Source organism: Gobio gobio (assembly GCF_949357685.1).
Source record: "Gobio gobio genome assembly, chromosome: 4".
Lineage (NCBI taxonomy): Eukaryota > Metazoa > Chordata > Actinopteri > Cypriniformes > Gobionidae > Gobio > Gobio gobio.
In genome coordinates, this window is record NC_137100.1 from 48,918,172 (window position 1) to 49,471,761 (window position 553,590).

The 553,590-nt window shown below is 39.5% G+C and overlaps 27 protein-coding genes across 43 annotated transcripts; 14 read left to right on the forward strand and 13 right to left on the reverse strand.

Moving 5' to 3' along the window:
• Positions 1-11,967: 11,967 nt before the first annotated feature.
• Positions 11,968-34,802, forward strand: LOC307125084 (histo-blood group ABO system transferase-like). Of its 2 annotated transcripts, XM_079814700.1 has the most exons (5): positions 11,981-12,206; positions 14,743-14,778; positions 25,701-25,757; positions 32,600-32,725; positions 33,489-34,425. In XM_079814700.1, the coding sequence occupies exons 1-5, from the start codon at positions 12,142-12,144 to the stop codon at positions 34,177-34,179; spliced, it is 975 nt and encodes a 324-aa protein (XP_079670826.1). In that variant the 5' UTR covers positions 11,981-12,141; the 3' UTR covers positions 34,180-34,425. The 2 variants fall into 2 exon arrangements, with proteins under 2 accessions (XP_079670827.1, XP_079670826.1); XM_079814701.1 differs by lacking the exon at positions 25,701-25,757 and having other exon boundaries at positions 11,968-12,206; positions 33,489-34,802.
• Positions 34,803-82,793: 47,991 nt separating this feature from the next.
• rnf128a (ring finger protein 128a) lies at positions 82,794-100,827 on the forward strand. The gene is made up of 7 exons (XM_079813941.1): positions 82,794-83,422; positions 84,262-84,506; positions 92,768-92,839; positions 93,618-93,700; positions 93,817-93,913; positions 98,048-98,219; positions 100,054-100,827. The coding sequence occupies exons 1-7, from the start codon at positions 82,999-83,001 to the stop codon at positions 100,143-100,145; spliced, it is 1,185 nt and encodes a 394-aa protein (XP_079670067.1). The 5' UTR covers positions 82,794-82,998; the 3' UTR covers positions 100,146-100,827.
• Positions 100,828-101,526: 699 nt separating this feature from the next.
• tbc1d8b (TBC1 domain family member 8B) lies at positions 101,527-120,911 on the forward strand. 2 transcript variants are annotated; one of them, XM_079815792.1, is made up of 21 exons: positions 101,527-101,827; positions 103,844-103,954; positions 104,139-104,257; positions 104,385-104,607; positions 105,215-105,455; positions 105,533-105,740; positions 106,470-106,637; positions 106,839-106,940; positions 107,068-107,218; positions 107,325-107,539; positions 109,884-110,001; positions 110,304-110,589; positions 110,931-111,057; positions 111,319-111,417; positions 112,502-112,570; positions 112,740-112,980; positions 113,105-113,170; positions 116,570-116,650; positions 117,096-117,137; positions 117,426-117,523; positions 118,707-120,911. In XM_079815792.1, exons 1-21 carry the CDS (start codon positions 101,701-101,703, stop codon positions 119,271-119,273), a joined length of 3,459 nt encoding a protein of 1,152 aa, XP_079671918.1. In that variant the 5' UTR covers positions 101,527-101,700; the 3' UTR covers positions 119,274-120,911. The 2 variants fall into 2 exon arrangements, with proteins under 2 accessions (XP_079671918.1, XP_079671919.1); XM_079815793.1 differs by lacking the exon at positions 116,570-116,650 and having other exon boundaries at positions 101,561-101,827.
• Positions 120,912-125,686: 4,775 nt separating this feature from the next.
• On the reverse strand, positions 125,687-131,328 carry gja2 (gap junction protein, alpha 2). The gene is made up of 2 exons (XM_079814465.1): positions 131,158-131,328; positions 125,687-128,253 (listed from the first exon to the last, which is right to left on the reverse strand). Exon 2 carries the CDS (start codon positions 128,234-128,236, stop codon positions 127,178-127,180), a length of 1,059 nt encoding a protein of 352 aa, XP_079670591.1. The 5' UTR covers positions 128,237-128,253; positions 131,158-131,328; the 3' UTR covers positions 125,687-127,177.
• A 5,056-nt stretch (positions 131,329-136,384) lies between these two features.
• Positions 136,385-138,200, reverse strand: gjb1a (gap junction protein beta 1a). Its single transcript, XM_079814289.1, has 2 exons — positions 138,158-138,200; positions 136,385-137,234 (listed from the first exon to the last, which is right to left on the reverse strand). The coding sequence occupies exons 1-2, from the start codon at positions 138,183-138,185 to the stop codon at positions 136,498-136,500; spliced, it is 765 nt and encodes a 254-aa protein (XP_079670415.1). The 5' UTR covers positions 138,186-138,200; the 3' UTR covers positions 136,385-136,497.
• Positions 138,201-141,245: 3,045 nt separating this feature from the next.
• mtmr2 (myotubularin related protein 2) lies at positions 141,246-150,413 on the forward strand. The gene is made up of 16 exons (XM_079813752.1): positions 141,246-141,479; positions 141,910-141,970; positions 142,080-142,103; positions 142,182-142,245; positions 142,331-142,425; positions 142,514-142,618; positions 143,814-143,918; positions 144,077-144,160; positions 144,764-144,913; positions 144,995-145,183; positions 145,272-145,457; positions 145,529-145,735; positions 146,958-147,050; positions 147,160-147,273; positions 148,637-148,813; positions 149,138-150,413. Exons 1-16 carry the CDS (start codon positions 141,436-141,438, stop codon positions 149,300-149,302), a joined length of 1,863 nt encoding a protein of 620 aa, XP_079669878.1. The 5' UTR covers positions 141,246-141,435; the 3' UTR covers positions 149,303-150,413.
• kat5a (K(lysine) acetyltransferase 5a) lies at positions 150,285-159,111 on the reverse strand. Of its 2 annotated transcripts, none has more exons than XM_079813754.1 (15): positions 159,070-159,111; positions 158,891-158,957; positions 158,246-158,314; positions 157,986-158,122; positions 157,767-157,835; positions 157,039-157,212; positions 156,815-156,895; positions 156,159-156,221; positions 153,640-153,888; positions 153,189-153,278; positions 152,623-152,763; positions 151,184-151,277; positions 150,895-151,054; positions 150,728-150,809; positions 150,285-150,608 (listed from the first exon to the last, which is right to left on the reverse strand). In XM_079813754.1, exons 1-15 carry the CDS (start codon positions 159,082-159,084, stop codon positions 150,474-150,476), a joined length of 1,626 nt encoding a protein of 541 aa, XP_079669880.1. In that variant the 5' UTR covers positions 159,085-159,111; the 3' UTR covers positions 150,285-150,473. The 2 variants fall into 2 exon arrangements, with proteins under 2 accessions (XP_079669880.1, XP_079669879.1); XM_079813753.1 differs by having other exon boundaries at positions 157,950-158,122; positions 159,070-159,109.
• Positions 159,112-160,129: 1,018 nt separating this feature from the next.
• fam76b (family with sequence similarity 76 member B) lies at positions 160,130-196,273 on the forward strand. Its single transcript, XM_079813769.1, has 10 exons — positions 160,130-160,585; positions 162,108-162,172; positions 162,290-162,344; positions 162,428-162,583; positions 176,515-176,693; positions 177,894-177,944; positions 178,095-178,157; positions 178,262-178,397; positions 191,367-191,468; positions 195,479-196,273. Exons 1-10 carry the CDS (start codon positions 160,499-160,501, stop codon positions 195,566-195,568), a joined length of 984 nt encoding a protein of 327 aa, XP_079669895.1. The 5' UTR covers positions 160,130-160,498; the 3' UTR covers positions 195,569-196,273.
• Positions 196,274-197,329: 1,056 nt separating this feature from the next.
• cwc15 (CWC15 spliceosome associated protein homolog) lies at positions 197,330-204,481 on the forward strand. The gene is made up of 7 exons (XM_079814387.1): positions 197,330-197,526; positions 198,087-198,227; positions 198,378-198,484; positions 198,573-198,673; positions 200,098-200,205; positions 201,061-201,224; positions 204,212-204,481. The coding sequence occupies exons 2-7, from the start codon at positions 198,097-198,099 to the stop codon at positions 204,339-204,341; spliced, it is 741 nt and encodes a 246-aa protein (XP_079670513.1). The 5' UTR covers positions 197,330-197,526; positions 198,087-198,096; the 3' UTR covers positions 204,342-204,481.
• Positions 204,482-205,845: 1,364 nt separating this feature from the next.
• Positions 205,846-217,967, forward strand: acsl4b (acyl-CoA synthetase long chain family member 4b). The gene is made up of 15 exons (XM_079814897.1): positions 205,846-206,023; positions 208,105-208,338; positions 208,453-208,630; positions 210,934-211,043; positions 211,131-211,269; positions 211,379-211,529; positions 212,338-212,461; positions 212,789-212,860; positions 212,962-213,101; positions 213,502-213,671; positions 213,775-213,849; positions 214,042-214,236; positions 214,343-214,457; positions 214,975-215,132; positions 216,372-217,967. The coding sequence occupies exons 2-15, from the start codon at positions 208,108-208,110 to the stop codon at positions 216,527-216,529; spliced, it is 2,016 nt and encodes a 671-aa protein (XP_079671023.1). The 5' UTR covers positions 205,846-206,023; positions 208,105-208,107; the 3' UTR covers positions 216,530-217,967.
• A 2,777-nt stretch (positions 217,968-220,744) lies between these two features.
• stag2a (STAG2 cohesin complex component a) lies at positions 220,745-245,398 on the forward strand. Of its 2 annotated transcripts, XM_079815614.1 has the most exons (34): positions 220,765-221,020; positions 221,659-221,743; positions 222,281-222,356; positions 222,997-223,131; positions 223,368-223,464; positions 223,562-223,638; positions 223,778-223,982; positions 226,690-226,841; positions 226,960-227,033; positions 227,143-227,266; positions 227,435-227,533; positions 227,649-227,728; positions 227,816-227,923; positions 228,070-228,178; positions 229,693-229,810; positions 229,926-230,029; positions 230,806-230,898; positions 231,212-231,301; positions 231,499-231,702; positions 231,795-231,865; positions 232,088-232,175; positions 233,303-233,383; positions 233,467-233,559; positions 233,643-233,814; positions 234,308-234,435; positions 234,718-234,819; positions 234,900-235,048; positions 235,508-235,636; positions 237,517-237,722; positions 237,824-238,043; positions 238,121-238,213; positions 240,405-240,531; positions 240,749-240,826; positions 243,979-245,398. In XM_079815614.1, the coding sequence occupies exons 2-34, from the start codon at positions 221,706-221,708 to the stop codon at positions 244,000-244,002; spliced, it is 3,744 nt and encodes a 1,247-aa protein (XP_079671740.1). In that variant the 5' UTR covers positions 220,765-221,020; positions 221,659-221,705; the 3' UTR covers positions 244,003-245,398. The 2 variants fall into 2 exon arrangements, with proteins under 2 accessions (XP_079671741.1, XP_079671740.1); XM_079815615.1 differs by having other exon boundaries at positions 220,745-221,743.
• Positions 245,399-246,083: 685 nt separating this feature from the next.
• Positions 246,084-277,315, forward strand: cchcr1 (coiled-coil alpha-helical rod protein 1). Its single transcript, XM_079815027.1, has 19 exons — positions 246,084-246,328; positions 247,029-247,281; positions 247,370-247,528; positions 247,610-247,685; positions 247,778-247,885; positions 251,225-251,319; positions 251,421-251,535; positions 251,647-251,757; positions 251,875-252,015; positions 263,295-263,405; positions 268,339-268,445; positions 268,642-268,754; positions 268,828-268,903; positions 274,555-274,676; positions 274,767-274,934; positions 275,256-275,354; positions 275,468-275,619; positions 275,881-276,010; positions 276,187-277,315. The coding sequence occupies exons 1-19, from the start codon at positions 246,265-246,267 to the stop codon at positions 276,312-276,314; spliced, it is 2,328 nt and encodes a 775-aa protein (XP_079671153.1). The 5' UTR covers positions 246,084-246,264; the 3' UTR covers positions 276,315-277,315.
• A 14,161-nt stretch (positions 277,316-291,476) lies between these two features.
• Positions 291,477-349,639, forward strand: gria3a (glutamate receptor, ionotropic, AMPA 3a). 4 transcript variants are annotated; one of them, XM_079813891.1, is made up of 16 exons: positions 291,477-292,246; positions 292,478-292,636; positions 301,243-301,482; positions 309,004-309,191; positions 310,567-310,620; positions 310,714-310,875; positions 311,237-311,404; positions 311,683-311,787; positions 315,015-315,122; positions 317,553-317,759; positions 318,940-319,313; positions 320,646-320,844; positions 334,621-334,868; positions 341,035-341,149; positions 344,877-345,124; positions 348,269-349,639. In XM_079813891.1, the coding sequence occupies exons 1-15, from the start codon at positions 292,159-292,161 to the stop codon at positions 345,120-345,122; spliced, it is 2,661 nt and encodes an 886-aa protein (XP_079670017.1). In that variant the 5' UTR covers positions 291,477-292,158; the 3' UTR covers positions 345,123-345,124; positions 348,269-349,639. The 4 variants fall into 4 exon arrangements, 3 of the variants coding, with proteins under 3 accessions (XP_079670017.1, XP_079670016.1, XP_079670018.1); XM_079813890.1 differs by lacking the exon at positions 341,035-341,149 and adding an exon at positions 335,711-335,825 and having other exon boundaries at positions 291,492-292,246; XR_013816279.1 differs by lacking the exon at positions 341,035-341,149 and having other exon boundaries at positions 291,492-292,246.
• Positions 349,640-358,419: 8,780 nt separating this feature from the next.
• nlgn3b (neuroligin 3b) lies at positions 358,420-374,211 on the forward strand (the record flags this gene model as incomplete). Its single annotated transcript, XM_079813955.1, has 7 exons — positions 358,420-358,885; positions 363,484-363,537; positions 364,187-364,342; positions 366,700-366,885; positions 370,633-370,757; positions 371,428-372,095; positions 373,329-374,211. 7 exons carry the CDS (start codon positions 358,420-358,422, stop codon positions 374,209-374,211), a joined length of 2,538 nt encoding a protein of 845 aa, XP_079670081.1.
• A 1,485-nt stretch (positions 374,212-375,696) lies between these two features.
• Positions 375,697-384,590, forward strand: plp1b (proteolipid protein 1b). 3 transcript variants are annotated; one of them, XM_079815708.1, is made up of 9 exons: positions 375,697-375,793; positions 375,957-376,098; positions 378,174-378,274; positions 380,374-380,560; positions 380,639-380,795; positions 381,786-381,960; positions 382,040-382,113; positions 382,200-382,265; positions 383,675-384,590. In XM_079815708.1, the coding sequence occupies exons 3-9, from the start codon at positions 378,271-378,273 to the stop codon at positions 383,747-383,749; spliced, it is 738 nt and encodes a 245-aa protein (XP_079671834.1). In that variant the 5' UTR covers positions 375,697-375,793; positions 375,957-376,098; positions 378,174-378,270; the 3' UTR covers positions 383,750-384,590. The 3 variants fall into 3 exon arrangements, with proteins under 3 accessions (XP_079671834.1, XP_079671833.1, XP_079671832.1); XM_079815707.1 differs by lacking the exons at positions 375,697-375,793; positions 375,957-376,098; positions 378,174-378,274 and adding an exon at positions 379,638-379,852 and having other exon boundaries at positions 383,675-384,585; XM_079815706.1 differs by lacking the exons at positions 375,697-375,793; positions 375,957-376,098; positions 378,174-378,274 and having other exon boundaries at positions 380,222-380,560; positions 383,675-384,585.
• LOC307125433 (uncharacterized protein) lies at positions 384,556-392,909 on the reverse strand (the record flags this gene model as incomplete). Its single annotated transcript, XM_079815283.1, has 7 exons — positions 384,556-385,033; positions 390,063-390,168; positions 390,286-392,002; positions 392,183-392,257; positions 392,406-392,509; positions 392,641-392,749; positions 392,831-392,909. 7 exons carry the CDS (start codon positions 392,907-392,909, stop codon positions 384,929-384,931), a joined length of 2,295 nt encoding a protein of 764 aa, XP_079671409.1. The 3' UTR covers positions 384,556-384,928.
• A 4,831-nt stretch (positions 392,910-397,740) lies between these two features.
• agtr2 (angiotensin II receptor, type 2) lies at positions 397,741-401,617 on the reverse strand. 3 transcript variants are annotated; one of them, XM_079815703.1, is made up of 3 exons: positions 401,259-401,617; positions 399,874-399,944; positions 397,741-399,416 (listed from the first exon to the last, which is right to left on the reverse strand). In XM_079815703.1, the coding sequence occupies exon 3, from the start codon at positions 399,381-399,383 to the stop codon at positions 398,289-398,291; it is 1,095 nt and encodes a 364-aa protein (XP_079671829.1). In that variant the 5' UTR covers positions 399,384-399,416; positions 399,874-399,944; positions 401,259-401,617; the 3' UTR covers positions 397,741-398,288. The 3 variants fall into 3 exon arrangements, with proteins under 3 accessions (XP_079671829.1, XP_079671831.1, XP_079671830.1); XM_079815705.1 differs by lacking the exon at positions 399,874-399,944 and having other exon boundaries at positions 401,259-401,579; XM_079815704.1 differs by lacking the exon at positions 401,259-401,617 and having other exon boundaries at positions 397,752-399,416; positions 399,874-399,974.
• A 7,100-nt stretch (positions 401,618-408,717) lies between these two features.
• Positions 408,718-425,498, reverse strand: tpcn1 (two pore segment channel 1). Of its 2 annotated transcripts, none has more exons than XM_079816263.1 (26): positions 424,969-425,498; positions 420,492-420,622; positions 420,198-420,374; positions 419,151-419,264; positions 418,897-419,027; positions 418,519-418,642; positions 418,365-418,423; positions 417,884-417,983; positions 417,628-417,744; positions 417,389-417,513; positions 417,241-417,289; positions 417,081-417,144; positions 416,898-416,942; positions 416,188-416,244; positions 415,975-416,028; positions 415,771-415,843; positions 415,575-415,682; positions 414,211-414,282; positions 414,041-414,130; positions 413,680-413,795; positions 413,552-413,598; positions 412,485-412,553; positions 411,481-411,577; positions 411,064-411,200; positions 410,877-410,957; positions 408,718-410,483 (listed from the first exon to the last, which is right to left on the reverse strand). In XM_079816263.1, exons 1-26 carry the CDS (start codon positions 425,045-425,047, stop codon positions 410,382-410,384), a joined length of 2,418 nt encoding a protein of 805 aa, XP_079672389.1. In that variant the 5' UTR covers positions 425,048-425,498; the 3' UTR covers positions 408,718-410,381. The 2 variants fall into 2 exon arrangements, with proteins under 2 accessions (XP_079672389.1, XP_079672390.1); XM_079816264.1 differs by lacking the exon at positions 424,969-425,498 and adding an exon at positions 420,716-421,634.
• A 589-nt stretch (positions 425,499-426,087) lies between these two features.
• drc10 (dynein regulatory complex subunit 10) lies at positions 426,088-431,597 on the forward strand (the record flags this gene model as incomplete). Its single annotated transcript, XM_079815284.1, has 4 exons — positions 426,088-426,732; positions 426,854-427,087; positions 427,172-427,243; positions 431,183-431,597. The coding sequence occupies 4 exons, from the start codon at positions 426,088-426,090 to the stop codon at positions 431,462-431,464; spliced, it is 1,233 nt and encodes a 410-aa protein (XP_079671410.1). The 3' UTR covers positions 431,465-431,597.
• Positions 431,598-432,158: 561 nt separating this feature from the next.
• Positions 432,159-435,724, reverse strand: cfap73 (cilia and flagella associated protein 73; the record flags this gene model as incomplete). The annotated part of the gene is made up of 8 exons (XM_079815285.1): positions 432,159-432,723; positions 432,858-433,013; positions 433,193-433,414; positions 434,636-434,836; positions 434,985-435,089; positions 435,210-435,321; positions 435,488-435,561; positions 435,710-435,724. 8 exons carry the CDS (start codon positions 435,722-435,724, stop codon positions 432,622-432,624), a joined length of 987 nt encoding a protein of 328 aa, XP_079671411.1. The 3' UTR covers positions 432,159-432,621.
• Positions 435,725-445,176: 9,452 nt separating this feature from the next.
• On the reverse strand, positions 445,177-452,646 carry tbx5b (T-box transcription factor 5b). 3 transcript variants are annotated; one of them, XM_079815666.1, is made up of 9 exons: positions 452,315-452,646; positions 451,198-451,369; positions 450,527-450,621; positions 449,788-449,907; positions 448,559-448,706; positions 448,280-448,432; positions 448,099-448,190; positions 447,147-447,280; positions 445,177-445,947 (listed from the first exon to the last, which is right to left on the reverse strand). In XM_079815666.1, the coding sequence occupies exons 2-9, from the start codon at positions 451,339-451,341 to the stop codon at positions 445,550-445,552; spliced, it is 1,284 nt and encodes a 427-aa protein (XP_079671792.1). In that variant the 5' UTR covers positions 451,342-451,369; positions 452,315-452,646; the 3' UTR covers positions 445,177-445,549. The 3 variants fall into 3 exon arrangements, with proteins under 3 accessions (XP_079671792.1, XP_079671793.1, XP_079671794.1); XM_079815667.1 differs by lacking the exon at positions 452,315-452,646 and adding an exon at positions 451,853-452,084; XM_079815668.1 differs by lacking the exon at positions 452,315-452,646 and having other exon boundaries at positions 445,402-445,947; positions 451,166-451,222.
• Positions 452,647-464,806: 12,160 nt separating this feature from the next.
• On the reverse strand, positions 464,807-470,551 carry prps1a (phosphoribosyl pyrophosphate synthetase 1A). Of its 2 annotated transcripts, none has more exons than XM_079814832.1 (7): positions 470,233-470,551; positions 469,333-469,516; positions 468,968-469,066; positions 468,643-468,767; positions 466,967-467,140; positions 466,671-466,830; positions 464,807-466,017 (listed from the first exon to the last, which is right to left on the reverse strand). In XM_079814832.1, exons 1-7 carry the CDS (start codon positions 470,352-470,354, stop codon positions 465,925-465,927), a joined length of 957 nt encoding a protein of 318 aa, XP_079670958.1. In that variant the 5' UTR covers positions 470,355-470,551; the 3' UTR covers positions 464,807-465,924. The 2 variants fall into 2 exon arrangements, with proteins under 2 accessions (XP_079670958.1, XP_079670957.1); XM_079814831.1 differs by having other exon boundaries at positions 469,327-469,516.
• An 840-nt stretch (positions 470,552-471,391) lies between these two features.
• Positions 471,392-481,804, reverse strand: nexmifa (neurite extension and migration factor a). Its single transcript, XM_079813943.1, has 4 exons — positions 481,314-481,804; positions 478,331-478,452; positions 474,524-478,094; positions 471,392-474,132 (listed from the first exon to the last, which is right to left on the reverse strand). The coding sequence occupies exons 2-4, from the start codon at positions 478,401-478,403 to the stop codon at positions 474,000-474,002; spliced, it is 3,777 nt and encodes a 1,258-aa protein (XP_079670069.1). The 5' UTR covers positions 478,404-478,452; positions 481,314-481,804; the 3' UTR covers positions 471,392-473,999.
• A 979-nt stretch (positions 481,805-482,783) lies between these two features.
• On the forward strand, positions 482,784-489,163 carry uprt (uracil phosphoribosyltransferase (FUR1) homolog). Its single transcript, XM_079813962.1, has 7 exons — positions 482,784-483,195; positions 483,434-483,476; positions 483,800-483,869; positions 483,991-484,053; positions 484,162-484,323; positions 485,010-485,108; positions 488,797-489,163. Exons 1-7 carry the CDS (start codon positions 482,945-482,947, stop codon positions 488,901-488,903), a joined length of 795 nt encoding a protein of 264 aa, XP_079670088.1. The 5' UTR covers positions 482,784-482,944; the 3' UTR covers positions 488,904-489,163.
• A 483-nt stretch (positions 489,164-489,646) lies between these two features.
• zdhhc15a (zDHHC palmitoyltransferase 15a) lies at positions 489,647-510,083 on the reverse strand (the record flags this gene model as incomplete). The annotated part of the gene is made up of 11 exons (XM_079814964.1): positions 489,647-489,690; positions 490,211-490,311; positions 497,502-497,628; positions 497,711-497,843; positions 504,718-504,838; positions 505,222-505,254; positions 505,678-505,747; positions 507,990-508,110; positions 508,974-509,068; positions 509,194-509,220; positions 509,966-510,083. The coding sequence occupies 11 exons, from the start codon at positions 510,081-510,083 to the stop codon at positions 489,647-489,649; spliced, it is 990 nt and encodes a 329-aa protein (XP_079671090.1).
• atrxl (ATRX chromatin remodeler, like) lies at positions 509,746-541,593 on the reverse strand. Of its 2 annotated transcripts, none has more exons than XM_079814962.1 (34): positions 541,396-541,593; positions 540,839-540,954; positions 540,690-540,745; positions 539,933-539,982; positions 539,731-539,852; positions 539,479-539,598; positions 529,572-529,681; positions 529,405-529,472; positions 528,405-528,900; positions 526,866-527,847; positions 526,563-526,626; positions 522,917-523,062; positions 522,488-522,649; positions 522,290-522,362; positions 522,058-522,130; positions 521,759-521,965; positions 521,301-521,424; positions 520,268-520,377; positions 520,029-520,172; positions 518,546-518,723; positions 518,292-518,429; positions 517,994-518,169; positions 517,798-517,915; positions 515,829-515,932; positions 515,244-515,329; positions 514,786-514,916; positions 514,086-514,227; positions 513,509-513,606; positions 513,323-513,431; positions 513,061-513,238; positions 511,807-511,974; positions 511,561-511,710; positions 510,907-510,963; positions 509,746-510,797 (listed from the first exon to the last, which is right to left on the reverse strand). In XM_079814962.1, exons 1-34 carry the CDS (start codon positions 541,413-541,415, stop codon positions 510,609-510,611), a joined length of 5,265 nt encoding a protein of 1,754 aa, XP_079671088.1. In that variant the 5' UTR covers positions 541,416-541,593; the 3' UTR covers positions 509,746-510,608. The 2 variants fall into 2 exon arrangements, with proteins under 2 accessions (XP_079671088.1, XP_079671089.1); XM_079814963.1 differs by having other exon boundaries at positions 509,749-510,797; positions 514,798-514,916.
• Positions 541,594-542,961: 1,368 nt separating this feature from the next.
• cnga2b (cyclic nucleotide gated channel subunit alpha 2b) lies at positions 542,962-551,359 on the reverse strand (the record flags this gene model as incomplete). The annotated part of the gene is made up of 6 exons (XM_079813751.1): positions 542,962-544,382; positions 545,530-545,636; positions 545,903-546,010; positions 546,132-546,305; positions 547,212-547,322; positions 551,259-551,359. 6 exons carry the CDS (start codon positions 551,357-551,359, stop codon positions 542,962-542,964), a joined length of 2,022 nt encoding a protein of 673 aa, XP_079669877.1.
• Positions 551,360-553,590: the final 2,231 nt, after the last annotated feature.

Here is a 553,590-nt window from a genome sequence, read left to right on the forward strand (position 1 = left end):
TAATAATGTATTAGTAAATGCTGAAATTAATATCAACTAAGATTAATAAATGCTGTAGAAGGGCAGTTTATTATTAGTTCATGTTAACAAATGTAGTTAACTAAAGAAATCTTATTGTAAAATGATTCCTATTGCATGATAGCAAATACTACTTACAATACAGGTTTACAACATCAACAAAACTGAACATGAATTCCTCATAATTACCTGCTTGATTCTCACTGTTTTGTTTAGCAAAATAAAAAGTAAATAATTATATATATATATTTAGTAATATTATCATAATTTCCCTGTTTTTGTTTGATGTGTTATGCATTCTATTTGTATCAATGTCTTTTCATAGAATGCCAAGGAAATATGGAATATTTTTAAGAATGGTTTTAACCATATATTGAAAGCCAGTGGGGAACAAAATTGCCCCCCCCCCCCTTTTTTTTTTTGTTAAAATATTTAAAAACACAACAGACAGACGCGTACTGCTTTAAAAACAGCGGATTTATGTCATAAATAAATGCATTTAAATTATGTAAAAAATACATTTGATTCTTGCTATTTTTTTAGTGCCCTTTTTGGTCCTTCTGCCCCTGCCCCTTAGGAGGTCTGTGCACGCCACTGCCCTGGACGCTTGTGTTCTCAATTATTTGATGTAGTGTCTAATGAATGCTGATGAGTGTTTATATATTGACTGGCTGTTTTTATGTTTTGAAAGTATTGTTTGATTTTGAGCACAGATCAAATGGTTTTGAGGCAAGTGTTTGATTTTGCCAGAAGAGTCAGGGGTTTTGTGAATGTAGTTTAAAGACTGGGTTTTGTGTTTAAAGTTTTTAGAATATGGGTGAAGGTTTCAAGAAATGTGTTTTAGCAATTGAGAAATACTGTAAACACGTATTAATATCGATTTTATCAGGCTCCGAAAATTCCTCAAAAAGAACAAAAGGAATGGTCTTCTCGGCTGCCATAGTTACAACTCTTGCGTCATCAGAACAGGGTGTTCAACGCTGCACCGTTACCGTTTAAAAAACGTTTTGCAACGTTTTGTCGGGGCTGAACGCAGCCCTGATGAAACACTTCGAAGCTTCATTTAGCCATAGTCACGTGACATGGGTGTTTCGAAACATCTGCGCTTCAGGATCTCGGCAAAGCCCCGAAACGTCAGTTTCACGTCAGCCATCCCTACTTATCAGCTAAATGAGTTTTTTTACACTTTGTAATCTCTGTAAATAGTTGCTTTAGTTTTTCAGTAACTGTTTATCGATTATAATTAGCTTTTTATTGCAGTTTATTGCAGATTTATTTGAATGAAAAACGTCTCGGTTACGTATGTAACCCTCGTTCCCTGAGGAGGGAACGGAGACGTACGTTAGTGACTAACGAATGGGGGTTTCGCTTAGAAGCCAATCATCTTCATCGTATTCAACAGCGCCCAATGGCAGTGCCAATGCCATGGGCATGCGGAATTTGCATGCGTAACTCCGCCCCACCTCGTGGGTATATAAGGAAGTACGCTGCGAACATCGCATTATGTTACTGCTGCAGGAGCCAAGACTGAACTCCGCGTTCCAGGCAGCACAGCTGACGTGGCTAAGGAAACGTACGTCTCCGTTCCCTCCTCAGGGAACGAGGGTTACATACGTAACCGAGACGTTCCCTTTCGTTCAGTCACTACGACGTACGTTAGTGACTAACGAATGGGGGATCCTATTCAACAACGCCACTCAGCTGTCATCCAGTGCCCTGCGTAAGTGTGAGATCCCACCACTTAAGGCCCTAGGACTCCCACTTATCACAGGAATACCAAGGTACACTGGGAAGCATATCCCAGTGAGGGAATGCCAAGATGCCTACCGTAGGGAGGACTTAGAGAATACACATATGACCCGCTGAGGGTTGCATATGGAAGATCTCTAGGGTACCAGCCGAAGGTGGATTTTTAACCCTAGGGGTGGCAGGGACTTGCCAAGGGAAAGACACCTGCTCACTGAGGAGGCTTACGGTGGGAATACTCGTGTGGGGGTCGCCGGAGGGGAACCATGCACACGGAGCACCTGGCCGGACATGAGGGTCTGGGCTCGAAAGGGCAGACTGAACTGATGTCGGCGTAAGCAGTGCTGGAGGAGCTCAGGGCTCTCGGGGAGCTCACCTGAGGAAAATATCGCACGTATCCAGTCATGGGAGTGGAATGGCGAGCAAGCGAAGACACCTGAGCCTGGCCCATTACCGGCCACCCGTAGGGGCGAGTACATAGTCGGACACTGGCTCCACTCGGAGATTGTAGAATCTGGCGAATGTGTTGGGTGTCGCCCAGCCTGCAGCTCTACAGATGTCTGTTAGCGAGGCGCCATGCGCTAGAGCCCAAGAGGAGGCCACACTCCGGGTGGAGTGTGCCCTCACACCAAGGGGACATGGTCGGCCTTGCTGCTGGTATGCCAAAACAATGGTGTCCACTATCCAGTGAGACAACCTCTGCTTTGAGAGAGCGCTTCCCTTCCGCTCTCCACCATAACAGACAAAGAGCTGGTCTGAGGTCCTGAAACACTGCGTCATGTCTACGTAGGCGCGGAGAGCGCGTACTGGACAGAGCAATGCCAAGGCTGGGTCTGCCTCCTCCAAAGGCAGCGCTTGCAGGTTTCACCACCTGATCTCTGGAACGGAGTGGTGGGAACCTTGGGCACATATCCGGGCCGGGGTCTCAGGATCACGTGAGAGTTAGCCGGCCCGAACTCAAGGCACGCTTCGTCAACCGAAAATGCTTGCAGGTCCCCGACCCTCTTAAGCGAGGCCAATGCGGTCAGCAGAGCCGTCTTCATAGACAAGAGCTTAATCTCGGCCGACCGCAAAGGCTCAAGGGAGGCCTCTACAGAGCACTTAAGACTACTGAGAGGTCCCAAGAGGGATTGAGAGGAGAGCGAGGAAGATTCCTTTTTAGTCTCCTCGCCCCCCTCAGGAACCTGATGATCAGGTCGTGCTGCTACTTACCTTATTGTCTCCCAGGAGATCGTGGTAGGCAGATATTGCGGCCACGTACACTTAAGGGTGGAAGGAGACAGCCTTCGTCCCACCCCCTCCTGGAGAAACGAAGCACAGACCCGATCGGGCATTTCCAGGGGTCTTCCTGGCGGGAAGAGCACCATGTGACGAAGAGGTCCCACTTCAACGCATAGAGGTGTCAAGTAGACTCTGCCCTAGCGGAAGTGATGGTAGCGACCACCGCAGGTGGAGGCTACTCAAACCAGCCGCGTCCCGTCCAGAAGCCACACGTGGAGCTTCCAGAACGCTGGACGCGGGTGCCAAAAGGTGCCCCGTCTCTGAGTGAGGAGTCTCAGAGGAATAGGCCAGGGAGGGGCTGTCGCAAGGAGTAGCAGTTCTGAGAACCAGGTCCGGCCGTGCCAACGGGGCGACCAACATGACCTGCTCCTTGTCCTCCCTGATCTTGCACAGTACCTGTGCGAGAAGGCTCACAGGGGGAAACGCATAATTGCGTAGCCCCGACGACCAGCTGTGCGCCAGTGCATCCGTGCCGACCATAGGTCAGGGAATAATACAGGGAGCAATGGGAAGAGTCCTGGGAGGCAACAGGACTACCTGTGCGTCGCCGAACCGTTCCCATATCAGCTGGACCGTCTGGGGATGGAGTCTCCATTCTCCAGGAAGTGGCTGAAGCCGTGAGCTCGTAGGCTGCACGGTTCAGGACTCCCGGGATGTGGACAGCATGAAGGGACCTCAGATGCTTCTGACTCCAAAAAACGAGATGGCGGGCGAGTTGAGACATACGGCGGGAGCGTAGACCGCCCGGCCGTGTCGTCTGTCCTGACTAGTACATGTTGACCCCTCAGCAACGCTCGGAAGCGGTGCAGGGCGAACCGTACTGCCAGCAACTCGAGGCAATTGACATGCAGAAGGCGCTGGGGTCCTATCCAGGAGCCCGTGGCTGCTTGCCCATTGCACATGGCACCCCAGCCCGTGGATGATGCATCTGTTGATACAACAAGATGCCTGGAAACTCGTTCTAAGGACACTCGGGTCCGTAGAAAACTGAGGTTCGACCACGGGGAGAGAGTCTGTAAGCAGGCCCGAGTCACTTGTACCCGGAGCGTGCCAGACCGCCATGCCCATCTCGGGACTCGATCGCGTAGCCCGTGCTGAAGCGGTCTCATATGAAGCAATCCGAGCGGCGTTACCGCGGCTGCAGATGCCATATGCCCCAGGAGCCTCTGAAACAGTTTCAGTGGAACCGCACTCTTGCCCTCGACTTGTCGAAGGGAAGTCAGCAGAGACTGCGCGCGCTCGCTCGAAAGCTGCGCGCACATGGCGACCGAGTCGATCCATACCGAGAAAAGAGATCCTCTGCGCGGGGCAAAGTTTGCTCTTCTCCCAGTTGACCCGAAGGCCCAGACGGGCTAGGTGATGGAGCACCAGATCTCTGTGTCCGCAAACCAGCTCTCGAGAGGGACCCAGTATGAGCCAGTCGTCGAGGTAGTTCAGGATGCGGACCCCGTGCTGCCGAAGGGGCGCAAGGGCTGCCTCGGCAATCTTCGTAAAGACGCGAGGGGACAGAGATAGCCCGAATGGTAGAACTGCGTACTGATATGCCCGCCCCTCGAAAGCAAACCGTAGGAACGGTCTGTGTCGAGGCAAAATGGAGACATGGAAGTAGGCGTCCTTCAGGTCGATCGCTGCAAACCAATCGTGTGGACGAACGCATTCGAAAAGGCGTTTCGCTGTCAACATCTTGAACGGAAACCGGTGAAGGTAACGGTTCAAGACGCGCAGGTCCAGGATTGGCCGTAGCCCACCGGTCTTTTTGGGTACAATGAAGTACGGGCTGTAAAACCCGCAATTCATCTCGGCTGGAGGGACAGGTTCGATCGCACCCTTCGCCAGTAGGGTGGCAATCTCCGCTCGCATGACGGGGGCGTTGGCCCCGATCATGGTGGAACGGACTCCCCGGAAGCAGGGAGGAACCTGCGCGAACTGAATCGCGTAGCCGCGCCTGACGGTCCGCTCGACCCAGCGGGACAGCCCTGGAAGCTGAAGCCAGACATCCAGAAACTGCACCAGCGGGGTCATACGGTGTACAGACGTACCCGGTGTGGGCTTGCAGCGATGCAGCGTCACCGGCCCGGACATGGGAGGCTGTGGGGCGTCCCGGTGCGGGGGCACGGTTGACAGCTGCGTCCTGACAGAGGAGACCAGGGAAGGACCAGCGTTCCACTGGGGTCTGCTCTGCCAGGAGGCTGGCGACAGAGTGGGATGCGAGTGGCGGGACCCGTGGGTGGCGCGCACCGTCATCACCGGACTCTGTGGGCTCAGGGATGGGAGTGTTAATTCTTTCTTTGACCAACATAGGGTGCTGCTGACCCGGGGGCCAGCAGCTGAACAAAGGATTCTCCCCCGGCCCTCCACCGGGGGAAGGAGTGGTCCTGCTACCATCTCCTCGAAAGAATTTCCCATCCCTGAGCCGTCCGTCTCAGGAGCGCCGCTTGGCCTGGCGTTTAGCGGGGCGCGGGGCGGCCTGAGGGGACTTGGACGCCTTCCTACGGCTTCCTCCGCGACCCGGCCCGGGTGAAGGCTGCTGCTTGGACCGGGTGGGAGGGGCGGGAGCCTTAGGAGGGCGTCCTCGGCGTGGAGCAGACTGAGGCGACTGTGCCGGCGGCTGGGTGGAGGCAGCAGCTGGCCGTCGGGGCAGTACGTGTTACAGCCTCAGTCTGCTCCGGGGCGGCCGAGAACTGTTGGGCGCAGTTCCCAGCCGCGCCGCCGAAGAGGCCAGCCTGGGATATGGGTGAGTTGAGGGGGCGGGCCCACTCAACGTCCTCCAAATCACCAGGTAAGGCCAGGTGTTTCTCCCGGACCACAGCTGTGGACATCTCCCGACCCAGGGAGCGTGTGGCCACCTTCACCGCCCGGGGGCGGGATCAGTCGCGGCACGCAGCTCAATGAAGAGCCCTGGGTCGGCTCCACCCTTGTGCATGTGCAAAGAGGCGGCGGCCTGCCCGTAGCTCTGCAGGACCACGCCACCGAAGTAGACGAGCCCACAGGCTTTGGGAGGGTGCTTAGGACAGCCACACCACGCCACGTCAAGCCCTCTGTGGACACTGTAGTGCGCAACAGAGAGTTCAACAGTGGGGGTGAGGGGGCCCCAGTGTACCCTAGGCCGCGGCCCCATCAAGGGCAGAGAAGGCGGAGGAGGCCACCAAACGATCGCGGGAAGCACGGGGACTTCCAGGACCGCGTGATCTCCTCATGCACCTCGGGAGCGAAAGGCATTGGGGGCGGGGCCCAACAGCTGTCGGGTGCCGTCCCCAAAAACCAATCACGCAACCACGAGCACTCGCGACTGGGCGGAGTTCCACACCAGCGCGAGACTCGCGGCTGCCCGAGATAACATGGCTGTCAACCTTAGGTCGGATCAGGCAGCGCTGACACACCCGGAGGCGGAGCACAACTCCTAATCGTCATCCCCAAAGGACTCCAGCCCACCTTGGGATGCGGCGATCGACATCTCACTGCTATCTGGAGCGTGAACGAAACGAACGAGGCGTCAGAGACGGGCCGCTGTTTCAGTCCAACACTCGCGGGTTTAAGCAATGTGCAAGAGGGGGCGTGGCCCGAGGAATGATCGTCGGGGTTCTTAATACCACGGCACCGCACTCAGGTCACCCTGGCCACCAGCCAAAGTACCGCCTCACTCGGAGACGGTAGATTGGGGTGTGGCAGAGGGGACTCTCTCTCCTCACGGAGATCACTGAGTCTCGACCGCAACATCGCGATGGTCACGTTCCCGCAGTGGGAACATGACGCATCCACAAACACTGCCCGAACGTGCTGAAGCCCAAACACATCGAGCAGTGAATGTGCCCATAGACAGCAACGGAGATCGATCGCACCCGGAAGTGCACGGGCGAACCGTCTTGAAAAAGACGTGCCACGCGCAAGCTCTTTTTGTGAGAGGAAAGCTCTGCAGAGTGCCGAAGCGCCCAGGGAAACACACACACAGCTGTTGCAGATCACTGCACAGATCAGCAGGCAGGCAGCATGAGATCGCTGGAACGCGCCGTAACACCAACACCCTGGAGAACCGCTGGTCTCTCGAAGACTGAAGAGAAGACTTCAGAATTCAGGCTTGTAGGAGTGAAGAGATCCTCTTGGCTCCAAAGCAGAAACATAATGCGATGTTCGCAGCGTACTTCCTTATATACCCACGAGGTGGGGCGGAGTTACGCATGCAAATTCCGCATGCCCATGGCATTGGCACTGCCATTGGGCGCTGTTGAATACGATGAAGATGATTGGCTTCTAAGCGAAACCCCCATTCGTTAGTCACTAACGTACATCGTAGTGACTGAACGAAAGGGAACTACTCTTTACAATTGCAAATGTTCTGAAATAAATGGCCTTTTTGAAAGGACGCCTACTTTTCTTGACATAAAAGCTTACAGAAGCTACATTACTAAGAGAATCATCCTCATATTTGAATCATGACATGATTAGACATTCAGTTTTATATTTAAGTTATTTTCAGGCTCTTAACATTAAATTATCATGTTTTTTTCCCTAAGTAAAAAAAAAAAAAAAAACCTGAGTAACTTACATGTATATTTACATTTATATTTACATTTCTAGTGTCTAGTTTAAAATAAGACCAGATTTATGAATATAGACCATAGGGTTTAAGAGCTGCAGACATTTTCATTTGGGTGTATCGTTTTCAAAGAATTCTCAAAAATAGGGGCGCAGGTTAAGAGGAACATTGTTTCTGCCGTCCTGATGCTCTAAATTGGTGTGTCTTCGCAGCTTCTGCTACCGTAGACAGGCTTTCAGCTATTTTCACCACATATTGTCACTGAGCCGTCAATCTCAGCTGTCTTTTCAAAATGCACATGGAAATTTTTCTGATCTTTGATGCAATCGCAGGCAGCAACACAAAGTTGATTCTGCGTTAATTTGATCTATTTTATGTTTGTTTTTTTAATTGTAGATTTAAGTAAATTAGAATCGATCAAATGAATGTATATATTTTGAGAAAAAAATTTCTTAATGATTTGCAGTTTTGTTCAAAGTAATTAAAATCAAACAGTTTTTCAATAACGAAAGAATATATAAACACAGCAAGAAACTTTTGAACTGTAACGTCCTAATCTTCACGGAAACCTGGCTAAACGGCGGAATACCGGACACCGCTATTGAGCTAGCGGGATGCCACACGCTCCGGGCGGATAGAACATTAGATGGCTCCGGTAAGACCAGAGGTGGTGGATTGTGCATTTACATTAACAAAGCCTGGTGCACAAACTCTGTTATTGTTGGGAGTCATTGTTCAGCTAACCTGGAGTTTCTCATGGTTAAATGTAGACCGTTTTATCTGCCGCGAGAGTTCACTTCCACCATTATAACTGCAGCCTATATTCCCCCGGATGCTGATGCCAAGCTTGCTATGAAAGAACTTCATGCAGCCATCAGTAAACAACAGACTGATCACCCGGAAGCTGCTTTTATTGTTGCAGGTGACTTTAATCATTCAAACTTAAAGTCAGTGCTACCCAAGTTTCACCAGCATGTTTCCTGCCACACCAGAGGAAACAAAACCTTAGACCATGTTTACACAAACATAGCTGGCGCTTACGTTGCGACACCCCTCCCCCACCTGGGACAGTCAGATCACCTTTCTTTGTTCCTCATCCCCAAATATTCACCCCTCATCAACCGTGTGAAGCCATCAGTGAAGACCATCAAGGTGTGGCCTGCGGGGGTTGATTCCACACTCCAGGAAAGATTTCTACACACAGACTGGAGTGTGTTTGCTTCTCAAGCCACCAGTGGCGCTCACACGGACATTGACTCCTACACCTCCTCTGTATTGGATCATATCAATACCACCATTGACAGTGTTACAACCCAGAAACAGATCACCACATACCCAAATCAGAAGCCATGGATGAACAGGGAAGTGCGACTCCTGCTGAAGTCACGCAATACTGCCTTCAGATCAGGTGATGCACAAGCCTACAGCGCATCCAGGGCAAACCTGAAGAGGGGCATCAAAAAGGCCAAGCACTGCTACAAGCTAAAGATAGAGGGTCACTTTTCCAACTCTGACCCTCGACGCATGTGGCAGGGCATCCAGGCCATCAGTGACTACAAACCCACCCACTCCACCCCCGCAGCCACTGATGTCAACTTCCTGAACGAGCTAAATCACTTTTACGCTCGTTTTGAAAGAGACAACAGAGAAACTGCCACCAAGCTCAAACCCTCAGCTGACCCACCAATCACACTCTCCTCCACAGATGTCTGCAAGTCGCTGAGCCGGATCAGCGCGCACAAGGCTGCTGGACCAGACAACATCCCTGGTCGTGTTCTCAGGGCATGTGCGGAGCAGCTCGCTGAGGTTTTTACAGACATTTTCAACCTGTCTCTTGCCCAAGCAGCTGTACCTTCATGCTTTAAACGCACGTCCATTGTGCCAGTGCCAAAACACTCTAACCCGAGGTGCCCTAATGACTACCGCCCTGTAGCACTCACACCCATCGTCATGAAGTGCTTTGAGCGGCTGGTCCTGGAACACCTAAAAGACTCTCTACCATCCACATTGGACTCACACCAGTTTGCCTACCGCAGCAATAGGAGCACAGAGGATGCCGTTTCCATGGCACTGCACTCTGTGCTCACTCACCTGGACAATAAGAACACTTACGCACGCATGCTGTTTGTTGACTTCAGCTCAGCATTCAACACTGTCATCCCAACCAAGTTAATAGCCAAACTTGGAGACCTGGGCATCAATACCTCAATGTGCAACTGGATTTTGGACTTCCTAACTGACAGACCCCAGAATGTTCGTTCAGGATCCACCTGCTCCACATCCATCACACTCAACACTGGTGTACCACAGGGCTGTGTGCTAAGTCCGTTTCTCTACTCCCTCTTCACCTCCGACTGCAAGCCTGTGTATGGAACTAATTCCATCGTCAAGTTTGCGGACGACACTACGGTGATTGGTCTCATCAGCAACAACGATGAGACTGCCTATAGGGAGGAGATCCAGCACCTGGCCACATGGTGCGCTGATAATAACCTGCTCCTCAACACCACCAAAACGAAGGAGCTCATCGTGGACTTCAGGAAGGAGTCAAGAGGCACACACGACACCATCCACATCAATGGAATGGCTGTTGAACGTGTCTCCAGTTTCAAGTTCCTGGGGATCCACATCTCGGCGGACATGTCGTGGACGACCAACACCTCCAGCCTGGTCAAGAAGGCTCACCAGCGCCTCTTCTTCCTGAGGACACTGAGGAAGAATCAGCTCTCCTCGGCTATCCTGGTGAACTTCTATCGCTGCGCAATAGAAAGCATCCTGACCAACTGTGTGGCAGTGTGGTATGGGAGCTGCTCTGTTGCGGAGCGCAAGGCACTGCAGCGGGTGGTGAAAACTGCCCAGCGCATCACAGGGACTCCACTGCCTGCCATCGAACACATCCAGAGGAAACGCTGTCTGCATCGAGCTCGCAGCATCCTCAAGGACTCCTCTCACCCAGCCCACAGACTGTTTTCTCTCCTGCCCTCCGGCAGGCGTTTCAGGATCCACCGGACCAGGACCAGCAGACTTAAGAACAGTTTTTTCCCCAGAGCTGTCTCCTTACTGAACTCAAACCCCCACTGATCCACTCCCCTCATATACTGATAACTCTCCTACCTCACATCCGCCTTCACTTTGTTACTTGCACTACCGACTCTTTATTACAGTAACAACTGTTTACTTATTCATTTTGCACTACCACACCGTAACTGGATTATGCTCATTTGCACTGCCGACTGTTATTTACAGTATCTACTGTTTACATTTGTATTTTGCACCGTACTTCTAACTGTAATATGCAATCACTTCCACTGCACTTTTACACTTTTTTTCGGATAGCTTCTGTCCATAATTTATTGCACTACCTTAATCCACTGCCATATTCCTCATTTTAGCCTAACATATCATTGTATACCTCTATCTGTAAAATTCTGTTTATAGTAATAGCCATCTGTATATTATATTATATTCATAGTACATATCCACCTGTAAATTCTGTTTATAGTATTAACCATCTGTATATTATTCACTGTACATATTCACCTGTAAATTCTGTTTATAGTAATAACCATCTCTCTATTTATAGACATATTTATATATACTCAGTACATATCCATGTCCTGCACTTATGCAAACGTTGTATATCCTGCACTTGCTGCTATTGCACTTCTGGTTAGACCTAAACTGCATTTCGTTGCCTTGTACTTGTACTTGTGTAATGACAATAAAGTTGAATCTAATCTAATCTAAAAGTAGGCTATGCTATTTGGGGTAAAAAGTGCATCTGTTGTTGGGGCAAAAGGCAGTATATTTATTGAACAAAAATTAATTATTTTATTTATCAAAATTAAACAGAAAATAGTGCAAACTTTAAAAAATAGTGATTATTTTGAGCAAGTATTAACTTAGACATTATTACAAACAACATAATATTTTAGCTAAAGTATTTGTATCAATACTGTGTGCCTTTTTCCCCATTCCCCACCTCATACATTTATGACAATTTTAAACTAAATGAACCACTTTTATAATATATTTTAACACAAAATCTGTTGCTCCATCAATGTACAAACATATTTTTTCTGCAATTATACACTTTGGAGTAGTGAAGAGCACATTTTTGTGCCTTTAGCCCTGTTGTACATAGCCTACTTAATAAAATGAAGTATAGGCCTACTTATTTTTTGTAAGGGCCATTTGTGGTGAAACATGAGGATGGGTAAAAGAAAGGATTTTCCAACACACAGAACCTGTTCCTCAACTTTGACATATCGGCCTATAGCTATACGGTTTGGCGGTTTTATTTCAACCTGCTCCATAATGCAAACATGCAGACACATGCTTAAAACCCGGATATGCTTAAAAATGCGGACATCGTCATTGACTGTTGCAGTGTTTTTAGTTGTAATAGATGTGTTTGTAAAGCCCCACCCTGGTTTGTGTTTGACTCTCAAATCTCTCACACAACATGAAATCAAGCACTTCTTGTCTGATATTTTCACTTTCATTGTCCAGTTCAATCCATCAAGTGAATACAGAAACAAGATCCAGCTGATACTACAATAATGCGACTCCGTCAGAGTTTTCATTTCTTCCTTTTTGGCATGTTTGTTGGCTTATCTCTGAGTGGGTATGTAAAAACGTTTTGTAAATCTGTAGCTGCTTTTCTCACACTCGTTTAATTCTGTTTATAAAATGTCATTTGCATACATTTGTAGTGAAAATAGTGACTAACACAATTTGACACGTTTAGAAATAATACTTGAAGCAATTTGGTATTTTTTTATTTAGGCCTTATTTTTTTTTTTTACATAAGATAGCTTGATGGTTTTTCTTTGATCACTGAGGGAAATGTATTTTCTATAGACTGCCTGTGCATGGTGGTTTAACCCTAAAATGGGCAACGTATCCAGGGGGATACAAACATGTGAGAGGCTGTGGGGAGATGCATGGAGAGTGTATATTCTTTTGTTCATACCTTCTTTGTTTAGCTCACGGGTAACATTTAAAAACAACATAACCACCTCTAGGCAAATCTACTCACTTTCAGATAAAAGTAGATATATTTCACATATTTACAATATTTGGAGGGGACTTACATGTTTAAAAAGTTGTTAAGTATTAGCTTATTACGTTTATGTTGAAATTTTCATAAACTGTCTGTAGATGTTTGTATCCCTGAGGATACATTGCCAGTTTGGGGGTATAAATTCATTGAAAAAAGAATCCTTGTTTGGCAATGCATTGCAACATTTTAGACACATTTTTAAAACATGTTTTCTCTCTAAACATTATTTTTAAAATTCTGTTGAACTATAAGTATAATGCCTATTTATGAACATATTAGCCTACTGTATCATATTTAATACACACATTTCTATGGCCTATAAATGATGAATATGACCAAAACTTTGCTGAAAAAGCTGTTGTACACAATTTACTTCATGACTGATAGTTCAGCCATTTTTTATCAAGTAAAGTATTTTTTGCTCATAAACCTTTAATGATTTTTATAAAGTAAATGTAAGATACACATATATTGGACTGAAGCAACTTGGGTTTACTTGATTATTCATACATGATTTTTTTAACAAATAAAAATGTTAATGTAAATGTCAAATATAACACAAAATGCTTTATATTATATATATAATTATATATATATATATATATATATATATAATTATATAATTATATATATATATATACATATATACATATATATATATATATATATATATATATATATATATATATATATATATATATATATATATATATATAATTATATATATATATATATATATATATATATATATATATATATATATATATATATATATATATGATAGGCTACTCAACTAAAAAATATGAAATATGATAATATATTCATAAATAGGCATTATACTTATTGTTCAACATAATTTTTACAAAGACTGTTTAGTTTCAGTTACGAGATAATAAATGTTTTTTAAAAATTGGCTAAAAGGTTGCAACACGCATTGCCAAACCAGCATTCTTTTTTAAATGAATTTAAATCCCCAAGGAGCGACGTATCCTGAAGTCATGTTTCTTTTTAAATCATGAAATTGTATTATTTGTGTCCTAAGAAGATGGAAAATAACAGTAAATTAATTTTCTGATTTCTTTTTATGGTCTTGCCATTTTAATGGTTAAACTCAGATCTCACTAAACAAACACAAAACCTAAAAACAATTCGGTATGTGTTCATTACTGAATTCAGGTCTCAGGAGGAAGTATTATTTTCAAAGATATAAGTAATCATACAAACATCCAGTGAGGTTATCTCCCTTCCCTCATGTTCCAATGAAACTATAAAGACGATGTGATGTTCATATGTTCACATATTTGTGTATTTGGAAAACCACATAAATCGACCCAATGATGGAACATTTTAAAAGACTTTAAGATGTTAAATGGGAAATCGTGGATGCGCTTTAATAAAATAATTCAGCCCTTAATGTAAAGTCAAATAAAACAAATATGCTTTATAAAGCCAGGTATTAAAGCCATTGGTCCTAATGGTGCTTATATAAGATCCTTTTTTAAAAAAAATATGAGCAGCGAGTCTTCAGAGTGTTGATGTCATTTTATTTATTTTGTTTTTCTACTGTTGAGGGTAATCTTCCATGCCCACTGTCATGAGTGTATGTATGTAGTCTATAAACTATTTAATCTTAAATATTATGTGTAATTTTATGTAGATATAAATAGACTGTAAATTGTACAATATTCATGGAATTTGCCAAACATTTAAAAGGCACAAATTGTGTTATATTATATAGTTAAACATAGCTACAAAATCCAAAGACGACACCACAATGGAATGGAAGTCTTTTTAAAAGAGCCTGTCGCCTGTTTGATTAGCTGCCCAGTTTGAAGCATCATTTTAGATACTTTTATTTCACTGTAAATATTATATTCATATAGATTTCCTTATTTCTCCATTCAAGAAGATACAAGCTGCACATGTAGGCTAATATTTAGTTTGAGCGTTAGAAACAACATTTTCTGAAGGTTAATCATTCACTCCACAGACCATTGACAAGGAAAAAACGTAATAAAAAAATTAAAATAAAGGTGTGTGGTTGTCTACACACATTTCCAAAAAATCTCTGCTTATAGGATTATGTCTTCTCTCATAGGCTCATTTTCTTTGGCTACACTTCCAGTTGGTTTAGGTAAGTAAGTTACCTCCTTCATATATGTTTACGTGTAGCCTACATTAAACGCTCAATTTCAGTCTGAATAAAATAATTTGTTTTATTAAAAATAAAACTAGAAGTTTTAAAATTGTCACACGTAATTTTACATAAACATTATTTAACCAGGAAAATTAACTGAAAAAGAATTTTAAAAAGATAGAACAAATAAAATTCTGTTTTGTATTTTTACACTAACTACTGTATCTATAATGTTCAATTTATTAAAATTATACATTTAATCAAGTTAGTGTTTTTATGCAGTTTTACATTTATTCAATAACTAAAGGCAGTAGGCCTAACAATTGTTGTTCAGACTCACTGCACATGAGGGCAATGTTCTCTCTAATGTTCCCGGCCGCGCACTTGTCCCGTTTTTCCTTTTAATTTTTTTGTTGAAGCTTTGATTGTGTTTACAGTGTGCAATATAACATGTGTTCATGTTTCACGTGTAAAAAAACATAGTATTTTTCTCACAATTTACTTATCTGTATACCGCTGTTTTCACTGTCCTCAAAACGGCTTGAAAGATTTCCCTGTTCTATGAAGTCCCTCCTTCAGAAGTACGTAACGAGTTCTGATTGTGCCAGCGGTTCCCGTGTTGTGATTCAACAGCAGCTTAGCGCACGTTGCCCGGAAAGGTCACGCCTCTTACCATAACGGGGAGATGAACGCACTCAAACTTTGACTCCGGGATGAAAATAGGCTTGTTTGAGATGCGCCTCGCCTCGCCTGAAATTCAGCCGAGACTAGGCGGCTGCAGTGAGGGGAGGAGTGAAAAAAGTGCAGGCAAGACAGACAGTTCTCTCTTCTCGTAGTGGATCAGACACCTGCGAGATCAAAGGCGGATATCGCGGGATTCACACTCGTGCGCTTTGTTGCTGATAAACTGGATGTAATTTAAGTTCTGCTACTTTTATATGAAAATAATTATTATGAACAAGACACCCAAAGTTTGTGTTATTTATTTCCATTCGAAAAACGTGTTTATCAATCATTTTCACTTGAATTAGGCCTACATAGCCTACATGTTTTTATATAAAAAAAATGTATAAATATGACAACCATCACATAACCCACAGAGAGATCGCCTTTGTTAGAGAGTTTGGGAATATTCACACATAAAAACATGATCTCAGAGTTTTAAAATCAAACATTTAAAAAAAAGAACCATACATCACGGTTGTTTAAACCAATAAGCATTAAGCTGTGTCGTCAGCAAGTCGTTTCCCATCATGCTTTTGCTCCGCGCAGTCGGTGGAGAGCAAATGCGCTTGACTGCAGAATCCGACACATCTTTCGCTCGCGAGAGTTTTTTGACATATGTCAGCATGCATCAGAGCAAGGCGGACCGCCCTCGGACACATTTCTAACCGGAATGCATCTCGCGCTGATCACCGGTGATGGGTTCTGCGCAGATTTCGCTCATCTCAAACAAGCTTAATAACAGTGTCTGGACGACATGGCGACAAACGCAACCGAACGCAACACTTCCTCTTCTCCACGAGGGAGCAACAAGACCACACCCCCTTTTTCGCGTATTCTTGTGTGCGGAGGTTAGTCAACAAACTGTTCTACTGACGTAATTAAAGCAGGATGTACCCGGATGTAGTCCAGACCGGCCGTTCGCTGTAGGCTTTGAAAGAGAACTTCTGTTAAATAAAATATCTCGCTTGGCATTGAACTTTGAGCTTTATAATTTTACAGGTATTATTTATGCTCTAACAGCAACATTACACACTAACTAAAGTTTGAAAAATGGGATCACGAAGAACAGGACCTTTAATGCCCAGAGCTCCCACTCAGCTAACACGGCAGCTATGGGGCATATACATAAAGAGTGTCTTTGTGCCTCTTAACAGACACAAAATGCAATTAAAATGTCTGTACAACCTGAACATGGCCCTTACATGACAACGAGATGCATTTAGCAACTTAGCCATTGTTTAAACTCACCGAAAATGTTTATTAGACGGAAAGCTGTAGTCGCGCTGAAGTCCCGTGGGAACTCAGTTGTAGCCGGTAAAATGTAAATAGCTCCTCCCCCCTGGACTATTTACATTTTTACCGGCTACAATTGAGTTCCCACGGGACTTCAGCGCAAGACTACTGCTTGCTATCTAAAACACTATTTTGGTGAGTTTAAACAATGGCTAAGTTGCTAAACGCATCTCGTTGTCATGAGAGGGCCCTGTTCATGTTGGGCAGACATTTTAATTGCAGTTTGTGTCTGTTAATAGGCACAAAGACACTCTTTATGTATATGCCCCCATAGCTGCCGTGTTAGCTGAGTGGGAGCTCTGGGCATTAACTGTAACAGCTCTGTGTTGCAAGCACCAATCCGGTTCGTTTTTTTTTCTATAGACAGTTCTCACAAAGGTATAACAATCAAGATTAACTTAAAAATTCACCAGAGTTCTCCTTTAAGTACTGAGATTCAGTACTTCCTCCACCACTGGCAGAGTGAGACCGTGAGACAGAGACTGAAAGCGTGTCTCACGCCAAATGTGTGAGACTTGGCAACCGTGCAGTTACAGTTGCACCCACCACAAGTGCAGCGTGCAAACTCTACACACATCCGTTTAAATAGATGCGTGTGTGGTTTGGGTTTCAGTAATGTTTAGATAACTATAAAAGAGTTCACATGTTCCCTCGAACACATTTAGCTATTAGATCTATTTAATTACTTCAGTTAGTTTTTTTTTTTTTTAAACAAATTGAAGCATTTAAATTGATATAATATACTATCAGTTTAAATACTTCCATTCGTTTTTATATTATATTATAGGCTATTTTATTTGTATTATTGTGGCAGTTTGGGTTTAAATTAAGTCCGACTACGCCACCCGGAAATGGCCCGGGAACCCACAGATAAATTTAGGTACACAAAGCACGCAGATACGCAGTGGCTGAGTCAGATAACAGACAATGATGATGATATAAAACAATTTATTCGAAAACACCATTCAATAAAATACAGCACAATCTTTAATAATAACTCCTAAAACCAGATAGGTCCAGCACACACACACACACACACACACACACACACGCACGCACGCACACACACACCTACCACTTCAGAACCTGGGGAATTTGTCCTGACTATCAGGTCAACACAGCAACCACTCGTGCTCTCTCACAACACTCCACCCGCTGTGAACACTGCAGACTGTCAATCAAACCACCACCACACCCAGAAGACTTCAGGGACCACAGGTACCCCAGATTCTGAAGGGAAAAGACAAGAGCAATCAATATAACAAAAATAAACAACAAAAACACACACTCTCCACATAAAATTGTCAATGAAGCATACAGTCACGTACGGCCAGAAAAGGCCTGTCCTTCTCTCAGTAACAATATCAGCTAACCTGCTGATGCTCATGGACAGTGATCAGTACAACAGCGGGCGATAATGGATCATTCCCCTATACTTGGGTTTATACTTCTAAACCCAAAGTCACAAACAGAAAATCAATTAAACACAGAAAAGAACAGAAAAAAATGCAAAACCCAGACGAAACACTCTTGATAACACACAAATATCAGGGTGCCACCATAGATCTTCGTCACTGCAAAGTTACCCCCCACTTCTCGTCCTCAGTCCACTATCACAGCACCAGTTTGGATTATGGCAGGCTGCACGCCCGACGTAGATCAACTTGAGCGTCATCCTTCAACGGATGGAGACCGTCACACTGTCGAGTTAGAATTCGCATACAAGTTCATAGAAAGTGCACAGAACAAGACACGGACGCACGAGACGGCGCTTTGTGAGTGAAACACCATCCAGTCTGTCCGAAGTCGTCCGGTGTCACACGCAGATAGAAATAACAGAAAGTAGCATGAGCCGACAGCGTCCTCAAAGCTTCCAAACTCTGCTAAGCCTGCTGCAACACCTCCACGCCATGTACCACTGCGGTAAATAACTCACACCGTGCAGTGCACTCGATGACATGCAAAAAGGCTTGCAATGATAGCGTTCACTCCCCGTGGCTGCCGTTCTCCTCAGCCACACTCCTGAACCAAAACAGCCGCCCCAGAATGACGTCACTTCCCAGACCCGGAATAGTACGCTTGCCTACATGTCCGTCGCATCTCTTTTTATATACTGGGACACACCATATTTGGGAACTAACCCTATGAGGGCTGATTACATCACCACAATCTACCCCCCCATTAGTCATCGTAGTCCCGACGATGAAGAGCACTACTGGTCCCATGGTCTGAACCAGGCCGGGCCCAAACTAGAACTGGCAGAAATATGATTAACTTCACTTCCTACCGCTCGCGGCAAGTGGTACCGATTGGAGTGCTGACCTGCCCCAACACGGCCTGTTCTTCTTGAGGCACCCCCTAACATAGTGGGAGGTCCCGAAACTATGGGTTCTAACTCTAGCCGAGAGCTAGCGCCATCTCCATGTATTCCCTCTACAGGCTGGCTAGTGGAGTCCTCCGCTCTCGGAGCTAGACTAATCCTGGCCTCTGATAGAGCTCCACTCACCTCTACACCCCCTTGAGTAACCGACGGGGCCTCTACCACAACACGGCTAAATCCCCGTCCTCAGATTCATCCTCTATCTCAGGGGGTGACGATGGCTCAACATGCCCTGCCAAAGACTCAGTACATGCTATTCTGATCGGATATTCTGATTACGAGGTTGCAAAGACGCACGATGAATGTGACAAACCTTCTCAAGGTTCTGCACTGGTGCCACGGTGTACACTGACCCACCATCTCGTGGGGTCTGGACTTCTTGATATACCGTCGAGCTCCAAATGTCCTGGATCTTATGACGTCCCACAAAGCCATGCTCGCGCAGATAGACCAGTTGACCCTTAGACAGAGGCTGTTCCCTTACCTGCCGATCGTGCTTGGCCTTGCGATGTTGGGCTGCCGCTTGCAGCCGCTCACGGGCACCATCAAAAGCCACTTGAAGCCGGGACTGGTGCTCTTCCACCCAATGATGGACCCTACCAGCCACTGGCTCCTGCACCCGACCCAGCAGGAAGTCCACCGGCAATCTAGGCTCCTGCCCAAACATCAAATAGTAGGGGGCTTCTCCAGTGGCTTGGTGGGGAGTGGTGTTGTAACAAAACAACACCTGGGGCAAACAAGATGCCCAGTCCCTCTTTCTCCCGGTGGGCAAAGTCAAATAAGTGGGCCATATAACTCTGAGCGACTGGTGCAGCCCCCTTGGCCTGTTGACACCGCTCGCACTGCTGCACCCACTGGGCTACATTGGCCGACATCCCTGGCCAGTAGCATCGTTGCCGCACCAATTCCAGGGTGCGCTCAATGCCCTGATGCCCATGACCCTGATGCAATTGGTTCAGTACCTCAGGTCGTAACACGGCAGGCAGCACCAGCTGAAGCACCGCTTCACCACCATCGGGACGATGGACCCTTCGAAATACCAGACCCTCCTGTTCCTCTAGACGGTCCCACTGCCGAAGTAATGTTAGCACCAGATTAGGTAAGGATCGTCTCTCATGCGGCCCTGGGCCTCGCCCTTGGTGCCAATACCTAAGAGCTATACCAATAACGGGGTCCTCCTCCTGTAGAGCCACCAATTCTGTCCCCGATCGACCCGGCATGGCCTGGACAGCCCTCACCGCAATAGGTTCCATCGGACCTAAAACCACAGCACGCCTCAGCAGCTCGGGAACTACCATACCCGACTGACTATTGTCCCTTGCGGGCTGTTCCCCAGAAGGTAACCGCGATAACGCATCCGCATTCTGGTTAGACTTACCTGATCGATACTGTACTACAAAATCGAAAGCCGCTAGTTCGGCTGCCCATCGCTGTTCCGTGGTGCCCAATTTCACAGTGGCCAGGTGACTCAGCGGATTATTGTCAGTACGGACAATACATCGATGACCCAACAGATATTCACAAAACTTTTCTGCCATCGCCCATTTTAAGGCCAAAAACTCGAGCCGCATGGAACTGTATGTGGCAGTATTACGCTCCGCTGGCCGAAGACTTCGGCTAGCGTAAGCCACTGGCCTCACCTTGCCATCGACCTCTTGGGAGAGCACCGCCCCTAACCCTACATAGCTGGCGTCGATCTCGAAGATAAACGGAAGTTTAAAGTCCGTGTATGCAAGGACCGGCGCAGTAGTGAGTTTCTGCTTCAAAGTCCGAAACGCTTGCTCGCATTGTTCCGACCACCACGGCGCCAATTCCTGTCTCCGACTACTCACTTTCCCTTTATTTGCCTCGGTCACCAGCTGATGCAGCGGAGCTGCCACCTGAGCGAACCCCTCCACAAATCGCCTGTAGTAACTAACGAAACCCAGGAAGGTCCGCAGCTCGGACACGGTCTTAGGGCAGGGCCACTGTGCTATGGCCTCGACCTTTCCTGGGTCTGTAGCTACCCCTGGGACGATATTACATGTCCCAAGTATTTCACCTTTTCTCTGAAAAACACACACACTTCTCCAGCTTAACTTTGAGGCCAGCGTCTCGTAGGCGACCCAGCACCATTCTCAATCTCTGCAGATGGTGTTGCACGGATGAGGAGTACACAATAATGTCATCAAGATACAATAAGACAGACTGGTGTTGCTGGTCGCCAAAGAGCCGCTCCATCAAACGCTGGAAGGTACCGGGTGCGTTGCACAGGCCAAAGGGCATACGATTCCATTCGTATAGCCCAAAGGTTGTGCAGAAGGCCGTTTTATAACGATCAGATTCAGCAACAGGGACTTGATTGTACCCGCTGGCCAGATCTAATGTGGTGAACCAGCGGGCCCCTGTTAAAGAATCTAATGTTTCTTTAATTCGAGGCAACGGGAACGAGTCTTTTCGAGTCTTAGAATTGAGTTGGCGGTAGTCTATGCATAAGCGCAGGCTACCGTCCTTCTTCTTTACCAATACTACCGGGGATGCATATGGACTGCAACTCTCCTGGATCACCTGAGCATCTAACAGCTGGCTAATATGGGTCTTAACCAACTCATATTCCGACGGAGGAATTCGTCTATAGCGTTGTCGGACTGGAGTCTCATCTAATAAAGGGATTTCATGAGACAAAATGGTAAATGGTAAATGGACTGCATTTATATAGCGCTTTTAACAGACCTACGGCCATCCAAAGCGCTTTACATTTTGCCTCACATTCACCCATTCATACACCGACGGCGGTGTCTGCCATGCAAGGCGCCATCCAGCTCGTCGGGAGCAGCTGGGGTTAGGTGTCTTGCTCATGGACACCTCGACACTTGGTCAGGTGGAACCGGGGATCGAACCACCAACCTTCCGGTTTGTAGACAACCTACATGAACCACTGAGCCACTGCCGCCCTAACAACAGGTTAGTGCAACCAAGATCTCTTTCACCAGTGGAAAACACACTCTGGAATTCCCAAAGGAGCGCCCTTACCTGTTCCTGATCTTCGTCCGACAACCCTTGCAGCTCTACATTTTTGACGCACTCTGCCCCCGACACAACAATCTTATCACAGGTTGTTGTCCTAAAAGTCGCTGTCGAAACCTCAGTCAGCCCCACGGGAGGATCCACAAAATACACTTCCTTCAGCTTCCCTAGGATCGTGGAAGGATATAAAACAGCGTCAAGTATACCTACGTTAACCACAGGTACTAGAACTGTACCACCGCTCACGCGCACTACCACTTCAGAACCTGGGGAATTTGTCCTGACTATCAGGCCAACACAGCAACCACTCGTGCTCTCTCACAACACTCCACCCGCTGTGAACACTGCAGACTGTCAATCAAACCAACACCACACCCAGAAGACTTCAGGGACCACAGGTACCCCAGATTCTGAAGGGAAAAGACAAGAGCAATCAATATAACAAAAATAAACAACAAAAACACACACTTTCCACTAGGCTTGCTACGATAGTCGGTGTTGCCGGTGTTACCGGTGTCCAGACTCAACACCGATTACATCACTTGCCCACCGTGGCACCGGCCACCGTCTTTTTGATTGTTTTATATTAATAAAATAATTTAGTTCAGTTAGAGAACAGACAATACAAATAAAAACTGAACGTATCTGCTTAATAAAGCAGGATCCGACCGGCAGTCTCGGCAGCGGCAGGAGTCATCCATCAGATTTAAGAGTGAGGAGCTGACTGAGATGATCGCGGAAGATTTGGTTTCAAAGCGAAACGTAAAAGCGCCTATTTAAGGGAGTTTGTCATTTGTTTTGTTGATGTGTTTTTCATTAAAAATAATAGGCTAATGAACCCACAATTCAAGCAACCCGCAGCCGAATTGGCGCTAATTCAAAACCGAAAGTAAAATGTGCACGGCCGCACAGAGTGCGCATTGTTTACTTTCGCCTGGCTCCGCAGTGCGAGCCTCCGCGCTACGCTGACTGCACGCATTTATTTTTGCCACACGCACCCTTGCGTTCATGCGGGCCCGTCGAGTATGCTTTACGGACAAACTGTTATTCATTCATGGCGTGCATCTCAGTCATAGACTGATCAATGCTTGATCAGTGCCCTGACTACTGAACTAGGGAACTGATTGAGACGCACCCATGGCCTCACAGAGCGCGCATTTACAGACGAGCTGTCATTCACGGTGTGTGCGCACTGGCGCGTTTTCAGTTCAGAGCGGTCGTGTGCATGTTACTTTCGGTTAGATAGAATTAGTGATTTAAAAGCCTCCGCTGGTGATATCGGTATTACTGGTGTTGTCACACATCAATTAACCAGTGGGAAAATTTCCTCACCGTCACATCCCTACTTTCCACATAAAATTGTCAATGAAGCATACAGTCACGTACGGCCAGAAAAGGCCTGTCCTTCTCTCAGTAACAATATCAGCTAACCTGCTGATGCTCGTGGACAGTGATCAGTACAATAGAGGGCGATAATGGATCATTCCCCTATACTTCTTGATACCCGACTAAACCCAAAGTCACAAACAGAAAATCAATTAAACACAGAAAAGAACAGAAAAAAATGCAAAACCCAGACAAAACACTCCTAATAACACACAAATATCAGGGTGTCACCATAGATCTTCGTCACTGCAAAGTTACCCCCCACTTCTCGTCCTCAGTCCACTATCACAGCACCAGTTTGGATTATGGCAGGCTGCATGCCCGACGTAGATCAACTTGAGCGTCGTCCTTCAACGGATGGAGACCGTCACACTGTCGAGTTAGAATTTGAATACAAGTTCATAGAAAGTGCACAGAACAAGAGACGGACGCACGAGACGGCGCTTTGCGAGTGAAACACCATCCAGTCCGTCCGAAGTCGTCCGGTGTCACACGCAGATAGAAATAACAGAAAGTAGCATGAGCCGACAGCGTCCTCAAAGCTTCCAAAGTCTGCTAAGCCTGCTGCAACACCTCCACGCCATGTACCACTGCGGTAAATAACTCACGCTGCGCAGTGCACTCGATGACGTGCAAAAAGGCTCGCAATGATAGCATTCACTCCCCGTGTCTGCCGTTCTCCTCAGCCACACTCCTGAACCAAAACAGGCGCCCCAGAATGATGTCACTTTCCAGACCCGGAATAGTACGCTTGCCTACATGTCTGTTGCATCTAATTTTATATACGCAGACACACCATATTTGCGAACTAATCCTATGAGGGCTGATTACATCACCACATTATAGTAAGCCTAATAAAGAATTGATCTCACAAGGGGATTGTTTAGGGATCCTTGCCATTAAAACGTTTGAAAACCCCTGATATAGAAAATCTTGGAAATTCATTAGCAATAAACAAACATTTAATATAGATGGTTTAATGCTGCCTGTCGCCAATAAATGACTGTACAAAAACACATTAAGAACCATCTCAGTGTAACCGCTTAATTTTTCATATTATATTGTATTATTTTATAAAGAATTGAACTGTCCTGGGGGAGATTTTAATAGTATTTCTTGGTAAAGAAGACTACAGTTAACAGCACTGTAAAATGTGCTTAATTTAGTGACTTCTGAATAACTTTTTTATTTAATTTTGTTTATTTAATATATCACTAAGTTACATCAATGGTTAAATAAAATAGAAATGGCACATTAAAGTTAACAGTTATAATTGCATGATGAAACCACTTTTTTTGTGTGCGCTTACATACGCTGTAAAGAATGTTTTTGCTCAGGTGACCAAAATGTCCGCCCAATAGAGAAAAGTTTTACTCAGCGAGAAAAGAAATGAGAGGGAACATTGTCTGTCACCACATGCTGCTTTAAGTCAGGCAGTCTGAGCAACTGAAATGCTTATCTGCAAAGTGTGCAGTTCGTCTGAGGTTCATCATGAGTTACTAGACGGACCCACTGATACCTTTTTTCTATTCAGCCCTATATCTAGATATCCTCTTGCGTTCAAATGGTGAATACCTGCTCGACATGTTTTTAAAAAACGTGCAAGTTTACAGAGTATGTTCTCGAGACCATAGCAATTACTTTGTAATTATTACACATAGTATATTTTAGTTCAATGTACTAAGTTAGTTAAGTTTATATGAATTGTTTTATGTTTTAATTTGATAAACTATAACATTAAGGGGAAAAAAGCAAATAAAAAGGTACATTCATACAATTTGGTTTTATTTCAATTCAATTCCATAACATATACAACAAAACATTAATTTTTAATGTCCTGAAAACATTCTCCTTATAAAATATGAGAAAACCTAGTTTTAACAAATCAGCTTATTGTTAAGCACATGGACACATCAGAATCACAACAAATTGCTTCAAAACTATATGCTTTGTTTGCACTACATCAACATTGTTGCTTTTATTGTGCTTTATAAATAAATAAACACACAAATACACTCATGAGTTCACAATATTGGCAGTATTCGATTTTAGGTGTCAGCTCACCTTTTCCTATGTTTAGCATTACCTGCATGCTGAATAAAATATAAAGTATTTTTCATACATTTAGGGTTGTCCAGGTGGTGGATGTAAATCAGTCCGGAAAAATGGACACAGAAGTCCTGAGGTTGGTCAGTTCATCCATCATCAAACATCCTTCAAAGATGATCCTTACTCTAGATGGGTTTAGCTGATGGCTTTCTTGATCAACGCAGAGGATTCTCACTGGAGTTTGCCTGTATGAGTCCTTGTCAGCAGCAACCTAACAGAGGAAGAAAAAGATTTACAAAGACATTATCATATAATAGCGTCATATAGTGCTGTTGTCAAATACTCTTATGCTGTGTTCACACCATATTGTAATTATTGTAATTCTAAGATGATGACAACATGTGATGTTACTCAAAGTTGATCATGTCCTTGGACTGGGAATTACGCATTTCTATAGCAACACTATCAACAGCTAAATTAATCCCCAGCAGTCAGGTGGTACAGTTATACTATAGTAGGAGCTCCCAGAAAACTCCCAGTTTACAGGTCGTTATTACAAGCTGGAATCTCATAATTATAGTAATTGCAACATGGCATCAATGCACCAATACATACTATAGAAGGCCATTGAAGTACCATCTGGCTGATGTCAGGCTTGTCGTTGACAACTTTTCTGTAAGGAGCAAACATTAAAGTTATAGTCTTTATAATGGCACCTGACTTGGCTTACATGTAATCGTGCACTGTGCAGTATGTAGATTAATAAAATAATCAGCCTCAGAACAGGTCTCCGTAAACCCACAAGACATACTTCTGATCAGCGGTCTCATTTATAAAGCATGCGTACGCACAAAACGGGGCTGGAAACGTACGTACGCCAGTTTCCACGCAAAGGTTGTGATCTATAAAAAACAAACTTGACGGGAGAATGTGCGCACCTTTAAGCAAACTTTGAGCCACAGATGGTGAGGTCGTGAACTGATGTTAGATTGTAGAAAATAAATGTGAGAAGAACGATTATAAGAATTAATGACATTAATTTTCACTCCATTTCATACGTTATATCCACATTATCATGAAGATTAAATCCAACAGCGTTATTTGTGCCGATTGTTTTAGCCTACATCTAGGCTAGTAAAATCCAAACGTAATTCAAAATGCATTTTTTTTTTAAATGCGTACAAACTCTTTTACTAGAGTGAGAAAAGTAATGAAGTAAGAACAATTTAAAACTCTGTTTTCATATTGATAAACACATTTACATTAATGTTCCAGTTTCATTAATGGCGATATGCACTGAAATTACATAAAGTCATTACTCAGAATTGAAACAAAAATTATATGAATTTAGATAGACATGTGGAGGTGCTACTTTAGATCAGTTTTCCTGTGACACGCTGTTTTAATGACAGCAAGGATGATCTCGTGGTATGACAAAATATATTTTAGTGAGAACGATGATCAGTGATGCACACTTACTTCGATATCACAGACACTGCAGGATTCGGTGGTCGAACGGTCCATTATTCGGTTTGAATAGGTCCAATGATAATAGCTTACTGTACAACCGCAGCTGCGCGGACACGGAGTGTAAAGACATCTTCACAAAATTATGAAGAATACCACTGTATTTGAAGGATACAACTTGAAGAAAAAATTACGATTTGCACGTTTCCTTTTTTAAAATACTTTGTCAGTGACGCTGAGTCAGATGATTGTATTTACGCTGCAATAAATAAATCTGTTTAAATTAAAATAGCCTAGACATCCTATTTGTTCACATTATCAGCAAAACTGCATGAATTTGAGTTGAAGGGTTTAAAATTAACTAAATATTTTGAATTAAAATAACATTTGGCCCGTGGAAATAAATGGAACTTTATTTTAAAAGAATATCTGAGAAGTATTTTATACAATTTTGTTTTTATGGATATTTTGATATATTTATTCTAAAACATAAATAAGATAATGGATGATTGTCAGCAATGTACTGTGTAAGGCACAAATGGCATTTACAGTCTGTATCTAATATTGTTCTATGTCTTGTACCTTTGACAGTGTTAAACATGGTATCACGTGGATGGTAATGTGCATGATATGCAAATGAGGTTATGCATAGTAAAACTAGGCGTTGTAATCTCCATATATGGTGATCTCAGGGAGGAGACGGGGTGGAGATGCACGTACGCACAATCTTCTGCTGGCTGTCATTTATAAAGGGATTTTTGGTTCAGGTTCTGGCATACACATGGTTTTATAAATCTGAATTCTTTTTTGGGTGTACGCAAAATCTATCTTTTGTGCGTACGTACACTTTTAGTAAGGTTTATACGCAAAGTTTTATAAATGAGACCCCTGGAGTTTTAGTGTGAAGGCGGCATAAGTGTACATATTGTTAAAGTGAAATAAATGTAAACTACCAGTCAAAAGTTTGGAATCATTAAGATTTTTTCATGTTTTTAAAGTCTCTTCTGCTCACTAAGGCTGCATTTATGTTATTAAAAATACAGCAAAAGCTGTAATATTGTGAAATATTATTAAATGTAAAACAGCCGTTTTCTAATATATTTTAAAATGTAATTTATTCCTGTGATGCAAAGCTGAATTTTCATCATCATTACTCCAGTCTTCAGTGTCACATGATCCTTCAGAAATCATTCTAATGATGATTTGATGCTCAACAAACATTTATGATTATTATCAATGTTGAAAACAGTTGTGTAATTTAAAATATATATATATATATATATATATTCTTTGATTAATAGAAAGTTCAAAAGAACAGTATTTATCTGAAATAGAAAGTTTTTGTACAACTGTTCAAAAGTTTTTGGCTTAAAGAAATTAATAAATTTATTCATCAAGGATGCATTAAATTGATCAAGTGACCGTTAAGACGTTTATAATGTTGCAAAAGCTTTATATTTCAGATAAATAAACTTTCTAGTCATTAAATAATCCTGAAAAAAAATTGTAGGCCTACACAATGGTTTTCAACATTGATAATAATCATAAATGTTTGTTGAGCATCAAATCAGCATATCAGAATGATTTCTGAAGGATCATGTGACACCGAAAACTGAAGTATTGATGCTGAAAATTCACAGAAATAAATGTAAATTTTAAAATATATTCAAATAGAAAAAAGTGATTTTAAATTGTAAAAATATTTCACAAAATTACTGTTTTAGCTGTAGGCTATTTTTGATCAAATAAATGCAGCCTTTGGTGAGGACAAGAGACTTCTTTCAAAACCATTAACAAATCTTAATGATTCCAAACTTTTTACATGTAATGTACATACATTCCGGATGTAAAAAAGGAAATTGTTCTGTTCTTGTATATATCCCATGTTTGAGCCTATAATGTTTAAATAGCTGTGCTCTTTTCACTATTATGAGGGCAATAACTCACATTTCCAAAGCATCTCTTCTTGACCTGCAACACAAAACAAGATAGTCTATCGTTAAGAGGGCTATGAACCTAGAAAAAACAGCAGAATATCCATCCGTTTTTGTATTCAACCCGTTAATTAACTTTAACTTACTCTTTCAATCTATAGACATGTCGAAATAAAACGTTAAATGATCGCACTCACCATTCGCGCCGCCATCCTCACTCGTCAGCCGGAAGCGTGGCCGCGGTATTCAGTGCTCGAGGAGCTGTTGTTGGGAGTGTAAACTTTGTTTGAACGTCTGGTCAGCACAGTGCTGACCAGACGTTCAAACAAAGTTTACACTCCCAACAACAGCTCCTCGAGTGAAAAAGAATCGATAGACGGGAAAAGACGAAAAAACGTCCATCGAACTCGCCGGTCAGGGGTTCTAGCGCGGTGATGTCCGCCGCACGAGAGTGAGAAAACTAACGTTAGCTTGATCACCGGAGAAATGTCCGTAGAACTTGCTAAAACAAATGTTCCAACTTCTAATCAACAGCTCCTTGAATTCGCGAACACACCACGATAAAATGGCGTCATTATCTGACTCGCAGCAGTGTGTGGGAGGCGTGGTCAGGAGTAAAACTTCATAATTCGAGTCCATTTAAATTAAATTTATTCACACATTCAAATTATGTCCAGAAATTTGTAGAATCTACTAATATTTTATAAGTAATGCAATCAAACTTAAATATTTTAAGAATATTGTAATTAAACGTTTCTGCGGGACAAATCGCGTCATTTTGCCTGTAAATACGGGACGTTTCCGTATTTCATGGGATGGGTGGCAACCCTAGCTCTGGCTCCGCTGCGACTCCAGGGCATCTGCATTTTGAATTACTTAGACGACAATGTTGTCCTCGCTCATCTTGTATCTCTGGAGTTGAGTTTTAAACTTTTTAAAATCAAATTTTGTATTATTTTTGTAATATCGATTATTTTCTCATCCAGTTTTTTTGAGGAGACCCTTGCCTCCTCGGACGAAACGTCCCTAACCCTTTCATATAGCCTATGTAGCCTACTTTCAGACAAGGCCGTAGCTAAGGGGTGGCCATGGGTGCAACCCTGATGTGCAAGCTGAAAAGCACTTTTGACAATGACAAAGAGGTGACTTTTACTTCGCCGCTCTGACACAAACAGTCTGCGCTATTCTGAACAGCTCGGTGGTCATGTAAATCACAGTACTGACCAAACACTGATCCCTAAACCTACCCGTCACTGTAACCTTAACCAATGAAATAAGCTGCAGGGCGGGGTTTCTGGTGAAGCGCTTTGGCACTGTGGTTTGTGCACAGACCTCCGTGTGTAACCTACAGGGTAGAAGTGAGCAGTAATATTTCAAGTTGAGCAACGCAAGAGGATACTGCGATGATCAGGTTAGGAAAGCCAATGTTAGTTTTCCCTGCCTTTTTGGGAAAGTTTGTTAAAGTTGAGGTAATGCAAATGTTTCCTTAGCAGAAACAAATGTTAGCTTACAATCCATAGTTTTCAGTCACGTGACTGTCGCAGAGCCTTGGAGGGCAAAACCGCCATAGAACTCCATAGAACTACAGCACAAGCCTGTCAAATTTCCATCTTAAAACAAAAATATTTGAACAAGATGCACGTTTTGGGCACTTATGATCCATATACAGCTCCTGCTGCAGTATTTCAATCACTGAAAACAGCGGGACGTTTTTAAAACGCTTAACGTGAAAAACAGGGTGAGCTGCACCAATAAGGATTCAATTAAGCAAAGTTTAAAGGATTTGTTGATATGGGTTTTATTTTAAATCGAGTTGTTGCACCACTTCATTTTAAACACAGATTAATTACGCAGTGAAACCGTTATAGAGCTGATCAAGCAGTAGACGGAGGTGAACTGACGACAGGCTAAAGAATCAGTGCAACCCACCCCACCCTAAGTGCCGCAATGTACTAAAACAGTGATATTAAAACATCAAATTCAGTTTACACCTTTTTGATGATGCATACTATATACAGGCGAGTAGATGAGGCAAGAATATGAACGCAACGTGTTTTCTTTATAATGGGTTTCGATGGGGAAAACACCTGACGAGAAACCTTGTGTTGCACTAATATTCTGTGTTCATCTGCTTTCCTGTACAAAGTATGCAACATCAATAAGGTGTATATTGAATTTGGTATTTTAATATATCACCGTCTTACTGCATTAATACTGACTACAAACCTGGTAAAAATGACTGGCGGGCAATGGAGGAGAGCCTTGTTTTGCCCTCCAGGTGGGCGTTCCTATAAGCATGTGACGACACGTGAAAACTATGAATAGAGGGTATGCATCGCCGACACTTTCCTGCCGGAACACGCCCCCTTAGCCGGGACTGAGTGGCAGAAGAGCTGCTGCATGATTGTATTTTAATAGGGGGAAAAAAACAGCTATCAGTTTAAACTAAAGGTTTAGACTCGATATAGTGTTCCTTTCAACTTACCAAAGATTAAGTGATCCATGGATATTGACATGCACCCAGGAATCATGTTTTCCTGATATTTATATTAGCCTGATTTCGATACAAAAATATTGTCAAGAATAAAAAACAAAAGTATTATTCAAATTCTGAATATATCATAGGCCTGTTAATAATCTTTTTATCGCCTAGACAGCAAGCAAAGAGCGCTCCCTTTATAATCACTAAAAGCTGTCACTCATTCACTGAACGTGATCTCACAAAGCTCTGTTATATTAATCAGTGAAGCTGACGACGCAATGAATCTCTTATATAGCCTACATACAGTATGTCTACACTTAGAGAGTATTAGCGCATGTGCAGAACTCAGCACTGGACAAAAACTCCAGCGGTGAGTTGATTCTAACTTCAACACCTCTGATTGGCCATTGCAAGGCTATCGTTTCTTTTTTTACAAACTTCTATGTTGTTTCAATTTTGTAACTATTTTTGTAATGTTACTTGATATCTGTTTTCTTAGGGCAAAATTTTGGTTAGCAAAGGACAATAAGCAAAAAGTTTGAAAATACAGACAAAGAAGGGAAAGACTGTCTACACTTTGTTCAGTGTCTACACTTTGTTCATGTGTGAAATATATATTTTTTGCAGACTTTAAGCTTTTTGTCTTTTTTCCCTAAAATTATCAGCATACATATTTTCCTTATTTTGTATGACATTGTAAATAAATTGACATTTTTTAATTATTTTTGTTTGTTTGTGATCTATAATTTCTGTAGAATTTGCTTTGGTACAGCAAGTCACAGTCAGTAGTAAAAAGAATTTGGCCACCCCAATAAAATCACCCGGTCTTACCTGGCCACCCCTGAAAAAACATTCTGGTTACGCCCCTGCTTTCAGAATACAAAATGTTGAAAATATTTACTTGTTTACAGTGCCAACACCAATGTTTGATTGTAGTGTGTGTGTGTGTGTGTGTGTGTGTGTGTGTGTGTGTGTGTGTGTGTGTGTGTGTGTGTGTGTGTGTGTGTGTGTGTGTGTGTGTGTGTGTGTGTGTGTGTGTGTGTGTGTGTGTGTGTGTGTGTGTGTGTGTGTGTGTGTGTGTTTTTTGATACACAGTCGGACAGACGTTACACCATGGTTAGCCCCAGTTGTTTGTGAGGGAACCTTTGACTCCAATCTGATCGACTCTATCTACAAACAACAAAACATCACTATTGCGACCACTGTCTTCGCTTTGGGAAAGTAATAAAGTTACATACTTCTCAAACTCTCAAAATACCTGTCTGTCATCTATTAATATTTTTGGGGACTTTGGGATGTCTTTAGATTTTGGTATGGAAGTATTTTGGGCCATACACCTCATATTCACATTCTGTCACAACAACAGGACCAAATTTCATCAGGATTGTAAAACTTCTTCACTTTGTTTGGACTGGAGCCTGATTGCACTTGCACATACCCACAGCTAAATGCAGCCACATAGATAACGCCACTTGATCTTCACACGGAGTCAAATCTACATCTCTCTGATACTGCCTCATAAAAAAATTATGCATACATTTTTGTGAGGCAGAATCAGAGATGTAGATTTGACTCCGTGTGAAGATCAAGTCAAAAAAAAATTCCAGCAGCCATTACTTACTGATCTTTCAGAAATCATTCTAATATGCTGATTTGATGCCGAAGAAACATTTCTATTATTATCAATGTTAAAAACAGTTGTGCAGCTTAATGTTTTTGTGGAAACCATGATACATTTTTCAATCTGGATTTGTGGGTGTTTAGAAAGTTCAAAAGAGCAGCATTTATTTGAAATAGATAACTTTTGAAACATAAATGTATTTGCTGTCACTTTTGAATCAATTCAATTTAATGTGTCCTTGCTGAATAAAAAAAAAAAAAATCTTCAAAAATATATATGGGGTCAGTATTATTACATATGCATGTATTTATACATACACACAATAAATTAATAATTTAATATATGTACCTCACTCTTTTTCAGATACACACGTTTTATCAAAGATTTTCTGGAGTCAGCGGAGGAGCATTACTTTGTTGGATTTCGAGTGCATTACTATTTGTTTACAGATCAACCAGAGGCAGTTCCTGAAGTAAAGATGGGTAAAAATCATCATTTGACAGTTCGGATTGTTCCGAGTATGGACCGATGGCAGGACATCAGTATGGGCAGGATGGAAATACTGGAAAAATTAATGGAGAACGAACTGGCCAATAAAGTAGACTATATTTTCTGCCTGGACGTGGATACAAAGTTCTATGGCCGCTGGGGGGTGGAGACTTTGGGTCGTCTGGTCGGTGTGCTACATCCTTGGTTCTTTGATTATCCAAGGGATCAATTCACATATGAGCGTAGACAAGAGTCTCAAGCATTCATTCCAGCTGGGGAAGGTGACTATTATTACACTGCTGCTGCATTTGGTGGCTCATTGGCGGATGTACATCATCTCACCAAAACCTGCCGGAAACAGCTGAACATTGATGCGGCAAACTCCATTGAGGCGATATGGCACGAGGAGTCTCACTTGAACAAGTATTTCCTTAATAAAAAACCTAGTAAAGTTCTCTCTCCTGAATATTTGTGGAGGGACATCAATATGAGTGTAGGCCAAGTGAAAATAATTCGCTTCTCTCATGTAGCTAAAAACAATGCAGAAGTTCGCCCAAACGTGTAGCAAGTTTGGATTCACTTCATGTTTCGCAAAACAAGCATCATTTCCAGCATACTGCTTTAACAAAGCATTGTAAATGATTGAAAAAGAGTCAAAAACACATTGCAAGCACATAAGGTTTCCACAGGGAAATCAGTTTTGAATAGGACAGAATATTTTGGATACCTTGTTAATTCCTGATTAAATAATGTGCCATAATATTTTTCAGATGTATGATTGATAAGTTAATAAAGATGCTATGTGTAATTTAAGGTCTTGTGAGCTGTGAATCAGTATTGACCGGATGTACTTATATAAATCTACCAATATTTCAGGCTACATTGCACATCATATTTTTAAGTGGTTTTCTAACATTCTTAAAACAACATTTATTTACCCAAGAAGCAAATGGCATATATTAAGACTTGCTTTTGTCTTTTAATTTGTTTATGGATTGTTTATGTTTATGGATTTATATGCAGTAGATAAGACACAATCAAGTCTCATTTACCTCAAAATAAAAAAAACACATTTCCTTTATCATAAACAAAAACAGTAAAATTTGTAAAAAATCTTGTTTTTTTAAAACCATTCATGTAAAACATTTAACAACTAAGAATTAAAAAATAAAACTTCATTTAAGTTTGAGAATGTATTCAAAAACCTTTCCAATTCATTGCATATCCCACAAGCCTTTCTAGTGTATTGTACTAGGTTTTATGCTGGGAATTTCACATGCGTTGCATTTGCAATGTTTGTACTGCAATATTTATTAAGCCTACCACAATATATCTGGTGTGAACTGTACAGTCCTGAGATTATATTGCAACCTGCTATTCCTGTAATTCAATCCTCTTATTTGCCCACTTGTCCTGTAATTAGGTCTACTTTGTGAGCAGTTACAGAAAACATTAGAATTAATTCGAAACAACATGGATTGTGAAAAGGTTAAATAATTGAATTGTGTTATCAGTTAAATAATTCAGAAAGGCCTACTGATCCTTAAGAAATAGCTAAAAGTGGCAACCATAAGAACATAATCTGGTATTAGAAACGGGAGGATTCAAATTACTAGCACAACAATAAATGTGGTTTTGGGCTTTTACTGGGAAAGAAACACGATACAAACGCTAACAATTACTGCTGCAGTCAGTACTGATGTGAAGGTGCCCATGTCTTGTATTGTATCTAGTATCGTCAGTATCTATCAAAAGTGGTCCAAGAAAGGAACAGTGATGAACCAGTGACAGGATCATGGCCAAGGCTCTTTGATGCACGTGGGCAGTGAAGGCTGGCCCATGTGGTCCGATCAAACAGACAAGCTACTGTAGCTCAAATTGCTCAAGAAGTTAATGCTGGTTCTGATAGAAAGCTGTCAGTGTGTCGCAGTTTGTTGCGTATGCATAGCCGCAGACTAGTCAGGGTGCCCATGTTGACCCCTGTCCACCGCCGAAAGCGCCCACAGTGGGCACGTGAGCATCAGAACTGGACAACGGAGCAATGGAAGAAGGTGGCCTGGTCTGATGAATCACGTTTTCTTTTACGTCACGTGGATCATGGCCGGGTGCGTCGCTTACCCGGGGAACACATGGCACCAGGATGCACTTTGCCTGGGGGGTATATTTCAGAAAGTATATTATTTGCCATACCTGGGTAGGCTATGTTCCAGAGTAAGTAAGCGGATAACCTCAACTTTCGGATCCAAAAATGGAGGTGACTTTCAAGGTATGTAAGTAGCCATAGCAACTCACTCTCTGAATATAACCGGCTCCGTTATGTTCTAGCGTTAGTTCCGAGGCGTGTAATATAATTTATAGAGTTATATTAATAACTAAATGTGTAATATAGTTACAGTTATATGTTGTAAGAGAGGGCCTCCTTTAAGAGAGGGCTTTTATTTTGACATCATATCTCACTTTCGGGCTGAGAAGTATTGTGCGATAATAGGCTTGTTTGAGATGAGCGAAATCTGCGCAGAACCGATCACCGGTGATCAGCGCGAGATGCATTCCGGTTAGAAAAGTGTCCGAGGGCGGTCCGCCTTGCTCTGATGTCATGCTGACGTATGTCAAAAAACTCTCCCGAGCGAAAGGCGGATGTGTCGGATTCTGCATTTGCTCTCCACCGACTGCGCGGAGCAAAAGCATGATGGGAAACGACTGTCTTGTTCAATATATTTATTTTCATATAAAAGTAACAGAAATGAAATTATATCCAGTTTATCAGCAACAAAGCGCACGAGTGTGAATCCCGCGATATCCGCCTTTGATCTCGCAGGTGTCTGATCCACTACGAGAAGAGAGAACTGTCCGTCTTGCCTGCACTTTTTTCACTCCTCCCCTCACTGCAGCCGCCTAGTCTCGGCTGAATTTCAGGCGAGGCGCATCTCAAACAAGCCTAATCTCATAGACAGTAAAAGAAATGGACAGAGCGACCGCATAGACTTCAACGGAGATAATTGACGTCGGATAGAAGCACTCACTTCCTGATGGCTGAGCATACTGCGCAGCCTCAGACTGAGCTTGACGATGTAGATGTGACGTGAACAGCCTGTCCGACAGTGGCAAGTCTTCTAGTAGTTGTGCAAAGTGAAATCTGAATCACCGAATCTTGCAGAGACAGAGAGGGTGAGCAGGAGACGTCCCTGAGTCCACGTTAGGTTTGAGTTGGAATTGGCAGTCCGATACTTTGTCCTATAAGCACCGGCCTGTGATCTATGAGACCCCTACCTTGCGGAATATTTATAGGGTCCTTGCTACATAGTCCAACCCATTGGGATTGCTCCTTCCTTACACAACCCGTGCGAAAGTGATTGTTAAGCACCTTTATAAACACAGAGAATGGGACGATTCTAACCTACCTCCTGACCTTCTCCATTCCTGGATGCAATGGGAAGAAGAACTTTGCTGCCTTCCTAGTGTCTCTCTTCCGCACCCTTATGTCCCCCCTACAGTTGGGATTGGTGGAGTCACTCACGAGGTCCATATTTTCTCAGATGCCTCTGAGCAAGCCTACGGAGCCGTAGCTTACCTACGTACCGTTGACCCAGCCGGCCAGACCTACCTGTCCTTCCTTATCGCTCGTTCCCGTGTTACCCCTAAAAGAGTGCATTCCATCCCTAGATTGGAGCTCTGTGGGAGCTTAGTCGCAGCACAGCTTGCGAAGTTGCTGGCCAACGAGTTGACCTTGACCATCCATTCTACTGTCCTGTGGACCGATTCTACTATGGTTCTTCAGTGATCAGATCTGCTGATAACCCTGCCGATGATATATCGAAAGGCAGATCTCTTTCCTACCTTGCCATCCCAAACCGATGGTCCCGAGGACCTCCTTTCCTTCTTCTTGACCCTCGAGAATGGCCAGACCTTCCTACTCCTGAGCCTGGTAAGGATCCAGCGGAGTTGCGAAAGTCTACCTTCTATGGAGTTATTGCCTCACCTACCACCTGCAGCCACCTGGATAGATGGAATTATCCTACCTGGTTAGACCTGCTGAATGTCACTGCCCGAGACCTTCAAGGTGACCCAGATCCCGACATCGTTCCAAAAGCCACAGATTATAGTCAAGCGGAAGTCCATGTCCTTATGCAGGTCCAACATGAATCCTTCCCTGAAGATTGCCACCTGTTAGAATCAGGGAAGTCAGTTAAACCTAGTAGCCGTCTAGTTGCCTTGGCCCCTGAGATGGATCGTTCTAGTGGCTTGATTAGAGTTGGTGGTCGTTTGAGGAGAATGGCTGACCTCGCAGATTCCGTTCTCCATCCTGTAGTCCTAGACCCGAAGCATCCAGTGACTCGCCTGATCATTCGCCATCATGACACCCAGCTGCATCATCCTGGATCAGAGCGGCTGTTTGCTGAAATAAGGAGATGTTATTGGATCCTGCGAGGCCGTGAAGCTGTTCAACGGTTCCAGCATACCTGTCCGGAATGTTGTCAGTGGAGATCCCAACCTTCGGTGCCTCAGATGTCTGATCTACCCTCTGCCCGCCTTCAGCTTTACAAGCCTGCCTTCCAGTCATGTGGGATGGGTTGCTTTGGTCCTTTCCTAATCAAGATTGGAAGACGTACAGAGAAGCGCTGGGGTATCCTCTTTAAGTGTCTCACCACGAGGGCCGTGCACCTAGACTTACTCCCTAGCCTGGATACTGATTCCTTCCTCATGGCCCTTAGGAGGTTCATCGCGAGGAGAGGAACCCCAGCGCAGTTATGGTCAGAACGAGGGACCAACTTCCGAGGAGGCGAGCGGGAGTTGTGTGAAGCGTATGCTGCCTTAGCTCCTGACTTGCAGCGTAATCTTGCTCACCAGAAGATCCACTTCTGCTTTAATCCCCCATCAGCCCCTCACTTTGGTGGAGTTTGGGAGAGGGAAGTGAGATCTGTCAAGTCAGCATTGTACACTGTCTTGGGTTCCCAGTCGGTTCCTGAAGAGGTCCTGATGACAACTTTGTTGGAAGTCGAAGGCTATCCTCAACTCGAAACCCTTGGGTTATGTATCCTCCGACGTGGCCGATAGTGACCCAGTGACCCCTAGTAGTCTCCTCATGGGGCGGCCTGATGGATCGTTGCCTCAAGTCATCTACCCAGAATCTGAGATGCTAAGTCGCAGAAGATGGAGACATTCCCAGATCCTGGCAGATCGATTCTGGTCCAGATTCATCCGTGATTACCTCCCCAACTTACAGACCAGACACAAGTGGCAAGCCTCACCCCCTGACCTATGCGAGCATACCTGCGTCATGATTGTTGACCCTCAGTTGCCCCGAGGTTTATGGCCTGTAGGGAGGTTGTTCAGACACACCGGAGTCCTGATGGCCATATCAGATCAGCAGATGTGCAGATCAAGGGTCAGATCTATACTAGACCAGTCGCCCGCCTGGTTGTCCTACCACCCTTGCCTTCAGATTATCCTGGGGTTCCTAACCCTCCTGAATAGAGTCGCCTTTCCTGAATACAAAGATGCTTCTCATCTTTGGGGGTGGCTGTTGTAAAGGCTCCTTTAAGAGAGGGCTTTTATTTTGACATCATATCTCACTTTCAGGCTGAGGAGTCTTGTGCGATAATATGCCATTGCCTGCTGAACTTTAATGGTCTGCTAGCCGTCGCTGAAAGGACATTTATTCCTGTTCAATTTTATTATTTGCTGTAGCAGTTCCCAAGGTGTTAGTCATTGACCTACAAGTAAAGGCCTTTGCACACTGAGTTTTCGTATTCCTGATCTGAAAAATTCGTCACGCACAGAGACCTTGCACACTGTAATGGCAAAAATTAATTCGTTGACATCACTAATAAGAGACAAACCATGATCCAATTGTCTTTATAAAGATTTATTTCCTTGCAAGAAAAGAGCCACGGTCAAACACAGCCGCTCGAGGCTGCGTTGAGTGTGAACTGGAGACACAAAGAAGCCACAAGCTTCTTATACCCCCAATGTCTAAATAACCCCCTCAGTAATTTCCCATACATCTGGCGAAACCCACTGAAGGTTTCGCCTTGAGCAATTAAAAGCAAGAAACACAATGGTCCTTCATCTGTAAAAACAGACAGAGTATCACCTACTCCTAATCAGCATAGCTATTCAAACGCATAGATGCTAGTCAGGAATTCCAATTCCAAGAGCCATAAAAGATAAAAGGGACAATGTATGGCTTCCACAGGTGGGGCCTCTTTGATCTGACTCATTTAAAACACAATAGAGAAAACAGGTCTGGAAGATAAAATCTTCTGTGATTAAATTTTTCCCCAACAATTTCCCCCTTTTATCATTCTTTGATAACTTGCAAAAAAAATTTTTTTAAATGTGTATATAATAAAAATAGAAGTAGTAATAATAAAACAATAACAATAAAACATTAAAGGAGAACAAAAATATATATGAAAAGTAGTAATAAAACAATAATGATAATAAAGTAATGATAAAAAAATTAGAAAACAATGAGAAAAAAATAAAAAATAAAAAAATAACAGGCAAATTTAAGTCACTCATCACATTTACACTCTTCATTTCTGATTTTCGTATAAATGATCACTCTCTTAAATTTGTAAATGAAGAAAAAACATTTTAAAAGAAATAAAATAGAATAAATTCCCTAATTTGTTTTAGGCATCTCTTCGCTAATCATCTCATCAAATTCATTCATCCACTCATTGTAGTCGTCATAAACAGTCAGTTTACCCATTTGGTGAGACATGCTGGCCTTCACTGTTCTCTGTACTATTCTGGAAATGCAATGAAAAATACATGGTAAACACAGCAATACTAGTACCACTATTGCAAAAATCGGCAATACAGTGTAACATAGCCAGTATCCCCAACCTCTCAGATTTGTTATCCACCCAAACCATGAATCATCAGCTTTCTCAGGTTCCCTTACAGCTGCTCTCATATGGTTTATAATATTTGTGATGTTGTCACTGTAATCTGGGATGTGAAAACAACTTGACAGTCCCAACATTTTGCAAACGCCCCCTTTTCTGCTGTTAACATGTCTAACATCAGTCTGTTCTGAATAACTCCATCTCTGATTTGTTTCATTTCCTCATTTACCATTGTCAAAGCATGTTCAGTGCTATTGGCTAAAGCTAACACACTCCATGCTAACCCATTAATTTTGTTTATCGTTACTGCTGTTCCCACCCCCAGGAAAATAGACCAGCCCACATTTGCCCCAGGTGTTGTCCATGGATTTGACAAGACATAACCATTGTAACGGTCTGGCAAGGTCCCTATTTCAGAACCAATATCTCTTTTCTGTCTGGTCTTTTCTCCCTGTTCATTACCTGGAAAGTACACAGATGTCCCCACATTCATTAAAGCTGGGTAACAGCAACCTGTCCAGTCTTTTTGTGGCATGAAATGATATGTTCTGTCACCACAAACCCAAACTACCGCATGCGAAGTGTCACTTGGTTTGCTAAACGTACAGTTAAAACCTGTTGTGATACTGCCTATCACTGCTGTGCAGTTCCCTGTGGTCGAATTTGATGTCAATTCTGACTCTACAGTCAGATCACCCTGCTTTCACATTCAGCTTCAGTCTCGTGAGCACACGCACACATCTCCTTGAACATGCATCCCTCACAATGGTGTAATCAACATGTCTGTGTGGTTGTACCGCTGCGTTCTCTTGCAAGCAGACGTTGGATGTTTTGTTGGAATCTTCCCTTGCTCGATGTCCGCTGCAGCTCTAAGCACCACCTACTGGATTCTGTAGGCTTGAAATAGGGTTTAACTTGAAAACTGGTTGGCTCAGCACCACGTTGTGCCAGTGTCTCTGCTCCTGAGATGATAACGGCAAATGATGTTTATATATCTGCCCGCACAGACGTTTGCCTCCTGCTTCTCTCTCCTCTCGGCTCCTCCTCCCCGATCACTGGTGGGACCTTTCTACAATGGCTCGCATGCGCCCACGTCGCTCTCTCCGCTACTGTGACGGCAGTGTCGTCAGAAGCCTGACAAAAGGCCCTAGCCACCTTTCCGCCTTCCAGCTCTTCGTACTCAGGTCCTGTTTTACCACGTGATCTCCTGGCTTGATGTTGTGCAAGGGAGTCTCAGCCGGTTTCCCCTGAGCAGTTTTCGCCTGCACACATACACCAGACAACAGAGAAGACATTTCTTTGCAATAATTCACAATTCTATTGATGCAAGCTATTGTTTACCCCCTTCCATTCCCATGAATGGTGGTCTTCCAAAAAAAATGTCTCAAACGGGCTCAGATTTACTCAAGGCCTTTTCTCGTTTTCATGTATTTCAATATGCATCAAAATGCGAAATTTTCAGCAAATATTGTAACCCCCTTATAAACTTCATTCATTTGAGTACCATTACCATTACCATTCCCCCTTTGGCTGCAGGCTCGCCCATGCAGCCATTTATCATAATCATTGAAAATATTGTTGGGGTAAACAAGGCTTGCCATCACTTCTTGTCTAGACGCCATTTTGCACATTCACACATCATTCATAAGTTTCCAGCCACGTCTCCACAGGTGCTTCTCCGCTGCTGTGGCAAATGCCTGCATACTCTGTAAGGAAATCAAAGCATCAGTTTCAGATAATAAAATACATTCTGGTTCCTTTGACTGCTGTGCTGCCGCGGCCTTCGCAGCCGCATCTGCTCTCACGGTTTCCTGTTGAAATAAACTCTTTGTTGTTAGTTACGCTGCGCATTTAAGTTTTAACTTGAAAGTTTCCCATAAATATACTGAAAGTATCCAATAAAATGAAAGACAAATCCGTATTTCATCTCTGTAAGCCGGGCTAAGTCAGTAATCACTGTCACTGCTCTCCCATCATGTTAGGGGTGTGTGATACCTCCAAAATCCAAACATGCCAACTTTCTGCTATCAACCGTTTGACGACACACACATCCCTAGGTCAGACCCACAGTCACTCCTCAGAGACTAAACGCTTTAGAAAACATATATGAAAAACAAACAATCAGTGGTTCTTTTGATTAATCAAAATCATAACAGACCTTTTTGGCATTCACTCAAACTCAAACTAAACAATACAAATAAGTAAGATAGATAATAATCCATCTTAGCGCTTTAAATCTCTACATAAAACATCCTTCAGTTTACATTTTGTGCTTTGCCCACAGTTTCTCACTGTGCATCACATTCTTATCAACCTTCCTTCAGTCAGTCATTTCAACACAATTCTTCACAAACTACCCTACTTACTATTTCCAACAGAACCATTTTCACTCATCATAGCCCACCTCATATTTAACCATTAACAAATATAAATCTAAATTTGTTAATGTTAAATATACTTCATCAAAATGACAAAATTATCAATTTGTATTACGTTCAATCAGCTCGTTCACTCATCTTTATTTCGTGACATCATACTTAATCATACTCAATACCCAATTCTTTATCAAAATCTTTTCAGCTCCTGTTATCAATAAACAAAATTAATTAATTAATCAATTAGGATTTCTTTTAAAGTACCCTTTTCTCCATGCCCTGTCCATTAAAACTCCTCTTATATCATGTCATTTGGCAGTGATTCTTATCATCAAACTTGCCACATCAATTTCTTTAACGCTGGTTAAAACCAGTCTCTATTTTAAAAAGCATTCATATTTCAATATCATTTTAGCCTAATTTGACTTTGGTTGTTCACAATCCCTGTCAGAAATCCTAATTTTTTATTTTTATTTTCTATTTATTTTTTGTTTCCTGTATGAATCAAAATATGTCTAAAAGTTATCTAGATATTCTTTTAGAAGTAATCTTTTTGGTTCGCCCTCCGGCCTTTCGTAAATATGAGGGAGTCTCTAGATCATTTGGATAGTGACTTCAGTTAAATTGTCACTTTGTCTCTTAATTAATCCAGAGATTAATTCAAACAGTCTTCATCCATGACAAATTTGGTCATAATTACTAGTGACAGACAGAGCTGGATGTCCAATCCACTTAAAGCTCGTCCAATGTTCTGATCATCTTTTCATCAGTTTCACTCAGAATAATCAACTTCCTCTAAAGTTTTTTTTGTTTTGTTTAACTTAACCCATCTGTGATGATAAAGACACTAATTCCAGAGGCTATTGACACACTACACTCAATCATGACACATAAATATGAACTGCTCATTCTCAAGATGTGCTTTTACATGGTCTCTTAACCAGTTTCAAATATGTCCGTTCATTAGTTGTTTATTTTTTAGAAAAGTCAGCTGGGTTGTTTTGTTCTGATATCATTGTTTTTGTGTAGTCTCAGCTTTAACTGAGCAATAACAGATAGAGTACAGTCCCTGTTTCCAGCCTCTCTCTCTCTCTCTTAACCAGTTAATCTTTTCAACAGTCTTCTAAGACTTTAACTATAATGTTAAATTCATTAACCCTTAACTATAATGTTAAATTCATTAACCCTTAAGTCATTAACCCTTCACAAAGTTTAGAAATTTCATAGTGTAACTTATTGTTTCAAGTTATCTTTAGTTTAGATACCTTTGTTATTCAGACCTTCTCTTTAAACTTCAAAAGCCGTCCTCATCTTAAAGCCATCACCATGTCTCTGAATTATGCCTGCTGAAGTAAACTCATAATAACATTAGTTCCTGATCACACAGTTTTCCTGATACAAATTAATAAATTTTGTTCTGTTCTCCGCAAGGTTAAGGATGATCAGCATGGTCTCAGCTGGCTCTTGAATGCCAATCTCGTCATTGCTCTTTTCTTCAGGGTGTTTCCTGGCTCTCAATTTATGCGGTATTTGGTGAGCGGTATAGAGGGGCCAATATTAGGGCAGGGGCTGCTGTGTCCAGTCTTGACCTTGGCCCTTACGAAACACAGCTCCCCCCCCCCCCCCCCCCCAACAGAGATGCTGCTGGCCTCACAGACATCTGCCTCACCTCTCATACACACCTCACATAAAACCCCCTCCTTTTTTTTTTTTTTTTTGGGGGGGGTCCAAGGTGACTTATCGTGATTTCCCTGGCTTGGGTTGCTATCCTGTCAGGCCGTAGGAAGTCTTACCCGTCATCGGGAATAACCACATCGTGCTCAACCTCTCATCGCTTTGAGATCTTTGACCCTAAACAGGATCCAATATTTTCTGGAGCCTTTTGGAAAGTGCATTCAAGAGTCATCAGAGCCATCTGGTCTGCTTTCAAATTAGCAAAAACATGGAGACAGGTTAATTATAACACAACTTAATCACTAAAATCCATCATACTTCTTCAAAGCTGCCCCATAGCAGTGCTTAGATTATTTTCAGTGAATTTAGCCAAAACACCTGTCCATTCATTTTAATGTTCTGCTACATCTGTGACCAAGGCCATCAGTTCTGTACATGGTGAAGGCTAAAAGCAGACAGAAGTTACTGGTCATATCATACATTAGTCAAACATTTCAGTTCATTAAAAGTCTGTATTTTTAAAACATGTCTTATTGAACCCTTGATGGCACCTTTTTCTATCTTAACAAATAGCTGTATATTATGTTTACATGATGCCCTGTGCTTTTACTCATCAATATCTTCTATCATCTGTGGCACAGGCTCAGATATCAGCTTTGAGCTGGTCTGGGATGAGAGAGAGACTCGGAGGCCTTTAGGGCTGGTACACTGCATTTTCGTAAACCTTTCACTCCTCACACTAGCTCAGCGTAAGATCTGGCTTTGTTTTCAAATAAATATAAGACATTTTCCTTTTAACTCTATCCTTAGACAGAAATCACATTTTCAAGTGATCATAACTTTATATTTGTCTTTTGCCCCCAAAATAAATTCAGAAGCTATAATTTCCACTCAGATTGAGTCTCTGTTACTCAAATTAGGCCACGTGGTGGCCGGATTGAGATTACAAATTGTTTATTTCAGCTCAGCACAGGCTTATCTTTTGAAACCAAAACATCAACTTCTAGGGTTTTCCACATTTTAACACCTATAGTTATTTCAACAACCCAAAATTCAGTCAAATCATCATTATCAGAGTTTTGCAAAGGTGAGAAGAGCAAGAACATATTTATTATATCTTTTTCATTTAACTCGGTTAATCAGGATTTATATATTTTATATATCTTTCACAACATGTTTTATCATCTTTAATTTTAACCTCATATTAAAATTATCTCAAATCCTTCCTTCAAAAATAATCACTAAAGAATTTATCAAGCTTATTATTTTCTCATTTTCTTAGTGTAAATCTCTTTTATTCTTTTTTTTTTTTTTACTGATTTCGTTTACAGAATTTAGTCTGGTGGCCTGATTTGCCACACTTTTTACACCTTATGGGTGTTCAGACACAGTTACGCGCAAAATCAATGGCCCAGCTGACCACAATTAAAACACTCTCATCTTTAGCTTATGGAGCAACGTTCAGCAACCTGTGTGCTCCAAAAGTGGCAGTCTGTCTGAGAACAGAGCTCGCTCAGGGTCCAATAAAACAGACAATGGCTTGCAATTTATGGTGCTATCTGCTTTTTTCACCAACATTATTTTCAGTTACTCAATTGTATATCTCCCTTCGGGTATGGCACCTCACCCATTTTATAAATTAATGAATACGCACAAACATCTACAAATTTGAATTTTCTTGTTCTCTCTTTGTTTGTAGCCAGTCAACTTCCAATTACAATAAAAACATTTCTGCCCATTATCTTCATCAGTCCAGCAAATGTCTTTGAAGTCAGGGTTTCAGAGCGGAGCTGCTTACAGCGTTTGCTCTTGTTCATCTTAAAATCTTTATACCGACTAATCAAATTACTGATCATATCACTCAAATTGTTAGCTAAAATTTAGTCAAAGTTCATACTCACCGGCGATCTTTAAACAGCTGTGGCATTTTCATTTCTCTGTTTCATTTCTCCACAGTCAATGCCTCTCACACCCAGCATTTCAGCACTTCTCCCTCAATCCTTCGGGGTAAGGCTGTGACTCTAACGTCCAGGATGATCAGTCACCGACCTGCTCTCAGGGTCCAGAAGGCACATCCAAGGAATCCCACTTCTGACACCAACTGTAATGGCAAAAATTAATTCGTTGACATCACTAATAAGAGACAAACCATGATCCAATTGTCTTTATAAAGATTTATTTCCTTGCAAGAAAAGAGCCACGGTCAAACACAGCCGCTCGAGGCTGCGTTGAGTGTGAACTGGAGACACAAAGAAGCCACAAGCTTCTCATACCCCCAATGTCTAAATAACCCCCTCAGTAATTTCCCATACATCTGGCGAAACCCACTGAAGGTTTCGCCTTGAGCAATTAAAAGCAAGAAACACAATGGTCCTTCATCTGTAACAACAGACAGAGTATCACCTACTCCTAATCAGCATAGCTATTCAAACGCATAGATGCTAGTCAGGAATTCCAATTCCAAGAGCCATAAAAGATAAAAGGGACAATGTATGGCTTCCACAGGTGGGGCCTCTTTGATCTGACTCATTTAAAACACAATAGAGAAAACAGGTCTGGAAGATAAAATCTTCTGTGATTAAATTTTTCCCCAACACACACTGAGTCCGATGCGTCTTAATGAATGCGTTAGGGGGAAAAAACGCAAAAATATACAAAATGCCATCTTATTAGTGAGGATGATTTTTTTGTCCTCTCTCTTCTTAAAAAGAAAGAGGAAATAATGAGTCCATCCACTCCTGCGATCGCGTAGAGAGGAAGGTGAGTTCCACCTCCTTATCAAGGAGCTGCATTATCCAGAACGATTCAAAGTTTACTTTAGACTGTCAGTGGCTCAGTTTGATGCTTTGCTAGCGATACTGGAGCCACATATTAAAAAGAAGACCACCAATTTCCGTGAATCAATTGATCCTGAACAGAGACTGGCAGTATGTCTAAGGGATCGCACGTGCGCACACACACACACACACACACACACGGTTTACAGGGACTTGGTGTGCTATAATTATAGCTGTGATATAATGATATTTGTAGTATTTTTGATACAATAATATTTGTATATATAATTGTAGGTATCTGAGCACTGGCGATTCATTCACCAGTTTTAGGTTGGGCATCAGCACTATGGATGGGAAAAACGGATGCGAAAAACGCAGAAAATCGAACCTGTTCCTAATTTTTTTTTGACGGATGAAAGTTTCGGAGGCAGAGTGCAAGCGTGATTGACATAACGTGAGGTCGAATTTATTTTTTGACGTGCGAAATTTCGCATGCGAATTTCGAGGCGTTTCTCAATGTCAAGGAAGGATCCTCGGAAGCCAGAAGTACGAGGATGCTACGTCATCGACATCCGTCGAAGGACTGTTCCAATGTCGAGGATCCTCGGAATTTCAACCAAGGTCTGAGTCCTTCGTTCGAAAAATATGCCATATACAGGAAAGGATGCATACGAGTAGACTTTGCGCTCTCAAATCACCCACAATCCTATGCCCACAGCTTTGCTATCTTGTTCAAAAAATACAAAATATCGGAGTCGGAGCGTTAACGGGGCAATATGCTTTCAAGTGTAAGTAGTTACGTTACCAAACATTTGTTATAACCGTAGTAAATATAGTAAAGTAAAGTAAAGTTTAACGTTTAAATGCCAGTACACATTACTACCGTACTGATATTATACAAATTACGTTATTGATGGCTAACGGACCTTTTCACTGACGTAATGAGGCAATGACGTGCACTTGCTAGCCTGTTCCATTTACGTGTTCTCCGAATGCTAAAGAGGAGCCTCGCCTAGCCTCTGAAGGAAGTGACTTGGAAGGACCAGTCCTGCAGAGGAAGGATCCTTGACATTGAGAAACGTACTCGGTTACTTAACGTAACCTCGGTTCCCTAAGATAAGGGAAGGAGTACTGCGTCTTAAGACGCTGTATGGGTAGGTTCTCCTACTCTCGAATATACTGAAGTAATTGTAAAATCACGCAGTGCTACTGCCCAGTCAAAACAGTGTCGAGACATCTCGCACGCTATTGGCTGGCCAGTGGGAACTGCATGAACCAATGGCAGAACAGCGTAATCTGAGCGAACCAATGGGCACCAACCCTGCGAAGCTGAGCGCAAGAGCCCGCGAAAGGGGCATATAAAATACGCTGTAACTGTCAAAAATGTCAGGTTAAATCGACTGAAGCGACGATCACCCGAGTCAGTGCCATAGCACAGCCGTCTACGCAGTACTCCTTCTCTTATCTCAGGGAACCGAGGTTACGTTAAGTAACCGAGTACGTTCCCTTTGGAACGGTCAGTTCGTACTGCGTCTTAAGACGCTGTATGGGAATCTGTAAAATCCTGCCGTGCTATGATAAGCGCAGTGACATGTACTCCCTCAAGTTTGAACACTTATTAGAAAGGGCTCAAGACTAGAGTTACTGACACATCATTTATATATATAATATATATGTACACACGTCTTATACTACTGGGCTCATAGAGGCCGGTAACTATAAGGAATGTGTAAGCATTGAAGCATATGAAGGCCCAGGGCTGGACTGGTAATCTGGCATACCGGGCATTTTCCCGGTGGGCCGACGCACTTTGGGGCCGATACAAGGTTATTTATTTATTAAATTTTTTGCCACGGACTGGCCCATCATGCAGGGACAGCGGCCCATTGGTTTCTCTTCTGAATTGACAGGCCAAATCTAGAGAGACCTTCCCTCCTCCATAGACTCTGTCCATATTAGGTGCTGTTTAAAAAATTTGGGCGCATGAAACTGCAAAAGGCGAATATCCGCGCAACAGCGCTGCCGCTGACGAACGTGCGCTGCGTTTTTGCTGCTCTATGAAGTGATGAACCGGCACTTTGACTCCGAATGTTGTTTTATACAATCGTGTGATATGGGAATATTAAAGGTTCTGTGGTGAATCAGCTGAAAACAGCCGCGACCATGTAAATACATCACGAGGTAAATTGGAAAACAGCAATACACACAACTACAAACTTGTCAGTCTAGCACAACCAAATTCAATAGTTTATTATTATTTATTTATTTATTTTCGAAACCATATACCTATGGTAATGAGGAGCATGATTTTACCTGTGACTACCATGCCCATACAGTTAAATTAAACTGACCTACAGTTAAACTCACAGTTAGACTAAAATGTCATTACACGTTAAAAAAAAAAGGTTCTATATGGCACCAAAAATGGTTCTTGGCTCGTAATCAACCTTTTTTAGTGCTATATAGCACCAATTTTGGTTCTTCAGCGGTTCTTCAGAGGTTCTTCACCGGTTCTTTGACTAAAGTGCTATATAGCACCTCTGAAGAACCGCTGAAGAACCACTGAAGCACCAAAATTGGTGCTATATAGCACTAAAAAAGGTTCCCCTATCATTAGTGTAGAGTAATTAAATTATAATTCAACAAAACAGCTTTAAAGCCTGGATCCCATGCATTAAAGGGATAGTTCACCCAAAAATGAAAATTATGTCATCATTTACTCACCCTCAAGTTGTTCCAAACCTGTATGAGTTTCTTTGTTCTGCTGAACACAAAAGAAGATATTTTGAAGAATGTTTGTAACAAAGCAGATAGAGCAACTATTGACTACCATAGTAGGAAAAAAAATACAATGGTAGTCAATAGTTGCTCTATCTGCTTTGTTACAAACATTCTTCAAAATATCTTCTTTTATGTTTCACGGAAGAGAGAAAGTCATACAGGTTTGGAACGACATGAGAGTGAGTAAATGATGACAGATTTTAAAAGCAGTAAATTCACTTTAATGTATACTAGCTCAAAATCAGTGGTTTACTGTCAAAAGTGCATTTCTGTGTTACAAAAGTGCAATATTAAATTCGAAAATATCCATCATTAGTTGTCCCTGTCCTAGATTTATTTATTTACTTCAATTTAAGGCCCTAACCCCAGTTAAAACATTCAAGAGGGACTCATGGGCCGGATGGGCTGGATTTGCCAGGGCCGAATTTTACCCCCAGTCCAGCCCTGTGAAGGCCCCAATGCCAACTTATGACGGGGACGGGCTTACAAGGCCGTCTAATATTCGTTAGGCCGTCTTAGTATTTTTATACAGCGAGGACTTGTGCCTGCAGTGCAGGGACATCCAGACTGAAGAATCTGGTTAAAGTAGATGGTGAGGACCAACCTGCCGATCTGCAAATGTCACCCATAGAAACTCCACTAGACCACGCCCAGGAGGAGGCCATACCTCTGGTGGAGTGAGCTTTGACACCTATGGGGCATTGGAGGCCCATAGTGTCATATCGCGTCCACTAACCATCTGGCTAGGTTTTGTTTGGTGACCGGAAGTCCCTTAGTTCGGTCACCAAAACTTACAAAGACCTGCTCCGACTGTCTAAAGTGGAAGGACCGCTCAATATATGCTCTAAGCGACCTAACAGGGCCAAGCAGGTGTAACTGTCTCTCATCCTCCGAAGTGGGGAGGGCAGAGAGAGTGATTACCTGTGCTTTGAACGGTGTTGAAAGCACTTTAGGTACATAACCATGCCCTGGTTTGAGGATGACTTTAGAATCGTCTGGGCCAATTCTAAACATGACGCCTTCACAGATAAAGCTTGAATGTCACCGACATGCTTAACAGATACCAGTGCTAATAGCAGGGCAGTTTTCAGCGAAAGTGGCTTTAATTCAGCCATCTGCAACGGCTCGAAGGGAGGTCTTTTTAGTGCTCTTAGGACCAATGAAGGTCCCAGGATGGCACCGTAGGAGGGAGAGGGGGGTTAAGCCTCCTAGCTCCTTTTAAGAATTTTATGACCATGTCGTGTCTGCCTACTGATTGGCTAGCTATAGGCGTATGAGATGCGGCGATAGCTGCCGTGTAGACTTTGAGTGTGGATGGAGTGTGTCCTGCATCCAACATCTCTTATAGAAAAACAAGAATTTGTGATATCTCGCATGACACTGGGTTATAGTTCCTGACTGAACACCAGTCAGAGAACACTGACCATTTAAGGGCATAGAGACGTCTAGTAGACGGAGCTCTAGCTTCACTGATGGTGCTCAAGACACTCACTGGGAGGTTCTCGAGCCCCCCTTGAGTGGCCAAACATGTAACGCCCACAATTTTGGGGTGGGGGTGCCAGATTGTCCCGTTCGCCTCAGAAAGGAGATCTTTCCTTAGGGGAACTGGCCATGGGGCTGCTGATAGTAACTGAATCAACTCGGGAAACCTGATGTGGGTTCGCCAGAGTGGAGCCACTAGCAGGACTGTGTGCTCGCATTCCCTGATCCTTTTTAAAATCTGGGGAATGAGCAGTACTGGTGGAAAAGCATAAAGTATGCAGCTGGGCCATTCGTGGGCCAGCTCATCCTTGCTCTTTGAAAAATAGATTGGGCAATGACAGTTGTCTTCGGAGGTGAAGAGGTCGACCTCTGCCCTCCCAAAAACACTCCATATTGAAGGGATTGAAAATAATCAAAGATATTTGATATTTGAAATCCAACAAAGAAATTTGCTTTACTGTTGTCAACACATTTGCTTATCAGAAGGACCTGGAAGACAAAAGACAGGCCTGTAGGCCACATGGGGTGTCCCACTTTTACAGTGGGGGAAGTTTGGTCTGATTGGTCAGTTTGAATGTTATGTGTGAGTTTGGTCTGATTGGTCAGTTTGAAAGAAATACATTTGGTTTCAGTCATATGGTCAAGGAATAGATAAAAGAAGATCGGAACTGGGGCTTTCTCTCTTTTCCTCTAGCTCTTGAAGTCATTGGGGCTTCTTTGCTCTCTTCTTCTCTCTCTCTCCCCTACTCTCTCTCCCACTCTCTTTCTCTCTCTCTCTCTCTCTCTCTCTCTCTCTCTCTCTCTCTCTCTCTCTCTCAGTTAACATTGTGTATTCACTTCTGTGTGGTGCAGAAGAGAGAGAAGACTCGTGTTTTTATTTATTTATTTATTTATTTATTTGAACTCGCCTTTATGGCGGTAGAATGCAGGGGAGCACGCTCTCGGCGTGAGCAATAATCTGTGGGAACAGCGCTTATGTGCAAGGTGCATGTATTTTAGTAAGGTCGTTGTTAAAAACAGCGTTGATGTGCAGGCGAGCATGTTTGACAACAGACTAGTTGACTGCAATATTTACATCTCCAGTCGCCTGAACCGAGGGGATTGAGAGAATGTAAAGTAAGTCTGTAGTGGTAATCCGGCCACAGCAGGACTTTTGAGTTGTTCTATAGCGCTGAATTAACAGTGCTTATATGCAGGGGTACACCCTATGTAGGGGACACACTGCCTGCAGTCATAACAGAGGAAAGAACTCTTAATTGTTTATTAGGATCGCCGTTAATACAGCGTTCTGTGTACAGGTGAGCATGTTTTATAACAGGCTCGTTTACTGAGAGAAGTGGTGGAGGGCTTGGCCGCCAGTTACTAAATTGAGACTCACTGAGAAACCTGTGAGAGCGGGGCTCGAACCGGCAACCCTGTGTGCTATAATAATTTCACTTTTGGGCCCAAACAAGGGACGCCAATTATGTAGTGATTTTACCTTCGTCCATCCAAGGACGTTAAGTAAGGTAGTGATTGGTACTCACATCACCGATGACGTTGTGATTTCTGGATCACACGTCACTTAAGGTGTGGTTATGAGTACATCAGATGACCACCTTCCCCCTCTCTTAGTTTGGGACACTAGTCAAGGTCTTTTACCTTGGCCCTATGAGAACACTCCACACAGGAGGCTATTCAATCATTTTAGATTGAATGTTAAGTGGGGAGAGTTGGTCAGCTGATTTATCTGAAAGATTGGTGAGATTTCTAACTTGTAGAGCCTTTTCTGTATTATCAGCACAAGTAAGACACAATTGTAATAAAATAGATTTTATTAACAAAAGATAAACAAGAATAACTAACACAACTACTAAGTGAATACAATGAATGATAAAAGAATAAAGTGCATAAGATACATAAAATACATGTGATTAAGTTGAGTGTGGTTATGGAAGAGTTGCGTTATCTTATGGAAAGATAAACCGTTGTTTCTCTGAAACTAAGGTGAAGAACCTTAGTATGCTTCAAACAAATAAACAAAAGATTATTTGTTATTAACTAGCATCAGTTAAATTAACTCTAATGTAAATTAGAACATATACAGATAATATACAACAATGCCAAGGTTTCTGGAAAGAGGTTTGGTTAAGTGATATTTAATTAATTAATTAATTTGTTACATTTATATAGCGCTTTTCTAGGCACTCAAAGCGCTTTACATATAGAAGGGGGAATCTCCTCAACCACCACCAATGTGCAGCATCCACCTGGATGATGCGACGGCAGCCATATTGCACCAGAACGCCCACCACACACCAGCTGATTGGTGGAGAGGAGACAGAGTGATGAAGCCAATCTGTATATGGGGATGATTAGGAGGCCATGATGGAGAGGGGCCAATGGGCAAATTTGGCCAGGATGCCGGGGTTACACCCCTACTCTTTATCGAAGGACATCCTGGGATTTTTAATGACCACAGAGAGTCAGGACCTCGGTTTAACGTCTCATCCGAAGGACGGTGCTTGTTACAGTATAGTGTCCCAATCACTATACTGGGGTGTTAGGACCCACACAGACCACAGGGTGAGCACCCCCTGCTGGCCTCACTAACACCTCTACCAGCAGCTACCTGATCTTCCCAGTTGGTCTCCCATCCAGGTACTAACCAGGCTCAGCCCTGCTTAGCTTCAGTGGGAAACCAGTCTTGGGCTGCAGGGTGATATGGCTGCTGGCAATTTGCGTTCCACTTACGTTCCACAATTTACGTTCCACTTGGTTGAGTGAGCAGTCCGATGGCAGTGACTTCATCCACTGGTTGTGCTGGGTGACAATGCAGTGGGAAAGGAGCTGGAATCCGTTTCAACAGTCTTGAACACGAAGATCTGTGGGACGCTGATCTCCTGGAGCACCAAAGGGTCCTGAAATCTGGAACACGCAGATGAGGCCCTGAAGTAGGTGCAGAAGGTCCTTAATCTGGAACACACAGATGAAGGAACCTTGAAGTGAAGGTTTGCTCTCCTGAGCTTAACCTCGTTGCAAATGTCTCTGTGTGTCTTCTGACTCTGTGGGTCAGACACTCAGGACTTGGTCAAACCGCTTTGGTCTCTCTGGGACGTGCTGTAGTCTCGATGGACTAAAACTCTGAACGTAGTGGTTGTTAATGTCTCTTTCCTCACAGGCTGGAGGCTCAGAACGTGGTCGTATCTGTTGCTGCCTCACAAGCTGTTCAGATCCTTGGATCTTTTGTTGTCTCTCTGGATTAACCAGAGGCTCAGAACTTGGTTGCTCTGTCACAATCTCTCTCAAGGAGAAATTCAGAACCTGTTGCTCTGTCACAATCTCTCTCAAGGAGAAATTCAGAACCTGTTGCTCTGTCACAATCTCTCTCAAGGAGAAATTCAGAACAAGGTGTGTCTGTTGAAAGGGTACCTTTATCCTTTTCCGAATAGGCGGAGATTGCAATTTGGCGCTTCTCCATTCCAGTGTTGCGATTGGCTGCTGGCATCAGAGGGGGTCCACAGTGAGACTCACCCTCCTTTCTCCTGTGGAACTCATTTGCATACTGTACACAGTTAGAAGTCTTTAAAGTGTCTTTAAAGTTTACCAATACATTTCTCACTTTCCAAACCACCATCAGAATACCCGTGGCAATATTCTAAACAAATAGAAACCAAATATGATGGGAAAAGATTGAACTGTTCATTCATTAACAGCTGATTCTGTGTAAGATGTTGCATTACAAATAGCTGTCACTGAGAATACTTATTTCTCTGAATAAGTATGAAATGGATGTGTGTAGTTTACATCAGTCTTAAGGTTTCCAAACATAGTTATGAATGGATTTAGATTAATCATTGTGGTCTTTGTTTCACCCACTACTGCTGAGGTCCTGTGGAATTTTTATGGCAGTCATAGACCAGGACATTAGGGATGTGGGTGAAGGGCAGGTACTGCATTTGGGCCAATGAGATGTCTTGTCCTTCCTGGGCTTGGTACAAGAGCTGGTCTTTTTGGCCTCTAAGAGGTGTCTGGATGTTGTCATAGCATCTTATCTGATGGTGTTGGACAGTTTGTTTGTCTCAGTCTACCAAGATCCAATCAAAATGTAGCAAACCTTTGTCCACTGTTATGGACAGAGAGTGGCCCGGCCATAAACTGGGCCCTGGAATGTGCTGTCCACTACAGTGCGAAAGTGCACCGTAACAGCAGAGGGCGCGGCTATGACGTAAGTCGAGCTCTCGCCGGTGTTTTCAGTGTGTGTGGCGTGCGTGCTTCATAACAGGCTCGTTTACTACACTGTTGAACCTCTCCAGTCGCCAGAATAGGACTGAGAGAAGTGATAGAGAGTGAAAAGGCGCAGGGCTTGGCCGCCATTCACAACGCCATTATGCGCTAGACAGCGAGGCAGCAATGACGTAAGTCGCGCTCTTGACACTGAGCACGCGCTGGGAGAGAGAGGGGGCGCACGCGCTGCCGCTGTAGGAAGCGCGAGCTGCAGTGACAACAGCCTGTAACGTAAGCCGCGCTCTCAATATCTCCTGCAGTCTGAGAGAAAGTAATGCGGGAAGCTCCGGCATTAGTTCGCTCGTCCACTCTGGCATTCTCTGTCCGCAGCGCTTCTTAGCGCGGCCCAAGTGAGAGAAAAGGAAGAGCGAGACGTTGGTAATCGTGCGGATTCGTCTTCCTCATTGCCGCCGAATGAGACCAAGCCCTCGGCGTCGAGCGGAGGGAGCAGGTCCGATCGAGAGAACGTCACAGGGGAAACGTCTCTCTGAGGCCAAGACGAGGCGCGCAGGCACTGGGCAGACGTGAACTCGCTAGCCTTGGTATACTCAGCCCTCTGGCTCCACCGTTCTTTCCCGCCGAGGCTCGGGCGGAAAGGGGAACGGGAGAGCGCGAGGGCCGGGGTCGCGCTCTGAAAAGAGCGCTATCCGCGAACGGAGGGAGGAAATGGGCATTCCCTCGCAGTGAGAGCAGCCAGACCCAGCGAGAGCAGCCGGACCCGGCGAGAGCAGCGTCCGTGTGGGCCTTGCCCAGACAGATCACGCACCCGTCGTGGTTATCCTCCTAGTGCAGGTAAGTACTGCACACAAGTGATATGTTTTTCTCAGTATTGTACAGAAAGGATACACCGTAGTGTTTCACCAAAGAGTGCAGGGGAAAGGCGTGACAGCTCGCAGGATCGCTGGCGATTTGAGCGCGCTGAAATACAGCAGGCCGCTGACTCTCGCAGGACGTCCAGGCTGGCTAGCTCGCTATTCCGCTGCAGGCTCGTCAATTCACAGTGAAAGATGGTGTAGTTTGAGTTTATCAGTGAGGACCGTAGATCGTCGCTGAAGGAGATTAATCTGACGTTTTTGACAGTTACAGCGTATTTTATATGCCCCTTTATATGCTATTTATTCACGCGGGCTCTTGCGCTCAGCTTCGCGGGCTTTGTGCCCATTGGTTCGCTCAGATTACGCTGTTCTGCCATTGGTTCATGCAGTTCCCACTGGCCAGCCAATAGCGTGCGAGATGTCTCGACACTGTTTTGACTGGGCAGTAGCACTGTGATTTTACAATTACTTCAGTATATTCGAGAGTAGGAGAACCTACCCATACAGCGTCTTAAGACGCAGTACGAACTGGCCGTTCGAAAGGGAACACCTCCGGACTCAGTGTGCAAAGGCCTTAAGCCTGTTTGCCTTATTTTGGTGTTTTATTGAGATCGGTACTGAGTTGTTTATAACTTCGTCACTCTGACATGTCTAAACATGCCCTCAGCCGATGTTTCTGTTAGTTTAGCATGATGCTCTTCAATATGAGATTATTTCTTCTTTATCGAGATGTATATCACTGCCTTTGTTGATATAATACCTTTGTGATGTGATTTCGGTTATTTTGAGCTGTTTATACCAGACGAACGATTACACTCGAATGTGCCGCGATATCATATGGAGTGTGTATCATGTTAGATGATCGTGTACAGCTTAATGTACAATGTGATGCCTTCATTTCCTTCTTTGGATTGTATATTTGTATATTTCATGGTTTATTATATATATGCCAAGCTAGAAAGTTATTCATTATTCTTTATTGTATTTTTTGTTTCAGACTAATGCATCTACTGCCTGTAATTGATACCTCTGCAGCTTATCCTTTATAAATACATCACCTAAAACATTTCGGTTACTAACGTAACCTCGGTTCCCTAAGATGAGGGAATGAGTATTGCGTTTGCTAAACGCTTATGGGGGAATTCCTTTCCTCGAGATATTGAAGCAAAATTTTTATCCAAAAATACCATGTACACGCAGTGCAGCTGCACAACTCTCAGCAGGAAGCAGCTGCGTGCTGATTGGCTGTGCCGCTGCAACTGCAGCAACCTATGGCGAGACCGCGGGGCGGGACGGACCAATCAGGTCCTTCTAAATTCCCGCCACAAGGGGCAACAGAATTTGCATAGCCAAGGGTATATAAGACCCTGTCTCGCAAGGTTAGTCAGGTTAATCGACTGAAGCGACTCCTGAGCAAGTAAGCAAGCACGGCAAGCAAACGCAATACTCGTTCCCTCATCTTAGGGAACCAAGGTTACGTTAGTAACCGAAGCGTTCCCTTACGAGAGTACTCTCGTATTGCGTTTGCTAAACGCTTATGGGGGACCAATGCAAAACGCCACGCTTGCTTAACGGCTCTAAAGCCGATGACACCAAACCCAGGCCAACCTAGGTGGGCCCGTAATATGATATCAAGAAGTCCCAAAATGAGCCAGACCTGAGTCGGGCCCTTAATGAGAATGAACACGATAAACGTGTAATAATATAATGTATAGACCAGACATTGTCGGGCCAGGAATAATGAATGGCCAGATAATTCGAGCCGTATAAGGAATGTGCTTATGACTTATACAATATTTAACCCAGACCGGACTTTTCGAGCCTTAAGGGGTTAAATCTGTTTACACAGCAAGAAGCCCAGCTTGTAAGGCCGGAACATCTAAATTATAGAATCTGATAAAAGTGGACGGGGAGGCCCAGCCTGCCGCCGCACAGATATCATTCAGAGAAATGCCAGTAAACCAAGCCCACGAAGAGGCCATGCCTCTAGTAGAATGGGCTTTGATGCCTAAAGGGCAGCTGAGATCTTTAGACTCATAGGCCAGTGAGATAGCATCCACTATCCAACGTGACAAGGTCTGCTTTGTAACCGCGCACCCTCGGGTGCGGCCGCCAAAGCATACAAAGAGCTGTTCAGTTTGCCTGTAAGCAGCGGAACGCTCTATGTATATTCTCAGCGCTCTGACAGGACAGAGCAAATTAGCATCTTCTTCATCTAACGGTGATGAAAGTGCTGAGAGTGAAATGACCTGTGCTCTGAACGGAGTTGAAAGCACTTAGGTACATATCCATGTCTTGGTTTGAGGATGACTTTGGAGTCGTTTGGCCCAAATTCCAGACACGAGACGCTCACAGAGAGCGCGTGCAGATCTCCCACTCGCTTAACTGACGCGATCGCCAGCAGAAAAGAGGTCTTTAGTGACAGGAGCTTTAAGCTCACCGAATGCAGAGGCTCAAATGCAGAGCTCTTCATGGCATCCAGGACCGTGGACAGGTCCCATATAGGGACTGAAGGGGGGCAAGGTGGGTGAAGCCTTCTAGCCCCTTTAAGGAAGCGAACAATGAGATTGTTCTTTCCCAGTGACAGTCCGTTCACTTGAATGTGATACGCTGCAATAGCAGCCACATAAATTTGAGCGTGGAGGGGGAACGACCCGCGTCCAGAAGCTCTTGTAAAAATGTAAGCACTTCTGACACTTCACAATCATGTGGGGTCAGACTTTGCGCTTTACACCAGTCCGAAAAGACTGACCATTTGCCTGAATAGAGCCGCCTGGTCGCGGGGGCTCTAGCTTCAGTAATAGTATACAATACATTTTCAGAGAGGTTCTCATGTACCCGTTGATGGGCCAGACATGAAGCGCCCATAGATCGGGATGGGGATGCCAGATCTGCCATTCCGCCTGCATGAGGAGGTCTCTCCTCAGCGGGATCGGCCACGAATCTGTATCTGACATCTGACTCAGTAGTGAGAACCAAGGTTGATTTCTCCAAAGCGGGGCTATTAAAAGCACAGCGCATTTGCTCTCCCTGATCCTCTCTATGACCTGAAGTAACATTGAGATTGGGGGAAAAGCATAAAGAGGAAGGTTGGGCCATTCGTGGGCCAACGCATCCTTGTGCTTGGAGAAATATATTCGGCATTGAGCATTGTCTTGTGAGGCGAAAAGATCCACTTTTGCCTCTCCAAACCTGCCCCAATTGTCTGAATTGCATGTGCAGTGTTTCCCACAGATTAGAAACCAATTTGTGGTGGCGGGCGGGGGCATGTGATTGGCACAAATATCGATTTCAATCTTGATTCTGTATCAATTCATATGTATTATCCTACTGTACATATAAGGAAAAATAAGTTTGTCTTTTTAGCACCATTTTAAACTTTTCTTGGGTTAAATTATATTTGCTTGCATTCATTAATATTCACTTGTGTGTGCTTACATAAGTATCATTCAAAATATTAGTATGTAAGTTTTTAACTGTTTTTAACTTTTTTTAAATTTCACATTTAAAGAAATCTAGTGTTTGATCATGTCTAAATATTTATTCAAATGCAAAACCTAAAAATAAGTAAGAAGTTATGGTCTGCAATACTTTTTTGAGCAACCAGATAAAGAGCCATACAAGCACCTATAGTGGGTAAACCATGGTTTTACAAATGAAAATGATTTTTTTCCAGCCACAAAATTACTCTAATTTGCCTCTTTGCATTGAAATTCTCTATTTTAACCTTGATAACTGCACTAATTGTAATATAAATAATAAAAAAATATTTAAAGTGGTCATCAATGGACCATAATTATTGCATAAATAGTAGGCCTATTTAGTACCAAAAGATATCCTCAAAATATTTAAAGGTCCCATGGCATGAAATTTTCATTTTATGAGGTTTTTCAACATTAATATGCGTTCCCCTAGCCTGAATATTGTCCCCAAGTGGATAGAAATGTTGATCGGTGTAAACCCGAGTTCTGGCTGTCTTTCTCTGCCTTTGAGAAAATGACAGGCCAGACTAGCCAATCCTGAAGTCTCCTGGTTTGACATCCAAGCAGGAACGGTTACCTCCCTTTCCTCCGCCCAGGGAATCTGGCACGCCCATGCAAGCGCTCGAGAGATCATTGCTTGTGAACGAGTGAATGCTGGCAGTTTCTCAGTGTTTGGATGTACAAATGAAAACAGAAGTCTTTTTTCAGTTCCTTCTGATCTGATTTCTTATGTGTAGCTAATTATTTATTATTCGTGCACACACTGCGGCTTCTCTTTCTCCAGACAGAACGGTGTTTTTGTGTTTTCTATCTTGTGAGTCAATGTTTTTGTACATCCTCGTCGCGTCTATCTGTTCTAAAATGTGCATACAGTCGTTTCTGCTCATCATCAGCAGACTCACATCTCTTTAGAGATTAACCTCACGCACGCCGAAGCTCGGGCAGCACTGGCCGGTCGGCCTTCAACATCCCCGACCCCTAGTACTGCATCTGGCCCACAGCGGAGGCGCCTTACGCGGCGCGAGATTAAGCAGAAGGGGGGTAAGCGTGAGCATATCCGGGCTAGGCAGCTTTCCCCACAATAAACTGGATTACATTCGATTAATGCTGTTGTGTCTTTGTTTGCGCTGTGTACTCAATGAGCGTCACTGACGCTTTTCATATGATAGGAACATGTCTAAAAATAATGCTATTATCAACACTTACTCGTAACTCATTCATCTCGACAGCTGTAATGGTACTTTGTATGTGTTACAAAGTTGGTAATAATGATGAAGACGGACTCCGTGTGACTGGGACTCGTGTTTATTCAGAACTCTCAAATACAAACACAATAAACTCGCGCTGACTGACAGCGCTCTCATAACTCAGTAGTTACTATAAATAACTCCGGTTCGCGAACGAATCATTCTTTTGAACCGATTATTTTTAGTGAACTGAATCAGTTCACCAAATCGGACTGAATCGTTCTAAACGGTTCGCGTCTCCAGTCAGCGCTGATCCATAATTTACTAAAGTTACTAACTTTCTGACATGAGTGACAGTCCCTCCGACTAGAAATAGACTAATAACCTGAAGTATATGCTGTACCTACAACAGTTCACTGAACTGAGACATGCTGAGAACTGATGTGAAGTGAACTCAGGTCCATCCGTCTCTCTTACCCCTTTTCCACCAAGGCAGTGCTAGAGCTAATTCAGAGCCAGAGCTAGTCCCAGTTCATAGTTGGTTCGACTAAGGAGCCTTCTAAGAACCGTTTGCTTTTCCACATGCTGAGAGCCACAACAGAGCCATGTCTTACGTCACTGTTTACGTCTCATCTTTCTCATCAACGCTAGGGAGGCAGCGGCAATGTTGCCAAGTATGTGGTTTTGCCACGGGCTGTTTTTTCATGCCCGCGGGATGAAGCGACCCCAATTATGTGATATTTAGCCCCATATTGCGAATTTTAGTAGGCAACCATGCCAAAAAACACAAATTTTACCCCCAAATGTGATTTTTACTGAGGAATCCCCCCCTGGAACGCGATTGGGCTTGTTTTGAGTAGCAATTGGGCGGGTTTGTTGTGAAAACCTGGCAACCCTGGGCAGTGGGAAACACACACACACACACCAGGCTTGTTCGAGATGCATTGTCACTGCGCAGACCAATCCACGTATGATATAAAAAAAACGCATGAGTGAATCAAAAGCATAAGGAGTCATATGCTCTCGCTGGACTCGTTATCATACGGCGATTGGTCTCTGCACAGCACCGCTGCGAACAAGCCTTCCATCAACAATGCAAACGTTGCGTTACTATTCATTCACATGGCTTTACGATCCTACATCCGCATCAAAACACAACGCAAACACAGCGAATCCAACGCATTCATGTAGTTCGCCGTAATTTGTATAGACGGAGATTACAAACGAACAGCAGCTGTTAGCTCCATTAGCTGCTATTTCAAACATGGGCGTCGGAACCATTGTATGTGGGTGGGACAAGACCCACCCACTTTTTACGATCAATGATATTGGACCCACTCACCTTTATCGTCTCTAATCCAGCACATCTGTTTACCTTCCCCTAACCAATAAACATTTATTATTAAACACATGTTAGACACTTTATTTCCACTTTTCTAATATTTTCTTCATTTTTATTGAAAATAAATGCCTTTCTGATCTGATATGTGATTTGAAAAGGGAGTAGAGTTATTTCGGCCTAAGGCGGATTCGAACCGAGGGTCGATCTGCGTCAAAATGTGATGCCATGCGTCTTACCCTTACACTATAGCCGCAGTCAAAATTGTGGGGATTTCTGTAAATTTGACTTGTCCAACCAGATGATATATTTGTACTTTATGTAAATGGCATCTATTCCAGTAAAAATTTTCTGAGAGGACCCACCCACATTTTTTTTGCTTCCGACGCCCATGATTTCAAACATGGCGGATCTCAAGTTTGTGTTCGTCTTGTTGACCCCGCCCCCAGCGCCTGACGTAATCGGTTCTTACTTCTAGCCCTGTTCTAGCCCAGCAATGTTTTGGTGCTACTTAAGAACCACTTTTCCTGGCTCGGACCTGGGGCTTTGTGTGTGGAAACACAAAGAACCGATTTGAAACTAGGCTCTGGCTCCGATCTAGCTCTGGCTCTGCTTTGGTGGAAAAGGGGTATGTCAGCAGCTGGTGCCTGCTCGTGCCTCGTAGACCTCGTTAAACCACGCCCCCTCCGCTCATTTAAAATGCAAAGATGTCAGCCAATCACAACAGTGGGCGTTTTTTACTGAAGTCTCACAGCAGACACGCCTCTTGAAACAGGGCATTCAGCCACAGGGCAAACATCAGTATTGAAAAAATGCCTTTTATTTCTAAATTATGACATTTTATGATGTAAAAATCATACTAACAATATAAGTACACCTCAGGAAACATTATAAAATAATAGAAAAAATGCCATGCCATGGGACCTTTAATAAATATTATTAAACTAAAATATAGAACATTTATTTCATTGAAAAATAGTTACGGTGTATGGTCACATTGACCATCAATGAATATGAGTGTGAGCAATTCCTATAGGAATACCTGAGGGCTAAATACAAGAAAAACATTAACATTAATGTAACAATGTTGCATCTCCATCACTCTCCATAATAAAATGATGATGGTTTACGTAATAAAAAATAGCTGCAAATACCTGTATAGTAAAACTGTTGTGTATCCACTTATGATATTCAAATGCATTGACAGAGCGCTGGTTTGTTTAGAAGCTCCGTGAACCACGTGACCGCGCGCACCGCCGGGAGATGAGAGCATGTCGCAACTCTGTACTTCGACGCCTCTGGCTTTAACTGTTATGCCTGTTATTCTTTTGGCACAAGGAAGTAGCGACTGTAAAAGCCTGACTCGCTCTGTGAGGGGTGCACGGTTTCCACCGCTCCCTTTATTTAACAGTTTGATATTTGCTGTCTCTACCACAGTGCGAAAGCACGGTGGTCTGTGAGCGAACTGTAGCGAGTAACCTTGTTATCGAAGCCAAGGGTTGAATTAATTTGTGGGGCGGGTCACTGAGTAACAGGGACCTGTTAGCCCGGTTGCATTGTGCTAGTAGCACTGTGAGAGGCGGCGTTCACTGAATGGTGACGCACGCCTTATTTGGGTCGCCGTGGGAGTGGCGCTTACCAAGGGGATTGTGTTTGTGTACAGAAGAGCACGTTGCTCACGGGCTCGTAGACTGTGGAAATAGTGTTCCCAGCCGCCTGAGTGCAGGGGGCCGGAGAACGCAGAATAGCGGCGAACGCTTTAATTGTGTCGCCAGGGAAATGGTGCATGTGTACAGGCGAGCGTGTTTGTTTGCGGCCTCGTCGATTGTGGGAATGTGTTTCCAGCCGCCTGAGTGTAGGGAGTTGGGGAACATAGGGAAGTGCTTGAGTGAAGGGGTACAACTTGATGTTGGCACACTGCCTACAGATGAACTCGTAACACTGTGTTTGGATAGTGTTACTGTAAAGTGGACGCATTCTTGCGGATTAGTCCACGTGCACGTTAGCAGCAGGGCTAATGGATAGCGCGTGCTCTGCAGGCGCGGGTCTACCTAGCCACTAGAAAAGTTGATTCATTGTAAATAATGTATGGTTGTGCGCACTGTATAATGGGCGCCACTACATTAGAGTACTCGCGGCGTACGCCAGCGAGCGAATTCACAGAGGTAAACGCATAACAGCGTTAAAGTGCAACCGAGCATGTTTGGCCACAGGCTAGTTATTGCAATATATATCTCCAGTCACCTGAACTAAGGGAACTGGGAGAATATCAGGTTTATTGAGTGATTTTGTGGCACTGAATTAACAGTGCTTATGCAGGAGTGCACACTATGTAGTGGACACATTACCTACAGTGTTGAACCACTCCAGCCGCCTGAATAGGGGGACTGGGAGAAATGATATTTGAGGGAAAAAAAGGCGCAAGCTTGGCAGCCATTTTATGACACCGTTATGCTCTAGACGGAGAGCGCGTGTTATGACGCACTCTAGTCAGCGAACGCGCGCTGTGCAGAGAGCGCTTGCTGCAGCGAGAGCGGCTGTGACATAAGCGCGTTCTCGATATATCCAGCAGCCTGAGTTCGCTTGTCTACTCTAGCATTCTCTGTCCGCGGCATATCAGGGCGGCGGAGTGAGAGAGAAGGAAGAGTGAGGAGAGCTTAGGTTGAGTTCACTCGTGTGCAGAAGTGCACATCTTCTGTCTGCGGCGCTATCCGTGCGGCGGCAGTATAACATTCTCTGTCCGCGGCCACTTTCAGGGCGGCGGAAGTGAGAGAAGAAGGCGAGTGAAAAGCCCCGTATGTCTGTGACGCCATTAGCGCGGCGGGGATATAACATTCTCTGTCCGCGGCCATTTTAGAGTGGCGGAGGGGAGAGAGGAAGGCGAGTGAAGAGCTCTGTATGTCCGCGGCGTCATAAGCGCGGCGGGGATATAACATTCTCTGTCCGCGGCGCATTTCAGCGCGACGGAATGAGAGAAAGGGAGAGCTCCGTATGTCCCCGGCGCCATAGAGCGGCGGGGATATAACATTCTCTGTCCGCGGCGCATTTCAGCACGACGAAACGAGAGAAGAGAGATGGAGAGCTAGTAAGCTCTTAGAAGTGGCGTTGCCAGCGACGCACACACACTTACACACATAGCAGGGACGTCGTTAGGCCTATTTTAGGGGGGCTGAAGCTACCCCAAAATGTTCCTAAGCCCCCCTAAATGATAATAAGAACAACAATAACAATTTGATTAATCAATAACCGTATCCTCATTCATATTTAGATGCAACAAATTATATATATCCAGCTACAAAAAATAGCCGAAAAGTCGGAAGTTGGACAGAAGGACAAAGAGTGTTGTGCTATGAAGATGATGCACCGCGTCTCGTTGCATATTGGTGTGAACTGTGGCAGCTTTCAGAGCGTTGCAGACCGGAGCGCTACTGCAATTAACTGTAAAATAAAAAGGCATTACAAAAAAAAACGATAACTTACCAAATCTGTAATGTGTTTGGCAAAACTAACTAAAATAAAATGATAGATTAAATGTCCTTAGTTTTCGTCTTTATCAATGTCTTTCATAGAGCAAATAACGTTCAGCTGCATTTCCTTTCGCTGCGTCTCTTACTCACGCGCGCCCCACACACACACACATACACACACACACACACAGCCCCTCCCCTCCGTGCACACCGCTGTCTTCTTGAGAACGAGTGTTCGACGTTGAAAGCTAGTTCGCGAAAGGTTGGTATCTCGTGAACACCTACACAATCACACATTAAAAAGTGGTATAAAATATTTTTAATTCAGAATACAATTTTGTCAGTGTGTTAATGTCGACCCGAGAAGCGATTGCTACTTTAGAAAGTTAACTAGTCGCAAGTTTGAGGTAAAATGCACTTGGGTTGTCGATGTCAAAACACAATATAAGCTGTGATTCAAATATTAAATAATGTTATGTCATTAGGCTATTGTATAGGTTAAATTTAGTATAGGGTGTGAAAATTGTACAGCTGTGGTATTTGTATAGGTTTAGCTCAATTTAGGTTTAGCTGTAGGATTTGTATTTTAGCTCAAAAATCGGTTGAATACATGCGGTTCTGTGTAATTAAATAGCATTCTGTGGACAACTTATCTTATATAGAGAGGAATTAATTATAGTATGCTATTACTTTTTCATACATTTACATGAGCAGACAGATAGCATTTAAGTCATTGCTTATAGTAACATCAGGAGCAAAGTCTGGCCTAAGTAAATTCCCCCATGCAGCTTTGATGTGTCTAAAAGCTAACATTACAGTAACTTTTCTTTAAAAGAGTAGAAATGGAAGAAGAGGATATGTCTGTCACGTTTACTTGTTAACATCTTGGTTTCTTGACTGGTTGTTGACGTAAGTGTAGCTCTAGATGGGAGTGCAAAGATTTAGCAAAGTTACAAATACCCTGGGGGCTAAGCCCCCCCAGTCTTCCAATCCTAGTGACGTCCCTGACACATAGTATAAAGGATATTTTGACGCCGGATGGCACAGCTGGAACAGCGCGGCTGAAGGCGGAGACCAGGTTGGAATCAGTCATCCTCAGGGCTGCAGGGATTCCGCTGGTAGCGTTTCGACGGCGGGCTTCGATCCGGAGCTCAGCGAGAGCAAGTCGCTGAAGAAGAATTAATCTGACTAACCTTGCGAGACAGGGTCTTATATACCCTTGGCTATGCAAATTCTGTTGCCCCTTGTGGCGGGAATTTAGAAGGACCTGATTGGTCCGTCCCGCCCCGCGGTCTCGCCATAGGTTGCTGCAGTTGCAGCGGCACAGCCAATCAGCACGCAGCTGCTTCCTGCTGAGATTTGTGCAGCTGCACTGCGTGTACATGGTATTTTTGGATAAAAATTTTGCTTCAAAATCTCGAGGAAAGGAATTCCCCCATAAGCGTTTAGCAAACGCAATACGAGAGTACTCTCGTAAGGGAAACGACTTACCTGTCTCCTCATCCTTATGTACAAACTGTGCTCTGACCGGCACCGAGGGGTTCACTCATCTAATTACTAACCAGATCCTGGCAGTTAAAAGTACATAACATATAATATACAATATTATATATTCATTCTAAAGCACTTTTATAACAAGGTAATTGTTTTATCTGTTCTGATGTCTCAGATAAGCTCTACTGAATTAAATCAGTCACACACTTGACAGTTTTCTGCATGGCAACTTTACTTCTTTTCTGCTCCACTCCTACACTTAACATCCGGTCCCATAATGCATAGTGCACTTCGATCTTAAAGATACAGACCATCATTCTAATATATGACATCCCCTCCAAAGTCGGATAGAGACCTTTAACACTTAACTGTTGTCTCTGTACTCTCTAAACACAAACACACACAAAAAAAAATGCTTATCTATGATTTAAACATTACTCTTGCTTATTATTCATCAAACCATGAACAAGTCAGTAACAACCAACCTGTACTGACGAATTTAACCAATGACAAAGTCAGCAAGTTTTTGAGGCAATTTCTTTTGTCTTTGAGGCTTGACATATGTCACATCTTCATGACACTCAGCTGTATGCACAGGTTTCTGTGAATCTTCTGACCTTATCTGTTGGTCTGAGTTTGTCGAACAGTCAACTTCTCCTATTGTCTTGCTACTTTGTTCGTTTCCTTTCTCCCTCTCCACATATTTCTTCACAAATGTTGTGTTGCGACTGTACTGGACTCCAGTGGGTGACTCAACAGTTATTTTGTTTCCAGCTTTGCTGACGACCCTATGAGGTGTTGCCTTGAAAGGTGTGGTAAACTTGTCCGTCTTTTCCTGCCTTATCAGAACTCGGTCTCCAACAGCTACATTTGAGTACTCTGCTTTGCGCTGTTCATCTGCATACAGTTTATACTTCCCTTTTTTCTCAGCATCATGGTCTTGAACTTCGAGATCTTTGTCCACTGATGTGAGTTCAGGAAGCTTGCCTCTCATTTTCCGTTTAAACAAAAGTTCAGAAGGACTTTTTCCTGTTGTGTTATGGACAATTCCTCTGTACACTGTAGCATATTTCCGAAGTTCCTTTTGCCAGTCAAGTCCTTCTGACTGTGCGATTCGAATTTGTTTCATGATAGAAGAATTCTGACGCTCGACTTCACCGTTCGCTTGAGCCCATTTAGGTGTTGTTTTTAGGTGTCTGATTCCATTTTCCTCACAGAAGCTCTTGAATTCGTCCGATTTAAATTGAGGGCCATTGTCTGATTTGATTGTGACAGGAAGTCCATGACGGCTAAATATGTTCTCCAGGCTGTCAATCACTTTCACAGTCGTGGTTGAGGTTAGAATGTCATACTCGTAATATCTACTGTAGTAATCCACCACGACTAGGATTGAGTGTTTTGATGGCAGGGGACCCAGTAAATCTACTGCTAGATCTTGCCATGGTCCATCCGGCAATGGTAAGGGGCGCAGTGGTTCTGGCCCATCTGGGCGAGAGACAATTTGACATCCATGGCAAGACTTACAATATCTCCCGGCAGCCCTGTCCATGCCAGGCCACCATACTTTGGTCCTCAAGTGTTGTTTGGTCCTGACAATGCCTATGTGTCCTTCATGAGCAAGTGCTAGTGCTCGTGGTTGCAATATTTTTGGAAGGACAATACGCGTTCCACGTAGGACTAGAAACCCTACCACACACAGTTCACCAGCAACAGCTGCATATGTCATACAGTTTTCAAAGTGTCCACTTTCAATAGCTTGTCTCACCTCTATCAGTTCTGGGTCATTTTCCGATGCCTCTTCCACTTCCCTAGTGGTAAGGGCTCTTGGGGTGGCATTAATGGCTACAAATCTCACATATTCATCCGAATCATGCAAGTGTTGTTCTCTCATTGCAGTGCTTCCAAGAAGTCGTGACAAGGGATCTGCAATGTTCTTTTTCCCAGAAATATAGACAACCTTAAAGTTGTAAGGTTGAAGACGCAAGACCCATCGCTCAATGCGGGCACAGGGCTTAGAGCGTGGACTGTAAATTGACTCTAATGGCTTATGGTCTGTGACCAGGTCAAATTGTCTTCCATAGACATATGGGTGAAGCTTTTCACAGGCCCATACAAGGGCAAGGGCCTCCTTCTCAGTCTGGGAATACCGTCTCTCACAATCTGATAGACTTCTACTAATGTAGCACACTGGCACCATTTGTCCTTTTTGGCGCTGTGTCAATACAGCCCCCAACCCTACAGGACTGGCATCAGCTGTAACCTGGGTCGGTGCATCTTTGTCAAAATATGCTAAAGTTCCTGATTTTGCAAGTTCTTCTTTGAGAGTGTTAAATGCACTTTTCTGTTCAGGACCAAAGACAAATTTGGAGTCTTTTCTGGTAAGACATCTCAGGGGCTCTGCCAATGTTGCAAATTGTGGAATAAATCTGCTACTGTAATTGACGAGTCCAAGAAAACTCCGAACTTCTGAAGCACTCTGCGGCTCTCGAGCCTCCACCACAGCCCTGACTCTCTCCTCAGTGGGCCCAATACCCTTCTGTGTGAGCAGAATCCTCATAAAGTTTAAGCGATCTATGCTGAACTGACATTTTTCAGGATTCAGAGTTAGTCCACAATCTCTCAGACGCTTCATGACGGCATGCAGACGGTGATTATGTGTTTTGTGGTCAGGTGCGTGCACAATCACATCATCTGAGATGTTTTCAACTCCCTCTATTCCAGCAAGGGCAGATGCTATCTCATGTTGGTATTGTTCACTCGCCGATGATACTCCAAAAATGAGACGCTTGTATCTGTACACCCCGTTGTGAACTGCAAATGTCGTCATTTGGCGGGACTCTGGTGTCAGCTCCAACTGATGGTATCCCCATTTAAGATCTAACTTACTGAAAACCATAGACCCGTTCATGCTTTGTAGCAGTTCATCTACTGTGGGAATGGGAAATCGTTCTCTGATAATTGCTTGATTAGCTTGCCGCATGTCAAGACAAAGTCTGATTTCAGAATTGGCTTTTGGAACAATCACGACTGGATTAACCCATGGGGTAGGCCCATTCACTTCTTCAATAATGTCCATCTTCAAGAGTTCTTTTATCTTTTCTTCCACAGGGCCCCTTAAATGGAATGGAATCCGCCTTAAAGGCTGGGCCACTGGCTGTACCTTTGGGTCTATGTACAAACTGATTTGTTTGGTTTTTAGCTTACCAACTCCTTGAAACACCTCGGGGTATTGTAAATGGAGTGACTTTTTGAGGTCTGTTATAGCAGCAACGTTTGCGCCTATCTTCAGTACTCCAAGTTTCATGGCAGTGTCTCTTGCTAACAGTGGTTCTCCCATCCCTTTGATGACGATGAATTCAGCATATACCGTCCGGCTGTCTATTTTTGCTTCACATTTGAAAGCTCCCTTTAATGGCAATGGCTGATTTGATGAGTAAGAGAACAGTTTCTTCTCTATTTCTGGGATGTATGAACGGCATTTGATGTTCTTTGCTTTCAATTCCTCCCATGTTCTTTCATCGATGATATTACTAGTCGCACCTGAGTCTATAAGCATTTTTAAATTTACATTTCCCAAGCAGACATTTAGTCTCTCAGCCATGTAATCGTCTTGGATGACAAATGCATATTCAGCTTGCCTTTCAACCTGGTTAACTGCTTGCTGCTTCACATTTTTGGTTTTGCACATTTTTGAGAAATGGTCTCGTCCTTTACATTTGTGACATGTCTGACCCCTTGCCGGACATTTTAAATCTCGTCCTAAATGATCTGTATTTCCACATCTATAACATTGTTTGTTCTGTCTACTGCATTCAGCTTGCTGCTTTCCCTTGAATTTACCTTTAATCTTTCCTCCCTTTTTCCAGACGTGATTCACAGACTCTGAGTCAGGTTTTGATGCGTTGCTCACTGATGATGCACCCATCTGTTCCTCTATCCGTTCACAGAGGGCGGCAACCTCCAACGCACGATCAAGCGTGAGGTTAGGTCCTTCCTCCAAAAGTTTACGGCGGACGTATGTTGATGTGCATTTCCCTACGATAGAATCTCTGATTTGATTATTCATGTCATCCGCGAATGCACAGTCTTTTGCTGCCTGTCTGAGACGTGTTGTGAATTGTTGAATTGTCTCGCTGGGGTTTTGGGAGAGTTTATAAAATGACTGTCTTGCATAAGCAGTATTCACTCGCGGCACGAAGTATGCATTCAAGGCTGTAACGGCCGCGTTATAATCGGTAGCATCTCCCGTATCCGTCAACGTGGAGAATATATCTTGAACATCAGTTCCAGCATGATGCAAAAGAAGTGCCCTGCGCCGCTGGCGAACTGTCGCGGCAGCATCCTCTTCAATTATAAGTCCTTTGCCGTCGGCATAAAGTTCAAACGATGTCAGCCATCTTGTCCATCTTGAACCAAGAGTCGCGGGATCTTTGTAACACTCAAACGCAGGAATACCTGACTTTTCCATCGCGTGCAATCAGTGCTAGCATCCAGGCTGCATCCTCGTCGCCAATGTTGTATCTGTTCTGATGTCTCAGATAAGCTCTACTGAATTAAATCAGTCACACACTTGACAGTTTTCTGCATGGCAACTTTACTTCTTTTCTGCTCCACTACTACACTTAACATCCGGTCCCATAATGCATAGTGCACTTCGATCTTAAAGATACAGACCATCATTCTAATATATGACAGTAATGTTTAAATGTTAATTCAATTCAAATATATGTTTTATTTATTTTATTGTCATCTCACACATGGATCTGCATTCAATTAATTAGCATCATACAAACATTATAATCCTTATTCTCAGTGAATAAAGATTACTTATTAAAAAATATTGCATAACCACCGAAAAAAATGGCGATGTGCACTAAGTAGGTTATGTAAATCGCCATTAAACAAAAGAAGAAGATATAAGTAGAATGCCGCACTTGTCCGTTTCCATGGTGAATCATCGATTCGTCGCTCTGTTGAGAATGTCTTGTGTGTGTTCATGGTGAACATACTCTGAGTTGGCTGAACTTACTCCCAGATGCGTTTTTTTTTTGTTGTTGTTGTTGTTGTTTTTTTGTGGAACCAGCAGACCTCGAGTAAGCAAGGTTTGGGTTAATCAACCGTGAGTTCAAGGTATATATGTGACGGTAACTTAACCTTGCTTTCTGGAATAGCCTTCCCCCCTGATCGGTGTTTGTATTTATAATGCAATAGCAAAAGCATGTAAAGAGCGATCAAAGTGGCCGATATTTCCCAAAGTCTAGCAGGAGAGGGCGCTGTTTAACCAGAGGTGAATTTAGGTGAAATCTGTAGGGGAGAGCGGGGCACAATCTAACGGTTTTTGACTTTCTCAGTTTGAGTATTTGTTTTTTCCCAAATTAATTGCACACATGTCTAGTGCAGTTATGTGGTTTTGTTTCATTAATACAGTGTATACTTTTTTCTTGATTTACTCCAAAAGAATGGAAGCGAAATGTGACAACATGCCCCGTACATTGTAACTTGTGAGGGGCACAATGTACATGGCACATGACCAAATGACAGCTTAAAATGTTATCTGATAGGCCTATAATCAAAATATCCAAGGAAATATTTTGTCAATAATATACGATTATTAACTTTTTCAAATAAAATTATGGCATTTTTTAATAATTAAAAATAAATTACTTTTTGAGTTTGACAACAAGCACACCTCAAAACAGTTATACAGCATAGTTTTAATTTTTTTAATAATAATTGAGCATTTCTGAACATTAGCTCTCAGTCTTTATTCATGTTTTTCTCATGGTTTCTCAATAGAAATCATAAATGTGTAGAACAGAATGGCATAGTTCTAATAGGGGCTCATTGTAACGCAGGGTAAACATGCCCCACCTGCTCAACTGGGATTTAAACCTGCTCGTGTCTTGGTTAGATCAGCATTAAAGAACAATCTCAACTGTTAAATAACAGATCAGATTAAAATAATATCAGATTGGTTTTATTTTAAATAAACACAAAAACAGAGATGAAAAGTAAACTTAAGAAATTTACTTTTGCTATGGTTAAATACATTTTCAGGGATATCTTCCAAAGATACATGCCCCTAAGAACCCCCTGGACTATACAGTCATGGCCAAAAGTGTTGGCACCCCTGGTAAATATGATCAAAGATGGCTGTAAAAATAAATCTGAATTGTTTATCCTTTTTGATCTATCATTCAAAAAATTCGCAAAAACCTAACCTTTTATTGAAATAAAAGAATTGAAAGTGGGGGGTAAATCACTTTATAAATTAAATGCTTTTCTCAAAAACACGTCAGGCACAATTATTGGCACCCATTTATTAAATACTTTTTGCAACCTCCTTTTTCCAAGATAACAGCTCTGAGTCTTAATTGTCAACAATTGTTCTATAATGCCTGATGAGTTTGGAGAACACCTGACAAGAGATCAGAGAACCTTCCTCTGTACAGAATCTCTCCAGATCCTTCATATTCCCAGATCCATGTTGGTGCTTCTTCTCTTCAGTTCACCCCACTCATTTTCTATAGGGTTAAGGTCAGGGTGTCAGGAAAATAGGCAGGATTCAGATGCGGGTGCAAACAGAAGGTTTAATGAACAGAAAATAACTTAGGCGTCAGAGAAACAGTTCGTGGGACAGGAAAAGCCGCAACCGCGGCAATCGACACAACCAGGAAAGGCTGCTCACTAATCCAGACAGTCGCCACCAAATGTGAATGATGTTAGAGTCCACAGTGAGCGCAGTAGAATGACGAGAGAACTTGCAGCCACGAGCACTGGAACCTGAACGAAAACAGGAAGAAACGAGACAAGAGTACTAGATACGGACACAGGCACTCAGAATAGTGGTATAAACCAAAACAGTCTGACAAAGGACAGAGACACACGAGGGGCTATAAAGGGAAAATAATAATGAGGAGAACAAGAACCAGGTGTGAGAAGAGCTAACGAGCAGGAACAGGTAGGGGCGGAGACACAAGCACATGGCGAGCTGTCAAAACAAAGCCACGCACCAAACACAAAACAAACACAAAGACAGGTGATCAGACCCGAGACCTGACACAGGGGACTGGGACCAAGAAGCTTCATTTTGTGTTCAGTGACACATTTGTGTGTTGATTTTGATGTTTGTTTTGGATCATTGTCTTGAGGGAAGATTCAACCACGGCCCATTATAAGATTTCTAGCAAAGGCCGTCAGGTTTAGATTTTTTATCTGTTGGTATTTGCTAGAATGCATGAACAAGATGTCCAAGACCTCCAGCAAAAACATAGGCCCACAACATTAAAGATCCAGCTGTATTTTTAACCATGGGCATGGGGTACTTTTTATCCCTGTTTGCACCAAAATCCTCTGGTGTGTTTGCTGCTAAAAAGCTTTTTTTTTATAGTTTCATCTGACCACAGAACCAGGAACTACTTAATTATTGCCCTAATGGTGGAAATGGGGATTTTCAATGCTTTAGCAATTTTCTTAAAGCCACTTTCTATTTTGTGAAGCTCAACAATCTTTTGCTGCACATCAGAACTATATTCTTTGGTTTTACTCATTGTGATGAATGATTAAGGGAATTTGTCCTTTGTGTTTCCTCATATTTATACTGTGAAACAAGACATCATAGCTAGACAATTTCATGTTCCTAGTTACCCTGTTGTGCTAAAATATGTAAATATTAATGGAAATATACTTCAGAGATATTTTACTCATAGACAATTCTAGGGGTGCCAATAATTGTGGCCAATGTGTTTTGGAGAAAAACATTTATAATCTGAGTTTCCCCCCACTTTCAATTCTTTTACTTCAGTGAAAGGTTAGGTTTTTGCGAATTTTTTGAATGATAGAGCAAAAGGATAAACGATGCAGATTTATTTTTACAGCCATCTTTGATCATATTTACCTTGGGTGCCAACACTTTTGGCCATGACTGTATATTATTATGTGTAATAGCACTTCACTAAAACACTTATACTGTACTTTACTTATTCTGTACTTTACTTGAGTTCTGTTACAACTGAATGCATGTACTTTTTCCTATTACATTTACCATTACAATTATGTCATTGTGACAAATCATTTCACAATAATTTAAAACTATATATATATTAAAAAAAAATTATTGATCCGACTAGCAAGCCAATCAATCATGCTTAAGTTTACTTTTATTTAAACAACTCATGACATTTAATTTAGTGTAAATACTAATAAGGCTGCTTTTTTTTTTTATAAGAATAGTTTTCCCATTGTCTTGTCATGCCAAAATTGGGTCACAAAAAGAGAAGTTCTGGAGAATGTTCATGCTTTTCCCAACCATCATGAAAGTGGATAAGAACCTAGGACTTTCCAAGTTCCAAAAATGATGACAACAACAGCGAAAATAATATAATGAATTAGCATATCAACAAGAAAGCATCATAAAAGTAGTCCATACAAGTCATACTGTTTTTCAAGTTTTCTGAAATCAAACGAGGCTTTATGTAGAACACAGCTTGACACATATATGGTCCCCATTCACTACACATTCTCAACATTCTGCTATAAATAACTCCAACAAGTCATTCTGCCTTCAAAAGATGACAAGGATGAGTTAATGGTGACAGAATGTTCAGGCTTTTTTGGGTGAACTATCCCTTTCAGACACAGACTTTCAACTAATGTGTTATTTTATAATAACTATCGCTGTAGATGAACTTGAGTTAAGTGTAAACCGGGTTCTGTCTCGATTACTAGTCTAAAAATCATTATATTCAAATCTCAAACCACAGTAAAAATCAACTGCTGCTAATTTTAGCTGAAAATATTCTGCATATTGGTTTCAGTTTAACATGGGCTGTGTCCAAGAGTATGTTGCAATGTCAAAATTGTGCTTTTGAAAGATATCTTTTCAAAGTTTTGAATTAAAAACACAAAAAATCTCTATATACAAGAATTATGTTCCCATTCAGTCGGTCACGTTCGACGTACGTCGGACGTACCGACGAATTGGGATCACTTCTGGGAGCCCCTATCAGCTTCGAGCTATCTAGAACCGGCCAATGAACAATTGCCGTGCGAGATTTGCATCTCGCGCTCCGCCCCGCGCTGCGGGTATAAACAGGAAGCGAGAGCGAATGCACGCTGTCATTCACTTCGGAGCCAAACGGCAGATGAAGAGGACTCTCATTCATATTAATGAGTTTATCGCTGCTATCAGCAAGAGTAAGAAGACCGGAGTATCCAGGAGACGCGTGTTGGAGAGACGGCACATTTCAGCGGGATCCGCGCTGACTCATCGGCTGCCTCTGCAAGCAGAGAAAAACTGCTGTTTTCACAGCAACAGCAAATCTGTTGGTCTGGTTGGGCGTTTTCCTGCTGAGTACAGGCACGGGCTGCACTACAATCCCGTGCGCTGTCGCGTTTCCCCCTGAGTGCTTCAGCACAGAGCGTTTGCTCACAAAAGAGTGCACGGGTGATGCTGCGTCTTTTTCAAGATGACATTCCACCCGTGCGTTTTTGGATGCGGTCGTTCCCTGGCGCCTACTGACGGTCACAATCGCTGTCTCACGTGTTTGGGCAAACAGCACGCTGAGGCGGCGTTTGTGGATGACTCATGTTCCCACTGCGGGAACATGACCATCGCGGAACTAAGATCGAGACTCCCCTACCTCCGGGCTGGGGGAGTCCCCTTACCCATCCCACGAACCAGGTCTACCCCTAACCCGGGTGGACCTGCTTCTTTGGATGGCCAGGGTGATCTGAGGATCACGTTTAGGGCAAACCCGCCGAGTGAAACTCCGCAGGCCCCTATTCCCTCGGTTCCGCAGCCGGTAGAGCTCCCGAGAGAGACCGCTGGACCCTCCCACGGGAGACCAGTGGTGTCTTTCGGAGCTCCGGTAGACGAGCAGATGTCGATCGCTGCATCGGAGGGGGAGTTTCAGTCCTCGGAGGATGAAGGGTCAGCTGTACTGCCTCCCTCTGGGAGAGTGGCAACGGCTGCCCCGGACCCCGAGATGACTGCTATGCTTGCCCGGGCCGCCAAAAGGGTTGGGCTCGTGTGGAACCCTCCACCGTGTCCCGAACCCTCTAGGTTGGATGATTGGTTCCTCGGCCGGCTCGCGCTGGTTCTCAGTGTCCCGCCCCGACACCTTTCTTCCCGGAGGTGCATGAGGAGCTCACGAGGTCGTGGACGGCACCTTTTTCTGCCAGAAACCGACCGAGTGACTCCTCCCCCCTCACTACCCTCGACGGCGGGCCAGCCAAGGGTTACGTGGGGATCCCGCCAGTGGAGCGCGCCGTCGCGATGCAACTGTGTCCGGCGACCGCCTCTAACTGGCGCGGTGACCCACGTCTCCCGTCCCGGGCCTGTAAGTTCTCTTCCGGTCTGACCGGGAAGGCTTACAAGGCCTACGGACAGGCTGCGTCCGCCTTGCATGGCATGGCGCTGCTTCAGGTCCACCAGGCCCAAGCGTTCCTTGACATGCACGAGGGTAGGCCTGACCCAGAGCTCCTCCGGGAGCTCCGGACGGCGACGGACCTCGCCCTCCGGGCGACGAAAGTCACCGCCCGTTCCATTGGTCAGGCGATGTCCACACTTGTGGTCCAGGAGCGGCATCTCTGGCTTAACCTGGCTGATATGAGGGAGACCGATAAATATCGGTTCCTGGACTCCCCCATCTCGTCAGCTGGGTTATTCGGCGACGCGGTCGAGAGCTTTGCCTAGCAGTTCTCGGCCGCCCAGAAGCAGACGGAGGCGATCAAGCACATCCTGCCCCGGCGGCCCGCTGCTGCCCCTACACCGCCGCCGGCGTTGTGCGAACACAGGGACAAGGTGCTCAGTCACCTCAGCCAGTTGGGACTTCGGGTCAACTGGGAGAAGAGCAAACTCTGTCCCACACAGAGGATCTCTTTTCTCGGTATGGAGATAGACTTGGTCGCCATGACAGCGCGCCTCACCGAGGAGCGCGTCCATTCAGTGTTGAACTGCTTGAATTCGTTCAAAGGCAGGACAGCGGTACCACTGAAACATTTTCAGAGGCTCCTGGGGCATATGGCATCCGCAGCCGCAGTAACGCCGCTCGGATTGCTTCATATGAGACCGCTTCAACGCTGGCTACACGATCGAGTCCCGAGATGGGCGTGGCACAGCGGTTCCCTCCGTGTCCAAGTGACTCCGAGATGCCGCCAAACCTTCGGCCCGTGGTCGGACCCTTTGTTTCTCCGGGCGGGAGTTCCCCTAGAGCAAGTGTCCAGGCACTCCGCTGTCTCCACGGATGCCTCATCCTTGGGTTGGGTTGCCACGTACAACGGGCTTGCAGTTTCGGGTCTGTGGACGGGGCCTCAACTGCAATGGCATATCAATTGCCTCGAGTTGTTAGCAGTTCGTCTTGCACTCAGCCGCTTCAAAGTGCCGCTCAGAGGCAAGCACGTTCTGGTCCGGACGGACAACACTGCGGCCGTAGCGTACATCAACAAACAAGGTGGTCTACGCTCCCGTCGCAACTCGCCCGCCATCTCCTCTTATGGAGTCAGAAGCATCTGAGGTCGCTTCGTGCTGTTCACAATCCGGGCCTGCTCAATCGTGCGGCCGACGAGCTGTCACGTCAGCAGGTACTTCCGGGAGAATGGCGACTCCATCCCCAGGCGTCCAGCTAATCTGGAGTCGTTTCGGGGCCGCACAGGTAGACCTGTTTGCCTCCCCAGAGACGACCCACTGTCAGTGGTTTTATTCCTTGACCCAGGGGAACCTCGGGTCGGATGCCCTGGCCCACAGCTGGCCCCGGGAAGAATGCAAGTATGCGTTTCCCCCAGTGAGCCTTCTTGCGCAGACATTGTGCAAAGTCAGGGAGGACAAGGAGCAGGTCTTGTTGGTTGCTCCGTATTGGCCCAACCGGACTTGGTTCCCGGAACTAGTGCTCCTTGCGACAGCACCTCCCTGGCCCATTCCTCTGAGACAGGACCTCCTGACTCAGAGACGGGGCACCCTATGGCACCTGCGTCCAGACCTCTGGAAACTCCATGTCTGGTCCCTGGACGGGACGCGGAGGTTCTAGGTGACCTACCGCAAGCGGTAGTTGACACCATCACTTCCGCTAGAGCCCCCTCTACGAGGCGCCTCTATGCGTTGAAGTGGAACCTGTTCGTCGATTGGTGCTCTTCTCGCCGAGAAGACCCCCGAAGATGTGCGATCGCATCTGTGCTTACCTTTCTACAGGATGGGTTGGAGCGAAGGCTGTCTCCCTCCACCCTCAAAGTCTATGTTGCCGCTATCGCCGCTAACCATGAGCTAGTAGATGGAAAATCTCTAGGTAAGCACGATCTGATCGTCAGGTTCCTTAGGGGAGCGAGGAGATTAAATCCGCCTCGTCCTCCCTCTATACCCTCTTGGGACTTAGCTCTGGTGCTTACTGCACTACAGAGAGAACCCTTTGAGCCTCTGCAGTCAGCTGAGTTAAAAATCCTGTCGTTAAAGACTATACTCCTGATTGCGTTGGCCTCCATCAAGAGGGTAGGGGACCTGCAGGCATTTTCGGTCGACGAATCGTGCCTGGAATTCGGGCCCGGTAACTCTCATGTGATCATGAGACCCCGGCCTGGATACGTGCCCAAGGTTCCCACTACTCCCTTCCGGGACCAAGTGGTGAGCCTGCAAGCGCTGCCTTCGGAGGAGGCAAACCCAGCCCTAGCTTTTCTCTGTCCCGTCCGTGCTCTCCGGACTTACGTGGACAGAACGCAAAGCTTCAGGACCTCAGAGCAGCTCTTTGTCTGTTACGGAGGACAGCAGAAGGGAAAGGCTGTCTCCAAGCAGAGGATGGCCCACTGGATAGTGGATGCCATCGTCTTGGCTTATCAGTCCCAAGACGTGCCCTGCCCGCTCGGGTTAAGAGCCCACTCCACTAGGGGTGTTGCCTCTTCCTGGGCGCTGGCTCGTGGAGCCTCGCTGACAGATATTTGTAGAGCTGCGGGCTGGGCGACACCTAACACGTTCGCTAGATTCTATAGCCTCCGTGTAGAGCCGGTATCTTCCTGTGTGCTCACTTCCCATAGTCAGTAACACCGAAATGCCTGTTCTAGTGTCGGCTTGCTGCGCCATTCCCTCCCCTATGGTAGACGGATGCGTGCGCTTATTCTGCTCCAGTCGAGTTCCCCTGAACGGCGAACCCTGTTGAGTCCTCCGCAACCCGCGGCAGTCGGACGTGGCGGAGCGTTCGACGCCAGGTCTAACACTCGTATGCATTGGTGGAACTTGTGTTAGGCTGGGTTCCATATGTAGTGACCCCCACGGCGGTCCCATATGTGTATTCTTCCACGGTACGGCTCCCTACGGCGAGCCCGTGTCTTTCCCTCGGCAGAGTGTCCTCTGCCGTTCCAGGTACGTGTTGTTCCCCCTCCACTAATTGGCCGGGGCCACCCCTGGGACTTCCGTATGTTGTGCTGCCCACGGTCAGCCTATACGTGTATTCTCCACATGTTAACTCCCTCTGGGCATGATGTGGCTTCCGCAGCTGCCTTCACAGGCACGCTTTCCCAGCGTTATCCAATACAGTCAGCTGAATGGGTCTTGCGGAACAGCAGCTTGGACTCTCCCTGCGTGAATTCCCGCCCGCATCAGATCGGGGTCTGAAGGGCTCATCGCTGGGCGCTGGAAGTGGTAGTAACTCTGGCATTTTCCATAGGGGATCCCAATTCGTCGGTATGTCCGACGTACGTCGAACGTGACCGACTGAATGGGAACGTCTCGGTTACGTATGGTAACCCTCGTTCCCTGAAGGAGGGAACGGAGACGTACGTCCCGTCGCCACAGTTGCTGTACCATCACTGCAGGTTGAGCCACTACGTTTGGCTCCTCGGTGAAAAACAGCGTGCATTCGCTCTCGCTTCCTGTTTATACCCGCGGCGCGGGCGGACCGCCCCACGCTGCAAATCTCGCACGCCAATTGTTCATTGGCCGGTTCTAGATAGCTCGAAGCTGATAGGGGCTCCCAGAAGTGATCCCAATTCGTCGGTACGTCCGACGTACGTCTCCGTTCCCTCCTTCAGGGAACGAGGGTTACCATACGTAACCGAGACGTTTTATTCTATTATTTCTATATTTTTTCATGTCATTACATTGTTTAGGGCATAAGCAACAAATGGGGGAAAAAACATTTTGAAAAATTATATTTTATGTTATGCTATGTCCTCGTAAGTGGACACCGGGACTCAGTTGTTTTAAAAAATAACATGACATGAAATGACATGTATAGACAAAAACAATGTTTTTTTTTTTTCATCCACCAATCAATTTTCAGGTTTCAGGATTTTTTTAACCAGATGATTCTCAACTCTGTTATGAAATTTATAACGGAATTAATTGATATACCATTTTACTTTATGCAATATGTGGGTTAAATGGCCATACATGGGTTTTCCCATTCAATGCAATGTATCTATACACTTTCTCTAATTAGCATATTAATGTGTTCTTAGAGCAACATGTAATTAAAAAATAAGCGTAATAACGGGATTAATAGTTAGCAACATTTTCATAATAATATCTAATATTTTATAGGAATATTGCTATGTAATTTAGTTCCCTATTCACTTGTTGTGTCTCCTAAAATGCCTGATAAATATGATTTAAGTCCTGGTGTCCTCTACAGAGGACATGTATGAAATCAATGCTTTGTAACAGAAAGTCACATTTTGATTAGAAACCCCATAACATTTTCCTGAGATATTGATGTATAATAGACCATTTGAAAATTTTTCAGATTTAAATTATGTCTACAAAATATTATCATATTTCCATAATAGTGCTACATTTGATCATTCAGTTATGTTTAAAGACAAAGGAGAAGTTGTTGTTGAAACCTCAAAACAAATGGTATCTCTGAAAAGCCCTGAATGTGCTCTTTACAGGAGATCCAGACTTAAAACTGTGACATGTATGGTGTCAGAGAAATTCACTCAAATATAATGTCCTCGTATGTGGACAGTGGCACCTAGGAGGTTAAATGGTTTAAGTAGCCTACAATTAAAAACGGATACAGTTTTACTTTCACTCAAGTATATTTTAAATTAGTAAAAGTTTTTACATAGTATCTGTAGGCCTACTTTAACTTAGGTAGGCTACAATTTCTCAATATTTTTACACACCTGAATGAAACGCTTCATATAGTCCCTTTGCTAAAGTATGAGTAAAGCAAGAAAAACAGCGTGTGTGGCTTTAAGAGAGGGGTGGGCGTGGCTTCAGGCGCAGTGACCTCAGCGAGGTAGAGTTTCTATTCAGTTGCGTTACTAAAACACCTGTAAGCGCTCAACAGGGAGCTATCGATTACGTGAGTTCGCGGAACCATTTTTTAATTGTTTTAAAAACCCAGGTTGTGCTTTGAACTGTATTAAGGAGGGTAGCGGCAGGACTGGTTTACCAAATATGGGGCCTCTTGCGAGTCGGGATGTGTTTTCGTGGCTACTGGTGGCCTCGGTTCTCCAGGTGTCGAGTGTGCGCTTGGCGCAGGCCAGTTACCTGTGCACTGCATACCTGAACATCTCCTACACCGTTCCTGAAACGAACCGAACCACCTGGCATCAAGAAGAAATGGGACTGTATGGGCAAGACTCCCCCAAATCTTTTGTCGTGGGGAATGTGTATTTAGCCCATCCGATCTATGGCTGTGAGGGGGACACCGTTTATAACCGACCGAACGATTCCAGGAGCTGGATCGCCTTAATCCAACGCGGAAACGGGTGCACTTTCAGCGAAAAAATTAACGTCGCTGCTATGAACGGAGCTGCAGCTGCTATCATTTTCAACGACTTCGGGGCAGAAAATCGAGTCATTCAGATGTCCCACCCAGGTATGTGACCCAACGGACATTGGACCACAAATGGACAGCTGAACTTTTTTTAGACGGTCCTGTAACTTATTCCTGTATATCCTGAATGTTTTAGTTTGTGTATATGTGCAAGTGTTCCCTTGTCTATTTATTCTACTTAATTCTGGTCTCTATTGGGTGCCAGTTGTACTCTAACCCGGGCGTTGTGTTGTGTAAGTTGTGTAAACTTGACGGCTGATACAGAGATCGTGCCCGGAGGACCTCAAAGCGGAGCGCGCACTCTGCTCTCGCCTGTTCAGGATATAAAAAAGAAACTGGACTAGAACCGCGATTTAGATATGTAAAGCACAAACCCACACACTGATCATCATTCACTGCGTAATGACTTACTTTTTAGATAACCTGTAATAAATGTGCCTTATCACAGTCCTGGTACAAATAAGGGTGCGTGTATACGTAGGTATGTTACTATAGTTGTTACAATTTAGTTTTTGTTTTTATGTATTTGTACTAAAAATAAAACAAAAACGAATAACGTCGTCAACTAAATTAAAATTAAATGTTGCCTTTTCTATATTTTATTTGATTTCAGTTAACGTTTATTTCGAGGAATAAAATATTTTTAGTTAACTATAATAACACTGTTTTTGACACACGTTGCATAATTTCCTCTCCCTTAATTAAAAAACGTAATTTATTTGGTTACGTGTTAGTAAGCACGTTTAATGTTGCATGTTTATTGACGACTTGACTCTTTCCGTCTCAACCATCAGGTCGTTAAGCGCAACGGTGTGTGTTTTGGTTTGCGCATGCGTGCTGCTTGTGTTTTTTAGTATCATCTCTTTTGTGTGCGTTTCTAGGCACGAGCATCGTTGCAGTCATGATTGGCAACTACCGTGGGATGGAGCTGGTCCAGCTGCTAGTCAAGGGCGTGCCCGTTTCCATAGCCATAGAGGTCGGGAAGCAGCATGGTCCCTGGATGAGTCACTATTCAGTGTTTTTCGTCTCCATCTCCTTCTTCATCGTCACTGCTGCGACTGTTGGATACTTCATCTTCTACTCCGCGCGGAGACTGACCAGCCTCAGACAGCTGAACCGCAAACAGGTACAGCACAAGATTTGCGTGGATGGCTGCTGATTTGATGAGCTATGGTCGATGGTCAATCCTGTTAATATACTACGTTAACCGTAGTTTCGCCCAAAAAACACTTTAACTAATGAGTGTAAGAGGTAATTACAATAAAACTGTATTGATATAAGTACATCCTCGGAAATAATAAATGGGGGAAAAAGTATAAGAATAAATGGTAAAACAAACACTATTTGAAGAAGATTTTTTAGTTTACTAAACTACCTTAGTTTATGCAAAATATATATATATATTGCACAGGGAAGTGTAATGGGTTCTTAGATTTACACTAACATTCAAAGGTTCGGGGTGAGCAAGATTTTTTTATATAATCATGCTTCTTTGCAGGGATGCATTAAATAGATCAAAGTTACAGTAAAGGCATTTTTAGATTTCTACTTAAAATAAATCCCGTCTTTTGACTATTTATCAAAGAATCCTGAAAAAATGCATCATGGTTTCTGCAAAAAAATATTAAGCAGCACAACCGTTAACATTGATTATAATAAGAAAAGGACCAAATCAACATATTAGAATGATTTCTGAAGGATCATGTGACACTGAAGACTGGAGTAATGACTGCTAAAAAATATTTAAGCTTTGTCATCACAGGAGTACATTTAATTTTAGAATGCATCAAAATAGAAAAGTTATTTTAAATTGTATTAATATTTCAAAATATTACTATTATTACAAGAGATGCACAGATCAGCCAATAATTGGTATCAGCCATTAAAAGCTATTATTTATACTTTTGGCCGATTTGTTTGAAAACAGCCAATGTTCAGAGCAGATTATATCCTGTCAGTTAACAGTTTAAAAAATAGCTACATAAAAGCAGGTTCTATTTGACCCTTTAAGGGCTGTACACACCGGGACGAATATTGCGCACGCTTATCGCCAGCGTTTTTCGTGACGTTTTTCGGCGTGTCTTGAGTGTTCACACCCAAGCGATTTTCACTGGCGATGCGCAGAGTGAACGTGCACATACAGTGGATAGCGCTCCCGGTACACACGGTGGTGCTGCGGCACTTTACGCTTCTGACACTCGCTTGACACGCAGAAGAAGAAGAGAGACACTATTTACGTGCTTGCCAAAACCACAGATATATTATGTCTATGGCCAAAACCATTCACACACTTTTTGATAACTGACAGGCAGCATTATCAGCTCATTTTCTTCTTTGTCTACTTACTACTTCTTCGTCGTATCAATGTGTGCTCGGCAAGACCGTTTTGTGCTTGAGCGCCACCCAGACGTGTTTTACTGTCACTTCAGCAGCTCCAGGCACATGAACAAAAGCGCTGATCTCATTGGTCGGCCAGTTTTTAAGGCGAACACAAGACGTTTTTTTAAAAATGACGCTTTTACGCCTGGTGTTTTACGCGTCGGTGTGCACACTCACATTGGCACCCTTTGTTTAGTCACGAGATGTTAAACGTCGGCGATAAACGCGCACGAAAATCGTCCCGGTGTGAACAGGCTTATAGGCTAAATCACCCAGGGTTGCCAGGTCTGCAGTTTTTCCTACACCAAACATTATTTGTAGTGCGCCTTCCATCCAGTAATGGCAAAAAGCTTTGTGCTTTGTTAATTGTGATAAGAAACAAAGTCTCAGCTTTGAAATTCTGTTCATTTTATCAAGAAAAAAAAGCCATTTTGATGCTCTTAATTGTGACGTGACCGATCGCTGTAGTCCAACCTCAGTTCAAGCAGCAGCAGCACGGAGCAAGAGTAATCTTCCACTTTACAAGTTATAGCACAAAGAAATATGCATGAACATCAGAGGGTATGTTGAAAGATGCAGTACAACTTACTAGGGGTGTGACGAGACGCTTAACTCACGAGACGAGATACGAGATTGGGTTCACGAGAACGAGACAAGATTTTTACATAGTATTTTGAAATCCTCAATGATGAAATACATGACTAAAAAAATTGTTTGTAGGTACATTTGAAATGTTTTCTCATCATATTGTAATGAATGTCATTTCAGTTCTACTTTCTGAGTATGAATTATCATATGCAGTAAAAGACAACAATACTCAAGCATTGTAAAGGTTTTGGCAAAAACTCAACTGACTGGCTTCTCTCCTGTATGATTGTCCCTTCAGACCTTAGAACTGCACATGAGCTTCTTTTGACCTCCTAACTGAACTCCTTCTCACAAATTGATCATAGATATTAAGTGCAAACAATAACCATAATCAAAGTACTCAATATTAAAAGTGCAAATAGAGACCAAATTTATCTTCAAGCATGATACAGAGCTAAGAGATGGTTACAACGAGAGCTTTTATATTGGGAGATATTCGCGTGCCTCAAGCAGCCGCTTTCAAACAGCAGTAACATATTGAAATCGCGTTTGAATGCGCGCTCGGCTCGCGTTTACTTTCACTTTGAATTTCACGACCGTGTGTACACTGGGAATAGGGAGAGGTGGTGCTGAATGCGCATTTTAAAATATAACCTCACTACTGTCGAGTCCACTAACATGCAACACACACTCGTACCATGCGAGCGCTTCACTAACACACGTAACGCACACTCATAACACGCTCAATGTCTTCTCGTCACGTGATCAGTGCTGCACGCACGACTCAACAGCTCGTGTTGGATCAGCTGATGGAATTGAAGCGACTGTTATCCACCTGAATTAAGTCGTTTTTATTTATATAAAAAGCAAAACTAGAGTGGATGTGTAATCGTAGTTTTGGCCTATTCTATCCTAACTTCACCCTCACACTCCATCATGAAATTATGACACGAGACAGCTTTTCACCTCGACGAGAAATCTCGTCACAGTTTAGTCTCACGAGATCTCGTCACACCCCTACAACTTACTGAAATGAATCATGTCTCATGTAATCACTCATTTAGTGTTTCAATCGACAATAAAACAGCTTCTGAACAGTTGCTTAGCATTAATTATATATGTATGCTTGGATAAATGCGTAATGAAGACACATTTTCATGTCAACCTTAAGTGCAACGAAATTGCATACAAACATTTCTGTTTTTATTTGAGTGTAATTATTTTATCTAAAAAAAATATCAGTTATAATATAATAGCTCTGTTGTTCATTTTAACCTTTCATATTATAGTACCAAATGAGAGGATTCCCTGAATAGTTTGCAATATTATCTGGGAGAGATGTTTTTTTCATACAGATATCATTCTGAATGATTGGTATCAACAGTATCGGCTGAGAAATTTAGTATCTGTTTAGTAATCTATATCTATATTTAGTAATACATTTTTTACTGTACAGAAATACAGTAAAATAAGGTCAGCTTTGGTGAGAGACTTCTTTCAAAAATGACCCCAAACTTTTGAATGGTAGTATATAGCAAAAAGTAGCAAGTTTTGTCCAAGTATATAAAGTTTGGCGTTTTAAGATCATTTCAGTGGCTTTGTACTACACACTACAAAGTTTGCAAGTTAAATGCCAAGTGAATCTCTTTAAAGGCAATAGCAAACTACACCAACACTATAACTAAGAAAAATGGCTTCAATTGTTTTTGGATTAAACTTTGTTTGCTTTCATATCAATTAAGTTGCTTTATTGAAATAGTCAGCCTCAAAATAGGCATGGTTGACAACAACAACAAAAATCAAGGAGCTCTATATAATGTGGGGTTGAAGTAACTCGTAGAGACATTGATATATGCTGTTTATAAGCCAAAGCTTTTTTAGAGCCAATTTTTCCACCAGAGCTGCTCCCAAACATTTAGTGGTCTGGTTAATTCAAATTTGACCAATGTACTTGAACCTCGATTGAACTTGTGTATTAAATAACGTTGTGACAATTCTGATAAGACTTTCCTGTTTCCTGTCACCATTTTTGATATTTCCATTAGTCACTGTCATCATCATTACAGGTGTTATTCACAGCAACAACAATAATAGAAAAGCCAGTGACTTTGACTACTTATTTATACAGACGATAGTTGATATACCGGCAAGTGGTTGTATAAACAGGACTTATTTGAGAGTGTCACTAAATACAGATGTCAAAACCCAAGTACTGACTGTGTGATCCAGCGACGATTCTATAAAACCACATTTGTTCTGAACATCACACATGCGTAGGTCTGGCCTCCATGCTTGCTTGTTTATTTATCTGGTGTAACTAGTTTCAAACTGGTTGGTCTGGTTTCACAGTACTAGGTTCTGAGATCATCATCCTTTTTTTCAACTTTAATGTCATCACAGTATGTGTATGAGTTTGATTCAATAATGTTTAGTATCAAGGGAATGACTTTGACCTTGGATAAAGTTTAACTAAAATCACAGCCCATCAGAGATTATCACACACACAGACACACAGAAGGTTCACAAGCACACAGATAGCTACGGTTGAAATTACACTGGGAATTTTTTTTTTTTTTAATCTTGTTTTCAGAGGGGAAAACCGTGGATATTTTTAACTTACTAAAGCCAAAAGACTTCACTGTGCTCAAAAAGTACCTTTTCTAGTTGTATTTTTCTTTTTTGCTAGAGGTAAAACAGGAAGAAAAGAATAAAAGTAAAGTAAGTCTTTGTTGAACTTTAGCAGGCCAGGATCCCTTTCAAACCCATTGAGTTTTACTAATCACATCTCAGCAACGGCCAAATTGGTGTTTTTTTCCTTGGTGTTTTTTTGTCTGTCATTGTTGATGTCACTTCTAGTCAAAACACATTTCATACTACAGAACTTGGATTGCAGATATTTATCCTGCATTAGCACTTCTCTCAGATCGCATCTTTGATCATTCAAACATAGCGATCGTCACTTGCATGAATGAGCACAGATTTTAGGCTTCTGTCGACAATCTCCATTATCGGCCGCTGAGCAGAAATTCAGTGCTTATTCATGTAGTGTGTGGGCAGCATATTAAGCTTCTGCAGATTATCTAGATCAAAAGTCCATGTCACATCCCTCTTTGTGTCTCTCCAGTGGCTACCTGTAGCCACCTGCATACATTTCAAGGTTTTGACGTTGGCCATCAGGACTGCCATTGGCTGTGCAGACTATAAGAGTATGTTCCCTCCCACCATTTATGGCCAGTGAATGAACAGAAACTATTCCTCCACAACAAGGTACAAAGTTGCTTTCTAGAACGTTCACCCTCTCTGTTCCTCTATGATAAGGTTCCTCAAATCCGGTCCTGGAGGGCCAATGCCCTGTAGAGTTGGCCCTCCAGAGCAAGATTTGAGGAACCCTGCTCTACGAGTTGCCCACTTCCACTTGTGGCTAGTTGCGTAAACTTAGCCACTATGTTAAGACTGTTTCTTAAGAACTAATTTGACCAACTAGCAATTAGTCAAAATGTAATCAGTCTTACTTTTCTAATTCAAATTAAACCGAGCAACCATTTTATGTGTCTTTAAAAAGTTAGGACCAGTCTTAAAGAAAAAAATTAGATGACTGACTTTTAAGACTAGTCCAAGCGGTTTATGCAACCGGCCCCTGATCTGCTGAGATCATTGCAGCTTTCAAGAAACAGCTGAAGACACTCCTCTTCTGCGAATATTTAACTAACAACCATAAACAAAGGCGATTCCTGTAATAGCTCCTATTATATAAAAAAATAAAATAAAACCTAGTTCTATCATTCTTTTTTGCATTTCTACTCTAGCTTGTGTGTACTAATCATTGTATACTAAACTTGGCATTGTGTACTTCAAAATATTGCTGACGCTTATGTTATGTTGCCTCTTATTTCTACAATTGAAAAGCATCTGCTAAATGAATATATTTAAATGATTAAACGTGAGTTGTAGATATCTGTTGTAGATGTATATGAGTTTAAAGTCATTTATTGAGAGTCCAGAGCAAAAGATTTGATCTGCAGGGCTGAGCAGTATTTTAAAGAGTGATAGTATGTTTTCAGATTTATAGATGGTGGGATTTGACTTGACTTTGAGTTTGTGTGAGCAATAAAAATTACTTCTGTTCTTTTACCTACTCTGAATTGACACACTGTCACAATGAGTCTTATTCATGGAATTTAGAAATGTCAGATACATATTCACTCTGACTCATTTGTTTTCAAATAAACCACGACTGAGATCAGGTCTATGGAAAACCAGAAAGGGCACCAAGAAACCCAGTTTGTTAGAGGCCTGTAAGGTGTACAAAGAGGGTGGACTGTCAAGAGTTTTATATTTACTTTGCTACTGGCGAACAGTCAGTTGTAAATATGTGCTGGTGATACTGAGGATTGTGAATTCAACTTGCTATTCATTTCTATTAATTTATTCATTCCATATTCACATGTAAGACTTTATTTATTGTAAGACATGCCCAATTATTAGTATACTTTTTGTATGTTCCTGTAGATAAATTCAAACATGTATCTTCACACATTTCTTAGTTAAGCTACAGCATTTATTACATTTACATTTACAATTATTCATTTAGCAGATGCTTTTATCCAAAGCGACTTACAACGGAGGAATACAGGAAGCAATCTGTCATGAAGAGGCGAAAAATCACAAAAAGTACCTGAAATACCAAGTTTTGGACATTACTTAAAAGTAGCATAAGCTAGAATAGGGAGGGAATAGAGGAAAAATTGAGTTTTGTTGTTTGGTTTTTTTTTTAAAGATGAGGTTAAGTGCTCACGGAAGATGAGTTTTCAGCTGTCTTTTGAATTTTGTCAGCGATTCTGCATTCCGGATGGAGCTGGGAGATCGTTCCATCAGCAAGGAACAGTGAACAAAAATGTTCTGGAAAGGGATTTCCTGCCTCTCTGTGGTGGTACCACGAGCCGTCACTCCTTTGCAGAGCGAAGGCTTCTGGTGGGGATGTAGACTCATAGGAGCGAGAGGAAGTATGGGGGTGCTGAGCCTGTGGAGCCAGAAGCGCATTGCAGTAGTCAAGCCTAGAAATGACCAGGCCCTGGACGAGAAGCTGTGTTGCATGCTCTGTTAGGAATGGTCTGATCTTCCTGGTGTTGTGCAGCGGAAACCTGCATGTCTTTGAATTGTGGTCTTTGAAGGACAGCTGTTCATCAAAGGTTACTCCAAGATTTCTGACTGACCTTGAAGGGATAATCAAGGATGAACCTAGCTGGATGGTGAATTTGTGTTGTAGAGTCGGATTGGCAGGGAAGACGAGAATACATTATTTTCAAATGTGAAGTCCGCATTACCTGTCACTGTGCCGAAAAATACCTGCATTTAATTGGTGTAAACGAGCAGCGCTAGAGTTTAACATGTAATACATTGTGGATTCGGTTTCAATCTGGTAGAGGATTCGTATTACTATCTCTGTGTCAGCACACAATTTACTGTCTTCCTGTGGAACACCAACACACAGGGTTGAGAAAGGTCAATGAACACACACTCCAGAGTTTCATGTGAGGATCTCTGGGGTGAGTTATTCGAGCTCTGCAGGCATGTCTGTTATATGAACTATTTCCCATTCATTACTAAATATACTAATATGTGAGAGATGGACTTAATTAAAATATATTGATATTCTCGCTGAAGAAAAGGTTGTCACACCACAGCTCCATAATAGACATATTATTGCATGTTCTCACCAAAGTGATAAGTACATGCAATAAATAATCGTTCTATTTATGGAGCTTTGGTGTGCCAACTTTTTTTCTTTTTTGCGTGTGGTTGAGCACACTCATTGAGCTTTTTGCTGTTGTAAGTCGCTTTGGATGTGCTTACTTTTTGTCTAATTCTTGACTTCTTACTGAAGAAAAGAGTATTTGTGACGTGACCTTTTCTTGCTAAGGGGGAGGTCTCTGTTTCATAGCCATTCAAAGGGATTCATTATTAAAACCAAACCAGCAAACAAGTTCCTTTTTCCTGTTCGGACTGTGAAAGTGATGAATTGATTAAGGTCTCTGTATGTGTGTGAATGTGGTTTAGCTAGACTAGAGGTTCTTTTTTGGTTATCAAATGCACTGACATTCATACATTTTTCAAGTCTTTCTCAAGTTTCCGCATTCTTGTTGCGGCCACTAAATGTGTGAATCGGCAGTAGTTCTCTCGCTGAAGGTTGAGTTTATTTTTTTTAAATGCTAAATGTAATATTCCCTTAATTTTTACTTAATAATCTAAAGGTCCTTTGTTGTAGGTGTTTGTGGAGCAGAGACAACACATCTGCGCACACTTTGTGTTGATACTCGCGTTACAATTTTACAATATTCATTTACTTCCTAAAAAACCAGTAAGACCAGACCAAAACACACACACACACATTTCAAGCTCTGTTTGTCTGTTCTTTTTCAGAAAAAGCTGAAAGCTGAAGCCAAAAAGGCGATTGGCCAGCTGCATGTCCGCACACTGAGACAAGGGGATCAGGTACGTTTGAACATATTGTGGTTGCACATATAAATACAGACAAGTGAGCACCATACATGCTTCTATTTGCCATTTTCTGATTGCCTTTGTGTTTTGCGCATGGTTATTTCTTTATTCTTTTTATTGGTTTGTATTTTAGTTTATATTTGTACATGTAAGTGCTTGTGGGTTTACACTTTTGTTTTCATGTTTCTTTCTCTTAAAAATAATAATGTGGATGGTACATTTTTAGGCAACATGTGTAACGGGAGTAAACGTTACAGCACCTTTGGACACTTTAGGGCTTTTTCACCCCTGGGTAAAAGAACGTTTCACACTTGTAACTTAGAAGCGGGGTTATCACCATTTATATGCAAATAAGGATGTTAACCCGGGCTTTAGGATGTCCAGTGTGAAAGGTCATCTTATGAATACCCAGAATTAATTGTTAAAGTATGGACAATGTGAAACGTGAAGCAAGATAACCCAGGATTCCATTTACCCAGGGTTTGCAATGACCCAGGGTTAACTATTTCAAGTGTGAAAATCCCTTTTTTAAATTAAGTCAAAAGCTGAAATAAAGCCAAAAATATAGCATATATACATACATATATATATATATATATTTTTTACACTATTGTACAGTTAAAATTTGCATGAAAGAAGACACAAATGATCTATGTAATGGCTTATTATCAATAGGATAGCTTATTATTTGCAGATATATGAATAACTTAATGAACCATCAGTGTGAATGCTGTTTTGATGATTTGTGCATGTGTATATGTTTGTTTCATAGGAGACTGGCCCCGATGCTGACACCTGTGCAGTTTGTATTGAGTTGTATAAACCAGGAGATGTCCTGTCAGTTCTCACATGCAAGTATGTCTCTGTCTTTCACTCCATTCTATCTCTGTCAATCACTGACCACCCCCCTCCTCCCGCCACCGTCTTTTCAGTTCTAATGTGGGTGTACAACGTGTTTGTGTGTTTTGCAGTCATTTCTTCCATAAATCTTGCATTGAGCCGTGGCTGCTGGAGCACAGAACCTGCCCAATGTGCAAGTGTGACATTCTTAAAGCCCTTGGAGTTGAGGTGAGTTTTCATACTAGGACTGTTTATCGCCCCAAACATATTCAAAAGACCAGTGTTTGACTTCATAAAGCTCTGAGGTGCTAGCAAAAGTATCCAAGACACAGAATCATAAGTTGAAATAAAGTTTAAAAAGGACTTTTATGAATTAATTTACTTATTTTCAACCGCTCTTATCAGATGTCATTTTTATTCTTTCAAAGAGGCACCAGATGGAGTCACCTCAGTAGGTAGGATGTTATGTAAACAATATGCCTGATACTGCCTGATAAGGCGTCATTTTTCAGGTTTCAGACACAGTCTTATTGTTAACACAGTAAAACAAAGAAGATAAAAGCTGAACAAATGCAAACAAACAGGAACACTACTTCCTCTCAGTTTCAGCATAAAGCGCTACCATGACAATACAAATCTGTTCTGTTGTTTATCATGCTAAAGTGTTAGCGCGACGAAGCCAAATTCTGTCTGTGCCTCATGTGGAAGTAGGCAAAGAGGAACAGATGTTCAAAAGCTCTGGTGTAATTCCTGTTAAATGTGAGACAGTCCGTGTTTAAAGCATTTGATTTCTGAGTCATGCAGAGTCCCGGGGAGCAGCGTTACGTTGATGTTTGTGTTGACTAACGTTGGGTGATCCTGGGAGATATATTGTGTTCTTTGGTCTTTGGTCACCTTCATAAATGAAATTATTTATTGTAGCAGGGCGAGAAGATGGATAGCGATCCATCAGCAGTGACACGCCTCAGCTCAAAGTTTATTTGTCACATGTTCGACTGAGGCCGTAAAATGCTTTTTTCCTCAGAAGCTGCTAAATGACAAGGCAAAATGTATGCTGCCGTTCGTTTGTTTGTTTGTTTGTTTTTTGTTTGTTTTTAAAGAATTTAATACTTTTCGACAAAGATGCCTTAAAATTATCAAAATATTTCCATTTCATTTAAATGCTGCATTTTACAGAAAAAAATACTGTAAAATCAGTAATATTGTAAAATATTACAATTTTAAAAAACTTTTCTATTATATAATGGCTAAGCTGAATTTTCAGCATCATTCCTACAGTCTTCAGTGTCATATGATGCTTCAGAAATCATTCTAATATGCTGATTTGGTGCTCAAGAAACATTTCTTATTTATTATAAGAAGACTTTCTTATTTATTTCATTAATGTTGAACAATGTTGAAAATAGTTGTGCTGGTTAATATTTTTGTTGAAACTATTTGATAAATAGAAAGTTCAAAAGAACAAAAAATCTTCCTGACCCCAAACTTTTCAATAGTGTATATTGTGACAATAATACACATTCACAAATTGTATACAGATATGCAAGTAATCTACAGATATATGATTTAAAATTATTTAAAGGGGTCATGAACTGGCTTTTTTACATTTTTTATGCTGTTGTCTGAGGTCAACTTATGATGTTTGCTTAGTTTTTACATTCAAGCACATCATAATGAATAAGTAATAGGCTATTTCCTACCCTGGTTTTGAGCCTAGCTCCTGCAATGCTCAGAAGAATTGGAAGTAAACTCCCACTGCTATGATTGGATAACAGTTTTGCATATTATAATGAGCTTCAGCTCCCCCGTCAGTTCACGTAGGGAATTGTTTTGAAAACATGTGGAAAAACAGCAACTGGAATGGTTCGACCACAGAGCTTGCAAAATGTCTTTCAAACGAACACAATGATTTATCTGTTAATATGTTGTTTTTTATTACTTGGCCCGCCCGATCGGTGGATATAACAGCGAACTGCGCATCACTAACACACACACACACACACACAAGCCAAGTACGTGCATGTTTAAAACTTCCGCAATTGTATTTTTCCTTCAAATATCAAGTCAAGAGAGCGAACAACGCACATCAAGAAAGGAATGTTATTTCACTATTTAAGATAGCTCGTTGGGCAGGCCGGTAATATATTTTGGTAGCCCGACTGGAAAACCCATTAGGCCCACGAGTCTGATCACAAATTGCAGGACAATGAACCAACAACACCTCAAATACAAAGGATACTCCAGCCTGTGACAGCGTGGTAAGTTATTGTTAATTATGTTTAGTTAGACACGTACACATAATCAGTAGATATCAAACGATCTGTAACAATGCAATACTATCACATATATAAAACATTTTATACTCGCATAAGTGTGTTGCACCAATCCTGTCGGATTCAATATAGAAGGCACAGAATAGTTTTTTAATCTCATTCTGTCTGCAAATCCAGTCTCTTGTTTACGAACAAATCCACGGTGAAATGAAGCAATCAAACGCATAATGTTTTAACCGCGTGAGCGGGATCTTCATTAAAAATAAAGTTCAACCACATTCCTAATATTGGAAACCTAAGGAAGCTTATGCAGCGACTGTGTTCTTCCACAAACAGGCACTGCACACTATTTTGTAATCTTCAATGGCATGTTTATTGTTTATAAGTTCGATCCGGTTAAGATCCTCGTAGGCCTACGTTATTTATCTATAAGCAACATGTCAGGTGGGTTGATGGGTGGGGCAACAGAATTAGGCGTTGTTTTAATTCTATTGAGGCTGCGTTTCATTGCTCTCTGACGTCACTGGGAAGCAAATTCACAGATTGATCGTTTGCTGAGCCAGCTGTCAATAAAAGCTTCTTTTTTTTACTAACAAGGAAGTTTTCAGCTCTGAAACTTACAGGATATTCTTATATTATGACCTTTTATATATCAAATTTCTTAATTCATGACACCTTTAAAATAACAATAAATGATTTAATTGCATTATATAAGTATTGACATACAGAATAATTGCTACTTTTGACATCCCTATGCTATGGTGGTATTTGCCTTTCTGCAATACCATATCTGTTTTGTTTTTTTCCTGGCCTTAGCCCTGCTCACCTTGGTGAAAATATCTGACAGGTTGGGCAGCATACCTGCAGTGTTGCATTCTGTTGCTTGTACTGTCCTCTGTAAGTCTCTTTGATCCTGCTCCCATTCCAGGCAGAAGTACAGCCTGACAGGATGCCTTTTTGAGGCCCATCCTTAACTTCCACAATCAGTGATGGGAAAAAAAGTCCAGTGTTCTGTCTCCTCAAGTTGAATAAATTGCAATAGTCTTTTCTTCCCTATTATAACGTATACAATCGAGTGAAATGGCTTCTTGAACAAGAACAAGAGTGGGACTTGATTGTATCATTGTGGATTGCTGCGATCTCATGTGAGTGATAGGTTGTCTTGTCCTCGCGCCAGTAAACCCGTCACCAAAGAAGAGAAGAGATGTCGCTGCAAAAGGGAGGGGATGTCATTTTGATTTATAGAATACATTTTAAACAAAATAATAATGTGCATGGATGAAGCATTTATAAAAAACACTGCAATATTCCATGAAAAATAAGAATTGTCAATTTTGATTTCATGGTGAATTTAAATGCGTATTTTCCATGTAGTGTAGTGCAATGTTCCGGGTGTTACAATAGTTTGTGTTTACCATAAAACGCATCTCTATACCTCTTTTAGCTTTATCATCTGTCGGTCAGGCAGAAATTGTTGCAGTCTCTAATGTACTGTTGGTATTTAATCCCAGCCCTAATGGTAAGAGCTTGTTCTCCAGACACTGGATACTGTGCAGGTTTGGTTATTACCCAAGGGGTCTCAGACTGTTCTGAACACCGGAGCATCTCCCGCTGTTTGTTGCACCTTAGGAGCTCAACTTTGTTCTGGCTGTTCCAAAGAATGTCCTTAATCAGTTGTGACCCAAGGTGACAAAAACAGCATAACTGTTGTGTAAGGGGTGTTAAGTGGCGTTAGTAAGTAACTGCACGTGATGTGTTCTCTTCTTGATCATCCTGTCATGTGCCTTGATTACAGTAACCAGAGGGTTGGTAGATCTTCTGTCACTTGTTATAAAGACTGCTCTCACTGAACCTGGACTGCTGCTTAGTCATCATGTTCCACATGTACGGAAACTGGAGAATTAGTTCTGTTTGTTCTTCTTAGTTTGGCAGCCTTGTTTAATTATTTTGCCCTTCAAGTCTGAGTCCATCATTTTAGGGAATTTGCCATAGAATCTAGTTTTCAGTTTTGAACATTCAGTAAATGCACACTAAAAAACATCTATTTTAAAAATAATAATGTACTTTTCTGAACTTCTCTCTCTTGTAGGTGGATGTAGAGGAGCAGCCACATATTTCAGTGCCTGAGTTCAGACCCTTCTCTACCTCTGAGGACCTGCACAGTGAGACCGTGTCACACACACACAGTGAGACTGCATCCTCTGGATATGCATCCATGCATGGAATCGAGCACCTAAGTCCTGCCGAAGGCACACAAAACGGTATGAAAACAAGCACAAAATCACATTACTCGCGTCATTTAGAAACGCACTCCAACTTACTGTGATTTGTACTACTTAACTTTAAAGGGCACCTAATATGCAAAATCCACTTTTACATGGTTTTTGGACATACATGTGTGTTGGCAGCGTGTGAACACAATTACCCTACAATGATTAAAATCCACCCACTCCTTTTTTTAAATTCCCCATTAAAGCAACACTATGTAACTTTTGGCGCTCTAGCAGTTAATAAACACAACTGCATGCATCTTGCGGAAGAACATTTTAGCCGGAGCTACTTATCTTCTACTTGAGTCACGCAGGTACTGTCCTACTCCACAGCGGGTCGACCCAAACCGGACTACAATAGTCCCAATATAAACACTTATACGTGTACCACAGTGATTCAGGATAAGACAAAAACACAGTTTGGAAAATGGATTCATGATGTACTTGCTTATTATATAATATGATATACAAAAAAGTTACATAGTGCAGCTCTAAACAAAAAATCTCACTCATCATCCGTGGCGTTTTCATTTTCAGTGGAATGTGACATCACATTCCTCATGCCCCGCCCACGGCCGCTGACAGACAGTCCTGCATTACAATAGTTTCCGCCCTCAGCGAGTTGCACACTGTCTGCCATTTTGTCCGCTCTCCAGTATTGTTAGCTGTATAGTCAACAATGTCTCATCAGCAATCCTGGTGTTATGTTTTTGGATGTATGAGTGAGCATAAAGCTTGGCACATACTCTGCAAGAACAAAGAAATGTGTTGTTTTTTCGAGGTGGCAAGAACAAGAACAAAGTTCGTTCTGGCCAGTACATTCCATACTTCATGAGAAAAGCAGGTGCCGAACATATCTGTTTCTCCGCATTAACCCCGCCCACTTTAAAATTCTGACCAATCACACAATAGTTCTCGGACACCCACAAGAAAAAGTTCTGCTCAGGCGATGTGTTGAGAACGAGCTGCGAGAACTCCCAAACCAGGGCTCCCAGAACAAAATTACGTAATTTTGTTCTTGCAGCCCTGGGAGCGAGAACTTTTTTTTCGCTGTTCTTGCGGAGTATGTAGCGGCCTTAAGAGTCTTCATCTTCTTCCAGCATCTGAGCCACTGAGGCTGTAGTGGAATAGTTTTATTTTTGAAGGTAATGCGCCTCAAAATACACCTAAGCGCGTTTTTGTCTGCGCAAATCATTTCACTCCTGACTGCTTTATGAACGAGGGGCAATACAAGGCAGGCTTTGCCAAAATAAAAGTTAGTTCTCAAGGATGGATCTGTACCAACTCTTAATAATACTCTTACAATAAACGTCATAAAACTCATCAGTAAAATTTTGGCCATCATTCGGATAGGTCCGCTACAACAGGCTTGTACTGTACTATACCTTTTCTATCTCCATGCAGCATATATTCTCTGACTCTGTAGGCATTGCTTTCCGACTCCGGTTCGAACTGAACACTGCTAGTACAGTTTCTGACATTCTCAGTGCATGAGATTGTCTTGACACCGGAGTATGAGCACTTGAAGCTCCGCCCTCTATTTGAAAGGGGGCCGAGAGCAGCAGCTCATTTGCATTTAAACTGACACGCACTAAAACGGCGCGTTTTTGCTCACCCCCCAAAAGTGGCAATTTTAACATGCTATAAAAAAATTCTGTTGGGTATTTATTTTACATCTTTTAAAAAGGGACATAATAGGGGCCCTTTAACATACAAATATACACAGTAAAATAATGTACTTCTTTAAATGTACTTCTAGGTAATTGGTCCATTATTGTTGTTATTGGTCTTTTGGTCTGAGTGGTTTGTTGTGATTGGTTTGCAGGTGTGCAAGAGGAGCAGTTGGACGCGTCACCACATTATGATAATCTTGCCTTCGAGGGCGACATTCACAGCCAGAGTGAAGTCAGGACCTGAGCAGCACCAACAAACACTGATACAATGCACTCATACAGATGAATGAGGGGTTTTGATTTGAGGACTTATATTGAAGCACTGCTGAGCCCTTTTCTGATTAGTTTATGACTAAGTGCCTATAAAATCTCTCACTCTCTCTCTGTCTCTCCAGGGCTCCATCTCTCTCTCTCTGACTATTGTCTTTGTGGGGGACCAGAATGATTACTGGCCAATTGAAGGTCATGTTTTTATCGTCTGTGGTTAATTCAAATTATTATGATTTCTAATTTAGGGTTTAATTCCCACTGTGGTTGTGTCAGGATTTGAGACAGCCTTCCATAGCGTCATAAAGATGTCAGAGCAGATGTGGAGACCGAGAGAGACAAGAGTGCTCCACCTGCTGTACATCAGCGGTCTTAATGCAAACTGTACTTTCACCCTTTTTTGTGGCTTATTAAAATATATTTTCCAGTTTTGATGGAAATGTAAAAATTTCAGAAAAATTGTGCCTTACACACACTTGTATAAGTGTGCGAATGTATATTACTCTGCATAGACCTAATGGGGCTGGTTTTATAATATCTGGATTAAGTTCTCCTGATTTTAATATTTAAATAAGAGATGGAAATATTTCTTTACTCTTTCAAATGAATAGTACTGACATTGAAATTAACATTGTAAATAAAATCTTTTATGAATTTCATGTGTGATTAAACCTATTCAGTGATTTTTTTTTTCCCTTCTCTTTTTAAGAAGCTCATTTCGCAATTGGTTATTTTTAGTGAATCCAAAAATATTTCACATAAATCAGCTGATCAAATACATCTGAATCACTTACTGAGCCGCAAATTATTACTTTTGTCATTAAAGAAATGCAACAAGAACTACGGTTTTATATGAGACTTCAATCCATGTAATTAATGGCTGTTTGTATGACAATGGTTCGGTTGAAGATTACACAAGTTGTGCTGTAATCAGTGGGGTTTCATAAAATGATAGCAATATTTAATTTTTATTTAGATTTCTTTTTAATAAATATATAGTTAGAAGCAATTATTGGACTTATTAACACTTTTAAAATTAAAAAATAAACATCTAATTTTTTTTTTTTCAAGAACAAAAAATCTTCAAAGTACTTAAAGAATCGTTATTGGGAAAACCGGAATCATTATACTTTCCAATTCCCACCCCTAGTCCTGAATCCCACATTTAAAGGCGTCGGCATGGTAGAAACTAATGAGCTCTAGGTAAAAACGCTTTGGGCCGTATCGTGACAACTCTTCGTAAACATATGTTGCTGTACCTTTAAATAATTTGAAACAAAAGTCATGAGGTGGCGCGGGGATTGTGGGAAGTGTAGTCGATATTTTTCAGGGTAGCGCTCTCTTCTGCTCAGCGGGGCAGATGTGGAAGACTACAATCCCAGTGTCGCCGGTGTCGCTGTCTTTGGCTCAGTTTCTGTCGACGTGGGAAAAGCGGTCCAAGAGCAAACAACACGCAAATCTATGGGTGTATGCGCTTGAGATGATCCGAGTGTCATGCAAGAGGACGCGTATCACTGAAAACAAATTCCAGCATGTGGCTCAAACCCGAAGAGGTGCTTCTCAAAAACGCGCTGAAATTATGGGTGACGGAGAAATCCAACGATTACTTCGTGCTCCAGCGCAGACGCGGATCCGGGGAGGACAGCGGAGGATTGACAGGTACCGGGGAAGGCGCGGATATCCGAGAGCAAGCTCTAAACATGAAAGGCTCCAATGCTGTAATTAGTGCGCTAAATAAGTAGCCAAATGTGCTGTCTTTCTCGGCGTTACACCTTAAAATACACCTCAATTGATTTTCCAAACTATTGATTTAGTTTTAACCCAAAGTCAATTTGCAACAGGTCAAGGGTTAACGTAACCTTGCAGAAATTGTTTTTTTTGTTGTTGCAAGTTTCGCTATCAGTGCTCTGGTCACTGGTGATGTGCTCTTTTGGGTGCTGACGTCACCACTGCGGTAAACTGACCGTGTGCATAAAGGTACTTAAAAATGCAACATTCCTTCAGATATATGTTTAGAAGCTGAAGCCTAATACAGAGAATATTTAGTTAGATCTGGACTTCATCTTTCCTTTGACAGGACTTGTTTCGTCATGGTGTGACGTCAGGTTTAGGTTTCAGGTGGTTTCAATGTCGTTTATTTTAAAGGTTCACTAAGTATTATTCATTTTTACTAACAGAAAAAAGGTTTTACACCCAGTAAACCGTTTTTAAAGTTTTGAGAAATGATGAACACTCACATGAAAACTCTTGTTATATCAGTATAAAAACTTTTTCTTTTCTTTTTTTTTACAATCGACCATTCCAAATTGACTGAGAGTATGGGAAAAAATAAAAAGGATAAATGCAAGTAGGTCCACAGCTATGCCATTGGAAGTGGTGTTCAGAACTGTTTATTATTGTTAATAAACAAATAAATTGGTAGTAATAAGTCATATTGTCATGGAGTCTCCTCCAGTACAGAGAAATATATGGCTATTGTTGTTGGCGAGCTGATTATAGGTTGTACTCTAATTATTGGTGACTTTTTTTCTTTCTCCTTTGGAGTTCATCACCATGGAAACCTTACAGCAGCTTCATTCTGAAGCAGTGCAGAGAGGACAGATTTTCAAATACATAACATAAAAATTGTCCCTGCTACATCCCGGTAGATTAAATCAAGTGCCACACAAACCTTATATTATTTATTTTATGTATCTCTATTTTAATATAGAGCTGAATTTTTCAGCAGTCATTACGCCTGTCTTCAGTGTCTCATGATCATTCAATAGCTATGATGATAACAATAAAGATATAGTTAAAAAAAAAAAAATTCTAAATATATTATTGGAATTACTTTCACTTTTCAACAACTTTTTCCAGTTTTTGACAGCCAATCAAAATCCATTCTGCTTTAAAGAGCGCAAACATTTAAAGCAGCATATGCATATCCGTGGGTGTGGATGCTAATATAATTATTGTTATAGTTATCTGTATATATTGTGGGTGTGTCATGGTATGAATGGGCCTTATTATGCTGACTTGGGGTGCGTTCAAGTCCTCCTGGGAAGTTCGTATTTAGTGGTAGGAAGACGTGTTTACAACGTCATGTGCGTACAAGTCACTTTCGCATAAGATGGCATAAGAGTACTTTCTCTTAATTAATTACATAAAAATACAGCAAGGTTCTTAAAATCTACTTCCAGAAAATGAAGGACAAGGAATGTGCATCAGGTGTGTTTTGCTTTATGTTTTTAATTTATGTATGAAGCCACTGTAAACTTTGTTACTTTATATTGTTATATTACAATGCTATCATAGTTATCAAATGCTATGGCTGTAAATAGAAAAGCCTGACAATATCACTGCTAAATACCTTGTGATTCCGCCATGTTTCTCACTTCCCACTGGTATTTACGACTTTATGGTGGCGTTCACGATCTTTACGACATGACTTGAACGCACCATTGGTGCTCAAGAAACATTTTCTGTTATCATTGTTTTAATATTTGCTGCTTAATATTTTTGTGGATTTCTTGATTGATAGAAAGTTCAAAAGAACAGCATTTATTTGAAATAGAAAAACTGACCACATTCAGTTGCGATTCAACCTGCAGGTTTTAAGAAATGTAGTTACATTTTAGGCGCAGGGAAATGTTTTTATAATAATAGGTTTGTTGTTTTACATCATTGTTTTAGGCCTGCTGGTTGGAACTTTGGATACAGTTCTTGACTCCACAGCCAGAGTGGCCCCGTTTCGCATTTTACACCAGACGCCTGACTCTCAGGTGTACTGGATCATCGCCTGTGGTGAGAGAGATGCTGCACACAGTGTTAATGTGTATGTCAGACTCTATTCATTCAGATCCTGACACATAATGTGTGTGTGTGTGTGTGTGTGTGTGTGTGTGTGTGTGTGTGTGTGTGTGTGTGTGTGTGTGTGTGTGTGTGTGTGTGTGTGTGTGTGTGTGTTTGTGTGTGTGTGTGTGTGCAGGAGCATCTTTAGAGGAGATCTCCCAGCACTGGGACTGGCTGCAGCAGAACATCATCAGAACTCTTTCTGTGTTTGACTCTGGTGAAGACATCACCAGTTTTGTCCAAGGAAAGATAAGGGTGAGATGGTTATTTGGCTCCCAAGTAACTTTGAATGTTTTTTGGTGTTTTGTTGTATTTTAGATATTAGTCCCAACTATTGCTCTTGTGTTGTTGACTTTATTGGTGGTATGTTGTGTTTGTGTAGGGTCTGATAGCAGAGGAGGGCACATCCGCAGATGACGAGGAAGATCCCGAGCGCTTCCGGGAGGCAGTGCTGCGCTTTGAACGTCTGTTTGTTTTGCCTCAGAAAGAGAAGCTTGTGACGTATTTCTCTTGCAGCTACTGGAGAGGGCGAGTGCCAAACCAGGGCTGGATCTACCTCAGCACCAACTTCCTGTGTTTCTACTCCTATATGCTGGGAAACGAGGGTTAGAAACACACTCTCTCTTACAGTACCATTTTATGGTGGTTATGATGTCAAAACAATGTGTTTATTAAATCTGTTGGTGTTAAGGCCCCACATATATTATGATCCTTTTGCCAGGTAGCCACTTCCTAAAATATAATGGCAGGAATGTATATTTACATATAATGACCCATATATTTAAATGTGTGTGAAATATATAAAGCATATAACGTTAAGATGTTGTTTCTCAAATAAAATGATCGGTTGATATTTTCAGGGTATCATGTCTTGTAGTCCCCTGGAACGCTATTTGAAAACCCCTGAATTAACATATCATACCTAAGTTTACATATTAAAGATTACTCATTATTTAGCAATTTGGAAATTGCATTTTTTCAATATGTAAAGAGGTTAACCAATCATAATTGAGGACATTTACATAGCAAAGTCTTAAAGTGATAGTTAACGCAAAGAAGAATATTCTGTCATCTTTTACTCACCCTTATAACGTTCCAAACGATTTTACACATATTACTCTTTAAGCACTTCATATGTTGCGGATTCCTCCTTTTACAGCTGGCATCAGTCAAAATCTCATATTATTCATGGTTTGTGCATTTCTTGCTTAGTGAAACTGGTGTATCCCTGGGATGAAGTGAGCCGTCTGGAACGTACGTCAAGCGTGATGTTGACAGAGAGCATCCGTGTGCGTGTGCGAGGAGAGGATCATTTCTTTTCGATGCTCCTGAGGCTCCAGCAAACATATCTGATCATGCAGCAGCTGGCCGACTACGCCATTTTGCGCTTCTTCGACAAAGAAACGTTTAATGCTGAACATCCACTGGCCAACCCCCTTCACATCACGCAGAGGTGCATTGATTTTATTCCTCTTAATGTTACCTTTGTTTTTTACTGATCAATGTCTGACTTTACTGTAATCTTTGCAGGGCTCTGGAAATACATGCACGGAATCAGTCATTCCGAGCTTTTTTCCGGTTGCCACAAGAGGAAAGCCTTTGTGAAGTGTACGAGAGTTTCCTCTGGGTTCCATTCAGCCACGTCAATGCGCTTGGAAAAGTCTGTGTCTCTGAGAACTATCTGTGCTTTGCAAGCCAGGATGGATCTCAGTGCCATCTCATAATGCCTCTATGGGAGGTGCGTAAGCTGCTCATTTTTCTGCTAACTGCAAAGAAATCTGTCATTTTGAAGACTGCCCTTGGGAAAATTAAGTATGCTTAATTGTGTTGAATGTGCACTTGTAATGTACTTCAAACATAGTATTTTTTTTTTTTTTTTACTATTTGCAGATAATATAAATGAAATAAAAGGCCACTTAACTGTACATTACAGTAAACTGTAAACTTTCATTTACATTTATTCATTTAAAAGATGCTTTTATTCTACGGGATTTACAAATGGGGAATACAACAAGCCATTCATCAAAAAGAGACAATAAACACGGAGTTCTAGTAATACAAGGTTTCAGCCATTGTTCAAAATAGTACAAGCTAGAACAGGGAGGGAGTAAGGAATAGTGAGAACACAGAAGAAGGATTTTCTTTCATTACTATATTTCTTAACACACTAAAGTGCACTTTGTAATAATGTCAAATTAAAAGTTTAACTGATTTTTACTGAAGTACACTTATTTTGATATGTTGACTAACATACTAAAGCACATTTATGTAGTGTGTTATGCTATATTACATTTAAAGTATTACATATACGTTTCAGTAGAAATGATGTTCAAGTATATTTTGTGGCTGGAGAGTGAAAATTGTTCCTGGAGAATAATTCCTAATTCTTAATTGTTTTGTAATAAGTGTGTTTGTATTTTTCTAATGCTGATTTCTTTGTGTTTTTGGCATTAATGTATGCCTGCAGGTGTTTAGTGTGGAGCTGCCAGACCGCAGTAGTCGTGCCCTGACTGTGTGTCTGCGTGGCAAGAGAGCTTTGCGTTTTTCTGAGGTTCGGGATTTTGAGCGACTTGCTGCCACCATCCGCAGAAAGTGTGGCACAGCAGGAAGCCCCCAGCATTGTGTCAGTAATCCGGTAATTCCTCTACACTCCAGCCTCTTATAAAAAGATTGTTTTAGTATGCATTAGCATGATAATACCATTATTAAATATATTCCATAACAATTAAAATGTCACAAACTGTCTCAAATTACAAATATACCACATTTCATGGCATGATTTTGTGTAAAAATCACAGGGGACACTAAATTGTATGTGTGTGTCTTTCTCTCCGAGGATGAGGAGGGTGTGATGGTGGGGCAAAGTCAAGCCGTCAGCACTGAAGCTCTCATGAACGTCTTTCATCCGCACGATGCAGAAAACCTTGACCCCAAAATGGTACCCATAACCTTATTGCAATATTGGTGTTCATGTTAGTTAAGTAGAGGATGGAATGGAATCAAACTAAGTCGTATACACTCAAAAGTTTGGGGTCAATACGATTTTTTGATCCCACTGTTGACAGCTGAAGGAGCGAATGAAGGAGCAGTCGTGGCAGATCCACTTCGCTGAATATGGCCGTGGAACCGGAATGTTTTGCACCAAAAAAACGCGTGATCTCATTGTACGAGGAGTTCCAGAGACTCTCAGAGGAGAACTGTGGATGCTCTTCTCAGGTGTGTGTTGTTCGGCTTGTGTGTGTGTGTGTGTGTGTGTGTGTGTGTGTGTATTCACAGTAGGTGTGTGCTGCAGTTTGTACATGTATGTTTGCTTGTGTTATAGGTGCAGTGCATGACATGACCTCTCACCCTGGGTACTACGGGCGCATACTGGAGGAATGTATGGGCAGCAGCTCACTCGCGTGTGATGAGATTGAGAGAGATCTGCACCGTTCTCTCCCGGAACACCCAGCATTCCAGAGTGACACAGGAATCTCGGCCCTTCGCCGCGTCCTGACTGCTTATGCTCACCGCAACCCCAAAATTGGCTATTGCCAGGTATACGCACACATGTGACTCTTCACACATGGTCTCAGGAGCAGATGTCCCAGTTCACAGAACTTCTGATGCTTCTTGTTCACAAAAATGTTTAAATACTTTCTCAAAACCATCAATTTGCACTCTGATTGATTGATTGACTACACAATTTTAGAGAGTCATACAGGTTTGAAATTTTCTAGTGTTTTCATGGCATAGAATTTTTTAAATATTCACTTATTTGGAATTAAATAATATATTTAACAAAACAAGAGAAAAATGAGAACCAGCTAAATCTACAGTAATAAGGAACATAACATGAACTATGGAGCCTCGTATAAATATTTTTGTGTGCAAAACATAAAGGACATGATGAATGGTTCTGTTAATCCAACACTTGTGTATGCAAAGTGTAAACATGGAAAATATGCAAAGTTAAGTCTATGTATTTGTAATGACATGGTGACTGTGTAGAATAACACATGATTTGTTTATATATATATATATATATATATATATAATTAGTGGTGGGCATAGATACATTTTTTTAATCTAGATTAATCTCACTGTAATCTTGGAATTAATCTAGATTAAAATGGGTCATTTGAATTCTGCCGAAGGCATTCAGAATATGTGTGCTCCTAAGTGATCGTTTGTCTTTTTGTAGTTTGAATAATAAATAACTTCTGTCCCTTTAAGACCTGACGCACGCATGGATCCCAAACACTGTTCCTGTGAGTTGGTTACGACTGTGTTTACGTCAAAACTCACCAAGATGGGCATTGAGACATTTTTGAGTGTATTTGACCATCAATAAGATGGAAAAAGGAGCTCATTTTTGCACTTGTATGTCAGAGGCGGCTTTATTACGGCATGTGTCTGTGCGCTTCATATGCGAGCGTGAAATCTGCGGGAATTAGTAGAATTAACGTTATGTGCAACCCCGCGCAAAATTCAGACCGGTCACACCAACCAATACTAACAAAAGTCCAGCAGAACACCCGTTCGCAATGTTCAGAGGATTAAACGGACTGAATGAGAGGAGGCGGGGGTGCGTGTCAACTCGCTGTCGGTCGGAGAGGAGAGGAGAGGAGAGCGCAGCCGATATCGATACTGTAGAAAATGAGTATTGTATCGTTTCAGATATTTCAGTATCGATATATAGCGAAATATCTATATTTTTGACAACACTAGTAGGCATACACACAGGTTCGAAGACTCGTTCTCTCGCCCCCTACAGTGCAATTCAGCTAGGTGTATATCCGCCTTAAAATATCAAGGTGAAAGTCATCATAGCTTGCGTAGTATAGACCCAGCTCCCAACCCAACTTTTAGAATAGATTAACGCAGGGGCGCCGGTAGCAATTTTGGGCCCTATGAAAGAATATGATGTTGGGCCCCCTACCGCACCAACCTAGCTATCCAAAATCTTTGTCTGCAATTTAATAATACTGACCAATTAAGCACTGCTCGCTCGACCCAGAATGCCCCAATTGGCTGATGAAACACTGATTAAAATTAGAATACAATTTATACAAAACAAAACTTAATGATCTCTGGGGGCCCCAAACGTGTGTGGGCCCTTAGAATCGTCCTAACTTTCCACCCCTTAGCGGCGCCCCTGGATTAACGGCAATATTTTTTTTTATCGTCCGATAAGAGTCTCACGTTAACGCAGCACCGATAACGGCCCACCACTAATATATATATATATATGTACTGCTGTGGAAGCCAAACTCTTTATAAATCAGATTATTTTAATATTAAATTTATTTATATTAAAATTTGTCTATACAACTACATCACAAACTCTTAAAGGGACCGTTCACTTGAAATTAAACTTCACTTGTCATTACACACTCTCATGTCATTCCAAACTCATAATTATGTTTTTATTCTCTGAAAGTCTTGCCTTCCACTCATTCTAATAATAGCCCCTTTCACACAGCAATACCAGTAAATTACCAGAATGACTTTACCGATAAATACACAAATAGGCTGTTCACACAAGCAAGGACATTCTGGCTTTTTACAAGTAAGAGAACATTCACACATCAGCAGTAAAATACCGGTACATTCTGTGATGTCAGTCATCGGACATTTTCTTTAAACGCTGCGCCGTTGTCTTCATTTGTCCACACGAGAAGAAGCACTTTAGTTTCACTATACGTTTAATTTGATCTCTTTGACGTCTAAGTAACAGACATAACGGATAATCAAACCGAATGCGTGTTTGTTCTTAAAAACACGAGACATGCATAATAGTATCCAACTGCAGAGCTGCAATGCTGATGAATGGAAAAGAAAAAGCTGCTTTAGAATATGTATAAATTCGCACTCATTGTTTACATGTTGGTCTGTCCAGGCGATGAATATCCTGACGTCTGTGTTGCTGCTGTATGCTAAAGAGGAAGAGGCCTTCTGGCTGCTGGTTGCTGTGTGTGAACGAATGCTCCCAGACTACTTCAATCGCAGAATTATTGGTATGTGGGTTATTCACATCTCATACCCGGAATGTAATTGAATCATCTTAATAAACTTGCAGGTTGCCATTATAACACAATGTCAAAGGAGCCTTAATTACTTGCCCACACAGCTGAAGTGCATTATTATTACTGAGCTTTTAAGGTGTGCTCTACAATTATCAAACGTTTACCTTTTTCTAAGGTTAAATACTTTCTCCTATCCTGTTTGGAATTGTTTGCAATTCTGTTTGGTGCTTCTGACTGAATTTATTTAGTTTGGCTTGCAGTATTATTCAAGTCTTTGTGTGTATGTTTTCCAGGTGCCTTGGTGGACCAAGCCGTGTTCGAGGAACTGATCCGTGAGCATCTAACCCAGCTGACCGAACACATGACAGACCTGTCGTTCTTCTCATCAGTATCATTGTCATGGTTCCTGACTCTCTTTATCAGTGTACTGCCAATTGAGAGTGCTGTGAATGTCGTTGATTGCTTCTTTTATGATGGAATCAAAGCCATCCTGCAGCTTGGCCTTGCTGTGCTCGACTACAATATGGATAATCTGCTTTGTTGCCATGACGACGCAGAAGCTGTCACTGTCCTCAACAGGTGATTAGAAAGTTGTCATATTATAATAACCAAGCATGTTGATAGCAAGCCGCATAGTTCCTACTATCAGTTCCACGTTTTTTGTGGCCTGTCTGCCTCTTATGAGTAGCATAAGGTGAGCATTTTAATAGTAGAGGTTTGCCACTGTGAAAAAAATCTAATTACATATATGTTTATTATTACCACCACTGCTACATGGATCTTTTGTCCATGCTGTGTAATTCATTCAGCAAAGTGTCTTTGGATGACAAGCTGCCGTTTAATTGTAAACAGCATCTTTGGTTTTTGCAGTGGATTTTTATCGCCACAAACTCAATCTGTGTTCATATTTTATCCTTAAGGTTTTTTGACAATGTCACGAATAAAGACAGTCCTCTACCAGCTACCGTACAGCAGGCATCTGCAACAACCAATGACAAATCAATACAAAAGGTTGACATCTGTGATCTCATCAAAGAGGCGTATGAGGTAAAGCTACGCACTTTAATACACAGCGGTGAATATTAAAATCTGTCTGTGCAAAGAAAAAAACATGTTGGGATGTCTTTGTCAATACTTCTTTGACAATTAACACCTGTACTCATGGTGACAGATTTTATAGTTTTATGTAAATTTGGTGTTGCACGGATTGATGGAAACCCCCCTCTGACAGGAGTTCTGGGGTCAGCAAACCAAAGGGCTGAAACAGACAGAATAATTGCTCAGAATAATGAGGTTTCTTTGTTTCAGAAATATGGAGACATTCGAACTGAGGAAGTGGAAAACATGCGGAAGAAGAACAAGCTTTTTGTCATTCAGACATTAGAAGACACAACAAAACAAAATGTGGTAAGTACAAATGTCATGCTGTGTGAACCTTATTCCTTTACATTCCAAATCTAATCTAATATAATGTAATTACATTTTATCAAAATTCTAAAGATTTGTATTATAACATTCTGTAATTGCATTAGTAGATCACCAAAATACAGAGAAATTAAGAAAATTCATGTATAACTTTTCACTCAGATTGTTATGCTGATTATCTAATTTGGGTTTCACTTTACTTTACAGTATGTGTACTTACAGTGTACTTACAGTCTAAATTCATTGTTTTCATGGCAAATTTGATTTTGTAAAGTATACACTACCTTTCAAAAGTATGTGATCTGTATGATTTTTTTAAAAAGGTGAATTTATTTAACCAGGATGCATTAAATTGATCAAAAGCGACAGTAAATAAATGTATAATGTTACAAAAGATTTGTGTTTTGAATAAGTGTTTTTTTTGTTCCTGTGCTATGATTGGTCAGCGCAAATGGCTGTTATCTGATTGGCTTAAGTAGACGGTGGGTGGAGTCCACTTATTTGTGGACTTGTCAGCACGTCTTGATGCTAGAAATGTTTCAAAGCACAGAGAGTGATCCACAAATGCACAGGAAATGATTCACAAATGCATGCGGCAATTCACAAATGCACAGAAAGCGATTCACAAATGAATGCCAGGCAGAGTTGTATTTGTAATCATAAAACACATTTGTAAAAAAAAAAAAAAAAATTTTTTGTTCATCTTAATCTATTTATTTAGAATAATGCAACAATTCTAAACCCAAAATCATGTGGCACTGAAGACAAGATTAATGGCTCCTGACAATTCAGCTTTGCCATGATAGGAATAAATAGCATTTTAAGATAAAAATAGAAAACAATTATTTTAAACTGTAAGGATATTTCACAGTATTGCTGTTTTTATTGTATTTTTGATCAAATTAATGCAGCCTTGGTGAGCATAAGAGAAAAGCTCAACTTTGAATGTGGTGTAATTTGCATAATTTCTTCTTTATACATTTTGTTTGTACATACAGTGGCAGTGAAGATTGTTGTCCCTGCTAAATAGTTTAATAGTCTGTTGTTTTTTGTCATATTTCTGCAGTTGCGTGTTGTTGCTCAAGGTGTGAAGTTCAGTGCTGCTCAGCTGGATGAGCTCTACATGCTTTTTAAGGTGAGTTAGACTGTACAAACTGGTGCTTTTTAGTACATAAAGGCCTCAAAATATGGACGCTGCCACTTAAATTGTGTGTGCTTGTGTGTCTTTTAAGTTTCTTTTGTTGAGTATGTGTAAGTGTGGACATATGGATATACAGTATAGTGACTATGTTTGTGTGTTACAGAGGCAGCACTTTGTGAGCTGTTACTGGTCAGTGTGTAGTCCTGCCCTGCAGAACCATGACCCCAGCCTGCCATATCTGGACCAGTACCAGCTGGATCAGTCCCAGTTTAGTAGCCTGTTTAACCTCCTGCTGCCATGGACCACACACACGCACGCATGCTCGCTGGCACGATCAGCCTTTCGTATTCTGGACGAGAATGGAGATGGACTTGTGAACTTTAAAGAATTCATATGCGGTCTGGGTAAGAGGAGCCTAAACCTGAACTAAATTGACTACCCTTTGACCTTTCACCTCAGTACATAGCAGCTTGCTTTCCAATCTGTCAGATTCATTCAAGTGTGTGTGTGTGTGTGTGTGTGTTGCAGATATCTTATACAACAGATCATTTACAGAAAAACTAAAGCTTCTCTTCAAACTACACCTTCAACCAGGTAAATTAATTCTCTGATCTCTGCCACTGTGCTATAGTACAAGTTTAGTGTGAACATAATGATATGGTTATGTATATACAGTTAAACCCAAAAATTTTCGGACACCTTCAACATTTTCTTACATTATCACAGTTTATTCGCTATAGTTTAGAAGATGGTAATACAATATAAATATGCTTAATTTTGTTTAGTCTGTGGTGTAAAAGGTCGCATTAGCAATTAAAGAAAAAAACACTTAAAGGGGTGGTTAATCAGCTTTTTTCGAAGGCTTGATTGTGTTTATGGGGTGCACTGTAACATGGGATCATGCTTTGTTTTTTAAAAAACGCTTTATTTTACACATATTTTACCTTTATTCTACACCGCTGTGTCCCTCTGTCTGTTGAGTTCCTGGTTCTATGAAGCCCCTCTCTCAGAAATACGCAATGGCCTCAGATATGTTAGCTGGCCCAGTGAGTTGTGATTCGCTAACCGCCTAGTGCACGTTGTCCGGAAACGTCACGCCCCTTTGTTTATATGTAGTTGTCTCATTCTTTGTAGATACGTGTTATTTGGAAATGCTACTACTGTTTATGTTAGCTTTTGATATGCGGTTTTAGCCTGATTAAAGCTTTAGTACAGCAGAATACATGATTGCCTTGTAGTCTTTTTTTCATATAATCGTTCTAACAAATGATACTACAGTTATCAAAGGGATTATTTTATTACAGACTGGATCTATACTAGTGATCGCTACTGACTGTGTAGCACCGTTAATTTTGTCTTTATACAACGAATGTAGCCAAATATCTGTCGCCAGAAGATGAAGATTGATCATGGATTTATTACAGTGGCCATATCAAACACAGAACCATGTTTAGCGTGCCTGTATTTACACTGATCACTTAGGCTGCGTTCACACTGCAGGGCTTAATGCTCAATTCCGATTTTTTGAAAAAATTTGATTTTTTTGCAAGGCCGTTCACATTTCCATTAAATGCGACCTTTTGTGATCTCCTGTGTGAACGTGAAATGACCCAGAAGTGACCCGCATGCGCAGAAGAGTACTCAACGGTCAACGACGTCACTTGTTTACGGAAGTAGCCAAATATGGGTGTCAGCATTGGAGTTCGTTTAGCTTTATTAAAGTTATTTTCGCAACGGAGCCAGCACCATTACAACCTTCTCATGTTAAGAAGAAAATTAAAAAAGAGGAGGAGAGCAAGGTTTTTGTTTAAAGGCTTTTTATTTTTCGCTGGCATTGGAGCCAGGATCGTCTGTAACCACGCTCGGCCATTTCGCTGGAAATGTTTTCAAAAACCGCCCGGTTCCGATAAGAGCCCTCGAGTTTGGCCTGAATAGAGCTGTCCCCCCAAATATTAATTAACTCCGAAATCTCGCTTCCCTTCCACTGACTGGTCTCAGCATCGTCCACCATTGTTGTTTATCTTCTCATTCCCGCCTACTTCAACGTACAATGATGACGTTTGTCGCGTATCAACGACGTGCGGGTCGGATACATGTGACCTGGCAGTTCAGACTGAAGACGATTTCAAAAGATCGGATATGTATCGGATTTGGACCACATACCCAAGTGGCCTGGGTCGCATTTGAAAAGATCGGATCTGTGTCGTTCAGACTGTCATGAAAAGATCAGATACAGGTCGCATAAGGGCAAAAAAATCGGAATTGGGTCGTTTCAGCCTGCAGTGTGAACGCAGCCTTAAATGCCAACAAACACCAATATTCGAAGTTCGCTAGTAGGATTAAAAATAAGTTTTTAGGTGTTTGTCGGATAAATTTGAATTAGCAATTAGGTAACTGGCTAGCGGAGCCAAACAGGGTTTCCCTTTGTTTAAGTCCTTGCTACAGCATAAAAATAACTGTGGCGAGCAGCGAGGCTGAGGGACCGTGAGAGCGGGACGAGGCCGCGGTCATTATGTTTGATGAGACACGAGGCCGATGCGGCACGTAGCTGGCTCTCATCAAACAGCCTTAAAATCGTCCCGCTCTCACGGTCCCTTAGCCTCGCTGCTCGCCACAATAACAATAGAAACCATTCATGGAAAACACATCAACAAAGAATTAAACATACTTACAAATTGTGGCCCATTAATAACAGTTTCTTCTTTTAAACTGAAACCGCTGTCCTCCATAAAATGTGCAGCACAGAGAGCTATATTTGGATTATAATATTCAGGAAGGTTCAGCGTTTCGATGCCATGGCAACAACACTACTAACTCTTCCTCTTCTCAAAATGGCCTTTGTTGCGTTCCTGGGGGTGGGGTTTATGTACATTTTAGGATTAGTGATGTCACAAACCCACAAGAAGCTTGTTGTAGTCCCTACCTGCTGTTTGTTGTAGTCCTTAAAAAGCATTTTCTTTAAAAGGAAATATCTCCCTTTTCTTTGAACTTTGAGCGTCGTAACCTTGCAGATGTTGTTTATGCTCAAACAGCAACATTACACACTAACTAAAGTTAAAAAAGTGAAATCATAATCAACCACCCCTTTAAGCAAAACATGGTCTGGTCAAAGTGTCCCAAAATATTTTTGGTCCCAAATTTGTATCAGTTTTACTGGTAGTCCACTGTATGAAGCAGTTTTTGGTATTATATGTCACAGTTGACTTTATTTTGCTATCCTCACTTACATAAATTACCTATAGTGTCCTGCACCTACTAGTAAAACATTATATCTGTACATCTGGATTATATCTTATATCTGGATATTATTGATTGTATGATTGTGCAATGATTTATATAATTTTATTGATTCATCTGTCATCTGTCCGCTCTACGACCTTATGCAATTTGTATATTTTATACCTCAGTAACCCTTAATTATCTATATATCTGACCCATGTATAACCCTGTATAATTATATATAATCTGTACGTCTAGCCCCTTTATAACCCTGTATAATCTAGAAGTTTTACCCCTCAATAAACTTGTATAATCTATACAAGGGTGATTGTTGGGTCACCATATATAATCTATCATCCAACTTCTCTGTAACCCTGTATAATCTATATATGTCACCTCGCTACATCCCCTCATTATTCTCTTTATTTGTAAATATTTAGTTAGATAGTTATTGGTCACTTTCTCATCCAAAGGAACTGACCGAGTTTGGACGACCCTGCACAAGGAAGGGCATAAGAGTAATATGGGACCAATGTAATATGAGCCAATAACCTTTGGATTACTAGCCTGGTTCTGTAACTACGAAGATAACACCACTTTATCTAAATCCCCATCAATCTTGATGTAATTGGGTGCCTTTTTAAACCAAAAGGCCATTTTGATAAGTGCAGATTTATCCACAACTGACAACAGATCATGACCATTTTTTTACCAGTGCAAATCAAATTGAAGAATGTGTGTTTCTGCATATATGCATATTTTGTGTTTCTTCAGGGACCCAGGAGTGTAAGATTTTACCGTCGTCTAGATTTTTTCCTCCAGCTGAAGATCACTCTTTCTCCACTCGTCTTTCTGGTCAGCTTTCACTGCTTTCTGTGGCTCCTTCCTTTCTTTTTACTCTTTCTTCTTTCTTCTGGGTGTTTTATAATGGTAGTGATTTATTTGGTGTGCTTATTTGTATTTTCATGTTTGTGTGTTGTGTGCAGTATTTTTATTTGTGCTTAAAAGGAACTTGTATCACCTAACATCAAAAAAGCTTCATTTCAAGCTTCAAATTTTCGTGTTTTATCAAGAAGCAGAAGCTTAAATCCCTGCCCACCCTGAAAAGATTATGTATATGTGTGTGTATGTATATATATATATGTATGTTAATAATAATGTATGTTATAAAACATAAGTATATTAACATAACTTATTATTTATAAGTTATAAATAATGTATGTATATGTGTGTTCTTATATCTGGTGTGAGTGTCTCTCTGTTTCGAAGATGTACATATTTTCTCCTCTTTTACTTGTAGACACAGCAGAGGATGGAGTGATCAGAAAATGTCCAGAGAGAGGTGGGGTATTGATCCCTGTCCTATAATCATGTTCTCTACATTATATCAAACATTATCACAAAATAAACCATAACAGGGTGGTCAGGGTTACTGTGCAAAAAAGCAAATGACTGCATTCATTTTTACTTGGCTGCTTACCAAATAAATGGATGGACAGAATATATTGATTTTTAAGTCAAAATGATTTGATTATGTGAAAGGAAAGAGATTTCTTGGCAGATACAAACGTCAAATGATCAGAATCGAGTATAAAAGCTGTGTAAAAATCGAATGTATTTTGCCCCTCAGGTCGTGCTAAAGTAGATCTGCAAGAATATCTGAAACAGTGGCAGGAAGACTTGCAGCGGAGAGATGAGAATATTAAAGATCTGCCCAGAATTAATCAGGTACACACACACAAAAATTAAACATGGTCAGTCAGAATTGAATCGGTACAAAAATCTGCAATGTCTTTGTGCAGGAAAAAGTTAATTGGTTTAATATGACTGGACATTTGTCTGTTGAGTGACCTTTTCATGTATGATGCTGAGGTTTTCCAGTTTATGTACAGCTGATCTGTTTACATAAACCAAACGTAGCATCGCTACTAACTGTCCAATGCTTACCTTGTTGTTTTAACATTGTTTGTGCACACGCGAAAGCAATAATCAAGTATATATAGTTCTGAGAAGTTAAAATAGGTTTTCTTATGTTTACCAAGGCTGCATTTATTTGATCAAATACAGTAAAACGGTAGTATTGTGGAAAATTACAATTTAAAATAACATATTCTATTTTACGTTTTTTTTTACTGTAATTTATTCCTGAAATGGCAAAACTGTAATTTAAGAAGCATCTTTACTCCAGTCTTCAGTGTCACATGATCCTTCAGAAATAATTATAATATGCTGATTTGGTGCTCAAGAAACGTTTCTTATTGTTATCAGTTGAAAACAGTTGTGCTGCCTGATATCTTTGTGGAAACCATAATAATGTTTTTTAAATATATTTAGAAAGTATGATGAATCATTTTCTGTAGTCTTTACTGTCACTTTTGATTAATTTAATGTATCCTTGTAGAATAAAAATATTAATTAAAAAAAAAAAACTTTTGAAAGGCAGTTTATGTTAATAATAATATATATTTATTAAAAACTTTTAAAATAATGTAGTGATACAAAAATACTGTGTGTACTTTTAAAATATGAATATATGAATCTGGGACATCAAGACGGCATCGCGGCATCATAAGTTCCTTATGCTTATTTGATTTCAGCACCTGGTTTGCTTTGTCCTGATGATGATTCCACAAATACATTGAGGTGTTTGACAATTGTGTCAACAGTGTCCATTCTCTACTGACTGACAATGTTCAGTGCAGTTCTATTTCTGTTCTCTTGCATAGTCTGTGAGCCTCGCTGATCTTTGTCCTGAACACACAACTTGTTCTTGCCCTCAAACGCAAGTTTAGAATTGTTTTATTGAAGTGTAATAGGAACGTTGCATTGTAACCTTTAGGCTTATTTGTTGTCATTGCTGGAGCCATGTAAATACAGTTCAGACCAATTAAATAGACTGTATGTGTTCCAGGTGCAGTTTATTCGTTTGACGAAGACTCTGTATGGTGTGTTCCACGGTGATGAGGAGGAGGAGAGTCTGTACCGCGCCGTGGCTCGAGTGACCAGTCTTCTGTTGCGCATGGAGGAGGTGGGGCGGAAGCTACAGGAGAGCAGCCCACAAAAAACACCCCAAAATACACCCACCAGCACGGCTCAGCCAGAGAGCTCCCCAACATTACCCACCAGCCCTGAGGCCGAGACCTTCGCTGAGGGTGAAGGCGCCCACGACCACCCTGAGTCTCCGGTCAGTCAACATGAAACCGTCCCGTCCCACTCTGACATTACCCCGAACTCAACTTCCCGCCCTTCTACGCCCACCAGCAGTCCCACCGAAACCAGCAGCCCGGCATTGGACACACCAACAGACACACCCAGCTCACCCTCCACGGTCAGAGATGGGGACTGGAGTTTCTCCTTCGAGCAGATTCTCGCATCTCTCCTGAATGAACCGCCCGTCGTTCGCTTCTTCGAACGGGCTGTTGACACAGGTGCTTTGATCGCACGTGCACGTAAAAACCAGCTTAAAGACGCACACTAACACACTATTCAGAGCAATTACAGCAAAACACTGCCCTAAAAGCCATAAACCCTTCCCCTCATAAACTCTTCTTTCTTTTTCTTACTTTGTGCAACCAGTACAGGTCAGTGTTTATGAAACACTTCTATGTCCGTTACAGAAGAGGAAATTAAATTTAAATACAAAGTACATATGCAGGTCAAAGGGACAAAAAAAGAATTGAGGTATAAAATGATTGTATGTGGTTATTTAATGTAAATTAAATGATTAGTGTTAGATGTTATTTGTGTAATATAGATGATAGGTGATATAATGTAGATGAAGGTATTATGATGTAATATAGAGAACTGAAATGAGGTATTATATTATAAATGATAATATAAATGGCACATGTGATTTGGGATGATGGCATGAAAAGGCTTTGCCTGCTTTATTCATTAAGTTACCTCAGAATATTCCTCCAGCTCACATGCTCTCATTCCCAGCCTGACCTAATTCACGGAAGCACATGTAGGACCACAAAAAGTAGGATAATTATAAGGGAAATCAAAGTGCTATGCTTTTGAACTGCTGACAAAGCTATTTTTGAGAATCCGTTCAAAATATCTGTCCATTAAACAAACGTCACCTGACATTACTTATCCTACTCAAATGCTCTATGAAATGAATTTGTAGTTCTTTCTGTGGAGGCTTGATTAGGGAAGCCCAAAATGGGCTTATGCTAATCAGGAGGCAGAGTTTAGTCCGCATCATATCCATCGCATTCAAGGTCTGTATTAGGAATCCAGATCATAGCTGTTTGTGTCTACAAACCGGAATCTGGTTTATGCCTTATTAGTTTTTGATTCAGGTCTTCACGGATACGAATATCACAAGTGCTTCCATTAAACGATTTCATCTTTCCTCTTCATTCATCATTTTGATATTTTCTGCAATTAAATTACAGATTAAAAATATCATACAGAACATACTGAAATGCTTTAGCAAGAAAAATCTGTACAACTATTGTGCTGTAAATTATATGCAAAGTGAAAAAGTACTTTTTCTGTCAGAGTTCATGTAATCAAACCTGTAAGAAACATTAAGTGATAAGTCCACCAATCGTAAGTAAGATATGTTGTCTGATGCTTAAAATGGACCAATGAATATGCAGAATTGTTCTTAATTTTGAACTTTGTGTACATGTTGAGAGCTTGTGGTGATGAATGCAAGAAAGGGAAGTTGATGTTTTGTGGTCATTCTATGTCAGGTCTACACCAGCTAAACAAGTTTTTCGTTCTGTGCGTAATGAAGTAATTATGTTCTTCTAAAGCTAAAAGGCACCTCAGAGAAGGAAGCCATGGTACGTATTTTGTATTTGTTTGGTTGTTCATCTAAGGAAAATGCTGTTTTTGTTTTGCTTTCTTGCACATAAACCATAGTAAAACCGCTCTGCACTTTGCAGATGGAGTTAAATTATTAGCGTTTTTATCATCTCTGAGTCAGTCTCTTGCTGTTCATACTGAACATTTGATGTTCACTTCATGTACTTCAGGGTAATAGTGTGGTCATTTTGATTTTTTTTTTTTCTTTGTCCAAAAGTTGTATCTTTTGTTACAATCTGTTTGTGCCTCAAACTCTGTCACATGATGAAAATTTAAGGATAAAATAAAATGTATGAAGAAAATATATTTCATCTCTATTTCTCTCTAATATCGCTAATATTTAATATTGTTCTAGGAGCAACATCGATGTTGATCCAGGAACATGCCCTTCATGGGCAGAACAAGTTAAGCCTCCTGGTAAAATGAGAACAACCGCTGTAAGCAGGACGTCCACAGTGCTGTCAATAGTGTGATCGATCCCAACTGCAGACATGCAGACCAGTCCCTGCTGTGCTCTTCTTTAGCTGCCTTTGATGGGTCACATGAGGAATGTTACATATTTTATTAAGTTCATGTAGGCACAGCTTGACACAGCTATGACCCCTGCCACTGTGGCAGCACCTGTTATGAGACATTAAAGATTTTCTTAGATTGCAACCCCTTTGGGTTATCCGAAAGTTTTATGATGGCGTATAATTATTGGCAAAGACCATAGAAATAGAATGCAGTGGGGTAAATTAATTTGACCTATTATTTTGTGGCAAGCATGTTCTAGCTCATTACTGAAAATGTAATTGAATACTTGTTTAAGATTAGCAACAAAGCTGTAGATTCACTATACAAAATACTGTTTCCACAAAAAAGCTATTAATTCAGCATATTACCCCACTACCCTGTTGAAAAAACAGCATATGATAGGTATGTTTTGAAGCATGGCAGCTGGTTTAAGCTGGTCCTGAGCTGGATCTAGTTTCTTAGGACCAGGACTTGACCAGCTTAAACCAGCTCAAACGAACTGCCATGCTACAAAACATACCTAACCAGCATATGCTGAACAGGCTATCCTCCATTGACTACCATTCAGATAGAAGTGCCTCTGATCTCCTTACTGGGATCCCATGGCAAGTCATAATGAAATGTTGTGACGTACATCCAAGTGTAACAGATTTGGTTCACTTTTTTGGTCTGTTTGGATTTTGAGATGTGGGCTTTGCACTCAAAAATGAATGTGAACTTGCAGTCGATTGTGGGTGGTTTAAGCAGAATAAGCTATTAGAGATGTCCATTGTCCAGCATACGTCACCAGAGATTTCTGTCCTTTTACCAGCAGATCAGAGTCTGACTAAGAATTATGAGGTCATTAATAATAATAATAATAATAATAGGGCTGCCTGCAACAACTAGTCGATAAAATCGATAATAATCGATCATGAAAATCATCAACAACGATTATCATGATCGATTAGTCGGGTCTGCCCTCTGTGCATGCAAAGCTTCATCCAGTCGCGTCAAATTACAGCTTTGAATAACGCATTTCTATGGACAAACTGCATCTGAAAAATAGTGGAGTGGAAACAGAGTGAGCTGCTGCGGGAAAGGTACATGATCCAAGTGACCAAAACATGAGAATTCTTAATTGTATGCTTCAAGCGAATGCATTAGCGTTGAATATACCCTGTCATGAGCTTTGACAGATGCGTGCGCGTCCTCAGCGCAAAATGTTCATTTTACAGGTTATATCCTCATCTGTAAAAGTTACTAATTCACGCGAGCATTTCCATTATGGGTAAAAGCGCGCCCTGACACTGGCAGTCTGCATCAAACTTCACTGAACGAGCGCCGGCGATTCAAACAGACAGAAAGCAGTAGAGAGGGAGACGATTAAAGGGGTCATGAACTTGCTTTTTTTTTTTTTTTTTTATACTGTTGTCTGAGGTCAACTTATGACGTTTGCGTGGTTTTTATATCCAAAAACATCATACTGAATAAGTAATAGGCTATTTTCTACCCTGTTTTTGAGCCTCTCTCATGGAACTTGTGTCGCACCGAAAACTTGGAAGCCCATTGCTAGATTGGATTGGAAGCTTTGCATATTATAATGATCTACGGTGTTGCCAGATTGGGTTGACGATTTCCAGCCCAAAAGCTCGCTAAAACCCGCTCAATCCAATTAAAAAAACGCCCAAAATTTGAACTGCCAAAATAATGTGATATAATTTTATTGCCATGTCAATCAAGGTTGATTAGCACCATTATCTCCTTAAAACAAAATAATGACAAATAAAATAAAAATAAATACAATTCCCAGGAAAACGGATCAAACAGGGCAAATACATTCAAATACAGTCATGCATGACTAAAATGTCCAAGTGGAAACTGTCAAAATCTTCACGAAATAACCGATGATCATTTTTTCAAATGTCAAAAGTAAGAATAAACTAATTTAAGTGCAAAAAGCCCAATATAAGTGATTGGAATAAACAACGTAATTAGCAGGCCTTACACACACATTAGCTACTGCACACACCACAGCCAAAATGTGCCATTCACTGATATATACTGTACGATAGTTCTACAGCAAAAAAATAACAATAAGAATGCGTTTATCTTTGTGTTGTCCTTTAACTTCAGACAGAACTAACGTTATGTCTTTCGTGAAGTACATATTTGCAGAACATAACGCAGAACTTAACACAGTCAAAATGGATTAATCGTTGATTCAAACCTCTTTCAGCAGCTGTTGGGACGAGTAGAGCGCAGTCTAGACGGTTTAAAAGGTGCAGATGTCCTGATCAGGCCAGTGTGCACACTATGATGGACAGGAGTCATATATTCCATTTCAATTCAAGTCATTCAGCTGTGCTTGGAGTTTATATTTATAAAGAGTCTTTAAGTCACATGTGTAATCCACGTTTTGAGAGTTGGTTCACTCTCCCACTCATTAATGTAGATAACTTACTGTATATTATGCCACTTTGGCATAGAGATCACTTGATATCTCGCTACAATTTCGCGCTGAAAACCTGTCATGAATGAGCAAGCGTGTCTCCCTGCTGATCGCTGATTGGCTGAAAGTGCGCTCATCGGCGATGTCAACACCAGCGCCAGCTGACTCTACGCTGGGCCAGTGTGTGTCATGATGACTGATTTTATGGAGTACAAGCACACTTGAGTTTGTTATTAACCAATTAGACTATAAAATGTAATTGTTTGAAACCCGCCGAAGTGACCCCAAACCAGCCCAAATTTTGTCCACCCGCCCGAGCTCGTTTTTACCCGCACAATCAAATTCAAAACAGCCCAATTGGGCGGGAACCCAATCTGGCAACACTGCTCCCCCGTGAGTACACATAAGGAATTGTTTTGAAAGCGTGTGGGAAAACGGCAAACGGAATGATGATTCGCCCACAGGGCTCGCAAAATGTCTTTATCAAACAAACACAATGATTTATCTTTCATCCACCCGTAATTAATTGGAATGTTATTTTTTATTACTTGGCCCGCCGGATCGGTGGATATAACCGCGAACCGTGCATCACTAACACACACACACACACACACAGCACAATGAACCAACAACACCTCAAATAAAGGATTCTTCAGTTCAGCCTGTGACAGCGTGGTAAGTTATGTTCAGTTAGACACTTACACATAATCACTCGATATATCAAACAATCTGTAACAATGCAATACTATCACATATATATATATTAAAAATGTTTTACTCACATAAGTGTGTTGCTTCATTCATTCATGTAATCTCATCCTGTCGGCAAATCCAGCCTCTTGTTTACAAACGAATCCGTGGTGAAATGAAGGAACAAACGTGCAATGCCTTACCCCATGTGAGCTGGATCTTCATTAAAAATAAAGTTCAACCACACATTCCTAATATTAGAATCCGAAGGAAGCTTATGCAGCGACTGTGTTCTTCCACAACCAGGCACAGCGCAATATCTTGCAATCTTCGGCATGTTTATTGCTCCGTAGGGCAATCCATTTAGCTCCACGCAGGCGTATGCTATTTATGTTAAATTTCTTGCATGAGTTTCTTGCTCGTGTCTTCTGCTGGTTAGATCAGCGTTAAAGAACTATCTCAACTGTTAAATAACAGATACAAGATTAAAATAATATCACATAAACGCAAAAAACAGAGATGAAAAATAAACTTAAGAAAGAAATTTACTTTTGCTATGGTTAAATAAATGTTGAGTGATATCTTCCAAAGATTTTTTAATTTTGACGCAATTTTTTCTCTAAAGAATGTTAATATGGCAACTAGGCCGAAACTTTACTTTTTATAAAGTTTTAAATATGGATATTTTTCTTACACAAACACATCGATTCGCTTCAGAAGGCTTTTATTAACACCCCGGAGCCGCGTGGAGCACGTTATTTGATGGACAGATGCATTTTTTATGGACTTCAAAAACAGAGCAACTATTACTGCTATTATAATGCTTGGATTAGCCTGGACTTTTGTAATATAACTCTGATTGTATTCGTCTGAAAGAAGAATGTCATATACACCTAGGATGACTTGAGGGTGAGCAAATCATAGGCTAATTTTCCTTTTTGGGTGAAATAACCCTTTGAGTAAGAAATTTACTTTTGCTATAGGCTTAAATAAATGTTCAGTGATATCTTCCAAAGATTTTTTTCTCTATATATATTTGATATGGCAACTAGTAGGCTAAATACACAAAGTTTAGTCATGCTGGCATGTGTGGAAAGTTTTAAACCATGTGTGTTACAACTAACCCCGCGTTAGGTTGTGCCCCGCTCACCCCTACTTCTCTCTAGCTCTGCTCCAAAACCTTGTGAGCTGCCTAGCTGTCTGCTCAACATAACAAATCCATAACCGTCCATGTGACACCTTAAACTTTTTGGATATTCTGAAATGCTTTTGGCAACTATTTGAGCCACTTGAATTTGAGCTACTCTTGCCTAATGGGACAGATTTAGCCAATCGGAGCTCCTTCCCGTATGCTAGACCTGTATCAAGTTTCAAGCTGGACACGCATGCTCATACAGAGTGTCTCTGGGCAATCATTTTAGCTCTCTAAGAATAGTCTTCAATGTTTATTTAAGAAGTGAATACACACATAGCAACTTTGCTTTATATCAATCATGTTTACATGCTGAGAATGTGTGGACACTACATTCATACAGTGCTGGTTCTCTGGCTAAAAAGAGGCCATTAACACATTGAAGACACTGTAAACGCCTAGGGAAAGAAACAGAACTGAAGTCTGGTTGATGTAACTGTTGTAAACTATTGACTTGTAAAATGTGATTAGTGTTGCCACTGAAAGAATATAAATAAATCAGTTTTCCTCGGTAGTCAGTCCAATCCCCCAACCCTCCAAAAAACCTCACATAATTCAGACATTCACATTTTACCCGTAAGTCTCCTAAGTATTTTATTGCTGGTAAATGTAAAGCAATCATTTGAAAGTATTTTACCTATGGAATACCATTTCTGCCACATAAGAAAAAAAATCATGCTTTGATAAATCACGATTATAACATAAAATGTTCAAATGTACATAAAAAGCCATAATTACGACACAAATTGCTCTCTGCTCTCAACTTTAAAATGTGCAGTCTCTTGTTTGGAGACTTTTACCTAACGTATCTACTATTAAACACATTTCTTGCCTATGAAACCTATTTAAACTTCATATGAAATGTATGACAAATGTGTGTAAAGTTGCTTGTTGGAGAAAATGTTAACAGCAGTATGAACTGACGACCATATCTATGGACTTTTATCTTTTTATTGTTGCTGTTTTATTAAATTTTAATATCTGAATGTTAGTGAGAAGAAGAAAACTAAAGAACTTTTAGATATCAAGCTGCATATGCAATAGGCATCAGTTTTGCTCTCCTTTGACGGCATCTTGAGTAAAAAAGCTTTTTAATTAATGAAGCACATGCAAAAGACCACAACTGGAAGTGATGCGACCTGTTTTATAGAATACGGAAGTTTGTTGCGCATAACCCCCTTATTCTTCTTATTCTATAAATTATTCTATTTATACGTTAACTCGAACTCTCCCGCCATCTAGCTTTACAATTAATGAGGACTCACCACCCTTGGTCACATGACCTTAAATGATAAAAATACTTTTTAGAAGTGATTATGGCATGTACCCTTCGCTAATGAACTCGTGGAAGGGCCCTTCGTGAAGGGTTTCAGGTGTTCACTTTCATTTGGAATGCCTCTACTTAGTATGCCATAATTTCAATGTCCAATTATAATTTACCAAAGCATGATTTTGTTTTCTTATGTGGCAGAAATGGGCTCCATATGACTCATTCCATTGCTCAATCTGTTCAATCGATGATCGAGTGATTGCAATGTTCCCACAAAATGAATTCAAGTAAAGCATCACACCGATTTACATTCAGACTCCCTGATTCTGATGTCACTCAAACAAATGACACTTTTATAAATGAATCTCATCATGCTCAGTGCCATTGAGTGAGAGAGGGAATCTCTTGTGTGTTCAGAACGGGAGCGACCGAAATCAGTGATGGAGTCTCGTCTCCTTCTGGTTAGATTTTAAGGTCATCCATCCTGGTCTTGTTGTTGCTGTAGCGACTTGAATGGCTGGGCCTGCGCTGCTGGCTCGTGGGTGATCCGGGGACAGAATTTGCCCCTTTACTGATCTTGACATCCCCTGCGTCAGGTTTGCCGCTGCGCTCTACAGCCATGTTCTCGCGGTTTTGCTTGCAAACAGAGCGGCTGCCGTGCTGCTGGAAGGTTCCATCGGGTTCTGAGAGGTTGAAGTGCGGCTCGACGGGAAAGGGAGCCGGAGGAGGAGCGTGAGGTGGAAAATACGGGTAGTTTGGCACAAACTGAACCACCTCACTGGGTGCTTTGGATACAGTGTCGCAGACTGAATGAGAGCGCCGGTAACGGAGACCCTGTCGGCACTTGGTAAAACCCAGGTGATACATCTCCACCAGGTTGAGCAGCAGAGAGACACAGGCCACAGCCAGCATGAACACGATGAAGATGGTTTTCTCCGTAGGTCGTGAGATGTAGCAGTTGACGGTGTTAGGGCAGGGCCACCTGTTGCAGGTGTACAGTGGCTTGAGATCGAATCCATACAGGAAGTACTGTGCCACAATGAAGCCCACCTCAAACAGTGTTTTGAAGATGATGTTGAAGACATACGTACGTAGCAAGACTCCCTGCAGGCGGATCTTGCCCTGTTCGTCACGTATAGGACCTTTTCCAGCTTTGGAGCTTAAAAGTGCCTGTTTGTCTGCCCCGCTCTCCTCACTGTGTTTTTGTTTCTGCTCCATGCGCACCAGGTGCAGGATGTGGCCCAGGTAGATCAGTGTCGGAGTGGAGACGAAGATGATCTGAAGCACCCAGAATCGGATGTGAGAGATCGGGAAGGTTATATCATAACATACGTTCTGACAACCAGGTTGTTTGGTGTCACAGGTGAAACCGGACTGCTCATCACCCCAAACCTTCTCTGCGGCAGCACCGAGCACCAAGATACGGAAGATGAAGAGTACGGTGAGCCAGACTTTGCCCACCACCGTGGAGTGTTCCTGGGCATTTTCCAAAAGCTTCCCAAGACTGTTCCAGTCCCCCATTACTGTTGCGTGCCCACCTGCAAAAACACACCAATATATTGGGATGTGTCAATAGCAATTCAAGTCTCATACAGATAAGCCAATAATCGGTTACTATGGCCAATAATCAATAAAGATATGAAAATTATATTGTATTTAGTTTGAATGATAATTTAGATTAATAATAATTCTGTCAATATTGTCTAATACATCCCTTCAAAAATACTCTGACATATCTTAGCGTTTTGAATTTAGACAAAACAGATCCAGGAATAGTTCACCCAAATATTTAAATTCTGTCATCATTTACTCACCCTCAAGTTGTTCCAAACCTGTATGAGTTTCTTCTGTTGAACACAAAAGAAGTAATATGGAAGAATCTTGGTAACTAGACAGTTGACGGTAGCCAACTGTCTGGTTACCGACATTCTTTCGAAATATCTTCTTTTGTGTCCAACAGAAGAAAGAAACTCACACAGGTTTGGAACAACTTGAAGATGAGTAAATGATGACAGAATTTCTTTGGCAAACTATCCCTTTGACACAAACACACACGCATACACACAAACATTAACTTATTGAAATGGGGACATTCCATAGACTAGTATTGTAACCCTAACAGAAAACTTTTACAATTAAAAAAAAAAACATTATTTACTTTATTTTTATACTGTTTGTACAAATGAATCCCTAAAAGGAGGTTTTGTCAGATTTGAATCACACAACATTTTATATGGTATATCCAAAAAATGTACTATTATGAAAAAAGAGTTTAGCCATTTGATGCAAAAGCTTCATTCTGACATGTGTTTTGAATGCAGCGTTACGTTTTGAAGGAGATGTGAGGAATTTTGTATTTTGTGTGTGCAGTTTTGGGAATTGTGTGTAGAGTTTTGAAAAAAAGGAGACATGGTTTTGAAAACGTCTGTAAGCAGTTGGAAAAAACTGTAAACAGTAAACTGGTCGAAAAATCATGAGATTAATCACAATTTTCTTTGTCCTATTAGATAAGAAACAACAATTGAAAACCTCTGTTAAGACACTTTAATGTTTAGTTAAACGGAATCTGTACACAGACACTATGCAATACAGGAAGAATGAAGTGCGTTAGAAGATCCACGTGTGTGTGTGTGTGTGTGTGTGTGTGTGTGTGTGTGTGTGTAGGGGTCAAGCATACCCACCTGTTTCAGGTCATGCTCAAGCATGAGAACATTACAGTCAAACCTCAGGGCCGATGGCAATATATAGGACAAAGAACCTTCAAAACACCCCTCTACTATATGTGTGTGTGTGTGTGTGTGTGTGTGTGTGTGTGTGTGTGTGTGTGTGTGTGTGTGTGTGTGTGTGTGTGTGTGTGTGTGTGTGTGTGTGTGTGTGTGTGTGTGTGTGTGTGTGTGTGTGTGTGTGTGTGTGTGTGTGTGTGTGTGTGTGTGTGTGTGTGTGTGTGTGTGAAGGTGTACCTACTTAACCAGATGACTATATATGCATGTGTACGTAACAAATTAACCATATTTTGGGGACAAGTTCTAAATCTAAAGCTTTTTGGTCTTTCATAGGTTTTTATCTACATTTCAATACAATATGCTACAGTGAAAGTAATCTGCTGAGAGGGGTAACAAGTATACTGTAAACACCAATGCAATGTAGAAACAAAAAATACTTATTAGGTCAAACATTACTGTTGTATTCAGTAGCATACAACAAAACCATATACATATGTAAACCAAAAATATTTTCTTTAGAATACAATAAAGAACACAATTGTGTGTGTGACCTGATGAATAAGTGTAGCATTTTGATTGGTTGTGTTTGGAAAAGGAAAGCAAGTCACTTCCTGTTTTGTGTTTTAGGTAGAGAATTGTGTGTAGTTTTGAAAAAAGTGTTTTATGCAATTGAAAACTGAGTCAAAGGCTGAGAAATAGCTTATGGTTTTGGAGATTTGCTGTGTTGCTTTGCACTTTTGAGTGAGGGGTTTCAAAAATCGTGTGACATGAACAGATTTTGTGTGTAAGCAGTTGGAAAAAACTGTAAAAAGCAAAATTAAATGGTGATGTTACATTCATTATCATTATTAAATATTATTCTATGAATTGTTCTGCTTTTTTGAAAGTTTAAAACATTGTCCTTCACATATTCCAGTAATAAAATGCTAAAAATAAGGATTTTTCCATTTTATATGAAATTAACTGCTGAGTTTATTTATCTTAGCAGTCGAAACACACACACACACACACTCAAATTCTCTGAAGAAAAAGTACACACTAAATATACACGCACAGTCATATATGAATTAATCACATTAGTCATAATACTAAATATAGGACCCCTTTTGCTTCCCAAAAACTAAAGGGTCTGACAATCATTTTTACCATTATTAAGCCATTATCTCTACATATAGACAAAGATTGATTCATACTGTTAAATGAAAGCAATCAAAAACTGTTAGAGGTGAAAACAATCTGAATCTGAAAGGTATTAAATAGATTTTTCATTCTGACAGATCCTGTTGCCATGGTGTGTGTGTGTGTGTGTGTGTGTGTGTGTGTGTGTGTGTGTGTGTGTGTGTGTGTGTGTGTGTGTGTGTGTGTGTGTGTGTGTGTGTGTGTGTGTGTGTGTGTGTGTGTGTGTGTGTGTGTGTGTGTGTGTGTGTGTGTGTGTGTGTGTGTGTGTGTGTGTGTGTGTGTGTGTGTGTGTGTGTGTGTGTGTGTGTGTGTGTGTGTGTGTGTTTCGACATGCTAAGCTAAATAAACTCAGTTAGTTTCATATAAAATGGAAAAATCCTTATTTTAGCATTTTATTACAGGAATCTGTGAAGGCCAAGGTTTTAAACTTTCAAACAAGCAGAAAAATCCATAGAATAATAATAATAATATATGACTGAATGTAACATCACCATTTAGTTAGTGGGTAAAAGTAACTTAGTTATATAGCATGAAACTCACCTTGCTTAAATGTCCAGAGTTAGAATGATCCCCTCACACACAAATAAACATAAGTCTATACGCAGTGCTGCTCGTCTTCTGTCATAAACACACTTTCTTCTGTATTCCAGCACCGGCTCAAACAGTAAGAGAAGACTGACCTATACACATACACTGTATATATGTGTGTGTGTGTGTTAGGGTTAATTTTGGCAGGGAACACAATCCCCAGGGAGAATTTTGAAGAGTGTACCACCTGCCTTGTTTCTCAGAGCCTTTCTAGTGAGTGACAGCTGTCAGGACCAATGGCAGAGTTCACAGTTGAGCGGATCCATTAATCCAGTAAATGAAACATATATATATATATATATATATATATATATATATATATATATATATATATATATATATATATATATATATATATATATATATATATATATATATATATATATATATATATATATATATATATATATATATATATATATATATATATATATATATATATATATATATATATATATATATATATATATTATTGTCTTTCTATTTTAGTTTCTCCCTTTTTAAAGTGTGTTTAGCACCAAACAGAACTTATACGGCAAGAAAGAAAAAAAAAGTCTGTGTGTCTCAGTTTGTATGGAATGTAGGATATGTGGTCTGACAGATGACGGATATTTTACATTCCCTGTAAACCCAGGTAAAATCTGGATTGGCTGGTAACAGAAGACCCAGGGCTCAAAACAATTTAATATACAGGTTTATGCAATATTTTAATAATATATCTAATTGGCTGATGTTCTTACCTGAAAAGGGATGTACACTGATCAGGCACAACATTATGACCACTGACAGGTGAAGTGAATAACACTGATTATCTCTTCATCACAGCACCTTTTAGTGGGTGGGATATATTAGGTGGCAAGTGAACATTTTGTCCTCAAAGTTGATGTGTTAGAAGCAGGAAAAATGGGCAAGTGTAAGGATTTGAGTGAGTTTGACAAGGGCCAATTTGTGATGGCTAGACGACTGGGTCAGAGCATCTCCAAAACTGCAGCTCTTGTGGGGTGTTCCTGGTCTGCAGTGGTCAGTATCTATCAAAAGTGGTCCAAGAAAGGAACAGTGGTGAACCAGCAACAGGGTCATGGGCGGCCAAGGCTCATTGATGCACGTGGGGATCGAAGGCTGGCCCGTGTGGTCCGATCAAACAGACGAGCTACTGTAGCTCAAATTGCTCAAGAAGTTAATGCTGGTTTTCATGCTCACCCCTGTCCACCGCCGAAAGCGCCAACAGTGGGCAATGGAAGAAGGTGGCCTGGTCTGATGAATCACATTTTCTTTTACATCATGTGGATAGCCGGGTGCGTGTGCATCGCTTACCTGGGGAACACTTAGCACCTGGATGCACTATGGGAAGAAGGCAAGCCGGAGGCAGTTTGATACTTTGGTCAATGTTCTGCTTGGAAACCTCGGGTCCTGCCATCCATGTGGATGTTACTTTGACACGTACCTATAGGCATTGTTGCAGACCATGTACACCCTTTCATGGAAACGGTATTCCCTGGTGGCTGTGGCCTCTTTCAGCAGGATAATGCGCCCTGCCACAAATCAAAAATGGTTCAGGAATGGTTTGAGGACCACAACAACGAATTTGAGGTGTTGACTTGGTCTCCAAATTCCCCATTTCTCAATCCAATCGAGCATCTGTGGGATGTGAACAAACAAGTCCGATCCATGGAGGCCTCACCTTACAGGACTTAAAGGATCTGCTGCTAACATCTTGGTGCCAGATACCACAGAACACCTTCAGGGGTCTAGTGGAGTCCATGCCTCGACGGTTCAGGGCTGTTTTGGCAGCAAAAGGGGGACCAACACAATATTAGGATATGGTCATAATGTTATGCCTGATCGGTGTATATAATTGGAATCCTGGGAATAAAGGAATAAACTGATATGCTTACATGGAGTCAAATGGTATCGATCTAATGAACTGCGTCTTTTAAAATAATAATAATACCATAATTATTAAATAATTATGTAGGTCAATCCAAATTACTAATAAGCATTTTTATTATTAAAATAAATGTCCTGCCCATTTATAATGTAGGCCTATAAAGTAATTCATCCAACAACAACAAAATCATCATAATGTTCATAAACAGGACATGACAAATGCTATATTGAGAGGCTGACCTTGTAATTGTGGATAAAGCATTACAGTCACTGTGGTTTCTATCGAGAGTTGTTCTTTTGGAGCTGTAGCGCCCCCTAGAGATAATGACGTACAAGTAAAGCAAAAATAAATCTCAAAGTTATAAGATTAGGCTTCTTGTGCAATTAAGAGACTATTAAACATTCGTTTGACATACAAGAAAAGATTCCTGAAAGTCATAATGAATCTGAATTGCTAAAAACGGTGTAGATGTTTGTAGCAGTTATAAACCTATATAATACCGTGAAGCACAAATCTATGCAAGTGGAAAATTAATTGCAGGAAATTGTGTTTTATTATGAATTAGCTATCTACTGTAGTGGTTCTCGTCCTTTTTGACTCCAAGAACGCGATTGTCTAAGACAATATTCAATCCTATGTAAGCTGATTGTAGGCTACCTCTAATACTTCTGTTGTAATAAAAAGAAAATAAGCTATAATAAAATGAGGTTATTTTAACTTTAACTTACTTTATTTATTTTATTTTTTTTAAGCATTTTCAATTAAGATTATTCAAATATATCTATATTTAAATCAGTTAAAGACTTATTGGTTCCATGGAAGTTTGCCAATAGCCCCTGGTATAAAACCATTACAGGATAGCGAAATAGGCTACAACTAATGAATGAATTAGAGTTAGACCATTTATGACTTTTTTTCTTACAAACACGTTTTTTGTCCTTTACAATAAATCTCAATGTTTAAAATCTAATCTTTGTCATCAGGCAGATATTCTACCACAAATAAATTTAAATGTTCTTTAATTGTAGTATTTTTTAGCTACAAACATGTTATACAGCAGTGTAAATGTATTTAAACACTGGTCTAAAAACTGTGTGGAGTTATATTAAGTAGGCCTACATATTTTAAAAAGTAATCCCCTGATTTCACAGACAAGGCTTAAGCATTTTTACAACTAAAAAAACAAACAAACATTATTTACTTTATTTTTATACTGTTTGTACAAATCAGTCCCCAAAAGGAGTTTTTGTCAGATTTGGCTCACACAAAATTTTACAAACCCAAAATATGGTTAATTTGTTACATACACATGCATATATAATCTGGTTAAGTAGGTACACACACACACACACACACACACACACACACACACACACACACACACAACACACACACACATAGTAGAGGGGTGTTTTAAAGGTTATTTGTCCTATATATTGCCATCGGCCCTGCGGTTTGACTGTCATGTCCTCATGCTTGAGCATGACCTGAAACAGGTGGGTATGCTTGACCCCTACACACACACACACACACAAACACATGGATCTTCTAACACACTTCATTCTTTCTTTATTGCATACTGTCTGTGTACTGATTCTGTTTAACTAAACAAGTGTTTAAGATGTAATCAAAATGAGGTTTTGTCAGATTTGGCTCAGACAAAATTTTACAAATTTGTCCACAAAATATGGTTAATTTGTTAACATGCATATATACCAAGTATTCTGTTAAGTAGGTACACATACACACACACACACACACACACACACACACACATACAGTAGAGGGGTGTTTTGAAGATTCTTTGTCATATTGTCATCGGTCCTGAGGTTATTGAGCATGACCTGAAACAGGTGGACATGCTCGACCCCTCTACACACACGCGCGAGTCTGGTTCACCATCTTTGTGGGGGACTCTCCATAGACGTATGGTTTTTATACTGTACTAACTCTAGTCTATCCCCTTACACTAACCCTACCCATCACACAAAAATGTTTGCATTTTTACATTTTCAAAAAAATTATTTTTGGCATTTTCATTCTGTATGATTTATAAGCTTATTTCCCCGTGAGGACCTCAATTTTGGTCCCCATGGTGACATGAGTCCCCACGAGTCAGTGTGCATAATTCAGCTTGAAAGTCCCCACCGGGATAGAAAATCATGAACACACTCACACACGTTGTGGTTTCATGTTTTATGGGGACATAGACATAATGATATACTTTACAAACAGTATATTTTATCCCCTTACCCTAAACCTACCCATCACAGAAAACATGCTGCATTTTTACATTTTCAAAAAAAAAACATAATTTAGTCTGATTTATGAGCTGTTTTCCTCATGGGACATGTGTCTCCATAATGTAGGGTTTACCAGGCCACATACACACACACACACACACACACAAACACACATGGATCTTCTAACAGACTTCATTCTTCCTGTATTGCATACTGTCTGTGTACAGATTCCATTTAACTAAAAATTAAAGTGTCTTAACAGGGGTTAAGTTTTCAAACATTTTAATGTTAGGACCTCCAAATATGATGATGTCCTTGCGAAGGGACTTAGTGAAGAAATTAAAAATGTGTCAGATATTTTATGGAAAATATCTATCTAAAAAAAATTTTTTCTGCCAATATGATTAAATTGTGATGTTACATTCAGTCATATATTATTATTATTATTATAATTATTACAATTATAAAATATTTTACTGTATTTTTCTATGCATTTTTCTGCTTGTTTAAAAGTTTGAAACCTTGGCCTTCACAGATTCCAATAATAAAATGCTAAAATAAGGATTTTTCCATTTTATATGAATCTAACTACTGAGTTTATTTGGCTTAGCAGTCAAAACACACACACACACACACACACACACTTTTTTTTTTTTTTTTGACTTGCAATACATATTGTGTGAAATCTAATCTTTGTCATCAGGAAGAGATTTTACCACAAATAAATTAAGATTAAGTTTTTTTGTTTTATTTTATTTTATTGTAGTATTTTTAGGTACATTATAACATTTTTGTACAGCAGTGTAAATTTATTTAAACACTGGTCTAAAAATGTGTGGAGTAATATGTATTTTAAAAAGTATTCCTCTGGTTTCACAGACAAGGTTTAGATCCCAGACTAAACTAAAAGCAACTTGCACTGACATATCCTAAAATATGTCAGTGCCATTGTTTTGTCTCAAGGTGCACATGTTTATAAAAGCTATGCCCTTATTGAACTATGGCTTAATCCTGGCTCGATCTAAACCCTGTCTGTGAAACCGGGCCATTGAGTTATAAAAAAAAAAAACATCATTAGTGACGTGAGGATATTATTAGCCCTCATTAACATTAAGTGTTTGAGTGAAATATTTAGGTTTCAGGGTGACTAGACGAGCACTTCTAAAAGGAAAACAGTTTCTGAGAGATCCAGGCTCCCACTGCTGAGTCCTTGGAGTTATTGAGATGGCGACTTGTTGCCCTAGCAACAAGAAAGATGATTTCTGCTATGTTGAGCAGGATGCAGACGCCGGACACCGCAAGCATAAATATGGTGAACACTGTTTTCTCTGTTGGCCGGGACACAAAGCAATCGACTATGTTTGGGCACGGGTACGAGTCACACTTTACCAGCCGGAACATCTTGTAGCCTGGGTAAATCATGTAGAAGAGATACATAAACGCCGTTTCGAATAACACACGGAACAGCAGGCTAATCATGTATGTCCACCAAAGGGCGCCGGTAATCTTCATCTTTTGAGTCTTTAGCTGCTCCAAGTCCTTCGGACTGGTGCGGCCAGCTTGGCGATATAACTTTTTGTCGATATGCCGACGATGTGCAATGTGCATGGCCACCAGCAGGGCGGGGGTAGAGACCATGATGAGCTGCAGGGCCCACAGTCGGATATGAGAGATGGGAAAGAAGTGGTCGTAGCACACGCTGTTGCAGCCAGGCTGCTGGGTGTTGCAGATGAAATGGGCTTTCTCATCGCCCCACACGCTTTCAGCCGCCACCACCAGAACCAGGATCCGGAAAATGAAGAGGACAGACAGCCAAATCCGCCCAATGCCGGTGGAATGCCGGTTCACGCCGCTGATCACGGCATAAAAAGACGCCCAGTTCATTTTTGGTTCCAGATCTGAAAAACAGAGAAAAACTCAACTGTTAGCAAACCAGGTCTCTCTCTCTCTCTCTCTCTCTCTCTCTCTCTCACACACACACACACACACACACACACGTTAGAACAGTAGCTACTCTCAACCCAAAAGAGGACGCATCAAACAGTGATCAGCTTGTTATCAGCCTCATTTTAATAAAAAATATATTTACTACAGTTCAAAAGTATGAGGGCAGTAAGAGTTCTTTTTTTTTTCTTCAATAAAATCAATATTTTTCAGCAAGGAAACATTAAATTGATCAAAAGTGGCAGTGAAGCCATAATGTTACAAAAGATTTATATTTCAAATAAAAGATACTATTTTGAACTTTATACTCAGCTGAAAAAAATGCATCACGGTTTCCACAAAAAGATTAAGCAGCACAACTGTTTTCAACATTGATAACAATCATAAATGTTACTTAAGCACCAAATCAGCATATGATTTTTGAAGGATCATGCGACAGTAGATTAATGGCTGCTGCATGAAAATCCAACCTCATGGGAATAAATAAAACATTTTTTTAATATAATTTTAAATATTTGTATTATTACATCACAGTCTGGATTTTAGCCCTTTTATTACCACATAATAACCATGAGACGTCATAATATGTAACACATAATGACCATGCCTGACTCAATGTACAAATATATTTTTGAAACATTAACACAAGAATAAAAATACAATTCTGACCAATCAGAGTGCCGACAATGAACTTAGATGTCCTGTATAGGCTGTTACTTGCATAAAGTGATTTTTCATGACTATATATACTACCTAAAAAGCAAGTACAAGGAGAAAATACAACTATCGTCAGAAGAAAACAGCAGCAGACCACCCATGTTCTGACAGACAGAGAAACTGAATGAGAGAAAGAGATTTATGCAGTATTCAGCATTACCAGACTCCGCAGGTGGTGTTAGTGGCATGGGCAAAGCCCGTGCAGAGGGGTTCTGAGACCCGCCGTGTCTCCGGTGTGAGTGTGTATGTGTGTGTGTATGCCTGTGTCTGTATGTGTGTACTTCTGTCAGATGGAGTGTCTCCGGCTTGCAGCCACCATTTATGAAGGAACAGCCACCCATGTGACCGGCGAACTCACTGCCAATGTCATTCTCCCATCACACAATGAAAGCGTGGGTTCAGTCACAGAACAAGAGTGTGCGCTTTGATGTGTGTGTTTGTGTGATATGGGTCACCGAGTCTCTTCCATCTTGTACTTTTGCCTTTCTGCCTCAGTTGTATATTATATATTAATATTAGCCTACATGCAGAGTAAGAAAATCTTTTCTTCATTTTATTAAACTTAATTTACTATGTTTATCCAATTCATTTGTCCAATGTATTTGAATTGACATAATACAAATGTTGTCAACTTTTGAGCGCAAGTAAAACTCAAAAAAGCCCATGCAAAAAAAGGAACAGAATATGTGGATATTATTTACAGTGTGACCTCGCAGGTAAAAACTAATTTAAGTACACTCATTATGAACTCAAATTTGAGTGAGTTTAGAATTGGTCATAGGTAAGTTTAGGAATTAGAGTTTGGTTTGCAAACACCCTGAATCAATAATATGCATCCATGTGAAAATTCATAAAAATGCCATTTGTGTATGAGATTCATATTGTTAGCCTGTGGCTGTTGTCTAGGATAGGTGTATAAAAGAAGAGGCACAGGTATCTGACCTGCCCCTTCAATATCATGTAATTTTATGCTTTAATTTATGCCTTTACATTATTCATTATTGAATATTAGTATTATATTTCATTAGCTATATACGATATTTTGGCATATAATAAAAATATATTTTATTATACATATCCAAATGAACAAAGTGTTGTAAAAATGCTAAAATATATTTAAAAAAGTCTTACATCTCTTTTTTATTATTATTATTCCTTGTGGTAGGCTATATAAGTTTTATTTCTCTGCAAGGAAAGTGTTGATAGTGTTTTATTATTGTTTTAGTGAAATACAATGATGGCTGTCAACAGAATCCTTAACATAAGTACATCAGAAATCCACTAAAGAGCCTCAAGATACTGTAGAACATCTTCACTTCAAATAAAGATTTTTAGTTTCCCAGAGTGGTGTTATGAAATAATATATTTTCTGATATTATTATGTGTAGTATTCCATGAACAGGGAGTGGTTGTAAACTTTCTAAATTAAAAATTAAACCATAAAGAGGGGTGTTTCACGGCTGACTTCAATGGTTTGGTAGTTGGTTGATTATTGAGTTTCTGGAGTGAACATATGGTTGGTAGTTGATTATGACAAGGTTTAATTGGTAGGTTTAGTAGTGTGTTTGATAGGGTTGATATTTGTCTGATGTTTACCTGCGGTTGATGTGGTCCCTGAGCTGAAGAAGAGGTTAATGTCGCACAGGAAAGGGTTGATGTTTCCCTAGTGCAGAATATGGCGCAGCTACCGGAGCTTTGCATTGCTAATCAGTCGTGTCACGCTGTTACTCACCCCACTACAAACATCTCCACACAAAAGATGCTTGTGCTGTCGGTCCTTAACCATTCAGATCAGATCCGAGGCACACACCCACCAGCAAAATCTGTGACGCAAATTATGTACAAACGCAGATTTACACATGAACATACACCAACTCACATACACAAGCATGTATAGCAACTCTTTCACGCACATAGAGCCACGTAGCCTACAAACATTAAAGTTTTAACACACACACGTACACACACCCCTTACGAAAAACAACCATGGTTTTATTATAGTAAAAGTGTAGTAACCATGTTTTTTTGGCTAATTGATTACCATTTATAACCACTGTTTTACCACAAATACCATGGTAAACTGGTTAGAGAAGCAAAACTATTGTTAATTTGCGGTTACCATGGTTTAACTGCAATAACCATGATTCTACACTTTTATGAATTGTATTGAGAAACTAATATGAGAAAAGGTGAATAAAAACGGAGTCAATGTTCAGAAATTATTAATATTTATTATGGTTTGAACAATGCTGTAGCCTATGTGTTTTGTGTGTTTGTTGTCAATGTGTTGACAATGTGTCAAATGTGTTTATTTTTAATTATTAAAAAAAATAGTTCATCTGAAAAAGTTAATAATTGTATTTTATTGACAATATATTTTAGTTTGGCTATTTTTTTTATTATATCAGATAACATTTTAAGCTGTCATTTGGTCATGTTACAATGTGCCCCTCACATGTTACAATGTACCCCACCTATGCGGCATGTTGTCACATTTCACTTCCATTCTTTCGGGGTAAATCAAGAAAAAGTTATATACTGTATTAATGAAACAAAACCACATAACTATACTAGACATGTGTGCAATTAATGTGGGAAAAATGTATACTCTGAACCCCAAGTGAATTTACACAAACTGAGAAAGTCAAAAAGTGTTAGGTTGTGCCCAGCTCTCCCAAATCACTCCAATCACAGTCAAACCCACAACAGCAGCTTCAACATAAAATACCAAATTAATCTAAATTGTTCCTTATTGTCCATTAAAAAACAGCATTTATTAAATGGATACTTCACCCAAAAATGATAAGTATCATCATTTACAAACCTGTATGAATTTTGTTCTTCTGCTGAACACAAAAGTTTTTCAACAGTTGATAGGCCCCATTGACTTCCATAGTATTTTTATGGAAGTCAATGGGGTCCATTAACTGTTTGGTTACCCACATTCTTCATTATATCTTCTTTTGTGTTCAGCAGAAGAAAGAAATTAAGACAAATTTTGTAACAATGCAAGTCTTTTAAAAAAATCTTACTATTATTAAGCCTAATACCAGCATGCTTTAATATATTTTTTTAGTCTACCTACTCATAAAACATTCGCTTAAATTTTGGCTTTTATGTAAGTAAGCACCAAGCATTAAGTTTTACATTTAAAAAAAAATATTAAGTAATACATAAAAAATTATTTTGACCTAGTATTTCACTTCCCGAAGTTCTTCACAATGTGACCCACAAACACGCGCACAAGCACACTGGGCAAGCACGAACGCACGAGCGCGAGCGCGGCAGCGCGCACGGCCAGCCCCACCTAGAGGAATTGTGGGAAGACATGGCAGCTTCCGCTGTTTGTGTTCACTGAGTTTCCGCAATGAACATTCACTACATTGAGTTTAGTTAACGCCGCAACTTTATAAGTGCCGCGGCTCGGTTTGTCTCGGGATGGAGGAGAGCGGCAGTGTGGACAGTGTGGAGTCGCTGTGCAGGTATCAACAGAAAACACACTCTCTAAATGAATAGTTAATGCGTAATTCCACTCTGGTTTTTATATAATATTTTTCAAGCTTCAATCGCAGCAGCTAACTGTCATAACTTCTCTGTCAGAAGGGATGGTTCACCCAGAAGTTTAAATTCTGCCATCATTTACTCACCCATATGTTGCTACAAACACGTATGACACAACTCATTTTCAGTGTATAGAAAATAGATGTAAAGATAGGGAATGATGACTGAGGCAGTCATTCTGCATTGTATGTTCCATGGAAGAAATAAAGTGATACAGTTTTGGAATAACATTATTTAAAGGTGAGTAAATGATGAAAGAATGTTTATTTCTGGGTGAACCGTTCCTTTAAGATCATGAGGAAAGCTCATAGATGTGCTTTAATCCATCTTCATCCTCTAATGTCCTTTCAGCTCCACTACAACCCGCTCTGACCGTTCAAGTGGTACCAAAGTTTCAGACACAGAGCTGCGGGTCAGTAAGAACCAGTTCAACCCAACACTGCTTATTCTGTACTTAAAACTGCCATATGTTCTGAACTGTTACTATTACTAATCCTCATCTGTTATTTTCCACCTTACAGAGTAAAGGAAAGACATTTGAAAAGGTATTAAAGTGTGAATGTGTGCATAAAGTTTGGAAACAGTTTCAGTTTATGTCCACTAATCAAGTTTTTTGTGTGTAGATCTATAAAGACCCCAGTAAGGGCGAACTTCCTCTTCTGGCAGAGGAACTGGTTCAGGATGCCGGTATGTGTGGTACATTATACTAAATGCTGTACGTCAGCTATTCCAATGGTTTTAATGTATGTGTTTATTGTGTGCTTTTCCACAGCTAAAGACGTGACTTACATTTGTCCATTCGTTGGGCCTGCTAGAGGATCTTTGACTGTCACTAACTACAGACTGTTCTTCAGGTGCACTGACAGAGTAAGAACCATGCACACATGCTTCTGTACTTCTGAAGAGAATTTCTAAACTAAAGACATAATTTTTAGTCACCTTATTTGTTTGTTAGGAGCCGGTGTTTGGTCTAGATCTGCCACTGGGAGTTTTGAGCAGAGTAGAGAAGATCGGAGCAGCGACTAGCAGGGGAGACGCCTCATATGTCCTTGTCTGCAAGGTTTGTGTGAATTATTATTTTTCTCTTCTCTTCTTTTTTTTTGTGAATAAAACTTAACATTTTACTATACATACTCTGCCATTTAAAAGGTTTTGATCGGTAAGATTTTTTAATGATTTAGAAGAAGTCTCTTATGCTCACCAAGGCTGCATTTATTTAATAAAAAAAATACAAAAAACTTTAATATTGTGAAATATTATTAAAATGTAAAATAACTGTTTTATGTTAATATATTTTAAAATGTAATTTATTTCTGTGATGCAAAGCTGAATTTTTAGCATCTCTATTCCAGTCTTCAGTTAGTGTCACATATTCCTTCATAAATCATTTTAATATGCTGATTTGATGCTCAAAAAACATTAATGATTATTATCAGTGTTGAAAACAGTTGTGTAAAAACATTTTTTTTAGGATTATTTGATGAATAGAAAGTTCAAAGAACAGTATTTATCTGAAATAGAAAGCTTTTGCAACATTGTACTACCGTTCAAATTTTCTTTCTATTTTAATATATTTTAAAATGTAATTTATTTTTGAGATGCAGAGCTGAATTTTCATATTAAAAGAAAGTTTAAAAGGACATCATTTATTTTAAATATAATTTTTGTAACATTATAAATGTCTTTACTGTCACTCTTGATCAATTTAATGCATCCTTGCTGAATTAATGTATTCATCTAAATTCTTTCCCAAAAAAAGAAATACAAATTCTTACTGACCCAAAACTTTTGAACGGTAGTACAATTATTTTACATGTTAATAATATTTCACAATATTACTGTTTTTTGTTTGTTTGTTGTATTTTTAATAAAAAATGCAGCCTTGATGAGCATAAGAAACTTCTTCTAAAAACAAAAAAAATCGTACAGATCAAAAACTTTTGAACGGCAGTGTATGTGTATATGTTAAAAAAATCACTAATTGAAGTAAAGCTGAAATAAAATATAATTATTGAAAGGAAAATTTAATTTAAACAGCTTAAACAAAAATTAGAAATGTAAAAAAAAAATTGTGTTTGAGTACAAAGATTACTACAACTAAATAAAAAATAATTAATATTATAAAACAAACTAATAAAAATTACTAAAGAAATATAAAAATAAAGGCTACTTCAAAATATTAATAAATATTTGTGGTCGACCAATGAAGAAAAAAAATTCCCTGCATGTTTGCTCAATGTATATGTGTGTTGTAGGATATGAGGAACCTGCGTTTTGTGCACAAGGAACCTGAGGACACACTAAAGAAATCAGTGTTTGAGGTTCTGATGAAGTTTGCTTTTCCAGTGTCAAACAATATGGTGAGAAACATAAATAGACAAAGATCATCATATATTAATACATCATAGCATACAGTATAGTCTAATTAATATATCTAATTCAACTGATTCAGAATCAGCCTAGGAGTAATTAGTGCTCATAATCTCTCATTCTGTCTCCCTCCTTTCTCTTTGTCTAGTCCCTCTTTGCATTTGAGTATAAGCAGGTGTTTCCTGAGAATGGATGGAGGGTGTATGATCCACTGGCTGAATACAAGAGACAGGTACCATGTGTGTTTATTCATTTTTTGTTTTTTAGTTATATGCAAGGTAATAATATACAGTCATCCAGTCTTTATTGCAAAATAAACCCCTTCAGAGGGACCAGGACTCTAGAGCTGAGGTGCCTTGTATCACCCTAAAGAGGATTGTTTTTGCAATAATGCATTTCACCGCTACTTATCAAATAAATAAGTAAATATAAATAAAATTAAATAAAAATTGTTGCAATAATAACAACAATAATATTAAATAATGGTTTTATTATTCAGTATGTCAATATTAATGTTTTATGAGATGACATAGTAATTATATAATAATTAAATGAGTTAATATTAATATATTTACATACTTTATATATAAATATGTATATATTTACATATATATTTATATATGTAAAATATGAAAAAATAGTATTTAACACTATTTAGTATTTGAAAAGCAAGAGACTTTGGAGTGATACAAGAGACATCTGACACAGCTATATTGGATATTGTAATTCGATTATACAGTTTAGGGTCATTATACAAAAATATTTAATTGCAGAATGCTGTGATTGACCAATAAGAATCAAGTATTTCAGTGAGTCGTGTTTTAAATACAAATAGGGTCTTCCAAATGAGAGCTGGAGGATCTCCAAAGTAAATGATCACTACGAGCTGTGTGATTCATACCCAGCGGCGCTAGTTGTGCCGGTAACAATCCCCGATGAGGAACTGCGGCGCGTCTCCAGCTTCAGGGCCAAAGGACGCATTCCGGTCAGTGTCATGAGACGTTTCTGAATCTTTACACTTCAGTTTATGTGTGAGCAATAATTCATCCTTGGGCCTCATGTTTAGGTGCTGTCATGGATCCACCCCGAGAGTCAGGCTGCAGTGGTTCGGTCCAGTCAGCCGATGGTAGGACAGAATGGTCGGCGCAGCAAAGAAGATGAGAAACTTCTTCAGGCCATCATGGACGCAAATGCACAATCACACAAACTGTTCATATTTGATGCCAGACCCAGTGTGAATGCTTCAGCTAATAAGGTAAACGTTCACTTTCTCACTCTCTTTTCAAGTGTGTGTTATAAATGAAAGGAAAACTTTTGACAGTTTGTGTCCGTATGTGTTTTAGATGAAAGGAGGTGGGTATGAGAGTGAAGATGCTTATCAGAATGCAGAACTGATGTTTCTGGATATCCACAACATTCATGTAATGCGTGAGTCACTGCGGAAACTGAAGGATGTCGTCTATCCCAACATTGAAGAATCTCATTGGCTGTCTAACCTCGAGTCCACACACTGGCTGGAGCATATTAAGGTGAGACGAGGGATCTCTTCAAGGAACATGAGGATGATGAAGATGGCACTGATGTGTGGTGTGTGTGATAGTTGATTCTGGCAGGAGCTTTAAGGATTGCCGATAAGGTGGAGTCTGGGAAAACCTCAGTGGTGGTTCATTGCAGTGACGGCTGGGACAGAACTGCTCAGCTGACCTCACTGGCCCTGATAATGCTGGACTCTCACTACAGAACCATACGAGGCTTTCAGATACTGCTGGAGAAAGAGTGGCTCAGCTTTGGACACCGCTTCCAACAGGTCAGTCAACTTGCAAGACTGTAAGGGGATAAAATGTTTGCTGTATTCCAAATTGCTCTCTTGTTAACTCATTCACTATATACTGAATGATTCATAGTGCACGATATTAGTGCACTGGTGTCTACACCGGGCACATACTGTTATATTGATAGACGGACAAAATCTGTTTTATCTGTTGCAATGTGAAATGAAAAAGTCTGAAAAAGAGTAACTTTATTTTACCTTTCCCAATTAAATTAAATGGTTTGATTTTCAAATATCATATGAATTGTTTTATTTTTTTAGCCCTTCACAGTATATAACATTATCTAATAGGGTTAGACATCCTCAGCAAACAAACAGCAATGATGAAGAGAGATAACACCAGTGGTATGCACTAGCATATATTACATGCGTTTCAAACTGAGCATCAGCTTTACTGAAAATTATCACAGTTTTTTTTCTTCACACAAATTATATCTGAATGGGGAATTAGACTTCATTTGCCAGGCTGCAATGTAAACAAAAATGCTATTGGCTATTTTTTTAAAAAGGGGATGAGCCACTCGATATGTCTCTCTCTGATTTCATGTTTCAGTGGAAATTATATCAACACACTGAATAATGCTGTGTATTTCAAAACACTTTTGTGGAACGTTTGAAAAAGTACATTACCATTCAAAGGGGGTCAGCAAGGACACATTAAATTGATCAAAAGTGACAGTAAATGTTACAAAAGATTTCTATTTCAAATAATTGCTGTTATTTTGAGCTTTCTATTCATCAAAGAATCCTGAAAAAAAATCTATCACAGTTTCCAAAAAATATTAAGCAGCACAAATGTTTATAACATTGATAATAAGAAATGTTTCTTGAGCTCCAAATCGGCACATTAGAATGATTTCTGATGGGTCATGTGACACTGAAGACTGGAATAATGGAATAAATTGTATTTTAAAATATCTTAAATAGACTGTTATTATAATTGTAATAATATTTCACAATATTACTATTTTACTGATCAAAATAAATGCAGCCTTTGTGAGCATAAGATGCTTCATTCAAAAATATATTAAAAAAAAATCTTACTGACCCCAACATTCTGAACAGTATTGTATAATAAATACAGCAATATGTCAAATATATATAATAACAGTCAAAAGCGAAAAAGATCCATGTTTTGTCATTATTTTAAGTAAATTTGTGCATTATGAATGTGTATTTTTGTGTTTTGTGTATATAGCGAGTGGGCCATGGTGATAAGAATCACACAGATGCAGATCGCTCTCCGATCTTCCTGCAGTTCATTGACTGTGTCTGGCAGATGACAAGACAGGTTAGTGCAAAACACCCCACAGTTCCATTGACCAACCTGCCTTTGTCTTCAGTGTATTGCTATGATCTGTCTCTGTATAAGTAATAAATGTTTGTCTCTGTGTTTTTAGTTTCCTGCAGCTTTCGAGTTCAATGAGAATTTCCTCATAACAATACTGGATCACCTCTACAGCTGCCTTTTTGGCACATTTCTGTGTAACAGTGAGCAGCAAAGACTCAAAGAGGTGAGAGTGAGCCTACTCTTAGGCATAACAGTGTTCATACATTTGAACACTGTATGTATGTATCAGGACATAATCTGGTGGATGCTATTATTCAAAGCAACTTATAGCAAATTAACTGTGTTTTGGCCACAATAAGGGTTATTTCAAAACTTTGAGATTTGTGTTCATTTATAAGCAAGTATACACTGACATTAGGACATAACATTATGACCTAATATTGTGTTAGTCCGCCTTTTGCTGCCAAAACAGTCCTAACCCGTCAAGGCATGGACTCCACTAGACCCCTGAAGGTGTGCTGTGGTATCTGGCACCAAGATGTTAGCAGCAGATCCTTTAAGTCCTGTAAGTTGTGAGGTGGGGACTCCATGGATCAGACTTGTTTGTTCAGCACATCCCACAGATGCTCGATTGGATTGAGAAATTGGGAATTTTGGCCAAGTCAACACCTCAAACTCTGTGGCAGGGCGCATTATCCTGCTGAAAGAAACCACAGCTACCAGGGAATACCGTTTCCATGAAAGAGTGTACATGGTCTGCAACAATGCTTAGGTAGGTGGTACATGTGTAACATCCACATGGATGGCAGGAGTCGCAGGACTCAGCAGAACATTGCCCAAAGCATCATACTGCCTCCGTCACCTTGCCTTCTTCCCATAGTGCATCCTGGTGCCATGTGTTCCCCAGGTAAGCAACGCACACGCACCTGGTCATCCACGTGATGCAAAAGAAAACTTGATTCATCAGACCAGGCCACCTTCTTCCATTGCTCCATGGTCCAGTTCTGATGCTCCCATGCCCACTGTTGGCACTTTCGGCGGTGGACAGGGGCCAGCATGGGCACCCTGACAGGTGTGCAGCTATGCAGCCCCATACGCAACAAACTGCGATGCACTGTGTATTCTGACACTTTTCTTTCAGAACCAGCATTAACTGCTTAAGTAATTTGAGCTACAGTAGCTCGTCTGTTTGATCGGACCACACGGGCCACCGTTCACTCCCAACGTGCATCAGTGAGCCTTGGCCCATGACCTTGTCACCGGTTCACCACTGTTCCTTTCTTGGACCACTTTTGATAGATACTGACCACTGCAGACCAGGAACACCCCACAAGAGCTGCAGTTTTGGAGATGCTCTGACCCAGTCATCCAGCCATCACAATTTGGCCCTTGTCAAACTCGCTCAAATCCGTACACTTGCCCATTTTTCCTGCTTCTAACACATCAACTTTAAGGACAAAATGTTCACTTGCTGCCTAATATATCCCACCCACTAACAGGTGCCGTGACGAAGAGATAATCAGTGTTATTCAACTGGTGTATACAACTGTGTGTGGTTCTAAGGGACTGTCTGTTTTTGTGTTTAGGAAGTCCCAAAGCGCACTGTGTCTGTATGGTCATTTGTGAACAGTCAGCTAGAAGAGTTTGTGAATCCACTGTACGTACACTACCCCTCCCACGTTCTCTTCCCCACCGTCGGTATACGACACCTACAACTCTGGGTCTCCTACTACATACGGTGGAATCCCCGCATGCGGCCACAGGTACACACGTGAATGGTTTTTAATGAATGTGCAGGTGCAGAGATGATTAGGTTTGGATATTTATAAGATAATAATGTGTGTACTAGAGGTGTCTGTCACTACAAAGAATCTGATAATCTGATGGTTTAGCTAACAGGACTAGATCCTTCCATCTTTAAACCCAGCTTTTTTTTTTGTTGATTGTCAATAAATATTACTAATTGATTTTTATCATCCATCACCTAAACGTCTGACATTTTAGGTATCATTTAAAAACCTTTAGATTAGTTTATAATTGCTTGTGCGTTCTTGAAAGTCACTGTTTGATGTGAAAATGTATTTTAGGAGCCTGTCCATCAGCGCTACAAAGAGCTGCTAGCAAAACGGGCAGAGCTTCAGAAGAGGGTGGAAGAGCTACAGCGCGAGGCGGGCAGTCGTACGGCCTCGTCATCCTCAGAGAGGGCGGGGTCTCCTACGCGCTCCATCACACCTGTTCAAACCTTTGTATAAGTGCTCGACAGCTTTGAGGGATGTAGCTCGCCACACACCACGCGAGCGTGTCACGCAGTTCTCATGTTACTTGCAGTGATGCACAACTGATGTAAATTCACACACTTAACATTCACCTCGCTGCTACAAGCTGGCTGGGTGGATGGAAGAAGCTTTTAATCACTAAAACGGTTTGAAACTGGTATTATATTAATACATTTATTAAGACTAGTGAAACATGTTAGAAACATATTAGGGCTTATATTGTATTAAGTATGAACTGTATGTAATAGAACTCTGTGACTGAGCATCACATGATGAAAGCATTGCGATGTTACTGGGATTCTGCCAGCATCAACTTAATGTGGAGGGAAATTGAGGCGAGTCTTTCTAGCCTCAGGGTTTTTAGTTACAGAGTTCTGTCTTTACTTGAAATTCCTAACTTTCTTGGGCTTGTTAAAAATGACACTAATCATGTTACGAGTGATATAGAATATGCGATATAATCTAACTTTTGCTTATACATTAACATTATTGACAAAGAAAGTGTATTGACTGTTGTCAGTACAGCTAATTCACAGCAATAAAACACCTGCAGTATCTGGATCTAGACAATGAATGGTTTGTTTTGTTCATGTAGAGAAGCTACAGATTTATTACGTTTACATGCAGTTATAATTGAGCTAGACAAGGTTTTTGTGTAGTCGGGCTGCAGTCTGTTTGAGTACACATGACACGCCACAGCATGTAATTGAATATTTGAAAGATTAAATGCCTATTATGCATCACCTGATAATGCACAAAGTGCCAAAGTCAATTATAGCTTGCTTGAAGTGTATTAATGCTGGACGAAGCTGTGTATAATCACATTACCTGGGTCTTTTATCTTTATCATTATCTACTCACTAAACCCACTAAAAGGGTTTAATTCACTAAGACATCTCGTCATAAATTACCACTAAGTGTTCCCGGTTTGTATTTGGCAAGTAAAACCAGCTCCCCAAACAGTACAAACAGACTGTTTATTTACACATTATCACATTGTTACATTTTTGAAATGACTCCAAACTTTTAGAAGAGAAGTTCTTATATAAAAACCATGAAAGTACATAAATACAAGTTTATTTACAGTATTTATGTTGGTTTGAATTCCTTTGTGTCTGTGAGCTAGTGGCCCTGCTCTCTCTGTACTTCACCACTTGCCCCTCTTGCTCCAGTCTTTAGGAGTGAAATGCAAGCATTTGGGATCGATGCGGAGGTGGCGTTTCTGCATGGCACGCTCGTGGCCTTCCACTATGTCCTCGGACAAGGTGAGGATATATTGACCCTGCAAGGGAAGAGAGCGAAATCAATCATGCTATGAATCTGAATTAGCAAAGAATATAGTTGATGTTGTCTGACTTTCTCCCCCAACATTATTCCTTTTTATTGAAAGTGATTTCTTACCTTATAATAATTGATGAGGTTGAGGTATTGAAGAGTCGATATCACGTCCTCTTTCTTGACACTCGTGATCTCACTAATTTCACTAAAAACAACAAAAGTGAGAACACTGCTAGAAATTTGTACCTACAAAGTATTTCCTTAGTACAATACAAAGAGTCGGCACACACTTGATGGTGATCTGTGGCCGTTCTCCATTCTCTGATTTAAGGTCCATGAGTATCTCCAGAATGGTCTGGGACCAGTATGAGCGGTAGGAGAGCAGGCCCAAATCAGACAGAGGTTTCTCTGGGGTACCTGTCTTTCCTTCCACCTTTGAGAGCTCATAACCTTGGAAACAGATGTAAAACAGTGCCCATGACATTTAGAGCTCATTATATTTCACAAATAAAATTGAGGCATACATTTGACCAAACTAACCAAATTTGACTAATCCTGAAGAACTGTAAAATTACTCACTGAACTCAATTAGTAGTTTTCCATAGCCTCTTCTCTGATAAGGTGGCAACGTCAGAATACAGGCCACATTATAGTCTTCTGTTGATTCTTTCTCCTTTAATGAGAGAGGAAAAAAGACATTAAAGTCAGCATGAAACGGAAGTTCCGATAGTCTTTTCTTCCTTATTGTGGCGTATATTCTGAGTGAAACCGCTTCTCGAACAAGGCAAAATGTAGTCAGAGACTTGATTTTGTCCATCTGGAATTGATTGGATTGTGGTTTGCTATTGCTGTGATGTCATGAGAGTGACAGGATGCCCCGCCCTCACGCCAGTAAATGCGTCATCAGAGAACAGAAGAGATGTAGATGCAAGAGGGAGTGGGAAGTTATTTTGATTATAGAGGGCATATGAATTAAAAAAAAAAAAATGTTTTATATTACATTCTGCAAAATTCCATAAAAACAAGAATGGTCAATTTTGATTTCATGGTAACTTTAAATACAGCAGCCTCAAAGAGTATTTGGACACTTTACATAAGAGAATATCAAAACAAGAGGCATTTATCTTAAAGGGATAGTTCACCCAAAAATGAATATTAGCCCATGATTTACTCACCTTAAAGTCATCCTAGGTGTATATGACATTCTTCTTTCAGACGAATCAAATCTGAGTTATATTAAAAAGTCTTTGCTAATCCAAGCTTTATAATGGTAGTAAAGTTGCTCTGTGTTTGAAGTCCATAAAAAATGCATTTGTTTGTCGAATAACGTGCTCCACGCGGCTCCGGGGGGTTAATAAAGGCCTTCTGAAGCAAATCTATGTGTTTGTGTAACAAAAATATCCATATTTAAAACTTTATAAAAGTACAGTTCCAGCTGATCGCCTTCTGTGGAAAAGTGTTGAAAGTGTCTTCTCGCAATTCAAGATGTGTCTGACGAGCGTACCTGGTAACGGAAGCCTTATGAACGGCAGAGGCACTTTCAACACTTTTTCCATAAATTGAATACGGAAGGCGATCGGCCGAAACTATACTTTATAAAGTTTTAAATATGGATAGTTTTCTTACACAAACATTTATGCATTTGGCAGACGCTTTTATCCAAAGCGACTTACATTGCATTCAAGGTACACAAACGCATCGATTCGCTTCAGAAGGCCTTTATTAACACCCCAGAACCGCGTGGAGCACGTTATTTGACGGACAGATGCATTTTTTATGGACTTCGAAAACAGAGCAACTATTACTGCTATTATAAAGCTTGGATTAGCCAGGACTTTTTTTAATATAACTCTGATTGTATTCGTCTGAAAGAAGAATGTCATATACACCTAGGATGACTTGAGGGTGAAATCATGGGCTAATTTTCATTTTTGGGTGAACTATCCCTTAAATAAAGATAGCACAAGAAAATGTTTGAAGACGTAAAAAGCATAGATTCCAGCAGAGAAGGAATATACCTTTGAGAAGTAGCCAACTATATGGAAACCCTTTGAGTCATACTCCGTCATAACATAGAAAAGGAAAGGATCCGTATCGTAGTACAGGGTCTTGTGGTCCAGGAAGCATTTGGCCAATAAACACAAATTTTGGGAATATGCCTGTGTAGCAAAAAAGAATCGCAGATTTAAAAGACCATCAAGAGACCACAAAGATGTACAGCACATGCTGCAACACTGAACAGGATATTATTAGTGGAAGTGTCATTTGAATATTCCTTAAGTTTAGCCACATTAGCAACATAATTTATTACAGTTATTTGTGTTAAATCACTAATTACTCGGTAACACTTTATTTTACAGTGTCCTTGTTACATATGTTACATGTACTTACCATAGTAATAACAGTAAATTAGGCATTATTACATGCAACTAACCCTCAACCTTATCCTACCCTAACCCTATAGTAAGTACATGTAGGTAATTACTACTACTCAGTACTTCAGTATATAATTACACCGTAACAATGACACGGTAAAATAAAGTGTAACCCCAAACTCTCAACAGACTCTTATGTTATTACCCACCTTGTTTTTCCTGCCATCTATTTCAAAAAAGGAGATGGTTCCTTTGCGGTAGATCTCATTTCCTGGAGGATGCCGAAGGTTGCATTTTGTCTGAAAAGATTACAGGGGGGGTAATTGTATATATTAAACGAGGTGCAAATCATACAAAAGCTATGTGAAACTATACAGTAACATCTATTTTAAGATATTTAAAGGTCACATTTATCATTGCTCTGCTAAATTTAGCGAGTCATTTCAATAGGAATCCATGCCATTGAGGGTTGCGCATGAGGAGATGAGACAGATTTCGTTTGCATTTAAGTTGATCATGGGAATTTGCCGCGCTGACCAACAGAAAGCTGCTTGGTTTGAAAGTGACTTATGTGAAAGCTACTGACAATGGACATTCTATTGCCTGTGAAATTTCTCCATGTTACCGTACCTTAAGCTTAAGTCTTGAAAGTAATCTTACCAGGTGTCTTTGAAGACATTTGAGGCTCTTGAGGTATTTGAGACAGAATTCACAGAGGTAGAGAATGGGCAGAGAGGTGAGCTCCTGTGAGTATGGAGAGAAGTACCAAGGCTTCAGCCTGTGCCGGCCCAGCTCTATGCAGTTTATGTTCTTCATTCGTGTCACTATGTCATCGTGACTGCGGTCTGACACCAAACTACCGGTCATGCGCGGGGCAGCTGGGATACCATCTGAACTGTCCTGAGAGTCCTGAGATCAGAGAGTAGTTTTAGGGAGAATTGTATGAAACATCGATAACATGAAAAGTGAATGTCTTTCATATTCAAACATGTATGTGGGTTTTATGTAAGCTGTTTTTTTTTTCATTTTTATTGTCTTTTATTAAGTAGAACAGTAAAGAAGATTTTTTTTAGCTGAAACTGATTCATATAATCAAAGTCAATGGGTGCCATCACTTTGAGATTCAAAAAAACATGCAGACAAAACAAAATTAATACCCACGGTTCCTGATGATACATTGAGGTTTTAAGAAGTGAACCGATCGGCCTATGCAAGAAACTTAACCCTTATTTACAACACTTTTACCTCTAATCCACAGCCTTGGAAAACGTTCCTGGAGCTCAAGCTTTTAGTCTCATAATGACGTATGCGTGGGAGCGACCTCACACGCGGGAGCTGACGCTGTTTGTTTACTACAGAGAGGGAGGATGCGTGTTCACCAGGATTACGAACGTCGAAAGCGGTTTAAAAGTACCAGTCATCACAATGGCTGATAACTTCCACGTAACATTAGAAAACGCAGATTTTTTTGCACAACCACACTTGTTTGAACCAGAATACTCTGATCAAGATCTGAGAGAGATGGAGGAAGCAGCGGCACGTCATCCAACCCTAACGCTCTTATTTTTAATTTTTTTAAATGGTTGCAACAATCAGGTTAAACACAGATAACTACCATTTTGATGTACGATATACAACACGTCTTCCCTTCTTGTAGTAAACAAACAGCATCAGCTCGTGTGAGGTCACTCCCACACATACACTATCAGTCAAAAGTTTGGATAATTACATTGATAATAATCATAAATGTTTCTTGAGCAGCAAAATTCAGCTTTGCGTCACAGGAATAAATGACATTTTAAAATATATTCAAATAGAAAACAGTTATTTTACATTTTAATAATATTTTACAATGTTACAGCTTTTTTTGTATTTTAATAACATAAATGCAGCCTTGGTGAGCAGAAGATACTTCTTTAAAAACATAAAAAAATCTTAATGATTCCAAACTTTTGACTGGTAGTGTACGATATTATGCGACAAAGCGCGCGCTCCAGGACCGTTTGCCAAGGCTGTGGATTAGAGGTAAAAATGTTGTAAATATGAGTGGTTCAGTTTCTTAAATTGACTGATTGGTTTGCTTCTTTAAAGGTTAATTCACCCAAAAATGAAAATTCTGTCATTAACTACTTACCCTCATGTCGTTCGACACCCGTAAGACCTCCGGAACACAAATTAAATCCGATGGCTCAGAAAGGCCTCCATTGGCACAATGTACTTTACACTCTCAAGACCCATAAAAGGTACTAAAGACGTCGTTACAAAGTCCATCTCACTACAGTGGTTCTACAATAACTTTATGAATTGACGAGAATACTTTTTGTGCGCAAAAAAAACCTAAATAACGACTTATATAGTGATGACCGATTTCAAAATACAGCATCATGAAGCTTCGAAGCGTTATGAATCAGCGAGTCGAATCATGATTCGGATCGCGTGTCAAACACCAAACTGCTGAAATCACATGACTTTGGTGATCCAAACCGCTTAATCGACTCAATGATTGATAACGCTTCGAAGCTTCATGATGCTGTGCTTTGAAATCAGTCATCACTATACAAGTCGTTATTTAGGGGGGTTTTTTTGCACAAAAACTATTCTCGTCGCTTCATAAAGTTATTGTAGAACCACTGTAGTGAGGTGGACTTTGTAACGACGTCTTTAATAGCTTTTATGGGTCTTGAGAGTGTAAAGTTCATTGTGCCAATGGAGGCCTTTCTGAGCCATCGGATTTCAACTAAAATATCTTCATTTGTGTTCTGAAGATGAACGGAGGTCTTACGGGTGTCGAACGACATGAGGGTAAGTAATTAAAGACAGAATTTTCATTTTTGGGTGAACTAACTCTTTAAGACCTCAATGTATCATCAGGAGCCACGGGTTCCCATCGACTTCCATTATATGAATCAGCAAGGGCCACGGTTTCAGCTAAAAATCTTAACTGTTCTACTGAAGAAGAAAAAAAGTCACCTACATCTTATATGGCCTGAGAGTGAGTAAATTAACAGCAATTGTTCACTTTTTCACTATCCCTTTAATGTCAGGTTTATATATATTGTATTTAGTAATAGAATGGATGTAAATGCAGTATTTATCAAGAAACTGTGATTCTTTAACAGCCCTAAGCCTCCATTATGGCTAGACACTCAACAAAGCAATGGGAAGTAAATGAGCCGGACCTCTCCTGGCAGCAAATAGACGGTGGAGCAGCGGGGACTGTTATTCTGGAACACCTTTACCATCTAGAAAAACACAAGGGGTTGCAATGCTTTAGGACACTTTAGAGGAAGATGGTAGTTGATAGAGCAGAAAGAGTTATATTCAATTTGAAAACATATGATGGATTTGGTTTTGATTGAAAATCACGTGCAGACTTGCCATCTCATTGGTAGTAAACATTATAACATAATAAACATTAACGGGTTAGTTCACCCAAAAATCAAAATTCTGTCATTAATTACTCACCCTAATGTCGTTCCTAACCCTTAAGACCTTTATTCATCTTCAGAACACAAATGAAGATATTTTTGATGAAATCCTAGAGCTTTCTGACCCCCCACATAGACTGCAACGTTATTACCACTTCCGAAGATGAACGAAGATCTTACGGGTTTGGAATGACACGAGAGTGACTAATAAATGACAGAATTTTCATTTTTGGGTGAACTAACTCTTTAAATTCCTTCACGAGAAATAAAGGAAATGTGAAGTGCCCAAAAACAACACATTCCTAATTCCTAACATCTTGCAGCAGCATGTTCTTGGCAAATAACAATAAAATATGTGATGTTTAATTTTAAGACGGAGCTTAAAGCATTTTAGCTGCAGGACTTACCTCCTCTGTCCCTCCACAAATTTTCCGTTTTCTCCCAGGCTGAGGAGGAATGAGATGACGCTGAATGGACATTGTGCCATTCTTCCAGGTGGAAGAAGCAGAGGAGATGAAGAAAGGTTTTATTGTTAAATGATATTCCAAAAAGTACTTTATACTTATACCTTAATAGTAATAAAGAGTATTACTGTTGTTATGTAGGAAGTGACAAGTTTTAAACCACTTACTGTGGTTAGAGAGGTGAGTGGTTCGTGCTCGTCTCTGGATTTAATGCTGAAAGGGGAATCTCTAATTGCTGGATATACAGAGGCCTGACTCGCCTCTGCAGAACCAGGAAGTGAAGGCACTGGAGTCGCTGCGGTCACTTGTGTTGCCAAAGAGACGGACTCTGCTTTCCTTTTCTGTAAGATCAAACAGAAACAAGACAGCTACACCTTCTCTGCACGCATGGAAAGTAAAAAAAAAATTTTTATAAAAGGAACTAAAATCCATAACATATAAACACATAACCATGAGTGAACGTCTGTCACTTACCTCATGAAAATAACTAAGGAGTAATAAATAATGAGCATGACTAATGGGGTCCGGATGCATTGAGCTTCTACATAAAGATTGCAAAATTAATAGATTTGCTTTAGAATTAATCAAACACCTTATTTAATTCCCTGTGTAACAAATACTAAAAACGAGTATTTTGAGTGTGCATTTCAAAATTTCAATCTCATGTAATCCCTTTAACATTATTGTGGGATACACATCTTTAAATTACACGTCACATGAAAGGTTCTGCTATCTGCAGTTGAAATTGGGATGAGGCAAAAACTGCTTCCCTCACACTGTTTGGAAAGTGTGGATAATGAGTTTATCCAAACTAGTCTTTAATTCAGCCTATTCGCCGAAAACTCTTGCAGGACAGATTGATCAGTAAAATACAATGGGCAGGGTTCGTCTGTACCGGTGTGGGGAGGGTTTTGCCTCTTGAAGGAGCTGAAGCAGACTGAACGTGGAGATCTAGACTCTTCTTCTAAATTCAAACAGAAAGTGAGAAGATGGTAAACGGACTGAAAAGTATGCAAATATGAAAACAACTGGGAATGATATCTCTTTATCAATGACGTGTGGGAGTTTTGTTTCTTACATCTGGTGTCACGGGGTACAGAGTAGATTCTCTTACCACGTCTCTCTCTGGGGAGCTCGGCCGAGACCCAGGCAGGCCATTCTTAATGGGAGTCTTCGCCTCCTTCTTGGGTAACTGGAGCTTTTTCAAGTCCAGTCGGTCTGGAGTAACCCACTCGTCCAGACGTTTATTGACTTCCAACAAACAACAAATTTCCTGTTTTTTCTTTGCAATTAATGGCTAAATAAACAAATCGTGCATTATCTCAATATTAACACTGGAGGTAAGTATTAATCAGGCTGATAGTTCATACTCACAGTCAATATAGTGGACATAGTAAAGCTTTCTCCCAGGGATGTCTTTGACACTGAGAATTTCAGCCAAAGCTATTAAGGGATGAAATTATAAATTACTTTTGGAAAAGCAAGCAGCAAGCAGATCCTTAAATATACTTATATACTGCTATTTACGTGTAGCCAGTTTTGTCATATATGTGACCCTGGACCACAAAACCAGTCATAAGTCGCACGGGTATATTTGAGGCAATAGGCAAAAAATATATTGTATGGGTCAAAATTATAGATTTTTCTTTTGTGACAAAAATCCTTAGGATATTAAATAAAGATCATGTTCCATGAAGATATTTTGTAAATTTCCTACCGTAAGTATATCAAAAAGTATATTATTAGTAGTAATATGCATTGCTAAGGACTTCATTTGGGCAACTTTAAAGGCGATTTTCTCAATATTTCGATTTTTTTGCACCCTCGAATTCCAGATTTTCAAATAGTTGTATCTCGGCCAAATATTGTCCTATCCTAACAAACCATACATCAATGGAAAGCTTATTTATTCAGAATAAGCTTGCCCATTATGACTCATTTTGTTGTCCAGGGTCACATATATGCTTGTGACAAGCGTTGTGTTTACATTCAATACGCAGCTGTCAGGCAGATACTTACGCCATTCGTCTTCATTTTCTTGATTTTTTCGCAGCACAGGCAGTCGACAGCCCTCAGTGATCTCACCCTATGAGGACATAACGCAATTAAAAATTACTTCGAGCAACAAAGACAGGACAAATGTTATTTAAATCGCGACTAAGACTACATAAAAACCAACCGTTTGTCCATTTACTCACCGAGTGATCCGCCATCTTTTAATCTGGCGCACTGAATTGTGCGTTACAGTAAAACGCCAGTCGCGTTTATTTTGCATTGAGTGACGCGCTGACTGAACCATAATAGATAATAAAAGTTTCATTTACATGGGGAGAAGAGTGTAGAAAATAATAATACATAAATAAAAAAATAGATATGGACCAAATACAAAATACTATGGATTACATTTACGTGTACTTTTATATATAAGTTTAGTTTTGGCAGGACATAAAGGACACCAAAGAAATATCTTTAGTTGAATGCATTTTTCACAAATAGTTTGGATGTACCAGGTTCATGTTAGAAGCTAAAAGTTTGTAAGTACAGTAAACTAACGCACAATGAGCAGAACGCAATACTTGGTTAATAATAGTTGAGGGTAAAAAAGTGGGTATAAGAGTGTTGCTGTGATATGTTTGTTGGTATTTAACATGCTATATAATACTCTTAAGAACTCCATAGCACCATAAAGACAGCAATAACATTTTAAAATCAGATATTAAAGAAAAATACGTTATTTTTCCTGGTTCTTTTTTTGTTTTGTTTTTGTTTTGATATTAACAACAAAAGAAAAGTGTTACAAGAGTATACAAGAAAATACAACATAAATGTAACAAACTGTTGCACACTAGGGGGGCTTAATGTAGATTTACATAAAGATATTCAAATATTTTCAAAGTTTTAAGTTTTAAAATCGATTGATAAAGTTCAATTTCTTTCTTGAATGATGTAAAACAAGTTTTTTTGACAGGAAAACGTACATTTGTGAACATTGAATTTTGCCATTAAAATAATACAATATATTATATAAATATGACTGTGCTTGTCAATACAATTCTCCAAAAGACCAAATAAAATATTTTCTCTTTCCTGTTTCACTGGGGAAAAAAGGGTGAGATCTTTACATCACTAACACGTCACAAAAAACAGTGCGTAGTCTTTAAAGGGGCGGGACAAGGTCTTTGATTGGTGCTTATTTTTTAAAACCATTCTTCCCGCCCATTGGTGCAGGCTCCTGATTGGCTTTTGAGTCTTTCCTTTGTAGTCACAGGTCGCATCCGGTTCGTGCGTCGACAGATACAAAAAGGAGAAAGCAAAAATTCTCGCTAGGAGCCGAAATACCGAGATTTTAAATCAGGTTTTTAGTTATTCTTTTTTATGTATGACCGTATTTTAGTTTATATTTAGTACTTAGTCATGAGTATAAGCCGCTGATGTTTTTAGAATAGTGTTCGCAGAGCAGTTTTAGATGGTTGAATCCGTTTTATTTATCGGGATTAAATGCAGCTTTAATTGGGATTGAATCCGCTCAGGTCTCACCTCAACAGACGTGTTAAAGGTCGCACGCGCGTAAATTTATTATATTTTAACAGTAGCGGTAACGTTAATTGTATTTTTTTGCGGTTGGCGATGGCCACATCGGCCCTGTACGCCTGCACCAAGTGTAACCAGCGGTTCCCGTTCGAGGAGTTGTCGCAGGGCCAGCAGCTCTGTAAGGTGAGAGTGCACATGCACGTAACGTTACTGTTTACATACGATTCCAGAGGTAAAAGTGTGTATCCTGTATTTGGTCAGGTTTTTAAGCGTTAATTGTGAACGGCAGAAGCATCCAGACATTCTGTGTCAGCTGAAGCTCCACCGTTATCTTAACCTGTTTATGTTTAATTATGTTTTTACACTCAAGTCCTCTTTAAAAGAACCGAACTCCGACCCCTTTAAGTGGACCAAACGATGAACCAAGTGAAAAAGCAGAGAACCCGATTCTCTTTACGGTCACACCGTCCCTGAAAGAGTAACTTACTCGGATCCTTATTTAATCCACTTAAGTTGTCTCAAACCTCTTGTGTTCTTACTGTTGTTTTTTGGATTTAGTCTATATTCATTGATGCCTTACCATATAACGTTACCCTCCAAAATTTAACTAAAGTCACTTACATTGAGACTCCAAGATTTTTGTCGTTAAAAAATGTTATTATTATTATTATGTTAAACAACATTTCTACAAATTCTGTCGATTGAGCTTAACTTTGAATATATTAAAATAAAATAAAAAATAACCTTTGGCACAAATATACATGTTGTTACTGTACTGCATCCATATTCTTGCTCTGTCACACATCCACTTGTATAAATCATGTTTGTTTTGAATTGTTTCATGTTTATGTATTGCGCAAGGCAATGGTGACAGAAAAGCTAATAAAAAATTCATAATTCCACTTTGCTGAAAATGCATAAATGTGTTAGACACAGATGCCTGCACAATGTCAGTGATTTTCTTAGTATACATTTTAAACGTTTTAAATTATTATAATTATTTACAATTTAACAATTATCTTAATGTCTGTTGTTGTAGTAATATTGTTTATGCTTTTCTCGATTTTAAAATAGTAGGCTACTGTCAGTGATTGCATTTATTTTACTTATTTTAAAAAGTACATATCCAGTAATGTACTCAGGCATTATGAGAACTAGCGAGTATTCACGCTATACACTATTGAACATGTATTGTTAATTACCTACAGTGTTTTAATAATAATAATAATAATAATATAAAACCTAAACAAGACATTCTCACAGCCGTGTCTCTCTCATGGAATTTGGAATGACCATAGACAAGTGTATGTTGTGAATTAAACATTTGGAGCGATCTGCCAGCAGAAGCAGCCATGATGAATTTGTATTTGATGACCAAACTAAATCAGAATTTGCAAATGGAAAAATAGTGTCCCAAGATTATCTCTCTTTGGTTCGTTTCGCTTTAAAAGGGTCGGCGATTGCTTGGCGTGTTCACATATGGGCCAAAAATCCAGTAATCCATGCTCAGACCCCTGAAAAAGGACCAAGTGGGAAAACCCCCTAAAGATTCAGCCCAGCAGTCATACAGTATATAAGATTGTAACATAAATGTATATACTAAGCAGCACTGCCATTGTTAGTTTTCTATGTGGCCTGTACACCTACATTAAAGCACATTTTAAGTTTACAGCATATCATTGGTTGTTTTTTATTTTCCTTCCAGGAGTGTCGGATCGCGCACCCTATAGTAAAATGCACCTTCTGCAGGTCAGAGTTTCAGCAGGAGAGGTGAGACGCGCATATACACAATCAGGGTGAAACTAAGTCTTTGCTCACCAGCCACAGTGGCTGCTAAAACATGCATCATCCCATCTGAGCTAATAGAAGATCTATCCTTTTTCTCAGCAAAACCAACACTATCTGTAAGAAATGTGCACAGAATGTCAAACAGTTTGGAACGGTAAGTTCATGTGAGAGTATATATGTTTAAATACCCTGAAATCCTGCAGATTGATGCATTAACACATCTTTTTCTCTTGTCAGCCGAAGCCATGCCAGTACTGTAACATCATTGCTGCATTCATTGGGACCAAATGTCAGCGCTGCACCAACTCTGAGAAGAAGTACGGCCCTCCACAGACCTGCGAACAGTGCAAGCAGCAGTGTGCCTTCGACAGGAAGGACGAGGGACGGAGAAAGGTGACCAATCACACTTGCACATTCTTATTCAGTCTTATTACTCATCAACACACTCTGTGTTCTCTCGCACCACATGTGTGTGATGTGATTCATCGTGCTCTGACAGATTGAAGAGTCACTGTCTCCAGATTTCAGCACAATGAAAGCTCAATCATATCTGTCATTAATTATTGAACAAGATGTACAAAACTGCTAATGTTTTTTTGTGCAGAACACAGAACTGAATCATTAAAGCCCATGCCTCTGTTGGGGTAACAGCTTAGAACCCAGGACCAATAGTGAAAAATGAAGACCAAGAGTCAGGAGTTAGATTAATTAAAGCAAAATTTACTGAAGAATAGTTTGCAGTTTTATCAGCAGAAGCCAGCTTCAAGTCTTGCAAGGAGTTCTTAGGCCGCGCTCCCTCTACCAGCCTACCTGCCTCTGCCTATCGTACATACAATTTCTGAACAGTTATACTGTTTTCAAGGTCTAACCTCATCATTACTGCCATGTGGATTATTCTGATTGGCTCAGAGAAAATGGACAGTCTTTGTAAATTTCCACACATTGTCAGTTAATCAGATTCACATGTCCATATATCACTTGTTGATGCTGGCAGGCGCCAGCTTGCGAAGAACAATCCAATAAGTAGTCCACATCCAATACTGATCTGTAACACCGAATACTGCACACATACACAGATAAACCTTGGTCTCTCCAAGGTTGGAGTTGGTTGAGACTTGGTCCAAACCAGAGAAAGTTTTCCTAAACATACTGATAACATGTGCTTTTCGCTCAGTGAGAGAGACAGACAATAGTACAGACCATATTCAACTTGATTCTTGACAAATCCATTTTTAATCTCTGGAAGCCGGGCTAAATGAGCAATCCCTGTTACTGCATTCCTGTTGAGTTCGAGGTGTGTGTGATGCCTCAAATCCAAACAAATGACAACATGTTCTGAAATCAAGTGTTTTTGCGAAACCTCACACACCACCAGGACAGACCCTCAGTCACCACTCAGAGACCAAATACAAACTTTAGAAAATATAAAGGAAGAAACCATCATTGGTCCTCTTGATTTAAGCAAAATCGTAACTGGAAAGAATCATTAAAATAATAATTATAGGAGGATGAATATTGATATATATATATATATATATATCAATATTCAATATATATATAAGGGATGCAACAAACAGTTAGTCCACGGTTCAATACATACCTCGGTTTTTAACCACGGTTTTCGGTTTTGTTTTGATGGCTTGTCACATCAGTTTTTTGCTATTCTATTCTTTGGCGACAGGAACAGCAAGAGGTCAAGGAGAAAAAAGTAATTTTTTTTATTGCAATACTCTTTCTTTATTTTACTTAAAAGAATTGAAAAACCTTGCTTAAAATTAAAACTTTACTTTAAAAAAAAAACCTTGTACACATTCCTAGTGTATTGTATAATATAAAATAAATGTAACACTACATAGACTTCACTATAAAATATACATTGATCCTTATCAAAGCTACTGTGTTAAAGTTCTTCAGTCAAGAGCAGTGAGTGATTTTCTCTTTGTCTTTTGTTGTTGTATTAACATTAAAGGGATAGTTCACTCAAAAATGAAAATTCTGTCATCGAGAAATGAATATAGGTTTGGAACAATATTAGAGTGAGTAAATAATGACATAATTTTAGAGGTGAACTGTCCCTTTGAGGACTGTGTTCACTAGGCTGCTGCTGTCAATTTAAGACCTGCGTGCATCTAATATACAGACACACAGCGATTTTACTTTCACTGTAGACATAACCGACTGAGTTTGTTAACCTTGTGTGTATTTGACAGTATTAGTGCAGTAAGACGACTACTAAGTCCAGTAATCGCGTGTTTGACAGGCGTTTAGTGCGCACGTTCGGAAAAACGCATGTTAAAACGGTGCATATGCACGCTGTAATGGCAAAAATTAATTCGTCGACATCACTAATAAGAGACAAACCATATTCCAATTGTCTTTATAAAGATTTATTTTCCTTGCAAGGAAGAGCCACGGTCAAACGCAGCCGCTCGAGGCTACCTTGAGTGTGAACTGCTAAAACAAAAGAAAGCACAAACTTTTATACCCTCAACAACCCCCTCAGTAATTTTCCATACATCTGGCGAAACCCACTGAAGGTTTCGCCTTGAGCAAGAGGTGAGACAATACACAAATGGTCCCCCTCCTGTCTTGGATCTCATTTGAATTAAAAGCAAGAAACACAATGGTCCTTCATCTTCATCTAACAAAGCATGTTAGCCAGGAACTCAGATTCCAAGAGCAATAAAAGATAAAAGGGACAATGTATGGCTTCCACAGGTGAGGCCTCTTTGATCTGACTCATTTAAAACACAATAGAGAAAACAGGTCTGGAAGATTAAATCTTCTGTGATTAAATTTTTCCCCAACAATTTCCCCCTTTTATCATTCTTTGATAACTTTCAAAAAAGAAAAATTTTAAATGTGTATATAATAAAAATAGAAGTAGTAATAATAGTCACTCATCACATTCATTAAAGCTGGGTAACAGCAACCTGTCGAGTCTTTCTGTGGCATGAAATGGTTTCTGTCACCACAAACCCAAATTACAGCATGCGAAGTGTCACTTGGTTTGCTAAACGTACAGGTAAAACCTGTTGTGATACTGCCTATCACCGCTGTGCAGTTCCCTGTGGTCGAATTCTTGATGTCAATTCTGACTCTGCAGTCAGAACACCCTGCTTTCACGTTCAGCTTCAGTCTCGTGAGCACACGCACACATCTCCTTGAACATGCATCACTCTCAATTTTGTAATCAACATGTCTGTGTGGTTGTACCGCTGCGTTCTCTTTCGAGCAGACGTTGGATGTTTTGTTGGAATCTTCCCTTGCTCGATGTCCGCTGCAGCTCTAAGCACCATCTACTAGATTCTGTAGGCTTGAAATAGGGTTTAACTTGAAAACTGGTTGGCTCAGCACCACGTTGTGCCAGTGTCTCTGCTCCTGAGATGATAACGGCAAATGATGTTTATATATCTGCCCGCACAGACGTTTGCCTCCTGCTTCTCTCTCCTCTCGGCTCCTCCTCCCCGATCACTGGTGGGACCTTTCTGCAATGGCTCGCATGCACCCACGTCGCTCTCTCCGCTTCTTTGACGGCAGTGTCGTCAGAAGCCTGACAAAAGGCCCTAGCCACCTTTCCGCCTTCCAGCTCTTCGTACTCAGGTCCTGTTTTACCACGTGATCTCCTGGCTTGATGTTGTGCAAGGGAGTCTCAGCCGGTTTCCCCTGTAGCAGCTTTCGCCTGCACACAGATATCAGACAACAGAGAAGACATTTCTTTGCAATAATTCACAATTCTATTGATGCAAGCTATTGTTTACCCCCTTCCATTCCCATGAATGGTGGTCTTCCAAAAAAAAAATGTCTCAAACGGGCTCAGATTTACTCAAGGCCTTTTCTCGTTTTCATGTATTTCAATATGCATCAAAATGCGAAATTTTCAGCAAATATTGTAACCCCCTTATAAACTTCATTCATTTGAGTACCATTACCATTACCATTCCCCCTTTGGCTGCAGGCTCGCCCATGCAGCCATTTATCATAATCATTGAAAATATTGTTGGGGTAAACAAGAATTGCCATCACTTCTTGTCTAGACGCCATTTTGCACATTCACGCATCATTCATAAGTTTCCAGCCACGTCTCCACAGGTGCTTCTCCGCTGCTGTGGCAAATGCCTGCATACTCTGAAAGGAAATCAAAGCATTTGTGTTATTTTCAGATAATAAAATACATTCTGGTTCCTTTGACTGCTGTGCTGCCGTGGCCTTCGCAGCCGCATCTGCTCTCATGGTTTTCTGTTGAAATAAACTCTTTGTTGTTAGTTACGCTGCGCATTTAAGTCTTAACTTGAAAGTTTCCCATAAACATACTGAAAATATCCAATAAAATGAAAGACAAATCCGTATTTCATCTCTGTAAGCCAGGCTAAGTCAGTAATCGCTGTCACTGCTCTCCCATCATGTTAGGGGTGTGTGATACCTCCAAAATTCAAACATGCCAACTTTCTGCTATCAACCGTTTGACGACACACACATCCCTAGGCCAGACCCACAGTCACTCCTCAGAGACTAAACACTTTAGAAAACATATATGAAAACAAACAATCAGTGGTTCTTTTGATTAATCAAAATCATAACAGACCTTTTTGGCATTCACTCAAACTCAAACTAAACAATACAAATAAGTAAGATAGATAATAATCCATCTTAGCGCCTTAAATCTCTACATAAAACATCCTTCAGTTTACATTTTGTGCTTTGCCCACAGTTTCTCACTGTACATCACATTCTTATCAACCTTCCTTCAGTCAGTCATTTCAACACAATTCTTCACAAACTGCCCTACTTACTATTTCCAACAGACCCATTTTCACTCATCATAGCCCACCTCATATTTAACCATTAACAAATATAAATCTAAATTTGTTAATGTTAAATATACTTCATCAAAATGACAAAATTATCAATTTGTATTACGTTCAATCAGCTCGTTCACTCATCTTTATCTCGTGACATCATACTTAATCATACTCAATACCCAATTCTTTATCAAAATCTTTTCAGCTCCTGTTATCAATAAACAAAATTAATTAATTAATCAATTAGGATTTCTTTTAAAGTACCCTTTTCTCCATGCCCTGTCCATTAAAACTCCTCTTACATCATGTCATTTGGCAGTGATTCTTATCATCAAACTTGCCACATCAATTTCTTTAACGCTGGTTAAAACCAATCTGTATTTTAAAAAGCATTCATATTTCAATATCCATTTTAGCCTAATTTGACTTTGATTGTTCACAATCCCTGTCAGAAATCCTAATTTTTATTTTCTATTTTTTTTGTTTTGTTTCCTGTATGAATCAAAATATGTCTAGAAGTTATCTAGATATTCTTTTAGAAGTTATCTTTTTGGTTCGCCCTCCGGCCTTTCATAAATATGAGGGAGTCTCTAGATCATTTGGATAGTGACTTCGGTTAAATTGTCACTTTGTCTCTTAATTAATCCAAAGATAAATTAAAATAGTCTTCATCCATGACAAATTTGGTCATAATTACTAGTGACAGACAGAGCTGGATGTCCAATCCACTTAAAGCTCGTCCCATTGTTCTGATCATCTTTTCATCAGTTTCACTCAGAATAATCAACTTCCTCTAAAGTTTTTTTTTGTTTTGTTTAACTTAACTCATCTGTAATGATAAAGACACTAATTCCAGAGGTTACTGACACACTACACTCAATCATGACATAAATATGAACTGCTCATTCTCAAGATGTGCTTTTACATGGTCTCTTAACCAGTTTCAAATATGTTCGTTCATTAGTTGTTTATTTTTAGAAAAGTCAGCTGGGTTGTTTTGTTCTGATATCATTGTTTTTGTGTAGTCTCAGCTTTAACTGAGCAATAACAGATATAGTACAATCCCGGTTTCCAGCCTCTCTCTCTCTCTCTCTCTCTCTCTCTCTCTCTCACCCAGATAATCTTTTCAACAGTCTTCTAAGACTTTAACTATAATGTTAAATTCATTAACCCTTAAATCATTAATCCTTCACAAAGTTTAGAAATTTCATAGTGTAACTTATTGTTTCAAGTTATCTTTAGTTTAGATTTCTTTGTTATTCAGACCTTCTCTTTAAACTTCAAAAGCCATCCTCATCTTAAAGCCATCACCATGTCTCCAAATTATCCTCTGCCATCCTAATGACCTGCAGGATTAAGACTATGATAGAGACATATTAGTTCAATATCATACAGTTTTACTAATCCAAATAAATTTTGTTCTGCTCCACAAAGTTATCAATCACAATCACAGCATGGTCTCAGCTGGCTCTTGAATGCCGATCTCATTCATAGCTCTTTTCCTTCAGGGTGTTTCCTGGCTCTCAATTTATGCGGTATTTGGTGAGCGGTATAGAGGGGCCAATATTAGGGCAGGGGCTGCTGTGTCCAGTCTTGACCTTGGCCCTTACGAAACACAGCTTCCCCCCCCTACAGAGATGCTGCTGGCCTCACAGACATCTGCCTCACCTCTCATACACACCTCACATAAAACCCCCTCCTCCTTTTTTTTTTTTTTTTTGGTAGGGGGTCCAAGGCGACTTATCGTGATTCCCCTGGCGTGGGTTGCTATCCTGTCAGGCCGTAGGAAGTCTTACCCGTCATCGGGAACAACCACATCGTGCTCAACCTCGTCATCGCTTTGAGATCTTTGACCCTAAACAGGATCCGATATTTTCTGGAGCCTTTTGGAAAGTGCATTCAAGAGTCATCAGAGCCATCTGGTCTGCTTTCAAATTAGCAAAAACATGGAGACAGGTTAATCATAACAGAACTTAATCACTAAAATCCAGCATACTTCTTCAAAGCTGCCCCATAGCAGTGCTTAGATTATTTTCAGTGAATTTAGCCAAAACAACTCTCCATTCCATTTAATGTTCTGCTACATCTGTGACTAAGGCCATCAGTTCTGTACATGGTGAAGGCTAAGAGTAGACAGAAGTTACTGGTCATATCATATATTAATCAAAATTTCAGTTCAATTTCCGTCTTATTGCCCTCTTTATGGCACCTTTTTTATATCTTAACAAATAACTGTCTATTGTGTTCACATAATGCCCTGTGCTTTTACTCATCAATATCTTCTATCATCTGTGGCACAGGCTCAGATATCAGCTTTGAGCTGGTCTGGGATCAGAGAGAGACTCTGAGGCCTTCAGGGCTGGTACACTGCATTTTCATAAACCTTTCACTCCTCACACTAGCTCAGTGTAAGATCTGGCTTTGTTTTCAAATAAATATAAGACATTTTCCTTTTAACTCTATCCTTAGACAGAAATCACATTTTCAAGTGATCATAACTTTATATTTGTCTTTTGCCCCCAAAATAAATTCAGAAGCTATAATTTTCACTCAGATTGAGTCTCTGTTACTCAAATTAGGCCACGTGGTGGCCGGATTGAGATTACAAATTGTTTATTTCAGCTCAGCACAGGCTTATCTTTTGAAACCAAAACATCAATTTCTAGGGTTTTCAACATTTTAACACCTATAGTTATTTCAACAACCCAATATTCAGTCAAATCATCATTATCAGAGTTTTGCAAAGGTGAGAAGAGCAAGAACATATTTATTATCTTTTTCATTTAACTCGGTTAATCAGGATTTATATATTTTATATATCTTTTACAACATGTTTTATCATCTTTAACTTTAATTTTAACCTCATATTAAAATTATCTCAAATCCTTCCTTCAAAAATAATCACTAAAGAATTTATCAAGCTTATTATTTTCTCATTTTCTTAGTGCAAATCTCTGTTTTATTCTTTTTTTTTTTTTTTTTTTTTTTTTTTACTGATTTCATTTACAGAATTTAGTCTGGTGGCCTGATTTGCCACACTTTTTACACCTTATGGGTGTTCAGACACAGTTACGCGCAAAATCAATGGCCCAGCTGACCACAATTAAAACGCTCTCATCTTTAGCTTATGGAGCAACGTTCAGCAACCTGTGTGCTCCAAAAGTGGCAGTCTGTTTGAGAACAGAGCTCGCTCAAGGTCCAATAAAACAGACAATGGCTTGCAATTTATGGTGCTTTATCAAAGTTTATCTGCTTTTTCACCAACATTATTTTTAGTTACTCAAATTGTATATCTCCCTTCGGTTATGACACCTCCCCCATTTTATAAATTAATGAATACGCACAAACATCTACAAATTTGAATTCTCTTGTTCTCTCTTTGTTTGTAGCTAGTTAACTTCCAATTACAATAAAAACATTTCTGCCCATTATCTTCATCAGTCCAGCAAATTTCTTTGAAGTCAGGGTTTCAGAGCGGAGCTGCTTACAGCATTTGCTCTTGTTCATCTTACAATCTTTATACCGACTAATCAAATTACTGATCATATCACTCAAATTGTTAGCTAAAATTTAGTCAAAGTTCATACTCACCAGCGATCTTTAAACAGCTGTGGCATTTTAATTTCTCCGTTTCATTTCTCCACAGTCAATGCCTCTCACACCCAGCATTTCAGTGTCTGCTCACAGTTCTCACACGCGTTCTCACAACAGCCCATCGATTTATCCTTTTCCTTCAACTGACTCTTTCACAGCCCCAGTCCGGTCACTCAGCGGTGACACTCAAATCATGACATTTAATGAACTTCGTATACGTTGCATGCATTTCTGGCCATATAATTTTCTCATTTGATAAAATACCGGTGTCTCATATTCAGCTAGCTTGCTTTGGGATTTCCCCATATTGGCAGTCTGATTCTGTGGCTTTTCGCGCGCGCGCTATTAATCTGTTGGACGTCTCCGTACAGATCTGATCTCTTCACCCAAGATCAGCCGGGCGGACACTCGCAATAGTGCCCGATTTTGTGCCCTGGTTACCTGACCGCGGGCGGAACCAACCCAATCTAGGTAATATGGTTCCCAGACCAATCTAGGTCTTATTTATACCAATCTAGGTATTTAATCGCCCACGTGATTTCAGTTCTTTTTTCTACCTCGTAAAAAAACATCAATTCACGCTGCATTTGCCACAGAGTCAGACTCGCCTAATGGTTTATCCCTATCAATTCAATTTTCAATTTAACCAAATTCTATAAAATAAAAAATAAAACATTTCCCCCTGAATTTAAAAAGTTTGTCTCTTACCAGAAGCGCCCCGTTGCCATCGGATTCGTTTTCTCTGATTCCAGTGTCTGGACCCTCCGGACACCCCCAGAGCAGTCAGCCCTTCTCCCTCAATTCTTCGGGGTAAGGCTGTGACTCTAAGTCCAGGATGATCGGGTCACTGTCTGCTCTCGGGGTCCAGAAGGCACATCCAAGGAATCCCAAACTTCTGACACCAACTGTAATGGCAAAAATTTATTCATCGACATCACTAATAAGAGACAAACCAAGATCCAATTGTCTTTATAAAGATTTATTTTCCTTGCAAGGAAGAGCCACGGTCAAACGCAGCCGCTCGAGGCTACCTTGAGTGTGAACTGCTAAAACAAAAGAAAGCACAAACTTTTATACCCTCAACAACCCCCTCAGTAATTTTCCATACATCTGGCGAAACCCACTGAAGGTTTCGCCTTGAGCAAGAGGTGAGACAATACACAAATGGTCCCCCTCCTGTCTTGGATCTCATTTGAATTAAAAGCAAGAAACACAATGGTCCTTCATCTTCATCTAACAAAGCATGTTAGCCAGGAACTCAGATTCCAAGAGCAATAAAAGATAAAAGGGACAATGTATGGCTTCCACAGGTGAGGCCTCTTTGATCTGACTCATTTAAAACACAATAGAGAAAACAGGTCTGGAAGATTAAATCTTCTGTGATTAAATTTTTCCCCAACAACGCGAATGAAGGCTTTAAAACGCATGCAAATAATGAACTTTCGTGATTGTGAATAACTAGTGTTCTGTGAGTATAACTCCACCACTAACGTGTGATGTGAATGTATGTCGCGTTGTTCAGTATATTGGGATGGAGGCAAATGATAGAATTTGTAGAAAAATAATTAATTAAATGCAAAACCGCAATTCACAAGCGCGTATTGAACCCTGAAAGCTGTACTGATCGGTTCAATATTATATTGAGAATTGTGGTATCCCTTAAAGGGGTCATAGAATGGTACATGCACTTTTACAAGTTGATTATACGGAAATGTGTGTTGGCAGTGCCTGTACACAACCATCCTATAATGATAAAAATACATCCAGTGTTTTTTTTTAATCTCCTTATATATTTTCCCCTGTCTCAAATCGAGCCGTCTGATCGTGTGACGTTACACGGTGTACGCCCCTCCTAAGATTGTTGATTGACAGCAGCGTTTCAACACAGACCCGCCCTGAGCGAGCTGTCATCAGTCCGCCATTGTTGATACGCTGGAGCAGAATGGCGTCTAAGCGATTGTGGTGTTGTGTTGTTGGGTGTAATAACGAACACAGCAGTCATTTTGATGTTCCTAAATCCGAACCGCTGAAGACGCAGTGGCTGCTGAGTTTTGTTTTAGAAGGGAATATTCCCCCCCGATCAACGTCAATGTTTGCGCGAATCATTTCTCAGCAGACTGCTTTATAAACGAGCATCAGTATAAAGCAGGTTTTGCTAATAAGCTGCTCTTGAAAAAAGGATCGTGTTCCTGCTGCACCTCTGGAAGATGTGAGTGTAACGTTTTATTAACCTTTATATTAATCTTTGCAAATCGCTTGCACGCTTCACGATGAATGAGGCTAAAGTTTACAGGGCAAGTTACATTACGGCATGCTTTCTGTGTGACGTTCTCAATATAATTCATAATCCCACGTTTATAATGAACAACGCGTTATGTTTGTTATTACAAACTGTGTACTCTGGTGATAAAGTTAACGTGGTAACACTACACTAAGCTTACTTTTGTACATGGTTTATAACGGTGTCTGTTACTGATTAAGAAGTAATGTAAAAAAAAATCTTATAACATAACATCAATCTGTCAATGAACTAACACATCAGTAAACACATAGCAACTACACTACTCTGCCAGTACAAAGATAGATCAAAGTGACATGACGTTAAACAACCATTCAGAAACGTCCTGTTCGAACTTCGATGGGTTCGTCATCTGTTCCTGGTCCGACTCCGGTTCAAAATGATAATGTTGCTCAGATGTGTCCTCAGAGACTCCCGTTGCCATTATTTCTCGAAAATATACCCTCAAATGTTGTCAAGGCAACACTCCACGTGTGTTGTGGTGTTGTGTCGGGTCGAACCGAACGGCCCACAGAGCAGAGGGGCGGGGTGAGCAAAGCTCATTATCATTTAAAGTCACATACACTCAACTGAGCTGGTTTTGACCAGGTAAATTGAGTGTTTTCTTACAATACTAATGAGAATTTTTAAATAAAGTATATTACAAACTTTTCATTTAGACACTAAAGAATCATATTAACTTGTACAAAAATGTAATTCTATGACCCCTTTAAAAAAAAAAAAAAATATATATATATATATATATATATATATATATATATATATATATATATATATATATATATATATATATATATATATATATATATATATATATATATATATATATATATATATATATATATATATATATATATATATATATATATATATATATATATATATATATATATATAATATATAATATAAAAAAAATTGTTACAGATTTTATTTTATCCCAAAAAATTATGAACGCATGCAAAAACAAGAGAGAACTAACAAAATATTGATAATAGGGATGGGGGCGATCAGATCCAGTATCGGGACCGATACCAACGTAATTCACGTATCGGATTTTCCTGATCCAGCCTGCGGAGATATCCGATATCCATAATCCATGTCTGCGCTTTAATATTGTCTGCTGAAATGACTCCAAAAGTGATTCCCGCCGGCCTGTCTGCAGGCTGCAAACTATGGAATGGATTTCCTGAACGGAGGCGTGGCTCAATGAGACGGAGTTATGAGACACGCCCCCGCTCAGGAAATCCATTCCACAGTTTGCAGCCAGATAGCAGGATAGCATTGAGCAGCATTGTGTTAGTAGCCATGTCTGCTGTGTGGAAATACTTCACACTGGAAACACCGCAGAGCAAGACAATGTTTGCAAAGCCGTAAATTCAGAGAGGTGGAAGCTCCATGTCGTACAACACAACGAACGCAATCAAACATTTAAAAAAGTTTTAGTGAAAAAAGCTAGTGAATGACCTGCAGAGAGCTTTTTGGTAAAAACTCAACTTGTCGTGTTTGGAGGAGAAAGAATGCTGAGTTGCATCCAAAGAACACCATACCTACTGTGAAGCATGGGGGTGGAAACATCATGCTTTGGGGCTGTTTTTCTGCAAAGGGACCAGGACGACTGATCCGTGTAAAGGAAAAAATGAAATGGGCCATGTATCGTGAGATTGAGTAAAAACCTCCTTCCATCAGCAAGGGCATTGAAGATGAAACGTGGCTGGGTCTTTCAGCATGACAATGATCCCAAACACACAGCCTGGGCAACAAAGGAGTGGCTTCGTAAAGGCCAATTTATACTTCTGCGTCGAGTGCACGCAGAGGGTACGGCGTACCCTATGCATAGACGCGTTGGATACGCCGTACCCTACGCCGTAGCCTGACGCGCACCTCTCCAAAAATGTAACAACGCGTCAATTCTACGCGGACCGCAAGCGCTGTGATTGGTCTGCCAGAACCCTTCCCTCAGGTCAATAAATAAATAAAAAATCTGCGATAGGAGTGTGTGTGTGTCCAGAAATTGGATGATAGTTCCTTACGTCTGCTATAACACACTATTTTGCAGTCCAGCGATTCTTTATGGTAGTAAATAAATACATAGATCCGCTGAATATAGTTTATTTATTTTCTCATTAAAACCAAAGATGTTAATCAGTAATTGTATATCAAGAACAGGGACACATTAGGGTATATTTCGTGAATGAAGTCTCCGCAACAACAATCGCTTGCTGAGCCACCGCTGCTGAAAACAGCGGCCACGAGCACCGCATGGTTTCACAAATGCATTCCAGCGCCAGATCGCCTTATTTAACTTTACTAATCATCTAGAGATGCTTAATTTGTATTAGATATAACAACTCAAGCTGCAAGAAAAGCCGCTCTCTCACTGCTGCTGATATGCCGACATGAATGTACAGATTCTACACATCAAGCTGCTTCTTCTTCGGCTGTTGTCTTGATTACACCAACATGCCCGAGGACACTGCCTTCTAGCGTCTGCATGTGGAATTGCACATTGACGCAGACAACAGCGCAGAAGTATAAATGCTCACGACGGCGTTGGCTACGCGCGTAGCCTACGGCGTACACTACGGCGTACACTCGACGCAGAAGTATAAATGGGCCTTAAGAAGCATTTCAAGGTCCTGGAGTGCCCTAGCTCTCCAGATCTCAACCCCATAGAAAATCTTTGGGAGTTGAAAATCAGTGTTGCCCAGCGACAGCCCAAAAACATCACTGCTCTAGAGGAGATCTGCATGGGGGAATGGGCCAAACTACCAGCAACAGTGTGTAAAAACCTTGGGGAGACTTATAGAAAACGTTTGACCTCTGTCATTGCCAACAAAGGCTATATAACTAAGTATTTGATCAATAACAAAAGTTAATCTCAATTCTTTTTTTCCATCATAATTTGCAAATAAATTCTTTAAAAATCAGACAATGTGGAAAAGTATCGGTACCGGCCGATATCCAAATTCAGGTATCGGGATCGGAAGTGAAAAAATGTGGATCGTGCATCCCTAATTGATAACTGATTATGTTGTTGTCAGTGTATGCTTTTTTTTTTCTATGCTTTTTTTGCATAGTAAAATAAGACATATGGTTTGCTCTTTCTTTTCTTTTTGCGAAACGATTTTGTCAGATAAACACCTTAACCAAGTTTATTGCTTTGTTCTTTCCTCATATTGAATCTAATTGTAGCCCACAGCTCCAGTTATGGAAGCAACTGAGACAGCGCCTTTTTTGACATTTAACACTATTCTTTCTTGATTTTCTGTTGGAAATTACAGTGCTAAAAATCAAGTTACTTTTTTTTTTTTTTTTGTAATAAGAGCACAGTTATTGTTAACTATTAAAAGTTGATTTTGTTGTTAATGAAGCTGAAATAAAATATAAATATTAAATGTAAGTCTTAAAATATAAATATTGCTTCAAAATACTAAAACTTAAAAAATTAAGCTTTAAATTTTTTTATTTAATACATTTTTAATGTTAAAATAAATTAATAAAAATGGCAATAGCACTACAAAAATATGAAAACCTGAAAATATAAAAATAAGTATGATAAATATTATATAGATAATACTAAAATAACACTGGGCACACTTGATGCTGATGTCAATTCTCTCTTTCTGCAGGTGGATGGGAAGCTCTTGTGTTGGCTCTGCACGCTGTCATATCGTCGTGTTCTACAAAAAACAAAAGAGCAGCGAAAAGGCCTTGGCTCTTCCCACTCCAACTCTTCTTCCCTCAGTGAGAAGGAACATCAGAGACACCATCATCATCAGCACCACAGACACGGAAGTTCACATCACAAGTAAGCATGAATGATATAATTAAAATACAGGTAACATATGAGCACTAGGGGTCTAATGGTTCAAATGGCTTGTGGTTCGGTTTGTATCATGGTTTCGGTACAGTTCAGTATGTGCTATTTTCATGAGAATAAATGTATAATAATATATAAAGAAAATGAGAACAAATAATCAAACTACAAGAAATTGCACAAATGAATACAATAGAGCAAAGTAAAATAAATAATCTTTTTTTGCTAGGTCTAAGTAATTTTCAGCTACAGAAATTGAATAAAGTAATCAAATGTAAAATAACATAGCATATAATAATTGCATATTCACTGTATAATTTAAAGATATATATATATATTTTTTTAAGTTATAAAAGTTATTCTGTCAAGAGCACTGAGTGATTTCTTGGTCTTTTGTTGTTTGATTAACATTAAAAACACAGACAGGTGGACTATTAGGCTGCTGTCACTTTAAGACATAATGCATGGATCCAGTACACTGATACTGTACACATGCGTTGTCTTTCTCAACTGTTTATGTTCACTTAAGCCATAACCTACAATGTTTTCTTGGATACTCGCCAAGACTGGCATGTTGACAATTTTTGTGTGAATTTGTCCATTAAAGTGCAATAATAATTGAAAGCAAACTCAATTTAGTATTCACGTGCTGTCTGAGACGTGGCTCTCCGTGTGCACGCTTCGGATGAGTGCGCGCACTAAACTGCTCACACAGCGAGCACAAATTGTCTTTTGCTTCCTGCATTTGAATGTTTTAATTGGCAAGGCTTAAAAACACGTGCAAATGATATATGATAAATGTTTAAGAATCGGTTCAACAGCGCACAAAATGCTAGTGGGTAATGCTGGTATTGTCACATTTTATAAAATATCAGTACCCATGACAACACTTTGTGCTTGTGCCTGTTTAAACACAGAAGGCAATGTCTGCTGTTTCAGCCTCACCTGCATTCATGCTATCAACACCCGGGTGATGACGGCGTGAATGACTGGTCATATTAGAGCATACGACACTCTTATCGAACAAAGTTTTCCTAGAGTACTATTTTGTTCATGTTTATGGTAGAACTGTAGCTGGAGAATGGTAGGGTACTACTTTTTTTTTTTCTGAGAACTGTTACACCCCTAATGAGCACCCAATCACATGAATACAAACTTGCTTATTGAAAATGCTGTTACTGTGTGTTACAGAATAAGTGGTACTTTAAGTCCAGAGCAGGATCAGGGGCTGTGGAAGCAGAGGTGAGATGTGTCTCTGTTTAATGCGCGCACACACACACGGCATGCTGTTTCTACTCGACTGTAGTTTAACTTTTAGGATAGTCAGTGTCTTTGTCCATGCTGTGAAATTGTGTTGAGATGGATTGACTTTAATTTGCTCCTCTTATGTAGCATTCAGAAGGAAACGCCAAAGAAAAAACCCAAACTAGAGACAAAGCCATCCAATGGAGACAGGTAGTTCTCACTGTAATCGTCTCTTTATTTGTTAGTTTCTCAGTATGGACAGGCTGACACGTTCTTTTTTTCAGTGCCAAACATTTATTTTTCTTTCCCTGCAGTAGTTCGATCACTCAGTCGATGGATTCTGGAGGCACGGATAACTTCATCTTGATTAGCCAGCTGAAAGAGGAAGTGATGTCATTGAAGCGCATGCTTCAGCAGAGAGACCAGACCATCCTTGAGAAAGACAGGAAGGTAACTTGTGATGCCACTTCCTGTTTTTGGCACAACAATCAGATGGAGTCAGTGTTGTAGCTGTAGCTCTTCTAAACTACAGTATGACTCACTGAATCATAGGTCTCTAACAGTCCTCTATTTATACATGGGACAAACTCAGAAATGAGATACAGAAAATAGTACATAGAGATTGATGGATCCATAAACGTGTTAACACATTATTAGACTCTGAGTTCTATTCTGCTGTCTCGTTAGCCGCCCACATCACAGTCCTTTTGCTGCCGGAAGTGATAAATATGCTGAATGTTTGATCTGTTACTAGAAGTCTATGGGTGATTCTGAAATCGCCCCCTATACCCCCCTATTTGAGGGGACAGCCATTTGTAGTGGTGTCCAAAACCATAGTGGATGTTAAGTGCACTCATTCTATCCCACAATGCACCGCAATAACGATTGTGCAGCCGACGTACACACACTGGCTGTCCGAATTCACTCACTCGTTTTCATTCACTCCTTCAAGTGAACTATATTAGTGAACTTACATAGGGAATAGTGATCGAGCGTTTAGGGGGATTCACATTCGGATTCAGCCTATAAGTGAAGATATAAAGATTGTATTGATGTAGATTTGGGTTTGCATTTGTTGCATAGTGTGACTATGGTGTATTTCTTTGAGTTGCAATACAATACATTTAAATTGAACTTCAGGGTTTTTCCTGGGTCAAAAATGGTCTTCGGTGGTGGCTGACAGACATGGTCATCCATACACACGCACAATAAAAAAGTACCCTACCCACGTGATCTGCAAGCGCAATACTGACAATACATTTTAAATAAATTCAAGGAAAGTTTGTAATTTTTGCTTATCTTATTTTGATACCTTGATGTTTGTTTTTGTTCCTCATTTTTACACTATTTATAGATAATTGTATTGGTATATAATCATATCAATATTAAAAAGTAGTATACAATGAACAAAATGAACAAATAGCCTAATTTTCTGCCATATACAATTTCATAAAATTATCAGCTAGCTAATAACAACTTTGTTCTGGGTTCACCTCACTCCAGTCTAAACTAAATGATTTATAGGCTATTTATTTTACTACACATTGTGAACATAAATAAGCTGAAAGACTGTGGATAATTAAAACTAACTCTTACACCCACTCTTGCTAAATTGGGTAAGCACACTTGTGTTCTCATTTCAGATGTGTTCAGAGTAAATGATTAAACTGATTCGTGAGTTCAGTGTTGGAGAGATCAGTTGTTCTAACCAGTCCTTAAAATGATTCGGTTCAAAGGAGTCATTAGGTCGCGAATCGGACATTAGCAGACGCGTTGTGTGCGAATCCATTCTGTTAGAACATCGCGAAAGATTTGTCAACACACAGAAAACGCTTCATAACTGGATAGGATTTGTTTCCCGTTTATTGAAAGTATGGTTTATGTCAGCTGGTCAGAGAAGAGTAGGGCTGGTCCGAATACCATTTTTTGAGCTTCAAAGCTTTGGTAGTAATTAGGGATGGGCAACAGTGGTCGAGTAATCGAGTACTCGAACGTGACAGCGATCATCGATCATGAGGACGATGATCGCCCTGAAAAAAAAATATTTGTCTCTTTTTTTTTTTTATTGGTTATTGCGTCGTTTTGCGCGGTAACTGAGGTCTGATTGGTTAGCGTTACTTACAGCACGCCTCCAGACCGCGGCGAAATAAAGTGAAACTGAGGCGTGCACTGCAGTGATGTCTGGAATCACTGATCATTTAAATGGTTAGTGCAAGATGTGCAGCGCCAATCTGTCATAGCCTACATAGCATTATAATGAGACCACGATGGAAATTAGAATGCTGTAAATGATCTGTGTTTAGTTCCCCGTGTATCAGCTGCTCCACAGAGAAACTAGCGAGAACACTCAGACTAGCGCGTGAAGTTCATGTGCGCATTCGCATCCTTTTCTGCAGATGCATGTTGTAAGATTACTTTTATGTTGTCTATCTGATTAATCTAATATAAGAAGCGTTTGGTTGAGCTTAAAGGTCCCATGGCATGGCATTTTTCTATTATTTTATAATGTTTCCTGAGCTGTACTTATATTGTTAGTATGACTTTTACATCATAAAATGTCATAATTTAGAAATAAAAGGCATTTTTTCTATACTGCTGTTTGCCCTGTGGCTGAATGCCCTGCTTCAAGAGGCGTGTCTGCTGTGAGACTTCAGTAAAAACACCCACTGTTGTGATTGGCTGACATCTTTGCATTTTATATGAGCGGAGGGGGCGTGGTTTATCGAGGCACGAGCAGGCACGAGTCTGCCAGGGAGACGGATGGACCTGAGTTCACTTCACATCAGTTCTCAGCATGTCTGAACTGTTTTAGTTACAGCATATACTTTAGGTTATTAGTCTATTTCTAGTCGGAGGGACTGTCACTCATGTCAGAAAGTTAGTAACTTTAGTAAATTATGGATCAGCGCTGACTGGAGACGCGAACCGTTTAGAACGATTCAGTCCGATTTGGTGAACTGATTCGGTTCACTAAAAAGAACTGGTTCAAAAGAAAGATCGTTCGCGAACCGGACATCACTAATGTATCAGAGACTGAGCTCAGCGATTGCTAACAAAGTTATTTATAGTAACTACTGAGTTATGAGAGCGCTGTCAGTCAGCGCGAGTTTATTGTGTTTGTATCTGAGAGTTCTGAATAAACAGTCACACCGAGTCCGTCTCTTCATCATTGTTCTACCAACTTTGTAACACATGCAAAGTACCATTACAGCTGTCGAGATGAACGAGTTAAAAGTAAGTGTTGATAATAGCATTATTTTTAAAATAAAATAAAAGCGTCAGTGACGCGCGTTGAGTACACAGCGCAAACAAAGACACAACAGCAGTAATCGGATGTAATCCAGTTTATTGTGGGGCTAGGCTGGCTAGCCCGGATATGCTCAAGCTTACCCTCCTTCTGCTTAATCTCACGCCGCGTTTGGTGCCTCCGCTGTGGGCCAGATGCAGTACTGTGGGTCGGGGATGTTGAAGGCCGAGCTTCGGCGTGTGTGAGGTTTATCTCTGCTGATGTTGAGCAGAAACTCATGACTGTATGCACATTTTAGAACCGATAGACGCGACGAGGACGTACAAAAACACTGACTCACAAGATATAAAACACGAAAACACCGTTCTGTCGGGAGAGAGAGAAGCCGCATTGTGTGCACGAATAATAAATAATTAGCTACACATCAGAAATCACTGATCACAGATCAGAAGGAACTGAAAAAAGACTTCTGTTTTCATTTGTACATCCAAACACTGAGAAACTGCCAGCGTTCACTCGTTCACAAGCAATGATGCAATGATCTCTCGACGAGCGTTTGCATGGGCGTGCCAGATTCTCTGGGCGGAGGAAAGGGAGGAAACCGTGCCTGCTTGGACGTCAAACCAGGAGACTTCAGGATTGGCTAGTCTGGCCTGTCATTTTCTCAAAGGCAGAGAAAGACAGCCACAACTCGGTTTTACACCGATCAACATTTCTATCCACTTGGGGACAATATTCAGGCTAGGGGAACTCATATTAATGTTGAAAAACCTCATAAAATGAAAATTTCATGCCATGGGACCTTTAATAAACTTGCAAAGCGCTGCCGTTATACCGGCTGTTGTTCATTCAGTTTCAACTCAAACGCATATTTCATGCTCGACATGATGGTTGAGACGGTCATATTCTTTTTAGATAGGCTATTTCTTTTTCAGAATCATTGATATTAGTAATGCAGCAGTGCTATACTGTTCTCATATTTTTTAACAGTAGACCTAGTTTATTTAAAGTTGTTTTTCGTTATGAGTTCGAAAACGCGCAGTGATCTCTGTAAACACTGCGATCATGAATAATAAAATGAAGTGCATGATGTGCAGAGTCAATCTGTCATAGCATTATAATGAGAACAGGATTTTAATAAAATTTTGTTTCTGTGTGCTTTCGTTGTCCGTGTATCAGCGTTGTTAAGGGAAGAGCGCATTTAAAATGTTCCGTTTAAAACCATAGCCTGTAAAATCTAGCATGCTGAAGTTCACGTGCGCATTCACGTCCTTTTGTGTTGATTTATGTCGTAATAGGTTCATAATAATCTTCATATTAATATTGATATATGGTGCGTTTGGTTGAGTTTATTAACCAGCTAGCAAGCTCTGCAGGGTGGTGTTATTTCACAGTTTCAGCTCAAAGGCAATGCTCGATATTACTGACTTGGTTATTTGAGACGGTCATTTTATAAAGATGTTTCTTTTTCAAAGACATTTATGCATCATAATCTAGCAGTTATTTTTTGTTTTATATGTTCATGTTTTCATATACCTGTTTTCATGTCACGTTTGTATTTGTCAACAACCATTTTCATAACAGTTTTCATTATCTCAATGACGGACATGCCCCGCCCCCTGCACATGCCCCGCCCCCGAGTACTCGAGTACTCGTTTTTGAGACCTATCGATGATCGAAATTAGAAATTTACAAAAATGCCCATCCCTAGTAGTAATCAACATCGAATATTCGAAGCTTCGGAGGGAAGGAGCTGAATATATCCTTCTCTCTAATAAAGGCTGGAATCTGGAGAAGCGGCGCGCCTCACGCTGGCAGGGCTTTTATGCTCCGCGAACAGGCAATGAACTAGTGATACAAAACACACAGGTCTGTTACGTCCCAGTTTTGATATATTATAGTAGCTAGTAAAAATTATTCTGTTCAGTTATAGAACAGACCGGGCCGGGCTTAGATGGGTCTTAGATGCTCAAAAACACAATCATCTTCATTAAAACGAATGAGACTAAATGCTCTTACAGTGCTTAGGTCACTTGTTCTGATATTGCGGTCTTTGATCTAATGAGCTGATGAATATAATGCAGCTCATATCTGTTGCTTTCGTTGACGTGAACTCTGTTAAATGTGCATAGGCTAGCGCAATAATTGAAGATCGGTTTTATATAAATTTTGCGGAGAGGTGTAAGTTAAGACAACCTGCCTGTTTTTTATTCATTTATTTTTGAACACGTTTACTCAAAAAAAAAAACCTATTATAAGCAAGACAAGTTAAGTGTTGATTTAAGAGGATAAATGGATCAAACGTGTTAACAACTCACTCGGTCCGCTTGGTCGTTACTTTAAAAACCAAAAACTTTAATTTAACAAACAAAAAAATTCTTTAAACATTTTTCTAAATTAACTTAATAAAGAAACAAAACGAAATCTAACTACTTAAAAACAAAACTGAACTATTTTAATGGCTGCAACAATGTGTAATAGGGAGGAATGGTTACTAAAAAAAAAAAGGTTCTATATGACAAAAAAAAAAAAATGAATATTAAAAAAAAAACATCACTTCACTTTATTTGTTTCATTTGCGCTGTTGCAAGCAGCATCAGCCTGCCTCAGCTTGTCAAAAATACCTTTTTACCGTGGTGGTGATAGTAGGCTAAATGTTTAAACCAACATTGTGATGCTTGAAATGTTTTATATCTATGGATTTTATTATAAGTAAGAAAAGTCCAGTGTTGATTTGAGAGGCTAAATTGATCAAACATGTGGTTACCTCACTGTCAGCCGCTGGCCGCTTGGTCATTACTTTAAAAAAACTAAAACTTTAATTTAACAAACAAAAAAATGCTTTAAACCTTTTTCTAAATTAACTTAATAAAGAAACGAAATATAACTACTTTGACATTAAAAACAAATCTGAACTATTTTAATGGCTGCAACGATGTGTAGGCCTAATGTAGCCGCAGCAGTCAGATCATATTCTTCACGAGAGCGAGGAGCTAAATTACAGGATGATCGCGGAATATTTGGTTTTAAAACGATGTAAAAGCGCCTATTTAAGGGCGTTTGTCATTTTACTGTTTTGTTGCTATGTTTTTCATTAAGAATAATAGCTAATGAACCCACAATTCAAGCAACCCGCCACTGAATTGGCAAACCGAAAGTAAACTGCGAAAGCTCAAAAGCATAGCAATGAGGGAAACGGTGAGGGAAATTTTTTTCACCGTCACATCCCTAACGTGTAAAAAGGATAATACATTTTGATTCTATTATTCTATTTTCCACAATGTCAAACGAACGCAGTTTAACCCAAAATGCAAGCTCAGACATGGCTTCTGCCATGTGCAGTTGTGCGCTCTGATGCAGGGAACACTAAGAAGAAGCAAATATATTTATTAAGTATAACGAGGCTATTAAAAATGTCTTGGCTATAAGATAATTGAAAAAAGTGTTGTATTTTATAGTGATTTTATTGTGTAAAACATATGCAAGCGTGAATGAGAACCGTTTCGAGCGGGATGCCAGGTGTTCGCGGAAAAACAACAACAACGAATATTCGAAAATTTGAACATTTAATACCAACCCAATCGAACAAATATTCAAATATTCTGGTCCAGCCCTAGAGAAGAGTCAAAAAATTGAGCGCAATTCACACCCAGCAGTAATTAAAAGAACACATTGTCTGATAGCGCCACGTGCAACATGGATTCAGGTCTTTGCGACCTTTTGATTTTGATTAACGTAATATGTGAAATATTAGAAAGCTAAGAATGCTTATTTTGAAGACGGAGAGAGAGTGCGAGCGGGGGAGGAGCTCTCTGATCGTTCTCTCTGTCACTCCGTTAACGCAAGCGCAGCAGTCATCTACTACATCATTCATAAATCACAATAACTGATCAAATAAGGTAGCCTGGTTAAAACCAGACCATTATCAGTAGTAACTGAGTTATGGTCTGGCAAAGCTTCATAGACAAATCATTTCCAAAGGGGCGTCACCAACGGGCGTCGCTCAAATGCCTCTCGGTGCAATTGGATAGACCTAAAACCAATCAGAGCGATGAGGGAGATGACGTATGCAGAGCGACGGAGAAACATCTGAGACTCTGGCCGTTTCTCAATATGCTTACTTGTCTGTACTTGTGTTCTCAAATAGGAAATGTCCCCGGTTTCCATTTCAGAAATCTGGTCACCTTACCTAAACCACATATTAATGTTTAATTATTTTTTAAATGTAAACGAAAAGAGGCAGGGTGTTTTATACTTCGTTTTATTATAAATATATAAGATAATGAATGTAGGCCTAACTACGCGTTGCCTGAACCACATGTGTGTGGCTAATATGTGTACGTTTTTTTAATGAAATGAGGCAGTGGTGTTTTATGACATATTTTGTACGCGAACTTCTAACTTGCGTCCGTGACTTAAGTTTGACTCCGGAGAATGAACTCCAGATGACGGTAATAGTTAATATTAAACATATTATAGCCACACAAATGTAGTGAAGGCAATGCATATTATCTTCAATGCATGTATATAACAAAATGAAATATTTAAAAAACCCGGCCTCTTTTCGTTTACATTAAAAAATAAAAACATGTAATATCATGTGTGCATAATATAGCCTATGATTATCACTGTAATACAATGAGATATGACATAAAACAAAACCCAGTCTCTTTTTGTTAAATGTTAGTTTAATGCGTGATCAATATCCATTTTAAAAGTATAAGTAAAAGGTATAAGAAGCTATACAATACATAAAGCAATTCAGTCAAAGAAAGTCAGCGCTAGGAGACTACAACGATAAAGTTTAATAGCTTACAAATATAAAGTTATGAAACTTCACTTTGCCCTCAGACAAAACGATCTGTCAGGGCACAAATTATAGATTAATGAGAGCAAAGATCAGTCATTAGATCTACACAAGACGAATCATATCTTCACATCAGAGCCAGCGGCAGACGGCAGAAGGACTGGCCGAGGAAAGGCTCCTCTCGGTGGGGTTGAGCAATTGAGCGCCGCTGGTCCACTGGAGCTCACAACTCCAAAAACGGCAGATCAAATTTTCAAAAAGGCGCTCTTTATAAATAAACCACAGATTTTGGCTTTAAAAACAACTACATTCTCGCCTTAAAAGGACTTAAAACTATATTTTGTGAAACATTAACACTACCAGAGGGCTCTCGCTAAGACAAGCAAGCTGGTATATCAGACTTTTGCCGAATCCAGTCGGTAAGACAGCGATAACATCTTTTTTAGATATGAAGGCTTCTTGTGTTGTTCTTTGCTCTGGTTTTAACGGAATGGAAAAGTTTAAATCGCTTAAAACAGCCGCGATAGCTGATAGTGATGTTCCACTGCTGCATCCATCTTTGTAGTCAGTGTACAGAATCTGCTTCACTGTCGCTGCGCTGTCGTCATCGTGTAAAGCCCGCCTCAACGTTTCTGATTGGTGCCTCGATTTCTGGGGCTTAGAAATGGGTTTGAATGGGCTCTTTGCCAGACTACTTGCAGAGCAAATCTAAATTTGCCGGAAGTTGTCTGGGTTTTCCCAGGCTACAAATAAGGCTTTGGCGGGACAAAAATTTGTTTTGGCGGCTGCCAAAAAAATTTTAATGTAGGAAAAACCCTGAACTTCCTATGCAGTGCTGCCAGGTCCAACTCATGAATTGATTTTTTTTGTTGTTGTTTTTTTTAATAAATAAATAAATAAAGAATATTTGTAGGCGTGCACCGAAAATGGCATTATCGGTTTTGGGCCGAAATTAAAAAAAAAAAACAGCCGAAAACTTAACTTAAACCAAAAATAAACACAGATAGACGTATCCAGCTGAACTACCCATAGCCAGAAGCGACAATTCCCTTGACTACTGCCGCGAGAACGAAGGCCGCTTTCCATTGCTTGCGCGGATTGCACGCAGGTATTTATCTGCCTCAAGTAGTGTTGCCAAGTCTGCGGTTTTCCCGCGGGATGTTTTTCCATGTCTGCGGGTTGAAGCGACCCCAATTATGTTATATTTAGACCCAGGAATGCGAATTTTAGCAGGCAACCCTGCCAAAAAAACACATATTTTACCTCCCAAATGCCATTTTTCCCTCATGTTCTTAATGAGAACCATTCTGTGATTAGTTTTTTTTTGTGTGCAATTATTCAGACAATTGTGGATCTTTTTTTTTGCACAACTGTTAAAAAACTATTTTATTTGATGAAACATAAAACTTGAATAATATTATTTGGTATTATTTATATTTATTGTAAAAAATATTTTAAGTTTATAAAGTTTGGTTCCATTGGTTTGTGATTTATTTTTTATTTTTTTTTCATTTCAGATCCATTAAATTTAAGCAATATATATACAGGTCCTTCTCAAAAATTAGCATATTGTGATAAAAGTTCATTATTTTCCATAATGTAATGATAAAAATTAAACTTTCATATTTTAGATTCATTGCACACCAACTGAAATATTTCAGGTATTTTATTGTTTTAATACTGATGATTTTGGCATACAGCTCATGAAAACCCAAAATTCCTATCTCAAAATTAGCATATTTCATCCGACCAATAAAAGAAAAGTGTTTTTAATACAAAAAAGTTATGCACTCAATACTTGGTCGGGAGTCCTTTTGCAGAAATGACTGCTTCAATGCGGCGTGGCATGGAGGCAATCAGCCTGTGGCACTGCTGAGGTGTTATGGAGGCCCAGGATGCTTCGATAGCGGCCTTATGCTCATTCAGAGTGTTGGGTCTTGCGTCTCAACTTTCTCTTCACAATATCCCACAGATTCTCTATGGGGTTCAGGTCAGGAGAGTTGGCAGGCCAATTGAGCGCAGTAATACCATGGTCAGTAAACCATTTACCAGTGGTTTTGGCACTGTGAGCAGGTGCCAGGTCGTGCTGAAAAACGAAATCTTCATCTCCATAAAGCTTTTCAGCAGATGGAAGCATGAAGTGCTCCAAAATCTCCTGATAGCTAGCTGCATTGACCCTGCCCTTGATAAAACACAGTGGACCAACACCAGCAGCTGACATGGCACCCCAGACCATCACTGACTGTGGGTACTTGACACTGGACTTCAGGCATTTTGGCATTTCCTTCTCCCCAGTCTTCCTCCAGACTCTGGCACCTTGATTTCCGAATGACATGCAAAATTTGCTTTCATCCGAAAAAAGTACTTTGGACCACTGAGCAACAGTCCAGTGCTGCTTCTCTGTAGCCCAGGTCAGGCGCTTCTGCCGCTGTTTCTGATTCAAAAGTGGCTTGACCTGGGGAATGCGGCAACTGTAGCCCATTTCCTGCACACGCCTGTGCACGGTGGCTCTGGATGTTTCTACTCCAGACTCAGTCCACTGCTTCCGCAGGTCCCCCAAGGTCTGGAATCGGTCCTTCTCCACAATCTTCCTCAGGGTCCGGTCACCTTCTCGTTGTGCAGCGTTTTTTGCCACACTTTTTCCTTCCCACAGACTTCCCACTGAGGTGCCTTGATACAGCACTCTGGGAACAGCCTAATAGTTCAGAAATTTCTTTCTGTGTCTTACCCTCTCGCTTGAGGGTGTCAATGATGGCCTTCTGGACAGCAGTCAGGTCGGCAGTCTTACCCATGATTGCGGTTTTGAGTAATGAACCAGGCTGGGAGTTTTTAAAAGCCTCAGGAATCTTTTGCAGGTGTTTAGAGTTAATTAGTTGATTCAGATGATTAGGTTAATAGCTCGTTTAGAGAACCTTTTCATGATATGCTAATTTTTTGAGATTTTGGGGGAATTTGGGGTTTTCATGAGCTGTATGCCAAAATCATCAGTATTAAAACAATAAAAGACCTGAAATATTTCAGTTGGTGTGCAATGAATCTAAAATGTATGAAAGTTTAATTTTTATCATTACATTATGGAAAATAATGAACTTTTATCACTATGTTAATTTTTTGAGAAGGACCTGTATATATATCATTTATTTATTTATTTATTTATTAGGAAACGTTTATTAGGATACGTTTTTAAAAGCCATTTTCAGTTTCGGTTTTCGGCTAAGTGCATCCAAAATTTTCGGTTTCGAATTTTCATTTTGGTGCATCACTAAATATTTGTATTGCATTTGTTGGTAGTAGAATCTATGTTGGTAACAAAACACAAAGGAAACTGGTTCATTGCCCTAGACCAGGGGCCTATACCATGAAGCCGGTTTAGCTGGCTAGCCAGATATGTTTAAGCTTAGTTTGTGCCAATCCTGGGTTTAAGGTACCATTAAAGTGGTTTGGCTTTTAGCTGTGTTCATCTCCATAGTAACTTACCCTCCACAGCTAACCTGCTCCAGGGCAGGTTATGTTCTGGATAAGAGATATCAAACTGAAATTGGATCAATCAGCTGTGAGCAAAGTGACACATATCTGATGCAATAAAGTCACTCCCCTTTTTCTTCTCCAAATTAAAGGTCACTACATAGCAAATGGCTATTAAAGACTTAAGCCTCTGGCTTTTAACAATGCTTATTTATAATAATAATAATTTTGAATTATTTAAAAATAATTTATGTAATTATTATACCCTTAATCAATTACACATTTTAGTAAATCAATCACAAATTTTAGTAAATCAATCATTAATATGCATTTTGTTAATATTAAAATAAATAGCCTATATAAAGGTCATACAAATAAGCTTTAAATTCAATAACTAAATCTATAAAAAATTACATGTGAGCATAAATGTTCAATTCTCTCTATATATCAACTAAACTAACTTCATAACTTTTACTTGCATTGATGTATAAGATTTTTCTTAAAGTTGTCCTCGACAGCTCTTTTCTTCTGTGTAAATTTGTTTCAATTCTTAATATTTTTCAATCATGTATATTCTGCAGAAGAGTGAAGTTAATCACACTGCTTCTCTCGTGAGAAGTGAATCTCAGTTTTACTGATCCACAGCCTGTGATTGGCTGTTCACTGCTGATGTCACAGCTAAACTCCTAAACTCAGGATCAAAGCCTGAGTTGACAGAGAAAGCTGATGATCAGCATCATGGGACCAACAAAGCCTGAATAGATTGGTTTGGTTTTGTCAACTCAAAACTAATCCTGTAACCCTGAGTTTGTTAAACTACCATCATGGTACAGGCCCCAGGGGTCTCCAAACTCAGTCCTGGAGGGCCGCTGTCCTGCAGAGTTTTGCTCCAACCCAAATAAACACACCTGAACCAGTTAATTAGTAGGCTTGTTTGAGATGAGCGAAATCTGCGCAGAACCGATCACCGGTGATCAGCGCGAGATGCATTCCGGTTAGAAAAGTGTCCGAGGGCGGTCCGCCTTGCTCTGATGTCATGCCGACGTATGTCAAAAAACTCTCGCGAGCGAAAGGCGGATGTGTCTGATTCTGCAGTTGAGCGCAGCTGCTCTCAACTGACTGCGCTGAGCAAAAGCATGATGGGAAACGACTTCCTGACGACACAGCTTAATGCTTATTGGTTTAAACAACCGTGATGTATGGTTCTTTTTTCAAAATGTTTGATTTTAAAACTCTGATATCATGTTTTTAGGTGTGAATATTCCCAAACTCTCTAAAAAAGGCGATCTCTCTGTGGGTTATGTGATTGTTGTCATATTTATAAATATATATATATATATACAAACATGTATGTAGGCCTAATTAAAGTAAAAATGATTGATAAACACGTCTTTCGAATGGAAATAAATAACAAACTTTGGGTGTCTTGTTCATAATATTTATTTTCATATAAAAGTAACAGAACTTAAATTACATCCAGTTTATCAGCAACAAAGCGCACGAGTGTGAATCCCGCGACATCCGCCTTTGATCTTGCAGGTGTCTGATCCACTACGAGAAGAGAGAACTGTCCGGCTTGCCTGCACTTTTTTCACTCCTCCCCTCACTGCAGCCGCCTAGTCTCGGCTGAACTGCAGGCGAGGCGAGGCGCATCTCAAACAAGCCTAGTGTTTTACAAGGCCCTAGTTAGACACTGATTAGCTTGATTTCAGATTTCTTGATGACTAGATTTCAGGTGTGTTTAATTGGGGTTAGAGCTAAACTCTGCAGGACAGTGGCCCTCCAGGACCAAGTTTGGAGACCCCTGCCCTAGACTATATATCAGCACACAACTGTAGAAATGACTTCTGTTCTGGAATATTTTGCAAAGAATATTTTCTAACTTTGTTTATTGTTTCAGCTGACAGAGCTGAAGGCTGACTTTCAGTATCAGGAGTCAAACATGCGGGTGAAGATGAACAACATGGAGAAAGCACACAAAGAGGCCATGGAGCTACAACAGGTCACTTGCACCATATACTCTCCATTACTCAAATTAGTATGTGTATACTAATTAATGAATTTAAGTGGTAACATATATTCAGGTATTGTCATGTTAAAACCGTGGAAATTGTGGCTGTCAGTTGAGCACTTTGAAAGAAGTCCTTTTTTTGCTCACCAAAGCTGCATTAAAGTGCCCCTAATATGGATTTTTGAAAAATACCTTTTCATAAAGTGTGTAACGTGGTTCTAAGTGAATGAAAACATTCTGCAAAGTTTTAAATCTGAAAGTGCATTAAGTTATTGGGCCTCATGTATCAATCTAACGTAGAAACGAGCGCAGATCCGGACGTAGAAATCATCTTACGACCGGGTTCACTTGTGATTTCATGAAACATTCGTATGCTGCCAATCCCATCGTACGAATAATCGTACGTTGATAAATGTGGCGGCTCAAAACAATTTTAATTTGGATATCACGCCCCTTAAAATTCACAGTTTAGAAGCCTCACCCCTAGAGTTTACGACATAGAGAAATGTAACCCGGCCAAGAAGATGAAGTAATCTCATGAAAGAGAAACTGATCTTACTCCAAAAACACCCGTTTACCTCGTAATTGCAAACAATTATATTAAATTCATATGTATATGAAATACTGATAAATAAAGCAAAACATTTACAAAAATTATAAACGTGTATAGCCTAGGCTATTTTCCCCTCACTACACGACAAATCCTTTAAATTTAACGGTATTCAGAACAGAACAAGAATGAAAATAAGTAGCTATAAATTATATCATAAACTATAAAATAAAATACAAGTTAGGCTATAGTGGCATTCATTATAAACATGAATTTATTTCGAAGTGAAACTGGGCTCATCTCTTATTCGGCAAGAATCCAAATATGTTCCACGTAACGTTTGGTTGCCAAATTTATGTAAACAAGGCTTTGTATTTCGCTTGTCTGCCAATATACACGGAAAACGGCATCCTTCACATGCGCAAAAATGTGTTTGGTTGGGCGCAGGGCACGCTGATTTTACAGCAGACCATTTAATTTGAGCAGTGTCTTTTGTTGGTTGACTGCATTTTAGTTTGATGAATGGCTGAAATGTCAAGTTAGCAACGGCAGAATATATAGTAGGGCTGTAACGATTTGACCAAAAATAAAAACCTTGATTAATTGAACATTTTACCTCGATTACGATTAATGAACGATTATTTTTCTTTTTTTTTTTTCTTTTTTTTTTTGCCCTCATAAGGTTTTTTAGTAAGTTCCTGATAAGGTTTGTAGGCCTACTGTAAATATTTTCTACTATTAAAGGTGGAATTTTTTTTATATATCAGGCATTAGTTCAACATAATACTCATCTGATGGTCTAAACTCGCTTTAATGTTCAAACTGGCAGGGCTTAAAACACATACAATGACAAAGCTTTGTGACGACGCAGGTGAAAGAGGTCTGCCTTCAGGGCGCACACGCGCGCGAGTTGTCAGAGACGCGACACGGCTCGGCTCTCGGTCACAGAAAAAAGCTGAGCACTGAACGGAGAAGTTTTCCGTATTGTTGTTTTTGAATAGTGCACAATCGCTTTAAATGGTGAAACTGGCAAGCCTTTAAACGCATTTACTTGACAAACTTTATGAGCACGAAAGTGAAAGCGATCTGGCTTCGGGGCTTGCGCGCGCCGTCTCTCTCTCTCTCTCTGTGTGTGTGTGTGTGTGTGTGTCGGTGGCAGTGCGTATAGGCTATGAAGAACGGCGATTAACTGACCTGTATATAAACTGTGTAAAACATGCAGTTACTATAGTGATTCTGAGCATCTATAAACACAGATAACCGCTCCTGCATCTCTGTGTGTGCCTGCAAACTGCACTTGACGTGACTGACGGGGCGGAGTCACGTGAAAACCGAAATAACCGACATGGGAAAAATACGTTGGTTAGAGGTTTCGGTTATTTTTCCGATTAATCGTACAGCCCTAATATATAGGCCTATGTTGTGTGTGCGTGAGGCACCTGCGCGATCAGTTGGATTTAATAAATATAAAGAACTACAATGCGTTAGTGACACTAAAACGAGCGCAAACCTATACTAGCCTACTTGTCGCATAGTTTTTTTCAAATTTTGTTAATCTGTTAATTATTTAAGTGTAAATTTTTGGGCAGTCCTATTTATTTTATTCCTTTTATACTTAATTTCTGTTTTCCTGTTTACACAAGCGCTGCAGGTGTGTGATGTGTGAATCCTTGTGTTCTGTGTTGCGCATATAAATTTAAAGCCCTTGAAAAAATTGGTCACAGACACCCATCTATTCTAATTTAATTTGACATTCTAATCTTAAAGTCGATTGAGCTTCGGTTTTCGGTCAGGAAAATGATCTAAATGAACAAAATGCTCTCATTTCAATTTTCCCCCAGATTTGCTATGCTGCACGCAAGTTCGCGCAAGTTTTGTTTTAAATTGTGTAGGTATCTGGCTAACTCACGATATTTCTGCCTTACTGAAATGGTACTGTAAATCAGATGTGGGCTTTAGTACCTAAAACTGTGTCTTTCTACTTTGAGTGAAGATAAAGGATGGAGCAAGATTTGTTTTGCAAACTTTAATGTTACATCAGACATTCACGTCAGTGCTCAGTTAACGTATGCACTGTTATTGATACAGTTCCCGCATTTGCACCGCGATAAATTAGAAACACACACACAGGTTTGATGATGGACGTACACTTTTTATCAGTTGAAACATCTCATAATGTACCTCAAACTGAGTAGCATCACAAACTGAGAGAAATGTCCTGCTCAAGGTTCGGGTTGAATAACTAGTTCTTCCATCGATTCAGTCTCATTCTGGTTTTGGTGTAAAATCAACTTCATCGTTACAGTCTTTACACTGTGTACAATTGTGGAGCTTTAGGAAGCCTCCGGACAGAGTTGGAGTTCAGTTATGTTAATGGCTGTTTAGATTCTGAAATGCACGCTGTACGCGGTAGACCGATCACAACAGACTGGGTCATTTGAACAATCAGAGCAGAGTAGGCTCGCAGAAAGGATGGATTTATAGAGACTGATTCATCCATCGAGTCGTTTGAGAATCATTGAACACTTTGGGGATGATGTGCAATGTATATTTTGAGAAAATGAAAACAAAATAACTTTAAAATGGCATATTTGGGGGACTTTAATAAAAAATACCGTAAAACAGTAATATTGTGAGAATTTGTATTACTGTTTTAAAAAACTTTTTCTATTTTAATATATTTTGAAATGCAATTTATTCCTGAGATGGCAAAGCTGAATTCTCACCAGCATCATTACTCCAGTCTTCAGTGTCACATGATCCTTCAGAAATGCTGATTTGATTGAATAGGGATGCACTGAATCCAGATTTTTGGGGTTTGGCCGAATACCGAATCTACTGGTTAAGATTCTGCCGAAACCGAATACTGAATCCTACTCTCATCCTTAATCCATTAAAACAGTAAACACATTAATAAAGTAAACAACGTCCACAGCAGTGAATTTTTTATTTTATTTTAACTCTCTCTGTCCTTCCTTTTGCGTACCTGAAATTACTGCAATTTGGCTGCTGTCTGTAGATTCCATCATGCACAACTCGTATTCTTACGGATGTTTCATACGCAAATGTTTTAACAGCGGAGATGTTGTGTATTGTTGAGGGTCCTTGCCACCATGAGACAAATTGGCATTGCAAATTGAACACGTAGCTTGAATCGCCTTCTTTTGACTGAAAGTACTGCCAAACAACACGTTTTCTGCTCACGAGTTCCATTTTCACTTTCTCTCAGCCTACTGTATTTGAACGGTCCACCAACGGCGGCGTGATTACGTCGCCAAGCGTAGCATGCGTACTGGAAGCATATGGTTCGGTTCGGTGGGAAAAAAATTCTAAGGTTCGGCAGAAACTGAACCCCGTCAAAAAGCCCAATATTCAGCCGAATCCGATCGTGGATTCGGTGCATCCTTATTATCAATGTTGAAAGTCACTAACTTGTTTTGTGTTTTCTCAGGCAAAGAACAGAGAATTGCTGAAACAGGTTGCTGCGCTCTCGAAAGGCAAGAAGTTTGACCGCAGCAGTAGCTCTCTGCTGTTACCATAGCAATGACCTCACGCCATTTATAATGACCCCTTTCCCTGATGTGTCATTACTGTGAGGACCCTCCATTGCTCACATGTTCCCTGTGTGTTGTGTTTTATTATTCTGATGTCACATATGCAAAAATCTCAAATTATTATAATTTTTTTGTTTTTCTTTTGGCTGTTCTCAGCTGTTTTAGTAATCACACATATATGTACAAAACAGACAGAACTGTATAGAGCCATTTCAGGAGCCCTGGCTGATCCCAGCCTCAGATCTCATATGCAAAACATTACAGAACTTCTGAAAACAGACTGACCAGAAGTGGAAAAAGTAAATAAATTAAAATGTTATGATTTTTTTTCTTGTGTCTGATATGCTGAACAGTTTTTATAGATGCTCAATTCATCTCTTTCTCTCTCTCTCTCTCTCTCTCTCTCTCTTTCTCTCTCTTACTCATGGAAAGACTGTGTAATTGCATGTCTTACTGCCTGGTCAACTGTGTGGTTTTGTATATTAATTGATCACTCTGTTTTGTTTGGCTTTGTAATAGTGATATTTCAGAGATGAATTTTGCAGGCTTGTATGAGACACTGCTGTTTTAGTGAGTGAGGCTCTCTTATGTCTCTCCATGCATTCGCATCTTTTTACCGTCGGACACTTTTGTACTTTTTGTTTTTTTCTGCAACAGACGTTTCAGGAATATTAAAGCTAGTAAAAACCTCAGTTTGTGTGTGTCTCCTTCTCGATGCATTAAAAGTGGTGGGAAGTGTGCAAGGTTATTATAATTATAACACTAACAGTAACACTTTTACAGTGTTCATTGTTACATGTTACTGTAGTAATAACTAAATTATGCAGAATTTCATGCAACTAACCCTAGAGTAAGTACAAGTAGTTTATTATTTCTCAGTACTTAACTGTATAATTACATTGTAATACTTACACCATAAAAATTAAGTGTAACTTAAGTTTTATAAATAGTTTTAGTGTACTCTTTCAGTTTAGTTTTGTTAACAATTTAGGTTGAATTGGCAGGCACATTAATTCATTTTAGAATGTGTTGAAATGCTAGTTCAAGAATCAGTTTGAGTCAACAAAAATTAGACGTGTGCATTGCACTGATTATCATTACACAGGTATCAGCCTAGGGGAGAGGCAAGGCACATTTTATTCAGTTTTTTAAGTGGCATTGCAAAATGATGATCCAGTTCTTTAAAGTATATTGTCACAAAATAAGGAATTAAAATAGTGACACCTGAGCAGTTAAATTAAAATGAGCTTTATTTGCATGACTGTGAAATAACGCAATATTGCTTTAGAGCTTTATTGTTAAAGTAAATGCTGCCCATTCACTGTCGGGTCGCCTCACAGGGGCAGACATCATGCGATCACGTGATTGACCAACCGAATTTGATAAATCTTGGTAAGATTACTTTTACTCGATTGTGGACTAAATGACTGACTGAACAGCGTATTTAATTTCACAATGGTACCGTTAACAGGAAACTTTTGCGCGATGTTACATCCACGCAGCTAGGTGTCAGTGTCTTAACATTGCGAAACAAGACTGTAAAAACATTGGTCTTTGGTTTTAGTTATCAGTATTTTCTATGTATTTACCTTTTTACAGTCTATGGTATTTACACAAATGTATACAAATGACCAATGTAATTACATTTGTTCGTTGCAGACAAACTGCGATCCATTCTGTGTTATCATAAAAGTATTGGATTTTCGCTTCGCCTCAACGTTTGTCCTGCTGCGTCCACCGTAACCCGCACATACACGTGACTGTTGTCTGGGTATCGCGGTGGCTGACGGGATATCCGTGTGGAGCAACAACAGAGGGGCTAATTGGAAAAAAATAATACAAAATCGCTTTATTTAGTTATTTGTTCAAGATTAGTACGTTTAATTTGTGTGTTCTCGTTTATAAGTGTATAAGTATACGCGGGATTTATATCGTCCTGCTGCAGGTGAGTGTAAAGTAATGTAACACAAGTAACGCAAAGCGAGCATGTTTTTATTGAGAACATAACAATAGAAACAATCAATATTACAGACGTTAAAAGGGCGTTACATGTGTGTTCTGTCATATTCATTACACAAAGAAAATATTCCCAGGTTCCTTGTTGTTAGAATTTTGATAGACTCGAGTAAAAAGTCTTGGAATTGGGTTAAATCGTTCAATTTTGACCAGTGAATTGAATAGATATAAAGTAACAGAAACAAATCATCTACATTATCCTATAAGTAACTCATCAACGCATTATTATATAATTTGAGGGTTGCATACAGTAACTTTAATTTCCACAAACCTTCACTAAATAAATTCTTAACATGTTTTGCTTAATAAACATTTATCTATGTCCAAATGCAATTGTGTAGTATTACAACTGTGTTCAAAAGCTTATTTCATGTATTTATATGAAATCTTCATAGCATGGCAAACACACCTAAACCTTATCAGACACTTGTCTGACTTGACTGAAGAAATCAAATCTCTTAAATTGATGTTATAAAGCATTTGTTTCAGGTAACCAAAGATGACCACAGCGGCAAGGCCAACGTTTGAGCCCGCACGAGGTGGACGGGGCAAAGGAGAGGGTGATCTGAGCGCTTTGTCCAAACAATACTCCAGCAGAGACCTGCCAGGACACACCAAGATCAAATACAGGTGAAGTTGCTGTTTACAGATGGACAACCATTTGTTCTCGTTTGAGAAGCCGTTTCACTCAAATATATGCCACAATAGGGAAGAAAAGACCATCGCAACTTCCGTTTCATGCCGAATATAACAATTTCTGATATGCTTGTGTCCCTGCAGGCAGCCCACTCAGGATGCCCCAGAAGAGGTGAGAGCTCGTGATTTCAGACGTGAGCTGGAGGAGAGGGAGAGAGTTGCTGTTAAGAGCAGAGATAGAGGAGCAAGAGGTGAGCCAGCATGTGCATGTGACTTTATTTTTGGCTTTGTTAGGTCAAGATGTGTTCATTGACTGTGATCCTTTCCTCTTTCCTTTAGAACACACAACCTCTTCATCGTCGTCGTCTTCCTCCTCCAAACGGCCACGTCTGGATCAGATTCCTGCTGCCAACCTGGATGCTGATGATCCCCTCACTGATGTACATAGACATTCTTATATATACTTAAGCCCTATTCGGACAGTATTAGTTTAAAATGGAGGGGTGGGGTAAAGTAGTTATTACCAGAGCTTCTCAGTGATTTTAGTCCGTTCCGAATGTGCCATCTCAGTAATCATTATGAAAATGTCAGTAAAGATTATGGCGACTTTTACCTTCTGTACAAAGGTCCGGAAACATTACCTCAGGTAATATACTAATCCCGTGCAAACAGACCTGCTGTAAATATGTAAATATTCCATAATTTCCTATTTAAAGGTAGTTTCCCATGGTTTTTCAAATATGGAGGTGCTTCAAAAAGCATTCTAGGCGGTGGGACAAGTTTTTGGCCAACCTCAAGTGTTTTCTGCTTACCATTCAGATAAAAAAAAGGTCTAAAGCACTTGTCAGAGGCACAGAACTTCTTTTAGCTGAGTACCGATTACCAGTTACTATTAACAGAATTTGATCAGAATTTAATAAATTTAATTAATAAATCATTCAACAAGACCTCCTTCTATATATAGGACATAGGTCATAAATAGAGTAAATGTGTTTGAGCACATGATATCAGGAAGCAACTTAATACACACATGACACACACATGACGACAGGGAGGTGACGGTGTTACCCCTCCCATTTCTGCGTGTTTTACTGAGACTTCTTATCCTGTGCAAATTGGCCAGTAATATTACAGACGTCCTGTGGTAAAATTGCATTACTCCATCTGCCCTTGTATAAAACTAATCCCATCCGAATGGGGCTTTAGGCTACGTTCATACTGTCAGTCCAAATCCAATTGGAATCTGATCTGAAATTATTGTCTGTCCACATTGTGTATTGCAACAGTTCAGATCCAATTTGTGTGTGTGTGTGTAAATGCCGCTCTTTCGTTTTCTGGGATATCTGCTTTGGTTTCTATGGCAATGACGTTGAGTTGGTAGGCATGCGCCAACAACAACAACAACAACCACAGCATGGAAGGGTTTGCAATTCAGATGTTGTCTTATTTACAACAAGACATTGTGTAGCCGCTGTGCTGGACTACTGCATTATGATGAGGCAGCGGCAGGAACGTAGGAGGCTGGTATGAGCGGTTTACAAAGCATGTCTCCATTATAGCCTTTGCAACAACACAACCTTATTTCTGCAGCGACTTTCAGCATGTTTTCTATAACATCGTCTGACATTTTACATGGCTTGAGAAAGACGCACAAAATCTGATCAGGGCCGTCATACTGAAACGGATTTCCAGAATTTTGAATAGGATTTCAAACCACATATGAATGTAACTCGAAACGGATTTGTAAAAATAGCTGATCTGATTTCAATTGGATATGCACAAAAAACGGATTTGGACTGACAGTCTGAACGTAGCCTTAGACATATTGATTTTGACTGTAGTTTAAAGGATGTGTGTGTTTTAGGATGAGGATGACTCTGACTCCGGCTCTGACAGTGATGATGACACTGCCGCCCTGCTGGCTGAACTGGAAAAGATTAAGAAGGAGCGAGCTGAGGAGCAGGAGAAGAAGGTGAGCCTCACTGACCAGTTAACACCAATCTTGTTTTGTTATATCAAGTAATTTCAGCTAGACCTATGATGAAAAACATTTCTCGATTTTAATCGATTCTTATTTTGATGAACTGATATTGATTCTTAAATCTCAAGAATCAATCTTTTAGTCAAAACCATTGTGGGTCTCTTTAATGTGGCATGACAGATCGCTGTAGGGCCTTAGTTCAAGTGGCAATTGAACAATCATCTCTTCCTCTTTAATCTTTACTACTAGTTATAGAACAAAATAATCATAAATGAACATCAGAAGGTATGTTGAAAGATACAGTAGAACTTAGCAAAATGTATTATGTCTCATGTAATCATTCAGTCAGTGTTTCAACTGCGAAAAGATGTCAATAAACAGCTTGTAAACATTGTCATGTAATGTTGTATTTAAACCGTTCACTGACCATAGCTTGATAGTTAGAACTCTAGAGAGGAGCATTTTGCTAAATATATGCGCTATATTAGATATTCTATATTTTAAAATTAATGTTTGAATAAGTCTATCATGAAAACCACCGTTCAAATATATTTCGAATCAAATTGGTGTAGAAACATAATTGTTATTATAGCTTTATGATTATAAAAACTGCCTTGCATGTACATGTAATCGAATTAAATCATGACATTTGTGTCAATACCCAGCCCTAATTTCAGCCAGTTATTTGTGCAACAACAAAAAAAAACCTTTATGATGATTGTGGTCACCCTGTCAGAGCTTCTTTTGTGAAAATGACCAGCCGGAATGTGCATTTATATCTTTCTTAGGTTTGATATCTTATTAGCTTGAGTCATCACTGTTTTTGTTGGTCTGTGTATGATTAAGGATAGGGAACAGAAAGCAGAAGAGGAGAGGATACGTATGGAGAACATTCTGAGTGGGAATCCACTGCTGAATCTGGCAGGCCAGCAGCAGCTGCAGCAGCAGCAACAACAACAACAACAACAACAACAAGTGCAGATCCAGAACACATTCAGTGTGAAAAGAAGGTAATTTTGTGGTGGTAAAAAAAACAAAACAAGTAAAGGCCTGTTCACACGGGACAATTTTCACGCACGTTTATCGCCGACGTTTAACGCCTCGTGACTAAACAAAGGGCGCCTATGTGAGTGTGGACACCGACGCGCAAAACGCCAGGCGTAAAAGCGTCATTTTTATTAAAAACAAAAACGTTTTTGTTCACGCGCCTGGAGCTGCTGAAGTGACAGTAAAACACGACTTGGTGGCGCTCAAGCACAAAACGGTATTTCCAAGCACACTGATACGACGAAGAAGTAGTAGACAAAGAAGAAGATGAGCTGCTAATGCTGCTTGCCAGTTAGCAAAAAGTGTGTGAATGGTTTTTATAGACATTATATGTCTATGGTTTTGGCAAGTACATTAATACTGTCTCTCTTCTTTTTCTGTGTGGCAAGCGAGTGTCAGAAGCGTAAAGTGCCGCAGCACCACCTTGTGTACCGGGAGCGCCACCTACTGAATTTGCACGTTCACTCGGCACATCGCCAGTGGAAATTGCTTTGGTGTGAACACTCAAGACACGCCGAAAAACGCTGGCGATAAGCGCGCGCGATATTCGTCCCGGTGTGAACAGGTATTAACACAAGATTGTTTGTTCTTCTCTCTTAAGGGTGTTTTCACACCTATAGATCGTTTGTTTTGTTCCGAAACAGGGACTTAATTTGTTACAATGTTGCACTTTCTTTTTAGTTCGGTTCACTTTCACAAGGCAACATTTCAAAGGGTACCAAAATGTATGCATGCGAGTACAACTGTCCTCTTATTGGTCAGAGTTTCCACTGCGTCATCCATCAATATTATTGACAAGCTCGCTCCATGAGCTTATTGTGGTTTTATTTGTAACTGTCGAGACACACGTAAACACTATACGAACGTAGTCGCCACTCAACTTGCATTGCGAATATTTTATTTTATTTTTTTTTATTATTTTTTTTTTTTTACTGCAATTTATATATTCCAATATAAAACAATTTCACCAGATGATTTGAATAGCTCTATTTGAAAAGAATGAATCATTCTAGAATAATAGGGGGGGTTTTGTAGGGGAGTGAATCTGCATAGAAGAAAATAAACTAATTACAAGCATAAATAAATACAAAAGGTAATATTGAAATAAGCAGTGCTTTATGTTTTTCAGGTAAATCTAACTGTATTCAGGTACAGAAATTCAATAATCAAATGTAAAATAGCAGTCTTCTCTAGCCTAAATAAATGAAATATAACTAAATTAATTAATACATTTTTATCATTGTTAAAGCTACAAGAGTAATTTTCTCTTTCTCTTTTGTTGTTTGGTCATCATTGGTCATCATTCGAATGCACAGAGCCTAAATGACACGCATCCGTTTCCTTCATCAATTGTTTACAACACATTACCGACTGTGTTAACTAGGACAGTGTTTCCCAACCTTTTTTCGGTCATGGCACTCTTTGAAAATGTTCTCCATTTTGTGGCACCCCCTTGCATACGTTACGCTAGGGGTGTAACGGTACAGATTGCTCGCGGTTCGGTTTGTATCATGGTTTTAGGTTCACGGTTTCTGTACGGTTCAGTATTTCCTATGTTCTGGGAAAAAAGGACTTCTGTCAAATAAAAGTAAGAGTATAAAAGTAAAGTCTACTGCCCCTTTAAGTGTGCGCTTTCGGATGAGTACACAGAGACAAATTTTCTCACAGCGCGCGCGACTTCTCATTCGCGTCTTCTGGCACTACACCCGTTTGATGACAGCGAAAATGACTGGTCATACGGCAGCACTCGCATGCATTGAACAAAGTTTACAAAGAGAAAATTATTTGAAAAATTTTATAAAAAAATAAATATATATATATATTTGTGCGTACAGAGAACAGCGCGCGACTAAAGTCCTCTTGCGCTTGATGCCTGACTCAAAAGCAAATATTAAACTTTCACTCCATAATGGTTAAACTTTGCAATTAATCCGCGAACCACATGCCTTCTGACCCGGGGTGCAGCTGCCCGTACGGATCACGGATCAACTACGATCCCTGTACTTGACATCGCACATCCTGCGATGTGACTATCGCGGGTGCTCACATCACGATAGCATCACAATGCTAAAATGATATATCGTGCAGCCCTACGACATTCGTTGTCTAGAGGTCAACTGTGTCAGGAGGACTATATGAATGTTTTATAATGCAGCTAGCTAGAGCAGAAATCAAGGCTTCATCGGGACAGCATTCTTGCACGGAGAAGCGCAATTAAACAACATTTTGAGATGAAGAGGTGCTTTTTTGGGTTTCAACGGTGATAACCAATGTGCTCACTCACAGAATCAGACACTACTACTTTTTATATAGCACATTTCCCGTTATGATTATAATTATAATACCAATGGTTCATTGGTCTGTTTGGTCGGATTGCTTTCACACCTCAAGCGAACCGCCCCAGAATTCATTTGCAGTCGGGCCGAGACCATCTCGTTCAGGTGGTCTCGGAGCGATTGTTTTGGTGCGGATCCGATTGCCGTGTTAACATAATCTTAAAAAAACCGATCCAAGGGAAAAAACGCACCAGGTTCCGAAACATTTTTTTATACCTAAAGCAAAAAAAAGCATGTTGGTCATTCATGTGCTTAAATGTAAGATGATGCAACACTCAGATTAAATAAACTGCAACCCATCTAATAGTAAACATTTCACTCATTTTAATGTTACATAGTAATAGTGTGATATCTTCTATACTCCGAGACCAGCAATATCAACAGCTCCACATGTCCACATTTTGGCTGCAAAATATTCCTATTATTTAAAAAAAGAAAAGAAAGAATATTGTTGTTATTATTATTAATAATAATAACCAATACTAATAATATTGGTTGGTGAGTTATTTCAGCTCTTATTGGATTGCAAATTCCTTGCACAGTTTAAAACGAAAGAGCTCAATAATACCCTTTTGACAACACACACACACATTAACACTTTCTGTTTTTGGCAGGTGGGATGATGATGTCGTGTTTAAGAACTGCGCTAAAGGAGTGGATGAATCTCGTAAGGAAAAGCGATTTATTAATGACACCCTGCGCTCTGAATTCCACAAGAAATTCATGGAGAAATATGTTAAATAAGATGTCCTGTTATGGAATTTGTAAAAGATTTTTCCTTCAGTAAATATCACGTGCTTCTTTTTAAAATATGGTCTTTGTGTGCTGCCGTTCAGTAGGTGCTCTGTAATAGAAATGTACCAATAAACAGAATGAAAAATGGAATGCTTATTGTCTTCTCTTTCTGCTGTATGTGAACCACTAATCCTGTGAATGTGTCTGTTATCTTTATCTTCATATTTTTATTCTTAGTCAGAATGGCCTGTTACCCTGTCTGACCTGCTTGCATTCAAATCGCAACATCAATAACCCTTTATAAGTTCATATATCACTTTTATTGCTCTAGGTCAGAACTGTTTCTTTTTGAGTTACTGAAGCGGAGCCGCTTTGAATCAGTAGAGCAGGGGCCAGTTGCATAAACATAGCCATTATTTTAAGACCGTGTCTTAAGAACTAGTATGAACAACTAGCAGTTGGTTAGGAGTAATCAGTCTTACTTTTCAGTATCAAATTAGGCCAATCTACATTTTTAAAAGTCGTGAACGGTCTTAAAGAAAAAGCTTTTGTGAATAACTTGTAAGACTAGTCTTAGCAGTTTAAGCAACCGGCCACAGATCTGACTTCAAAACCAAACCTGACCTGTGTTCTTTCACAAGGGCTTTTCTATTGTGTTCCCATCTGTAATTTGAGCTTTCTTTTTCAGCATGTGCTATTCTGTCCATTCAATTCAGTTTTATTTATTTATTACTTTTAACAATGGTAAATGTCTCAAAGCAGCTGTACAAAGTAACATGCCTAAACCCCCCAGTGAGCAAGAAAATGGCAACACTTTAGTAGATAAGCTACCTTAATGTCACAAATATACCCTGTGAGAAACCAATTCTGAAAGAGGATACCCATCCTCTTCTGTTTGGCCTTAATAATTCTTTTGAAAGACTATACATAGAATCAGAACTGTACTTCTGTTTGGACGGTTTGCCTAATATTAGTAGTCCCAACCGTTTGCTTGGAAAGCAGACAAGCCCTGAGAGATGCGTTTAGATGTCCTGATAGCAACCAAACGGTTAAAGAGGATGGAGAGGATGGCTTGTTGTGGGCATGGTGAGAACGTTGGGAGCCCACAAGCATCTGTCAGTTATGTATTTACGTGGTCAAAGTTAATGAACCCGCTACACCTGAGGCACATTTTAAGGTCAGGCTGAGTTGGCTGCTGTGTGACCCATGACCAAAGACCCACAGTGTTTCTTCAGTGATTATTCACAGTTTTTCACGCAACAGTAAAAGTGCATCAGCCGAGTGGGTGTCTGACTAATAGAACTATGTGTTCTTCAAAGTTTGAGAAAGTTCTTAGCTCTGACGTGTGTGGTTGTGTAAGTGAGCTAAAGGAAAAACTGTTAGTCAAGACTATGTGTGTAAAGGAAACACCTCCTGAAATTCCCTCTGAAAACTCAGACGTAACCTCAGAACTTCCTCCTCAGATCTGTCTTCTGATTGGCTGGGGTCAACGGGTGGGCTCAAAACTAGGTTTACTGGAAGAGTGACTTTACAAAAGACACCCAATCAGCCAAGAGAGCCAGAGAGAGAGAGAGAGAGACAGAGAGAGAGACCGAGACAGAGAAAAGGGAAGCCTAAACCTCCTGTTGCAGTTGCAGTTGCCCGTCTGTCTGAAAAAGGAAAAGAAGAACTGCTGTGCGCAGTGTTTATTGGTAAGATTTCAGCTTCCTGTACACTTACAATTATTTTGCTCTGAGTTTCATGTTTGTCTGAATGAAGATGGATTTCTTTTTCAGTTGTTTACAGTAATGTTATACTGTTTATCTGCAGTGATGATGTTTTTGAAGTGGTGTGTAGATAAAGATTTTTCTGTATGTGAGAATTAATCTGAATGTGTGAAACATTCATGGATGTGTAATAGACAGGTTATACTTCTTTTTGTCTGATGGAAGTCTTAATTTTTTATTTAATTTCTTTTTCGGATTGGACTAAATGGTCTTAGTGTATTAAGTCATTGTCCTTTTTTGTTGATTGGTTCAAAAGAAACATAATGTATTATATATTTTACTTTAGATTTATAATATTTACCTGCACAACTGTAGTTGATTGTTTATGAAAGGTAATTTTAATTTTATAATCATGTAATTCCTCAAGTATTACAGAAATTGTTTTTATATTTTGCTAAAACAAATTTTACCCAAACGTTATTGGGTGTTTTAATTATTTATGCATTAACTATCATGAACTAACAATGAGCAATATACAGCATTTATTAATCTTTATTAATGTTGAAAATACAATTGTTCGTTATTCATGTTAGTTCAGCGTGCACAGTTGTTTTTAAAGATACATTTTAAAATAAACATTAGAATTAATATACACTGTAGAAGTATACTAACAAGTAAAACCTTATTTAAAGTGCTACTGTTATATTTTGTTATGAATTAAAAAAACTATGTAACATACACTACCATTACATTTGTATTCAAGTCTCTTATGCTCACCAAGGTAGCATTTATTTGATCAAAAATACATTAAGAATAGGAATATTGTGAAATATTATTACAATTATCTAAAATAACTTTTTTTCATTTTATTTTAAGAATTTTATGCATCATTAATCCAGTCTTAAGTGTCACATGATCCTTCAGGAAGCATATGCTTATTTTGAGCATTTTTGTGCAAGAAACATTTTTTATTATTATGAATGTTTATCTTTGATAAAAAAGAAAGAACATTCAATAGAACAGCATTTATTGGAAATATTAATTTTTAACAATGTTCTTTACTTACCCGTTTCATCGATTTAATGCATACTTTTATGCAACTTGAGTATAAGTAGCCTATTCATTTCCTAAAAAATAAAATAAAAACTTGACTCACCCCAAACTTTTGCTTCACAAACCGACAAAACACTAAACCACCAAAGTGATTCTCCGATTCAGAGTGCTGCATCTGCTGTATCATGCCAGATAATGGTGATATCACTGTACAGGATGTGTGTTTGACAGCTAACTCAGTCTTCTTGGACAGTTTTTCCAGATGTTTAAGTGGGTCATCTGACTTCCGGAACACATTGCCCGAATCCCTCCAAACTGTGATGTCATCAGTTTGGAAACCGTGGCATTCCTGGATAGTGTTACTCTAACTCGTGCTGGTGGAGCATGTGTGTTTGTGCATGTTGATATGATCTGTTCCTTTGCAAGCAGCAGATCTTCAATATAACATTCGAGCGGATCTTCTGAAACTTTGGTGGTTTATAACAGTTCAAATCTGAAAGCAAGATTAAACTGCTCTATTAATGCAGTCTTTTTAATATAATACTAAAGAAAAGCCTCCATAATTGTGCAAAGGAAACAGCCTACACATCCACTTCAGTTTGATCTGATGTCTTTGTGTGTGTGTGTGTGTGTGTGTGTGTGGGTGCGTGTGTGTTGCACAGAATAAATATTTAGTATACAGTCTTTGGTCGGCCACAAACACGGATGTTTCTTCAGAGTTGGTGGTGGGTTTGTGGTGAAGAAGTTCCTATAACAGCCATTCATTCACACGCATATGCATCTAAATCTTATTTACTCTTTCTCTTTTCCCCTTTCTGGTCCCTCTATATTTAACAACCCCATCTTCTCGTTCATGTCTGGATGCCAATCGGGTTTTCTGAATCTTCCAGAGGCCTTTCTGTTCTAATTCGTGGTGTAGGATACATAGAGACGTTTGAAGTTTATTATCATGTGTTGTTTTTTACTATTCATTTGGAAGTATTCATGGAAGTATTGGTCTGTGTTGTGTGCAGGTCATGTTGCCTCAGTGTGAGAAAGCGCGGAGTATAAGTGGACATCCAGAAGGGCCGTATCGGGCAGTAGAAAGCGTAGATGCTCTCGCTACACAGGACTTTGAGGGCATAGACACGCTGGACAAACTTTTTGTTCATGCTGTGAAGAGATTCGGTCAGGCACCCTGTCTGGGCACCAGAGAAGTCCTTAGTGAAGAAGAAGAAAAACAAGCCAATGGGAAGATATTTAAGAAGGTAAATACATCCAATGATTCTGTTTCAGTATCAGTTCAATTGTATCAGCTGATCACAGTCAAGATGTTGTTAGCGACAGTTGATATAGAAACTTATTTGGGTTTTTGTTTGTAGTTGGCCCTTGGAGAATACAGCTGGATGACCTATGAAGCCGTCAGCCAAGCAGTGGAATCTTTTGGAAGTGGTCTGGCAGCTTTGGGTCAAAAGCCACGAAACACCATTGCCATCTTCTGTGAGACACGGGCAGAATGGATGATCACAGCACAGGCCTGCTTCAGACGCAACTTCCCATGTAATGCAATCACAACACTTTTCCTCATTACAATTTTAAAATCGAAATCGTACTATTTAATCATACGATTTCATCATACTGTTCCATAATATATATATATATACAAAACCAGCTTATGTTGCTTGATGTTGCAAACTAGTATTTGTATGTTAATATACACACGATCAGGCATAACATTATGACCACCTTCCTAATATTGTGTTGGTTCCCCTTTTGCTGCCAAAACAGTCCTGACCCATCGAGGCATGGACTCCACTAGACCCCTGAAGGTGTGCTGTGGTATCTGGCACCAAGATATTTGCAGCAGATCCTATAAGTCCTGTAAGTTGCGAGGTGGGGCCGCCATGGATCGGACTTGTTTGTTCAGCACATCCCACAGATGCTCGAATGGATTGAGATCTGGGGAATTTGGAGGCCAAGTCAACACCTCAAACTCGTTGTGCTCCTCAAACCATTCCTGAACCATTTTTGCTTTGTGGCAGGGCGAATTATCCGGCTGGAAGAGGCCACAGCCACCAGGGAGGTGTACATGGTCTGCAACAATGCAAGGTAGGTGGTACGTGTCAAAGTAACATCCACATTGATGGCAGGACCCAAGGTTTCCCAGCAGAACATTGCCCAAAGCATCACACTGCCTCTGCCGGCTTGCCTTCTTCCCATAGTGCATCCTGGTGCCATGTGTTCCCCAGGTAAGCGACGCACGCACCCGGCCATCCACGTGATGCAAAAGAAAACGTGATTCATCAGACCAGGCCACCATTTTCCATTGCTCCGTGGTTCAGTTCTGATGCTCACGTGCCCATTGTTGGCGCTTTTGGTGGTGCAAACGTCAGCATGGACACCCTGACCGCGATGCAGTGTGTATTCTGACACCTATTCTGACACCTTTCTTTCAGAACCAGCATTAACTTCTTGAGCAATTTGAGCTACAGTAGCTCGTCTGTTTGATCTGACCACACGGGCCAGCCTTTGCTGCCCACGTGCTTCAATGAGCCTTGACCACTGCAGACCAGGAACACCCCACAAGAGATGCAGTTTTGGAGATGCTATGACCCAGTCGTCTAACCATCACAATTTGGCCCTTGTCAAACTCGCTCAAATCCTTACTCTTGCCCATTGCTTTTTCCTGCTCTAACACATCAACTTTGAGGACAAAATGTTCACTTGCTGCCTAATATATCCCACCCACTAACAGGTGCCGTGATGAAGAGATAATCAGTGTTATTCACTTCATCTATGATCATAATGTTATGCCTGATCGGCGTATATACACACTGTTTGGATTTAAATAGGCAAATACTCAAGAGTCAATGACTGGATCATTATTGCTGTGATTATTATGCATCTAGCATGTTATATGTTTGGAAGTTCTTCTAACCCTAGTTGATGGAGCGTGAATTTTTCATTTCTTAAACAGACGTACCATGCGATATTCCAGGATCACAACATTTATTTCCATCAAGAGGTGCATAAATTTTTGGTCAAGATTCAAGCACTCTGTCAAGTCTCCTCCAGCACATACCAAAGACTTTCAATGAATTTAAGATCTGGACTCAGAGGTGTCAATTCATGTGTGAAAATGATTCACAATTTGAGCCTGATGAATCTTGACACTGTCATCCTGGAATATGGCCATGATACGTCTTTCTACATGGTTGTTTAAGAAATGTAAACTACACACTCCATCAATCAGGGTTAAAAGAACTGTTCCCAAACATATAACATGCTAGAAACATAATTTTCCAGTCATAGACTCATTAGAAACAACAACTTTTTTTTGGCCGGGCAGTGTATTTAAAATAAGGTGGATATTAGAGGTGGGGATTTTTTTAGTGACTCAATCTTTCTACGGGTTACATCAATATGCCAGTAGGTGGTGTATGTGATTCACCTACACCACAACAGATTTGTCAAGTGAGCCATTGAATCATTCATTCAACTGATTTGTTTTAACAACATTCATTCAGGAACACCGTTGCTTTGATACGCAACAGTCAATTGTGCTTTGACTTTGTTTGGAACTATTTCTGTTGAGAAAAAAAAAGTTTTGTATATTTATCAGTTTAGTTGTATAAAAGCCATATCCATGCCAGGGCAACCCTGGCGAAATAGCCTGTAAAATAATAACTGAAATTACATTACATTTACAGAACAATTTGTGTGAATTTAGTTTAGGATACCTTTCATTTCATTTTATCTTTACTTTACTTTACTTTAATTAATTAATTAATTTTTATGCACACCTTGCATATTCTGCTAAAGATGGGCACAACTTATGAACATAACTATGTGTGTGTGTGCAGTGGTAACGTTGTATGCAACTCTGGGTGAAGATGCTGTAGCCTATGGGCTGAATCAGTGTGGAGCCACTCATCTCGTCACCAGCACAGAACTGTTGCAGAGCAAACTGAAGGTACACAAATTCACAGACATACACGCGTGTCGGTGCTTATCTTGAGTGGTCTGAGTAACTTTATATTTCTCTTTCTCTCTATCTCAGAATGTTTTGAGCGCGCTCTCAGGTTTGCAGCATGTTATCTATGCAGGCAGTGGTGAAGTATGTCAGGCTGATTACCCAGAGTCTCTCACCCTTCACAGCATGGACAAAGTAATGGAGCTTGGAGCAAAGCCAGAGAACTGTGAGCAACATGCAAAACAATTAATTATGTAACCAAACTGAACTGTTTAACAAGCTGATGCACTCACTCTCTCACTCTCTCTCTCTCTCTCTCTCTCTCTCTCTCTTAGTAAGTGAAGAGTATGAAAGGCCGACTGCATCTGATCTCGCAGTGGTTATGTATACCAGTGGCTCTACAGGGCAGCCTAAAGGGGTGAAGATGCAACACAGTAATCTGATTGCAGGAATGGCGGGTCAGTGCCAGCGGATCCCAGGCCTGGGGTGAGAAACATTAACACCAACACCAGTTCACTAGTTTGCAGACAGACAAATTTCTTCCAGCTTCAATCATGTCACGCCTGGTTATGACATACCAGTAGGGTAAAACTGAATTCAAAGGCCTGGTTTCACAGACAGGGCTTAGATTAAGCCAGGATTAGGCCTTATTTCAATTAGGGCATTTAAGTAGTTTTTATAAATGTTCTTTAGAAAAAAGAAAATACTGGTGTGCATCTTGAGACAAAACAATGGCACCGACATCTTTTAAGATATGCCAGTGCAATTTTCTTTCAGTTAAAACCACTCAAACCTGCATTTTAGTCTGGGACTGACTATCTTAAGCCTTGTCTGTGAAATTAGGGGAAAGTGTGTGATGGAGTAAATACAGGGAATGACAAAGACGTGTGGGTGTAAAATTGCGCAAACAAATTGTAGCATATGATGATTAAATGCATGTAAAAAATGAATATAAGTTAGTGTTTTTCGAATATTTTAAGCTCGCTATCAACTTAAATCTTTATTTGTGTGTCAGTGTTCTTTTAGTATTATTTATATACTATTATAGTGTTCCTTATTAAATTAGCTTTTGTTTATTTTCATTTTAAGTTTTAGTAAATCATTTTTGTTCATTAAAAAAAAATTAAAATATTTTTGTTTTAGTAAATGTAGTACTTAAATGTCATGGCAGCATTTCTTAATTTTCCTTTAAGTTTTTTATTTAACATTTTTCATCTAATATTTATAATTTATTTTATTTCAGATTTATTTTAATTTTAGTTAACAATAATCAAATTGCTGTTTGTATACACAGACCACAGGACTCATATATAGCTTATCTCCCATTGGCTCATGTGCTGGAGCTGACAGCAGAAATATCCTGTGTGTCATATGGCTGCAGAGTTGGATACTCCTCCCCACACACATTCACGGACCAGGTAACACACACACACACACACATTAATGAATATGTGGTTTACGGGGATTCTCCATAGGCGTAATGGTTTTTATACTGTACAAATTGTATATTCTATCCCCTTACACTAATCTACTACTAAACCTACCCATCACAGAAAACTTTCTGCATTTTTACATTATCAAAAAAACACAGTTTTCTATGCTTTTAAGCCATTTGGTTTACGAGGACACAGGAAGGGCCTCGCAAACCCTCATAAACCACATATACCTGTACACACACACACACTCTTTTCCTCTATTGTACTATCTTCTACCGCTGTGTTTGACGTGTGCTCTTTTCTGTGCAGTCCAGTAAAATAAAGACCGGCGGTAAGGGAGATTGCTCTGTGCTCAAACCCACCCTGATAGCAGCAGTACCGGTGAGGTTTTCAAATGTTACTTTTCTTCAAGTGTTTTATTTATGTTCCCTTTTCTTTACCCTTTTCTTTACTTGTGTGTATGTGTCTGTTTGTGTGTGTAGGAGATCATGGATCGCATCTGCAAGAATGTTAATGGGAAGTTAAGAGAGATGTCAGTGGTTAAGAGGACTATGTTTAAAGTGGGATACAACTATAAACTGCAGCAGGTGTCACGGGGAGCTGATTCTCCATTGTGTAACACGTGAGTCAGTTATTATACAGATAAAGGATATCTATCTATCTATCTATCCATCCATCCATCCATCCGTCCTTCCATCCGTCCGTCTGTCCGTCTGTCTGTCCGTCTGTCTGTCTATCTATCTGTCTATCTGTCTATCATCTGTCTATCATCTGTCTATCATCTGTCTATAGCTGTCTGTCTGTCTGTCTGTCTGTCTGTCTGTGTCTGTCAGTCTGATAACTTTTAATCCGGGAAAAAAAAAACTAATATTGAATATCATTACTTAAATCTCTGGGGGTCCAAAATGATTAAACCATCCAAATTGAGTGAACAATGTACATTTTTTTGACACAAATTCTAAAATAAAAGAAAGTAAAAACTCTGTCTTACTCTCTGTCTTTTATGTTATTGTGTGTTTTAGGTTGATCTTCAAGAATGTGAATTTGTTGCTGGGTGGATGTGTGCGGCGGATGTTGTGCGGAGGGGCTCCACTGTCTGCTTCCACACAGAGATTTATGAACGTGTGTTTCTGCCCCGTCGCTGTGGGTTATGGCCTTACAGAGACATGTGGAGCAGGAACTATCTCAGAATGTTAGTGCAGGCACACTCATACAACTTGTGACATTTTTCCTGCATTTTAAAATGGCTGGATTCCTGTGCTGACATGTTCAGTCTTGTGTGTTTGTGTTTGTAGTTTCTGATTACAGTACAGGACGAGTTGGAGCTCCTCTCATTTGCTCTGAAATAAAACTGCGAGACTGGCCTGAGGGTAAGTCACAAACACGCGCGCGCACACACACACACACACACACACACACACACACACACACACACACACACACACACACACACACACACACACACACACTCACACACTCACACATGTGCGAACAACAACTACAATTGAGGGTTCATTTTACATTCCTAACTCTCAACCGACCTCTCTCTCTTTCATCATTAGGTGGATACACCAGTCAGGACAAGCCGCACCCACGAGGAGAGATTTTGATTGGTGGACCGAATGTTGCCGTGGGATACTATGGACGTGAGGGGGAGGGAGAAAATGACAACTTCTGGGTGGACGAGGCGGGGCAGCGCTGGTTCTGTACAGGAGATGTCGGAGAAGTTCATCCAGACGGTTGTCTGCAGATTGTTGGTGCGTAAGATCTGAATCATCTTACAGGGAAGAGTTACATCAGAGAGACGTCAGCTGTTGAGTTACGTCAACCATAACATGCCAATCATCCACTTCCTGCTTTCAGATCGAAAGAAGGACCTGGTAAAGCTGCAGGCAGGTGAATATGTGTCTCTGGGGAAGGTAGAAGCCGCCCTGAAAAACAGCCCCCTCATTGAGAACATCTGCGCCTATGCCAGCAGGTACACAAGAACCTTACATCCTAGTTGATTGCAAAACAATTACACACAGCACAATATTCTCTAACTATAGATTAATCTGGATAAACACTAAATTTACATGTGCGAAAGTCTGAAGTCAGTTCATAGCTATAAGATCCCATTGAATGGTTTGTTATAACTGGAAGTTGGGGCAGGACATATTGAGGAGGGGCTTATTACTGCTAGCCATGACAGTTTGGTATTAACTGACAGCAATTTCGTCACTGAAAATCACCATTTCACAGATTTGTTGGTCATAGTAGGTGTTCATAATGTTGGATTTTAGAACAACTGGCCAAACATAGCTATTAATAGCTGTTGCCTCAAAGTTAACAGACATGGACTAAAAGCCACAAAAACTCATGCTGAATCTTCTCAATCTGAATCTATACAACCTAAACTTGTCATGAAAAAGCCAATGCAAGATAGCATAATGCAGAATAAATCCACACATGCCATCAGATCAGTTCTAATATGTTCCTGTACTATTTCCAATCAGTGATCAGAACTACTTGATCAGCTTTGTGGTGCCCAATCAGAAACAACTGACAGAGCTGGCAAAAAAGAATGGGATAGAGGGCGAGTTGGAGGAGCTTTGTAACCACACCATGATGGAGGAGGAAGTGCTAAAAGTCATCAAAGAGATTGCAGTAATAAGTAAGCACATTTTTACATTTTTTACAAGCCTTTTAATAGTGTTTTATTGTTTGTTTTAGGTATTCTGCAGAAATCGGCTGTTGTTTGTGTTGACGTAAACACGTCATCAGAGAAGAGAAGAGATGAAGTTGCAAGAGGGAGGGAAAGTTATTTTGATTAAAGAAGGCATATGAATTTGAAAAATAAAAGAGAGAGAGAGAGAGTCACGGATGAATAATTTATAATAAACACTGCAATATTCTATAAAAAATAAGAATGGTCGGCAACACTTTACAATAAAGTTCATTAGTTAACATCAGTAAACTACATTAGTTAACATGAACTTATAATGAGTTGCACTTATAAAGTATTTATTAATCTTTGTTAATTTCAACATTTACTAATGCATTATTAAAATCTTGTTAACATTAGTTAATGCACTGTGAACTGACATGAACAATGAAATTAAAATTGACCCTATTTACTTTGTTAGCACACATTACAGGTCTTGGGGTGAACAATTATTCCGTGCAAGTTAATACACAGAAAAAAATTGTTTGTCGTGGTAATCTTTAATCAAAATCTGAAAAGTGTCTTCCGGTCTGGAATGGCGTTCCTTCTCATACTGACGTCCGTTTGACGGCTTGGGTTTGAATAGTATCCTTAAAGGGATAGTTCACCCAAAAATGAAAATTCTGTCATCATTTACTCACCCTCAAGTTGTTCCAAACCTGTATGAGTTTCTTTGTTCTGCTGAACACAAAAGAAAGTATTTTGAAGAATGTTTGTAACCAAGCAGATAGAGCAACCATTGACTACCATAGTAGGGGAAAAAATAGTAGTCAATGGTTGCTCTATCTGCTTGGTTACAAACATTCTTCCATATATCTTCTTTTGTGTTCAGCAGAACAAAGAAACTCATACAGGTTTGGAACAACTTGAGGGTGAGTAAATGATGACAGAATTTTCATTTTTGGGTGAACTATCCCTTTAACCACTCCCCTCCAACCTTTAGTCTGCTATGCGCGAGAGATGGAGGGGAGGATCACTGAAGTAAAACCCTGTCCTCCTCTATTCAAAATGGGAATACGGGAATACGTCACAGCACTGAAGAAAACTGTTTAAAGTTGCTACTTTAAACAGTTTTTGTTGTAAACTATTGAGATTTGTGTGTTTGATACTATGTTTTATGTTATGTTTTTGTGTGTGTCATGTGTCTATATGGATAAACTGTATATAAACTTGTGTGTTTGGTACTAGATAAACTGGAAAGGTTTGAGGTTCCTCTGAAGATCCGTTTAAGTTCTGAGATTTGGACTCCAGAAACAGGGCTGGTGACGGACGCCTTCAAACTAAAAAGAAAAGAGCTGAAAAAGCATTATATAAAGGACATTGAGAGGTTATATGGGACAAAATGATGCACATGCAACACTCATCTAGGCTGATTTCCAATTGTAATATTCTCCATACACTAGACATGATAAAAGTATGCCAATTTGGATTCATCCATATGTGCACTTACTGCCAATCCCATTGATCTCAGTAGAAACACCACTCTGCCTCCTGCTGGATATATATGGTCATTACTTCTTCTGTGAGCAATTACTGTGAGGAATAGCTTTATTTAATGGCATTAAAATATGTATGCAGTGGTGTTAAATGTTTTTTGTTTGTTTTTTGTTTTTGTTTTTTACTTTAAAATGTGCCTTAAAGCATAGCTATGTTAAATATTCTGATAAATGTTTAAAAATTGTGCCACCTTTACTTGAAAGTGTTCTTAGGATGTAAGTGATAAATGTAAAATTTTTAGTTGCTTAGTGTGATTGTTTAGAGTCAATTGAACAAAAGCTGATGGTGTTGTTTAGTGTGATTAATTTATTTCTGATGGTGAGAGTGGTAACTGTCACTCAGGACCTGCAGAAATACAACTGGGAACTGTAAACTACACAATATAATGTGGGATAAGTTTATGTTTACATAAATGGGAAATACGTTTTTTCCCCCTGTATACTATTGACATAAAAAGAAAGAAATTTTTTCATGATGTTTGTACATTTAATCTCTAGTTGTTCCGATGCACATGGTGAGTGGGTTCATGGCACCACATAATGTGTGTGTGTTAGAGATAAAACTGGGAAGTCATATTTTTCCTGTTGTGCTATAAATTATATTGCATTTTTTAATTTTATTTTTAAAACTATATCGTCATTCCACAGTATAAACATTTTTCACCATTCATTTGTTATTTGCCTGAACAAAGCACACATCCTGTTATTGCTTTTCTGTTTGTTTCTTGTCTGTGCTTGATTTCGTTTTTTGATAATTTTTTTTAAAATGTACAAAAAAAGTTGTGAACATGTGAGTTTTGTAAAGTTTTTCCCGACTATGCTATGTTCTGATATTATTCCTTTTCTGTCAAAATACATATCCTTTGCCATCTTACTTGTCTGTTAACCATCACTCCACAGACTTTGGATGCTCCTTACATTCTCTAGCTTGATTTGCACATTTCAGGTTTGTCAAAATGAAATGTAACTAGGTACACTTCTTGTTTATACCTCTTATTTAAAAGCAGAAGTATCCGAATTGGGCAGAGATTAAGGCTATTTCTCTCCTCATTTAGGCTATGTGTTAAACCTTCTCTATACCAATTGTTGTTCCTGAATTCATAATATCGGTCTCTGTCATCTGGAGAATTGGATGTTTAACCCTTTTCTATTTGTAGGCTACTGTTCTTTTCTTGTGTCAAAGTCTGATTTAACCACCTTAAACCTCTATTAAAGTTTAAATGGTTGACTTCGGTGTTGATGTTCTCAAATCTGGCTGACATGAATAAACTAGAATGTACATTTCCTGAAGAAAATGTGAGTGGTGCTTGCCGTGGCAAAATTCGCCACCCGGATAATGCAAAAAAGCCAAGAAACATGTCTGTAGGATGTTCTGGGGCTGAGATATAGGTCTTTGTAAACGGTTGCTAGGGTACTATGTTTGGTTGCTATGGAGTGGCTTGGCAACATTCAATGATGATACTGCTTGTCAGTATGAATGATATAAACCAACCCCCATGTCTGTATGATATTGTGATGCAGAGATATAGGTCTTGGTAAACGGTTGCTAGGGAACTCTGTTTGGTTGCTATGGAGTGTTTTGGCAACATTCAATGATGATACTGCTTGTCAGTATGAATGATATAAACCAACCCCCATGTCTGTATGATATTGTGATGCAGAGATATAGGTCTTGGTAAACGGTTGCTAGGGAACTCTGTTTGGTTGCTATGGAGTGTTTTGGCAACATTCAATGATGATACTGCTAGTCAGTATGAATGATATAAACCAACCCCCATGTCTCTACGATGTTCTGAGGCAGAGATATAGGTCTTGGTATATGGTTGCTAGGGTACTCTGTTTGGTTGCTAGGGGGGCTTGGCAGCATCCAATGATGATACTGCTTGTCTGTATGAATTATATAAACCAACCCCCATGTCTCTATGATGTTCTGAGGCAGAGATATAGGTCTTGGTATATGGTTGCTAGGGTACTCTGTTTGGTTGCTAAGGGGTCTTGGCAGCATCCAATGATGATAGTGCTTGTCTGTATGAATGAAATAAACCAACCCCCATGTCTCTATGATGTTCTGAAGCAGAGATATAGGTCTTGGTATATGGTTGCTAGGGTACTCTGTTTGGTTGCTAAGGGGGCTTGGCAGCATCCAATGATGATACTGCTTGTCTGTATGAATGATATAAACCAACCCTCATGTCTCTATGATGTTCTGAAGCAGAGATATAGGTCTTGGTAAACGGTTGCTAGGGTACTCTGTTTGGTTGCTAGGGGGGCTTGGCAGCATCCAATGATGGTACTGCTTGTCTGTATGAATGATATAAACCAACCCCCATGTCTCTATGATGTTCTGAGGCAGAGATATAGGTCTTGGTATATGGTTGCTAGGGTACTCTGTTTGGTTGCTAAGGGGGCTTGGCAGCATCCAATGATGATACTGCTTGTCTGTATGAATGATATAAACCAACCCCCATGTCTCTATGATGTTCTGAAGCAGAGATATAGGTCTTGGTATATGGTTGCTAGGGTACTCTGTTTGGTTGCTAAGGGGGCTTGGCAGCATCCAATGATGATACTGCTTGTCTGTATGAATGATATAAACCAACCCCCATGCCTCTATGATGTTCTGAAGCAGAGATATAGGTCTTGGTATACGGTTGCTAGGGTACTCTGTTTGGTTGCTAGGGGGGCTTGGCAGCATCCAATGATGATACTGCTTGTCTGTATGAATGATATAAACCAACCCCCATGCCTCTATGATGTTCTGAGGCAGAGATATAGGTCTTGCTAAACGGTTGCTAGGGTACTCTGTTTGTTTGCTATGGAGTGGCTTGGCAGCTGCCAATGATCATACTCCAAAGGCTGCTTGTCAATATTAATGATATAAAACAACCCCCATGTCTCTATGTTGTTCTGATGCAGAGATATAGGTCTTGCTAAACGGTTGCTAGGCTGCTTGATAATGGTTGCTAGGGCGTGGCTAGGAAGAGTTGAAGGTGATTTGTGATTGGCTGTTGATGCCACGAGTCAAACAAACCCACCCTCATGTTTCTATGACACTTCTATCCAAAGATATCCCTTTGATCTCTTTCAATGGAAGTCTATGGGATCAGTTGCTAGGGAGCTCTAAATGGTTGCTAGGGCGTGGCTTCATAGGTTCACAATGATCCTGAGATAGTGATTGGCTGTCTGAGTAAATTGAGCCCACCCCCTTGTCTCTGAGACACTGTGAGCCAGAGCTATGGTCAATACAAAATCCCTATGCAATTTCCCATAGTAAGAGAAACGCATGAGTTTTATGGGACGTCCCTCCCCATTATAAGTCAATGGGGCAAATTTGAGGAGCTCTAGCGCCCCAGGGGTACAACTCACACCCCTTTGCGATGTGTCATCTTAAAGGGCCTGTCAGCCTCTTCAAATGAGGTGACACACGAGTTTCTACGAAATCCTCGCTCAGAGTTATGACTCGTTAAAATTTTTTGCAATGTTAAGTCTATGGGATTTTTTTCGCTACTTTTTCGCCCCTGGGGCGAACACCGCACCCCCGACCCCTTAGAAAAGATATAGCACACCATTCCCGATTAAGCCGCACGTTTTGACACCTCATTCATGGGTCTGTGACAAAAACTGTGGGAGGAGTAGCGCGCCGAAATGTTGTCCGGAAAAATAATAATAATAAACCGATCTGGGGTGAGATATTAAATATTTATGGCTTGCTACGCAAGCACCAATAATAATATTAAGTGTTTTAATAACAATATTGATGCCTTGCTTGGCAAGCACCACTAATAAGTATGTTTGAGAGTGATGGTGATGCCTTGCTTCGCAAGGCATCACTAAAAAGCGTTCTGGGGCTAGATAGTAATAGTGATGCCTTGCTACGCAAGCACCACTAAAAAGACAATCTTCTATTTCTGTTCTTTTTTCCCCCTCATTTAGCCTATTTGTTTGTAAATAGAAACAGTGTGATTCAAAAACTATGTTCCAGTCAAGTGCAAAGCATTATTAAAAAAAATGTCCAGAATGTAGCTATGGTAACAGTTCCATGATGTGCACGTAGCCTATGTGTGTGTGTGTGTGTGTGTGTGTGTGTGTGTGTGTGGGTGTGTTTGTGGCTAGTGTGTGTGGACGCGTAATAAGTGTGTTTTGGGTTTCTCGAGGCTGTATTTTATTCCTGTCCGGCCACAGCATCAAACTGCATCTTCTACCTTCGAAACACTAACAGAACTGGGCCAGTTCCACTTGGACCATGTTTTAATGTCTTAACCGCGGAGCGGAGGTCCGGTTCGGTTCCGTTCGGCGGCGGCTCTGGGCGGGTTTTATGCAGCTGGACTCTCGCTGAGGGAGGTGAGGGAGGAAATGGCGGCCAATCTTCATAAATATCCGAGATTTTGGCAAAAAAATAAAATAAATAAAATACATTTTCGAGTTCGTGGGGAGATTGATTTCCTAGAGTAGATGATTTCATATTTCAGACAGTTTCAGCCATCAGCTTGAATATAGAGAATTATTGAGACATTATAATGTACTACTTGTGAATAAACGTAAAGTTGTAATTTGGTTTTGCAGTTTCACATTGTTTTGGTGGGTTTGGGGCGGTTTTAATGTCTTTTAGAGGAGCTGGAGGCCTGTTAGCATGTTAGCATGCTAGCCCGTGTTTACGGAAATCAAAACTGAACATTAAAACACAATTAATAAAATCTCGCGCATTACACGAATACATCAAGTACACATTTTATATGTGTTTAATATATGTATTTGTATAATGTTTTATGGTTAGATTTTTCGTTCAGTAATGTTGACAGCAAATGTCTGAAATGTATTATTAAAGTCCCATATATAAACACCGTCCCTTCACACAAACGCACGCGTAAGTAACCTCATTCAGTAACTGAATCACGAGTCGTTATTATTGTTTTAAGGCAGATATTTTAAGAAAGGGTTTTCATTCTGCAGTTTTTAAATAGAGTGTCTTTCTTCTGCAGTGTGGGGACACTTATAAACTCCAGAAGAGACAGATGATGTTGAAAAAATGATAGCAGCTCAGGACCTTCAAGCAGACTTCTACCAGTAAGTACTAGACATACAATTACTCACTCCTTCTTCAGCAGCCAGAAAGTGTCTTTATCTCAAAATCTAGTAAGCTGCAGATAATATTGATCTAGACAGCATTTTTGGAAAGTGACTATTTGCAGTGACACTTTATTTTACAGTGTCCATGTACTTGCAATAGTACTAACAGTAAATTATGTTTAATTACATGCAACTAATCCTCAACCAAACCCTAAACCTACCATAAACCTATAATAGCTATATGTAGTTAATTACTATTACTCAGTATTTAAATATATAACACTGTAACAATGACACCATAAAATAAAGTGTAACCCTATTTACTTATGTACTTGTGTTACTTCTAAAAAAAAAATATATATCCATGTTTGTTGGGAAACTCATTAAACTACAACTTGGGGGTTTGCACATGGATGCACGCCTGGTACATCTGAGCTCTGTATTTAAGTAAATGAAAGCACCTGTTTAACACACACCCCAATGACTTTTATCCACACTTACACACTGCTGTAATCACTGGTGTGTTTTGTTTAGGGAAGCACATTCTCTGCTCTCGGACACCGACCTTGAAGATCTTGAGGTTCGGAATGGCAAACCTGGAAAAGGGAAGGTACGTATCAGGCAATGAGCTTTCAGACATGCAATTGGTTCTTTTTCATTAGCAAGCAGCTTTCAGATGCACTGTAAAACAGATATGAGTAGGGCTGCATGATTAATTGGAATAAATCCGAAATCACAATGTGGCTTAATGCTATTTAATTAAATGAAAATATGTTTCATGTTTCAGAGTGAAGTGTGGCACTGTTTTCATTTATATACATGCAGCTCATGACCCAGTGTTTTCAGTATCTCTGAGTGGCTTGGTTCACAGTAAATGCTGCTCCAAACAAACTCTGTCTCTGCTTGTAGCTTATAACATGCATTTAGGATTGCAACATCTTCCATATCTTGTAACGAGAAGCGTGTATATAAACAAGCGGTTGTCAGCAAAAGAGAAGCTTTGAGGGCTTATTTTGGTGGTTTTCTGCCAAAATAAGAGCTCAAGAAATTAAGACTACCATAAATGTTAGTATTATAATTAGAAATTAGATTTTCTTCCCATTGAAATATTACAATACAGTAACATTTCTCATTGTTTAATATTTTTTATTTAGTAATAATAATGTGTAATTACAAATTTAGATCTGAGATTGAATAGGTACTAGTTTGTTTGATGGAATTTCCCTTGCTTTTTTCCCATTTGTGTCTAGAAGGGGAAGAAGACACTTGGGGAGAAGTTGAAGGGGTCAGAGGTGAGAGGTCGGGTAAATGGCCACCATCAGGAGAATGACATGGAGAATCTCAGTTTGTTCGAGATTGTCAAATTGGGCAAGAGTGCCACACAGGTACCAACATGCACACAACATCTTCAGACACACGCTGATCTCTCGCACTGTATTCATTCATAGACTCTGTTTCAAAGTGCTCGGATGTATCATCGCATGAATCAGTGGTGTGTGTGCTTAGTTATTATATCCAGGCCTAACTGCAGCGTTTGCTTTTTGTGTAGGCTGTGTGTGTATGAAAGAAGGTTTAACTGAGGTAGTTTGAGCGAGTGTGTGTGTGTTCTCTCTCTCTGCAGTCAGTGATTGATGATTGGATTGAGTCCTATAAGACAGAAAGAGACTCTGCCCTGCTGGAACTCATCAACTTCTTCATCCACTGCTCTGGTTGTAAAGGTGTGTGTTTGTAGTTTGTATGCTCTCTCTAATTGTAGATAAGTTTACAAACTCCAAGTGTGTGTTTTGTGTTATTGAATGCGTGTGCTTGTTGTAGGCGCTGTGAGCTCTGAGATGTTCCGGCACATGCAGAATTCTGAGATCATCAGGAAAATGACGGAAGAGTTTGATGAGGTTTGTTAATGTGTGAGTTTATACCACAGACAATAGGAAGAATATATGATATGTAAAACCGTGTGTGTGCTGGGATGGAGGAGATCAGCTAACTTCAAGTGAATATGTGTAAAAAGGTTGTGTGTGTATGTGTGTTCAGGATAGTGGAGATTACCCACTGGCGATGTCAGGTCCTGTGTGGAAGAAGTTTAAATTAAGCTTATGTGAGTTCATCGCTGTCCTGGTCCGACAGTGCCAGTACAGCATCATCTATGATGAGTACATGATGGACACGATCATCTCTCTCCTCACCGGCCTGTCCGACTCACAGGTCAGAGCGTTCAGACACACCAGCACGCTGGCAGGTGAGCTGGTGAAAAATGCACATGTTTTTAATAGCCCCTTTTATGTTGTTTTAAATTGTTTAACATGTATTGTAAATCTGTTTGTTTGTTGAGTCCGTTTTTTGTGATTCTGTGTATCTTTTGTATTGTTGCCCCAGGGCTCCCTTGTAAATGAGATTTGAATATCTCAATGGGACTTCACCTGGTAAAATAAAGGGAATAAATAAAAAAATTAATAATTCACAACATAATAGACTTCTTTTAAAAATCTTAACAACCTCAAATCTTGATCTTCCCCCTGCCCCCGCTGGACTGTGTTCATATTATATTTTTTGGGTCCGAACCGGGGTGCGTTTGCGTCATCAAACCAGCAGCTGTTTACCCGGTTGCTTAGTAACGACAGTGAGCGTGAAGGCAGCGAAATGCATAGCGTTGCTCACCTTTATATTTTTGAACCGTTGGTTTTGTTTCCAAAGCTTCAGTACGTAATGGCACTTGCGTCTATATGCCGCGAATGTACTGCAAATGCTCTAAAGAACGCTGAAGACGAGCAAAAGTGAGATTTACAGCTCTCTGCTTGCAGTACGTCAGTCACGCTCATCAGGAAAATGAGTGAAACACTCACAAACACACATTTTTGTCAAATCATACGTCATTAATGGCGGTTCACTTCTGCGATTTAGTGCGATTGCATTCACATCAGCAGCGAACCATGCCGGAGTTCACATGAACCGTACCCCAGACCACCCTTTTTAAGCAGACTCGGTGCGGTTTGCAGGTGCTCACCCGAGTTTGGAATACCGCGTTCCGACTTCAATCGAACCCGGGTGCGCACCAAAACTGCTAGTCTGAAAGCACCCTTAAACAGTATTGTATATTGTTATTATGACTGTATTTTGGCTACTGAACATTTTTGCCCGAAACAGCTGTTTTTGGTTTCGGGCCGAAATCTGACTGAAATAGACTGAACGTCTGTGAAAGTGCATTAGCACTTCTCAGATGGAATTTGTTTCTCTCTGTTCAGCAGCTATATTGTGTACACAACGTGGATAAGATACAACAGTTAAACATGTCAGCTGTGTGGACACTACTTCTGAATTAACAATCTTATTTTCACGATTTTAATTGGTAAAGAATAAGATATGATTTTTTAAAATAAAATCCTTTTAAAGTCCTCATGAAATCAAAATCGATCTTATTTACTTTGTTAGCACACATTACAGGTCTTAGGGTGAACAATGAATCCGTGCAAGTTAATACACAGAAAAAAAATCTAAATTTGAAAAGTAACTTCCGGTCTGGAATGACGCTCCCTTTCCAATGACGGCAGTTTGACGGCTTGGGTTTGAATATCCTTAACCACCCCTCCAACTGTAAGTCTGCTATGAGCGAGAGATGGAGAGGAGGAGCGCTGAAGTAAAACCCTGCCCTCTATTCAATATTCCATTTCATTTGGAAATACGTCACAGCACTGAAATAAAATCAGTTGCAACTTCCGGTTCACTGGGACTTTAATCTCGGCTGTTTTCTGCTATGCATGAACAAAACTTCTAAACATTAAATATTTATAGTGTGCCTGCCATCCAATAAACGCAACAAGCTTTGTTACTTTTAATATGAAGCAAAGTATCAACTCTGTCAATTTTATTACAAAATTCAAACAATAAATGGCGTTTTAGAGCTCTTTAATATGGCGTGACAGGTCGCTGTAGCCTCCTCAGTTCAAGCGGCAGCGCGGATCAAGCACACATGAAACGATCACCTCATCTCTTCTTTACTACTAGATTTGTGCATGAAATAAAAATGGGTGAACACCAGAAGGTATGTTGAAAAATACATTACAACGTACCCGAGATTAATCCTGTCTCATGTAATTGCTCAATCAGTGTTTCAACCGTGGAAATAGGTCAACAAAACAGAAGTCTCTTAACTTTACATTTACCTCAGTAAATGTTAGTTAACTAGAAAAAAATAATTAGAGAAGAGCATTTTGCTAAATATATGCACTGTATTTCATATTCATTATATTTCTACTTAACCTGTTAGTGATGTCTTCATTACTTAATGAATGTTTGAAAACATCTGTCATGAAAACAAGTCATTACAGTGTATTGTCATTTAAATGTTTATATTTCACCAACAAACTGGAGTAGAAACAATTCTGTTATTAAAACGTTGAGATAAAAACAGCCTTATGTGCAAGTTAAATGTTTGTTCAACTAATTTTTAGCTATTTGAGTGTTGATTATTAAATAAGTTTGATTAATTAATTGATTAATAATTTATTAATTGAATTTATTATTTATTTGCGGTTTCAGTCCAAATTCTCCAAAATGTTAATTTTGGTGCATCCCTACTTTTAATACATTTGCTAAGTTGCTAAGTCTTGGTTACTATATCCTACAATGCAATGCATTTAGCTTCACCTTCAAAAAAAACTCCCTAGATAGTAACTACATGCTAAATTTGACATGCAGTGTAGAGAGGTCATGTGACAAGAATGCAGTAGACTGTTGTCTGAAATGTTTATCATTGTATAATGCATAACGTTTTACTTTTTTTAAAACAGGCAATGTATGTTGTGTACTGCAATATGCTAATATTCCATCCTAAGCATGAACATACTGTCATGTCATGAATTATGTGATGCAGTATTCAGTCAGTGTGTTCTTATTTATAAAGGTATGAATTGTACACCCTAACCCTAAAGTTTTTCACTGTATTTCAGCCATGAAACTGATGACCGCTTTGGTGAATGTTGCTCTGAATTTGAGCATCAATTTGGACAACACACAACGACAATACGAGACAGAACGCAACAAAAGCGTAGGGAAACGAGCCAATGAGCGTCTAGAGTTCCTGCTGCAGAAACGCAAAGAGGTGATACGCACACATACCCACCCACCCACATATGTTCTAATGTTATGTAATATGTCCTGTTATTTATGTTCTAATGAGACAATAAACCTGATCCAAACATGGATTCTGTCATTTTTAGCTCCAGGAAAACCAGGATGAGATTGAGAACATGATGAATGCCATTTTTAAAGGAGTATTCATTCACAGATACAGGTAAGGAAATGTCTCAAAATGAACTAAAGAACTGACTGATTCAAGGAATTCATATTTTAAAATAACCACACAGTCTATGAAAAGAGCTGACTTTTGTATGTTTGTGCAGGGATGTGATTGCTGAGATCAGGGTCGTCTGCATTGAGGAGATTGGGATGTGGATGAAGATGTACAGTGATGCTTTTCTTAATGACAGTTACCTGAAGTACGTGGGCTGGACCATGTATGATAAGGTATCAAGCACATGCACACAGATTGATTGCTTATGTTTATTATTGTGAAGCAGCTTTGAAAAAATTTGTATTGTATAAAGCACTAAATAAAAAAAGGTGACTTCGCTCGACTTGACACGCCATCTCTTTGTCTTTTTGTGTGTTTGTATGTTATTTTTCTTTCTCCAGCAAGGTGAGGTCCGTGTGAAATGTCTTACAGCTCTTCAGGGTTTGTATTATACAAGAGAACTCAACGCCAGACTGGAGCTCTTTACAAGCCGCTTTAAGGTGAGTGTTCCACCAGGATAATTGATATGGCAACACCAACTCTCACTTTATGATTCTGAAGGCTTTGAAAAATGTATTTTCTTGCTGACAGTTCTCTCCTCCTCTTTCTCTGTAGGATCGGATAGTGTCCATGACTCTGGATAAGGAATATGATGTTGCTGTTCAGGCCATTAAGCTACTGACGCTAGTTCTGCAGTGAGTTCAGCATTGATCATTCACAGTCATAATCATTTTTTAAGATGTGTCCATTTCATCTGCGGGTGTGTCTGTTTGTGCACACAGAAGTAGTGATGAGGTCTTGACTGCTGAAGACTGTGAGAGCGTCTATCACTTAGTTTACTCCGCCCACCGACCGGTTGCTGTGGCTGCAGGGGAGTTTCTCTACAAAAAGTGAGTGCCACATTTTTTTATTCCACTGCTCCACTGTCTGTGCTTTATTAAATACCAGTGTAATTAAACACATTTGCCACGTTAAACCCAAAGTATATTTTGTGCACATTTTGTGAACGCAACAATTTTGTGTGTTTTGTTCCCAGGTTGTTCAGTCATCATGGTCCAGAGGATGAGGGGCGGCCCAGGAGAGGCAGACAGTGTTTGAATGCTAACCTCATCAGAACAACTGTCTTGTTCTTTCTGGAAAGTGAGGTGTGCTTGATGTGCTCGGCCTGTATTGTCACTTCTTAAAGGCAAAATACATAAGATTTTTGGATTCAAATATCCAAAAACCACTAGAACAATGTTATACATTTTGTTGACTTGTGTACTTACATTATCCCAAATGTTTCAAAAAATGTTTAAATCCAGAGAAATCAGCTATTTTAACCAGTGTAATGACCCGTGTCATTGTGCCTCCTGTCAATGACCTAATATCCATCATATCCATTAAAGTAAATTTAATTGTAAAATAAACATAAACAACAAAACGAAAGGAGCGGCCGACCACGGCATATAAGCAAAATAAAAGCTCCGGTGCGCCTACATGAGACTTGAGTCACGACTTGCCAGGTGTCTCTCATTTCTCATTAGCATTCGCTCCACCGGCCTCGTACCAATCCCACAGCTCTCTGCCCCACCCTCCTTCATGCCACAGTAAAGTTTATAAAACTTTAGTTCATCCATGAACATGATTTCCTGCCAGATTGCTTTCTATCAGCTGTGGAGGTGAAAACAACAACTCCCATGATTCCACACTCATTCACGGGCATCAAGCTACACCTTTGTTATTGTTTTGAATAAGTGACCTCTAGCGGCGAAACTTACATACTTTAATGTCTCATTATATAAATAACTGGACTGAACAGGTCTTAGTATTTCAATTAAGTATTTTCCTTCTCTGAGATGCCTGGAAATTGTGTGAGATCAGACTAAAGGCCTGTACACACCGGGACGAATATCGCGCGCGCTTATCGCCAGCGTTTTTCGTGCCGTTTTTCGGCGCGTCTTGAGTGTTCACACCCAAGCGATTTTCACTGGCGCTGCGCCGAGTGAACGTGCACATTCAGTCGATGCGCTCCCGGTACACAAGATGGTGCTGCGGCACTTTAAGCCTCTGACACTCGCTTGTCACACAGAAGGAGAAGAGAGACAGTATTTACGTGCTTGCCAAAACCATAGACATATTATGTATATGGACAAAACCATTCACACACTTTTTGCTAACTGGCAAGCAGCATTAGCAGTTCATCTTCTTCTTTGTCTACTTACTACTTCTTCGTCGTATCAATGTGTGCTCGGCAAGACTGTTTTGTGCTCGAGCGCCACCAAGTCGTGTTTTACTGTCACTTCAGCAGCTCCAGGTACGTGAACAAAAGCGCCGATCTCATTGGTCGGACAGTGTTTTACGCGCCGCGTCAAAATAAAAAAACGAACCCGAGGCGTTTTTTTAAAAATGACGCTTTTACGCCTGGCGTTTTGCGCGTCGGTGTGAACACTCACATTGGCGCCCATTGTTTAGTCCCGAGGCGTTAAACGTCGGCGATAAACGCGTGCGAAAATCGTCCCGGTGTGAACAGGCCTTAACAAAGGTAGTACGATTTGGTTTTTTTAAATAACCCTCTAATTACACAACAAACACATTAAAGTGTAGTAACCAAACAATCCACGAGAGATTCGTTTATTTGTTGATTTTTTTTTATTTTACGAATGTTTGTGTGTTTTAGCTCCATGAGCACGGTGCCTATCTGGTGGACAGCTTGTGGGACTGTGCGTCAGAGCTGCTGAAGGACTGGGAGAGTATGATCAGCCTGTTGCTGGATGAACCGTTCCCTGGAGAGGAAGGTACAAATGCACACATTTGTTTTTTTTACTTTGTAATTTTTTGTGCCTGGACCAAAATTTGGCTAAAAATCTTTCTAACCTACACCACTTAAACACAGTGATGTGTGTTTTTCAGCTCTCACTGATGCTCAGGAAACTGCTCTGATTGAGATCATGCTCTGTGCTGTCAGACAGACTTGTGAGTGTCACCCACCCATTGGACGAGGCTCTGGAAGAAGGGTAAGACGCACACAAAAACAACATTTCGATTTTGCTATATTAGTCCCCATTTACATTGCATGGTTCAAGTGACCCAATTCCAATTTTACCCTCTCATGTAGCACAGATCAGATTCAGGCCTCACTCATGTGTGGTAATAAATCCGATATGATTCAGATACGTGCATTTGTGTCTGCCATGTAAGCGGTCAAATCGGATATTCTTCAGTAAATGCGAGTCGTACATCATTGAAATAGGGACGGAGGCGAATGACGTCAACTCAGGTGGACCCGAACATCGATAATTTTGCCCAGGCTGCAACAAGGGCGCTCCTCTTTTTTCTCCACCTTACGAGAGCAATGTTTTGCTGACCTTTAAAGATTGAGACCTTTAAAGAAAACATTGATTAATAATTTTGTCTGCATCCATTGCATATCGCCCCATTTTACTTCCTTTTCCTTTCTTCTAATCTAATCATATCATACTATAAGATGCTACTTTTGCTTCACCTCAAATTCAATTAATGATTTGGCTGATTTATGAGCCTGTTCAAATAGAGAGGATCACTTCTTATGTTCTCACAGGTTCATTATTTTATGTTTCACTATATTTTTGTAGACATTTTCAAAACATTAGACCTCCCAAGTGTAGTCAAATCTGTGTACACTCAAAAGTATTTTCAAACCATCATACTTATGTTAACACACTTAAAGGAATAGATAAAATAATTATCTAAAGACTCTTTAAAAATGCTGTCATTATTTACTCATTCTCATTCTCTTTTTATTTTGGGACAGGTTCTGACAGCTAAAGAAAAGAAAACCCAGCTGGATGATCGAACAAAGATCACAGAAACATTTGCTGTGGCTTTGCCTCTGTTATTGGCTAAAGTAAGTGATTCTCTGCCTTGCCAGACTGTGTGTAATGCATCAAAAGAATAGCAAACAAATGGAAATGATTGTGACAAAATGCTACTTTAATTGTGGTTATTAATTGATCCTCAACATTTTTTGCTACTCAACATTTTTTGGAGTTTTCAAAAGAAATGTCATTGCAAAATTTATTGGCTTTTTGGGCATAAAACAATGGTCTATAACTCGCAATTTGCGCACAAATATTCCAACCAAATGGTTCAGGCCACCTGAATCAGGAGGCAAACCCATTGATTTCTGAACAGACTCTTTCTCTCCCTCTTCCTCTCAGTATTCAGTGGACCCAGAGAAGGTCACTAATCTTCTACAGTTTCCTCAGTATTTTGATTTGGAGATCTATACAACAGGTCGGCTGGAGAAGGTGATTATGCTCCTCTAAAAAAAATAACAAAAAACCTTCATATTGTTCCAAAACAATATTGTGCTTATAAAAATATGGCTTTCTTTAACATGAAGAAACATGGATAGACATTTAATAACATGTTAAGAAATGATTAGTGATTGTTATTGTTTTGTTATAGTAGTACTGTAAGTAATAATTACGCTGATGTCCTGCAGCATCTGGACGCTCTGCTGCGTCAGGTCCGCGATGTGGTGGAGAAGCACACAGACACAGACGTATTAGAGGCATGTTCAGTGACATTCCATGCATTGTGCAATGAGGAATTCACCATCTATAACCGCGTAGATATCGTCCGCAGCCAGATGATCGATGAACAGATTGACAAGTTCCACCGCTTGCTGGAGGACGTCCTGCAGGAGGTTTGTTTGTGGTTGTTTTTCGTGTGTTGTATTTCAATAACAGTTCTGTGTAATTTCACCAGTTTGATTTTGAATGGTTTTGTTTCTTTAAGGGGGAGGAGCCTGATGAAGATGACGCCTATCAAGTTTTATCAACACTCAAAAGAATCACAGCCTTCCACAAGTAAGAAAACACATACTCAAAACTGAGAAATAATTGAGCTAAAACTGAGAAATAGTCGAGCTAACTTGGTAAAATATTAAAGGTTCTAAAACACTGCTTCATTTGATAAGCAAATTATTATTTCTTTATTTATCTTTGCGGAATAAGATCGGGACATGTTTCTGTGAGACTAGAGGAGTGTCTTCATCATAACCGTGTGTCTGTGTGTCTGTCTCCCTGCAGTGCCCATGACCTTACTAAATGGGACCTTTTCACCAGCAATTACAAACTTTTGAACTCTGGCCTGCAAAATGGGGATATGCCTGAGCAGGTACTGACTACTGACCCAGGGGTTAACTAATTTTAGCGGCTATTCTGCAGCTAAATTATGTCCCGAGTCAACTACATGCTGCCTCAATAACAAAACACGGAGTACATGGAACTTTCTGTTTTCACTCCCTAGATGCATTAAGATTACATTTGCCTACATAAATTGGTATTTAAGGAATATTAGTCAAGCAACAATGTTGTGAAGAAAAAGAGAGAAATATTCAATAATCTTGGCTTGATAACTGAACATTAACACAAAGTTAGGCATATAAAATAATTTAATAACGGTCCTGCTTCTGCTAAAATCTGAAAGCACTATTTTTTCACTCTATGGAAGTTAGTGGCCTATTTGGATACCCATATTCTTCAAAATATCTTTTCTATTATATTTTCATTTTTTGGTGAACTATCCCTTTAATGCATCGTATCAAAAAAACATTTGAGAAATTATTAATTATTATATAATCATAAAGATGTTTTTTTATATATATTTTTTTTTTATTATTATTAACTTTTTAATTTTTTTTTTTACAAACTTAACTGTAGCTCTTAATCTATTTTTTTATTGATAATTATTATAAGTGATAATTTTATTGATGGTTTTTTGCTACAGATAATGCCTTTAATTAAAAAAAATATAGATTTTCAAAACATTTGATTCTATTTTTTTTCCTTAAAGGGATAGTTCACCTAAACATTCTGTTGTCATTTACTCACCCTCAAGTTGTTTTAAATCTTTATGAATTTCTTTCATTTGTTGAACACAAAGGAAGATATTTTGAAGAATGTTGATAATCAAACTGTTGTGGGGCACCATTGACTTCCATAGTAGAAAATAATACTATGGTCAATGGTGCCCCACAACTGTTTGATTACCGACATTCTTCAAAATATCTCCTTTTATGTTCCACATAACAGAAATTCTTACAGGTTTGGAACAACTTGAGGGTGAGTAAATGATGACAGAATTTAAATTGTTGGGTGAACTATCCCTTTAAATCATCCTACAGGCCCCACTAGACTTCTCTACCGGCCATGTTTATTATGTGGCCTGTGTGTTTGACTCTGCTCTAAACTCTTGAATCTCACTTTAGGCACTTTCGTGTTTGTTTTGTTTTGTCTTTATAGATCGTGGCTCATGCACTCCAGTGCAGTCACTATGTCATACTCTGGCACTTGGCTAAAGTCTCAGAGGGCAGTGCCAATAAGGTACAACACACACACATATATGCCCAGTCCTGTGTGAGACTGTCATTTAGAGTGTTTAGAGTCACACTCTTGTCCAATTTCAGGATGAAATGGTGCTGTTGCGGAGGCAGGTGAGAGCTTTCTGCCTGATGTGTCAGAGGTACCTGAACAGCATCAGCACTGCTGTCAAAGAACAGGTGAGTCTGACCTGCCACAGACCATGCGTCCTTTCATCCATAGGGGATTCTGGGAAAATAAACTGTGTGTCTGTATGTTGCAGGCCTTCACCATTCTCTGCGATGCACTCCTGATCTTCAGTTATCAGATTGTGGCGTCGGGACGGGAAGTTTTAGAGCCCCTGGTGTTCAGTCCAGATGCATCTTTACAGAGCGAACTACTAAACTTTATCCTTGATCACGTGTTTGTTGATCAGGACGAGGACAGCAGCACAGGTGAACAACAAACAAATACAAAGTGGACAGAAGACCATTCTGATTTGTAATGCATTGTTCCAATTTCTGCACAACTAACATCTAAAAAAACTGATTTTATTTTTATTTGTTTTTTATTTATAAGACTGACATAGGAATATGGCTCATGTTTAAGTTTGGTGTCAGACTACTGTTGTTGTGGCATACCTTGTTTAAAATAAATTAATCTTTTTTTCCATGGCTTTATGAGCTTTTTGGATCTTTTAAGTTTTAGTTACCTGAACTTTCAGTGGAGGGGCAGAAACATCTGTTTTCATTCAATCTTAAATTGTGTTTTGATGATTAACCAATTACATGATTTTCATTCCATTTAAGAATACTGTTGAGGAAACAGTTATTTTTTGGATTTTTAGAAAAACATTTAACATACACAAGCAGTCAAAAGTTGGTAATTGTATTCAATTTGTTTTCACTATCCAATCCAATTCATCCATATCTGGGGTGTGTCTTGCAGACGATGAGGCCGGTAAGATTGAGGCGCTCCACAGACGCAGGAATTTACTGGCCGCCTTCTGCAAATTGATCATCTACAGCGTGGTGGACATGAAGACAGGAGCAGATGTCTTCAAACAGTACATGAGGGTGAGGGCCTGTATTGGGATAGGATAGTATATAGTACACAGGACGGGGGGTGAGGGGGGCTGTGGTATTGTATGTGTTATATATGCGGGAAACATATATACGTGGTATATATGTGGTATATATGCGGGAAAGATCCGTGAGTCAAAGATACGTGAGTCAAAACCCGAAGCACAACTTTCCTCAACCTAAAGTCGGAGCGCTGCCCATGAGGCTATCGGATCCGTCTTAGTCCTTTGTGTTACTTGAAGCTTACAGTAACTCTCTGTCTCTGTCTGTGTGTAGTACTATAATGATTATGGTGACATCATTAAGGAGACCATGAGTAAAGCGCGTCAGATCGACAAGATTCAGTGTGCCAAGACTCTGATCCTCAGCCTGCAGCAGGTGAGATAGAACTTCCCTTCTTACACAGACCAGCTCTGCCAGCAACGCTGAATAACAGAAGGGTGATGTGTGTGTTTCAGCTGTTCAATGAGATGCTGAGTGATCTAGGCTGTAACTTTGATCGTTCCACATCTGCATTCTGTGGGATTAAAGAACTGGCCAGACGCTTCTCGCTTACATTTGGACTCGATCAGATCAAAACCAGAGAGGCCATTGCAATGCTCCACAAGTAAGAACTCAAACATGCCTACTTTTTTCTCCTGTCTGTGTAAAACTTTTATATATTTTATTTATTTCTAGGATTCTTATTTGCTATAACTTCTTATCATTGCACTAAAAGCAGCTCTTGATTGCATGAAGGTACTGAAACAAATTAATAATAAAAGTGAGTGGTTGACTAAAACTGGTTTTTCAAGGGCAGATACCATCTGATATACATAATATTAATGACATTTATGACAACAAATGAGACTGAAACTTGCTAAAATAAAATGAAATGTAGTCAAACTTATGACTCTTAAGTAAGAAGAAATGGGCTTGTTTTAAGAGAGGTTCATAAATCCCCTGACTGTCATGCTACTCTGTCACCAGCATCAGCATGTGGAAAAGGGGCATCAGCATCCCCATGTCTTAGTGACACAGTCTTAAGTGTGTGTGTGTGTGTGTGTATGTGTTTTTTGTCTTTTAGGGATGGAATAGAATTTGCATTTAAAGAACCCAGTCCACAGGGAGAAGGCGGCCCTCCTCTCAACCTTCCGTTCCTTGACATCCTCAGTGAGTTTTCCTCCAAACTACTGAGGCAGGACAAGAAGACTGTGTAAGACACTCACACTGAGAATCCCTTGCTTTCTCAGATCCCTCAGAGACCCAAGCATTGATATTCATGACTCAAAAATGTCTTTAGGAAACCATTAGTTATACAAATATTTTGTTTAGGCACAATTTACAATTTACAAAAATATACAACATACAGCTTACAATTGTATTTGAAAAATATTAATTTGAGCTAGTAATTTTAAATGTTTGACCATTTAAATACTGTAGATGTAATTTAATTTAACAATGTAATATATACAGTGAGGAAAATAAGTATTTGAACACCCTGCTATTTTGCAAGTTTTTAAATCATGGAGGGGTCTGAAATTGTCATCGTAGGTGCATGTCCACTGTCAGAGACATAATCTAAAAAAAAAAATCCAGAACCTTGATATGCTTCTTACAGAGCCACTCCTTGGTTATCCTGGCTGTGTGCTTCGGGTCATTGTCAGGTTGGAAGACCCAGCCTCGACCCATCTTCAATGCTCTAACTGAGGGAAGGAGGTTGTTCCCCAAAATCTTGCAATACATGGCCCCGGTCATCCTCTCCTTAATACAGTGCAGTCACCCTGTCCCATGTGCAGAAAAACACCCCCAAAGCATGATGCTTCACAGTAGGGATGGTGTTCTTGGGATGGTACTCATCATTCTTCTTCCTCCAAACATGTTTAGTGGAATTATGACTAAAAAGTTCTATTTTGGTCTCATCTGACCACATGACTTTCTCCCATGACTCCTCTGGATCATCCAAATGGTCATTGGCAAACTTAAGACGGGCCTGGACATGTGCTGGTTTAAGCCGGGGAACCTTCTGTGCCATGCATGATTTCAAACCATGACGTCTTAGTGTATTACCAACAGTAACCTTGGAAACGGTGGTCCCAGCTCTTTTCAGGTCATTGACCAGCTCCTCCCGTGTAGTTCTGGGCTGATTTCTCACCTTTCTTAGGATCATTGAGACCCCACGAGGTGAGATCTTGCATGGAGCCCCAGTCCAAGGGAGATTGACAGTCATGTTTAGCTTCTTCCATTTTCTAATGATTGCTCCAACAGTGGACCTTTTTTCACCAAGCTGCTTGGCAATTTCCCCGTAGCCCTTTCCAGCCTTGTGGATGTGTACAATTTTGTCTCTAGTGTCTTTGGACAGCTCTTTGGTCTTGGCCATGTTAGTAGTTGGATTCTTACTGATTGTATGGGGTGGACAGGTGTCTTTATGCAGCTAACGACCTCAAACAGGTGCATCTAATTTAGGATAATAAATGGAGTGGAGGTGGACATTTTAAAGGCAGACTAACAGGTCTTTGAGGGTCAGAATTCTAGCTGATAGACAGGTGTTCAAATACTTATTTGCAGCTGTATCATACAAATAAATAGTTAAAAAATCATACATTGTAATTTCTGGATTTTTTTTTTTAGATTATGTCTCTCACAGTGGACATGCACCTACGATGACAATTTCAGACCCCTCCATGATTTCTAAGTGGGAGGACTTGCAAAATAGCAGGGTGTTCACATACTTATTTTCCTCACTGTATATTAGATTTCAGATACTTACTTTCTAAACTGATACATTTGTTCCAAAAGTGTCAAGAATTGTGTCAGCCAAATGTATCTAAAGTATCAGACATCTAATATATAAACATAAATTTTGTGTGACTTCAGCAAGCTGTGGCAGATAATATTAGATTTTAAAACTGTTGTGATAAATTCCAATGGTCAGCTACTGTTATCTGTAGTTTTTACCCATATTTAGTTAATATACAAATGTTACAATTCTGCTGCGCTAGGTCTCTGAAGGTTAACAGTGTACTGTCTTTCAAATGAGTTTCTCTACTGAAGTATATGTATGTTCTTTGTTTGACCTCTGACATCTCTCATCAGGCACCTGTATCTAGAGCGGTTTATGACCTTTCAAATGGCCCTGCAGAGGGACGATTGTTGGTTGCCGCTCATCTCCTACCGGAACTCTCTGCAAGCAGGCGCTGATGATGATACACTGTCTGTCATCAGCGGCATGAGCAGCAGGAGCTCTGCCCGCAGTCGCAGGAGCAAACCACCTGCTGCCAACAAGAGAAAACTGCCTGAGGGTGCGAGTGTGTTGAAAAGTAATTATATGATTACTTATAATCTCTACAGGAGTAAAACTAACTTTCCCTTTCATTATCTTCTCTATCTGTCCATCTCTCAGAGGAGAGTAGCTGTAGCAGCAGTGATGTGAGCGCGTGGGTCAACCGAGTGCAGAGTGGCCCACACACTCCTGTAATGATGTCATCACCCCACATTGTCTCCACTGTCCTGCGGGACCCAAAGAAGCTTCGCCCAGAGCAGGGGTACATGGGAGTTTACAGTATGAGCAACGAAACGCAACACACACCCCTGCAGCAGCCGCACCAACACATGGACTACAAGTAAACATAAACACACACACATTTATACACATACTCCCTCTATTAGTAAAGAGTTGACTGAGAACTGTTGTTTTCAGTTCTCAGGTCGCGTGGATGATGGCCCAAAAACAGCAGCAGGACAGAGCAAGCCTTCAGTACGGCAAGATGAGAGGCCACATTCAGCACACCATGTGAGTGCACATCTGTATACACATACACTACTGTTCAAAAGTTAGGGCTCGGTATGTTTTTTTCCCCCAAGAAATGAATACTTTTATTCAGTAAGGATAAATTAAATTGATCAAAAGTGACAAAAGACATTTATTATTTTACAAAAGATTTCTATTTCAAATAAAGGCGGCTATTTTGAATTTTCTGTTTATCAAAGAATCAATAAAAGCAATTTACAAAAATATTAAGCTGCACAACTTCAACATTGATACAAGAAATGTTTCTTGAGCACCAAATCAGCATATTAGAATGATTTCTGAAGGATGACATAACACTGAGGACTGGAGTAATGACTGCTGAAAATTCAGCGTTGCATCACAGGAATAAACTACATTTTAAACAATATTGAAGTAGAAAAAAGTCATTTTAAATTGTAATAATATTTCAAAATATTACTGTTTTACAGCATTTTTATCATATGAATGTAGCCTTGTTGAGCATAAGAGACTTCTTTTCAAAAAACATTTAAAAAAATTTACCAACCCCAAACTTTTGAACTGTTGCAACCCCAACCCTCTACAATGCGAGTAAATCACTCGCATATGCGACTAAATATTCACTCTGGGCGACTAAATAATATCTATTATTAGAGGCTAAGAATAAGTTTAGCATAGATATATTTTCATTCGCTGAACACTGACTGAGAACTTGAGAGTTTCGCTCTCGTTAAGTGATCTGTCTATTTCAGTTCAGCTCAATGGATGCGCAGCGTACCAGTATTTGACATACCGTAAACCCTAGTGTAAAGGCGCACAACACACCATAGATTTGCTGAGAGTGGGGTTTTCACACACACGAAAAGAGAGATAAGAGCATGAGATTCTTAAGGCCTGTGCACACCAGGACGATTATCGTGCGCGCTTATCGCCAGCGTTTTTCTAGACGTTTTTCGGCGTGTCATTTTCACTGGCGATGTGCCGAGTGAACATGCAAATTCAGTAGATGGCGCTCCCGGTATACAAGGTGGTGCTGCGGCACTTTACGCTTCTGACACTCGCTTGTCACAGAAGAAGAAGAGAGAACGTATTTACGCACTTGCCAAAACCATTCACACTCTTTTTGCTAACCGGCAAGCAGCATTAAAAGCTCATCTTCTTCTTTGTCTACTTACTTCCTGTTCGTCATATCAATGTGTGCTCTGCAAGACCGTTTTGTGCTTGAGCGCCACCAAGTCATGTTTTACTGTAACTTCAGCAGCTCCAGGCACGTGAACAAAAGTGCCGATCTCATAGGTCGGCCAGTTTTTAACGCGCCGCGTCAAAACAAAAAAAACGAACCCAAGGCGTTTTTTTTAAAAACGGCGCTTTTACGCCTGCAGTTTTGCCAGTCGGTGTGCACACTCACATTGGTGCCCTTTGTCACGGGACGTTAAACGTGAGCGGTAAACACGCGCGAAAATCGTCCCGGTGTGAATAGGCCTTTACATACCATGCAAAATCAACGTGCTACATGTAAACAATATTCTTTGTTGTATTTTCCTGTCAAAATACCGGAGTTAATTTAGAATTATTCAGCTTTTAAGAACCAGCAGAAAATACGCCGGTTTTTCCGGTAGTGGGCGGAACTAATGCGCAAACGGCAATCTCATTGGCTGATGCTCATCTTTTACCGTCCCTGTTTAGATTTCAGCAAGTCAGTTCGAGAGAATGCTGACAACCTGATTTAATATTCATGAACCCATCCAGTATTATTATCTAATTACTTTCATTATTATTTTTTTACAGAAACACTGAATGACCAACAATTTCTTAAGCACCACCACCAGTCCTAAGTTCAGTTAAATTACAAATATGCATTCATACATGGTTACCTAGTTTTAGTTCTAATTACTAAAGTTCTAATCATTAAATAGTGCTTGATTATCATAATATCATAATATTGCCTTATGCTTGGTCAAATTGCTGGAATTATATATATATATATATATATATATATATATATATATATATATATATATATATATATATATATATATATATATATATATATATATATATATATATATAGTATAATATAATATATATTATAAAATATATTAGTCTGGCGACTAAATTCAAAAATATATATTAGCCAATGGCGATTCTATTGCCAAGGTTTGCGTAGAGGGTTGGGTAGTGATATTAACTTTTTTATTATTTACTTGTTTGCCAGTCGCCGTGGCAGCGGACTGATGGAGGATGACGAGGAGCCAATTGTGGAGGATGTGATGATGTCATCAGAAGAACGACTGGACGACCTTAATGAGGGCATGGACTTTGATACCATGGACATTGATCTGGTAGGAATCAGAGTTCAGGGAAGCATACCATTAATCAGTGTGATCCCTTTCTTACCAAAAAGATTAACTGTCACCCAATCAGGTGCAAAGTCACAATGAGTGTTGCTCAGAGTCCATTTAATCCAATATCCTTTGACTGCAGGGTCAACACACTCATAGAGAGAAAACACATTTTGTGTCATTGCTTTTAATTGTATCTTTTTTTGTTCCTCTGAAGCCTCCATCCAAAAATCGCAGGGAGAGGTCAGAGCTGAAACCAGACTACTTTGACCCTGCCTCCATTATGGATGACTCGGTGAGCATTAATTAATCCATCTGTGTATTGATTCATTTATTGCTGTATTGTTACGAATATAAGATGACCCCCCCTACCCCCCGCATTTTTCAAGATGTACCTTTTGGAAAAAGGCTTTTTGAAGACCAAATCTTGTATTTTATAAAGGACATTTTTATAAAGAAAATGCTTTCATTTTAAAATAATTTTCATATTGCATATTTTTAGTATTTAAATGATTGTATTAAAAGTAGGGAAAATACTGGTCAAATGTACCAACAATCACATTTAAAAATCACCACCCTTTGCCATACCATAAAATAACCTGTTGCCCATCTGGATTAACAGTTAGGACATTCATCTCTTAGTGAAAGGTGCAGTGTGTAGTATTTATGAGGATCTATCAACTGAAATGCAATATAATATACTTATGTTTTCAGTGGTGTATAAAGATCTTACATAATGAACCGTTATGTTTTTATTACCTTTGAATGAGCCATTTCTATCTACAGGTGCTGGTCATATAATTAGAATATCATCAAAAAGGTGATTTATTTAACTAATTCTATTCAAAAAGTGAAACTTGTATATTATATTAATTCATTACACACAGACTGATATATTTCAAATGTTTATTTCTTTTAATTTTGATGATTATTACTGACAACTAAGGAAAATCCCAAATTCAGTATCTCAGAAAATTAGAATATTGTGAAAAGGTTCAATATTGAAGACACCTGGTGCCACACTCTAATCAGCTAATTAACTCAAAACACCTGCAAAGGCCTTTAAATGGTCTCTCAGTCTAGTTCTGTAGGCTACACAATCATGGGGAAGACTGCTGACTTGACAGTTGTCCAAAAGACGACCATTGACACCTTGCACAAGGAAGGCAAGACACAAAAGGTCATTGCAAAAGAGGCTGGCTGTTCATAGAGCTCTGTGTCCAAGCACATTAATAGAGAGGCAAAGGGAAGGAAAAGATGTGGTAGAAAAAAGTGTACAAGCAATAGGGATAACCGCACCCTGGAGAGGATTGTGAAACAAAACTCATTCAAAAATGTGGGGGAGATTCACAAAGAGTGGACTGCAGCTGGAGTCAGTGCTTCAAGAACCACTACGCACAGACGTATGCAAAACATGCGTTTCAGCTGTCGCATTCCTTGTGTCAAGCCACTCTTGAACAACAGAAAGCGTCAAAAGCGTCTTGCCTGGGCTAAAGAAAAAAAGGACTGGACTGCTGCTGAGTGGTCCAAAGTTATGTTCTCTGATGAAAGTAAATTTTGCATTTCCTTTGGAAATCAGGGTCCCACAGTCTGGAGGAAGAGAGGGGAGGCACACAATCCATGTTGCTTGAGGTCCAGTGTAAAGTTTCCACAGTCAGTGATGGTTTGGGGTGCCATGTCATCTGCTGGTGTTGGTCCACTGTGTTTTCCGAGGTCCAAGGTCATCGCAGCCTTTTCCAGGAAATTTTAGAGCACTTCATGCTTCCTGCTGCTGACCAACTTTATGGAGATGCAGATTTCATTTTCCAACAGGACTTGGCACCTGCACACAGTGCCAATGCAACCAGTACCTGGTTTAAGGACCATGGTATCCCTGTTCTTAATTGGCAAACTCGCCTGACCTTAACCCCTTATTATGAAGAGGACCTTATTATGAAGAGGAAGATGCAATATGCCAGACCCAACAATGCAGAAGAGCTGAAGGCCACTATCAGAGCAACCTGGGCTCTCATAACACCTGAGCAGTGCCACAGACTGATCGACTCCATGCCACGCCGCATTGCTGCAGTAATTCAGGCAAAAGGAGCCCCAACTAAGTATTGAGTGCTGTACATGCTCATACTTTTCATGTTCATACTTTTCCGTTGGCCAAGATTTCTAAAAATCCTTTCTTTGAATTGATCTTAAGTAATATTCAAATTTTCTGAGATACTGAATTTGGGATTTTCTTTAGTTGTCAGTTATAATCATCAAAATGATTAAATAACATTTGAAAAAAAGAAATAACATTTGAAATATATCAGCCTGTGTGTAATGAATGAATATAATATACAAGTTTCACTTTTTGAATGGAATTAGTGAAATATATCAACTTTTTGATGATATTCTAATTATATGACCAGCACCTGTACATACACCGCGGGTCCTCTTACAGTGAAGTCACCATTTTGCGGCGGCATTTTTATACAGTAGCCCTAAACGGACAAACTGCTCTACAGAGCGCTAGTTACTCTCTGCCCCTCTCAGACGACGACATCTTTGTCCTGTGTCGGCCACCGTAGCTTCTCTATGTGCTTCGAAAGGGAGGGGTGGGCGGTTGCAATTCACAACCTCACCACTAGATGCCACTAAAATGTACACAGTTCACCTTTAAGACTTTTTCTTTTTGCTCTTGCGGTCTTCTAACATTACACTCTGACTCGCCGTATATCTTGGCACACTGGTTTTACGCGTATTTGGTGCCCCCTGTTGTTGCCGGTGTATTATTGATGTGAAAGTCTAGAGACTGAATATAAGACACACCTGTTTTTTCTAAGAAAAAAACATTGTCTTATATTGGGAACAATACGGTAATCCACTCATTAGTGGTGCTTGTTAGAAATCCCTCAGACTTTTGATTAATTGACCTTAAATTAAAGGAGGGACCAGAGTGTTATGCACTTTTTAAAAATCTTGTGCCAGTAAGCAACCACCCAGAACACCTTAACAACTAAGCAAATTTACATTCAACAACCCCACCAAATTAAAATAATCTGCTCGTTTGTTCTCTCTGTTTGTCCAATTGCTTTTTGTCATTATGAACAGACAGAGAGATGTTGTGGAAGAAGGCAGCATTACTAATGGCCTGTTCACACCAAGAATGATAACCATAAACTATGAAGTTTAAATCGTCATTGTAAAGGTGTGGTCTCATTAGCTACTTATTGTGGGCAAAAAAGGTCCATTGGCTTTTGTCAATAACATAGCAATGCATACAGATCACACAGAAGTGTGAAACCAACCACTTTCTGTCAGAATCTGTGTGACCGACTTGAACCCTGTTACCATCATTAGAACCAACTTGCAAATAGTTATCATTATAGTTCTTGGTTCTTGTTGTGAACAGCCTGATACTCTTTGCACCTGCAATACTGGGGTTATAAAGCGACTGTGTTTTTTGCCTTCCAGGTTCTTAATGTCTCCATGTTCTGAGACGGGTAAACGAGAGCAGTGGTGACATGTTTCTCCTCTTCTGATTTCACTCCATGGACTAAATGCACGTGTTGGTGCTGTGTATCGTTCCCTCCTGAAAACAAACCATAACTTTCCATCTGTACATATAACAGCCCACTGGGCGACAGACAAACATTTACAGCATGAGATCAGACTTATCTATTCATGCTTTTTTGTAATGGAGGTTTAAAAATAGCTGTTTTTGTAACTCCTGGAGGAGTTTTGATTTTTAGGTAATTTTTGTAAAGACAATCAGTTGTAAATGACTTTATAAAGGGTGATTGAAATCTAAAATGTATAACTCAACTTTCCTTAAAGGGTTTAGACTTGCAGTGTCTGTTTTTCCCTCAAGTACTTCTCTCTCTTGTTTTTGCTTTTTAACCATCACTCACAATGTTTTCGCTTCCCTGAAGTATGTTAAAACTCGTATTGTGATGATATTCCTCACTTGTATGTTGGTGGTTGGCTGATTGAGAGTTTTTTTGTTTTCATTGGTCCTCTAAAAGCTCAAAGCACTTGTGCTGATTGGCCCCTCCCTCAGATTTAAATTAATTTCTGAATATATATTTCAACTTTAAATTCTAAAGGTATTTCTGCATAAAGGGCATTACCCTGCTTTTCAAAGAAAAGCTCTTTCTGTAGAATATATCTAATTTCTTTTTAAAGATTAGAATGAGGTATTATAATATATTGTTATATATCTTAAATATATAATGTATATGTATTATTTTGTTTTACACAAAATGTGTAAAGTAATGTGAATCATTGCTGGTTTATATTTAAGTTAATGTTTTTATGTTTGGTATCCAACCTACAGTTTCATTCACGCTTCATCTGTCCTGAGAGAATCACTGATGTTTTATTCACTTTTATTTTGGAAAAGCTCCACTGTGAAAAATTCTATGATCTTTCCCCCTTGTGTAGTTCATTGAGGTATGGATTCAGGTTGTGTGTTGTTTCTGAGGTTGGGTAGTTGAAAATCATGAATGGCTTGTTAATCAGAGCGAATCATGACGATTGTTTTTTGTAAGAAATCTTGGTAAATGTAACCATGGTGATTGTATGCAGGGTAAATGCATTTCTGCAAGGAGCTTTTGTTCAGGATTGGAAAGGAAATGTCTTTTTATATGCATTTCACACATAGTTGTTCATTTGTCCCACTTTGATTTTAATTTCCAGTTCTGCAATGTCTCCTTATTTCCAAAAGTGTGTGAGTGTATGTATTTTAATGTATTGGACTGTACATAAAAAAAACCAAGATGTTTTATTCTATTTGCAAGATGTCAGTTGTTTCATTTCCTATGTTTATGCATTTATATTTGGATACAAAATAAAAACCTAATGATCTTTAGCACTGCTTTTTAAATCAGCAGCTCCCGGAGAGAAAATTGTATTCTGTTAAATGCTTTGTTGAAGAATACTGGAACTCAAAATGATTTTTATTTTTTGTCTTTGTTTTTGTGTCATAGATAAAATACAAACATTTGTCATACAAATCACTGTTGCTTCATTGATCTCTTCCTATGAACCATGAATGCAACTGTGACATTTTCTGGGTCATGAACAAGAAGGTCAGTGTTCAACAGTGGCCTAATCAAAGCCTCCATTCACAAAAAGAATCAATGACTGAACAAACACATCCGACCAGAACAAATGACAGAGATCGGTGGCAAACACCGCAGCATGACAAACCTCTACTGAACATAAAGGGTTAGTTGTTGTTTTTTATGCAATACAATTAATAAATAAAATTAAACACTCTTTTTATAGAAATTTAGAATAATGTTGTGCGCCCTGGATGTAAAAATTATGTCTCCAACTTTAGTTTAAAGCATGACTGGTCAGGTTTCAGAAAAAAACATGCAGATAATTTGTTCACACACTCAGCCCCTCAGCATGCATATTGTCTTTTTTGGACATTTCAAATGCACAAGTGTGAAGAACAATATTGAAGGTTAATGACAATGATTCAAATGAGTACCTTGACAGAAATATTTTTCATTGAAGTAAAAGTTGGAATAGTAGTTCTTCAAATCAAACGGCAAGGGGCGCTGTAGTACCTCGCACCGACCGGAAATCTCTGCCATGACAACAACTGCAAGCGCAGCTTTGAACTCAACGGCGGGGGACGCGCACTTTCTAAAAGTGTGACGTGAAATAATCATCAAAACATTTCGATTTTAAAAGTTTTACATATTTGTATAAGACTTCTTTTGCAAGACCGGGATTTTAGTGGTTATTATGGATCTGTGGAGAGCAGAACAGCTGAACGCGCCGGCGGACTTCATGAAAGCTCCTGACGGAGGTAAACAAATGTAAAATGAACCGAATAATGACCGACATAAACCAAATAAACAAACACAAACGAGCTGGTGCTCTTATATATATTGTGATGCTACTATATATAATATCAAAATAAGCAGTATATTTGTGTATATCAGGGTAACTTAGTTGACAAGACATGTCAAGTAGCGTTAGTGACAGCTCTTTTGTGTGATATGATACATTTCATCTAACACTATTTTAAATAGCATTTATAATATCTTAATTGCAGTGTATAGGTCTCAAATTAACTCCATAGTCTACATGGACCGTTTGTACTCACACCTCAGGACTTAACGCTAGAAAGCCTTCTGTTTCACATTTGATACACACATTTCTTTGGTCTCTAAGTATCAAATATGATGCGCAACAAAAAGCACACTTTTTCATTTTTGGATATTTCGTCTAAAGGTTCGATAAATGGTTCCATTTTAAAAAAAGTCATTTTTTTTATTACCTTTTGAGGCTTTACAGGATAAAAGTGAACTGGAAGAAAGCTAAAAGGTGGTTAAAATAATGAGCAGTTTTGTTGTGTTGTATGTAAGGCATCTGTAATATTGTAAATGTGAATATAAAGATAAAAAGACACCCAGATGCTCAGGGGACACAAACTCAAAAGAGAGATTTCTTTCTATCGTTCTGTGTTTATTACATTAATATGCGTCTGTCTGTTTTTCTCCCAGCATCTGTCCTTAACCCTACTCCTTCTCTGATGACACCTGCTCAGTTTACTGGGGGTCCTGTGGCCCGGCCCACAGCTTCACAGACCACGACCACCCAAGCTCTGCCACAGTCCACACCTTTCAGAGCTCCACCCCCTTCTAAATTCAATGAGGAAGGGCTCACCTGGACAAAGAATGCTGGAGTGGAAGCATGGTGGCCCATCCATCACAAACACCAGAGCGAGAAAATGTTACAGCAGCGCTCTGAACACAGGTACACAAATAAAACAAGCACTGCCCCTGTTGAATCCAGTCTAGTGATTTTAGAGGTCTGTCTATAAATTCATCTCTCTCTCTGTCAGGTTACCAGAAGATGAGAGGAGCAGCTCAAAGCCCCTGCTGCAAGAGATGGAAAGGTTAAGAGAAGACAAGGAAGTGATGGGGGTCGAGATGGAACGTCTGAAAGGAAGAGAAGAGTGTTTGAAAGAGCAGATCAGAGATCAGCAAAGCCAAATAAACAGGTACAAAAACGCAAACTGACTGACTGCATGTCTGTTACTTTCACTGTTTATGTAGGCTGAAATATGTATGTGTGTGTGCAGACAGTGTATGGAGCGTGATGAGTTACACAGTGAACTGAAGAGTTGCAAGTCTGAACTCAGTATGAGCCAAGATCTGGTAAATACATGAATAATACACTATTACCTTATTCTCTGAATCCTATCATATATATGTATATGTGGAATGTGTATTTTATTTTGTGTGTCTAGCTTTTGAACTTAAAAAAGGAGTACAAATTAGAATGTCAACGTTTGGAGAAAGTGTTGCATGACTCAAAGCAGGAGATGGGGAGACTGCAACAAAAGTTAGAGACACAGGTAAGGCATAATTAACACAATATTGGCAATATTTTGTTTCCGTAGCAATGATATTCTAATATTTTAAGTATCTTAAAGGAACTCTATGTTCAGTGTCTTCACTTTTATCTTTTTACACATTAATTTCCCACATATAATTGAATGAGGAAAAAAACCCAAAAAAAACCCCAGCAACAACGGACTAGCATGTTGACTATTTGAACATAAAATTTGCTCTCCTTTCTTTATGGCCAGCAAATTTCTCAATGACTCTCTGATTAAAGTCAGTCATCTCAGTAGTGTCATGACGTTTGCATTGTTCAGTTAGATATTTGAGATCTCTTACCCCCGTTGTTGTCCACAAAACTTCAGTACCGACACTTTTAAATAAAAGACAGGGAAAGCAATAAAGGGCATTGCTAACAACATCCAACCAGCCACTTACGTTTCTCATATCAAGCGCGTGAAGCTCCGAGTGCAGCTTCATCCTCTGTCACTGGCCTGCTGCTGGATTTGTAAATCGCGTTGGTCCGGTTCGGGATCTTCCAACGAACGCCTTGTGAAAGAATTTGGTTTAACTGCTGCCATCTCTACGAAAGTGATCATCATAACAAGGTTTTGGCGGAGTCGGAGTGACTGTGTCGCCCGCGCACTTTCGCTTTAGTGGCCAAGAACGGAAAGTTGAATGACAGGTGACGAGAACCAATCAGATTGGATAAAATAACACGCATCCAATTCTGATTCGCCAGGGACGCAGCGACCTGCGTCCGGAGGAGGATCTTTAAAAACCAATTAGAGACCAGCTTCAGGTCACATGCTGCCCGTATATTTTTGGACTCAGATAGAGATCCATTTGTCTGGCGTCCCTTGTGCATGAAACCGCATGAAACATATTGAAGAACATATTAGTTAACCGATCAAAGCCAGTTTTTATTAAATTCTGAGGCTCTTACTAATAACCAGCACGTCGTATGAGTAAACTTTTTTATTTTGATTTCATTTTTATATCATTTTTGTATACATGTACATTTCTGGAATTTTGATGCGGCGGCGCCCCAGCGCCCTCTATTGACCAGCTGCCACTGAACTCTACACACCTTTTTTCCATATATCACAGTGGTTCTCAGCCTTTTTTACTCAAAAGGCCCTCGTATTTCCAACACAATATCCAACAAATATTAAAATCCTATATAGGCTAAGATATTATCTGTAATTTTTTCAAAACTGTTGAGATAATAAACAAATTAACAAATAATTTTTTCAAGATCTTCTTATTTTATTTATTTTAGCATCTTAATATAGCCTGACGTCGTCATACTCAATTCTAGTCAGAATTTGAGTCTGAAACTGCTCCGTTGGGCTGTGATTATGGGGCGTGTTTCAACCGAACCAGGAAAGACCTCAATTGGATAGACCTACAACCAATCAGAGCAACGGAGCGACGCATAACGTTAGTTATCAAATGTCAACAGAACTCAACTGCACTGGGTTGCCATGTCCGCGGGTTGAAGCGACCCCAATTATGTGATATACAGACCCAGGAATGCGATTTTTAGCTGCCAGCCCTGCCAAAATAACACATAATTTACCCCCCAAATGACTTTTTTCCCGGAGAACCCCCCCTGGAAAGCTATTGGGCTTGTTTTTGGCTAGTTTTGAGGAACGTTAGCAATTGGGCGGGTTTTGTTGTAAAAACTTGGCAACCCTGTCTGGAATAAGTAGCCTAACGTTAGAAGAAAAATATGAGTGTAAACGATCTTTGCCGGTGTTGTAAAAAAAAGGATACACAGAGTTTACTTACCAACACGATCATCATTTCTGAGAGAAATAGTAAAGGTGAATGCATATACGAACAAGTTCTCCGTTTAGGATTAGAACAAACTCAACCCAAGCGCCTTTGATGACGTACATGATTACGTTACTGTTGATCATCTGTCCATCATCGTCTAAAGCCCGCCCTGACAATTTCATTGGTCCGAACAGTTTCTGTTCGGGCATATTTACTTCTCTATCGATCAAGTCCAGACCGAACTGCCCGAGTAAAAATGTTGTGGGCGAGGCTAAATTCGGCTGGCATCCAGGCTAATCTTAATATCTATTAGATTTAGAATTAAATTGTTTGATATATTAATAGCCATTTATTTAAGATTCTGTGGACCTTTTGGAAGTTTTCTTTGGTTGAGAACCACCGCAGTAGCGGTTAGGGGTGTTACGGATTATAGTTGATTATAGTTGACCAGGCCCTACAGTTCGGGAAGTATGCCATTAGCGGATTAATTGCAAAGTTCAACCATCATTTGCATGTGTTTCTAAGTCTTGCCAATTTACACATTCAAGCAATTTTAAACCATTCAAGCACAAGAACGCTGTTATCTTTGCACACAGCCACACACACCGTGTTTCAATAATGTGCATACACCACATAGTTTTTTTTCTGCATCGTCTTGCTCTTGAACGGACACATACACACAAAATTATATCAAAATGCACATCTCAGCAAGTATTCCAGTAAACACAGTCTTAAATTAATGTAAACCGTTGAGAAAGAAATCAGATGTGTATCATTATATTGAATCCATGCATGAGGTCATTAATGTTAATCAAACAAGATTAATCTATATTTAATTCATACAGTGTACACTATACAGTGTTATTTTTCATTTATTTGTACCTGAATGCTACTCTTAGACCTTACTTTATTTGTAACTTTGTTATATTGTGTTTATGTTTGCTTGTAATTTGTTTATTTGTTCCCATTTTATTACTGACTGTTCACTTGTCTTTAATAATGTTTGAACTTGATTATTTAGGCTAGTAGGTTTTGATGTGCTATCAAAGTACTTTTTATTTATTTATCCGGTTATCCGTTTTTTTTATTATTATTACAAATTATCCGGTTTATGATTCAAAGACCTTAATATGATTCGAACCATGAGTTTTGTGATCCGTTGCACTGCTACTAGTAAAATGATCCGGTTTATGATTCAAAGACCGTAATATGATTCGAACCGTGAGTTTTGTGATCCATTGCACCGCTACTAGTGGTTAAAACAAAGGTTTTAAAATAAAATTACAATAGTTAGACAAGTAAGTTTCCTGTTGAGCAAGAAAAAGGCCATCTCTGGGTCAGATATTAATTGGGATATTTTAAAATATAATAACTTGATCTTGTTGTCTAGCATTCTTTTCTATAATCCATTTTACTCAGATGTATGTCACAATACAGAGTGTCCAAATACCACTGTACATGTGAGTCTTTGTGCTCCGTGGTAGATACAGTTTGACTTCATCCTCCAATTCCTTGTAATTGTCTTTGTGATTTTTCTATGTGATCTAACTTTCAACCTTTTTGAATATCAGAACGTGAGAACTGATGCTGTACATGAAGCGAGTTCACTGAGGACCCAAATACAAGAAGTGATATCGGAGAGAGATGACTTAAGAAATCAGCTGAGGTGAGTGTATATAAAAAATAAGTTGCTCATATTTCTGTTTCTAAATGACAAATCATTTACAGGTCTGTTTATCTGAAGTCACATAATTTGTGTTTATGCAGTGTCCTGAACAGCTCATTGCTGGAACAGTCTGAGTGTGTGCAGAAACTGCGCACCTACATTGGCAGCAACATCTCTGAGAGAAAAGAAGAGGAAGAGCTTAGACGACAGAAACAGGTGTGTACACATACACATATGCAGTCCACTGAAATGTCATTATTATATTTGCATAATTATTTTCAGTGACTACATGAATTTTTATTTTTTATTATGATTGTGTGTGTATAGCATTTGGAGAAGGAAAAGGAAGCCCTGTCTCTATCTGTCCAGCTACTGAATGTCAGAGTGAATGCATCCAGTGACATTCTTGCCATACAAGAGAAAGAGCTAGGTGAACAGGTACAATTACACACATATACCGACATATGTTTAGTGTTTGAATTGAATGACCAATGCAGTTTGATTGATGGATGATAATTTCCTTAGTATATTTAGACATACTTGTTATGTGTGTAGGTGCAGACTGACCCGTTGTACTCTGGCAGTAAGGCTGGGCAGATGTTGAGTGTTTGGAGACAAAAGGTCTTCATGCTGCTTGTTAAACTGCAGACCAGGGACTTGCAACTCCACACAGAGAAAACACAACTACACAACATGGTAATGTAAACACATCCCCACGCACATACATCGCGTACTATCATATCATATCATATCATATCATACAATATCCTAACCACTAGTGTAAGTAATTAGCATTTTTATTTGCCTCCTGAAATTGATTTTCAGAAGTCATTCCTACATATATGAGATCAGATTTTGCTAACCATAGTGTAAGTCCATATACACTGTGTTTAAAGTCAATATTGAATCTTTTGGTAAGTGAAATATAATGTAATATAGCTGCAAGCAGCAATACCGGGGCCAAGCGCAAAGAAGAAGACAAGACATGCCAAAATGGCTGGCAGTGTCAGATCAACTGCAGCAATGAGAAATTAATCACGTTTTAAGATGATTTTAGGCAAAAGGCTGAAAATGCATTGTAGTCTGAGAGTGTCAGACCAACTGCAACAATTAACAATTATACAGTTTAAGAAGATTAGGCAAAATGGCTGAAATATCATATATTGAGTCACTGATAATGTAAGTTAATGGTTTATCACTTTTGACCAATAGGTGGCACAGATACGAAATTGATGTGGTGTGGTCAGAATAAGGGAACAATGACACATGCAAAGTTTGATGCCAATATGTCAAAGCATTGCAGAGATACAGCCTCAAGAGTAATTTTGGCATAATGGCTCAACTTCGTCGCTGCGGTTTACAAAAACGGTTTCATCTATTGATGCAAAATCCCTAACTTTTTGTTGACACAGTCTGAATATGATACGATTCCATTTTGGTGGAAATTGGACAAACGGTCTAGGATGAGTTTGAAAAAGTAGGTTTTGATCAAATACGAACATTGAGGACAGGATGTTTGACCAAATATGGAAAAATTAGTATCTCTGTTCTCGGCATGAGCCAATGACTGTATTATGACCAGTTTCATTAAACTAGGCTAATTTAATCAAAAGTTATTAGCATGTTTGTAAATTTTGTTATAACCTCTGACCACAAGGTGGCACTGCCCCAAAACGTTTTGAGTACCTTCAAAGCATGGTGCGGAAGACATGATTTTTGGACAAACAGTTCAAAAGTTATAAGCAAAAATAGCAAATTTTTTTGTATCTCCGGACCAGTAGGTGGCGCTGCGCCGAAACGCTGCATGTTGCTTCAGGTCATGCTTGTGATGACATATACCAAGATTGGTTTGAATACGATAAAGCGTTGTGGAGATATAGGCTTATGAGTGTTTTTGCAACCGCTACGTAAAATTTGTGTGCGCGTTTATCGAAAACGATTTGACAAATCAACTTGATTTGCAAGATTTTTTGTCAGCATGGTCTGAAGATGATCTGGTTCAATTTTCGTGCAAATCGGACAAACCGTCTAGGACGAGATTGTAAAAGTAGGTTTTTTGGAAAATTAAAAATGGCGGGGAAATTATCATGACCGAAAATGACATCATAGGATGCAATTGAATCGACATGAGCCAAGGAATCAGAGGAAAAAAGAATTTTGTTTCTAGCCCTTATGGTTCAAAAGTTATTAGCATAAACATGAGTCAAATTTTGGACTGATGGTGGCGCTAGAGGGATTGAGTTTGAGACTCCAAATTTGCTACGGTGACATTTCAGACTGTCCTCTATTAGTGGGCCAAATTTCACAACTTTTTACCATACGGTTCTATGGGCTGCCATAGACTTTGTGGCGGAAGAAGAAGAAGAAGAAGAAGAAGAAGAAGAAGAAGATGAATAATAAATATAGCTGCAAGCAGCAATACCGGGGCCAAGCGCAAAGAAGAAAACAAGACATGCCAAAATGGCTGGCAGTGTCAGATCAACTGGAGCAATGAGCAATTAATCACGTTTTAAGATGATTTTAAGCAAAAGGCTGAAAATGCATTGTAGTCTGAGAGTGTCAGACCAACTGCAACAATTAACAATTATACAGTTTAAGAAGATTAGGCAAAATGGCTGAAATATCATATATTGAGTCACTGATAATGTAAGTTAATGGTTTATCACTTTTGACCAATAGGTGGCACAGATACGAAATTGATGTGGTGTGGTCAGAATAAGGGAACAATGGCACATGCAAAGTTTGATGCCAATATGTCAAAGCATTGCAGAGATACAGCCTCAAGAGTAATTTTGGCATAATGGCTCAACTTCGTCGCTGCGGTTTACAAAAACGGTTTCACCTATTGATGCAAAATCCCTAACTTTTTGTTGACACAGTCTGAAGATGATACGATTCAATTTTGGTGGAAATTGGACAAACGGTCTAGGATGAGTTTGAAAAAGTAGGTTTTGATCAAATAAGAACATTGAGGACAGGATGTTTGACCAAATATGGAAAAATTTGTATCTCTGTTCTCGGCATGAGCCAATGACTGTATTATGACCAGTTTCATTAAACTAGGCTAATTTAATCAAAAGTTATTAGCATGTTTGTAAATTTTGTTATAACCTCTGACCACAAGGTGGCACTGCCCCAAAACGTTTTGAGTACCTTCAAAGCATGGTGCGGAAGACATGATTTTTGGACAAAGAGTTCAAAAGTTATAAGCAAAAATAGCCATTTTTTGTATCTCCGGACCAGTAGGTGGCGCTGCGCCGAAACGCTGCATGTTGCCTCAGGTCATGCTTTTGATGACATATACCAAGATTGGTTTCAATACGATAAAGCGTTGTGGAGATATAGGCTTATGAGTGTTTTTGCAACAGCTACGCAAAATTTGTGTGCGCGTTTATCGAAAACGATTTGACAAATCAACTTGATTTGCAAGATTTTTTGTCAGCATGGTCTGAAGATGATCTGGTTCAATTTTCGTGCAAATCGGACAAACCGTCTAGGACGAGTTCGTAAAAGTAGGTTTTTTGGAAAATTAAAAATGGCGGGGAAATTATCATGACCGAAAATGACATCATAGGTTGCAATTGAATCGGCATGAGCCAATGACTCTATTATGACCAGTTTCAATATACTAGGCTAATTTAATCAAAAGTTATTAGCATTTTTGTCAAGTTTGTTATATCTTTTGACCACAAGGTGGCACTGCCCTAAAACTTTTTGAGTACCTTCAGGGCATAGAAAGGAAGTCACATACCGAGTTTAGTAACAATATACTAATGCATTTGTAAAATATAGCATTTTAGCACATAATTCAAAATGGCCGACAGCCAAAATGGCCGATATGGTAAAATTGAATATCAGACGACTCGGCATGCCGTCCTGAATGTAACGAGCCCAATTTTATGATTTTTGGACAAACAGTTCAGAAGTTATAAGCAAAAATAGCAATTTTTCGTATCTCGGGACCAGTAGGTGGCGCTGCGCCGAAACACTGTATGTTGCCTCAAGTCATGCTTGTGATGACATGTACCAAGTTTGGTTTGAATACGATAAAGCGTTGCGGAGATATTGCCTTAAGTGTGTTTTTGCAACCGCTACGTAAAATTTGTTTGCGCGTTTAGCGCAAATGATTTGACGAATCAACTTGATTTACAATATTTTTTGTCAGCATGGTCTGAAGATGATCTGGTTCAATTTTCGTGCAAATCGGATGAACCGTCTAGGACGAGTTCGTAAAAGTAGGTTTTTCGGAAAATAAAAAATGGCGGGAAAATTTTTATAACGGAAAATGACGACATGGGGTGCAATCGAATCGTCTTGAGCCAAGGAATCAGAGAAAAAAATAATTTTGTTTCTAGCCCTTATGGTTCAAAAGTTATTAGCATAAACATGAGTCAAATTTTGGACAGATGGTGGCGCTAGAGGGATTGAGTTAGAGACTCCAAATTTGCTATGGTGACTTTTCAGACTGTCCTCTATGAGTGTGCCAAATTTCACAACTTTTTACCATACGGTTCTATGGGCTGCCATAGACTTCGTGGCGGAAGAAGAAGAAGAAGAAGAAGAAGAAGAAGAAGAAGAAGAAGATGAATAATAAATATAGCTGCAAGCAGCAATACCGGGGCCAAGCGCAAAGAAGAAGACAAGACATGCCAAAATGGCTGGCAGTGTCAGATCAACTGGAGCAATGAGCAATTAATCACGTTTTAAGATGATTTTAAGCAAAAGGCTGAAAATGCATTGTAGTCTGAGAGTGTCAGACCAACTGCAACAATTAACAATTATACAGTTTAAGAAGATTAGGCAAAATGGCTGAAATATCATATATTGAGTCACTGATAATGTAAGTTAATGGTTTATCACTTTTGACCAATAGGTGGCACAGATACGAAATTGATGTGGTGTGGTCAGAATAAGGGAACAATGACACATGCACAGTTTGATGCCAATATGTCAAAGCATTGCAGAGATACAGCCTCAAGAGTAATTTTGGCATAATGGCTCAACTTCGTCGCTGCGGTTTACAAAAACGGCTTCATCTATTGATGCAAAATCCCTAACTTTTTGTTGACACAGTCTGAAGATGATACGATTCGATTTTGGTGGAAATTGGACAAACGGTCTAGGATGAGTTTGAAAAGGTAGGTTTTGATCAAATAAGAACATTGAGGACAGGATGTTTGACCAAATATGGAAAAATTAGTATCTCTGTTCTCGGCATGAGCCAATGACTGTATTATGACCAGTTTCATTAGACTAGGCTAATTTAATCAAAAGTTATTAGCATGTTTGTACATTTTGTTATAACCTCTGACCACAAGGTGGCACTGCCCCAAAACGTTTTGAGTACCTTCAAAGCATGGTGCGGAAGACATGATTTTTGGACAAACAGTTCAAAAGTTATAAGCAAAAATAGCCATTTTTTGTATCTCCGGACCAGTAGGTGGCGCTGCGCCGAAACGCTGCATGTTGCTTCAGGTCATGCTTGTGATGACATATACCAAGATTGGTTTGAATACGATAACGCGTTGTGGAGATATAGGCTTATGAGTGTTTTTGCAACCGCTACGCAAAATTTGTGCGCGCGTTTATCAAAAACGATTTGACAAATCAACTTGATTTGCAAGATTTTTTGTCAGCATGGTCTGAAGATGATATGGTTCAATTTCTGTGCAAATCGGACAAACCGTCTAGGACGAGTTCGCAAAAGTAGGTTTTTTGGAAAATTAAAAATGGCGGGGAAATTATCATGACCAAAAAATGACATCATAGGTTGCAATTGAATCGGCATGAGCCAATGACTCTATTATGACCAATTTCAATACACTAGGCTAATTTAATCAAAAGTTATTAGCATTTTTGTCAAGTTTGTTATTTCTTTTGACCACAAGGTGGCACTGCCCTAAAACTTTTTGAGTACCTTCAGGGCATAGCATGGAAGTCACATACCGAGTTTAGTAACAATATACTAATGCATTTGTAAAATATAGCATTTTTTGACCAAATTCAAAATGGCCGACAGCCAAAATGGCCGATATGGTAAAATTGAATATCAGACGACTCGGCATGCCGTCCTGAATGTAACGAGACCACTTTTATGATTTTTGGACAAACAGTTCAGAAGTTATAAGCAAAAATAGCAATTTTTCGTATCTCCGGACCAGTAGGTGGCGCTGCGCCGAAACGCTGTATTTTGCCTCAAGTCATGCTTGTGATGACATGTACCAAGTTTGGTTTGAATACGATAAAGCGTTGCGGAGATATTGCCTTAAGAGTGTTTTTGCAACCGCTACGTAAAATTTGTTTGCGCGTTTATCGCAAATGATTTGACGAATCAACTTGATTTGCAAGATTTTTTGTCAAAAAGGTCTGAAGATGATCTGGTTCAATTTTCGTGCAAATCGGATGAACCGTCTAGGACGAGTTCGTAAAAGTAGGTTTTTCGGAAAATTCAAAATGGCGGGAAAATTATTATGACGGAAAATGACGTCATAGGGTGCAATCGAATCGTATTGAGCCAAGGAATCAGAGGAAAAAAGAATTTTGTTTCTAGCCCTTATGGTTCAAAAGTTATTAGCATAAACATGAGTCAAATTTTGGACTGATGGTGGCGCTAGAGGGATTGAGTTTGAGACTCCAAATTTGCTACGGTGACATTTCAGACTGTCCTCTATTAGTGTGCCAAATTTCACAACTTTTTACCATACGGTTCTATGGGCTGCCATAGACTTCGTGGCGGAAGAAGAAGAAGAAGAAGAAGAAGAAGAAGAAGATGAATAATAAATATAGCTGCAAGCAGCAATACCGGGGCCAAGCGCAAAGAAGAAGACAAGACATGCCAAAATGGCTGGCAGTGTCAGATCAACTGGAGCAATGAGCAATTAATCACGTTTTAAGATGATTTGAAGCAAAAGGCTGAAAATGCATTGTAGTCTGAGAGTGTCAGACCAACTGCAACAATTAACAATTATACAGTTTAAGAAGATTAGGCAAAATGGCTGAAATATCATATATTGAGTCACTGATAATGTAAGTTAATGGTTTATCACTTTTGACCAATAGGTGGCAAAGATACGAAATTGATGTGGTGTGGTCAGAATAAGGGAACAATGACACATGCAAAGTTTGATGCCAATATGTCAAAGCATTGCAGAGATACAGCCTCAAGAGTCATTTTGGCATAATGGCTCAACTTCGTCGTTGCGGTTTACAAAAACGGTTTCATCTATTGATGCAAAATCCCTAACTTTTTGTTGACACAGTCTGAGGATGATACGATTCGATTTTGGTGGAAATTGGACAAACGGTCTAGGATGAGTTTGAAAAAGTAGGTTTTGATCAAATAAGAACATTGAGGACAGGATGTTTGACCAAATATGGAAAAATTAGTATCTCTGTTCTCGGCATGAGCCAATGACTGTATTATGACCAGTTTCATTAAACTAGGCTAATTTAATCAAAAGTTATTAGCATGTTTGTAAATTTTGTTATAACCTCTGACCACAAGGTGGCACTGCCCCAAAACGTTTTGAGTACCTTCAAAGCATGGTGCGGAAGACATGATTTTTGGACAAACAGTTCAAAAGTTATAAGCAAAAATAGCCATTTTTTGTATCTCCGGACCAGCAGGTGGCGCTGCGCCGAAACGCTGCATGTTGCTTCAGGTCATGCTTGTGATGACATATACCAAGATTGGTTTGAATACGATAAAGCGTTGTGGAGATATAGGCTTATGAGTGTTTTTGCAACCGCTACGCATAATTTGTGTGCGAGTTTTTCGAAAACGATTTGACAAATCAACTTGATTTGCAAGATTTTTTGTCAGCATGGTCTGAAGATGATATGGTTCAATTTCTGTGCAAATCAGACAAACCGTCTAGGACGAGTTCGCAAAAGTAGGTTTTTTGGAAAATTAAAAATGGCGGGGAAATTATCATGACCGAAAATGACATCATAGGTTGCAATTGAATCGGCATGAGCCAATGACTCTATTATGACCAGTTTCAATATACTAGGCTAATTTAATCAAAAGTTATTAGCATTTTTGTCAAGTTTGTTATATCTTTTGACCACAAGGTGGCACTGCCCTAAAACTTTTTGAGTACCTTCAAAGCATGGTGCGGAAGACACATACCAAGTTTCGTAACGATAGACTAATGAGTTTGTAAAATATAGTATTTTAGCACATAATTCAAAATGGCCGACAGCCAAAATGGCCGATATGGTAAAATTGAATATCAGACGACTCGGCATGCCGTCCTGAATGTAACGAGACCACTTTTATGATTTTTGGACAAACAGTTCAGAAGTTATAAGCAAAAATAGCAATTTTTCGTATCTCCGGACCAGTAGGTGGCGCTGCGCCGAAACGCTGTATGTTGCCTCAAGTCATGCTTGTGATGACATGTACCAAGTTTGGTTTGAATACGATAAAGCGTTGTGGAGATATTGCCTTAAGTGTGTTTTTGCAACCGCTACATACAATTTGTTTGCGCGTTTATCAGAAACGATTTAACGAATCAACTTGATTTGCAAGATTTTTTGTCAGAATGGTCTGAAGAAGATCTGGTTCAATTTTCGTGCAAATCGGATGAACCGTCTAGGACGAGTTCGTAAAAGTAGGTTTTTCGGAAAATTAAAAATGGCGGGAAAATTTTTATGACGGAAAATGACGTCATAGGGTGCAATCGAATTGTCTTGAGCCAAGGAATCAGAGGAAAAAAGAATTTAGTTTCTAGCCTTTATGGTTCAAAAGTTATTAGCATAAACATGAGTCAAATTTTGGACTGATGGTGGCGCTAGAGGGATTGAGTTAGAGACTCCAAATTTGCTATGGTGACTTTTCAGACTGTCCTCTATTAGTGTGCCAAATTTCACAACTTTTTACCATACGGTTCTATGGGCTGCCATAGACTTCGTGGCGGAAGAAGAAGAAGAAGAAGAAGAAGATGAAATATAGCTGCAAGCAGCAATACCGGGGCCAAGCGCAAAGAAGAAGACAAGACATGCCAAAATGGCTGGCAGTGTCAGATCAACTGGAGCAATGAGCAATTAATCACGTTTTAAGATGATTTTAAGCAAAAGGCTGAAAATGCATTGTAGTCTGAGAGTGTCAGACCAACTGCAACAATTAACAATTATACAGTTTAAGAAGATTAGGCAAAATGGCTGAAATATCATATATTGAGTCACTAATAATGTAAGTTAATGGTTTATCACTTTTGACCAATAGGTGGCACAGATACGAAATTGATATGGTGTGGTCAGAATAAGGGAACAATGACACATGCAAAGTTTGATGCCAATATGTCAAAGCATTGCAGAGATACAGCCTCAAGAGTAATTTTGGCATAATGGCTCAACTTCGTCGCTGCGGTTTACAAAAACGGTTTCATCTATTGATGCAAAATCCCTAACTTTTTGTTGACACAGTCTGAAGATGATACGATTCGATTTTGGTGGAAATTGGACAAACGGTCTAGGATGAGTTTGAAAAAGTAGGTTTTGATCAAATAAGAACATTGAGGACAGGATGTTTGACCAAATATGGAAAAATTAGTATCTCTGTTCTCGGCATGAGCCAATGAATGTATTATGACCAGTTTCATTAAACTAGGCTAATTTAATCAAAAGTTATTAGCATGTTTGTAAATTTTGTTATAACCTCTGACCACAAGGTGGCACTGCCCCAAAACGTTTTGAGTACCTTCAAAGCATGGTGCGGAAAACATGATTTTTGGACAAACAGTTCAAAAGTTATAAGCAAAAATAGCCATTTTTTGTATCTCCGGACCAGTAGGTGGCGCTGCGCCGAAACGCTGCATGTTGCTTCAGGTCATGCTTGTGATGACATATACCAAGATTGGTTTGAATACGATAAAGCGTTGTGGAGATATAGGCTTATGAGTGTTTTTGCAACCGCTACGCAAAATTTGTGTGCGCGTTTATCGAAAACGATTTGACAAATCAACTTGATTTGCAAGATTTTTTGTCAGCATGGTCTGAAGATGATCTGGTTCAATTTTCGTGCAAATCGGACAAACCGTCTAGGACGAGTTCGTAAAAGTAGGTTTTTTGGAAAATTAAAAATGGCGGGGAAATTATCATGACCGAAAATGACATCATAGGTTGCAATTGAATCGGCATGAGCCAATGACTCTATTATGACCAGTTTCAATATACTAGGCTAATTTAATCAAAAGTTATTAGCATTTTTGTCAAGTTTGTTATATCTTTTGACCACAAGGTGGCACTGCCCTAAAACTTTTTGAGTACCTTCAGGGCATAGCAAGGAAGTCACATACCGAGTTTAGTAACAATATACTAATGCATTTGTAAAATATAGCATTTTTTGACAAAATTCAAAATGGCCGACAGCCAAAATGGCCGATATGGTAAAATTTAATATCAGACGACTCGGCATGCCGTCCTGAATGTAACGAGACCACTTTTATGATTTTTGGACAAACAGTTCAGAAGTCATAAGCAAAAATAGCAATTTTTCGTATCTCCGGACCAGTAGGTGGCGCTGCGCCGAAACGCTGTATGTTGCCTCAAGTCATGCTTGTGATGACATGTACCAAGTTTGGTTTGAATACGATAAAGCGTTGAGGAGATATTGCCTTAAGAGTGTTTTTGCAACCGCTACGTAAAATTTGTTTGCGCGTTTATCGCAAATGATTTGACGAATCAACTTGATTTGCAAGATTTTTTGTCAGCATGGTCTGAAGATGATCTGGTTCAATTTTCGTGCAAATCGGATGAACCGTCTAGGACGAGTTTGTAAAAGTAGGTTTTTCGGAAAATTCAAAATGGCGGGAAAATTTTTATGACGGAAAATGACGTCATAGGTTGCAATGGAATCGTCTTGAGCCAAGGAATCAGAGGAAAAAAGAATTTTGTTTCTAGCCCTTATGGTTCAAAAGTTATTAGCATAAACATGAGTCAAATTTTGGACTGATGGTGGCGCTAGAGGGATTGAGTTAGAGACTCCAAATTTGCTACGGTGACATTTCAGACTGTCCTCTATTAGTGTGCCAAATTTCACAACTTTTTACCATACGGTTCTATGGGCTGCCATAGACTTCGTGGCGGAAGAAGAAGAAGAAGAAGAAGAAGAAGATGAATAATAATAATAAGAACGGGAACGGTTTCAATAGGTGCCTTCGCACCTTCGGTGCTTGGCCCCTAATAATAAGAACGGGAACGGTTTCAATAGGTGCCTTCGCACCTTCGGTGCTTGGCCCCTAATAATAAGAACGGGAACGGTTTCAATAGGTGCCTTCGCACCTTCGGTGCTTGGCCCCTAAATATATAAAGTTTTGAAACCTTTTTATTCAGCTAGGATGCATTTAATTTAATCAAAAGACAGAACGTAATTTTACATTGTTACAAACAATTCTATTTCAAATGCTGTTATTTTGAGTTCATCAAAGAATCCTGTAAAAATGTGTTTGGGTTTCAACAAATATTAAGCAGCAACTTTTTTTAACAGTGATAACAATATAAAAAAAAAAGTTTCTCGAGCAGCAAATCAGCACATTAGAATGATTTCTGAAAGATCATGTGACTGAAGACTACTGATGCTAAAAATTCAGCTTTGCCATCACAGGAATAAATTGTATTTTAAAATTTATTACAATAGAAAACAGTTATTTTAAATTAAAGTAATATTTCACAATATTACCGCTGTACTTTTGATTAAATAAATGCAGCCTTGGTGAGTTTAAGAGACTTCTTTCAAAAACAAAGAATTGTACCATCCCCAAGCTTTTAAACAGTAGTGTATGTCAATTACTTGAATCAATCTGCAAAAAAATCGTCAATCTGGACAATTATGTTGTCTTCTAAAATTATGATTATAAAAATCAAATCAACTGACACCATTAATAGTAGCTGATACCATTAACACATTTGTAATAATTGTCTGTTTTATCATGTTTGGATGTGTGAATATATGAATCTGTAAATGTGTGTAGGTTTCCTCTCTACAGCAGGAAATAGAGTGTTTGCAGTCGCAGAACAGTGTCCTTCAGCACCACCTAGAGGACAAAACAGCCCAGTTGGAGTTACAGCATGTGCACGCGCAGGTACGCTGTCATCATAGTAATACACATATGCACATACACACTCAGGTTGAGGTTAAGTCTGGTTGTAGGATCAGTGAAAGCTAGGCGTGAGGCTGTTTTGAGTTAGTTGTGTTTGTGGGGTCACTTATGGTCCTCCTGTTAGAATCAATTCCCTCTCATTGGTAATAGCTAAAGGCCTGTTCGTACCAAGGACTATAACTATAACAATAACAAGTTGTTCTAAATAGAAAATAATAGCGGCACAATGAAACGATGGGTTCGTCTCGATCAGCTCCCTAGGTTGTGAATCAGCATATCTTGTACATGAATTCGGGCACTGGTAAGGACAGGAAGGGCCCTGGCTCACTACATATTGGGACACTGATTGCTGTATTTCCGGCAACATGACAACGTCTTAGTTGTACAACATTATTACTGGTATTTATGAACAACAGCAGAATTGATATTTTTCTGACACTTATTTTTTCAATGTTATTTAAAGTATGTTATGATAAATACTTTGATTGTTACATATACCTGCAACATTTTTGCCATAAATTAATTATAAATATTAGCTAGATTATGTTCAGTACTTGTCCAGGGATGTACAGTACTGGTCAAAAGTTTGTAAACATTAAGGTTTTTTATGTTTTTGTAAGTAGTCTCTTATTCTCTCCAAGGCTGCATTTATTTGATCAAAAATTAACTGGTTAATGTTGTAATATATTTTAAAATGTCTTTTATTCCTGTGATGGCAAAGCTGAATTTTCAGCAGCCATTACTCCAGTCTTCAGTGTTGCATTATCTTTTAGAAATCATTACTGTATTTTTGATCAAATATATGCAGCCTTGGTGAGAAAACAACATTAAAAAACCTTTTTCAAAATGTCCATCTCTCAACTTGTGGGAGTTTTTAGGAAGCAAGCGTTTCAGCGCACAAGAATGATTTTACGACTGATACAGCCCTTAAAATGGCCGACTCCCTGATCAGTGCCCTGACTACTGAACTATAGGCAGCTGATTGAGGCGCACATGATTTCATTAGAATCACTTTCAGAGTGAGCTTTTCTAGCTGATGAACGAGAAAAACATTGACAGCCAATCAGAATCCAGAATCCTGTGCTTTAAAGCACAAGCATTTAAAGTTTCAGACATAACTGCAGCATGTGCTTAGAATAAACTACTGGTGTGGATGCTAATAGAGTAGTTATCGTTGTATTTATAGTTATCATTTATGGAGTCAAAATAGGGCCACATATATCTGCAAAATAACACAATGTTTTGCAAACAAAAAATATGTTTTGCAACAAAAAAAAAGTTTTGCAAAAAAATAAAAAATTTTGCACAAAAAAAAATAGAATATTGAGAAAAAAATGCTTTTTTGTAATTAAAACAATAATAATTGCAAAAGAAAAGTTCCACTGAGAGAAAAAATAAAGTTTAGCAAAGTAAAACTTGCAGCATTGACTTTGCAACACCTTTGCGCCGCTCCTTTAAATCCGCGTTTCCGTCATCCGTGCCTCTGCGGCGCAAGCTTTCCTTTGCGCTTCATTTTTCTTTGCGCCTCGCTTTGTGTCCCTGATTTGACGTGGGGGAGGGGTCAAGAGGTTGGGGTGTGTACATGGGTGTGTACAAGGGACGAAGGCGCGTCCTTCTCGTTACGTCATCAGCGCGAGCCCCAGACCGTATGGATCTCGAGACCTCTGTGTGTCATTCTGCTGCATATCATCTAGCTGTCTTTGAACACAAGAATATATTGGGCATGATTAATTGCATACATTTTTTTAATCATGTGTTTTTTTTTTAATTAATGAGTTAAATTGACAGCTCTACTTGTAACACTTTACCCCAACACTGATTCAAGAAATGATTCCTGATGTAGTTTGGTTAGTTAACATAGCTGAGAGCTGCATGCATGCAACATGGGTATTTATAACCCTTACACCAATGCTAGACATCGATGGATCATCCTCTGCATAGAAAGTGAATGAGATTGGGCAAATTAATTGAGACAGCGAGAGATCAGCACATTTGCTCAGCCTCAAGGGCGAGTGGCCAAATTTAAGTCAGATTGTATTGATTGACGTAACGAGAAGGACGTCTTCGTCCCTTGTACACACCCATGTACACACCCCAACCTCTTGACCCAGGGCCGGATTAACAATTTCCTGTGCCCTGGGCAACAAGACTCAAGGGCTGCCCCTGCCCCAAAGCAACAATCGCAAAGTCGCTTTCACCAAGAGCATAGCCTACTATACTAACAAATCAGGCTTCTGCAATGCTCAGTGGCGATGTATGTAATAGCCTCAGCATAAAGTGCATTCAAGAGACAGAACACTAATGATGCACTAATGTTTAACATAACTTTTTACAATGAACCTTTCACAGAACTTGGTGGCTGCTACAGAGTAATTATTAAATGTTTCAATATAGCCAATCAATTATATTTTGACTGCAACAGTGAAATAAAGCAGACCGCTAGGGAAGCCTTAACTTAAAACCAGAAATTTTTTATTTCTAAAATGCTACAATGTGAAATTGTGGCTATTTTTGGAATATGTTTCACAATGTCGACTAATTTCAATTCCTTTTCTCTTTTAAATTTTCTTTTAGCGCTCCTGTTTAAATTTCAGACAATGTTGACTGATTGGGTCGACGATTTCAAGCCCAAAAGCTCACTAAAACCCACCCAGTTCAAGAAAAGAACGCCCAAAATTTGAACTGCCAAAATAATGTGATATCATTTTATTGCCATGTCAATCAAGGCTGATTAGCACCATTTTATCTCCTTAAAACTAAATAATGTCAAAATAAAATAAAAATAAAAAACATTTCTCAGGAAAATGGATCAAAACAGGGCATTCAAAAACAGTCATGCATGACTAAAATGTCCAAGTGGAAACTGTCAAAATCACGAAATTAACCGATGATTTTAACCCATGGAAAAACACATGCATCATTTTCAAATGTCAACAGTAAGAATAAACTAATTTAAGTGCAAAAAGTGCCCAATATAATCGGAATAAACAATGTAATTAGCAGGCATTACGCACACATTACTGCACACACCACAGCCAAAATGTGTCATTCACTGATACTGTACAATAAAAAATGAACAACAATAATGCGTTTACCTTTGTGTTGTGGTTTAACTTCAGATAGAACTACAATAACGTTATGTCTTTCGTGAAGTACATATTTATAGAACATAAAGCAGAACTTGACACAGTCAAAATGGATTAATCGTTGATTCAAACCTCTTTCAGCAGCTGTTGGGATGAGTAGAGCGCAGTCTAGACGGTTTAAAAGGTGCAGATGTCCTGATCAGGCCAGTGTGCACACGATGATGCTCAGGTCAGGAGTCATATAAGTTACTAGCCTATTCGATTTCAATTCAAGTCATTCAACCTCTTGGAGTTAGTTATATGTAAGAGTCTTTGAGTCAGTGTAATTCACGTTTTGAGAGTTGGTTCACTCTCCCACTCATTACTGTAGATAACTTACATATTTATGCCACTTTGGCATAGCGATCATTTGATATCCAGCTACAATTTCGCGCTGAAAACCTGTCATGAATGAGCGAGTCGCGACTCCTTGCTGATCGCTGATTGGCTGAAAGTGCGTGCTCGTCGGCGACGTCAACACCAACGCCAGCTGACTCTACGCTGAACGCTGGTCCGGTGTGTGTCATGATGCACACTTGAGTTTATTATTAACCAATAAAATGTAGATGTTTGAAAACAACCAAACTGACCCCAAACCAGGTCAAATTTTGTCCACCCGCCCAACCCCGTTTTTAACCTCACAATCAAATTCAAAACCGCCCAATCTGGCAACACTGATTTCAGAGCGTCAAGTCACGTGATTCGACCTGATAGCTCGTCCTCGCTCGCTGCACAGCAGCTCAAGAAGCTACAGACACAGTTTTTGACGCGATTTAACATATTTTGATCGAACGGGTTGCAAAAATCTGCATATAATTAGGAAAGTGAGGATTGCGTTTATAACGTGATCTAACATATTATTTGACAGTGCCCAGGGCCCCTTAGATGTCCTGTGCCCCTGGGCAAGTGACCAGTTGCCCTAATGGTTAATCCGGCCCTGTCTTGACCCCTCCCCCACGTCAAATCAGGGACACAAAGCAAGGCGCAAAGAAAAATGAAGCGCAAAGGAAAGCTTGCGCCGCAGAGGCACGGATGACGGAAACGCGGATTTAAAGGAGCGGCGCAAAGGTGTTGCAAAGTCAATGCTGCAAGTTTTACTTTGCTAAACTTTATTTTTTCTCTCAGTGGTAACTTTTTTCTTTTGCAATTATTATTTTTTTACTTGCAAAAAAGCATTTTTTTCTCAATATTCTATTTATTTTTGTGCAAAATTATTATTTTTTGCAAAACTTTTTTTTTGTTGCAAAACATATTTTTTGTTTGCAAAACGTGTTATTTTGCAGATATATGTGGCCCTATTTTGACTCCATAATCATTCTTGGTGTAAAACGGGCCTTAAAGTCTGCACAGATGCCAGATGTGTTGCTGCCAGGTCTTCCAGGTCATGTGATTGCTTTGTGTGAGGAACAGACTGAAATTTAAGTGAATACTCACTAAAAATCTTAAGTCTAGCTCATTGATATTCACATGATCATTTCAGCATTAGATTTCTCTCTAACCCTCCTGAGCTCATCTTGTTCTCCCTCTTTCTTCCTCCTTATCTTTGCTTTTTAACAGCATGAGCAGGTTGGATTGAGCTTAGGGAGGTTTAAGCTTGTTCAGCATTGACTCACAGAAGATCTGCTGTTTTAGCATCACATTGTTCATCTGTGATTACTCAATGCTTGCAGAGCAGCTGTCCAGCTGATCAGCTGTGTTACACGGTGACAGCACTGAAACTCTTCTTCTTTAACGCCTACAGGCAAATGTATGTTTCTGACAGCCTGTGTGCTTGCTTTTTGTGTGTTCAGGGAATTCAGCAGCAGTTGGACAGAGCTCTACAGGAGAATGCTCAGCTGAAAGAGCGCAATAAGAGCATAGAGGGATCACTGAATGATATCAGTGAAACTGCACACAGGTAGCACACACACACAATCACACCCCTTGAGCTGGCTCTTGGATCTGTTAGTGCTCTGCAAGTCTTTTAAAGACCAACATGACTGTCATGATTAGATTAAAGCTGACTGTTCCTCTGAACAAACCCCTGAAGTCAGCTCATCCATAAACATCTGCCTCTCTGTGTGTTATCTTTCTCTCTCTGTCTCTCTCATCAGGGTGATGTCAGCCGTAGGAATGAAGGCAGGTCAGATGGAAGCAGTTCAGTCCAGTGTAAGTCAGCTGAACCAGAGACTCGCCTTCGCTGCCAAACGTCTGGACACAGTACATGGTGAGATTATCATCTGTGTGTGAGCGTGTGTAAGTGTGTTTCACTTTTAATAACGTGTGTTGTTTGTCTGCAGGGCTGCTGTTGAGGAAAGAAGCTCTGTGGAGAACCAAGAAAGCCACAAGATCTCCAGAGCCGGCAGTGTCAGAGAGGTACAGAATCATGGGGAAGAGTTGGAGACGTTGATATTCATTGTTTTGAGTAGTTATTTTATTTTAAGGTGACTTCTTCAGCGTTGGTTGTTGGAAAAGCCAGAAAAGATCCTTGAGTTTCAGCACAGTCATTTTATATATATATATATATATTATTTATATATCAGGCATAACATTATGACTGAATATCTCTTCATCACAGCACCTGTTAGTGGGTGGGATATATTAGGCAGCAAGTTAAAATGTTTTTCTCAAAGTTGATGTATTAGAAGCAGGAAAAAATTAGCAAGTGTAAAGATTTGAGCGAGTTTGACAAGGGCCAAATTGTGATGGCTAGACGACCTGGTCCGAGATTCTCCAAAACTGCAGCTCATGTGGGGTGTTTCCCGGTCTGCAGTGGTCAGTATCTATCAAAAGTGGTGCAACAGTGGTGAACCGGCGACAGGGTCATGGGCGGCCAAGGCTCATTGATGCATGTGGGGATCGAAGGCTGGCCCGTGTGGTCCGATCAAACAGACAAGCTACTGTAGCTTAAATTGCTCAAGAAGTTAATGCTGGTTCTGATAGAAATGTGTCAGAATACACAGTGCATCACAGTTTGTTGCGTATGGGGCTGCATAGCTGCACACCAGTCAGGGTGCCCATGCTGACCCCTGTCCACCGCCGAAAGCACCAGCAGTGGGCATGTGAGCATCAAAAATAGACCACGGAGCAATGGAAGAAGGTGGCCTGGTCTGATGAATCACGTTTTCTTTTACCAGGTGCGTGTGCGTCACTTACCTGGGGAACCCATGACACCAGTATGCACTAAAGGAAAAAGGCAAACCGGCAGTGTGATGCTTTGGGCAATGGTCTGCTGGGAAACCTTGGGTCCTGCCATCCATGTGGTTGTTACTTTGACACACACCACCTGGTGGCTGGAGTTTCTTTCAGCAGGATAATGAGCCCTGCCACAAAGCAAAAATTTTTCAGGAATGGTTTAAGGAGCACAACAAAGAGTTTGAGGTGCTGACTTGGCCTCCAAATTCGAGCATCTGTGGGATGTGCTGAACAAAAAAATTGATCCATGGAGGCCCCACTTTGCAACTTACAGGACTTAGAGGATCTGCTGCCAACATCTTGGTGGCAGATACCACAGCACACCTTCAGGGGCCTGTACCATGATGGTAGTTTAACAAACTCAGGGTTAGAGGATAAGTTTCGAGTTGACAAAACCAAACCAATCTATTCAGGCTTTGTTGGTCCAATGATGCTGATCATCAGCTTTCTCTGTCAACTCAGGCTTTGATCGTGAGTTTAGAATTTTAGCTGTGACATCAGTAGTGAACAGCCAATCACACAATGTGGATCAGTGAAACCGACGTCTACTTCTCGCGAGAGAAGCAGCGAAATTGATTTCTCTCTTCTGCAGAATATTACAAGATTGAAAATATTAAGAATTTAAACAATTTTACACAGGAAAAAGAAAAGAGCTGTCTATGAAAGTGGACAACTTTAAGAAAAATCTTACTTAGTCAGTGCAAGTAAAAGTTATGAAGTTAGTTTAGTTGATAAAGAGAATTGCACATTTAAACTCACATGTAGTCATTTTTATAGCTTTATTATTGATTTTAAAGCTTATTTGTATGGCCTAGGCTATTTATATTAATTTTAACTATGTGCCTATTAATGATAGATTAACTAAAATGATACATGTGTAATTGATTAAGGGTATAATAATTACATAAATTATATCTAAGTCATTCAAAATTATTATAAATAAGCATTTTTAAAAGCTAGACACTTTAGTCTTTAAAAACCATTTGCTATGTAGTGACCTTTAATTTGGAGTAGAAATTCATTGAGTGACTTCATTGCATCAGAGATGTGTCACTTTGCTCACAGCTGATTGGTCTAATTTCAGTTTGAGATCTCTTATCCAGAACATAACCTGCCCTGGAGCAGGTTAGCCGTGGAGCGCAAGTTACTTTGGAGATGAACACTGCTAGAAGCCAAACCACTTTAATGGTACCTTAAACCCAGGATTGGCACAAACTAAGCTTAAACATATCTGGCTAGCCAGCTAAACCGGCTTCATGGTACAGGCCCCAGGGGTCTTGTGGAGTCCATGCCTCGACGGGTCAGGGCTATATATATATATATATATAAAGTTTTAGACATTTTATCCCACACTGCATAATAATATTCATACAATAATACTTTTCAATGTTGTTGTTGTTGTTGTTGTTGTTGTTGTTGTTGTTGTTAATAATATAATAATATATTTATAAAAATATATTGCTGGTAAAGAGGTTTTGACAACAGCACTCAAAAAAATGTCATGCCTAAACATAAGATTTATGTATTTGAATTGCATATATATTTTCCATGCATTTGGATTACATAATTTTAACATTAAAAAAATTATAAACTTAATGTGATTCATATTTGTAAGTCATACATAAATGTAACAGGTAAGATTTATGTAATTGTATTGATAAACTGAATGTGATTCATATATGTCAGCTTTACGTAAATTAAACGGGTAAGATTTATGTAATAGTACACAGAAAAAAACGCCCATGTTAAATTAACACTGCCTAGTTTTCATGTGTGTGCTCACTACTGAGTGAAAGTACCATTGAAGCAGTGTTGATGTTAATGAGATAATTAAGAGATGATTGAGCATTGATGATGAACACCTGATGATAATGAGCAGAATCACTGAAGGAAAGAGAAACACTAAAACTACAACTGACTTCAGCCACAGCCTTAGATGAAATCAACTGAAGATAAAAGAAGACATTAAATCTCTGAAGATCTCAGCAGAGGAGAATTAAACAACTCCACAAACAGCATCAGCAGCTTCAAGCATTACTAACCAGACTGACTTTGTTTCAGTCATTAATGTTTTAATGAAAATAATAGTTAAGTTGGAAGTCACCATGCTGGAGATTAGTGTCTGCTTTAGTTGGGCTCTTGACCCTAAACTCTTTAACTTTAGTTTTTCTCTGACTGCTTTAACTGTGTGTTTATAAAGCACTTTTGTTATGGTAAAGGAAGCCAAGAGAAAATGTGTTCTGGTGATGTTGGGTATTTGTAGTGGCCAGAATCACTGATCTCATTCAGAGTCTAATGCTCTGCTTACAGAGGTAATGTGTTATTAATTTTGTAGTATTCATAAAAATAGCCATGTGATTCTATAGCATGAGATCCATGCACTGCAGCATGAAGCTTTTCATCGATTGTCACCATTGTTGAGATTCATACACTGATTCTTGATGTCTGTGTGTGTGTATAAGAAATGCCGTACGTCAAAACCTTTTGTGCACTATTTAAATCCTACATATTATTTGATTATCACAACAGAGCTGGAACTCATGCGGTAGAATCACATGGCAACTATTATGAATAAAACAAAACTAGTAACACATTACAACTATAACCAGAGCATTAGACTTTGAATGAGATCAGTGATTCAGCCACTACATGACGATGTCCTCATCATCAATAAATAAATAGCCAACATCACCTGAAAACATTTTGTCCTGGCTTTCCTTGCCATAACAAGTCAGGCAAAGAATAAAGAAAGCTAAAAAGTAAAGGGTCAAGAGCCCAACTAAAGCAAACACTGATCATCATCATGGTGACTATTAAAAATAGAAATTAAACTATTATTTTCATTAAAACAGAAATAAAGTCAGTCTGGTTAGTGATGCGTGAAGCTGCTGATGCTGTTTGTGGAGTTGTTTAATTCTCCTCTGCTGAGATCTTCAGAGATTTAATGTCTTCTTTTATCTTCAGTTGATTTCATCTAAGGCTGTGGCTGAAGTCGGTTGTAGTTCTTGTGTTTCTCTTTCCTTCAGTGATTCTGCTCATTATCATCAGGTGTTCATCATCAATGCTCAATCATCTCTTAATTATCTCATTAACATCAGCACTGCTTCAATGGTACTTCTTAATCTTACCTGTTTCATTTACGTAAATCTGACATATATGAATCACATTCAGTTTATCAATACAATTACATAAATCTTACCTTTTACATCGATGTATGACTTACTAATTTGAATCACATTAAGTTTATTAATTTGTTTATGTTAAAATTATGTTATCCAAATGCATGGAAAATGTATATGCAATTCAAATACATAAATCTTATGTTTAGGCATAAAATTTTTTTTTGAGTGAGTGTAGTATACAACAGTATAGTGTTTTTTAAATGTTAATCTTTGTTTACTGTGAACTAGGGCTGCAACGACGCGTCGACGTCGTCGATGACGTCGACAACGAAAATACGTCGACGTGCGTGAAATGCGTCGACGCATCGGCGGCACATTATTTACGTTCTAGAATGGAACAGAAGATCTAGAATAATGGCGGCTTCTGCTCCCGGGCATAGTGAAAATGATCATTTATCATATAAAGCCAGACCGCGACATTCAAAAGTGTGGGAGTACTTTAAACAGAAGCCGAATAAAACTGTGCTTTGTTCGCTCTGTAACGCCGGTTTCACACTGCACGCGGTGGCAGAGCCGAAGCTGTGCGCGTGGAGAGCGGGAGCTTTCACACTGCAGTCAGTGTTGCCAAGTCCGCTTTTTCCCGCGGAATTGGGCTACTTCTACACTGTTGCCGCGGGCTGTGTCTCATGTCCGCTGGTTGAAGCAAAAAAACACACATATTTAACCCCCCGAACGCGATGTTTACCAGAGAACCTCCCCGAAACGCGATTGGGCTTGTTTTGGGCTAGTTTTGAGTAATGAATGGGTGGGTTTTGTTGTATAAACCTGGCAACCCTGCTGCCAGTGTTCTCTCGCGCAGCTGAACCGTGGCGCGTGTATTGCAACAGACGGTCACATTTTCCTGGGTTCTTCTCCGAACCCAGTACGTCTCGTGCTTTTATTTATTATGGGCTGCATACATCTCCTGTTAATGCGACCTGGTTCCGCTCTGTCCCAAACACATATGCATAATAACTTGCTGTAGCCTATATAGGTAGTTTACATGATTAAAGTAACATTAAAGTTAAGATATGCCTCTAGCTTTAATCATTTAAATGTGTCTTTGAAGTTTGGGCAAAAACTTCTGGCAGCTTTAGTCGTTGTTTATGCACATGTATCTTCAAAATAGACGACTAGTTAAACATTAACACTATGCTGAAAGCTCCTGTATGTGAACCTTTTGCAGATAAATACAAGTGCATTTTCGTTTACTATTGACACAAATCAATAAGTAAATCATACTCAACTATTATAGTAAACAACTTTTCCTAATTAGGCCTACTCTGTATACATTTTATGATGAATAGTATCATTATATATTATGTTTAAAAAGCTTCTTGTGTTCATATATTTCATTATAAAATGGCATACTATGTACACTACCCTTCCTGAAATACAATTAATATTGTCATCATTCATTGATTTCATGTTAAAATAATATACAAATTCACTACCCTCTTTGAAATACAATAATCAGTAAAAAAGAATAATACGATTAATCTGGAAAAATAATCGTTAGATTAGTCGACTAATCGAAAAAATAATCGTTAGATTAGTCGACAGAAAAAATAATCGTTAGTTGCAGCTCTACTGTGAACTACTAAAATAATGCAGTGTATAGTTAGCAGTACGCTAGTGTTCTGTTCCGTCATCTTATCTTTGTTTTGCCAGCTTTATTAAGAGTCTCCAGGCTGAGGTGGTGTTGTTAAGCTCAGAGAGGGACAAACTCACACACGAGCTCAAACGCACTCCAGACCTCATCCAGGCCTCCCTGTCTGAACTACAGCAGCAGCGTATGTACACAAACCCTAGTCTAACACTGAGCGTTTACAGAGTGGAGTAAAGAGAGGAGCCGTAACTGTGTTGTATGTTGCACGTTACAGGAGAGAGAGAGCTGAGCCACCTGAGGGAAGCTCTGTCACTCAGCAGAGAGGAGCTGGAGGCATCAGAATCGAGGCGAATGGAGACTCAGAGACAATGTGAAGAGCATGAAAGGACCATCGGGGAGCTCCGTGCTGAGGCCCAGAGACTACAGCAGCAGTGTGACTCAGGTGTGTGAATAACAGTGTGTGTGAGTGGAGCGACGGTATTTTCCCCTCCCCACACAAAGCATTCTGTATTCACTCCACAAATTCCATCTTTCTTTCATTTTCATTGCTAATAGTCTATTAACACTGTGTTTAACACATGGTGAATTCTGCTGACATCAATTGCTCATTGCTCCAGGCAAAATCATGCAGCTCTTCTTCCACTCTGCTCACATCCTCTAATGATGAATCATTTTTGCTTCTCTATATCCATCTAATATATGCAAAATTTACAACATCTAATAGTACATTTGCTTATTTTTGAAGATGTGCGTGTTTGTGCAGTTTTACAAAAGGTATCAGAAGTTGAGAGTGTGTGTGCAGAGAAGCTCAGAGACATGGAAGCTCAACTCAACACAGCAAGGAGAGAGCACACAAAAGCAGGTATACATGCATAGTTTGCATACAAATACAAATGTCATGTCATATATTTCTGAGTAATGCTCAGAGAGTCTGCACTGATCAGAACGCACAAGGTCTGTGTTATATGTGTGCAGTGGTAGCTTTGCGACAGGTTCAGAGGCAGGTGGAGAGAGAGAAAGAACAGATGAAAGAAGGACAGAGAGAGAGAACAGAACACACACTCAAACAGATCACACATCTGCAGAAACAGCTAAAAGACAAGGACAAAGACTGCAACCTTCTCCTAGTGAGTCATAAACACACACACAAATACACTCACACACACTCATCTACTCTTTGTCAGTTTTTTTCATCTATTCAGTGGCAGCCCTGGCTCACTTGGTGCCCATATATAATCAAAAATAAATTTATAGCTAATTTCAGAACAAAATTTGCTGAGAAATCATATGAGAGTAACATATGGTGTGATATTATTTTGTTTTAACTTGTCAAAGATGTATGCATAATTTTTTGGAAGTTATGTTCTTATATTGTTTTTTGTGTGCAGGCAGTGGTTCAGGAACAGGGTTTGATGAATGAGTATAAAAGACTGAGAAGATCCGCAGTTCAGACTACCGAGGCTCTGAGACAAAAACATCATCTTCAGTCTGAGAGCAGCAATCCTCCAACACCAGAAGGTAAGCATACACTGGCACTCCCTCATGCAGTGGGTTTCATGCATTTTTGCACGTAATATGCATTCATATTTATAATATTGTAATATCTTTGATTATATCATTTGTTCACTCATTATTTTTCTTTGTCCACTCAATGTTCTTTCACACTTGACTTCCTCATCCTGCTTCTCTCTCAGGTCTGCTGGGGGCACTGCAGGCTCTAAGTGCCGCAGTGATGGGCAGCTCAGAGGAAGAGGATGATGAGGAGGGTCAGGCCTTCACTGTGACACAAACACCCTCTTGTGCTGACACACATAAAGAATAGTGCTGAACACACCAATCAATTCTCTCTCTCTCTCTCTCTCTCTCTCTCTCTCTCTCTCTCTCTCTCTCTGTTTCTCTCTCTCTCACACACACACACACACACACACACACACACACACACACACACACACACACACACACACACACTCGCTGTCTGTCCAGTCCCTCTCATGGGGTTTGATGTCCGTTTTATAATTTAATAAAAGAGTTATTTGTAAAATTAGACTTGCAGATCTTTCAGTTAATCTTAGGTGGCTTGCAAAAATACACATTTCTGCCTGTGCCTTTACGGCAGTTGTTATAAATTATTGGTTTATATTTCAGATTTATTAGCAATTATCCCATGTCCCTGAGATCAGGTGAATATGAGGCAAATGAGAAACTGCCGTTCGGTCAAGAAAAATACTCCAGCGTGAGAGATGTCACTAAAACATTTCATTTCATAGAATAACTGATTTGTTATTTAGCAAGCCCTTTTTTTTAGAACAGCTCATCGTTCATTTACCAGGCTCAAAAATATGGTAATGCTGTGAAATATTATTGCAATTTAAAATAGTTTTCTATTTGAATTTTTTTTTTAAATGTAATATTCCTTTGATGGCAAAGCTGAAATTTTAGCAGCCATTACTCCAGTCTTCAGTGTCACATATTCCTTCAAAAATCAATTTGGTGCTCATGTAAATTTCTTATTATCATTGTTAAAAACAGTTAAACTGCTTAATATGTCAAAATCGTACTACATTTTATTTAGGATTCTTTGAATATAAATAGTAATAATACTAACCATTTATAACATTATAAATGTTGTTACTGTCACTTTGTGTAAATATGAAGAAATGTAAGATAGAACAAAGCATAAACATTTGTTTTTTTAAGCCCAACATTTTAATGGTGTTGCCCAGATTTGCTCATATCTTAAATATAAAAAAAAAACAATAGTAATAATAATAAACACTGATCATACATTGAATGAAGACTAATTATTAAAGTCAACATGAAATCAAAATTGGTCTTATTGTGAAATTAATTTGGTTATCTTTTTTGGAATATAACTTGCTTCACCTCTAACTGTCCTTTTTGGCTGACATCACCTTGTCTTACAACCCTTCTCCTTCAGCCACCTGGCTCCATTCTGGTATGGAATGCCCATTTTTTCAATAACCTATTAATGAAATCCGTACTCCAACACATTCTTCTCTCATGAGTATTCCGTTTCATTTTAAAATGTCAGATTATGACAGTAAAATGGGCTGCGAACATTGTTTTATGTTGACTTTAATAGCTTTTTCTCTAGAACCTGTAAATACTGTGTGTGTGTGTGTGTGTGTGTGTGTAACCACTTTGTCCTTCCTGTCATATTTCCTTGAAATGCTCTTGAATGGATACACTCCTACACTTTTAGATTGTAGAGTGTATCCATTAAAATTTAAACTCACCTTCAGAGAACTTTTGGAGTACTACTTGTATTTCAGCCTGAGAGACTGTGTGTTGGAGAGAGAAAGGCATCACTCACTGTCACTGACTGCTTCATACATCTCTGCCTAGTTTTACTTGCATGTCTGTATTTTTGTGTTTAGGAACACACTTCTCTCTCTGTCATTCACCATCTACTGGTGATGTTTGGGATGTAGTATCCTCTAATGGGCTAAATTACAGGTTACCGAGAGGCCTTAAAATCCGTTTGTGACTCTTCATTTAAGGATAAAGAAAGAGCTGTAGTGTTTGAGAGACTATTGAGTGGGTGATTTGAATGCTTTAAGAGAGTCTCTTTGACTTTGCAATTTTTTTTTCTTTCGTGAATCCAGTGCCTCACTATTAGAGTCATCTATGGAGGACTCCTGTATATGCCAGTCGGAGTTTGTCATAAGACAACATGGCTAATGCGTTAATAATACATTAGCCTTGTGTTAAAAAAAAGTTAGTGTCACACAAAAAGCCAATTGGATTATTGCAGAAAATAAGTGGAACCTCAGATTCAGGAGGAACAGTGTGGTTTTCGTCCTGGTCGTGGAACACTGGACCAGCTCTATACCCTTTCCAGGGTGCTGGGGGGTTCATGGGAGTTTGCCCAACCAGTCCACATGTGTTTTGTGGATTTGGAGAAGGCATTCGACTGTGTTCCTCGTGGCATCCTGTGGAGGGTGCTCTGGGAGTATGGGGTCGGCCGCCCCCTGCTTAGGGCTGTTCGGTCCCTGTACGACCAGAGCAGGAGCTTGGTCCGCATTGCCGGCAGTAAGTCAGACTTGTTCCCGGTGCATGTTGGACTCCGGCAGGGCTGCCCTTTGTCACCGGTTCTGTTCATAATTTTTATGGACAGAATTTCTAGGCGCAGCCAAGGGCCGGAGAGTGTCCGGTTTGGGGACCACGCGATTTCGTCACTGCTTTTTGCGGATGATGTTGTCGTGTTGGCCTCCTCGAGCCAGGACCTTCAACGTGCACTGGGACGGTTTGCCGCAGAGTGTGAAGCGGCTGGGATGAGAATCAGCACCTCCAAGCCCGAGGCCATGGTTCTCAGTCGGAAAAGGGTGGCTTGCCCGCTTCAGGTGGGTGGAGAGTTCCTGCCTCAAGTGGAGGAGTTCAGGTATCTTGGGGTCTTGTTCACGATTGAGGGAAGGATGGAACGGGAGATTGACAGACGGATCGGTGCAGCTTCTGCAGTAATGCGGTCGATGTACCGATGTCGATGTCTGTCGTGGTAAAGAAGGAGCTGAGCTGCAAGGCAAAGCTCTCGATTTACCGGTCAATCTACGTTCCTACTCTCACCTATGGTCATGAGCTATGGGTCATGACCGAAAGGACAAGATCCCGGATACAGGCGGCCGAAATGAGCTTTCTCCGTAGGGTGGCTGGGCGCTCCCTTAGAGATAGGGTGAGGAGCTCAGTCACTCGGGAGGAGCTCAGAGTAGAGCCGTTGCTCCTCCACATCGAGAGAAGCCAGCTGAGGTGGCTCGGGCATCTATTTCAGATGCCTCCTGGACGCCTTCCCAGGGAGGTGTTCCAGGCACGTCCCACCGGGAGGAGGCCCCGGGGAAGACCTAGGACACGCTGGAGGGACTATGTCTCCCGGCTGGCCTGGGAACGCCTCGGGGTTCCCCCCGGAAGAGCTGGAGGAAGTGGCTAGGGAGAGGGAAGTCTGGGCGTCTCTGCTTAGACTGTTGCCCCCGCGACCCGGCCCCGGATAAGCGGAAGATGATGGATGGATGGATGGATGGATGGATGGATGGCAGAAAATAAGCTCTGATCAACAAACACTTATAATTCTTACACATTTTGTTCAGCAAGATAATCTTCACACATAACTTGAAATTTGAGTTAGAATAGTTTGCAAGAGCGCGAGCATAAACGCTAGGAGCCTGTATAAGCAGAGTAGTGAGTAGATGAGTTTTTCTGTTTGGTGTGATGTTCATTTCCCAACAACCTCTATACCGTAAAACTTCAAATAATAGCCGAGTCCCAAATAGACGCCTGTCTCTTTTAAACGCCTGGTGTGATGACAGGTTTGGGTAAATAAAGGCCGGTCTCAAATAGACGCGGGTCTGTTTTTTAGTATCGGGCTGTATTTGATCTTCTCAAACCCGTCAGATCGTCTGTTCTATGTCTTGATAAGATTTCATGTGACAGACGGAACCGTTCATGAACGACTCCTCACTATGGCAGCATAACAAAGAGGTTAACGAACTTTCAGACTTCAGTTTTTCTTAATACTCTCAATACCACCATGGAGAAAAGTATAATTTGACATTTAAGCTGACAGTTGTCAAATTTCAAGCGTGGGTAAAGCTGGATACGGAGCGGCTGAAAAATTCCTTTAATGCTTGCGCGCAGACGTGCGCGTGTGTTTGTGTGTGCGAGGGAGAAGGAGGAGATATATTTCATTAACTTCGGGATGTTATCCTTAGGTATGTGGCCTGACAGTAGCTTCTGATGGAAGCGTGGATCACCTTATCCATTGTTTCAAAGAGGGAGAGCCGTGCGCATCTGGGCGGGATCTGTTAGTGCGAGCAAGACAGGCAGAGTTAGCGGAGGCTGGAGAGGGAGAAGTGGAGGAAAGCGACGAGGAGGAGGAATTCGCCCATGAACTTGTAATTGAGAATCGCGGGGATGATGATAGTGATGAATATAGTAATTTTCTATCACATGATTGCAGTTGTTTTATAGGGTAGCCTTCATTCTTTCTTTTTGATGTTTTTCGGGCAACAAGTTACGCTCAATGGATTTTAGCGGTAACTTATATTGTTCTGCCCATTGATGTCACATCGTTTTTTGTGCTGCCAATAATCTAAGACATTTCTTACATTAAATGATTTGTTAAACACATTCTAATTAATTATAAATAAAACGTAATATAATGTGGTAACCTCCTACCGTCATGCTTGAACATCTCAACACTAAAATAAAGGCCTGTCTCTTATAGACGCCTGTTTCAAATACAAGCCGGTGCAGTTCGGTGATTTGGGTAAATAGAAGCCCGGGCTATTATTTGAAGTTTTACGGTAATCACATTTAGCAACTTTTTAGCAACCACCTTTTTAAAGACGTAACAGACTAGAAAAAAATCAAGTGGGATATTACTGATGTATTTTATGCCGTCGAATAAAACAAGAAAATATCTTGAGCTTGTATTAACCACAGGCCTTATTTCAGCCATTTAACCAAAGCCTATTAGTTTTAGGACTCATCCTGGAGAGATACCTATTCCTGTCCAGATGGTTTAGTCACACCATCTACCAGGAGGGTACCAGCCAAACCATGACCTCTTGGTTGCATCACCTCTCTTCCGATTTGTGACGTTACTGAGTCTTTGTCTTGCGCTCAAACTTTTCATTTCCCCTAAAGACACGCACTCTACATTTCCCTCAATGAATAGTGACGTTGCTCATGTAACCATTTTGCTGAACTGCAGCTGGCCTGTGTGCTTGTCCTAAAGCACAAACAGCTGCCATACAAGATTTGAATGGATATGTACTGAACGCATGGAAATGTGTGCAGCATTAATAAGTGGCATGACCTGCTGCGGCTGTATCAGAACCTCATTGAAGGAAGATTTGTGACCCACACTAAACAGTTCATGGACATTATGCGTGACCGTAAATAACTGATCGGTAATGTCACAAGTTCTCTGTGTGATCGCTATAGATCCCAGCTTTGGAAACTGTCCGTAACATTATATCCAAGTCTGACCTCAGCTCTACAGAAACCATGGGGCGTAATTCAGCTTGACAAACACACACACTTTCTTCCACACACACTTTTTGCTCTCTCGGTAGGCGTGTTGCGGTTGGGGTTCAGGCCTCTAGCAGATGGACAGTGAAAGCTGCTGACAGGGCATATTTGCGTGAGCAACGCAAGGACAGGGAGAGCGGTTTCCTGGGGGAACTTAGAGGACGGACACACAGATGAATGTGCAGGAACGAAAGAGGCCTACTGCACCCCAAGGGGGTTAAGAAGGGGAACTTAATGATGGATGAGGCTTTTACTTCCTCTGAAATCTTAGAACCCCTAATGCGTCCTGCGAGTGTGTATGCATAACAGGAAGACTTTGTGTTGTCGCACTTTTGCAAAAGGCATAGTTTGATCTCATGCTCTCTATGATGTCATCAGTGCAATCGTCACGGCAGCCGGTGTTTCGCAGCGTCATCAAATGCTCTCCAAGCCACGCCCCCAGCTGCTTTTCTCATCAGTCGAATTTCAATTCGGAGGTTTGCGGATTCGTATGAAGCTTTAGAGGAAACCGTGGCAGGTACATGGATGACTTCAAGGGTTTTGTGATGAAGTTTGAATGACCCTTGTGGAAATAGACTCTTGAGAAAACTGATGAAGGCAGTGGTTGAGCCCGAGGAAGCAGCTAATTATAAACCCCCAGAATTTGATGGGTGTTATTAACTTGAAGCAGCTCTTAGCGAAATGTTTTCATGAACTGAATCGTGTAGAATCTTGATTTGAACATCACAGGCACGGTCTGCAGGCTATTCATTAACATATTAGCATGGAATTTACAGCCTGTTTGCATCGGCAGTACAATTGGAACATCATAAATAAACCTCCCCTGTGATAACTCTTTCTCTGGAGCAGTGTGCTCTGGTTTTTAAGCAATCTTCTAGCCGCGTGTGATTTCAGAGAGTGCTTTAAGTTATTGACTAGAAGCAGTGTAAAATCACTTATTGCAGAATCTAAATGAGTGATTTAATCTGAATTAATGAGATTCCAAGCCTACCCTTGTGAAAAAGTGTGCTTAAGCGTACTGAATGTGCACTTGAAAGTATCTTAAAAGCAAATATCTTAAAATTATATTAATATAAACTGTACTTGAAGACAATTTAATCAAGTACATTTTTTAAATGGAGCAATTTGTAATAATGTCAAATGAAAAGTTTTGCTTATACATTTTAAATCATTGTTTTAATAATGTTTTCCTTGCTTTAAGGACGTACACTTATTTAGATGATGACTAACATTCTAAAACACATGTAAAGTACTTGATTATAAATGTATCTTGTGTTATTTGATATTACTTTTAAAGTTAAAATATTTAAAATGTACCAAATTGGAACTTTATTACAAATGTGTAATTACAAATGTATTTAATAAATGCATGATGATTTTAAACATTGTCATGTTTTAACACAGTGACATTAAAGTGTATTTTAGTGTACCATAAATGCTTGTCAGTAAATTTGAAACATATTTCAAAGACAATAGAAGCAATTATGAAAATACTAGTTCTGTCAAATCAATTAATCACGATTAATCACATCTAACAGCTCTGGAAAAAATTAAGAGACCACTTAACATTGCGAAATCAATGTTAAGTGGTCTCTTAATTTTTTCCAGAGCTAATATTGTGTGTGTGTGTGTGTGTGTGTGTGTGTGTGTGTGTGTGTGTGTGTGTGTGTGTGTGTGTGTGTGTGTGTGTGTGTGTGTGTGTGTGTGTGTGTGTGTGTGTGTGTGTGTGTGTGTGTGTGTGTGTGTGTGTGTGTGTGTGTGTGTGTGTGTGTGTGTGTGTGTGTGTGTGTGTGTGTGTGTGTGTGTGTGTGTATATATAAACACAAGCTTTTATGTTAGATGTGATTAATTGATTTGACGGCACTAGAACATACATATACTGTACAGATATGAGTCAAAGAACTTTAAGTTTAAGTATAAAAACTAGTATGTGGTTTTTCCACAAAGCTTTTTTTGTTGTTGCAATAACCATTGCAATACAGTATTGCATATATGATACTGATTTGAGTTTGAACAGTGATCATTTAATATTAATTCGTGCAATATATTAAAAATATAAATCCGTTTTTTTCTCTTTCTGCTGTGGTTCCGTTTAAGAATTCAGAGATTCATCTGCAGTAAATCTGATTTGTTCTCTTAGATGGTGTGTGAGAGAGACTGCAGAGACAAGTTAGGAATGTGTTAGTACTCGAGTGTGTTTGTGTGTGTGTGTGTGTGTGTGTGCTCAGGGCTAGTCTCTATGCTTCAGTGGGTCGGCACTGAAGAATCTCTGCCTGGAAAAAATGCGGAGAATAAATGATGAAGGAGAAGAAATGGGGGGAAAAAGAAAGAGTGATGGCTGCTGAGGCTGTTACTGGGTGTGCGTATGTGTGCTTAGTCAACCATGGGTTCCTATTACAGAATGCCCAGTGTAAGTGAGTGGTACGAAGACACGCACACATATAACCGATACACAGATAATTTACAGCTTGACCCCAGTGATGTGTGTGTATTCAGTCCAGGTGGCTCATGGTCATTGCTTTGTGGAAAATACTCCTCATCACTTCAGCCCATGTGTCATTAGTAATTAATTCTCCTCCAATCTCTGACCGTTTAGCATCACCTCAGACCTGTAAAAAATATCCATAGTATATTTATATATATATGTGTGTGTGTGTGTGTGTGTGTGTGTATATATATATATATATATATATATATATGTACACTCACCTAAAGGATTATTAGGAACACCTGTTCAATTTCTCATTAATGCAATTATCTAATCAACCAATCACATGGCAGTTGCTTCAATGCATTTAGGGGTGTGGTCCTGGTCAAGACAATCTCCTGAACTCCAAACTGAATGTCAGAAGGGGAAAGAAAGGTGATTTAAGCAATTTTGAGCGTGACATGGTTGTTGGTGCCAGACAGGCCGGTCTGAGTATGTGTGTATATATATATATATATATATATATGTATATATATGTGTGTATATATATGTGTACATATATATGTGTATATTTATATATGTGTATATTTATATATATTTATATTATATATATTTCAGCAGTGGTGTATAACGCAGTCACACTTTGACGGGTTGAATTGTATATACATTTTTCAATTGTAGTCTTTTAAAAATGCAATGTAGTGTTGTCCAAAAATATAGATTTTTTTGATGCATATCAATACTGAAATATCTGAAACGCTTCCATTACTAATTTTCTTCAGAATTACCAGCTCTGACCGCGAGTTGACACACAAACCCGCCTCCCCTCACTCACTCGTTTCTTTTGTTCCAGATGAATGTTGTTGGTGTTGCAGGGCTTGGATTTTGGGCGTGCGATTGCACGTATTACGCATAATTTTACTCAAAGGCATCTTGAGTTAATTTTCGCTGCCTTTTTGCACTTAAACAGTCAAATACACACAAAATAATGTCAAAATGCCAGTCTTGGCAGGTATTCACATAAACAGTCAGTTATATTTTAAGAAAATGCATGTGGAGCATAGAAAGGTGTTTGAATTTGAATGTCTATATATGTCTAATAGGTAGGAAGGCCACAGGTAAATATGACTTTTATTATAATGGGTTTAGGTGAATATTGTTTTAAGTTCGAAGTTTAAATTAAAAGTTGTTATTTTTTTAAAAGCCTAATAAATGTTGAAATTGATAGCTTTTAATTATACTGTAATGTTGAATGTCTATTATTAATGTTAAAAAATATATTTCATAGAGACATAAGTAGCAGTATTAGTATCAGTGATACTGGCCTTCATTCATAAAAAGATGGCAAAGATGTCTTTCAGTTTCTACATTAATTTGGAGAGTAACTGTGAAAGTATTACAGTATAAAAATATAAAAAACTAATGTTTTTCATTGCGTTTAATTACAGAAAAAAATGTGTGATTAGTTAGTTAATTTTTTTAATCGAGTGACAGAACTGATATATATATAATTAATCACGATTAATCACATCCAAAATAAAAGTTTGTGTTTACATAATATATGTGAGTGTACTGTGTATAATTATTATGGATATATAAATACACACTCGTTCATGTATATTTAAGAATTATTTGCATGTATATATTGTATATATATTTATATAATTTAAATTATATTATATTTAAATATACTGCAAGTATTTTATATAAAAATATTTTTTTTAAATCTTAAATAAATACATACATGTTTTTGTACATATACATAATAATTATACATAGTACACTTACATATATTATGTAAACTAAACACAAACTTTTATTTTATATATATATATATATATATATATATATATATATATATATATATATATATATATATATATATATATATATATATATATATATATATATATAATTATATATTTGATATATATTCTAACAAAAATAGTTTAGATTTACTACTGTTTTTGATAGTGTTTGGCATCATCCCATTACATTAAAAAAATTATTTGCAGGATTGTAAGCAGTGCTCATGAGAGGTTGTGAGATCTGAATTTTCCGGTCAGCAGTTGTGGAGCCACAATGCTCTGATTACTGATTAAGTCAATAAGTCAACTTCGCTTGCTAGCCGTTATTGACATTACATTATTTTATAAATCAGCTGTCAGAGCTGTGGTCATTAAGACTTTAAGGACATTCAAAAATAGATTTGGATGTGTGTTTTTTTTTTTAACCAAATGTTTTAAATCATGCAGATGTGAACTATTTTATAGACATTTATACAATTTTTTCTTTACACATATTTAAGCAGCACCAGAATTACAAGTTGTACTGTTGTGCTTAATTTGTCCATATTTTTTTCTCTGCCAACGCACAGACTAGAACAGAGCTGTGAAGGGAATGAAGCGAGTGCAAGAGAACGTTTCTGGACTAAATTGGCTGTTCTTTGATGCAGACTTGAAGCTTTCTTAATAAAGTGACATAAAAAGTAACAGTTTCTATTTCAGAGGAGTGCTGTGGCTAAATCTTAGATAGTCCATATAATAGTGCAGTCTGTACACTTGGGTTAGCATCATTCTCTTTTATTCGGATCAGTTGTCTTTAGACCTGGATGGCTGTCTTCGTTATTTCGCTTTGATCTCTTTCTTTGCTAATGTAAAATGTCCTACTCTCAGAAGCATAGTCAAACTCAAGCAAGTCCATTTTTATTTCTTAAGTATTTCAAATGATAATTTTGATGAAAATGAACCATGCTTTGGTCAGATGCATGTGGTATTAGAAGGGAAGAACTTTTTTCATTCTGCAGAGCATTTTATTGGACAAAGATTTGGCTATGCCCCAGAGAGCTACCCATGTCATCAATATTTTGGCTAGCATATACTAGCATATAGATGGCATAAAAACTTACAGACATGGACTAAGAGCCACAAAAGGACAATTTTCATTTCATTGAATCTTTAAAAGTGACAGTTTGGGGCCAAGTGCCTTCTCAGAAAATGAAATGGATAAAAGCTGTTTACTGCTGAAAACTCCCATTTCTCTTAAAATCCCCACAAGAGCTTTTGTAGCCGATTGGTCCAATTAGAATCTGACAACATGAGCTGCTGTCATACCGGGCATAATGGTCACATTCAAATACATGCTGAAATTTGATTATGTAATTTGATTGCTTGCTTTATTTATTTATTCATTATTTTTTTCAGCATGACCATCACAGAGCTGTGTGTCTTTTAGCATTGTATTGACTAAATTCCTAATCTGCACTGACACTTCTCTAAGAACTCTTTCTCACTTGTTTGTCCAGTTCTCTCTTCAGTGTGAAAATGGAGTGATTGCTGTAAAACGCTGTTCTTGTGTCTCATTGGGTGACTGCCCACCAGCTGATGCCACTGGCCACATTAAATATCGCATCACTTCCTGCACATTCATTATGGTGAGATCACTGTGACAGCTGTGCTGAGCACTGAACACACACACACACACACAAATTAATTTTTTATTTAAGAAGAATAACTTAAAACAAATACATTTAATTATTTTATTTGCTTGCAACTAGCATACTTGAACAGGCACACTTTCAAACCATAAATAAACACAATAGAACAAGAAACAACAGCTTCTGCATACAATCTTACTATGCACATAATCATATTTATATGTTTTTTGGTTACACTTTAGAATAAGTATACAGTAATAAGGTACTTACAAATAATTTGCAAGCTATTAGTTTATAGTTAATCCATAGTTAATATATTGTTGTCTCTACATTGGTAATATATTAATAGGCTATATATAAATAGTGAGTTCTTTATTCATTGTCACTGTAATAATCAAATTATTATTGTTTAATTAGCTCATATTTTTATGCTGTATTAACAACTTATTAACTGTCAATAGTTACATTTTAGATGTAATGCAAGCACGCGCACACGCACATACACACAAATACATACATATATATATATATTAGTGCTGTCACTTGATAAAAAAATTAACTAATCACTATTTTTTTTTTGTAATTAATCACAATTAAAACGTTTTTCATCTTTTTATACTGTAATACTTTCACAGTTACTCTCCAAATTAATGTAGAAACTTAAAAGATTCTTAATCCGTAGGGTTTAATATGGAGTTGGCCCACCCTTTGCAGCTATAACAGCTTCATCTCTTCTGGGAAGGCTTTGCACTAGGTTTAGGAGTGTGTTTATGGGAATTGTTGACCATTCTTCTAGAAGTGCATTTGTGAGGTCAGGCACTGTTGTTGGATGAGAAGGCCTGCCTTGCAGTCTCCGCTCTAATTCATCCCAAAGGTGTTCTATCGGGTTGAGGTCATGACTCTGTGCTGGCCAGCCAAGTTCCTTCACACCAAACTCGCTCATCCATGTCTTTATGGACCTTGCTTTCTGCACTGGTGCACAGTCATGTTGGAACAGGAAGGGGCCATCCCCAAACTGTTCCCACAAAGTTGGGAGCATGAAATTGTCTGTAGCTATAAAGTTGATGATATATATATGAAAGCTCACAGGTATTTGAATGTAATCTGCAGTAAAATGAATTTTGTTCACAGCTCTCAATCATTATGCAGAATGAATGAACTTTCCACTTGTCTGAATATAGGACAGATAATTCCCCAGGGCTTCGTGTGTGTGTGTGTGTGTGTGTGTGTGTGTGTGTGTGTGTGTGTGTGTGTGTGTGTGTGTGTGTGTGTGTGTGTGTGTGTGTGTGTGTGTGTGTGTGTGTGTGTGTGTGTGTGTGTGTGTGTGTGTGTGTGTGTGTGTGTGTGTGTGTGTGTGTGTGTGTGTGTGTGTGTGTGTGTGTGTGTGTGTGTGTGTGTGTGCTTATGCATATGCATTAAATAGCAAGTTAATTTAATCAATCTATTGAGCTTGCAGCAGTATTATATTAGTATAATTGAGATATTATAGATTTTATTTTGGATTCTAGAACAGTGACATTGTTACTGTTGCGCTACATGTCAAGTGTAGTGCTAATGCATCAGTGATAATTATTATCAAGAACAAATTAATCAATAGAATATTTTGTTACTTCAAGGTTAAGTAACAGGTTTTTTTCGTTTTAAGGTCTCATGGATTAGTTTGCGCTGAATGTGCAGTGGCTTGTGAGAAAACCCTATTGTTTATCTCATGTTTTTTCCCAATATAACTTTTTTATGCTTTTTTCTGTCGTGGGAGTACAGAGGACTCAAAAGACATCAGATCAGCTGCGTTCCATCTGTGCTGCTTTTGCAGAGTGGAAAAGCCAGCTGTAGACAACATCACTGTTTCTGTGGCAATAATGTATCGCGGGCAGTGTTGGGTAGTAACTGATTACATGTAATCTGGATTACGTAATCAGATTCCAAAAATGAAGTACTTGCAATTAGATTATATTACGTTTTAAAATACTCGTATTCAGACTACAGTTACTTTTTTATTGATTACATGATTACATGTTATTCTCGCAATGGCAGTAAATTATTCATAATTCATGAATTCTCCCAACTACGTTCAGGAGGTCTTCCAGATTTGTGGAATCGCACACACAGACCAGCAGCTAATCATGTGACTATCACTGAAAACAGCCCCACACAGCATTTCATCACTGCATTTACAAAAATCTTTTCACTTTTAGCAGTTTTCTCAACATTGCATATCTAATCAACTCCTGATTAACACATTAATTATAATTTGAATTATCACTTATTTAGATATATTTAACGTATTACTGTTTTTGGAAGGCTTTTGTCTTTCGAACACATTCAAATGTACAAATTCTCATCATATTTACATGCAATGCAGGGATACCTCAACTTTATCAGCTGAAATCTCTTTGACCTAATATATTTACTTGAAGTAAGCCCTTAGATTTCAATTAGTAAGTTAGGTCAATAATAAAATGAAGTCAATAAAAATAATAATAAATAATACGATTAAGTACACGGTTATCTGATGTCGGTTAATGGTCATATGACATGCAGGTAAACAAAAAAAAATATTTTTTTTGTCTTTTTTTAATTGTTTTTATTTTAAAATGATCTATTTGAATTAAAAATAATTGTGATTTAATTACTTAATAGCTTTTCATTAAACTCACGAACCCCTGCAGTTCCATCCCAGTCTGGGAAACCCTGATGTAATGTAATAATTCACTTCGTGTTGTTTGAAAACAAAGAATGGAATAGGCCCTACATTTTCTTTCTCATTGTATTTTCTCTCTATATCAATATGGTACAAAATTATTATACTCAAATCAATGTGATAAACAAGTTAGGTCAAAAGAAATCTAAAAGTAATCCAAAAGTAGTCAGATTATATTACCTTAAATATGTAATGTAATGGATTACATTACTAACTACAATTTTTGTCATGTAATTTGGAATCAGTAACCAATTACAAATTTTAAGTTATCTACACAGCTGTGGTTAAGGGGCTAGTTGCATACTAATCTGAATTGAAATTCGACCAGTTCAGAGTTCAATACATTTCATAAGTACCTGTAAGAAACAGTTGCAAGATGGGTCATTTGTGACATATTAACAATAAAAAGATGATTAAGATGGGCAGTTACATTTTCTTTAGGGCAGGGGTGTCCGAACCTGCTCCTGGCGGGCAACTGTCCTGCAGAGTTTAGCTCCAACTTGCCTCAACAGACCTGCCTAGAAGTTTCTAGTATGCCTATAAGACCTTGATTAGCTGGTTCAGGTGTGATTAAATGGGGTTGGAGTTGATCTCTGAAGGACAGTGGCCCTCCAAGAGCAGGATTGTACACAGTCAGTATGACTTAAAATATTTTTAATTCAAACATAATGGGATTAATTTTATGTGCACATGGCTTATCCTGCCATCTGCACATCAAGCTGCAAGTTAAAATTTACCCAAAAGACAACATGGTTAACTCGCATTAGCAGGCACATGGTGAGAGAGATGATAGTAAGAGTGTGTATGTGTGTCTGCGTTCAACAAGAGAGTCAGTCTGATAAATCTGGCACCACATACACAGACATGGTTTGTGGTCAGTTTAAATGAGCACAGACACACACACACACACTCTCACTCACAATAAGGAGCTGAGGAAATCTGGGTCGCTGTTAGTCAGCCGTATCAGGCTCAGTGCTGTGATGTGAGCTTTCAGTTTTGGGTGATGCCAAGGCTGAAAATGTGGAATCACATCACAATTACAGGCACCTGCAGAGCTTTTCTCTGAGCAGTGCATGTTTCAAGAATAAAGATCCTATAATGGCGTAAACAGCCTAAATGCATTGAAACATCAATATAGATGAGCATGTTTTGAGGCAATCAGTTCAGCATAAAGGAAGGACGGCTTGTTATCTGAAGCACTTCAGAGACAGACAAACAGATCAGAGGATTAAAAAAGAAGAAGAAAAAAATCACTTTAATATATGGACAAGACAAAATAGATACATACACATACATGAAAATTATAGAAGCACAATAGCCTATTAAATATTGAAACGGCACGAACCTCCCGGTAAATTCTGAGGGGGGGAAATACAAGTGTGTATTGTTTACACACGCAGTGCAGTGTGTTTGGTAAAGAACTCAAGTTTACAGCCTGCAGAGATCACCTCTATTCGACATAAAATATTAATATTCTGTTAGACAGCAGTTCACCTTACACTAGAAGGCTATATCGACAGCTCTTGCTTTTCGACAGATTCGTACTTGAACACTATATGACTAGCGTGCCGGTGTGGGATAGTAATGGTCCGGACCTGTGGGCTGCTGTACGTGAACTTTTAATTTGTCTGCTGATTTGCCACTCGCGCGCGCGAATGGACACGGGATTTGTGGCTGAATATAGGTTGTTCAAACGACGTCTTTGAAGTGGACGGATCCCAGGGTCGCGTGCCGATTTTTCTGAGCTGTATGCGGACTGCGCACGCGGGTCCGCAGTGGCGGGTTGCGCGCGTGCGTTTGCGCGTACGCGGGTGCTGTTGTAATTTCACGTCACATCAAGTTTGATCAGCGGTCCGATTGGATGGTCCGCAGCGCTGTCCTGAATTGAGAAGCTCTCGCGCTTGTTTGCTCGTATTCGGCTCTCGTCCTGTTGCCCGAATGCACCTATCGGGCATCGCGTGAGGGAGCCGGTGCACATCTGGAGGATTTTGTTGTCGCCCTCGCGCCCGGTCTGGATGTTGCGCGTGAGCTGAAGAATTCTAGAGGTCGGAGACAAAATGCGGCGGCGAGCGCACGCGAGCGTCCTGCTCCTGCCGTGGCTAGTGCTGCAAACCCAGGCAGGCTTTCCAAACCAGATCAATATCGGTGAGTGATTTGACCATTTATCGAATCAAATATTAAACATCTAACGTAGGACTTATACACGCGCTGATCCTCATCTACCTGCTGCATCACCCACATTGACTTCTTAAGAGAAGTTTGCACCTCTAGCGCCAAACAGAGTGTGTGAATTATATGAATGTCACTATTATCCCTCACTCGAACAAGTGTAAAGTCAGATATGTTCTTAACCTACTCATCTAATCTCACGTGCAGGTGGTCTCTTCATGCGCTCCACGGTTCAGGAACACAGCGCGTTCCGGTTCGCCGTTCAGCTCTACAACACCAATCAGAACATCACGGAGAAACCCTTTCACCTGAATTATAATGTGGACAATCTGGAGTCATCCAATAGCTTCTCAGTCACGCACGCGTGTAAGTCTCTTTTTCCCCCTAAATACAATTCTGCGGGACATCCCGCACCTGTTCTCTTTTAAGTGTTCATAACGCGTTAAATCCATGTAGGCTATATGTATATACATACAGCTCTGGAAAAAAGTAAGAAACCACTTAACATTGAGAAATCAATGTTAAGTGCTCTCTTAATTTTTTTCCAGAGCTGTATATATAATCATCAAAGATGTAGGCTTGGTTTGCAACTTGGACATATTGTGAGGAGGCAGGAGACAACCCTCAGATTCAAATTTTTAAAACAAACAGAATGCAAGTCGAGCAATGAGTCACAGGACCTTGATCATGTTCACAATGTAGGTGTTAAGAAAATTAAATTGCGTGGAAGTCTCGTAATACAAGCATGTGCAATATTCCCTCACATCACAAGTCTCAATTTCCATAATTTGTCTACCCACACCATATAAATAAGACTGCTGATCTGTCCTGTCTCTGACAGTATGTCACTCTGAATCCTACCTTTTACCTGTTGTTACAAACTTTAAATTCATTGCATGCGTTAAGTATTTTTCTTCTTTCTAGTCCAGTCAGGGGACTATACGGCAAAAAGCCAAACGTTTGTCTTCCCCCACACAACTGCAACAGACACATGCTCCATTTTTCTCATTTGAACATTTTTCACCAGTGAATTTATCAAATAAAACGCAAACCAAATATAAACTGTTATATTTGGCTGCTTTTTATTTTATGAATTCACCGGGGAAAATGTTCAAATGAGAAAAATGGAGCGTGTGTAGTAAAAATGTATAATTTGGTTGGAGGTGACAAAAAGCTAAGGTTTTAATTTCCAATAACGTTGAAAAATCGAAGAAGAAAAAAAAAAAATCTAAATCAAAAGAAAAAAAGATCAAATAAAGACTGATAGTGTGAGAAGAATGGAGAGAAAAAAATGTGAAAAACTCTTCTGTGGCACAAGCCTCAGGTCTTTATAATGGAGAGATAAAGAAAAAGGGAGAAAGACCGCGAGAGAGCGATGATGATGAGTGCAGGCTGACATTTGCACACATGCCCAAACCAGTGCAAGGGTTAGTGCCCTGCACTGTGTGTGTGTGTGTGTGTGTGTGTGTGTGTGTGTGTGTGTGTGTGTGTGTGTGTGTGTGTGTGTGTGTGTGTGTGTGTGTGTGTGTGTGTGTGTGTGTGTGTGTGTGTGTGTGTGTATGAGTGCGTGAGAGTGAGAGAGCTTTACCATCATTATAAAATGCCTGTTTACAGCTGCTGTCATTACCATTTTGTGTCTCTGACTGGCCTGGCTGCTCATCTGAGCGTGTCTATGTGAGAGACAGTGTTTGTGAGCTTTTGGTTTCCTCTCTTATCATGGTGTTATTGCTGCAGTCATTGATCTTTCTTCACTGCATTAACACACACACACACACACTGCTCCAGGCATCTGGTTGGCCCATCGGACAAAAAACCTTTTAAAAATATAAATAAAAAGATTTTAGTGGGGACATACACATACCTCTCGGACTCTGAAGGTGATTTTAAAGTTTAATGAATAAACTGTGGAGATGCTCTCAAAGTACATATCCAGGAATAACATGTCAGGAAGGACGAAGTGCTTTAACAGTGATGCGAGAACGGTTCATAAATGGAGACAGACACTTATTTTTCTCTCTTGGGTGGTGTTTGAATCAGAGTGCACACACTTTTGCATGCAGTGCTTGTATTAGTCAGGTGAGCTGTTTTTACCCCAGTACAGTCGCTCACAGCGTTGCGAGTGCGAGTTGTGCGTCAAACGGATCCTGCGAGAAAAGGTTCTGACAGCATACGTATGCAGTGACCCTGCTGTTTTAATTGAGGCAATCTGTGTAGCGCAGAGAAAACTGTAGGGGTCAGAGGGTTTGTAAACAGGTTATTTTTCTCTCTCTCACGCTCTCTCTCTTCCAATCTCCCTTTCTATGATTTTCCGTCTTCTCGTCATTTTTTTTTTCTTTATTGCTCCCTGAAGCAATCGAGAGACCGGTGAAAAGAAGGGCAGAAAGGTATAAGCAGATGTAACCTGCTTGCTCAGAAAAACAAATGAAGGAGAGAGACATGTAATCATTACCTTGTCTCCGTATAATTTCTGTGTCGCTAGTGTCACCAAACAGAATTGCAGAAATAATGATGGCATGAAATCGAAATTCACCCTATTTTCTGAATGCCTGTTATTGAACCAAATGCATTTCATTCAAGAAAAAATTGACTCTATAAAAATGGCTCGATCATCTGGATGTCACAACTCTGATGTATATATTTGTCCTCATAAACTGCCCATTTTTTTTTACAATAAGTTTTTTTCTCTTTCAATGTATATCACAATACACAAAATATATGTCACTACTTCTGTAACATTACGACTTTAAACGATGCAACAAAAAATAATTTCTGATAACCACTAAACAATTATCAACAACTTGTTAAGGCCCAAACAATAAGTAATTGTACTTTTTGTATCTGAGTGAGCTGATTAATTGGCTAATTAATAAAAAAAAAACACAGAGAATCGGCACTTCAAAGTGCTTATATGCAGACTGACCGACTCTTATAAATTGATGCATATTTGTTTTTCCTTCAAATTATAGCACATCTCTTTGGGGGAGAACACAATGCAAAATGGCCACTGATATATTTTGCACCAGTTGTTGTCAAACAGGTTTGTCAAACACTCAAGCCCCATCTGTAATTGGTCAGAAGAACAGATATCCCTTCGACATCATTGACTGCTCAAACTGGGCAGTGTTTTGATTGGAACACAGAGTCAGTATGATGATGACTCTAAATTAAGCTGAGAAAGAAGAAAGTATTGTAACACAACAAACGTACACACTTCAGCTTTAAGGACTGAATGAGAGAGTGAGTAAGAACTGAATGTTTCTCTCTGAACTGCAGTGATCGTTTGTTCTATCATGATGAGAGAGCTGCTTTCCACTGAGGCTCAATCAATTTAGAAAGAGAACAGGACAGGACCACACTCATACTTACACACAGTAAAATATATACCCCCACACACAAAAACACCCTATAATATATACTCACACAAAAACACTACTTAAAGGGTTAGTTCACCCAAAAAGGAAAATTCTGTCATTAATTACTTACCCTCATGTCGTTCGACACCCGTAAGACCTCCGTTCATCTTCGGAACACAAATGAAGATATTTTAGTTGAAATACGATGGCTCAGAAAGGCCTCCATTGGCACAATGCACTTTAGCGACGAGAATAGTTTTTGTGCGCAAAAAAAACCCTAAATAACGACTTATATAGTGATGACCGATTTCAAAACACAGCATCATGAAGCTTCGAAGCGTTATGAATCAGCGAGTCGAATCATGATTCGGATCGCGTGTCAAACTGCTGAAATCACGTGACCGTGGCGATCAAAACCGCTGAATCGACTCGGTACTGATTCATAACGCTTCAAAGCTTCATGATGCTGTGTTTTGAAATCGGTTGTCACTATATAAGTCGTTATTTTGTTTTTTTTTCCGCACAATAACTATTCTCGTCGCTTCATAAAGTTATTGTAGAACCACTGTAGTGAGATGGACTTTGTTACGACGTCTTTAGTACCTTTTATTGGTCTTGAGAGTGTAAAGTGCCATTGTGCCAATGGAGGCCTTTCTGAGCCATCGGATTTCAACTAAAATATCTTCATTTGTGTTCCGAAGATGAACGGAGGTCTTACGGGTGTCAAACGACATGAGGGTAAGTAATCAATGACAGAATTTTCATTTTTGGGTGAACTAACCCTTCAATTTGTGTGTAGAAATGATACGTATGATTTTTTTTCTTCTTTGGACCCGTTTGATGAATATCCATTTGGTGAATGGACCCTATGCATGTCGACGCCTACTTATTTTTGCTAAAATCTCAGTGGTACTAATTTCTGGCATAATATTCTCCTATAGCAAACTGTGGTAATAGCAAACAATTCATAATAACTGTCAATCACAAATAATTACATTATATTATAACAAAGTACTGTATATAATATATATTATTAACTAAAATAAAAACCAGAAGCTTTAAATACATTTATTGTGAAGGTGGTTTATCATGTCATGTAACATTTCCTCAAGATTTAATTTTCTCACGATTTCCATATATTGTGCTGCAGTAAAAGTTGCAGTGGCCACTGAGGCTAAATGTGGAAACGATCATGTATAATAAATAATGATTAGTTACATTTATATAGTGCTTTTCTATAAAGCACTTTACATATAGAATGGGGGATCTCCTCAACCACGACCAATGTGCAGCATCCACCTGGATGATACGCCCACCACACACCAGCTGATTGGTGGAGAGCAGACAGAGTGATGAAGCCAATCAGTATAGGGGGAGGGTTAGAAGCAGTGTTGGGGAAAGTTACTATCAAAAGTAATGCATTACAATATTGGGCCCCACTTTATATTAGGTGGCCTTAAGTACTATGTACTTACATCAAAAAATAAGTACAATGTACTTACTGTGTTCAAATTGTATTGCAAAACACCTTTTCTGATATCGAGGTGGGATACAGGTAGGGTTAGGGACAGGTGTGGTGGTATGGGTAAGTTTAAGGGTAGGGTTTGGTGTAAGGGAAGTGTCAACTGTGTAATTACAAATGTAACTACAGAACTTAATTTCAGATGTAATTACATGCAGGTATTTTTTTAAATGTAAGTACAATGTAAAAACATGTATGTACACAATAAGTGCAATGCATCAAATGATTAATTAAAATGTTAGTACATCAAGTTCAAGTTCAATTTTATTTGTATAGCACATTTCCAACAGCCCCCAGGCTGACCAAAGTGCTTTACAGAAGAGCAAGAATATCACACATACAGAAAAATAAAAATAAATAAGAATATAAAAACCACCTATAAAAAAGTTTAACAAATCACCATAATCAGTACACTAAGGAAAATAAAAAAGTTTTTAGCAGGGACTTGAAAATAGACAAGGAAGGGGCCAGCCTAATCTCTAAAGGCAGGGTATTCCAAAGTCGTGGCCCTGCCACCGCAAATGCACGCTCACCTCTACGCTTTAGTCTAGCGCGAGGAACGACCAACAAAGCCTGATCACAAGAACGGAGGCTTCTGGGTGGAGTATAGGAGTGAAGGAGTTCAGATAAATAGACAGGAGCTTTGTTATGTAGGGATTTATACACGAAGAGTAGAATTTTGAAGTCTATTCTCTGACAAATCGGCAACCAGTGAAGGGATCTAAGAATTGGAGTGATGTGATCATGTTTACGACACTTTGAAAGCAGTCTGGCAGCAGCATTTTGGACAAGCTGAAGTCGCGCAATTTGAGATTTAGATATACCGCAATATAGGGAATTGCAATAATCTAAACGCGACGTAACAAACGCATGAACAGCCATTTCGAGTGTTTTTGGGGAGAGAAAGTTTTTAATTTTTGACAGTAGACGAAGCTGATAAAAACTGGATCCAACAACAGAGGAGATATGTCTGTCAAATTTTAAAAGCTGGTCAAAAATAATACCCAAGTTCGTCACCCGTGTCGATCTAAAAGCGGATAAAAGCGGATAAACAGGCCTAGTACATAGTAGTTAAGGCCACCTAATATAAAGTGGGTTCCAATATTGTGTTACTCCTAGGCCTGTCACGATAACTACTTTTTGTTTTGCGATATATCGTCCCAGAAGTAATTGCGATAAACTATATTATTGTCATTTTAAGAATATTTTATGCCACTGAATATATAATCCTAATATAGCAGCATAATAATGCAAGTAGACCTAGACACTTTCAAATGACAACCTTTTAATTCTTTAGATAATGGATATTAAGGGTAAAAAATATATTATCCTAAATAAAAAAATTGAATAAATAGTAAATATAAACATTTTCCCTTGTGAAACGGCTTTAACACTCACCATTCTGCGTTGACATTTATATGTGCACTGGAACAGGGGATTGTGGCTTTGAAATCGACCATTTAGGCTTAGTCTTCCAAACTGTCAGTAGCCTCAAATGGCGCCTTTTTTTCACCTGTCGATAAGCGCTCTGTGTATGAAGGAACTGCCCGAGAACCACTTTCGCCTCCGTCACGGAATACATACAAGATGACAGCACAATCGAGTAAAATGTTGGTGACATTCATTATCATGTTAACATAATGGGCGATATATTGCATCACAAAAAATTATTTAGGTCATGTACATATATTTTGCCATATATCGATATATTAATTATTGCGACAGGCCTAGTTACTCCCTTAAAAAGTAACTATGAAAAGTAATGCATTACGTTTATTTTGCGTTACTTTTTCACACCTGGGCTGGGCTTGTTTTTTGCTGTTGTTTTTTTTTTTATAACAAAAAGTTGTATTTTTAGGCAAATGTAAAGACCCTTTCACACCAAAATTGAAATAGTAAGCCTCAGGCTAAAGGAAATACAAATTTACACGTGTACAGTAGAGGGCGCAGCTCAAACAAACCTTTCAGCTGTGCTCCCATTACGGATAACGAAAGAATAGGATGCCGGAGAAAAAAGTTTAACACTTCACCAATAAAAACTAAAAATCGAAAGTAGTTTCAAGACACTGGTCAATAAAGTGAGATTAAATGCATACAAATATTTGTTTTATTTAGCATATTTAATTATTGGAAGTTTGCGTAGTATTCTGATTTAGCATTTGATGGATTTTATTCATTTTGAGGAATTCTGAATCTTTTTTTTGTGCAAGTGAAATTAGTAAATGCATGCTCACATTTATTATAAAACTACAATAACTCTCATGTTTACACAAAATGCACTTACGATTTTTCTCAACATTGGGACAAGAGAGCTGTCACTCAATAAATGAGAAAACAAAGTAACTTGCGTTACTTATTTGAAAAAGTAACTCAGATATTTTGGAATAGATTTTAAAAGTAATACTAGTTACTTGAAAAAAGTAATCTGATTACGTAACTCGAATGCGTTACCCCCAACACTGATTAGGAGGCCATGATGGACAGAGGCCAGTGAGCAAATTTAGCCAGGATGCAGGGTTAAACACCTACTCTTTTTTTAAAGGACATCCTGGAATTTTTTCTAATAACCACAGAGAGTCAGGATCTTGGTTTAATGTCACATTTGAGGGTTGGTGCTTTTTGACAGTATAGTGTTCCCATCACTATACTGCGGCGTTAGGACCCACACAGACCACAGGGTGAGCACCGCCTTCTGGACTCACTAACACCTCTTCCAGCAGCTACCTTGTTTTCCCCAGGAGGTCTCCCATCCAGGTTAATCTCTCCCTTCCAAGATCCCAATAGTTAATCAATATTAAAAGTAATTTCATGGCAGCCAGGCACCATTGCGCTCCTGTGAAACATAGATTCCACCACTTACTGGACCGGAGTGTGAAGTGATGGGTTGTTCACAGGAAAGCAATGACAACTGCCATGATTTTAGTGGATTAAAATTCTGCTCATAAAAAAAGCAAATTTTGATTGACCACTAATTTAAATATTGAGGACATGTCCCCTTCGGTGTCTGTGGTGTGGGTATGGCTCTATGTATAGGCGTGTGTGTGTGTGTGTGTGTGTGTGTGTGTGTGTGTGTGTGTGTGTGTGTGTGTGTGTGTGTGTGTGTGTGTGTGTGTGTGTGTGTGTGTGTGTGTGTGCGTGTTTGTATTGTCATCAGTTTTTGCAAAGAAGTTTTTTTTGTTTTACCAAAGCTCTCAATTGTTTATGAATGTATTTACTTTGCTGTTTGATCGTTTGAGCATGTTTTTTTTTTAGCGTAGGCTGTGTATGTGTGTTCATCTGTGTGTGATGATTTTTAACCTCTGGGCTCTCTGAGTAATGTGACATTTGCTTGTATTTTCTTCCTTTTTCCCCCCTCATGCTTGCATGCCACATAATTCTTTTTGCGTTTTTGTTTGCATGTCTTCTGGACACATTTGGGAACATTTGCCCCTTTTGTTCCTTTTCCTAGAATCAACTAACCTCTAATCCTTCCATAGTCCCTTATTCTCTCATATTCTCTTCTTCTCTCTCTCTTTTCAAGAGGCAGATGTAAATGCAAGGCAAAAATAATTTGCTTCGGGAAACAAATAGTAAAAATGTCCTCTTTCTGGATAACACATGTTTGTAAATATTCAGTTAATAAGACAGCACTAAAGCTGAATTAATGCTTAACACTGACATTTCCAATGATTCGTTCATGGTTTGGGTTGTGGAGACGTCAGTGAACTCAATCTGTCTTCTGTCAGCTTAGCTACATGGTTGCTAGATTTAGAAACATTTGCAGTTTATCTTTTAATAATTTAGATGACAGCTGCATTTAGGGTTTTTTCAAATAAATAAATAACAAGACATTTGATTTGGATTTTAGAAGAATTTACATCATATTGCAATACATGCAGTCTGTGACATCAAACATGGTCGTCATAATCTCTCCATTTCTGATAACAGGCTATTGTCTCTTCAGGTTTTTTTTAAGGCATACTCAGACACACACATACACAAGTACACTCACTCAGTAGAGAGTGTCATAATACAAAATGCTTGTAAGTGTGTGTACCTAATGTTTGTTTATTTTAAAATGTACTGACTCTGCTTCCATCTCTCTTTTGGTCTGGCAGTCTGTTCTCAGTTCTCCAGGGGTGTGTATGCAATATTTGGATTCTATGACAGGAGGTCAATGAACACATTAACATCGTTCTGCGGCGCTCTGCACACCTCCTTCATCACTCCATCTTTTCCCACGGACACGGATGTGCAGTTTGTTATGCAGATGAGGCCGAGCCTCCGGGGGGCGCTGCTCAGCTTGCTAGCCCATTACAAATGGGAGAAATTTGTTTACCTGTATGACACTGATAGAGGTGAGTAAACACACACATACACACTAACACGTATACTTTCAGTCGCTAAGTATTCGAACATTAGGGATAGCTAAAAATGAAAACGCTGTGACTATGGCTATAACACAACATAATGGAAGTCAGTGCTAATCAAAACTGTTTGGTTACCAACATTTCTTTTGTCTTCTGCATTTTTGGATGAACTATCCCTTTAAAGTTGTAATGAAATTAACAGATCTTTTCTTCCATATTTTTACGCAGAGTCATCAAATTTAAACAGATTATTGAGTGTAACAGCATATTGGGAAAAAAAGATCTATACATCTGTAGTCAATAACACATTCAACTGGATTTCTTTTGAAGTGGAGATGCTCATGTGCTCGAATGTGTTCAAACTACCACAAAAGACTACTGCCTACTGTCTACCAACCTAATACGTAATCATTGTGCTAAGAATTGTGAGTGTTGCACCAAAACAAGCACTTCAAACTTTGCTGTGTTGTACCAAAACACATGGATTACAGTCGAAATCGTAGATACTTTCTTTTTCCTTTTCATTCACTTCCTTTCTAGATAGCTGGGGATCCATGTAACATGGGTTCAGTCAGTCAGTAGTATTCGTGCACCACAAAAGTGATGTAGAGTGTGACAGAATAAGAAATGAGTCTCAAGGAAATTCGAACACTAGTGGTCACAGGAGATGCATTTGAAATGCATTTTAATACCAGGTATAAACGGTAATGCATGTGATCGGATGACTGAAAAAACGTCTTAATACCAGCTGGAAACACTGAAAAGCATCTTAATTCCTGGTGGAAACAGGACCTATAGAACACCATGTCTGTCAGAGACATTTTGGGGGGCAGGTGCTCAAGTAAAAAATAGGGGTCTCTTATAATTATTTATAAAAAGCAAAGTTACAAATAATAATACCTGCATAAATCAAGAAAAAAACATTAAAGAAATGGACAAATCTCAAAATCTTCATTTAATCCCCTGGGTGCTACAGTATCTAATGTTTAAATACAAAAGGTTTCACGTTTCAAAAGTAAATTGTTAATGTCACCTCCACTCCATGGACATTTTACTCATTCTATTCCTATGTATTGTAAACATGGGCATCGGAAGAAAAAAAAAAAAAAATGTGGGTGGGTCCTCCCCCAGAAATTTTTTACTGAAGTAGATGCCACTTACATTAAGTGCAAATAGCCTGCCTTGTTTACTAAACATCTGGATTATTCACAGTGGCAATAGTGTAGTAAAGCACATTGGCAGAAAGTTTTGACGCAAATTGACCCGAGGTTCGAATCTGCCTTTGGCGAACTCGCTCTACTCCCTTTTCCTATCACATATTAGATCAAAAAGGCATTTATTTTCAATAAAAAATGAAGAAATTATTAGAAAAGTGGAAATAAAGTGTCTAATGTGTGTATAGTAATTAAGTGTTTATCGTTAGGGGTAGGTGAACAGGCATGCGCTGAATTAGAGGCGTTAAAAGTGAGTAGGTCAGTATCATTGGTCTTAAAAAGTGGGTGGGTCTTGACCCATCCACATACAATGGTTCCGACGCCCATGATTGTAAAGTAGAAATGGAATGTCTAAAAGTAACAAAGTACTGAGCTACTGGATTACTTGATAATTACTTGATTACTAATGCCGCAAAAATGTTCTTTTCCATGTTTGTTTTTTTTCCCACGTAGCAAAGACCACAGAGACAACTCAACATGTGGATCACATTGGAAGTTTTGCACAAAATATTGCCTCTTATTTAGAATTTTGAATGAATATTTGAAAATGTCATAAGTTACATTGTTGACATGTAACGCATCTGTAATTGCCGAAAATATTTAAAAAATGTAAGGGAGGAGTTAACTCTGCTCGAACCAAAATATTGTGAAGATTAGGTGGTCTATTGTATATTACAAGTGGTGGTTTTTCAAGGCATTTCTTGAGATTAGGGTCACTGTCCACAATAGGGATGCAACAATACAGTTAGTCCACGGTTCAATACATACCTCGGTTTTTAACCACGGTTTTCGGTTCGGTTCGGTTCTGATGGCTTGTCACATCAGTTTTTTTCTTTTCTATTTCTATGCGACTGGAACAGCAAGAAGTTAAGGTGAAAAAAGAATTTTTTTTATTGCAATACTCTTTATTTTATTTAAAAGAATTGAAAAACCTTACTCAAACTTAAAACTTTACTTTAAAAAAAACCCTTGCGTGTATTGACCCGTGAATGCCGTACCGAACGGTTCAATATTATATTGAGAATTGTGGCATCCCTAGTCCACAATATGCCAATGTTTCAGTAAAACACCTTGTATGTAATTTGCCAGCAGTGAGTATTGAATATAACAGTTCACTCGATGTTCCAAGGCCTTCACTCTTTTAACCAGACACTCAAGTTGTGACATATTCATAAAACGACTGCTTGATGTTGAAAGTCATCTCCTCTACTACAAATACGACGTATACGACTAAATTGAGAGATAGGTAAGGAACATTTTAATGTCGCAGGATGTACCGTGTAAAGTGTATTACGATCTGTAGGTTTACGATACAAGGTGGTTTCAAGACCTGATACAGACTTGATTCGAACACATCTAAAAAAATCATTGTTTAAACATACCACAAGATGTAACATCACATTCAACGATTCTACAGTAGGTATCCAGTGAAGAGTTTCTATTTTTTGGAGGAACAAAAGTAGATTTACCTCTGATTGTAGCCTGAGGTCGTTCAGTAGACATTCCACCATCCATGGAAGTGTCACTCTCAATGTTGGAGGTAAGCATCAGAAGCAGAAGATCCAGTCCGAGACCCACTAAAAAACTCTCTAAGTCTTAAATTGTGATTTTTTTCCATATCAATATATGTGTCAAATTTATTACAGTGTGCAGTAGGTGAAAACGAAAGTCCTTTATTCAAAGCACTTAAACCATCATCAGAGATAAATCTACTGGATAGGTTAAGGACATTTAAATCCTCTGCACCATCCTTCGTGTCACATATTAAGTTCTTGCAGGGGTTCTTTTTGCCCCTCATGCATTTTTTCTTCTTGGACAGGATAAATTTGACTCTTGCTCTCCTTCCAAAAAACATGTAGGCTGGGGGATGTTGCTGGAATCTGAATCCATAAGATTGGATGAGGATTGGGCAGACAAAGTCCTACTGCCGTCATGAAGCCATTGAAGTTTTTCGAACCAAACGAGAAGTGAATTGCTGCGATGGGTGACACAATTAATTCAGTCTCCACTGATAGACCCTTTTATTCACATAGTCAGTGTCGAATTTACTCTTTTTAGCTGCAATGATCTCTTTTTTGAATTCACAGATCCGTTGGTTACATTCCAACAGCACCGATTCAAGTTGTTCCTTGTCTAGATACTCAGCAGTTTTGACCTTGTCCATTTCTTTCAGTGTGGATACCCAATGCCATGAGATCAAATGCGCACTTGTTGAGAATTTCACACCACTAATCACAAATGTCTCTTCTGAAGTGGGGCTCTTGACAATCCCTAAGCCACTTGGAAGTTCTCTCATATAGGTGACAATTAACAATTTACATTTGAAATGTGAAACCTTGTGGATTTACACATTAGATACTGTAGCACCTAGGGGCTTAAATAAAGATGAGTATCACCTGGTAGTATAAAGGCGTGTTGTGTCAAATAAGAAGAGCCTGCATGCTTGAAACTCTACCTATGTGTGAGAGTCTCCATTACACGGTTGCCAAAACTGTTACTCTCCATTACACTGTGGCATTACACTACAAAACAAAATGCTTCAAAAAACATACAACCCTCCGACGCAATCCGGGACGCCATTAAAATAAACCATTCACTTGTTTCATTAGCTCGAATCCCTCTAAAGTCTGTACAGAAATGAGCAAAATTAGCTGTTTAAACTAGACAACCAGTTAACGTTAACGTTCTTTCACTCTTCCAGTTGTCTTGTCGACAGACTCAAATGCGCGGAGTCTGTCAGAAACTGAACACACATCTGTATACTGTATCCAGTGTAGAAAGCATCAGTGATTATGATGTGACGCGGCGCTCGCATCCAATGTAGGCAAATGTCAGCCGTTAAGAGACTGAGTGCCAGTGGGCGGGGCCTATTGTGCAATGATGTTTAACTATTCATTGATGTCCTTATTTTGGAGGCAGTCATATGCAAATGTATTTGCCCGTGTGACATCACAGGTCATCCAATATCAAAACGAGCTGTTTCTCAAGCTTGATTAAATAAATGCTTTGTTTATCATGAGGAGGACGTTTTAAACTACACTGAAAAACAATTGATGCAATTTAATTCACAGAAATTCAATTTGGCCAACTAAAACATTTAGATGTGATCTGTCACTAGAAAATTTTCAATTGGAGACCTGAATTTTTTTTACAGTGTATGAAACTCACAGGATGTTTTTATGGTACAAAGACTTCTTATGTATCAATAGATCAAGGGACATTTTATTTCTGAAGTCATAAGAAGGAGAGCTAGGAGAACTATTGGCTAATTTTGCAGGGTTTCTGCAGGTCTTAAAAAAAGTCTTAAAAGTCTTAATTTGACCTTCCACAATTTAAGGCCTTAAAAAGTCTTAAATTGAATCAGAAAGTCTTACATTTAATATCATGGCATTAAATTAGATAATCGGCATAAATTGACAATTCTGTCATCATTTACTCACCCTAATGTCGTTCCAAACCCGTAAGACTTTCGTTCTTCATTTAAAGTGATCGAGTCTTCAGAAAATTTGGAATAAACCGCTTGATTTGTATGGATTAGTTTTGCGATCTCTTTATGAACTGAAGCATTAAAGTGGAAGTTGCTTTACAGAAATGGAATTAAAATATTCATAAGAGAATAAAATAAAATATATAATATAACCTGAATCACCCCTATTTGGAGTGGAAGAAAATGGAGAGTTAGGTTTGCGATTTTACTATTTATATTTGTGCGTTTAAACAGTACCCTTGCTGACAAATCTTCTTGGAATCACCAGGGCTATACAGTTCTATCCGTCAGAGTAGATCTAAACGGATCATCCTCGCATCGGAGGGATTTCAGTAAAAAAAATATTTTTTCAGGTAACTGTGCGTTTTAACAGTACCCTTGCAGACAAATCTTCCTGGAACCACCAAGGCTATACAGATCTATCCGTCAGAGCAGATCTAAACGGATCGTCCTCGCGCCGGAGGGATTTCGGTTTAAAAATATTTGTCAAGTAACTGTGTGTTTATACAGTACCCTTCCAGACAATCTTCCTGGCCTAACTCCAGGGCTAGCAAGATCACTCTCCCATCTCTCAACCTCTTCCACCCAGACAGCCTTAACTAAATAATGAAATAAAAAAAAGACTGTCAATGGAGGGACAGAATTCTTTCCCATTTCATTAAAAATATCTTCATTTGTGTTCTGGAGATTAATGAAAGTCAGTGAAATTTAATCTAACCATTAAAAGCAGAGTCCAGAAAAATGAAAACAGAACAAACTATAAAACAAAACAAATAAAATAGGGCCCTAAATTGAATTGCAAAATTAAATTGCATGCGCTGCATAAAATTATGTTCTTCCTCAGGATTTTTGTTTTCCAGTATAAATAACAAAACATCCTGTATCTAGTCAGAGGCCAAAAGATAAGTGGGGTCTATCTGTCCATGTACCTGATGTCTGTTATATGAATTGGGACTTTGTTCATAAAAATATTGAAAATCTGATTTTGGTTGGCAAATTCCAGTTAAAGCACTAGACATAACTGTTTATATCAGGCATAGTGACAGCAGAGTCAAACACTGGTATAATGGAGGACAGTTTTCCTTTCTGTTTGTGTTCCAAATCACCTGATGGGCTTAGAGCCAACAATCACACATTTTTCCTAGCTTGTTTACTCTGAAGAGAGTGCTTACAGGGACAGTTTAAGATAACGAGAGAGGCATTATTATATCTTCTCCAGGGATCTTCCTTAATGGATTAAACCCATCATACTAATGCACGGAGTAGCAGTGTACTAACAGCTAGAAGTCAATGGAACTTTGTTTGGACCTCCACTTCTTAATACAATAGGCGACAAAAGTCAGAGACCACATTGATCATGGGAACTAATTTGCATAAAAGGTCAGATTTTCTTCCATTGAAGCACAAGAATCAAGAATCACTTTGGAATCAGATCATTCTCAAATCACGATACAGTGAAGACAGTTTTAATCTGTTACTACCCAGCAGGGAGTTGTGCTGGTGGTGCCAAACTTTAAATCACCACAGGGCTCTTGGATCTGTTAAATATACTAAACAGTGATGAGAAAAATCTGCATGAGACTGGAGTCTTGGCTTGCTGATTAACATAAACATTCAGAGACATCAAGTTGTGGTGTTCAGATGGGTGCCGCAACATTTGGCAGAGATGCTCAATAAATAATGCAAAAGGCCAAGTATATAATTTGGAAAATTAATCTGTGAGAGAGGTTAAGAGATATTTAATGAAGGGTTGTAAAGGATTTTGTCCATACAGTGTTTAGCAAGACCCTCTTAATTGCTAATGAGGAAGGATGTTTAATGAACTCGTAAACCTTTGCGGGTCTGATCGCTGCTATCACATGGCACGTGCCCTTCCTCTTAATAACATGTATGACTTTAAGATTCGAAGTGCTTGTGTGTATGCGTGTCATTTGAATTCTCACCTCTCTGCAAGCTGTCAGTCTTGATTAATTGGTCACTGCTAAACAGCCTGGCGGGTTGGCACTCTAGGACGTATGCTAATTAAAATAGTGATTGAGTGTGTGTGTGTGTGTGTGTGTGTGTGTGTGTGTGTGTGTGTGTGTGTGTGTGTGTGTATGCGTGTTGTCCTATAATGAATGTGATCGCAGGGCTAAAAACGAGACCAAATGGAACAGGGCTGATTTGTGTCCTGTGTGTATGGCCTTAAGCTGGAGGTTATAAAGGGTGTTAGTGAATATTTCTTTTACTTTTGTGTTTGCTTTGAATCCTTTAACAGGTTGAGTACACCTGTGGTATGTTCGCTATACAGAAAATCATCCATCCATCCATATTTTTACGGTAATCATAGCTTATATCAGAGCAAACAAAACCCTCACTCGCTGGGGTGGGGTGTTTATGCTGGGGTCTGATATGTGTTGCAGTGGATCTGATGTATTGCAGAAGACCTGATTAGTTGTGTGAAAGATATGATTTGCAGTGGATCTGATCTATAGTGGAGCGTATCAGAAATACATAATTGAAGTTCAATACACACCTGCACAAACATATACAACTGAAAAAAAATATGTGTGTTCTGCCATTGAACTAGCATAATTGGTGCAGAGTTGCAGTAATTACATTCACCATGTCTTTTTCTCTGCCTTCCCTACTTTCATCCCTTCAGATTTGCACTGCATCAGCAGTTCCTCTGTGTTCTCAAACCAGAGAGAGAAATGAAGCAGTACTTGCTCCATCATTCTGGCCCAATTCTGCCCTGTTACTACATCTACACAGGCCCGCTGTAGCAGGGCATTTTACACCATGTATTATTCTCTCTTTCTCTCTCAGGGTTTTCCATCTTACAGGCTATCATGGAATCCGCAGTGATGAATAATTGGCAGGTGACGGCCCGTTCGGTGGGGAACATAGTGGATCCGCTGGAATACCGACGCATTGTCGAAGAAATGGATCGTCGCGAGGAGAAACGCTTCCTTATCGACTGTGAGGTTGAACGCATTAACAGTATTCTAGAGCAGGTAAATAAAACAAACATATTTTTGTCTGTTTATACTGAATGTCTGTCTGTCGTTGTGGTAGATCAGGAAAGGTTTTGTGGTATCGATCAATACCTTTCCAAAATTCAACTGTCGTTAGCAAATAAGGTGATAAAAATAGTGCGCGTGAGAGTGTGCGTGTGTTTGTCTAAGTAGGGCACAGCGTCCTGTAACAAGGGAACAGTGAGAAAACTAAAAATACTCCCTTTCCTCTCATCCAAAAATACAGCCCTCAAAGGTACTGTTACATTCTCCGATTCTGTTTGTCTCTTTCACTTATTCGTTCTCTTTCAGTTTTTTACCCTCTGTCTATATCCCCCCCCCCCACACACACACACTCACACACTCATATGCCAGATTAGAAAAGTGTGTGTGTGTGTGTTTGTGTCACTAGGAGGTCACAGAGATAATGAAATCCACAAGTAGATCAATCAGTGCTCAGAGAAAGCTAATAAGAGCGCTGCGCTTTCAGCAGACTGGCTGTCTGCTGCTGTTTGTAAATCAATAGCTGTGTGTGTGGGTGTGGTTGGGTCATACCTTTATGTTGTGCCTAAGAGTCAGCAAAGCTTTCCTGGCACAGCACTAAAAATTTCGATATGGCCGATGTATTCAAGTACTGCACCTTTGTAGAATAATAAATAACAACACAGTCCTGTGATGTGTGGGAAGACGCAATAGTATAACTGCTCCACAGTTACCAACAGGTTCAAACAGGACAATGGAAACAGTTCATTCATCTCTGATTATGTAACAATGGGCACCTGATTGATTTAATGAAAAAACATTTTAAATCCTTATTTACATAGATGGAATGTGGTGATTATTTAGGTTTTTATAACAAACATAGTCATTGTCATCTATCTGTCTGTCTAAATGTTCCTTTACATAAACATTTTTGTGGTAGTGACAGTTGACATTTTTCATTAATTTCAAATAAAATTATTTTTGTTTTTTGGCTTTATTTGTGATTTCAAATATTCCATGACATGGCAGAAACTATTACCCATAAAATGACAATAAAAGATCTTGTCACTCATGGCCCGTGACTTTTCCCTAGTATTCAGCTATACTATTAATAAAAAGAAAGACACCATTATTTTCCCCCAGTACACTTGTTTTTTTTTCCCCCAATTATTTACTATTAATAAAAAGAAAAATGCAAGCAAGCTTTTTCTTTCCACCGCTGGGACTGCAAAGTGCCCATAGTTATAGAATCATCCCTCAGCAGTTAAGGCTTTTACATTTAATTTGTTGCCAATTTCGCCTGTCATTCATTCGTTTTGATATCATGTCCACTTAAACTCAGGCATAATGAGGCATAATGCTGTATGACACTCTTGCATTCTTTTATTTCCAGGTTGTGATTTCAGGAAAGAATGGTCGAGGATATCATTACATTCTGGCTAATCTTGTGAGAAAATACACACACATGCACAAAGCTCTTATTTCCTAACCTTCTGTGAGTGACATTTCACTTTTGACTATTGGCCATTGCTCTCTGCAGGGGTTCTCTAACATGAGTTTGGATAAGGTGTTTTCAGGCGGAGCAAATATTACCGGATTCCAAATCATTAATCCTGATAGCCCGATCGTACAGCAGTTTCTCCAGCGCTGGGAGCGGCTTGACGAGAGAGAGTTTCCTGAGTCTAGAAACACTCCTCTGAAGGTCTCTCTCTCTCTTTATTTCTATGCATATTTATGTGCATTTGTGATGTGTTTATTTGAGAGTGTGCCACTTGTGAATATGCTTTTGGAGTTTATTTGTATGCGCGTATGTGTAATTTATGATAACATATTTTGATGAGTTTAATGTAGCAGTCATGCAGCAGTTTTATTAACCATCTCTTTTTGTTGTTTCTTGCCTTATGTTGTTGAAATTCTCCCATTCTGCACATTACTCAACTGGTCACTGAGTGTTTAATAGAATATGAGCACTCATTTGGTCAAGTTATATTGGCAAAATGCAGTGTATTGTAAAACTGCTTGTTTTTTGTGTGGTTCTCTTTCTATACTGTTATCATGTTTAGTATACATCTGCGCTGACACATGATGCCATCCTGGTGATAGCTGAGGCATTTCGGTATTTGAGACGTCAGCGCGTTGATATTTCCCGTCGAGGGAGTGCAGGCGATTGCCTTGCCAACCCGGCCGTACCATGGAGCCAGGGAATCGACATTGAAAGAGCTCTCAAAATGGTAGGAGGGGTCCACAAAGGGCCTCAGACAGATAGCTGAGAGACCTCTTCTAAGAATTAGAAAAAAAATCAGCATTCACATTTTTTACTATCAATGAATGGGCAATACTGTTTAGATATGCATTTACAATTGTTGGATTTGAAATAGTTTGTGTTTATTTTCACCTTTATGGTTAAATGATACCTATATTCCCTTTAAAAATGTTGTTTCATGCTTTTCTTTTTTGTTATGCTTGTTATTTGTGGGTGTTACTGTTCCTGTGTGCTTTCCTCCTGCAGGTTCAGGTTCAGGGTATGACAGGAAATATTCAGTTCGACTCCTTTGGACGGCGATCAAATTACACCATTGATGTTTATGAAATGAAACCGGGAGGAGCCAGAAAGGTTAGTGGCTCTGGGAGGGCAGTTTCTATAAATTCACACAATATTACTGTCACGGTGAAGCCACAAGTCACTTTAGAACATTCAGCAGTGCTGAAAATATACCCCCATGCATGAGACTACTATTTATACACTTACCGGCCACTTTATTAAGTACACCCCGCTAGTACTGGGAAAGTACCTTTTTGTCTTCAGAACTGCCTTCATTTTTCATGGCATATATTCAACGAGGTGCTGGAAATATTCCTCAGAGATTTTGGTCCATATTAACATGATAGCATCATGCAGTTGCTGCAGATTTCTCGGCTGCACAACCATGATGCAAACCTCTCGTTCCACCACATCCCAAAGGTGCTATAATGGATTGAGATCTGGCGAGAGGCCATTTGAGTTGTGAACTCATTGTCATGTTCAAGAAACCAGTTTGAGATGATTTGAGCTTTGTAACATGGCCTGTTATCCTGCTGGAAGTAGCCATCAGAATATGGGTACACTGTGGTCATAAAGGGATGGACATGGTCAGCAACAATACTCAGGTAGTCTGTGTCGTTTAAACGATGCTCAGCTGATACTAAGGAGCCCAAAGTGTGCCAAGAAAATATCCTCCACATCATTACACCACCATCAGCCTGAACCGTTGATACAAGGCAGGATGGATGAATGCTTTCATGTTGTTTACACCAAATTCTGACTCTACTTTCTGAATGTTGCAGCAGAAATCGAGACTCAGACTAGGCAACATTTTTCCAAACTATTGTCTAATTTTGGCGAGTCTGTGCAAATTGAGCCTCAGATTCCTGTTCTTAGCTGACAGTAGTGGCACCCAGTGTGTCTTCTGCTGCTATAGCCCATCTGCTTCAAGGTTCGACATGTTGTCTGTTCAGAGATGCTTTTCTGTGTACCTCTGTTGTAATGAGCGATTATTTGAGTTACTGTTGCCTTTCTATCAGCTCAAGTCAGTCAGTACCCTCTGGCCTCTGGCATCAACAAGGCCTTTTTGTCCACAGAACTGATGCTCACTGGATATTTTCTCTTTTTTGGCCCATTCTCTGTAAACCGTAGATATAGTAGATCAGTAGATCCGATCCCAGTAGATCAGCAGTTTCTGAAATACTCAGACCAGCCTGTCTGGCACCAACAACAATGCCACGTTCAAAAATCACTTAAATCATCTTCCTTCCACCGTCTGATGCTCAGTTTGAACTTCAGCAGATTGTATTGACCATGTTTACATGCCTAAATGCATTGAGTTACTGCCATGTAATTGGCTGATATTTGCGTTAACTAGCAGTTGAAATGGTGGCTGGTGTGTGTAAACGTACCTATTAAGCTCAAGTACCCATTAAGCACACAATTATCTTTGAGCTCAGATTATAACAAGAAAAAAAAATATTCATCCTACTTGATGTCTTAACCAAATGATGTGTTTGTTACTATATACCTCCTGTAATTTCCATTTCACACTGAGATACAGCCATTTTGAAAGCTCTCAGAAAACTTTCACCAGAAGAGTAGCCCCTTAAATGCATTTGTGCAGATGTTTATGCCTTTATTTTGGATAAGTATAACATCGTATTGCAAAGTGAAGAGATTAATGTTTAGACTTTGCATATTATAATCTGGAACCTGGATGTGGGAAATAATTACAGTTAGATCCAAAAGATAGTTTTAGCAACATAGCGCAGGTGCTACGGAACATTGTTAGCATACTAGCTGTATAAGATTGTGTGCTACACTAATATATTACTTCACAGGCATTACTGGCTTGTACTTTTGAATCCATTATATTATAAATTTATAGTTTATTGATGTTCTGTGGTTTTAGACTGATGTAATTTTTAAAAACGTAATATTATTGGAAGGTGAGCTTAAAGGGTGCACTACTATGAAAATCACAGCTTCAGCGTGACATCAATAAGAAAAAGTATAATTTCATAGATATTTTCAATAATAGCGGTCCATATTAAAATATGTATGAACGTAATACATGACCTAGATTATTGATTTAGCAAAATTGTCCTTTTAAAATTAATTGAATAATATTTATTTAAAAAAAAAAGTTTTGCTGTTCCAATAAAGCTCAGTGTGCTCCCTTTAAGCTCATTCACATTAAATGTCTATGTAAATACTTCATGAACAGACTTTAAATATTAACTGATGGTTGTCACTTCAAGTTAATCTTTATAAAATTATTCTTTAAAAATTTTGTTTAAAATAAACAAGAATTTTCCCCAAAAAACATGTTGTGAGCTTAATGGCAACACGGGTGTGCTTAAAGGGTACAAACATGTACCCATTACGCACAGCCAGACTTTTTGCATTTAATGATGTACATCTTAATTAAAATGCCTTTGTAATTTAAAATCAAATTAAATATTATTGTGTGAGAGATTAATCTTTTATTTTAACATAAAATTCTTGTACTGAAACCAATACCCTGTGCACTAAAATGTCTCAATGTAGACTTTGGTGAGCTTAATAGGTACGTTTACCCTACATGGTATCATTATTAACTCTTTCCCCACCATCGATGGAATTTTCCGTCATTTATGGCACAATGATTTATGCCATTGATGTAATTTTCCGGCTTGTTCAGATATTCATACAAAAAAAATGTTCTGGGGGCCATGAATAATTGTGAAAATGCTGGCGGTGAAAGAGTTAAGCAATTATGTTTTTTTTTATTACCATTTTACCTCCCTCTTTTAGACCCTCATCATTAAATGTTCAATTTGTTACCCTTTCTTTCTTCTTTTTTTTTTTAATTACTATGTTTTTTATACCACAAATTAAAAAAATTCTTCAAAGATCAAGGAAAACTGTATTTCTCATGAAATGATCCCTTTAACGTGCACTTGAATGCTCCAGCTATCCTCATGCTTGCTTTCCTCCTCCATCATTCATGAGATCATGTTTCTACTGAGTTTTAGACCCTCATCGTTAAATGTTCAATTTGTTACCCTTTCTTTCATTTTTTTAAAAATTACTGTTTTTTTTATACCTAAAATTAAAAAAATTCTTCAAAGATCAAGGAAAATTGTATTTCTCATGCAATGACCCCTTTAAAGTGCACTTGAATGCTCCAGCTATCCTCATGCTTGCTTTCCTCCTCCATCATTCATGAGATCATGTTTCTACTGAGTCATTCTCTTTCTGTATTACTTTTCTTTTATTGGTTGACGGTGATTGATTGATTCTATTTATGCTTTTGCTGTTTCTGTCCCTTGCAGATTGGCTACTGGAATGAATATGAGAAATTTGTTTATATAGTGGAGCAGCAGGTTACCAACGAATCCTCCTCTGTGGAAAACAGAACCATTGTGGTCACTACTATTATGGTACACTATCTAAAACTGCTTTTAAATATGCCGAACCATGATCCTTCTGCCCTTTCAGGTTTAGTGTCACAGTTGCATTGCATCCTGGGGGGGCAGAATGTTTTTCTGTTTTGCTTTGCTTTGCACTCACTCACTACATGTTGAAACAGTCGATCACAGAAGAGTGTTTCAACTGTATCCGTGTGAGTGCCAAAGCATTTTCAGTTCCATTCCAGTGGCCTGTTGTAGCAGTGACATCACAATACTGGCTTTGGTAAGAATTAGGTTAGAACGTTCCTCTCTCTGCTTCTTTCACTTCATCAAACGTAAGTATTGTACGACTGAGATGTCGGGCTGGATGCAAACGTCAGTGTACATTAAGACACATGCACACAACAATTGGCTGATGGTTTTCTAACACATGATGTGTTTTAGTTTTACATCCCCTCAGAGTTCAGATAATCTCTGCGTTTTCTAGCTGAGGTCGTGTTTTTTTCATTTCAAACTGTCCAATCAGATGTGCCCATTAGGTGCAGACAGTTCATTACTCATTTAGCTCCCTAAAAATGACATAATTCTCCCAGCAGAAGTGAAGAATGTGAGCAGGGACGTGGCTATGTGAGCGAGTGTGAGCAGTGTCCAATCAATAGAAAATCGATAGTTTTTGCTTAGATTGGCTTTTACATATTTCTCTAATTTATTAGTGGCTATTCAAGTGCCACATGGAGACGAGTTGTATTTGGGAACCAGCTCAGAGCCTTTTCATTCAATATTATGCTCCAGTAATATTACAAAATGAAATGCATACAAATATACTGCCACTGTTGAGATACGTCCAGTCACATCCAGACCAAGCAGCCCTAATTTTGTATCTCCCAACCAAACCAAAACGATGCATATATTAGGGTGAACTGTGGTTTTATACCATTTTAAAATAGCAAAATGTAATTTGAATTTTACTGTCCATCCCATATATTAACAATTAACAAGAAATGCAGAACTTCTGAATCTAGAGCATTTCAAACAGGACATGTGCCAGGCTATGCACGTGGAAATGTTTTGCCTACTGGACATGTTATGTTGGACGACTCACTGTGTTTAAGCAAACGCGCATTAATTGAACTAAATGCTGGAATTGAATGGGTTGGGGCTGTAGAGTGATTACAGATGGGCATAAACCCGTTTCATAATTATGTCCTTAATGAAGAACTCTGAGAACTTGAGGGCAGGGGGGGAATAGAGGCGAGGACTAAGATGAAACTGAAAGAATATTAATTAAAGAGTGAATATGGTAATTCATCTTTTGAATAATGCATAACCTGAAGGTCACAGAAACCAAATCTTAGTGAGGAGAAAAAAATTAATGTCAGAACTGTGTCAATAAGAAATACAGTTATTGTAATACAGGTACGTTACATTAATTAGAAAAGACAATTATAAGACAAGTCAGAATTACATAAATAAACATATTTCACTCAATTTAGTTAGAAAAGTCATATTTAAATGTACCACAAGGTTCGCCTTATGTTACATTTAAAAGTGATGATGACCTCTTTCTGACTCTGCCTATGATGATCTCATAAGTAGATACAGAAAGTGAAAGAACTAAATCTTAGGTTAATTAGATATTTAGCTTGTGTATAGAAATATCATATAAACTGACTAAAAATACAGATGATGAGTTTAGATAAACCAGTTTGTAAAAACAGATGAAAGAAAAACTAGAGTTTGATCTGTTGTTAATATTAGAGTTTCATCATCCCTCATGTTAACATTTGGCCTGTTTAAAATAGTTAAAAGCACACATACATGTGAGAAAACCTCTGCCAACCTCTTTAACCCACCTGCATGCGCTGTAAACGTACATGTGTGTGAGTTTAAGCGAAGCCCCCTTAAACTTGCTTGCTTTAGACTGGCGAGTGACTCCTAATGAGAGGATCTGCAACTTCACTTCTCTGTCAGCTCTTTCCACTTTAAGAAATCAGATTCCACTGAATAGCAGTGTCCACAAACCCAAAACCTAGTTTACATTCAAACTAGCCTTCCTCACAGCTGCTGTTTGTTTGGTAGCTTGGCTGTTAGTCACATTGCTGTTAAGAGACTCAAAATGCACGTTTATATTTCAGTATGTTTGTGTGAATGAGTAAGAATGAAATAGGTGTGTGTGTGTGTGTGTGTGTGTGTGTGTGTGTGTGTGTGTGTGTGTGTGTGTGTGTGTGTGTGTGTGTGTGTGTGTGTGTGTGTGTGTGTGTGTGTGTGTGTGTGTGTGTGTGTGTGTGTGTGTGTGTGTGTGTGTGTGTGTGTGTGTGTGTGTGTGTGTGTGTGTGTGTGTGTGTGTGTGTGAGAGAGAGAGAGATACATATCAGCATGATTGCAGACTAATGATTTTTTGTGTTTTTTGGGGGCTGCCAGTCTGAAAGCCAGCTGAACCTCATCTGATTTGGTTAACAGGAAGCTCCATATGTAATGTACAAGAGGAATTATATGCAGATGGATGGAAATGATCGCTATGAGGGCTACTGTGTAGACTTGGCATCAGAAATCGCAAAGCACGTGGGCATAAAGTACAAACTGTCCATTGTAGCTGATGGGAAATACGGAGCACGCGACCCTGAGACCAAGACCTGGAATGGCATGGTGGGGGAGTTGGTATATGGGGTGAGTGCTGGGAAAATGATCCTGTAATGGGAAAGTTTTGGTGGTGGGATAGTGGCTGTGTGAAGCCAGCAACACTAGGCCTCATATATAATCACTGACCACTCTGTCAAAATAAAACTCAAAGAATCGCTGCTTATTTTTCTTTGCAGGTTTCAAAATGTATCATACAGGATCTTTTCATATAACTGAGCTGTTTGCTTTTTGAGTTTGGTGCTTGTCAGAGTTCATCTTAACATTATTTCCTGTGTCACATGATTTATTTTGACACTGTAATGTGATATTTAAATTATTTACAGTCTCCTGGTGTTGCTGACGTCACCCAAGTCTTTGGTCATGGTCAGTGTTTTTACACAATAAAGCTCCAAAGTAATGTCTCTAAGCACGTTGTTGAGGCACCATGAGTAAAGCCATCAAAACACATTTATACATTTTTTTTTTTTTTTTTTAAACAGCTTCGGCCATTTGGTTGCTGTTAAAGTTAAACAACAACCTAATCTCTAAGAATGAGAAGCGTGTGTATGTCTATGCTTTTGTTTTGTTTTTGTGTGCTATTCAACATATCCTGACTATATGAGATGCATATCATTTATTAATCTCAGATCAAGAGTGTTTACCTGCATTCTCAGTGTTTTTTTTTTTTTTTTTTTACTGAAATGATCTTATACACAATACTGGAATGCACTATGTATCTTCATCATATCAGTTAATGTTGGAATTTTTTATATAATAGTATATTTTAATATAATATCGAATTTAATATAAATTTATACTGTCAGGCATTTATCGTAAACTATTTATTGTCCATAGCATGAAAATAATTCTTGGCTTCTCTGTATTGGACAGAATTGAGTGCATCCCTACACACAATGTTATGAATTTCTATTTAGTTCTATTGTTGAATTTTAAATTGAGTTCTGAGTTGCGTTCATAAGCAGATGGAGACAAGAAGGCATTATGGGACAGAAGTACATGGTAACATTTTGCTACATACAGTTACAACATACAGTTAAATGTAAAGAGTGAAGCAAATGTTCTCCTTTACTTGCTGTTATGAACCTTGTAAAAGTGTTGTTGGTACAGAAACAACTGATTAACTATCTAATCACATTTCCATGATCACACCATGACATTTTTTTTACTCGTACTATGAACTGAGAGTTACTGTGTTCCATGTTTCCAGAGAGCAGATATAGCTGTGGCTCCTCTCACTATAACCCTTGTCCGGGAGGAGGTGATAGATTTCTCCAAGCCCTTCATGAGTCTGGGCATTTCCATCATGATCAAGAAACCACAGAAGTCCAAACCGGGAGTCTTCTCCTTCCTAGATCCGCTGGCCTATGAGATCTGGATGTGTATCGTGTTTGCATATATCGGTGTGAGCGTGGTTCTCTTCCTGGTGAGTCGTTTTAGTCCATACGAATGGCACCTGGACGAGAATGAAGAGGCGAAGGATCCGCAGACGCCACCTGACCCACCCAATGACTTTGGCATCTTTAACAGTCTCTGGTTCTCTCTTGGAGCTTTCATGCAGCAAGGATGCGATATCTCGCCAAGGTTGGTGTATTATTTAGCCCGTTCTTGTCTCTCCATCCTCATCTGTCTCTCTCCCCTCATCTTTGCATTTTATGGTTGTCTCGTCTTTCATGGTGCATATATGTTATTTTACTTGGGGTGTTTCACTTTTCAATAAGCTAAAGCTTATCTCTTAACCCTTAACTCATTCTATCATCATGTCACTTGATTCATTCATTCACTCAATCAATCACTCATCAGTCACACTATTGTCACTACAACTGCTCCTGTCTTTATCTCCTCTTTTCCTCTTTTGAAATATAGCTTGGTTCTCAGTTCTCAAACTTTTTCCACCTTCAACCCAATAATATGATCATCTATTAGTATTGCTGCCATGTTTTGGCACTTAAATGGCATATAATCATTTAATAGATGCTTTTGTACAAAGCAACTTAAAAATGATAAAAAACAACAAACTATTTAATACACATGAGCCAATGTCAGCAGTTACTGTAAGTCAGTAATAAAGTTTTTATTCAAACGTTTGCGGTTTAATAATACAAAATTGAATTCTTAAAAATAAAAACACAATGAAAACTGCTGTTTTGGATAATGATCCAGTGTTTTAGTGGAATTATGAAAAGTTACAGTGTACACTAAAAAAGTTGAATATATATATATATATATATTAAAAAAAAAACGGGAAATGCCTTTTATGATATCCAGAAATAAATGAATAAATACACAAATGATACTGCTTTGCAGTCTCAATGATAAAGGGTTAGTTCATCCAAAAACATACTGTAAGTGAACAAGATTTGAGAACTGCCTTACACTTTGAGAACCACTGCTTGACAACAACTAAAATAATTTATATTCACCATGTGTTGACTGTAAAATGTACAGATTTTCTCTCTTTCACTCTCTCTCTCTCTTTCTTGGAGGGCTACCGTGTTCTTGCTGCATGTCTCTATTTTACTGTCAGCAGTTTGGTGTTTATAAACTGTTTCAGTGGAGGAGTGTCAATCCTCTTCACTCATTCCATTGTTCTTCTATTCAGTCATTTGATTTTCCTGCTCATCCTACTCACCAAGTTCCTCTTGGATTTGTGTCTTTCATTCTTGAGGTGATCTTTGTGTCCCTGTTCTCGTCCTCATCTTTCTGCCGGCCCTTCATTAGAGACCTGTCCAAACGGAAGATTCACTTGTACTTTGAGTGTTTGTCTTGTCCGTTGCTTGAAGACTTTTGCATCATTTATCACCAGTAATAGCTTTAATATGTCTGTAATAATTGTTAACCTTTCACAGGGGATTTGTTTGCTCTCCTATTGTCTCTCTCCCTCTCTCCCTGTCTCTCTCCGTCTCTCTCTCTCAGGTCTTTGTCTGGCCGTATTGTTGGAGGTGTGTGGTGGTTCTTCACTCTGATCATCATTTCATCCTACACTGCCAATCTGGCTGCTTTCCTGACTGTGGAAAGGATGGTCTCGCCTATAGAGAGTGCAGAAGACCTGGCCAAGCAGACTGAGATCGCCTACGGAACGCTCGACTCCGGTTCCACTAAAGAGTTCTTCAGGGTAAGACAGCAAAATAAATGTTCTATCAAATGCAATATCACTGCCATTTTTAGCCAAAATGAGGAAAGAAACGGGTGTAGTTATTGATAATGGTAAAAATAGTGTTCCATGCCAGTGATTTTCAGTTTCCCAACCATATCTTGACCTAATTTACATCTACACTACCGTTCAAAAGTGTGGGGTTGGTATAATTTTTTTAATGTTTTTGAAAGAAGTCTCATATGCTCACTAAGGCTGTACTTAGTTGATCAAAAATACAATAAAATTAAATTTATTCCTGTGATGGCAAAGCTGAATTTTCAGCATCATTACTCCAGTCTTCAGTGTCACATAATCCTTTAGAAATCATTCTTCTATGCTGATTTGGTGCTCAAGAAACATTTCTTATCAATGTCGAAAACAGTTGTGCTGCTTAATATTTTTATAGAAACTCTGATAAAAAAAATTTTCAGGATTCTTTGATGAATAGAAAGTTCAAAAGAACAGAATTTATTTTAAAAATAGACATTTTTTGTAAAAATGCAATAGTTTTTACTGTCACATTTGATCAATTTAAAGGCACAATATGTAAGATTTTTGGATTAAAATATCTAAAAACCACTAGAACAATGTTATATATTTTGTTGACTTGTGTACAGAAATACAGCATTTTCTCCACCATACAATGTTTTCAAATGAATTTCATACCATTTAGCAACACAAGTAACCTAGCTTTTATTAAAATAATAGTCTAATATCAATCTAGCTTACTGCATTGTGCATCGAGGATCTCATAACAGCCAGTAAAGTTAACATAACTTTCAACACACTCAAATGTGTTTTAGTATGTTTTCACCAAGTAAAACAACGCCCCACATTTTAATTCATCAAATAATGTGACCTGTATGAGTAGTAATTCAGCACTTGCGGCTGTTTCATTAGAATGAAATAAAATAATGGGATATTAAGTGAAAACAAGTTCAGGGAAAAACCACCGAACCAGCAAACTCTAAACGTAACAGTAATTGTAAGATAAATATAAACAACAAAAGGAAAGGAGTGGCAGCAGCAGACTGCAGCATATAAGCATAATAAAAGCTCCAGAGCTCCTTCATGGGACTCGAGACAGGTGTGTCGTGACTCGCGCAGATGTCTCTCATTAGCATTTGCTCCATCGGCCTCGTTCCAATCCCACGGCTCTACGTTAATAAAACTTTACTACATTAGCTCATTCATGAATTTGATTTCTGCCTAAGTCCTGTCAGATTGCTTTCCATCAGCTGTGGAGATGGAGACGACAACTCCCATGATTCCACGCTCATTCACGGCGTCATCATGCTACGCCTTTGTTATTGTTTTGAATAAGCGACCTCTAGCAGTGAAACATACATACTGTGCCTTTAATGGATCCTTGCTGAATAAATAAATGTATGTCAAATGTGCCAAAAATCATATTTTTCTGCCTGTCTAAACAAAACCTAATGTACATTATTCAACTCATTAGCCAGTAGTAGCTGAATTGAATTTGTCAATTAAAAGAGAGTGAAGCAGTGTGTGATGTTGCTTTGATGACTGTTCATAAACGTCAGACATTTTGACTTAATTATAGGCTTACTTTACACATTAGGTTAGCAAGAACAAAAATTATTGTTGCCTAACACCTAGTAATGGGAAGTCAGATTATTTTCCACAAACTGGTTCTTTCGGACAGTTCGATTCAATGAACTGGTTCCAAAAAACGATTCACCTGTTAATTTACATAATCACACAATGATGTCACATACACAATTCTATTATTAAAGCACCCAATAATGATGTAAAACGTGTATGTTTACATGTCTAAAGCATATATAGTGGATAAACTAGTCTTAATCAACTCAGCTTTTTACATAAATCATGAGAAACCATTAAAAAAAAACCTTTAATTTCACCCCTCATTCAAGTTAACTACTCGTTCATGCAGATGCTTGTATAAGCAGCTCATTGGTTCATCGTGGACATGTCCAAACTGTTTCCTCAGTTCAGTGGACTGGTGACTCAAGATCTGTTGAAACCATTAACCGACTCTTGACTCGAGAGAGAACTGCTATCAGTATACTGCTGTTGACTCGAGAACTACTGCCATCGGATCACTGTTAGATTTACAGTTCCTTTTATTTGTTCTACTTTATGCTTTTCAGCAAAAGACATCAGAATCATACATTTTGCCCCCTTTATGAAACCCTCGGCAGACAGTTCTCAGCATGTTGGACGAGCCCGAAAGACTGTTCTCAGTTCAGTGTACTGTTAGACTAACTAAGCAAAAAACTGCATCATATACTCCTTGATTTTGACTTAATTATAGGCTTACATTACACATTAGGTGAGCAAGAACAAAAAATATTGTTAATGGGAAGTTAGATTCAGAAGTCAGATGGGAAGTCGACTGTCAGACACGTCGGAAAGTGAGTTTTGATTGATTAACTAGATCTGTGCTGACTTGAGCCACAAACTGTTTCAGATGGTTCAGTCCGATTTGGTGAACTGGTTCAGCCAGTTCAGACGCAGTTATCATTTTCACGTCCAGCGCCATGTTGTTTAAATAGCAAATGCACTCGTGCCCATCTGTTGGTCCATGGTCCGAAAACGAGTAATATGTGCCTATAGGCGGGTAAACAACGCACGTACACTCTGCTTATTACACCCACAGCAGCAGCTCACAAACATCTTTAAATATTAAAAATAGAAGGATTCCTCTCTGGAGAAGCGCTCAGTCTTTCGCCTCGCAAATTCCGCCATGTAAATAGCGAATCCACCATGGTGCAAGCGCAACTGGCTTTTAAAGGGAATGGGAGATGAGACTCTTTTTATTGCACGTTACAATCAAAACACACCCATGACTCATTACGAGCAACCTATTTGGACCATGCGCCTGGCCGACCTTTGCAAATCTATTTGTTCTTTGTGTCAGAAGTAGCTTGGAGTACATTAGAAATAGATTGGGGCATCAGTTCACTCAGTCAGTTCAGTCGGGATTTGTTGTGCTGCGCTGCATTCAGTATAGACAACATCACTGATTATTATGGGTTATATTGGTTGCGTTGCGTTACTCACGTCTGGTGTAGACACGGTGTTAAATAATTTGAATACTAAACTTAGTATTCTAGAGGAAAGCACGTATGTGTGCATTTACCTGCAAGAAATTCGGACAATAAAAATACTATGACAGTCAAGTGGCAATCTGAAAAAGATGTCACCACGCACCATCTTTGACTGAAAACATGTTTTGCTGAATCTTTGTCATATACCATTTTCAAGTGAGGTAGCCAGAGGCAGAGTGTGTGTTCGTGTCTGTGCATGTGTGTTTTGAGATGACAGGGAACAGGGCAGTTTTAAGATGACCCAGATACACCACTGCTGATGAGCTCATCCTGTCATTTCACCTTAATGTCACGATTACTCGCTAATGCGTGTGTGTGAAAGCAGATATGCATGTACACACACTCATACATGCACATAATCAGTCACTCACAGTCACTGTCACCTCTCAGACCCACTATAGAGTGGATAGAGTCAGAGTTTGAGAGAGAGAACACATGAAATGAGGTGCCCTTCTGCTCTTCTCTCTTTCATGAGTTGTCATCTGCTTACACACTGGATCAGAGCAGAGATGACAGGAGAGCAGCTGACACAGAGTTGAACTGAATGTGATGTGGAGACAGTCTCCACCTTGTGTTCATAACTTATTATTGCAGCAATAAAAAACATCATGGCAATAGAAGTGAATTCTGCTTCCTGTCTGTACTAGCAAGTAATAAAGACAATTCAGCTTTTTAGATGGTGATGCTGGTTTGAGCAATACAATGTGGATATAGTGTGGCGGTCAACGGGCACCACAAGGAAAGTGATTTAAAGAAATAATCACCCTCATTTAATTCCAAAGTTGATGACTTTATTTCTTCCATGGAATACAAAAGGAGAAATTGTTGTGCTGGTACTCTTTTCCATTGAATTAAAATGAGTGAGGTCTGACCCCTTCAGACTTCAAAAAGGATGCAAAAACACTATAACATGACCATAAAGAGACCCATATTACTATTTTATTTATCCTTGATCAAAAGTGACAGAAGACATTTACATTGTTACAAAAAAATCAATTTCAAACAAATGCTGTTCTTTTGAACTTTCTATTCAAGTTCAAGTAAGACAAGTTTCCACAAAAATATTAAGCATCACAACATTGACAATTGAGAATAAAAACATTGATGATAAAAAATTTTTTTCTTGATCATCAAATCAGTATATTACAATGATTTCTGAAGAATGGAGTAATGATGCTGAAAATTCAACTTTGCCTCCACAGGAATACATTAGATTTTAAAATATATTAAAATAGAAAACAGTTATTTTAAATCGTAATATTATTTGAATATTACAGATATTACTGTATTGTTGATCAAATAAGAGACTTGTATAAAAATCATACTGAACCCAAACTTTTGAACAGTTGTGTACGTTTTTAATTACTGATAAGCATTGCATCGAGTTAGCTCTTAATGCATCATCATGTGTCACCGGCCCACCGGTGGGCCCACATCCATTACATTTTAAAACAGTAATATCCTATACTAAACATAAATTAATCTTGACAAACAATATTTCATTTGAAAGCTTACAATCTCTAGTTTCATATTTGGTTTTTCAAAATATATTACAGAGGAGCAGTAATTTATCAATTTGCAACAAGAATATTTTCATGACAGTTCAAAAGATGACAGTTCAAAAGATAACATCCATTAAATTTTTTGAGAAAAACAGGTCTGAAAATGTTTTAAATATAAAGAAAAAATTATAGATTCTCCATTTGTGATGTGGCAGCGAGCTATAACGCACATACGTGTTCTTTTTTTGTGTTTATTAGAGGTTGAATTCATAACAAACTTCCCATACTACTTCTGAATAAGATGTCTACTTCATAAATTGTATGAAAATTATGGAAATATATGGTTCAGATCACTCAAACCATATATGGAAATGGAGGCGCCCTTATATGGTCAGTACTGCGCCCAAACAAAATCTTACTGAAAGCTAATTTTTTTAGATTTCAACCTAAAATTTGTAACACAACTTGTTCCGGTGCAAAGCGAATCGGGCAGCAGTCGGAGGCGGGGGCCTAGACGACCCGATCCCTGGACACGGAAACTGGCTCTTGGGACATGGAATGTCACCTCGCTGGCGGGGAAAGAGCCTGAGCTTGTGCGTGAGGTCGAGAGGTTCCGACTAGAGATAGTCGGAATCACCTCCACGCATGGCTTGGGCTCTGGAACCACACTCCTCGAGAGGGGATGGACTCTTTACCACTCTGGAGTTGCCCATGGTGAGAGGCGGCGGGCTGGTGTGGGTTTGCTTATAGCCCCCCAGCTCTGCTGCCATGTGTTGGAGTTTACCCCGGTGAACGAGAGGGTCGTTTCCCTGCGGCTTCGGCTCGGGGATAGGTCTCTCACTGTCGTTTGTGCCTATGGGCCGAACGGCAGTGCGGAGTACCCGGCCTTCTTGGTGTCCCTGGGAGGGGTGCTGGAAAGTGCTCCGACTGGGGACTCCGTCGTTCTACTGGGGGACTTCAACGCCCACGTGGGCAATGACAGTGAAACCTGGAGGGGCGTGATTGGGAGGAACGGCCCCCCTGATCTGAACCCGAGTGGTGTTCAGTTATTGGACTTCTGTGCTAGTTACAGTTTGTCCATAACGAACACCATGTTCAAGCATAAGGGTGTCCATCAGTGCACATGGCACCAGGACACCCTAGGTCGTAGGTCAATGATCGACTTTGTGGTCGTTTCATCTGATCTGCGGCCGTATGTCTTGGACACTCGGGTGAAGAGAGGGGCGGAGCTGTCAACTGATCACCACCTGGTGGTGAGTTGGATCCGATGGCGGGGGAGGAAGCTGGATAGACTCGGAAGACCCAAACGTACTGTGAGGGTCTGCTGGGAACGTTTGGCCGAGTCTCCTGTCAGAGAGATCTTCAACTCCTGCCTCCGGCAGAGCTTCGACCGGATCCCGAGGGAGGCTGGAGATATTGAGTCCGAGTGGACCATGTTCTCCACCTCCATTGTCAAAGCGGCTGCTCGGAGCTGTGGACGCAAGGTCTCCGGTGCCTGTCGAGGCGGCAATCCCCGAACCCGGTGGTGGACACCGGAAGTAAGGGATGCCGTCAAGCTGAAGAAGGAGTCCTATCGGGCCTGGCTGGCTTGTGGGACTCCTGAGGCAGCTGACAGGTACCGACAGGCTAAACGGACTGCAGCCCGGGTGGTCGTGGAGGCAAAAACTCGGGCCTGGGAGGAGTTCGGTGAGGCCATGGAAAAAGACTATCGGCTGGCCTCGAAGAGATTCTGGCAAACCGTCCGGCGCCTCAGGAGGGGGAAGCAGTGCCCTACCAACGCTGTTTACAGTGGCGATGGGCGGCTGTTGACCTCGACTGGGGATGTTGTCGGACGGTGGAAGGAATACTTCGAGGATCTCCTCAATCCCGCCGTCACGTCTTCCATTGAGGAAGCAGAGGCTGGGGGCTCAGAGGAGGACTCGTCCATCACCCGGGCTGAAGTCACCGAGGTGGTCAAGAAACTCCTCGGTGGCAAGGCACCGGGGGTGGATGAGATCCGCCCTGAGTACCTCAAGTCTCTGGATGTTGTGGGGCTGTCTTGGCTGACACGCCTCTGCAGCATCGCGTGGCGGTCGGGGACAGTGCCTCTGGGATGGCAGACCGGGGTGGTGGTCCCTCTTTTTAAGAAGGGGGACCGGAGGGTGTGTTCCAACTATAGGGGGATCACACTTCTCAGCCTCCCCGGGAAAGTCTATGCCAGGGTACTGGAGAGGAGAATCCGGCCGATAGTGGAACCTCGGATTCAGGAGGAACAGTGTGGTTTTCGTCCTGGTCGCGGAACACTGGACCAGCTCTATACCCTCTACAGGGTGCTGGAGGGTTCATGGGAGTTTGCCCAACCAGTCCACATTTGTTTTGTGGATTTGGAGAAGGCATTCGACTGTGTCCCTCGCGGCATCCTGTGGAGGGTGCTGGGGGAGTATGGGGTCCGGGGTCCTTTGCTGAGGGCTGTCCGGTCCCTGTATGACCGAAGCAGGAGTTTGGTCCGCATTGCCGGCAGTAAGTCAGACTTGTTCCCGGTGCATGTTGGACTCCGGCAGGGCTGCCCTTTGTCGCCGGTTCTGTTCATAATTTTTATGGACAGAATTTCTAGGCGCAGCCAAGGGCCGGAGGGTGTCAGGTTTGGGGACCACACGGTTTCGTCTCTGCTCTTTGCGGATGACGTTGTCGTGTTGGCCCCTTCTAACCAGGACCTTCAGCATGCATTGGGACGGTTTGCAGCCGAGTGTGAAGTGGCTGGGATGGGGATCAGCACCTCCAAATCCGAGGCCATGGTCCTCAGTCGGAAAAGGGTGGCTTGCCCACTCCAGGTTGGTGGAGAGTTCCTGCCCCAAGTGGAGGAGTTTAAGTATCTAGGGGTCTTGTTCACGAGTGAGGGGAGGATGGAACGGGAGATTGACAGACGGATCGGTGCAGCTTCTGCAGTAATGCGGTCGATGTACCGGTCTGTCGTGGTGAAGAAAGAGCTAAGCCGTAAGGCGAAGCTCTCGATTTACCGGTCAATCTACGTTCCTACTCTCACCTATGGTCATGAGCTTTGGGTCATGACCGAAAGGACAAGATCCCGGATACAGGCGGCCGAAATGAGCTTTCTCCGCAGGGTGGCTGGGCGCTCCCTTAGAGATAGGGTGAGGAGCTCAGTCACTCGGGAGGAACTCGGAGTAGAGCCGCTGCTCCTCCACATCGAGAGGGGACAGCTGAGGTGGCTCGGGCATCTGTTCCGGATGCCTCCTGAACGCCTTCCCGGGAAGGTGTTTCGGGCATGTCCAACCGGGAGGAGGCCCCGGGGAAGACCGAGGACACGCTGGAGGGACTATGTCTCCCGGCTGGCCTTGGAACGCCTCGGTGTCCCCCCGGAAGAGCTAGAGGAAGTGTCTAGGGAGAGGGAAGTCTGGGCATCTCGGCTTAGACTGCTGCCCCCGCGACCCGGCCCCGGATAAGCGGAAGAAGATGGATGGAACTTGTTCAGATTTTTGGCTTAGATTTTTTTTTTTTTGCAGTTTTAGAGTCAAATTTGTTCAACATGTTTTGTAAAATATATATTTTATATAAAATATTATATTTTTACATTTTCATAAACTTAAACTTCTATAACTTTTTTTCTATTTCACTTACATAATTTATTTGACTTCTACAATAAGCTGCCAAATGTCTATATTCCAAAGCATTCTTGAATTACAACCATTTAAGTTTAGTGAATTTTCATGTCTATATGAAAAAAAAAGGGGGGGGGGGGGTTAACAGGTTAAAGCAGCATTTTGGAAGTCAAGATTTTTGGGGGAATAATCTCTCATCCAATAGTATAACTTTGGACTATATGTTTATCATGTCAGAGGACAGAAAATAATCATTATTTTTGCATTTCTGTTTCGTGTCGCTAGTGGCACAGAAAATGCACACTTCCCCCTTTGAATTCTACAGTTTGTGCCTGACAACTCAAGAAAAAAACATTAATACAGGCACTTATACACCAGCTGTGTGTAGGTCAAGTTAACCTACTTACATGTACGATGCGCGTGAGTGTATGTGTGTGAAATGGTGTCCTATAAAAGCAGGAGTGTGTGTCTGTCCTAATAAATTTAGGTGTATGTGTGTGTGTTTACTCTAGAGATATCCTGTCCGCTACACGGCCATTTATATAGTCTTGCAAGAGATGGACACAGAATATTTTGGTTTATTTCTGCACCTTAAATGCAGAAATACAGCAGAATTACAAGTATTAGTAAACCATAATTTATCTTCTTTATTCTTTATTTTTCATTCATTCATTCTCTGCATTCTGAGTGTGAGGGTGTTGTGTGGGAGAACTGTGCTGAAATGTAGAGTTTTTTTCCTAATATAGTCTTGTACATTAACGACAGAGACAGCTTGTTTGTAATGTCACTGAAAAGAAAAGCCTTGGACGGGCAAGCATGGCAGATGTTTCTTCCTCTAGAGAATGTGAGGGAACTTTGCAGTTAATAATTGATGAGCTCTTAATTTTCTGTCTTTTCTACTACGATTTTATACTCTGCTCTTGTCAGGTTTAGTCTCATGGTCGCAAGAGTCTCCAAGACCAAAAGTCCCTGAAGGATCTTGTACAAAAGACTCACTGAGAGGAGAGTTTGAGATCTTTAAGCTGGGCATACACTGTGCGATTTCAGCAAGGTTACCTACTCACACTGTACGAGTAGATCGCATGCGATGTAAAGCCAAAGCTCACAGTTTATGTGCTCACACTGTGCGGTCCAATCGTCGAGCGCGACTTGTCTGCTCACACTGTACGAGTAAAATATGCGCAAAAAAACCTATAATAGAGAGATAGCCTATCAAATGCATCAGCTATTGATATCAAGAGCATTTAGCATTTACAATTTATGTATATAAATGAACATTATTATTAGGGTAGGCCTACTTTTATTATTAAATTGATATTACATTTATTGCCCCGCGCTCATTTTACAACATCAATGCATAACCGATACTCTGCATAATAAAAGAATAGATAGATTATCTTAATTACTCCTCATTATTTAAATACATTTTGCCCAATTAAACAAGGAATTATAGGCCTATAATTAAAATGATTATCAGTCTAAAATATTTCATAACACTGCAATAATATCAGAAAGTAAGAGCAGCTTTATTTCAAAAACAACTTGTTTAACACGAAATGGGCCTATACTTCTCTTCTAATTTGTTTCACAATATGGGCCACAAGAGAAATATTAAGAATATAAATTAAGACTGAGTGAATGAATCTTGTCTCTGTGAGAATATATGCGGCGAAAGCTCGTCAGATTTTACTTTCACTTTCACCTACTTTCGCGCACATTGTTTTTTTGTGTGATATCCACTGACTCGCATTCATGATTTAAAACGAAAAGTAAAAAAAAAAAATCTATATTGCGCTGTGAAATTTTGTCATTCTTTTCTTTTTACAAATGATGGACAACGGTTCACATTTTTCCCATGATAATAAAATTAAGTAAATATTAAATAATAGTAAATAAAATAATTTGTGAAAGTAAAACAAGTAAATTAATATTCAAAGTTAAATGAATAAAAGAGGCACTGATCATAGGCTAAACACGGCAGTTTGAACGTCTTAGATTATCCATTTTACAACACAAACTGTAGGCAAGCAACAGTTTGCTAAATTTCTGCTATTTGATGACTGCCTACAGAACTTAAAGATCTCCCTCTTTTGTTTTCTTTCTTGCTGCATTAAAGATTCATGGTTAAACTTCTGCTTTCGCGCAGGCGCAGTAATGAGAAATAGGGCAATCAGTTCGTAGCTCTGCTTCAGCTGTTTAATAACCTCACGAGGAGCGACATGCCAGAAATTCACCCGACCATCCGATTGCCGATCGGGAGAGGTTTGTCGCCTCTCGTTTCCCCCTGTACACTGCACGAACACCTCACGACAAACGACGCACAACAAACCTGAAAATCGGCCCGAACCAAAAAAGAGTCGCACGAGTCAGAATTCGGCTCGAAATTGGACGAAAATCGCACAGTGTATGCCCAGCTTTAGTGGACAATGTGTCTGGGGTGGGATATACATGTTGTGAGACACCTGAAACACATTCACACATGCACTTATACACCAGCTGTTTGTTGGTCAAGTTTAAATCAATGTTTTTTGGTTTTAAATCTAATGAGCATTTAAATGGCAGACCATAACATATGTTAAGAGTGCTGCGTGTGTACTGATGAAAAGCTAGAAATGCTCCTGGAATACAGGATATACACCGATCAGGCATAACATAATGACCAGGTGAAGTAAATAACACTAATTATCATCACGGCACCTGTTAGTGGGTGGGATATATTAGGCAGCAAGTTAATGTGGCAGAAGCAGAAAAGTGGGCAAGCAGAAGGTTTTAAGTAAGTTTGACAAAGGCCAAATTGTGATGGCTATACGACCTGGTCAGAGCATCTCCAAAACTGCAGCTCTTGTGGGGTGTTCCCGGTCTGCAGTGGTCAGTATCTATCAAAAGTGGTGCAAGGAAGGAACAGTGGTGAACCGGCGACAGGGTCATGGATACACATGGGGAGCAAAGGCTGGCCCGTGTGGTCCGATCAAACAGACAAGCTACTGTAGCTCAAATTGCTCAAAAAGTTAATGCTGGTTCTGATAGAAAGGTGTCAGAACACAGTTTGTTGCGTATGGGGCTGCATAGCTGCACACCAGTCAGGGTGCCCATGTTGACCCCTGTCCACTGCCGAAAGTGCCAACAGTGGGCACGTGAGCATCAGAACTGGACCATAGAGCAATGGAAGAAGGTGGCCTGGTCTGATGAATCACGTTTTCTTTTACATCACATGGAATTCCGGGTGCGTATGCATCGCTTACCTGGGGAACACTTGGCACCAGGATGCACTATGGGAAGAAGACCTCTTTGAGCAGGATAATGCGCCCTTCCACAAAGCAAAAAATGGTTCAGGAATGGTTTGAGGAGCACAACAGCTAGTTTGAGATGCTGACTTGGCCTCCAAATTCCCCAGATCTCAATCCAATCGAGCATCTGTGGCAGGCACGTGCAGAGGGGGGGGCTTTGGGTGCTCCAGCCCCTGCCCTTTTTCAAAATGAATCAAAAGTGCCCCTCTCAGACAAATATCAATGATAATATCGTGGTCAATAAAACTAAATAAATGTGATTATTATAACATGACAATGTATACAATAGTAACGAACAGCTCAAAAGTCGGACAATTTCTGTTGAGGCGTTGCTATAACGCGTTGCTATGGGTTGCGTGCGTTTTGATTGACTGTTGATTTTCCTCTGTTCGGAAGCGGCTCTCGAGCCAAATATGGTCCAAATGTGGACTCACGGGAAAAAAGTAAACCAATATTTTTTTTTTCATCCATAATCAGAGCTTAATGTGTTGATTTAATTACAAATCTATATATTAGCTATATATTTTAAAGTCCTCGTGAAATCAAAATTGACCATATTTACTTTGTTAGCGCAAATTGCTAGTTTTGTGGTGAACAATCCATCCGTGCAAGTCAATCCGCATCAAAAAATAATTTGGCTTCGTAATCTTTAATCAAAATCTGAAAATGCTCCTCGCCTCTACATTGGCAGGCCTTTTTTGATGACGTCTCTTTGACGGCTTGGGCTTCGACGCCGACATGCCATCATTAAACACGCCCATCCAACTGACCCACGAGCTAATAAACAGAGATGGCGAGGAGGTGCGTTTTTTGAATGAAACGCCTATGTTTCTATATCCAATCAGGTCACAGGGAGGAAAAAACAAACCACGCCCTCTGTTCTGCTCATTTAGTATTCCGTTTCTCTCGGAAATACGTCAAATCACTGAAATAAAGTCGGTTGCAACTTCCGGTTCACTGGGACTTTAAAGTATTACACAATTCACCAATACCCGTTTGTCATGTATATACACCAACCAATCGTGATCTGGCAAAGCAAGTTCAAATTCCATTGGGCGATGTGAAGTAGAGCGCTAATTTTCTGTTCTCGAATCTTATTCATAAATCGGTTGAAAATTACATGGACAGACAAACTAACGTTTGTGGGACGATTTCCTGCGGTTTGTCTCATTTTATAAATTGCATCACTGACAAAATGGATTTTAACTGCAACAAAAAAGTCCCTGCACAAAACCATGCAGCAGCAGCAAAAGTCGCATTAATGGTAAGTGTTAAATTCACTTGTATTTATGTATATTGATACACCGTTTACTAATTCATGAAACTATCAAAGTTAACAAAACCCAAGTGCCACCGGGACCTACAGGCCTATTACGTGAAGTGTAGGCTGGTGAAATGGTTACGTGAAAGGACTTTATTATATTACCATTTTTTTATATTATGCAGCATTATGAAAGAAGTCTCTTATGTTCATCAAGCCTGCATTTATTTGATAAAAAACAGCAATATTGTGAAATATTATTAAAATAATGATTTTCTATTTTAAAATAATTTAAAATATAATTTATTCCTGTGATCCCAGCTGGATTTTCAGCATCATTACTCCACTCTTCAGTGTCACATGATCATTCAGAAATCATTCTAATATGAGGATTTAATTTCAGTGATGGAAACTGTGATACTCTTTTCAAGATTCTTTGATTAATAAAAAGTTAAAAAGAACATAATGTAATAATATTTCACAATATTAGGCTACTGTTTTTTCTGTATTTTTGATTAAATAAATGCAGGCTTGATGAGCATAAGGATATATATATATATTGCCCCTTTTTTACATTTGAGCCCCTGCCCCTGACGAACTCTCTGCACGGCCCTGATCTGTGGGATGTGCTGAACAAACAAGTCCGATCCATGGAGGCCCCACCTCACAACTTACAGGACTTATAGGATCTGCTGATCTTGGTGCCAGATACCACAGCACACCTTCAGGGATCTAGCAGAGTCCATGCCTCGACGGGTCTGGGCTGTTTTGGCATTAAAAGGGGGACCAACACAATATTAGGATCTGATCGTAGGCCTTACAAAAATTAGCTATTTTCTAAACATATAGTGGAGAATTATCTGTGGTGTCTTGTGATGGGCTGCTGTAGGTCACAAGATGAGTCCCAGTCCATCCTTGCTGCTGACAAGAAATTTTAGCCAGTAAAATATCATGAAACATTTCTATCTTTCCTAACCTTTCCATTGATTTCCTTTCTTTTCTCTCTTTCAGCGTTCAAAGATCGCCGTTTACGAGAAAATGTGGTCTTACATGAAGTCCGCCGAGCCGTCCGTGTTCGTTAAGACCACCCCCGATGGAGTGGCTCGCGTGCGCAAGTCAAAGGGGAAGTTTGCTTTCCTGCTCGAGTCCACGATGAACGAATACATCGAGCAGAGAAAGCCTTGCGACACTATGAAGGTGGGAGGGAACCTGGACTCCAAGGGCTACGGCGTGGCCACGCCCAAAGGGTCGGCATTAAGGTGGGTGGAATAATATAACAATTTCCTCTGTTGTTATAGTATTCCACCTACCCTGATTCCACCATCTCTCTCTTCTCTCTGTCTTGTTCATGTTTTGTTTTTCATTCTTATTCTCTCACCCTTCTACCTTTTCTCATTCTCTCTGCCTCAAACTCTTTTTCATTCTTTTTTGTTTTTCACTCTGCCTGTCTCTCTTTCTCTTGCGGTAAATGATAAGGTAACCGTGTCTTGTGTGTTAAGTTTTTTTTTTAGTTATGTATGTTGTGTTAATGTTTTACCGTGTTTCTCTCTACAGAAATGTCGCTTAACTTGTTAATTTACACTCCATTTTTACAGTGTGATGCCTGTTGCTGTTGATTTCCTACACCCTTTTTCCTGTCCTCCTCCTCCTTTATCTTCTCTGTCCTTCGCTTTGTGCTGTGATTGCAGTTCTGTAATATATGTGTGGTTGAATTGTTTTTTTTGTTTTTTTCTGCAATGGCATTGTTCTGCCTGCTGCCATGCATGTCATGCCATAAACTGTTTCTTGTCCTCCTGGCAATGGACTGTCCCTGCATCCTTCCCATCACTCACTAGCACTCAAACTCTTTTTCTTTCTCTCACTTCTTTCTAATTTTCTCTCTCCACTCGGCACCACAACCACCTCACTTGCATACACGCTTCTGTCTGTACCCAGTAGCCGACGCAATTAACCAATCAAACGGTCCAACCACTTCACCAGTTAACCGGTCTCTCCTTTGTATTGACCCCTAACAAAAGAGCAACTGCCAGTTGCTGCAGTCTCATTAGATTTCTCACGAACCTGTCCCTTTTCTTACGAGCTATGTGTTTATTGTTTGAAGAAGCGCTGTAAACCTGGCGGTGTTAAAGCTGAATGAGCAGGGCCTGCTGGACAAGCTGAAAAATAAATGGTGGTACGACAAGGGAGAGTGCGGCAGCGGGGGAGGGGACTCGAAGGTCAGCCTCAATCTCACCCAAACAACCATTTCCTAGCTACGAGTAATCGGCAAGGCTGTGACCTATGACCCCCGGCAACAGTACCGTGACCTTCAGGGGTGGACACGAGCAAACTGAGCCTAATGACCCGAGGACATTAGCACCACTGCAATGGCTGCAGTTACTGTCAGCACTGCTAATGTAAGGTTTTTGGAGCTTACGGAATAAGGCCAAATATAATCAGATGTAACCCTTTACTTGGCTAATGGAGGAAAGGAAGCAGAGGAGGAGAGGAATAAAGGCTCGGGTGGGTGGATGTTTGGAGCGAGGTCAGGGTCACTTATTAGGATGGTTAGGTTCTTGCGAACCTGCTTCGTGGGTTTGTTTGTGTGGTAAAACAAACAGCTTGTTCTAGGTAGAATAGGCTAGGCTCTCGCTGACCCTCCTCTGATCTGTAACATCAGATCATAACAAAGTGTAGTGTTATTTGTGTATACCGGGGCTCCAGGATTTAATAGCTATCAACAGAAAGAAAAAAGAGAGATGTATGGGGATCTAATAGACAGTGCAAACAAGACCAAAACTGCTCTGGAAAATAGATGTCTATATTTTCTAAAGCACAGAGGATTGGATGAGCCTACTTGATATTATTATTATATTTAAGGGATAGTTCACCCAAAAATGAAAATTAATTTCCTGTGACTTACTTCCTTTCTTTGGTACATAAAAGATATTTCTTTGTACATACAGTGGTCAGTGTCACCAAAACATTTTGGTTACCAACATTTTTCAAAATATCTTCTTTTGTGTTCTGCAGAAGAAAGAAAGTCATACAGGTTTGGAATGTCATGAGGGAGAGTAAGTGATGACAGAATTTTCATTTCTAGGTAAATTATCCTAGATTTGGAGCAGTAGTTTAGCGTAGTTAGTAGCGTAGCTTACATGTTTAGGTTGGAGTTTACAATACCCTCTAAAAGTCTGGTAATGCCCTAGGCAAAGGGGCGTTTTGGATAATATCAACATAAATATTAGCATTTTTTGTGTAAATGCATTCAAATAACTTTCAGTTATCATTGAAGACCAGCAATTATGAATTTGTTCTTGATTACATATTAATGGCAATGCAAGCCACAGTCAGCTGTGATGCCTAATTACTGGATAAACTTAACTCAAGTTTCTTTTTTGCAGATTATTGGGTCAGCATGCCTTCATAGCTTTACCAATTGATTGCCTATTAAGGTTAGTACACAACAGACCAATTAGAACACAGTTTAGAGATTTTAAAAATAGCTGTAGTTTTTTGTGTTCTAAAATATTTTCTTTTAGTTAATAATATATCTTTTTTTCAGTTTGTGTTGTACCTTATCAATGCAAAGTCTTCACAAATGACAACTATATATGCTGATATTGTCCAAATCACTATGCCTATGGTGTTTCCAAACATCCGGAGGGTACTATACAGTGCATCCGGAAAGTATTCACAACGCTTAACTTTTTCCACATTTTGTTATGTCACAGCCTTATTCCAAAATGGATTCAATTCATATTTTTTTTCCTCAATTCTACAAACAATACCCCATAATGACAATGTGAAAGAAGTTTGTTTGAATTCTTTCCAAATTATATTTAAAAAAAATCACATGTACATAAGTATTCACAGCCTTTGCTCGATACTTTTTTGAAGCACCTTTGGCACCAATTACAGCCTAAAGTCTTTTTGAGTATGATGCTACAAGCTTGGCACACCTATTTTTAGGCAGTTTCTTCCATTCTTCTTTGCAGAACCTCACAAGCTCCATCAGGTTGGATGGGGAGCGTCAGTGCACAGTCATTTCCAAATCTCTCCAGGGATGTTCATTCTAGTTCAAGTCTGGGCTCTGGCTGGGCAACTCAAGGACATTCACAGAGTTGTCCCGTAGCCATTCCTTTGTTATCTTGGCTGTGTGCTTAAGGTTGTTGTCCTGTTGGAAGATGAACCTTCGCCCCAGTCTGAGGTCCAGAGCGCTCTGGAGCAGGTTTTCATCAAGGATGTCTGTACATTGCGGCATTCATCTTTCCCTAGATCCTGACTAGTCTCCCAGTTCCTACCGCTGAAAAACATCCCCACAGCATGATGCTGCCACCACCATGCTTCACTGTAGGGATGGTATTGGCCAGGTGATGAGCAGTGCCTGGTTTCCTCCGGACATGACGTTTGACATTCAGGCCAAAAAGTTCAATCTTTGTTTCATCAGACCAGATAATTTTGTTTCTCGTGGTCTGAGAGTCCTTCAGGTGCCTTTTGGCAAACTCCAGGCGGTCTTTTATTGAGGAGTGGCCATTCCGTCTGGCCACTCTACCATCCAGACCTGATTGGTGGAGTTCTGCAGAGATGGTTGTTCTTCTGGAAGGTTCTGTTCTCTCTACAGAGAAACCCTGGAGCTCTGTCAGAGTAACCATCAGGTTCTTGGTCACCTTCCTGACTAAGGCCCTTCTCCCCCGATCACTCAATTTGGCTGGGCGGCCAGCTCTAGGAAGAGTCCTGGTGGTCCCAAACTTCTTACAGGACTTTTTTCTGTACCCTTCCCCAGATCTGTGCCTCGATACAATCCTGTCTCGGAGGTCTACAGACAATTCCTTGGACTTCATGGTTTGGTTTGTGCTCTGACATGCACTGTTAACTGTGGGACCTTATATAGACAGGGGTGTGCCTTTCCAAATCATGTCCAATCACCTGAATTTACCACAGGTGTACTCCAATCAAGTTGTAGAAACATCTCAAGGATGATCAGTGTAACCAGGATGCACCTGAGCTCAATTTTGAGTGTCATGGCAAAGGCTGTGAATACTTATGTACATGTGAATTATTTTATTATTTTATTTATTTATTTATTTATTTATTATAAATTTGCAAAGATTTCAAACAAACTTCTTTCACATTGTCATTGTGGGGTATTGTTTGTAGAATTGAGGGGGGAAATATATTGTATCTATTTTAGATTAAGGTTGTAACATAACAAAATGTGGAAAAAGTGAAGAGCTGTGAATACTTTCCGGATGCACTGTATGTTGAGTATCTGTTTGTTAGTGTGTCAAATTGCTGGTAGTGACAAAAGAGAAGTGCGAAGACTTTGGTATCTTCACATCTTATTTTTTGAAAAGATGCCATCTTTGGTCTTTGACCAACTCCATGCTACAAGTATGCAAATCCTTTTGGAGCCGCCAGCTCTCTCAGATTATTCCTTGAATTGGCGTGTAACCCATGAAAAGCCGTAGCTCCCTTGTTGGTGGGATTAAAGAGAAATATAAGACCACTGGGACAGACAGTCCTGAAGGGACTAAAACATCAGAGGAAAACGTGAGAATTCTAATTAAACATTCCTATAAATCAATGGTGGAGAAAGATCTGGTGCCGTATTGTAGACTCACAAAACGCACATTTTCATCTGCATATGAATGCACAGAAAACCACAGACAAGCACAAATGCATTATATTCACACACACACTTTTAAATGAATTTATGGCCACTTTTCTTTAGCTCCTGTGCCTGCAGAATTGTCACCCTATGTTCAGCCTATCATGAGGGCAAGGCAGCCCCACTCTGTCCTGATTGGTCTTCAAATGTGAGTTCACTGCAGTAATTGGCTCTCTCTCATGAGTGGCGCCTGAGCTCTAAACTCTGAGAGCAAGATGGCCGCCTAGTCCGTGCATTGATAAGCTGAGCATGCTGGGTGGAGGGTGTCTAGTCTGTTATGACATCACAACTGCATGTTTCTCATTTATTGACCTGAGTCTGATCCAAAATGCATGAATGGAGTAATTCAGCAAACCCAGCAAGTATGTTATACTATTAGCACACATAGCAAAATTAAAAATAGCCAATACACTGCAAATATACAGAAAACTCCAACACATACGGCATAAAGCTTTACAGAGCAAACATACAGTACAGCAACAGCAATGAAAATCCACGCCAATACAGTAGTATGTGTTCATAAAGGTTTTCACACATGGATTACATGGATTAATCCAGTTGTTTTTAGCTGTTGGCGATTTGACACTTCTTTGAAGCTCATCATAGAGTCATGTGTGCTCAAACCTGTGTATGCTGAAAACAGGATTCGACCATGGCCACTTGATTCTGACGAGAGCACCCTGTTGAAGTACAGTAGGAACAATATTTAGTCATTCATTAATAATTAATATCAAATTTGGAATAAGGAGAAATATTGGAGAAACCATATTTGTAAAGTGCTGTTGCATGAATAAAAGTGTGTATTTTCAATTATAATATAAGTAAACATCCAGTAAATACGAGTTGAATATACTCAAGCATTAGGTCCATCTCTCCATAAACAGATCTCATTCTTTCAAGGTATTATTCGTTGGGTGTCAAACCATTCGAGGTCCGAAGCTGGCTTGTGTTATGGTGGTAAGTATGGTATATTTGCTTTGCTGGATTACAACTCTCATCATTTAGCAGAAGGAAAATAAACTGAGTTTCCCAGCAGTCCTGCTGATGACATACTAACATCTTACAAACTGAAATGCCCAGAAGGAATAGTAACATCCTCGTTTCTGTTATTTTGTCTGCTTTAATTTAAACAAATATGTTTTTTACAAAACAAATTTGCTATAGGATGCGTTATGCGAGTATCTACAAATGCCCCGCTAATATTAAGATTCTGTTTATTGTTTATGTGATGACTTTTTCATAAGGGCTTGGTGTTTTCATTTGTAAGATGTTTGGCTTCAGCCCTCACCCACCACAGACCGGTTCCCCTTCTGACTGCTGGGTCCCGTTTATCTGTTAGTCAAGTAAGGGTTTTTGCTCCCGATGGATCCGGCTTGCTGAATACTGGGTTAGAAAAGCTGCATTCACACCACAATTACAATAACCAAACTCATCTGCCCAATGCTCTTTGTAATTATGCTCTGTTTGGCTGTGTTACCATGGTTACTCTCTCTGCCTCTGTTGGAACAGTGAGTGCCGATTACTCAAAGCGATAACAGTAGGTAGCACTGCCAGGTCAAAGGTCGAAGGTAACACTGAGGCTAGCCCTGCCTGCTTTCCCTCTCTCTCTCTCCATCTCTCCCTCTCTTATTCTTTCGCTGTCTGCGATATCAACAGCACAAGGCCAGGTGTCCTACAGTATCGCTTTGGTTAACAGATATTCGGTAGGTTTAAGTTTTAATAACATAAAATAACATAATGGTGCCATGTTATTTATGTTATTTCCCCTCGTGAAGAACTCCTGTAAACCTTGCAGTGTTGAAACTCAGTGAACAAGGCATCTTAGACAAGCTGAAAAACAAGTGGTGGTACGATAAGGGTGAATGTGGGACCAAAGACTCTGGGAGTAAGGTTAGTCTGCTCACTCATTTACCAACAAACATATTCATAATCTACAAACATCATAACAAGCCTTACTGGTTTTAATGGATTTAGTGGATTCGGCTCCAGCTGGATTCACTTCGTTTTGGCCCCTTCTTTTGAAAGCATCTTTACATGTGTAGCGTTTGTGCATCATGCAGCAAAAATCTAAAACTTCAGCGTTAATCAGACGACACAACAGACACACACAGAAGGAGATATGGCATATTAAGAAAGCTCTTACGAGTGGATGGAATTCATTACCTTAATGATGTATTAACTAAGTTTTACATAAAAGCATTTAGTAGTAAGCATTCATAACAGTGATTTAGTAATTAAGTATTTCATTAGATGTCCTCTTCTGCTGCTGTGACATGGCCTCATTCTCAATATTGTTTACTGATTTGTTTATAAATTGTTTCCAGGCAACATTCATAGATCAGAATGAAAATTTTAAAGAAGCATAGTCACTCAAGAAGTATTTCTAATTGGCCAGATGTTGGGAGTAAGTAGGAGTCTGAATGCTATATAGTATGTGTAGATGAATGCATACTGTTTAAGTGAATGTATATACCTGGGACATTTCTTTTAAATTGTATTTCCAGTCCTGATTGAGTTTGTGGAACTGCACAGCGCCCCCTGTATTAGCCAGAGGCATCGGTTTAATAGAGACCATGTGCAGGAGCGCGTGTTTGCCTGGAGACTCTAGTCGCAATTGTTTTATCACAATTCTCAATGTAATCCAGTCTGATAAGACAGTTAATTAACTCTGAAAACATGTCCCATGTGCATAAGCACTGCAGATATGTTACGAGGCTATACCACCGACTATATGGGCCTGTAACCATGGCAACCGTATTCAGGGAAAACAGGTCTCTAGCTTTGCATTCAAGGCCGTAATGCTACACTCCCAGTCCTCTGTTGCTATGGTGCCCTTTCACGGGCTTCTAGTGAAGACAGAACATGTTTGTTTGGTAGACAGTCAGGCTGGTGGTCACAGCAGCAGAACCGAGTCCTGTTGAGGCTTGTCTGTGTTTTGAGGTGTGGCGTTGGTCGCATGCAGGTGTCTGTTAATGAGTTTTGAAGGCTGTGAAGCTTGCAGAAGTAGTTCAGAGAGGGGAATTGCCATAGTAACATCAATATTCTTCCCCCCTCCTTCTCCTCTTCCTTACTTCCTCTGTTAAGATGGCAGACCGAAGAAGCCAGAGGATCCGACTGTAGCTCTCTGGTGGCAGCTTATTTGTCATGTTTCTGTACTGACTCAACTTCACCTCTAGAGGGGGCAACAGGCTCAGAGCTGGCTCTTCGCGCGCGCGCGTGTGCGTGTGTGTGTGCGTGTGTGTGTGTGTGTGTGTGTGTGTGTGTGTGTGTGTGTGCATTCTATATTCGAGGGCAGTGATTCACTGTCTCTGGCCAGTAGAGTGAAGGTATGAGAGGGAATAACTTCTTCCTCTCTTGAGCTGCCTGAGCTTTTAATCCATTAACCTTTGACCTCTGGGCACACCTCGTAATGATTTGATGCCCTTTCGAATACCGCCCTCAAGTACCCCTTTTTATTTAGCTCATCTTCTCTCCCTCCAAGCAAGTTGCGTATGGTATGTGTGTAATAGGGCTTGCACGGCTACTCGTTTTTACTAGGCGAATAGTAGTCCGCGAATCACTGTTTACCTTATTTGTATGACTCAACATCAGCAGTCTTTGCTGTTTCCGGCAAGTCTAATTCTGCATTAATGCAGGGTTTGCGAGTGCAGAAAAAGTCTGCACAGCTGAAATCAGGTGAGAAATTGCCATTTCCAGATTAATTTTACAAATGTCTTAATCGCTTATGTTTTTAGTCTGCCTTTGAGTGCCACTTAATTTCACTCAGTTTCAGAATGCTTTGCAATAAATTTGGCTAGTATTTGAACTCAAAATGAACCATCTTCTATGGCTGCACTTATATAACGTTCGCATATTACGTGCTTTGTGAAAATAAACCACTTGTTGATTTGAATAATTTCCAGATTACTTTAGGTTTTTTTTTGTTGCAGCAATGCCATAGAAGAACCATTGTGGGCTCCCCAAAGAAGCTCTCACTGAAAAATTCTAAAATAACCATTTTTATATTAGTGTGAAGATTATTTTAATAATTTGTAAAAAAAATAAGTTTATTATATTATTAATATTATCTCAAGCTAACTAGCTGAAGATGTTACTGTAGACACAGTACTTGCTTGAAAATAAATTCCAGCACAGCTCTACAACAAACATAATGAAATGACCCTTCACAATAGATAATGCTTTAAAATTAACCCTGTTTGAGAGCTTCATATAGCAATTTATCTGTTCAATAAAAAACTTTCTCGATCGCTGTGACAACTAACCTATGCCACTCTCACATGCGTCAAAGTAGCCGGATTTGACAAAACCCCACAGAATAGAGTGACATAAGTGTGCAATTTCATGCAAAAAACATACCGCTCTGAATGTTTATAATATAAACAATTAAAACAGGCTTACCATAGTGAATCAGGCTAAGACAAAACAATGTTTTGGGAGAAGGATTGGTGGTGTATTTCACAAAAAAGTTACATAGTGCTATTGCCATATTACTTTATTCTTAAACATAGGAGATAAATAATGACAGCACATTTATAGTATCTGCAACAACAACAAAAAAACATTCTTTTTTTAATTTAGTTACGTGCGGCTGGGTTTTATTCAGGCTGTAAGTGCATTAAGTGAGAAGAGAGCTAAACAAAATACAGTACAAAAATCATGGTTTGCTAAAATACCATGTACCAGCAAGTGCATGCATTAACTATCAGATATGGCCTGTCACAATAACTACTTTTTGTTTTGCGATATATCGTCACAGAAATAATTGCAATAAACAATATTATTGTCATTTTAAGACTTTTATGCCACTGAATATATAATCCTAATATAACGGTATAATAATGCAAGTAGACCTGCACACATTCAAATGACAACCTTTTAATTCTTTAGATCATGAAAATTAAGGGTAAAAATATACATTATCCTAAATAAAAAAAATTAATTAATAGTAAATAAACAGTTTCCCTTGTGAAATGGCTTTAACACTCGTCATTCTGCGTTGACATTTATGTGCACAGGGGATTGCGGCTTTGAAATCGAGTCCATTTGGGCTTATTCTTCCAAACTGTCAGTAGTTGTCAGGAAATCACTATAAGCCTCAAATGGCGCCTTTTTTCACCTGTCGATAAGTGTTCTGTGTATGAAGGAACTGCCCGAGAACCACTTTTACCTCCGTCACGGAAAACATACAAGATGACAGCACAATCGAGTAAAATGTTGGTGACATTCATTATTATGTAAACATAATGGGCGATATATTGCATCACAAAAAATTATTGAGGTCATGTACATATATTGTGCGATATATCGATATATTGATTATTGCGACAGGCCTACATAGTGCACCTTTAAATAATTTCCAGATAAATGATTCTCCTGCCGTCCAGTATATATAGAGTTGGCGCAGTCAATGTCAAGTTGACACAGACCCAATGAGTTGACAAGTCGTGCAACCCCTGAGAGCGAAAGTGTGGATACGCTGATGTGTGTGAGTGCGAATGAGTGCATGCTGCTGGGTTGTGAAAGATTGCATGCGTATGTTTAGGGCCCTTTATTGTATAGTAGTTTGGTGTGCATCCAAGTATACTACTTTTGTACTAACTGTGTCTCCCCCCTACAGGATAAGACCAGCGCGCTGAGTCTCAGTAACGTGGCCGGTGTGTTCTATATCCTGGTGGGGGGTCTGGGTCTGGCTATGACTGTGGCTCTGGTGGAGTTCTGCTATAAGTCACACCAGGAGACCAAACGCCTCAAACTTGCCAAAAATGCCCAGAACTTCAAACCAGCTCCTCCGTCCACTGCACAGAGTTTCACCACATACAGAGAGGGCTATAACGTCTACGGAACAGAGAGCGTCAAAATATAATGGTTCGTCTAAGGCTGTTTTCTGTGTATGTTTTGAATGTTTGTTAGTGAGACCATTTCTTAAAAAAGATATTAATGATGGGAGGTCTACACAGAGTTGGTGTTCAGTTCTCAGGTAAGTAAAGTTTTCCATTGTGTTAAAGCTGCTGTTAGCTATTTTCTTTAGAGTAGCACTTTTAAACGGTCCCTGCTGTCTGACAGTTATTACTAAAGGGTTGTTCTGAGTAATCACACGTGGCACTGTAAACATAAAAACAGAAGAATCTGAGCGTGGCTAGGTCATGTTAGCCCAGTCAGTTGGGGCATGTTATTTTGTAATGAATTACACTAGTGCTCAAAAGTTTGGGGTCGGTAAGATTTTTAATCTTTAAAGGAGAAGTCTTATACTCTAAAGAAATCAGCAAAACTTAGACTTCTTTGATAGTCTTTTATACACACCATGGCTGTTTTACTGCATCTCAAAAAATGCAGTAAAAAAGCAATATTTTGTAACATTATTACAATTTAAAATAAATGTTATCTATTTTTATATGTTGTAAAATGTTATATATTCATGTTATGGTCATTGCTCCAGTCATCAGTCACATGATCCTTCAGAAATCATTGTAATAAGCAATTCTCAAGAAACATTTCTTATATTATCACTTATCAGTGATGCTTAATATTTTCTAGAAGCTGTGATAATTTTTTTTCAGGATTCCTTGATGAGTAGAAAGTTCAAAAGAACAGCATTTATTTGAAATGGAAATATTTTGTAACATTATAAATGTCTTTTTTGCCATAAAGATTTTAAATCTTACATAATTTTTTTTTTTTTTTTTAAATGACTGACCGTAAACTTTTGAACGATAATGTATAATCCTTACATTAATTTTATTTTATTTTTTTAAATGACTGACCTTAAACTTCTGAACGATCATGTATGTATAACGAATTTATATGAAAAAGTAACCCGTATATATGGATATTTAAACGATAGTGTTTATGAAATAGTTACTTATATGAAAAAGTAACCCTATAATATATATACAGTATGTGTGTGTGTATGTATATATATATATATGGATATAGTTTATATAATTTAAAGAGGTGGTAAAACACATTGTTTTGAAGGCTTGATTGTGTTTGTGGGGTGCACTGTAACATGTGTTAATGCTTCGTTTAAAAAAAAAAAATCATTATTCTTCATATATTTGACATTTATTCTGCACTGCTCTGTCCCTCCTTGTAAAACGGTCTGATGCTTTCCGGGTTGTATGAAGCCAGTCCCTCAAAAATACGCAATGGGCTCAGATTGGTTAGCTGGCCCAGTGTGTTGTGATTCGCTAACCGCAGTGTACGTTTGTCGGAAACGTCACGCCCCTTACCTTACCGGAAGACTGTGCTTTGGTCAGTTTTAGAAACGATGGCGTCAATAAAACCATACCAATCTGAGCCCGAATCAGACCCAGAACATTTTAGTGAAGATGATCGAGCAGAACCTGTTCAGTCCTAATGAGTAAAGACTGCGGATCTATAGTGATCGCTACTGAATGGCACTGTTACTTTTGTATTTTTAGAACGATTATAGCCAAATATCTGTCGCAAGAACTATTAACCCAAAACACTAAACACTGGCTTTACTATAGTAGCCAAATCACACACAGAACCATGTTTAGCATGCCTGTAGATAAATAATACATAAAAGCTCTAATCAAAGAATAATTTACACTAATGCCAAGTTCGCTGTTGACATTTTAACGTTAGTGTTTGTAATGTTAGGTGTTCGTCGGATAACGTTAAGTATGGATGAGCATTTAACAGACTGGTTTGCAGAACAGCGTTGTCATCTGTTTACTTCCTTGCTACAACCTATTACAGGAAAACACATCGATGAAAAATAAATCAGACTTACAGGTTGTGGCCCGTAAACAGCTTCTGTTTGTAAATCCAGCTTTCATGTCAAGCCGTTGTGCATATCCTGCATTGAACTCGCGAACATTGTGAAAGTTTTCCTCCGTGAAATGTGCTGCGGGAGGGAGCCCCGCGCGTGTCGTGCATTCACACACTGGCAGTGTTTGTCTTATGCAGCTGACGTTGTGCAAATCCGGTGTTGAACTCGCGAACATTGTGAAAGTTTCCCTCCGTGAGATGTGCTGCGGGAGCCCCGCACGTGCCTGTTCCCTTCTGTCTCATACACACGTGCATATAACATGTTGTATGTTAAACGCTCTGCAACGCACCCCTGTCCCTATGAAGGCTGAACAAAGCAAGTACCCCAGACCTGCAATCCGGATGAATATAACAGCGTTTCCTCTGCATTGCGGCAACAACACTCCAGCCTACTATACCACAACAGCGCCGCGATACAAAATGGCCTCACCCCCCCCTATTTAATATTCTCGGAGGAGGGGTTTATGTAAATATTGAGCCTGGTGATGTCACCAACCCTGGAGGAATGTGTGTAGTCGCCTACTGGCCGTTTGCTGTAGTTCTTAGAAATGGATTTCTTTAAAAGCAAATATCTCCCTTTGCTTTAAACTTTGAACGTTGTAACTTTGCAGATGTTGTTTATGCTAAAGCAGCAACATTACACGCTAGCTTAAGTTAGAATAGTGAAATCGTGGTTTACCACCCCTTTAAGATATCTGTAACTGCAAGTTACTGCCAATCATAAAACTTGAAGTTGCATTGAAGTCACATCGGAGGTGCTCTCTACCTCAATGCTTAGTGCAGTCACATTTACCATTGTTCAGAGAATTTTCAGCTGCAATCCATGCAATTCGGAATGTTGAATGAGATATTCGAACGAATATATAATATATTTCCCCATGCAGATTTTGCATGGGGTTCAAGTTGGTCAAGAGAATTTGCTTGAAAGCTGCTTAGTTTGAAAGTGACTTCTCTGTGAGCTGTGCTTCATACAATATAAACAACGGGCCTTTTGCCCATAAAATTTAGCTGAAATTTCACTAATGTTACCGCACGTGTAGTCTGGTGGTACTTACAGCAGCTTTAAGTTGGTGCCATGAATCAGAGGCTCCATCTCTTCAAGCTTTCTGCATTTAGTTCAGTGCTTTTGGTGTCTGTGAACTGTGTTATTGTCAAAAGAGTGTATCTTTCTGAAAGTCTCAAATGGGTTGGGCTGCTGTCTTTTCTTATTCTCAGATTGGAAGCCTGTCCCTTGCTGATCATGTCGTATGCGGCATGGGATAGACTCTCCGTCTCTTTGAGTCGACTGTGATTCCCTTTAGAAAGCGGACACGCACCCAACCAAAACCCATCTCACCGGAACATTTCTCTTCTCGGCTCTGACCACAACCTGAACCAATAATCACGCGACAGACTATCGGATGGACCAAACACCCGACCACCCTCTCTCAGTGCCTTACTGAACCAGTGACAAAACAACAAAACATGCAGGCCATCTCACCAAAGTCCTGCTGGGTGCTGGGTAGCATGTTCTTATTATGAGAGGGAAAGACGGTGAAGGAGGGAGGAAGAGATAAACACACACACACACCCTAGAGAGGTTTGATTTGGTTGATCTCATGATTAGTGATGACAGTGTTTAATGAGTGACAGTCAGCTTGTCTCCATGACAACCCGCACCAAAAGCAAACAAACAATTTATGCAAATTGTAGGAAATATTTTTGAAGGATTCTGCTCATTAATTTGTAAAAAAAAAAATTTGTGCTGTGATTTTGTGTCCTCGTCAACATAATTGTTATGAATAATGTAAATATTTGCAGATAGATTATGGCATCGGAGAACTAATGTCAATATTGTTTTCCTTTTACAGTTTACAGTTTATTTAGATTTTTATTTCATAGCGTATTAACTTTAGCGAGAGTGAATTTTTGTGTGTATGTATGTGTGTGTGTGAGAGAGAGAAACCCTAACAAGGGTGGAAGTTTCTGAATTGTTATTGCCACATTACTTTATTCTTAAACATAGGAGATAAATAATGACAGCACATTTATAGTATCTGCAACAACAACAAAAAAACATATTCTTCAATATCATAGATCAGTTCTTTAAGTCAAGCTTAGGAAACAACGGCAAAATGTTTAATAGTTTGTAATAATTTCTTTTGTTTTAAAATACGATTGTCACTGAGGTATGATATCTGTTAAACTGATTTTAAAAAAAGAAAACACGTGAATCTTTGATTTTATAAAGCCACTCTGTTTAAATTCTTAACATTTGTTTAGATGGCAAAATGCATATTTATTTTGAAGATTTTATATACCTGACTTGTGTATAATTTCTAAGTGAACTTGCATGTACAGTAAGGATGAAAACTGCTTTGCCCTTAATAAAGCCTCCCTTGACATGCCCCTCTCCCCATATCCTCCTCCACCACCTCCATTCCTGGTCACTAACAATAATAATAAAAAAAAAAGAAAGAATAGAAAATTACGAAATGGTCGAAATACATCCCGATGAAAACAATAGTTTGTCCCTCTGCATGACTGCATCCAACTCTTAAACATTTAAGTATATTTTGTAAATAAAGACAGATTTAAGACACATTTCTACTGACTAATGTGTGATTTCAGCTTCAGAACCTATGAACTTGTGTATATGTATTATCTCAAACATTCTTTTTTTGTCATTGACGCTTAATTCTCCAAGGAATTACAGTTTAGACTTATCTTATGGTTGTCTGCACATTAAGCTGATATAGGAGAAAGTATTGTAACATTGAAAAACCCCTTTAAGTCCTCTTAATTTTGTCATTGTTTTATCAGGGCCGGACAGCTTCCCGCTGCTGATGTTCCACTAAAGCACAAAAAGACCACAGATCATGTCAGAAACTTTGCGTTCTAGATTGCTGAAAAATGAAGAGGTGATCTTATTTATAATAACTCACTTACAAATAACCCTCATCACTGTTGCAATACATGCCACCTGCTGAGCAAATAAACGCCTGCTGTGCATGCAAATGTAGTACATGCTGCACAGCAGCAGCTGACAGTTATACAGGTTTGTGTAACAAGAGATTAATGGAAATGTGCTTTACTGCAACTGTTTTTAGAGCTTTATAACCAGTGTAGGTCCGATTCATTCCTCAGAAGGTTTAGCCTATTATGAAGGCTGGTGTGGCTTAGTGGCAAAAGCCTAGGGCTGATCACCAGAGGGTTGCTGGGTCGAATAGTATAGGCCTTCAGGAAGATTGTCTGAAGAATAAGGAGTGGATAAACATGTTTGCTAAATTACTACTTTTTTTACCTTAAGAGTAGCCTAAATGTAGGTGTTTCTACTAACACGTTAAAAAGACACGGTGTCTCTCTTTTATTATTTTCTTATAGAATGTTCTGTATTTATTCTCGCTGCAGCAGCTCTGCAAACTGATCTTACGATTTTTATTCAGATAATAAATGTTGATGCACCCGCCGCCACACCCCACCAATGCCATTACGCCCTCGTTTCCCCATGACTCAGTGGTGTTTTAATTTATAATCTGCATGGCTGGTTTGGATGAGACGAGCTTTTGCTGCCTATATCCGCCTTATGTACTTATTTATTTATTTTGTTTCGCTGCCGGTTTGTAAGATCGCTCGTGTCCCTTCGGTTGCCTGGCAACGCGCGTGGCAGTGGGCGCTCCTGACCTTGCGTCCGCGACCGCGCAAAGCGCGCGCGCTTAAAATAGACCCGGGGAGATTGACGTTAATTGAAAATAAGAAAAACGCAAGAAGAGGCGAGCTCCGTTCACACGGCTCGACGAGGGGAAAGGGGGCATGTTGAATGGTGGGAACGATGAGATATGAGATTATTACAGTGCACGCTCGGATGCGATACCGGCTGAGCGACTCGGCAGGTGAGCCCAAAATTTTCTTATTTATGGCTGATCTGATGCGCGCCGTCGGTTCTCAATATCAGGCAGCGGTGAGAACCAACGGCCCCGAGTAATAAAAGCAATTTTCCGATGCTGGTGAATAAAAAAATATGGGTAACGTTAGCTAGTTATGGGGGAAAAAACCGTGAATTGAATTGTGTATGTGGAACGCGTTTTGATTGAACAATGAACGATGGTCTAATGAATGCGCCGCATTGCTTGTGGTTACGATAAAAGGATGCGGGTTTTGTAAAATACATATTTTCTTTTTCTTTATTTCATTTGATTTGATATGATTTTAACGGAATTTTCATTCTCTCATCTGCAGCATGAAAGCTCGCAATTCGCAATAGCAAGAGGGTGAGCAGAGAGAGAGAGAGAGAGAGAGAGGGAGGAATTGATAGAGAGAGGGAGAGAATTATCATTCGAATAACCTCAAAGCCATGTTTTGCTGCATCTGGGCTGTGAATCTCGTTAATCATAATCATTATGGTCGTAAACAGTCGGCTTTGTAGTTCTACTCGTTGTCAGACTACATAAACTTATTCGCATCTGTTTGAAAACACCTCTGCCAGCACCGTTATTTAGCTGTTCCACAGGCCTGTCTGCGCGAGGGACACTCGGGGGTCGAGTCGTTCTCCGCGTGCATGCTCAATACCCGCTGATATATTAATCACGGGCGGCGCGTGACGCTGCGCGCGTGTGAATTAAAGCTGCAGTTCGTCACCTGTTGGAAAGGTAACGGCAGCTCACGCGGGGGTGCCAGTCAGAAACCAGTGTCGCGACCGTCCGTGTGGATGAATCCAGGAAGCTAACCCGTACCGAGTCCAAGTTGTCATAGTGATTTTACCATCTGTTGGCTCGGTTTGCTTAAAGCTTTCCCAGCGCGCGCACGTGTGTGCGCGTACGTGTCCAAAGGCGTTATGTTGTAGGTTTACGATACAAAACACTGGCATTAGCCGATTCGAGGGAAGGGTCGTGACACCACAGGTACATTTTCACGAGCAACTTGTTATCAGATGTGCAGTGAATACTGAATCGCTGGAGTTTTTTTTATAATGAAATGCACCCGCATAGTTTATTATCCGGGCGCCATCCCGCCACTGCACCGTTCAGTCGGAGCTACGGAGGAGGAGGAGGAGGAGGAGGAGGAGGAGGAGGAGGAGGAGGAGGGACAAGACTATTGGTATTCATCTCTCGTATGGTAGTCTCTTTCACCGTCCCCGCCGTGAGTCCGGGGAACACACACATACACATACTCACCCCATTCCTAATGAATGCAGAAAATAAGCAGTTTACCCTGTTTCATTAAACCGGCAATAGCACCATTTCATGTAAACAGAGCTGAATTCTTCAGTTAAATGAAAGCAGACTTTATCGTTTCATTTCTCGCACAGTTATGTGGGTTAAGTATCAAGGACCCCAATTTTAAAACACATCACTGTACAGCTGACCTGATTCAGGCGCGCGCCGTCCTCCCTTGTCCGCTTAGCTATTGGAAAATGGGCACTGGAATAAACAGACTCCCAGTATTCTCTCGATGGGCCCACACGATTCAGATTAACTGACCCATATTACAGTGGTGGAGGAACCCAGAGCTAAAAAAAAATTTAAACGTAAAAGTATTTACAGAAAAGCGTTTGTTTATACGCTGATCCAGGTAGAGAATCTCATCAGCACCATGGACAGCGACACGAGTGAACTAACATTCAAAGATCCATAAAAGAAGCCCGTGGGTGAGGGCTGGATGGCTTTCGCGCATGGTTTACTAATTTCAACATTTTAAAAGATAGAAATATTAGTTAGTTTAGATTTATTTATAAGGCCTATATATTATAAACTATAATTTAGCAGAAGTCAAATAATTGAAGTAATCAGTCACATTATTTTAAGTTGACACACTCGTAGATTAGGCTAAGTTAACAAAACTTAATTTTTTATTTTGTATTACACAAACAAGATCATTGTAATTTAAATATCGACTAAGCTAACTCACTCAGTTTGACTAAACATCATGTTAACTGAGTAAGTGGTAATGAAACAAGCATGGAGACTATTCATATACAATTGCATGTACAGTCAAACCAGAAATTATTCAGACACCAGATATAATTTTTTACTAGTGGGTGCAGGACACTATAGTTCATTTATGTAAGTGAGGATAGCAAAATAAAGTAAACTGTGACATATTATACCCAAAATGTCTTCATACAGTGGACTACCAGTAAAATTGATAAACATTTGGGACCATGTTTTGTTTAAGTGTTTTTTCTTTAATTGCTAATGCAACCTTTTACACCACAGACTGAACAAAATGAAGCATTGCTTGGTAATTGGGTGACCTAAATTGATATTATCTAATTGTGTACTTAAATTGAACAGCTGATTGGTTGGTTGTAATCCATTTCATACCTTTCTGTCAAAGTTATCTGACATTGTCAATTTGTTCTGACACAGTTTAACTCTGAGTTATTGTCATATTTTACCATTTTCTAAACTCTAGCGAATAAACTGTGAAAATGTTGAAGGTGTCTGAATAAATTTAGGTTTGACTGTATATGAAACATAACACATCTATCCTTATATTAATCTTGTGCAACAACACACAAATAACTCTTAATTTCAACATTAATTATTTTGTACAGTCTTATGCAAAGCATGCTGGGATTTAGAAATCTGCTGCAACTCATTCAGTTCAATATAATTAAGTTCAGCTGAATATAATTAGTTACTGAGTTTACGTAACTTTTTTCTAAGTACAAGAAACGTAGTAATATTTGAGTTGTAATATTTGTGTGAAAATAACTAATTTTGTTTAGTTAATTTCACTCTTCGGTTTTACAGGCATGACAGGAAATGATCTTGCCATTGTGTAATTCATTGTGTAAGTTATAATTGATGGTTTTGATGCCTGAACTTGGCAGCGTTTATTTCTGAAGGTCTGGTGTACCTTTAATCGAAATACGTTTCAGAGTTCGAAAGGTTCTGCATAATGGGAATGACCCAGTTAATTGCACAATGAATAACTGTAATTATTTTATCCTGTATGTTGCTATTTTAAGGCATAATAATGCCAGTGATGACATCTGCATAGCAACTGCTTTTGGTTAGGTTGAGATCAGTTTGATTCTGTGTATGGGATTTTGTTTTATTTTGTGTTGTTTGCAGTTCTAAAGTGGCAATTGCATAAAATAGGTCATATAAGCACCTGCTCAACACACCAGTTTTACATCACTGTGCACGAAAGTCACTTCACACCTCTAAGAGTGCCAGGCAGTAGAAATCAGGTATTTTAGGTTCTGTACAGGAAGTTGTTATTTATTTTGCATTGCATAGTGTTTTGCTCATTTAATGGGCCTGAAATATAGCCAAGAAATCTAGACGCATCCTAGCGGCAGCAAATCTAATTTGCAGCCAGCTCTCTACGTAGACTTGTGAGCTGGAAAAACCAAACTCTGGTCAGGCCAATCACATCGTGTATAGAGTCGGTGGGCGGGCTTAACATAATGACAGCAGCGTTACGGCGGTTCCGCGTGCTACTTGTAAACAAAGCAGCTGGCGAACAGCAGTCTTTCGAATCGGCTTAAGCCGCGACTCTGGAAGGCTTGGAGTTAAGCAAAGAACGGCACTGAAGTCATTCTTCAGAAAGCAAGATGTGTTCAGAGTTTTGCCGAGCGGATACGGCGAAAGTTTAATCTATCAACTAGCTCCGCTTCACCTTCGACGTTGCTCTGGTTGGTTGTAGCGCTATCCTATTGCGTGCAGAGGGAATTTGAAAGACAATCGTTTATCCCGCCCCTCGGATTGAGCCCTGCCAAGGGTGTGTTCCCAGACCCAACATCTTGATGTGGGTCTGGCTTGTCAGGCTAATATAAATCTGGAATATCTTGATATTCACTTTTATTTCTATAATGTCTCTGAGATCAAAGCTCTGATACAGAATTATTTGATACTTTACTTTTGTTTACATATTAGGCTGTAAATGGTTGCAAGTCCCTTTTTTACCCAGAAAGTTTCTGTCAAAGCCTTAGGAAGGCTTACAGATTTGGTATTTGCATTTTCCGTAAACAGTGCTTCTGGGGCAGTGAGTTGGGGGATTATTGAGCCTGATGTCACTTTTTTTTTTTAAGTTTGTCTTTAAAAATAAAACAGCTTAAAAGGTTAACTTCGCAGATTTTTTCAACCCTGCTTTCTATTATTACAATGTCAGTATGTAAATTAACAATGTTTAGTCATTCTCCGTTACCTAAACTGAGAAGTTCATATTTATTTGTCAGCAAAAGTCTTGGTGACTTTTGACAGCTCCAAGGCTTTCGTGTAAATGGCAGTTTATTTGTTTTCCCCTAAAGCACTGTTTGTAGTCATCTAGTCTTTAGCCTCTGCCTACAACGCACTGGATCCTTCACTGGAAACTGAAAGTAACGGAAACGTTTCCTCTTTGAATTCTTGCACCCGGGAACAATACAAGTCGACGTCATTGTAACTTAAGGTTTGCAAAATCAAGGCAGTATCCATAGCAAACTGGTGGGAGTGGCCTGACGGCATCATGCCCAGTGCATTATGGGTGTTGACGTTTTCCTACCTGTTTGGCAAAAGAAAAGACAAAGGCCTTTTTTCTCTGTTTTCTCTAGTCAGGTTGCACCGATTTCCTTTCTACTGGATAGGCAGCCAAGTTTTACTGAAAGCCCATTTTGTCAGCGGTGAAGTGCCCCTTTAATTATCAACAGAAAAGACTGGACGACAAAGTATTCACTTTTGAAACTTTGCTGCTTTTTAAAGGTGACAGAGTAAAGGTCAGTGTGTTAATGATTAATGTGTTAATGAAATGGCGCCATGTTTTACTTATCCAAGATCCCAAATGGTGCATCTGTGGTCTACTGCAACTTCTAAATTAAAGACCCATAAAAAAATTAACATAAACCGCTCCATGTATCTTCATACATGACTTCACACCAGACTGGCCAAATGAAAAATTTATTTTGTAATAAGTAGTTTTCATTTTAATTTACTTGGTCAGTTATGTTCATTTTGGTTTTGTTCAACATTGATGTTGCATATTGATTTTATGCAAAATAAATGTGTATGAGATCCTAGAAATTGAGCCGTCTTAATGATACAATAGTTGTTTGGTGCATCAGTTTAACCCAGCCAAAATCGCAGTCATAGATCTTTGGCCAGGTTTTTGAAGGGAAGGATGTAGATGTGAACTCTTGTTTTGAGTTTGGCCCTCATCACTGCAGTGCAGGTTAATGAATGCTGTGGGTTTCAGCCCATAGGCTCTACATGCTGCCATCCCACAGCGTCATGCACACACATTGATTTCAGATAAAGCAGCTGCTCTGCGTGTTTGTGGCTGAAGCGTTGCATATTGATCCACTCGCACAACATGCATTCTGAACACAAGCCCTGCACTATGAGACTTTAGCTCCTCCCTTCAGAACATATGAGATCCACCTGCTGATCCCTCATGAGACTGCGCAAGGGTCCAGGGTTAAAGAGTTTGTAATTGCCCCTTAGTGCATGTGTAAATATGATATGAACCACAGACTCTGTGTGCATATGCAATTGAATATTTCTGCTTGCTTTCTCTCTCTAAAGAACACCATTTGCTAGAACATTCATGTGCACTATCATTTAGAGGATTGGGGTCGATAAGATAAAAAAATAAAAGAAGAAGTTTAGGTTCTAATATTGTGTAACATTTTAAAATACGTACTAAAACCTGCACTATTTTTAAATTATTATTTGAATGTATAAAAACTGTTTTCTATTTAAAATATTTAAAGTGTAATTTCAGTGTCACATGATCCTTCAGAATTAACATTTAATTCACATTTAATGCTTAAGAAACATTTTCTTATTATTATTATCAATGTTGAAAAGAGTAATGCTGCTTAATATTTTGTGGAAACCTATTTTTTTCAGGATTCTTTGATGAATAGAATCTTCAAAAGAACAGAATTTGAAATTCAAATCCAAATTTAATGCATCCTAGCTGAATAAAAAAAAAAAACCCGTATTGACCCCAAACTACTGAATACATACTACTGTATTGTTCTGTGTGTGTAACATCCAGATACATACAAAGTTCTGTCGTGACACTTTAAATGGTGCTGATAGGTCTTTAAAGCAACACTAGGTAACTTTTGGCGTTCAAGTGGTTAACAAACACAACAGCATGCATTTTGCTGAAGAACATTGTAGCCGGAGCAACTTCTCTCTGTTTATGACAAGTGGCAACCTCCCCCAGTTTCTCTCCAAGCCAATACGGAAGTGCCATATACTGCAATTCATCGACTGGCCGCTAGGGACAGGCTCCGGAAGGGAGCAGAATCTCATTGAGCCCCATGTTAAAATGCCCAACTTTACAGCAGAAAAAAAACCTGTTTACAGCCTGGTACAAATTGTGGTTTTGGTCTATACGGTTAATTTTGCCCTTCATGACAACTGTGAGGGGGATGAATTTTTTTTATAACTCATTTGTTTACATTATGTAAAGCCTTAAAGTTCTGCATAATAAAGGGCGTGGCCATTTTGAATTACAGGTGGATAGCCGTTTGTCTGCTGTCTGTTAGTCATCACGTCACCTCAGCTCCAGCCACGTCCCGCCTCTTTGCTCATTTTCAGTTATGCAGGAGTGACGCGCAATGTGATTCAGGATAAGACAAAAACACGGTTCAGAAAATGGATTCATGATGTACTCGCACAAAAATGTTACATAGTGTTGCTTCAACTCAATCCACTTGCAAACGCATCGCCTGCACTGTCAGAAGCCAATGTGCTTGCTGCTCAACCTTCAAATACTTGGGCAGCATCTGCTGTAGCAGTTTACAGAAGCAGCATGTCTTACTTGCTCACAGCAGTGTGTTGTGTATGCAGTAGCAAGTCCCGTTCTTGCTCTGCAGCAGCAGCAGTGTAGCACATCTATTCCGCCAAGATCAAACACATTAACATTGTCATGCCAAACACTCAGTACTATTGTCACGACAGAACTATTGTTTTTGCATTACAAAGTTAATTTAAACTTTTTTTTACACTTGAAAAGTGTTCCGTCTTTAAAATAAATGTCATTTGTTTTGATATTTAGCTATCTAATGCTATGGCATTCATGCATATTATGTTTGATATTAAGTGTCCCTTTTTGAGGCCACTGTAAGATGTGACAAACTATTTTCTGAGGGATTATTAATGTGGTTCATATTCTGAGCGGTGTGATGAGAGGTTCTGGCTCTTACATCCTGTTTGTGTGTATTTCAGGTTTGTGCTGAAAGGAAACAGCTTCACCTGCTGAAATCAACAACCAATATGGAGCACTTGGCGGTGCACACCTGGCTGCGAAGATGCCCACTGGATCTTCCTGAGTGTGTGGCGTTTGTTTTTGAGTGCTAGAGTGTGATTGTGTCAAAGCAGAGAGTATCATTAAGCTACAGGCAGAGATTTTTCAGTGTGAGCGTGTGTGTGCTGTTAAGAGGGACCATGTGGCACACACAGTCAGCAACTTACCTGCCGCTTACCCACCTGCTCTGCCGACCTCTGAACTTTGCTCTGTGTTGGCTGCTGGTGTGGTTGATGTGGTCAGTCTCCATGGCAACAGCACTGACATACCAGCCCACAGTAAACACAGCACTTGGCAGACTAAGGGGGATGCGGGTTGCTGTGGCAACGGAGGGTCTAAGCCCTGTGGATCAGTATTTGGGCGTGCCTTACGCTGCCCCGCCTGTAGGCGAGAAGCGCTTCATGCCGCCCGATGCTCCATCGGCCTGGTCCGGTGTACGGAACGCCACCCGCTTTCCTCCTGTCTGCCCACAGACCGTTCGCAATGCAGTGCCCGACATCATGATGCCCGTCTGGGCCACCTACAACCTTGACACGGTCGCTACGTACCTGCAGGAGCAGAGTGAGGACTGTCTGTACATGAATATATACGTACCCACAAAAAGTGGTGAGTACAAATGCAAATTGCACACACATTCCTTATTTCATATACACAACATCATTGGTTTTGGTTCCTCGGTTCCTAGTTTCTTCCTCATCTACTTGCTGTAGCTTTTAATTGGCACTTGGGGTAAGGCACATTTCCCCCTTATTTTTCTGTTTTAATAATATTTACATTTTATTATTTTATTTTAATATTCCTTCAAGGGAATCAGTTCATTCAGACGGTTCATGTAATTGAACAGATTTAAAAAGAATCAGTAATTTAAGTTCCTGTGCTGCATTTTAGATTCCTTTTATAGCAGACTATTTATTTAAAAGCTGCATTTACACAAACATAGGATGTATTATATTTTTATTGTTGTATTCAGGGTACATGTGTCTAATTTGAATGTCTTTTTTCCTTCAAAAACCCTGTTTGTGTGAAATAAAAATTATTAAATAATCATATATATATAATTTCTTAATTGTACAAAATCGTTTTTATACAAAATCGTTAAAATTAGACACATTACCAAAAAGTGTGCATGTACAAAAAGTTAACAAAAATGAGCTAAATGCATTGAAACAGGCAATTTATATATACTGCCTGTTTCAATGCATTTAGCTCATTTTTGTTAAAGGAACACGCCAACTTTTTGGGACTTATTCCCAAAAGCTTATTCACCATATCCCCCAAGTCCATACATACCATTTTCATCTCCATGCGTGCCATAACTCTGTCTGACGCACCCACCGTTAGCCTAGCTTAGCACAAAGACTGGAGGTATATGGCTCCAGCTAGCCTACTGCTCAATACGTGACAAAATAACGCCAACATTTTCCTATTTACATGTTGTGATGTGTATAGTCACAGCGCGTCCAAATAACAAGGTTATATGAGACACAGCCATCTTATAAACATATACATACTGGGGACTATATTCTCAGAAGGTGCAGCACTGCTCTACTTCTGCGGAGTGCAGAGGGATTTACTCGCAGCACCTGAGAAGCCCCGTTGGTACTTCCGTCAACAAAACCAACGTGACTAGGTAGCATAGTTGCCAGGGTTGCGGTTTTCCCGCACAATTGGGCTCTTTTAAAAAACAAGTCACGGGAAAAATGACGGAGCCGCGGGTTGCGGTTTTTTGGGCTACTTTTATAATGTACCGCGGCCGAAAAAAGAAAAAAAATGGATGCAAAGAAAAATTAAAATGGAACCATTTATTAGTTTGTATTGATCCCCGGGAATGAATACTTGGAAGCAACCAGCAGCGCACGTGTGCATTTGACCTAACATCACAAATTAAGTATCATCACGTGACATGAGTTATGCCTAGTTTTGGTTGTGGTAGAACCATCGGTTCAGTTGACCGTGGATGAACAAGCAGCATTATAAAATGTCAGGTAAATGGAGAAAAACCATCACCACAAATGCTTTCTCTCTTTACTGCTAAAATCTATTCAGAAGGGTGGGGAAGAGAGCACACATGTCTAAAAGAAAACAGCCCTGAGATTGTGTGTGTGTGTGTGTGTGTGTATATATATATATATATATATATATATACACATACACACACCTATACCAGTCAAAAGTTTGGAAACTGTACTATTTTGATTGTTTTTAAAGAAGTCTCTTCTCTCTCTACTTAAATAAATTAATACATTTATTCAGCAAGGATACATTAAATTGATCAATAGACATTTATAATGTTGCAAAAGCTTTATATTTCAGATAAATGCTGTTCTTTTTAACTTTCTATTCATTAAATAATCCTGGAAAAAACTGTTTTCAACATTGATAATAATCAGAACTGTTTCTTGAGCAGCAAATCAGCATATTAGAATGATTTCTGAAGGATCATATGACTCTAAAGACTGGAGTAATGATGCTGAAAAATCAGCTTTAAATCACAGAAATAAATTGTATTTCAAAATATATTCAAATAGAAAAAAAGTTATTTTAAATTGTAAAAATATTTCACAATATTACTGTTTTTGCTGTATTTTGGATCAAATAAATGCAGCCTTGGTGAGCAGAAGAGACTTCTTTCAAAAACAATCAAAATCAGTACAGTCAGTTTCCAAACTTATATATATATAGCCTATATATAATATTTTATATATTTTAAATATTTATTTATTTTATATATATTTTAAAATATATTTTATATATATAAAACTTCTATTTTTAGGCCCTTTGGAAAACTGAAAATTGGGCTAGTTTTCATTCCATTTGGGCGGGTTTTGAGCTGTCATTGGGCTAGAAATATTTCTGGGACCTGGCAACCCTGCTAGGTAGCTAGTAACGAGCGTGACTGTTGATCATGGCTGACTTTGAGGAATTGTCAGAGGATTTTTACTTGGTATCAAACCAAAATCCAGAACCATATCGTTTTGAGCCAGAATACACAGACGAGGAGTTACAAACTTTGGAAGCTGATAGACAAGGCGCCGAATTACCTCTAGCACCGCTCATTTGTTACTGTGACAGAGCGCGTTCGTCACAACACAATACTAACATTACAGGGGATACATGGAGCACGGGAACAACTGCAATTCAGTAGTGACCACCCGTTACATTAGATCTAGCTAATGGCACTGTTACAGTAGGCTAGTCGTCTAAAAACATAATGGAACACTTACCGCAGCCACAGGTGATCAGCTTTGTCTTGTCTGTACTACCGATGGCACACGTTCCATGGTCCTTGTGGCAAATTCCATTTTTTCAAAATAGTCGTCCTTGGTTAAATGTTCTGAGCAAACGCAATGGTGCTTGATGATGGCTACAGGTGTGTTTGGATCTATATCCAGAGTAAGCAGTCATAGATTCATCAGGTCAGCGTTTTGGATTGGAATTCTATATCATGGTATTACCCTTTCTCCCGTTTATTGTCGCAGTTCTTTACAATACAGCGAAAACCCATGATTGTAAACTATCTAGTAACTCCAACTCTGAGCGAACTCTCTGCTCCTCACCACGGGGCTTCTCAGGTGCTGCGAGCAAATCCCTCTGCACTCCGCAGAAGTAGAGCAGTGCTGCGCCTTCTGAGAATATAGTCCCCAGCATGTATACGTTTATAAGATGGCTGTGTCTCATATAACCATGTTATTTGTACGCGCTGTGACTATACACATCACAACATGTAAATAGGTAAATGTTGGCGTTATTGTGTCACTTATTGAGCAGTAGGCTAGCTGGAGCCATATACCTCCAGTCTTTGTGCTAAGCTAGGCTAACGGTGGGTGCATCAGACAGAGTTATGGCACGCACGGAGATGAAAATTGTATGTATGGACTTATGTAACTCTGGGGGATACGGTGAATAAGCTAAAGTCCCAAAAAGTCGGCGTGTTGCCGTGTTCCTTTAACTTTTGTTAGTAATTTATTTTTTAAAAGATTACAACCTGTTCAAAAAGGGTCTCTGTAACACTTTAGTTTAGGGTCCAGTTCTCACTATTAACAAGTTGCTTATTAGCATGAATAGTACTAGGCTATTGGCTGTTTATTAGTATTTATAAAGCACATATTAATGCCTTATTCTGCATGACCATATTTTACATCCCTTATATCCTCCCCAATACCTAAACTTAACAACTACCTGACTAACTATTAATAAGCAATAATTAAGAGTTTTTTGAGGCAAAAGACATAATAGTTAGTTAATAGTGAGAATTGTACCCTAATCTAAAGTGTGACCGAAGTCTCTAATGCTCACCAATGTTGAATTTATATGATCAAAAATACAGTAAAAACAGTAATATTGTGAAATATTTAAAATAATAATATTTTAAAATGTCATTTATTCCTGTGATGGCAAAGCTGAATTTTCAGCATAATTACTCCAGTCTTCAGTGTCACATGATCATGCTCATTTGGTGCTAAAATAAACGTTTCTTATTATTATTTATTAATGTTGAAAACATTGTTCTGTTTTGAGCATTAATTTCCTTTAAAAAAAAGTTTGATCTGTGTAGCTTGACTGTAGTTCAACTACTGATGAAGAGTAGCTTAAAGCTTGGCAAACTACAGTTTCAAAGCTTCCCCAAAACTGCAACACACATAATGCATAAAGACAGATTTTTGGTTGTTAGATGTCAAAAATAAAAATCAAATATTCCACTGGAGCCCTGTTATGTTAGCTTAAAAACACTACGGTTCCTCTCAGTTCCTGTGTTTCTCAGTTTTTCTAAGCTAAATCAGAAGCTTCTCTGATATCCAGTTCAGTGCCTATGGCCAGAATCCACTCTGTGCTTTCCTTGCAGTCTTTAAGTTGAACTGAAGCAGCATCTTTGTCCACTGGAGTGAACGTTTACAGCACTGTTTTGGCCTCAATTGAAGAAATAGCTAATTTCTGCTGGTGAAATGTTGAAAGCTTTATTATTGCAGGGTTCGAAGCGGGAAAGTAAACCCTTGTTGGTTTCACACAGTAATTTAGAGAAGAGTCCACTGAGCTTTTATACATCCCCCACTCACACACTTACACAGAACCCACAACACACACAAACACACCCACATGTTTCTCTGCGGTCTAGTTTCTATCTGCACTTCTAATTTATCATCTCTCTCTCTCTCTCTCTCTCTCTCTCTCTCTCTCTCTCTCTCTCTCTCTCTCTCTCTCTTTAGGTACAAAGAGAACAGGCGACATGTCAGCTGACACAGAGCGTTCAGAGGATGATGGTATGTCCCGTTTTCATCATTCTTTCAGTTGAATCCATTTTTTATGTTTTTTCCTATTCTTTTTTTATCCCATCGTGGTTAATGCAGGAGAGAATAATCTGGATGATATTTACACAATGTTGCATCATTTTCAGGATGATTTTATACTGTGGTCCAGTGTGTTTGCCCCGCATCTTGGCATGGCTTCGGGTGGTTGTAGATATCAATTTTTTGACACTGTTCCTATTGTATTTCAAATCCGTAGTCTGTATTACTAGATTTTGCCACTTTCTCTTTATACATTTTGAGCAGTAATTCAAACTGATCATTTGCAAATGCATCTAACGAATAGACATTATTCACTTGCCAACCGTTATTTGTGAACGCTGCATATGAAAACAACACTTCACCATGAAATGACTATGATCATTATAATAAATGAAACTCAAAGAAATTGAGTAATTTAAAGGAAGTCTCAGAGGCAGATCTTGGCTGGTTAAATTGTCATGTTTAGTCACTTGTGCTTTGAATGTTGATAAGTTAAATAGATTATTTAAACTTGAAGTCTGTCAGTGTGGTGCAGAAGATCTCTGTGGAAATTTTGAGCAGCTGTGAAAAACACTTCAGAATGCAGAGAGCCTCATGTTTGTGTGTATGTGTGTGAATACAGGGCTGAGGGATTCTCGAGATGACCCCCGTCCTGTGATGTTGTTTATACATGGTGGCTCGTACATGGAGGGCACGGGGAACATTATGGATGGTAGTGTGCTGGCCAGCTACGGCAATGTCATCGTCATAACCCTCAACTACAGAGTGGGAATATTAGGTATGTACCATATGGGAAAAGGTTTTTAAGCTTTCAAATTTGGTAAAATCGGTTTATTGTGGCTGAATAAGTGATTTATGAATATTAACAAGTACATCGTTTTTCTTCATGTTTTGGAGGAAAGATCACCATGCACAAGATAAGATAGTCATTCCAAATGAAACATGTCAGCCATTATAAAAGCATCCAAGTCTTTAGAAGACCTCAATAATGTTTTATAAATGCTTCGGGGAGCAGATCTGTCCATTACACAGCCTCATTCAGAGAGAGTGCTGTTAGTGTGCTTCTTTTCTAAAGAGCTCTGATTCTGTTAAATCTCAGAGAGTAAAGCATCAAAACAATGCACATTTCCTACTCAAATGTTATCAAACAGAAAATGACATACAATGAAAGAAAGAGAGGTAGAGTGAAGAATGCTCTCATCTTTAGGAATGAAAAAGCTCTGAAGAATGTTCTGATAAAACAGCACAGCTGATCCCTATAAAACAACAACAAGCATCTCTGAAAGCAAACAGGCATCATCGCCTTACATTTACCATTATTGATAGCCTGTCGCTTGCAATAAAACCTCTGAATGAAAGAAATGTACTCTCTGTTTGGAGACTGTCTTTGATATACGGAGATCCTGTACCCAATTCCTCCTGACTTTACAACAGTTACAGTACAACAGATAGTGACCAGTTAGATAAACTTATCAAAGCTCCTTTGTACCTCTTGGACAAAGACATTCAAAATATTGCTGGGTAGGCTGTATACAGCTCCTAAAGAACACTGTCAATCCTAATGGCGTGCACCAACCCCAACTGGGGTCTAGTTTTGGCTGGTTAGCATGACCCAGTTAGCCCCAGCTGGTAGGTGTCATAACTACACCACCAGATTTTCTCTTTTTGTCAAGAAAAGTATAGCTACAGTAAAACTGCCAATCAGTGAATGAGAATTCTAATATCTTTCTTTATGCCCGGTACACATAGTATGATTTGAGGCTGTCCCAGATGAAAGATGGCCAATTGGGGTGATTTCTGTGGTTGTGGCCCCTAAAGTGAGAGAGATTCAAAAACGGCTGTTGTTGTGGTCTTGCGAGCAAAGATAGCCAGCAATAATTTTCTGACAGTGTCAGAAATTTGGAACGATAATCTCACAGTGTGTTTGCTGCTACGACCTATGTCCACTGACTAGCTAAAAAAACTGCAACATGAAATGGTATATTGATCAACGTGACATGGCGGTAGAACTTAAAACTACTTACCTCAAGCTCCATTTGCAAAATTGGCATACCAAGTTGGCCTCGATCTTTTCCCTAGTCTTGCATAGCCAGACCTTCAGACTGACGGCAGAAGGTCTGGACTCTACCGCAGCTTACATCGACCAAGGACTGCCCAAGAGGACGTTTGACTGACATGTAACGCAACCAATCACAGTTCGTTCTTTTGCCGTGTCATGTTTAGGGCCGTGAAAAAGTTGATGTCCCTGCAATAACAGACTGGCGTGCATCTATAAATGATTCATTCAAAAACGTTGTGCAAGTTTACTGAACTTCACATACTTTTGAAAATCCAGCGTTCAGTTGATCCTCATTGTCACAGTTGTAAACACGATGGTGTTCTTCTTCCACAAGGGGGTTTGGCGTCACGGCATTTGTTTCCAGGCGGACCGTTAAAGCGGACACGCATGTCTCGCGGACATCTTATAGAATTCAACCAATCGAATGACGACTTCAAAACTCTTGAAATGTTTCCAGACAAGTGTGCCATATGCATCAGACATTCAGCCAACGAATGTCTGAGAATATATTTTCCCTAGCCATGACCGCCTCCATATTCACCTCTTTTTTTCAGCAAACACAATTGCCAAAGTGCGATTCATCTTGCTCTATTTGTTTATCACTAGGGCATGCTGATGACATTTTATTCTTCTGTAATAACTAGCCTATGATTCAACGTACAGTCTACATACATGTTGTACTTAAGTTTATTAAATCCATGTCGTACAGTGTGATGTGTAATGATTTTATAGGATTGCCAAAATTGCGCATTCTATAGCAGGCATTTGGTATTGACCTTCATGGTGGAGACCTGCAGCTTTTTTCATAAGGTTTCCGGCCGTTTTTCAGGTTGTGTGGCGATATTTAGAGAGAGGGGGGGGGGGGGGGGGGTATGCATCATTACAAAAAATTATACCCACAATCTCAGCTAGACATATGTTTCTGTTTGTTTAAACTGCAGTAAATTTGTCCTATTTTCAGCTGCCAAAAAACATAAACGAGACAAAAAGATTTCACTTTCAGGATCATTGATGAGTAGTCAAAAAAAAGATTGTTTTTCCAATTTTTTTGTCCTCTCTCTTCATCTCTCTATCAGGGTTTTTAAGCACAGGTGACCAGGCCGCTAAAGGGAATTATGGTCTCTTGGATCAGATTCAGGCTCTCCGCTGGATCAACAAGAATATTGGATATTTCGGTGGTGATCCAGGCCGCGTGACCGTGTTTGGCTCAGGAATCGGAGCGTCCTGTGTCAGTTTGCTCACTCTTTCACACCATTCTGAAGGTCAGAGATCAGACACCTCAAATAATATTCATATTTAATTCAACATATAAACATATAATGTCACAGATGCAGTGAAATTCTCCTCGCTACTGTTCCAAATGTTTATATTCAGATCAGCATCATTCATGAACATACGTTGAAACAGAGGGACCTGACAGTGAGTACACTTTGATAAAAACAATAGGAAAATATTGTTGAATAATAAAAAATAATAATACATACATTAAGATATCAACGAATTGTTTTGAAAATAGAGATAATGGACAAAATATGTCCTTTGAAGATCTCTCATTGGAATCCTGGTAATGAAGTCATTTTCTATAATTATACTTATTGAATTATACCCTCTGTAAGGCCTTATGGTAATCAGTTAAATGTGTCTCGGTAAGGCACGTAATAGTGTATTTTTTCAGTCTGTAACTGCTGAGACAGCTGCCTCTGCAACCATGACCACTGTCACATCTGAGTTTCCGTTACCACGGTAATCTCTGCTGTAACCATGGTAACTTGTCTCCTGCCTCATCAGCCTTATCCCTCTGTTGTGGGCCTCTAGTGTGTGTAGGTGTGTCTGTCACTGCAAGGCGTGTGTGCAAAGTGTGTTTTACAGAGATCAGAGCCAATTGCACACGCCTGCAGGGATATTGATTCTACATCATCGTTTTGCTTCAGTGTACAGTACTGATAACCTCTCGACCTTTTCATCTCTTTCACTCACTGTTTTGTCTTCTCCCTCTATCTTTATGTCAATTTTTGACAATTTTGCCACAATCCCCCTATTTCATAGCCATATCTGATATTTTATGCAGGCATTTGTTGGTACATGGTATTTTAGCAAACCATGATTGTGTACATGCTGTATAATTGTATAGCTCTCTTCTCACTTAATGCATTTACAGCCTGAATAAAACCCAGCCGCACGTAACTAAATTGTAAGATTCTAGGTGGTTGTGTATTGTAGGACACCTCCGCCACAACTGGTATTATCTGTTTCTCAGAAATCCTGCTTTCTCACGGAAAACCAATCTCTGTTTTTGTCCAAATTGACTGTCACTACCAATTTTTGCAGTTATTTCTCCAGAAGGGAGTGTACTTTTTTTTGGGGGGGGGGGGGGGGGGACCGCAGAACAGGTCGTCCCCATTGAGCAGACCTGTGATTTTAGTCTGTTTTGAGTGAGGTCAGGGGTGACAGACTGCACCGGTACTGTTGCTATATCATTTACGTAGAGGTTGAAAATGATTGGACTTGATCTACATCCCGTTCTCTCTACCCTCCTTACATTTAACTATGGTTTCTACGGTTTGTTGCTTCTGTGAAATACACTGATACTAAGTCATTAAGATTTAAGCTCTCTTTAAATTATTCTGACTGTTCCAGACCGAGTGAAATACGCAGTATGACTTCAAACAATCAAAAATCAATTTTACTGTTCACTAGAAAGGCTCTTCTGCAGACAAGGATAAAGGATAAAAAGGATCAATCTACATATTTATGTGGATTCTGTTGCATTTTGTATGCCTGAGCGTAATATTTTCTACATGACAGCGATAGAGGAAATTTCAGGAAAAAACTCTTCTTTTTATTTATTTAATATTTGTTGTTTATTATCTGATGTGAGCGTTATGTGACACTTAATCATTCATCCACTCCGTTAAACAAGAGTCTAATTTATTTGATATGTTTTTATACTCCCACACTATGCTAACATAAGTTGCAGTAGCATCTAAATCACAGATTTTTAAACTAGGGGTGCAAAAGAATAGGTATTATGTTTCGGAATAATAAAAGCTCCATTGCTCTTGAGCCGCATGTCGCGCTCGTCTCTCATTAGCAATCGCTCCAGCAGCCTCGTTCTGCTCCAGCGGTTTTCAGCACCATCCTGCTTCATACTACAGTAACGTTAATAAATCTTTAATTCATTAGCTCATCCATGAATATGATTTCTGCTCGAGTCCTGTCGGATTCTTTTCCACCGGCTGTAGAAGTGAAGACAACAACTTCCATGATTCCACGCTCATTCACGGCGTCATCAAGCTACGCCTTTGTTTTGAATAAGCGAATATTACATATTGTGCCTTTAATACTCGTAAATATTTTCCACATAATTATTAAATTAGCTTTGTCTTGACACAATAAAGGCTTTAACAACAATTAAAAAATACTATATAATAAATAAATAATATAATATAAAATATAATCTTATTATCGTGCCTAATTTTTTTCGTGCAGTACAACTGGGACAAAAAATGTAAAACCCTAATCTAAAGGCCATTACTTACTTGCGATAACAAAGTTATCGCTCCCAGGACTGCGAGAACAAAATGATGTAATTGTGTTCTCGCAGCCCTGATTTGGGAGTTCTCGCAGCTTGTTCTCGACACATCATCTGAGCAGAACTTTTTTCTTGTAGGTGTACGAGAACTATTGTGTGATTGGTCAGAAATGTTAAGTGGGCGGGGCTAATGTGGAGAAACGGAAATGTTCGGCACCTGCTTTTCTCGTGAAGTCAGATTGAACTTTGTTCTTGTTCCTTTTGTATTCCGCTTGATAATATGTGTACCAATTTATGTGTGTACTGGAAGCTTCAAAACCTAGGTAATTTCCTGGCAAAAAAGCTCTTTCTGATTGTAATAATAGCTGGCTTGCCTTGAGCTTCAAGTCCCGCAATTCAGGAAAATTCAGCTCCCATCTGGTGGGTGATGGGCATGTTTTACACCCAGTAGGGCATCCCAGTAGGATGTAGTTGTTGAAGTTGTTTCTCCACTGTTTCCTTGTAGAGTAATTTGCATGAGTCAGAAATGTGCTAATTATGAAAGGCTTGTCTTTGTTGAAATTAAGTGGTGGAATTAAATAGAACAGATTTTTTTGAGTCACCTGATCAAGGTTGGTGAAACTTGCTAACATGACTTTCATACAGTGCAACCATAGAGTCATGGTACAAGCTCATTACAACAACAATGCTGCTGGAGCAATCCGGAGGCAAAATGATTTTGTTGAAGGCTGCAAAAGTGATGACTCATGGCTCGTACTTTGTAGAGAACATATTTATTTGACTGTCATGATATTGTATTCTATATCAAGTTTGGGATTAGTGTCTCTATGGACATGTTAGCTGTCCGATATCTGTAATCACTGTCTCAGAGGAGATAGTTGAATGTGAAATATTAAATGATAAAAAAAGCCCACCACCAACCAGATGGGAGTTGAATTTCGTAGGTTCAAGCTCAAGCCAACTAATATTATATTTTCTTACTGATTACAAATCTGTGAGAGCATTTGAATACAAAGTGTCAAAATTAGGCAACAAACATAATTCAATTAGAGCATTTGACAGAAACTGTATGTGGCCAAGGTAAAATGGCACTATAAAAGCAAAAATGACCCTGAAGATCAATTGCCTTTCAATAAAAATTAAATTTCTAACAATGGGCCGAACAGATTGTTTTGGACATGTAAAAAGAAATGAGCTGTCCAGCATGTACTGGCGCTGTATTAAAGCCTCTCATTTAATAATTGAGAGTGGATGAGAAAAATATAATTTGGTTGAAGGTTGTGAGGTTCACATAAAGATGGCATTCACAGAGTCTCTTAGAAAGCCCAGGATGTGGATGGACCAGTCTTTCGTGACAGATGAAAGATACTGCAACTCTGCCCTTTGTGCATATAATACTAATATAATTACTGATCTGGAATATTGGCATGGCATTTAAGGTTTTATTTTCTTCTGACATTCTCTGTTTTCTTTCCAGGTTTGTTCCACAGAGCAATAATTCAGAGCGGCTCAGCACTGTCCAGTTGGTCAGTGAACTATCAGCCTGTGAAATACACTCGTCTCCTCGCAGAGCGTGTCGGCTGTAACGTCCTTGACACACAAGTAAGATGTTTGTCTTAATTTTAAGTGTATTTGGAATTATTAAAGAGGCAGCGACATTGCAGCTGTGGGTGTTTTGTGCAGAACCTTTGTGTGCACTCCTGGTCAAATGTTTGGGGGTGGTCAATTCTTTTGATTTTGAAAGAAGTCTCACCAAGACTTATTCGATCAAAAATACTTTGAAAACAGTAATATTGTGAAGTATTACCACAGTTTTAAAATGCTATTTATTCCTGTGATGGTAAATTCCTCCAGGCTTCAGAGTCACATGATCCTTCAGAAATCCTTCTGATATGCTGATTTGCTGCTCAAGAAACATTTCTTATTATCATCAATGTTGAAAGCAGTTGTGCTGCTACATATTTTAGACACAGGACTGAATGAGAAAGTAACATTAGAAATGTCTTCACTGTCACTTTTGATCAATTTAATATCGTCCTTGCTAGATAAAACCATTTTCTTTCAATAAAAAAGCTTTATTGACCCCATTTTTCAATGGCAGTGTACCATCTACTCCACTTTCCTACAACACTGAAAAACTGACAGCTTGGAGGTCAATCTCTGACATTTAAATCTTTGATTGGTCCAATTTGATTGGTTGCCAGTGTAATAACTAGCCTTTTTACCAGTTATAGGTGAGAAGGCAGATATAATGGTTGTGTGTTTTATGCAGGACCTGGTCCTCTGCATGCAGAAGCGTAGCTACAGGGAACTGGTGGAGCAGGAAATTCAGCCAGCGCGCTTCCATGTGGCCTTTGGCCCGGTCATTGATGGTGACCTCATCCCGGATGACCCTGAAGTGCTCATGGAGCAGGGGGAGTTCCTTAACTATGACATCATGTTGGGTGTTAACCAGGGCGAAGGCTTCCGCTTTGTAGAGGGCGTGGTGGAACCAGAAGAGGGCGGAGTTTCTGGCTCGGATTTTGACTTCACAGTATCTGATTTTGTGGACGGTCTCTACGGTTATCCAGAAGGGAAGGACACTCTCAGAGAGACCATAAAGTTTATGTACACTGACTGGGCCGATCGAGACAATCCTGAGACCCGCCGTAAAACCCTCGTGGCCATGTTTACGGATCACCAGTGGGTGGAGCCAGCTGTGGTGACGGCCGACCTACATGCGCGTTACGGTTCTCCAACCTTCTTCTATGCATTCTACCATCACTGCCAGAGCCCTATGAAGCCTCCATGGGCGGACTCCGCACACGGTGATGAGCTCCCCTATGTGTTTGGCATCCCGCTTATTGGTCCCACTGAACTCTTTCCCTGCAACTTCTCCCGTAATGATATCATGCTGAGCGCCGTTGTTATGACCTACTGGACCAACTTTGCAAAGACCGGGTAAAAACAGAACACTCTCTAAAGTAGCACAAGCAACCATTTAAAACAATATGCAAAATTAAGCAACACAAAGTGGAATATTGTCAGTGACATCTGGACTTTTTTGTGCAAACATATTATTTATACATGCCACTCTGTAATCAATTATGTAATCGTTAAAAAAAAAAAAAAAAATTTCACAGTCGAGTGCGTGAAAAAAAGTAGTAAAAAGACATTACTCAAATTTATAAGATAATAGTATATTACACCATAGCACAGTACAACTACCTCCCAGCTTACCCAGCCACCAGGGCATGATAAACACTTGTGACTGGTAAACTGGTAAACACTCACTGTGACCTTGAAGTAGGTCTCGGGGAGCATAGAGAAACAGTGGGAGGAGCAATGCTGTAAGTAAATTTCAATGTAAAACAGCATTTAAATCAATGAAACAGTGCCTTCTGGTGGAAAGAAAGTGGCATTAAAACATGCACCTGTAGATACATGCTGTACACATACATTAGCTCACAACAGGCAAAGTTTCATATGTTGTTATTCACATTTTGTATGTGTTGATAAATCTTGTATATGTGTTTAAAATAACAGCCTACATATTTATTCACTAAATCCTGTTTGGGGTCAGTAAGAGATTTTGAGCCTTTTATGCTCACTGTGTTTATCTTATCAGAAGTACAGTAATATTATGAACTATTATAACAGTTTTAAATAACTTTATATTCTAATATATTTTTAAAACATAATTTACCCCTGTAATTTCAGCAGCATCTTTACTCCAGTCTTCAGTGTCACCCGATCCTTCAGAAATCATTCTGATATGCTGATTTGATGCTCAATAAACATTTCTTATTATTATCAATGTTGAAAATAGTAGTGCTGCTTAATATTTTTGTAGAAATATTTTGTAAAATTATAAATGTCTGTCACTTTTGCTTTATTTAATGCATCCTTGCTGAATATAAAAAACTCTTACTGACCCTAAACTGTTAAATGGCAGTGTACATTTTTCAAAATGTTTGAAATATTTCTTCTAAGTTTCCTGTTCCAGTTTTTCATAAATTAAAATGTTAATTTAGCTGACTACATTTATTTGCAATTATGCAAAATGGACTAAACCGAATTAATATGGCATGACAACATTTTAAATTAATTTAAAATGTACTAAAACAAAACAAAAATTACCTTAATATAGTTCAGATATAATTAATTAACAGTTGTTTTGTGTATCTGTTTTAGGGATCCGAACAAGCCAGTTCCTCAGGACACTAAGTTCATCCACACCAAGGCAAACCGTTTTGAAGAAGTGACATGGGCCAAGTACGGTCCTCACGACCAGCTGTATCTGCATATTGGGCTGAAGCCTCGTGTTCGGGATCATTATCGAGCCACTAAAGTGGCCTTCTGGAAGCACCTGGTACCTCACCTGTACAACCTGCATGACATGTTCCACTACACGTCCACCACTACGCGGGTTCCACCTCTTCTGACCACACACAGCTCTAACAGTGCCACGTCGCGGCCAGGGGGCAACAAGGCTCGTACCCCGGGTAAACAGTCCCCCCAGTCCACAGCACGCAGCGGACCGCTGGTCATCGCCAATCCGCGCGATTACTCCACAGAGCTGAGTGTCACGATCGCTGTGGGAGCGTCGCTCCTCTTCCTCAACGTCCTGGCCTTTGCTGCCCTCTACTATCGCAAGGACAAACGCAGTCGACAAGACACACCCCCTCAGTCTGGACCTCAGCGCCAGACCCCGCCCAATGACCTCAGCTACACGCCCACCTCCATCTCTGGGGGTAACCAGGAGGAGGGCTCACTGTGCGACCCCCTACGTTTGACCCCGGCGTCATCTCCACGGGATTACGCCCTCACACTTCGCCGCTCACCGGATGACATTCCACTCATGACGCCCAGTTCTGTCGCCATGACACCGAATAGCGGCACTATGACACCCAACACAGTTAGCTTGACACCCAATAGTGTTAACATGACGCCCAACACCATTACCATGTCACCTAATTCCTTGATGGGGTATCCCAGCATGCACCCGTACAACACTTTCACACATGGATACAACTCCACCAGCCTGCCCCACCCACACTCAACAACACGTGTATAACATGCAACAGAAACTCCACACGCCAACACACAACACTCACATCCCACAAATTCTTACAACACAATCACAGAAACTGATTACTGTAAACCAGATTAAAGCGGTGCAAGCAGTATTCGAAAGTAAAATAGCAGGTGAAACTAATATATAACATGAGCACAATCACCTCTGATTTACGGCACTAATGACAGTAGGCCTACGACCCATCAGTATAAACAATAATATAAACCAGAAGGATGTGTTACAGTACGGCTCATGTCTGACCTGTGTCTATACAGACAATATTCACGTTATATGAGCAGTTACGAAACTTCTCTGTGGAATAAGAACGAGTGGATTACCTGGAGGGTGAACTGCAAGACTCTAAAACCCTCTACACCCTGCAGGTGGTTTAAGAACAGTAGGGGGCGCTGGAGTCCCATCAGTGGTTCACCATTATGAACCAAGCAAGCACTTATTCTAAGATATGTAATAATAATAACCTGTAATAACAAACATATTAATGGCTATTGTACAGTATAACATATATTAACGTTAATGTACAGACAGCTTTTTTGAATGTGTCAGAAAAAAAATTTCTAATCGTTTTTAAACTCAGATTATATCCATAGCAAAGGTCATTTGAAGCCCAGATTAATTTTAAATCCTAAACCTTTTTTTCTTTCTTTATAATCGCAAAAATGTACTATTTTATACCACATTCTCTCTCTCTCTCTCTCTCTCTCTCTCTCTCTCTCTCTCTCTCTCTCTCTCTCTCTCTCTCTCTCTCTCTCTCTCTCTCTCTCTCTCTCTCTCTCTTCCATCTTTCTATCTATGAACGGGTGAATTATGTAGGCTATTTTACTTTTGGTATAATCGATTCATTTAGTTGTAGATTACACGAACAGATCACGCCGAGTATTTTAAAGAACACGGCATGTGTGAAGATTATTCGTGGGCGAGAGCGTGCGGGTGTGTACAATTTTCAAGTTAAGCATCTTTAGATAATTTGTCTTGCTAAATGTTATCATTTTGTGAAAATGCTTTTCGATCATCTAAAATCTGTATTGTATCTGAGTTTGTTTGATATGTTTTGTGAAAATGTTCGAACTCAATTTGAAAGCATTGAGATTTTTTTCGGTATTTATCAGTGATATGACATCACTCACGCTGTGATATGAAATACAGGCTTTGCTGAGAACTTCAAATGTTAATCTTTCCCATGAAACATGAATGTGGTTATTTGTACTGAACACAGGGCTTCTCTGATGAAGGACGTTCTAAAATATCATGTTTACTACGGAGTTTGCACAGGGGATAATCGTGTAGTCATGGTGTCATATCCTGCCAGATGGTTAGATTCTCAATGTTACCCATGCTGACCACCCCTGCCATGATTTTTGTGCCAAATTTGCGATAGTTTCCTGGTAACCAGCAGAAAGTTTGTCTGTTAACGTGTTTGTGTGAAAGTTCAACAGCTTTATAAAAGAATTTGCAGTATTTACAACCATTTGAGTTCATCTGGACTTTGAAGAGGAAAGACATGGAGTTGGACAACAGCAGTGTGTCTCTCCTGGATGAGGGTGACCTGTGTGCAGATGCTCAGGTCTGTTGATTCAACAGCTTGCAGAAGTCTGTTCTTTTATACTCTGTTATTTCTGCCTCAAATTTGCAGTAAATATTGAGTTTGCCTAAAATCCCTGCTCCTTGTTTGTCAGCATTGATTTGGAGTTTTTGATTTTAAGAGAAAACTGTGATGCCTTTTACAGGAGAGCCATGGGTGGAGTGTGAAGTCCAGCATTTCAGTATCTCTCTGAATGTAATTTGGGTCTAATGGGCAGAGCTAGAATATCCAACCACACCCTAATCCTATCCATAACTCTATCCCTTCATACGTCATTTGACTCTGCAGTGAGTACCACTTGTTTTACAGCGCATTCAAGGCACATTCTGTCCGATTTGTATGCGCTCCCTGGGAGCTGAAACTAAGAAAACCTCAGAGCTACAGGGAAATCTTAACTAGGTCTACAACAAAATAGTTATATTGGAATATTTCACGCAAAGTTAAAAATCCATTACATCTACTTAACCTCGGGCCACGCTTTTCCATACAACTGTGTTATACATGGGCCAGTGGCATAAACAGTCACTGTTGCAGTTTTTAATTTTTTTTAAAAAACCGCTTGAACACATTTCTCAATACTTGGGTCTTTTTTTTCCCGCACAGTTCTTCTAACCAACTTTCAACTTGGCACAGCAGTTAATTTCACATTCAAAATGCACCAATACTGCCAAAACACTTAATACATGTCTCAAATCAATTCATTCTTCCATAACACTAGCAAAGTGTTCATTTTCAACCAACAAAATAAAACACCAACCTAAACAGGTTGCATTATACAATGTTTGCTGATTCAGAATATATTTCAATATGGTATTACTGTAGAAATGTAGTACATTTTTTTCTTATTCATTTTGCCTTATGCTAGGTTTTGAACTTAAGTTTAACAGTTTTGAAAAGTTTTTGTGTCTGAGACGCTTGTTTGTGTCTGAGTGAGATAAATGTTAAATGATCCACAATTTATCCCGCATAAACTGATGTTGTAATCACTGTGTGAAGAATTTTGAAAAAGTGCCACAAGTATTGAGAAATGTGTCCTAGCGATTGTAAAAAAAAAAGAACTTACTAGTTAGCCGAGGGGTAATCAGTCTTACTTTTTGGATACAAATTAGACCAATATACCTTTTTATGTGACTGACTTAAAAAGTTATGAACAAAAAAAATGTTGGCCTAAGACTAGTCAAAGCAATTTATACAACCAGCCCCAGGTTTGGCTATTATAAGGACATTTCTGAAAATGCCCTCACTAATATAGTGGAATATGTCCAAAAACCAACATTTCAGTGGTCCTCACATAAATGAGCCAAATTATGTTTTGCTATAAATCTTCTAATATCAACAGGTTTTTGGGAAAGTTGTCCATTTAGGTAATATCAACACTTGCCTAAAACCATCGCCTCTGAAGTTTTCTCACTAATATAATGAAATCACTGTGTTAATTACACCTGTGTGTGTTTATATCCGGTTAAACCCTACGTTATGAGAAAAAAATGTCCCTGCAAGGATGGCAATATCCGAAAATCATTGTCCTTGTGGGTACATTTTTGGTCCCCATGAGGATAAACCAGACTAAATTATGTTTTTTGAAAATGTTTTCTGTGGTGGGTAGGGTCAGTGTAGGGGGATGGAATATACTGTAAAAAATTTATTATGTCTATGGAAAGTCCCCATAAAACATTTAAACACAACATAAGAGTGTGTGTGTGTGTGTGTGTGTGTGTGTGTGTGTGTGTGTGTGTGTGTGTGTGTGTGTGTGTGTGTGTGTGTGTGTGTGTGTGTGTGTGTGTGTGTGTGTGTGTGTGTGCGTGTGCGTGTGCGTGTGCGTGTGTGTGTATGTATGTGAGAGAGAGAGAGAGAGAGAGAGAGAGAGATACTGAAAGAGAGAATTGTCTGTGTTTTTCTATTTCTGACACAACTGTTGTATTGTATTGAATGTTCTTGTCCCAATCTGACTCAGTCACACCTCCCTCAATTCAAAACTTTGTATGTGTGTACCAAATTAACCATATTTTGGGGAAAAATATGTACCCAAAAGGGAGTTAAAAAACCTCTGTTTGGGGCACATCCTCACTTGTAAAAACGGTGTTAAAATAAAATCAATAATTGTGAAAATGCAGAAATTTAACCAAACATGTTTGTGTGTGTGTACAAGGATGTTTATGTAGAAAAACTCATAAAGAGCCAAATGTAGGCGCTACTCATCTATATCATGAGAACATTTAGGGTTCATTGCACTGATACACACACACAAACACACTTACTCTTTATTTATTATGGCAGTAAAAGAGGGTGCTGCGTCTTTAAGCTCTGCCCCAGTGTGTGTGTGTTTGTGAGAGAGAGCAGAGGGGTTTGTTTATTGTTCTAGGGACAAAAGCGTGAGTGAGAATCATAAAAGCATCAAGAGAGATTAAACTACACGGCACATCAGAGAGACAGAGCGTGATACGCACACACATACTCACATGGGTAAGTCTACCTGAACTCACCTGAACCCATTTTTAACCACTGCTATGATTTTCATCATTTTTCTCATATTTACTGGCAGAATTTTTATTGATTGGTCTGTCTGTGATTTGCATGTGATATAAGTTGTTAAGATAAACGCATACAAGTGTTTTAATGATCATTTTGTATGTAGAGTGTAAAATTAAGATGGCTTCTGATTGCTCAGAAGAAGCTTAGAAGCATCACTCCTGTACTTATGGATGTATTTAATGGATCCTAATGAATTAAAAAGGTTGTTTTGATTGATTAACCAGCTGGCTCCACTTTTGATTGGCTAAGACGGTTACTACGACGCCTTAGAGGTGTGGGTGAGACGGCCAGTAACCTCAAGAGACTCCAGCCAGAGGTCACACCAGGTCTTTAGGTCAAATATTCTCTCCTCTATGGCTGACTCCTGTACGGCCCAGTGCCAGTCTAAAAATGGGAAGATATTTTCTGTAGTTGTATGAAGGATTCACATGTATGCATTGTATTATTTTGTAGGGTTCTCTCTCTTTTTTTGCACTGGCAGACCACAGATTAGATTGTCAGCCTTCTGCAGAATCACGTCTTCCGTTTGAACTGTTACAGAAAATGTGTGATTCTCTGTTTTCGGCTCAAAACTAGGGATAGTTGTTCCAAACCTGTTGTTCTTTCTTCTCCAAAACACAGAGGAATGCTGGTGTCCAAACAACATTGGACCCCACTGACTTTTCTTTGTATGGACAAAAAAGCACTGAAACATATTTCAGAGTATGTTATTTTGTGTTCCACTGAAGAAATAAAGTCGTACAGGTTTGGAACGACATGAGGGTGAGAAAATTATGACAGAATGTTCATTTTTGGGTGAGCTATCCCCTTAAAGCATTTCCGAATTCTGAAAAAGAATGTGTGGTGAAAATGTGCCTCATATAGTAATCAGATTATTGTGAGTGTCAAGCATTTTTGATGCTTGTTGAGAAGATGAGCTAAAAAAAAACTGTCTAAAAAGAGTGTAAAAGGCTGGATGACCTGCCATGATCCCAATTGTAACCCCAGTGGTGTCAGTGTGTGTCTGTCTGTGCCGCTATGGGTGGAAACGCAATGACGTACTCCACTGCTGAGGCCTGTGAGTGAGTGTGTGTGTGTTTGTTCACAATGATACGTTTTGTTGTTAAAACAAAAGCCATTATGACTATCACAAGTGTTTCTTTTTCTGACCACAAAACCTCAAACACTCATGAAAATGCGCCCCCCTCCACCCCCAAATATCACCCTGACACCAGGCTACTCAGGCAAAAGAGAAAGAGTGATAGAGAGAGGGAGGGAGGGAAAGAAAGAAGTGAGGGAGGGAGAGGAGCAGCTTAAGCGATGCAATTTTTTCTTCCTTGAGGTGGACAGTGGAGTGTATCTGAAGAAAGAGAGAGAAATTACCTCCCTCGATTTCGACATCACACAACAGAGGGCAGAAATCTCTCTGGAGTGAGTGGACAAGCGTCTGCACGGCTCTCTCCTGGTGTGGGTTCGGCTCAGCAGTGTCGATGTTTCCAGTGAAACAGCCGTGGTTGTGTAAAGCGCTAGGTGACCCGAGGCGCATCATCTTCTCACATTCTGGGGACTGCAGAACTCCATAGCTGAGCCTTCTGGGGCTTATTGTTTGTTTGGCTTCTTTTGGTTAAGTTGCTTTATTATTGATGTTGTTGTTTTGCCTGTTAAATGCACATATTCGTCTATTTTTTTCCTTCATAGTTTACTTTTTTAACTGAGATTCTGTGCAGGGCTTTCTGATCGCCTGCCTTCTGGCTTGTTCGTTTGTGATTCCGTGATACACTGACTATTTAAAAGTGTGTGCATGTGTCAGCGCATTGTGTATGTGTGTCCTTGACTTACTGTAGGCCAACTAACTCTTAAAAGCGCATTAGAGGTGTTTGTATCAAGTTTGCATGCTCATTTATGGGTCAGCGGTGAGATTTTCTAGAGACTCATGAGTGCACTTGTGTACTGTTAGGATAGAGTGTGTGTAAGTGTGAGTGTATAAATGTGTGTGTGCATTGTGTGTGCTGCATGTGCAGTGTGTGTGTTGATATATCACTCACCTACAGGTTGCTATGACTGCTGCATCCGCTGCCTGGGCGCCGTGCCCTACACCAGCCTGCTGGCCACCCTGCTCTGCTACACCGGCGTGGCGCTCTTCTGTGGGGGAGGGCATGAGGCGCTCACTCACACACACACATTCATAGAGCTCTACTTCGCAAGGGACGTCCAGGATTTCATCGTGCTGGCAGACTTGTGAGTGATTGTCTGTCTCTTTCTTTTTGTGATTGTGTCTTGTTTGTTTGTGTCATTTTTCCATATTTTGTGTTTCAGCATAAAATATTTCCAGTATGTGATCTACGGTCTGGCCTCCTTCTTTTTCCTCTATGGATTGTTGCTGTTGGCTGAAGGTTTTTACACCACCAGTGCAGTAAAGCAGACGTTCGGAGAATTTAGGAGCACCCAGTTCGGGCGGTGCCTCAGCCTGACTGTGAGTGTGTGTGTGTGTGTGTGTGTGTGTATATGTGTATATGTGTGTGTGTGTGTGAGGTCCTGGTAATGTGTGGCTATGTTATGAGGACACAAAAATGGAAATATCCAAAATCCTTGTCCAAAACAACTTATAAATCAGACTAAATTATGTTTTTTGAAAATGCAAAAATGCAGAAAGTTTTCTGTGATGGGTAGAGTTAGGGGATAGAATATACAGTTTGTACAGTATAAAAATCAAACGTCTATGGAAAGTCCACATAAAACATGATTTTTTTGAGAATTTTGTGGTCATTGGTCCCTTTGCATCTTTCTTGATAAGGAAATATTAGGGTATGGAAAATAAATTTCCATACAAATGTCCCAAAAAAGAATGCAAATAATTAAAAAAAATTATTAATGATTAAGCTCTTAATATAACAAATTATAATATTCATTAATCGTTTATTTTAATATATTAATAATAATTATTATTTTTAAGCCATATACATTTCAGTAATGGATATGTTTTGTTCAGATATGTTTCTTAAAGGGATAGTTCACCCAAAATTTTTCATTTTATCATTACTTATTCACGCTTATTCAAGTTGTCCCAAACCAGGTTGAGTTTGAGCAGTTGATTTTTTCTTATTTTGTTTGTATCTCCTTTCATATGTATGTGCTTTCCTATAGCTCAAACAGGAGAGCATGGCGCTAGCAACGCCAAGGTCATGGGTTCGATTCCCAGGGAAAGCAAGAATTGACAAAATGTAAAATGTGTACCTTGAATGCAATGTACGTCGCTTTGGATAAAAGCGTCTGCCAAATGCATAAATGTAAATGTAAATGTATGTGAACATTTATGACCACATACATATGTCTTCTGTAGAGGACTGTTAAATCACTGTTCAGGTGCTATATAAATCAAGTTTTACTTGCTTTCTTATATCTTTTGCAATGTGTTAATGCTTGTTATGTTGCGATGGTCTAAATAACTGTTTCTCTTGTCCAGTTGATAATCCTGACGTGCATTCTCGCGGTGATTTGGCTGGTTGTCTTTGGCTTCACTGCCATTCCCGTGCTCTTCTTCATTAATATGGAAAGCTCCTGTCACCAAGTCAACATTCTGTCGGAAACCACCTTGTTCAACCAGCAATCAAGGGTCTGCATGGACGCACGGATGTTTGGTATGTCTACACCCAAGTGTGTGTGAATCTGTGCGTGTGTGTGTGGGTTCATGATCATGATGTCTGTTTTTCTATGTAGGGTTTCTTCCCTGGAATGCTGTGCCTGGGATTGTTTGTGGAAATACACTGGCCAACATCTGCAAAACACAAGAGGTTAGATGGTTATAGTTCTGGACACACACACACATACTCAGATTTTCAAGAGATCATATCACTTATATCCCTTTTCATGTTTCCAGTTCTACATGACCTATGACCTTTACATCTGTGCATTTGCTGGAGCAGGAATCACCCTTCTTGCCCTGGTTAGTGATCTCATATTCTACACATGTGAACTTTAAAGTCGTTTATATTTATGAAGATGTTTTGTGCAGATGTAGATGTTTTGTGCAAGGTCATAGTGGTTCACTGGCTCCTTCAAGGACCTCCTTGCTTTGCATTCTGGAAATCATCCATTATTAACTGGTAAATCCACCTCAGAAATCTTTATGAAATGATTTTAAGAATCACAAACGACAATGATGTGTCCATCATGACAATTACTGAGAACAGTAACAGGTCATTTGCAAATTTTTTGATTATTATATTTAGACATTTATTTATGCTATTGACAAACTTCCATTGTCTTTGAATTGGACTGGATTGTTTGAGGTCAGAGTGCAGAGCTGTCAAACAGCACGAAGTTCATAACGGAAGTACAGCAAGGGAATGTTTAGTTTACAATCAGCAACTGACCTCTCTGCTACTGACCGATCCTCAGCGTCTCTACTCCCTTTTCCTGTGTATTTGGCAGCAGTTATTTCTCAGGCTTTATCTAACGAGAATCATAGAGCACTAACTATGGGGACAGCCCTCTGTCCTGCTGAGGAGCGCAGCAAGATGGATGCGTTTGATAATAATGTAATAAACAGAAAATTGCAGTTTCAATGGCCCAAAAAAGTATTTAGGCACTTCATAAATTCTCCATTTCATTGCATTAGGTATGTGCCATCTGCAAAAAAATGCACATTTCTTTTGTGAAATGTTTTATTTGAATATGTACAGAAGCTTGTTTCCGCCACAAAATAAAACATTTTAAAAGATAATTGCAACTTTTTATCTCACAATTGTGAGTTTATAACTCACAATTCTGACTTCTTTTCTCATAATTGTGAGATATTAACTCACAATTGCGAGTTATAAAGTCAGAATTACGAGTTATAATGTTTTTTTATTTTTTTTCGCTATTGCGACTTTATATCACGCAATTCTGACTTTATAACTCACAATTTTTACCTAATAGCTAAAAAAGTCAGAATTGTGAGATAAAAAGTTGCCTTTTTTATTCTGTGGCGGAAACAAGCTTCCTTAAATAGGCGTGCCTTTATGATGAATAAGTTTGACTTATTAGCTATGCCAGATGGTAAAAAATAATAAGCCTTTCACAGCCTTTTTTAAAGAATCAAGTCCTGAATTTTTCCACTACACTGCTCTTGAGTAAGGAACTTAAACCACATTTGCTCTTAAATGATTGGTTCTCTAAATAAATAAATAAATAAATGGTGTGCTATTATTAGATTCTTACACTTTGTCTGATGTTTATAGTAAAGTGTGTCAAAGGGATATAAACACTAATGTCACAAAACCTCAGATTTCCTCTTTTGCAGAGGAACAGATCAGTGACACCTTCTGATCAGACATATGGGTTGTTCTTTCCTTTTCTTCTTATTTCTAGTTCATTTACGTGGTTGCCACCACCTACAACTACGCTGTTCTAAGGTTTCTCGGAAGGAAGGGAATCCGTTGCTAGGTTAGGTGTTGCTAGGCCCGCTTTCCTGTCGCCTGTTGCAGCGGTATCAGTGGTGTCATCGCTGTGGCCCGTGAGGAAACACAAGAGAGTTCCATGAAGCCCCTGCAGAGTTCTATCATACAGAGCACAAACACACACAAACCACTAGTAACCACTACACTAAAGAACAACAACATCAAAAAATCATTGAAGCTCTACACATACAACCACAAACTACTGTACTGTAGATCTCTGGAGGAGTGGAATCTAGCTTCTCTATTTCTTCATTTATCTCCTCTCTCTCTCTCTCTCTCTGTGTCTTTGTCTCACACACACACACATTATCATACCGCCTTTCTCTCACGGCCATTCATTCATTCATTTTAATGATTGTATTCATTGTGCTTCATGGTCATATTAATGCCTTGCAGTTTGCTAGGATTTTAGCTTCTCTCTGTCTCTCTCTCGCGTTTCATCTTTTTGAGAGTTTGACTGGTTGTTTCTTCAGTCAGATGTTGGTTTATATTCCGAGACACACAGAGAAACAGCGCTGAAGTGAGCAGCTTTCTTTGTGTCTTTGTGACACTCTTAGTGTCAGTGTGTATTTGTTGTATATTTTGACTAACTGTGGCAATATGCTGAACCTGTTCAATGATGGTGCTCGATCAAAAGAACTAATGTCTTTTTTTATTGTTCTGGCTCATTTTAGAAAACTAAAAATATTTCTACAGTAAGGTGGATAACTGTAATAAATGAGTAATAAAAATGATGCAAACTAAAATGAATTTACATAAAATTGTGTGTTGACTTCATAGAAACTCATATATACTTTAATGAATAAACTTTAATGAAAGTTGCCGATCAGCGTTGTCAATTCTTCTTACAGCTACAGATCACGTTTAAAGAGGATATTAAAAGACAATTGAAACTGAATTGTTAGACAAATATGTGGAACATGTTGATCAGAAAGAGAGAGATGCTTTATTAATCCCCAAAGGGAATTTGTATATCAAGACATGTACATGCAGCAATGATCATTTACAGAAAATGACGTTTCATGTGCACTAAACCTATAACAGCAGTTCCACCACTGATGAAGTTTATTTTGAATGAACACAAAACTTGGTGGCAGACTCTGAGATGTGCTTTATTGCCATGGTGATAAGTTGTAGTCGAGTAGGCCGCTGTGGGGATGATTCATCAGAGCTGGAAGATTTGATCAAAGCATCTCTCGCAGAGGACTTTCCCAGCATAGTGGTACATAGATGAGGAGAGATCACCCAGAGGACTGCTGCAGTCATTACACTAAAACACACACACACACAGACAAAGCATTACTGATCACACTGCAGCACATCTTATTGCTGTGGATGGTTGTAAGAAAAATAAATGAAAGAGATACTCCTTCCAAAAATGATAACGGTGTCAGGCTGAAACGAACAAAAAACACTTGTCGCGTCTGGCTCCGCATTGCGCCGGATGTATAATAGGGGCCCTAGGTCATGTACACTTGCTTTATATGGACTCACAGAGATGGATTTTTTTTTAAAACAATATTTGTTTGTGTTCATCTGAAGAAAGAAAGTCATATACATCTGGGACGGCATGAGGGTGAGTAAATGATGAGAGTTTTAATTTCAGGTGTGTTCATGCGCATTGTTGGCGCGTTGATATTGAGGCAACTGAAATAGACTGCGCCATTGACCAACAAAAACCTGGTCTAAAGTCAATGGCTCAATATTTTTTTGTTATTTAAAGCAGCACTAGGTAGTTTTTGCTCTCGGGGTCCACCTACAGTTGGGAAACAGTATTGTCCTCTACTACTGTCGTAAACTGTCATTCCACATCAGTGGATGCATCGCAAGTGCATTTGTTGACATGACAACTATGATAGCCCTGAACACTGCAGGAGGAGTTCACATGTCTATGGAGTTCACATGCAGGTGTTCTGCTTGCGTCGCGTGGGAAATGTCTTCATCCCAGGTACAGTGGCATATGTTTCAGCATGTCATATGAATATAATTTCATGGGTTTTATTTTTTTCAAACGCCAAATGATCGCGATGCTCACGTTTACAAGCCAGCGTCATTATAGTAGCCTAGTCTATTGGTTACCGTTTTACAGAATCTATATGATACTTCAATTAAATGTTTGAGTGGTAGGTAATAACCATACATCGTCAATATTTACATTTACATTTAGTCATTTAGCAGACGCTTTTATCCAAAGCGACTTACAAATGAGGGCAATAGAAGCAGAGCAGTCGAAGGGCAGCAATATCAGCAATATGCAAGTGCTGTACCAAGTCTCAGTTAGTCTAGCACAGAACAGAATATATTATAATATCAAGCTACCATAGATGAATCTGCAAATTTGAAAAAGCGATTTGCATTATAGCTTGAGGCAAGACAAATAAACCAATATCACAGACATGTTTGGTATCCTAAAATATGATTTTGTACGTCTTACTTATTTACTTGCAAGAATGTAGCCCCTCCTCCTTCAGCTCACGCCAACGAGCAAACGCTGGCCCAATGTTGATCCTCGTCCTGACTTTAATCTGATCACTTTCTCGTTTCCTGTTTTTGCTTTCCTCCGACAAAATCTTTTCTTTCTTATTTTTCTGTGCTGCTTCGGCCATGACTATAACATTCGGCAAACAAATAATAGTTTGGCTCACACGTCCGACTCCGAATTTAAGGAAGTGGGGGTGGTGGTGGAAGTGACGGATATGCCGTAAAGCAGTCGAATTTTGTAGTTCTTTTTTTTCTCGGGTTACTACCCGAAACCCGAAGTTTAAAAACGATACAGACCCCGTCAGGCTATGGCAGACGTGTCATTCAACCTATTGTAAGTCGATGTATCATCACAAGAGGTTTGAAAATATATTATAAAGGTTGAAAAGTTACCTAGTGCTGCTTTAACCCTCTGGTGCTCTTCGTTTAGGGGTTGCATTGGTTGTCTTCCCGGTAATAAGTGACCGGACACCTAAAAATGAATCTTCCTCCACCCCAGTAAAACCAATGCAATTTATTTTTCTTCAATAATATTTTTTCTTTTTAATTTTGTATTTTGAGATGATTTGATGGTATTTTTTTTATATTTATGCAATAATTATGGTCTATTTTTGCCATTGAAAATTATACAAAAAGTTGTTTTTGTTATTTTATTATTGCAGTATTTCAGGTTAAAATAGAGACTAGGCCTTCAAAATATTTTTTTTTAAAGGCAGATTAGCGCACTCTTTTGGAATTATTTAAGAAATCATGCAACCATGGGTGTAATCACTAGAGGTCTCTATGGAGAATTCCCTAGTTCTGTTTTGAACACATTTAATGCATTTTTTTTTTTTTTATGGATTTGAATATATATTTAAAAAATCTCAAAAACGATTTATTATAAAGTTGGATGTTTATTTTTTTGTTAGAAATATTGATTTTTTCTGTGAATTTGTGTTTTTGCAGATTCCCCATTCATTTCCTATGGTGTCATTTTTGGGTGTTCACTGTTCACATACCTAATGCTAGAAAAGTCACCAAGTTTCATATCATTCTGATGAAGCTGTGATTTTTAAAAATTCCAAATGATGGTTCATAGGTTCAGTTTTTCATAGGTGTGTGTGTGTGTGTATGTGCGTGCGTGCGTGTGTGCGTGCGTGCGTGTGTGTGCGTGTGCGCGCGTGCGTGTGTGTGTGTGTGTGAGAGTGGATGTGTCAATATCACATTCTTGATGTTTTAGAGTGTTGTGTGTTTTTGCAGATTTCCCATTCATTTCCTATGGTCGGTCATTTATGACCGAAGACAATGAACGCTACTTTTTTTTTTTACGACCAATTAGCATGCTCGAATCATGACCCCAATTTTTTTGTGTGTTTACATACCTAATGCAAAGGGTTTTTGTGTGTTTACATACCTAATGCAGAGGGTTAAAGAGCGCGTTAGTAATATGCACCTATAGGTGGGTCCACAACGCGTGTACATTCTGCTTATTACACACACAGATTATTATTGTGTACATAAATATAAAAATACCTACGTCATAATGGATAGTCATTGCATGTATCAGAATTATCCTATTTGCAGTAATGATGAGCAAGCAGGCGTCAATGGACGAGCAGATCCGTTTCCTCGCTAGAGAAGCTTGCAAATTCTGCCATGTAAATAACGAATCCGCCATGTGCCGAGCGCAACTGGCTTTTAAAGGGAATGGGAAATGAGACTCTGGTTGGTTTGTTCCACATTATGCTCAAAATACACCCATTACTCATTAAGAGAGAGGGCCCTATCTTGCACCCAGCGCAATTGACTTTGTACACCGACGCATGTGTCATTCCTATTTTGCACCCGCGCAAAGCGCGCTTTTCCCTCCACAGAAGCACGTCGCTAAACTAGTGAATGAACTTGCGCTACCTGGGCGGTTCAGCGCAAAAAAGGAGGCGTGTTCCGGCGCAAACAATCCCTGGTGCTATTTTGCTGTTCCATTAAACAATTGCGCCACTGACCAGAAAAAACCTAGTCTAAAGTCAGTGGCGCGTTGCGCGTTGTTCATTATGCTATTTTAAGGGCGCATGCTTGACCATAATGTATAGCGTGCACAACGCGCATACACTTTGCTCATGTAATCTACACAGATGCAACAGTTATTTTTGCAAATCATAAATTGTTACACTAAAAAAATATTAACACATGAGATGACGGAAATCATTGTGGTGTGCCACGAAGATGTGAAAAAAAATAGGCATAAATCTAGCTTACAAATGATTCAGGCTAATTGTAATAATTAAGGATAAGACCTGTTTGCCCAATAGTGGCAAGACATATATGTATATAAGGACATCTGACAAATTGGTTTGTCCGTCAAGAACCAGGAAAAAAAATCGACTGAAAAACTGAAAAAACTGAAACACTGAACAAAAAAAGACTGTGAAATCACCTTTACCATAATGTACAACATTACAACTTCACTTCTCTGTCTTTCACTGCTCTTACAAGCACATCAGTCTCCTCGGCTGTGAACCGCTCCTGGCGTGCGCCTGGTAAATACGCCATAATAATAGCAATCCATAATGGAACTTGCGCACCTGCTTTTAAAGGGAATGTTGGATGACGCTCGGATTGGTTTATTCACGTTACGCCCAAACCACACCTATGAATAATGAAGCTACTTCAGACCAACCCATTTTAGATTTGCGCCGGGCGCAAGAGCCATTTATCCCGCCGGGAAAATAGCAACAGCGCCGAGACCCGCCCACAAAGTTACTTGCGCTTCACGCTTTGACACTTGCGTTTCAGATCGTTAAAATAGGGCCCAATAAATGTTCTCGGTGCGCCGACCATTTTTTCCATAGTTAAACTAGCAAAGGTGGATTCGGACACGCCCTAAGTGCACTTGCGGCGTGCGCTTTAGACCATGCGCTTAGATTGTTAAAATAGAGCCCATAATGTTAACTCTTCACAAAGTGAACATAATGGTAGGCCTAATCTATACAACCACAGTTGATGAAACGTCTTTAGCTGTTTATGCCAAGCGTGAACTCGAACCAGAATATGACACTTGACTTGAGGCATGAGTTTATATGTATTATATTTACGATCTCGTTCCGCTTCAGAATACATTAATTCATCATCTGTGGTTATGTAGATTACCATCATGTTCACTTTGTGTGGTTCTTAAAGCGTCCACTTTGGAGGTCCTGTACACATATGGATTAACAGAAAGGTTTTTTGGTGGATTATTCCTTTAAGTCATAATGATAAAAAAAGGTTTCATGGTCATAAAACAAAGTCTATTCACCTGCCATTAAAGTTCATTTTAAGCCTTGCTATTAACATGTGTCTCCTGTGACCACTTGTGTTTGAATTCCGCAGAGACACTCTTCTCTTATTTTGTGGAGCAGAAACACTCAACCTCGGCGTCCGTTGTCAGGCCTTCCCGCTTAGGTCTCTCTAGTGCTGTAAATCTTTTCTAATAATAACACGGGTCCTAAAACTCTTGCCTGATCATAACACTTCTTTTTTTTTAGTGACCCTTTCTCTTTTGTAATGTCTCTCAGCCATCTCTCTTTCTAAAGTCTTTCTTCAAATCTCCCTCTTGCTCACTCTCTCTCCTCTCCTGAAGTGGACACACCCTCTACTGCTGGTGATTGGCTGCAAGTGTGTTTTGTTGCTCGGTCGGATCCACTTTGAACAGTTTATCGGAAATCGCTTACTGCACCTTTAATACCAGGTGGAAATAATACAGACAAGGCTCAGATGAAAACAACTTTGAGGAAGGGTGAGACACTGACTTCTGAGCCTGGTTCAGTACAGAGGAAGAAGAGATTAAATAAGTAAACCTTGAAACAATCCGGATGGCAGCGAATGTCAGGAATGTTGATGGTAAGTTTCGTATTTCCATTTAAGGGCAGCTTGCAGAAGGAACACATGGTGTTACCTTTCACACTGCAAAGGGAGACATACACAGATTTATCTAACAATTTTCTTGCCACTGCCTATGAGTCAATATAGGTCAACAAACATCATATGAAAATGAAGGTGTTGCATAAACGACTGACTTACTTCAATCCAGCTTCACTGTTCAGTCTGTGTTGTTCTGCTGGGGCTTCCACAATAGGCTCTTCCGTTGGTTCTGTAGTTGCTCTAGCTGATGACTCTGTTGGAGTTTTCAGAGCAGATACTAGTGAAAGTTCCCCATGATTACTTGTAGGCTGTTTTTCTGCCTTTCTGGGTTCGAGTGGAGTCTCTACTACAGGTGCATGTGCTGTTGTGAGTCGTTCCACTGGATTGTCTTCCTTTTTCTCTGTGGTCAGAACACCTGAAGGTTTTGATGGATTCTCGTGTAGAGTTTTGGCTGTTTTCTCGTGCAGTCCTCCACTGGATTGTCTTTGGTCTGTTGAAACTCTGTCTACTGTTGTTTCCACCTTTACATCTACAGGAGCATCTGCAGGTGTCTTCAATGGTTCCTCTACAGGTTTGACTGTAGTTTTCTCCACTAAATCCTTTTTAAAAGCATCTGCGGGTGTCTTCAATGGTTCCTCTACAGGTTTGACTGTAGTTTTCTCCACTAAATCCTTTTTAAAAGCATCTGCAGGTGTCTTCAATGGTTCCTCTACAGGTTTGACTATAGTTTTCTCCACTAAATCCTTTTTTAAAGCATCTGCAGGTGTCTTCAATGGTTCCTCTACAGGTTTGACTATAGTTTTCTCCACTAAATCCTTTTTTAAAGCATCTGCGGGTGTCTTCAATGGTTCCTCTACAGGTTTGACTATAGTTTTCTCCACTACATCCTTTTTAAAAGCATCTGCAGGTGTCTTCAACGGTTCCTCTACAGGTTTGACTATAGTTTTCTCCACTACATCCTTTTTAAAAGCATCTGCAGGTGTCTTCAATGGTTCCTCTATGGGTTTGACTATAGTTTTCTCCACTACATCCTTTTTTAAAGCATCTGCAGGTGTCTTCAATGGTTCCTCTACAGGTTTGACTATAGTTTTCTCCACTAAATCCTTTTTAAAAGCATCTGCAGGTGTCTTCAATGGTTCCTCTACAGGTTTGACTATAGTTTTCTCCACTACATCCTTTTTAAAAGCATCTGCAGGTGTCTTCAGTGGTTCCTCTACAGGTTTGACTATAGTTTTCTCCACTACATCCTTTTTAAAAGCATCTGCAGGTGTCTTCAATGGTTCCTCTACAGGTTTGACTATAGTTTTCTCCACTACATCCTTTTTTAAAGCATCTGCAGGTGTCTTCAATGGTTCCTCTACAGGTTTGACTGTAGTTTTCTCCACTACATCCTTTTTTAAAGCATCTGCAGGTGTCTTCAATGGTTCCTCTACAGGTTTGACTATAGTTTTCTCCACTACATGCTTTTTTAAAGCATCTGCAGGTGTCTTCAATGGTTCCTCTACAGGTTTGACTGTAGTTTTCTCCACTACATCCTTTTTAAAAGCATCTGCGGGTGTCTTCAATGGTTCCTCTACAGGTTTGACTATAGTTTTCTCCACTAAATCCTTTTTAAAAGCATCTGCAGATGTCTTCAATGGTTCCTCTACAGGTTTGACTATAGCTTTCTCCACTACATCCTCTTCAGGAGCATCTGCAGGTGTCTTCAATGGTTCTTCTACCGGTTTGACTAAAATTTTCTCCACTACATCCTTTTTAGGAGTATCTGCAGGTGTCTTTAGTAATTCTTCTACAGGTTTGAATGTTACAGCCTCTACATCTGCTCTCTTGGACAGGATTGAGTCTTGAGTCCTCAAGGACAGGATATGGAACTGGACTGAAACACATTTAGAATTATTATGAAGCATCTGATTGTTCTTCTACACCTCATGAAATTTTAAATATAGTCTGTTATGAATTAATGAGTGTGAATATCTAAGGATGTCTGCTTCAGTTTTTCTAACTTGCATACGAGGAAATTAAAGGATAAAAGGCTCTATGCAGAGCTTTACCAGACCTTTTGGCCAGATGGGACCCACTCTTGACAGGTGTGTTTTCTGTTGAGCCCACAGGCCTAAGGGAGTGCAGATAGCTGGAGTTATTGGAATGGAAACATGAATAGAATGCAGAAACATTGAATATGCAAATCACACACAAGGAAAATAAGAACAGCTCTCACTCAAACTTCCTTAAAGCTGACATGACATAAGAGCTTTGAGGGGTTGTGGACGAGTCCAGACCGGAGGAGGCATCGCCGCTCTGTGAACATGGCATGATGGAGGAAGAGACCCGACTGCTCTCAGGTGATGATTCATTCTTAGGTTTTACTAGCTTTACTGGTTTACTGTAAGAGAGTGAACAGAAAAAAGACAGCGATGAACTGAGAGTGAGAGAGAAAGAGACAGTGGAATCATGGGAAAGACCTTTGACAGTACCGCTCTCAGCCAGCAGGTGACAGCATAAGTGTGCATTTACCATTTGACATCTAACTGAGTCTCCAGAACCTCTTGAGACCTTTGAATCCAACTTCCATCTTTTTTCAAATTGGTTCGAACTTTTGTTGTCCGGAACACCGCCTGCCTGTCTACAATCACAGAAAACGTCTGTTAGAGTGTATTTTGTTCACAAATGTATGTTTTATTGTTTGTGTTTGTAAATGTTTTACCACTGGACATGGCGAGATTCTCTTTCTCAGTCAGGCCTATGTTGGAAACACATGAAGTATATGTAATCAGATACAGCATCCCTCTGTTTCTTTATGTCCCTTTTTTAACATAATCTATATTGTTTGATGTGCTCTTTTTCCCTTTTTTGTGCCATATTGTTCCTGTACCCCCCAGACACACATGCTACAAACAACAAAAATGCAGCACAACCGCATTTTTTTTGTCTTCAGTGTGTGTGCATTATCTTGCATGCCATCTACAACAGAAACTCTGGTGCTGTCATAGTAAAATATGTGTTGTGAAAATGTTTGTCTTCATGCACTGTTTGGAATTGTACTTGACATAGTAATTGCATTGTGTTTTGATATATTAGTCCTTAAGTGGTGAAGACGTAAGTAACCAAAAATAAATGAGCTGGAAGACATTAAGGACAATGGCAAAAAGGAAGAACAGGTCATAAAACACACAGTAACACAAACACCAATGATAAGCAAATGGCCTGTAAGCTCTTGTGTGTGTTTATTTGTTCATAAATGTTGTGTTTGTGGAATGCTTTGGTTTTGTCTTACGCATGATGTGTGCTTATATGATAGATACGGACCTAGATATATTCCACATTGTAGGGGGGAGAGGGGCACAACCTAACAGGGTTAGTTGTAACACACATGGTTTAAAACTTTCCACACATGCCAAGATGACGAAACTCAGTATATTTACTAGTTGCCATATCAACATTATTTAGAGAGAAAATTGCGCCAAAATTAAAAATTATTTGGAAGATTTTACTAACATTTATTTAACCATAGCAAAAGTAAATTTCTTACTTTATCTCTATTTTTTGTTTATTTAAAATAAGACAAATATTATATTATTTTAATCTTAAATCTGTTATTTAACAGTTGAGATAGTTCTTTAATGCTGATCTATGCTGAGTCGGGTTTAAATCCCAGTTGCGCAGGTGGTGCATGTTGTAACACTGCGTTACAATGAGCCCCTAGAACTATGCTATCATATACTTTTATGAATTATTTTGAGAAACCATGAGAAAAAGGTGAATAATGACTGAAAGTCAATGCTCAGAAATGATTAATTAGCATATTACTGTGTGTTTTTTAACTATGCTGTATAGCTGTATTTAGTTTGTTGTCAAACTCAAAAATTAGAATGTTTAATGATTATTATTATTTTTTTTAAACAGTAAATAATTGTATTTTGTTGACAAAATATTTTATTTTGTCTTGGATATGTTTCTGATTATATCAGGTAACATTTGAAGCTGTCCTTTGGTCATGTTACAATGTGCCCCACCTATGGGGCATGTTGTCACATTTCACTTCCATTCTTTCGGGGTAAATCAAGAAAAAAGTATACACTGTATTAATTAAACAAACTCACATAATTGTACTAGACATGTGTAAAATGAATGTGGGAAAAAATAAATCACACAAGTGGATTTACAATCAGCTGGTGTGTGGTGGCCGTTCTGGCGCAATATGGCTGCCGTCGCATCATCCAGGTGGATGCTGCATATTGGTGGTGGTTGAGGAGATTCCCCCTTCTATATGTAAAGCGCTTTGAGTGCCTAGAAAAGCGCTATATAAATGTAACAAATTAATTATTATAATTACACAAACTGAGAAAGTCTCTCCTGTCCACATTTAACGTTAGCTCATTGGTGTTTGGATTTCAGCGCCAGTTTAAGCAACACCTGTTTAAATTATGTGCATGCATGCACTTTAACATTTTGATGGAAGTCGGATTAAAACAACACATCGTCATATTACATTACATGTAAACGCATTATCTCGGCTGAAATCATATCCGTCCGACTTTTGTGATGTCGTTGTGCGTAGGCTATTCGAAAGACAGCGGTGATGCAATGAACTATCAGTTGTCTCATGTCCTAGCCTATATTTGAATAGACAGATGAAAACTGTAGTTCCATTAAAACTGCGCGTGTAAACGTAGCTAAGTAAAGATAATATTACCTTTATCGTAAATCGTAACCCCTACCACACATCTGTTGACATTATTTGATTTAAAACAAAACACGAATTAGCTAATATAGCCTAGCCTACTTCAGTGAACTTGTGTCATTTTCTTTGGTGTCATGTTTCACTATATTTGTGATTAAAATGTCTGGCTGTAACAAGATTAGGATAGTTAATGCATTCATAAAAGCCATGTCCCTTATAGCCTACTAAAACATTCCAGGATCAAAAAGCACAACATCACACACTATTGGTTAAGTCTCTAACATAATGGCAGGATGTCCTCCTCACTTCCCAGAATAGAGAAATCATCTTCATTGCTTGTTTTGTTGAAATTTCATTGATCACAGTCAGAGGAAGAACCCCTGCGACATAATCCAAACCCGCTCAAACAAAAACAAACACTGACAAGCTTTTACACCCTTATAGGCCTACCAAGAAATTAAGAGCTAGCTAGGCCTACAGTATTTTACTGAAGACCTCAAATACGCACTTAGACACGTTTCATTTACAAAATGGCCCTCAGATACAAAAGGCAAAACTGTACACACACCCTAAATGAGTTTAAAAGCTAAAGACAGTGCATTTTTCTGATATGGCATATGTGCACTATAAAGCAACACTGGGTCTTACCTGTGTGTGGAAATCTGTGCAGTTTAGTCTGTGAGAGTGATTTAAAACTTGCCAGACTGCAACCACTACATGGATGCACAGATACACACAACACACACCTCTCATGCATACCTGCCCCTCCTCCCTCCACACACACAACACCAAAAAAACAATCCAAATAATTAAAAAAAAGTAAGCATAGCTTACATTCACACACCTTTGAATTTATTTCCTTGATGTAAGATAGTAATGTCTGTGTGTGTGTGCGTGGGTTTTGTCTGCAGTCCAGCTTACAGTACGAATGTTCAGGGACACTGTGTTCTGAAACAATGACAAAGTGAGACAAATGGGGTGCACCAAAGACCGCCCAACCATTTAAGTTTAGACACAGGTAAAATTATGTTGGCTGGAACAGTATGCCTGCTGGAACAAATGTATTAATACATTATTTTTATCAACACAAAAAACTTACAATCACTGGCTAGAAAGTTTCTGTATTTTGTGGCTTATAAGCCCAAATTCAACCTCACAGAAAGAAAAGCGAATCTCAGCCGGTGGATTCTGGTTTTCATTCTCAGAGTTTCAAAAGTAGATATTGGATTAACAGTCACATATTCAATGTCTCAGTCAGATGTTAAATGAATAATAGCTAATATATAAAATATATAGATGGGTCTAGTGAGCCACAACATTTGAGATTTTAGAGGTTTAAGCGTGAAAACTGTCCTACATGTAGCAGTTTCAAACTTTAAGTGCACTATAGTAGGTTTGTGTGAGGATCACCAATTCAGTGCTATAGGACACAATGGTGATGAAACGTTATCTCTGTATATCTTTGAGATCTGTACCTGAAACCTTTGCACCAAACGGTCCAGATTCTTAACTATTATGCAACACCCTGTTTTTTTTTAAAACAATCTGTCTAAAAAACATCCTGTGCGCTCATACTGCACTCAATTTCTTATTAGTTTCCAGCCTGTTTCACTGCTTTCAGACATACGAGATCTCATTACGTCTCAAAAGTGCATCGGTTTGGTTAGAAGGAGCTTGATATAAAACATGTTTCATCCATATAACTTAATCAACTAAAAAGTTCCAAAATCTTGTCTTTATAAAGAAGCTGAAACTGAAATAAGTACTGACAGGAGAACATTGCATCAATAGAGCAAATGGCAAGTAACTGAGATAACAACAGGATTCCTGAAATGCAAAATGGAGTGTGAGAAAAAAACATTCGAGGAAATGTGTGCAGCAAGTGTCTACATGGAATGACAGACTTCAGAAAACTAAACTAATCAAGTACAATATGAGAAATATGTTACTACACATCACTACCAAAACTCAGAGAGACAGAAGGAATACTATCACTAAATGCTAAGCAGGTTCTTCCAGATTCCTTCCAGAAGAACTGTTGCTGGAAAAGTATGTTTATCACATGACTTGAAAGGTATTTTGATCTGCATCTGTTCTAGTCTGTTAACTCAAGCATCTACTCTTAAAGAGTTAGTTCACCTAAAAATATAATAAATACAAAAAAATAATGTCATGTATTCCTCACCCTCATGCCGTTCCACACCCGTAAGACCTTCGTTCATCTTCGGAACACAAATTAAGATATTTTTGTTGAAGGCCTGCATAGCCAGCAATGACATTTCCTCTCTCAAGATCCATTAATGTACTAAAAATATATTTAAATCAGTTCATGTGAGTACAGTGGTTCAATATTAATATTATAAAACGACGAGAATATTTTTGGTGCGCCAAAAAAACAAAATAACGACTTATATAGTGATGGCGATTTCAAAACACTGCATCATGAAGCTTCGGAGCGTTATGAATCATCGTGTTGAATCATGATTCGGATCGTGTGTCAAACCGCCAAACTGCTGAAATCACTCGACTTTGCCGCTCCGAACCGCTGATTCAATACACTGATTCAATACACTGATTCATAACGCTCCGAAGCGTTTTTTTTTTTTATCGTCGCTTTATAATATTAATATTGAACCACTGTACTCACATGAACTTGAGAGAGGAAATGTCATTGCTGGCTATGCAGGCCTCACTGAGCCATCGGATTTCAACAAAAATATCTTAATTTGCGTTCCGAAGATGAACGAAGGTCTTACAGGTGTGGAATGGCATGAGGTTGAGTAATAAACTACATTATTTTCATTTTTGGGTGAACTAACCCTTTAAGATAAGTGACACAAGCCATTGCGACAGCAGGCAAAACAAAACAGTAGGGTATAGATAGATAGATAGACAGACAGACAGACAGACAGATAAAAAACAGTGATGTTATTACTTTGTTATTAATTACACCATTTATTGTATTATAATATAATTATAATTCAATTTGCAATGATTTATAATTTAAACAGCTCATGTTACATTACTGTGACTTTTTATATTACAGCTTAAAGATAGAAGTTTGGTCTGTCTGGCAGATCATCCATATATTGAAAGACACGTCTAACACTGTCTAACGTTTGAGTGCTATTTAGAACTCTGATATTACCAGTTATCAAAATATTAAGACTGTACAGCTGTATTAAAAAAAAAAAAATGTTGTGCAGGAAAATTGGCATGTTCCCCATCCTAGATAGAGCAACACAAGAATAATATTGGGCTATATTTCAACATATTATTATGTAAGCAAATGTAATTTGTAGATCACAACCCCTGCATAATTAGAAACAAGGTAAAACGACATTATCTAATCATCCAACAGCGTCATCTGAACTGATCCTCCTGAACAAGAGGCAGGCCATGGAAAAGCACCTGACTGACGCTGACTGCTAACTTAGTCCTCTGTAGATTGTAATGATAGCATGTATAGCTTCACTCGATTTCACTCCGGGCTGCTCTGCTGCTCAAGAATCTCCATAGGCACGGTTTCTTTGAAGTCGCTCAGTTTCCTGGAGAAGGAAGACAGTCTTGTGCTGATAGAATCTCTTTTCTGTGTCAGCATATCCCCGTAAACCTGCCACAGCTTCTCTCGGAAGTGATTTCCCACAAAACAATACAGGAAAGGGTTTATGGCAGAGTTGGAAAAGCCGAGGCAGAGGAAGAATGGCAGGAGTTTATTGATTCCTTGGAGCACCCAACAATCCCACTCCACCCCAAGCTCTCTCAGAGCTCCGAGGAACGCCAGCACGTGGAATGGGAACCAGCAAAAGAAAAACGCCAATACCACTGCGGCCACCAAGCGCAACACGTGGACCAATCGGCCAGAGTCTTGCTCCAGGTAGTTCGGGGTGGCCAACAGGTGCACGGCGATCCGGCTGTAGCAGGTTGCTATGACAACAAACGGCAAGAAGAATCCAAGGATGTTCTTCGCAAGAGTTAGCCCAGTTTGCCACAAGGAGCTGGGGTAATGAATGACACAAGCCGTGACATTGTAACTGGGAAGAGGGTGTATGTCACGGAACACAACTGTTGGCAGCGTGGTCAGAGCCGCAACGACCCAAATGATGCCGCTGACACATCTGGCCTGGCTTATGCTCCTACTGCTCTGAGAGTGCAGGGGGTAGACGATGGCGTGATATCGATCCACACTCATACAGGTGATGAAAAATATACTAGCATAGACGTTTATAGTGACCAGACCCCCACACAGCTTGCACATAACCTTCCCAAAAACCCAGTTGTAATCCAGCGAATAATACACAGCCCAGAATGGCAAAGAGCTCAAGAACAGCAAGTCCGACATGGCTAGATTCATCAGATACGTGTTGGCTACAGTCCTTCGGCCTGAACTGTGATACAGCACGCACAACACCAGCATGTTGCCAAGAAAACCCAGCAAGAAGATGAGGCTGTAGAAGGCGGGGATCACTTTCTTCTGCGAAGTTGAGGAGGACATGTAGTCACATGAATTTGTCATATTTTGTTGCAGCAATGGCACACTGGGTGAAGTCAGGTTATGGGTCGAGTCTGTCTCCATGGCGTCACCGAATCATTCAATGATTCTGAATTTCTGTAGAAGAAAGAACAAGTTTCATGCAGTTCAAGTTCTTAAAAAGCAGACATGATGAAACATGTTATTGTAGCCTTGTGATAAAATGCCACATCATTTATCTTAAACCTTCACTAAAACGTTTTGCCGATCCCCTACACAAGATTGTGAAACTCCTGAACGTTTTGCCCAAAAGCAAAGAAAAAGTCATAAAACGGCTATAAATCACAGGCTGAATTTCACAGGTTGCCAGAAGAAATAAAAAATGACTAGATAAAAGTGAGTAAAATGTCTCTAGTGAGCTAAAACAGTGTGCGTGACTATATCCGTAAAAATGTTCAAATCCTTCACGGACATAGAAAACACATTTGAATCCTATTTAAAGCACTTGTCCCACGGTTGTTGACAGTCTCATTGTCTGCCTGTTACATTATTAGAGCTATAAAACAGAGAGAAAAAGATCCCACCACATACTGACCATCGACAGTCCCCTGGGACTGATGTTGCAGCATCCTCTCCTCTACATCTTGTCAGTGTGAGAAAGAGAATCTGAAAACGTGAGAAAGCGAGTGTGTGAATGTGTGTAACCATAGCTCTGGTGAGTTTGGGTCCAGCGCAGATGTGTTTTATAGCTCTCAGTAGGCTGCTCACAATACATCTGGTTACCGTTAACATAGGCGGGGGGCACATGAAGATATTTGATTGGCTAGGAAATCAGATGTGGAGTTGGGGGGGGGGGGGGGGGGGGGGGGGGGGGGGTACGAACGAGATTCAGTCCTGTTCCCCAGTATATACTGTATAACACAAAGAAGGTGCCCAGTCATTCTTTTCATATTTTTCCAATGAGTTCAGCCGTATGCATAATTGCACAACATATAATCACACCGGCCCTAAAAAATATCAGACTAAGTAACATAAGATCAAATCCTCTATCAACTGCTAACATATTTACCAGCTATTTTTTATTAAAATGTATGATTTAATCTAAAAATGTAAATAAATGATTACTTTTTAGTATGCCTGTTATAGGATATACAAAGTGAAGTTTCTCATCATTTATATCCGCTCACCACTGTCATGATAATTCATTTATGAAGATTAACACACTCTGAGCCCCTAAATAATGTTCACAGCTGTTGAAAATAATCCCAGTCATATTTCAAATCTTGCACATGTTCTTAATCAAAATGTGACGCCTGTCAAGCTCACCCACTATTTCTGTTTAGGTCACTGGAAAGCTTGTAGTTATCTAATATAATACATAAATTTAAAAAAAAAAAAATTCAGACACAGCAATGATTTAACCACTCAAACGGTCTAAACGATTTCCCGATAAATTTGGTTCATATTACGTCAATAGCTTTAGAAGAACTTTAAAGTCCAGATTTGCCAAGATTGAATTTTCTCTTGTGTCAGCGAACTGTCTGGAAGTGTGTATTGTGCATTTATACATGCAATCTGATTTCCTAATTTCTAATACATTAAAGGAAACATAAGGAAATAAAGTGACTCCTGTGGAGCCACTGTGCAAAACATGTAACAAGATAAATACTTTAGACTGCACTGACATCATATTGTTTTCATTTTTGATAGTTTTTAGGCTTTTTTACTGGAATTATGAAAGAGATAATGAGATGAATACGATTATAATATCTGACATGATCATAATAGCAATAGCCCCTAGGAGATGCATCCCGCTGGCTAATGCATCTCCTTACATATTTTTCAGATATACTTACTGTACTTCTAATTTTACATTCAGGATCTTAAGAAGTTACCTTGAGGTAACTTAGTCATTTTGATTTTATTTCAATGTACAAAACTCAGGCAAAAATGACCACAGCACTCTGCAGCTTAACATACCTTTCAGTTTCCGGTTTAAAGTTAGAGAAGTCTTCAGTCCCTCCGAGGTGTCGATAAACTCCTGGCACGCGCCTCACGCTGAAAAACGAGCCAAAGAAAGCTTGCTTAGCCCCCAGCAGACTTTTCCATTTTGGAAGAGTCGATTCTCTGCGTGTGTAAGTATATGAGGGAGTAAACAGCCAACCAGATGTAGGACTTGTTCAAATATTTTTTTACATCCAGAATTTGTCCACTGGGAAAAGGAGGGTGGAGAAGGATGTTGTAGGGGGAGAGAGAGGTTTTTTTTTCCTTTTGGTAAATGCCTGCATTCATTTTAAATGCATCTGTCCAGCAACTCTGTGTGAACACTTAAGTAAAAGAGAGAGAGAGAGAGAGAGAGAGAGAGAGAGAGAGAGAGAGAGAGAGAGAGAGAGAGAGAGAGAGAGAGAGAGAGAGAGAGAGAGAGAGAGAGAGAGAGAGAGAGAGAGAGAGAGAGAGAGAGAGAGAAGACTGCAAACATAACCAGGAAGAAACACTCCAGCATTACAAATCTAATGACCTAAAAAATGAAAGACAGATGTGCCACGCTAGTGTTTATTGTGTAGTGTTTATATGTGCTTCACTAATGTTTCATCATCTGTCGTAGAGAATGAACCTGCAAATGTCTGCACATCTATCTGTCTCTTCTAATGTAAATTTCCTGCATTCCTGCTAATGAAAATGCTGGTCACTGGTCTCACGCGAGTTTTGGGGTTCTTTTAAGTAAAATCATGTCCTCACTTTTACCCAGAGTGTGAAACTAGATAAGCTTCTTAAAACACAGGAAATTGAGAGACGTCAGAGGCTCCCCATTCACTCTGGACTCTAGTTACTGTGACGACGACCCTGTGAGAGACCCCTCAGAGGTCACGGGCAGATGTGTTCTAACAACCTCATAATGAAGCAGATAATGATGTCTCAAACGAGGAGGGCTAAGATTACCGGAATGGCCAATTACAGATGACATTACACAGAAGCGTGCGTGTGTTTACAAATGAGTATTTCCTATTTTCTTCCAAACAACTGAAAGAACAGAACATACTGTTTCTTCTACTGTCATACATGCTTTTGAGATACTCAGAGGCTGTCAAACTCAGCGACTGTAAACATTTTCTTTAATAAAACTTTGATCAAAAGAAAACAATGTTGCAACCAAGGGGCTTTTTTGGTGGGGTTGCATGTTCAGAGCTGCTGTTGAAGTGTGTCTCCTCGAACTACTGGCTCATATTCAGCTTTTGTTTTAGAGAAACACTAGAACTAGGCAGCGATTGATTCGAAAGGGACTCTGGAATGCTGCTGTTGCCAGTGGACTCTAGATTCCAGCTGAGTTGATTCGGTTGGTCTGGACATACTGAGCATTGCTACATCTATAACTTAACATAATTGAAGTATGAAGGGGAAACATTGTACAGCTGTGGCTACTTAAAATGGCAACTTTTAACAGTAGAAGCGTAACTCAAGTAACTGGCATCACAGACAAGCCAGCAGCTGTTTAAATGGACTTTGAATTACATACACCTTTGATTTATGTCTAAAGCTGCACAAACATTGGCCAATTAAACACCCCTTCTGACATTCATCATTGGGCACACGGTAGCTTTCGTTCAATTTTTAGACTTCACTCATCCATGGTCTGAAATTTATATTGATCAGCAAGAGGATTAATATTAAAACACCATTTGACAAAGTTCAATGTGTCATGGTTTGTTTGTTGGTGAATAAATGCTTTTAGAAGTGCTGTTATTGTGAGAGTTAGCGTGACAACCAGTGTGTCTGACCTCAGAGAGGGCACTTATTCAAATTCATATCCATCCTCAGTCACTGAAAAATGTCCCTCTTCTCAAACACTTTCTTCTGCCATCCATCAAGGGTCTGAGAGAGAGAGAGAGAGAGAGAGAGAGAGAGAGAGAGAGAGAGAGCGCAAATCTTCATCATTTAGTCATAAATGAATCTTAAGACAAACATGAGAAATTCTGTTTGAACACTCAGAACTGAGGGAAGGAAGGAAGGAAGGAAGGAAAGAAGGAGGGAAGGGAGAAAGGAAGGAGGGAGGGAAGAAGGGAAAGAAGGAAGAAAGGATGGAGGGAAGGGAGAAAGGAAGGAAGAAAGGAAATAAAGAAGGAAGGGAGGAAGGAAGGAAAGAAAGAAGGAATTGACGGAGAGAAGGAAGGAAGGAAGGAAGGAGGGAGGGAGGGAGAGAGGGAGGAAAGAAAAGAGGAAGGGAGGGAGAGAGGAAAGGAAGGAATGGAGTAAGGAAGGAAGGAAGGAAAGAAGGAAGGAAATGAAGGGAGGAAGGAAGGAGGGAGAGAGGGAGGGATGAAAGAAAAGAGGAAGGGAGGGAGAGAGGAAAGGAAGGAATGGAGTAAGGAAGGAAGGAAGGAAAGAAGGAAGGAAATGAAGGGAGGAAGGAAGGAATGGAGGGAGGGAGGAAAGGAGGAAAGGATGGAAGGATGGAAGGAAGGAAGGAAGGAAGGAAGGAACAAAGAAAAAAGTGTGTCTGAAAGTGAAAAAGAAAGCTCTGAAAGTGACATTTTGACGTGTTAGAAGAAATACAAACCCAAATCAAGAAAAGCTGAGATATTTTGCAATAAAATCAAGAATCTGTGATTTTTTCACTCTCTTTCAGTTTTATTTAACTGACAAAAGTATAAAGAAAAGATTTCCAAAGTTTTCACAGAACGACTTAATTGTATTTTGTAATAAACTAATTTTGATTGGCTTTGATTGGTTTGATGGCTGCACTCCAAAAATGTTGGGACAGACTCGAGGCATGTTTACTGTCACATCACCTTTCCTTTTAAATACACTTTTTAATAGTTTGGGAATTAAGGGATACTAATTGTTGCAGTTTTGCACGTGGATTTTGTTTTGCCCAATCTCGCTTGATACAAGACAGCTGCTCAACAGTCCTATTGGTCATCATTGTCTGATTCTCCTTTTCATGATGTGCCATACAGTTTTAATAGAGACAGATTCCCATTTCTCTGGATTCCCTGAATCTTTTCACAGTATTATGTGTGGTAGATGGTAGATATTTGGCATAAAGTGATGAGTCATGACCCATCTTTGCTAGCAAAGACTGAGATACTCCTTTTAAACCCAATCAAGATACTCTCACCTATTACCAATTCATCTGCTTATTGTGGACTGTTTCCAAATAGTTTAACTCTGATATTCTATAAGATTTGCACTGTTATTTTGCCTCTGTCCCAACTTTTTTGGAGTGTGTAGCAGCCATCAAAATCAAACTGCGTTTATATTTACAAAATACAATTAAGTTGTTCATTGAAACCATTGGAAATCTTTCCTTTGTACATTTGTCAGCTAAATAAAGTTGAAAGAGAATGAACAAGTCACAGATTCTTGATTTTATTGCATTTTACAAAATGTCCTAACTTTTCATGATTTGGGGTTGTACTAAATTCCTTGTTTTTCCTTGATTTGGTTTAAATGAAGGTCATATGCAGTGCAGTTAGCCATGTGTCAGCAACGATTACTTCAGAGCAACAGATGTAAATGACTTTGTTCTTACTGAGAAATGGTTTTATGTGACCATTGGGAAAGGGAACATTATTGTAAATGATCACAAATGGCACACGTTATACAGAGATGATTTTGACTGAATAGAAGAACTTTTCTGTGTCTTTTATTCGCTTCACTCTGATCTTTAGCTGAAAGGATTACATGCATGCCACACAATACAAAGACAAATACAATTACTGCGCTGTAGTTCTTTCTGTTTGGCAAATTCTCAATATCTTCAGATGTCCTTTTAATTTATTTGAAGAATCTTTCAAGAGGATTTCATATATAATGAAATATATTCCTTATGACAGGAAATGCAGCTCTGCCATGATATATTTTGTTGTACAGTTTGTACAACCTTTTATCTGGTGGCTAGCTATGTTTCTTTTGGCCACGCTCATTTATATTGCTAGGTTGTCCTCGCTGAGTCTGGTGGTTCTCAGTTTTCTGCTGATCACAGTGGATAAGTACTTCACAATGTCCTGTCATTTTAGAATTTACTTTGTTTGGGTTTACTAACAGGTAAACCATGTTTATTTGTGTTTCAGTTTGATTTTGTCTGATTATGTTCACATGGTTATTCTGTCTCAGGTTTTAGTCTATGTGAGACAATGGATGTTATGTTAATGGAAATTCAGGGGTCTGGTTATCACAAGGCTTTGCTTTAACAGGGAGCATTATGATTTTGTGTCATGGCTTATGGGATATGTATGGCACATCTGGACCTCTGAAATCAGACACTGAGTCATGCTGTGTAGATTTTGACGAAATTAAACTCCAAAATATGGGATCACCCTTGCAGTGGCTTGTCCATCTAAAAATGTTCAAAAACAAAACTCTTGACTCATCAATTTAATATATTTATTTAACCAGGTAAGTCAGTTGAGAACAAGTTCTCATTTACAATGACGACCTGGCCAAGAGGCAGCATAAGATATAAATTTGCAATATTGGATTGCAATTAATGAAAACCAGTGAGTGTGACACCATAGTTTGTTGCAACCCGTTCGTTTTCTATAGGAATTGTGGGTAACACTTTATTTTTGGGTTCAATTCTTATTAGCATGCATATCACAGCTGTTTATTAGTACTTATAAAGTACATATTAATGCCTTATTCTGCATGACCATATTCTACATCCCTTAATCCTACCCAATACCTAAACTTAAACGCTACAAAAACTGCCTTTTTTCGAACCGCACCAGTGTTCGCTTGGAAGCGGACCAAGTGTGAACGCTCCTCCAGATAATTACACATGCACACATCATATTGAGCTGAGAAAGGGCAGTTTTCTCAGGCACGAAAAACCACGAAAAACCACGAAAACCCCCGCTAAATGCTCATAAAATGATTATTTTATAAACAGTATGATTTGACAATGTCAACTCATTTTAGTGAGCCAGTGAAGCTTATTAAACGTGAAAACACATTTTGGCTTAATGAAATGAGCAATGGGTTTAAATCTGGCTTAAGTGAGAAGGTTGGAGTTTTTTGTAATGAAAATACAAATTTTAAAATGCAAAATAAAACATATACTTCGACATAATAAAAAGTTAACCTAAAAAACAATCAAATGACTGCAATCACAGTACTAAAAATTACATCTGAAAAATAAAAAATAATAATAATAATTCAAATAATAAACGAAATCTCAAAATAAATGTCTGTTATGCTACTTCAATTCTTAATTTACTAGTCAAAGACTGTTAAGTGGGCTGAGAATATACAGGATATACAAAATCCAGGATACGGGACATTCAATATACAGGATATGTATATTCGAAACAAAATACTCAAAATCCCAAGCTGTTTCTTCTCCCTGATGGACAATGAAATGTGTGTGAGAACATTTGTAACTCAAATATAACCACCCTGTTTTGTTCAGTCATACAGCACTATATGAAACCTCTAAAAGCCCTCAGGTAAATTTTACAACTCCACAATGTCATGATTCAGCACAACCAGATCATAATAAGTAGCTTGTCCAATGTGTCTATACTAAAAAAAGGACAGACATAAAGTCCTGAACACATTCTGTTCCCTGTCAAAGAGCATCAGCGGCTCTCCCCAGTGACTGACAGAAGATCTCAAGAGAGAAAGGAAGAGAGAAGGGAGGAAGAGGACGGGTCACAGGGGGGACAGGATGCTGGTTTGGGGGAGAGTTGGACGGGATAAATCAGGAACCAGCCTCAATGTACAGAGAACACAAACCACCATCCCAGGCTCAGGGCTCACCCTAAACACTAATAATAGACTTCACTGTGTGAGAATGTGTGTGGTGGCATGTGTTTGTGTTGTAAGCAAAAACAAAAGGACAAAAGCAAATTGGTGTGGAGCAAGCACCCATTATCTTCACTTATCACTTAACTTATGTACGATAATTTGACAAATACATGATTTGATTTGATCTGACAACCACATCAAATAAACATATACATAGTTGGATTAGCCTTTCTCAGTGTTATTTTCTCATCTTACCTCAGAATGGCCAGGTAAGACAGTCCATTTCTGTATATCTATAAAAGAGAGATTTTTAAAAAAAAGTTTTTTGTGGCATATCACTGATTTTAATTGCAAAGAAAAATGTTACTTCAAAAAAGGAGTTATTTTAACACTCTAATAAGGTGTTGTTAGGGACCCCAAACATAAAATATGTATTCATTTATTTTTGTTTAAATCTGTTTAACTGTAATCTATGAGTGCTGACCAGATTTTTCAATTAATTTGAAAACCTTTTAATCTTTTGCCATATCTTGGATTTATCCTTCCACTGTAATGTTCTAAACAGAAAGAGAATTGTGTGTTTTATGATGGTTTTAAATAAAATATTTTATACTAAGATTATTATTATTTTAACCATATATTTTACAATAAAATATTGAACAAAATGAATATATACATTTTCTAATACTAAACAAAAGAAAACAAACAAATAATCCACAGACCCCCTGCTGTACCTTCATGTAGGCTACTCCAGGTATCCAGAAACCTCCGACTGGAAACACTGCGTCATAGGGAAAGAACTGTACCAACATTAAAACAACAAACATGACATTCTTTTATGGATTAATTTGAACTAATAGATTGTAATTTCATCGCTCTATGGGGCCTGTAAACGTAAAGTGTTTTGGTTATTTAGAACAATATCTACAGTGGAAGTCGCTTCCAATATTTGATACCCTCGACTGATGTCTGACATCATCACAGATTGGACATATTAGAACTTCCAGAAAACTGGTCTCATCTTCCTATCACTGGAACATCAGGGAAGGGGGGAACAAATGGTTCAAAGGTGAGGACAAATAAGATCCTTACACGCATTACACGCGACAGACCATAGACCGTAAAAAAAAATATGGACAGACTCAAGTTCCCTGCTATGATGATGGACCCTGACCCTGACTCTGTACTGCCTCCTGCTGTCCTGTAACAAACAAACAAACATCCATAAATCACTCGGTCGGGAAATGCGTGCGAAAGAAACTATAAAAAGAAAAGTCATTGTGGAAGACTGCAACTGTCAACTGTTCGCCTCAAAAAAAAAAAAGAGAGAGAGAGAGAGAGAGAGAGAGAGAGAGAGAGAGAGAGAGAGAGAGAGAGAGAGAGAGAGAGAGAGAGAGACTACTTTTACACTCGCAGAATATAATGCAGCGAGTTTTGCGTAGTCGAAATACAGTCTTCATAGTATGTCTGTCGAAATATACATGCACCTTAATCGAATATTTGAAGTAAGCTATTAAATCCATCGCGCGTCACCAGTATTTCAGAGCATACGTACAAACAATATTGTTTCTGTCCGAATGAAATCAAACTCGACAGCGGGGTTGCCCTGATAACAAAAAGACGAGCTAACTCGCATAATAATGCATATAAAACGTCACCTATTAACAAACAAAATGCAAAAGAAAAAGTGTTTCATTAAATGTATCATTTACTCGACCTGTCATTATTATACATTTACAAAGGTACAAGAACAGAGAACTGAAACAGGTAAAATCCTACAGTATTAGAGGAGCTGGTGTGGTTCGATGTCACATATGCAACATGTTCCCTTGTGTTTGGAACATCAAGGCTGCACATCCTTCAGTGCAATTAAACAACCAACTGGGATGAAATCACTGAACTTCTTGAACACATTTATGATTTACTCCAGGTCAGATGCTCTAGACGTGAGTAAACAATGATATATGAGGATTTGCATGCATTCACCCTGTTAAAAGCATCAAGAAAATAACTAATCAAATATAAAATAGTACAGCAAACAAGAGAGATGTACAAGAACATTTGTTTAACTCAATGTAAATAAATAAATAAGAGTTTTAAAGTACCGTGCAAAAAACCATAAGCAAGGCTAAATGGATTCCCTTTGTCACCTATGGTTTCACACAAAAGAAAATTTAGATTTCGAAACAGATCTGTATTTACTCTGGAAAGCCGAATGAATTAGACTGTAGGTGGAATAAAAATGTGATTTTGACCAGATTTGATCTGAACTGGTCTGTAAAATTACTCTTATTTAAGCCTAAAACAATACTGACTCCAAACAAAGGAAAAATATATATATATTTTTTATATGTGACAAGACAGTAGTTTGAATAAACTGAAAGGTCCAGGGCTGGTTTTCTAACATTTATCAGTCCAAAATGAACACGTCTGGGAAACCAGCACATGTTGAGCAATAAGTGGATGTATTTAAAAAAATGTTAAATACTTGACTCTTAAAGGGATAGTTCACCCAAAAAATACAATTCTGTCATCATGTACTCACCCTCAAGTTGTTCCAAACTTGTATCAGTGTTTTTTTTCTTCTGTTGAACACAAAAGAAGATATTTTGAAGAATGTTGGTATCCAGACAGATGACTGTAAAATGTCTGGTTACTAACATTCTTCAAAATGTGTTCAACAGAAGAAAAAAAATGCATACAGGTTTGTAACAACTTGAGGGTGAGTCAATTCATTTTTGGGTGAACCATCCCTTTAACTGCATCTGACATACGTTTAGTGTGCATGTATATATTTATATATAACGATAGAATAAGCCTCTCTATAGGTCCAAAGGTTCCAGCAAAAAGCAGCTTTAGTTTAAAAACAGCATTAGTTTATTACTATAGTCTTTTATCTGTTGGTTAAGCAATACCTCAGACTGTGAAGAAAGACACAAGTCACTTAGTACTAAAATCCTCACATTCAGTTCCGATTCATCTCCCACAGAAACATTCAATCACTGTGCTCCATTTGTCAAATCCATGAGAGAGTCTGAATCATTCAGGATCCACCCACCAAAAGGCAAAATGTCATGAGGTGCATTTCATGGAAGAAAAGGAAGGTTCCTGGACCTAGTGCATGCCACATGATTGGTCTGCAAGCTTCCCTGATTGGCCACGGAACCTTAAGGTTTTTTGGGGAATAAGGCTTTAAGTAAAGGAGTTCTGTGGGTCTCCATGTGGAAGGAGGGAGAATGTAGGGGTCATGGGGAACACCTGTGCTTTCCATCGATGGGAGGAAGACGGTCTTACGGTCCCTCAGAGGTATGAGTGAGAGTGTGTTAGTTAATGCTGACGCAGTGTTCAGAGTGCGTGTTAGTTAATGCTGTTTGAGGCATTGGCTTCAGGGCTGTCCAGTTCTCTGTGGAATGTCTCATCAGACTGAAGGTTTGTTCTGGAATATTCCTCGTACCATTCCTGCAGACAAAAAGAAACAAGCACTTTACACAAACATACCATTGCTTATCTGGAAATGTTGCATTCTGAGCCAAATACATCAAAATATAACTTTTTATAACAGAACTTGATATCATTGAAATAACTTTAGGTAGCATATCTTTTTCTTTTGCACAACATTCCAAGTTTCCACTTGGACATGTCCTTCTATAAACAGCTGTCTGATATATGACCATTTCAGACTTTTTATGATTTAATTTTATGATCCAATAAGAGAACCATTTGGGAGTGCTTTACTTGAAACTTAAAAAGGAATGTAAAAAAATCTGGTTAACACATCACTTTTTCTGATAACAATTCAAAAGTGTAGTTTTTTTTTTTAAATATGCTCCTATCCGTGTGTGGTTGAAGTACCTGAATCTCCTCCTCGTACATCCTCATGCTGAGGTCACTCTTGGTACGTGACCTTCGACCCAGAAATACTAATGAGGAGTGCTGTGAGCAAAGACAAAAATAATCCATTAGAGTTCAATTAATCTAATGAAAGAAAAAAAAAACACAAATTAGATGCTCTAAACACAGACTGTGTACATGTGCTCACCCCGCTTCGCTCCAGAGCCACACACATGTCCTGCAGTGAGCTTAGGTTGACGATGCCCAGTGTGTGTTTATACAAGTCCACAGTCTGTAGAGCTTCAGTCTGGGACACTTCGGTCTCAAATACAATCCCCTTTTCATCTATTACACACACACACACACACACACACACACACACACACACACACACACACACACACACACACACACACACACACACACACACACACACACACACACACACACACACACACACACACACACACACACACACACACACACACACACACACACACACACACACACACACACACACACACACACACACACACACACACACACACACAGAGTATTATTAGATCTCAGCGGCCCCAGTCACACGCATTGTCATCAGATGAACAGGACTCTAAACATTCAGAACCTGCTGGGTCGTCCAGCGGTTCTCTGTTCTTCCGACTGTAGTTCATCCTGAAGACAAATGCATCCAGTATGAAGGCCACGATTATCGTCATGACAACCTGCATCACACAATCACACAGGCATTTACACTTAAAACAACACAGAGCTGAGAAAATATCAAGATGACTAAATCAGGTTTAACACACAGGTAGCTGATAACAAATTCTAGACCCACTTTATATTAGGTGGCCCTAACTACTATGTACTAACATTTTAATTAATAATTTGATACAATGCACTTATTGTGTACATACATGTTTTTACATTGTACTTACATTTTTTAAAATACCTGCATGTAATTACGTCTGTAATTAATTTCTGTAGTTACATTTGTAATTACACAGTTGACACTTCCCTTACACCTAACCCTACCCTTAAACTTACCCATACCACCACACCTGTCCCTAACTCTACCCATACCCCACCTCAATATCAGCAAAGGTGTTTTGCAATACAATTTGAACACAGTAAGTACATTGTACTCATTTTTTGATGTAAGTACATAGTAGGGCAGGCCACCTAATATAAAGTGGGGCCCAAATTCTAAAACCATTTTAAACGTCATCATTCTAATTGCACGAGTATTAAAAATGCACTTTTTGTCTAATATTAATTAAGCAACTACATGAAATATATAAAAAAAAGATTCAAAATAATGAAAAGAAACCATGCACATAAAATGTACATTGTTCCTTATGCATTTCAATCCGAATTCACGTGTAAAACAAATTATATCCATATTTTTTCCCAGCAGTGTTATTTTAGTATTATTTGGTATTTGTTTATTTAAATTCAATATTTTCAAGATAAACTTCCAAGGCATCTATTCAAATTTTCTTTTAGTTAAATTTTTTTTTTTTTAGAAAACTAAAAAAAATTCAAATAAACTTTCAAATAACAAAAATTATTTTCATATTTTTAGTTAACAATAATAACCCTGATTTACCAACATACACATTCCCTTACCATGGTGACAATGTAAAAGGTCATGAAATAAAGGCGAGTCCAGTGAGTAGTTTCTGATGTCACTCCTTCCTGTGAAAACAGGGTTCAAAGGCATCAATAACTACAAATGACAGACAGATGCTCATTTACTGGCTGGTTCATAGTCCATAGGCTTCTGCTACAAACAAACACTGCATGAACACGTAGAGATGTTAGCATTACTTCAAATTCATTTAAAGCAACACTTTTATGTAAGGTTTACCAAATGTACCCAAATGACATGGGCATATACACAACAATCTGCTGACTGACAAATATTCAAATAGACATTCAATTCCAATAAACAGCAGGGGGCACCACATACCCACACCGACCAAAACACCAACCGGTTTATGGTGGCTATCCAGTTATGTTTCAGTTTAGTTTGTGCCCTGGGTTTTAGGCACCATGAAGGTGGTTTGGCTTTTAGCAGTGTTCATCGCAACTTGCGCTAATGCAGATTAAATGGCTAGGCTTTATGATTTAGATATTAATGATGTCATTTTTATACCCTTAATCCATTACACATGTAGAATTTTAGTTTATCTTAGTTTAAATGAATATAAATATAAATGTAATATAAATAAGCTTTAGAATCAATAGATAAAGTTGATGACTACATGTGAGCATAAATGTTCAAATCTCTCTCTATACCTGTATCAACCGTCTATGGTATCAACTAGCCTAACTATATAAACTAACCTTACAACTTTTACTTGCACTGATATAGCAAGATTTGTTCTTTTAGTTGTCCTATTTCATAGACAGCTCTTTTCTTCTTGCTGTGTAAATTTGTAATATTCTGCAGAAGAGAGAAGTGAATCGCAGTTTCACTGATCCACGGCATGTGATTGGCTGTTCACTACTGAGGTCACACCTGAACTCTTAAACTCAGGATCAAAGCCTGAGTTGACAGAGAAAGCTGATGATCAGCATCATGGTACCAACAAAGCCTGATTGGATTGGTTGGGTTTTTTCAACTCGAAACAAATCCCTAGTTTGTTTTATGTTTTATGCTGTTTTATGTGTTTTTGTGCGTTTACACTCACCATAGTGATGTACCAGTTGTTCACCACTGTTAGCTCAAAAAGAGTGACTGAAACATGACAGAGAAAAAAAACTCAATAACACAAAACTGACGTGAGAGGAGTGTGTATTTCTGAGTGTGTGTACATACCAAAGCTACTTAGGATGTTATCGAAGTTATTGAGATAGTAATATCCTTCTTCTAGCACGGTTTGGTTACCAATAGTCACATTTTCCTGCCGATACGAGTTAGCAACTGTGCTATTTCTTTGAGAGACAGAGAACATACATTCTCATTTACATTTTCATTCTTCAAAATGTCTCCTTTTGAAGAAGAACAGAAGAACACCGCACTTGGAATAACATGAGGGCAAGTCAATTATTTTATTTAGAGGTGAACTATTCTTTCATTATGTAACAAGAAAGCAGTACTAGATAATCTTACATTTATCAAATGGATAAATGTAAGGTGATGTTCAGAAATACATTTATGATGATTCAAAGGAACTTACCTGCAGCAGTTCGGATAAACAACCCCAGCAAAAAACTCCATTCCAACGATGGCAAAAGAATAATAGAAGATAATCAGAGTCAGGCCTAGACTACAAAGACAGAGAGAGTGTTATGAGAGAAGATCCTTCATCTGTTAGTCATGAGCTGAATTGAATTATTATTTCTGTACCTGGCCATACGCGGGAACAGTTCAAACATTGTGTCCAGAACGTTCCGATAGCGCTGCTTAATTTTAAACATCCTTGACAAGAAATAGGAAAAAACTATTAAACTCTGTTAAAAAAGGAAAACTATCTATAGCTATGACTGATGAAAATATGATAAATTATGAAGAAAAGGATTCAAGCAAAATGACAGAGTTAAAGACGTACATCTTTTAGATGTTATCTACAGTGGGGTAAAAATAGATTTTTAATATAATGCACAAATTACATTACCAGGATAACAATTCGAGTGAAAGCTGATGTCAATCCTACAAAGTTTCTGTTTATTTAGAGATTTGAATAAGCTGTTGTTGTTTTTTTCATTTCACAATTCGTCTCACATTTCAGACAAAAAAAATAAATTGAATAACTAGAACTACACTATATTGCCAAAGGTTTTGGGACGCCTGCCTTTACATGCACAGGCTTTCCATAAGGTTTTGGAGTGTTTATGGGAATTTTTGACCATTCTTCTAGAAGCATATTTCTGAGGTCAAGCACTGATGTTGAACGAGAAGGCTTGGCTCGCAGCTCTAATTCATCCCAAAGGTGTTCTATCGGGTTGAGGTCAGGACTCTGTGCAGGCCAGTCAAGTTCCTCCACACCAAACTCGCTCATCCATGTCTTGCTTTGTGCACTGGTGCGCAGTCATGTTGGAACAGGAACGGGCCATCCACAAACTGTTCCCACAAAGTTGGGAGCATGAAATTGTCCAAAATATCTTGGCGTGCTGAAGCATTAAGAGTTCCTTTCACTGAAACTAAGGGGCCGAGCCCAACCCCTGAAAAACAACCCCACACCATAATCCCCCCTCCACCAAACATTACACTTGGCACAATGCAGTCAGGCTAGTACCTTTCTTCTGGCAACTGCCAAACCCAGCCTCGTCCATTGGATTGCGAGACAGAGAAACGTGATTCGTCACTCCAGAGAACACGTCTCCACTGCTCTAGAGTTCAGAGGCGGCGTGCTTTACCCCACTGCATCCGATGAGTTGCATTGCACTTGGATGCAGCTGCTCAGCCATTGAAACATGAAGCTTTCTACGCACTGTTCTTGAGCTAATCTGAAGGCCACACGAAGTTTGGAGGTCTGTAGCTATTGACTCTGCAGAAAGTTGGCGACTTCTGCACACTGTGCACCTCAGCATGCGCTTCACAAATTTTTGTAGAAGCTTTTTGCATGCGTAGAAGCTTGATTTTATACACCTGTGGCTATGGAAGTGATTGGAACACCTGAATTCAATGATTTGGAGGGCTGTCCCGATACTTTTGGCAATATAATGTATATGCAAACCAAAAGACATCAAAACACAAATAAGTACACACACCGGAGGAGCTGAAGAGGTCTCAACACCACAATGAAGTAGAATGGCTCCATGTCAAAGGCCAGAGCAATCAATCCCAGAAAGGCAAATACTGTTACTGAGAAATCAAAGCTGGAAATAGAGGAAAACAACCAGCGGTGAGGCGATTTGCATGTGTGTGTATGTTAGTGCTTATATGAATGTACGTGTGTGTACCCACAGGTTCCATCCGGAGCTGAAATATGTCATTGGACCAAGGCCTGTGATCTTCAACAAGACCTCAATTCCATAAACTTCATTCCACAGACACATCAGCAGGGGATAAATAAACATATATATATATTTTTTTTTATTGAACTCATATTCATAAAGACATTTACGTTTGAATTTACTAATGATTTAATTTTAAACAATTTACACCTACTTGTGAGGAAAACAATGTAACTCCAGGGGACAACACGAGTCCATGAGACACCATCTGTGAGGAGAGAAGAGCTCACTCAGAGCCAAATTCACACAGAGAAAACTGTTTCCTATGTTTACAAGTGTTTCTGAATGGTGAATTCATAGAATTATCTAGAACTGCAATACAGCTGCACCGCATACCCTACTGTTCCATTACACAAGCAGATCTTACCATTTAACATGTTTGTCTCCACTAGGATCCAGATGCCATTAACTGCAACTACCAGATCTGTTACAGGTCAGTCATGAAAAATAGACAGTATTATTAGAAATATTAGAATAAATATAGTGTACGTGCAGTACATTGTCATTTAAAAGTTTGGGGTCGGTAAGAGAGTCGGTTTTTTTAACGAAATTAGTACTCTTATTCATCAAGGATGCATTAAATTGAGCAAAAGTTATAGTAAAGACAATTACATTGTTATAAAAAAAATGATATTTCAAAATAATGCACTAAATTTACTAAATACTAAACAGTATTGTAGTACAATAAAAATACAGCATTGTCATCACAGGAATAAATTGCATTTAAATATATATAAATATAAATATATATAAAAATAAAATAGTTATTTTAAATTTCACAATATTTAAATATTTCACAATACTGTTTTTACTGTGTCCTTGATCAAATAAATGCAGCCGTGGTGAGCATTAGAGAAACAAACAAAACCTACCGACCCCAAACTTTTGAATGATACAGTATATAATAATATAAGAGGTACTAAAAGAATATCAGACAAATTAGAATTTTTTAAATATAAATTTATAACCCAGAAGGGGTTAACTGAACCAGTTTCGAGGAGTATATATTCTGATCAGGTATTTCATGTTCATATATAAAGGATTAATACAACAAGGTATTTAAGAAATATTACTTACACATTGCATATTGAAAAGCTTTGGATTTCACAACTAAGTTGATTCCTGTTTAAAAAAAAGAATAATAATCACAAATAGTATTATGGAAGAAAATATTTGATGCCAACTAATCATAAATGTATCTGGTCATTCTAAGCAGATTATTAAAGTGTAAAGTACCATAACTAATACAAATTTAACAACCTTTGAAAATGAGGAATGCTGTGTGAGGAAGATCATCAAACCAGTGCTCCCCACTCCGTCGAGCCTGCAACACACACACACACACACCAGATGTTCTGGCTCAAGAGGATTTAACATGCACCCTGGGAGTATAATCATGTGACGGTGTGTGAAATCTGACCTTCCATTTGAGTCCAATCACTTCATAAAACTTATAAAAGTCCTGAACACTAAAACGCAAGCACAAATGCACCTTAAAAACTCATCATCTGTTAAAATAATCGAAAGAATGTGAGCGTATGCACTTTTGTGCGTGTGTGTGTGTGTACCTCAGCATGGTTGAGCCTGAATAGTTGAGGGCTTTGAAGGTGAGAAAACGATCCCGTACAGTCATTCGTGGACGATAGAATCGCATCAGTCCATCAAACTGCTTCAAAGACACTCCATCTGGCCTCTAAATAAGACACAAATGTAGATTTATCACATTCACTTTCATTCACAACGTACTCAAGGCTTCAGCCTTGAAAAATCAAGAGATGGGAAAGAGTGTTAACTGTATAAATCTCACCTGCCGACTAACCAGCAGCTGGAAGGCATGCTCGATGGCGGATCGCTTGTGTAAAAGCAGAGATTTGAATTTCATCTTCTCGACTCCATTAAAGGTGTCAAAAACTACCGCCAGGAGCTGTGAGACAAAAAAGAATAGCAAACTCAAGGTAAAGGCTAGTTCACACTGCAGCAAAAGAACATTTCCAAAAATTAAACTACAGTACATTATAAATCCTGTAAAAAAAAACCCAGATCTGATGTTGTTCATTACTGACCAGATTCATGATGAAGTAAAGCTCGATGGACAGATACACAATGAAGAAAATGCATGACCAACGATTCTTTGAATATGCTGGCATCATCACATCTGGAAAACTAGTGAAGAAAAAAATATGGAAAAACTTGTAAATGTACTAAATCTCTAGGTCTTTATGGATTAATAGTTAACTATGAATCATTTAGCAAATGATTATTGCAAACTTTCTTATTGAAATGGACTTTTACTACATTTTTAACAGTGACAGTCTGACTATAGCAACCTGGAGTTAAGTACTTTGCTCAAGGGCATAATAATAACAGAGGATCTGAGAAATTCTCTAGTTCCCCGTAGTTCTCTTGTTCAAAAAAACTCCAGGGGTTTGAACTGATAACATTTGGATTACTAGCTCAGTTACAGGAAGACATGAAACAACCCCACTGAGACTCAGAGTCGTGTTATCTTAACCAGGATATGTGCACCAGAGTGAGGGTACTTACTTTGCAGTGGTCAGAAGGACAAAGAGACTCACTATGCTGTTCTCAAGTGTGCTAAAATACTGTAAAGCGAGAAGAAAAAAGAATCTCAGAGTTTGTATGTGTGTGAGAGATAGGCAAACATGTGGAACACAAAGGTGAGTGTGTGACCACTAACCGGGTCAGCTGGGTTGGCTGAGAACAAGCAAAATCCCAAGATGGCAAAGATGACCATGAAGAAAAGCAACAGCAGAAGAATATCAATGAAGGGAGGAAGAGACTGAAATATCTGCCTCAGGTTTCTAAGGGAGGACAGAAACAGAGATAGAGCGTCAGAATATCACAATGTATCCAGTCAAGGACATGTTTACAGTAATTTTCCCATGGTTTTAGGAAAAATAACTGTAACGCACGGCCTCAGGCAGTTTATTGCTTTTATAAGATCTTAGAAACAGCAACAGAATTAAAAAAAACACCAATATTTAACAAATAATAATTTGTTATTTAATAATAATAAAGAAATTATTATAAAATAATAATAATAATAATAATATGCCTCCGAACGGCTCCACAGTAACGGCAGTCCACCAAAAAGATCGGCCGCAGGGCTCTCGTTACACGAAGGTGAGATGTCTGCCGGACTAAGACCACAATCGCCTCAACGAATTGAAGAAACAGGACACATGTCTGAAAAGCACACAAATCAAGAGAGGATAACAGGAGCTGAACTTGAGCTGAATCCTGATAAAAAGAGGAAACAACAAACCATTTGAAATGAACATAGGCAGTCTATTACAAAAATGTACGCACCTTCACCATTGTCCTTTTATGCTGTATAAAGGTGCGAAAGCCAAGCCATCTGAGTTTCATACCCAACTCAAATGCCACCATCACCAATGCCAATAACTCCAGTGTCGCATGAATCTGACAGGAACAAAAATACACACTTTTATGTGTTTGTGTAGTGTACAAGTTCTTAGTCTTATTCATATAATTGAAATCCACAAGCATACAAAAATGTTTTTACGAAGGCATAAGCCCTATTCGGACGGTAATTGTTTCGCAAGGACGTATTTTCAACATTTAAAGAGGCTAGTCAGGGATTTTATTGATGTCCAAATCCGTGTTTTTCTTCCAAAACCCACCTAAAAATCCCTGGCTGAATTACCAACTGTTTTTTTGACAAACACCAAGGTCATGTGGTAATTTAATTGAGTTTACAAGAAAAGATCGATTCAAACTTGACTGCATTTTGACCACTGCCGAGCCCTGTACGATAACTGTTGCGCTTTGCTGTCATTTGGATGCATTTCGGATGCATTAAAGATGTACACTTTTATTACTGAAATGCAGGAAAGTATTTATTTCTGCTAATTTCCACTTTATTTTTTCAAATGACATCCATCATTTCAAGAGATAAAATGTAAGAAAATCATTCCAACTATAGCCTGTCTATTTTCCTATTTTTAAACAGGAGATACAAATAATCAAATAATAAATATGATATTATTATTAAATTAAATATTAATTTATTATTATTCCAAGCATTTTTTATTTAGCATAAGACATTTTATCGCTACAGTGCCATGCACATTTATTTTTAAAGACGTCAACATGAGAAATAAGTACCATCCCAATATGGCTATACACACATACACAACCATTCATAAGTTTGGGGTCGGTAAGATTTTTGAATGTTTTTCAAAGAAGTCTCTTATGCTCACCAAGGCTGCGTTTATTTGAATTAGAATAAAGAATGCTGAACAAAGAATTCATTTCTTTCAAAAGAATAAAGTCTTACTGACCCCAAACTTTTGAGCGGTAGTGTGTGCACAAATGCAAGTAGAATTCACATACGTAGACATCCAAGCGGAGGAAGGGGACGGCAGGGGCCTCTGAGAGGGACAGAAGCATGAGTAACACCGCAGTCAGCAGCTCCATCACATAGAAAAGGTGATTGTGAGCAAACAGGTAGGCGCTGAGCGCCTGGGCACTTCGCGGATGAGTGAAAAACTTGTCATTATTCTCTCCCTCCTGAGGACAAACACAGACAAATGGGAAAGAGAATTATTATTAGCCCTGAGTGTGTGTTTGTGATCATCTGCGTCTATTTAGCTGCTTCATTGAGCGTGTGGAGGTTTAAAAGATTACCTGCAGGTATATTGCTGCTTCCTGGTAGTTCATTTCCCAACTCTGCCGCAAAGAATTCTGGGCCCTGGGGTCTGGTGCTCCTTGGGTCGGAATGACGACATTATTCACAATATCATAATTTCCTGCCCCATCTGTGTAGAGAAAGAATTCAATGATTTATCAATATAAAATAAGCATTAACGTAGTGCGTTTTTTGTTTTTTATGGCACATTTTAAAAACATACCGACAGACACAAACTGTTGGCAGAGGGAGGACGTTTGGACTGGCCTATCATGTGTTAGTCCAGTCATGTTGTCAACTGTACTACTGATTTCCATGGCAGCCCCTGTGATCGGCCCCACGTCCCAGTTGTCAGACAGAGAGCATGTCACTGGTCAAGCAGTTTTAGCACTGCAAGGGTTAATTATAAACAATGCACTCGCACATGCAAGTTTCATTGTGCCAGCTGCAGCTGCTGCGGCCAACTTTCCGAAAGCAGAACAGAATCCTGTGGTGATGCTCACGATTCCTCCAAAGACGACAGTTTCCACAAAAAAAAATAAAAAAATCGAATCACATCAGGCCAAATGCTACTTTAAAACTCCACATCTCTCTCTGCACCTTCATACATTCATTTGATTGTAACGTTTGTTAAGAAAGCCAAAAAACATTTACTAATAATGTGTTTCTATGCAAAAAACAACAAAATAAATTACACAAAAATGTATCTTTTGGTGTAAAAAACACAAAATTTTACAGAATAAAGTGAAAATTTTGATTGCTTTCAATGACATCAACAAGATTTAGACATCCAAAGACACTAATACTAAAAAAAACGAAATTGTGAACAAATGCACTTCAGAGCTGCTTCCCAAAACACTGACTGGGCTCCAAACATTTCATTGTTGAATCCCAAAAAGCTTAATATTCCAAAAGGATTCCACTCTGGACATTTCCACTCTTTCAGAAGATATGTGGGAAGGAAAGGCTGTTGATGGTTCAGAAATCACAGCGAATAGATCGTCCAGTGGATTTTGTACCAGTCCCCAACACAGTGAGAATGTCCTTCAGAACCTCGAAGTTGCTTCATCTGACACTAGTTCCTTTTCCAGCCATCCCCATCAGTTCGGTTTCAGTCTCTCTGTCATAGCGTCCCCTCTTCCGTGTCATCTTCTGTTTCCTATGCTATATCGAGTCCATTTTAGTCCTTTTTTTCCAACGCTCAAAAACGCAGCTGTCCTTTGAGATGTAAGGCAACACTGAACAAATCTACCAAGCTGAGAGCTTCATTTAACCCAAAGGGAAGTAAAAAGTTTCAATTCATTTTTCCAATTTATATTTACCATTGCTTCTCTGTAAGCAATGAATATAACATTAATCCGCTAACACCCTTTTAAACGATCTGTCAGGCCACAGCCTAGTCATTTACTGCCTTGCCCATTAAATCACAAACAGTAAGAGCTTTTAGTTTGACCAAACACAAGCCGATTGAATGAGTTACTTCATTGCCGATCAGTTCACTGACCCACAGCTGTCTGTAAACAGCTCTTATTGAGTGTGCACATGACAACAACAGTGTGGGTTTTGCTCTGTATGATCAATAAGTTCCTGGCAGAGCAAGAGCGAACAAGAGAGACAGACAGCACTGATAGTTTCTTTCCAGTCCAGTTCCAGATTTCCTTCAAACACCAAGAAACAAACCCGAACTGATGAGCAGAGATCTGACCTGGTTGTTTATAAAAGCACAGAATTTAAAATGTCCAAAATATCTTCACCATGACAATGGAAAACATTCTGAGACAACAGCTTGAGGCAGAATGAGGAAGCAAAGGCATCTGATATTCACGTCAGCTTCTTTCCTCAAAAATTAAGAGACAGCTGTCCTGGAACCCGAAAAGACAGACTGTGTCCTTACGTTGTTGTTGTTGTTTTTTCAAGAAGAATTTTCTCGGCTAACTAAAGAAGGCACATGTCAAATCCACAAAAAAGCACTACAATGTACATTCAGGTCCTACAAATAGTCAGGCGTCCAGCTCTCATCACTACCAAACAGTTTTGACACAAGGCCATGGACAGTGTGCGTGCAGGAGGGGAGTGGAGAGGGGGCCACAAACAGCGTTGTATCTGTCATAAGGCTGACACAGCATTTTAACTCCTCTGTCTGTGTGTGTGTGAGGTACAAAAGCTGGTATGCTGCTGTATTGGACTCTTGAACACATGACCGTTGGGGTTGGGATACTTCACTATTAAAATGACAGTACTTCACAGTGTCCTTCCCCAAAAATCTGACCAAACAGGAATAGTATGTTGGTTATTGAATCATATAATGATTATATATATTTTCACCAAAATGCAATACCACACAATAGCACTAGAGTGCAGCATCTCACTAGTGATTTTTAAATAATTTTCACCAATACACCAAAAGTATCTCTATCTATCAATGACTCTTACCACAGTTCTTAACGCAGCACTTATGGCAAATTTACACTGCAAAGATGTTGCATAGATGTTTACATAGACTTTTTAATGCTGCCCAGAAATATGGCATAATGTATTAACAAAGCAATTTCAACTGCATACCGTACTTTGATTCTAAGGGCTGAGGTGGGTTAGAGCAGGTATAATTTAGTCTGACTTTTAAGTGTCATTGCGTCTTTAGACTGAATTTTGAGCAGGCACATAGCAGCATTAACTTTGTAAAGCTGTGTAAAGACGCCTTAAGAAGAACATAAGCAATAAGTATCCAATGCCAAATCTGTTTTTCAGAGTGAAAAATGCCTCACATAATACTTATAATAATACTAATTCATAATACTTATATTCACCAAGACTGGCTTCAGATGTATGACCTTCACGTCAACTTGATTTACTTCCAACATAATTTTTGTGTGTGTGTTTAGATGAATAAATACAAACTGATATCTGTAAAGTTGCATAAACATAGCCATTCTCTTAAGACAGTCTTAAGATCTAGTATGACCCACTAGCAATTAGTCAAGGGGCAGAAAAATCTTACTTTTCGGTATCAAATTAGACCAATCTAACCAGGATTTTTAAAGTAACTGACTTAAAGGGATAGTTCACCCAAAAATGAAAATTCTGTCATCATTTAGTCACCCTCAAGTTGTTCCAAACCTGTATGAATTTCTCTCATCTGCTGAACACAAATGAAGATATTTGGAAGAATTTTTGTAACCAAGCATATCTCGGCAGCCATTGACTACCATAGTATTTTTTTTTTTTTAATTGATGGCCAACTTGTAAGACAAGTCTTAATGTGCAACCAGCCACTGATTGTAGAAGATTATTTGTTCAGTAATTCAAGCAAAAACTGGATAATGTATAAAAATCATTAAATGTAGAAAATTGTAAATAACGATTGTTTTAACCGCACATTCAATCCAATGGACTTTCTTTCCACATAAAAACAAGTTCTTCTTTTACAACGAGTTGTGGGTGCAATTATTATTTTCAATTAAACGTCAAACGTTGTTCGCACTCTCAAACCGCCACTAATGACTGCGGACACACATTGATGAAATTAAATTCAACTGTATAAAAGCCTTTACAAAGATGTGTGGGTAAAAACAGCCACCATTTAGCTCTACTAAAACCGTGAATTATTCAGAAGGCCTGCAAATCATCTCCCAGCGCATTAGGAATGTCAATAATGCAGTCAACAATGACGAAAAGGTTTGACTGCAGAGCCCTCTAGAGTCAGTGTTTGGAACTCACACTATTTAAATGGCCATCTTTGCTATCCACTGTCACATGATGGAAGTCTGAGGGTTAAAGATAGTACAGATACCACAGGCTAAGCTGCTCTACAGGTTTCACGGAGAGCAGCTTAGCCTGTAGTATCTGTACTAATCAACATTCCTGTAAGAGTCTCACTGTTAATCACTGCCAATTAAGTGACACCCAACAGCAGAAGTTTTCAAATGTCTGTCCAGCCTGGGACACCAGGGACCAGCAAGAGGGGTGCTATAGGGAGTCTGTAGACAATTCAGAGAATTGTATAAATTATCTTTACAGGGCTGTTGTTCTATTGACATCACTGGTAGTTTTTGACAGTAAGATATCAAAGCTATTGATTGTAATGTTGTCTTTAGTATAACATCACGCTTAAAATGTTTCTTTTTATAGCCTACTTGAAAATATGCAGCTACTTCGCCAGAATTTAGACATTCGGATACATTTAACCATTATATTTTCCTTGGCATGAAAAAGTTTAAAACTCCCTGCTCTACGGTATCTGACAGCTCGGACCCAGGAGAAAGATGCCAGTGACAGAACCCAGGAAGGATGCCGCACACCGAACCCGATGACAGATATCTAGAAGAAGGCTCAATGCCTTCAATGCATAACGTTTAAAGATCTGCACTGGCCTGCACGCAGTCCTGCTCTATCCCCAGTAAAGCTCAGGTAAATGCAGGTGACAGAATGTTATTGCACAAGAAGTGTCAGGTGAATGAGGAGGACAGATATACTCACTCTCATCCTCGTCCAGCAGTCCACTGCTCGCATCGTCCCAGGTCAGAATCAGCGGAACATCGTCGTCCCCGTCCGCCATCCCGCCGAATCAAAGACACGGCGACGAGAGGACCGCAGTTTTAGGGGACACTGATTCTCTATGTTCAATAAACTAAGCTTTCACCGCAGCAGAGAAACTTGCGCTACACGACACGAGTTACAGAAACCGCTTTATTGTCTCCAAACTCCAAACTGAGTGCGTTTAAGCTCAAATGTGTTTTAATTTAACTTTAACCATCTAAGTTAAACGAAACATAAATAGAACCTAACAGAGTCTCTGTTTATGTCATTATCGTCGGCTGTTATTAAAATACCATCACAAGCGCAAAGTATATTGCTGATTTATAAACTAGTGATAAACTAATTTAACTTTATAGGGCAGAAAAAATGCGATTTAATCGCGCTTTTAACATTATAAATAAAAGAACCGCCGCCGTCAAGCAGGAGGATATGACGTTACGTCTTTTTACGACAGTGTCGTTTTTGATCGCAGCAGATAAAACAGCTGAAATGTCAAAATAAAAGCCACGATGTGAAAATGTACCCTGTGCCAAACATTTTAATTCATCCAATGACAATATGAGGTTTATGAAATACATACAGGGAATTTTTTTTCCATGCACATATATAAGTAAATCACGAGTGAGATGTCTAATTTTGTTCTTTGCTGGAGTGGGTCACTGGAGTGGAGGGTTGAAGATAAGAATGTCATGCCAACGGTTGTCGCGGCAACTGGTATAAACAACAACAGTTTGAGTGTGACTTAAGTGAATACGGATTTCTACCATAAAGAATAACACGGTGATGTATAACATATTAAATTGAATTTTAATTCAAAACTGTTTTCATGGTTCAATTTAAAACGTGTGTGTACTTTAGTTGTGTTTTTTTAAAATGAAGATTAAGACCCTTATGTATTTAAATGTACAAAAGACCCTTATGTACAAAATCTTGTTTAAATTTTTTTTTTAAATCTAATGTTATATTGTTAGTGGTGTTTCACCAAAGATGATCTAGTGTCTGTTTATTTGGTGTGTGAATAGTTTTCTTTCCCTTATTCAATCAAAGAGACCTCTAATGATGGGCTCAAAATTAGACGATCTCCGTCTTGAAAACAGACTATCAGATGCAGCCACCATTCCAAACAAAACTAAGGCAGACCTCTTAAAGACCATCAACCCCTCCAGGAAGACTCTATCATCTCTGGAAGCAAAGCTCATTTTCGGGGTACTAGATGAGTGCATTAATCAGATGGAGATAGCCTCTCTTCTACGCACTTTGTTGAACTGTCCAGAAGCACTTTCCCCAAGCCTGGGAGAGGAGGCGGTGAGGGCCCTGAAAGAGCACCATAGGCTTGAGGAAAAGTACCAAGCAATGGGGCTTGATGGGAGTCTTGAACAAAGGGAACAACTAGCCAAATCAGCAAAAGCAGTTCAGGACTCCTTTCGTAACATTGTGCGACTATTTAGGGCAATTCCGACCACAAAAGAAGTGCTAAAGGTGATAGAACCTAACACAGGGGAAGTGATGGGGTCTCAGAAACTGAGAGATGGCCTGTGCGAGTTGAGGGAGGTCGTTTTGGAGAGGCTCCTCACAACTCCTGCGGAGGAGAAAGAATGCAGAGAGGTGATGCTGGAAGTCAGTCTACGTCACTCTGCCAACCAGGAACTGATGGACTCACTGGACAAAGAGGTTGCAATGGCAATAAAAGCCAAGGATACAGAGGTGAGAAGCACCATACGGAGCAATCTTCACAGATGAATGAGTTCTCCAAACTACTTGCTCTCCTTCTCTATTCTCCCCTTTTCTTACATTCTTTCTCTGTCTGGCTCTCACTCCTATTTAGATCTCTGTGTTGAATAACAAAGTGCACCAGCTGAGGAGCTCACTGCATCAGATGGAAAAGGGTTTGGAAGAGTCTGTTGTCCGAACTCAGCAGGACGCTGAGAAACAGAGCCAATCAGACAAGAAAACTTCAGAGGGGAAGAGAGCTCGTATGCAGCTGGAGGCCAATCAACTGAGAGCTCAGCTCAATAATGTGATTGCAGAAAACAGAGAGAGAGAACTGGAACTACGAAAGGTGTGCGCACTCGGGGTTCATTCAGTTAATGAAACAGCAAGCATGATTATTTTATTGTAAATGTTACTGATTTTTGATTTGCAGAAAAAATACAAGGAAGAAACAGAGATAGAGAACTTGATCCAGAAATATGATGCTGAAATGGGAGAGAAACAGGTAGACATTAATCTAACATGGTCTTTACTGATCTTTGATGCAGTCGCTTGAAGATTTTGCAGATACTGTTCAAAAGTTTGAGCTCAGTAAGATTTATTGTTGGTTCTTTTTCTTGAAATTAATAGGGGAGAGTGGGGGACGGTTGCAACCAGTTTTCAGACACTGTTTGTACTGGAAAGCCAGAATTGTGTCAGCTACCATCCACACTGCTGCAACATGTGCATATGATAATATATGTACAATTTATACTTGAATAGACCAAGTCAATGTTGCAACTGACCCCATAACAGGGGACGGTTGCAACAGGCCACAGGGGCAGTTGCAAAATTCATTAAAATGTAATCATTACTTCACATAATTTTCAAATTGATTTATTTTACTTGTGCCCAGCCAGGGTATTCACTGTTAAATTGGCTTTATAAAGACTAAAGGCCCGTTCACACCAAGAACAATAACTATAAAGATAACGATAAAGATATAGTTCTAAAAATCGTTCTCAATATTAATGAATAGCAGAGTTCACACCACAGCTATAACGATAACGGCACAGAGAAACGATATTGTTGGAATCACTTTCAGAACGATTATATCCAGCTGATGAACGATAACATTGACATCCAATCAGAATCCCTTCTGCTGTAACAAGCTTGAGTATTTAAAGCATCAGACAAGCACATGGTGTGGCCGCTAATATAGTCATCTTAATCAGCTCCCTAGTTCAGTAATCAGGGAGTCAGGCCATTGACTGATTCCCCCAGAGCCCTGTCTCTGAACTAGGATGCTGATTGAGATGCAGCCATTGTAGTTATCTTTATACAGGTGCTGGTCATATAATTAGAATATCATCAAAAAGTTGATTTATTTCACTAATTTCATTCAAAAAGTGAAACTTGTATATTATATTCATTCATAACACACAGACTGATATATTTCAAATGTTTATTTCTTTTAATTTTGATGATTATAACTGACAACAAAGGAAAATCCCAAATTCAGTGTCTCAGATAATTAGAATATCACTTAAGACCAATACAAAGGATTTTTAGAAATCTTGGCCAACTAAAAAATGTATGAACATGAAAAGTATGAGCATGTACAGCACTCAATACTTAGTTGGGGCTCCTTTTGCCTGAATTACTGCAGCAATGCGGCGTGGCATGGAGTCGATCAGTCTGTGGCACTGCTCAGGTGTTATGAGAGCCCAGGTTGCTCTGATAGTGGCCTTCAGCTCTTCTGCATTGTTGAGTCTGGCATATTGCATCTTCCTCTTCACAATACCCCATAGATTTTCTGTGGGGTTAAGGTCAGGCGAGTTTATTGGTCAATTAAGAACAGGGATACCATGGTCCTTAAACCAAGAACTGGTTGCTTTGGCACTGTTTGTATATTTTTTTTTTTATCCTTTGTTTTACCAGGGTAGTCACATTGAGACAGTAGTCTCTTTTTCACGTGAGCCCTGGCCAAGAAAAGGCAGCACATAGCTAAAAAGACATAAAAATAGAGATGGACACAACATAAAAAACATAAATACAATTAACAAGTGAGAATATGCAGGCTGTAAACAACAAAAAGTCTAGACACACTCACATGTATGATGTGAAGTGTCTGCCAGATATGACTTAAAATCAGAAATGGGGATAAACATGTTTAGTTTCAGTTCTTTCTGTAGTGCGTTCCAGGTTGACGGAGCATTGTAACGTTAGGCTGTTTTACCAAATTCGGAGTGAACAGTAGGCACATTGAAAAGGATGGTATTGTTGGACCTGAGGTTATATCTATTGTTTGTTGCCAATGAGAATACTGATAAATATGATGGTAATGGTCCAGTAATTGCTTTATAAATGAAAATCAACCAAGACATGGGTTTCAGCTGTCGCACTGTGTGCAGGTGCCAAGTCATGTTGGATAATGAAACGTGGATTGTGTGCCTCTCCTCTCTTCCTCCAGACTCTGGGACCCTGATTTCCAAAGGAAATGCAAAATTTACTTTCATCAGAGAACATAACTTTGGACCACTCAGCAGTCCAGTCCTTTTTTGTCTTTATCCCAGGCGAGACGCTTCTGACGCTGTCTGTTGTTCAAGAGTGGCTTGACACAAAGGAATGCGGCAGCTGAAACCCATGTCTTACATACGTCTGTGCGTAGTGGTTCTTGAAGCACTGACTCCAGCTGCAGTCCACTCTTTGTTAATCCCCCCACATTTTTGAATGGGTTTTGTTTCACAATCCTCTCCAGGGTGTGGTTATCCCTATTGCTTGTACACTTTTTTCTACCACATCTTTTCCTTCCCTTTGCCTCTCTATTAATGTGCTTGGACACAGAGCTCTGTGAACAGCCAGCCTCTTTTGCAATGACCTTTTGTGTCTTGCCTTCCTTGTGCAAGGTGTCAATGGTCGTCTTTTGGACAACTGTCAAGTCAGCAGTCTTCCCCATGATTGTGTAGCCTACAGAACTAGACTGAGAGACCATTTAAAGGCCTTTGCAGGTGTTTTGAGTTAATTAGCTGATGAGAGTGTGGCACCAGGTGTCTTCAATATTGAACCTTTTCACAATATTCTAATTTTCTGAGATACTGAATTTGGGATTTTCCTTAGTTGTCAGTTATAATCATTCAAATAAAATAAAAAAATAAACATTTGAAATATATCAGTCTGTGTGTAATGAATGAATGAACTTTTTGATGATATTCTTATTATATGACCAGCACCTGTAGTTATCGTTCTTGGGTGTGAACGGTCTAGTAGGCTAAAAAGGGGGAACATTTTTTCAAGTAACAACTAGGTTGTGGTAAATTATTACAATAATTTTGAAAATATTTTTGAAATGTAATACTTCTGTGAAAGCTTACTAAACTGTGCATTTAAGTGATTGTTGGATATGTTCTTATATTCTTATGTGGCAAATGGCAAAGTCTTTTGCCTCAGCCCTATAAGCTTCACTATGTTTGCTGCCAACATCTTTAAAGGGACACCCCCGTCTGTTGTGCATTTCCTTTCTTGTGGCATACTGAAAACACAGAACATGTCAAATGTATGCCTAGTCAGGTTTCTACTTAAAAACTTACTTAAATAAAAAGGGGGAGATACCTGACTATTGATATAAAACAATATACTATTTAAATATTGATGATACAACTTGCTATGTTAGCACAATAGCTTTGGCACATGCTAGCTATGCCTTGTAGAAGCTAAGAAAACACTGATTAAAATGATGACTTAACGCAAACAGTTTAGACAGTATGACAAAAATCTGATAATTTTTTTTTTACTTTTTAACTTGCAGTAGGAATGGTCACATGTGGCTGCTTTCTTCCGGGAATATATATATATATGAATATAATTTCTCTAGCTCATTTCTGATTGGAGAAATAAGCCATGTTGCAACTGTCCCACAATTTATTCAGCATTCATTTGATCAAAAGTGACAGTAAAGACATTTACATTAAATCATTTTTTTAATAAATGCTGTTCTTTATAAATCAAAGAATCCTGAAAACATGTTTTAGTTTCCACAAAAAAAATATTTAGCATAATAACAATTTTCAACTCTAATAATAAGAAATGAGCAGCAAATCAGCATTTTAGAATTATTTCTGGTGGATCATGTGACAATGAAGACTGGAGTAATGATGTTGAAAATTCAGCTTTGCCATCACAGGAATAAAATACATTAAAATATAAGAGAGATAGTTAAGAGAATGGTTATTTAAAATTGTAATAATATATCACAATATGATTTATTTTACTGTATTTTTATCATATGGATAAATCCGTGCACAGTCTTGGTGAGCCGACCCCAAACTTTTCAACAGTATATGCAATGTATTTAAAAAAAATCAAGTGCATCACTGTGTATTTTAATATTTAAATGTATGTTATCTTTATGCATACATATTGATTTTATATGTGTATATTTTTATATGTGTATATGTGTGTCTAGACAGAATTGGAGGAAATGACATGCATGCATGAGAAAGATAAGACAGAGCTGAATGGCCTGGAGGAACTTTTTGCAGTTATGAACCTGGAGTACTCCCAGATTATGCAGGAGAGACAGGAGGCTCAGGAGAAGAGGGAACAGCAGGAAAAAGAAAGAGAAATGCAGAGCCATGCTGCCACTATCATTCGGGCCCACTGGAAAGGCTTTTGTGTGCGCAAGGCCATGAAGGCTAGTGCAAAGCCCAAGAAAGGAAAGAAAGGAAAGGGTAAAAAAGGGAAATGAAAGAGAATTAGAAATGAAAGCACAGCGCAAGATTTACCGATAATCACTGTTATTACTCTTATGTTATTAGATAAATAAAATCAATAAAGCCAACTGTGACTGAGACTCATGAAGCATTCAGAAGTGTTCACATTCATCTTTTGTTAATACTCTAACCAACATTTTTGCCCCGATTTTCCATCTAAAAGAATCAAAGCTAGTTGCCAAGAGTCAGAGGCAATCTGCAGATTTCACAAAATCACATAGTGTATGTAGGTCACAGGCTCTGATATGTTTGATATTTTAAGCAGACTTCAGAACATGTTTTCATTTGTCATGCAAGTGTAAGATGCCTATAGCGTTTAGATTCTGAAGTGTAGTCCGGCCTTTAGAAACAATGGCTGAGTCTGAAACATGAAAAATGCTGCCTACGCAGTATATCTAAATAAAGCTCTGGAAAAATTAAGAGACCACTCTAGGTTCAGAAATCAATGTTAAGTGGTCTCTTAATTTTTTCCAGAGCTGTGTATGGAAGCTTGTTTCCACCATGTTATAAAAATACAAAAGGTAATTGCGACTTTTTTATCTAAGTTCTGACTATTTTTCTCACAATTGCAAGTTTATATCCTGCAATTCTGACATTTTTTTTTATATAAAAATCACAATTTCAAGTTATAAAGTCCAATTCTGAGAAAAAAAATTCAAGTTTTTCTTGCAATTACAAGTTTGTATCTCACAATAACTTATATCTCACAATAATTTATAACTTGTAATTTACAATTGCGAGTTTATATCGTGCAATTCTGACTTTATTTCTCAGAATTGCGACCTTATTTTTCAGAATTGTGTTTATATCTTGCTTTTCTGACTTTATGACTGGCAACTGTGAAGAAAAAAAGTCACAAAGGGAGATAAAAAGTTGCAATTACCTTTTTTATTCAGTGGCAGAAACAAGCCTCCATAGAAATAGGAAGGCAATATGCTTTGATAATATTTCACTGATTAATTAAAAGGGAAAACCCTTAAAATGAATCATCCTTTTAATCTCCATTAGTATGCCTGCTGCCCCTCCCACCCCAGTGCATAATCGTGTCATAAGGGTGGTAAGACGATGATTTTTATGTAGCTTAGGCACATCTGGTCATTTTCAGTTGTTATACATCCTCAGAGCTTGGGTCTTAATCTCCTCTGTCATTCTCTTCAGTTTGATTCGGCATTATCCTAATGTTGAACTTTAGATCATCATCTATAGCTCCCATAAGCTGAAAATATTTCTGAATCTGAAATAACAACAAAAACAAAAAAAAAGAGTTATTCAACACAGCTTTTGATCACACAAGAACCTTACTGTACCTCATTTTAATGAAAAAACATCAACAACAAATACTGGTTCATTCAAGTTTGCATTATTCACCATTTCCAACTGCTTGAAGGTGTCATCTATATCCACAGAGACTCTCTTGGTGTAATGTGTGATCATTTGATAGATGTTATGGATCGTGGTCTTTAGCTGAGCAAAAAGGAGAATCTCCTTTGCTGCGGTGGAACGGAAGTGCTTCAGTTTTAATTCCTGTTGAATACATAAATAATAGTCTGTAATCTCGGGAGACAGAATGATACAGAAGACAGAGGTGCCACAGTGGCATCTGTGTGTCTTTTTGTGTATGTCCATTAACACACTTACCCACTGTAAATGTGTGTGTGTGTGTGTGTGTGTGTGTGTGTGCGTGTGTGTGTGTATGTTTTTACCCATTTGTATGCTTCTAAGCGTATGTTGTCTAGCTGCGTCTGTTGCTGGTGCAGTTGGTTGTTACAGTGCAGGAGAACAGTTCGCTGTTTATTTATGTACTGTATCAGTTCCCGCTTTGTCCTCTCTCTCTCTTTCTCTAACGCAGTCTGGTTTACTAGAAGTTCCTTGTGGATGGACCGGAGTGTTTGAAGACGGTCAATGACTTGACCGATATTCTCAAACTCAAATGTCATAAAAAAAAAAAAAGGGGGAAGAAAAAGTGTAACATTACTATACAATATTTTAGATATTCAAATACAAATTTTTCCAAAATTCACCTGTTTTGTCAAACATTAAAAAATAACAGAGCTTTATGATTCCTCTAGTGTGTACAACCACCATATTGAGAGTTCAGGGTTGCTGCACATTTTTTTAAATCAAATTTAAGCTTTTTAGACCTTTTTGAGACCTGAAGAAATGAAAATGAATGCTGTATACACATAAAGAACAAACTTACCCATTATCAAAATACATTATGTATTATTTGTAACATTTACATATTTAACAATTTATATGTAACATATACATATGGTAAACACATAACATGTAACATCTTAAAACATGTAACAGTGCTTCGTAAAAGTTCAAATCTAACATGCATAAGTGAATATAATGTGCATAAGTGAATAATGAATATTGAATGTGTATACAAATTACAGATTGTCATCTATGAAACATACAGTATATCATTATAATTGCTGAAGCTTTTATCATGGTATTGAATCTTTAGACTTTTTGATGGCCCGCGGGAACCCTGGCTGGTGTTGCAATTCATTTACAGTCTTGCTCAAAAGTTTACACACCCCTTACTGTGTGTCGTTACCTGGATGATCCACGGCTGTTTTGTTTTGTGATGGTTGTCCTTGAGTCCCTTGTTTGTCCTGAGCCGTTAAACTGCCCAGCGTTCTTCAGAAAAATCCTCCAGGTCCTGCACCTTCTTCAGTTTTCCAGCATCTTTTGCATATTTGAACCCTTTCCAGCAGTGACTGTATGATTTTGAGATGCATCTTTTCACACTGAGGACAATTGAGGGACTCAAACACAACTATTAAAAAAGGTTGAAAAAGTCACTGATGCTCCAGAAGGAAACATGATGCATTAAGAGCCGAGGGGTGAAAACTTTTGAACAGGATGATGTCCAAATTTTTCTTATTTTGTTTAAATATCCTTTTTCCCCCCAGTTAGTACTACCCTTCAGAAGCAACAGAAGATACTTACATGTTTCCTGGAAGACAAATTAAGTCAAATTTACCCTGATGTCAAAATTCAAAAAGTCTTTTTCACAGATTCTGCAAGGAGTGTGTAAACTTTTGAGCAAGACTGTATGCACCAGCAGACCTTCTCTGTCCTACACAGTCTCTAGATCAGACTCTTAAACTACATACTTAAAATATAATGACTACCTTTCCAGACTTTTTTGCAGCTCTTTCCAGGAACTCTTGGTAGCATATGGCTTTTGCGACACGTTCCTCCAGAAGCTCTTTACGTGCCTGCAGGCCGTCATTCTCTGTCTTTAGCTGCTGAATCTCCAGTTCTTTCAGTCTGATTTGAGCTCTCTCTGTCTCTGCTTTCTTTATGGCTCTCAACCGCCTGGCATCATTTTCCTTAAGGGAAAGAAACACACACACACACACACACACACACACACACACACACACACACACACACACACACAAAATGGTTACCAAACAGTCAGTTTAGACATTTATTTAGACATCCATGTAGCCTAGTTGTTTTAGAATATTGTTTTACTTGCAAAAACTTGTTATATTTCAGTATGGACTTCTTCAGTTTCTCCTCTCCTTTCTTAATGGTTTCGTCTCTCTCTCTTAAACTCTCCCGCTTCATCTGCCTCTCCTGACAAAAGCACACACAAGCATACGGAGCACGGAAACATTACACTCATTTAAACTGGAACAGCGAAAATGTAAATACAGTAGTTATAAATACGGCAGTTTATTTTTTTCATACAACCACCTCTTTCTGCGCTTCCAGTGCTCTGGTCACGCTCGCGCACTCCTCGCGCACCTCCAAAAGGTGCATTACGCTTGTATTCATATCCGTCAAATCCTTCTGCACGGCCTTATTTCTGAAGGTTTGAACATTTGAACAATCTCTGAGTACATGCAATTCACCGATCTTTATCCGCCCAAACAAAGCTTAGAATACACTGCACCTCGGAGACTCTGAATCTGTGGCCATATAGTGGTTCTACAAAAAGAAGATTTGGGGTTTAATAAATTACGTATACTTACAATGAGAGTCGTTCTTTGAAAACCGACTGAAAGTAATCCTCCAAATTCATCTTTTCAGCCCCACTAAAAGCTTTCTGGACAAACGAAACTTTTTGCGCGTGTGTCGTTTCCACAGCAACAAAAAAAGGAAAGTGTTTTCCTCTGTTGCCCTCCAGTGGCAGATTATTATTCCAATTTTTATTACTAAGTACTGTTGTTCTTCCTTACCTAAATAAATCTCACGTCGTGATTAGACATAGGTCGTTTATAAACACGCATTACAAAAAAAAAACCAAAGAAAACTTTAGGTTTTAAGTTTTTTTTATTTAGTTTAATTGCACAAATATAGAATATATACCATAAAAAAGAGAAAGTACCATCCATATACTGTGCAGGGAGAGGCAGAAAACCCAGAAGGGTTTATTTAAAGCCTCCACCTTAACAACAAAGACAAAAAGAAACTATAAAATGAAAGAGCTAAATTACAATAACAAATGTATAAATGCATATGACTGAATCAAGTTATTTTTTATAAAATTATCCTTTATACATATTTTATAACACGTTAAGGAAGAACATTTTCTTGCTTGATGGTATAAACCATTCCATAATTTAATACCCCCCTAAATCTTATAGAGTATTGACCTCTTTAAGTAAGAAATTCAGTTTATTGTGGTGTTGATGTTACAGTTCGTTGGTGTTAATTAATAATTATATTGTGATGAATAATGATTAATAATGTTGCTGAGGGAATCATTTTATTATCATATAGCCTGTAACATTAAATGTACAACATAATCATCATCATCATATTATTATTATTATTATTATTTTATTATTATTTTAAGGTGATGTAGTTAAATTATACTTAGTCAAATAAGTACTGAGTAATATTAATTAACTACATTGGTAGGGTTTAAGTTAAGTTAAAATTAAGTAAGTTAAGTGTTACCTGTTATAAGGCTATTATTATTATTATTATTATTATTATTATTATTATTATTATTATTATTATAGATCTACGACAACAGTTTTGAGTATGGATCAGTACATTATCATCTTCAATTCCTATGCACTGCAGCGTATCAAATGTAAGCTATAAACATTTATGAGGCATTTCTATACACAGCCTGTTAAATGTCTTCTTTGGTTCAAAGCGTGCCAAATGCACTTTTTTGTCTACATCATTAGAATTTAATATATTTTTTTGCTATTTAATGAATAATTCCTCTAGAATAACAATGTGAGAACATGAAAAGAGAGTTTTTTACCACGCTTAATGGACTTGATAAGATAAATTCAAATACGTTAAGTGTTTTTATGTGTTTTTTTTTATTCCTTTTGTTTTTGTGCGTGTGTCCAGACCTTCATTTATCTTTCATAAACATGCTTCTGTCTCATGTCACCTTCTCTCCTAATGCATTAAGGCCACGAAGGCTTGTCTTTGTGTGGTATTTGAGGAAATGATTTTTAACACCCATGTAAATGTCCAAAGCTGAAAAGAGAAGAAACTATTTTTTTCTCAGAACACAAATGTATTTATTTCACTTTATTTGGTTTATGTTTCTTAGCTTAAGAAAAACAAGTTGCACAGTCACATATTCTGTATAAAAATATTTATTAATCAGAGCCTTATAGTATTAGCTATAGCAATCATTGTGCTTAAAAGATCTGACTTTTCAATTAGGATTTCAATTGAAATATACATCCAATATGAGACAGTGGGATCCACTGATCAGTCCTCCAGTGATAGAGACATCACCCTCCATGACCTTTACAAAATCTGCTCCTATGTAAAGCCAGGGATCCCATATTTAGCGCATTATTTGACCCTATCCCTGACCTCAAATCTCAGAAAGAAAAAAACACGTAACCCCACATATCAGCGTGCAGGCTGTTCGGTCAATTTAGGAGGCATCAGGTCTCTGTGTGTCTCTCTATTGTGTTCACACATGATCGAACACTGAACAAGCGCAGGCGAAATTCATTATTCAAGAGCATAACAGAGGTGAGTGAGCGAGCAGGAGACCCACTCAATGTTCAGGATGATGTTTTCCCTCACTTAGTGTTTGTGATAAGTGATAAGACACCGCAGCTGTCCCGCTGAGCCGGGGTCAGGGAGCATTTGTTTGTTTGTTTGATAGTTATAATGCACCGTTTAATGTTGCAAAAAGAGGGCTTGTTTATGGGGAGTAAACAATATCGAACAAGAACACTGGGGCAAGAGAAAGAGAGAGAGGGATAAAGAGGAGAGAGAGGGGGAGACTACAGTGTTCATAAAGACTGAACAGCTACAGGTGATTCAGTGCTTGAATTAAAGCTATAGTTCAGCCAAAATGTTAATTTTGTCCTCATTTACAGACCTCATGTTGTTCCAAATCTTTTGAATAAAATGTTTTATGTTTTTAAAAGAAGTCTCTTATGCTCACAAAGGCTGCATTTATTTAATCAGATTTAGTCTGCATTTATTATTACAATTTAAAATGTAGTTTATTCCTGTGATGGCAATCATAAGTCCAGTCTTCAGTGTCACATGATCCCCCAGAAATCATTCTAATATGCTGATTTGGGGCTAAAAAAACATTCAATAAATGTAATGTTGAAAACTGTTTTGTTTAATATTTTTGTGGAAACCGTGATACATTACTATTCAAGAATTTGAGGTAAATTAAAAACTTTTATTTATCATGAACGCATTAAATGCCAGAGGTCAGAGGACTCTGATTTGAGCTGATAGAAAGGCAACAGTAACTCAAATAACAACTCGTTACAACCAAGTTTTGCAAAAGAGCATCTCTGAACACACTACATGTCGAACCTTCAAGCAGATGGACTACAGCAGCAGAAGACACGCCGGGTGCCACTCCTGTCAGCTAGGAATAGGAATATGAGGCTACAATTTGCATGGGCTTATCAAAATTGGACAATAGTAGATTGGAAAAAATGTTGTCTGATAAGTCTTGATTTCTGCTGCAACATTCAGAAAGTAGTGTCAGAATTAGGTGTAAACAACATGAAAGCATTCATCCATCCTGCCTTGTATCAACGGTTCAGGCTGATGGTGGTGTAATGATGTGAAGGATATTTTCTTGGCACACTTTGGGCTCCTTAGTATCAGCTGAGCATCGTTTAAACGACACAGACTACCTGAATATTGTTGCTGACCATGTCCATCCCTTTATGACCAAAGTGTACCCATATTCTGATGGCTACTTTTAGCAGGATATGTCACAAAGCTCAAATCATCTCAAACTGGTTTTTTGAACATGCAAATGACTTCACAACTCAAATGGCCTCTCGCCAGATCTCAATCCATTATAGCACCTTTTGGATGTGGTGGAACGAGAGGTTTGCATCATGGTTGTGCAGCCGACAAATCTGCAGCAACTTCATGTTGCTATCATGTTAATATGGACCAAAATCTCTGAGGAATGTTTCCAGCACCTCGTTGAATATGCCATGAAAAATTAAGGCAGTTCTGAAGGCAAAAAGGGGTCCATCCCAGTACTAGCAAGGTTTACCTAACAAAGTGGCCAGTGAGCGTGTGTGTCCAGGTATACCCTACATTATAGGAACAAAATGTCCCCACAAGGATGGAAATATCCTAAATGCTTGTCCTTGTAGGGACATGTTTTGGTCCCCATGAAGAAAACAGCTCATAAATCAGACTAAATTATGCTTTTTTTGACAATGTAAAAATGCAGTAAGTTTTCTGTGAAGTATATATGGAGAGCTAAACAGAGGCTTTCTGATTATGATATGATTATAAGACTTACTTTGAGGTCAAGTAAGAGGCCAAACATCTCATTTTGCTAAAAACATATTCAAGTAGACACAAAAGATGTAGGAAGGCATTTTAAAAAAGGTTCAGATTAGTGAAACAAGTGTTTGTGAAAGGTCAAGCTGTGGACATTAGGTCTTGCACACATACACACACATACACAGACACTGCATGACCGGCGGTGCCACTCGTGGTTAGTGATATCATTATGGCAGTTTTGCATGGAGGGATTAGGGCTTTCTTGCTAATGGAGAGTGACAGTGGCTCCTTGCTGCCGAAGCACACAGCCCCAGAACATTTGGAGGTGGGGTGCGCTGGGGGGGTGAGGGAGGGGGAGGCGGGGGGCTATTCACCCCCACATCGCCAGTGTGCCGTGTATCAGTTCAGTCCAACTATTTCTATGATTTGGGCGTTCATGATCACTGCATATATCAAACAGCAATCAGTAAATAAAAAAAAAAAACTATGAGAAAAAAGCGTGGTAAATTGCATTCTGTGGAGGATTAAATATATACTTTAATAATTAACTTCTTAAAAATCTAAATTATTCTATACATTATAAGTAACGCACTACAGAAATAATATTATTTGAGTTACTCAAATCATTTCTTTTTGAGTTTGAGTCTTGGATTTACAGGAAATCTACATTAACGATGTAATGTTTTTAAGGTCTTTTCTGTCTGTTGGCTACAGGCTTTGACTTTGAGGATTATGCGGTCTCCATAGGGAACAGTCTTCTTAGGATGAACTGTTGGGGGAGGGGCTTCCATATGAGTGTTTTCTGGTCCACTAAGCACCAGATACAAACACGCACACACATGCATGCACTGACCCACTCTGAATCTCTACGGCTGCTGGTATTTACTGATTACTGACAACTGCTGACTACATGGTAGTCTGCTCTCTATCAAGTTCAGGTTTATTGGCATAAATATTAAAGTGCAGTATTAAAGGGTTAGTTCACCCAAAAATGAAAATAATGTCATGTATTACTCACCCTCATGCCGTTCCACACCCGTAAGACCTTTGTTAATCTTCGGAACACAAATTAAGATATTTGTGTTGAAATCCGATGGCTCAGTGAGGCCTGCATAGCCAGCAATGACATTTCCTCTCTCAAGATCCATTAACGTACTAAAAACATATTTAAATCAGTTCATGTGAGTACAGTGGTTGAATATTAATATGATAGAGCGACAAGAATATTTTTGGTGCGGCAAAAAAATCGAAATAACGACTTATATAGTGATAACGAATTCAAAACACTGCTTCATGAAGATTCAGCGGTTCGGAGTGCCAAAGTCACGTGATTTCAGCAGTTTGCCGGTTTGACACGCGATCCGAATCATGATTCAACACGATTAATCATAATGCTCCAAAGCTTCATGAAGCAGTGTTTTGAAATCGGCCATAACTATATAAGTTGTTATTTTGTTTTTTTTGGCGCACCAAAAATATCCTTGTCATTTTATAATATTAATATTGAACCACTGTACTCACATGAACTGCAATTAATAACTGAATTTAAATATGTTTTTAGTACATTAATGGATCTTGAGAGAGGAAATGTCATTGCTGGCTATGCAGGCCTCACTGAGCCATCGGATTTCAACAAAAATATCTTAAATTGTGTTCCGAAGATGAACGAAGGTCTTAAGGGTGTTGAACGGCATGAGAGTGAGGAATACATGACATTATTTTCGTTTTTGGGTTAACAAACCCTTTAAAGAATCTAGAGGTATATTTCAGTTTAAACAAAGAATTAATGAACAAAAAAAGTCAAATGTTTACATTCTATAACACTTCATCTTTAAAAATGTAAGACTTTAATTAATAAAATACTTTTAGAAACTTAAGAAATTATTACATATTTTAATCTGTGGGTGAAATGTTTCACTGTAAAATCCTGGGGTTAAAGAAAATTCTTGCTTTAAATTCAATTAAGTCACAGTGCCTACTTATCTTCCATCAACTTCATTATGAGTAACTACATTACAAATACCTTTCAATAGTTTGGGGTCTGTAAGAATGTTTGATGCTTTTGAAAGAAGTGCTCAGCAGGGCTTATTTGATGAAAAATACAGTAAAATAGTAATATTATGAAATGTTATTACAATTTAAAATAACTTTTCTATTAAAAAAAATATCTTTCAACAATGTTGGGAATACATTAGGCCTATCTAAAAAAGCTGACACTAACAACACATTTAATTAAAAACACAGATGAAATGAACTTCAGCCAGTGATTCAATCCAAACACTATATGGGTCACAATAAACTGATAGAGATTCTTCAGGTCAAAGCTGGAAATGAGGAACAAGAAGACGCAATTATGAATACATAGATTAGTTGTGAGCTGCACTCCTAACAACTCTACATTACTACATTAACATTAAGATGTACGCTTTTCGATCTCTTCCCACTCCGCAATAAATTCGGTTAAGTGGGTATCTTTCGCTTTCGCATTTTGCTTAAGTGGGCATCTTAACGATGAACGGGTTAATAACATTACAGGCTAATGTCAGGGAGGTAAAAGGGCCCTTATTGGACCGTGCGTGTATGCCAGAGTGTACTGGGGGCAGCGGAGTGTTTCCTGGAGGAGCTGGATGATGCCATTAGGATTGAGAAAATGAGCTCAGATCACTTAATTAACAGTAAATAAGTGCTTAGCTGGGCCGGGAAATCCAGTCAGGGTCAGAGGTTTTTCAAAGACTTGATTTGGGCTCAGATTTCCATCTGCCACCCAAAACAGTTCTGCTGAGATGAGACATGGGGAATTTAATGATATAGCAGGCATATTATTCAGAGTTCATATTCTCATATTCTGTGAACTTAAAGGGTAAGTTCACCCAAAAATGAAAATGTTGTCATTAATTACCCACAATCATGTCGTTCCAAACCCGTAAGACCTTCGTCCGTCTTTGGAACACAAATGAAGAAAATTTTGATGAAATCCGAGAGCTCTCTGACGGTCTGACCCCTCCATAGACAGCTATTTAATTAACAATTTCAAGGCCCAGAAAGGTAGTAAAAACATTGTTAAAATATACTCCAGTGGTTCAACCTTAATTTTATGAAGCGACGAGTATACGTTTTGTGTGCTTTATTCAACAATTTATTCTAGTGTCAGACTCTAACGCTGGTGACGTGGTGTAAACAGTGCAGCATTTCCAGAACGCCGGCTTACCATTGGACAACGTGAGCACCACGACGCATGTTTTCACTACGCCAACAGCGTACGAGTCTGACACAGGCTAGACAAAATTGTTGAATAAAGTAGTTCTTTTTGTTGGTTTTTTGTGCACAAAAAGTATTCATAAAATTAAGGTTGAACCACTGGAGTCACTTGGACAATTTTAACGATGTCTTTACTATCTTTCTGGGCCTTGAAAGTGTTAATTAAATAGCTGTCTATGGAGGGGTCAGAGAGCTCTCAGATCTCATCAAAAATATCTTAATTTGTGGTCTGAAGATGAACAAAGGTTTTATGGGTTTGGAACGACATGAGAGTGAGGAATTAATGATAAAAATGAATACATTTTTGGGTGAACTAACCCTTTAAAGGTGCAGTGTGTAGTATTTATGAGGATCTATTGACAATATAATATACATAACTATGTTTTCAGTGGTGTATAAAGACCTTAAATAATGTACCGTTATGTTTTTATTACCTTAGAATGAGCAAATACACCTACCTACATACACCGCAGGTCCCCTTACAGTGAAGTCGCCATTTTGCGGCGGCATGTTTCTACAGTAGCCCTAAAGGGACAAACTGCTCTACAGAGCGCTAGCTACTCCCTGCTGTCTCAGACGACAATTTTTGTCCTGTGTCAGCCACCTTAGCTTCGAAAGGGAGGGGTGAGCGCTGGATGGTTGTAATTCACAACCTCACCACTAGATGCCGCTAAAATCCACACACTGTACCTTTAAACATTCCTTACGACCCAAAACATTTATTCCAAATTTGATTGGAGATTTAGTTATAAATGACATAAAGACATTGCTTTCTGAATACAATGCAGTATGTTGTTTGTCCACAAAACCTATAATAATAATAATAGGCATTCCAAATGTCAATCATTTACTTCCCAAAAAAAACCATGTAAAAACTGGTAAAGGGGACAGAAAAGGGCTGAATTATTTTTGAGGTGTACAAGAAATTGCCTGGTCTTTACATGATAAACTGTTTTCCCCTAAAGAACTTTCCAGTCATTCCTGTGAAGACAAACTTCTGATTAGTCTCTCTCTCTCTCACACTTCCCCACAACAGCTCAAAGTCTAACGTGAGGTGTGAAACTACACCTCTAAGGCACACACACACACCACACACACGTTTGGTTTTCATTTTTTATAGGGGAAACTTTTCTGCATTTTTACATTTTCATTTATAAGCTGTTTTCCTCATGGGGCCCAAAAAATGTCCCCAAAAGGACAAGCGTTTCAAATATTGCCAGCTTAACGCAGGGTTAGGACCCACACATGTTGTGTATTCATGTTTTATGGGGACTTTCCATAGACATAATGATTTTTATACTGGACAAACTGTATAGTCCGTCTATCCTCTATCTCTAAACCTACCCATCAAAGACAACTTTCTGCATTTTTACATTTTCAAAAAACATAATTTAGTCTGATTTATAAGTTGTTTTCCTGATGGGGACCAAGAAATGTCCCGTGTGGGGGACTTCGGATTTCAGATTTTGTTTTTTACCTCGTAATGTAGGGTTTACCTGGACCACACACACACTGCTATTGTCATACATGTATGCACGCAAACATGCACATACAAAATGAATAAAGTTTATTTTCATATAAAGATGTAGGTTCTAGATTAAACACAAAAGACATGCTTGTGGATTACCATTTTATTTCAGCCTCATATTCAAACAAGTTTCAGAAAACACCTTCACAAAACACAGAAACTCTACATTTGTCAGGGTAAAGCAAACTGCTCAATAAATTTAAAAATCGCTTTACAAATAAATATCAGCAAACACAAATCGTGAACTCAAAATCCTTAAATAGTTTGTCATTATAAATAATTGGAACATGAATTTCACAACATTAAAAACTTTCTTTAAAATGACCATATTTCACTTATGAAATTCTTATTGCATGGTGTGTCTATAAATAAATGTCCAGCTGATGCCCCTCCTCCCTGTCTCTCTCTCTCTGTATATCTTGCCTTGGGCCATGACAGGATTGGTAACATCACTGCTCCCTTAACGGACTGTGACACGTGCAGTACCCAGCATTCCCTTCTCTCTTCATTATAGATTAAGAATAAACAAAATAAAGGACCCCCATCTGAAGCTAGCGCATGTACGTTGTCAAGTGGATATTAGGATTTAAGAGTCTTTTGCATTTGGGTTTGTTAGTGTTTGTACATCAGCATTTCCTAAGTGAAATAGTAAAAGAGAGGATTCTCTCTAAATCTTCACAAATACTGGCCACAGTCAAACAACCCACCTACTTAACTTTTTTTTTTTTTTTTTTTTTTGGTGTAGGCTATATCTTGATGAAAATGTTTCAGTAATGGTAACAGAGATTCACACATCAGGAAATTTGATGAGATACAAAGGTACACAAAATCTCTCTCTCACACACACACACACACACACACACACACACACACACATCACTGAAGATGCAAGGGACATGCAAACGTCCATCACTGTGTTCGGGATAAAGGGAAATTCAATGTTTTATTTATTTTTTTCAGTTTTAAATGAAAATCTCTCATTTTTATATTGAAATCCCATTAGTTTCCACTTGCTCCACAGTGAATGTGAACAAAAAACTTTGTTTATATATATTAAGCTAAAGACAAAAATCATGATAAATTATGAAATATTATAAAAAAGTATATATAAAATATATATAAATATTTATATCAATAAATGAAATAATCGCTTGCTACTTCACTGCACATGATATACATTGTGTTGAATTTTATTGTTATTATTTATTTTGATGATATAGCAGAACTAAAAAATTTACCAATTTTACAAATATTTTACCTGATTCACAACAATATAGAAACTGTGGAGCACAACAGATGCAAATTTGTGATTTCAGGATGAAGTTATGAGTAAGTCATCACAATTATTCACAGACTCTTTTTCCATCTTTCACACACACACACACACACACACACACACACACACACACACACACACACACACACACACACACACACACACACACACACACACACACACACACACACACACACACACACACACACACACACACACACACACACACACACACACACACACACACACACACACACTTGCTCAACTGCCCCCACACCAGCTGTTTGGTTGTTGGTTTTGACTGAATGATCGACTGCAAGCATAAAGCGAGAAATCAGTCATCATGCAGTGTGACTGGACACCCACCTCACAGGTGTATTGTGGATACAGTTCCTGAGGGAGGTCAGTGGTGGGACCAAAAGTCCCACCCATTTCTTTAGCAGAAGAAAAACTTTGGTAAGTTGTGCTGTCTGTATAAGACGCCCACCTGAGCTCCTCCATGCCCGCCTGAGAGCTTCCGTACATGCAAGGCTGGTGCTGTGGGGTGTCCATACTGCTGGGGGCATTGTGCACAGGGGCCGCATCTGGGGAGAGCTGGTAGGTGAAGAGGTGGTAGGTGGGGTCATGATTGGGAGGGGTTTCAGTGAGGGTGTGGTCACCTGCAGAGAAAAAAACCTGATTCAATCATTCCAGTAAAGACGAGGCAAATAAGAGCTGAAATTGGCATTTCTGCTTTAAAAGAGTTGCTTATTGTTTTGGGTTTACATAGTTGCTGCTTGCTTGGAAGCCTGCCACAGACCTTTTGAATTAATAATAGCACGCATCCAGGATGGCAAAAAGTTTACAGGGTGCTCTCTGCTGCAAACAGACAACAAAAATGACAAGGAAGATGCAGGCTCCTAAAATAAAACATTTAGGAGCCCAATTACACAGTAAGTAAAATAAATAATAAATAAAAGTGGATGTTTTGTTTAAATTTTTTTTTTATCTAAAATACTTTCATCTAAAGTAGTATGTTTTATATAATACTTGTTCAAATCAATCACTTCATCAAAGCGTGTCCTATATTCTGTTTATTTTGCTAAATAAACATTTATTTTTGTTGAAAAAAATATACTGTCATTAAAATATGTTAATTTTATGAATACAGAAACAAGCGAGATCCCTTAATAAATTAATATTGCTTTAGAGCAGTAAAAATAAAGATGTTTTATTATATTATTAATATCATATTTTTAAAGATGATGGTATAAATATGGTGAGTATCTCTAAGGTGGCCACCCAAATTAAAAAATTATATTAATTAACCATTTGAATCTAAACAGAGATGTCAGCAAGCTGTTTATCGTCAATTATGTTGATTATTGCCACAGCTTTTTTATTGCACTTTTTTTTTTTTTTACCCCTAATAGCATATTTTACATAATGTTCAGTTATTGGAAAAACTGTTGCATTAACAAAACTGAAAATAGTTTGCATACTTTTGTTTCAAATTATATTCAGTAATTGTATCGATTCTTATTTGCTATATAAACTAAATTTTGAAAACATGAAATATTAGGTAAAATGAGTGCAGAAATTAGCACTTTGCATTGCTGGCCATGATTGCATCAAGATTCAGATTAATTTCCCCATACAAAATGAAGCACGGATGTTTAGGAAAAGATTCCCTGATTCAAACCTCGACTCACGAGGAAGATCGAGGCTGTTTTGTGAACATTTTTAACTCAGAATATAATTGCTATTTCATTTCGAAGGATCAACTTTAACAAAACTACATTTGAGTAAATAAAACTTACATTCAGGATATATTTTATTATTCCACAAAAATTCAGCCTCTTTGTTTTGCACTATGTACCTGAAGTGTCGGAGCAGGTGTAGCCTGGACTGGGTTTTTGCGACACAGTGTATTCAGACCGAGAGAGACAGTCAGGAGAGGGTGGAGCAACACGCTGCCTTGCAGTAGTACGTGGTACAAGTGGATACTCCTTACTGTGGAAAAAGGGCAAAATAGGCATCAGACACACTGATTCCTACAGCAGAGAACCAGACACATTTTGAGAAAATGATGATTAGAGAAAAGCTATATTCAGGATACTGCAGAATCCAAGTGAACCATGGTACTTTTAGGGGAGGAGTCACAAAACTAGGGTTGATAGATCAGGGTGTTAAAAGAGAGAGAGCAGTCTGATGATTTGCATTGGCACAGTGGGGCGGCAAGGGTAAGAGATATCATTTGCACAGTACTGATCGTTTCTAATTAAATTTCTAAGCTAAGAGACAATTACAATAGCTAAAAATCTTCTCTATACCCCCCTTTCTAATCTGAATCATTCCTCTTTCTCTCTGTTTTCTCTCTCTCTCTCTCTCTCTCTCTCTCTCTCAAAAACGCATTTATTCAGACACACACACATTAGCCCTTCAGTGACCTCTGTGTGACAGTGTGTTGTGCCGCTCTGCTCTTAATATTGTTACACTATAAATATCCCTCTCCTGTGTGTCACATTCAATACTGTCAACATGCAACACAAGGCTTTGACTTTTGTTCCCAAACCCTGCTAGTTAAAGTACAACATATTCTCTGTGTATCTAAAACAACAACATTAGTGGCTACGAGAGGCAACACACAATGACATGCAGGCACATACAACATACATAAATAAAGACTGGGGAAAAAATACAGTACATTAGTGATTCATCATTACTCACATACACAAACTGTTGTGGTGCAGTTATGATCTGCTAAAGTAAAATATGTTTGCGTGTGGACATGCATATGTGTTGATATGTTTAAAATATGTGCGCTCCACCTTGGTGTACGGGACATGCGATGCAATTCGATATCGTCATTTCCACGGAAACCTTTAGCGAATGGATTATTCTCAATCTTCAGCTGAGTGATCTAGAAAAAAAAAGAGGATTAAAGATGAACACTGCTGCTGTCTGCAAATCTATCCATTTATTTATGATCATAAGGGTCCTGCTGCTTACTGTGTGATTCTGGTAGGAAGTTACTGCGATGAAAGTCGTCTCAGGAAAGGAGTGTGTGCAGAAACTTGTGTTGCTGGAGCCAAAGCTGTTCCTCTCGTCTGCCTTCACGATGTGCAAGCGAGGTTGGTATTTATGCATGGAATTTAAAATGATCTGCAGCAAACAACAGGAAGAGACGTGCCCAGTTCAATGAAACTGAGGTGGAAGCCTGTGGGGAGTTTAATCACGCTCATCAGAAAATTAAATAACCCATTCAATCTCATTGACATCATTACTGACATGTCCGAAAGGGTCCAGGTGGTTGTTGGTGAGTTTGAGCTTCTGGAAAGAGACGAGCTGTCTCATCCAGTGAGCTCCTGAAGCCGGTGAGTCTGGGTGCACATACAGCCTGCCTGGAATCGCCGGCTCAGCCTTACCACTGATGGACCTGCAGAGCAGATAGGAACGGGTTAGTCAACTATAGAGAAGATAAGGACTTTCTGTCTGCTCCACAATTCTAAGATAAAAGTTCAGGGTACAAAATTCCTCCACTCACTGAACAATATAACCTATCCAAGGCTCATAATTACATAATTCATGCATCATTTCACAACAACACTTTCTATTCGTTCATTTTTACACTATGCATCTCTTTCTCTGTGCATTCCTCCACGCATTGATTTAGCTCCATCTCTCATTTTCATTCAGTCATGTTCAACAGCTCAGTAGTTTTCATACTATAATAATTAAAATACTCACCACTGAGAACATTTTTAATAAAATGCTTATTTAACTCTTTCCCCACCAGTGTTTTTGACCATTTTCAAAAAAATGTCATGGCCCCCAGAATATGTTGCGTGGATGTCAAATATATCACATGCAATAGCCTATATCAAAGGAAAGAACCGAGCCTCTGGTCTAAAAACAAAACAAAAAAAGAAGTGTTTTATTCTAGCTTCATGCATTCTTTTTTTAAATCAACACTTGAATGTGGGTAAATTGAATTAAAAAAAGCAACATTTAGAGCAAAAAGCTGTTTTTGTCAAAGACTACATCCAGATCGGATTCAGAACGATGATTAAAACATAGATGGAGTAGAGCGAGTCCATCAACACTTCAAATGCTGCACAGTCCTATAGCTTGTCACGGGTCGACATTTCATTCAGTAACATAGGCAGTTTTGATTTATATGCTGTTTAATGTTGATGGTCGCCTTATTTTGACTACATATGATATTGCTTGTTTCTGCATCTTCTTCGCATGTGTTTTGATCTGGATATTCAGGACTCTTTTAGAAGATGTGTAATAGCGCCCCCTACCGTATAACAGTGAAAACACGGAAAGCCGCAAAAGCGTTACTTTTCTCACAAATGACGAAATTTTCCGTCAGTGGCGGGGAAAGAGTTAATATTCATTGTTGTGAAAGAATTAAACATCTTTAGAAAAACGTTGACCCTTCTATCAATTTATGAACATTGATATTGGATTTAACATACATTATAATTTATTAATTTCACTGCAGTTCTTACCATTTGTTATCTGCAAATTTATACCGATGCTCGTCTGCTGAAATAATGTCCATCAATAAGATATATTTTGCTTTGGGATTTAGGCCTGTTACCTTCACTTTGTAGCTGGGAAACATTCGTCTGTAAAAGATTAATGATGCATTATAGAGAGCAAACAACAAATGATAATAATATAGGCCTATATATACATACATATGCAACAATAATAATATTATAATGGATTGTATTGTCTTGTTTGTCTCTGTGCACTGGAACATTTTCCTGATCCATGAAGTCATTGCATGTAAAGAGCTCTTTTTTCTTTTTTGCCTAATACAATCATTTTAAACAGCTAAAGTCCCTGAAACTATCACAGAGACATGATTTAATCAATTTCAATTTTATTCAAAGTGACCCACTCTAATTAAAAGGGATTTATAAATCAAAACAAATATTTTCTGGTATCCAGGATTTTTTAATATGAAGACAAAGTTTGCCCTGTTTCTGTCTACTCGGTTGTCCACCAAGGGCTCTTTGCTCCAGCATGCCTAAGGAATTTTTTCACACAAATTGAGTTGATAATATTCAATAAAGGGAAATAAATATTTTCGATCTATGAGGGACAAAGAAAGAAAGAAAGAAAGAAAGAAAGAAAGAATGAAAGAAAGAAAGAAAGAAAGAAAGAAAGAAAGAAAGAAAGAAAGAAAGAAAGAAAGAAAGAAAGAAAGAAAGAAAGAAAGAAAGAAAGAAAGTCACTCACCGGCCAGCTTTGGTGATGATCATCTCTGTAGAGACATCATGAAATTTCACCCACAGATCTCTCTCGTGCAAATAAACTTTGATTCCCTCCATACCCTGCACGCGAGGATCGGCGAAAAAGAAGGGGGAAATTGAAATTACAGCTGCTTTTGAAATTATTATTTTCTGTCTGAATAGGTTGACAAATGAATAGGTTGACAAATGTAACAAACATAATAACAATATATTATTTTAATAAAAATGCGTTTCCTGTATGGTAGCTAATTTATGAAAATTGTTAAAATAGTCGAGTTAATAATATCGAATTTGAAAGCAAAATAAAAACATATGCGGGTAGGCTACATTTTGAAGACAGCCATAACAGACGACCTAAATACACATACGTACTAAATACACTTAATAAAAGGCCTAATGCACTCATGTATTAATGAATGTGATGCTACAAAAATGTCTGCTTGTTTTGTAGCCTACACGTTTTTTTATTCCGTTTTATATGATTTATCTTCGGAGTGAATAGGCTATATACGAGCACTAAACAATTTACACTTAAAATAAATAACAACAACACCAATAATAATAATAATAGCCTAATAACAAAATGTCTACAAAAAAAAATCTGACAGCAGAATTATTGCCTTACATTCTACACGTGCACAGACAGTCATGGCTGACCTGTTGGGTGAGCTCAGTTTGCAGTGGCGGCGACCCGGTTTTGCTCCGACCGTGATGTCCGGAATCTTTATCGTTCTCGAATTCCATCGCTGGGGAATCGCCGCCGGAACACGATTGTAGAGATCCGAACTCCAAATCCGCCATATCCCCGTTTGAGTTTAACTACGGTGAACTAAAAGATGCGCAACGGAAAATTGTAGAAATGTTTTCAGCAGGTGATCTCCAGATTTTAATTATATATAAAAAAATGAATCAATAAATAAAAAATCCACAGAAACACACAAAGAACAGTGTTCTCTAAAAATGCGCACAAAAGATTTCTTTATATTCCTGTGAAATGTTATTTAGAAAATAGAAATAATTTTGCCTTAGCTAATAAAAAAGTTTCTCGTTTTCAGCTATTCTTGCGTTCGATTGAGAAGATTTAGGACAGAATAAGAGTGAAGGTTTTGGCTGAAAATGTAAAACGTTTATAAATAATAGTTTATATAGCCCGACTGTTGGAAAATCGCGATTTGCGGGCTGCTATAGAAAAGATGTAGCCTATGTATTTCTACAGAATCCAAATAGGCTACTTACTAGGCCTAAATTTATTTTCTCTTTAACCTGTATTTTCCTCGTACATAGGCATACTCGGATTTTTGACGTCTCTTACCTCATTTTTTAAAGAGCTTTTCGTTGCTGAATTATTTCCAAAACAGATTTAAAATTCGTTGCCACTGATTTATACAGTTTCTCAAATAGGCATATATTTTTATCTCCTTGAAACAAATGAGAATATCAGCAAAAGCGTTTAAGTTTTCATTTCGATTTTCCTCTCTTCTCAGACACCTTTACCAAGCTCCGTCCCTTCTGCCGTGTCTCTCTTTTCTCATTCCATCCGTTCTGTCCCATTAGATGTCTCCTATGTCGTCACACCTTTTTCATTCACACACTCATGACACGCCATGTCCAAATTCTCACACGGCGACAAAATTCACAATAAACCCCACATTTCGCGAACTCCTCTTTTCCTCGATGATAGCTACATGTGCTTGTTCCTATGTGCTTCCCAAATACAAATAAAAATGGAGGAACAAGCCTAAATATCGTAAGGAGATAAATTCACTATACTCACATTTATGGTGCAGAATTTATGCTTAGGCTGCAAACAGTTCGGTAAAAAATCGGCGCTTGTCAGTCAACATCACTGCGCGCGACGGCTGCGCGCACTGCACTGCGGGGTTAAAAGTTGAGGAGGTCGAAAGGAGGTAACTAGGCGAGCGCTCTGTCCTCTCTCTCTCTCTCTTTCTCTGTGCGAGTCCGCTTGTATTTGTTTGCTGGTGATAGAAAAAAAAAATCCCTCAATAATAACTTTGGAAATATTATTTGATCCGTTTAATGGACGCGCTGTGTAGCGGGTAGGCTATCCAAGCACGCGCGTTCTGTCACTCGTCCACATCAAAACATGCTTCCATAAATAAGACAAGTGGATGATAACAGGATAGCTTGCACTACTGAGCCGTGGGAACATTGCTCGTTAAGATAAGACGGTAATCCCGCAATCGTGCGGCGAGATAAAGTCTGGACAACACGGAGAGCGCGAGTTTGACGCCGAGGTCGTGTTGTCGGTATTTGGATAAAGCTCTGTTTAATGTGACTTTGACAAACAAGATAATTTGGCAAATCGTTTTTCCTCACAATTAGACTACTTCAATACAGACGACTATTATTTTCATTGTTGTTTCTGCTGAGTGACGGATGGGTGAACGTATTTCTCATTGGTTGCTGTGGGCTGTCAGCCAGAATGGACGTAGACAGGGTCTGTAAACCAGACTTCAAACCACTTTCCATATTTTATTAAAGATACATGAATGTAGGTCATGATTCATATCGGGAAACTATCCCCAAACATTACCAATATCAGTAGCATACCTTGAAACTAAGGTTGAAAGCTTCGTTAACTTCACAATAATAACTGGAAATGGGCTAATTTCCCAGATTGGAGTGAGACCATAGACTCTCTGGAGCTGTCACGATCTTTTTTTGGCGCTTTAATGTGGCGTGACATTCATACACGCTGTAGCTCCTCAGTTCTATGGAATGCCAAGTCTGCCAAAATTAAAACGAAATACATACATAAATAAATATACAAAGAAATATCAAATAAATAATACAAAAAAAAAAATATATATATATAGATAGAAAAGCAACACAAAAAACCCCACAAAAATAAATCATTATTTATAAATGTATTTCCTTATTTATGTATACTACTTATTTTTGTCCACATTTATTTATTTATTCTTTTATTTATTTCTACATTTATTCATTTCTATTTTTATTTATTTCATCATTTATTCATTTTTACACTTATTTATTTATACATTTCTTTATTTTTACATTTATGTATTTCTACATTTATTTATTTTTAAATGTATGTATTTTTACCTTTCTTTGTCTGTAGGGTAATGAGGAGGGCGTGGTTTACCTCAGACATAGCAATAGAGCTCAGAGTAGGCAAGGGTGAAGCGTAGATGCCACAGTGACACCTTGTGGTGTGGCCAAAATACAATAGGTATAGCCTACTGATGTAGATACTGCTGTGATGAATGACTTGGAAAGGTCCTGTAGCTATATGGCCAAAATCTTATATTACAGGTTGAGTCATAGGCAGGTTGCCCCTGGACGTTAGTTTATGTGGGTAGGCTAAAGACTACCACCGCTTATTAGAAAATAAGTTTGTTTCTGTTGCTGTCAGTATTGTTTTTGGAAGTTACATTACATGCGCTTCTGGCTGGACTCCCCTCTTGTGCGATCCAAACACTTCGAATGATCCAGAATGCAGCGGCACGTCTGGTCTTCAACGAGCCCAAAAGGACCCACGTCACACCACTCTTCATCTCTCTGCACTGGCTACCACTCGCTGCTCGCATCAAGTTTAAGGCGCTGACGCTTGCCTACAGAGCCACCACGCACTCAGCTCCTGCATACTTTGACTCGATTCTACATCGTCACACCCCCACCAGAAGCCTTCGTTCAGCTAAGGAGCGAAGGCTTGTGGTACCATCACAGAGAGGCAAAAAATCCCTCTCCAGAACATTTTCATTCAACGTTCCCAGCTGGTGGAATGATCTGCCCACCGCCATCCGAAATGCGGATTCATTGACAACATTCAAAAGTCAACTAAAAACTCATCTCTTCCGTGAGCACTTAACCTCCTAAAAAAAAAAAAAAAAAAAAAAAAAAAAGATCTTTCCTTTCCTCTTTTCCTCCTCTTTCCCGCCCTACTCTAGCCTGTGCTACACTGAGAAATGTACACGGACCAAGTATTTCAGGCACTTGTTGCGCTCACTCGACTCTTCACGACCAATCGCTTATTGTACCCCCAAGTTGTAAGTCGCTTTGGATAAAAGCGTCTGCTAAATGCATAAATGTAAATGTACATTAAAATGCAGTTAGCTCAAAAATATGAGGGAACGTGACAGGTGCTGTTTGAAAGAAGATGATGCATCTGTGTATGTTTAATGCATGGCGTGTGTGTTTCACCAGCTCTGTTTCCATGGGCACATTTGATTTATCTAATTCTGGATATTTCCAGTTGATTACTTAGCCTAAGACGTGTGATTAATAATAAGACCATGCCAAGAAAAACCCATTATACTCAGTGAGGATGCGACTGTCCACACGTGAGGGGACGCAATGCAACAAAATGTTCTACTGTAGCCGACGCCTCGTTCTATTTTGGATCTTTGAAATATTTGTTGTACTTTAAGCTTTTGTCACATGTTGTGCATGTACAAATAGGAAATATGAATGTGAAGTGAATTTGTGGTCTCGTTTCAAATGCATTGATCAAAATGCTTGCGTCGACTTAACTGTAGCCTACATGTGCACTGCTTCCTTTCCGTGTTTTCTGACCGCTAATGAGAGAGCCGACACTAGAACGGGCATTTCAGGGTTACTGACTATGGGAAGTGAGCACACAAGAAGATACCAGCTCTACACGGAGGCTATAAAATCTAGCGAACGTGTTAGGTGTCGCCCAGCCCGCAGCTCTACAAATATCTGTCAGCGAGGCGCCGCAAGCCAGCGCCCAGGAAGAAGCTACACCCCTCATGGAGTGGGCTCTTAACCTGAGTGGGCAGGGCACGTCTTGCGTTTCATACGCCAAGACGATGGCATCCACTATCCAGTGGGCCATCCTCTGCTTGGAGACAGCCATTCCCTTCTGCTGTCCTCCGTAACAGACGAAGAGCTGCTCTGAGGTTCTGAAGCTTTGCGTTCTGTCCACGTATGTCCGCAGGGCGCGGACGGGGCAGAGAAAAGCTAGGGCTGGGTCTGCTACCTCCGAAGGCAGCGCTTGCAGGCTCACCACCTGGTCCCGGAAGGGAGTGGTGGGAACCTTGGGCACATATCCAGGCCGGGGTCTCAGGATTACATGAGAGTTACCAGGCCCGAATTCTAGGCACGATTCGTCGGACGAAAATGCCTGCAGGTCCCCTACCCTCTTGATAGAGGCCAATGCAGTCAGGAGTACTGTCTTTAGAGACAGGATTTTCAACTCTGCCGCCTGCAAAGGCTCAAAGGGCGCTCTCTGTAGTGCGGTTAGCACCAGAGATAAGTCCCAAGAAGGTATAGAGGGAGGGAGAGGCGGATTTAGTCTCCTCGTCCCCCTCAGGAACCTGACGATCAGATTGTGCCTCCCAACAGACTAACCAACTACCATGTCATGGTTTGCGGCAATAGTTGCAACATAAACTTTGAAGGTGGAGGGAGACAGCCTTTGCTCTAACCCATCTTGTAGGAAGGAAAGCACTGAACTGATCGAGCATCTCCGGGGGTCTTCTCGGCGAGAAGAACACCAATCGACAAACAGGTTCCACTTCAACGCATAGAGGTGCCTCGTAAAGGGAGCTCTAGCGGAAGTGATGGTGTCTACCACATTCTGTGGCAGGCCACCTAGAACCTCCGCGTCCCATCCAGGGACCAGACATTGAGTTTCCAGAGGTCCGGCCAAAGGGTGCCCCGTCTCTGAGTCAGAAGGTCCTTCCTCAGAGGAATGGGCCAAGGAGGTGCTGTTGCGAGGAGCCCTAGTTCCAGGAACCAAGTCCTGTTGGGCCAATACGGAGCGACCAACAGGACTTGCTCCTCGTCCTCCCTGACTTTGCACAGTGTCTGTGTGAGAAGGCTCACAGGGGGAAACGCATATTTGCGCTGGCCCCAGGGCCAGCTGTGTGCTAGGGCATCCGAGCCGAGGGTCCCCTCGGTCAGGGAATAGAACAACTGGCAGTGGGTCGTGTCTGGGGTGGCAAACAGGTCAACCTGTGCGGCCCTGAAGTGACTCCAGATCAGCTGGACCGCTTGGGGATGGAGTCTCCACTCTCCCGGGAGTACTGGCAACCACGACAGCTCGTCGGCCGCACGGTTGAGCAGGCCCGAAATGTGAATGGCACGAGGCGACCTCAGATGCTTCTGACTCCATAAGAGGAGATGGCGGGCGAGTTGTGACATGCGACGGGCGCGTAGACCACCCTGTTTGTTGATGTTCGCAACGGCCACAGTGTTGTCCGTATGGACCAGAACGTGCTTGCCTCTGAGCAGCTCCTTGAAGCGGCTGAGTGCAAGACGAACTGCTAACAACTCTAGGCAATTGATATGCCACTGCAGTTGGGGCCCCGTCCACAGACCCGAAACTGCACGCCCGCTGTACGTGGCACCCCAGCCGGTGGATGAGGCATCCGTGGAGACAACTGCATGCCTGGACACTTGTTCTAGAGGCTGAATCCAGCTCCATCCCGAGAAAGAGGCGCTTAAGGATGACAAGGCATGGGAGCGTCGAACACCGCCAAGCGCGCTCTCTTGGGGCCCAGAGATATTGGAAACTGCTCTTTTATTGAAAATTTTATTGAAAACACTGGGGCCAGCGGCGGAACAGAAACAACTGAAGAAATCAGGATTCTCCCCTGGCCCTCCTCGGGGGAAGGAGTGGAGCTGCGGCCATCTCCTGGAGAGCAGTTTCCTCCATCTCTGGGCGGCCCGTCTCAGGGTTGCTTGCAACAACGCTTGCCACCTGGCTTGGCAGCGGCCTGAGCGGGCTGGACGTCCTTCCGACGACCGGCTCCACGCCGACGCCCGGGTGGAGGCTGCTGCTGGGCTTTGGCGGGAACGGAGGTGGCGGCGGGCGGACGTCCTTGGCGACGAGCAGCCGGAGGCAGCAGCGGGCCGCCGGGGCAGGATGTGTTTAATTGCCTCTGTCTGCTTCTGGGTGGCCGAGAACTGCTGGGCAAAGCTCTCGACCGCGTCGCCGAACAACCCGGCCGTGGAGATGGGGGAGTCCAGGAACCAATATTTATCGGTCTCCCTCATATCGGCCAGGTTGAGCCAGAGATGTTGTTTCTGGACATCGCCTGACCGAGGGAACGGGCGGTGACTTTCGTCGCCCATAGGGCGAGATCCGTCGCTGTCCTGAGCTCCCGGAGGAGCTCTGGGTCAGGTCTACCCTCATGCATGTCCATGAGTGCCTGGGCTTGGTGCACCTGAAGCAGTGACATGGCATGCAAGGTGGACGCGGCCTGTCCACAAGACCTGTAAGCCTTCACGGTCAGACCGGAAGAGAACTTACAGGCCTTGGATGGGAGGTGCGGGTCACCACGGCAGTTGGAAGCGGTCGTCGGACACAGCTGCATCGCGACAGCCCGCTCAACTGGTGGGATTCCCACGTAACCCTTGGCCTGCCAGCCACCGAGGGTAGTGAGGAGGGAGGAGCCACCAGGTCGGTTCCGAGCACTGAACGGCGTCGACCACGACCTGGTAAGCTCCTCATGCACCTCCGGGAAGAAAGGCACCGGGGCGGGACGCTAAGAACAAGTGCTGGTGATGCTGAGAAGGCTGGTGATGCAGGTGGTGCTGCTGAGGAGGCTGGTGATGCAGGTGGTGCTGCTGAAGAGGCTGGTGATGCTGGTGCAGCTGAGGAGGCTGGTGATGCTGGTGATGCAGGAGTTGCTGAGGAGGCTGGTGATGCAGGTGCTGCTGAGGAGGCTGGTGATGCTGGTGCTGCTTGTGCAACTGAGAAGGCTGGTGATGCAGGTGGTGCTGCTGAGGATGCTGGTGCAGCTGAGGAGGCTGGTGATGAAGCTGGTGCTGCTGAGGAGGCTGGTGATGCAGGTGGTGCTGCTGAGGAGGCTGCTGATGCTGGAGCAACTGAGGAGGCTTGTGATGCAGGTGGTACTGCTGAGGAGGCTGGTGATGCAGGTGGTGCTGCTGAGGAGGCTAGTGATGCTGGTGCAGCTGAGGAGGCTGGGGATGCAGGTGGTGCTGCTGAGGAGGCTGGGGATGCAGGTGGTGCTGCTGAGGAGGCTGGTGATGCAGGTGGTGCTGAGGAGGCTGGTGATGCAGGTGGTGCTGATGAGGAGGCTGGTGATGCTGGTGCAGCTGAGGAGGCTGGTGATGAAGCTGGTGCAGCTGAGGAGGCTGGTGATGCAGGTGCTGCTGCTGAGGAGGCTGGTGATGCAGGTGGTGCTGCTGAGGAGGCTGGTGATGATGGTGCAGTAGAGGAGGCTTGTGATGCAGGTGCAGATGAGGAGGCTGGTGATGATGGTGCAGGTGAGGAGGCTGGTGATGATGGTGCAGCTGAGGAGGCTGGTGATGCAGGTGCAGCTGAGGAGGCTGGTGATGCAGGTGCTGCTGAGGAGGGTGGTGATGCAGGTGCTGCTGAGGAGGCTGGGGATGCAGGTGGTGCTGCTGAGGAGGCTGGGGATGCAGGTGGTGCTGCTGAGGAGGCTGGGGATGCAGGTGGTGCTGCTGAGGAGGCTGGTGATGCAGGTGGTGCTGAGGAGGCTGGGGATGCAGGTGGTTCTGCTGAGGAGGCTGGGGATGCAGGTGCTGCTGCTGAGGAGGCTGGTGATGCAGGTGGTGCTGAGGAGGCTGGTAATGCTGAGAAGGCTGGTGATGCAGGTGGTGCTGCTGAGGAGGCTGGTGATGCAGGTGGTGCTGCTGAGGAGGCTGGTGATGATGGTGTAGCTGAGGAGGCTTGTGATGATGGTGCAGCTGAGGAGGCTGGTGATGCAGGTGCAGGTGAGGAGGCTGGTGATGATGGTGCAGGTGAGGAGGCTGGTAATGATGGTGCAGGTGAGGAGGCTGGTGATGATGGTGCAGCTGAGGAGGCTGGGGATGATGGTGCAGCTGAGGAGGCTGGTGATGCTGGTGCAGCTGAGGAGGCTGGTGATGATGGTGCAGCTGAAGAGGCTGGTGGTGATGCTGGTGCAGCTGAGGAGGCTGGTGATGATGGTGCAGCTGAAGAGGCTGGTGGTGATGCTGGTGCAGCTGAGGAGGCTGGTGATGCTGGTGCAGCTGAGGAGGCTGGTGGTGATGATGGTGCAGCTGAGGAGGCTGGTGGTGATGATGGTGCAGCTGAGGAGGCTGGTGATGCTGGTGCAGCTGAGGAGGCTGGTGGTGATGATGGTGCAGCTGAGGAGGCTGGTGATGATGGTGCAGCTGAGGAGGCTGGTGGTGATGATGGTGCAGCTGAGGAGGCTGGTGGTGATGATGGTGCAGCTGAGGAGGCTGGTGATGATGGTGCAGCTGAGGAGGCTGGTGGTGATGATGGTGCAGCTGAGGAGGCTGGTGATGATGGTGCAGCTGAGGAGGCTGGTGGTGATGATGGTGCAGCTGAGGAGGCTGGTGAGGCCACTGAATTTTTTATTTTGTGAGAGATTCAGGCCATCTCCACCCTTGCAATTTTTAAGTGATCAATGTTAACTTTATACAAAACTTTACCATCTTCTTTCAGCAGATCAGCACGTTTCCCCTGTAGTGCCGTTACAGTGACAGGGCCAAGGAAGTTTGTCTCCAGCTTGCCACCTTTTCTTTGTTGGCTTCGCACATTTTGCCTCCACACCTGGTCCCCAACTTTGAAGGCAGGTTTTGGAGCAACGTGCTTTATACGCCTCCTTGTGCTCTCCTGCTGTTTGGTGACATTGCCATGAACAATTTCTTCAATTTTATCGAGGTGCTTTATGTCCTCAGACACAGTTTTCTCCTTGACAACAACATCAACACTGTCTACCTGTGAATTTTTTTTTTACATTATTTCATTCTGTTTTCAACACTGTATCAACAGACCTAAAATTATTTTTAGGCATTACTTTACACTAACCATAAATTGTTCTGGCACCTCTGTTGGGTACCGAGCCTCTCGCCCAAACATCAGAAAGAATGGACCGAACTTGGTGGTTATTTGTTTTTTTGTCCTCAACCCAAACATTACCACTTCCAAGTACTCAATTTTACTTGGAAAACCCAATTTTCGTGTTTTTGTGCTACCAGCTCTAAAAAAATGATATTTAGTTTAAACTCACAATAAAATTCTCTCAAACAGATTAATTGTGATTGCATTTGCTGCTTTATATTGAAGACCATATGGCACATATGCCAGTAATGTACATTAGGTTAAGATGAATATGTGTTAATTGAATAATTTGCCTTACCTTTGTATTGTACCATTCATCATTTTGAGAGTATAGTAATATGACTGAAGCCATTAAGTGGGGTGAATCTCATGGATTTGGCATTTTCCTAGTGGGAGATATGAGGGGGTGCAATTCCTGGCAGACTGTCTTGCCGTGAAAAGTGCCTTTATACTAAACATACTACTATACTGTACATACAATACACTTCTAGGCCTAAGTACTACATCTAATGCAAAACAAAAGTATTAATGTACTTTCAACCAGAATTTTCAGGTCATAGGATTCAGTAGTTGGCTCCATTAAAGCTACACTATGTAACTTTTCCGTCCACTAGAGGTCGCCTGTTCAAAACAAAGGCGTAGTTTGATGACGGCACGTTTGAGCGCAGAATCTCGGGACATGTGGTCTTCACCTCACAGCCGGTGGAAAATAATCAGGATAGGACTCGAGCAGAAATCATGTTGATGGATGCGATTATTAACATTACTGTAGTCTGAAGCAGAGCAGGAGCGAGTGTTGTGGAGCTGAGCAAGGCCGCAGGAGCGATTGAAGAGCGGGACTGTTATTATGGCATAGTCGCTGGTGGGACTTTTATTATGACACGGTTGCCGGCGCTACTTCCTCTTTTCCAGTCATGAGTCTGAGGTAACCCAACTCTGTTTATCGTATTAGATATATCTGAGTGTGTTGAAAAGGAAGTTATGACGTTCGCTCGGCGGCTGCTATGACACTTGTTCACAATGCAGTGAGAGTAAAGTGTTTCACTGAATAAAACCGGAGACCGAGGGTGACGCAGATATGACGCAATCGACAAGCGACTCCCTCACACGCATAGCTCACACGTCCCGGTTCCTTGGTTAAAATAGCAATTTTCTCACGATTTACAAATAGTTTAAAACATTTGGGATATTCTAAGTACTCAACTGAACAAAGTATATAACACTGGCCTAGTGGTTTCTGGATATTTTACTGCAAAAATCCTACATAGTTCACCTTTAAATTGGTTCTATTTAAGTGTGTGACTTTACTTTACATTAATGCAAGACACAAATGTGTTATATTATGGGTATACATTGTTACAATATATCAACATGAACTAATCAAGACTGACTGTAATATTTCAAATACTTTATCAATAACACTGTATTTTCTAAGAATTTCTCTCACAATTTTACTGTCCACTGCATGAATATTTTTTGTGTATAATGTCACAGTTTAGCCTACTTTATTTTGCTATCATCACTTACATAGTGTCCTGCACCTACTAGTAAAAATGTATCAAAAATGTCTGAATAATTCAATGTCTGAATAATGTCAATTTATAATGTCAGAATTGCGAGATAAAAAGTCGCAAACGCGTGTGTGTGAGTGTGTGTGTGTAAAGGCACTTGCGAGTTACTCAAGTTCAGTTGTAATTTATAATAAAGTATTTTGCGAGATAAAATTTGCGAGATTTTTTTAAATGAAAGTTTTTTTTTTATTTTTTATTTGAATTCAGTGGCGGAAACAAGCTTAGGCTACATAATATCTGGACTTTAATGAGAGTAAAATGTGACATATAACGAGAACGCTAATGATTTGTGTCGGTTGTTATTCGTTTTAAAGAGCACCTATCATGGAATTTTGAAATGTACCTTTCATGTAGTGTGTAACATAGATCTAAGTGAACAAAAACATCCTGCAAAGTTTGAAATATGACAGTGCACCGTATTTATAGTTATTTTCTTTCAAAAGTAAGAGTCGACTCTGAGTCATTTTTAAGAATCGTTAGAAGACCGAAGCTTTTTCTCTGACTAGATGACGTCAACTTCGATACTACGATACGCCCACTTATTGCGCTCCAAGACGCCAGTGAAAACTAGAAAACATCATGGCTACGAGACGCTGTGTTCTGAAGTGCCACTCAAAAGCAAACTTTTTTCATCTGCCCAAGGATGAGCATTTGAAGACTAAGTGGCTTGAAGACAAACCATACATCGTCGCGATTGTGTGTTTATTAGTCTTCAAATGTCTCTATTTGCATGTTTCGCGATCTCAGGAAGCTTTTATTATGGACTTCTATTATGGCACATGGTATCTTCTTCGTCTGTCTGTACCATACATGGACTTCATGTGCACAGAGCGCCCTCCGGCTGCCAGTGTGAATTGAAGACAACACATAAGAGACTCAATCGCTCATGATTAGGCTTCATCTGCGCATTTTGAGGAAGTATTGAATAAAAAATACTCCTCTGTTTAGAAATTTGACACAGACATATGAGAATCGATCAATATTTCTCCTCATCTGCACACTTTTGAACTAAAAGCCCTGAGGGATGTTGATTTGTCGCGAGTCTTCGTGAGGAGAATAGAGCAGTTTTTTTATGAATGAGATCAGCTGAGGCTCATATTACAATCAAACGGTACCGACGCGGTTTTCATATTCATAACTCCTGACACATTAACAAATTACTGTCACTATAAGACTTTGAGAATAAAACAGAGGTAAAAAAAAAATGGAAGCTTGACTTTTAGATCTTTTAAATGATGTATAGATTGTTATGGTAATTACTTACATCTGACAGTCATTTGAGCTGCACCCTCAATCCAGTTAAGAGGTTCCGAAAACCATTTATGGATCTGCACAGACTACAACTGACTGGGTCATCGGACCAATCACCGCAGATTAGCGTCACGTAAAGGCGGGATTTTGAAAAGTGAATCACTAAAGGAATCATTTGAGAATCGCTGTCAAAACAGGTAAAAATAAATGCATATTATAAGAAAACTAAAGTCTTTTTGTCATTGCATGCATGCAAAACTGTTGTTGGGGACTTCTAAAACAATATTTGGAACATTTTAAATGCCATAATAGGTGCTCTTTAAGGCGGTTATCTACAAATGCGCGTTCTCGCGACAAGGGTGCTTTTTATGTTTCTTGTGAGAGAGACATTCGTGGAGAAATCAAAACAAATGAGCAGCACTATAAACTCACAGAAGAAACATACTGGGGTAAAAATGTTGAGGGGTTTTTTTTACTTATAATTTATGATACTGTAAATAACACGAGACGATTAAGGGAGCTGATTTGCTGAATATTATCACGATTGCAAATGTTAACGTTACATTGAATTGTGTAGTTCAATAAACAAGTAGCCTAGTTAATATTAAGTTACTTACATGTTAGACACAAACTTTTTTGTTCTATTTCACCAATGAATTCGCCGACGAAAATAGTTCCAAAGGAAAGCAACACTCACCGCGGTGTTTTGTTCCTGAATGATTCAGCGTTTTGAACGAATCGTTTGAATGAACGACTCAATGACTCACTCATTAGGACGGTCACTTGCCGCCACCTATAGGCGGTTTAGTTTCATGTTTAAAAGGATCATTGAATTTTTTATTTGCATGTTCAAAACATTTAAAACATAATTCTCATAACATTATTTATTGCGGTTGTATTTTTGCAGTGTTAATTATTTAATTTGATTGGTAACAGCCCTATAGTGTCTCATTATAACTAAATGTATTGATCAAATGTAAGAATTTGACATGAAAGATGATGCTTACATTTAATATAGATTAAAAAAAATTGCCTTAATAAAAGTAAATAACACCCTGGGGTAAATATCACAAATATGCAGATTTAAGTATGTAAGACACTGATGAGAATATTGCTTCAGAATATATATATATTTAATACCACCAACAATCCCCCAATACATTGTATACATACAATTTTCTATGTACTGTACCTGATAGGCCCCAAGTTAATCAATATCAAATTGTGAAATTTGTGTCAATGCCTAGCGCTATAGTGTAAATGTTTTTTTACTTGAAGCAAATGTTATCTTTTCCCTTTAATTTCTTGTCAGTGCACCAAAATGCTTTGTTTACATGTTAAAAATCACAATTTTCTACTGGGAGGCAATGCCGCAGACCCCCCTACAAGTATTTAATTCGGAAACGTGTCACCTTTTTCAACACTTGTGAGTTTGCAGGTCTGCAGTAGACAGATATATATGCACCACCTAGTGCGCTTGTGTATTAGCCTACTTCTGTTTAATAACATCTACATTTATGTGCACTGCTTTTAGAGCTCCATGTAGAGTCTATGTTCATGAAACCGTAAAATACAAGTGAAAAGGCATACATAAAAATAAAATAAAAACAAGCCGGTGTAAAGTTTATACATGAAATGCTTTACTTATTCTGTATTCAGACAAGATACAGTCGTCAGTATTTTTTTCCTTCATTAAGGCAAACGGCATAGACCCATCAAATCAAGCTCTCCCATCTCATATACTGCTCCAGTGTAAGCTGTAGGATAGTTAGGTGTATTATCTCTGATCTCACTTAAGTAGCATGGGGAAAAAAAGAAACCTACTTCAAGAACAAACACACTGACCCACACAGACATAAGCAAGAAACAACAAAAATATGGTTCAATGAGCTGATTGTTCAGGCCAATTCCACAGTAGCCACTTAGTAGTGTGTTTTCAATCTATTCTGAAGGGCACTTCACAGATCTGCATTCAAGCAGACAATAAACGCTGCCTAACTGTAAACATGAACAAACGTAAATGAAAACATCTTAACACAACTTTTTTTTAAAAATGACCTAATTTGTCGACTCAGATCTTGGCCTTCGCCCTGTCAAAACACCCTAAAAAGGTGATAATCAATAAAGCAAAAAACAAAAACAAGACAACTTAAAACTGACACCTGGGTCCAGCTGCCATAACAACGGCAATCTAAAGGGGCTTAACCCATCTCTATTCTTTTCCAATCTTGCCACATGTTAGTAATTAAGATTCTAGAACAAAACTAAGATGTTAGAAAACTCATAAACATCCATCGTACCTTTAAGTTACATAGTAAACTTCAAGTTAAAATGAAGAAAAAAAAATTCCAGTATTACAGGATATTTTCCATTTTTTTGTCTAATTGTTGGTTTTAAATTGTTTCTAAGGAAATAACAGACAGACTGACATGCAAAGTAACATTTATATAATAGTGTGACGGGTGACATTCACTGAGTGGAGAGTAGATGGAAATCAAGAAGATAGGAGTATTGAATTATTACATATCACAATGTCCTTGGGGGGAAAAAGGGAAGTCAGCACATGCAGCAGTAAGGGGAAGGCTTTCATACTTTTCATTTACTGTCCAGGATATGTCTTAAATGATGCGTTTGTGAGACTCTTACATGTGACAGACCCAACAATGGTTCTTCATTATGTGAGTCTGTACACTGTGATGTGTGAAGAGAAGACGTGTGTATGCATGCATGTGCGTGTTATAAGGGGACATGACTGAACAAGTAGGAAACCGACTCCCCATTATGCGTTCGCCTGATCGCTTCAGCCAGGATCATAGAAATGTCGATCACCTGGAGAGGGAGAAGAAAAAAAAAAGAAAAAAAAAAGTCAGTCGTAATGCTCGGAGTAAAAAAAAACAACCAAATTAGATATTAAATTCCAGAAGTTAATACCAGATTACACTACTGTTCAAATGTTTGTTTGCTGTAATTGTTTGAAGAATTGTATACTTTTATTCAGCAAGGATATATTAAATTGCTGTTCTTTGCTATTCATCAAAAAATCCTGTTTTCACAAAAAAATATTAAGCATTTATATTAAATATTAAGCATACAACATTAATTTATACTAATACGCATTCATTTTTTAGAATTAAAAAAACTGATATTAATAAAACAAAATGTTTCCAGAGCACCAAATAAGCATATTAGAATAATTTCTGAAGGATCATGTTACGATGAAGACTCGAGGAATGATGCGGAAAATTCAGTTGCCATCACAGGAATAAATTACATTTTAAAATATATTAAATTCAGTTATTTTAAATTGTAATAATATTTCACAATATTCCTGTATTTACTGCAATTTTAATCAAATAAAATCTAGCCTCTGCAAACTTTTAAACATGCATTACAAATTTGATCTAAATTGATTGTGATCATTTGGAAATTATTACCCAGCCCTAAACTATAACAACTTTTTTAAATATGATAAATGTCTGTGCCTGAATCTTGTTGCAGTGTTTGATTTTGTCCTCCTGTGGAATTGTGTTGGTGACCACGACAGCCTCAAAGTTGGCATTGTTGATCCGAGAAATGGCAGGCCCAGAGAAGATACCATGAGTCAAGATGGCGTAGACTTTAGTGGCTCCAGCAGACACCAGTCTGATAGAGGACAGAGACGCACACATGCGGTTAAAACACAGACAGGCCTGTATGGAGGCATGACAGATTACCAGGATAATCATGAATGTGCATGTGTTTGAGCATGATAGCGATCGTGTATCATGCGAGTCCTCACTTGTCAGCCGCATGACATACTGTCCCACATGTGTCCGCCATGTCATCTACTAAAATCGCCACCCGGTCCTTCACATCCCCAACCAGCACCATACGATCCACCTCATTAGCCTTCTTCCGCTCCTTATGGATTAGGGCAAAGTCCACGTTCAGTCGGTCTGCGATGGATGTCACTCTAATAAAACGAACACACAATTCTTAGGTAACATCCTGTACAACAGTGAGAAATGACAAATGGATGCATTCAGGTTTATAGGCCACAGATCGGCCACGTGCGCAAATGTAACAGTAAAAACAAGTACAAACTCGTTGCAGTGTGTAAGCTCACTCACTCACTTGAGTGCCTTAAATTGTTACAAAAGGGGGCGCTGCAGTCAGTCAGTCCATTTCTCCAGTAACAAATCACATGATGTAATCAGCATGATTAAATTAGCCAAGCTTTAAAAGGCTTCAAACTGATTTTTTTTTTTTAAATGCCCACTACTATAATGTACAGCTAAAGGATTAGGCCAAGCCGTCCACTGTTAGCAGAGAGTCACACACTCACACAAACACACACACACACCAAAAAAACCTGACATTTCCTTACCCTCCACACCTAAAAGAGTAAAACACACTCATGTCCATCGTCTTCAAGAGCCTGATCAACATTATGAACTACAATTCTCCAGGTTTAACAACCTGAAAGGGTTGTTGCTTTAGATCAAATAATATACAATCCAATACTTAAAAATATGACAAAATACATAAAAAAGAAAGAAAAAAAATGAGAGTGAAACAAGGAAAGAAATGAATGGGTCTCATTCACTAATAATTGTGTAAATTATTTACATCTATACTCAGCGGTCCGAATTTAGACCATGTGCATAAAGACACTAAATTGTTCTTAACCTCATTGGAATGTTAATGAATTTGGATTATCCTAAATTCGCCACCTCTCGCCCAAGGTTAGTAATTTGTGTAAAACACGCCCAAACCATTTCCATACATGGCATTTACCTCAGAAGTCATTCCGTGTCCACAGCTGTTAGTTCACTAGAGAAATGAACTCTTTCACTAAAAATATGCAATATATTAGCCTATATATTCGTAATATTCTACTTAACATGTTAGTGATATCTTTAATGGAAGTCTGATTATTTAATGCATGTTTGAATTAATCTGTCATGAAATTAATCTAAAATTAATCAAAGTTAATCTGTCATGTGTTATTTGAGTGTTGATTATTAGATCTAAAAATAAACAGCAACTGAATTTAGGCTAATAGTTTGGGCTCTGTTGTTAACCTTTAATAGCCTAGTATAGTAATGTGCAAGTACGGGCTCCTTGTATAGTTTACAGCATTATCTTTAAGAAACTTAAGTTATAGCTGAATTAATTTAAGGACAGACACAATTTGTTCAGTAAACCACCGTTTAATAAAAATAAATAAAAAGCAATTTTATATTTAGTTCTCTCCCCCGCTGTACCGAACCGTGACTTCAAAACCGAGGTACGCACCGAACCGTCAGTTTGGTGTACCGTTACACCCCTAATATAGTACGATAGCTGATCAATCATGATTTGTTTGTGAAAACCTTCGTACGCAGGTATCCCACATAATTTTTGCGTACATATGGGTTACTGAACGAGACCCAATGTTTTTGAGAGAAAGACAGGAGAGGAAAGAAAACACACCTCTTGGCTCCACCGGCATCAGGAGAAACAATGGTGCAATTCTTCCATTCATTGATGTTTTCTTTTATCCATTTGAGGACTGCTGGCTCAGCATACAAGTTATCAACTGGGATGTCAAAGAACCCCTAACAACACACACACAAAAACAACAACAACATATTGGCTTAAAATCATACAATCGAGCAAAAACACAACTATAAAATGCTGTTTAAATGTAATTCCCACCAAGTTTTACGTGTGCTTGACTCTCACTGATCTCTGTTCATGAGAGATAAGGGTTTGTTTTGAGTGCGTGTTAGGAGGGGAGGCGTTTCACTGTGTGTACCTGAATTTGAGATGCATGTAGGTCCATAGTTATGATGTGGTCTGCTCCGGCTACAGACAACATGTTGGCGACCAGCTTGGCTGAGATAGGAGCCCGACTCTACCAGACAAAATTCTCACTCGTAAACATATACTCATAAACGGGCATCATCACGACCACTAACTATAGGGAAAGAGCAAGCATAACTAGACATGCCTTGTAAGTTGCCAAGAGGCCAGAAAAGAAGGAAACAAGAAGCACACACTGACACCACAGAAGAAAGACTTACAGAAAGTAGCCCACATGGATCCATCAACAGTGTCGTGATTAATGTATGGTTAACTGTGTGTACGTGTTAATAAGCAAGCTGTTCCTCTCACCCCCACCTTGTCCTTCTTGTCCTGCCGAGCGTAGGGGAAGCAAGGAATGACCGCGGTGACTCTGGACGCCGACGCAATCTTACAGGCATTGATCATTATCAACAGCTCCATAAGATTATCATTTATCTCGCCGCAGCCACTCTGGACAATATAGACATCTTCTCCACGCACACTCTCTCCTATCTCTACACTGCAAAGAAAAACACACACAGAAAAGAATGAGTCTCAGTCACTAAAGATAGTGCACAATAAATCTATATTTGTCTGCCTGATTAAAGGGGAGTATCTGATATGAGCTGATATTTAATATGGTCTTCTCTGGGGAACAGTGTGTTAACCAATAAAAAAAGCAAACCGAAACTGTTGCGTCAAGAACCTGGCTACATGTCATGAGAAGATAAAGAGTGAGAGACGCATTTTATCTTCTAGGGTCACAAGCCTTCCACTCATCTTGGGCTAAATGTCAATTATATAAACACAGAAAGCAGAACCAGCACGATATTTTTACGTCAAGCTATGAGGGTTGATGCGTACCGTTACTTATTTTGTTACGTCTAATGTATATATTAGAATTACAACTAATAATAATAAAATAATTATAAATAAGAACAATGAAACTGCACTTCAAACGGGCACATTTAATAAGGGTATGCCTCCTCACGTGGCAGAGGAGGCCAGACGGGACGTTTAAAATTAGCATTAGCGGGCCCCAGTGTCACGTGCTTAATGCAGGTGCATGATGGGAAACTGAGTCTATTCTGTTTGAGTCTGGCGCATCTTCCAATTCCAAAAAACTACAAACTAAAAAAACATATGGCTACCATGTGTTTACAATTCCGTTTACCCTAGCCAAAACATCCCGGGAATGCATAGTTTCGGTAACAATTCTGACTGTAAATAACTCACCAGGTTTCCTGATTGCTGAATTTTTTGGTGACTACTTTCCCCAGCTCGAGTCCCAATCGGTCCGCGATCTTCTGCGACAGATCCGGATGCGAACTGCCGCTAAAAATCTTTATATTTGGCATTCTGGGTTGATCCGTGGTGCCTATAATGTCGGATGCTGTACAGTGTTTTTTACAAAACACTGTAAGTAAAAATTATCTCTGCTGAATCAATGTTAACCTCAATAGAGTGAGTGCAGAAGGCCTTGGTACCGGTTATCTCTGATTCTGGTCCGTCTGCGAAGCAAATGCACTATGAGCCCTTGTAGCCCCGCCCCTTCAAGGTAAAACACACCCATAAACTGTGGCGCATGAATGATTGGATACATTTCCGGGGGCTAGATGACTGGCAGCTAAACAGACAGATGCGTGCAACACACGTTAATCATGTTCCAGTTTACAGTTTCAGCACAATTTAACATAGCCTAACTACATTATATAAAGCTTAACAAAATTATATATACAGTTAGAAACCATAGAAAAGGCTTTTGTCATCAGGCTTTTATTAAAACTCTCCTGTGTATCATATACAGATGGGATATAAACAAACATTTGCAATGACCTCATGCTTCATACAACATGTATTATAATTCTGTTTCCAGAGCAGCTGTTCTAGTTTTTAAGTTCAGTGATTTATTCGGAAAACTTCACAATTAATAGCGCACTTTTGTGGTAGAGGTGTCAGCAGTGTGTTTCTTGAACTACTGTTGTAGTTTGTTTTTTAAAAAAAAATGCAGTCAAAGCTGATTTACAGTCAGATATGCATATTTGGGATTTGGTACCAGATGAGCACAAACTAACTAGACAGAGCAACAATGTTGGAAAACAGAATGGCTACATTAAGGCCCGGTTTCACAGACAGGTTTTAGCCTAAACCAGGATTCGACCTTAGTTCTATAGGACATTAAGTAGCTTTTATAAACGTATCTTAGAAAGAAGAAAAACATCCCTGGTGTGCATTTTAAAACAAAACAATGGCAGTGCAAGTTTCTTTCATTTAAAACAGCTCAATCATGCATTTTAGTCTGGGACTATCTTAAGCCTTGCCTGTGAAACCAGGGGTAAATGTCGTTAAACCAGTCTTTATTCTTAAATACAAATAAGACACTACTGAAACAAGTGATCAAAAGCTCTTTTTAATTAATATTTATTCCATAAACATGATTACAAAACTCAGCAAGTTACCAATATTACATTTGTCACCATACAGGCTTGATCACAAATATTTCAACTTTTGTGACAGATACAACAAAAACAAAATACTAGAATAATTTACATGAAAATCTATAAAACAGCAATGAGATCACAAATTAGTGTTATTGTTCCACTGTCTGTTTTCATGGTTTCTTTTTTTTAATCTTTAAATTAATATATATTTTGACTAGAGCACAACACTCTTACAACAAGATTGGTCCAATTACAAAAACTCTCAACAAAGAGTCACAGCTTGCTCTCCTTCTCTCTCCTTTACAATAGTTTTTTATTTATTTTTATAGTATTTTCAATTTTTGGTTTTAAAACAAACAAACAAAAAACAAATAAGAGAGAGAGAAAGAAAAAGAAGGAAAGAAAGAAAACATGGCAATTAGCAACCTTTTCACTTGCCCGAAAAGGGAAAAGAACAAAGCCACAGTAAGAACGACCTCACATCACTTTCTAAGAAAAATATACACTTAGAAAATATGTTACAAATTGGCACAATGAAAAATATACAGGTCATCATTTTTTTCCTACATCAAGTTCATTGAGAATCCACCTGGTGAAGACAGACCAGGCAGTAGAAACAGTTTCTTTTTTTTCCCTTGATGATGAAAAAGGCAAAAGTAGTTACAAGTAATGTAGTGTCAAATAAATCATGAAAAAAAAAATACTTCCAACTTGACGATATAATACATTCATAAATAGGGCACAATTAAGTTTTTGATATGCCTGTTTTAACTTTACGTGATGCACTTATAGGGGAATAACACTGTTAAAGAATTTTTAAAAATAAGAACAGTTAATGCAGGGGATGTGTGCTATAAAGTTTTCACTGGTGTAAAACTCTGTTCTCAAAATATGAACAAGAGCACCCTGCACTGGCATCACAGATGTCCTGCAGGTTTAGCAACAATAGGGCTATGTAAAAACAGTACAGCAGGGGGCACCACTGAGAACAGCTTGAGTTTGTATGGCGAGATGAGCAGCTGGGGGAATGAGAGATGTAAATGCAGTTGGGTTCCCTGAGCCAACTGACCTGAACCAACTGCGTTACATCTCCATTCACTCAGCATGGGGGGGGGGGGGGGGGGGAATGGACAACAAACTTTCACCGGCTAATATTTTCTGGCTTTTTGCTTGGTGAGGCTGATTTGGCTGGGAAAGGTCGAATTAGTTCACCCAAAAATCAAGAAGTTTTCAGAGGAGCTCACTTCTGAATCACACCACCAGCTGTGGAATGTCACTCATCATCTGCACCTGTGTTCATCAACATTTTCTCCAATACTTTAACCTCAATTCATTCACAACAATGTGAACAGCATTTGCACAAATACCCATTACGAATACAAGGAACAGTTCACAAACTAATCCAATTTAGTGAACAACTTAAAAGTGTTTCACACTCTGTCAACATAAGGGCAAAAATATCTCTTTTCAAATCGATATTCCCAAAAGAGGGGATCCAGGGAGTTGTACAATCCTGCAGCAATGTAGTAAACAGTACATGGGGGTAACCAAGTTGGCTTCTTTCCCTCTTTTTATAACACAACAAATAACATTCCAACAGCAATTGAAAAACGATGGTTTTGAGATCAGGTAAGAAAAAACAGGCGAGTCAGAGAAAGTAATAATACAGGGGATCAGCATTCACGGCACATATTCATATCATGTTTCAAATGCATGCACATCACTAGCAACAAATTAGAAATACTTTCAAAAAAAGATTTGGTCCTGTTCTTAACTGGTTTCAAGGGTGTAAAATTCATTAGAGGTACAGAGAAAAATTTATACTGAAAGCTAAATTAGAAACTTGGGGAAGTAAACAATTTAGAATGCATTATATGTCGTCTTGTTATGAGAAGGAATGATCATTTTCTTACCTTGTTATACACGAACGGTGATCTTTTACCACCCAGAAATAAATCAGAATAAAAGGCAACCAATGATTTTCTCTGCCATTATAGCACTTCGGCTCGTCATGCATCTCTCACTTCATGCCTCTAATCCGAAACTAGCCACGAGTGTAAAACAGAAAATAAACCAACATTTTTCTTTTGATTGTTGAGATGACTCCTCGCTATTTGTACAGATGTGATGCAACAGGAGTGAATCTCAGATTAACAACTCCCCCATCCCAAGCTCTCTCTCACACACACACACACTCCTCAATCACTGCCACATTATAAAACAGCAAATATTTATGTAGATAAAAATGTCTGTACATTTAATTGTTCATAGTTTGGCACATTAATTTAAACATGTTTGATATAATCTTGTTTTGTAAATAGTGCATATGTTTGTGTACAACAGCATTTTGATACTGGCAGGAGGAGATTCACTGGAGAACAGATGAATGAACCCCCTTTTCACAATTTATAAACAAACAACAATAATGAGAAGAAAAAAATCTCTTTTGAAATTTCAGAACCTCAGAAAACAAGAACATCTTGGTGAAGATGCTTTCTTTTAGCTTGTCAAAGCTCAGTGTTCTGAGGGGTTGGCACAGAAACGAGGGGGGGGAAACGATTCTTAGCACAGAATACTACACACAACCTTTGACCCCTGAACAGAAGGCAACCATTTGCTGAGAGACAGAGCAGGGCGCTGGGCTCGGTTTAAACCATGGTGCTGTGACACCGATTTAACACATACAGTGTTATAGCTGCAACGGAAAACAAAAAGACAAAAAAAATTATATTTAGATAAACACCACACTAAAAGAGAATCCTAAGACTTTCAAGGCATTTTTCTTCTTGGAAAACAAACAAAACACAAATAAAAACAACTGAAAATTGGTCAGATAAAAATGCAACAAAGCAGCAATGGTGAGTAGGGTGCAGCCATGACAGTGAGACTTCAGTCAGTCTAGTAGGTAGTTTAGCAGGGCTGACATGCAGGATGTGCCTGCCTTCCAGTGGGCTAGGCAAAGGATTGTGGGTAAAGTCGGTGCCATGCAGCTCTGAAATGTGGAAAGGATTTTAGGAGGATTTGGCAGGGTGCGAGGGAAGGGAACGGAGAAAGAGAAGGGGCACATTGCAGAGAGAAAATATTACCTCCGTTTCTCTACCAAAGCGGTCAATGCTACTCCTTTTATGTCCCTTTTGCCCGCTAAGAGTTCCTCACGGGCAAACTTAGCACTGCTTTTGTGACGGTACATTTTTTTGTGGGCTGGGCGGTGTGGAAGTGGGAGGCAGTCTAATCCAAGGGTAGGAAAGAAGCCTGGTGGGAGAAGTTTAGGCAGTGCTTTACCACCACGCCCAGCCCCTTTCTTCCCTCGACCTCCGCCCGAAGAACCACCCCGCTTTTTAAGGTCAGCGGCACTACCTAGAATCTTCAGTGTCTGGCTCTGGAGGGCATGTTGACCTGGTGACAGGCAAGGCCCCCAAAGAGGTTCCACAGAGGCCCTCATAAAACGCTGCACCTCAGCCATGCCGGACACTATATTGGACAGGATGTTTGATGGTTCCTGGAATTCTCGTTGGTCATCGTTTGTCAGTCCCGCTGAAATAGGCCACTCCCCCTGAGCTCCAATTAAGCCAAGCGATGGGGTGGGGGATGAAGCGCAACTTCCCGACCCGCCGCCACATTTGGCTGCTTTGCCCTCTAGCAAGGCTTTGATCTTCTTCACAGAACGAGAACCCTGACGTGGGAGCTTTACTTTCTCTCCTTTTACTGTTTTTGGAGTTTTGGTCTTTTTGGTGCCTTGTCCATTTTTCCCACCCTTTTTCGTTGAACCTTTGTGATCCCTTAGCCCTACATCTTCCTCCTCTGTGTTGAAAGACTGTATCTGAAGGAGGTGTGGGTTTCCATCTTCATTTAGTTGTGGGACAACTCCACAGTTCCATTGTACATTTGCCTCTGCTGCCTCCGAGAACTCTCCAACTTTACCAGAATTCCCCAGCAGCTGTGGGGAAGAGTTAGGTGTGTCTGGTGGGGACATCTCAGATAGCGATGAATGACGGAACTTGTCAGGGGTAAAGTTGGAGATATCCAGAAGATCAGTGGACTCTCGAAGTGGAGCAACCTCCTCTAGACTTTGCTGCAGGATGAGCCGTGGACTGCAATGGGGCAAGAAGCCATCGTTGATCTCACCGATCTCTTCTTCCCTCTCTCTTTCTCCCTCTCTTAGGCTCAGCGAGCTGTAGTTGCTAGAGGTGGCAGAAAGTGACCCTAGGGAATTAAAGCTAACCAGTCGCCCGACACCACTGTCACTCCGAGACCCGGCCGGACTCAAGCCATAATCACCATCAGGTTGGGACTCTTCATATGACACCCTGCACCCTGATAGAGAAACTTGCCCATACCCTGCGACATTTGTGCCATCCCCTGCTAAAACAGGCAATGGTGTGGGAAAGCCCGAAGGCATCATAGGCGACTGGGTTGGGATGTCCGGGGAGAAGGGCAGCTGTTCAGCAGATGGTTGAGATGACCATGAAATGGGCTGGTTTGGTTCAGTAAGGTTTGGCTCAGCATAATGTGTGTGGTGTGGCCCATGGTTCATAGGTGAAGGAGAGTGGGGCAGCTCTGATTCGGAGGGAGGAGAGAGAACACAGCTCTGGACTGGCTGAAGGCTGGGATTCTGCAGCCCTGGATGGAAATAGGTGATGTTAGCAGTGCTTGACGACTCAGAGGCTTCGAGAAGGGTCTGCAGGTATCCCCCTGGGAGAAGTTCAGCATTTCCATTAGTCCCTGGAGCTGTTGGGGTCAAAGTGCATTTTTCAGGGTCATCACTGGAGGCTTCATTTGTGACATTGCCTTCCAAAGAGTTACTAAGGTTTTCTGGTAAACATGGGCTGCACTGCTCAATCTCAGAGGCTTCAGGGACTTCCTGTGTCTCAGCCTCTTTTAACTTTTTCAACCTAAGCCTTGCTTCACTTTTGAACTTCTTTATCTTCCCTGTTTTACCTGCCTTTCTTCTTTCTTCCCTCTCCTGTGTTCTGCTTTTAGCCCTGGCAGTGTATATAATGCCCTCTTTTGGTTCCTCTGTGCTTTTCAGTGATTCAGTCTCCTCTGGCTGATTGATGGCAGGGACCACTATAGTTTGGCTGGGGAGGGAATTCTGTACTGCATGGATCTGCTGGATCCTGAGTCTGGCCAACCTGTGCTTGCGTTTGTGTGTAGTGCTTGGCGGTCTTTTGCAGCCATTGAGACGTTTGGTTGTATCTGCAGCTGTCAATCGATTCTGTTCCTGCAGCTCCCTTTCTCTTTCCTGCCAGTATGCTTTTAATGGTGCAAGTCTCTCATAGCGTAGCAGAGCATTTGGACTCAAACAGACCATAGCAGGTGATGGGTCGACTCGTCCTAGCCGTACTCTCATGTGCCTCTGGCCTTTAAACCGATTAATAATTATGTATTTTATAATGACAGGTGGGTCCTTCCTATTGGACCGCCGCCTCTTCTTCGGGCACCAGTCATCGTCACGCTCTTTCTTGAGCCCAGCAGGCTGTTTATCTCGTTTCTCTGCGTTTTTCTCACTTTCTATAGAGTCCACATCATACAAGTAGTCTTCTCGGTAGGCCACCTTCCTCTTGGCTCGAAGGCGGTAGCTTAGCTGGCTAGAGGAGCTAGAGTTTTCTCTGGACAAACGGCCATGGCGGAGGGAGAGCGCATGGTCTGGGGAACCTGTGCAGGAGCTGTCATCACTGAATTCACCAGAATCTTCTGGAGAATTACTGAGGTCAAAAAGAAAGTTACTGTCTGGGCTAATATTGGGGGTCACATGGTCCTCACCCTTAATCTCAATGGATTGGTCCATTTTCTCTTTTGGCCCCTCCTTTCTACTGCAAGGTAAACTGGGAAAGAATCCTAGCTGAGATTCATCCTGTAGGGCAGACTCACTTCTCTCCTGTACTCCATCCTGATAGGACTCGTAGCGTATCTTGAGCGAGCAGACATCAGTACTGAGTGCTGTCTCTTCCTCTTGAAACATGTAATTCTCCACATCTTCTTCACAGAACAGATTGACTGCAAGTTCACTGCGGGAGCATAAGTCCAACAGCTCCATTCGGCTTTCACTGATGAGTGTCTCTAGACAGCTCCAGTCCTGCGCCTCCTCTCCAAGACCTTCGTAAATGCTCCTGGAAGCAGGATCCTCATCTGATTCACTCTCCTGCATCGACCTCCCTTCCTCAGCCCCCTCATTGGTTACAGCTGGATGGGCGGGGCCGCTGAGCAGCTGGTCAGATAGAACCTGGTCACCATAGCGACCTGCGCTGGGGGCGGGGCCAAGGCATTGCAAATTGATGCTGGCAAAGCCAAGTACGGACTCACAGGATTCCGGTTCTGTCTGATTTTTGGGGATCAGACAGCTAAGGCAATCTCCGCCCCTGGAGTCCATGTTAGAGAGGGATGACCTGTCACATGTCTGCGGCACAGACCAGGGCGTCACAGGTTTGGAACAGGGCACAGAAGAGAGAGATGAGAGGGAGGAAAGAGAGGAGAATGAAGAGAGAGAGGATAGAGAGGTGTTGTTGGAGACAGACCCATCATGCAGGTCAGCTGGGCTAAGAGGACCTTCAGAGGTCTGACTCTGGCCACAGAGAGAGGGCAGGGAAAGCACTGCAGGAGTGATGTCATCACAGCGCCTTAGATCATGTGACACATCTGCCAACGGGTCATGCGGTTCTAAAAAAAAAAAAAAGTGGGTGAGACAAGAATCTTTAAAGTGAAATGCAAGTTTTTCCCTGACAAACATCTGTAAAAATGCTATGGATATGAAGACAAATTTTACATATTACATTGAAACTAATGTAATTTTTAAAATAGGTGCATATAGTAATAGTTCAAATTTAATATTTATTATAGAACAAATACACAAATGCATAAAATGCTGCATTTTATATGCGTGTGGGAACTCCTACCATTTTCACTAGCATCTCTTGGGCAGGGGCTATGATCTGCCCCTGAGAATCGAGACTCCTGTAGAACATCCATCAATCTGAACTGAATCTCTCTCTCACTAACATAATTACCACTGTTCAGCCTGTAGAAACACAAAGACACACACACAGTAAAGGCTATAGTGTAAGTCATGCAATCTTTAAAATCTGTCAGCATTAAAGTCTGGAAGAAAAACAAAAACAAAATCACACTTTGCAGAACTCTAGATTTGACTGATAATCCAGTAGTGTTTTTGGTATTTTGATAAACTGTTAACATCTATGCGTATTCGTTTACTTACAAATCCCAAGCAATTTGACATAGGAGCCAACAATATTGGCAATACACAATGGCAAGTTTAGTGCAAGTGAAATGCAGAAAAGAAGAGAAAAAGATAATTTAAAAAAACATATTTCTTATGTTACTCAGTTCTTAGTCAATTAATGGAAAGAAAACCTATAGGAATTTCTCAAACTTATTTTTCACAATTTAATTTTTGGGTGACCTATTCTTTTAAGTTTATTAGCAGCTAAAATGAAGAAGAATGACTGTTGTTCATTTAGACTGTTGAACTTTAGCTGAAGGTCCAGAAAAATACATCAGTATTTAAATGTTCAAAACTTAAATTTAGTTTATATTCCCACAATTAAAAGAGAATTTACTTATTTATCATGCTAACTATGAGTTACAAAGCAGCCTTCTCTGTAGTACCTCATTGATTTGTGTCCCATTTTCAGTTTCTGTCTCTCACTCTCACGTATTACAGTAAGTTGTATTGTTTTACATCATTCTGTCCTCTGATTGCCCTTCACTGTGAAGTACAACTCTCGAGGATGTGAAAGAAATGAAAGAGCTTTATATCAGCAGAGAAAGAGAAACGAAAGAGTGCTCTCTCTTGCCTCAGGCTGTGCGTGCATGTGTCAGAATAGTGTGCCATATATGCAAGTCAAAAGACATGCAGCTTTTTATTTAAAAAAATAAATAAATAAACATGACAACACTGCATATGCTTTGGAGAGAAATGCTGATGTCTAGTACACTGTTTAATGTGTTCCCACGAGGTGAATTTACATAAGAATTCAGAACTGACCTATTGAAGATTTATGAATTGCACTAGAGTTTTGAAACTGTTGAGTGGGCATTATGTGTATTTCAGTGGTTTGCTGCTTTACACTTCAAATATAAATGTCATTTAAACAATAAAACCGAAGTGTATACTACTCTAGGTACAGATTATGAAAAGGTGATACATACGACTGTTTTATTGTTCAAGAAACATAACAGATAATTCAGAAATGTATATTAAAACATGCTTATGGTCATTACGTCAATATTTACTTAAACCAGTAAATCCATGATGTTTATGGCCTAACCATTTCAATAAACTGTTAACACATTTGTGTTACATAAATATACACCATGTATACATTCTCTGACTGATGTCAGAATATCATCGGTGTTTAGACAACAGGCTTGTTGGCAGAATAAATCCATAACACCCATTTCCAATGTTTACACCAAAACATTCCTCAGCATATACTGTTTTCCAGATTTGGAAATGGCTACTGTATATAATGATCTAGGATTTGCTCCATTCGAACCAGTGCCAGTATGAGAAAAAGCCCAGGGCTGTTCTGAGAACAGTTTGGCTGGGCTCATTCTTGCCAGCTTTGCAGGCAGAGGCAGAGAACAGGGCAGAGGCACTGTCTGCAAACTGCTTTTATTAAAAATGAAATTAATATTTATTCAGCTTCAACATCCACCCGAGAGAGAGACGAGAGACAGACAGAGAGAGAGAGAGAGAGACAGAGAGAGAGAGAGAGAGAGAGAGAGAGAGAGAGAGAGAGAGAGAGAGAGAGAGAGAGAGAGAGAGAGAGAGAGAGAGAGAGAGAGAGAGAGAGAGAGAGAGAGATTTTGATCTTTTTTCAGAGATCAATAAATCTGCTGCAGTCTGGCCTTGGTCAATCTGTCAGACAGGTCACCAAAATATCAACCATCCATCCATTTGTGTCAATGAAAGCATTACCACACTGACTGCCTACTTAACTCGAGGTAGGTTTAAACACTGACTGCAAGTCTGGCTTCTGAGTGGAAAACAAACAGACCTATGCGTCCATTCTGATTGATTGTTTCGTGGATTGATTGATTGATTGTTGGATTATTGATTTGGGTGGTTGTAGCGGTGCAAAATAGCTCTGTTATAGCCGTGCGTGTGCGGTGCAGCTTGACAGCATCAAAGAAACTTCCATAACAGCTTCTCAGGACAGGTATCCGGTGACCGACAGGTCCTCCATACTCTAAACACGATTATATCAAGAACCTGAAAGATGAGCACGCTTTCAACATCTCGGATAACCAAGAGAATTTACATTATTCAGAGAGACGTAACAGGTTTGAGTCCACCCTTAATTATTGAAGGCCTGGTGCGCTATGATACGCGCTCTGCTATTCTGCATCTCCCATCGCCAAATGCCGCATCGGTCGCAGGCGCTGAGCCGCGAGCACCGACCGCAAGCAAAACGCGGGGAAATGAAAATGCGTAAAACGGCACATACAGAAAATCGCCACATGTCATCGTTCGTGTTATTGCTGTCTGTGAACGAGTGCGTATGTAGCTGTGGCCTTGGCTTAGGGGGGATGGTGTGTAAGAGCGAAAGAGAGAGAGAGAGAGCGTGTGTGTGTGTGTGTGTGTGTGTGTGTGTGTGTGTGTGTGTGTGCCTCACGTAGCACCAATGCTTTCTGTCCCCTCAAACGATGGCCTGCGACTCATAGCTTTCGCAGGACACTGAGCCATTCCTCCTCCTCTTCTCCCTCACTCACTCACACACCTGTGCAATATGGACGCATCATGACAGCTGACACTCGCTCCACCATTTCTCCCCATTGCAGCGTTTGACGCGCGTCACACTGGCCCACACACCGCATCACGCACATAAACACGCACAGCTCACATAGGCTACTCACCTCCCGTTACACCCGGGCCGCACGTCCCGCCCGCTCTTAAGACTCCGTTTGATCGCTCGGCGTGTGGAATGTTGTCATATGTTGTTGATTTTTTTTGTTTTTGTTTTTTTGTTACCCACTTCAACGCAGTGGTCTCACCATGTTTCCCCTCTCTCGCGAGCCCGGACTGCCTCCCCGGTAGCAGCAGGTGGACGCGCCTCTCGCGCCTCGGAGCCCCTACCACTCCATTTTATTCCCTCGCGCTCCAGGGTTTCCAGGAAACAAACAAAGGTCTGCAGCAGCCCCTGCTCCTCGCCGCATGCTCCCTCTCTCCCGTTCCGCTATTCCCTTAGAGTCGCTTTTGTTTTTGCCGTATGTGCGTGTGTGACGGAAACGGGGGTGTGCGTGCGTGTGTATGTGTTTTTCCCAGCTGTACCCCGTCCGTCCCTGACAACGACGGCGCGCTCGTGCGCTGCTGCTCCCCCTCTTTTGAGACCTGCCATAAAGAGCGCGCCCCCATATTTTGCACGGCGGCGCGCTATGGAATCGGGAGCGCGCGGCACTGCTGAACAGGTGCAGAGGCGCACGCATGCGCACTGATGCTTCACAAGCTCCAAGCACCAGCTAGGGGTCTCTGCAGATTTAGTTTATTTCCCACAGACAAGCTGGTGTTACATACGCAGTTAGTTTAAATAAATAAATACCAGTGAGGAAATATTAAAGCCAAAATTTAGACAAATCCATCAATTGAAAATAAAAAAATACTGGGAAATTTGTGAAATATTGAAAATAAAAATAATCTTCATTTAGAAACTGGTATTACAAATGCAGTTACTTTAAGTAAACAAATAGGCCTTTCAGTGAGGAAATATAAAAGCCAAAATCTAGAAAAATTCATCAAGTATAAACATTACCTTTGTTAGTAGGTATTACACATGCAGTGACATTCGATAAATCAATGTCAGCTAGGGAATTTGAAAGTACTGGGACATTTGAGAATTTGGGAGATATCAAAAATAAAAATAATCTTCATTTACGAAAGTGGTATTGTTAAAATAACAAATAAATACAATACATATCCACGAATGAATTTAAAGGCCAAACTTTTGAAAATAAAAATCATCTTATTTCTCATGTAAATTAGAAAACTTGCAACAACGCTCCCACAATACACAAGTAGCCTACTTATTTGGTCTTATCGGTTTTTGTATGCTTGATATACATCATGAATATTTACTGGAATATGTGGGCTACCATATGTTTGCTGCCTTGTAAGACCATTCTTTTCATGGTAGCATTTTTTTTTCTTTTACCCTATAATTACTCTTATTAAACCATGATGTATTAAAAGCACCACATAAACAATTCGCTGCTCATCACTCGGCTTTGCGTGAACGAGGGCCGCAGTGTCCCGCCCCTTACGTCAATGAAATTTAGATTGGCATGGTTTCTCTCCAATCATGTGAACATGGGATGTGACGTCAGGTTGTTGTTCCCGGGAGCGTGCGTCGTGTATCATGCGTCTCCTCCGCTCAGCTAAAGACATGGCGAGATAGTTTTTTGCTGAAAACATCGTCCGTGGAACAGAACGGCCATCATTTAAGTGGACCAGGTGGTTTCGTGTAGTGTTTTCTTCTTGTGGGTTTTGTCATATGGAAACGTATCTTATCGAAAAGATGCCGTGCCATAATCAGCAGCTGAATAACAGTGAAAGCCCCGAACACGCCGCGAAGCACGTCCGCTTCGCCCGGAGCAGCGCTGCCGCTGCTGAAACCTGTCAAGATGACACGGAACCCTGTGAAAACCAAACCATGAGCGACCTCCATGGACAAATAGGAACTCAGCTGAAACTCTTGCCATTAAATGACCAAATACGAGAACTTCAGACTATCATTCGGGACAAGTGAGTCTCTAGTCCGCCTTTTAACCGGATTTGGATTGAGTGCACGTTGTCATTGCGTGTCCTCATAGGCCAGATCTGGATCATATGCATCTATATATCATTGCATGTGTACAAGAACATAAACCTGTAACTTATCAGAATGTATCTAAAATGTCCATGGAATAAACTGGGATGTAATGTCATGTATTATATATTGCTAGTTTGTCACAGAGTCTCTTTCTTCTTCTGTCTCACCCAGAACTACCAGTAGAGGTGATTTTGTGTTCTGTGCTGATAGATTGGTAAGCATCACCGAAAATGGTATAGAATGGTGGTCTTGTGTTTAAATGCCAATGTATCCTACTAAAGGTTTATAACCAGCTGTTAAGACCTTGTAAATAAATGCAGCTCACACAAGGCATGTTGCAATCAACACAAAGTGAATGCATGGTTGGTTGGTTTCACATTTCTTGATTTAAAAAAAATAAATTATTTGACTATATTATTAAAGAATCAACTTGATTTTTTTATTTTGTGTTATAAAATTAGTAGGTTGACTGTTCTGTGTTTGGTTTGCTAATCCTTCAATTTGATTCTGATTGGTTGTTTGTCGTTTTGCTCCCAGATAAGATTAGTGGTGGAAGAGGGTCTCAATCAGCTTCCATACAGTGAATGCACCGTAACCACACCAACAGGTGAGCCGGTTACCATGGTGATTAAGCTTACTGTAATCCTTTGGCATACACACTTGACATTGCTGCTATCAGCTGTTGAATTTGTTCAAACTCAAAGTTGTGTTCTACACTCCTTATGCAGGTCATAAATATGAGGGTGTGAAGTTTGAAAAGGGAAACTGTGGGGTTAGCATCATGAGAAGTGGTGAGTCTCTTTCTTTCACACAAATTCATACATAGCCATGATGAAATAATAAATAAAAAAAACAGCCATAATTTTATACTTCAAAAACACATGTGTTATTGTGAGCAGGTGAGGCCATGGAGCAAGGCCTAAGAGATTGCTGTAGGTCAATCCGTATTGGGAAGATTCTGATCCAGAGTGATGAGGAGACACAAAAGGCCAAAGTTTACTATGCAAAATTTCCTCCTGACATCAGCAGAAGGAAAGTTCTGCTCATGTACCCTATTCTCAGTGAGTAATTCACCTCTATAACAAGGCATTAAAGGAGTAGTTCACATTAAAAATGAAAATTACCTCATGATTTACTCACCCTCACGCCATCCTATATGAACACAATCAGAGTTATATTAATAAATATCCTGATGCTTCCAAGCTTTATAATGGCAGTGACGGGGTCCATAGAGTTTGAAGCTCAAAAAAACGCATCCATTCATCTTAAACGTACTCCAGGGGGATTAATAAAGGCCATCTGAAGCAAATCGATGGGGTTTTGTAAGAAAAATATCTTTTTTAAAACTTTATAAAGTAAAATATCTGCATCCTTCTGTATTGAACTTACGAAAAAAGCGTAACTGGAGCGACGTATTACTAGAACATAGTGCAAGCGTTTTTAACTGCGAGAGGCGTTACACTTTCTGCGCAAGTTGAATACGGAAGGTGGAAGCTGCCCGTCACTGCCATTATAAAGCTTGGAAGCTTCAGGATTTTTATTAATATAACTCCAAATGTGTTCATCAGAAAGAAGAAAGTCATATACACCTGGGATGGCTTGAGGGTGAGTACTTTCAAATGAAAATTAGCCCATGATTTAAACTACAATTTTTGCATGTTCTGCACCGATTCGAGGGGAAATCTGGATTTAAACATGGTCAAATATAGCATTTAAAGAGACAATTCATTGTTGTGTGTGTGTTCAGGTACAGGCAACACTGTGATAGAAGCGGTGAGGGTGCTGAAGGAACACGGCCTGCAGGCCAAACATATCATACTACTGAGTCTATTCTCCACTCCACACGGTAAGACACGGACACAGAGTAAACAGTGAAGACTTGATTTGTATTCTCATTTGCGAATCCATATCATGAGTAAAATTTATTCTAAAATTTTATCTACTTAGTACATGTTAATAGCCCTCTTGGTAACAAACGAATAAGGAACATTTATGAAACAATTTGAACTTAGCTGTATATTTGGAATATACTCTGGGTATGTTTACATGACAACAATGCAGTAAAAACCGACAACAACATAATCAAAACGATCTTCGTTCACACGGATCTGCAAAAATGACTAAAAGGGCTGTATTATGCATACCAGAGGCCCGTTTCAGAAAGGAGGTTAAGTGAAAACTCTGAGTATGTTAACTCTGAAATAAGGGAAACAGAAAAGGTTTTCTGTTTCAGAATGGGAGGTATGTCAAACCCTAGAAAGCAGGGTAAGTCAAGCCGGTTTCTGAAAGAGAGGTAACTTATACTCAGAGTCAGTCACCATGGTATCTTACTCTGTGAACCTAACCTGGTCTGGAGCAGGTTTCTTTGGTAAACCCAGAGTTTCTTTTCGGTCTCCTCCTTTACATTTTTAAATCATCAGTGCTGTTACTTTTCTTACTTATTTCAAGAATGATTTCAATCATTGAATTTCTAAAGTAAGCGCATTTGACTTAAAACAAGTACAATTATCTGCCAGTGGGGTAAGAAAAATAATGCAAACGGAAACAAGATTAGGCCTATTTTTCTTACCCCACTGGCAGATCATTTGCAAAATAAGAAAAATGCACTTAAATTTGGATGCTTTGATGACACGTATATTCGCATCATCACACTTTCCGAAAACGGATTACTTTGAACTATGGAGGGAAAGATGCCGGATGGAAGGGTATTCCGAGATATTTGCCGTAACCACCACCACAGCAGCTGTTAAATAACCACAAATTATTCACAATTTATATGGTCAACTTTATTTCCTACAAATACTTTATTCTTTTTCCTGTTGGATTTTGATATTCTTCCTCCATCTGCTCTGTCAGTGGTGCTGGTGTTTTGCAAGCCTCTGCCTTCTTGCTGTTGGCTGGCCTGAGTAGAAGTCAAATGTTAATTTCATTACCCTAATTAAAAAGGCAGCGGCTTATTGCACCAAGTGTAAATAGCATACTACGTGAAAATAGTGATATTCTATTTACACCATTTGCAATATGTGTAAATAGTAATTACATGCAATAATACTTTATTTTGACAGATACATACTATTTGCACCTCAGTATTGTTCATTAACAGGATGCAATAATAACATTGTAAATTATTATATTTATTAAAATTATTAAACGGATGCTGCCTTGGATGGGACAATAAAAGCCTTCCCTACACCTTCCCATAACCCTACCAAATAAATGCTTTTATTATTAAACATTTCATTAGGCACTTTATTTCCACTTTTAGAACATTTAATAAATTTTTATTAAAAGTAAATGCCTTTCCGATATGAATATGAATAAGAGAACATTTAATTATGTGAAAAGAGCATTAGACTATGTGGGAAAAGCTGCTGCACATTGAAATAGACACTGAATGATATTTTTAATATGTCAAATGTTTGTAGTCATGTAGCCTACACCCATGAACCTTTTATGCGTAAAGCTTTACCTGATTTAATTATGTTTTTATACTTCTTTTTTTCATGTGGGATACCATGAAAATTAAACTAATTTCGAACTTAACTAAGAATTAAACATGCGTTTGACTCTGAAGTATGCAGACATCTTTTTTTCAGGTGCTGTTGCCATGGTGAATCACAATTTCAGAGCTCCATTGATCATGACTTTTTATAGTCGTGGTGCACACACTTAACTCTAGAGTCAGTCTACTCAGAGTTGATTGAACTAGCTCATTCAGCTGTTCTGAAACTCAAAACTTCAAGTTTAAACTCAGAGTTGGTTGAACCTCCTTATTGAAACCGGGCCCCTGGTCAGTAGTTGGCGAGTAGTTTGTCAAGAAACACCCCGCGAAAACATACTACACATGTTCACAAATTCACGTTTTTTTGTTGTTTACATGGAGATGTTAAAGGCATCATTTTCAAAACCAGGGGTCCGTGCTTCGTACCTCGCTTAATACATTTAAGATGATTTGACAGATCCCAGATCTTCTATTCCTAATAACTGATGTCTGACTAATTTGGTTCTTCAAACGAATTTGTGGATTGGATTAAAATATCTGGATTAAAATTATCTAAGATTACTGAGCGTTCTTGTGTTCCCTGAAGAGGGCAGATGCATCGATACTCGAAACCACGATCAGTAATGCAGCGATTGGCTGGCGTCAAGACAGCAACGTAATGACATCATATAATTAAAAAGCCACCTGGCAAAAAACTTGACAGATTACACAAAAAAAACCCCACAAATTTCTGGACCTTTATAAGGAAACAGCCAAACGACTAAACCAACATAAGTTATAATAGATAAATGATAAATGTTTTTTTTTTTTTTTTAACATGATTACCAATTATTTATATTCACGATTTTATACAGTATTTGTACACCCTTTACATTTTTAATTTTTAATTCAATTTGAAGCAGATTTGTAACATGACAGTATTAAAGTTTCTTAAGGGTCAAGATCAAATTATCCTCTCTTGCGCTGCATCAAGCCACTCCCATAATATCCGTGTAAAACGTGTGTAAACCAGTAAAAATAAAAGAATACAAATTATATAAGTAATTATTCCATCACAAATAAATCGCTCAATCAAGTGGCTGTGACTATAGTATTATACAAAACATTATACATTCTCATATACATATACAATATAACATTTTTGTATTATTATTTAAAATTATTATTATTGCCCCTGGTTCACAGATTTTAAGTATCACCTCAAGATGCAATCTAATCCTGTTTACATGAAAAAAGCCTGCTCCCGAGCAGGTTTAAGCTTACGGACCTTACTGACAGCAAGTCCAGGATGAGCTTCGAAGAACCAAACAATCCAAGATCATGTCAAATCAACAATCTTGAAAACAATCAAATCCAGCTAACTGAGTTAGCGAGGTACGAAGAACGGACCCCAGTTTTCAAAAGCTTTCGTTTTCAGGCCCAAAAACACTGTTGTCATGTAAAAGACCAGCCAAAACGCATACAAAGTTTTTAGTTGAAAACGGTGTCGTGTAAACATACACTCAGTCATTTAATATTTTGATGTATAAATGATATACTCTACCATTTAAAGGTTTTGAGTCAGTAGGATGAATTTTTTCATCTCTTATGCTCACCAAGGCTGCATTTATTGGATCAAAAATACAGTAAAACTGTTTTCTATTTTAATATATTTTACAATGTAATTTTTCCTGGAGGGCAAAGTTACTCCAATTTTTAGTGTCACATGATCCTTCAGAAATCATTCTAATATGCTGATTTGGTGCTCAAGAAACATTTATTATCAATGTTGAAAATGGTTGTGCTGCTTAATATATTTGTGGAAACATTTGTTTTGAATAATTAAAAGTTCAAAAGAATCAGTGATTTGAAGTAGAAATCTTTTGTAAGATTATAAATGTCTTTACTGTCACTTTTGATTTAATTTTAAGCAATTTAATGCACTCTTGCAGAATAAAAACGTATTAATTTCTCTCTCTCTATATATATGTTTATAAGTCCATTTTTAAATAGTGCACACTGCACCTCCATAACGCTGTGTGTATGTGTGCAGGTGCACGGTCCATTGTTCAGGAGTTTCCTGACATCACTATACTGACCACTGAAGTTCATGCTGTCGCTCCGACACATTTTGGCCAGAGGTATTTCGGCACAGACTGACAAACCACCAATTGCACACAAGTTCACTTGGATTCAGCTGAAGCCTGACCTGACCAGCCCACAGCAAGCGTCTGTGTGAGTGTGAGATTGGTTGATCAGGGCTGGCCTCTGTATTTTTATTGATGATGTATTTATCCATGTTTAATGTGATCTTTCAAAATCATGTGCTTATCCATGATACCACCAGGATTAAAACAAACTGTGTTCCAGAACATTCTAGAATCATGCAAAAAGAAAATTACAAATAAAAATTTTGTATTAAACAAATTGTCTTTATTTTTCTGTTATTAAATTCACCTGTAAGACACTATTTAATAGTGTCACCATAAATCGAGAATCCAATCATACAACAGAAAAACACCACTACATTTCAGCGCAAAAATATTGAATTGAAAAGATTATCACTTTACAGGGACACCTGATAAAGCTCTCTCACACCCTGATCAGTAAAAGAGGTTTCGGAGACCTGATCGCTCCCTTAGGAAGTGTTCCAGGTGAAAACTGAGCATGCCGGCAGGTGTTCACCCTCACCCCTCGTCTCCCTGAAGGCCGTCCACCACTCCTGTAAGCTTAACCTGTGATTGAGATCTTTCTAAAATCGCCTCACTGTGACAATGTCACGTAACGCATTTCGTTAACCTAGAAAGACAAAAACACGTTTCCATTATTTGGATTTTATTTTGTTTCATTGGAACACTTTGGCACTGCAGAACAAGCATTTCTCATACCTTATTTCATTACTGCTAGTCATCCACAGCTACGGTAACAGAGACCCCCTCAGGTGAGACTGATGGCAGGAAAGAATGATACAGACATATGGCTCAAATCACAATTTGATCAGGCTGTGCAGCCTTGGTTTGGCCTCAAGGGGGCAGTATAAACTTGGAGTCTGAACTGCCTTTTCCCAAAATTATAAAATGAAAAAAGATCAACTTTGTATTACAATAGAAGACTCCCTACGTTTCTCTCCTAAACTGCCAGTTACTTCTGAGAATTAAAAAAAATAATAATATTCAGAGTGCTATGTAGAGTTAGTGGGTTGAATTTTAGAGGATGTGTGTTCGTAATCCTACTCTTTGTGATAGCACACTTAAGTTAATGACAGAAGCAGAGAGGAGATCGACTTCAGAGACAGCGTGAGAACTGGGATAAATTCAGGCTCCCTCTAAATAAAAGATTTACCAAACCATTCTGACTACAGTGCTAGCACATAATTAGATGACTCTCTCTAAACCGGCAAACTGGGCTTGGATTGATTAACCAATTTGTCGAATTTTGAAATATGATTCAGATAATTTGTTTCTTACCCACAATTCCTTCCATGACCGAATGCCCATTTCCATTTATCACTGAAGGACTGCGAGACGACATCTGCCATCTCAAGGGGAATGAATGTCCATCCCCTTGACTGATAAACATAAAAGAAACACTCGGTAAACATAAGCTGTGGTATCTGTGTTATTATCAGGAAAAGGAATTGTGCTTACAGTGATTTTATCACTTAGGCAAAACAAAACCTAAAACTTCCTTAACTATAGTACCATCAGCCTTGAGTGGCTTTTTGCTTTTATAAATCTGTGCCAACAGCAATGTGATAACAGAGTAAGCAATTATAGCTACAATTTTAATAAAAAGTCTCTTATGTTCACCACGGCTGTATCAAAAATAAAAACAGTAATATTGTGAATTATTATTGTAATTTAAAATATCTGCTTTCAATTATATTTCTCTCTCTGGCCGAGTGTCAATATGTTGCCTGAGAAATTCAACACTAATGTTATCCCATGCCTTCTGCAACTGAGGCTTTCCTTTGAATGTACAATAGATCGGTCCAGTTTATTTTCCAATTCACCCCAAATGTGCTCGATGGGGTTCAGGTCTGGACTTCGAGGGGGCCAGCCCATCATGTTAAATGTTCCAGCAGATTCCTTCCATCGCAGGTAGTTCGGGCAATAGTTAGAAGAATGTTTAGGGTCATTGTCCTCTTGGAAAATAAATCCAGGCCTAATAAGACGACTCTCATATGGTACTCCGTGCCTCACCAGAATGTTTTGGTATACTGTCTTTTCCATGATGCCATCAATTTTCACTAAGTCACCAGTTTCTGAGGCTGAAAGGCACACCATAATACTACCCCATCCCTCCATCGAACATACACTCTTCAACAAACATACACTCTTCAACAAACTGAATGAATGAGGCATTTAGTGGGGAGAACAAGTATTTGATACTCTGCCGATTTTGCAGGTTTGCCCACTTACAAAGCATGTAGAGGTCTGTAATTCGTATCATAGATACTCTTCAACTGTGAGTGACGGAATCTAAAACAAAAATCCAGAAAATCACATTGTATGATTTTTAAGTAATTAATTTGCATTTTATTGCATGACATAAGTATTTGATACATCAAAAAAGCTTCAAGCATCAAACTTAATATTTGGTACAGAAACCTTTGTTTGCAATTACAGAGATCATTATATGTTTCCTGTAGTTCTTGACCAGGTTTGCGTACACTGCAGCAGGGATTCTGGCCCACTCCTCCATACAGACCTTCTCCAGATCCTTCAGGTTTCGGGGCTGTCGCTGGGCAATAGGGACTTTCAGCTCCCTCCAAAGATTTTCTATTGGGTTCAGGTCTGGAGACTGGCTAGGCCACTCCAGGACCTTGAGATGCTTCTTACGGAGCCACTCCTTAGTTGCCTTGGCTGTGTGTTTCGGGTCGTTGTCATGCTGGAAGACCCAGCCACGACCCATCTTCAATGCTCTTACTGAGGGAAGGAGGTTGTTGGCCAAGATCTCGCAATACAATGCCCCATCCATCCTCCCCTCAATACGGTGCAGTCGTCCTGTCCCCTTTGTAGAAAAGCATCCCCAAAGAATGATGTTTCCACCTCCATGCTTCACGGTTGGGATGGTGTTCTTGGGGTTGTACTCATCCTTCATCTTCCTCCAAACACGGCGAGTGGAGTTTAGATCAAAAAACTCTATTTTTGTCTCATCAGACCATTTGACCTTCTCCCATTCCTCCTCTGGATCATCCAGATGGTCATTGGCAAACTTCAGATGGGCCTGGACACGTGCTGGCTTGAGCAGGGGGACTTTGTGTGCGCTGCAGGATTTTAATCCATGACGGCATAGTGTGTTACTAATGGTTTTCTTTGAGACTGTGGTCCCAGCTCTCTTCAGGTCATTGACCAGGTCCTGCCGTGTAGTTCTGGGCTGATCCCTCACCTTCCTCATGATCATTGATGTCCCACGAGGTGAGATCTTGCATGGTGCCCCAGACCGAGGGAGATTGACCGTCATCTTGAACTTCCATTTTCTAATAATTGCGCAACAGTTGTTGCCTTCTCACCAAGCTGCTTGCCTATTGTCCTGTAGCCCATCCCAGCCTTGTGCAGGTTTACAATTTTATCCCTGATGTCCTTACACAGCTCTCTGGTCTTGGCCATTGTGGAGAGGTTGGAGTCTGTTTGATTGAGTGTGTCGACAGGTGTCTTTTATAAAGGTAACGAGTTCAAACAGGTGCAGTTAATACAGGTTGTATGAGAAGGGAGTGGAGAACAGGAGGGCATAAAGAAAAACTAACATGTCTGTGAGCCGGAATTCTTACTGGTTGGTAGGTGATCAAATACTTATGTCATGCAATAAAATGCAAATTAATTATTTAAAAATCACACAATGTGATTTTCTGGATTTTTGTTTTAGATTCCGTTTCTCACAGTCAGTGCCGGCGTTTGCTATAGGCGAGCTAGGCGGTTGCCTAGGGCGACAAATGTGTTGGGGGCGCGCACAGGCGCCCTCTAGTGGCGCCCTTAAACTTACTTCCCATTAAGCATAGAATTAAAACAAGCGAAATAAAACATACTGTTTATTAAACATGATCATCATTGGGCGCCCCCTCAGCCACACGTTTAATTACTTAACCTGATTATTAGATTGAATTGATGGTGAGTATTGTCGAGCACAGGCGGTCAGGCGTTAGGTCAGGCAAGTGCTCAGCATTGGCGCGTTCTTCAAAAATGAAGCGGTCTAACGTTAAACCCTCGAGAGCACAGGGACGGAAAAAGAGAAAGGCAGACGATCAAAAGAAAGCCCAGTATAGAGGTAAGTCTTCTCATCTCAGCCATAAAGGTGTCAAACAAAATAAATTTACTTCGTATTATCGATATTATCAACTAATATTGGACGGCATTGGACGTTTTATTGCTGTCACTAAGCTATCACTAGCTAGCTAGTTATCTACATATTACTACGCATTTCACTGACAATAAGGAAATCCAGGCGAGCCAAATTTTAATGCTGCGTCAATTTTGAAGGTGAATAGAAATGCCAGAAACAACTGTTCATCTTTTATTATTTAAGATGGGGATAGAGCTACAAGAACTTATATATTTTAATTTTGTAGTGGTAAGTACAGTGTATCCATAACAGCACTTTTGTTTGTAGAGGGTATAGGTGCTTAAGAGAGTTGTTGCACAGTTTATGGAGTTAATATTTGGTAAATATCCTTGAACATTCTTTCTAGCATTTGTGTATGACCAATTTATTGCAGTTGATCCTTCAAGTCTTAATTTTCTTGATTTTCTTGAAGACTATAAAGTCATAATTAGCTTTTTAAGTCTTGGAGTAACTATAGGAGCATTTTTGTTAATATAGTTTTTATAAATACTTAACCCATTTGTGCCCAATTTTTTCTGAATGGCTTGTTCTGCATTTATTTTCCCCAGGTTTTTGTATTTTTTCTTGAAAATCGTATTTAAATCTGTGGCAACCATAGTTGCCGGTGGGCAAATATGTTGTATCCACCCCTTCAATGTCAAATATGTATAAGAGGAGAACATTTAGCATCTAACTCAAAATAACTGCTTTCAACAGATCAATCTTTATTCATAATCAAATTTATTATGTTTGACTAAGTATACTAAAAACTATAGATCTGTTGTAAGATTTGTTTTGTTTTGATGATTCTAGTGACCTTCATGATTATGTTGATATATATATGTCAACAAAAAATACTTATTAGTAACATAAAAATGACCTTTCTTTGGGAGGGTTTGCCTTCGTTGTGCTCCCTGGAAGTAGGGGTAGGAAGTTGGCAGTCTCATGTGACAGGAAGGAAGTTAATACTTTTTTTTTTCCTTGAAATCCTTTATTTGGTTGTCTGCTTGTGTGTCATTAAGATATAAAACATGGATAATATCTAGAAAAATACTTACAGAAGGAAAATGACAACTATACACTGGCAACTATAGTTGCCGGTGGGCTTAACAATTAAGGGGGGTGGCAAAACTCAATCTCGCCTAGGGCAACCAAAGAGCTAGAGCCGGCCCTGCTCACAGTTGAAGTGTACCTATGATCAAAAATTACAGACCTCTACATGCTTTGTAAATAGGAAAACCTGCAAAATCGGCAGTGTATCAAATACTTGTTCTCCCCACTGTATATAGCACTTTCCTATGTACTACTGTACACCCAAAGCGCTTAACAACTATAGCAGGGGTCTCTCCTCAACCACCACCAGTGTGCAGCATCCACTTGGATGATGCGACGGCAGCCACAGTACAAGGCGCCAGTGCGCTCACCACACACCAGCTATTGGTGGAGAGGAGGGTGATAGAGCCAATTCAATGGATGGGGATTATTAGGAGGCCATGATTGGTAAGGGCCAATGGAGGGAATTTGGCCAGAACACCGGGGTTAAACCCCTACTCTTTTACAAAAAGTGCCATGGGATTTTTAATGACCACAGAGAGTTAGGACCTCGACTTAACGTCTCATCCGAAGGACGGTGCTTGTTACGGTATAGTGTCCCCATCACTACTGGGGCGTTAGGACCCACACAGAGCACAGGGTGACCGCCCCCTGCTGGCTTCACTAATACCTCTTCCAGCAGCAACCTAGTTTTCCCAGGAGGTCTCCCATCCAGGTACTGACCAGGCTCAACCCTGCTTGGCTTCAGTGGGAAACCAGTCTTGGGCTACAGTCCAGTCTTGGGCTACAGGGTGATATGGCTGCTGGCCTCCATTCATTCATTCATTCATTCATTCATTCAACTGTTCAAGCTTGGACTTGTCAGTCCACAACATTTTATACCAATCTTCCTTTGTCCATTTCTTGTGTTCTCTTGCAAATTCCAGGTGTTTCACTCTATTTTAAGTCCTTCTCCCAGTTTCTGACACACAGTTCTTGAAGACACTGTTGCACCAGTAGTCATTGTGGTATTGATCTCGTCACACAGTTCTCGTGAGGTTTTTCTTCTGTCCTTAAGACTGAGAATTATGAGATGCTTCACTTGTCTGTCTGAAAGTTTCTTTTTTCTACCTCTCCCCTTTTGGTTCTGGTGTGAATTGGTGGCATCATGGCAGTCTAGAGTGTACTTTAAAGTGCTTGGACTGCATCTCGCGTCCTTGGCTATGCGGCAGTAACTCCAGCCTGCATCAAAAAGAGCCTTTATTCGAACTCATTGCTCAATCGTTAGCTCCTTCTTTCACCTTAGCCATGTTCAAAGAGCAACATGTGCTTCAAGGCTACTTCTAGAGGCTTTGAATTCATACCAATTGGTGGTGTGGCCGCAGTGACAAAACCCTGATGTTACCAATCACTTAATGAGCAGGATAGGCCTTGTACATTCAAAAGAAATCACACAGCTGTGTCCTAAGACTCTTGCATCACCATCAATTTAACCACAATCACACCTGACAATGATTACACAAGTAATTTGCCTTCTGTGAAGAAACTTGATTGTGTGACATTGACAGTGAAATAGCTTAGCTTGTTTTTTGCAAGGAAAATGACCTGGTTTATAGAGCATAATCATGACTTTGTAGGCATTTCATTCGTTTTATGGGTATTGTAATGGCCAATTCAACAAAAACAACTGAAAGCTCTTAAATATGCCAAGTGTTCTAATAATTTCGGCCACCACTAATATATATATATATATATATATATACACACACACACACACTGGTCAGGCATAACATCATGACCTAATATGTCCTAATATTGTGTTGGTCCCCCTTTTGCTGCCCTGACCCGCCGAGGCATGGACTCTGCTAGACCCCTGAAGGTGTGCTGTGGTATCTGGCACCAAGATGTTAGCAGCAGATCCTTTAAGTCCTGTAAGTTGCGAGGTGGGGCCTCCATGGATCGGACTTGTTTGTTTAGCACATCCCACAGATGCTCGATTGGATTGAGATCTGGGGAATTTGGAGGCCAAGTCAACACCTCAAACTCGTGCTCCTGAAACCATTCCTGAACCATTTTTGCTTTGTGGCAGGGCGCCTTATCCTGCTGAAAGAAACCACAGCTACCAAGAATACAGTTTACATGAAAGGGTGTACATGGTCTGCAACAATGCCTAGGTAGGTGGTACGTGTCAAAGTAACATCCACATGGATGGCAGGACCCAAGGTTTCCCATTAGAACATTGCCCAAAGCATCACAGTGCCTCTGCCAGCTTGCCTTCTTCCCATAGTGCATCCTGGTGCTAAGTGTTCCCCAGGTAAGTGACGCATATGCTCCCGGCCATCCACTTGATGTAAAAGAAAATGTGATTCATCAGACCAGGCCACCTTCTTCCATTGCTCCGTGGTCCAGTTCTGATGCTCACTGTTGGCGCTTTCGGCGGTGGATGCAGCAACAAACTGCGATGCACTGTGTCTGACAAAATGTCTGACACCTTTCTATCAGAACCAGCATTCATTTCTAGAGTAATTTGAGCTACAGTAGCTCATCTGTTTGATCTGACCACACAGGCCAGGCTTCGCTCCTCACGTGCATCAATAAGCATTTGCCACCCATGACCTTTTTGCCGGTTCACCACTGTTCCTTCCTTGGACCACTTTTGAAAGACACTGCAGACTGGGAACACCCCCCAAGTTTTGGAGATGCTCTGACCGTCGTCTAGCCATCACAATTTTGCCCTTGGCAAGCTCGCTCAAATCCTTATGCTTGCCCATTTGTCCTGCTTCTAACACAACTTTGAGGACAAAATGTTCACTTGCTGCCTAATATATCCCACCCACTGACAGATGCCATGATGAAGAGATAATCAGTGTTATTCACTTTACCTGGTCATAATGTTATGTCTGATCGGTATATATATATATATACATACACACACACACACACATATACATACACACACATATACACAAGTTTTCATGATTGAAATGTGTATATATACACTCCGAAATCATTCTATTATGCTGATTTGGTGCTGAAGAAACCTGTTGCTAAAGAGTCCTTTTTATCATCAAAACAATTGTGCTGCTTAATATTTTGTAGAAACTATGATGCATTTTTTTCAGGATTCTTTGATGCATAGAAAGTTATTTATTTATTTGATATAATCTATTTGAAATCTAAATCTTTTGTTGCACTGTAAATCTTCACAATCACTTTTGATCAATTTAATGCATCCTTGCTGAATGGTAAAAGTAATTTCTTTAAAAAAAATATCTTACTGAAACTTTTGAACAGTAGTTTTTATTATAATAAATTAGAATAAACAATTATTCTGCAAAATATACTGTTTATAATCTGTAGGCTGTTTAAGGTTGCCACATATGGTGATTACTGCTTAATACTGACCTGCTAAACACTGGGAATGGCCAGTATATCTTTTTCTTTCCAAACACCTGTAAGAAGTTTGTCCAGACACCTACATCAAATGCTTCACTTCCTGGTCCATCTGCAAAAAAGGGGACTGACAACCACTCTGAGAGAAAGAGAGCAAGAGATGTTATGACACCTACAAAACCTCATATAAATGATGTGCATATGTGAAACACAGGTTTTACCAAGAGTAGTTTTGTTGCTGGCAAGCAGCCAGATGTGGAAGAAGAGCAAAAAACAGAGGGTAACAGCAAACATGGCCGACACCAGTGTCAGGAACAAGACATGCAGTTTAACACAACTATCAAACAGTTTGCCCTGAGAGAGAGAGAGAGAGGGGGGGGGGGGGTGCAGAGTGTAATTCAGGAATACTGTAGTAAGATACTGTGAAACACAGAAATAAGAATTATTGATTAACAATTGATTGAATTATTCATACAATTATTACTGGTAATACCATACAATAAGGTCCCATATTAATATTAGTATGCAGAAGCTAACAAACTAACATTGAAAAATATATATATAATTTTTTTATATATGCATTTATTCATCTTTGTTAATGAAAATACACATTTTAATTATTTTCAGCACATTAATGTTAACAGGTGCAACTTTTTATTTTACAAATGTATTAGTAAATATTGAAATTAACATTTGCTGTCATTCATGTTTAGTGTAGTTAACTAATGTTAACAAATGAAACATTGTAAATTGTTGCTACATAATTATTATATAAATAAGAATTAATTATACTGCAAAAGAAAATGTTTTATATCAAATTTACTTGCAATCACTTAAATTACATTTATACATGTAGTAGCTACTTTTATCTAAAGCGGCTCTGCATTTAAAGAGATAGTTCAACTAAAAATGAAAATTCTGCCATCATTTACTCACCCTCATGTCATTCCAAACTAGTAATAATTTGTCTCATCTTCGGAACACAAATAAATATATATTTTTATGAAATCTGAACGTTTTCTGTCCCTCCTGTGACCGCTAGCCTAAATTACATCTTTTCATCATATAAAATGATTGAGTCTGTTCAAAAAATTTGGAATAAACCACTGAATTCAAATATATTAACTTTTTGAAGCGTCAAAGTGTCAGTTGGAGGGACAGAAAGCTCTCAGATTTCATCAAAAAGCCATATCTCCCTGTAGCCCAAGACTGGTTTCCCACTGAAGCTAAGCAGGGTTGAGCCTGGTTAGTTCCTGGATGGGAGACCTCCTGGGAAAACTAGGTAGCTGCTGCTGCTGGAAGGGGTGTTAGTGAGGGCAGCAGGAGGTGCTCACCCTGTTGTCTGTGTGGGTCCTAAAGCCCCAGTATAGAAATGGGGACACTATACTGTCAAAAAAGCACCGTCCTTCGGATGAGACGTTAAACTGAGGTCCTGACTCTCTGTGGTCATTAAATATCCCAGTAGGGGAGTAACCCCTGCATCCTGGCCAAATTTGCCCATTGGCCTCTGTCCATTATGGCCTCCTAATCATCCCCATATACTGATTGGCTTCATCACCCTCCACCAATCAGCTGGTGTGTGGTGAGCGTTCTGGCGCAATATGGCTGCCGTCGCATCATCCAGGTGGATGCTGGTGGTGGATCACGTGGCATTGATTCAACAAGGTGCTGAAAGCATTCTTTAGAAATGTTGGCCCATATTGATAGGATAGCATCTTGCAGTTGATGGAGATTTGTGGGATGCACATCCAGGGTACGAAGCTCCCGTTCCACCACATCCCAAAGATGCTCTATTGGGTTGGGATCTGGTGACTGTGGGGGCCATTTTAGTACAGTGAACTAATTGTCATGTTCAAGAAACCAATTTGAAATGATTCGAGCTTTGTGACATGGTGCATTATCCTGCTGGAAGTAGCCATCAGAGGATGGGTACATGGTGGTCATAAAGGGATGGACATGGTCAGAAACAATGCTCAGGTAGGCCGTGGCATTTAAACGATGCCCAATTGGCACTAAGGGGCCTAAAGTGTGCCAAGAAAACATCCCCCACACCATTACACCACCACCACCAGCCTGCACAGTGGTAACAAGGCATGATGGATCCATGTTCTCATTCTGTTTACGCCAAATTCTGACTCTACCATCTGAATGTCTCAACAGAAATCGAGACTCATCAGACCAGGCAACATTTTTCCAGTCTTCAACTGTCCAATTTTGGTGAGCTTGTGCAAATTGTAGCCTCTTTTTCCTATTTGTAGTGGAGATGAGTGGTACCCGGTGGGGTCTTCTGCTGTTGTAGCCCATCCGCCTCAAGGTTGTGCGTGTTGTGGCTTCACAAATGCTTTGCTGCATACCTCTGTTGTAACGAGTGGTTATTTCAGTCAAAGTTGCTCTTCTATCAGCTTGAATCAGTCAGCCCATTCTCCTCTGACCTCTAGCATCAACAAGGCATTTTCGCCCACAGGACTGCCGCATACTGGATGTTTTTCCCTTTTCACACCATTCTTTGTAAACCCTAGAAATGGTTGTGCGTGAAAATTCCAGTAACTGAGCAGATTGTGAAATACTCAGACCGGCCCGTCTGGCACCAACAACCATGCCACGCTCAAAATAGCTTAAATCACCTTTCTTTCCCATTCTGACATTCAGTTTGGAGTTCAGGAGATTGTCTTGACCAGGACCACACCCCTTAATGCATTGAAGCAACTGCCATGTGATTGGTTGATTAGATAATTGCATTAATGAGAAATTGAACAGGTGTTCCTAATAATCCTTTAGGTGAGTGTATATATATTAGGGATGCCACAATTCTCAATATAATATTGAACCGTTCGGTACGGCATTCACGGTTCAATACGCGCTTGTGAATTGCGTTTTTTTCGGTTTCGCATTTAATTAATTATTTTTCTACAAATTCTATAATTTGCCTCCATCCCAATACTGAACAACGCAACATACATTCACATCACACGTTAGTGGTAGAGTTATACTCACGCAACACTATAGTTATTCACAATCATGAAAGTTCATTATTTGCATGCGTTTTAAAGCCTTGCCGGTTTCATTCGCGTGTGCGGTTTTAACATGCGCTTTTCAGAGCGCGCGCACTAAAAGCCTGTCAAACACGTGAATACTGAACTAAGTAGTCGTCTTACTGCCTTAATACTGTCAATTACACACAAGGTTAATATAAACACAGTCGGTTATGTCTAAAGTGAAAGTAAAATCGCAATCGTGTCTGTATATTAGATGTGCAGCGCAGCCAGTGAACACGCAGTCCTTAAAGGGTCAGTTCACCTATAAAATTATGTCATTATTTACTCACTCTAATATTGTTTCAAACCTGTATTCATTTCTCGGTGATAGAATTTTCAGTTTTGAGTGAAATATCCCTTTAATGTTAATACAACAACAAAAGACACAGAGAAAATCACTCACTGCTCTTGACTGAAAAACTAATACAGTAGCTAAGAATCAGTGTATATTTTATAGTGAAGTCTATGTAGTGTTTTATTTTTACATTCATTCATTCAATTTCATACTTAAATGCTGCTGTACAGCTCTGAGCTGCCATTGTAAATCTTTATATATATTTATTTTATATTATCCAATACACTAAGAATGTGTACAAGGGTTTTTTTTAAGTAAAGTTTTAAGTTTAAGTAAGGTTTTTCAATTCTTTTAAGTAAAATAAAGAAAGAGTATTGCAATAAAAAAAATAGACTTTTTTCTCCTTAACATCTTGCTGTTCCTGTCGCCTAAGAATAGAATAACAAAAAATGTATGTGACAAGCCATCAGAACCGAACCGAAAACTGTGGGTAAAAACCGAGGTATGTATTGAACCGTGGACTAACTGTATTGTTGCATCCCTAATATAATTATATATATATATATATATATATATATATACAGGGAGTGCAGAATTATTAGGCACGTTGATTTTCTGATCATATTTTTTTTCCAGGCACATTTGACCAATTCCAAACCACAGTAATCCTAATAACTACTATTGATTTAGTATTTAATACTGTATAAGTGATATATAATTGTTCATGAAGGCTGGAAATGAAAATCACCTTATATTCAGGTGTGCAGAATTATTAGGCATGTTTTCTTTTACAGATAAATTGAGCCAAAAAAGAGATTTAACTCAGACTGAAAAGTCAAAAAGTATTAAATGCCCATGAGAAGGATGCAATACTAATGCAATACTAGACATTGCAGTTAAGGCGTGACCATTGGACAGTGAAATGCTCGTTGGGTCAGCAGGATCTGACAAAAACAGGTGGTGAAGAAAAGACACCTGTTAACCGCAAAAGAATTAAGAATTAAGGTGAAGAATTAAGGGTGAAACCATCAGGAACCCTTTAGTCTCCAGCGCCACCATTTTCAGTACGTTTTGGGAGTTCATTTTTAGTCCATCTCTGCAAAACGGACTTCAGGATGGACTAAAATGAACTCCCAAAACGTACTGCCAGATTCTGGAAGATGAATTCTTCAAACAGTGGTACTAGAGGATGTGGTGCTGGTCCTTCAAGAGTCATTCTCAACCTATCTGTCCATAAAGCCTATAAAAAAACCTTCTTCATGTATTTTACAACACTTCAGCTTGTGATTCTTATCTAGTGGGGGTCATTTTTTAGGATTCTTTACCTAACTGAAGTCTCTGAGATCCTGACACCTTGCACTTCTGGAGACTCCAGGTAGGTTGCAGCTCTGGAAAATGGTGGCGCTGGAGACTAAAGGGTTCCTGATGGTTTCACCCTTAATTCTTCACCTTAATTCTTAATTCTTTTGCAGTTAACAGGTGTCTTTTCTCCGCCACATGTTTTTGTCAAATCCTGCTGACCCAACGAGCATTTCACTGTCCAATGGTCATGCCTTAACTGCAATGTCTAGTATTGCATTAGTATTGCATCCTTCTCATGGGCATTTAATACTTTTTGACTTTTCAGTCTGAGTTAAATCTCTTTTTTGGCTCAATTTATCTGTAAAAGAAAACATGCCTAATAATTCTGCACACCTGAATATAAGGTGATTTTCATTTCCAGCCTTCATGAACAATTATATATCACTTATACATTATTAAATACTAAATCAATAGTAGTTATTAGGATTACTGTGGTTTGGAATTGGTCAAATGTGCCTGGAAAAAAAATATGATCAGAAAATCAACGTGCCTAATAATTCTGCACTCCCTGTATATGGGTCAAAGACGAGACGTCACAATTTTGGTGTCCGCATCAAATTATGTTTACAAAAGTCATTTTATATACATAAAAAACATGTTAAATGCAAGTAAACTGTCTACTTTACTATTTCAAATAACTTTTGTCAAAATAAAATGTCAACATTTAGGGGAAATAATGTTCCAAAGTGTAAAATTGTCATTCAGCGTAATGGTCCGGACTTTGATTTTGCCATTACATCTTAAAATTAATGAATGAAATAAGTAAAAAAATAAATTTGTTTTCTTGGCATTTTCAAATATGTGTTGGCTGTGTTATATTAAAAGGACTATGTCTTACTTATTTTTTTAAGTATTTAAATAACCAGGGGACTTTTGTCCCGAAAATCCAGTTTGTAAGAGATCATTCAGTGTAACAGGATCAAGAAGCCATTCTGAAATCATATAAAAAACAGATAGTCATTCGACAGTCTGTGACATCATCAAAAGGCCCCCTGAAGACCATGTGGTGCTGCAGAAAAGTGAATTCATTGCTCTTAAATATTTGATAATTCCACCTTTTCATGGTGTGGTATCTAAGTTACAAAACCGCACGTCATTCAGTGAAATGCCAAAAAAACATTTATATTGTTAGAATTTTTTTAAAATAAGTAGATGTTGTGAATAATTGTGATTAACTTTACTGGTCAAGCTCACTTTTTGATATAGATGGCCAGCTTATGGCCTGCAATATAAGCTGAAGTAGAATTTCGTCATTCAGGGTAATGCTTTTTTCATTCAGTGTAACAGATATATTTATGTAAAAAATTAAACAATATACTTATTCTAACCTGTAATCATTAAATTATATAAAATAATGTGATCATACAAAATTTTATTATATTTTAAATGATTTTCACTTTCTTACAAAAACGTCTTCCTGGCAAATAGGTAGACCTAGTGGTTTGAAGGATAGTGGCAAAGTATAAAGATTTAAAAATTACAATTAATTAGTATTTGTGGGCTGGACTTTGATACTTAAATAGAGTCTTTTAATATGCCATCAAATGATTCCTGTTTTAAATATGCCTAATAAGATTTTCTGATACATAAATATTGTTACACTGAATGACATTTTTGTGGGTGTCTTCTGTAAATCATGGTAAAAAATGTGTGATAGTCATTATTTTTGCTAAGAAAATATAAAATTAAACAGGACACATTCTAATGTACAGGAAAAAACTAAATTTAAAGCTGTATTACACATTTATTTTTTTGATGCTTGAAAACCCCTATTTCGTCTTTGACCCATATATAAATAAAAATATTCTCATGCAATGCCATCTGAGGGCTCAAAGGATCACGCACATTCAACAGAGGTTTCCTGCCTTGCCCTACACGGCCTGAGATTTCTCTGGATTCACTGAATTTTTTCAAAGTATTATGTGTATGGTGAAAGACCCAAATTCTTTGCTATCTTGCAATGAGAAATGCGATTTTTTTTTTTATTATTTGACAATTCTCTCATGATATGTGGCATAAAGTGATGAGCCATGATGACCCATCTTTGCTAGCAAAGACTGAGATGCAACGTTTACACTCAATCAAGATACTCTCACCTATTACCAATTCACCTACTTATTGTGGGCTGTTTCAAAATAGTTTAACTCTGATATTCTATAAAATTTTCACTTTAATTTTTTCTGTCCCAATTTTTTGATTGTGTAGCAGCCATCAAAATCAAAATGTCTTATCTTTACAAAATACAATTAATTTGGTCCCTGAAAACATTGGTAATCTTTTCTTTGTACTAAGGTTTATGAAAATTAACAAAATCACAGATTCTTGATTTTATTGCACTTAACAAAATGTCCCAACATTTATGGAAATGGGGTTGTAGAATGCGTAAAATTACAGTACATTTCAAATATCTGATGACAAGCGACTGTGGGTGGTCTGTAGACGTGCCATCTCAGCCCGAGACTAGTCTCTTCCACTCAAAGTGCATGTAAAACTTGCAAAAAAAACATGCAATGCAAAAGGCACAAGGGTCACCCACCAGCCACAGTTGGATGAAGGTCGGCGTAACTGTTGCGACGATGAGGAGGCAGTACAGGAGTGAGTAGAGGAGGAAGAGCATGAAGAACTTATAGTTGGAGAACCCAATACAGTTATTCAGCCTGAACATGCTCACAACAACACACAACATACACACGGAAGAAGAGAATAAGTGGCACTTTTTTAAAAAGGCAATATTATTCATTTAAACAACATGAAACATGTTAAGAGTTTAAGTCAAGCCATTTTACTTCCTGAATCCAAGTTAAATAAATATCTAAGTAGATATTTGGCTTCAATAGCCTGCAATGACTAATCAACAATAGAAAATAAAAAGATGTTTACAGGAAGAGTAAGTTACTAACCTTTGATTAACCATTACTAAGCTATAGACTACAAAGATTCTTTATTCTTAACAAATAAAATACACCAATAAATCATTCACAATAAACAGAAATGTGCATTTAGTAAGTAAATAGGATCAATTTTAATTTAGTTTACAAACCAGGGGCAATGATGATCCATCTTCAGTACACACCTACAAAAAAAGAGAGACAGACAGCAGGAGTGAAGTGCACAGGCCACAGGAACTATTCTCATTAAATAATAATAAAAACCCTAGTGTAATCAGACACACACATTCAAAATCTCCACAAACACACAGTCATTATTTTTCTCCATTGCACTCACTCTCCCTCTCACACTCAGGACCTGGACTTTAATCAAAGGCAGGGAACCTGATATTGACATGGAGCGAAACTCATTTGAGAAGATTCACTGTGTCCACTCAAATAAATGTGACCAAGCGCTACAACAACATCCTGTAATTATCACACACACACTCGCACACAGATCGCATTTCAACGTCTCTCCCTTTCATTAAGGGAAGAGTGCGTAGATGAGTGGGAGATGCACTGATACGCACACAGAAATGGAGAGAGAGAGAGAGAACAATTCTTACATTTGGCAGACAGAACAGTGATGGCAGCGATCTGGTTTTATCAATTGGCAGTGATGACAGAACCTGATAGCTGAGATGAACACACACACACACACACACACAAACAACCAAATAAATAAATAACATTTTCTCTGACGTTTAGGTAAATGGAATTTATTTTTTATAAGAGACTCTTATGTATGTTTTAATTCATGTTGTATATCTTATAATAGAAGATCATTTTAGATTAGTTAACAAAAATATTGGAGAATTCAGACTTCAATCAAAAGCAATTGATTATTAATGGTTAGTAAGGCAGTTGTTAAGTTTTGGGTAGGATTAAAGGGATAGTTCACCCAAAAAGGAAAATTAGCCCATGATTTACTCACCCTCAAATCATCCTAGGTGTATATGACTTTCTTCTTTCAGACGAATACAATCAGAGTTATATTAAATACCGCCTTAAATTTGCGGAAAAAGCATAACTGGCGCAACAATGACATTGGACGTAGCACAAGGGTTTTGAACTGAGAGAAGTTACACTTTTTCTTAAGTTGAATATGGAAGAGTGCGTCGGAAGCTAGATATCTTACTTTATACATTTTTAAATATGGATATTGCTTCGCTTCAGAAGGTCTTTATTAACCCCCTGGAGCCGTGTGGATTACTTTTATAATGGAGGGATGCACTTTTTGGGCTTCAAATTTTGGGCTGCCATTCACTGCCATTATAATGCTAGGATTAGCCAGGACATTTTTTTTTTTAAATAACCCTGATTGTACATCTGAAAGAAGAATGTCATATACACCTGGGATGGCTTGAGGTTGAGTAAATTATGGGATAATTTTCATTTTTGGGTGAACTATCCCTGTAAGGGACGTATAATATGGTCATGCAGAATAAGACTTTATAAGTACCAATAAAAAGCCAATATCCTATTAAATGCATGCTAATTAGCAACTTGTTAAAAAGTGAGAATTGGACCCTAAACTAAAGTGTTACAATATCTGATGGGGGCTGGTAAGTAAGCTGGAATTTATTTTATTATTATTCTCATTTTTTGTTTATTGGTTTTGTTTGTTGTTGACACATTGGTGTTATTGATTTGATCACTTGTAAGTTGTTTACTTTTGTATTAAAGTAAAGTTTGAAAAGAAGACTATTCCGTCATCATTTTCTTATCCTTACATTGCACCAAACCAGTATTTTTTTGTGTGAAATGTTACAAGATTTGGCATCATTATTGTTCACAGATTTTCAGCAAGTAACAGAATTTTGGTCTGTTGTGGGGCTGGGTATTGATACAGATTTCTTCCAAATTTCCAATTCATTTGGCTGCATTTCAGTTTTAATCGGAGGCGGACAGTAATGAAGTATTTTTACTTTTCAAGTAATTTTATTTCAAGTTATGTACTTTTTAATTGTTCTTCTTTGGAAAAGTTTTACTTCACAACATTCCAAAATATAATATTGTAATTTTTACTGCACTACGTTTCATGTTGAATATCATTTAATACTTATTTACATTGAAAATGTAGTACTGTATACTTTTACTCAAGTAAAAGTAATTCAAAGTTTTACTTGAGTAAAAGAAAGAAAGTACTACATTTTTAATGCAATTAACTATTAAAGTAAAAATAAAATAAAAACTTTTATTTATGAAACGTAGTGCAGTAAAAAGTACTAAATTATGCTTTGGAATTAAGTGAAGTAAAAGTTTTCCAAAGAAAAACTGTGATACTGACACATATACTTGAAATATGTACTGGAGTAGAATTTAAAAATACTTCACTACTGTCCGCCTCTGATTTCAATCTCCATTTTGTCCATATGGGAGAATTCTCTCTCTGCTAATGCTCAAAAGTAAGGCAGTGTTTGATATTGATTAAAATGGCAACTTGTCTTTTTTGAAATATTCAATAAAACAATAAGCTCATAAGAGTAATTCGTTTGTGAATCAGACTGCAAACTCAAGACACAGAGCTAGAATATAATTAATTTTTGCCACAGTGCTGAGTATTCCGTACATGCATTACAGATTCCCTCTGTAACACAGCAGTGCAGGAACCACTGAAGCATGGAACCTTCTAACATGATGCAGATGCTTTTCACTGAAGGCCATTCAAAATGCACTAATTGCAGATTCAGTGTCTCTGGAGTAATCTAGAGTTCAGTGTCTTCCCTCAATTACATGGTGTTGATGGAGCAGGTTAATGTTTACAGGTACAGTGTGAATCGAGTTACATTTGGAGTCAGTCCAGTTTAGTTTGTAGATTTTATTTATACTTTATATTGTCATGTTTATCCGTGATAGCACTGACAAGTTTCCTGACCTCCGGTTGCTGTACGTGTATGAACTGGAAGCTTCTGGGAGATTTCCAGGAGAATCTGACTCTTCTCTATACCGCCACGTTCCCGTTCATAGAGCAGCGAGTCTGAAGAGGAGAGCTGAAACTGAACACAGACACCCACGCACACACACAATTAGTAAATTAGATGGCGGTGCTCTGAGAGGGAGAGGGGTTTCTTTTACGCTCATTTGTCACATATGACATGCCTGACTTAAATAACTTGAAAGTGGATGGGCTGACCCCCATAAGAGCCCAAGTCTACTCATCTCTTCTAACTGTGGGGGTAAAGCCAGCAGAAATGGGGAGGTGTTTAAATTCCTCTTGCAAAAACGTACTGCTGTTATACTATGGTACACTGATGGAAGGCTGTAACCATGTCTTGAAAATTTGTATTTTAAAATATTTATTTTACTCATTCCCTTTTAATCGTATGCCTAATGTGCCAAAACTGCTCTATGTTTCTAGTCTTGTCACATTTAATTATGAACTGCATGAATCATGCATGAATCAAAGTCTAGTAGTTTGCCTCACTGAATATTACTGTTGGCCATTTAACATTTCTATAGTAAAACAGTAGTCGGATATTAAACATTTTGCTATTTACATCTTACCTCATGCTCTATCAAATGAACAATCACTGTAATGTATGCAATGTGGCCATATCAATATACAAATATATATATATATCCCTCAATGTCTATGGTGTTTACGGTCCAGCAGCAATGGTATAAGATACTATTGTACTATCATACTATTGTACATATATACACACACAATAATATTTACATGGTACTCCAAGATAGGTTCGTCAAAAAGACTCTTTTTTCTATGATATATACAAAAAAAAACATGCCTTTATGATTGTAGCATGTCCAAAAGCTATTGGCTTTCTTTCTCCAGAAGGTCCAGTGGGGGGGAAATACTTGTTTTTTGGTAAAGAACTATCAATTTATGAAGCTACTGTACCTCCACAGAAGGAGAGGACGGTGGAGTAGACACTGCTTTCCAAAATGACCATAAGAACATCCCAAAACACACATGGAACAGGCAAAGGAACACCACTGAGAGAATAAGAACATATACAATTATAAATCAAAATAAAGTAAATGCAAATTTTGTTTTTTTAAACTTTAGAACTGCATATTTTCACACAATAAATATTTATAACACCACAAAGATTTCATACCTCTCTGAGTTGCACAGGTAAGCAGGACTGGCACACAAATATGAACAAGAGTCATTCATAACATCTGATGTCATATTCAATAATGAACAGCGTTTTAAATATTTAGATTTATAGCAGGTGCTCAATAACTTTTCATAATAAGAGGGAGACCAGGGAGTGTAACAGTCTCAATTTAACCAAAATGACATGAGCTAACGTTACAGGGCTGAAATCACTACAATACATGACCACCAATGAACTTCTACTAAACCCACAAAGACTGCACAAAATAGTACACATTCACATGCTTCATTTGTCAGTTGTCTGACTGACTTATACACACAATCTATAGTTTTCTTTTGTTATAGCTACGTATATCTGTATTTGTTTCCAAACGAATTGTAATTTTATTTGCCGTTTTGAATTCAAATGTTTTCTATTCGTTTAGCATTTCGCACTAACATAAATTATGGGTTGGGGTGGTGATAGTTGTTGGAATAATAATTAACTTTGAACATTATATAAAACCACCTCAGCAATGGAGTTGTAACTGAATTACACAGATAAGTGATACTTGTGGATTTCATAACTATTTTAATCAGTAGCAGTCAAATATAGGAACATCATAAACGTTGAGAAACATAAAAAAATACAGAGTTACAGACGCTGAAACAAAATGTTACATCAAGTTCCGTCTCTCCTACACTTTAATATCCCGTATGGCCTTTTAATCCCACGAAATCTGCATCATTAAATTAACTTTAATGAAATATTTTGCAAAAAAATTACTCACTCCAACAGAAGTGCACGACATAGGCGTAGTATGACCACATCACAACCACGATAATGACCGTGACGGGGATCCAGTAGAGAAGCCGCGCGCAGCGGCGGAGACACGCGGGCAGAAGCATCACGGTGTCCGTCGAGACAAGCGCGAGTCTCCCTTTCACTGAAGCATCTGTGACTGAAGCAACCAGTCCATAGTATGAGCCACAGTAATAAGAGAAACAGCGCCTCCACAGGACACAGCAAGCAAGTGTTTTTTTCTATCCACCAAGTGTATCTTTATTTCTTTTAATCTTAAAAAGCAGTCGAACAGAGAACAATGCTCACGGCATAACATATTGAGCTTTGGACTTTTGAAGTCCTTTTGTAAACGAAATTATTCAATATTTATAATATTTAAACATAAAAGGTGTTAGCAAAGACACTGGCAACAGTCTTTTTGTCTTCAGGCTTCTGAACCCCATTGTGTCCAAAAGGACATATTCATACAAGCTCCACCAAACAATGCCTGGTTGGGCCAAACAAGATTTAAAAAACAATAACATACATATTTCATGTGCCGGACACTTTTCTGCATACTCGTACTGGTTTTGAGGTAGTTCGAAAAGCAGAAGGTCTTGGACCTTTTTTTATACCAAGTCTATTTCAGGCTATGTATTTGCTTTTGAAACAGAGTAAACCACTTTGGGTTGCTTCAGTGGAAAGGTGATGCTGGAGTTCACATCCAAAGCAGCAGAATGTTGGGCATTGCCTTGATTGACAGGAAGTGAAGTTGGAGGAGTGTTCTTGGTAGTATTGCCTAAATTTCGAAAAGCCACAGCCTGCGGAGTATGAGTGAGCTGAGGAGAGAAAGAGACATATTCTTAGCACTGCAGTCTACAGCAGCAGCATTTCTGTTTAATACACACACAAATAAAGAATCCTTAAAGGTTAGAGATGAAACCGTACCAGTAGGTCCCGATTGGCTTGTCTGGAAGCAGCTTCATTGGAAATCTGTACAGCGGCCTGAAAGGGACAAATCATGAATGAGCTGTTGTACAATTGTGACATGCAGAATGAGGGCTAGTGTGTGAATATGCATCAACATGATGCAGAAAATTATGATTTTCACATAAAGTTACGCACACGGGAAAGCAATTGCCCTGTGAGCACCAGAGAACGTTACCTATTCACAACCTGCACTATTCAATGTAAAAACGTGGTCAATGTATGATTCTTAATAGTCTCATGCATAGGAAACAATATATACATTTATATTAAATATTGATATACATATGTATAGGTTATGTATATATATAAAAAAATAATATATGTTTTTTTTCTAAAGCAGGGGTCCCAAAACCTGCTCCTGGTGGGCCACTGTCCTGAGTTTAGCTCCAATTAGCCTCAACAGACCTGCCTAGAAATTTCTAGTATGCAAGACCTTGATTAGCTGGTTCAGGTGTTTAATTGGGGTTGGAGCTGAACTCTGCAGGACAGTAGATCAGGAGCATGATTGGACACCCCTGTTCTATAAGTGCAAATTAACAGGGTTGCGATGTGTACCACCTGGGGGCGCTCTGTACTACATTTTGAGAACCACTGACTTATTACAATATGTACCTTCTTTTCTGCACGGTATTCATCCCAGGCTGCTCTGCGCTCCTCCTCACTCAGCTCCTCTTCCTGCCGGTGGTCTAACAACGAGTTGTGTTCATGATAACTTACTATGAGCTGCTCACAGCTCTGCAGCAACCGGACCAACACCTCATCCTGATAGACAAAAGGAAGACAAAACCTTGTTGTGGTCAATGATCTCACACACCCACATGTGTGTGTACAACAGCAGGTCTATGCATGCGTGTTTACCGCAGGCATTTCTGTGTGTTTACTGGGCCGGAGGTCTGGCTGGAAGTGGTACAGCTCATTCAGCTGACTGTGTGTGAAGTGTCTCTGAATCTGCTGCTGGTCCAGAACACGGGAGGACAGAGACTGCTTAGCAACCTGCCGCTCATAAATGTTCTGTTCCATCGTCCCCTACACACAAAAAAAGAACAAAAAACACATTACAATTGAAAGCATTTGATGTTACAAACAGTATATATTTTAAAACTATATAAAATATAGTACCTGTCAAAAGTTGAGACATTACAATTTTTTATGTTTTTGAAAGAAGTCTCTTATGATGACCAAGTCTGCATTTATTTGAGTAAAAACACAGTAAAAACAGTAATATTGCTAAATATTAATAATTCAAATAACTGTTTTCTATTTTAATATATTTTAAAATGTAATTTATTTCTGTGATGGCAAAATCAAATTTACAGCATCATTACTCCAGTCTTCAGTGTCACATGCTCCTTCAGAAATCATTCGATATGCTGATTTGTTGCTTAAGAAACATTTCTTATCAATGTTGAAAACTTTGAAAAAAAAAAGTCAGGATTCTTTGATGAATAGAGTTCAATGAACAGCATTTATTAAAGCATTTATTAAATAGAAATCTTTTGTAACAATAAAGCACTATCACCTAATTTAATGCATCCTTGATGAATCAAAGTATTAATTTCTCACTCCTTTTTTAATCTTACCACAAATGTTTGAATGATATCATTGTTTCCACAAAAATGTTAAGCTGCACAACAGTTTTCACCTTTTCAACATTGATAATATATGTTTCGTAAGCACCGAATCAGCATATTAGAATGATTTCTGGAGTAATGATGCTGAAAATTCAGCGGTCATCATTGGAATAGATTAACAATTTAAATTTATTCAAATGAAATACAATTATTTTAAATTGTAATATTTCACAATATTACTGTTTTCACTGTATTTTTGACACATTGTAATGTTTCCAAACATTTGACAGGTACTGTATGAATTATAAAATAAAAACAAATAAAATATATATTTAAACTATATTATACATTAAAATATTTTACATTAAAAAAATAAATAAATAAAACTAAGACAGTCCTCACGAGTAACAAAATCTTCATTAATGGGTTAAAATGACTTAAAACCTAAAAATGTCTGTAAATGTATTTATTTATTTTTTTCATTTTAATAAAAAAAAAAGAAAAGAAGTTCTCCCAAATATGTTTGATTTTAAGTGTATACCTGAGCCAGAAACCGGTACACAGCTACAGTTTTTTTCTGCCCAAAGCGATAGACTCTGAAGATGCTCTGGATGTCATATGATGGATTCCAGCAAGCATCAAACACCACAACTCGGTTTGCAGCAACCAGATTGATTCCCAGAGACCCTGCACGAGTGGAGATCAGAAACAACCTCCCTCTGACAAAGAAGAAACACCAAGAGTCAGGACAAGAAATCCAGAAAAGTTAAATGTGATGTTTATAAACATTTTGTATGAAGTACCTTATGTTTTTAGTGTTGTTAAACTCTTGAGCCCATCTCTTGCGAGCACAAGCACTTGTGTTGCCGTCCAAACGATAATAATCTTTATTTCTTACCCACGATTTCTTTCCTGAAAATACACACAAAAACAAATTAACAAATGACAGTGCTAACAGTAACAATCCCTTGTATAAACAGTGTGTTTACCTTTGTATGGACAACATTCCTTCCCGCTGGTCTCATCTGCATATGAGAGGAAACTCTCAATAAGATCCAGTGATATCAGAGATTGACTGAACACCAACCTGAACAAAAGCAAACAACATTCATGTGTCAAACTTAGTGTTTAAAAGTTTAACAATACAGTAAAAACAGTAATATTGTGCAATATTACAATTTAACGTAACCGTTTTCTGTTTTAATATATTTTAACATGCAATTTATTTCTGTGATGCAAAGCTGAATTTTCAGCATCATAACTCCAGTCCTCAGTGTCACATGATCCTTCAGAAATCATTCTAATATGCTGATTTGGTGCTCAAGAAACCTCTTATCATCAAGGTTGAAAACAATTTGATGGAAACTGTGATATGTTTTTCAGGATGGATTCTTTGATTTATTTGAAATAGAAAGCTTTTATAACAGTCTTTACTGTCACTTTTGGTCAATGTTAAGCATTCTTGCGCATTAAAAGTATTAATTTCTTTCACTTAACCAAATATGAATATGAACCAAAACAAAGCTTATAACAAGTGCTACTTCTGTTCAAGTACATGTTTCTCACACTTTGTCTTGTAATTCCTCTGCCCAGCATAAAATCTCCAGCAGCAACTGTAATTTCCCAGAATGCTCCAGCACTTTGGCATCAGCTGCTGTTACAAACGGCAGAAACCAGTCAGCAGATGGCCCGTTACCCACAATGAATCCTGGACAATAGACAGAGAGAGACAGATATAAGCCCCTTTCACACAGAACGTTGATTCCAGAAAATTGCCAAAAAACTGTGGGAGTGCCTTCTGTGTGAACGTAAACACGTCCCAGGATTGATCCCAGGATGGGGACCTAGTAACATTGCCGGGATCAGTCCTGAAACGTGCCCTGTGTGGACAAAAGGCAGGATCAATGACGTAGGGGTTGTGTCGTAGTGATGGCACTGAAGCTAAGATCATTTCGCCAGCTTAGTGTAACGGTATGCAATGCGCTAGTTTATGTACAAGCGTGGTTTGAAACTTAAGCAAACTTAAGACACTGTAGAGACATTACACGTCACATCCCAATGTCAAGCGTCTTTACAGGATGTGTGTGAACATGCACACAGATTCCAGAAAATCACTGGCAGTGTAAATTAACCAAAAATCAAATGATCAAGGGACAAATCCCGTGACAAATTATCAGCGCATTTTCCGGAATAACTGTGTGAACGGGCCTATACAGACAAAGAGACAGATTTAAAAAACAGAGTGAGAGACTGTGTGTACATGTACCAGCTTCCCCACCAGGAATTTCCACTGTGGCTGTGTTTGTGACATTTGGCTTTTGATTGGACCCACAGACCAAGGAGACTGGATCAGTATTTCCCTCTCCATCACCCACTAAATCTGTGATCTTTGCATCTCTATGAGACAGATGGTGGAAACATAAACATCAGAGCAAACCTGGTCTTGTGTAGAATTTGACTTCTAGCAGGCCTCTCATTGGTTCCACATAACTGTATATTACAAATAAAATATGTTCTGATTGGCTGTGTCATTCAAGCAGCAGTCTTTCATTTACCAATTGTTTCCTAAAAAAAATGTTCTCTATTGATTTAATTTGCATTGTTTAGAAAGACACATTACTCTGTAATTTAAAGTCACTCTTGCATTAATGTGATATTTTACACAAGCACGAGGCACATTATTTTGGTATAGAAAATATTCAAATCTGATATGAAAATGTGTACCTTTCAGAGTCATTTGGCTTTACAGAATCTCTCACCAAACCTGCATCCAGCCCAGTGAAGACGGGAGCAGGCTCTTGCTCTTTCCCCTGCATTACACAGAGAAATATATAATGTGATGGAGAAAAATCAGTGACCACTAATAGGATGTTTGTAAAAATGAGTCATCATGCATGTACACTACCATTCAATGGGTTGATAAGATTTTTGAAATGTCTCTTGCTCTCACCAAGGCTAAATTTACTTGATCAAAACAACAGTAAAAATAGTAACATTGTGAACTATGATAATTTAAAATACGTTTTCTATTTAAAACATTCTAATATGCTGATTTGGTGCACAAGAAAATTCTTATTAAAAATGTTGAAATCATTTGTGCTGCCTAAAATAGAATTAGTTTGAAATACAATTTAACAATGTAAAAGCTACTGTCTTTTTTTATCAATTTTTGATTTATGCATCTTTGCTGAATAAAAGTATTAATTTATAAAAAAAAATTAAATAAAATTATATATTAGGGTATATTTATTATTTATTACTGGCCCCAACCTTTTCAACAGTAGTGTATCTGGATGAGTGGGTGTATACCTTATTCCTGCTCAGCTGAGCCAGTTTAAGACACCAGGGATGAGTCCAAATCAAACTCAGAACATGAAGATCCTGAAACAAACTGTTCACACCTGCTCCTTTCCCTAAAATAAAGACACTGCTTGTGATTATTTGCATACTATCAATCTGTTGGCTCCATATGCAATGTTTGTTATAATGATATCACAATTTAGCCATTTTAAATCCATGTTAGTATCAAAGGCTATTTTTATGCAATACTGGATTAAAATAATCAGCCGATATTGGATGTTTAATTGTGCATGCTCATTGGTCCAATTTTTACATTTAGATGATATTTTACTAATATTTATCTAAAGCTGACTTAAAATTCATTAATATACAACCATTTAATAAGTGTTAAATCTCAAAATATACATTTCTGTACATTATAAATGTTGTGATGCTTAATGAAACATTTAAAATGACTGATTTTAGTTTTTAGTAGGGATGGGCGATATCTTATCGTTTGCGATATACCGGTAAAAATTCTCCCCACGATAAGAATTTGTCTTCCCGCGATAATAACGATAAAGCCTAGTTGATGGCGCGACCCATCCGCACAGTGCCGTCGCTGGCCGTGTTGATGCCCTAAGCATTATTAACTTATGATGGCCGTGGTGGCTGCGTTCGTCACTTAGTATATATGAACTTTTCTTGTGGTGCTCCCCGCAGCACTTGGTGCCCTACGCGGAGCGCGTGATGGGAGCGGCGGCACTGAATCCGCATCTCACGTGCAGAGCTGCGGAAGAGTTCATAGCTAAACGAGGGGCTACCTGAGGGCAATCTGAACTTGTACATACAGATGTATTTTCACTCGCTGAGCACTTGGACTGAGCGCTTAAGAGATTCGCTCCGTCTCAATCGATCGGTAAAGCACACTATTTCAGTTCATCTCAATGAATGCGCGCAGTGTATTTGACGCACATTAAACACTAGTGTGAGGCGCGCGACTGAGAGCGCTCAGTGTTACACACACACTCAAAGAGAGAGCGAGAGAGTCTTACACAAGAATTGACGTGCTACATGTAAACAATATCCTTTGTTGTATTTTCCTGTAAAATAAAGGTGTTTATTTGGAATTATTCAGCCTTTCGTGAACAGGAAGAGACGAATGCACAAACCAAACGGGAATCTCATAGGCTGTGCCTGTTTTGATTTCAGCAAATCAGTTCGAATGAGCGCTGACAACGTGATTAATATTCATGAACCCAGAAGCTCATTAATCCTTAGTGCAGTTTATTTTTATTAGTTGAAGAATTCGTGGTATTATTTTATCAACTCAAATGACTGAAGTTCTATCATTAAATCCTTATTTGTAACTTTTTTGTAATCTGAAGACATGGTTGGGATAATTACTTTTGCTGTTTCTGCTATTTTTACTACTGTTTGCACCATGAGTGTATGAATACAGAATCGGTTTACATTTAAAACTTGTCATTGATTTGAATTATTATTGTTTGTATTGTGTGATGTTTTTCAGCACAGTTGCACTATTTAAACATTACCTGCACTTTTACAGAAGACAATTATATCTGCAACTTTTCCATTTCTGAAAAGGCTGGTGTGGAATTTTACATAAAAAAAATAAATGTATATATATTATGTATTATAGGAGCCTATTTGATGACAGGTACGTTTTAAGTAAGATCATTTGTTTTTCTGAGTCTGCATGCAGAATGCATGCAGCTCTCACTTGTATCCAAAAACATGGGGAATGATACTACATTTATCGTCATTGATATCGTTATCGCAATAAATACTAGAAAATATCGGGATAAATTTTTAAGTCCATATCGCCCATCCCTAGTTTTTAGTGTTTTATTTTTACTTTTGAAAAAAAAAGCTAGTATATAATTTTTATATATGAGCCATACCATCTCTACAGGTTGACACTTTTCTACTGTCACAGTACTAGTCCAGCTCTAGTGTGTGCTTGTGAGACTCTGACCTCTGTAGGTTTGCAGATAGTGTGTGTATAACCGACACTGCAGAGTTGTCATCCTGACTGACAGCACATACTCGCGCTTGGGCGGCAAACAGGACATCAAAACTGAGTAGTCCAGCCTCTGCAACACAAACACAAAATCATTAAATACAAAACATATCGCCTTTTTGCTCTTTTTTTCCTTCTCGCTCTTCATCACCTGTATGAATCCTGACATCATCTGATGGAGGACGTGCGATCTGTTCTTCATCAGTCTGACATCAGCAGGAGTGGAGTCTGCACACTGGCCATTCTGGATTGGATTAATAAAACGGTTTCGGAACTCCTGTAGAGAACCCAGCAGGTTCTCCTTAATGAAGTTTACCATGCAGTGATCTAGAACAATAAACATAAAACACACTTCACCTTTAGGGTCAGACAACCTCAAGATTTAAACAGTTTAATATAAAAAAAATTCATTAGCAGCTTTTTATAGAAATGGAGATGAAAAGTGTTACACTCAGTGAGGTTGTTTTGAAGTGGTGTTCCCGTCAAAATGATTCTCCTACGTGTACGTATAGCTCGCATGGCTTTTGAGATGCTGGAGTCTGCATTCCTAAGGACATGACCCTCGTCACACACTACCAGATCAGGGCCTAACACACACACACACACACACACACACACGTACGTTTTAAAAGGTTTTAAAATAATTAAAACAACATTATAACTGTATTCCGTATTTGAAGATGGATTATTCCCAAGAACTTACCTGGATCCAGGAGAATTGAGCGGAAGTTTTCTTTGTGTTTGCTGTATTTTGCGCTGGCTGTGTGTGTCAGAACACGAAAAACCTCATAACCCATGATCACCACACCACCATTTGTAAACCAGTCATTCAACAGCTCAACGCGAACAGCCACAGACTTCACCGTGGCCAGCTCTGCCACCTGTGTGTGGCAGACCCAAGAAAAAAAGCAGAGATGATCAGAAAAAAAATATCAGTGATGCAGTCAAAAGTTCACATTTAACAAAGTGGCAAGAAAACTGAACCCTTGCATGTATTATTTGCAGAATTCTTTGTGCAAGACATAATTAAGACAATTTTCACTGATCTCAAACGAAACAGATAATTCCTAAATTTTTAAGTAGTCACTCTCACATTTGAATGTTTTGCATTTTGCTTTTCGTGCAACACAAAAAGATGATGTTTAGCAGAATTTTCTAGGCACTATCCAAAAATAAATGGTCAGTAATCCTTAATGGATAGTTCACCGAAATAAGTAAATTCTGTCTTCATGTATTCACCCTCAAGTTGTTCCAAACCTGTATGAGTTTCTTTCTTTCTTCTGATGAATGCAAAAGATGATATTTTGAGTTTTGGTACCAAGCAGTTGACGGTAGCCATTGTCTTCCATAGTAGGAAAAAAAATACAGTGAAAGTCACTAGCTACTGTCACAACTGGGTCTTCAAAATATCTTCTTTTGTGTCCAACAGAAGAAAGAAACTCTTTCTTGTTTGGAACAACCCAAGTAAATGACAGAATTTTCATTTTTGTGTGAACTATCCCTTTTAAGTCAAGCCCCAAACATGACAAAAAAGCTCCATAAAAGCACTGGTCTTTTTCTAATCAGAATTATATTGAAGGGCCATTTTAACCCTGGATTAAACCCTGGAGCGCTTTATTCCAAGTCTTCTGAAGCCATTTGATCGCTTTACATTAGAAAGACAGAATTATTCAGCAAGGATCAAAAAGTGACAGCAATAACATTTATAATGTTACAAAAGATTTCCATTTAAAATCTCTATATCCCTCAAAGAAATAAAAAAAACAAAATCGCAGTAAAAATAATCAGCACACTCCACAGTTCCCCTTACAGTGAAGACGCCATTTTTCACCGCCATGTTTCTACAGTAGCCCTAAACGGACAAACTGCTCTAAAGAGCGCTAGCTACTCCCTGCTGTCTCAGACGACGACATCTTTGTCATGTGTCGGCCACCGTAGCTTCTGTGCTTCGAAAGGGAGGGGTGCGCGGTTGCAATTTGCAACCTCACTGCTAGATGGCGCAAGAATTTACACAGTGCACCTTTAAATTGTAATAATTTTTATTTACCGTATTATTGATTGAATAAATGCAGGCTGAGCATAGGACACCACTTTTTTCAAAAACAAAAAATCTTAACGACCCCAAACTTTTGAAGGGTAGTGTATATCACCTAGATCAACACAGGAAGTGAGAGAATTCTACTCACCCTCAGTCTTTGTGGTCTTAAGCCCCTCTGCCACTGGTCAAACTCACTCCTCCAGTTCAGCACCGTGTTGAGAGGACACACCACCAGAGCCCTTTTCATTGGCAACTCTTTACATAACAGCACTGTGTGAAGGAACACAATGACCTGAAACACACACGCATACATGCAGTTACTGTGCCTGTAAAACTTCCACCTCCTGATTTTTCAAAGAAAAAGGAGAATATTCATGTGCCCCATACCTGAAAGGTCTTGCCCAGGCCCATGCAATGGGCCAGAATACAGCCAGAGCCTGGAGACGACTTCACACTCTGAACAGACTCACAACAGCAGTCCCACATAAACCGCACACCTAACACCACACAAATACATATGCACTACATGAACCATCTCCACCACAGAATGTTACTGGCTTTCATTTCATACATGCTGATTCATAAATGCATGTGAATATTAAATAGATGAAAAACAATTATGTTCTGACCTGAATAATTTCTATTTGACTGATTTTATACTGGCTCAAGTCACGATTCTGGCCTCACGAAGTCAAAATGTCGAATAAAATGTCATAGGACTCTAGCATAGCCTTAGCTTATATTACAATTTAAAATAATTGTTTTATATTTCACAATATTACTATTTTTACTTGAGTTTGTCACAGTTTTTCAATGGAGTTATTTAAAATGATAATTTAATAAAATTATACAGCAGGAAGACAAAAAAAAGATAACAGGGAGAGAGTTTTGAAGAGCTCCTGTACCGCACAGCTATAACATGTCAAAATGACAGACAGAGCCGAGTTAATACATTTGAAAAGCATAAAAGGTGTAAATAAAATAATACAATGAACATTATTTGACAACAAAAAAACACCTTGTCAATATAACCGGCAGAATATTGATTCCCGACCCACACTTGCACCGCAAATGACAATGTTAGTATTTTTCAAAACCATTACATCACATATTAGTGGTTAACTCTGATTTAGGCTGTCTCAGCTGCTGCTTTATCTTTATGTAATACTAGACCGACTCGATGATGGTGAGATCTCATCTCTGTTGCAGGATTTTTGCCCATACAAAAATCTCACTGTATTGCAATATTTGCGAGAGGAATTATCTAATCTAATAATTATATTTTCTACAGGCACACTTAAGCAAAATATATAAATAACCATGTTAAAACAAATGTTTTTGTGAAGCATCTAATATGCCTCGTGCAAAGTACTGTATTAATATTTAACACAAATAGGTGTACAAAGGCTAATTTTCTCACCCTCTCGCTGGTGTGGTTTAAGTTTGTTCAGAAAGCCCATGTGCACTTGCACCATAGGCTTATGCGTTACATCATCTTGCTCGAGAACCAATGGTGTGGCCTGTCTCTCAGAAACTAAGATGACCTAAAGTAGGTGAAAGGTGAGAAAAAAAAATGACAACAGATAGACAAAACATTAATTTATCATTTAGGTTAAAATCATGTCATTAATAATGAACATTAAAAAACATTAAAGGAATCGTTCATCCAATAATGAAAATTCTGTCATGACTTGATCACCCTCATGTCATTCAAAACCTGTATGACTGACTTTCTTTTGTGAAAAACAAAAGATGATATTCTGAAAAAAGCTGGTGACTAAGAGTAAAGAGGAAGGAAGAGTAAACGAGGACAGAATTTCAATATCTTAATCCCTTAATTTTTACAAAATAGAAACATAACACCATGCAGTTCATCACCTCTGGGTCTGCGTCTTCCCGTTCTCTCCTCTCACGGTCCAGTCTTTGTTTTTCTCGCTCTGCTAATCTCTTCCTGCGCTCCTCCTCTTCTTTCAGAGCGCTTTGTGTCTCCCGGGCCAGCTGACCCACCTCTAGAAGCCGTCTGATCTGCCTCCTCCCTCGAGGGGTACCCCTCAAACGTTCCTCTGTGGTTGGGGAGACATCACCCTACATATTGACCCCCCCAAAAATAAAAAGACATAAATAACTGGGGAACCCACATTTACAGCATCTATGATATTTTAGGAACTAACACACACATTAGCAGCGGTGGTCTGGTCAGGTGTGCGTGATGGACTCTGAAGCTTCTCATTATGAGTGGGCGACTGGGACCTACAAAATGAATCAACACAGAGGGGAGGGGGAGGGAGGGGTAAATCATCTCTGCTCGCATTAAGGCGTGTTGGTCGGTAGTAATTGAAAATTAGCTTTTTTTTATGGGAGGGTTTGTAATGTCCAGAGCAGACTCCAGTTGATGAATGTGAGCTTTACCCCATTTCCTCCGACTCTGAAAGGCTGAGTTCCTCATATAGGGCAGAGTCAATTGTTTCATCACTGCTGCTCACTAGGATAAAAACGGACAAAATCAAAATAACACCAGGTCTGAACAAAGAATCAGAACATTACATTCTTTTTAAGAGTGTTAAAAAAAAAATCTGTGCGACTATGTACCTCTAAAGTTTAACTCACCAATAACGCATCCTAAATCTTGGACTTCTCTTTCTCTCTTCTTCTTCTCCCCTGGCTTTTGACTTTTTGCTTCAGTCTCTGATATGGCAAGACCATGTCGCAGCAATCGGTGGCGGTGCCGTGACCCTGACTTTGACCCACTGGACTCTGAGCCATCATTGTCTGAAGAGAAACTATTTTTGCTCATGTAACAATAAAAATACATGAACACTATACTGTCTAATAACATTTGTAACTACTCGAAGGATCAGCTGCATAAAAATTAATAAAAGCTATTAGTGTTGCTACAAATTTAGAGCTATATAAAAATGGTGTAGTTAGATCAGTTTCAGATGCTGCTTTTCATCAGAAATGCCATACGCATTGAGATGCAGTGGTAGTTTCCAAGGTCTATTCCCCATGGTACTAGTGGTTATGGCCATCACTCACCTTCCTCGTCTGTTGTCTCAGATGTTTTGTTCTTGCTCTTCTTCTCCTCTCCTTTCTTGCTTTCTGATTGCTCATCGGAGCTGGTGTCCAGCTCAGAATCAGAGAGGTTAGCTTTGATCTGAGCCAGCAGAATCTGCCTCGCAATTCTTTATAGAACAAATGATGGGATGAAGCAGTAAAGGGAATAGAGAGAGAAAAGAGATGAAGAGAAAAGAGGGACAAAACGTGAGGTGGGTGACCAATGGATTCCGATTCATTAAACAATGCATCTTCCTCCAACCTCTTTCATTATAACTTCTCAAATTTGCACTCAAATAGTAGCAAAATTATATTTTTTGTTACACAAAACACTTCAGAAGAACATAAATAGTTTATATTCTATGCTTTTCTCATTTAAACTATAAAGGATGTAAATATAAAGGACATAAATATAACAATTAAAAAACAGGTTACTGGACAATGTAAAAGATCAAATGGACTGTAAAGTGGTCTTTTAGTTTTACAAATTAATATTAAAACATTTATTTATGAGTGAAATGTAAAAAGGCAGACAAGAAAAGGCAGACAAGAATGAAGCATTCTTAGCCTATACAGAGGTAGAGTTTTGAATTAGAACCTCTGAATATGACGAACAGAATGCACCACCCCCAAAAACTAAATAATATACATATATATAAAGAAAATGCACAGAGGCTGGTGTGGCTGGGGTATAAACTTTTATTACAACTACAATTCGTATACAGTTATTTACATTTCCTCTTCTCAGGTGCTAAATAATGCATGCTTATTTCTGATGAAAATGATGAAAGGGTTGTTTCTGCGTAAAATATTTTAATAAAACAATAACAGTAATAAATACTCCCAAACAAAAGACATTAGCATGCAATAAATATTTGAGCTTTTAGGGGTTTTGAAATCCAATGAACGTGAGAGGATTCCACAAGAAAGTAAAGACAAACAGAAAAAAGGACACTTCGAAAAATGGGTGAAAAAAATGGATTATCATCAGAAGCATGTTAATGTTGATGCATGTTAAAGTTAGGCAGGGTTCCCACTCTGTCCGAGATATTATTTTGCATTTCTTCAAGGCATTTTATGCGACTAACATCTCCCATATTTAATCAATATCTGTGGCCTGCTGTTATTTACCGTAGAAAATAAAGTTGACTCCCATTGGTTTACAAAAATTAAAAACCATGTTTACAGTACAGCACTTAAAAACGTAAGCTTTTTTTTTTTTTTTTTACATGAAATCTGTAACGTTCAAGTCTGATTGCCTGAGTTTACAAACACTAAACACAAAAGATATTAACCAGAATTGTCATATTCTGATTCAATAGCACCAGTCTCATTCCAAACATGAAGTGTTCAATGGCTATTGATACGAGTCAAGCTAATTTTCCATGGTAATTAACTGAATTGCATGCCACAGATTCGGATTCTGCTGTATTTAATCTGGAATGTAATTTTAAATCAAAGATAAAAAGAAATGAGGTGATATAGCCACCGAGGGATCGTGGTTACTGGCATGGTTCAAAATGCACAGCTAATGTGAACTAGCTTTTCATTTGAGTGACAAAAGTAATCTCCGGAAAAATCTAACCGTCCAATCCAATTAACTTGATAAGGTAACTATACCTTGGGAAATAATAATAATAATGTATTGCAATATGTATGGTATCAATCTCAGTTGATATGAGTGATATCTGTGCGGAGAACAGAAATGACGGTGAGTGTGCAGAGACTAATGACGTAATCCTGCTCATGACAATACACAGGCAAACGCAAATGAAAAAACAAAACGATATGATTCTGTGATGTCATTCATGCCAGAATACATAAGAACTGACCCAAGTTCCAAATCCAGATCGGCCCCAGGATTTCTTCATTTTATGAAAACGTTGTCAGTGATACGGCGAACCAGTTTGATTAAAAGTTTACAGTAAACATTTTCCAAGATATTTCCGTACATTTCCCATGACTTATCCATTATTGGAAAATCGCATTACAAAATTCAAGGTTTTCCAGGTTTTCCAGGATGCGTGGGAACCCTGTTAAGCTACAGAAAAAGAGACGAAACGGGGAAAAAACAGAGAACAAGAGAAAGAATAAATAAGTGTTTATTGCCTCTCCGTAAGAACCATGCAAACAACACACAGACACCAGTCATGTGAGTGAAGTCTACACTCAAACCTCAAACACATGCTGCTTTTAACGACTGACTACAGAAAAGCTTACATGTTGAGCCCGAAAGAGCATCATCACTGCCACCTGCTGCTGCCCCGTGAACATTCGAACACAAACTGAAGCCAAGTCCACCAAAGCAATCGTTTCACATTTGGGTTTGTTCAGCCTTTTAACCTAATTTATTTATATGAATATATTTTTAAAAAAAGGGTGGGAACGAGAGGGAAATAACACAAGCCTGACTTAAAATTTACAAAATTGCGTGAGCGAGCACCATTAAATCAATGTGTTAAAGCGCATGCACCAACTGCAGGGCCATGGCTCCAATCTAAACTACCATTTAGAACCACCAACTCAAAAACTTCTACATGTGCTGGAGTCAAGTTTACGATCCCTCAAATGACCAATCCCTGATATCCATCAACTTCTGCTAAAATTAACAATTAACAGGATGAAATTTTGACCTTCTCGCCAATTCACAAGGACAGAAATGATGTGCAAATGATTTGAAAATGTAATACTGAACCAATTTTTTTTTTTAAACACGCAAGTAACTCTACGTAAAAAACAAAAACAAAATCTTAACTTATTTAACAAAGGCAGTTCAGACAAAGGCATAAACAAATCTTCAGTTTAAGCTCCTAAATGTAGAAAATTCTGTTGTCTGTCGCAGGATTAATCTCCTGAAAAAGAACAAACACAACCGCGTTTAAAACAAATGCTAAAACTGTACTACTGAGTTTCTCTCTGCCTAAGAAACGTGTACACTTGAATTCCACCAACAATGACATTTCACTGCCAATAACAAAAGTGTTATATAAAACTAACACCTACCGTTAGCAAACCACACAGCCTTTGTTCTGACTGACCGAAAACATTACAGCGTGAGAACCGGGAAGCTGAGCCCTAAAACACAAACACACACAAGAAGTTGTCTGTCTTACTGAACACAGGATCCATCAGATCCGAGCAAAGAGGTTTAGAGTCTTTCTACTCTCTTAAAAGCTTTATTAGCAGCACAGACAGTAAAGAGGACAATGTGGCTTTCAGAAGTCCTGCCAAAGACATGCAATGGTCTGTGTCAGTGAAGTAAAATTCAAACACAGGAGCTTCTCCAGAGATGATTCACTGACTTCCATTAGACAGTGCAGGCTCAGAGCTTCCCCACTGATGGGCGGTGTGTGCCTACGGTTACAGATTCTCTTTACTGCGTGTGGAAGAAACTGTGGGGAAATAAAAATCGGACAGTGTTGATCGAGCAAAAAAGCGTGTTTGGATGAGAGACATGTTCAGAAGCCCTGTCTAGCAGCTGTGCATGTGGATGGACGGGATGCTTGCGTGCTTTTAAACGGGATTTGGATCAAAGCTCTCGCTGTAGTGGGTTTGGGACAGCCGAAGTCCAGTGGAGAAGGCCTGTGCTGGGAAAGTGTGTGTGGCCCTGGTGTAGTCAGAATCGTACCTATTTTCTAAATCATCGTCCTCCACAGACAAAGACGGACCTGGCTGGATGTCCATCTCATCCCCTAGAGGACAAAGGAAAAGAATGATTAAAATCAAAAACAAAACCCATTTTGCTTCTTAAATATGAAACCGAAAAAAAGGAATCGATCAGATTGTGAAAAGTGCTCTCTCAGTGTCAGATTTTTGAAGGATCAAATGTTCAAAAAAACTAAGATTTTTACATTTAGATTATAAACACTTTTATATTTATTTTTTTCAGAAAAACATGTTCTTGGTATTACTTTATAAAGAACATGCTCACCGGAAGACTGCTGGAAATTTCCAGAGCTCAGCAATGGGACCCCCTCTGTCAGTGGTTTGATCCTCTGATCATCGGAGTCGCTGCTCGGACCACTCTCCAGTTCCTGGCCTCCCACCTCACTTGATGAACTCCCACTCTGTCCTGTCACCCTGGCAACTTTGTGGGCTCTTCCTCTGGTCATTCTGACTGTAGTAGACCCCTGGTCTTGGGAGCCCCTCCTTGAAGACGCAGAAGAGGATGACGAGGATGATGAAGATCTCTCTTTGAGATTCCGCTTACGAGAGCCTCTGTCGGGAGGTGTGGTTTTTACCAGCCCAAAGAGGCGCTGCTTTCTGACTTGCTGGTTTACCTCATCCCCATCCCAACTGCTACCTACCAAACCCTCTTCCTCGCTATTGGCCATGGCAGCAGCGGTCTGGAGCACTTCAGGCACCTCGTCAGAATCAGAGTCATCCTCGGCCAAACCAGCATGCTCGGCAGAGGTGTTTGTGTTAGTCCGCCGACGACGTGGTGTAGTTTTTACCCGTGGAGAACGTTTATTCTCCTCTGATAAAGACAAACTTTTTGGGTCAGTTTGGTCCCCCTCCTCCTCTTCTTCTTCATCCTCCTCCTCTTCCTCATCCTCTTTCTCTTCCTCCTCATTATTACCACAATAATTCTCCATTTGTCGTTCTCTCTCAGTCATTCCCTCCATCTCCATCCCTTTCTCCCTCTCCATCTCCACCTTTGCTCCACTTTCTTCCAGTGTTCCATCAGTCACTCCAATGTTTATGTTTTGTCTGTCAGGTGATGGATGAATGGAAGGAAAGGTACTGCTGATGGGCTGTGGGCTGACTGGTACAGGAGTAAGTTTGACCACCAGCTCTTTAGTGAGTCCAGGGCTCCGTGATGACATGGCTTTCTTTGGTCTACGCCTCCCTTTTGACCCTAAAGCAACTCTACTGGCACGTTTGGACCCAGTCAGCTCGTGGTCAAGGGCTTCCTGCAATGACAAATTAGACATTGTTGTAATGCATTAATATCAACAAAATGCTCCAAAAAAAAAAGGTATCATGTGGTATCATGGTTTCACCAAAAATATTTAGCAGCAAAACCATTTCAAATATTGATGACAATAAGAAAAAAGTTTCTTGAGAAACAAATGAGCATATTAAACTTATTTTAATGACACTGATAACTGTAGTAATTAGTGCGGAATACATAACATTTACATAAGTTATTTTAAATTGTAATATTTCATAATATCGTTTTTTACTGCATCTTGTATCAAATGTTATATCTTCCATACTTTAAGGTTAAGATGCCTAAATTAATCGTTAATAGCATTTAAATGATAGATTTTAGTGTTTTATTTTTAATTTATTAAAATTCAATTGTATAGAATTTTAAAATCAGACATGTACATGTATCACTATCAGTCTTAACATTTAAACAATTACCGGCTTATCTGTGCATCTCTAATCAAAATTGTATTGTTTGTTGAAGCATTCTTCTTACAGCTTAACTGGTAAAAACTGGTAACTTAACTTCTCCTCTTACCTGTAATGCACCGTTGGCTGCTTGCAGATCATCCAGTACAGCGCGGAACATCCGCAACTGCCCAATTCTCTCTTCTTGGTTTCCATCCTCCTCTCTTTCTCTTTGAACAACTGCCTTGAAGGAATGACTCAAAGACGTAGTAACATCTACAAACCGCTGCATTCGCTGGTAAAGGCCTGCAGAGGGCACTGGTCCACCTCCAGCCCCCATCAGATAGGATGCACCACGACCACCCTTGTTAGCCCTCCCCCGGGCTGAGTTTGGATCAGTACGGGAGACTCGTTTTTGAGCTTGCTCCAAGCTCTCTAGAACCGAGTCGCAGGCCAACACCAGCTCCACCAGTGGCTCTGGACTGCACACATAACAGTACCACTTCCTCTCCTCCTCCAGGATGGTAGACAGCTCCTTTCTCCCCAGGTTACGCAGGACACATTTCTTACAGAAGGCGTTACTGCAGTAATCACAGCCAATAAGACTGCCTCCCTCTGCACACCACCTAAATGAACAGGGAATCGGAGCACTTACTTTACAAACCCACAAATAAGTGAATATTACATCAACTGCAAACCCTATCTATTAACTGAGATGATTTCAGCTGCTCTGACTTTCACCATTATGTACCTATGATCTGCTCAGTGACTCTTAGGCTGCCTTCTGCACAAGTGAATCTCTTAAACTTGAGAAATGTCTGGGCACATGTGTCACTTCACCCCAATGAACTCCAATTTTTCCAAGCTGGTATTTATTGTATTGAATTGAAGCTTATTTTGATTTAAAAAAATATGTTTTGCTAAAACAGGTCTTAAAACAAGTCTAATTTTCTAAAATCCTAAATATAAATGTATCGTTTTATAAATGAAGACAAAAGTGACAAAAAAGTAAAGACAAAACACTTTTAAACATCCAATATGTCAAACACTCACTCCACTGAAATACATACAGACCGACCCTACAAAAAAAACAACCTCCTCACAATACTAGATTCCCATCACTCACTCACCTGCATTGCTCGTCCATCCCCTCTGAATCTTTGCTGATGTCATCACTCATATAATATTTAAAGCAACTCTATAAGAAAACAATCAGATTCTTTTAAAACTCTGGAAGTTTCACTAGTTGTCAAACATGCTAATTACAGATTAATCGCAGAGAATCACATAAACATACCTTGCAGATGAGCACTTTAAGCATAGGGTGCCTGTAGACCGAGTCACGTTGGAAATGATTCACCTGCTGACCACATGCTGTGCAGTTTACCCTCTCCATCTCATATCCTCCTAATACACACAAACACAAATCAGAAGAGTTTACCCTCATACCCTGACACTCACAACTAAAAGTGTAATTTCATATACTTCAGTTGCAACATGAAGGTTCCACATGATAGTAAATGGAAAGTCACAAAGAACGGTCTGAATTCTCCATTGTGAGGGAACTTATGTTGTGTAAGATTGGGTGGCAAACTATCTTTCAAGGTTAGCTGATAAATTGGTTCTGGCACGAACACTGAACTCTTTGTTTCATGTGTGCTACAAAACTGTTTTTTGACTTGGGTGCTTGGGAACATCATAGGATTTGAGGTGGCTGTTAGTTCTGTCCTGGGAGCACTTATAATAAAGAAAATGTTAATTTAATAAAGGTATATTATTTTAAAAAATTTAAAAAATGAGTTAGTTCATCCAAAAATGAAAATTCTGTCAATTACTTACCCTCATGTCATTCCAAACCCGTAAGACCTTCGTTCATCTTCAGAACACAAATTAAGATATTTTTGATAATTCGAGGTTTCTGAACCAGCCATAGGCAGCAACGTCATTGCAACTTTCAAGGCCCAGAAAGGTAGTGAAAAAAAAAAACTTTATTCAACAATCTCTTGTCTTCAACATCATTCTCCTATGCTGTTCTCGTAGTAAACACTGTGCAGTGCTACCAGGTTCCAACGACGACTCATTATTGGCTTGCTCCAGCTTCAGCATCACGCGGATGTGTCGTGGTGCTCACGTGAACAGCGTCAGCCAATAATAAGCCAGTGCTGCACTGTGCTTACTACGTCAACAGCGTAAGAGAATGACATTGAAGAGAAAAGATTGTTGAATATAGGTTTTTTTTGCACACAAAAAGTATTCTTGTCACTTAGTAACATTAAGGTTGAACCACTGCAGTCTATTTGGACTATTTTAAGTAGGGCTGAACGATTAATTGCATTTGCGATAATATCGCAATATGATAAAACTTGTTTTACCGCAAAGGCTGCGAGTACACACTGGTCACGTGACACATGAGAGTAAAGCAGTCTAGAAGCATTAACTTGGCATGTTACGCCTACAAGCCTGGCCTAAAGGAAAGAACAGTTTGTGTTTAATCAATCTAATATTGTGTTGGTCATACTATCATTATGGTAGGGCTGTATCGATTTGACCAAAAATAAAAACCTCGATTAATTGAACATTTTAACTCGATTACGATTAATGAACGATTATTTTGCTTTTTTTTTTGCCCTCATAAGGTTGAGTAAGTTCACTGATAAGGTTTGTAGTGTAAATATTTTCTACTATTAAAAGGTGGAATTTTTTTTTCTTATGAAAAAGTGCATTGTGATTTTAAAATACTTGAAGGAAACGGTTCACTTTCAGCAGTTGTCGTCTATGGAGCAGATTTCTGTTTGTTGTACATCAGATACAGATAAATTAACACTGTAGGCCTACATTACATTTATTTGAATGCATTAATGAGAGAGTGATTGTGTGTGTGAATTACTCTTACTGTCTCTATTCATTATGAAGCTGTGGTTTGTACTTACTTCAAAAGGTATTAAAATGTATGCCTATAACGGTTGAGTTTCTAAGCTACTTTAGTGACTTTACTTTAGTCACAGCTTCTGTCTGAGTGTTAGTTTGTCAAAATATATCAGGCATTAGTTCAACATAATACACATCTGATGGTCGAAACTCGCTTTAATATTCAAACTGGCAGGGCTTAAACCACATACAAATGACAAAGCTTTGTGAGGACGCAGGTGAAAGATCTGCCTTCAGGGTGCGCGCATTTTCAGAGAAGCGACACGGCTCGGCTCTGTGTCACTGAAAAAAAGCTAAGCACTGAACGGAGAAGTTTTCCGTATTGTTGTTTTTGAATAGTTCACAATCGCTTTAAAATGTTGAAACTGGCAAGCCTTTAAACGCATTTACTTGACGAACTTTATGAGCACGAAAGTGAAAGCGGCTTCGGGGCTTGCGCGCCATCTGTGTGTGTGTGTGAGCGCGTAGGCTATAAGAACAGCAATTAACTGACCTGTATAAACTGTGTAAAACATGCAGTTACTATAGTGATTCTGGGTATCTATAAACACATAACTGCTCCTGCATCTCTCTGTGTGCCTTCAAACTTCACTTGATGTGACTGACGGGGCGGAGGCACGTGAAAACCGAAATAACCGACATGGGGAAAATACGTCGGTTAGAGGTTCTGAATGTCGGTTTCGGTTATTTTTCGATGAATCGTACAGCCCTACATTATGGGATATGATTCTGGTCCAATTCTGAGCTTAGATTTTAACTGCATGTGCGCAATGACGCTGCACGTGTTTTAGAAACACCCTTATTCTTGCTTTATTGCTCATCTTTGTTGAATAATACAGAAGACAAAGAGCTTAAAAAAATATAAAAAAATAAAATAAAATTCACATTAAAATCGCAATCGCAATATTGGCAAAAAAATGTAAACAAATAAAATAATAATTCAGGCCTAATTTTAAGGATGCCTTTACTACCTTTCTGGGCCTTGAAAGTTGCAATGACATTGCTGCCTATGGCTGGTTCAGAAACCTCTCTGATTTCATCAAAAATATCAATATCATTTTAATAACAATAAAAATATTATTTGTGTTCCAAAGATGAACTAAGGTCTTGGAACGTCATGAGAGGAGTAATTAATTACAGGATTTTCATTTTTGGGTGAACTAACCCTTTAAGATGGAGTTGGGCAATAGAACCAAAAACTTTTCACAATACACAAAATCTGCTACAGAGTAATTGAATGCAACAAATCATGTAAAAATGTATCATCATTTACTGGAAAATTAAACAAACTATGATAATTGCCTTACTCTTTTAAACACCTGAGAAGATTTTTTATAAAATGTAGTTTGATCACAGTCACATTCCCGAATCTATGCTTATAGGAGTCAGGTGTGTATTAGATACGTTATCGTCTCTGACAGACCGAATGTTGAAGCCATTCAGGCCGCCATTTTTTTATGCGTTTTATTGGAAAGCGATGATGTAGTCATGGTAGTAGTGTGGGTTTTCCAGGAAATGCATGTACCCCCTGGACCATACACTGATCGGTCACAGATCACATACACAGCTCCGCTTCAAGTCAAACACGGCTTTTTGAACGATTCGAATGAATGACCGAAAAAATTTACCACCACCAACTAGCGGCTTTAGTTTCTTATTTAGAGTATCAATTAATTGAAAAACTATTTCATATTTTGCCCAAAAATTCTGTTTATACACATTTACTCATCCTCATGTCACTTCAAACCTGTATTACTTTCTTTGTTTTGCAGAATGTAGAAGATATTTTGAAGAATGTTGGTAACCAAATAGTTTTGGTCAGTAAATATATCTAAATACCAACTCAGATGCAAAACTCATGTCTGTTGAAGCCTAAAAGTTAATTGTTTAATACATTCTTGATTGAATCAAATAAAATGTATTTCTAATGCTACTTTTTGTCATGTTTATTTGATGCTTCTCATTTAACACACAAATGACTTTACATTATCTTTTGCAATCAATTCGATTTTAAATAATCATCACAATGTAATACACATTTTTAATCGCTTGACAGCCCTAATAAAATTTTTAAAAAAATGACAGAACTCAACAATAAGGCCTGGCCAAGTTTTCTTGTAAACAGCCTGTTATGTCTTAAAGGTCCCGTTCTTCGTGATCCCATTTTTCAAACTTTAGTTAGTGTGTAATGTTGCTGTTAGAGCATAAATAATACCTGTAAAATTATAAAGCTCAAAGTTCAATGCCAAGCGAGATATTTTATTTAACAGAAGTTCCCTTTCAAAGCCTACAGCGAACGGCCGGTTTGGACTACATCCTGGTATTTCCTGCTTTAATTACGTCAGTAGAGCAGTTTGTTGACTAACCTCCGCCCACAAGAATACGCGAAAAAGGGGGCGTGGTCTTGTTGCTCCCTCGTGGAGAAGAGGGAGTGTTGCATTCGGTTCGGATGCGTTTGTCGCCATCAGACGCTGTTATTTTCATCCCGGAGTCAAATCACCTTTGTTTGGCCTTCAGGGGCTGTAGTTTGAGTGCGTTCATCTCCCCGTTATGGTAAGAGGCATGACCTTCTCGGGCAACGTGTGCTAAGCTGCTGTCGAATCACAACACGGGAACCGCTGGCACAATCAGAACTCGTTACGTATTTCTGAAGGAGGGACTTCATCGAACGAGGAAATTCTCAGGCCGTTTTGAGGACAGTGAAAACAGCAGTACACAGATAAGTAAATTGTGTAAAAATACTGTTTTTTTACAAATGAAACATTAACACATGTTATTTTGCACACTGTAAACACAATCAAAGCTTAAAAAAAACACGAAAAATGGGACCTTTAAGTAAACGTAAACAGACAGGAAAGAAAACATGTGACAGTATTGGATCAGTGCATGAGGTCTTAAAGTAATGGCAGCCTAAAATTCCTGCTGCTGACTAAGTTTTTAATCACAGAACAGAAGATAAAGATGAAAACATTGGTACGTTTCATCTGAACCATGATCTGAGGGTCCATGCCAAATTTGGGAACAGCGTCACCTACAGGTCATGAGATTTGAAAAATGGCAAATTTTTTAGCTAATAACGTTTGAAAAGTTTGTCCGAAAATCAATCATAACATGCCAAGGAGCTTTTTGTAAACTCATTCCCACATTGAAAGTTCTTCTCAGCAGCCTGGTGAATCGGTGTCAACGGAGTCGTGCAATCTGTTATGGTCTTTGTTTGCTTGCTGTACTGCTGTACTTTTTGCTTGCTGTACTAGCGCTACCTTCGGTGCTTGGCCACAAATTGCTGCATGCAGCAACATTTGGAATTGTTTTCACTGATATTGTACAAAATTTCATATATGTAAAAGTATTTGTTTTCATTAGGGCTGCAACTAAAGATAATTTTAATAATCGATTAATCTGTCGATTATTTATACGATTAATCGGATAAAAAAAGATTAATTTCCATTCCAATCCTTTATTCAAAAACATAACTGACAGTGCAAAATTCACAGTGCAAAAAATCTTCAGAAAGTGCACAGGTTGCTACAATAAATCTATAAATATATATCCAAATATATATCATACATACATACATACATATATATCATACATACATACATACATATATATACATATACATATACATATACATATATATATATATATATATATATATATAAAAATACTAATCAGAAAACTTAACAGGATGTTAGAACTTGTTCTCTACACTACACTCAGACGCACACACTCTCAAACAAAATTAATGGGTTTAGTTAAATTGTAATGCATTAAGAATTTCTCTAAAATGTCCAAACCCATTATATACTCCTAGAGAAAACATCTACTGTATTAACCTATTAATATGAATGATATTAAATCCAGACACAGATGTGACATTAAAAAATATTATGTAACAATTAAATAAAACTACTCCTCCTAAAGAAGAATCTTATTTTCAAATTAATGATATGCATTCTTTATAACAACTTGCATACAACATTCCTTATAGATTAAATAATTAATGTATAATAAATATAATGAATCCTTATTAAAACTAAAGAGGTGATTTTCTCTGTCTTTTGTTGTTTGAATAATATTAAGAGCACAAATGGAAGCAGGTTATTGGACTGCTGTCACTTTAAGACCGAATGTTGACCGAAAATGACAATAGATATAGTCGTCATAGTTTGTCATTCAAAGCTGGTTTTGGTTTTCGCCTCGTTTTTGTCTGTGAAAAATGTTGTTGATTAAAATACTGACAAATTATTTGTCAACGAAATTAACATAGCAACAGATTGAAAAATGAATGGGCCAAAAAAGGCAAGTGAATAAAAACGTGTCTTTAGTCTTGCAAACTATTCCACCGCAGCTTTACTACTGTTATTAACAAGCTAACGCTAACTTGTCATGCTAGCTGGATAACGAGTAAACAAGCACCAGAAGAGCTACTGGAGGGACGTCACGCTCCTCACTTCCAAACGGAACAAAAGTGGGATTTTGTAGTGACTAATGATGATTCCGACTTCTGAAGTCGTGATTACGAGCACATTGCATTCAAGTTTCAAAATGTGAGGGAGGTTCATGTGCAATGTTTACCTAGGAAACTCGTATTTACGATAATTCCGAGAGCACGTGAAGGCAGCATTAACGTTACCCTGCTGTTGAACTCCCTTCCTCCTCATCAAGGACTCCAAGATGTTTTCGTTTTAGGTGCTGAATCACCACCGTGGTGCTCCCATGCCATGTTGCGTCGCTTTTGCTGCAATTAACACACTTTTTCGATTTATTAATGGCGCTTTTCGACTGGTACGCTCGGCTCCGTTTGCTTTTCTGCTGCGTGGTACGACGGGTACAGCACGGCTCGCCCGCTTCCACTCTGCTTTGTGCTCAACCGTGCGTTTTTTATACTCAACATCTCTGCGTCTTATTGACGGGCATAATAGTTGCGCAACACAACAAATCGATAATGCAATTCATTGCCAACTCTTTTAATAATCGATTTTTATCGATTGTTGTTGCAGCCCAAGTTTTCATGATTAAATGTTTTTTTTTTTTCCATGTTTAACCAAGTGTGCTGCCTGTATTGGACAGGACCCTCTTGTAAAAGACTTTAAATCTCAAGAGTTTTTTCCTGGTTCAATAAAGGTTATAAATAAGATGGGCATTGTGCCGTTATTCGATTTGTATCGTTGAAGTGCAATAAACAGTGAAAGATAACTGAATTCACAATAGCATGCTGTCTTTTGCAGCTTAATAGACTTAAATATTTTTAACATCAAACATGCCCCACACTTTATTTCCTCATTCATGCATGTTTCTTTATTGAAGTCAAAAACTTCAAGCAGTCCTGAGTAGATATATCAATGTACCGCAAAATCTCTATAACATGGGTTTTCAAACTTTATAATGCTATGGATGCTATGGACCCCATATATCATTAATCTTTTATGAGGGACCCCCTTCCTAAAATCCATCTATATATTTTTGTGTATGAAAAAACATTTGAACTGTTAGATAAATAGCAAGTGTGACATTATAAATTCAACAGTTTCCAAACTTAAATTGGCTATTCTTAATGTTGGATGTATAAACATGAAGAACATTTTCAATTAAAAATTATTTGTATAAGCAACTTTCAGAATAAATTAGGGATGAAACGATTACCGGTTTCACGATAAACCACGATAAAATTTTGTGACGTTAGTAATATCGTATATACAATTTTATTATCATTAAAACCGCGTGTGATTATCACGGTTGTGAAAACTTGCGGTAAATCTTGTCCAGTTAGCATCAGTCTGGCGCAGTGCACCGCTGTTTTTTGAATGAGAATAAATGGCAGATGGCAGTGACAGCACTCGGGGGATTGTTCTGCCTTCTAAAAGGACCAAATCTGAGGCGTGGTCATATTTTGGCTTTTACAAAAGTCCTGAGGGAAACTTAATCTAAGATGGTCACCCTGTCTGCAGAACATGCCTGAAGAAAGTCGCTGTAATGGGGAAAACATTTCAAAACTGCGACACAAGGCAAGTGGACTTTGACCACAATACCAAAACTACGTCTGGCAAATTATAACGTGAAGCGAAGACAAGACTAGGGTGACATTTAAGGGATAATAATCAGGGCTTGACATTAACAACCGCCATTTGCGGGTGTAACATTATTTCGGCTGCACACTAGTCACTCTGGCGGTTGAACTTATTATAGTCTTCTCAAAAGCCATCTGTTATAATCGCGTTGCGCATTATAACCACTCACAGGTGTTTATATTGAGTTTATGAATGCAATGTCTCAATCAGAGGCGTTCAGATTAGCGGAGTTATTTTCAGAGCACGCGCCGCGCTCACTCGCTGAAATCTACAGTCAAAGCAGAGATAAACGTGTAATGTATGCAGGAGATTAATTCATCATACAGTGGTTGACTGTTTATGTTCCATTTCAGCAGCGAAAATGGTTTAAAAAAACACAGAACCACAGCGCATCTGATATGAATTTAGGGACCGTCTCTAAAGTTACATACAACATTGGTAACGTTATACACGTTTGAAAGTTCAATAGCATTTGAAGAGAATGACAGTCATAAAACTGACTGTAAAGTGATCATTTAGGTGTCAGGTATGATGCACACATTTTGATATTTAATAAAATAAAATGTCAAATAATATGGATATGCATTATTTCACTTGGATACTGTTTGGGCTCTAACACAAAATATGCTAGATTTAAATGCATCATTGCTGAACACTGATGAGAATATTGCTTGATAGGGATGTGACGGTGAGGAAATTTTCCCACCGGTTAATTGATGTGTGACAACACCGGTAATACCGGTATCACCGGCGGAGGCTTTTAAATCACTAATTCTATCTAACCGAAAGTAACATGCACACGACCGCTCTGAACTGAAAACGTGCCAGTGCGCGCACACCGTGAATGACAGCTCGTCTGTAAATGCGTGCTCTGTGAGGCCATGGGCGCGTCTCAATCATTTCCCTAGTTCAGAATCAGTAGTCAGGGCACTGATCAAGCATTGATCAGTCTATGATTGAGATGCACGCCATGAATGCACACTGTTAGTTCGCCCGTAAAGCCTCGTTTATACTCGACGCGCCCGCACGAGCGCGAGGGTGCGCGCGGCAAAAATAAATGCGCGCAGTCAGCGTAGCGCGGAGGCTCGCACTGCGGAGCCAGGCGAAAGTAAACAATGCGCGCTCTGTGCGGCCGTGCACATTTTACTTTCGGTTTTTAATTAGCGCCAATTCGGCTGCGGGTTGCTTGAATTGTGGGTTCATTAGCCTATTATTTTTAATGAAAAACACAACAACAAAACAAATGACAAACTCCCTTAAATAGGCGCTTTTACGTTTCGCTTTGAAACCAAATCTTCCGCTATCATCTCAGTCAGCTCCTCACTCTTAAATCTGATGAATGACTCCTGCCGCCTCCGAGACTCACGGTCGGATCCTGCTTTATTAAGCAGATACTTTCAGTTTTTATTTGTATTGTCTGTTCTCTAACTGAACTAAATTATTTTATTACTATAAAAAAAACACTTGCCACGGTGGGCAAGTGATGTAACCGGTGTTGAGTCTGGACACCGGTAACACCGGCAACACCGACTATCGTAGCAAGCCTATTGCTTGAGAATATATTTACAGAGATAATAGAGATTATATTTACGACAAATTATTATTATTTATGCGTTATGCATTGCTATTGACGACGGCAATTAAGGAAGGAAATCCCACAGAATCTATAGCTTAAAAAAGTGCTTTAGTTATTTGTTGATTTTCAAATATAAAACTTGTTGAAATGTTTTAAGTGAGTGCATCTGTTCTTTTTGAACACTTTCATCTCGTTTGAAGAAAACCGTGATAATATTGATAACCGTGATAATTTGGGTCACTATAATCGCGATGTTAAATTTCCATACCGTTTCATCCCTAGAATAAATGTATATAAGCAGCATCCATACTGCGTTAAGAACCCCAGTGATAAAGGGGACTATGATGAGAAAAACTCACCAGAAAGATACAAAGCAAACATTTACAATTCTGGGAAGTATGTATACAGCAAGAAAGGAGAGACACATTTAGAAATGAAACGGTTAGAATGTTTGGTAGACTTTGTCCATTTTTGATTAGTCTTTTCTGGGGACCCCTTAGAACTTTCTGGGGGACCCCTGGGGGTCAGGATGCCAGTTTGAAAAACCCTGCTCTATACAATTTAAATAGGGCTGGGCGATATACATTTGTGGAGGCGATATAAAGCTTAACTTAATGCCTATCTCTTACCTCTGCGTCTGTCAGAAACATCTCTGTGCTGCTTGTAAACACGCCTACTGCGGAATTCTGGACCACGGAAATCATCACGAGCTTCATTATAGACCGGCTCTGGCAGCACAAACACCGTTCCTGTGTCAGATGGGGTTCAAAGACAACATGAAATATCCTAATATATTCAATAACAGAAACCATAACATAAAATACATCACACAGGCACGATCATCTGAATCAGCCAACTGAATACAAGAATGGGAGCAGCACCTTTGGGTAGACAGTTAGTGTCATGGTCGTTGGAATGGACAGACATCACATCCTCGGTTTCACTCTCAGACGAAACGTCCGACTCGTTCATCCCACTGTGTTTGGTGACAACAGTCGGTTTCCTGTAAGAGTAACAGTTTACAAATGAGTTCACTTAGAGCACAGAGGGGCTCAAGATACAGTTCATCCTTCATTAACCAACCTTCTTGAACGAGCCGATGATAACAGTCCCATTTCTGAGGGGCCACTGAGCTGAAAAGAAATTACAAAACATTTTAAACAAACAAATCTCAACAATTTTTAAGAACGAAAAACTTCAGCCATATACTTAAATTACAATGAGAGTGCCACTAGAACAAAACCCAAAACAAGTTAGCATTTATAAACTTCAGGTTCTATCATCCCAAAGTCAATGGGTTTTTGTTTAAATGCCACAAATAAGGTCTGTGGACATTTTCTTTATGCACCAATAACCAACGAGTAATTTCTTTAACTTATGTGTCTTGAAAAAGGCGGTTGCTAAACAGTGGCGAAATGAGACTAGAGAATGTCACCATTGCAAACAGGAATTTCATCCACTTCTACAGCAACATTGTGTTTATACTCACGCTATTCTAAATTAAACGTTCCAAATTGTAGATTTTAAATAAAGATTGCAAGTTGTCTGAAACTTAGTGGTGGTGACAGTTAAGTCATGCAACTGTGGTGAAGTTCGTTAACAGAAATGTATCTTCTGATACAATTGTATTTAGGCTTCAGAATTCATAAAAGTTGTTTTCATTTGTGAATATTATCTTGATAAGCAAAAGATGTACGAATCATAAACTTTTGCTGGTCACAGAGCTCATTTTCTGTAATATTCTATTAAATAGTTTTTGTTGAGGTATCCAGAGAGATGCAAACTTCGGAGTTGGATTACTAAAACATCATCCCTGCAACGTTGTAGAAACGGTCTCTACCTCCTCTGCGGTCTGGGCAGAAGCCTGCTGCTCCAGGTATTCTTTGGCCGTGGTTCCTGTCACCGAGACATGAGAGAAATGTAACTATAACTGCTCCATTAGGTTCCGTTGCGACTGTAATAATGAATATATATTCCTACTGTACTCACCATTCCAGTGTCCGGGTAAAGTAGGTTCGTTTTTGTCTTCCGTTGCCGCTAGGTACTCGTGGAGCTTCCCAATCAGCTCACCTAACTTACTCCCTCCACCGGCCACCGGCCTGGGTCTGCAAAGACCAGACACAGTTCATCTCCATGGCAACTGCCTCCCGCTGTAATCCCTCATGATACGTTAAACACAGTGAATAGCCCTTTATAAACCCACGAAACCACACTACACACAACTAAGTTACAGTACAGAGAGTTTCTATCGAGAGAAGCATCTCAGGCTTCCGTCCGACAGGAATATGTGAGGTTTACGTTAAATGACTACGGTAGGGTTTAAAGAGCTTTCTGCAATGGAGCACCAACTCTTTGTTCGGATCGTGCTGATAGACCCAAACTGCAAAGCCAAAACGTAAAACCCAATATTACTTTTTTAAGAGGGATTAAAGAGCAGGGATTTAATTCAAACTGCGACTGGATTTAAACGATTTATTGTCGAGTAGCATTAACAGACACAACAGCTTGCACGTTAGAAGTGGAAAAGAAAAAATAGGGCGCCTTACCTAAGGACTTCAGTAGACATTGCTTCCTCACGCGCGGTGCATCAACACGCCGCCGAGCTTTTAGCACAACCAAAAGCAGCAACGTTTCACAGTTATCGGCATAAAACTCATATCTGGCCAAAAGCAAAAACTAATCAAACGCCAGTTTCACCCGCCATCTTCCCAGTGGAACTTGCGCCATGCAGCCTAAAATGGCGCACCGGAAACTACGTTGTGACCATGACTGACGTCAAGTAATGGCGTAATTATTCAAAGGATTTCGTCATAACAACAAAAATAGACATAACCAGTAGGAGACGACTGGTGTTCGACAACAGCTTTATTTGTGCACGGAAATTAGTGATACCATGATATACATTCTGAGCAAAGTAATAATACATAGTATATATTTTGTTCTTTTTCTGTAGACAAATGCGAAAAGCGAATCAAGGTATTATGACATGTTACAAGTACAGTTTATCAATACACATTTGGACTTATCAGCAGCATTTGTCGTGGGTATGGACCTTTTCACAGTGGACGCCACATGAAATTTTTCACTAATGAAAACAGTTTTATTAATATTAATAAATATTCATATATATATTCATATTTTTAATGAGCTTTTATTTTTATATTTCATTTGAATTTTGTTAAGTGCATCTGTCAATTTTGTTTTTTGAAAAATATTTATCTTTAATTCTTTTACATTTCAGTTTAAGTTTGTCATTTTAGTAGGCTACATCAACTTAAACTTATTTCAATTAGTTGCTTTTCTCATTTTCGTTTGGATTTAAATAAAAAAAAAATGATCTAATGTTTATATTTTATAGCCTCACCTTACATGGACACATGGTTTGGAGAATGGATGGATAGATGAATTTACTATTTTATGTTATTTCAGCTTTTTTTTCTCAATTAAAAGTGATTTAAAAAAGAGTTAAAGGTGCAGTATGTGATCTGGAAAATGCTAACTTTATCCTGCTAGCTTTGCCTTGCAAATCATCGTCCAAAGCCACGCCTCCTCCAAAACACGTACACAGGCCAGAAGCGAGACGGCCAGAGACAACGTTAGTAGATTACATCATGTGTCATTCACCGGTGAGAAGACTTCACAGTACAGTAAGTAACAGTAAGCTGCTACAATAACGGACATAAACAATTGTTTGCCTGCCATTCTTGCTCTGTCTTCACAGCGCACATGAACGCACTGGTCTGTCGGACCGAATGCAATGATTGAATTAACAATTTATGGTCCTACACCTTTCTATAGACAATATATATTTATAAAATACATGTAGACCGCTTAACATAGCGATTGCTATCAGGATATGAGGGGACTTTCAACCAGCATGACAAAAACATGACATCTCTCACAGATTCATTTTCATTTAGGGAAAATTAAATATGCCGCCTTCCCTGAAAAAATTCCATTAAAGACAATACTTGAAAAACCAAGTCTAAAAGCTGGAGGCTGTTGGTGCGTGTTTGAAAAAGCAAATGTCTGTAACTGAATTTATGCATCTAGAAATAAAATCCTGCATGTGACATATAGGCACACAATCTTCATGGTGCGGATGCGCATATCTATGCAGTTGAATTAGCTCGTGGTGTGTTAGCATTACTCTCAAAGTCCATCTCTTGATCTGAAACAAGCCCAAGGCCTGTATGACACAATTGTCTCTCAAGCGCTGTGATTCTTTGCTTCAGTCTGCTTTGAGTCGCTGTGAACTCCCCGAGCAACCGTGCAAAACGTCCTTGTAGAACATCAAGTGAGCCCTCCAGACGTTCAACCTTCTCGTCTGTATCTATGACAAGAAAGCCTCCCTGTGCAATGCTTTCATCCAGAAGCCCCTGCTTCCTCAGAATCTCCCTTCCACGCTCTTCCAGAACCTTCTGAGCGTCTGGGTATTCGGTTACGGCCTCCATTAGATCGTCCTTTGAAAGGCAGAAGAGGTCAGAGTAGCCGATGCTGCGAATGTTAGCCGTCCGGCGGTTTCCCATTTTACTACCCTGAATGTTAAGAATGCTAATCTCACCAAAACAACCTCCTGCTGTTAGCAATGCAAACTGTGTCACGCCATCATCTGCAACAACTCCTAATTTTCCCTCTTTAATGATATACATCTCTTTTCCAATGTCTCCTTTTCGGCAGATGTAGTCGCCAGGACTATACACTTGAGGGCGCAGTTTTAAAACCAGTTCTACTAAGAGTCCAGCCTCACAGTCTTGGAATATGCGAACTTTCTTCAGAGTAGATAAATGAACATTGATGGCAATTTCTGCTCGTAGCTTGTCAGGAAGATTCTTTAAGACTTCCTGCTCATCCACTGCTTTCTGATTTGTCCACAGGTAGTCAAACCATTTGATGACACGTGTCTCAAGATGGCGACTGACTTTGCGGAAATGCATGTAATGTTTAATAGCATCAATCCGTGCCTGGAACTCTGCCCGTGTGGCATTCATATTCGAAATCATGGAACCCACATTACCCACGATGGTGGCAAAAATTAGCACTCCGACAAGAAAATCGAACACCACAAACACATATTCCTCGTCCCGTACAGGTGGTGGCATCTCTCCGATGGTGGTCAGCGTCAGTGTGGACCAGTAGAAGCAGTATACGTAACTCCGTCTTAGAGCGCCTTCCTCTGTGGATGAGATGTTGGGATAAACCCACTGATCTGACCCGAAGCCTAGCGACTTTGAGATGGCATAGAAGATGCAGGCATTCCAGTGGATAATAACCAGAATGTAGAGCACCAAGTTCCAGATGCGGAAGATGTTAGGGTAGTTGGTTCTCGTCTCAGTCCGATTAAAGAACTCAAACATACGAGAGAAGCGCAGGAGGCGGTTGAAGCGCAGCTGTGGTGTGTTGATGCCCATGATGATGTACCCCAGGTCTGTGGGAAGGATGGAGGTAACGTCCAGTTTGAACTGAAATGTATGAATGTAGCTGTCTCTGAGTTTCGCTAGGTCCTTCACCAGAAGTCCTTGCTCCAGGTAACCTGGGAGGGCATACAAATGCTTTATAATTCATTCAATAACACAATATCAATAAGAATACAAAAATCTGCACATTGCTCTGCTTCCAATATGCTGAATGACCCATTGTTTTTTTGTATTAGACAATTTATTGAATGTAGTCTCAATTCTTTGTGTCATGTCCTTCTCAACCTGAACACTGCAAGAGAAAAATAAACAAAAATGTTCTTAAAAATAAAAAAAGAAGAAATGTATTTAGTCACAATGGAACTGAAGTGGCGACAGATCAGTCTTAGTGTGTTGTACATCTGAGTGAAAGGGAAAAGAAAAAATTAGGATGAGAACTTGGTTCTATCCATCAGTTTTTGAATGGATGGAGGCAGATGTGTAAGAAAGGGGCAGGGTTTAAGTCTGACATATGACACCAGAGAGTGTCATTTCTGTAATTTCACCAGAAATTACGAGGTCAAAATGTATATTAACATGAACTAGCCCAACAGTATGCACATTTTTTTGCCTGAATAGAAAAACTGACAACTTTGTAAATGGATAAACAACAGAACTGGGATTTTCCAGCCTATCGCATGGAACAAACACTGGGTCAACAACAATAGTTATGGAATTTTTTTTTTAAGTAAATAAGACTATTTATTTGATTCATTTAAACTATGCACAATTAGTTATGCATGCAACTAATAGGCCTATGGTTAGTTGGATTTTATTTGTGTTCAGCACTGATTTTTACTTGCTGTCCACAAACCAATAAAAAGCATTCCTGTTCATACAATCAAGCAGGGTGCAGGAAATGCCAAGGTTGTAAGTTTAACTCCCAGGGAGAGCATGAACTGATAAAATGTATACCTTCAATGCAATGTAAGTCGCATTGCTTTAAATTAAAGCATCCTCTAAATGCATAAATGCAATTCGATTCAAAATGTCATGTTTCTGTAATGAGTGAATGATCCCTTACAGAAAAACCACATGAATTTCACATGTGATCACATGTGTCCCCATGTGCTTTTAACATGTTAAATTTCACATGTGCGTGCGATCACATGTGACCACATGTGTTTTTGCACATGTGAAGTTCATGTGTTTTTTCTGTAAGGGGAATTTCATTATTGGGATAATGGTATAAGTCAAGAATTTGGCATGTGTGTGTGTCTATACCTGTCCTTAGCCGCATACATGAATCCAGTATGTAGACAAAGTCACAAATATAGTCAAAACCCAGCCAAACAAAAAGATTCTCAGTCTGAAGCTGATCAAAACATGCTCTATGTACACAAAGACAGAAAGAGAAAGAACACAAGAACCATAAATATTTAGGTACACACATCTGTACAGTTAGTCAAGCAGATGTCTCAAAGGGCTGTTCTATTTGTGGAAGAGTGACAGGCGTAACGAAAGAGCCAAACAGCATCGTAACAATTAGTTACGCTAGAAACAAACCGCCAACACAGGGAGCTGTTTATCAGACGCACATTAACAAAGGGGAATTATGAATATATGAAAAGGAGAAAGACTAGGTGAAAAGTCACACCTGGCTACAAGAAGTACCCAGTTATAGAGCACAGCAGCGGCGATGAAGAACAGCCAGTAGTAGTAAATATCATCAGATGGAGAAACTATAAATGTCTCCCATTGTTTCCTGTGAAAAAAACACACGTTACACATGTTATCAGATATCTATCTTCTCTGTATGCAGATTGAGTTTCATGCCCATTTGTCAAAGAAAAAATCAATAAGATGCGTCACAGCTGTAACATTACTTTGTATTTCCCTTAGTATTTCCATTGGCATCTGGTTGGTTGTTGCTCCTTCGACTGGGTGGGGCTCGTACTTCGGGTCCCCGGAATCTCTCTAGGAAGGAATCAGGTCTCTCTTCTTCCTCTATCAGACTCCTGTGTGCCCAGTCTCTCAGAGTCACCACCAGAGTCACCAACCTGGCAACGCAAAGAGAAAGCATTTCTCCAGACTTGCTGCGGCACACTGTAAACCCTAATGCTCAAAATAATTAATTGGTCTGAGTAGAGCCAACTCAAATTAAACAAATGATTTAAATTAAATGACCTTTTATGAGTATTTAGAACTTTTTCTTCTTTTGATTTCACAAAACTGGCACATTTTAAGTAATCTGAATTGTTTCATTGTTTTGAGTTTAATGAACTTGTTTCTTTTCATTTAGACAAACTTAATTTATCTTAAACTGGGCTGGGATTTCTATTTCCCAGCATGCTTTGCCACACTGTAAACCAGAATAAGTTGACAATCAGTTGCCTCAATATTTTTAAGTTAAGAAATTGAAAGTTTAAGTAAGCAGAACTTGCTGATTATTATTTTGTAATCATACTATTTAATTGCTCTGAACTTGAAATATTTGAGTAAGCTAATTAATTTAACTTTTTTTAAAAATCATGTAATCTCAAATTTATAGTAGTGGAAACTTGACTATAGCTTTAACTAACTAATTCAATAAATGCCACCTTGCTAATTGGTTACACGTGTGTGCTTTTTTTAGCATAGCATAGCACTTGCTGAATGAGGACAGCAATATAATACATTTAACATTTATCTGTTCTCAAACTAAGCTCATGCTCCACTCGTCACCATGGTAACCCTACAAAAAAAACCCCAACATAACAGAAACTCTTAAACTAGCATAAAAAAACATTCAACACTACTAAAGGCCATTACATATACAGAAAAAAAAGTTCTCGCTCCCAGAGCTGCGAGAACAAAATGACGTCAATCATGACGTGTCGAGAAATTTTGGACTTTTGCCAAGTTATTCAGGTTTACAGTGCACATGTGAGAATGTGTATATGTGCATATTTGTATGAATCCTCAACCTGGACAGAGCTCCTCTTCCTCTAAAGGAGTTTCTTGATGGCGCATCCTGGGGCTCTAGAGCAGCTACTCGCTGCAGCTCAGACGAGGTGTCATCACACGCAGACTGAGACCTGAGAGAGTAACGAATGGATGAAGACAGAACATGTGAGCAGTTGAAATCACACACATTATCATGGTTAACTCCAATTGAATTCTATTGTTCTTAAAGAAGTCATTTGTTTTAAATATGACTTAAAGGGATAGATTACCCAAAAATGACAAAAATTCTGTCATCATTTACTCACCCTCAAGTTGTTCCAAATCTGAATGAAGTTCTTTTTTCTGCTGAACACAAAAGAAGATATTTTGAAGAATGTCGGTAACCCATCATCTGTTTGGTTATGCTTCACAATATCTCCTTTTGTGTTCAGCAGAAAAAAAAACTTCATAAAGGTTTTGGAACAACTGTTAATTTTAACAATTTTTTTGATCAAATGCAGCCTTGGTGAACATAAAATACTTTTTTCAAAAACATTATAAAAATCTTACTGACCCCAAACCTTTGAATAGTAGTATATTTAAAATAAAACAGCAGTAATGTAAAGCTTGTTAAATGACTTATATGAATTAGTCATAAATTAATGAGTTAAATGTTATTTTTATAAATTGTTATATTGAGGTATTAGCTACTGCATGGCTTGGTGAACTTTTTTATGTGTAAACAATGTAATTTCTATGAACAGTTTTTCTCCAATAAGTTAACATAAAGCTAAAATAAAGTTATACATATATACAGTGGGGCAAAAAAGTATTTAGTAAGCCACCAATCCTGTAATTTTCATCATAGGTACACTTGAACTATGAGAGACAGAATGAGAAGAATGTCTGATTTTTTAAGAATTTATTTGCAAATTATGGTGGAAAAAAAGTATTTGGTCACCTACAAAAAAGCAAGATTTCTGGTTCTCACAGACCTGTAACATCTTCTTTAAGAGGCTCCTCTGTCCTCCACTCATTACCTGTATTAATGGCACCTGTTTGAACTCGTTATCAGTTATCAGTAAAAAAGACACCTGTCCACAACCTCAAACAGTCAGACTCCAAACTCCACTTTGACCAAGACCAAAGAGCTTTCAAAGGACACCAGAAACAAAATTGTAGACCTGCACCAAGGCTGGGAACACTGAATCTGCAATAGGTAAGCAGCTTGGTGTGAAGAAATCAACTGTGGGAGCAATTATTAGAAAATGGAAGACATACAAGACCACTGATAATCTCCCTCGATCTGGGGCTCCACACAAGATCTCACCCCGTGGGGTCAAAATGATCACAAGAATGGTGAGCAAAAATCCCAGAACCACACAGGGGGCCTAGTGAATGACCTACAGAGAGCTGGGACCAAAGTAACAAAGGCTACCATCAGTAACACACTACGCCGCCAGGGACTCAAATCTTGCAGTGCCAGACGTGTCCCCCTGCTTAAGCCAGTACATGTCTGGGCCCGTCTGAAGTTTGCTAGAGAGCATTTGGATGATCCAGAAGAGGATTGGGAGAATGTCATATGGTCAGATAAAACCGAAATAGAACTTTTTGGTAAACTCAACTTGTGTTTGGAGGAGAAAGAATGATGGGTTGCATCCAAAGAACACCATACCTGCTGTGAAGCATTGGGGTGCAAACATCATGCTTTGGGGCTGTTTTTCTGCAAAGGGACCAGAACGACTGATCCGTGTAAAGGAAAGAATGTACGAGGCCATGTATCGTGAGATTTTGAGTAAAAACATCCTTCCATCAGCAAGGGCATTGAAGATGAAACGTGGCTGGGTCTTTCAGCATGACTATGATCCCAAACACACCGCCCGGGCAACGAAGGAGTGGCTTCGTAAGAAGCATTTCAAGGTCCTGGAGTGGCCTAGCCTCAACCCCATAGAAAATCTTTGGTGGGAGTTGAAAATCTGTGTTGCCCAGCGACAGCCCCAAAACATCACTGCTCTAGAGGAGATCTGCATGGAGGAATGGGCCAAACTACCAGCAACAGTGTGTAAAAACCTTGTGGAGACTTACAGAAAACATTTGACCTCTGTCATTGCCAACAAAGAGTATATAACAAAGCATTGAGATTAACTTTTGTTATTGACCAAATACTCATTTTCCACCATAATTTGCAAATAAATTCTTTAAAAATCAGACAATGTGATTTTCTGGATTTTTTTCTCATTTTGTCTCTCATTGTTGAAGTGTACTGTGGCGAGCAGCGAGGCCGAGGGACCGTGAGGGCGGGACGAGGCGGCGCTCATCAGAGAGGATGAGCGCCAGCTGCGCGCCGCAGCGATCTCGGCCCTTGCGGAGGAGTGAGGGAGTATAAAGGAGGAGTGACGACAGTGAGGGACGAGAGAGGACCAGGCCTGGATTTTGTGTTATGTTTTGTTATGTGCACGCTGCAGTCGTCCGCGAGGGGCTGCAGCCTTTTTCATTTTCATTTTGTGTTTATTTGTGTTTGTGTGTAGGCGGCAGTCGGCCGTGAGGGGCTGCCGCCGCCATATTTATTTTGTCTTTATTTTGATTAAATATTTTGAATGTCCGCCGGTTCCCGCCTCCTTCTTCCCGTACAAACAACGTTTACTACAGTGGTGCCGAAACCCGGGAGGAAGGAGGGACACGCTGTCGAAGAGCCCTCGCAGCTGAGGGGGATCGCGGTGCCGCGGAGTTCGGGCAGCGCGGAGGAGAGAAGTCCGCGAGCGGCTGCCCGAAGCGGTGGTGCTGGAGCGGATGAAGATCGGTGGGACGGAGAGCTCGCTGCCGCGCCCCTGGGTCGAGGTGGGGTGGCTGCCGTCCGCGAGGGGGCGAAGGAGTCCCCAGCGCTTGCCTGGAGCCGGAGCCTGCTGTCGTCCGCCGCATAGGGGAGGAGCAGGGAGCGCGGGATGGGGACTCGCTTCCGGCCGCCCTCAGAAGGAGGAGCCACCGCCGGCCGCCAGGGGGCGGAGGAGTCTCGGGCCGTCCACCGAGCGTCCAGTGCCACCGCATGGCACCACGAAGAAGAGCCTCTCGGCTGGCTGAGGACCGAGCGGCAGTGTGTCTGGGAACCGGACCAGAATTTTTTTTTTTTCTCTTTTCTTTTCTCCTCTCTCCACTCTCTCGTCTCTGTCGCTCCTCATGCTCCCCGCTCCGTTCTCTCACCTCACTGTTCTTACCCCCAGGTCCCGCGGCCGCCGTGATCGGCCCCCCCGGGGAGGGGGGGGGGGGGAGTAGAGCGCAGACTCGGGAGTGCCCCCCGGCCTGCGAAGGGCGTTGGGGGTATGTGGCGAGCAGCGAGGCCGAGGGACCGTGAGGGCGGGACGAGGCGGCGCTCATCAGAGAGGATGAGCGCCAGCTGCGCGCCGCAGCGATCTCGGCCCTTGCGGAGGAGTGAGGGAGTATAAAGGAGGAGTGACGACAGTGAGGGACGAGAGAGGACCAGGCCTGGATTTTGTGTTATGTTTTGTTATGTGCACGCTGCAGTCGTCCGCGAGGGGCTGCAGCCTTTTTCATTTTCATTTTGTGTTTATTTGTGTGTAGGCGGCAGTCGGCCGTGAGGGGCTGCCGCCGCCATATTTATTTTGTCTTTTATTTTGATTAAACTTGTTGAATGTTCGCCGGTTCCCGCCTCCTTCTTCCCGTACAAACAACGTTTTACTACATGTACCTATGATGAAAATTACAGGGCTCTCTCATTTTTTTTAAGTGGGAGAACTTGCACAATTGGTGGCTGACTAAATACTTTTTTGCCCCACTGTATATATACATATGCAAATGTTTAAGGTTTATGCAATCGTCAAACTGTTAATTTGCAGTGCTGTACTTTCAGCCCTGTACAAACAGTTTTAATTTGTTAGGGATGGGTCAATTCAGAGGTAAATGTCAGCATGCTGCTTTTTGTAAATAATTTTTACGACATGAAATAAGATTATTTTCATCCTTTTATGACACTTAGTTAGATCACCAAATTGGTTTATTGGTTTTACTATCATTGTAAGGACATTTGGTCCTTGCATATGGAAAACAGACCACAAACACACAAAATCACTGACCTGCTGAACACACTCTCTGCTCGGTCCTGCTCATCCTCTTGAGTTTGCACAGAGAGACGATGAGAGCAGGGAGATCCCTCAGCAGCCGACTGGCCCGTCATACTGTACACACAAATACACAAGGTTACTTAGTTATCTGAATGAGGACATACCATAGACAAGAGGGTTTTCCTATAGGGGTGTATTCAGGTTGAATGGAACACTTTTTCCCAGTCATTTCAATGGCAATAAGTGTCCCAATCAAACTGAATTCACCCTATAGTTAATTCCCAGCTCACAAAAATATGTGCTAAGCTGTCAAAACGTTGTTTCTGAATGTTCTCAGAATTTTTAGGGCCCGAGCACCGATGGTGTGAGGACCCTATTGTATTTGCTCAGCCTATTATTATTCTTCTCCCAAATGAATCACATTTTTGAGGGCCTAATTCGCTGATTCGTTTCCGCTCCGAATCTTCATGAAGCAGTGTTTTGAAATCGGTTATCACTATATAAGTCGTTATTTAGTTTTTTGCCGCACAAAAAATATTCTCGTCGCTTTATAATATTAATATTTATACCACTTTACTCACATGGACTGATTTAAATATGTTTTAGTACATTACTGGATCTTGAGAGTGTAAATTACATTGATGCCTATATGCAGGCCTCACTGAGCCTTCGGATTTCAAAAAAATATCTTAATTTGTGTTCAGAAGATGAACGGAGGTCTTATGGTTGTGGAACGGCATGAGGTTGAGTAATAAATTACATTATTTTCATTTTTGGGTGAACTAACCCTTTAACTATTTTTCAATTAAATAAATGTTCTATATTTTAGTTCAATAATATTTATTGAATATTTTGAGGAGATCTTTTGGTACTAAATACTATTTGTGCAATAATTATTGTCAATTAATGACCACTTAAAATATTTTTCTTCTAATATTTTTCTTATTTACAGTATATTAAAATTAGTGTAGTAATTAAGGTAAAAATAGAGAATTCCAATTCAAAGAGGCAAATTAGAGTTATTTTGTGGCTAGAAAAATAAAACATTTCATTTGTAATGCCATTACCCACTAGGTGCCTGTATGGCTCTTTAAGAAATATACATGTAGTTGCTCAAAAAAGTATTGCGGATCATAACTGCTTACTTGTTTTTAGGTTTTGCAATTTAATAAATATTTAGATATGATCAAACACTAGATTTCTTTAAATGTGAAATTTTAAAACGTTAATAACTTACATCCTAATATTTTTAATGATACTTATATAAGCACACACAAGTGAATATTAATGAATGCGAGCACAAAGAATTTAACCCAAGAAACGTTTAAAATAGTGCTAAAGCAAACTTATTTTTCCTTATATGTACAGAAGGTTATATACTTATGAACTGATACTGAATCAAGATCGAAATCGATATTTGCCATATGTGACATAAGAGAAAGGAGATGATTAATATATTGGTTGCACACAATGACACTGAACATGTCCTTAATGTGTCCTGTTATTATAGAATGGGATAGTGACATAGCCTCCCTGCTTTTGCTGTTACACCTCCTTGCACCCCAACCCTCTGGAAGGAAAAGGGCAGCCAAGATCAGTGTGAGAGATGCTGAAATTTGAAAAGGTTAGTTTATGTTTCTGGTCAAAAAACGCTGGCGATAAGCGTGCGCGATAATCACCCCGGTGTGCACAAGACTTAAAGGGGTGATGAATTGAGAAATCAACTTTCCTTTGAGCCTTTGGTATATCAAAGTTCATCGTGATATAAGAATATCCTGTAAGTTTCAGAGCTGAAAACGTCCTTGTTAGTCAAAGAAAAGCTTTTATAGACACCAGGCCCAGAAAACGAGAGATCTCAGAATATGTCGACCACTGACGTCATAGGACCACCTCAAGACTCACCGCCCACCGACTCGTGGAGCTGAACGATGCGGAATCGATTGTAAACAAGATAGAGGTCAAGACTGGATTTGCAGACTATTGAGATTAAAACACAATGCTGTGCCTCCTATATTGGATCCGACAGGAACGGTGCAACACACTTATGTGAGTAAAACATGTTTTTTTATATGTGTTAGTATTGCATTGTTACAGATCGTTTGATATCTATTGATTACATACCTTAGCACGCTGTCACAGGCTGGAGAAGGTGTTATTGGTTCATTCCTGATCAGACTCTGACTTTTCAGATGTGCTTTTCAGACGGGCTATCACTGGCCTGCCGCGCACGTGTGTGTGTGTGTACGCAGTTATATTTACTGATGATCGGGCAAAATGATACAGAAATAACATTCCAATCAATCGCGGGTGGATGAGAGATGAATCATTGTGTTTGTTTGATAAA

What these genes read in the sequence shown, in the direction of transcription:
- prps1a (XM_079814831.1), bottom strand. Translation starts at nt 470,354, where the DNA reads ATGCCAAATATAAAGATTTTTAGCGGCAGTTCGCATCCGGATCTGTCG. An exon ending in TACATGCATCTCAAATTCAG is followed by an intron (nt 468,768 to 468,967) that starts GTACACACAGTG and finishes GTGTGTTGTTAG; the next exon opens with GGGTTCTTTGACATCCCAGT. An exon ending in AACACTGCAACAAGATTCAG is followed by an intron (nt 466,018 to 466,670) that starts GCACAGACATTT and finishes CTCCCTCTCCAG; the next exon opens with GTGATCGACATTTCTATGAT.
- gria3a (XM_079813891.1), top strand. Translation starts at nt 292,159, where the DNA reads ATGCGGCGGCGAGCGCACGCGAGCGTCCTGCTCCTGCCGTGGCTAGTG. An exon ending in ATTACATTCTGGCTAATCTT is followed by an intron (nt 310,621 to 310,713) that starts GTGAGAAAATAC and finishes TGCTCTCTGCAG; the next exon opens with GGGTTCTCTAACATGAGTTT. An exon ending in CTAGAAACACTCCTCTGAAG is followed by an intron (nt 310,876 to 311,236) that starts GTCTCTCTCTCT and finishes TATCATGTTTAG; the next exon opens with TATACATCTGCGCTGACACA.
- LOC307125084 (XM_079814700.1), top strand. Translation starts at nt 12,142, where the DNA reads ATGCGACTCCGTCAGAGTTTTCATTTCTTCCTTTTTGGCATGTTTGTT. An exon ending in TACACTTCCAGTTGGTTTAG is followed by an intron (nt 14,779 to 25,700) that starts GTAAGTAAGTTA and finishes TCATACATTTAG; the next exon opens with GGTTGTCCAGGTGGTGGATG. An exon ending in ATGGACACAGAAGTCCTGAG is followed by an intron (nt 25,758 to 32,599) that starts GTTGGTCAGTTC and finishes TTTGATACACAG; the next exon opens with TCGGACAGACGTTACACCAT.
- gjb1a (XM_079814289.1), bottom strand. Translation starts at nt 138,185, where the DNA reads ATGCCACTAACACCACCTGCGGAGTCTG. An exon ending in AACACCACCTGCGGAGTCTG is followed by an intron (nt 137,235 to 138,157) that starts GTAATGCTGAAT and finishes TCTGTTTTTCAG; the next exon opens with ATCTGGAACCAAAAATGAAC.
- mtmr2 (XM_079813752.1), top strand. Translation starts at nt 141,436, where the DNA reads ATGGAGGAGAGCGGCAGTGTGGACAGTGTGGAGTCGCTGTGCAG. An exon ending in TGGCTGAATACAAGAGACAG is followed by an intron (nt 144,161 to 144,763) that starts GTACCATGTGTG and finishes AAATACAAATAG; the next exon opens with GGTCTTCCAAATGAGAGCTG. An exon ending in ACTGGCTGGAGCATATTAAG is followed by an intron (nt 145,458 to 145,528) that starts GTGAGACGAGGG and finishes TGTGTGTGATAG; the next exon opens with TTGATTCTGGCAGGAGCTTT.
- cwc15 (XM_079814387.1), top strand. Translation starts at nt 198,097, where the DNA reads ATGACCACAGCGGCAAGGCCAACGTTTGAGCCCGCACGAGGTGGACGG. An exon ending in CTGATGATCCCCTCACTGAT is followed by an intron (nt 198,674 to 200,097) that starts GTACATAGACAT and finishes TGTGTGTTTTAG; the next exon opens with GATGAGGATGACTCTGACTC. An exon ending in ACATTCAGTGTGAAAAGAAG is followed by an intron (nt 201,225 to 204,211) that starts GTAATTTTGTGG and finishes TGTTTTTGGCAG; the next exon opens with GTGGGATGATGATGTCGTGT.
- atrxl (XM_079814962.1), bottom strand. Translation starts at nt 541,415, where the DNA reads ATGTCTACTGAAGTCCTTAG. An exon ending in CACTAACTGTCTACCCAAAG is followed by an intron (nt 539,599 to 539,730) that starts GTGCTGCTCCCA and finishes CATCTGACACAG; the next exon opens with GAACGGTGTTTGTGCTGCCA. An exon ending in GGGAAGACGCAGACCCAGAG is followed by an intron (nt 521,425 to 521,758) that starts GTGATGAACTGC and finishes CACCTACTTTAG; the next exon opens with GTCATCTTAGTTTCTGAGAG.
- rnf128a (XM_079813941.1), top strand. Translation starts at nt 82,999, where the DNA reads ATGGGGCCTCTTGCGAGTCGGGATGTGTTTTCGTGGCTACTGGTGGCC. An exon ending in CACTGAGACAAGGGGATCAG is followed by an intron (nt 92,840 to 93,617) that starts GTACGTTTGAAC and finishes TTTGTTTCATAG; the next exon opens with GAGACTGGCCCCGATGCTGA. An exon ending in CTGTCAGTTCTCACATGCAA is followed by an intron (nt 93,701 to 93,816) that starts GTATGTCTCTGT and finishes TGTGTTTTGCAG; the next exon opens with TCATTTCTTCCATAAATCTT.
- agtr2 (XM_079815703.1), bottom strand. Translation starts at nt 399,383, where the DNA reads ATGGAGACAGACTCGACCCATAACCTGACTTCACCCAGTGTGCCATTG.
- tbx5b (XM_079815666.1), bottom strand. Translation starts at nt 451,341, where the DNA reads ATGGCGGATTTGGAGTTCGGATCTCTACAATCGTGTTCCGGCGGCGAT. An exon ending in ATCATCACCAAAGCTGGCCG is followed by an intron (nt 449,908 to 450,526) that starts GTGAGTGACTTT and finishes AATCTTTTACAG; the next exon opens with ACGAATGTTTCCCAGCTACA. An exon ending in AAATTTGCAGATAACAAATG is followed by an intron (nt 448,707 to 449,787) that starts GTAAGAACTGCA and finishes TCTGCTCTGCAG; the next exon opens with GTCCATCAGTGGTAAGGCTG.
- nexmifa (XM_079813943.1), bottom strand. Translation starts at nt 478,403, where the DNA reads ATGGATGTTCTACAGGAGTCTCGATTCTCAGGGGCAGATCATAGCCCC. An exon ending in AAGAGATGCTAGTGAAAATG is followed by an intron (nt 478,095 to 478,330) that starts GTAGGAGTTCCC and finishes TTTTTTTTTTAG; the next exon opens with AACCGCATGACCCGTTGGCA. An exon ending in GCTTTGGTAGAGAAACGGAG is followed by an intron (nt 474,133 to 474,523) that starts GTAATATTTTCT and finishes TTTCCGTTGCAG; the next exon opens with CTATAACACTGTATGTGTTA.
- stag2a (XM_079815615.1), top strand. Translation starts at nt 221,706, where the DNA reads ATGATAGCAGCTCAGGACCTTCAAGCAGACTTCTACCA. An exon ending in CAGAGGGCAGTGCCAATAAG is followed by an intron (nt 233,384 to 233,466) that starts GTACAACACACA and finishes GTCCAATTTCAG; the next exon opens with GATGAAATGGTGCTGTTGCG. An exon ending in CACCAACACATGGACTACAA is followed by an intron (nt 238,044 to 238,120) that starts GTAAACATAAAC and finishes TGTTGTTTTCAG; the next exon opens with TTCTCAGGTCGCGTGGATGA.
- kat5a (XM_079813753.1), bottom strand. An exon ending in TGTACCCCGTGACACCAGAT is followed by an intron (nt 157,836 to 157,949) that starts GTAAGAAACAAA and finishes GTTTGAATTTAG; the next exon opens with AAGAAGAGTCTAGATCTCCA. An exon ending in TAGATGGCAGGAAAAACAAG is followed by an intron (nt 152,764 to 153,188) that starts GTGGGTAATAAC and finishes TTTGCTACACAG; the next exon opens with GCATATTCCCAAAATTTGTG.
- plp1b (XM_079815706.1), top strand. Translation starts at nt 380,310, where the DNA reads ATGTGTGTGTGCATTGTGTGTGCTGCATGTGCAGTGTGTGTGTTGATA. An exon ending in TTCATCGTGCTGGCAGACTT is followed by an intron (nt 380,561 to 380,638) that starts GTGAGTGATTGT and finishes TTTGTGTTTCAG; the next exon opens with CATAAAATATTTCCAGTATG. An exon ending in GAATCACCCTTCTTGCCCTG is followed by an intron (nt 382,266 to 383,674) that starts GTTAGTGATCTC and finishes TCTTATTTCTAG; the next exon opens with TTCATTTACGTGGTTGCCAC.
- gja2 (XM_079814465.1), bottom strand. Translation starts at nt 128,236, where the DNA reads ATGGGGGACTGGAACAGTCTTGGGAAGCTTTTGGAAAATGCCCAGGAA.
- acsl4b (XM_079814897.1), top strand. Translation starts at nt 208,108, where the DNA reads ATGTTGCCTCAGTGTGAGAAAGCGCGGAGTATAAGTGGACATCCAGAA. An exon ending in TGTTGCAGAGCAAACTGAAG is followed by an intron (nt 211,044 to 211,130) that starts GTACACAAATTC and finishes TCTCTATCTCAG; the next exon opens with AATGTTTTGAGCGCGCTCTC. An exon ending in CGGTTGTCTGCAGATTGTTG is followed by an intron (nt 214,237 to 214,342) that starts GTGCGTAAGATC and finishes TCCTGCTTTCAG; the next exon opens with ATCGAAAGAAGGACCTGGTA.
- tpcn1 (XM_079816264.1), bottom strand. Translation starts at nt 420,809, where the DNA reads ATGGAAATCAGTAGTACAGTTGACAACATGACTGGACTAACACATGAT. An exon ending in TTCAGCTCCGGATGGAACCT is followed by an intron (nt 415,683 to 415,770) that starts GTGGGTACACAC and finishes CTCTATTTCCAG; the next exon opens with CTTTGATTTCTCAGTAACAG. An exon ending in TGTACGAGGAGGAGATTCAG is followed by an intron (nt 410,484 to 410,876) that starts GTACTTCAACCA and finishes TTTTGTCTGCAG; the next exon opens with GAATGGTACGAGGAATATTC.
- tbc1d8b (XM_079815792.1), top strand. Translation starts at nt 101,701, where the DNA reads ATGTGGCTCAAACCCGAAGAGGTGCTTCTCAAAAACGCGCTGAAATTA. An exon ending in CCAAAATTGGCTATTGCCAG is followed by an intron (nt 107,540 to 109,883) that starts GTATACGCACAC and finishes TGGTCTGTCCAG; the next exon opens with GCGATGAATATCCTGACGTC. An exon ending in GCTGTCACTGTCCTCAACAG is followed by an intron (nt 110,590 to 110,930) that starts GTGATTAGAAAG and finishes TTTATCCTTAAG; the next exon opens with GTTTTTTGACAATGTCACGA.
- fam76b (XM_079813769.1), top strand. Translation starts at nt 160,499, where the DNA reads ATGGCCACATCGGCCCTGTACGCCTGCACCAAGTGTAACCAGCGGTTC. An exon ending in TCAGAGTTTCAGCAGGAGAG is followed by an intron (nt 162,173 to 162,289) that starts GTGAGACGCGCA and finishes CCTTTTTCTCAG; the next exon opens with CAAAACCAACACTATCTGTA. An exon ending in AGGACGAGGGACGGAGAAAG is followed by an intron (nt 162,584 to 176,514) that starts GTGACCAATCAC and finishes CTCTTTCTGCAG; the next exon opens with GTGGATGGGAAGCTCTTGTG.
- uprt (XM_079813962.1), top strand. Translation starts at nt 482,945, where the DNA reads ATGGAAACGTATCTTATCGAAAAGATGCCGTGCCATAATCAGCAGCTG. An exon ending in GGTTAGCATCATGAGAAGTG is followed by an intron (nt 484,054 to 484,161) that starts GTGAGTCTCTTT and finishes TATTGTGAGCAG; the next exon opens with GTGAGGCCATGGAGCAAGGC. An exon ending in GCTCATGTACCCTATTCTCA is followed by an intron (nt 484,324 to 485,009) that starts GTGAGTAATTCA and finishes GTGTGTGTTCAG; the next exon opens with GTACAGGCAACACTGTGATA.
- cchcr1 (XM_079815027.1), top strand. Translation starts at nt 246,265, where the DNA reads ATGGATCTGTGGAGAGCAGAACAGCTGAACGCGCCGGCGGACTTCATG. An exon ending in CAGCAGCGCTCTGAACACAG is followed by an intron (nt 247,282 to 247,369) that starts GTACACAAATAA and finishes TCTCTCTGTCAG; the next exon opens with GTTACCAGAAGATGAGAGGA. An exon ending in AGAAAGAGCTAGGTGAACAG is followed by an intron (nt 251,758 to 251,874) that starts GTACAATTACAC and finishes TTATGTGTGTAG; the next exon opens with GTGCAGACTGACCCGTTGTA.